The following is a 576,716-nucleotide window of genomic DNA, read 5'->3' as shown; positions in this document are numbered from 1 at the left end:
CAGGAATGCGACACACGCGGTTACTCGAGGGCGTAGACGGGCAGGCTTGTTTGAAGCGGAAACAGTTTAGCGGGCGTCGACGCAGGTCTTGCAGAACCCGTCACCCACATTCTAGTCGGGCTACAGTAGCCGTCAGAGCAATGGGTGTTCCCTGTGGCAGGGAAAGAAGGATGTCTGGAACCGCCTGGTGCTGTTCTGTACAGAGTGGTAGAACTGCAGCTTGGTCTACGCCACTACCTGCAAACTCCATATTCTTTGCAGGCCAACGAGGCCAAGTCAGCAGCACCAGACATACGTAAGTGAAAATGATGAGCGAAGTTATAGAGTGACAGTGAACGCTCTGCGTAATCATGTGACGCGAAAGTGGTACTACAGTAGCTAGGCCTGCATTATTCCCTTCCATGCCATGTCATCTGATCTTCAGTTACGTTTTGCTTATCTTGTTTCAGTTGTATGTAATCCTGTTGGTGTTTATTTAACAAATGTCCTTATATGTTGTTCTCCTTTCACTAGACACTATCACTTATTTACTTGACTATCATCACTGTGTACATGTCACATATCATGTAACAGACATTCGTTTCATCATTTTTCTCTTGTATGTGTGGTTGTCGGTGACAGGACTTTAATTAAACACGTTGTTGTGTTAAATGTGAGGTCCTTCCGTAGAACTAACTTTTGTGCCAATTTTTGCTTGTGTTCCCAGAAACCTTATGTTGAAGAGGTACAGAGGTTCCAACACGCAGCCACATTTTCAATCTAGTCTCAGGAAATGAGTGTCAACGTTGTTCTGTGCAAATTTTTACTAGTTTTTCATTGTCTAAATTTCTGTTTAAGATGGTTTCGGAGACCAGCAGGTTCTGTATAAACTTGTAGCCACATCCAGTGCAGCCTTAAGCCTCGGGACCAGCCGTAAAATGACTGTGGATTACTCTGTTAGTACCTCTGGGAATGTTTGTGTACTCTACAGATTACAGTACAGGGTGGATGGTCCTGTCTCGAAGGTCATCCCTGGACAGAAATTAATCACACGTAATTCCCACGTTGCCATACCGGCGCGCATCTTGTAAGTTTATAAAATAAATAAAAATAAAATGGAATAAAATATTAATGATTAATTATTCTGTATGTATGATGATTGGTTGTAATTGGTATTTGCTTATCTGGAACGTGGACGTTTAATTATTCGGTATCAGACGCTTGACAATGGCTATTTGGAAAAGGCAATGTAACTCGTAGTTGACCGTGAAAGAAAACTGAAATAATCGGACTTCGTAATTAAATCGTTTCCAAAGACTGCTGCGGTAGGTACGGACTCATGATCTAATCTCAATATTACAATGATTTGCCAGCCATTCCAATACGTCGTACAGAGGTGATTGTCTACTAAACATAAAAAAGTTACACAGTTAGTTAAATCAGATATATTCAATGAAATAGCCTACAGTTCATAATCCTACTTACTTTTATAAATATAAATTAATTACAGAATCGAGTGCCTAGTGTGGTTGCAACTCGCAGTATTCTTCTATAACATGAAAATATGGCGGTGTGCCAGACAATAAAATAAAATTCGTGCTTCTCGCACCACTTCTACCTGAGCTCACCCTTCTCTTAAACAGACATAAGAGTAACGTAATTATTCTTTTGTCTTTATCAGCGACACAGCGCTGCAGTTGTGTGCCATAGGCTTTATTTATTAGTCACTGATTATTTATTTAATTAATATTTCGCGTTTCCGCGGAAACTCACGCTCGGCATGCAAATGTGCCTTTATAAGTTCAGAAACATGTATTATTTCCGAAAGAATTACGTAACCTTCACTTGACAGAGTTCAGAAGAATTTATCTTTGAATTTGATAGACAGAAATACCTCTGTATTCACTTAGCGTAATATTAAAACGACGCAGTGACTTACATGAAATCTGTAAAAATGGCGTCAAGTTGAAACATACGTGTTATTTCAGAAAATTGATAAATTGACATAACCTTCATGTGCGCAGAACAAGGTAAAAGACATGTAAGTAAAATGGTTTCATTTTCTAAATCATATCCTCTCAATTATACACACACACACACACACACACACACACAAATTGCTAAATGTTTCACTTCTTGTAAATATTGCGTTACCTTGTTATGAACGTTCATCCCATATGTGAGTGCATAAATTATTTCCACAGCTCTCTCATCAACCTCTATTTAATTCATACACCACAGTAAATTTAATCTGTCTCTCTATAATGATTGAGGAGGCAACAACAACACATTGTACTGCAGAGGGAATGAAAGCCGTAAAATTTTCCCCCAGTACTTGACACTCACTCCACTATGGGAACAAGCCTTGATAAGTCCCAATGTGCTGATTAACTGCTTCTGGTTGTTCGTATAAGACGCATCTCGCTGAAACAGCCAACCTGCTTAGTCAACGTCATAATATTAGATTTACCAACAACTATACATGCACATTGATGCAGAGTAACATGCAGAGTAATGACAGTCACCTTGTCAACTGACCACCAATGCCTCACATAATAATATGACGCAGGTAATGGCAGTCACTGACTGTCATTCTCCAGTGACCATAATTCTACACTGGCTATCATCTGCAAATTAACAATCACTGGCCACCAGTTTTCTCATTTTACCTATTCTACCCATTTACCTGTTTACATTTCCTCTGTCTCCGGTAATGCTTACTTTCATGAGGCAAAAACATTATAATACACTCTGAGCCAACAAGAACTTTACAAATTTTGAATGATACACAGACTTATTAACACAACTCACAAAATACGCAACCAATTACGTCAAGTTTCGCATAAATGTGTCAAGTGTCCGTTTGATTTTATGTGAGTGCTACATGTGATGTTACATACAACCCACTGGTAATTAATTTCCTTCAATACTCGTTGTAGTAAATCGGGCGTAGCTTCTGCAATGGCAGCGTAGTCAATTTTTCATGTCGGCTAAACTGTGCGGTAGGGGAGGAACATATATACAGTCTTTAATGAAAACCCAGAGAAATAAAGCCAGTGGTGTCAAGGCATTTTGCTACAAAATGGAACACCTACCGATTCGCTAGGTTATCTCAATAGATTTCTACACGAATCCTAAGTCCATGTTGTATCACCCTGTATATTACGGAGGGAATGAGAGTTTCCCCTAGTAGATGACGTCTCGCCAGTGCCAGAAATCATGGCAATGTTGGAAAAAAAATATAAAGGCCTTAGATTCAATGTTTTTCACCACGTTCAAGAAGGTATAAGTACTCCGGTTCTGTCTTTGGTAATACACACACACACACACACACACACACACACACACACACACACACACAGTTACCCCATATCTTGTTTCCTAGGAGGTCGTTAGTTTTACATCCCTCATCTGTCGCACGTTTTACGTGGTTTTTCCAATTACACTGCCATTCACCAGTTTCGTAAAGTTTTATTCGGAATCAATGCTTGCATTCATGAGCTTCTGTGCGTCAATCTCAGTCTATGGCCTCAGACAGAGTGCTTGCCCAAGTAATAAAATTCGTAAAATCTTTTTTTTTAATATAAGATGATATGAATAATACAGTTATTCTTATCATAATAGTACGAAAATAGTTTCTTTGGTTTGGTACATTCGGCCGTTATGGCGAAACTGAATGAAAATCATCAGAGGGTGTCATGCCACGCCAGGTGAAGTACTAAGTCGTAAGGCAAAGATCGCAGAAATTATAGAACATATCAGCAAATTTTTAAATATAAATCATTGTAGTGTAGAAGTATTTTACCCGTGAATAAATTTCACTCACTCCTTGAGCTTTATTCCTTCACCTATGTTATTATTTCGCCAGTTATTACACTTGTAAACGTATCAGTTAATGGAAAGTGATCTTCCATTACAATCGATAGTGTCTTTATGTTTAATATCACATTTCTCCAACAGTTCTCATCAAATATATCAGAATTCTGCTGAACAAAATGCTAATTCCTCTTGACGCCTAATATTAATCTTCTAATTTGTAATAAAAGGTCACTCACAATCTCAGCATTTTTATTCAGCTGTCATGTTTCCCAATCGAAGCAGTACCTGCCTCTGTAAACTAGGAATATCCCTGGTCCTAGAAGCAGCGTATGTGGTAGTCAATGCATTGTGTTAAAGATTTGCAATGCTAAATGGTTTGTGCAAATGTACCTGGCCGGAATATGAATCAGAGTCACTGCAATGATTGTATCTAGGGTCTGGTTCTACCATGTATTACCCACAGCATATTGTAGAAATGTTAGATTCAGGTTCTAGTTGAGCTTTGTATATTTTACAAATTCGGCCCTACCACTAGGTAAAACTGCTCATAGTCAAACGGACACACATCTAATCCTAAACACACTTCTAATTCCTTGGAATGGAATTAGCAAAAGCAGCATTCATACACGAGAACTGAATAGTAATCAGCAGTAATGCAGATCTTTTCTGGGTCTGGCCGCACACCTTCGTTTGACACAAGGTGTCCAAGTACTTTGATTTCTTTTCCTCCAAAGAGACACTTTCGTGGATTAAGTTTCAGTCAGCCTTGTTGGAGACACAGTCTTTTTACGTCTTAAGCAAATGTCTCGGAGAACACTATAATGTCATCTAAATAACAAAGACACATCGTCCACATCAGCTGACTTAGAAGGTTATCCATCATCCGTTCAAAAGTTGCTGGTGCATTACACAAACCAAACGACATTCCTTAAACTCATAAAGGCCCTCAAGGGGGATGAATGTAGTTTTCTCACCATCAGCCTCATCTACTTCGATTTGCCACAATCCCGAGTATATGTCCATTGTTGAGAAAAATTTAGCCCCCTTCAGTCAATCTAGTGCATCGTCAATTTGTGGAATGGGGTAAACGTTCTTTTTAGTTATCTTATTAAGCTTCCTGTAATCCACCCAAAACGCCCACTGCCATCCTTCTTCCTGACGAGTGGACTGATTGATGTCATACTTCATAATTTTCTCTACCTCGTCGCGAATTATTCAACGTTCCGTTGGTAACACATGGTATGCTCTCTGGCTTATTGGTACATGGTCTCCAGTGCTAATTCGGTGCTTCACCGTCGATTTGTCAAATTTGCTCTTCACCTGTGGATTGAAGCATTCATAGAACTCTTGAAGGATGGCAAGTAGCTTCTTCTGTTATTCCTCAGTGAGATCCGGTGATAGTCGAGCTAGAAAATCTTGTTTCGTAGTGGTAGCTCCTATTTCACCCACAGACTCGGCATGGGAGGTTTCTGTGACGCTCAGCTGTTCGGCAATTAACGGCTCAGCGTTTCCTACGCACATGCGTCTTGGAAGGATCTGCGGTTCTCAGCGACAGTTAACTATCCACAATTCACCGAATACGTTCTTAAACGAGACGACAGAGGCTCGGATGACCAAGTTATTCTTCGGTGGTATGCTTCTCCTACATTCCGCTACAAGATCCATGGGTTGATGCATGGTATGACACACGACAGTTACCTTTCTAGCGCTGACTGCAGGAATGATCACTTGAACCAGCACACATAGTCTCCACACACTCGGATACGCATCTTCCTAGCATAATTTTTGTGCGACCACAATCTATAATAGCGTGAGAAGCTTTCCAAAAGTCCCATCCGAGAATGACGTCATGACTACACTCTTGTAAGACGATGAATTCTAAGGGCTGTGTATGGCGGCTTATACCCACTCGAATGACACATATTCTTGTAGGTTTTACATATTTCCCATTAGCCACCTTCAGCAGACATGTTTTGTTGTCCGTAGTCATCAGTGCACCATATCTGTTGGAATATTCAAGTCGTAAGTGTCCGCTGTGTTTGCCTGCTCACAAGCAACACCAGCATAGCCAGAGAATGTCAAATCCGGTATAAAAATATCCACTAGAAAGTGTTGAGTAGCTTGTGGAATAGCTGCAGAAATTCTGATAATACCTGTGAGTCTGCAATAACAGGTCAATTAAAATATAAATCTCACCAACACCGCCACTAACGCTCCCAAGCCTGGGGTCCCATCTAGCAATGATGAGGAAGAAGGAGGGGGAGGAGTAACACGTCGTAAAGAAACCCTGGTCCATGTGGCTCAGGATGGTAGCACCTTGTGTGGGCCTCTTCCTAGGGTTACAGGTGAAGCTCGGTGAACGGTCTTGAAGATGGATGACGAATCCTAGCTCCCAACGGCAGAGACAGCGGAAGACCCTAATGGAGATAACAAAACCAAATCCACTTTTCGTCTGTCTTGAAGCAAGCGGCGAAGTGGTCAGCGTCTGTTCACCAGTGGTGCGCCTGAAATCCATATTCTGCAACTAACCCTTCCAGTCTTAACATTCTGAGTTCACTGAATGAGTCTACTCAACCCCACCTGCTTCCAAGTACAGTCATCATAGAGCATTTTGATAATCGCAATATTACCCCAGGTGGTCAATCCACCGCCGGTATTACTGGCGCAACTGGTCTTTCGTACTCTACGGCGACCAGGCTAAAATGCAGTGTCATTCAGCAGTACTTTGGCCAACTTAAAATAAAAAAAAATACATTTTTAGCAACACTTAACATAATAACATTTTTGCAACCACGGAAACTTCATAAGTTGGGAAACACATTAAATGAACAGAAGGTTCAAATTTTGGCACTTCAAGAAACACTAATAACGGACAATAACACCATGGATTTCGGCTATTATCGTCTTTTTAAAAGTAAAACTGATATAAGAATACTTAATAATGCGCCACATCTGGGAGTTGTTTTGCAGTCTCCAAAAATAACAGACGTAAAACCTCTCAATAACAGACTAAACAAAATCTCTCTTAAATGCGCAATTAAAGCGTACACTTTAATTAATGCCCATATGCCAGTCAATGAGGATAATCATAGAAAACCTGATGAAGTTAATGAAGTTTGTGAAACATTAGAAAGCATCATCTCAAAAATTCCTTCAGACCATGCTAAAATTTTAATGGGTGATTTAAATACTCAATTAGGCAAAAAAAAAATGCAAGAAAACGGTGGGCAGATTTCCTGCGCAATAATGTACGATCCAAATTGGCCAAAGAATTGTTGAAACATGCAAAAAATTTTAACCTTAAAATCATGTCAACACATTTCAGAAAGAACCCTTCTATGCATAAAACCTGGTGGGCACCCAATACATTCATTGGGGAATTTCAAATCGATGAAATTTATACCCTAACTACAAAGAAATTTTAAATGTTTAAATTAGAAAGGGGTTAATATTGATTGTGACCATTATTTAACTCGAGAAAGGAGATAGGACCGATGTTAATAATAACTGAGAGATCTCTCTCCTCACAGTCACATACAAAATTCTCTCGCAGTGGTTACCTGATCGAGCCCCAGAACAGCTAGAACCTACAAATGGTGAATACCAAGCAGGCTTTAGACTAAACAGATCCTATCTGGAAGAAATTATTGCTTAAAAATTACTCCTCAGACACCAGAGGATTTCTAGTAACAATATTGAATGTACAATAGTGGATTTTAAAAGGGTTTATGATTCAGTTGATAGTGAATCTCTTTTTTGAAATTTAAAAGGAACAAGGCTAGATAATAAAACTCTAACACGGATCAAGGAAACGTTAACATACACCAGATCTAAAGTTAACTTTATGGGGAGAGATTTGAAATAAAGACTGGTGTTAGAGAGGGAGATGGACTCTCTCCATTACTAACTGTATTCTAGAAAAAGTAATTACAGAATGGCGAGAGCAAAAGTCGATTCAAAATATAGACTAATCAATCACGTTAGGTACAAGTGATATTAGAGTATATTACCTCGCCTTTGCAGATGATCTGGCAGTTTTAACTAGGGATGTTAGTACAACTCAAAAACAAATTGAAGTTCTTAAACGAGTCGTGGAAGAGGTAGGACTACAAATATCATTCGAAAAAGCGGAATACATGACATACAACAAACAAGCACCAAAGCTTTTAAACACGAAATATGGAAAAATAAAAAAGGATGTATCAGTTTATGTACTTTGGGGGAAATCATACAAGAAAACGGTCTGGAAAAAGCTTCAAATGAGGTTCGCTCCCTAAAGGTGGCAAACGCATTCAGATTAACACAAAATATTTATAATAAAAAATCACTTTCTAAATCCAGTAAACTTGGACATTACAGCACTGTAGTCAAACCTGAATGTCTTTACGGAGGAGAAACTTTAATTTTAAGTTGGAAGAGGAATATTGAAGATATTAAAAAGAAAGAAATAAAAATTATTAGGAAAATATTAGGCCCCAAAATTACAGATGGAGAAACTTATAGACTGAAAAGTACTAAGGAAATAGAAGAATACACAGACATGGTTACATGTGAAAACAAAGACTTAAATTTTATGGGCACATTAAAAGAATGGCACCCACGCAGTTGACAAACCAAATAGTAGAATTCTACGAAAACAGAAGTAAGGCCAAAACTGGGCCAATGAAATAGCTTGCTGCGATTAAGGAGGATCGTAAAGCAGCAGCCTGTATAACTGAGGCAGGCCTTACAGATAGGAAAACATTCAGACAAAAGATATTTGATTGGAAAGATGGTCAGAGAGAAGTTAGAAAGCGTACTGGAACACCGTGGTCTGATGAAAGAAAGAGACTTCATTCTGAAACGTTGAAACAAATTTGGACACAAAGGTAGGCCAACTATCAAACGTGACAGTGATGGATTGTTCTTAGCGTCGTCCTGCTCGCCCCATACGTGAATAACAATAAATGTCACCGTCCAGGTAACGCTAATATCAGCGACGTTACTAATGTTTACATGTAAATAGTTTGTATCAGAAGTTTTCACTACACACACCTCCCTTATACCAATGTCATTCTATCTGAAAGACATGGGTTTAGTCGTGCAATTAGTGTATAAAACACAATATCACACAAAAGACGAATTTATAAAGTAAAAGGTCGTGTTATTATGGTTACGTTCCAAAACAAAGAGTTCTCCACAGTTAAGCAAAAAGGTTGGTCTCCCTGGAAATTGCTTATTCTATGAACAAAGAGACTTAAATCTGAAAGGGTGAAACAAATTTGGACACAAAGAAAGACTAACCATCAAACGTGACATTGATGGATTGTACCTCGCGCAGTTCTACTGGGTCCATACGTGAATGATAACAAATCTCACCATCCCGGTCACGCATAATAATAAAGTACATCATTCAAATTCAGCAGTAATGCAGGAGCATGAAGAAATAAGTTGTGAACTTGACTAGGACCCTGTGCTTCTGACTTGTAACGTGAAATACTGTTATTTAAAAGACTTAATACCAGGTATGTAAAAAATTAACTTGTTCCATTATGTGATGCAAATGAACTGCGAACAATTATCATGTTTGTTTAATATGAAATGTGTATAAAATTTGCAAGTAACCGCCGGCCGGAGTGGCCGTGCGGTTCTAGGCGCTACAGCCTGGAGCCGAGCGACCGCTACGGTCGCAACTTCGAATCCTCCCTCGGGCAGTTCTAGGCGACTGATGAACTCCGAAGTTAAGTCGCATAGTGCTCAGAGCCATTTGCAACAAACCCGAAATGGTGTTCGACAAGTTAAGAGATGACATGACTGTAGTAAAAAAAGGAGATAGCAGACCATGTTTGGGGTCTGTTGTCACTGTCCATGGTGTGGGAGGAGGATATGCGGCCATGAGCCACATGTCATAACATGGTGTGCAGATAACTGGAACTTAGTCATTTGTGCTTTTCAGGCAATTCTTTAATTGATCATTATCCTGGCTAATTACATTCTTATAGACTTTCTTAAGAACGCAACAGCCCACAACCAGTCCCCTAAGTTAGCAAAGGAGTCACCAAATTGATTAAATGGTTGTGGGAATGGCCACCTACAGTTACATTGCAGCAAACTGGTTCATCTTATGAACAATTTTAGTTTATTTTGTTGCTTTGAACCAACTGGTATGTTCCAGTTGGTCAGCTTTCCTTAGAAAAAAACACCAGTAATACACATGACATTGCAAAGAGAAGCAGCAGGGTAAAGGAGCAGCAGATCCTACTCTGAATTTAGAAATTTTGCAGACTGCTATTTAAAGTAAAAATCATCTGCAGCAAATGCATACTTCTAATTTGTTACTTACAATGCATAATGAAATTCAGATTGTAACACTTTATTTTATATTCACTGTCATATTCCATAGCGGATGCTATATAGGTTACAACTGAATATAAATATGAGACTGGCAAGACACAATAGAAACTAGCTGCCGTAGTGATTGACGAATATCTTTTTAATGTTACTACATGTAATTGAATTCATATGGAGACTACATTGATTTTAAGTGTGTATGTGTGCGTGTTTTTTGTTTGTTTTCTGGCGGATTATGGATTTTCCATTCGAAAATAAAGCAAACGTAAATTTTTGATGAATCATTCAGGTAATTCGAATTGTTGTGGACATGGTGGAAATTATTCGAACTGTTCAGATACTTTTGGATAGGGCCAAGATAGTGGCTTTGGGACAACACTGTGATTTGTTGTTTCATTGTTATGCAGTTGAAGATCTTGGATGACATTGGTCGGAGGGCATGGGATAAGAGGTGTCAGGAGATAGGGGAGGGGCTACAAGTGCCTGTTGCTCAAGTTGCACAATCGTATATTCTTTGTTTTATTTAATTATTTTTAAGTTGGCACCAGCACGTTCAGGTTTGACTCTCCCCGTTGGGTTTTCATTAGTTGTTTCATTTTAATGATACCAAGTAGTGATTGGTTCCGTACAGGGCTAAATCCAACAGGGCTGGGTCTACCATCTTTGATTTTTCTGAATTCTCATTTTGAACTGTTTTCGATTTTTCTGCCAGATTGCATTTTTTTAATTTCTCATCAGCACCATCTTGATGACGTAATGCAGTCAATGTCATTGCTCCTTCTGCAGCGTGTAGGCAACCCGCATTAGCAATTAGACTTTGTAAGGTCTTTTAAGTGCCTATAGATCACTCTAATTTAATATATTCTTTTTTAGCAGCATTGCAACAGATTACAATTAACTTTTCCTATATTATTTTACAGTTACCATCAGTTATTTATTATTGCCTAGAATGAAAAGCTAGAATTAACATTCGGCCTGTTTTGTAATCCATCGCTGTTGTTTTATAATACGGTAGTAATACCACAGAAATTAAAAGAAATAACAAATTCACCCAAAGAATATCACGTCCGTCTACTATACATTAATTTAGCCATTCTATCATAACAGGGTGGTCAAAAGAATACGAGTATTACAGGCCTCTGGAAAACAGAGCGGAAATATGTACTCTCATTTGATTTCCAAAAGACTTTATAGTATTTATTAATAGTAAAATACGTGCACAAACCGACGCTCCGGTGAAACAGAATAGCAGCTCTACTTTTGACTGAATTCTCTAAACATTTCAGCCACGTTGGCACTTTCCTGAATGAACGAGACCATAAGCTTAGTTATATAACTCTTTATCCATTATAGATCTGTGGTAGGTGCTTGCATTGTGGCGCTTAGAATTCATGGTCTTGTTCTGTGTGTCCACCAGCCCTTGGCAGTTTACAGAGAGGTCATATTTTTTTTTCTTTTATAAGCTGATTTGTAGATGACTAAAATACGTTTTGGCCCGCCCGGTTAGCCGTGCGATCCAACGCACTGCTTTCAGGGTCGGGAAAGCGTGCCGATCCCCGGCGCGAATCCGCCCGGCGGATTAGTGTCGAGGTCCGGTGTGCTAGCCAGTCTGTCGATGGTTTTTAAGGCGGTTTTCCATCTGCCTCGGTGAATGCGGGGTGGTTCCCCTTATTCCGTATCGGCGATTGGTACGCAATCACTACCTCCACGTACACATACACCATAATTACTCTGCCACGCAAACATTGGGATTACACTCGTCTGGTATGAGACGTTCCCTGGGAGTCCATTGGGGGCCGAACGGCGCAATAACCCTGGGTTCTGTGTGGGTCGGTGGTGGGGTGAGTGGACTGCTGGAGCCTGTTGTGGGGTCGTGAACCACTGAGGGCTACGGCCGGGACGAAGCCTCTCCGTCGTTTCCAGGTCCCCACTTCCATACAATATAATACAATACAAATTACATTTTACTGATCTTCTTGTTACAAGTCTTGAGATAAACTGGTACTGCAATGAGCCTAATTCCCACGGATTTCACTCACATTTGTTCACATTTCCAATATACAATACATGGATTTCGAAATGGGCATTGCTGGTAGATTCAGCAATTAAATATCAAATACTGTCTACGCAGTTTTCTATTTGCATATGATCAAACTATGATGTAAGTAAATGAGACGCAGTTACAGAACTCCATGTATCTTTCAAGCAATCTACGTACGTTTTGTAACTTAAAAGAAACAGTTATTAAAACGGAATTTATGGAATTTAGACGAAAATCTCTAGTCAGATCAAAGAATATCGGAAAACAAAGCTTTAAAACAACTACGTAATTTTAAATATGTTCGCTGTGATGTAGGTGTTTCTGTATCGAGAACACTGACCAAAATTAGCATATTTCAAGGTGTTTGTAGGATCAGTCAAAGAACTTTTACAAATATAGTTAGGAAAAATTAGAAATTCAATTTTATGAAGGTATGATTTTATCACATTGCTTTATGGAAGAGAAACCTAAGTGACAACTAAACAAGTCAACAGAGTAAAATAAAATCAGCAGAAATAAGATTTTTAAGGAGTGTTAAAAAGTGTACAGTGCCTCCGTATCTGAATTAGGCAAGACCTGGGCTCGATTTCCGGTTCTGACAGTAATTTTTCCTTAGTTGGAGGACTGGAGATGGATGCACTCACCCTGGTGCTCATGATGCCAATTGAGGAGCTGCTAAGAGAACAGTAGCACCACCAGGTCTCATAGCCTGATAACGGCTGCGAATGCAGTGAGCCGAACACCCGCCCCTCCATGCACCGTCCTCATTTTGCCATTGGCTGAGGGATGGCAGGGAGGTCGGTTGGGCCCGATTTCTCCGTATTTGGCCCAAATGGCGGTGCTTACCTTCATCTTAAAAGATGTGTATGTTTGACAGCGTATGAAATGAAAATATGAGGAAATAATAAAATGCAGAATGAGTACATAATAAATAATAGGATCAGGCTGATCGTTTAGAATGAATGGAAAATAGTAGTCTCCCCTCGAAAGCACTGAATTACAAATGAAGAGGAGAAAGATATCGAGGTGATTCAGGACACGCTGGAAAAGCTGAGATGACGGAACGGTCATTAAGTCCTAATTCATCAAGTGTAAAAGAAGAACAATGGATTTCGTTTCTTTATAACGGCAGTGGTATTTGAAGCTAGACGTCAACTGTCCTGCAAAACCCTAATGACAGAACTTCAAGAAACTGTGTTGAATACGATACCTCAGAATACACTTTGGCCCCCTATACATCACTCCCACAGCAACCACAAAGACAAGGTTATTCTACCGCAGTGTGCATAGAAGCATGTAATTTTTCTTCACGCCGAGTACAAATGAAACTGGAGGAAATACTAACGCTAAAATTGGAAGAATCGTCTATCAAGCAGTTCCAGCTGGTTTTCAGAGCACGTACGCTGATTCGAATGTATATTTCGGTTGTTGTAAGTACGAGGTTTAACACACGTTTCGTGTTGCCACTTGTGGGGCAAATTCTGGAAAACTAGCAGTTGAAAAGGAGAACATGCACTCAGACTTTTCCAATTCATTCAACATTTAGTGAAAAAGCATAGCTTTGGGAATAAATGATGTCAATATGGTTGCATATTGAGAGCATCTTGGGTTCTGGGGGAAGATAAACAGAAATATGCTAAAAGACTTGTGTTAATTGTACCTGTTGTAGCCGCCACAGGCGACAAAGCTGGCACTAACATTGGCATGCCACCTATTACTTGTATTGTGAATAGTGCTTTAGTCTATGTTGCTCCACGCGTGTTCATCCTATTTGCTTAGCTCTATGAGAGTTGCTGGAGATCAAATGTACGAGTCATCTGACATTCCATCATATCCTCAGGCAGTCTATTGAAGATGAGTTTGACGATAGTGCTCTTATGGAGTACTTTGAGTTTCAAAGTGGGAGCACGAAATAGTGAACGAGGGTTTCGTCTTAATGCATCCGAAATTATCTTAAAGATGCGGACGTAACCCGTGTGCCTACTGAATGAATGCTGTCTTCGGGACAGCGGCCGGCCGCGGTGGCCGTGCGGCTCTAGGCACTTCAGTCCGGAGCCACGTGACTGCTACGGTCGCAGGTTCGAATCCTGCCTCGGGCATGGATGTATGTGATGTGCTTAGGTTAGTTAGGTTTAAGTAGTTCTAAGTTCTAGGGGACTGATGACCTAAGATGTTAAGTCCCATAGTGCTCAGAGCCATTCGAACCAGTTTTGAGACAGCGTGTAATGTCCCCACAGCAAATAATGTCCCCACAGCAAATACCCTCTACCACGCACCAATTAATCATTTTCAGTCAAACCATCCACATTCATTCACTTTGGAAAAGTTATCTGATCTGATTTTTTCGTAATATATGCGGCGACAGCTCGTCGACGCCAAAGTATTTTCTAGTGCGTTTATTCTTTGAAATAACAGAGATGCTTATATGCATTCTCCATGGTTGTGAGGGTGGTAACTACGACAGCTTCTGGAGTATCTGTTGAGGTATTGACGTGTTTCTGAGAGATACATATTCTTCTTTTCTTCTCGCTAAAGCGAGCCAATTAAGATTTGTGCCGCTAGCGGTTTGTTTTGAAGAGAAAGTGACTGTAAAAGGAAAATAATTAAGGCGTGGAATCACCGGAGATCTGGACATGTAATGGAGATGAATTTAATACGCGATTTACTCCATAAATAAGGTTTGTGGCTTTTTTGTTCTGGAGTGAATGAACGAATGAGTTTTTTCTGAATCATTTGTTGATCATGTTGGCCCTGTAATTAGTGGGGAAGTTTTAGCTGTGTCGAAGAGAGCCTGCAATCACTGAGTCTGTGTTAAATCGTCCAAAAAGGCTTCGTACACATCTGGAATTCACAATCTTTCGTTAAAGGAAAAAATTGTCCAAACGATTGATTCTCCCGACTGACTGCAGTGTTTAACAGTAATAATACATGTAAAGATCTCTTACAGAAAGCCAGTGGCTGGTTACCAAGACGAAGGACTCCACCAAAGATTCTATTTGGCTGATTCTTTTTATCACTATATCACGTAATGAAATCTTATATTAAAAAATATACATAGATAAAGGAGAGAAAGAGAGAGAGCGAATGAAAATAGAGATAATACTAATAATCCTCCATTAGTCTAATTTTTCAGCTGTCTTATCACGGATCAGCCAAGAACTGGGAGGGCCTTACTTTACTTTATAGACTTATGTGTGAAGGTGAAGGGATGTTAAAGACAACAGATACACTTCTATACAGACAAGACATTACAAAGAGATAGCGGCTAGCTGCATTGATCATCTATTCTTAGATTAAAGAGACGGCAACTTATTATCCGAACATTAAAATGTTAAAAGCGCCTACTTCGTTTACGTCATACGTGTGGTTGACTATAAGTTTAGTGTTGGTAAGAATCTGGAGTAGTCGCTCAAGACGACAGTACGCCACTCTCCCGGTGATACTCCAAAACCACAAGTCGAACGGCACACTTAGCTGCTGTGGCGTGAGTGGAAGATAGGTTAGAGGTGTGTTTGTCCATAGTCCGGCTGCAAGATTCGTGTTGACAATTTTACACTCACGTTAGCTCTTATTTGCCCTGTGGAAGCTGTACAAGTTCCCACCGCTTGCGTTACCGAACGACAGTCCTGGCTAATGTCTGCGGTGCGCGGACGTCCAGAAACTCGCCTGCCTCTCTGTGAATTTCTTCTGTTGTCTGCGAAGCTGCACAGCTTGGCTTCAGTTCTACGAAGCGATCCTCCCGCCACAGGAAGGGCCACAGTTCCACCGCTTTCAGACTCACCTAGTCAGCTTTACGAATCACGAGTGCGTGCTGGTACCCAGGCGCTGACATTCTCTGAAAGTTCAAGCCACATGTAGCATGAAGTCTGTGGGTTTTGCCTTTTAAGGCTGGGGCACGGATGATGATTTGCTAGCTGTAAAATATTTTGGCTGATGACAATGAAAGCACTATCAGTACGTACTATTTGCCATGGGCGGCAACTGCTGTCTTTGAATCAATGTTCACTTCGTCTTCCCACCAAGTGGGTAAGTAATTTCCCGGCAGCATATTAACCCTTTTAATTTCCCGGCAGCATATTAACCCTTTTAATTTCCCGGCAGCATATTAACCCTTTATTAGACGCTGCTTTAAAATACTGAGTGAAAGTTAATTCAGTATTACTCCTTTCGAATAAGAGGAGCATCCTTAAAATAAGTCAGTATAATAAATTACAATATTATAAGAAAGTACTGGACGTTTCCGGAACTGCCGGCCGAAGTGGCCGTGCGGTTAAAGGCGCTGCAGTCTGGAACAGCAAGACCGCTACGGTCGCAGGTTCGAATCCTGCCTCGGGCATGGATGTTTGTGATGTCCTTAGGTTAGTTAGGTTTAAGTAGTTCTAAGTTCTAGGGGACTAATGACCTCAGCAGTTGAGTCCAATAGTGCTCAGAGCCGTTTCCGGAATTAGATCTTTCCAGTCCCTAAAATGTCACACTATTTTACAGACATCAGTATAAAAGCAGTTGTATGTTAAGTCAACGAACAAAACTATGTATTGTTTATCATGTAAGCTGCATTTTGCAACCTACAATATTTATTACCGATTCCGGACTGCAAGCATCCTTTATCACGTTCGTTCCAACAAACCGGAACCCATGTTTACTGAAAATGTTCAGATTCTGGAAGAAATGATCTTTCATTTTCCATTTCATAATGTGCTCACAAAATATACTGATGAAGCCATTAGTTCTTTACAGGGATTCCATAAACAGTTTACAAAGGTTTTGCTAAGGAATTTACAAAGCGTTTATATTGTAAACCTGGATCTAGTATTATAGTTTTAAGTTGAATACTTAGTTCATGTAGCATATAAAGTAATAAGTAGAAAATCTGATCAACGGAGAAAACAGGAGTTATTCCTGCCAACAAGTGAGAACCTGACTCACTAATCAGTGAGCCCTACAAGCGGTATTTATTGCGTTCTACAGAGCCGCCAACACACTTCGGTTCTATAGATACACAGAGCGTTCTGAAAAAGCACTAAGTGCTATTTCAGGGCTTGGCGTATCACAAGACACAACAGCCTATGACAGTGTCTGACACTCCAAATTTGCCCATAAACAATTAATAAAAATGAAAGAGTAATAAATCGACTCTGACTAAAACCTAGGAGTAAGGCGACTTTGTGAGCAGTTCGAGTATGTAAAACAAATTATCAAAACTCTTACTTCCCCAGGAGAATAATTAATTACAAAAGGTGTGTGCCAGTAACAGACAGCTACGTTAGCTTGAAATATAAGGCTTACAATCACGTGACGTCTGTACACAAACTCATTTCAGTTCCCATAATATCCGCTTAATCTTGTCACGGGCAAACTGTGCTAGAAGAAGGCAGTAAAGCAAGAGCCGGCCGGGGTGGCCGAGCGGTTCTAGGCGCTACAGTCTGGAACCGCGCGACCGCTACGATCGCAGGTTCGAATCCTGCCTCGGGCATGGATGTGTGTGATGTCCTTAGGTTAGTTAGGTTTAAGTAGTTCTAAGTTCTAGGGGACTGATAACCTCAGAAGTTAAGTCCCATAGTGCTCAGAGCCAATAAAGCAAGACCCAAGAATGGTGCTTATATATGGGTTAACAGTTCACAATTAATTTCAAGCACCACCTTCAGAAATTATCAACGGACATAATTCAGAATCGCCAGGCGAAGGAAATTTATGAAAGGGCACAATACAAACAGGGTACAAAGGTTCTAGAAGATCAGGCGCGAACGTTGTCAGATGAATAATTAAGCACTCTCAAGAATAAGGTGTGTTCTTAAGGGCTCCACTACAGTTACAAATTAACATAGAGACGAAAACGTGTCCACAAAACCCCAAGAACAAATATCACCTTACCCTCTCTCGCAGCACACTCGTTGCATCCTCAGGATTTCAAAGCACAGATAACAGGTCCCAGGAAAGGGTTCGTGAGAACCCCCATTGAGCTTAGCGAGTGCAGATACCGTGTTATGCCGAGCTCTTCTCTGTATTCATCTACGCGCCAATACGAAATCACTTCTGCCACGCTCTACAGGTCCGTCAACGACGCAGAGGATGCTGCCGTCACGATGAATGAAAGATAAGCGACCAGAAATACTATCGAGCGATCGACATGCAACCGCCACGGCTCATTGTGCTTCTCCCGTGGAATCACGATTAAGTTCCTGCAAAGCAAATGGTACTCTAACTTCGCGCTTCAAGTCAACTCGATGGCAACAATGGTTTGATAACTACAGTATAATACTTTTCATAATGTGGAAATGAGAAACCAGCCACGGAATTGCATACGGAGATGTCAGAAACCATCGAAAACAATTATCAGGTTCAAAAATGGCTCTGAGCACTATGGGACTTAACATCTGAGGTCATCAGTCCCCTAGAACTTAGAACTAGTTAAAGCTAACTAACCTAATGACATCACACACATCGATGCCCGAGGCAGGATTCGAACCTGCGACCGTAGCGGTCACGCGGTTCCAGACTGAAGCGCCTAGAAACACTCGGCCACAACGGCCGGCCAATTATCAGGATTATCTGTGTTCCAATAACAGGGACCCAAATCCAGTGAACACATCTGAGCTAATTCAGATCTCCATCTTGTTTCGAAACATGATGAAGTTGGATATTATGTTTTTTTTAATAATGTGTAAACAAATGACAGTACTTTTTATATGCTGGCGCACTATAACAAGACAAGGTAACTCGCAGAACAGTGTCAAGAGAGCCGGCCGCGGTGGTCTCGCGGTTCTAGGCGCGCAGTCCGGAGTCGTGCGACTGCTACGGTCGCAGGTTCGAATCCTGCCTCGGGCATGGATGTGTGTGATGTCCTTAGGTTAGTTAGGTTTAAGTAGTTCTAAGTTCTAGGGGACTGATGACCACAGCAGTTGAGTCCCATAGTGCTCAGAGCCATTTGAACCAGCCAGTGTCAAGAGAAACATGTGTAATACTCGTTTGCTGTGCCCGTTTGCCAGGCCTCTGAGATGATGCTTCCGCGTACTGAGTCGAAAAACAGCTCTTTGCGTGGAGTGGAGCCGGTTGGAATACGGGTTCGCTGACTCCACGTGAGCCGAGGTGGCACTCCCAGGATTCCTTTGCTCTCGGCCCCATACGTGTAGCAGTACTTGCTGCGAGCAGTACGTGGCTGACCTACGTGTCATACAAGGTCTCGCATGGTCACTGATCCATTTCATTGACAAGTTCAGCACCTGCAGCGTGTTTGTTTAAATAAACGCTTCTCTAACATACTGATACACATATGGCAGTATTAGGGGATCGGGATAAAAAAAAACGAATGAATCATATATACACTTGGTGTGAGAAAGGAAAGGAAGGGGAAAGAACTGATGATATCAGCTGTATAGCAAGACATTATGTGAATTCAGCGGCGGCAGGTGAAAATGCGTCACAGACCAGGATTCAAACATGTGATCTCCGGCTTACTACGCAGTTACATTAACCACTGCGCCATCCAGACACAGTTTTTACAGCAATTGCGAAAACTCCCACCAAGCGCCAGATATTCACGGTTAGTGTCCAAGTCCTCTCTGCTCGCTACTTTGAGATTTCCACAGGAGGGCGAACGAAATTGTATGTCAGCTCTGATGGTGGTGGTGGATTCATGGCCCATCGAGGCGAATCAGTCTGAATCATGGCGCCTGTTCTTTCGGTCATGTGTGAAAAAACAGATGTCATCTGAAAGTGTCGTTGTCAGCTGCGGCCGCTGCGGCGGATTACTCAGAAACGTGAGCTGTGTTACCGATATTTTCTGAAGCTTGTAAAGGTTTTTTGTAACAGTTTCAATAAAGCATGGCAGCGGCATTCGGCCAGCATTCAACACTTCATGTACAGGGTGTTTCAAAAATGACCGGTATATTTGAAACGGCAATAAAAACTAAACGAGCAGCGATAGAAATACACCGTTGGTTGCAATATGCTTGGGACAACAGTACATTTTCAGGCGGACAAACTTTCGAAATTACAGTAGTTACAATTTTCAACAACAGATAGTGCTGCAAGTGATGTGAAAGATATAGACGACAACGCAGTATGTGGGTTCGCCATTCTGTACGTCGTCTTTCTGCTGTAAGCGTGTGCTGTTCACAACGTGCAAGTGTGCTGTGGACAACATGGTTTATTCCTTAGAACAGAGGATTTTTCTGGTGTTGGAATTCCACCGCCTAGAACACAGTGTTGTTGCAACAAGACGAAGTTTTCAACGGAGGTTTAATGTAACCAAAGGACCGAAAAGCGATACAATAAAGGATCTGTTTGAAAAATTTCAACGGACTGGGAACGTGACGGATGAACGTGCTGGAAAGGCAGGGCGACCGCGTACGGCAACCACAGAGGGCAACGCGCAGCTAGTGCAGCAGGTGATCCAACAGCGGCCTCGGGTTTCCGTTCGCCGTGTTGCAGCTGCGGTCCAAATGACGCCAACGTCCACGTATCGTCTCATGCGCCAGAGTTTACACCTCTATCCATACAAAATTCAAACGCGGCAACCCCTCAGCGCCGCTACCATTGCTGCACGAGAGACATTCGCTAACGATATAGTGCACAGGATTGATGACGGCGATATGCATGTGGGCAGCATTTGGTTTACTGACGAAGCTTATTTTTACCTGGACGGCTTCGTCAATAAACAGAACTGGCGCATATGGGGAACCGAAAAGCCCCATGTTGCAGTCCCATCGTCCCTGCATCCTCAAAAAGTACTGGTCTGGGCCGCCATTTCTTCCAAAGGAATCATTGGCCCATTTTTCAGATCCGAAACGATTACTGCATCACGCTATCTTGACATTCTTCGTGAATTTGTGGCGGTACAAACTGCCTTAGACGACACTGCGAACACCTCGTGGTTTATGCAAGATGGTGCCCGGCCACATCGCACGGCCGACGTCTTTAATTTCCTGAATGAATATTTCGATGATCGTGTGATTGCTTTGGGCTATCCGAAACATACAGGAGGCGTCGTGGATTGGCCTCCCTATTCGCCAGACATGAACCCCTGTGACTTCTTTCCGTGGGGACACTTGAAAGACCAGGTGTACCGCCAGAATCCAGAAACAATTGAACAGCTGAAGCAGTACATCTCATCTGCATGTGAAGCCATTCCGCCAGACACGTTGTCAAAGGTTTCGGGTAATTTCATTCAGAGACTACGCCATATTATTGCTACGCATGGTGGATATGTGGAAAATATCGTACTATAGAGTTTCCCAGACCGCAGCGCCATCTGTTGTTGACAATTGTAACTACTGTAATTTCGAAAGTTTGTCTGCCTGAACATGTACTGTTGTCCCAAGCATATTGCAGCAAACGGTGTATTTCTATCGCTGCTCGTTTAGTTTGTATTGCCGTTTCAAATATACCGGTCATTTTTGAAACACCCTGTATCTGAAAGCTTGGTGACTGTGAGTCATTTTTGGATCATCAGTTATAAAGATAAGGATAGAAAATTGGGTCACAAAGTACACTAAGGACGTAATAAATTATTGTGGTAAGTTGATGGGGAAATCTGGCAAACATGCAGACTGTGCTGTTACGCATCAGCCTGTAAGACAAAGCCTGATCATTCATTTTTGAATTTTCCGCCACTTTACGTCAGGCATTCGACAGAGAAGGATGAGGTGGACGGATAGACAGGTATATATGAAGGGCGTATTTCAATAATGGTACAAGTCCATTTTTGTGCATTCTGAGATACAGAGTCCTAAAGTTAAACGAGCGCTGAAAACTCTGCATTTGAGGCACCAGAAATATTCACGTATATATACTATAATATTTCTGGTATCTCAACTACAGATTTTTCAGCACCCATTTAACTTTAGGACTATGCATCTCAGAATGAACAAAATTGGACTTGTACCACTACTGAAATAAGCCCTCCATATATTTCTGTGAGAGTTTATATATCTGTCGCTAGAGACAGTATACAGCGACGACTGAGGTCGATGTTTTCCAGGCGCTCCCAATACTTCACCTTCAAAATATTCTGGTGATGAGTTATCATATGGTCAAAGTCTGAAATATTGTAGGCAATAATAGATTCTTAAACTCGTCTGAAATACAGGAAACATTTTAGGTATGAAAAAAGATGCAAACGTATTTAAAGGCGACTGTGAAAGTGAAACTAAAAATGTTGTGAAATTGCTCAAGTAATACAGATCCCGATGGTTCAACAAGTGGTTCAAATGGCTCTAAGCAGTATGGGACTTAACATCTAAGGTCATCGGTCCCCTAGCCTTAGAAGTGCTTAAACCTAACTAACCTAAGGACATCACATAGATCCATGCCCGAGGCAGGATTCGAACCTGCGACCGTAGCAGCAGCGCAATTCCGCACTGACGCGCCTAGAATCGCTCAGTTACATCGGCCGGCCCAGATGGTACTAAATACTTTATTGTGACCATGATGCGTTTCGGTCATAGCGCACCATCAGATGACCAGGTAACAAACAATAAAAAGATGTGAAAATAATCATTCAGTGCAGATTAACTAAAGAAATGAAGTTACATAAATCACAAATGAAATTAATTGCACAAAATTGTGAAGAATATGAGAATGTACCATCTAAGATCCTTATATGCATTGACAAGGATATAATGATTTAGATAGTCAACATTACTAGTGGTTGAGCTGTAGATATGTGGTTGCTTCCCAGACCTCGTAGATTTTTTCTGTAGATAGCCGGCCTGCTAAGTTTTTTGGTTAACGAGTTACCATATCTCAGTTTGCATTTCTCACTGACTACCTCGGTTGCATAATTACATGTGGTCGAGATAATTATCGGAGTACGACTGCTGTTTTTATGTCCTACGCACTGCATCTCTAACATCAGGTAAGGTACTAACACGATCTGTAAGATATGGTGTAGGTTTTCTCTATATTCTTAGAGTTTTTAAGCCAACGTTTTTATCGTATGAATTATTGAGTCTCGCAGTGAAATTAATTACCGGCGCTTATAATTTAGTACAAGTTATTTTCAGCTATTGACTGCCAAGCAGTATCAAAGGTGTCAGCATATTGATGTGCTTAGATTTCTAAAACTCGCAACCTGTGATTTGGGCATTATAACTTGTTATCCATAAATACCACATCTTTAGCAACCATCCCAGATGCAGAGATATGATCATTGCCGATTGCTGCATCTAGAAATCAAATGATGATGATTCGGAAAACACAACATCCAGTCCCTGAGCGGAGAAAAATCTCCGACCCAGCGGCGAATCGAACCTGAGCCCTTAGGGTTGACAATTTTCTCCTGCTCTGTCGCGCTGACCACTCTTTTTTTTTGCGTGCGCTAACCAAGTGCGCCACTTTTTTGTATCGCTAACAAATTGCGCCACTTTTTTTCTCTGCCACTTTTTTAACCAATTCTTTTCCTTAACAACTTTTGTTTTTTTCTTAACCACTTTTTTCTTTTCTTTTTTTATTCTTTTTTGTTTATTTCGTTACACCATGTTTTCTTCCCTTCGTTACACCATGTTTTTTTTTTCTTGTGTTATCAAAGTGAAAATTGACAGACGTTATTAAACACTTTGTGTTTTCTTTCCTTTTTTATTGTAATTTTTTTAAAAACACTGAGAGAACCTCTCCTGTGCCACTGTGCGATAGCAAAAATACCAAATTAATTATGTCTTCTAAAGAACTGCTCCTACGAAAGAAATCATCTGGAAATTCAAATGTGTCCCTGTCCAGAAGTTCCAGGAGACAAAAGAAAGTCTTCGCAGAGCGTATAAACTTCTTCTGCAGTACAATAAAAACGAACCCTTTTGGCAGATGATCATGTAATTCGTGTCCTTTGGTATCTCAAGGACGACGTGGAAAAAATTTTGGAATGTTGGCTGATACCGGTGTCCATATTGGTTGGTTGTGCACCAGTGTTTGTTTGAGAGATATACTTGAAAATCTAAGACATTAGGTGCACTGGCGGAGAGAATATAGATGTTAAAGTGTCCCACGAGCCATATCTAACTTTTATGTTTGGCAGCCGGGAAAAGTTGGAAATCCGGGCGTAGAATGTCTTGGATCTGTTTTGCATGAGGCGCAGTCCGTTTGAGCGCAGCGAGTTTTTTGCGCGTGCAATTCCAGATGTGCACTTGGTCATTGCATACAAACATATGTGCAACAGTCGCAACCATGTGGCACAAGTCGAAGTAGGGACTTTGTGCAACATTAATCTTGTGCCGCTTTTCTTGCGCCGGAACAGTCTCAGTGACCACGTCATAACCATTTGGAGCGAACATCCGTCGGGTGCGTCGGATTGTGGATGTTAGCCCAAACGAGTGACCAATCAAAAGCCGCATACTTCTTTTCCAAGGGGCCAGGAGTGAGGGCCGTAGTAAGTGGCGGTAGAACTGAACAGTCGGCTTCTTGAAAAGCTCGTCATCGATATAACTACTTTCAAGATAATATAGTGCTATATGCTGAAGGTGCGGGCTGATGTGGCCAATGTCCACAGGCGGAGACAAGTTGCTAGGGCGTGACAGCTGATAGAGCCGCTTCGTGACGGCGTCCTCGCTTGCAGTGAGTATCTGCCATGAGCGTTTCAGATACATAGCCAGGGCGTGTATGCCTGGGTTTTTCAGGCCGAGGCCTCCCATATAACATGACAATGCTGTCGTGTTGAAGGAAACCTTAAGGATATTGAGCTTCCAGACATACCAGGCGGCCGTTGATGGAAGTGTTCTTGCTACTGTGGTTGGCATTGGTAGGACAGCGGCAACATATTGTAATTTGGAGAGGGCATAAGAATTGACGAAAAAGGCCCTCTGCAAACGATCTAGATGTCTCATGTTTTGTTCGCGCAGGAGTGCTTTCATCGCCTGAATTTTGGGTATCCAGTATCCAGTGATGTAGATACCAAGATGTTTTCTAGTCTGTACGTAGGGCAGCCAGATGTCGCCTGTGAGAGGTGGTTCCTGATCAAGCGTTAAGACGGCGGATTTATTGATTTTTAACTGTGCACCGCTATCTCTTTGAAAGTCCTCGAGAATGCCCTTCGCTTCGGCGACATGGCGAATATCGTTAAGGAGCACGCTGACTTCGTCGGCGTATGCTTGGACCACAGACTCTATAACAAAAAATTGGAATCCAGGAAGACTATGATGCAGGTGGCGCAACAACGGTTCCATGAGGATCGCATACAGCGTCGTTGAGGGAGGGCAGCCTTGATTCATACCCCGTGAGAGCGGAACGTATTCCGTCAATGTATTGTTGGTCACGAACCTTGTACGGGTACCACTGATACAGTTGTTGATGATGTGGACAAAATTAGGACTGAAGCCCATTGTTTCCATGACGCTGATAAGATATTGATAGTCAGCTCTGTCATAAGCCTTATCAAAATAAAGAAACGCTATGCCCATGGGAGTGCGGGTGGCCCAGGTGAGGGAGACGAGATCCCGAGGCAATGCCAAAATGTTGGGCAGTGACCGACCACGGATTGCACTCATTTGGTATGATCCCAGAAGATTGGGTAACAGCTGCCGTAATCGGGCACTGAGTGCGCGCGTCAGAAGTCGGCATTGAGCAAAGTAGTGGGCCGCAAATCTTTGGTGGTGTTCGGCGTCGATGTCTTAGTTGTTAAAACAGTTAACCTCTCTGCGAAAGCGGGGGGGGGGGGGGGGAGGGGGTGGGGGCGAGGGCAAGACCACGCAGTATTTCGTTGTACATCTCGGTGAGTCCCTCACCTAATATATGCCAGTAGTTGACGTAAAACTCGACAGAGAGCCCGTCCGTGCCCGGAGATTTATTTCGCGGCGTGGCAATGAGGCATCCTTTACTTCTTCGTCGGTGAAGGGAGCGAGCAAGTATCGAATTTGGTCGTCTGTGACGCGGAACGGCGGGGGTCCAGAGTGATACCAGTCCTGCACTTTCTCGTGTGGTGCATCTGCACGACTGTAAAGTGATGCAAAGTGATTAGAAACACGGTTTTTTATATCTCGGTGTAGGGTATAACAAGCACCGTCGGTGTCCTGCAACTTGTGAATGAGTTCCCTGCGCGCCGCATGTATCTGTTGGACAACGTGGTGGAGAGACGTCTGCTGTTGCGGCAAGTTAGTGAAGTCACGTGCACGAATATGGTGGCCGGCCCCGGTTCGTCCCATCAAGGGTGTAATTTTTGCATGTATTCTGCGCAGCTGCGTGATATTATTAGGCACCTGTTGATAATCCTTGTACAATTCCCATAGAGCGCACAAATAAAATTCAGTGATTTCCTCTCACCGCGCGCACGAATCCTGGCGTGTTCTTTGAAGCAATTAATGAGTTTCCCCTTTGCATAAAGCGTCCACCAATCAGTCCACGTGGTGTACGCAGGCCTGCGTGAGGTCATGGCATGCCAAAGTGACAGGATCGCACGCTCTAAGATTGCGTCCTGTAAGAGGCGACAATTTAGTTGCCATCATCCGGAGCCTCTATAAACTTTCTGTGACGAGTGAGCAAGCACGATGTGGTAAGCGGTATGGTTACTGATATTAACAGGCCAATAATCGCAAGTTCCCACGTCGGCTAAAAGACCACGCTGCACATATATACGCTATATCCTGCTGGAAGACGTCGGTGTAAAGTGAGTAAATGCAACGTCATCAGGGTGTGAGGTCTCCCACTTGTAGACTAACTGCAATTCCCTAACCACTGTTTGCAGTTCCTGACTGAAATTAAAATTCGACATTTGATCCGTGTGACGCAAAACGCAGTTGAAGTCACCGCCCATAATAACGTGCAGGCGCAAGTCGGTGATTAAACTCGCGATCCCTCCAGTGTAAAACTCTCGCCTCGCCGCACGCTCGATAGAACCGGAAGGGGCGTGTACATTAAGAGGGAGTACATCATGGAATTGGGCGGCAATGCCTCGTCCGGTAGGTAGCAAGGTCAGACAAGAACATTCAATACCTTCCTTATACAGAATGATTATACCGGCCTCCTTTCCGATATTCACAATGGCGTCATAACCGGGGACGTCGACTAGGAGTGTCGTCATGGCTTCCTGTAAGAGCATAATATCGATGTCAGCATCCCGTCCATTTTGACTTGAGAAACGATACGATTAACATTCAAAGTATAAATCTTATAGGATTGGCGTGAACGAAGCGATGTGGGACGACTGGTCATCGACAGATGGAAACAGGTACGATGTATATCCCTACGGTAGTCGTCCGCTTCGGAAATCGAATATGTCTAGACGTTGCCGTCCCTGGACGGTGCATTGCGGCTAGTCGCCAGCAGCGAATCTCCCGTTGCCATCGGTTCTTCTTGTTCATGATCGCCAGCCATATCTTCAGTATCATAGGCCAATTAACGACGGACACAGCCGTTGCCGTGCCTTAAGACGCGGTTCCTGATCCACGCCGTGTTCCGTTACCGTGGGCATCAGGCACCTGGGGCGTCTGCGGTGGCGCACGAGTCTCTGCCTCCCCCCGTGTCAAAGTTGGAAACACTACCGTCAACATTCATGGTTGTAGCCAACGACTGGAAACAATCGTCGTTCCCCGAAGCTTCGTCGCTGATCATGCGGCATGCTTGTTTGGCCTTTTCACGGAAGGGGGGCGCCGACTGTGCTGCCTCAGGACGAGCGATCCGACGTTTCTTGTGCTTTCTCGGGGAGGACCGACCGACGGAGGCGCCCGCATGCTCTACAGAAAGAGGAGGATTCCCTGACTCTTGGTGCCTGTCAGTGTCGTTATTAGTCGTTTCTGCACCGTCGCCCCTGTGTTCCTCGCGTGGGGCGTCATTGGACACCGCGACTGGCAAGCCATTGTCCGACAAAGCTTCCTCAGTGATAGGGATTTCCAATACGTATATCGGCGTCATTCGTAATACCGGCCTCTCTATGGCCTACGTCCGCGCCCAACACCATGGGTGTATTAGCACGGACCGCCGCGACATAGGTGGTAGGTAATACTGTCGGTTGCGTGGGAGTGTCTAATTCACACGCAGGCTACTGCATTACACTGGGCTCGAACATGTCCCGTGTAATTGCAGCCTGAATATGTTCGGGTCTGCCCTTCATACATGATTATCGCGCTGTACCCACAAATCGTAAGATAGGAGGGAATATGCCGATTATAATTCGATTTCAATTTGCCGCACACCATTCAAGACTAGGTTCTTGTGAAACGAGGCCCACTTTTCGGCAATGTTGCTGATAAGTTCACCGTAGGACTTAATAGATGCATTGATTTGTTCCGCCGTTATTTCGAATGGCAACTCGAAAATCCGACCGGTGAGAACACCCAGCGCAGTGTGGATAACGGTGACCTCACCCACATTCCCGTCACTACGAGGTGTGGCTAGAAAAAAACCGGACTAGTACTGGTGAAACAATAAAACGAATGCAATAAGGCTGAAAGTCGCGTGGCCTGTCACCTGACTCTCGCTCCGCCTACTGCTCGAGTTTCATCTGCCTCCTGCACTCAGTCTGCCCGTGGCGTCTGTTTTAAGTAGTTGACGTTTTGTCTGTGCGTCGGAAAATGTTGAGTGTACAGAAAGAACAGCGTGTTAACATCAAATTTCTTTTCAAACTAGGAAAATCTGCAAGTGAAACGTTTGTAATGTTACAACAAGTGTACGGCGATGATCGTTTATCGCGAACACAAGTGTTTGAGTGGTTTAAACGATTTAAAGATGGCCGCGAAGACACCAGTGATGACACTCGCACTGGCAGACCATTGTCAGCAAAAACTGATGCAAACATTGAAAAAATCGGTAAACTTGTTCGACAAGATCGCCGTTTAACAATCAGAGCAGTGTCTGAGTTAACAGGAGTTGACAAGGAAAGTGTTAGGCAGATTCTTCATGAAAGTTTCAACATGAACAAAGTGTGTTCAAAAATGGTTCCAAAGTGTCTCACAATTGAACAGAAAGAACGCCGAAGAATGATTTGTTCTGACATCCTGGAAAACATTGAAAGTGATCCCACCTTCTTACAAAATGTTATTACTTGCGATGAATCGTGGTTTTTTACTTACGATACCGAAACTAAACGCCAATCGATGCATTGGAAAACTCCTGGTTCTCCACGCCAAAAAAAGCACGAATGTCAAAATCGAAATTCAAGGCAATGATGATTGTTTTTTTTGACATCAAAGGGATTGTGCACATTGATTGGGTACCAGAGGGACAAACAGTGAATCAGCATTACTACATTAGCGTCCTGGCTACCGTACGTGAGCGAGTACGGAGAAAACGGAACGATTTGTGGAGAAAAAAAGTCATGGATCCTTCACCAAGACAATGCCCCAGCTCACAGTGCGTTGTCAGTGAAGACGTTTTTGGCAAAACACAACATTCCCATCTTAGATCATCCACCCTACTCACCTGATTTGGCCCCCTGTGACTTTTTTCTTTTCCCTAAAGTCAAGTCAGCTTTGAAAGGAACTAGATTTGAGACTGTTGAAGCAGTAAAAGAAAAAGCGACGGAAGTAACGTATGGACTTACCGAAAATGATCTGCAGCATTGCTATGAACAGTGGAAAATTCCTATGGAGCGGTGTAGAGACCGAGGAGGAGAGTACATTGAAGGAGATAACATGAAATTGTAAATAATTGTAAATAAATGTTTTTTCCAGCATCAGTCCGGTTTTTTCTAGCCGCACCTCGTATGTCGAAATTACAATGTACCGCCACATGACTCTACGATTTTGTCACACATTTCGGGGTTTCGAAATTTAATATATACTGTACTACTAACAAACGACAAGTGGATCCCAACGATATCGGCGGGAGGTAATTTAACGACTTCATCAAGGTATCGTTCTCTTTCGTAAAATTCAGGTCGTGAAAAACTGCCATCAGACACAAACTTCAAGGCGTCTTTCCTCTCTGGGTGATCCATGGCTGTTTCTAATCGTTGCCAATAATGAGTTGTTATCCGCGCCGCAACGTCCCTCAACTCACCGCTAGCCGCACCGCAGGTCGCAGCTGAGCACGTAAACAACGCTCCAGGCACGTCCGACCTGCACGACGGCCGCGCCTCGACTACGTCACTCAGCTACTAACAAGGGAACCTCCCCATCGCACCCCCCTCAGATTTAGTTATAATTTGGCACAGTGGATAGGCCTTGAAAAACTGAACACAGATCAATCGAGGAAACAGGAAGAAGTTGTGTGGAACTATGAAAAAATAAGCAAAATATACAAACTGAGTAGTTTATGGGCAACATAGGCACCATCAAGGATGATGGGAGCACAGGAACGCCGTGGCCCCATGGTCAGCCGGCACGGTAGCTCAGCGTGATCGGTCAGAGGGTTAGCTGCCCTCTGTAATAAAAAAAAAACTGAGTTAATCGATCAACAACGAACTTAAACGGATGTCTTACGACGTCCGCCTCGAATGAATGCAACGATCAAAAGCGATCAAAATGAGATTTAAAAAAAATGGTTAGCGTGAGGAGCTGCGGAGCGAGAGGTCGTTCAAGTCTTCCCTCGAGCGAAAAGGTTACTTACTGTATTTTTGCTAAGTTATGATCTGTCCGTTCTTCATTGACGTCTCTGTTCACTGTAATAAGTTTAGTGTCTGTGTTTTGCGACCGCACCGCAAAACCGTGCGATTAGTAGACGAAAGGACGTGCCTCTCCAATGGAAACAGAAACATTTGATCCAGGAAAACACGTCTGATATATTCTATACGACACTGGTGGCGGCATGTGCGTCACATGACAGGAATATGTTGTCGACCCACCTAACTTGCACACATGGCTAATAGGTAAACAGATTCTTCTACCTTGCCCGATTTAGGTTTTCTTGTGGATGTGATAATCACTCCCAAAAAAGTGATGAAAACATAAGAGTGTGTCACATAAACTGCAACAAATGAATGCAACAGTTTCACAGTCGCACAGTTTTCTCTGTGCTCTATCAAAACATATGTTTTTAACGTTTTCAAATTTTTCCGTGTATAGACCGTCAAATCCTGCATATGTCCAAGCAAATCTGAACATCTCCTGGAATTTTGGAGAGCGAAGTTGCTTATGTGTGAGTGCCTGAACTCTGATAACTGTCTGAAAATAAAAAACTTTTCACTCGAGTGAAGACTTGCACCAAGGACCTCTCGTTCCGCAGCTGCTCACGCTAACCACGGGACCACGGCGCTCCTGCGCTCTCATCATCCTTGATGTGACCTATGTTGCCCATGGACTACTCAGTTTGTATATTTTGCTTATTATTTCATAGTTCCACACAACTTCTTCCTGATTTCTCGATTGATCTGTGTTCAGTTTTTCAAGGCCTATCCACTGTGCCTAATTATAACAAAATCTGAGAGGGGTGCGATGGGGAGGTTCCCTTGTAAGGGCGGACAACTTAAGAGTGTCTGCTGTAGGACAAGCTGGCCCAGGTGAAACGTGTCTAGCAAGCCAGTAAGCGGAAAATGGCTGCAGTTTCTCACGTGGAACAAGGGGTAAAATGTAAGCCACCACGTGGCCATAGCCACGCTGTACAGCACGGCGAGATTCAACTGTGTGAAAACCAAAACTTCATTTATTAACGAAAGACACTGAAATCACTTCCAGAGAAGCTTCATGAAACCTGATAACACTACTGAAACCTCGGCAACGACTTCAATGTAATTAGTCCCACATGAATATACAACGATGCCCTGCCCACGTATAAAATTGATAATAACAAAAGCAACGAATGGTACATACATAATAAGTAGAGGCTATGCATACGGCGCACCGTTGAGTACGTACTGAAATCAGCAATAAAATAAAGATATTTTACATACCAGTAAACGGACTAACAATGTTAATAATAATGAGATATTGTGTTATTATTACTGAGAACCAGAAGAAAGAGTTACCCACAGTAACATGAAAATCTTAGGGTCTGCATGTTTTATATGTACTGTTGGTTTTACATGTTTATGTCCGATTAATACAGAATTTGTGACTTAAATGTTGTAAAGATACTACTTGGATAAAGAAGTGAGAGTCTTTCAAGAGGCAATGACGTTGCACCCTTGAGTGGCGACTGCCATTCCGTTTCATGTGACGTATAACGTGTAATCTGAAAGTAAACATAAATTAATCATTTGGCTATATTTAACCGCATTGAAATCATTTTCAAGTACAATTATTCATAAGTCCATAACGTAAAAATAAGGAATATTTAAAACTTAAGGCCAAAAGAATGGTGGTCAGACATGCAGATGATCTTTTGGTCAGAATAGTTGACCACATGACAGTGTTGAGGAAGGAGCAAGCAGGGTACGTTTAACCGCCTTTTGACGCTCCTAGATGGTCAAATAAGTTTGGTAAGGTATCAGGCGGCGAATAAGCAGCACATGTGTCAAGTGATAGCGTGGTGTGCGGTGAAATTGGACTCCGTTATTTACAGGGCAACACTTTGCAACTTTCGGAATATGAGGTCATTGAGTGCCACACATTTGTTACTGAACTCTTTATTGCAAACAGACTTCAGTGAACTGAATTTTTGCGAAATTTGTGCTGATTGTCGATTTGAGGCGCTGTACAATGCCTCTGTAATTCATTAGACTTTCTCTATGTATGCTCTGCGTACACCAGGTCATTGATCTGAAATCTAGTTTCCTTCCCTATGTGCAATAATAGCCTGTGTAACACCACAGTTCGGTACATCTTTCTTCTAGTACTAGGTGAAATGAGATTATATCTTAACACTGTTATCACTGTATATTCTTCTCCGAATGGACTATTATTTTACTTCTATAATATTTAACACTTGTTTGTACTTTGCACATATTTATTAACTTTTTCATACCCTGGGATTTCTTTAATTCAATGATATCGTTAGGGTACAATGCAGCAGCACACGGTAAGGTACTTACGTTAGCAATCGAGCCACTAAATTAATATATGGCTGTGTGCTTACCCTCCAGTAGCTAGGTTTCATCTGACGACTGTTCTCACGTAAATTATTTGTTATCATAAGCCACCCAGTACGTTTCACATGGGTTGGGTCCTCTGGGACAGGACTGTAGCTGGTACACATTCCTAAGCTCATTTTAAGCTCGGATTCCCCAACAAAACGTTTAGGCGTTTGGACTGCTAGTGTGGAGGCTTTCAGCTATAGTCGGTGCAGTAGGAGCAGCAGTAGTAGCATTGCAGTCAATGTATATGGGTACACATTTAGTGGAGCAGGAGAGTGTGATATGCTGGGTAACACAGTGCATATTTCGACTTCATGCGGTCAAATTCCATGCCGTAGCCTCTGCATCACAAGTTCGTGCCAGTATTAACAGCGCCTCTGCGTTCGTGCTGCTACTTGTCCACTTTGCAGTTGCCCCTTGTTTCCGCTATAGAAGCCTCTGCCTGCCGGGGCCATAGTTTTCTTTGTTGCGCCGCCATGTTCATTCCGCGCCGTCTGTACCAACGCTAGCCAATGCCTCGATATCTTTGCTGTACCCACGCCGCTGTCCGTCCACGGCACAGTAAGGCTAAGTTCAAATTGAGACGCGTATAGCACGCTGGCGAAGCATCGCTCTCACAGAATCGAAGCGCACGCACCCTGTAATCTTTCTCAAACGATTTTACAGAAGCTACTCAGTAAAAACATGATTTTTGCCTTGCTTGTAGCGTTATATGTCAGCTTCGTAGCGAAATGCCCATCATCCCGCTAATACACACATTTTTTTGTGATCTACACATTTTTGTAAAACTCTGCGCAAAATTCGAAAAGTTTATGATGAAAAATAGGGATCGCTATTATTTTGTGTTTGATCCATATTACACCACATGTTTCTGCGTATGAGACTGAGCTAACACACTGTATTTTTCTTTAGGCTTGGGAGGAGGTCTCTATCTGTTCCCTATCTCCTGAAAATGGATCCTATGTAGCGCGCTCACTCCCGATCTCACGCCCGCGAGAATGAAGTATTCACACCCTCACATCTCCTAAACCACTCGAGACATCGAAAGCGATTTTGGCGAATGATAGCACAGAAGGAGGAGAGTATCTTGCCTATTCGTAAACACATGGCAATATATCAGAAGTTATACTTCCAATTTGTTTCTTTTTTTTTTCTACAGTGACTGTAATTTTTAAGAGTTTCCTAGTATGAAAATAAACATGCTAACCTAAGGACAGCACACAACAAACCGTCATCAGAAGGCAGAGAAAATCCCTGACCCCGCCGGGAATCGAACCCGGGAACCCGTTCGTGGGATGCGAGAACGCTGCCGCACGACCACGAGCTGCGGACTGATGTGGAAACTTACCAAAGAATTTTATTCCTGTTCGTCATCTGAGCAGTACTAAAATAATGACGAGCGTTCCCTTCAGGCGAAATGACAGGCACACGCCAAACTCTGGTGACTCACCTACGCCTTTCTAAACTGACAATGTGTGATTCGTGAATAAAATGGCTGTTATTAACAACTGTCTCACAACACAATGAATGTATTGTCGGCAGCTGATGACAATGTGCGCGACCGGAATGCAGAAGCTAGCCAGGATGAAGCTAGTAAAAAAAAAAAAAAAAAAAAATGTTTAAATGTGTGTGTAATCCTATGGGACTTAACTACTAAGGTCATCAGTCCGTAACCTTACACACTACTTAACCTAAATTATCCTAAGGACCAACACACACACACCCATGGCCGAGAGAGAACTCGAACCTCCGCCGGGACCAGCCGCATAGTCCATGACTGCAGCGCCCTGACCGCTCGGCTAATCCCGCGCGGCGGAAGCCAGCCAGGTGTGCCTTCTAACGGAACAATTCACGTCGTTCGAAAAAGTTGCTCATGAAAGTAGATCTGTCTTTGTCAGCAGTACATTTGAAATATCAAATGAGTACGCTCTTTAATGATACTCATGCTTTCGAAATAATACTACCATTTCTTCTTCGTGGTCTTGCCCACTCGTCGCTAATAGGGTGCCTACGGAACGCAGCGTTCTCAGAATGCTGTACATCAATTTCAAGCAATTAACATTAATAGTCTTATTTCCAGAAAGGAAACTGGCAATAATTAACTTTCTTTACAGCAAATGTCGCTAGCGTGAGGTTACGTGAAAACAGAACAGTTCTTGGTTTACACAGAGTCTAACGAAACACTTGATACTGACAGCATAGCACTAATCACTGTGCAGACTCGAGCTGCTCTTGTGCGGCCGAGGCTAGGAGGAGCTGCGTTTGTATTCGTCTGTTGTAGGGGGCGCGCCTGGCGAACACCGACTCAAAGGAAGGCCCTGGCGCTACCTCATCAGTCGTTAGTGACGTCAGAACGACTAGGCAAGCCACATGGCGTACGATCGTGAGTGTTGGTTGTGCAGTGCCGTTCCTTTTGTGCTTTTGTGTTACTTATTGTGTTTCTTCGACTACAGTAGTTATAGTGAGAGTTTTCACCATGGTGTACAAGTGTTGTGTTCCTCGCTGTAACGGTAATTATTCAAATGGACCTAAGGTCCATGTGTTTTCGTTTCCTAACGACGAAAACCTTCGTCGTAAGAGCACTGCCGCCATTCACAGGGACGCATTTTCACCAACCAAATATTCCAAAGTAAGTAAATCTGATAGTGTTCCATTTTTTCAGTTTTTAAAGCCTATGTTCATTGTTTATACCTTTTGAAGACCTGTACGATGTTGTACCCAGGCACCACTACTGGTATTGTGTCTTCAGTCTTACGTAGTAAACGAATTTCGACCGGTCAGTTCAGTAACTAGTATTAACACTTGAATAGACGAAATCGCGTTTCCTACATTATTTTTTATTTACTCGAAGGCACGATTTATTTGACCTGCATGGAGGCAAAGACTGCTTTTTAGAGTAAAGATCATACAGATAACTGTGTTTTGACAATTCAGGTGTTAGCCAAGATTTCCATTGAAAATAATGGTACGATGTGTAGATTCGAAGTATGAGCTCTAACACAATCGAATTGGTGTTCAACTTCAGTCATTATTTTCGAAATTATTTTCAGGTATGAGAACTACAAAATTTTCGAAAGAGGATGTTCTGAAACAAACAGAGTGCTTTGATGAGAGAACTGTACGGAAAATTGTGGCTCCACTCTACACACCGCGACTTACAGCTCAATCTGTGCCATCAATTTTTCCCAACTGTCCTCAATACCTGACAGTGATACAAAATAAACGAGAACACCCAGAGGCAAGAAGAATACGATTGGACAATACCGCTGTATCTGCTGCAATATCTGAATCCTTGTGTACATATAATATGTTTGAGGAAAGGAGAAGATTGACAACATTTAGCGAATTTATGGACTGTTTGGAACGGGAAACATTTAGTGAACGTTGGACTGTGGTGACGAAAACGGAATGTGTATTATTTGTTTTTATTGACACTTCAAATTTTGTGTCATTTTCAACAGGGTCCGCTTGTATAACTTGTGATTTAGAGATAAATGTTTTTAAAGAACAAACAGCCTTAAAAACTGTACAGAGTCACATTTTCCTGAAAATGATTCAGGATATTGGTCAAGTGAATGATATTTTGGAACTACTTCTGCCATAAGTGTCAATGTTCAAAGCACTCAGGAAAACATTAACATAATGTGTGTTGTTGTTGTTGTTCTGGTCTTCAGTCCTGAGACTGGTTTGATGCTGCTCTCCATGCTACTCTATCTTGTGCAAGTTTCTTCGTCTCCCAGTACCTACTGCAACTTACATCTTTCTGAATCTGCTTAGTATATTCATATCTGGGCCTCCCTCTACGATTTTTACCCTCCACGCTGCCCTCCAATACTAAATTGGTGATCCCTTGATGCCTCAGAACATGTCCTACCAACCGATCCCTTCTTGTAGTCAAGTTGTGCCACAAACTTCTCTTCTCCCCAATCCTATTCAATACCTCCTCATTAGTTACGTGATCTACCCATCTACTCTTCAGCATTCTTCTGTAGCACCACATTTCGAAGGCTTCTATTCTCTTCTTGTCCAAACTATTTATCGTCCATATATCACTTCCATACATGGCTACACTCCATACAAACATTTTCAGAAATGACTTCCTGACACTTAAATCTATACTCGATGTTAACAAATTTCTCCTCTTCAGTCTACCCTTTATATCCTCTCTACTTCGACCATCACCAGTTATTTTGCTCCCCAAACAGCAAAACTCCTTTACTACTTTAAGTGTCTCATTTCCTAATCTGATTCCCTCAGCATCACCCAACTTAATTTGACTACATTCCATTATCCTCGTTTGGCTTTTTTTCATGTTCATCTTATAACCTCCATTCAAGACACTATCCATTCCGTTCAAGTGCTCTTCCAAGTACTTTGCTGTCTCTGACAGAATTACAATGTCATCGGCGAACCTCAAAGTTTTCATTTCTTCTCCATGGATTATAATACCTACTCCGAATTTTTCTTTTGTTTCCTTCACTGCTTGCTCAATATACAGATTTAATAACATCGGGGAGAGGCTACAACCCTGTCTCACTCCCTTCCCAACCACTGCTTCCCTTTCATGTCATTCGACTCTTATAACTGCCATCTGGTTTCTGTACAAGTTGTAAATAGTCTTTGGCTGCCTGTATTTTACCCCTGCCACCTTCAGAATTTGAAAGAGAGTATTCCAGTCAACATTGCCAAAAGCTTTCTCTAAGTCTACAAATGCTAGAAACGTAGGTTTGCCCTTCCTTAATCTAGCTTCTAAGATAAGTCGTAGGGTCAGTATTGCCTCACGTGTTCCAATATTTCTACGGAATCCGAGCTGATCTTCCACGACGTCGGCTTCTACTAGTTTTTCCATTCGTCTGTAAAGAATTCGCGTTAGTGATTTGTCGCAAAACATTAGTAAAGTTACAGAAGGAAAAGAGAGAAATATAGCATTTCTAATGAAACAAGTTAAGCTGTTGACTGTAGCCCGAGAACGGTTGAGGTATACTCCTGAATTTATTGTTTTCTGTGCCATATTATTTTCAGTTTCCCCACACGCTTATAGGGTTATGAGAAAGTGTCCTTACATGTTTGTGCCAAATCCTCGTACACTTCAGAAGATATGTTTAAAGTTTGGCGCAAGCCCTCAGAAGGAACAGGTGGAAGATAACTTTCTTGCTTATGTTAAACAGAAGTTAAGTTATTTAAAGACAAAGGACCATGTTGTCTCATTAACGATAGATGAGGTGCACATCAAACCATACTTGGACTATAAGGGAGGCAATATTTTAGGGACTGCATTCAATGGTGCCACTGCAGCTAGCTCTGTATATGTTTTTATGATCCAGAGCCTTTTGTCTTCATTTAAAGAAGTTGTACATATTCTTCCTGTAAACACTCTTCAGATGTGTGATCTTTTTACATGTGTTAAAAATGTTATAACAGGCTTGCACAGTATTGGTTTTAAAATGATTTGTGTTGTGACTGATAACAATTCCAGAAACAGAAAATGTATGCCATATTTCTCAACACCACCCAAAAAGAGTGTGGTGTATCCCCATCCTTCAGACCCTCGTTCACCATTATTTTTTATCATTGATAGTGTGCATGTGTTGAAATGCATTCGGAACAATTGGATCAACCAGAAAGATGCCCAGCAGGTCCTCACATATCCAAATTTTGTAAATATGGACAAAACTTTGACATTAAAAGTTGCTTCTACTCTGAAGAAACTCCTGTCCATCAAATTTTAAAAGGCAGAATGTAAAATATGCTTTAAACGTTTTCAATCCATATGTTGTATAGGGGCTTCTCACTTTAGGTGAGGAACACAACCTGTATGAATATCAGAGTACTTCAGATTTGATTACTTTAATTGAAAATTGGTGGTCAGTGCTGAATGTACAACCAAAATACAAAGGTGAACGTTTGAAAAATTCACTTAAGCATCCACTGACTGTGACAGGAAATGAGTTTTTGAACTGGCTATATGTTTGGGACCAGATGGGATTAAAGTACAACTGCCTTACACGAGACACTCACTGGCCACTATCCAACACCACTCATTGTCTAATTGAAATGGCCAAGTACTGTATTAATGAACTTGGCTTCAAGTACTTTTTGCCAGGTAAAATACAGGCAGATGCTCTTGAGGCAAGGTTTGGCAATTACAGAACATATGCAGGTTCACAATACTTACTATCATGGAGACAAGTCTTTGAAACTGAATGTAAGGTAATACATCAAGACCTTCTTCCATTGCAGTCCAGTTTCTTTCGGAATGTGTTTCTCTTACAAATACTGATGGAAAAAATGCAGTTGATCGGGAAACCACTACTGGATCATTTATATCTACTGTTAGTGACACAATTCACATTGAATATTCCCCTACAGATGTAAAGCAGGTGGAGAAACTGCTTCCTCTTCTTACATATTTATCTGGATAGTGTATTCGGATTGCTCTAAAGAGACTTAAGTGTGAATTTTGTGCTTTGGTCATGGTTTTGGACAGGGGAGCATTGCCTGAAGATAGTGCTTGCAATAATACTTTAATAGCAGCTATGGACAGAGGAGGCCTGCTGTACCCACACTTGAATATGGTGAATGCTGTCATGTACAACTACATAACAGTACAGAAGCTAATTGAAAGTAGCAGGGAGATGGCATTACTGAGACACAGCAGTCAGAGAGAGCTTGTAATTAATTTGACAACTAACTGAGTAAACACATTAGGTTTCTTCCTACCACACTTCATTTGTAAAAAAGGATATTTTAAAGATAGAGTACTAAGTGAGCTGTTACTTGTTTCTACAAATATTCTCCTCAATGATCATGTGAAAAAATTTAATGATTGTTGTAATGTTAAAAAGAAGAGGAAAGTATAGACTTTAAGTCAAGAAATAAAATGAATGTAATTGTATTTGTGTTATTATTATTAAAACAAAAGGAAATGGCTTTTAATTTTTTTCTAAACTCTTACCACTCAGGACACTGAAAATGTCATACATGGATAGAAGATTATGTTAAATATTGGTAAAAGAATGGTCGGTCAAAAGTTGAAATTTATTTGAAGTACTAGGACAAAGAAGTTTCTGCTTCTGTTTTACATTAATGATTATGGTCCTCCCTGAAAAGAAAATGAAATTTGTGTTGTACTACACCATAAGTTTTCAACACATACAGTTCAAGTGACTTACACAAGCAGTACCGTATGCAATTCATTAAATCACTTGTCAAAGAATATATTGCCATGCTTAAATTTCATAGCCCAAAACCAACAGAGCTGTTGCTGTTTATACATTATTAGTACATTTTATAAGGAAGTTGGTGTACACTGAGTTGCTTCTGCAACACACTATTGCCACAATTGGGCTCTTCTGAAGGTTTTTTGGTTCATCTATGGTATTTGGAGCTTTGGAAGTTAATGAAATGAAATTTCTTGTCTCTGTACACATTGCGGCAGAAGGAAGAAAGAAAGAAACATAGATATGTATTTTATTTCTTAACATTGTGTTGGCTTATAAAGTTTCTTCGTTACACTGCAAGATGTGAAAATTTAATTTTTATTGTGTACATTCTGAAGTGTTATCACGTAAGAAAACATGCCACTTGAGTTGATAATTGAGCCACACATTTTGTGTTGAGTGACATGTGCAACCAGTGAAATCCATAATTCATCACACTACGTAGCAAAGCATATACTGCTGTACTTGAATGGCAGTTAACATTTAGTTTGTTGAACAGTCAGTGTATGTTCTACAGTCCTTTTATCACTGAGGGATCTGAAAATGTGTTACATGCATAGTGGGTCTCATAGCTAGTCTTTCTTATTAGTGAAAGAGTTGTACATAAAAAATTTAAATATGTATGAAGTGTTAGCACCTGGGACTATTTTTATTATACTCATAATGGTGGTATCTCCCTGACACAGGAAAATGTGAAACTATTGACGATAGTTGACCAACACACATTGTTCTGAGAGATTTCTGCAATCAATTAATTGTGCAATTCATTACACGTCTTAACAAATAGTGTACTCCTGGACTTAAATTTACACCTTTTTTAAGGATTGACATACAAAACACCTTCATGGTCTAGCACCAACAGAATTCGTGCTTCTTTACCTTATTTGTAAATCTGAGGAAGTCACGTTTGTACTGGGTTGCTTTTACAAGAAACTGTGAACATATTGGTGCTCTTCTTTAGGTATCTTGGTTGACTATGGGGTGAGGACCACTGAATGTTAATGAAATATCTTGCGATTGTACACGTTGTGGGAGGGGATAGGGGACAGAAGAAGAGGCAAGAGAGAGATACTTGTTTTATCAAATAATTTTTTTATCTTAAAAACTTTCTCCTTTCAGTTGCAGTATTTTTGATGTATGAAGCTGATTTCTTTCCTGTTTAGAGTACCTTTCGTTGAAAACGGTTGTAATCTAATGACTGGCTACAGTTGGACATTTACACATGTAAATTAGTTCACATTTGCAGTGACGATGCCTAACGAAAATAAATAAATAAAACAAACGAATTCATTGTAAGGGGGTTTGGTTAACTTTTGATAACAAAAGGATTAAGTAAATATAGTTACTTGAATGTAAAATTTCCGAAGCTTGCAGTGGGGCAAAGCATCTTCTCATATTGATCTACATTCGTTTCGACAGGATTCAGTAATACAAAACTATGATCTTCATTTGTAGCTTTACGATAGTATGCAAATCTTTCATCTAAATAAAACTGCAGAATCCAAAACAATACCAAAAATTTTGTGCAAACGTAAGAGATTTATAGTGATAAGGACGCCCAGGCGTTTCTGCCTGCAACAGACCTGGCGATCGCCGTGCCTAGCTGACGTGACGTCACGAACAAGCGCCGAGGCCTTCCTTTGAGTCGGCGTTGGCCTGGCGCGACGCGGTCCGATTCCGCGCACCATTGGCCGCCGTTTCTTAACAGCCTACTCTAGTCTTGCGTTCCGCCTCTTCGTTACGGCGTTTGTGGTTACGCGAGGACGTTTCTCCCTCCCACCTCCCCCAAAAGCGCCGAACCATCGTGGTGTATGGAGTGCGACAAAGGCGGGAGATGCAGGAGGATGGACGCTCTGATGGACTGGAAGCTGTGGCTGCAAGGGACGACCAGTTTCCGGCAGCACCACGCCATTTGGCCTGCGATCTCGCAGAACTTCCCTCGAAAAATGACGAGAAGGGTACGCGTCGACCTCCTGCTGCCATGGACCAGATGAGGAAAGCGGCGACAGCTGCGTAGAGGGCAGGTCCAGCTCCATTGGTAGGACGAAGGAGGCCGAAGTGGCGAAGGCTGCGTCTCCATCTGATCGACCCGCGGTGTCGTGATAACTCTCTCCGGCGGCTGCTGCGGCCCGGCTGTCCTCTGGACCCGTGGATCTGGTGGAAGACAGACTGAAAGGTCATCGCGTACGTGACAGAGGCTAAGTAGGTTTTGACGGCGGTGTTGCAGACCATCCGGACCGGAAACAAGATACATGCAAGCGTCTAGTCGACGGAAGATCTCACCTCTCTCCAACAGTCTGCTGTGGTCTTTTACAGTGTATTTATACACTGTAAAAGACCACATCACGTGGCCCGAAGCGATACTGGGGGCCTTCCTGCGTCGCTGGATGCGGAGGAGGGTGGGGCAGGTGGAGCAGTGTGCGATGGCGGCGGCCGTGAAGCAATTACGCCGACGTTGGTCTATCTCGTGGTTGCAAAGATACGAGACGAGAAATAGTTGGAAGACCTGATCCCAGGTGAGTGTGGGGCGAAGATTAGCCATCTGCTGCTTGAATGTTCTGACAAAACGTTCCGCTTAGCCGTTTGACTGTGGATGGAACGGTGAACTAAATGGCTCTGAGCACTATGGGACTCAACTGCTGAGGTCATTAGTCCCCTAGAACTTAGAACTAGTTAAACCTAACTAACCTAAGGACATCACACACATCCATGCCCGAGGCAGGATTCGAACCTGCGACCGTAGCGGTCTCGCGGTTCCAGACTGCAGCGCCAGAACCGCGCGGCCACTTCGGCCGGCGGAACGGTGAACTAGTTAGATGCAGTATGCCATTGCGTTCACAGAGTGTTTGAAATGCATGTGACGTGAACTGAGGTCCTTTGTCTGACACTATTACTTCCGGTAATCCTTCTAGGCAAAAAATCGAAGACAGCACTTGAATTGTGCTACGTGACGTAGACGGTCGGTCTTGTCAATTGGCTCTGAGCACTATGCGACTTAACTTCTGAGGTCATCAGTCGCGACGTAGACGAGTACATTGACACAGCAAACGGAAACATGCTATATCAGTCAACCACAATTACACTATTTTCCATTAAAATTGTTACACCACGAAGATGAGGTGCTACAGACGTGAAATTTAACCGACAGGAAGAAGATGCTGTGATATGCAAATGATTAGCTTTTCAGAGCATTCACACATGGTTGGCGTCGGTGGCGACACCTACAACGTGCTGACATGAAAGTTTCCAACCGATTTCTCATACACAAACAGCAGTTGACCGGCGTTGCCTCGTGAAACGTTGTTGTGATACCTCCTGTAAGGAGGACCAAATGCGTAACATCACGGTTTCGACTTTGATAACGGTCGGATTGTAGCCTATCGCGATTGCGGTTTATCGTATCGCGACATTGCTGCTCACGTTGGTCGAGATCCAATGACTGTTAGCAGAATATGGAATCGGTGGGTTTAGAAGGGTAATACGGAACGCCGTTCTGGATCCCAACAGCCTCGTATCAATAGCAGTCGACATGACTGGCATCTTATCCGCATGGCTGTAACGGATCGTGCAGCCACGTCTCGATCCCTGAGTCAACAGATGGGAACGTTTGCAAGACAACAACCATATGCACGAACAGTTCGACGACGTTTGCAGCAGCATGGACTATCAGTTCGGTTACCCTTGACGCTGCATCACAGACAGGAGCGCCTGCGATGGTGTACTCAACGACGAACGTGGGTGCACTCATGGCAAAACGTCATTTTTTCGGATTAACCCAGGTTCTGTATACATCATCATGATGGTCGCATCCGTGTTTGGTTCAAAAATGGTTCAGATGGCGTTGCGCACTGTGGGACTTAACTTCTAAGGTCATCAGTCCCCTGGAACTGAGAACTACTTAAACCTAACAAACCTAAGGACATCACACACATCCATGCCCGAGACAGGATTCCAACCTGCGACCGTACCGGTCGCGCGGTTCCAGACTGTAGCGCCTAGAACCGCTCGGCCACCCCGGTCGGCCATCCGTGTTTGGCGACATCGCGGTGCACGCACATTCGAAGCGTGTATTCGCCATCGCCATACTGGCGTATCACCCGGCGTGATGGTATGGCGTGCCATTGGTTACACGTCCCGGTCACCTCTTGTTCGCATTGACTGCACTTTGAACAGTGGACGTTACATTTCTGATGTGTTACGTCCCGTGACTCTACCCTTCATTCGATCCCTGCGAAACCCTACATTCCAGCAGGATAATACACAACCGCATGTTGCAGGTCCTATACGGACCTTTCTGGATACAGAATATGTTCGACTGCCGCCTTGGCCAGCACATTCTCCAGGTCTCTCACCAATTGAAAACGTCAGGTCAATGATGGCCGAGCAACTGGCTCGTCACAATACGCCACTGTCTACTCTTGAAGAACTGTAGTATCGTGTTGAAGCTGCATATGGAGCTGTACCTGTACACGCCATCCTAGCTCTGTTTGACTCAATTCCCAAGTGTATCAAGGCCGTTATTACGGCCAGAGGTGGTTGTTTTGGGTACTGATTTCTCAGGATCAATGCACCCAAATTGCGTGAAAATGTAATCACATGTCATTTCTAGTATAATATATATGTCCAGTGAATACCCGTTTATCATCTGCATTTCTTCTTGGTGTTCCAATTTTAATGGCCAGTAGTGTAACAAGCGAGTTTTCCAAAAAGGTTCCGCGAAGTCTGTGTGCACACGTTGCCATGGCGGTTGCGACTTAGGCCAAGCAGAGAACTTTTGTGGCTGAGCAGACTGACTTTTCGCAGATGCGTGACACTGTGACATCTGCTTTATTTGGGCGTCCATGCCCTTCGAAATACAGCATCGACGCGCTACCTGTTTCGTACGAACAATCCCTCAGTGTTCCTTGTGAAGTAACTGTAAGACTTCCTCTGGCATAACTTTTGGGATCAATACATGTGACAGACCATTGTCATTCTGAACAGGAATCACACCTTTCTGTACAGCGAGGCTATGCCTACGTGCAAAATATCGGCCCTCTACAGAATTATTTATGCTATTCAAGTAGTGTGGCCAAGATGTGCGAATATAATCGAGTAATATTTTCAAATCTGGGTCAGCTTCCGTGGCCTGCGCAATTTTCCGATTGTTCAGCGGAAAAGACTGTAGCAATTCAAAATCGTGACAACAATATGAAGCAGAAGCGTCGAAGTCTGTCAGGGCCAATCGGAACGCATGAAAGTGAGTCCGCGTTGCCATGTTGAGCTGTCAGACGATACAAATTCAGTAATCAACAAAGCCCATCTTTGCAATGTTTGGGCCGTTCGTACAGGAACCGGTTTCATCGGATGCAACAAAGACTGCAAAGGCTTGTGATCCGTAAGTAGAAATTTCTGTCGCACAAATAGTGGTGGAATTTGGTGACACCATACACAATAGGCAATTCCTCTTATTCAATTTGTGAATCGTTGCACTGAGATTTTGATAACAGTTTTGATGCGAAAGCAATAGGTCTGCCTTTATCACCAACTCTGTGCGAAAGCACTGAACTGATACAATAACAGGAAGCGTCAACTTGCAGTACAATTGGTTTTTCAGGATCAAAGTGAACTAAGCAACGATTACTGAGCAATGCATCTTTAAGTTTTTGAAAAGCTTGTTGGCATTCATCTGTCCTGACGAAGAGGACATTGTTTCGACGCAAATGATGCAACGGAGCCGCTATTTGCGCAGCATTTGGTAAGAACCGAATATAATAGTTCATTTTCCCTAAAATCGACTGCAATTGTGTGACATTGCGAGGAACCAGGAAGTCACGTGTGGCCAAAAATGCGACTAAGGATGGTGTACACCGTGACTGTTTATGACATGACCAAGATACTGCAACTCAGGTTTTAAAAAAATCACACTTTTCCAGTCTACACTTTAGACCTGCCACAGACAACACACGAAACAACGCACGTAAATTTGCAATATGTTCTTCAGGTGTAAGACCTGCTACTATAATATCGTCTAAGCAGTTTGAACAGTTTGGCACTTGTGCAGTCAACTGATCCATATACCGTTGGAAAATGGTGCTTGCTGAAGAACTACCAAAAGTAAAACGCAAATATTTAATCAAATGCAAACGAGTACTTTCTACACACACTTTTTGAGATTCTTCATCGAGGAGTGTTTGAAGATATGCGTCGCGCTAATCAGTTATAGAAAAGTAACATCCAGTGCATAATTTGTCCATAAGATCTTCTGAGTGTGGCAATTGATAAGTATCAATGGCCGCCTGTGGGTTGACTGTAGACTTAAACACAGAGGCGAATGCGACCTGAAGGTTTGGGGAGAAAAACCTGTAGACCTGCCCATTGACTAGCTGATATGGGCGCAATAACTCCGCTATCTAGTAATTCCTGAAGTCCAGTAGCGACTTTGCCCCGTACTGCAATGAACATTGTCTTTCAGCGTAATATGCGCAACAAAATGGATTGCTTTGCCTGAACTTTCAGAAACCACTTCTGGGAATTCTTTTAGCAATCTCGATACACTGTCTTTGGCACTGAATGCAGCCACTGGCTACACATTTTCCAGAATGTTAAAGCCAAACAAGTCAAAAGAGTCAAGTCCATATATGTCCTCACACTCGCGTGACTGTAGCGCTGTAGAAGTCACTGCTCACATATTCGAGCGATACAAGGCAGCCAAAGTACATGTTCCGAGAACGGGAATGTCTTGCCCATTATAAGCCGCCAGTTGCGTTCTGGTTTTAGAGAGGCGTAGGGAGCGACGATTTAGCAATGTGAAAGAAGCACCCATGTCCAACTGAAAGTCACACGTTTCTCACAAACAAGTAAATGAACAAACAGTTTGTTTGACTGACGTACCACTGACGAAAACGCACGCTTGCTAGTTGCAGACTTTGAACATACTGCATTAATAACATTGGCCTTGTGACGAGAGTTTTGTGAGTGGGCTGAATTCTGATGTTTGTTCTGCAGCTAACATACAGATTGCACACGTCCTTTCCTACCACAATCGTACACTGAGCTTGTAGGGAGGGGCGTTTGTGCCGTGTATAACAACAAGGGCAAGACTGAATTCTGTTCTCCTGTATAGCCGCCTGTTTAGCAAACTGCTTTCGCGGCTTGGACAGGTGTTGTTTACGCGGCACGGCTAGCGCATACCGCCGGTGCGGAATCGGGCAATCACAATTAAGGGACTCAACTCGACGAAGAGTTGGCTGCTCAAATGTATGAGCCGACAAGGCACTGGAATCGTACTGGTACAGCATTTGCACTACCTGCTGAAATGATGAATCGGACTGTTTTAAAATCTGTTCCCTGATTTTGAAATGAGGCACGTTTTACACGATCGCATCACGCGACAGTACATCTGAATATAAAGCACCGCAAGCACATTTAAATTAGCATTTTCTTGTCAGACCCTGCAAATCTGTGACCCAATCGCTATATGTTTTTTCTGACCGTTTATTGCAATTGAAGAATTGTAACCTAGCTGGTACCACATCCACTTTTTGGTCATAATAGGTAGTTAGCCAAGAGATTACCGTTTCATAAGACAGTTTACCCTGAGTAGTGTTTGGAAAATTTTTGAATGAGGCCAAAAAGAGCACTTCCTGCCGTTGATAATAGATAGAGAAGTTTCACAGTACCTGGGACCTTGTGGGCCACGACGTGTGCCTCAAATTGAGAGAGCCACACGAGCGATTCCTCGTCCTGTTCACAAAATTTGCGAAAAGCTGTGATAGCAGTTGTAGTACGTGGAGCTGGTTCTGTCGGGCGTGCAGCGTTGACGACTAGCTGCTGCACCGAGTTGAAAAGTGTAGAAATGTGGGTAGTGAAAGTGAAACATCTGCATCAGCTGTGTGCATCTAAGGCTTCCGACCGCGGCGCCTCAGCAAGGGGCGGGACAGGTGAGGTAGCAATATTGGAAGACAAAAAACGTAAAAAAAGGTGTTTTTGTTGTGGTCTTCAGTCCTGAGACTGGTTTGATGCAGCTCTCCATGCTACTCTATCCTGTGCAACCTTCTTCATCTCCCAGTACCTACCGCAACCTACATCCTTCTGAATCTGCTTAGTGTATTCATCTCTTGGTCTCCCTCTACCATTTTTACCCTACACGCTGCCCTAGAATGCTAGATTTGTGATCCCTTGATGCCTCAAAACATGTCCTACCAACCGATCCCTTCTTCTAGTCAAGTTGTGCCACAAACTTCTCTTCTCCCCAATCCTATTCAATACCTCCTCATTAGTTACGTGATCTACCCACCTTATCTTCAGCATTCTTCTGTAGCACCACATTTCGAAAGCTTCTATTCTCTTCTTGTCCAAACTGGTTATCGTCCATGTTTCACTTCCATACATGGCTACACTCCATACAAATACTTTCAGAAGCGACTTCCTGACACTTAAATCGATACCCGATGTTACCAAATTTCTCTTCTTCAGAAACGCATTCTTTGCCATTGCCAGTCTACATTTTATATCCTCTCTACTTCGACCACCACCAGTTATTTTGCTCCCCAAATAGCAAAACTCCTTTACTACTTTAAGTGTCTCATTTCCTAATCTAATCCCCTCAGCATCACCCGATTTAGTTTGACTACATTCCATTATCCTCGTTTTGCTTTTGTTGATGTTCATCTTATATCCTCCTTTCAAGATACTGTCCATTCCGTTCAACTGCTCTTCCAAGTCCTTTGCTGTCTCTGACAGAATTACAATGTCATCGGCGAACCTCAAAGTTTTTACTTCTTCTCCATGAATTTTAATACCTACTCCGAATTTTTCTTTTGTTTGCTTTACTGCTTGCTCAATATACAGATTGAATAACATCGGGGAGAGGCTACAAACCTGTCTCAATCCTTTCCCAACCACTGCTTCCCTTTCATGCCCCTCGACTCTTATAACTGCCATCTGGTTTCTGTACAAATTGTAAATAGCCTTTCGCTCCCTGTTTTTTACCCCTGCCACCTTCAGAATTTTAAAGAGAGTATTCCAGTTAACGTTGTCAAAAGCTTTCTCTACGTCTACAAATGCTAGAAACGTAGGTTTGCCTTTTCTTAATCTTTCTTCTAAGATAAGTCGTAAGGTTAGTATTGCCTCACGTGTTCCAACATTTCTACGGAATCCAAACTGATCTTCCCCGAGGTCCGCTTCTACCGGATTTTCCATTCGTCTGTAAAGAATTCGCAAAGGTACTAGGCAATAATTATGACAAAATCAAAGAAATGTTCAGCAACGCCCACCTGGAAACACTGATTAGCAAAAACGATAAGAAACGGGTAAAGCAAAGCGAGCGACCCAGAAAGGAAAAGACAAGAGAGAATTAAGGCGCCTGCAGAAATAGGTACCCCCCCCCCCCCCCTTGAACCATGGACCTTGCTGTTGGTGGGGAGGCTTGCGTGCCTCAGCGATACAGATGGCCGTACCGTAGGTGCAACCACAACGCAGGGGAATGTGTTGAGAGGCCAGACAAACGTGTGGTTCCTGAAGAGGAGCAGCAGCCTTTTCAGTAGTTGCAGGGGCAACAGTTTGGATGATTGACTGATCTGGTCTTGTAACACTAACCAAAACGGCCTTGCTGTGCTGGTACTACGAACGGCTAAAAGCAAGGGGAAACTACAGCTGTAATTTTTCCCGAGGACATGCAGCTTTACTGTATGATAAAATGAGGATGCAGTCCTCTTGGGTAAGATATTCCGGAGGTAAAATAGTCCCCCATTCGGGCGGGGACTACTCAAGAGGACGTCGTTATCAAGAGAAAGAAAACTGGCGTTCTATGGATCGGAGCGTGGAATGTCGGATCCCTTAATCGGGCAGGTAGGTTAGAAAATTTAAAAAGGGAAATGGATAGGTTAAACTTAGATATAGTGGGAATTAGTGAAGTTCAGTGGCAGGAGGAACAAGACTTTTGGTCAGGTGATTACTGGATTATAAATACAAAATCAAATAGGGGTAATGCAGGAGTAGGTTTAATAAGGAATAAAACAAATAGGAGTGCGCGTAAGCTACTACAAACAGCATAGTGAACGCATTGTTGTGGCCAAGATAGACACGAAGCCCACACCTAAAACAATAGTACAATTTTATATGCCAACTAGCTCTGCAGATGACAAAGAAGTTGATGAAATGTATGATGAGATAGAAGAAATTATTCAGGTAGTGAAGGGAGGCGAAAATTTGATAATCATGGGTGACTGGAATTCGATAGTAGCAAAAGGGAGAGAAGGAAACATTGTAGGTGAATATGGATTGGGGGTAAGAAATGAAAGAGGAAGCCCCCTGGTAGAAGTTTCCACAGAGCATAACTTAATCATAGCCAACACTTGGTTCAAGAATCATAAATGAAGGTTGTATACAAGGAAGAAGCCTGGAGATACAAGAAGGTATCATATGGATTATATAATGGTTATACAGAGATTTAGGGACCAGGTTTTAAATTGTAAGACATTTCCAGGGGCAGATGTGAACTCTGACCACAATCTATTTATTGGTAATGAACTGTAGATTAAAACTGAAGAAACTGGAAAAAGGTGGCAATTTAAGAAGATGGGACCTGGATAAACTGTCAAAACCCGAGGTTGTACAGAATTTCAGAGAGAGCATAAGGGAACAATTGACAGGAATGGTGGAAAGAAATACAGTAGAAGAAGAATGGGTAGCTTTGAGAGATGAAGTAGTGAAGGCAGCAGAGGATAATGTAGGTAAAAAGACGAGGGCTAATAGAAAACCTTGGGTAACAGAATAAATAAATGTAAGGATGTAGAGGCTTATCTAAGAAGGGGTAAGATAGATACTGCCCACAGAGATATTAAAGAGACCTTTGGAGGAAAGAATACCACTTGTATGGAGATGTTTGAGGGATTTAGATTTAATTTCCGCATCAGAAGTAGTCGCTCATATGGAAACCCAGTTCTAAGCAAGGAAGGGAAAGCAGAAAGGTGGAAGGAGTATATAGAGAGCCTATACAAGGGAGATATACTTGAGGACGATATTATGGAAATGGAAAAGGATGTAGACGAAGATTAAATGGGAGATACGATACTGCGGGAAGAGTTTGACACAGCACTGAAAGACCTGAGTCGAAACAAGGCCCTGGGAGTAGACAACATTCCATTAGAACTACTGGCAGCCTTGGAAGAACCACTCCTGGTAAAACCCTACCATCTTTTCAGCAAGATGTATGAGACAGGTGAAATAACCTCAGACTTCTAGAAGAATATAATAATTCCAATCCCATAGAAAGCAGGTGTTGAAAGATGAGAAAATGAACGAACTATCAGTTTAATAAGTCACTGCTGAAAAATACTAACTGGAATTCGTTACATATGAATGGAAAAATTGGTAGAAGCTGACGTCGGGGAAGATCAGTTTGGATTCCGTAGAAATATTGGAACACATGAGGCAATACTGACCTTACTACTTATCTTAGAAGAAAGATTAAGGAAAGGCAAACCTACGTTACTAGCGTTTGTGGACTTAGAGTAAGCTTTTGACAATGTTGACTGGAATACTCTCTTTCAAATTCTGAAAGTGGCAGGGGTAAAATACAGGCTATTTGCAATTTGTAGAGAAACCAGATGGCAGTTATAGGAGTCGAGGGGCATGAAAGGGAAGCAGTGGTAGCGAAGGGAGTGAGACAGGGTTGTAGCCTTACCCCGATGTTATTCAATCGGTATATTGAGCAACAATCTGTATATCGTCGGGTAACAGGCATCAAGTGGATAACCTTGTTTTACTTTCCTATCTTGGATCTGGAACACATGATCTTATAATATTCCGTACTTCCTTACTCACTAACCTCACGAAGAAGAGTCTGTCCGTTCCTACAATCTGAAAATATTCCGGCGGCAGAAGTTATAATCCCCGTGGCTAATGGCTCACCAGTTATTGAACTGGGAATTATTCTTGACAAAAGAATAAACAAAACGGCGAAAAACGAAATACTAATTAGTGACAATAAAATTAAGTATACTGTAAGACCGTATTTTTCGTATGGGCAATACTTCCACTGCCCATATACGCCAAGAAGAATAGTACATATGGCAGGCAGGACTGCCTTCCCGCTCCCCACCTCACCCCTCCCGCGGTGCCTGCGTCGTGTGTGGAGCGATAAACTGTGCCACAACCACAACGCTGCGCGACCTGGAGCAACATGTGTCGCGTCCCCGTCGTGTCGCATCCCAATTTGCGCGGTCCCATGTAAATCTGCGAAGCTACAAAAATGCGCTCTGCGCGGCACTGCGCCACACTCACTGTATGCATATCAATTTGCGCATACCGTAACCTCAGAGCTGTCATGCCTACACGCCGTCTCCTAACCGCAATGTAGCCAGCCGTGTCAACGTGTCAACTGTCCTTGACGACGTCTGTCCATGCAGCTGCACTGCTACAGTGGAACCATATCATGGTTGCTGCGTCCATACCCCACCGTACAGCCTTCCCACGATGCATCCTTCGCTTGTGTCCACGTCGACACCGCCCCATTCTGCAAAATTTCCGCTGCATCCATTACATGGTCTGTCCTTTTTAAAGGCACATTTGTAGGATGGGAGTGGATATTTAGCAGCAACATAGATATAAGTTCAGAATGTAAATAAAGAGTTACATAAGATATTAATTAGAATAAGCCGTTGTAGCGACTGTGGCGTGCAACCGCAGAAACATTAGATTAATTATGCAGTTCAGTTGTCTTGCCGAGAAGACGGCAACTTTTTTGTTCTGGAAGCCGTTCTAACCAGACGCATATCTGCCATCGCTTCACATAATTATTTGGCACACCGCCATTATTACGTGTACTGAGATGCAATCTCACTAGGTGTACTCATAGTTGCACACAGTAACAGAATTAATGTAAGTGTCTGTGTTATTCAATTTTGTATAATATTTTGTGAATAATGTGATATTATTTAATCTTTTGTTTAATTTATGTTGCAAGCTATTCTTCCATTTAAACTACATCTTGGCAAGGCTAAATGTTCCGTGTTACAAATTAGACTATATCAAAGATCCAGTACGAACCAAAGCTTGGGAATTATTCAATGTACGAAGTCTGATAAAGAATCACACACGGTCAAACTTACAATGAACGGATCTTACGAAAAAAACCACTGACAAGTGCGCAAAGTTTGTATAAACTGATCACCACTATTATTAATAATAATTATTATTTATCTGTTGTCTGATATCCACAAACCAGGCAGGAAAAGCCACGATGAGAAAAGTAAAATTGGTGACTTCGTGTCTGGACTTTTGTTGTATTTGCTACACTGTTTTTCATTGTTGCATGGATAATGGGATCATATCTGACGAGCCATTGCCACTCAGCATTTGTAAAGACCAAACATAAAGATGAACTATTGAAATTGATAATGAAACCTGTAATCTACACTGCATACTGGGATCCGAGGTAAGAGATTACATTTTTAAATTAACCTGTTAGTCCAAGGGCTTCCAGTAATTGTAGCGAGCTTCCCAAATTTATGAAAATTTTCTGTAACCGTGGCAGTCAGTTTTGCACAAGATCGTGTATTCCAAATTATTTTTATCATACTGTTTCTTACAACAATAAAATCATACCGTTCCACAAAGTGGCCGAATTGTGTCATGTGCAACGCAAAATGGCAAGCAGCCATGAAAGTTAATTTTTTCACCATTAATGGTAAATCGTGCTCAGTTATGCAAGCATTGTTGCTATACGAAATTAATTTCATGAATTCATTCTCAAACGTGTTTAAAGGTTTTTCTTGCAATATACATTAGGTGTAGTATGATGATAACGAGTAAACTATTAGCAAAAATGTAACACAACAGACAACAGAGACAAACCGAATCCAACTTGGACATTGGACAAAACAGTGACAATTACTCCTGAGTTGACTACAGTATGAACGATCAACCAGCAGTTAACATGCCTAGTCTCGTAAATAGACTGACCACTAGTCAAATGACTAAATCGAGCTCAGAGCCCATCCTTGACCATGACGTCAAGTCAAACGACGAGGCGGGGCCAGAGCAACTTCAGTTGACAAATATTGCAAGCTTGTTTGACACTATTATCAAGCAAATGACTAAAAACAAGGAAGACACCGACGCACATATGTTATCAATACATGATCAAATGAATGAAAACAAAAATCAGATGACTCAAAACATAAAAGACGTTGACGAACATATGACAGTTTTAACAACTCGACATGACGAGATTAAGGCTGAATTAAGAGCACTAAAAACTTGTAACGACACTTTGTGTGAAAGAGTAGACGAGATTAACACGAGACTGAGCGGCCAAGTGTCCGAACATGACTCAAAAATTCCCGAATTGAACTAGCAGCAGGAAAAAACCACAAGAGACGCCAAAGATATTAGAACTGAAGTCAAACATTTAAATGCAACATGCGAAGCTGTTGCCACTCCAGTGAAATCTTATCCATCAATTCATGACTCAATAAAAGCATGCATTACTGCAAAGTTAACACTATGGATAAACAACTTACTGACAAACTGAAATTACACAGTGACAACAATGTTGCCAACATAAATAAAGAATTTTATGACTGCCTTGATCAGAAAAATAAATATTTTGACCAATGTACAGAGAAACAATTACTGACGGTTGTGCACGACACCAAAGCCGAATTTGTGAAAAATAACGAACATGTCACAGCTGAAGCAGCTCAGTCCAAAGCAGCACGACAGAGACAACTAAACGATGACATATGCCCGAAGTGTAGTAATAATAATAATGCAAGTGCTCGCTTTGGTAATAAAAAGAGACATATGTGTAACACGTACTCTCTGTACACTATACACACCTCACAGCAACAACTATACAACCAGCTGCTGTGGCCGAGCGGTTCTAGACGCTTCAATCCTGAACCACGCTGCTGCTATGGTCGCAGGTTCCAGTCCTGCCTCGGGCATGGATATGTGTGATGTTCTTAGGTTAGTTACGTTTATGTAGTTCTATGTCTAGGGTACTGATGCCCTCAGATATGCTTAGCGTCATTTGAACCATCTGAGCCAACAACTGTACACAAGACACGTAATTACAATCACGACATATGTCGGCAGTACATTCCTTTCCACTCACCATCCAATCACTACAATAATTACAGTGAAAGCAATGGAAATTACAGTGCCAACAAAGAAGAAAGTCTGCTTAAACATTGGCAATTTCAATCTTTTATCCCAGAAAATATTATTGTCCATCTTGTAATTTTTCTGAAAGCATTTAGCAATGCACTCCCAAGAGAATGGAAAAAAAGAATTTCTTACGTTGTAGGTCATTTCCAAGGTGACCCAGCTGTCTGGGCATGTAGTGATGCCGACAGATGCGTGACATTTGAGCAATATGAAAGAGCTTTTTGGTAAAATTTTGGTCACAGTCGGTACAAGAACATCTAAGAAAACAGATTGTGGAACATGAGCCTTTCACTGCTAAACCTGGCAATTTGCGCCGGTATTTTGAGAAATTTTTGAATATTGGCCACTTTCTTGATGAACCCAATGCGCGATATGATCCATGCAATAAAAGCCAGATTGCCTTTTAACATTAAAGAGAAGTTACTGCACATTCCAGACGATGATGCAGAATATCTTCTACCTGTGTGGCCACAAGGTATATGTAAGTGGCATGCAAAACGCGCAGGCTATCCAACTTACGGCCGGTTCCCACTAGCGTTGTCGCTCGTACAAACCGCCCGGCAGCGACGTGGATGCCATAGAAACGCCGTCAGCGGCGCGGCATAGCGTCTTCTGCGTCGCGGTTTGGCCACGTCCAACCGCTGCCGCTGGCGCATGCCGCGCTCCAGATCCGCGCCGCCAATCACAGAATGCGCTGGGCATGACGTAAGGCACGGAACCCCGGGCCACACCTACTTTCGCCGAATCGCTGGCGCGGACGCAGCGGCAGCTGTAAAATACTTTTCATCCGATTCCAAGGGAACTATTTGGTGAAAAAAATTCATTCTTCTGTATCTTACAGATTGATACCCTCGCTCGATAAGGAACTCAATTTCTTTTCGTTATTCGTCGTGACTACTTACTGTATCGCTTTTATGTAAACCACTACCCAAAATTTTAATGAGTGTGCAGAGGTAAAAACGCATAGCTGTCACCGTTCTCGAGATATTGGATGGTATGTCGGCGGACGGGCCCGCGCGCGGGTCGCTCACGATGCGACCGATACTCCGCTCTGCTCGATGAAACCGTGTGGTTGTATCAACCGCTAATTTCGTAAACGGTTCAAGAAATTTAAACGTGTTTTTTTGCAAATGATAACTTGTAAAAAGTCATGGTATTCATCACATGATATATATCCAAAATCTATTTATCTACCGAGATATGAAAGTAACTACAGTTTTTCAGAATGGATCGATAAATTTGTTTTAAACGGCATTTAATAGCATGTGGAATGAGAATTACAGTGACATGGAACACATTAATATTTACAATATTCTATATAATCGTAACAGAAGTTAAACTGAAACTAATTTGCTGGTATGTTATAAAATGTAATTTGCTAAAGATCTTGATTATTTCCTTTGGTAAGTCACAAACACCGGCCAGAGTGGCCAAGCGGTTCTAGGCGCTACAGTCTGGAACCGCGCGACTGCTACGGTCGGAGGTTCGAATCCTGCCTCGGACATGGATGTGTGTGATGTCCTTAGGTTAGTTAGGTTTAAGTAGTTCTAAGTTCTAGGGGACTGATGACCACAGCAGTTAAGTCCCATAGTGCTCAGAGCCATTTGAGCCAGCCAAGTCACAAACATTTTTTTCTTGCTCCAGTGTACTCTATTTGTTCAAGACGTGTTTCGCCTTTTGCTTTAAGGCATCTTCAGTGGAATCTAGAATGATTCAGTTTTGTTTTGATATATGATACTTGACGATTACAAAACAGTTCACATCTTTTTTAACGTGAATAATTGATTACTTACAGTTAATCGAGTTTTTGGCGGACATCTGGGATTCCCCTCACCTGGTCACATGCTGGAGGTTGAACTAAAACTTAGGTTGTGGAACATAAGCACATTTTCATGTTATCTCTTTTTTCGTCTGTCACTAGCTGCAGACATTTTACCGAAAACTCTGATTTAAAGTCGTAACTACAGTGTATTCACCTCATGTCCCTTCATGTTGCCAACCGAAAGAATTATATGCTAAAAAGTAACGTTTGTTTATTTCTGATTTCCTTATATCTGTATGCGTTTGTGGCTAGCCAGTGATAGTTATAGAAAGTTGAAAGTGAGTGTAGTTGTCAGACAGCTCGAATCAGCTGAACGCGAAAACTTTCAACTACGCTCTGGCATATATTACATTCACATGCAGTTTCTTCATCTCAGCCTGACTAACTACACGCACACATAAACAGATATAAAGAAAACAGAATTAACAGACTTCAGTTTCAGCATATGCTTCGTTAGGTTGGAAACGTGTACATAAACAAACCAAATAAGAAGAGACATAAATTGAACACCCAGTAGTTACGACTCTAAATCAGTTTTTGGTAAAATATTCGCAGCTAGTGACCGAAGAATAATTGTGCTCCACACCAATTAGCGCAAAGAACAAAAAATTTGTGAATGGAAAATGTTTGTAACGTGAAATTAATGTGCTTACGTCTCGTAAGTGATTTTATAGTGCAATCTACAGCCTGCGACCAAATGAGAGGAAACGCAGAAGCCAGCCAAAAATTCGATTAATTGTCAGTAATCACTTATTCACGTAAAAAAAATAAGACCTGAGCTAGAATGAGAAGTTTGGAAGGTAGGAGACGAGATACTGGCAGAAGTAAAGCTGTGAGTACCGGGCGTGAGTCGTGCTTCGGTAGCTCAGTTGGTAGAGCACTTGCCCGCGAAAGGCAAAGGTCCCGAGTTCCAGTCTCGGTCGGGCACACAGCTTTAATCTGCCAGGAAGTTTCAAGAGCTGAACTGTTTCATATTCTACAAATAACACAAAGATTCCACTGGAAGTTCCTTAAAGTAAAAGGCGAAAAGCATATAGAACAAATAATATACGTCCCAGGAAGAAAATGGTGTTTGTTATTTACGAAACGAATATTTCTGTACTTGCTGCAGGTGGCGGCCAAGTAAACAAATTTTTTATTTATTATTTCGTTTTACCTTAAGATTTTTTTGTTTATTTACAACGTCTAGAATATTTTATAATTACATGTAGAAACACCTGATTGCCAATTACTTTTTCCAGCATCGCTAAAACAGTCTCTACAGTTACATGTATAGTCTTTGATAAGTCGATTTCTTTTACCGAAAGATTTTACATCCCTGATCGAACCTTTGTGTCAAACACCTTGGCATAAAGCACCAAATATATTATTATGTGAATCGTTTTCAATATCCATAAAGTCTCACTGATCACAGTCTTGCAAGTAGTTAGGAAGGGCCAGTCATAATAATTGCTTTCACAGTTACCACTTTAGCCGTTATAATCCAACTGCCGATTCCATATTCGGTTGCCAAAATACCTTATTTATTTTTTGATTAACCTGCTTTCCCCAACAAAAAAGGTAATTAAAAATATGATGTTCGTGCATCCTTTGACATGCCTGAGAATGGTCACATGATATCTGAAGTCAGCGGAAAAGCCTCCACTGCACAAAAAACGTATGGCACCATATGTAAAAGTGCATTGTGATACATTTGCCACTGATTACTTCTACCTAGTTTCAGAAGTGCCAGTGCATTCGAAAGTGAGGGATAATACGTAACCAGTCATTGGTTATTGTTTCATAAAGGAATACATGCCTAATGGAAAATGCTACAGATGGCAGAGTTGCCATAACAGTAACTAAACTTCATCATTTGCTGACAGTCGCCATAGGAAAACTGCATTCAAGTTATAACTTTTCCCTAACATAAGGCTGTTTTCAGAGACTAATGGATATGTATACAGAAATACATCACAAATATATGTGCTAGAGGCTACATTAAACAAATATTCTGGCAATAAATACGCAACTGACCTACCTAATGAAAAGTGATGTTATTTGCTGTTGGGCTGCATTAACAAGAAATACAGTTCGTCTTTGTGTTGATACAGTGTTCCACAGTAGTCTACCCTCTGCAGGCCTCTTCATCTCTTCGTAACTACTGCTTACTACATCCATTCTAATCTGCTTACCGTTGGTAAGCCTTGGTCTCACTCTACCATTTAGCCTCCATTACCAAACTGAAAATTCTTTGATGCCTCATAATATGTCCTGTCAACTAACTCCTCTTCTAGTCAGGTTGTGCCATAATTTCCTATTACTCCTCCTTTTAATTCAGTACTTCTTCTTTAGTTAAACGATCCTCGTATCCAATCTTCAGCACTCGTATTTATCACGACGTTTTGAAAGCGTCCACTGTCTTCTTGACACAACTGTTCATCGTCTACGTTTCACTTACATACAAGGCTACACTCCACACAAATACCTTTGTAAAGTAGTGCCCAACCATTAAAATTTATATTTGATATGATCAAATTTTCTTTTTCAGAACACTTTTATTGCTATTGACAGCCTTCATTTTATATCCTCTCTACTTCTGCCATCTCAAATACTGCTTCCCTTTCAAGTGATTGAAGTCTTAAAAATGCAGTTCGGTTTCTGTACAAGTTGTAGATAAAAATCTTGTGTCCCTGTGTTTTATCAATGACATATACAGAGCTTCAAAGAATATTTTTCAATTAAGATTGTCAAAACCTTTCTCTAAACATGCAAATGCTATAAATACAGTTTTGCAGTTCTTCATTCTGTCTACTTAGCTAAGTGGTAGGATCATTTGCCTTGCGAGTTCAGACATTTCATTCTGATCTAACATTGTGCTTATGTTAGTTTGTATAACCCCTCCCCCCTCTCATCCCTACATATTCCTTTCACTTTCTAGCCTTCTCCTATTTGCATAGTTCTGGCTTGTCAAATGAGTTCTTGACAGTTGCTTCTCCATTGGGCGAACTTTTCTTTGTTCTTTCTCTTTTTCATTCTCCTATGTTATCCAAGTATAAAATTGGGTAGCGATTTTGGGCTGAGTGTCAACGTCATGTTTAGAAATTTCTATTTCCCATGGCCTACTTTATTTGCTGCATTTTTCCATTTTTTCCTCTTGTCAATTAAATTCTATATATCATGTTTATCCAACGATTTCTACTTAACCGTTTTTCCGTTCACATACTCTGCTGCCTTCACAACCTTTTCTCTCAAATATATCCATTCGTATTGCAATGGATTCCTTCCTCTGTTTCAGTCAGTCGTTGCCTCACTGTAACTTTAAGATCATCGAAAATTTTGGGTCTTGACTTATTCAAGTTGCATCTCCTTAATTTGCTATCGTTTCCTGTCTCTTTAGATGTAAACTGCAGTTCGTGATCAATAAATTGTAGGTTTTCGTCTGCACCGGGAAATGTCTTACAATTTAAATTCTGGTTTCGAAAATTCTATTCCAAATATGTATTATTTGTTAATGATTCTTGAGCAAGGTTTTGGCCACGATTACATTATGCTCTGTGCGAAATTCTATCAGGTGGCTTCCACTTTCATCCCTTCCTCCAAGACTTTGTGTTCTTACTGTTTTCCTGTACCTGCTACAGAATCACATTTTAAATTTTTGTCTCGCTTAACTATCTGAATAATCTCTTTTGTCGTACATTGTTTCAAAGTGTTATGTGGTAGTGAACAATCATGAACGGTAGTCATGAAATCTGTTTATGGTGAAATGAGAAAACATGAATAATGAAATATGTGAGAGAGGACATTGTACAGAAAGTGAAAAATTGGTATGCCTTCACCCAACTTCGTCTTTCCTTCATGTAGGTGCAAGATATAGTTAAACGCACCGGGCGTTTCAGTGGGTCCCGCCCCGTACCTCAGTGGCTGTCCGTTATTGGCTACCGCAAGCGTCTGCCCCTTTCAGATGGGTACGCCAATTCCGCGACCCGCCGCGTAAAAGCGGAAAACGCTTGCCGCGGCCGTTGCCGCACGCCGCGCTGCCGCGCTTTAGTTGGAAACGGCCTTTACCCCTGGCGCACCGGCCGCTGTCGGCTACGTATCGCAGCAGAATCAACACCTGTCTTCCATAAATCAATACAAGTACCAACATCAACAGACATACCCCATTATGAACAATAATCATAACATATCATACACAACGAGCGACAACCCACCCAAGAGGCGCCGCAACAGTAGTAATGGAAATAACAAAAACGGAAACAACAAAAACTGTAAAAAAAGAGAAACAATTATCAGCCTGTACAAAAGCAACAGCAGAACTGGAACAGTAACTACGGTAATGCGCACCAAAAAACTGATACACCACCTCAGTACAACATCAGCACAGGTCCATGGCAAATATCACCACAGTCAGTACACAAACCAAATTTGGCTTTACCTACCAATCAGCAGGTATGTGAAGGTGCACAACCACAACAGAGTGGAGTGTGGAATACAATATACCCTAATGGAAACTTAACAGAAGTTTCAAGTGAAACTCCACATCCGCCTGTATCATCACCTGCACTAATTACGACGACCTCAAATTAAAGACAGTCACTACTGGGCCCCAAGTCGTGGCTGAAGTAGGTTTGGGGGCCACTTCAATATCAAATCATTGTTTGATAGACCCACTGATGAACAACACAATGATTATGTAGCAAATTGTTTTAAGCAGCAACCACAGTTATTTATACGCTACAATCATGATGAGAGCTTATCAGAGGAAGTACTGCAGGAAAACAGACTGTCGTTCATCTAACAACGAAATGGTTTCAGCTATAACAAATGGCATAGTAGGACGAATTCCAACCAGTATTTTTGTGGACCCAAGAGTGGCTGTGAGTGTTTTGTCGTATAATTTCTAAAAAGAATGATTTAATTTGAACCTGTACCAGAATTCCCTGTCCAAAAGTGGAAGATTTTAACTGCCGTAGGTAATAAGTATGGTAGAGTTACGAAACAGGTTTTTGTGACCATTAAAATTGGTATCATATGGATTGTATAATGGTAAGACAGAGATTTAAGAACCAGGTTTTAAATTGTAAGACATTTCCAGGGGCAGATGTGGTCTCTGACCACAATCTATTGGTTTTGAACTGTAGATTAAAACTGAAGAAACTGCAAAAAGGTGGCAATTAAGGAGATGGGACCTGGATAAACTAACTAAACCAGACGTTGTACAGAGTTTTAGGGAGAGCATAAGGGAACAACTGACAGGAATGGGGAAAAGAAATACAGTAGAAGAAGAATGGGTAGCTCTGAGGGATGATGTAGTGAAGGCAGCAGAGGATGAAGTAGGTGAAAAGACGAGGGCTAGTAGAAATCCTTGGGTAACAGAAGAAATATTGAATTTAATTGATGAAAGGAGAAAATATAAATACGCAGTAAATGAAGCAGGCAAAAGGGAATACAAACGTCTCAAAAATGATATCGACAGGAAGTGCAAAATGGCTAAGCAGGGATGGCTAGAGGACAAATGTAAGGATGTAGAGGTTTATCTCACTGGGGGTAAGATAGATACTGCCTACAGGAAAATTAATGAGACCTTTGGACAAAAGAGAGCCACTTGTATGAATATGAAGAGCTCAGATGGCAACCCAGTTCTAAGCATAGAAGGGAAAGCAGAAAGGTGGAAGTAGTATATAGAGGGTCTATACAAGGGCGATGTACTCGAGGACAATATTATGGAATTGGAAAAGGATGTAGATGAAGATTAAATGGGAGATACGATACTGCGCGAAGGGTTTGACAGAGCACTGGAAGACCTGAGTCGAAACAAGGCCGCGGGAGTAGACGACATTCCATTAGAACTACTGACAGCCTTGGGAGAGCCAGTCCTGACAAAAGTCTACCATCTGGTGAGCAAGATGTATGAGACAGGCGAAATAACCTCAGACTTCAAGTAGAATATAATAATACCAATCCCAAAGAAATCAGGTGTTGACAGATGTGAAGATTACCGAACTATCAGTTTAATAAGTCACAGCTGCAAAACACTAACGCGAATTCTTTACAGACGAATGGAAAAACTGGTAGAAGCCGGCCTCGGCGGCGATCAGTTTGGATTCCGCAGAAATGTTGGAACACGTGAGGCAATACTGACCTTACGACTTATTTTAGAAAATAGATTAAGGAAAGGCAAAACTACATTTATAGCATTTGTAGACATAGAGAAAGCTTTTGACTATGTTGACTGGAATACTCTCTTTCAAATTCTAAAGGTGGCAGGGGTAAAATACAGGGAGCGAAAGGCTATTTACAATTTGTACAGAAACGAGATGGCAGTTATAAGAGTCGAGGGGTATGAAAGTGCAGCAGCGGTTGGGAAGGGAGTGAGACAGGGTTGTAGCCTATCCCCGGATTAGGTATTAAAATCAATGGAGAAGAAATAAAAACGTTGAGGTTTGCCGATGTCATTGTAATTCTGTCAGAGATAGCAAAGGACTTTGAAGAGAAGTTGAACGGAATGGACAGTGTCTTGAAATGAGGATATAACGTGGACATCCACAAAAGCAAAACGAGGATAATGGAATGTAGTCGAATTAATTCGGGTGATGCTGAGGGAATAATATTAGGAAATGAGACACTTAAAGTAATAAAGGAGTTTTGCTATTTGGGGAGCAAAATAACTGATTATGGTCGAAGTAGAGAGGATATAAAATGTAGACTGGCAATGGCAAGGAAAGCGTTTCTGGAGAAGAGAAATTTGTTAACATCGAGTATAGATTTAAGTGTCAGGAAGTCGTTTCTGAAAGTATTTGTATGGAGTGTAGCCATGTATGGAAGTGAAACATGGACGATAAATAGTTTGGACAAGAAGAGAATAGAAACTTTCGAAATGTGATGCTACAGAAGAATGCTGAAGATTAGATGGGTAGATCACACAACTAATGAGGAGGTATTGAATAGATTTGTAGAGAAGAGGAGTTTGTAGCACAACTTGACTAGAAGAAGGGACCGGTTGGTAGGACATGTTCTGAGGCATCAAGGGATCTCAAATTTAGCATTTGAGGGCAGCGTGGAGGGTAAAAATCGTAGAGGGAGACCAAGAGATGAATACACTAACCAGATTCATAAGGATGTAGGTTGGAGTAAGTACTGGGAGATGGAGAAGCTTGCACAGGGTAGAGTAGCACGGAGAGCTGCATCAAACCAGTCTCAGGTCTGAAGACAACAACAACAAACAACAAAATAGGTAATTGAACGGTACAATGGCCAATCCTTGTGGTCCAGAATCTCGTTACTAATTATATTATAGGTTTAGATATGTTATGTGAGAATTACAATATTATTGACTTCTCGAAACGTAAAAGGTTCCTTGGTCTTAAGGGTAGTGAAATTACAATTGACACGGATTCCAGGACTCTCAAACATGGCAAGTATTGTGCAGCGTACCAAATTTAATTTTTGCAAGAAAACGAGAAGCAAACATACAGGCACTCTAACCTGGTATAGAATATGATGACCTGTCAACATTGCTTAGCCATAACTAAAGTGAAACCGCTGTTATTGCTGTTGATGAACGGAATGAGCTTTATCAAGTACTATCTAAGTATATAAATGTCATTACCAAACGACCATGTGTCATTAAGACATATATTTATAAAACTGAAGTCAAGCCTTAGCAAATTTTGTACCACAAAACCTATAATGTACCACTATCTCAACGACCTGTGGTGTGGCAAGAACGTAAACAGATGTTAGAGTGGAAAATCATTGAACATTCCACATCTCCCTACTGTAGTCCATTATGTGTTGTCAAGAAATCTAACGAAAATATTACAGTGGTGTTGGACGCACGTGCCATAAATAAAATTATACTATCTGTACGCACTAAACCAGAAAATTTAGAGGAACAATTACAGAAATTTTTACGTGCTAAGTTTAATAAGTCACAGCTGCAAAATACTAACGCGAATTCTTTACAGACGAATGGAAAAACTGGTAGAAGCGGACCTCGGGGAAGATCAGTTTGGATTCCGTAGAAAGGTTGGAGCACGTGAGGCAATACTAACCTTACGACTAATCTTAGAAGAAAGATTAAGAAAAGGCAAACCTACGTTTCTAGCATTTGTTGACTTAGAGAAAGCTTTTGACAATGTTAACTGGAATACTCTCTTTCAAATTCTGAAGGTGGCAGGGGTAAAATACAGGGAGCGAAAGGCTATTTACAATTTGTACAGAAACCAAATGGCAGTTATAAGAGTCGAGGGGCATGAAAGGGAAGCAGTGGTTGGGAAAGGAGTGAGACAGGGTTGTAGCCTCTCCCCGATGTTATTCAATTTGTATATTGAGCAAGCAGTAAAGGAAACAAAAGAAAAATTCGGAGTAGGTATTAAAATTCATGGAGAAGAAGTAAAAACTTGGTGGTTTGCCGATGACATTGTAATTCTGTCAGAGACAGCAAAGGACTTGGAAGAGCAGTTGAACGGAATGGACAGTGTCTTGAAAGGAGGATATAAGATGAACATCAACGAAAGCAAAACGAGGATAATGGAATGTAGTCAAATTAAATCGGGTGATGCTGAGGGAATTAGATTAGGAAATGAGACACTTAAAGTAGTAAAGGAGTTTTGCTATTTAGGGAGTAAAATAACCGATGATGGTCGAAGTAGAGAAGATAGAAAATGTAGACTGGCAATGGCAAGGAAATCGTTCGGAAGAAGAGAAATTTGTTAACGTCGAGTATTGATTTAAGTGTCAGGAAGTCGTTTCTGAAAGTATTTGTATGGAGTGTAGCCACGTATGGAAGTGAAACATGGACGATAACTAGTTTGGACAAGAAGAGAATAGAAACTTTCGAAATGTGGTGCTACAGAAGAATGCTGAAGATAAGGAGGGTAGATCACGTAACTAATGAGGAGGTATTGAATAGGATTGGGGAGAAGAGAAGTTTGTGGCACAACTTGACTAGAAGAAGGGATCGGTTGGTAGGACATGTTTTGAGGCATCAAGGGATCACAAATTTAGCATTGGAGGGCAGCATGGAGGGTAAAAATCGTAGAGGGAGACCAAGAGATCAATACACTAAGCAGATTCAGAAGGATGTAGGTTGCAGTAGGTACTGGGAGATGAAGAAGCTTGCACAGGATAGAGTAGCATGGAGAGCTGCATCAAACCAGTCTCAGGACTGAAGACCACAACAACAACAAGTACTTATACATGATCGACTTAACAAATTCGTTTTGGCAAGTCTCAATCACGCCTGATTCCAGAAAATATACTGCTTCCATATCCGGGGAGCGAAATACCATTTCTGTGTTCTTCCTTTCGGACTGAGCGTCAGTTCAGGCGTATTTATTACTGCTTTGGATACGGTGCTTGGTGACGAGTTAGTTGAGACTGTTACACATTTTGTCGATGATCTTTTGATAGCTACTAGGACTTGGAATGAACATCCTGACTCCCTTAAAAAGAATCTGGATATATCTGCACTAGCTGCTGTAACAGCTAACCTAAAGAAGTCCACATTTGCTTGCAGTGAGATTAGGTATATTGGACACATATGACAGTGAACCGTGTGTTCTGTACGGACAAGTTACTCTGTAACTACAACATATGAGCTGAAGATGGGCAGCTAGCCTGAAACCGGTAATTGAAAATAAAGAATAGCGATCGAAGACTGAAATGCCATATTTTACATAATAAATGCACAAGGTATACGCCCTGATCCAGGTAAGTTGGATGCTATTAGGAATTTGCCTGTTCCTCGCACTAAAAAACAACTGAAGTCATTTCTAGGACTCTGTTCTTTCTTTCGACGTTTTCCATCATAACAACTATTGAACAATAAGCTTCTCTTTGATTTACATAAGAAGATCAGGTATGGATCTGGTCAGAGCAGTGCCAGCATAATTTTAATAACATTAAGCACACATTGGCGAATGCAAACATTTTAGACCATCCAGAATTTACTTTAGATTTTAATATGACGTGTGACTCGTCATGCAGTGGCTTGGGGTATTGCCTATTTCAAGTAGTTAAGAATGAAGAAGAGGGACTGGTAAAAATCACTGGATTTGCGAGCCGTACTTTACGTGAATGTGAAGATACTTATTCAACAACTGAACTTGAAACTCTTTCTACTCGTATTATCTGAGCGTTCAAAAAGTTCAACTATTATTTGTACGGTAAACACACAAAAATTTATACAGATCACAAAAAAAATGGTTCAAATTGCTCTGAGCACTATGGGACTTAACATCTGCGGTCATCGGTCCCCTAGAACTTAGAACTACTTAAACCTAATTAACCTAAGGACATCACACACATCCATGCCCAAGGCAGGACTCGAGCCTGCGACCGTAGCGGTCGCGCGTTTCCAGACTTAAGCGCCTACAACCGCTCGATCACACAGGGCGGCTACAGATCACCAAGCTCTGATATTTTTGTTAACATGTAAGTTAGTTCATCCTAGATTATCGCGCTGGGCTTTATTTCTGCAGAATTACTCATTTGAGGTTGTATACATTAAAGGTAAAGACAACATCATTGCTGATGCTTTTTCCCGTCTTCCACAAGGTATGGATGATCGTCAAACCGATCTCTTTAATGCCAATGACTATGTAATACTCCTAATTTAGGATAAACAATATTGCCAATATTACATTGATTTGTGTAGAAATATGGCAGCTTTACAAAAATCTGATCCACTCTGGAACAAAGTAAGAACTTTAGTCGTAGATCAACCTGATCATCCACTGTCTAGCCGTTATATTATATATACAGACGTGTTATTCTATCGTCGTCATCCTGGTAGCTCTAACTGGTGTGTATGTATTCCCAAGGACCCGGAACACAACTTAATCTGGAACACACACTTAGTCTGGGCACATTATGGATCGATGAAGTGCCTTGGAAAACTTAGCACGTATTGTTATTTCGCTAATATGAGACGAAAAAGTCACACTTTACTTAAGACGTGCATATCTTGTCAGAAAACAGATCTACAATCCATACTACCCAGCAGACTTCCAGTACGGACATAAGTGGTCCACATCCAGCAAGGAATGGTGGTGTGAGGTATATATTAGCATTTTATGACTTATTTTCTAAACATGTTAAGCTGTATGCCATAAAATCCGCAACTGCTAACGCAATCATCAGACGATTCTCACGTGACTACATTGCTCACGTGGGAAAACCCAACGTAATTTTATCTGCCAACGCCACATAATACACAGGGTACAAATGGCGAAAATTCTTGAAGGACAATAGCATTAAGAGCATCCTTATCTCGAAGTTTAGCCCACAAGCTAAGCCTACTGACGAACTTTCAGAGAAATGAACACATTCATCACGACATATGTACCTACACAGCATTCTAATTGGGTAAGTTGTTTGTCACTATTTGAAGTTCACAACAACCTGAATATATATGACACATCCTATATACCTAACGAGCCTATGTTCGACCGCAAAGAATCAAATGAGTGGAACGATCCACTTCTGAAGCTATCACCTATGACACATCCTATATACCTAACGAGCTTATGTTCGACCGCAAAGAATCAAATGAGTGGAGCGATCCACTTCTGAAGCTATCACCTCAGCAGCAGTCGCACAATGAAAAGATAAGAGAAGTACTAAACACGCTTACGTGTCATGCTAATGCAAGAAACAGATACTACTGTAGTACTATTAATCGAAAGCAGGAATTCATGGTAGGGATGCAAGTATTATCCATACGCAGTTGTCAACATACAGCATCATGGTTCATACCTGTTGCAGAACACGAAAACAAACAGAATCATTGGGCTTTACGCTCCTCGAGACTTAAGAGTATTTCATTCTAAGCAGTAAACGTATATCTGTCAGTAATGATTAAGTGAACAGTAAATTTATAAAACACCCATACCTCTTAGTATTACTGCAAGGAAATAAGGTAGCATAAGCAATTTTATTTCAGTTGATCCAGCCAGCAGCAGAAGAAGAAAGAAGAGATTTTGACTTCGCCGATCGCAGATTAACAACATCAGCATAAATTTTAATGCAAATATTTTGACTGTGGAATGAAAATATTTTTGAAACAACGTAACTGACTAACTGTAGCGTCTGTCAAGGACCAATCATGACTGATTGACGTTTACACAAAACCACATGACAACCAATCACTATCACCTAGGAACGGGTTAGATGCGCTTCATACTGAATAACACACGTTTATGTGAGGCCAAGGTCATATATACGCTCTACACACACTCGTAAGGGTAAGGTAAGAATTCTGTTGGTTTGATTGTAGTATGTTGCTTTAGACGTTTGTCCATTAGTATATGTCCACTTGAGCTTCTTTTCTGATGTATCCTGATATTGTGTCTAATCTTTCCAATTTCACGTGACATCATTGCATGTAATGGCTGTAAAATTATCTAAATACTTGTATTCCGAATAAACACAAAATATAATTAATGTGTAATTATCTGTATTGATGGAAAGCAAAATGTAGTATGTATCAAACTGTACATTCTCCATACATCGCAATGCTTGTAAAGGCGATGAAGTATTTGTGCAAAATTGTTAAAACTATACTTCATATATCGCTATGAGAATGATCGCGATGAAATATTTATGTAAAACAACTTGATAGCAAACATTCTTTATACTCGCCAGATAAACGGTGACCACGATGGAATTGTGCATGTAAAGTGGAGTAACATTTGTAGTGCACGGCCTAATGACACTTACCGCGATGCAACTGTGCAAAATAAAGAACTGGATACCTCTGGACCTACGGTCGCGATGCACAAAAGCATGGGAGACAACTCCACGGTTGGATTAATTTTGGATGGGAATCCTGGGAATGTAATGTTCTCGGAATACGATGGCTACTCTTACCTGGACAAATCGAGGATCGTTCCCAGCAGTTATCCGTCCGAAGTACTGCATCCATGCCTTCACGAAAGTTGTGGTGTGGAATGGAAATCCACTGGTCTTTAACCACGCGACGCATGACCTATGATAAACAGTGTTATCAGTGAAAATAAACAGTGTAGCGAGTGAACAAGCCCACATATCGGTTGTCAAATCCAAAAACAGAGTCATCGATATGCAATAACATTTATGTTAGGCAAAATAATAAAACAATGCTCAGCGTTGCATTATTATTGTATGTATTACTTATATAAACAGCAAATGACGACACGTCGCACAAGGTCAGCTAATCTGAAGCAGAAAGACATTCTGAACGTTAAACTTTACATAAGGGAGAATGACCAATAAAGAAATGTATTTTGCTTGAACATATGTAGTATTTTTAAGATTATTATACCTGTTTTAGATGTTAGCTCATATTTTTTTGTAAAAACGTCTTGGAATGTCATGTCACAGTGATGTCTTGAGCACATGAACTATATATAATCTCCGATCACCGCGTCGCGAGTTCAACTAACGGCTACTGCGTGACTGAAATACACGCGACAGCACATGCACGGCACCCGCATTACCAACATTGAAATCTTCTGGGCGCGCGCGCCTCATTCAAATATTGTATATTTATTTATTTAGCTTATAGTATGACATACTACGTTGGAAACCGCAAAAAAGAGAATATACATTGTTAATGTATAGGATACAAAAATAAGATAATAATGTAAATTGAATATTGGCACATAATAATAAATGCAAAACTATGCTACAAAACGATAAGATTGCGTGAAGTTCAGATTACATTACCTTCAGCAATCACAATTTCTAACTCGCCTCCACGTGGTACACCCCGGACAACGCTGTCAAGCGGCTAAGAAGTTAGAAACCTAGGCAATGCGAACTGTCTTACGACCTCCAGGTTAATCGGACACAGTGCAAGCGAAACATTGTATGCAGTGAACTGTATGTAAATATCGTACTGAACGTGCTTTAGGGTGAATTGCTCGCCTGCTAGTGCGTCCTTTCACTTCGAAATTCAGGGGGCAACATAAAGACACATTTGTTGGATGGGTGTGTATATATAGCAAAAAGTAGATATAAGTTCAGAATATAAATAAAGAATTGCATAAGACATTAATTAGTACAAGCGGTTGCATCGATTGTGCCGTGCATCCGCTGAAACATTAGAATAATTAAGTAGTTCCGTTGTCTTGGCGAGAAGACGGCAACTTTTTTGTTCTGGGAGCCGTTCTGATCGGTCGCATATCTGCCATCGCTGCAGATTATTATTTGGCACACCGCCATTACTATATGTACTGAGACGCAATCTTCCTAGGTGTACTCATAGTTGCGCACAGTAACAGAATTAATGTGTCTGTGTTATTAAATTTAGTATAATATTTTGTGAATATAGTTATGTAATTTAGTCTTGTGTTTCATTTATGTTGCAAGCTGTTGTTCCATTTAAACTCCGTCTTGGCAAAGCTAAAGGTTCCGTGTAGCAAATTGTCTCATTGGTCCAGTACGAACCAAAGCTTGGGAATTATTCAATGTACGATGTACGATAAAGAATCACACAAGGTCAGACTTACAATGAACGGACCTTACGCAAAAAGCCATTGTCAGGCGCGCAAAGTTTCTATAAACTGATCACTGTTGTTATTAATGATTATTATTAATTGTCTGCTGTCTGATATTCGCAAACCAGACAGAGAAAGCCATGGCGAGAAGAATCAAACCATGTTACAGCATTCTCAGTGGCGCTGCATTGTGACAATGCATGGTTCGTTACGAACATAAACAATAAACATCCAATCACGTAATTTTCTAGCAGTTGGCCACGCTTAAGCTCTTGTCCACTCTCATGATAAGGAGGGGTGGCACAGAGCACGCCTAACTAGACCCATATGCCATTTGTAACGAGAACTAATGTTATGAAGTGACAGTAACATAGGACGTCACTGTAATATGCTGCCGCCATATAGATGAAGTTGCTACTAACGATGCTGTAGACTTTCAGAAACCATTTTTGTGAAGTATGTAATTACATATTGTTCAGTTTCTTTTGTTAAAAGGGTTGTGTTACTTAGAATATTCGTAATTTATGTATTTCTCATTTCCAGGAGACGGCTTTTATATTAAAGAATATTCAGTAAGGAAGTCCCCATGGATGTAATGGTGGGATTAAACTGCAAACTTTATTGTAACTGTAGTTTCAGTCCTAGTTTAGACCTGGTGACATGAAAATGTAATGTGTCTAAGTGGCGGTAATTGAGCTAATTATCAATGAGAGCCTCAAAAGACAATGACAGAAGACAGCGATAGAAAAACTGCTAAAGAAATACATGTAATTGCCTAAGAATAAGTGTGCTCAGATGTATTACAAAGTATATGCCATATATTTTTTGTAGTTGTGGAATCTGCAAAACTTCAAGGTACGTGCTGCTGGCTATTAATACGAAGAAGGAAGCGGTATTGTTCAGTGCCACAATAGTGTAACATGTGAAGTGCTCTTTGTAGCACCATTTTGGAGAAGACTTCGACATGGCTCGTCACACATGTGGAAGATGCGAGTTGTTTTTGTATTTTTTTTTTGTGTGTAATTTGGAATTCGTACAGGGAAGCCATATTTTAGATGAGAAAGCTATGCCCGACCCCGATTCTTAATTTACGTAATAATTATGTGAGTTGTACTAAAAGCTAACACATTTACAATGTTATTACTCTTCTAGACACGAAATTATCCTTGTTTCCTTTGAGGATGTGTATTGAATTGATTTCGTTTTCCAGTGATAAAAGTTGATAGAAAACTGAATATAATTATTTGCTAATTATTTAATTGAAGTTAATACCAACTAAATCCTGTTACAAATATTATGTGCTGCTGAAGAAAATCTTAGGATTGCACTGCAAGGTAATGTGAAACTTTTATTGGTCTCGCTAAAAGCACTGTGGCGGACTGTTCGTTACGGAAATTCTTAATGCGAGTGTGACGAAGTAATACTCTGCTAATGCAGAGCTAGTTTCATGTGATAGCTCAGACATAAAGTGTGATCTCTTGTTAGGTGTTGAGAAGTAATCTCATCAATTTCAGCTTTTGTAACGTAAAAAGGAACAGTTACAGAATCTGCCACCACAGTAAGCTAAGCATCTTCTACAATTTCCAAACTAGTTAACATAATGTTTCTATGATGGGTGTCCGTGAAGTGTCATACGTTAAAGTAGAAATGCTCGTTAGGCACTGACGCAAACAAAGCTTTCATGTTAGTTAAACATTTCCCTTCACCGTCGCCTGAAAGACATTTCGTCTAAAATTATTCACATTTCCTCTGCTTCAGTCTGGAATAACTATTTATTCGTATATAATTTATGATGTGGAAGTGTGCAAGCTTTGTCTAATATGGAGAGCAATCAGTTTCCCGTTTTTGCGAGTCCGATTGCCATACTTGGTCATCAGAGCAATTGACTTTCCTAGTTACTCGTAGGGTATAGCTTAAACGAACGAGGACAACGCAGCCTTCTCCTTTTAATGTTTGCAGTCGCCATCCAAGGTCAACGAAATAAAGTCTTCGACAGACTGTGGAGTAATAGGAAAGGTAGGTTGTAGTTTAGGTGGTCCTGACCGACACCACAGCAAAGGGGGAGGGGTGTCCTTCATACCCACCATTCGAAAATATTGTAATCCAGTCAGTTATTACATATTTCAAAATTTACAAATAAAATATTTATTGTTTCCCATGAACTATTCTGCCAAATTTTGTAAATGTTTAAAATGTTTCAGCTAATCTTAACTCAAAAATTTAAGTAGTAGGCGTCACTTTTCACAATGAACGTCATATTCATGGTTCCAAGTTTGGGAACTTATTTATACATAAACATCTCTTTAAAAAGTATGTTGAGAGTAACATTCTACAACAATTAATGAAATTTGGATTTTAAAATTTCTTTACAATGGTCAGAAAGTGCAGACAGTTTGGTAGCATGCATCACTGAAAATGTCCTTATATTGCCAATAGTGCTCAAAAATGTATAATTAATTACACATCAGTACTTATTTGAAAAGTATGTTGTTAATATACGTCAACAACATTTAACGAAATCTATAATTAAGAAGCACTCAAAGCCAAGATCGCACAAAATATTTTTTATTCAAGACAACTGATTCCAACAGTCTCAATCATGAGTATGTGTGCAGCATACGTGAACAGATGTCCTTTTGTTTACCGTATTTGTATCATGTAACAAGCATCTGTGTGCAATATGCATATGGACATCACCTTTTGGACAAGATGCTGTGTGTTTTTAAATATTGTATCGATGACAGCCTCATAGAATATGCTCAGTTATATCCACTCGATATCTTGTGCATGAGGTCAACGTAAAATGAACATGTTCTTGTACAAAAAATGTTCAAGACCTGAAGATGACAGCTAAGACAGTTGAAATCAGTTGTCTTGAATAAGAAATACTTTGTGCGAGCTTGGCTTTTGAATGGCTTTTAACAAAACAGATCGGCCTCCAAAACTCTCATAATTAGAAAATTCTAAAGGAATTGAGGTTTTTTTAACTTTGTATAGCGTAGGCATAACGTACCCAGCCCCCTTTCTGGTAATTCACTTCATGGAAATTGCATTCGTATCGCTAGGGCTAATTCGCAAAAAGGAAAAGTAGGATTGAAGTGGCGGCTAATAACAAAGAAACGTTTTTAAATGCTGTTAAAGAACATGAGTGCAAAATTTTAGGATATCAGATAGACAATGAGGAATCTTAGAGTGATGATGAAATTTGATGGCCTTGGAATAGCTAAGTGAAATTGTGAGGGAGATGAAATTTACTTAGGGAGAACGGATGCAGAAATTAATCAACAAACAATACTGTAGTCAGTGATGAGTTAGTTCAATATGAAGAAAGGTCAGCAGAAACAAATTAAAATTGAGGGTGAAACTAAAATGGTAGAGATGAGCTCTTCAGATTAAAAAGATATAGGAGGGGTACTAGTAATGCTTTTTTGAAGTGCGTATAGAAATGAAATGAAATGATCGTATGGCATTGCTGCCTGGGAGGCCCCATCCGGGGAAGTACGGCCACCGAGTGCAAGTCTTACGTCAGTCGACGCCACATTGGGCGACTTGCGTGCCGGTGATGAGGATGAAATGAAGATGAGGACGACGCAATACCCAGTCCACGAGCGGAGAAAATCTCCAACCCCACCGGGAATCCTACCCGGGCCCGCTGCATCGCAGGCAAGCACGTTACCACTCAGCTAAGCAGGCGGACAGTACGTATCTTGGCATATGGAGCCAAAAGCGCAGAACTATGAACAACATAGACTGCAATCGCAGCTACAATTCAAGTGTTTCAATGTAAGTAAATGTAAAAAGGGCCTTGAAGGCAGAATTACATAATTAGGAAGAGGGATGAGCATTACTGAACGAACTAGCTTAACTTAATAAAAGCCGTCTTTAATAATCTAATTAAATAAAAAATTTCATTAGTAGAATAGGCGAAGGAGCATGGAAGGTATAACTACACTGGTTATTCAAATGAGAGGAAGTTATTCAGAACGAAAGAAACCACAAAAAGAACAAGACAAAAGCGTGCACCGAGAATAGACTGTTGAAAATATCTAAAATAGGCTACGTACAATGATAGAGGATTCAATTTGACAGCATCGAAATTCCATCAAAATCATATGTACCGTTCTCGAGTTATCTAAATCCACATCTTCGTGATTACTCAGCTATTCAGAATAAAGTGCCGGGCAGAGGGTTCAGTGAATCACCCTCAAGCTGTCTCCATCATTCCACCGCCGAACGGCGCGTGGGAACAACGAGCACTTAAACTTTTCTGTGTGAGCCCTGATTTCTCTTATTTTATCGTGATGACCATTTCTCCCTATGTAGGCGGGGGCCAACAGAATGTTTTCGCAATCGGAGAAGAAAACGGGTGATTGAAATTTCATGAGAAGATCTCGTCGCAACGAAAAGCGCCTTTGTTTTAATGATTGCCACTACAAATCACGTACCATGTCTGTGGCACTATTTCCCCTATTTCACGATAATAGAAAACGAGCTGCCGTCTTTTAACTTTTTCGATGTCATCCTTCAGTCTCATTTGATGCGGATCCCACACCGCACAGTAGTACTCCATAATAGGGCGGACAATCCTTGTGTAAGTCGTCTCATTAGTAGTCCTGTTGCAACATTCAAGTGTTCCGCCAATTAATCGCTGTCTTGTGTTTGCCCTACCCAAAACACTATGTATGTGATGGTTCGAGTTTAGGTTATGTAATTGTAACCCCTAAGTATTTAGCTGAATTTGCAGCCTTCAGGTTTGTGAGACCTACCGCGTAATCGATATTTAGCGGATTTCTTTTAGTGAATAACTTCACACTTCTCTTTATTCAGGGTCAATTGCCACTTCTGGCACGATATCGTATTGGCCATCTGGTGACTTTACAGGACAGTCAATGACTGCATCATCTGCAAGCAATCTAGGAGGGCTACTCAGATTGTCTCCTATGTCGGTAATATACGTCAGAGACAATAGAGGGCCTATAAAACTTCCTCGGGGAATGACGGATAAGATCTCTGTTTTACTCGATGACATCCCGTCTATTACAACGAACTGCGACTTTTCTGACAGGAATTCACGAATCCAATCCACAGCTGAGGCCATATTCCTTAGGCACGCAGTTTTGTTATAAGACGCTTGTGAGGAACGGTGTCGAAAGCCATCTGGAAACCTAAAAATATGGAATCAATTTTACATCCCATGTCGATAGCACTCATTACTGTAAGAGAATAAAGAGCTATTTGTGTTATTGTTATTTTCTGAATTCATGCTGAATATATGTCAATAAATCGTTTTCTTCGAGGTATTTGATAATGTTACAAACACAGTATATGTTCCAAAACTCTACTGCAATTCGACGTTAGTGATATGGGCCTAGAATTCAGCGTATTACTCATATTTCCCTTTTTGGGTATTGGTGTATTTTGAGCAATTTTTCAGTTCTTAGATGCGGGTCTTTCTGTGATCGAGCGGTTGTATATAATTGTTGAATATGGAGCTGTTGTATCGGGGTACTCTAAAAGGAACCTGACTGGTATAGAAATCTGGACCAGAGGCCTTACTTTTATTTAGTGATTTAAGCTGCTTTGCTACATCGAGGATATCTACTTCTATGTTTCTCATCTTGGTAGATGTTGTTGATTGGAATTTAAGACTATTTACTTCGTCTTCTTTGGTGCAATGGGTTCGGAAAACCGTGTTTAATAACTCTGCTTTAGTGGCCCTATGATCAGTTCAAATGGTTAAAATGGCTCTGAGCACTATGGGACGTAACATCTGAGGTCATCAGTCCCCTAGAACTTAAAACTACTTAAACCTAACTAACCTAAGGACATCACACACATCCATGCCCGAGGCAGGATTCTAACCTGCGACGGTAGCTGTCGCGCGGTTCCAGACTGAATCGCCTAAAACCAATCGGCCACAACGGCCGGCGCTATTATCAGTTACTTTACCGTTGTTAACGCGCAGTGAAGGTAATGTTTGCGTCTGGCCACTGGTGTTGTTTATGTATGCCAGATTTAGAGACAGAATTTCGTTGTGGAAATTTTTATAAGCATCACGGATTGAGGTACGCGCTGTATTTCGAATATTTGCAAAACATTGCCAATTTTGGAGATTTTTGGGGCCTTTTGATTTCGCATGCTTCTTTCATTGCTTTTGAAACAGCGGTACGATCCGTTTTGTGTACTTTGGGGGATGAGCAACCTCACTTATTTATTTATATTGTCTATATTTCTCCACTGTCGTCGATACTATATCTTTGAAATCATTCCAAATCTTTTCTACGCTTACATGATCAGAACGCAGTCATTGGAGGCTGTCTCTTAACAAAACGTTATGAGCCTTTTAATCAGCTTTTTTAAAAAGATATACTTTGCGTTCCCCTTTGATGGTTGAGGGTGTTACGGTATACAGCCTAGCAGCAACTGCCTTTTGGTCGCTAATCCCTGTAACAGTCATGATATTCCCTATTTGTCCAGGATTATTTGTTGCTAATATGTCAAGTATGCTTTCGCAACCATTTACGCTACGAATGGGCTCATGTACTAATTATTCAAAATATTTTTCTGCGAAAGCATTCATTACAGTTTCGGATGACGTTTTATGCCTGCCACCGGCTTTAAACGTATAATTTTTCCAGCATATTGACGGCAAATTTGAGTCACCACCGACTATAATTGTATGATTGGGCTGGCAATTTGAAATGAGACTCGAGTTTTCTTTGAACTGTTCAGCAAATATATTTTCTTAGTTGGTGGGTCGGTAAAACGATCCAAGTAATAGTTTAGTCCCATTGTCAAGCATAAGATCTACCCACACTGTTTCCCAGGATCTATCTATTCCAGGCAATACGAAAAACATACTTTCTAGAAAAACACGCTTACAGTTTTGGGTTACATTTTTGTAATTTATTTAAATATAACTATAGTCAAATATCCGTGTACTGAACAGCAATCCTGAAAGAGAAAAAAAAACCTCTTCCATACTCTTCCTTCCCGCCGTAGTCGTGCGGGCACTTTTGGCAGCTTCCGTCTTCCGCTGCTCTTCTCACTCGATACGCTTTCCGTCCGCTTCGATGTAGAAGTTGTAACAGGCTGGTCCGATCTCAATTTTGCGCACAAACATAATTTCCATAACGCCTGCTAGATAATTATTGAAATTACATGCTCTCATGTTGGCTGCGATGTCGACTATGTTTTCCCAGCTGTGAACGTTTTTCAGAGACGTCTTTCCACAAATCTTGTCATAGTTCCTTAAACAGACTTACTGTCTAGTTTGGCGTGAACACTATAATAGATTAGACGTCCCAGAGAACATTTTAAGCAGAAAGAATATGTTCTGAAATTACGAGGAACTAAAACTCGAAGAATAGCCGCTACCCCCGCACCGACAGAGCGACTTCGACGGATGGCGGTAGCAGACAGCGCGGGCCGCGGCGGTTTTGTCAGTGCTGGAGCACTAGCTATTATTCGCGTGTTACTGTCTCCCGTAATACATGTCGATAAAATGAATAATACATGAGACTCACTTAAGAGCGCTGTATCGAATGGATAACTAAAATCCCACTTGAAAAATAATTTTGTTTGTGATGGGAAGCCACCGACCTTATCCGTCAGCTCTGGGCGCCTAATGAAAGATGGGATGAGCAATACTTATTTGGACTGATTCCAGTTAGATATTGCATAACGGATTTTAAAACATCTCCCTAAACATCACGGAAAATACGCCTCTTCGGAAGAGCGCAATTTCAAAAATTTAAGGTGCCGGAATGCAGCTCTTCAACCTTACCACCCATCTCTCTCTCCCCTCCATCCGCACTTAAGAATCACAAGTTTCGACAGTTTTTTAAATCCGTGATAAAGCTTACAACGAGAACTATTTTTTACAAAATGCTATTCTAAACTCAGGTTTTTAGAACGTAATTTCATATAATCAGAGTAATGAAACACAGTATTTAATGCAAGTAATTGGTGCTACTGTATGTCCCCATAACTCTTTCACTTGGCTCCCTAGTTCGATATGTATCTGCACAAGTTGGGAGTATTTATGACTATGACGTAATGTCTTCAACAGGGTTGAAAGAGTTTCATTGTAGCTGCTTGGTGAAGCGAAATTTCTGGGTATACTATAAATTATTCGTTGTCGTGTGGGAGGTCAGATCGGGAAGCTGTAGAGATCTGTAGAGATTGAAGATGAGTCCCTAACCGTTCTTTCCACCAAACTGTCGTCTTCTGAAGTTGTGTCCCCTGCGCATAAGACGCGTCGTCGGTCGTGGAATATTCTTCGTTAGAGGCTGCCATGCTGTTATCTCGAACTGAAACCTCTGTTTGTGCTTTTTTTTTATTTTATTTATTTATTTATTTATTTATTTATTTTTTGGTGCGGTGCCACTTGCCCAGGTTAGTCTCTGTATCTACAGAGGGCAAGAACTGTAGTACTGACAATTTTGGTAGGTGACACCTCTAATTAATGTATCCTATTCGTTTATATATTAAAATATGACTTTTTACGCTGTCTTCTACAACACTCGACATAGCTTTCTTAATAGTACGGTAACTTTTCTGACAACTTCCAATATAGAGTGCGACATGTCTCTCCGAAACAGAGATACTCGTCCGCCTCTGAAGAACGCGCGAAACAGAGTGACTTGCGCAGCCAAGCGACCCTAACGTGTTCGACGCACTTCGGTTGTAAAATCATTACTGTTATGTTTCTCAAAACTAGTGAAATTTAGTAAAAAAACGCTAGACTCGTAGGGTAACCACGAGGGACTGTAATACTGAAAACTGGGTTAAATACAATGAAAAGTATATTGTTGTTGTTGTTGTTGTGGTCTTCAGTCCTGGGACTGGTTTCATGCAGCTCTCCATGCTACTCTCTCCTGTGCAAGCTTCTTCATCTCCCAGTACCTACCGCAACCTACATCCTTCTGAATCTGCTTAGTGTATTGATCTCTTGGTCTCCCTCTACGATTTTTACCCTCCACGCTGCCCTCCAATGCTAAATTTGTGATCCCTTGATGCCTCAAAACATGTCCTACCAACCGATCCCTTCTTCTAGTCAAGTTGTGCCACAAACTTCTCTTCTCCCCAATCCTATTCAATACCTCCTCATTAGTTACGTGATCTACCCACCTTATCTTCAGCATTCTTCTGTAGCACCACATTTCGAAAGCTTCTATTCTCTTCTTGTCCAAACTGGTTATCGTCCATGTTTCACTTCCATACATGGCTACACTCCATACAAATACTTTCAGAAACGACTTCCTGACACTTAAATCTATACTCGACGTTAACAAATTTCTCTTCTTCAGAAACGATTTCCTTGCCATTGCCAGTCTACATTTTATATCCTCTCTACTTCGACCATCATCAGTTATTTTACTCCCTAAATAGCAAAACTCCTTTACTACTTTAAGTGTCTCATTTCCTAATCTAATTCCCTCAGCATCACCCGATTTAATTTGACTACATTCCATTATCCTCGTTTTGCTTTTGTTGATGTTCATCTTATATCCTCCTTTCAAGACACTGTCCATTCCGTTCAACTGCTCTTCCAAGTCCTTTGCTGTCTCTGACAGAATTACAATGTCATCGGCGAACCTCAATGTTTTTACTTCTTCTCCATGAATTTTAATACCTACTCCGAATTTTTCTTTTGTTTCCTTTACTGCTTGCTCAATATACAGATTGAATAACATCGGGGAGAGGCTACAACCCTGTCTCACTCCTTTCCCAACCACTGCTTCCCTTTCATGCCCCTGGACTCTTATAACTGCCATCTGGTTTCTGTACAAATTGTAAATAGCCTTTCGCTCCCTGTATTTTACCCCTGCCACATTCAGAATTTGAAAGAGAGTATTCCAGTTAACGTTGTCGAAAGCTTTCTCTATGTCTACAAATGCTAGAAACGTAGGTTTGTCTTTTCTTAATCTTTCTTCTAAGATAAGTCGTAAGGTTAGTATTGCCTCACGTGTTCCAACATTTCTACGGAATCCAAACTGATCTTCCCCGAGGTCGGCTTCTACCAGTTTTTCCATTCGTCTGTAAAGAATTTGCGTTAGTATTTTGCAGCTGTAACTTATTACACTGATAGTTAAGTAATTTTCACATCTGTCAACACCTGCTTTCTTTGGTATTGGAATTATTATATTCTTCTTGAAGTCTGTGGGTATTTCGCCTGTCTCATACATCTTGCTCACCAGATGGTAGAGTTTTGTCATGACTGGCTCTCCCAAGGCCATCAGTAGTTCTAATGGAATGTTGTCTACTCCCGGGGCCTTGTTTCGACTCAGGTCTTTCAGTGCTCTGTCAAACTCTTCACGCAGTATCTTATCTCCCATTTCATCTTCATCTACATCCTCTTCCATTTCCATAATATTGTCCTCAAGTACATCGCCCTTGTATAAACCCTCTATATACTCCTTCCACCTTTCTGCCTTCCCTTCTTTGCTTAGAACTGGGTTGCCATCTGAGCTCTTGATATTCATACAAGTGGTTCTTTTCTCTCCAAAGGGCTCTTTAATTTTCCTGTAGGCAGTATCTATCTTACCCCTAGTGAGACAAGCCTCTACATCCTTACATTTGTCCTCTAGCCATCCCTGCTTAGCCATTTTGCACTTTCTGTCGATCTCATTTTTGAGACGTTTGTATTCCCTTTTGCCTGCTTCATTTACTGCATTTTTATATTTTCTCCTTTCATCAATTAAATTCAATATTTCTTCTGTTACCCAAGGATTTCTATTAGCCCTCGTCTTTTTACCTACTTGATCCTCTGCTGCCTTCACTACTTCATCCCTCAGAGCTACCCATTCTTCTTCTACTGTATTTCTTTCCCCCATTCCTGTCAATTGTTCCCTTATGTTCTCCCTGAAACTCTCTACAACCTCTGGTTCTTTCAGTTTATCCAGGTCCCATCTCCTTAAATTGCCACCTTTTTGCAGTTTCTTCAGTTTCAATCTGCGGTTCATAACCAATAGATTGTGGACAGAATCCACATCTGCCCCTGTATTAATAATTATTAAAGGAACGTAGGCGTTTTGGCGCCTAACACCCGAAAGTGCCGACCAACTAGAAGCAAGTTCAGTATAATTGGCGGATTCTCTCACGGCAATGGTACATACTGTACCATCTGCTGTTTGTACCTCACTCCACTTTTGTTCCATATGCTACTTCGCGTATATCGAGCCTCTAGCAATATAAAATACTGACAGACACAGCTAGGAATATCGCAATACATTTGTATTCCTAGGATTTAGGAATGCTCACCATGAATTTTCTCAACACTTTAATTTTATGATTGAAATATTTAATTAACTAACATGTTATTCTAGTTACACCGTATTTCGCCCCTCACATCGCATTGGTCACCCATTGTTACGTTCGCTGGTTTCGGTGTAACGGCATGGTATAGTTACGTTGCGATTTAATACATCTGTACTCTTTTGAGTGTCTAGTACCAGTTTTTTTCCAGCGAGCCCAAAAACAACTTTGGCCGGTCTGGAGATCCATTCCAGCACGTTCTCGTCTAAATTAAATATCTCTGTTAGGAGGGATGCCCTGTGTATGTGTGGAGTTATTTGGGAGATAAAAATTAACTTTGCAGAAGGAATTTGTACATGCTATCAAACACAGAAGCGAGGATTTCATTTCAATATGTGTAGAACCTATGACACTAGAGGCTTACCAACATATTTTCTGAGAAATATCATCCACACGCAGGTAGCACGAGAAGTTCAATAACTATCGTACAACTGCGTTAACAGCCATTACATTCTGGTTGGTTACAGGAATAATACACAGAAGAATAGAAAATAAAATCAAGAAGCTGTTAGATAATAGTGTGTTCGGCTGTTGCACTGGTAAAGGCGCCACAGAGGTAGTTACGACGTACGTGATAATAGAAGCTTGAACTTAAGAAGAATCAAGACAAAATGGTTCTGTTTGTCAGTGTGGAAGAAGCATTTGACAATGTACAGTGTTACAAGATGTTTGACATTTTGAGGAAAATGTTAGTATGCTACATGGAAAGAAGGATAACATAAAATTAATAGAAGTCTCAAGAACCAAGAATACTGCCTTTTAAAAAGGATGTAAGAAGGCTTTTGCTCCTACTGTTCGATATAGTTCGAAGAAGGAATGATGAAAGTAGAAAGATTCCAGAGTTGATTAAGAGCTCAGTGTCTAAGTATGCAGTGATAAAAACCGCTGACGACGTTGAAAGGTAACCTACATAAAAATGATTGTGAATGTATGAAAAATTTCGTTTACTGATAACATTTATTTTTCCAAAACAAAGATATTATGCTAAACAAGTGATGACTGAATACTGTAAACAACTAACAGGTGGCTTAAGATCACAATGGACAAGGATCCTGGGTGGCAGAAGAGAGTGAAGTACTCTGGCCCTAAGGATGTGAATAACGCAATCTGAATTGAACTGACGCTGAGCAGATTTTGATTGTTCAATTCTACAGAATTCTCTCTATATACTCTCATGCTCATAAATTAAGGATAATTGCAGAATGTGGTGCCACATAACGTGTAAGTAGGCTGTTTAGGTTCTTATATTGGCAACGCCAACGCCACGTAGCGCTCTGTATGAAAATCACTGGCTGTGCTGCGTGCAGTCTGTGGCTGGTTTGCATTCTTGTTGGCTATTGTAGTGTTGGGCAGTTGGCTGTTAACAGCGCATAGCGTTGCGCAGTTGGAGGTGAGCCGCCAGCAGTGGTGGATGTGGGGAGAGAGACGGCGGAATCTTGAGAGCGGACGATCTGGACGTCTGTCCATCAGAGAAAGTAAATTTGTAATATTGGATATCATGGACTGATATATATATTATGACTTTTGAACACTATTAAGGTAAATACATTGTTTGTTCTCTATCAAAATCTTTCATTTACTAAATACGCCTATCAGTAGTTAGTGCCTTCAGTAGTTAGAATCTTTTATTTAGCTGGCAGTAGTGGCGCTTGCTGTATTGCAGTAGTTCGAGTAACGAAGATTTTCGTGACGTACGTGATTTGTGAAATGTATAGGTTAATTTAGTTAGGGCCATTCCCTTGTGGGGATTATTGAAAGTGAGATTGAGTTGCGCTAAAAAATATTGTTTGTCAGTTTAAGCACAATCATGTATAATTTTTGAAAGGGGACATTTCTTATGGCGACCCTGCCAGGATTCGAACCTGGAATCTTGTCTATTTGTAAACTTTGTCAAAAGGCGAAACCATCTACTATCCGACATCATGCTCCGTTGTTTCCTATCATTCCTTCTAAATTAAAAGAATTTGCTGCTGTTGATCTCTTGGGACCCCTTGTCAGAACATCAAATGGATTTTCGTACGTTCTAGTCGCTGTTGAACTTACTTCAAAATTTGTTTCTTTCACTCCGTTACGAAAAGCCACTGGACGGCCTGTAACCAACGCATTTGTTAAAAATTTCTTACGTGAAGTTGGCCACATTGCTAATGTCATTTCAGATAATGGACCGCAATTCAGATCTGCTGTTTGGTCACGCATGCTTTGGAACCATAAAATCAAACCTGTTTTTATTTCATTGTACTCACCTCATTGTAACCCGTCTGAACTGATTATGAAAGAAATCAATAAGCTTTGCAGACTTTATTGTCACAGAAAGCATCAGCATTGGGACAGATATTTACACTTATTTCAAAATGTGCTGAATGAAATGCCTCATGACTCCATTGCTTTACCACCTACTCTTCTACTGAAGAATGAAGAACCACCGAACAGAATCAGAGAGCTTGTATTTTTCCCAAATATTAGTAAACTTCGACACAAAGACATAATTGATTTTGCTATTAAAAATATGAAATCTGCAGCAGACAAAAGGAGAAAGCAACACAGTAAAGCAGATGCAAAGAAATTATATATTGGTCAGAAAGTTCTCATTAAAGCTCATTCATTGTCATATAAGAAGAAACGCTTGAGTCACCAATTCTTTCTAGTTTGCTATGGACCTTACAGAATCCGACGTATACCACATGATAATTGCGTTGAAGTTGAAACTCTGTGTACTGGGAAGAGTACAGGTTTACACCACATTTCACAAGTAAAACCGTTTATTGAAACATAATCTGCTTTGTAACTTTGTTTTTGCCATAAAACTTTTCACTTTACATTACTAGTATGCTTTGTCAGACTTAGTATCTGTTGACACGCAACAATGTTTGAAGTTAAATTTCCAGTTAAGAACTAAGAGAACTTATTTAAACAGAAATTACGAATGCATTGTTATACTGAACAGACGTCACAGTGTTATTGTGTGTGTACATTCTTGCTTGTTAGTTGCACAATTACGTAACGACTATAAGGCTTACATACTTAGAACATATACTGGTAGTGCTAATGAGATTTTAATGTAACATTTTGGTTTACTTGAAAATACATTCTGGATTTAAGGTACTTTCTGTGAGATACCAGATGACACAGTGGTTAGTTTATGTGACAGCTACACGATTTTATCACGACGCTACTAATGAGTGGCAATTTACAATGTTGCTTTTTCAGTATTTCTGTTTTATATCTGTACAGTTTTTCTGTATTATTCTGGAAAGTAACACATGTTTTAGTAGTAACTTTTGCGGTACAGCTACAATGAGTCAGCCTTTTCCTAGCACAACAATACGTTACAGCACAGTACTTTCTTCATCACGGCAATAAGCGTAATAACTAAGATATCTATACGCAAAGCATTTCACTTTTGTTTATCGTGAGGTAAGTACATTGACTTCTGCAGAACTTAGCTTTCGGAGGACGAGAACTACGACACTTCCACAGAGATAATCTTACAACAAGACGCTCAGTTTAGCGCTACAGTACACTTATTTGAGTGATTAATTTTGTACTTAAAACATTTATTTTTAAAGATATTTGAATTACAAAGATACATAGGTTTTCCATGATACATCTCAATCCATTGCTGTAATCTGTAACACCTGAGGGTATAATTACATTTATCCTCAGGGGGGGTACACGCCTACTTTGTGTACCATGTGTTAAGGAACCCTAGCTAATGTGGTATTTGCTTATACAACTTTACACATCGGTACCATATTTCTCTCACACATAAAATACACAGCTATCTGTTCATTTAACTGAGAGAGACAAACATTTATTTTACTACATTAGTGACAGATGTTTACACAATTACACAGTTGGATAACTTCACACTTATGAAACTGTATTGTGTGTGTACTTTGTGAACAGTTTATATTCTTTCGGAACCATTGTGATACTATGAGAGCTTTGAATGTCGTATTTGGTATGGGATAATGATTTTTAAAGTACGTTTGAGGTAGATGACACTATTGAAATGAGCAGAGAATTTTCTTTAGGTTTTGATATTATTGGAGGAAGCTTCAACGATTTTGAGATTTGACTGAGGTGTTATGATGTTACTATTACGACGACCATGTGTATTTAGCTGTTGAGGTATGTTTATGATCAATAAGCTGATGCTATATGAGGAATTTGATTATGCAATGTATTTATTATGATGAAATATTGAAGAAGTGTCGACAAATATGTATATGTGTAATAAGGTAAGGAATAATGAGTAGTGGTTAGCGACTCTGACTTGTGAAAAAGGATGTTGGAAACCAAGAATCGTACTTTAAGACTTATGACATGTGTGTAAATGCGTGAATTTTTCACAATGCCGGCGAAAATTTTCTGGACACTGTTATATTTATAGGATTTTGTTTCTACACATCTGTAACGGAAATATTTCGACCTGTGAAATTTTATTTGTATCAAACTGTCACTGTAGCAGAAACTGATGTCGTAAATATTTCGGTAAGGAAGGTAGGTCACAGTAAGCACCCAGCTGCGCGACAGTCTCCTGGGAAAAAGCCGTTAGTGTGTGCCTCTCAGAGGCACAGGTAAAAAAAAAGGAGAGGCCATTAACCTCACTATTGACATTCCTAACTAGAAAGCATCGCAAATACGACACGCTCATTACTTGCAAAGATACTTACATCTGCACACCTAATTATGACAAGCGTCTTTCTACGAGAGTTGAGAAAATTTCTACTAACTTATGAAATGCCACATGACTATTGAATGATATTTTTATACTTCACTTTGTACATTGTTGCTTATTTCATTTGATATGTGGTTTGCAGCTGTGTTGCAACATTTGTTTTCTTCTTCTTCTTCTTCTTCGTTTCACCCAACTTTGGGGTACGTTGAATCAATCACTTCTGTGTGTTCTGTGCCTTTCTTTTCGCCCAGTACTGTTTCATTCTTTCTGATCTTGCTTTTCTTTCCTCATCAGAGATGACAATCGTTCTTTTCTTCCTATTTTGGAGCTGGAATCCCTCTTTTCTGTCTTTGCTTATCATTTTTGCGGTCCTGTCTGTGAGCATTTTTTCTGTGATGTGTAGTTCTCTTAAGTCTTTCTCTGTTTGGATAAACCAATTTGGTTTGGATTTTTTATTCCTGAAGTAGTCAAACATTCTTTTTGTAAGTCTATTTGGGTTCATTCTGAGAATGTGCCCATAAAACTCAATTCTTCTTTTCCTCATTGTATCCGAAAGTTTTTCTGTGGTTTTGTAGAGTGTTTCATTTTTGGTATGAATTAGTTTGTCGTTATGAAATTTGGGGCCTAAAATTTTTCTCAATATTTTTCTTTCTTTGATCTCTAGCCTTTCAATTGGGCCATGGTTAGTGATAGATAATGTCTCAGCTGCATATAGTGCTTCTGGTTTAATGACAGTGTTTAATGTTTTATTTTTGAATTCCATGAGAGGGACTTTTTATTATAAGTATTTTTAGTAAGCTGAAAGGCTAGTTCAACTTTGTTTCTTCTTAATTCTATTGCTTTTTTCTCAAGGGCGTTCCAGCTAATCCATTCACCAAGATATTTGAATTCTTTAACAATTTCGATCTTTTGGTCTCTTACTTTAAGATATTTCATTGGCTTTTTTATATTTGTGATTATTATGGTTTTTTCAAAAGAAATTTTAAGGCCTATTTTCTCTGCTTGTTTCTGTAATTCGAGGATCTGTTCTTTGGCTTCTTCCCATGTTTCAGCTAGTAGGGCCATATCATCTGCAAATGCTAGGCAATTAACCTTGATGCCTTTGTTTTTTGTTCCTAGTCGGATTCCACTATTGATTTTCTTGTTCCATTTGTTTTATAAAATAAAATTAAATACATTTGCTAATGTGAACACTTTCTGTCAACAGATCTATTAAATATTAATTTTATGATCCACATTCTTCGAAAAAGGAACACTTGGAAAGGAAAGAACAATAAGAAGGGATTAATAACAGTTACTGCATACATAATTTTCTTTTCAACTACTTGGTAATTTTTTTGGTAGAATAACTTCTTCTGGTGCACCACTTTAATGACATAGATACTAAGATGTGAACAGACATTTCTCTTATCTGCATTGATGTCTTTAGTGTACTATTTTTTCTGCTTGAGCTTTGTCATGTTTAGATATAAGTTATTGCATTTGCTGCTGCTGTTTGCTAGGCATAGTGCTACTGAATTTCACTTTGTATTACTCTGTTAAGCCAGTTTTACTACTGATTTATTTTTCTTGTTGCTACACATTGCCTTATATTAGTTGTAATATTGCAATTTCTTTGCTAATTTATATTTATTGCTGCTTACTTCGCCTATTTGAATTTTTTTCATTGCTGTTAGTATTAATTGTTTTGTGCTGCTTCATTGCATCGTCCCTTAGTGTAGGATCTGAGCTCAGTAGATTTAAGTTAGCTTCAGATGGGGTAGGCTATATAAGAGAACGAGTTGTGATCAGTTGGAAGAAATGCATTGAGAAGATATAAGAAAATGGTTTGGCCAAAAAAGTATTTTGAAAGAGGATATGAACAAAAAAGTTGGGTTTAGAGACAACAGGTTTAGGTAGGATTTTCTTGGAAATAAATGATGAGGTAAGATAATGGAAAATAAATAATGAGGTAAGAAATATGTGAACATATAAATACAGAAAGCATGCTTGGATAGAATTTTTTTTGGTGGAAACAAATGTTGAAATAAGACGAAAGATCTATGGAATGAAGTTTTGGGTTGGACTGCAGTACCCAATGTTACACTGAAAACAAACCCTGTCCTTTCCTCCTATGTTATTCTGCTATGTGTTCGTGAACTCTTGTGTATCTGTGTTCTTCCTGTCTGTATGTGTTTATCTGATGAGAGTTACGTTGTAGAAGTTTTCTAATACTATGTTATTTACTTTGTAAACCTGTTTAGACATTATTTATTCTGTTCTGTTTTAATGCTCATGTGTGAAGTTGATGTTTCAAAAGTTATTCTGATCTTTTATGTATTTACTTATGTCATAATTCCTGTAACACTGATGTATATGTTTATTTCTATTCTTTTGTAAAGCTACATTGTTCAGTAGCAAATGTTACCAGTACTGTTATGTTCGTTAATGATGTATTTTGTACCTTTGTTATTGTATTCTTATGTTTTAAAATTGTGATTAACGCCAGTTCATCAAATTAAGTAACTTGTAAATTACATTTCACTGCACATGTTTCTGTTGATCATAGTACATGGACAATATGTGAGAAGTAGGGACTGATAGTGTTTGCACGTGTGTTAATAATTCAGCAAGGGACTGGTTAACAGCATTGCTGGTTCTAAGGACAATTAGAAAAAAACTTTGTGAGTGCACAAGTTGTGGTTTATGGACTTTTTGTATTGTCCGCAAGAGTCTTCGATGGTGATTGTGCACCTGCACAGTTGCAACACATGACTGCTGGCCACCTCTACAAGGACTACAGTGGGTCTACGCCTTTGATGACCCTCCAGTACCATTATTTCTACAAGAAATGCAGTGGGTCTGCACCTCTGGTGGCCCACCAATACCGCAATCTCCAACAGGACTACAATGGTCTGCTCTGTGATGACCTACCAACCAATATTCTTCAGAGCTTCAACTGATTCTGTGGTGGGTTTGCTCTGTTGTGGCTCATTACCTGTCTGCATGTCAAGAGTCAGCACTGTCTTTCCGTTGGAAGGACAACACTACTTCTTCAACACTTTCGTGTGCATTTTCTTTAGTGCTCAGACTTTGAGAAATAAAAGACACTGCAATTTTACTGTGATGAACGATCAGGACTGTCTTTATTGACTGTGAGAAAATTTTAGCTTTTGACCAACATTGTATCAATAAGTGTGTGCATTTGTTTTCTTTGTTATTATAGTAATGAAAAAAATTTTCGAATCTGTATTGGCCAGTGCCCAAAAGAATTAGTAAAATTTTTGTTGGGAGCATGGGGGGTATGTAAGTAGGCTGTTTAGGTTCTTATATTGGTAATGCCAACGCCATGTAGCGCTATGTGTGAAAATCACTGGCTGCGCTGCGTGCAGTCTGTGGCTGGTTTGCATTGTTGTTGACTATTGTAGTGTTGGGCAGTTGGCTGTTAGCAGCGCGTAGCGTTGCGCAGTTGGAGGTGAGCCGCCAGCAGTGGTGGATGTGGGGAGAGAGACGGCGGAATCTTGAGAGCGGACGATCTGGACGTGTGTCCATCAGAGAAAGTAAATCTGTAATATTGGATATCATGGACTGATATATATATATTATGACTTTTGAACACTATTAAGGTAAATACATTGTTTGTTCTCTATCAAAATCTTTCATTTGCTAACTATGCCTATCAGTAGTTAGTGCCTTCAGTAGTTAGAATCTTTTATTTAGCTGGCAGTAGTGGCGCTTGCTGTATTGCAGTAGTTCGAGTAACGAAGATTTTTGTGAGGTAAGTCATTTGTGAAACGTATAGGTCAATTTAGTCAGGGCCATTCTCTTGTAGGGATTATTGAAAGTCAGATTGCGTTGCGCTAAAAAATATTGTGTGTCAGTTTAAGCACAGTCATGTACAATTTTTCTAAGGGGACGTTTCAAACGTGGCACTACACAAAACTGGCGCTGATAGCGTAGGCACATATGGAACACACACGACACTGATCTATAGGTCCACGGTATTGGTGGTAAGTTGAGAAAACCGTCCCGAAACACATGTGCTACAAAACGCCATTGATTCCTGCGCATGTACCCCGACATTAGTTTGGGATATGATCACCATGCACACGTACACACGCCGCACCACGGGTTGGAATACTCTGGATCAGGTGGTCGAGCAGCTGCTGGGGTATAGCCTCCCATTCTTGCACCAGTGCCTGTCGGAGCTCCTGGAGTGTTCTAGGGGTTCGATGACGTGCAGCGATACGTCGACCGAGAGCATCCCAGACCTGCTCGAGGGGGTTTAGGTCTGGAGAACAGGCAGGCCACTCTATTCGCCTGATATCTTCTGTTTCAAGGTACTCCTCCACGATGGCAGCTCGGTGCGGCCGTCCATTATCATCCATCAGGAGGTAGGTGGGACCCACTGCACCCCTGAAAAGGCAGACATACTGTAGCAAAATGACGTCCCGATACACCTGACCTGTTACAGCTCCTCTGTCAAAGACATGCAGGGTATACGTGCACCAGTCATAGCTCCACCCCACACCATCAGTCCACGACCTCCATACAGGTCCCTTTCAAGGACATTTAGGGGTTGGTATCTGGTTCCTGGTTCACACCAGGTGAAAACCCGGAGAGAATCACTGATCAGACTATACCTGGACTCTTCCGTGAACATAATCTGGGGCCACTGTTCCAATGACCATGTACTGTGTTCTTGACACCAGGCTTTACGGGCTCTCCTGCGACCTGGGATCAGTGGAATGAATTTTACAAGTCTCCAGGCGAATAAACCATGTCTATTCAGTCGCCTGTAGACCGTATGTCTGGAGACAACTGTTCCAGTGGCTGCTGTAAGGTCCCGCACTTTAGCGGCAGGACTCGTTTCCTGTCTGCTGGAATTGTTGGCACAGTGCTGAGATCACACTTTGTGGCACACGGAGGGCCACTGCTACGACCTGCTGTGTTTGACCAGCCTTCAGTCGCCCTAGTATTCTACCCCTCATAACGTTATCAATATGGGTTCTTTGAGCCATTTTCAACACACAGTCGTCATTAGCACATCTGAAAACGTCTGCACACTTACTCGCTGCACCGTATTCTGACATGCACCAACACACCTCAGCATATGTCGACTGCTCCCAGCGCCACCGTGCGACGACTGCAGGTTAGATGCACCGCATGGTCATACCCCAGGGTGATGTAACCCGCAAACCGCCCACCAGAGCGTTGTTTCACCATGTATCAACATTGTCCTTAATTTATAAGCATGAGTGTAGGTGAGCTGAGAGCAAGTGGCGATTGAGATCTGCGCGCCCTGACAAGGTCGGAGCAGCAGTACGTTACCATGTCTGCTTCGTGCGCTTATGTAACTTGCAGCTGGCGAGATACGTGCAGCGGAGGCGAAACGTGTGGCTGCACCTGTGAATCGATCACGGCCAAAAAGAAATGCAAAAATCTCACGGTCTAGCGATCAGGCAGACATATCGCAATTTACTCTCTACCAGAGCCCTGACATCATGGAAGATTTCCCTGTTCACTGATCGTACCAAGGACCAATTTGGCTCACTTATATGATAGAGCACACAAGGATACCCAACATCAAGACTGGTAAGCCGAAAACGAATAAGTGAGCCCTTGGCAAACGAGTAGTCCAAGACATTTGAAGTCACAAGGTCGGTACAGTAAGAACTTCACCACAGGTACCCCAGTGTAAACTACTCGCAAGTGAAGTCAGTCTCAGAACATGTTCCCAGCACCAACCACACATTCCGGAGCATCGAGCAGAAGTCCTCCCCTACCAGACCAAAGTTCGGCACACGAGTGTCTCGCACATCTCCAGAAGAAATAAATTTCTTTTTCGTGTAAAGTGCATGGACGACACCACTTCATGTCGTCTTGAGACAATGATAGAGCTATAGTGGCGCTAAATCCCCTTCCACACAACAGCACGTACTCATGTCTTACCAGGGCAAAAGTTACAAAACCTGCGTCTCTGGAAAAAAAGAAGACCGCCAATTACTCTTTTCTTTTTAAGTTTTCGCAGAGGGAAAGACTTTTTCTCCGAAGTCGCATTGCTTCCCAAGGCAACAAACGAACGGATAGAATCTTACAGATCTTTATCTAAATGTCCCGTGCCATGGAGCTCGTTAGTCCTAACCATGAGGTGTAATAAAGATTCTATCTCTGAACGTTTCTCAGATGCAGGAGTTTCTTATACAACCGAGGTGGCCGATGGATTTGGGTCACAGGCCTAGTTGCAATATCAGGAAACACGAGAACTTGTGAATTTTTACTACGTGTGGCTTGGCAGACAATGCTTGGTTTGTGGCTCCACTGTGTAGATTGCGTCCCTTCAGTCGGTTGCCCAAAGCCCAGCCTTTGGCTGGTGCCAATGCAGGTACAGCGTCATTGTTCTGCTGGAGATCTGTCTCGACAAGGGGCTGCTCTGTTTGCCCTGTACAGCCGTGGGCCTGTCGGGCAAGATTTACTGAGGGATGAGCTCACCGCCAATTGCTTCCAACTCCCAACATGCCATATTTATGAGCTAACAATGACAAAAATACCTCATGGTTTTAGCGCCCTACCAGACTCCATCACGCCGTTAACTTTCTAGAGTGTGGCACAAGATGCGTCAGTTTGTAACAAAATCTTTAATAATTTTCTGTATCCGAAGACCAGCCGGTGAGGCCGAGCGTTTCTAGGTCCTTCAGTCTGGAACCGCGCGACCGCTATGATCGCAGGTTCGAATACTGCCTTAGAAATGGATGTGTGTGATGTCCTTAGGTTAGTTAGGTTTAAGTAGTTCTAGGTTCTATGGGACTGATGACACCACATGTTAAGTCCCATAGTACCCAGAGCCATTCGAGCCACACCAATACCCGCTGGCGGCGCGTCGACAATGTGGTCGGCCATTGCGACCTTGAGCGCCCTGTGGCCGGTCACGTTTTGCACCCCCACCCGCAGATCTGCGAGTCTGTGTCGACAGACTTAGACCACCCCGTTCTTGGCGCAATTCATCATTATCTCAAACAGCGCTATCCACTCGCCTTTGCGCTTGACGTACAAAGGGGGCACAGGCCGAGTCTCGTCTTCTCGGGACTACCTTGCTTGGTAGGCGGTCTCAGTGAGTTGCACAACAGATGGACCATTCGTAGCAGCAGGATTCCTCTGCGCGTACTTCTTTTCCATGCTGTGGAGCGCAGACCACGACATTCTGCAGGCATTGTGAAAACAACACACGACAATTTGCTTTCCGCGGCGCCCACAACACAGAAGAAACTTCTTCACAAACTCACATCGACCGAGTAAGCGTAGCGCGCAGCGGCAGCGAAGCGCACACCTCGCTAGCTCAGGCAGCTCTCGAATTCTCTCTGTGTGACCCCTGGAATGGGTTGGGTGGCGTCAATTCCGCATATTCGCTACGTTGGTCATTCCATGGACCTTGATCGTTGTATGTTCTGCTATTGCTTTGCTGTTGGTCTGTAGAATCCTCTTGATCCTGGTTCGACTTCTGTTTGCTCTCTTCAGTTTCGGGTTCGTCGGTAGTTGATGTTGTTATGATTATGATTTCCTCGTCCTCTTCTATTTTCCCATGATGGCTGGTTATTCCCATTGTAGTTTGGTTGGTTGGTTTAGATTCGATCGATGCTTTCCCCCATTTCGTCCATGGCTAAATATGGAGATTTACGGTCATTATTTCTACTTCTTTCCCACGAGTTGTGCATTTCTTACACGTACTCGAGTTCGCAAGCGTACTCTTGAAAGCTTCGATTAAATCGTTGCATCTACCGATGAACAGTTGCTGGTAACATAAAAGTAATTTTATGCAGCAGTGCCTTATAATTTCCTTGGGACTGTATGGTTGCTCCAAGAATCGGTTCTTCTGGAGCAGGGATTCGAAGAATTTGACAGGATTGCGTTATCCTGACGCTTCTATGTTATTTCCTAACATGATCTCCTGTTTTTATCTTCTCCTGTGTGTCTTGCGACCAATGTGCGCTAAGGAATGCGACCTTAAATTCTTGGTAGGAGCGACAACTCTCCGCAACTCCGCGCATATGTTCTGCGCTCGAATCTTCTAAGAAACCATAGATAAACTGGAGCTTGTGCTTCAGTGGCCAAGGTTCTGGTAGCACCTGGTCGTACTGTGCCATCCAGGTCTTTGCATGTAATGCGTTCTTTGCCTCCTTGTAGACTTGAAAGTTATGGATGGTCAAGAAAAGTCTGTGGTCGAAAGGTTCGAAGCATCCATCGTACGAATTTTCCTTCTCTTCTGCAGCTCGTGATTCCATGTATCCGTACCCCAACGATCCTCGTGCACTGTTATGGTATCCCCTCTTGTTCTCTGATCCACATAATATCGTTTCTGACCTCAGTCGACGTGTACAGTTGTTTTCGTTGTCGGTCTCTGACATGCTGCGTGTTACCGACGGAGCATTTTCTATTACGCGTTCCGCCGCAGCAGGAGTATATTCCTGCTGCATTCACCGATGTGCATGGGATGTGACCTCGTATAGCGCATCGGACAGTCGCAAAACATTTTCTTCGCTTCAATGATGCTCTCGATGGGGCTCTGCCGGACAAGATTATGTTCGCAATGGCGTGACCCGTTCATGTGACGGCCGAACGTCCTTAGCCAACTCGTTTTGTTGATCGGCGACTCGCGTCTGCTGATCTTTAACTTCAGAGATTTCGGCGTGTTTGATTTCTATCTGTTCGATTCGCTTCGCAGCCTAACTAATTTTTTTCCTGCGTTTCTTAACCTATTTTTTTGCCTTCTTTTTGGAGAGTTGCAAGTGCCTATTTTAGTCTTACACGCCTCATTCCTTGCCTGTTTAACCTGTTTTTTGGCCACTGATGCGTCCTTTCGTGATACATGCGCTGGTTTGGCATCGCGCTTCGCATGGCCGCGACATTATGCGTTTCTATTGTCGTTTTCTAGACATTCTCCAGCTGTTCTTGGTTTTCTGCGATCTCTTTCTCGACTCCATGTATACCGTCTATTACCGTTCTTAAGACTAATTAGTGTCTTTCCTCCGCTTCCTCCCATATCTTTATCTCTGCCACTTGCATGAATTGCATGAGAGCCTCAAACTGAGATCCACAGTTATCACCTCCAGGGCTAGATGAACAAGATTCCACCATTCTGCGACGTTTAGTTCGTGATTCTGGTCTGCCAGTTTCACTTATTGTGCATCTCGTACTAGCATTGCCTACATTTCGTCCTCCTGCGGTCTCCCATTCACTTACGTCACCTGACTGTGACATGTCTTCATATTCTCCAGGTTCTACGTTCGACATTTCTGCCCGGTCTGCCACTGCACTTACCTGAGAATCCCGTGTAATATGTGCCTGGTCATCGTCAATAATCTGACGTGGATCCATGGTTCACAAAACACAGTTGCTTCCGCTACTCTGTAGCAAACGGGCCTTGCTTCTTGTAAGCATGCACTCTAATTCTGAGCCAAACGAATTTAAACACTACACGTTCTTGTGCCACACAGATTCTACTCTAAATTACACTCCTGTTAGCTACTGATTCCTACTTCCTGACAACGAATTCACAATAACAGCATGCTTCCAGAATGAGATTTTCACTCTGCATGCTGCTTGTCTATACTCACAAAGAAAATATCAACCTATCCTAACAAATCAGCATAACGCCGTTCGCCATCAGAAGCAAACAATCAAGTGATACAGAAGTCACAACCACAAAATAAAAATACACACATACAACAATTAAATATTAGTAGTATTTCTAATCTCCAGCAACGCGAATTTATTCTACCCAGGGCGCCACATTAAACATGGGGAACAGAAACTGCACTAGGCAAAACTACCTACGATCTGACGCTCACATAAGGTGCATGAATTCAAAATTCTGCGCAAGGGAGGTCAAACTGAATGACTACGCTAGGCAACACGATCGGACTGTCACAGAAGGTGCCATCAATCCGAGATTCAGCGCAAGGGACCTAAAATTGAGAGACTGCGCTAATCAGCGCAGTCTGACGGTCACAGAAGGTGCATTCATTCCGAGATCCTGGCAGGGGACGCAACAATGAGAATTAACCCTACGGGGCTGTTACATAAAATGAATGCGAATGTATGAAAAATTCAGTTTACTGTCAACGATTATTTTCCAAAACAAAACCACACATAAACTATGCAAAAGAAGTTATGATTGAGTACCGTAAACAACTAACAAGTAGTTTAAGACCACAATGGACACGTTGCTAGTTTCTATGAAAGTGCAATACCTGGGCCAAATTGACATATCAGTTTCGTTGAAACTAATATTGTATCTTTAATTAGATGATGATATTCAACAAGGCTCTATAGTGTACGTGTCTAATCAAATATATAGAACAGTAGTGTGTAAATTCTGAGCTCAATGTAGATTAATTTCCCTTTATTTAACATTACACTGGACTAAATTGTTTCTGAATGATTTACTTTGTGTGTGGGTGGGCTGGGGGGGGGGGCAGAGGGGTGTCAGGGGTGATGAGGCCGAGACGGCGATGCTTGCAGGTGGAGTACGCATGGTTTGCATGTTTTTTGGAAGGCCTTTGCAGAAATCCAACTGCATCATTTAGCCATAAAAACGAGAAAACACGGCGTGCAGAAAACTATGGCCTTTTCTCGTTAGCTATTATTTGAATTTAAGAGGATATTTGATGCAGGCTAGTTACTGGTTACGAAAACATGCCACTGGTATATCAGTTTTGCGGAAGTTCGAAACACTGCGTACATCAGTGCGAGATGCTTTTAATAATGTCCACAAAGAAACTCGGTCTCGGAATGTGACAGAAAACCCAATGAAATTCTGGTCATACATAAAGCACACCAGTGGGAAGGCACAGTCATTACCTTCACAGAGCGATAACAACGGTGAAGTCACTGATGACAGTGTCACTAAACCAGTTATGAAACACGGTTTTGCGATTCATCTTCACCAACGAAGACGAAGTAAATATTCCTGAATTCCAATCAAGAACTACTGACAAGATGAGAACCATAGAAGTAGATATCCTACATGTAGCAAAGCAGCTTAAATCACATAACAAATATAAGGCTTCCGGTCCAGATTGTATACCAGTCCGGTTACTTTCAGATACAACAGCTCCATATTTAACGATTATATCCAACCTCTCGCTCACAGAAAGATCCGCACCTAAAGACTGGAAAATTGCACCAGTCACACCAATAGCCGGCCTTGGTGGCCGAGCGGTTCTAGGCGTTTCAGTCTGGAACAGCGCGACCGCTACGGTCGCAGGTTCGGTTCCTGCCTCAGGCATGGATGTGTGTGATGTCCTTAGGTTAGTTAGGTTTAAGTAGTTCTAAGTTCTAGGGGACTGATGTCCTCAGATGTTAAGTCCCATAGTGCTCAGAGCCATTTGATCCACACCAATACCCAAAACGGGATATAGTAGTAATCCGCTGAATTCCAGGCCAATATCACTAACGTCGATTTGAGTGGGGTTTTCGAATACACACTGTCTTCTAACGTTATGAATTACCTGGAATAAAATGGTCTATTGACACACAGTCAACACGGATTCAGAAAATATCGTTCTTGTGAAACAAAACTAGCTCTTTATTCTCTTTAAGTAATGAGTGCTATCGACAGGGGATGTCAAATTGATTCCATATTTTTAGATTACCAGAAGGCTTTCGACACCGTTCCTCATTAGCATCTTCTAACCAAACTGCTTCCCTGTGCAATATCGCCTCGGTTGTGGGACTGGATTCTTGATTTCCTGTCAGAAAGGTCACAGTTCGTAGTAATAGACGGAAAGTTATCGAGTAAAGCAGGAGAAAAATCCGGTGTTCCCCAAGAAAGTGTTATAGGACCCTATGAAACGTCCCCTTAGAAATATTGTACATGACTGTGCTTAAACTGACACAATATTTTTAGCGCAACACAATCTTTCAAAAATCCCTACAAAAGAATGGCCCTGACTAACATTAGCCTATACCTTTCACAAATCACTTACCTCACAAAAATCTTCGTTACTCGAACTACTGCAATACAGCGAGGGCCACTACTGCCAGCTAAATAAAAGATTCAAACTACGGAAGGCACTAACTACTCATAGGCATAGTTAGCAAATGAAAGATTTTAATAGAGAACAAACAATGTATTTACCTTAATAGTGTTGAAAAATCATAATATACATAGCAGTTCATGACATCCACCCAGCTTTCGCTCCCATACAACAAAGTTGGTCGAAAGATTGAACGGTGCACAGATAACTTAGTCTTGGTACTGACTTCCTTCTTGCAGAAGAGAGTAGATCGTAGCTGAGTGCTCACTGCATTAGCTTTGCTACAACTCGCTTCCAGTTCTTTCACTATGTTGCCATCCTGTGAGAATATGCATCCTAAGTACTCGAAACCGTCCACCTGTTCTAACTTTGTTCCTCCTATTTGGCACTCAATCCGTTTATATTTCTTTTCCACTGACATTACTTTCGTTTTGGACATGCTGATCTTCATACCATAGTCCTTACATTTCTGATCTAGCTCTGAAATATTACTTTGCAAACTTTCAATCGAATCTGCCATCACAACTAAGTCATCTGCATATGCAAGACTGCTTATTTTGTGTTCACATATCTTAATCTCACCCAGCCAGTCCATTGATTTCAACATATGGTCCATAAATAATATGAACAACAGTGGAGACAGGTTGCGGCCTTGTCTTACCCCTGAAACTACACTGAACCATGAACTCAATTTACCGTCAACTCTAACTGCTGCCTGACTATCCATGTAAAGACCTTTAATTGCTTGCAAAAGTTTGCCTCCTATTCCATAATCTCGTAGAACAGACAATAACTTCCTTCTAGAAACCCGGTCATATGCCTTTTCTAGATCTATAAAGCATAGATACAATTCCCTGTTCCACTCGTAACACTTCTCCATTATTTGCCGTATGCTAAAGATCTGGTCTTGAAAAGAGGCCTAAACCCACACTGATATTCATCCAACTGGTCCTCAACTAATACTCTCATTTTCCTTTCAACAATACCTGAGAAGATTTTACCCACAACGCTGATTAAAGAGATACCTCTGCAGTTGTTACAATCTTTTCCGTTTCCGTGTTTAAAGATTGGTGTGATTACTGCTTTTGTCCAGTCTGATCGAACCTGTCCCGACTCCCAGGCCACTTCAATTATCCTGTGTAGCCATTTAAGACCTGCCATTCAACTGTATTTGATGAGTTCTGACTTAATTTCCTCCACCCCAGCTGCTTTATTGCACTGCATTCTATTGACCATTTTCTCCACTTCCCCAAATGTGATCCTACTTCCGTCATCATTCCTATCCCATTCTACCTCGAAATCTGAAACATTACTGATCGCATTTTCACCTACATTGAGCAACTCTTCAAAATATTCCCTCCATCTGCCCAAGGCATCTACAGGATTCACCAGCAGTTTTCCTGATCAGTCCAAAATAATTGTCATTTCCTTCTTACCTCCCTTTCGGAGACTGCTAATTACACTCCAAAATGGTTTACCAGCAGCTTGACCCATAGTCTCCAACCAGTTTCCAAAGTCTTCCCAAGATTTCTTCTTGGATGCTGCAATTATCTGTTTGGCTTTGTTTCTTTCTTCAACTTAACTTTCTCTGCCTACCTGAGTTCTAGTATGTAGCCATTTTTGATACGCCTTCTTTTTCCTTTTACAGGCTGCCTTGACTGTGTCATTCCACCAAGCTGTTTGCTTCATCCTACTTTTACACACTACTGTTCCAAGACATTCCTTAGCCACTTCTAGTACTGTGTCCCTGTACCTTCTCCATTCCTTTTCCAATGACTGTAATTGACTACATTCAACAAACTGGTACCTTTCTGAGATCGCTGTTATGTACTTGTGCCTGATTTCCTTATCCTGAAGTTTCTCCACTCTTATTCTCCTACATATGGACCTGACCTCCTGCACTTTCGGCCTCACAATCCCAATTTCACTGCAGATTAAATAATGATCAGTGTCATCAAAGAATCCCCTGAATACACGTGTGTCCCTCACAGCCGTCCTGAATTACTGATCTGTTATTATATAGTCAATAACAGATCTGGTTCCCCTGCCTTCCCAAGTACACCGGTGAATGTTCTTATGTTTAAAAAAGGAGTTTGTGATTACTAAGCCCATACTGGCACAGAAATCCAAGAGTTGTTTCCCGTTCCTGTTGGCCTCCATATCCTCTCCAAATTTACCCATAACCTTTTCATACCCTTCTGTTCGATTTCCAATCCTGGCGTTAAAATCACCAATGAGCAGAACACTGTCCTTGTCCTTTACTCTAACAACTAGATCACTGAGTGCCTCATAAAAACTATCCATCTTATCTTGATCTGTCCCTTCATAATGCGAATATACTGACACAATCCTAATTTTCTTGCTAAACACTGTCAAATCTATCCACATCAGTCGTTCGGTTACATACCTTATTACAACTACGCTGGGTTCCATTTATTTCCTGATGTAAACCCCTTCACCCCATTGTGCTATTCCTGCTTTGACTCCTGACAGGTAGACCTTGTATTCTCCCACTTCCTCTTCTTTCTCACCCCTTACCCGAATGTCACTAACAGCTAAAACGTCCAGCCCCATCTTACTTGCAGCCTCTGCGAGCTCTACCTTCTTCCCAGAGTAGCCCCCATTGATATTAATAGCTCCCCACCTCATTACCATTTGTTTGCCAAGTCGTATCTTATGAGTCCCGGGTTTGTCAGTTAGAGGTGGGACTCCGTCACCTCCAAAGGTCTGAGACATTTTGCTCTGATTGTTGCCAGCATCACATTTAAAGTACCAGGGAAGCAGGTTGCTAGCCTTACTTGCCCCGAGTCCCATTGGGTTTTACCCCTAACGGCTGAGGGACTAACCGGTGGATTTGGTAGTCTTTGCCGTATGAGCACAAAGGTGACCACGACTCAGAATATGTCCGAGATGCCCAGCCTTATTCCAAAGTAACTGGTATCCCGACTGTCGGCACCACTTACTTGGCCACTCATACGTTGCCCGTGGTTCATGAACTAGGACATGACTACAGGAACCCACACCATGAACCACTTCATAAGACTGGAAAATTCAGATTGTTCGAAACGTTTAATCATTATGATGCTATGTTTTACTCGGTATTGTGTAGCTTGAGACCAATACGCTGAGAGGAAGGCATGATAAAATTCTCCTTCACTGTGACAATCGTGAATGACCGATCGCATTCTTACAATTGGTTCATTCTCCAAGTAGCCACTCACAAATTTTAACCTGTGTTCCAATGATCAGTTGGGAGGAAAACAATGAGAGAATTGTTGAAGCCATGCTTGTGGATGAATGTCGTTGTCAGAATTCTTAAATGTTTTGAATTTACGTGTAGTAATGAACAGCTTATAGTCAAAATCATCGTGTCGGTGAGTCGCACATCGCTCATTGTTACTTCGTTTCGGCGGTTCCATCTCAAAATCCAATGCGCCTTGCCAATTTCTTTCATAATTTCCGAAGTATCCTGTGTTATTATTTTGTGGTTGTTCCATATTTCTATGTCCCTCTTCCCGTACTGGAGTGCGAGTGTCCTCTGAAATATGTAATTCTTGTATTACTTGTGCCAACTGATCTTGTACTTCCCGCATTTCTCTTTTGTACTGTGTATTGATTTGATTTTGATTTTGTTTGAATTTTGTAATTTGTTCATACTCTTCAGTGTCCGTGAAGGCTACAGGTCTTGTGTCATTCAGATCATCATCTACCTTTGTGGATAAGTTAGTGAACTGATCTGAAAGTTCGGCTACTTTATCCGTTAGTGAAATTATTTCCTCTGTGTGTTTTTCTGAACCAAGTTTCAGAGTGTCCATTTGTGTTGAAATCGTATCTACTGTGTCCTTTAAGTTTTCCTGAGTTTTTGCAAGTTGCGTAACCGAATCGGTAGATGCAACTGAGTCAATTTTAGCTTGCAAGGTGTCGTGATTTTCAGGAACCATAGTTTGCAGTTCTTTTATGGCTGCTTCGTGATTCTGTAATGCATTTTCATGACGCGAAAAAATAGGTTGGAAATGCTCACAAATTTGTGTTTTTACATCATTACAGACTTTTTGACATTTCGATTCAATGTAATGTAATTCAGTAGTTAAATCTTCACGTGTTTGTTCGTGTGGTGTCTAACTTCCGAAGATTTTGTTCCATTGTGTCTAACTGTTGCTGTGTTTGTCTCTGGTGTTTGTGTCAAACTTTTGAAGATTTTGTTCCATTGTGTCTAACTTTTGAAGCTTTTGTCCCATTTGTTGCATTAATTGTAATAACAATGCACTGGTGTCTGAAACATGTTCCTCAGTGCTTTTCGGCAGGGAATTTGCACCGGCAACATTCACATTTTGACAAGCGGAAAATGTGTCTTGACTCATTTGAGAAAACGGTGAGAACCCAAAACCTGACTCTACAGTATTTGCAATATTGTGTTCTGTCATTCCCGATTCCTGAGGCGAGCTGTTGCCGACCGATCGATCGATCGATAATGCTTCCCTGTTCACTACCTGTTTCACTGTCTACACCATTATTTGCCGCCCACTCCGTTTCCCTATGCACGGTTACCAAATTGCTACTTTGAATGTCTGTTAATTCATTACACAGTGGTGCTGGTAAGCTACGCTCGTCATCACTATTATTTCTCAGTTTACTTTGGAGCCAAGTGCAACGTTTTTCACACGCCATTATTGTCACAATATTTCACACGATAACACAGAAACCACAATTTGAAGAGCAAAATAACAAAACACATTAGCATAGCATTGAAAATAATATCTAGTTAATTGCAAGCGCAGCTGCGAAATACTTGGTGCAAATCTACATGCATGCCACAACTGCGTACGACAATGAAAAACTACAACTACAAAGGAAATTCACTCTATAATTACACGCTAGCAATAAACAAAAGCTACACTAATTACACAAACTACAAGGAAAAAATCAGAAGATTCCTGTGAGGTATCCTGGCAGGGTCGCCATATGAAACGTCCCCTTAGAAAAATTGTACATGACTGTGCTTAAACTGACATGCAATATTTTTAGCGCAATGCAATCTGACTTTCAAAAATCCCTACAAAAGAATGGCCCTGACTAACATTAACCTATGCCTTTCACAAATCACTTACCTTACAAAAGTCTTCGTTACTCGAACTACTGCAATACAGCGAGGGCCACTACTGCCAGCTAAATAAAAGATTCAAACTACGGAAGGCACTAACTACTCATAGGCATAGTTAGCAAATGAAAGATTTTAATAGAGAACAAACAATGTATTTACCTTAATAGTGTTGAAAAATCATAATATACATAGCAGTTCATGACATCCTGTCTTACAAATTTCAAAACTCCGCCATTTCTCTCCCCACATCCACCCCTGCTGGCGGCCCACCTCCAACTGCGCAACGCTACGCGCTGTTAACATCCAGCTGTCCAACACTACAATGGCAGACAACGATGCAAACTAGCCACAGACTGCACACAGCACAGCCAGTGGTTTTCATACAGAGCGCTACGTGGCGTTACCAATAAGAAAACCTAAACAGCCTACTTACAAAAATGGCTCTGAGCACTATGGGACTCAACTGCTGAGGTCATTAGTCCCCTAGAACTTAGAACTAGTTAAACCTAACTAACCTAAGGACATCACAAACATCCATGCCCGAGGCAGGATTCGAACCTGCGACCGTAGCGGCCTTGCGGTTCCAGACTGCAGCGCCTTTAACCGCACGGCCACTTCGGCCGGCCCTACTTACAACCTCAATTGTTCCTGATCTATATTAACGACTTAGGAGACAATCTGAGTAGCACTCTTAGATTGTTTGCAGAAGATGCTGTCATTTACCGTCTTTTAAAGTTATCAGAAGAGCAAAACAAGTTGAAAAGTGATTTAGATAAAATATCTGTAACGTGCGAAATGTGGCAACTGACCCTGAATAAAGAATAGTGTCATTTTAGTCACATGAGTACTAGAAGAAATCCGTTAAATTTCGATTACGCGATAAGTCATAGAAATGTGAAGGCTGTAAATTCAACAAAATGCTTACGGATTACAATTACAAATAACTTAAAATGGAATGATCTCATAGATGATGCTGTGGGTAGAGCAAACTAAAGATGCGACTCATTGGCAGAACACTTAGAAGGTGCAACAGGTCTCCTGAAGACTGCTTACATCAAGCTTGTGGGATCCAAATCAGGTGGGACTGACGGATGACATCGAAAAAGTTCAAAGAAGGGCAAATCATTTTGTATAATCGCGCAATAGGGGAGATAGTGACACAGTCATGATACGTGAACTGAAGTGGCAATTGTAGTGTCGGCAGACTTGCCAACACTACGCACACTAATTGAAAGAGGCGGCCAAGATGCACGCGCTAACTCACGAAGGATGGAGTGAGGTCTGAAACAGGATACGTAATGAATGCTATAAAGAAAAGTACGTAGCTTCTCGAATACGTAACTTTAATCCATCCTTTGTATACATCGTTCTTGATGAATGAAGTGAGACATCTGGAGAATGTGGCGATACAAGTGAGGCTCTTTAGATACAAGCTATCTAAGGCTAATGGCGCCTTGCTAGGTAGTAGCCATGGACTTAGCTGAAGGCTATTCTAACTGTCTCTCGGCAAATGAGAGAAAGGCTTCGTCAGTGTAGTCGCTAGCAAAGTCGTCGTACAACTGGGGCGAGTGCTAGTCCGTCTCTCGAGACCTGCCGTGTGGTGGCGCTCGGTCTGCGATCACTGCCAGTGGCGACACGCGGGTCCGACATGTACTAATCGACCGCGGCCGATTTAAAGCTACCACCTAGCAAGTGTGGTGTCTGGCGGTGACACCACAGCAATCATTAAAACAAAGGCGTCTTTTTGTCGCGACGGGTTCTCCTCATGAAATTTCTATCAACAGTTTTCTCCTCCGATTGCGAAAATATTCTGCTGTCACCCACCTACATATGGAGAAATTATCATCACGACAAAATAAGAGAAATCAGGGTTTGCACAGAAAGTTAAGTGCTCGTTTCTCCCCCGAGTCGTTCAAGAATGGAACGGTAGAGAGGCACCTTGAATGTGTTTCATTGATCCATCTGTCAGGCTCTATGATGTGAATAATAGAGTAATCACGTAGATGTAGATGAAGTGAGTAACGACACAGAGATTATACTAGGTGGCCGTTTCCTAGTAACAGGAGGGCGTTTTTGTGATGTGAATGGTGTCGGGTAGAGATGAGTTGCATCTGGCGGGATTTTTTATGCAAACCGAGGCTTGAAACTGTACCGCTGGGTTTTGCATTTGCCGCTACTGGCGGGCTGACAGAACCGCTGCAGAAGCACGCTTCGGTGGGATGAGGTAGAAGGGTGTTGGAATCCGTCGATTTTAGAGACTTTTTGGGGAGATGCATGAGAACGGACCGCTTCTAGTTTTGATACACGGCATCTTGCGTATGTCAGCCGCTTGTGTGGTAGAAGGAGAGCTGCGAATTTTAGCGTACGAACAGGAAGCGAAGTCGCAACATCAGCAACGCACCCTCATCTTCAGTCGAGAACCATTTGCATGACGGCATCATTCACTGCAGCGGTAGTGAATTATTAGAGCCAGCAAAAGCACCAGCACCGGAGTCATAGGACAATCTTGGTCCTTACTTGCGGAATTCTGTACAACTACCTTTCTGGGTTCAGCCTTAGTGTGCTGAATGTGTGATTTTGTTATAATTAAGTGACCAGTTTTCCGCTACTGTTTTTTGCCTGGTGTTAACCACCTATGCCACTGTGTTTCAAAAATGGCTCAAATGGCTCTGAGCACTATGGGACTTAACTTCTAAGGTCATCAGTCCCCTAGAACTTAGAACTGCTTAAACCTAACTAACCTAAGGACATCACACACATCCATGCCCGAGGCAGGATTCGAACTTGCGACCGTAGCGATCGCGCGGTTCCAGTCTGTAGCGCCTAGAACCGCTCGGCCACTCCGGCTGGCCACTGTGTTTCACATCGACTTTAGCGCCAGAAGTACGTAATTTCTAGTCTAATCGAGTACAACTGATAATCAATTAAAGCCACTCAATAAAATTTGTAGAATTTGTATTTGTTAACCATTTCACATATTCTCATGGGTTATGCGCATGATTGATGTTTTTAGTGAAAAAATTAATGTGTGTAAGTGCCCAACGTCCCCGACAGACTACCGTGGCATCTCAGCCCATATTGGTCACTAGATGTGGATATGGAGGGCCTTGTGGACAGCACACCGCTCTCCCAGCCGTTGTCAATTATCGTGACCGGAGCCACTACTTTTCAGTCGAGTAACCCCACAAATAACCACACGTAGGTTGAGTGAACCTTCCGCTTACCAAGAGCGCTCAGCAGACCCGGACGGTCACCCACCCAACCCCTAGCCAAGTGCGACAGCACTCAACGTCAGTGATCTAACGGGAACCTGTCATGCCATTACGGCTGGGCTGTTGGCAGGATCTGTAACAAGCACCATTAAAGTTAGTATTATCCATTTAAGCTGTGCACATTAAACTCACAGGGTAGATTTTAAAGGCGTGACCTCCTCGCTATTAGTTTTTATGTTAGGGTAACTTGCCCTCATGGGGGTTACTACCAATAAATTGCAAAGCTATCTGAATAGAATAAACATTCCCACGAACCTACTACGGTGTCGTAGCAGGCGGAGAGGTGATACTCCGACGTGGCGCGTCCCAGGTGGCGGATAGGGGGGTCCTCACTGGTTTACCGGCGGACTTGAGCGAAATAAAATAGCTCTCGCGGACCAAACACTAAACAACCTCTACGGCTAACAACCGCAGTTGTAACTCGGAGCTTGCTCCATACAAGGTTGACTACCTTTGAAAGTCAAACATGGAAGGAAATCTTTCAAGGAATAATCCACCGCTTGGCAATAACCAAGGAAGACTGCACTCGGATACGGTGGGCAGTCACCTGAAAGATAACTTGGATGAGTCGGAGCATCTGAAAATACCCAAAACGGACAGACGACCAAAACTCAAGACAGGACAAATAAACTACATTGCGACACACAATATAAATTCCCTCATACAACCAGGCAAACTCAAAATTCTGACGGATGAAATGGATCGCAAGGGGATTCTCATAACCGGACTTCAAGAAATGAGAAATACTGATCAGGAGCCGATAGAATCACAAGGATATAGGATTTATAAGGGAATACCAGGGAAAAGAGTCATGAAACAGTGTCCACAATTTGGAACAGGATTCGTGGTGAGTCTGAAAATAATAGAGTCCATAATAGAATTTAAAGCACAATCTCCCAGGCTCTCAACATTAACTCTAAAAGCTGCAAATAAAATGTACACAATAATAAATGCCCATGCCCCGACAAATGAGAAAAATAATAAAAAAGAACACAGAGAAGAGGTAGAAAAATTTTGAGAGCTCTTAGATCAAACGACGAATAACATTAATAAAAATCACATCAAAATTTTAATTGGAGACTTCAATGCCCAGTTAGGAAGGGAAAAGAGATATAGAGACATAATAGGGAAATGGACAGCACAAAGAAGAACAAACAAAAATGGCATAAGACTAGTGGAATTTTGCAGAAACCATGACATGATCTCAAAGTCGACGTATTTTAAGAGAAGACCAAGTAAACTAAAAACTTGGAAACATCCAGACTGGAAAAAAGGAGAATGGCAACTGGACCATGTCTGCATGGATAAGAATTACCACAAAGAAATTTACAATGTGAAAGTACTGAGAGGGACAGATACCGGATCAGATCATTACATGATAAAAATTAAAATTAAATTAACCCCATTAGCAAAGAAAAAATCCCACCAGAAGAAGAAGAGAACCTATGACCCTCAGAAACTGATACAAAATGAGGATTATGAAGCACAAACCATGGATATAAAAATAACAGATGATCTGGAAGAAATAATTCCCAAATTGAAAAAAATAGCTGAACAAGTTGCCCCTATAAATCCAAGGAAAAAACACCAGTGGTGGAACGATGAATGTGATGAAGCAGTGTTGGATCGACACCAAGCCTGGTTAAGGCATCAAAATGAAAAAACAGAAAAATCATATTTGGAACTCACAAAACAAAGGAAGACAACACAAAAAATAATAAGGAGAGTTAAACGTCAGTACCAAAAAGATATACTTCTAATGATAGAAACAAATAGTGAAAAAACAAACTCAAGAGACTATTACAAAATATTTGGCAGACAATTACAAAGATATGATCCTCCAACATTAATGTTAAAAGATAAAGATAATAACCTAGCCCATAGCAATAGTAAAAATACAGAAATTCTAGCAGAAACATTTAACAAGTTACTAAATTGTGAAGATCCCCCAGAACTTCTTCAGATAAACACAGAAACCCCAATTAAAACACCAGCAGAAAATATAAATCTACCTACAATTAATGAGGTCTACAGAGCTTTGAAAGAACTCAAAAACTACAAAGCAAGTGGAGAAGATCAAACGTTTGCTGAACTTTGGAAATATGCAGCAGAACCAGTAAAGATAGCATTACACCAATGCATATTAAAAATCTGGAATGAAGAGAAATTACCAGAAAATTGGACTACTGCTATAATACATCCATTACATAAGAAAGGGGAAAAATCAAATCCAGACAACTATAGAGGAATTTCCCTTTTGGACTGCACGTATAAGATCATGTGAAGAATACTATACAACCGCTGTAAAGATCAACTAGAACTGGAACTGGGAGAATATCAAGGAGGATTTAGATCCTGGAGAAGCTGCCCAGAACAGATAATCACCTTGAAGTTAGTTATGGATGTCTACAAAAGAAGGCAAAAACAACTAGTCATAACCTTTGTAGATTTCAAAAAGGCATATGATTGCATCCATAGATCTTCAATGATGAAAATATTAAGGAATTTTGGACTTCATCCTAAATTAATAAAAATGATACAGTTAACCTTAACAAACACCAAATCCAAAGTAAAATTTAGAGGAGAAATATCTAAACCATTTACGATTAAAACAGGGTTGAGACAGGGAGATTGTTTATCACCATTGCTATTCAATTGTGCTCTTGAATATGTAATGAGAGAATGGTACAAGGAAAATCCTATGAATATTAAAATTGGAACTAAGAAAGATAAAATAAACCTAAATTGCTTGGGATTTGCTGATGACCTAGCATTACTAGCTAATAATATTCAGGAAGCCACGAAACAAATAACAAGCTTACAAAATATAGCACAAAAATTAGGACTCCAGATATCATTTGAAAAGACTGAAATAATGGTAACGGATCCACTTGTAATAGATCACATCACAGTGAATAATAGGGAAATTAAAATAGTGAAACAATTTAAATACCTGGGTGAAATTATAACACATAAATTGGACGAGAAACCTGCATGGCGAGCAAGAACTAATAAAATGATAAAAGCTCAAAAACTAACATGGTCTACGTACAATAAAAAATGTCTATCAATTAAAACAAAATTAAAACATTACAAGACGGTGGTTCAACCAGAGGTTACATACGGAAGTGAAACTCTTTTTAAAGTCACCCAGAAAAACAGAATTGACAAAATTTTAAAAGTAGAGAGAAGAATTGCTAGAACATGCATAAATAAGAAATATCAAAAAGCTGGGCAATGGCGGATAGTTCCAAATGAAGTGGTATACAGAGAACTGGAGCCCATCACTGATACTATACGAAAGAAAAGGATCTCTTTTTGTGGTCACATTCTGAGGACACCAGAAACCAGATTATCAAGAAAAATTATTGAGAAACTCTGGAAATTGAAACAACAAGGAGGATGGCTTAAGGAAATAAGAGAGGATATGGAAGAACTGGAAATAACTCTGGATGATTTGCAGAACAAAACGCCAAATTTAAAGAAGTTGAGGGACACAGAAATAAGATTTAAACCAAAAATTGACAAACGACATACAATGAAAAGGGTATTTACAGATAAGGAACGACGAAAAGCATCGGAACGAATGAAGAGATACTGGGCCACTCGGAAGGGGAAAATACCAAAGAAGAGGACCAGAAATTATTGACTGAAGTGGTCCAATGAGGCCGTAAAAGCAGAAGAAGAAGAAGAAGAATAAACATTCTAATCATTACAGAGTAAGGACTGAGAGTAAGCAGAAGAAACACGAATCTAATGCGGAGTGTGGCGTCTGAGATTAAAGACAAACAGAAACTCGAACGTGGTCTATAAGGTAAAGTCGTAAGGCATTATTGGCTAGGTTGCCCTGCGGGAAATGTTCAGTTGCTCAAAAGGAAAGTCTTTCCTCTCCTTCACACACAACGGGACCTTTACTTCTCGAAGCGTGTGTATTTAAGTTGGTACGTGACTTCAATAGATGTGGGTCCTGTAGCGTAATACTTTGTGTTAGATGATGATAAGAGAAGGGAGATGATCAAATCCGGTGTCAGTACACAGCGTACTGGTCTCTAAAACCACAAAAGAGGCCACTCAACGTCCCCATGCGACGGACGGATCGGCACCAACATCGTCACGTTCTCTCACTCCACGAGACATTACGGAAGTGTTTTTGCAATTCAATCGAGGACATTGATGGGAAGGATGGTGATCCAGAAGTGAGACCATCTTTTGCCATACATTCAAAGGGAAAGCGGATAACGACATGTGATGTACCCAGACGGCACTGGATACCGGTCGCGCCCTCGTTCCTTAACATCCGTGATCTGACGAGAACTGGTGCAGTCAGTGATGTCAGACGGTTGGCATGAAAACTGATGATCATGAAGCAAACGAAGTCAAGGTATTCTCCTATTTTGATGGAATATAATCATTTCTATGGGCATATGTTTGACGAACAACGATAAATTAAAACGATTGAAGGACTATGAGAAAACAGAAATTGAATAGAATGGAAGTTTGACATCCTGTGTTGCAGAAAGTTGTTGAAAATTAGATGGACCGAGAAGAAAAGCTATGTGCAACATATGGAAAACACGGAGAAGGTGAGGCCGGATTATAAAAAAATATGTTAAGATATTAAGGAATAACTTACATGTTACTACAGATAGCTGTAGGCGGAGAGAACGATAGGGTAGACATTGGAACATATTTTTTATCGTGGTCTTCAGTCCTGAGACTGGTTTGATGCAGCTCTCCAAGCTACTCTATCCTGTGAAAGCATCTTCATCTCCCGGTACCTACTGCAACCTACATCCTTCTCAATCTGCTTAGTGTACTCATCTCTTCGTCTCCCCATACGATTTTTACCTGCCACGCTGCCCTCCAATACTAAACTGGTGATACCTTGATTCCTCAGAACATGTCCTACCAATCGATCACTTCTTCTAGTCGAGTTGTGACACAAATTTCTCTTCTCCCCATTTTTATTCAATACCTCCTGATTATTTATGTGATCTATCCATCTAATCTTTAACATTCGTCTGTAGCACCACATGCCGGAAGCTGCTATTCTCTTCTTGTCCAAACTATTTATCGTCTATGTTTCACTTCCATACATGGCTACACTCCATACAAATACTTTCAGAAACGACTTCCTGACACTTAAATCAATACTCGACATTAACAAATTTCTCTTCTTCAGAAACGCTTCCCTTGCCATTGTCACTCCACATTTTATATCTTCTCTACTTCGACCATCATCAGTTATTTTGCTCCCCAAATAGCAAAACTCCTTTACTACTTTAAGTGTCTCATTTCCTAATCTAATTCCCTCAGCATCACCCGACTTAATTCGACTACATTCCATTGTCCTCATTTTGCTTTTGTTGATTTTCATCTTATATCCTCCTTTCAAGACACTGTCCATTCCGTTCAACTGCTCTTCCTGTTCCTTTGCTGTGTCTGACAGAATTACAATGTCATCGGCGAGCCTCCCAGTTTTTATTTTATCTGCATGGATTTTGATACCTACTCCGAAATTTTATTTTGTTTCCTTTACTGCTTGCTCAATATACAGATTGAATAATATCGGGGATAGGCTACAACCCTGTCTCACTCCCTTACCAACCACTGCTTCCCTTTCATGTCCCTCGACTCTTACAACTGCCTTCTGTTTTCTGTACAAATTGTAAATAGCCTGCCGCTCCCTGTATTTTACCTCTGCCACCTACAGAATTTGAAAGAGAGTATTCCAGTCTACATTGTCAAAAACATTCTCTAAGCCTACATATGCTAGAAGCGTAGGTTTGCCTTTCCTTAATCTATCTTCTAAGATAAGTCGTAGGGTCTGTATTGCCTCACGTGTTCCAACACATCTACGGAATCCAAACTGATCATCCGCGAGGTCGGCTTCTACCAGTTTTTCCATTCGTCCGTAAAGAATTCGCGTTAGTATTTAGCATACCCAACAAATAATTATGAAAGTAGGTCGCAAATGCTGCTCTGTGATGAAGAGATTGGCTTAAAAGAGGAACTTGTTGGGAGGGGGGCCCATAAAACGATTCGGAAGACTGATAACTCAGAAAATGAGTCCGTGCAAATTATTTCGTTTTTTCTATGCCATGTTTCGTGCAACTCGGGAATTTGGTAAAGATTTTTGATACACCCATTGTACTCCACATGGCCTGCAAGCTTGGCAGTAGTACACTCTGTGAATGGTGCGGCCGACAAAAGGCTGACCGCCTGCGTAGGCAGGGCAGATGAGCGCGTCACCCGCCTTGTCAATACAATGGCTCTCTGCCACGGCCACGAGCTGTCGCACAGCGAACAGCAACTGCAGTAGCGACTTGGTGCCTCCCCCTCCACCTCCTCAGCCCCCTCCCCCCAGCCCCCACCACGTCGCCTGCTGGCCGGCCAATTAGGAGTGGTAATGAGTGGCGTCACGAGCGGGCGCCCCATTTCACACCGCGCTGCGCACCCCGGCCAGCGGCCACGCTGGAAGAGGCGTGTCGCTGCGAGAATAAACAAACACGTATTCCTGTATCCGGTACACCTCAAAGCCGAGGTCGTCTGGTACCTTTCGTATGAAACTGAAGGCTACAATTTAGGCTTGTAGTCAACCAGCTGACGGCAAATATGTGTCGGGGACTAGACTGTTTCGATACAAGTCATGTGGCCCGCACTAGAGGATGGATTCACTTAAGAGAGATGCTATAAGCTACAACAGCAGTGCGGCCATCGGAGTATAGTTGCACTGGTGAACCAAGCCAGTGCTGCTACCAGTGCTCGACTGTAGTGAATCTGCAGGTGCAGAGGCGACAAACAGGGTAACAAAAGATGGCCCTGTATGAAATCAAACGTTTTTGTGAGCATAGTTCCTGCCAGAGCGTTCGAGCAACTCTGGCTGCATTAGGGCAACTCTTGCAGCGTTCAGCTAGTACTGGTGAGAACAGCGTCGGTTCTATTCTAGACCCTTGCTTGCACTTGTATTTCTCTTATGAGTTCGCCGTCTGTGTGGCCGAGCGGTTCTAGGCGCTTCGGTCTGGAACCGCGCAACCGCAACGGTCGCAGGTTCGAATCCTGCCTCGGGCATGGATGTGTGTGATGTCCTTAGGTTAGTTAGGTTTAAGTAGTTCTAAGTTCTAGGGGACTGATAACCTTAGATGTTAAGTCCCATAGTGCTCAGAGCCATTTGAACCATCTCTTACGAGTTCCTCTGCTGCGAAACTTCCTGGCGCATTAAAACTGTGTGCCGAACCGAGTGCTCTACCACTTGTCCGCGAAAGGCAAATGTCCCGAGTTCGAGTCTTGGTCCGGCACACAGTGTTAGTCTTCCAGGAAGTTTCATATCAGTGCACACTCCGTTGCAGAGTGAAAATCTCATTCTGGAAATTTCCTCAGCTGTGCTACTCTCTTCATCTCATCTCAGAGTAGCGCTTGAACCCAACCTAGACAGTTATTCTTTAAAAATGCAAATGAAGACATTTCGTACTCCACGATCACAGTACTTTCACTGTTCCAAAAGTGGTTTCAACAGTCTTTTGTTGCCATCATCTGATCGTACGGAAAGTGTTATGGAGATGTAACGTCAGATGGTGGCAGCACTAGACCACTGAAACCGGTCATTTTGGAACAATAAAAATGTCAACACTGCGATCACAGCGCTCCAAGCACGTTCATTTCCAACGATACCGATCGTCCCACAGCAGAGCATGTGTATCTTTGGATGTATTTCAGTCTCTGTCTTTCCCCATAATTCTGACCTTCTATAACTCCCTTAAGTACCGTGGAAGTTATTCCTTGATGTCTCAGCACAGGTATTGTCATACTTCCTTCTTGTCCATGATTTCCAAATACTCCTCGCCGATTCTCCTCATATCTTATCAGTAAATTCTGTTCATCATTGATATCAGACGTTTCGATTCTCTGTTTCTTCCCACTTTTTCCATCATCAGTAATTCAATGCCATACATCCACTTTTTATGGCCTCCTTGATTCGTTTCTCATATGATATTTGGCACAGTATCGGACCAAGCGCTGGTAATACAATGAGTTGGCAGAAGTTATTGGATAGCGATATGCACATGTACAGAGGGCGGTAGTATCGCATACCCTAGGTATAGAAGGACAGTACATTTGAGGAGCTGTCATTTGTAATTAGATGATTACATGTGCAAAAGGTTTCCGACCAGATTATGGCCGCACGAGTGGGATAAACGGACATCGAATGTGAAGTGGTAATAGGAGCTAGAAGCATGGTACATTCCATTTCGGTTATCGTAGAGATTTCAGTATTCCCAGATCTACAGTTTCGAAATTCTGCCGAGAGGAAAAGAAAATATCAGGCAATATTTCTCATCATGAACAACGCACCGGCCGACGGCCATCAATTTACAACCGAGAGCATCGGCGTTTGCGCAGAGTTCTCATTGCTAACAGACAAGCAACACTGCACGAAATAATCACAGAAATCAACTTGGGACGTACGACGAACGTATCCCTTAGGACACTGGGGCAAAATGTGGAGTTAATGGGGTCCGGTAGCAGACAACCGACATGGGTGCCTTTGTTAACAGCGCTACAGCGCATGCAGCGACTCTCCCTGGCTCGTGATGATGTCGGTTGGACCATAGACGACTGGAGAACTGTGGCCTGGTCAGATGAGCCCCGTTTTAAGCTGGTACGAGCTGATGGAAGGGTTCGAGTGTGGTGCAGACCTCACGAAGCCATGGAACCAAGTTGTCAACAAGCCACGTTCAAGTTGGTGGTGACTCCACAATGTTGTGTGCTGAGTTTGCATAAAATGAACTGGGTTTTCTAGCCCAACTGAACCAATAATTAACTTGAAGTGGTTATTTTCGGCTACGTGGAGAACATCTTCAGCCATTCATGGACGTCATATTTCCAAACAACGATGGAATTTGTATGGATGACAATGCGCCATGTCACCGGGCCGCAATTGTTGGCCATTTGTTTGAAGAAGGTTCTCGACAACCTGAGCGAATGTTTTGGCTACCTAGATCGCACTACGTGACTTCCATAAAAGTAGAAGAGCCATAATCGTGAGGTCAGTTCATGTACAACATCCTGCACTGGCAACACTTTCGCAATTATGGGAGGCTGAAAGGTAGCATCGCCCAATATTTCTACAGTGGACTCTTCCAACGAATTATTGAGACCATAACACGTCGAGATGCTACCAGCCTAGGCCGGGCAAAAGAGATCCGACACGATATTAGTAAGATCACACTACTTTTGTCACGTCGGTGTATTAATGTCACACTGATGACAAAGGGAAATTAATTCTCACCTATGTGTTCAGATAGCAATGGTGAAGATAGCCACACACCATCGAGGACGTGTATTTCGGCTAGCTGCGTCCGACAGGAAACGCTGTGGCATTTAAGAAGCTGAAACACTTCATCCTATTACACTCATGACGAATTCAGTGTCGTTCCACACCTCCAAATCCGATTAGAAGTTTCGCAGAAATCACAATATGTACAACTTAGGATATATCTGTTTTAAACATGAAACCAATTGTTATCTAATTCGGAGGTTCGTGGTTTTTATACTGCACTGTCCCTATAGGTTGACGGGGCGCTGTAGATTGACGAGGCAATGAGATTAAACTGACAATAGCGGAATAGTGGGGAAATGTTTCATTTAAAAACAACACTATTGTTACTTGCTTAGTTGTGGCTGGAGTCACACGCCACCTTTCGAAATATTTGAGGGAAACAGTTTAGCTGAATTATCTCACGTAATAGAAATAGAATGCCTTCCTCACACTGCTTAGTGCGTCGCGCATTTTCGTTTTCGATTCTAATCCGCAATGTTTAGAACGCGCTTGCTTTATTCGATAAAGGAAATCGCCGTGCTGTCGAAAGCTCTAAAGTTTTCTGACACGGTTAACACTCCAGAACCCTTTTCTCACGCTTGAGGTTGCGAAAGGTTCTGAAGGCATACTGACTTGTGTGTGGTGAATAGTTATAAATGATGTCAGGTATCATTATTTCAGTCAGTGATAAGTTAGTTTCCATCCAGCAGAACGGAACTACATCAAAGAAACACGGTACGTGTCACCTTAATACATCTTTCCACAGTAATTTGCGTAATGTAAGCAGTATCATCAATTTAGAACACAAAAAATCTTTCGCAATTTTACAACAAGCGTACATAAATTTATGACCCTGAGTATTAGTTTTCATGGTCTTGTAGAAATAATGGAACAGCACTGCTTGTTTGTCTAGTCACATCGGTAGCTGCGACTCTTCACACGTTTTCGATAAACGGTTACCGGAGAGTGAAGCGGTTCTTCTTTTTGATAAACATTACGGAATGTAACAGGAAACTCAGCAGTTTTGGCGGCCTCTCCTTTACCGTATGACCTAAATGAATCTTCGGTGAAACAGCATCGGAATAGGCAGGAAATTATTTATTTATTTAGCCTGATCGGGTTACGATACCGAACCCCTCTCTCAGATCACCAATTACTTTAACACCGACAGCAAATTCATTATGCTGTGTCCTCTAAAGATGCAGGACAGAGCCGTAAACAGAGAGCGCGCCACACAGCAAGGCCAGCAGCGGAAGTATAGTCAGACACCACATAGGGCACACAGAAAACTGACTATGTTGTAATTCCGCCTAACGCCACACAAATAGTTCTCATGCGAACTCCGCCAAACGTGGATGTAAGTGGACGCACTGTGCCAGTCACACGAAAATGCGTCAACAGTTAGTCGGTATCAACGTCATACCTCAAGACAGCATCAGGAGGTATCTGCAGTCGCTGCCCACGTGATCCTGACTAGTCATTCTACTTATTAATTTAGTCATCGTTCACTGGATTTAGGACGACATTGACGTTATTACTAATCTGTTTGCTATAATAAATCCTATAGTTCGCCTAAACCTATTTAATCCTATGACGAGGCTGTATAGTTTCAGTGCACAATCGAGCGACTTCCATAACAGCAACCACTTTCGGCGGTGGGGCAGTTCTCTTCCTGCCACATTGACGTCTATTTTAAGAATACAACATATCATACAATAACAACGGCAACATAACTAAAAAGACAATCTGAAGTAAGATTTCCATCCGTTGCCACATGGAATCGATAGCAGTACGAACTAATGACAATACTACTGCCACAACTACTACTACCACCACTAACACTACTTCTGCTAGTACTACAGCTACTGCTGGCCCTACCACAGTCCCTGTTGCTAACATTAATCACGAGAAGAAACACGTAAGTCACCATAATTGCTCCTTGGTTTAGTGGTGGTTTTAAATTATTATTTAATTTTGTATTTTATTTTGGCTTTGGCTACTTGACTCTTCAATTAATTTTTAAAAAGATTACTTACTTGAAAAATCATCTAAAATATTTTTTCAATACTGAAATTGGAATTTAATCACCACCATCATGAACCAATTTTTTTTTCGCTAGGCTCCTCTATCGGGATTGTTGGTTGGCGAATACACTTTTCGGACGTGATTTACGCCTAAAAGCTATCGGACTTGGTTTTGTGAAAAGTGAAACTTTAGATGCAGCTTCTATTCTCAAAGCAAACCAGACATATTGCACTGATTGGTGCCATTAATACGCTATCATTCACTAACTGACATCCCCACACAAAGTAAGCCACATGTAGTTATCAAATTAATAAAAAAGGGTGAGGAGAAAATGGTATGATTAGACGTAATACCAAACATAATGAAATTAAATAGTTACTATTATGGATAATGAGCACAAATAACAAAATCTCTACATAACGTTGAGCAAGCAATAAATTTTTTTGACCGTACCAGGCAATGGCTGACCAGGAAGAGAGAGAGAACAAAAGGTTGCAAGTCCTTGTTTGCCTCAAATTACACAGATAATAGAATTACAGAGATATTAATTTCATTGTAATCGCAGTGTGTATTAAGATGCGATAAAATCGTCTCGCGCTATTGCGCGGAAACAGACAGTCATGAAATCCGCTAACACTTGGGGAACATTACATCGGGATGCTGGAAGTAACCAGGTGTACAATTGACAATAGCCCGACATGATATTTTTATCGTCAAAAGTAAAGAACGTAATAATAATAATAATAACAATAATAACAAGTTTTTTTTTTCAGAGAATGTCGGAACATAGGTCTCATATCTCGGTACAATCAAATATATTATCATTATTACTGTTATTAGTTTCTTCGGTTTTCATAGTAAAATTTCATAACTCGATATAGTCAGCTGTTATTTCCAGCTTCCTGAGGAATAAGCATGGTGATTCATGCGGTAGTATAATATATTTAATGTATTTACGGGGTAAGAATAGAGAGATATAATGTTATACCGAGTTACAAGAGTCAATAATTCAGGTCAATTGTACCCGTTATGAATGGTGGGAAAGGGAAATGTGTAGTGGTAAAGAAGGGTAGTTGGATGTAATTTCATTTGGGAAGAGGTGCGCTCAGAATCAGGCGAGGAAATTATAATTGTATTCAGCAGATAGGTCATAAGCTATTTGCACTTGTGAATGTTATTTTTTCATTTACAGGACGGGGAAGTCTCAGTCTTTCTACCGTGGAAGCTCGCGGCAATATAACGCAGTGTAATACTGAATTTGACTCTGTAGGGAACGAGAGTTTCTGCTGGGTTCAACAACGTTAAAGTGTAGGAAAGTACAGGGGTGGACAATGATATGGAAACACGAAAACCACAGGTTCTCACCAAACCCAATACAATGTACGAAAACCATTGAGATTCCAAATAGCTTTTTTGGTCTCGGAATGGATTATTGCAGATTCAGTATGGTTTTTAAGGGAATTTTGTACCATTATTCTAACAGTGTAGTGACAAGTTCAGGAAACGATGACGGAGGAGCATGGCGGTCACGAATACTTCTCTCCAAATTAGACCACAGAGACTCAAGAGTAGTGAGATCTGGTAACCATGGTGGTCAGTGACGATCCGATAACTCATCCTCGTGCTCACAAAATTAGTCCAGGACCATACGAGATGTGTGAACAACAGTCCTGTCGTCTCAAAATACATCTTTATCACAGGGAAAAAAAAGAACATTGTAGCTTGGGTTGGGTCTGATCACTTAAAATGTTCATATAATCGTTAGAAGTAATGCGACGTTGCAGAGTAACCCCGAGGCCGATGGTTTAACACAATGTAGCTGTCCATCCCCATGTCTCGTTTCACTCTTACTACACAAACTCAGACACAGATGAAAACAACACTCATCTAAGAAAATGGCATTCTTCCATCGTTCCATATTCTAGGTTTTATGGCTTCGGCATCACAGTTCCCGTTTACGGGCATTTTCTTCACTCTTGCAAGTCCTTCAAAATGATTCAAACGGCTCTGAGCACTATGGGACTTAACAGCTGAGGTCATCAGTCCCCTAGAACTTAGAACTAATTAAACCTAACTAAGCTAAAGACATCACACACATCTATGCCCGAGGCAGGATTCGAACCTGCGACCGTAGCGGTCGCGCGGTTCCGGACTGAAACGCCTAGAACCGCTCGGTCACCAAGGCCGGCTGCAATTCCTTGCTTATGGAGATCCCTGCGCGTTGTTTTGTTGCTGAAAGAGTTCGCGAGTGCATCTTCAGTTTTGCAATGAATTTTGCAGTTGTCGTTCTCTTATTTTTAGTCACAATCGGCCTCCACGCTGTGACTAACGGGATGATGTTTTTCCGCTTTCCCTGCATGCGATGTAAATCTAGGTTAAGATGCCTGTTGAAACTCGAAACATTTCGACTAGTTTGATTACGGAGCCAACCACTCGAGCATCACAAATTTTCTGACGTCCAAATGAACTGAGCTCCGGTATAATGTACTCACAACACTGCTCTCACCATGATTGACACTTTATTGAGAATATTGCACTGGGGCCGTTCTGAATCAGATATGAGTACTTCAGGGCAAACTGCAGGATTGGCTGCATTAATGTTCAAGGATGCATTTCTTGCTGAGTTCCCGTAGTTTTCTTTCAACCCCTGTATGAGACGCTTTATATCTCTGTAAGAAGGTAGGTTTCATGAAAATCCGTGCGTCATTCTTCAAGAGCCAAGGATAATTGTACATAAAATATTGATGTATGACGAATACAAGGAACGTCACTGATCTGCTCTTCGCAGGCGTTCATCTGTAGCTTCAGACGCGGTGAACTTTTCTAAGAAAGACTTCACAATGTAACATCACTATGAGCCAAAATTGTAAGTACTTCAGTTTCAACAAGACTAGTTTCCTGGTTCTACGGGAATTTTTTATGTATTTGTAGGACGTCCGGCATTGCTAATACCTTCTTGTTAATCATAGCTTTGAGCTCAGCTCAGTTTAGAATTTCTGTTTCTGTTACTCAAAGACACCTTGCTAGGGGTGAGAAGTTCAAGTTAGTCTCATTTAGGTCTAAATATGCTAAGGAGCCCGAAATTTTGATGATGTACATATGTCCCAGTTAGTAATTGTTTTCAGGTGTTACCATCTAAGAATAATAGGTGAGTATCAGAATATTTGATATTTAGAGATAAAACTGACAACAGACCATAGGAGAAACATCAGACCTAATATCAAACTCTAGAGGTTTGCGAATAGTATCTGTGTCCATTGTGACTCTATGGCCCCGCTCAATGCATTGTTTACGAGACGTAAGGTCAAGGCGGAACGATTGCATGTAGAAAGAAATTTAGGGTGCTAGGTCAGATATATAAAATGTCCTAGTCAACAGTATCAAAACGCTTCTTAAAAACTATCAGGCGTATTAAAGTCGCTTCTTGCCAGTGCTAATCTTCAGATTCTCTGTTGCTTCCAGCAAAACAAATGTAGTATTACGATGTTCTTACGACTGGTATTCGTCTACTGTAATTCCTTATAGGGCAGAAGACGCCAATCTGACACTCATACGTGTCATCTCTGGGGTAATACCCATCAAATGTAAAATTTAAAAAAAACAGATGTTGAAATTCACACTCATTTTTCCATAAAACGACAGGTCATTCATTCACTGATGTAGGAAGTTATATGAGATTTCTTGAGTTTCTTGTTTTGCACATAGACCTGCTTTATCCACTGTTTGTTTCTAACCATTATAACATTTAGGGGCGGGACATCGTTTGTGTTTGTTGTGCACCCATTCTGAGATATTGTTTGTATTTATCATTATATACTTCTTTCCCACTGATCGACTGCCAGACTTAATTTTTGGTTAAAACTTCAAAGCCATACCTAAAAAGTCACATACATATAAATAAAATTTATTTTCAAAAATCGTTGCTGGTACTTCTCAAGGTAATAGATGCTGATTTTTTGTTCCACGGATGCTTTCTTTGTTAACTGTATTGAGAGTCTCTATGCTTTAATGGGAATAATCCAAATTGGCTACTTATACAACATGGAGTCTTCACCTGCATTAGTATTGCAAGTGAGCACTCGTACATACCTCATGAATGACCAATAATGCTTTTCAGCTGCCAGAGTCCTTCTCAAGATTCAGATTTACTGCAATGACTATTAGAAATTAATTTTGTACGTTAAAGTAGTCGTCACGTTCCAGGATCGAGTAGAAAAGCTACAGATAAATATTGTAATAAAATATAAATTCAATGAAATAAAACAAGGATATTTGAACACAGAAAAGTTTTGCTGCACTGCACAATATACTCGGGTGTGCCAGTTGTTATCAATCCTTTCCGTGAAAGCTACCGACACGGTTTAGTCCTAAACTAATAGGACAATAACCATATTGCAACAGACCTCTGTCTAATGTTCATTTGGAAGCATTTAGGGCTTCCGTAAACTTAATTGCATTGACCCACAAACCTATGGCATTGCAGTATGTAAGGGCGGACTCCAAGTAGTAGCTTACGCATTGTTACGATAGGCCAAGTAACTTTTAATGAATGCTGCACTACACGTTGAAGTGACACAGATACATGCCATTATCTTTCAGCTAAGTCGCCAATTCTCTATAAACTGGGTTCAGACAGTTCCGCCAATCATTCAGTTCGTCGATAGCAATCCGCTCCTTGTCATGAAGCCATTCGGGAAACGTTGTGTGGAGTTCTCATTGTTGGAAAACTGCTTCTCTCGTGATGTTCTTTCAGCTTGCGGAAGGGTGGAAATCGCGTGATACAAGGTGTGGACAAAATTATCTGCATCAGCCACGTTCGTTCGGAATTAGTCGAGGTGATGGCACCATCTCACTACTGTGGGACATAATATTTGATATGGTCTACACACTGCTAGCCCGTCAAGGGCAATCTGTAAGGAATTAAGACGTTTTGTCCAAGAGAATCTTATGTTACCACGTTTTTCGCGTCTGGAGACGTTTCCAGTTTCCACATCTATTCAGTCGCACACCATGATGCGCCTGTTAACCGTACCGCAGCAGAACCGCCTCCGGGAAACCCACAACGTGATCTCTCTTCTGGCATTCTACCTCTCTCGTCTTGCGATGGTGTTAGTCTCTAAAGCTTACATTTCGTGATCCTATTAGCTTCCATTTCGTGGCCACTACTTTTTGAAGTAGTCCACCTCCTTCAATGCCCTCTTTGGAATTGTAGCGAGAAGGAAGCGACTCTGCCTTACTTCTCTGGTTTCTGTATTACTAACCTAACTATATAAAATGTAGACTGGCAATGGCAAGGAAATCGTTTCTGAAGAAGAGAAATTTGTTAACGTCGAGTATAGATTTAAGTGTCAGGAAGTCGTTTCTGAAAGTATTTGTATGGAGTGTAGCCATGTATGGAAGTGAAACATGGACGATAACTAGTTTGGACAAGAAGAGAATAGAAGCTTTCGAAATGTGGTGCTACAGAAGAATGCTGAAGATAAGGTGGGTAGATCACGTAACTAATGAGGAGGTATTGAATAGGATTGGGGAGAAGAGAAGTTTGTGGCACAACTTGACTAGAAGAAGGGATCGGTTGGTAGGACATGTTTTGAGGCATCAAGGGATCACAAATTTAGCATTGGAGGGCACCGTGGAGGGTAAAAATCGTAGAAGGAGACCAAGAGATGAATACACTAAGCAGATTCAGAAGAATGTAGGTTGCAGTAGGTACTGGGAGATGAAGAAGCTTGCACAGGATAGAGTAGCATGGAGAGCTGCATCAAACCAGTCTCAGGACTGAAGACCACAACAAGAACCTGGTGTCCTGCTGCTTCGGTTGTCCCTCGTAGCACAGTAGTAGCGTTAGGCGCCAGGTTCAGTGTAGGTTTGTGATCCTGCTGAAGTGGGGTATGTCGGGATGCCAGTTGCTAATGTTGACAACGTTTTGTAATATACTCGTTCTGATGAAGAATACTCTGAAAAACACATCACAAACTTTCCAATACGGAGGCTCTTGGCTACGACGTTATGCACAGCCCTCTACAACACATTTCCCACTTTCCATACTCGTTATCGATACTGCCCACGACACGTGGCTTTCACTGACAACTAATACCCTCACTTTAACTTTATATCTTGTTTTACACTGTTATATTTACTCGAGACCGGTCTTTTGGAGCCACCTCCGGTTAATCTCGACCATGCGTTTTGAGTGGCGCCTCGTTACTAACTCGCCCTGTCTTCCCGACGCACAAGAGAGACCCCATCTTCTCCCTCAGCCAATAGGGACGCTCCAATCGTCTCCTATGCATATACAGGGTGAGTCACCTAACATTACCGCTGGATATATTTCGTAAACCACATCAAATACTGACGAATCGATTCCACAGACCGAACGTGAGGAGAGGGGCTAGTTTAATTGGTTAATACAAACCATAAAAAAATGCACCGAAGTATGTTTTTTAACACAAACCTACGTTTTTATAAATGGAACCCCGTTATTTTTGTTAGCACATCTGAACATATAAACAAATACGTAATGAGTGATGTTGGTTGCATTGTAAAATGTTAATTACACCCGGAGATATTGTAACCTAAAGTTGACGCTTGAGTACCACTCATCTGCTGTTGGATCGTGTGTATCGGAGAGCACCGAATTACGTAGGGATCCAAAGGGAACGGTGATGGACCTTAGGTACAGAAGAGACAGGAACAGCACATTACGTCCACATGCTAACACCATTTTATTGGTCTTTTTCACTGACGCACATGTACATTACCATGAGGTGTGAGGTACACGTACACACGTGGTTTCCGTTTTCAATTACGGAGTGGAATAGAGTGTGTCCCGACATGTCAGGCCAATATATGTTCAATGTGGTGGCCATCATTTGCTGCACACAGTTGAGTTGCAATCTCTGGCGTAATGAATGTCGTACACGCCGCAGTACATCTGGTGTAATGTCGCCGCAGGCTGCCAGAATACGTTGTTTCATATCCTCTGGGGTTGTAGGCACATCACGGTACACATTCTCCTTTAACGTACCCCACAGAAAGAAGTCCAGAGGTGTAAGATCAGGAGAACGGGATGGCCAATTTATGCGTCCTCCACGTCCTATGAAACGCCCGTCGAACATCCTGTCAAAGGTCAGCCTAGTGTTAATTGCGGAATGTGCAGGTGCACCATCATGCTGATACCACATACGTCGACGCGTTTCCAGTGGGACATTTTCGAGCAACGTTGGCAAATCATTCTGTAGAAACGCAATGTATGTTCAGCTGTTTGGGCCCCTGCAATGAAGTGAGGACCAATGAGGTGGTCGCCAATGATTCCGCACCATACATTTACAGTCCACGGTCGCTGTCGCTCTACCTGTCTGAGCCAGCGAGGATTGTCCACGGACCAGTAATGCATGTTCCGTAGATTCACTGCCCCGTGGTTTGTGAAACCCGCTTCATCGGTAAACAGGTAGAACTGCAACGCATTCTCTGTTAATGCCAATTGACAGAATTGCACTCGATGATTCAAGTCATCACCATGTAATTGCTGATGTAGCGACACATGAAACGGGAGAAAGCGGTGACGATGCAGTATACGCATGACACTACTTTGACTCAGTCCACCGGTTTCAAGCGTCAACTTTACGTTACAATATCTCCGGATGTATTTAACATTTTACAATGCAACAAACGGCACTGATTACGTATTTGTTTATATGTTCAGATGTGCTAACAAAGCTAACGTGGTTCCATTTAAAAAAACGTAGGTTTCTGTTAAAAAAATACTTCGGTGCATTTTTGTATGGTTTGTATTAAACAATTACACTAGCCCCTCTCCTCACGTTCGGTCTGTGGAATCGGTTAGTCAGTATTTGATGTGGTTTACGAAATATATCCAGCGGTAACGTTAGGTGACACCCTATATATACACTCCTGGAAATGGAAAAAAGAACACATTGACACCGGTGTGTCAGACCCACCATACTTGCTCCGGACACTGCGAGAGGGCTGTACAAGCAATGATCACACGCACGGCACAGCGGACACACCAGGAACCGCGGTGTTGGCCGTCGAATGGCGCTAGCTGCGCAGCATTTGTGCACCGCCGCCGTCAGTGTCAGCCAGTTTGCCGTGGCATACGGAGCTCCATCGCAGTCTTTAACACTGGTAGCATGCTGCGACAGCGTGGACGTGAACCGTATGTGCAGTTGACGGACTTTGAGCGAGGGCGTATAGTAGGCATGCGGGAGGCCGGGTGGACGTACTGCCGAATTGCTCAACACGTGGGGCGTGAGGTCTCCACAGTACATCGATGTTGTCGCCAGTAGTCGGCGGAAGGTGCACGTGCCCGTCGACCTGGGACCGGACCGCAGCGACGCACGGATGCACGCCAAGACCGTAGGATCCTACGCAGTGCCGTAGGGCACCGCACCGCCACTTCCCAGCAAATTAGGGACACTGTTGCTCCTGGGGTATCGGCGAGGACCATTCGCAACCGTCTCCATGAAGCTGGGCTACGGTCCCGCACACCGTTAGGCCGTCTTCCGCTCATGCTCCAACATCGTGCAACCCGCCTCCAGTGGTGTCGCGACAGGCGTGAATGGAGGGACGAATGGAGACGTGTCGTCTTCAGCGATGAGAGTCGCTTCTGCCTTGGTGCCAATGATGGTCGTATGCGTGTTTGGCGCCGTGCAGGTGAGCACCACAATCAGGACTGCATACGACCGAGGCACACAGGGCCAACACCCGGCATCATGGTGTGGGGAGCGATATCCTACACTGGCCGTACACCACTGGTGATCGTCGAGGGGACACTGAATAGTGCACGGTACATCCAAACCGTCATCGAACCCATCGTTCTACCATTCCTAGACCGGCAAGGGAACTTGCTGTTCCAACAGGACAATGCACGTCCGCATGTATCCCGTGCCACCCAACGTGCTCTAGAAGGTGTAAGTCAACTACCCTGGCCAGCAAGATCTCCGGATCTGTCCCCCATTGAGCATGTTTGGGACTGGATGAAGCGTCGTCTCACGCGGTCTGCATGTCCAGCACGAACGCTGGTCCAACTGAGGCGCCAGGTGGAAATGGCATGGCAAGCCGTTCCACAGGACTACATCCAGCATCTCTACGATCGTCTCCATGGGAGAATAGCAGCCTGCATTGCTGCGAAAGGTGGATATACACTGTACTAGTGCCGACATTGTGCATGCTCTGTTGCCTGTGTCTATGTGCCTGTGGTTCTGTCAGTGTGATCATGTGATGTATCTGACCCCAGGAATGTGTCAATAAAGTTTCCCCTTCCTGGGACAATGAATTCACGGTTTTCTTATTTCAATTTCCAGGAGTGTATATCAAAACTCTCAGCCAATGGGCGTTTAGATCGCTGTTGCCAGGTGTATCTGACGTCACGTTTGCGGACATTGTGACGGAAGTTTGTCTCGGAACACTGTCTCATATTGTAAGATCCTACTCCCGAATAGTCGGATCTTGTCCCTACCAAGGTTGCACGACGTTGCCTCTTATGATGTTCTCGTTAATGGTCCTTGCTGACGCATAATTGTCTCATGGGCATGTAATCTGGCTGCTACTGAGATTTCCCGATCGCATAAACACGTGAAGGGGATGCACGTATGCATTACATCCTCTGTTAAAGTTACAGAGATAAATTCTCTTAACGATGCAATGCTACCAACTGAATGTGACGTGTGGCAGTCTCCAAAGATAACACGCTTTGCGAATCCTTGCTCTGTTTACTACAGACTGTATATAGCTGTCTCCATTTATGATGACATAACACGTCGTGTAAGAGACTTATGTGTGTTTTGCCGCATCAAACCAGGATTCTCAATTTCTTAAAATGTCTCGTTCCCGCACAGATGCAGCAGCCAGTTCGCACGGGCCAGGCTGTGACAGTCACTAGCCACTCAGCTAAGCCTTACTGTGCTGTGAAATGGAAGTCCAATCTTTTCTGGAACGTTGAAGACTGTTTAAAAATACATTCTCCGTAGGAAGCCGCAGACGTATCACAAAATTTGCTTCCAGCTTGAAATCTATGTCAAACTGACATACTGAAAGCTACACGAGTGGCGTTCATCATATCTCAGCCGATTACTAGCCAATCTTTGCCAATATTCAGCGAATGGGGCTGACTTTTAACCCTTGGATATTGTTGATATTTTATTCTTATGTTTAATCTATTTTAGTGCGTGACGGAAAATGGCAACGGCAAGGTACAGGGGCGTAACAAGAAAAGACGAAAAAACCACGAGAAATACTTGAACTTTTGTTAGCCAAGTCTGCAGGTTGAATCGTTGTGTTTGACCACGACGGCAGCTGTGCAGTGTGTTCAGAACGTTGAAAGTATCTCTCTCATGGGCAGAACAGTGTTCTGTGTAATTGTGATTCCATTATTTCAGAAGTCAGAGGTTTCGAACGTGGGTAGATTGGTGGTGTTCGTATGGTGCATGCCTCTGTAATCCAGGTAGCCTGTTTGTCGTGTCAAGAGGCACCACATACAGGACAGCGGAAAAGCATCATCCCGTAAGCGCCGTAAGATATTGTGTGCTGCATGTTCGTGACAGAGGATCATTGAAGAGTATTGTCACCAAAAGTGTGAGGATGACAATGCAAAAGTTGCTGCAGAACTGGATGTCGCAATGAATGTCGCACTGAATGTCGCACTTTCGACCCCAGTCAGCAACAAAACAACACGAAGGGGGCTCCATAAGCGGTCAATAGAAGGAAAGCTGGAGTTCCAAATCCACTCAGAAATGGTGCGAACGCCCGTAATTGGAGTAGGTGAACGCGGAGCAATAAGGCCTCGACTACGGACCAATGGGAGAAGGTCACTTGGTCGTATGAGTATTGCTTCACACACTTTCCAATACTGGTCGAGTTTACACTGATGAGTGAAACATGGTGTAGGTAAATATGGTGAAGGTTAGGTGATGGTTAGGGCAGCCGTGTCGTGGTATTCCATGGGCCCCACTCTGACACTCTGACACTTCGCATTACTGCCAAAGATTATGTTATTTCGACTGATCAGTTCCATCCCATGGTACAACGTTCGCTCCGTATTGGTGATCCTCTATTCCAAGACAACAGGCCCAGATTCACACAGCTCCCATCGTCCAAGACTAAGTTTGTGAGCACGAGGGCCAGTTATCGCATCTCTCCCTGCCACCTGTCACCAGTCACCAGAACTCAGTAATAGTGAGCTCTCGTGATTCGCTTTCGAGAGAATGGTGCTTGACCACTATGAGCCTCCATCATTGTTACCTAGCTCGCCATTCTTTTGCTGAAAGAATGGTACAAGATTCCCTTGAAAAACGTACAGAGCGTGCTTCTATCCATTCCGAGACGACTGGCAGCTATCAACGATGATAATGTGTTGCATTTCTGGTGCTCCCGTGTTTTTCTCCACTCCCTACATATACAGCTGTCGTTTCCCTGGCAGTCGTAGTTCACATCGGTGTTATAGTTTTCACATTCACTCTTCTACATTCGTAAGCTGGCTTAGAGGTAACGCGAATGTGCTGTGTATAGCGCTGATCTTGTGTGTAGACTCATTACCGAGCAATAAGCCGGCCGTTGTGGCCGAGCGGTTCTAGGCGCTTCGGTCCGGACCTGTCCTGCTGCTACACTCGCTGGTTCGAATCCTGCTTCGGCCATGGGTGTGTGTGGTGTCCTTAGATTAGTTAGGTTTAAGTAGTTCTGAGTGTAGGGGACTGATGACCTCATATGTTAAGTACCATATTGCTCAGAGCCATTTGAACCATAGAATAAACGTGGTTGGTCTTTGCTCGCAGCAGACGACAGGCAACGAGAGGCAGTTGGCAGAAAATAAAATCCGGAGATTACATCAGGATTTATATATACTATAACACTGTCATTTGGAATGTTAGTACATGTGCCTACTGAAATCTAGTAAGGTTCAGTATTTCCTTCAATTATCTGCACATATTACCCTAGTATAACATGGGCGCACCGCTCCTAGTGCCAGTACGCTTCATACATTGCTGGTAATAGCATATATCTCACTTTGTATGATTACCTGTAAACATGTTAAAACGGATTCTGAAATAGTTATGACTTAATATTTGCAGGTTTCATCCAGCTCCAACACACCAAGGTAGCACATCCGTCTATCTATCAACCTCGAGAGCTCCATGAGGCGTTCCATGGGTATTTCACTCAAACGATTCCATCAAGGTTGCAAGGAAGTGAGTACCAGTAGAGTATCAAGAAAATTTTCTTCTCGTATATCTCCAAGAGAAGTCGGCAGAAGGGGAAACCTGCTAGTTTAGGACTTAGTGAGGAGAAGAACAGCAATCCTCCTGTACTGATTTTTGCCGGCCGGGGTGGCCATGTGGTTCTAGGCGCTACAGTCTGGAACCGCGAGACCGCTAGGGTCACAGGTTCGAATCCTGCCTCGGGCATTGATGGGTGTGATGTCCTTAGGTTACGTAGGTTTAAGTAGTTCTAAGCTCTAGGGGACTGATGACCTTAGAAGTTAAGTCCTATAGTGCTCAGAGCCATTTGAACCATTTTTTGTACTGATTTCTTTAAAAATAATGTTTTTCAGTAACGTCTGAATATGATTATGGCTGCGCTCCGAACAGCCTCTAGACTTCCCAAAGCAATGTTCGTAACCCACAAATTACGCGCGCACACAGTGTCCTTCGATTGACTAATTTACGTAAGGGGTAATACGACAAGAGCATTAAATCGCCCAATCTCGCATCTTTTAGTAAGATCCAATCACAACAACATACCTTCTATGAGCAATTTTATAAACGACCAAATTTAGGAAACTTACAACTACAAAAATAACTTCCTCTTTAACTAACTGAATCATCATGAAATATTCCATATTTCCCATACTATAGACTGGCTAGTTGCACTTTACAAATTTCCCCTGAGAGTGTAATTCACTCTCTCTGAGCACCCACATTTCTCACGCTAACATATACTCTGTTAAACAGATACAACAATATTCGTTTATTATATTACTTCAGATTCACACCTTCACTCACAGTAGTAACTAAACATGTAATAAATCATCAATAATTAATAGAGGACTTGCTAACCATAAAAGCTACAGTTTTATTTCGAAAATATACTGTTTAGACTAATGGAATTCGTAATCAGTAAAATGCTGACCAACTCTCGGTCACAGCCGTAGCTATTAGGAACTGCTGCAGTCTTGTTAGAACCATGCCTCTTGAGTGAAGGAAGCTATCTGCTCGGTACTGCCTGACTTACTTACGCACGATGCAAGGTGCTACGCCTCGACTCTGTCATTAATGTAAAATGGAAACAGTAATGATCCTATAACAATCCCGTATGTCACTCCCGTAGTTATCGATAAACCAGACGATTTTCTTCCTTTAACAAGGACGTCTTCTTTCTGGATTGAAGGGCTGAATTCATTCAAAATCTGGTTCGATATTGAGTAATCACGTATTTTGTATTTTAAACGAGATGTGAGACTGTAACGTCGTCATCCATGCCTTATAGAAATCACGGGACAGAGGATCAACATCGGTCCCTTTGCCTCTGGCTCCCGGAATATGGTGATTTCAGTAGTAGAATACGTAGCTGAAGCTGCTGTCATGGGTGCAAGCGCCCTACATAGATCTCTCTTCACACGCAATCTGTTAGTGCTTGCTATCGATCTGTCGATATTAAGCGTAATTTATTCGTCAGAGCTACAAAATTTCCTGGTCTGGATTTTGAGCTCGTCCTGTTGACATTTTTTGGACGCCAAGGCTGGTTTGCGGTAACCACAGGAAGTGCTGTATAGTCCAGCTGCAGATAATAGGCCAGTATTTCTCTAATCTTAAACGTGTTGAGGTGTTGGTTTAGTAAGAAGATTACAAGGGCGAATACTCTGTCAGGAGCACTATTATTTTCCAGTCTGGAAGCAGCTGATTATACAGGTCATCTGTTAACGGCAACTGCAAGTGGACGTCGAAAGAGCTTTCATTCTGTACTGTAGTCCGATTGCTAACAGAAACAATTATCGTGGAGTGGTTTGGAGCTCTCGAAATCGTGGGCCCTGTGTTGCGGATTTCCTGCTGTTATCATTTCGGTAATCGGTAGCCAGTGATCCTTCGTGATCAAGGAGATTACTTCCTCACTACGGAAAATCTACAAGGGATCAAGGGATTCAAAAGCGCGTTCCCCTGAGCCCTTTTAATCGCTGAGTTTAGAGTAGAGAGATGTTTAACCGTGTCCCACAAATCAAAGCAAGGGTAGCGACGGTTCTTTAGACGGTTTTAATGGCGTAACGGTTTAACCGAGGTATACCCACAAACATTTCCAAGTAAATCTATGGAGCAGTTATCGCGTAATTTGTGTCACATGTTGTAATCTCTGTACGCACATTACGGCTGTGGTCGCGTTTCGGATTTAACTTGGCACCAAGGAAAATCCGCGTACTGAAGAAAGCATCGTTTCAAGTAATACAAGGCGTCTCGTATAAAATCGATACACTTCAGGTGCGATTAGTCATCTCTAGTCAAATTGCTTGTGAAGTGGCAACACGGCCTCGAAATTTGACTACACGGCATTTTATCAGAAGGTTGAGTGCTGCTGTGTCTTCCTGATCCAGAGATTGTGAGAAGCTCGTATTGTTGAGTTGGTACAGAAATGGGGCATTTTGCAGTAGAACAGCGAATTATGGGAATTATCATTATGGAGTGTTGCATAAAGACAGGCTGTATCATAGAATGCAAAGAAATGGTTCAAGGGAAGTATCATAGTAGGAAACTCCCCACGACCAGCACTACTCAGGATCTGCACATGAAACAGAGGGCTGTAGGATCTGTTTAGTATGTGCAAAGGAGTATGATATCGACAGTGAGGATCACTGACACCACAGACAGAATTCGTGTGGACATTATGAGGAGTCCCTACACAAGTAGGTAAGGAGGTTATCACAGCAGGTTGATGAACGTCGTACATCGTGTCATCGTGTACCAAAAGATACTGTATGAATTTAAAGGCCTATAGTGTGAGCGAAATTTGAGGATCAGGAAGACTGAATTCATTATTATAAGTGGCGGTTAACATCAGTTACCCCCTTGCTTTACTTCATGTCAAGATAATGGAAACTCCCAAAATTGCCGGTATCTGTAACAGGACAACCACATATTCTGCGTGAAGAATCTCTTCACTCACAGGGGATAGGCGTTTCACGTGCATTGTGTGGCATGTGGATTCTTGTCCCAAAATTATGCAGTTACACCTTAAGCAGTGTCAGATACCTAGAGATGTTTCCCTCTTTCTACACAGAAGTAACACATGCAAAGAAGCTGTACGCAGTATTCCAAGAAGATGGAGCAGCCGCTCAAACATCCAAGCAAAGTGTGGCCCAAATCACCAACGTGTTCCCTTATGACAAACTTTAGAGGCCTCTGGCCCCCTAGATCACCGGACTTTTATTTATAAGGCATGTAACCTCCCCCTTACTAATCGGCCTGTTCTGCTTGCGATGTAAAATATGACCGTAGATCGCGTGCATACCTAATGAAATTTTTCTAATTGGATAAGGCCATCTTTCCGGAAGAAGTAATACCGATATGTAGGGGGAAAGTGCACAACCGATGTTTCTGATAGAAAAGTCAACTAAAAATAAAAAAGTAATTTAACTGAACAGGGCTACAATTTGGAAAAATGAAAGCTATTTTGTGCATTCACTCACGAACAACACTGGACTGAAAAGGTGGTACCACTGATCATGAATCCAAAAGTTACACTAATGAACGAAAAGGAAATACTTACGGTCGCCAGCTCACTAGGGCGTTTTACATCCAAAATCCTGTACAAGATAATGGGAAAAAAACATTTATTATTAAATACTGACGTGGCAACTGAAGGTTGTCACGTTTTTTGACACTAATTTTAAGTGAGTATGTAACGATAAAGAAAACTTAGAAGTCACTTTTACGTTAAGTTTGTCATTAAATTTTAAAAAAGGCAATCGAGTAATGATTTGAAAATATCCACTTAAACTGTATGTTAGTATTGAACCTCGTTACGTGAACAACGACTTTCAGAGGGGCCGGCCTGAGTGGCCGAGCGGTTGTAAGCGCTATAGTCTGGAACCGCACGACCGCTACGGTCGCAGGTTCGAATCCTGCCTCGGGCATGGATGTGTGATGTCCTTAGGTTAGTTAGGTTTAAGTAGTTCTAAGTACTAGGGGACTGATGACCACAGCAGTAAAGTCCCATAGTGCTCAGGGCCATTTGAACCAAGCCAACTTTCAGAGACCTCAACATAACTTCATTAAAGAAATTTACAGAAAGGCAAGCACTTTTTACGTTGCAGCTACTTAGTTTTTCAAATCGTATTTCATGTTATTGTCTGAACAACTGAGTCGTTTTCTTTACTGACTTGAATAGAATTAAATACTAGAATATGTACCAAACGAAACAGCCATGTGCTCCAAGCTATATGTAAAATATATAAAACTTCCGCAGTCTTAATTTGTGCATTTTCCTTAGATCTGGATTTCTTCCAGTGATAGATTCTCAAACTTCGGTTAGTATATAAGGAAAAAAGGGAACATGGGCCCAGCTTGGTAACAATATCTGGGGGTAATGAGGACACAATCGCACTGAATGTAACTGATTATTATTTAAAATAAGTTCATTAATCAAATCACATTCAGTTGTGCTGCTGGGTTAGCCGTTATTACTTTCTACCAATGAACAGTCTTACTTCAGTGATGTGCGTGCGATGGAACTCGGAGCCGACGACGAATCTGTGTTGCTGGAACTGCTGCTGTTGTTGAAGACGGTAGCACCTTGTGGGGGCAGAGCTAACTATAGGAACGGGGAATCGTAATTAAAACAGCCTCTTCCGCCATTCCACTGTCCTACCACCTGCTACTAGTTATCTGGCCGGCGCGTGTACATGATGCCGCCGAAATGGTACTCTCTACTGCGAGAGCGTTAACACCACACTTCCGCACACTACAAGCGCTGGAACACGTCTCCCGCTCTCTCTGCGCGCTCTGCGCAACAGACCCCTACCTAAAGATTTTACAACGCACAAGCACTGTTATTATTGTTGCCAGTCGATGCAAATAACAATTCCTTTGGCTTTTTCCCAGAGCTTATAAGTTTCACAGTAAAACACAGATAAATACAATAGAACGTCAACAGACTTCTACCTAAATTAGAGCTAATTATAGGAACGGGGAATCGTAATTAAAACAGCCTCTTCCGCCATTCCACTGTCCTACCACCTGCTACTAGTTATCTGGCCGGCGCGTGTACATGATGCCGCCGAAATGGTACTCTCTACTGCGAGAGCGTTAACACCACACTTCCGCACACTACAAGCGCTGGAACCCGTCTCCCGCTCTCTCTGCGCACTCTGCGCAACAACCCCCTACCCAAAGATTTTACAACGCACAAGCACTGTTATTATCGTTGCTAGTCGATGCAAATAACAATTCCTTTGGCTTTTTCCCAGAGCTTATAAGTTTCACAGTAAAACACAGATAAATACAATAGAACGTCAACAGACTTCTACCTAAATGTACACATACAGTGAATCAATGTCCTTACTATTTAAAAATAAAGCATTTAAATTATATATATATATATATATATATATATATATATATATATATATATATATATATATATATATATATATATATCGGTAGCAGGCGCAATGCATCCTGCATTTTCGGTGTTACAGGCACACTAAAAAGGAAAGTATATGTAGACAATCCTCGCAAAATGATTGACCTCAAATGGAGAAATTAACAACATCATGGCTGCAGAATTAAAGCGTGTTGCTGGTAACGTCATCCCTCGAAGTCAGCGATGCCTGGATGCCCATGGCCACGGCTTCCAGCATCTCTTATAACCACTTCACATACATGTTCTTTAACGTTGCTGTTATCTGCACTGTTTTGGTTAGTTCATTGTTACTTGAAGTCGTATAGTGATGCGTACCGGCTTTGTGTAGGACACCATGTAGATCGTTACAGTTGACTAACATCTTTTCCGAAAGGCGTATAAATTTAAGAGACACAGGGTGCACTGCGGGTGCGACACGCCGGCTACGCATTCCACGTGCAGACGCTGTGCCACGCAGCATCGGCGCGGACGAGCCTGACCGCCCAACCACTTTGCGCGCCCGACCGCCCCCACAGAAGCCCCCCACCCCTCCCAGCCGCCGCAGCTCTGCGCCTTCCCGGCCCCGGCGGCGGAGCCCCCACGCTGCGCGGCCGAAATTTGCGTTGATATTCATTAAAAGGCGGCCGAGTGGCCGACGCACGCCGCTGGCTGGCTCTATTGTTCTCGCCGCTCGCTGAGGCCGGTAATGAAAGAGTGCTGAGAGGCAGCGCCTCCCATCAGACTTCCATTAAATTTACTCTCTCCTCTGAAAGAGCCCGTACTTCAAATTTGTGATTGATGAACGGTTACTTTGATTGCCTGCCCAAATTGAGGATGTAAAATGTATTGAAAGCCAAGTGCTGACAAATAGTTACGTCTGCGAGCGTAGCCTGCAAACTATTGCTTCGTCCCTTTAACATTATTAACTCCCACGAGCGTGAGCCAGTCTCAGTTTTGTCGTTCTACCATTTCTAACAGACACACAATATAGAAATTAAAAAATAACCAGGAACTTAGTGCTCCTCTGAAATCTAGAAATCATTATACACGTAACGAAAGTTTTCAAACTCCTGATTCCTCTTCGTCTTGGTAAGTCACCTCGGTGGCACGATTGCTGTACGTGTCTTCTCCAAACCTTCTCGTCACCGCTTGCGCTCCCCTATGGATTTTCGATAGTACCTAAACGTCTACATCTACATCTACATCTACATTTATACTCCTCAAGGCACCCAACGGTGTGTGGCGGAGGGCACCTTACGTGATGCTGTCATTACCTCCCTTTTCTGTTACAGTCGCGTACGGTTCGCGGGAAGAACGACTGTCGGAAAGCCTCCGTGCGCGCTCGAATCTCTCTAATTTTACATTCGGGATCTCCTCGGGACGTATAAGTAGGGGGAAGCAATATATTCGATACCTCATCCAGAATCGCTCCTTCTCGACAGCTGGAAGGCAAGCTACACTGCGATGCAGAGCGCCTCTCTTGCAGAGTCTGCCACTTGAGTTTGCTAAACATCTCCGTAACGCTATCACGGTTACCAAATAATCCTGTGACGAAACGCGCCGCTCTTCTTTGGATCTTCTCTATCTCCTCCGTCAACCCGATCTGGTACGGATCCCACACTGATGAGCAATACTCAAGTATAGGTCGAACGAGTGTTTTGTAAGCCACCTCCTTTGTTGATGGACTACATTTTCTAAGGACTCTCCCAATGAATCTCAACCTGGTACCCGCCTTACCAACAATTAATTTTACATGATCATTCCACTTCAAATCGTTCCGTACGCATACTCCCAGATATTTTACAGAAGTAACTGCTACCAGTGTTTGTTCCGCTATCATATAATCATACAATAAAGGATCCTTCTTTCTATGTATTCGCAATACATTACATTTGTCTATGTTAAGGGTCAGTTGCCACTCCCTGCACCAAGTGCCTATTTGCTGCAGATCTTCCAACATTTCGCTACAATTTTCTAATGCTGCAACTTCTCTGTATACTACAGCATCATCCGCGAAAAGCCGCATGGAACTTCCGACACTATCTACTAGGTCATTTATATATATTGTGAAAAGCAATGGTCCCATAATACTCCCCTGTGGCACGCCAGAGGTTACTTTAACGTCTGTAGGCGTCTCTCCATTGATAACAACATGTTGTGTTCTGTTTGCTAAAAACTCTTCAATCCAGCCACATAGCTGGTCTGATATTCCGTAGGCTCTTACTTTGTTTATGAGGCGACAGTGCGGAACTGTATCGAACGCCTTCCGGAAGTCAAGGAAAATAGCATCTACCTGGGAGCTTGTATCTAATATTTTCTGGGTCTCATGAACGAATAAAGCGAGTTGGGTCTCACACGATCGCTGTTTCCGGAATCCATGTTGATTCCTACAGAGTAGATTCTGGGTTTCCTAAAACTACATGATACGCGAGCAAAAAACATGTTCTAAAACTCTACAACAGATCGACGTCAGAGACATAGGTCTATAGTATTGCGCATCTGCTCGACGACCCTTCTTGAAGACTGGTACTACCTGTGCTCTATTCCAATCATTTGGAAACTTCCGTTTCCCTAGACACTTGCGGTACACGGCTATTAGAAGGGGGGCAATATACAGTTATACAAGGTGTTACAAAAAGGTACGGCCAAACTTTCAGGAAACATTCTTCACACACAAATAAAGAAAATATGTTATGTGGACACGTGTCCGGAAACGCTTAATTTCCATGTTAGAGCTCATTTTAGTTTCGCCACTATGTACTGTACTTCCTCGATTCAACGCCAGTTGGCCCAATTGAAGGAACGTAATGTTGACTTCGGTGCTTGTGTTGACATGCGACTCATTGCTCTACAGTACTAGCATCAAGCACATCAGTACGTAGCATCAACATTTTAGTGTTCATCACGAACGTGGATTTGCAGTGAGTGCAATGTTTATAAATGCGGAGTTGGCAGATGCCCATTTGATGTATGGATTAGCACGGGGCAATAGCCGTGGCGCGGTACGTTTGTATCGACACAGATTTCCAGAACGAAGGTGTCCCAACAGGAAGACGTTCGAAGCAATTGATCGGCGTCATAGGGAGCACGGAACACTCCAGCCTATGACTCGCGACTGGGGAAGACCTAGAACGACGAAGACACCTGCAATGGACGAGGTAATTCTTCGTTCAGTTGACGATAACCCTAATGTCAGCGTCAGAGAAGTTGCTGCTGTACAGGGTAACGTTGACCACGTCACTGTATGGAGAGTGCTACGGGAGAACCAGTTGTTTCCGTACCATGTACAGCGTGAGCAGGCACTATCAGCAGCTGATTGGCAGCCACGGGTACACTTCTGCGAATGGTTCATCCAGCAATGTGTCAATCCTCATTTCAGTGCAAATGTTCTCTTTACGGATGAGGCTTCATTCCAACGTGATCAAATTGTAAATTTTCACAATCAACATGTGTTGGCTGACGAGAATCCGCGCGCAATTGTGCAATCACGTCATCAACACAGATTTTCTGTGAACGTTTTGGCAGGCATTGTTGGTGATGTCTTGATTGGTCCCCATGTCCTTCCACCTACGCTCAATGGAGCACGTTATCATGATTTCATACGGGATACTCTACTTGTGTTGCTAGAACATGTGCCTCTACAAGTACCACACAACATGTGGTGCATGCACGATGGAGCTCCTGCACGTTTCAGTCGAAGTGTTCATACGCTTCTCAACAACAGATTCGGTGACCGATGGATTGGTAGAGGCGGACCAATTCCATGGCCTCCACGCTCTCCTGACCTCAACCCTCCTGACTTTCATTTATGGGGGTTCAAAAACGGTTCAAATGGCTCTGAGCACTATGGGACTTAAAATCGATGGTCATCAGTCCCCTAGAACTTCGAACTACTTAAACCTAACTAATCTAAGAACATCACACAACACCCAGCCATCACGAGGCAGAGAAAATCCCTGACCCTGCCGGGAATCGAACCCGGGAACCCGGGCGCGGGAAGCGAGAACGCTACCACACGACCACGAGCTGCGGGCTCATTTATGGGGACATTTGAAAGCTCTTGTCTACGCAACTCCGGTACCAAATGTAGAGACTCTTCGTGCTCGTATTGTGGACGGCTGTGATACAATACGCCATTCTCGAGGGCTGAATCAGCGCATCAGGGATTCCATGCGACGGAGGGTGGATGCATGTATCCTCGCTAACCGAGGACATTTTGAACGTTTCCTGTATCAAAGTTTTTGAAGTCACGCTGGTACGTTCTGTTGCTGTGTGTTTCCATTCCATGATTAATGTGATTTGAAGAGAAGTAATAAAATGACCTCTAACATGGAATGTAAACATTTCCGGACACATGTCCACATAACATATTTTCTTTCTTTGTGTGTGAGGAATGTTTCCTGAAAGTTTGGCCGTACCTTTTTGTAACACCCTGTATGTGATGTATCTTCTTTCGGACACGACGGAAAAAACAGACACCATATATAAACTGGTGTCCAAAATTAAAGCAACAAACATAATGTTTGTAAGTTTGAGTTTACTTTGAGACAAAATTACAAGGAAAGCTGGTAATTAAATAGTAACAAACAAAAGAATTGTACTGTTTCTCCTGGGTGGACATGAATGTTTGAATGTTTTCACGATAAGTATTGTATGAGGAACTTGTAAGTTATATCAAAGAAGAATATGTTATGCTACAATGTATGCCTATTCCGTGGAATTGAGATTCTGTGAACTCTGACCTCTTTCGTCATTGCTATTCTTCTTCTTACCTTATGATTTGGACGCAAACCGTGAGGAGCGTTTAACGAAGGTTCATCCTGCTGTATCAGCAAACGTAAGTTATTAAAAAAACTGAAAATAGAGTTGTTTGTGACTTAAAAATTGTGTCCATGTTGAAAACATTTGTAATCCTAAACCTTGCTTGTCTAGAATAGACATGGGCCTTAACAGAAATTCTTCATTGTTAGGCGCCATCTTAAAAAATAATTAAGAACTTCCTTGTAGCTCGTCGTAGAGACGTGTCACAGGTTACAAAACTAAACCTTTCTTTGAGATACAGCGAGCCTGGAGAAGGCCGCAAATAATTTAATAAGATTCACTTTCAGATTTTTTCAAAGTTGCGAGATTACAACACGCCAGACAGGAAGGCCTGGTCACAGCATTCTAGTTCTGGTATAAGATTTCATTTGCAAACGCTACGCTTGTTATCTTATATTGGGAATCAAGACGAAATCACGATTTTGAGTTAAGGAATTTATTGTTGTACAGTGAACGGACGGGTGAAATATTCTCTGGTGCTATAAGCACACGACTTTTAACTTGACGTCGACTAGGCATATATCTAGGAATATCTGTGGTGTTTTAATAGTTAAACAAATAAGTGTTTATAATTCCGTAACCCCTGAGAACTGAGCTAGTATACTGAGTGCTTATACGCGTCGGGCTAAACAAAACAACGTATTACAGTGTTAATAATATTTCTACATTAGTTATTTCTCTTTTATGCTGAGCTATTGCATTAAAGAGTGTTTCTTTTTTACATAAGTGACGGCTCATATTCATTCTGTTACATTCCACTAATTGTAAAGTAAAAGAGTCACAACTGTTTTTATTTTATTACACTAATGGCCATTACAATTACTACACCACGAAAATGACCTGCTACAGACGCGAAATTTAACCGACAGGAAGAACTGTGATATGCAAATGATTAGCTTTTCAGAGCATTCACACAAGGTTGGCGCCGGTGGCGACACCTGCAACGTGCTGACATGAGGAAAGTTTCTATCCGAATTCTCATACACAAACAGCAGTTGACCGGCGTTGCCTGGTGAAACGTTGTTGTGATGCCTCGTGTAAGGAGGAGAAATGCGTACCATCACATTTCCGACTTTGATAGAGGTCGGGTTGTAGCCTATCGCGATTGTAGTTTATCGTATCGCGACATTGCTGCTTGCGTTGGTCGAGATCCAATGACTGTTAGCAGAATATGGATTTGGTGGGTTCAGGAGGGTAATACGGAACGCCGTGCTGGATCCCAACGGCCTCGTATCACTAGAAGTCGATATGACAGGCATCTTATCTGCAAGGCTGTAACGGATCATGCAGCCACGTCTCGATCCCTGAGTCAACAGTTGGGGACGTTTGCAAGACAACAATCATCTGCACGAACAGTTTGACGACGTTTGCAGCAGCGTGGACTATCAGCTCGGAGGCCGTGGCTGCAGTTACCCTTGACGCTGCATCACAGACAGGAGCGCCTGCGTTGGTGTACTCAGCTACGAACCTGGGCGCACGAATGGCAAAAAGTCATTTTTTCGCATGAATCCAGGTTCTGTTTATAGCATCGTGATGGTCGCATCCGTGTTTGGCGACATCGCGGTGAACGCACATTGGAAGCGTTTATTCGTCATCGCCATACTGGCGTATCACCCGGCGTGATGGTATTGGGTGCCATTGGTTACACGTCTCGGTCACCTCTTGTTCGCATTGACGGTACTTTCAAAAGTGGACGTTACATTCCAGATGTGTTACGACCCGTAGCTCTACCCTTCATTCAATCCCTGCGAAACCCTACATTTCAGCAGGATAATGCACGTCCGCAAGTTGCAGGTCCTGTACGGGCCTTTCTGGATACAGAAAATGTTCGAATGCTGCCCTGGCCAGCACATTCTCCAGATCTCTCACCAACTGAAAACGTCTGGTCAATGGTGGCCGAGCAACTGGCTCGTCACAATACGCCAATCAGTACTCTTGATGAACTGTGGTATAGTGTTGAAGCTGTATGGGCAGCTGTACCTGTACACGCCATCCAAACTCTGTTTGACTCAATGCCCAGGCATATCAAGGCCGTTATTACGGCCGGAGGTGGTTGTTCTGGGCACTGATTTCTCAGGATCTATGCACCCAAATTGCTTGAAAATGTAATCACATGTCAGTTCCAGTATAATATATTTGTCCAATGAATACCCGTTTATCATCTGCATTTCTTCTTGGTGTACCAATTTTAATGGCCAGTAGTGTACATTACAGAATACAGAAAGTAAACAACGGCAACTTGCGTAACAGTAGACAAAAATGTTATTGGTTTTTTTTCCAACTTAATGGATTTCCAAGCGAATTCTGCCAACTGGCTAATGTGCTCAATACGGGATGTGGCCACCTCTGGCATCAATAAATGGCTGACAAAGACGGGGCATGATGTGAATGATTTCATCAACCTCATTTTCAGGAAATAGCGCCAATTATCCCTGCAGAACTGCTGGAAAGTCTTAGAGAGTGATTAGTGGATGCTGAGATGACACAACCTGACTCCCTAGTGCAACCCCGACGTGCTCTGTGCGACTGAAATCAGGAGAGCGAGCAGTCCACGCTTTGCGTGCATTAACTTCTGTTTACAAGAAAACATCAACCACCTGTGCTCTATGAGGTCGAGCGTTATCGTCCATCATTACGAAGTCATGGCCCACAGCACCTAGCGACAACCACACTTGAGTTCCCAAGATTCGTCACTATATATTACAACAGTTCAACCTTGTCGATTCACCCATACAATTTCACGAAGAGGTTTTAGAGTGATCAACGTTATCACTGCCCACATTATTTTTCATCCTCCTCAATATCGGCCCCTTTCCTTAGTGTTTGGGTCCCAAAATCATATTCCACATTCTGTACAGAAGCAAATCTGTCGAGAATTTATTTATTTATTTATTTATTTATTTATTTAACCTGGCAAGATTAGGGCCATCAGGCCGTCTCTTACATCTAACCAGGCATTCTACTTATTTTACATTCATATGTTTTAGTAGGCATGTTAAACTACATCTAGTACAAAAAGTGAAATAAACAATTTGAAAGGTACACCTGGAAAAATACATACATATAGAGTTTATATTCTTAGATCACAAGTACTGTTGTAATTAGACATTACTGAACAGACAGATTTGAGATAGGAGTGCTGGCAGCAGGGAGTATGAGGGAGACTCATGGTGAAGGGAGGAGAAGAATAGAGAGACATGATGAAACATAATTAAGGAAAAGAATATTGCGTGGCTAATAGAGATAGATGAAGAGGAAGGCATCTCAGGAGCAACATAGGAGACGCTAGCTTTGCTATTTGACAGATGAGGGGATTGTCCTTGTACATTAATTTTGTGGAGAACTTTATAAGGATGATAGTAGGAAATGCTTCAACTTCTTCTTAAAAGCAGCGGGAGATTGAATTTTGCGCAAGGTAAGGGGCAGTTTGTTCCAGAGGCGGACAGCGGCAACTGAGAAGGAGTTTGCAAAAGTTTTTGTTTTGTGAGTGGGCACAGTTAGGATACCAAATAAGAGTGACCTCGTGTTAGTCTCCAGCCCCAAACAGGAACCCCCCCTGTGAAAAGAACATTGGCCTACTATGTTTCTGTTCAGGTGGCATGTTGACGACTCCACTCTACTCGGTCTCTTCTGTGAAGCCGGCCGTGGTGGCCGAGCGGTTCTAGGCGCTTCAGTCCGGAACCACGCTGCTGCTATGGTCGCCGGTTCGAATCCTGCCTCGGGCATAGATGTGTGTGATGTCCTTGGGTTAGTTAGGATTAAGTAGTTCTAAGTCTAGGGGACTGATGACCTCAGATGTTAAGTCGCATAGTGCTTAGAGCCATTTTCGTCTGTGAAGAAACGACAGATGTAAACATACAGCAGATCTCTGACAAAGAAGGCCACTCTGCCGAAGCGTTTTGTACGCCGTTTGCTTCGATACAACGCGTCCAGTGGATGATGAGAGGTCAGGTGCCAGTTGCCGTGCTGTACTACGACAGTACCGACCTGCCCTTGCAGCCAAACAGTGGTACTCTTTTTCTGATGTCACACTTAGTCGCCCCTGCCCTCGTCTCCACGATACAGTTTCGGTCACTCTAAACTGTCGCCACGTCCGAGAAACAACATAACGATTCGCATTAAACCATTGAGCCACATCAGTTTGCGACTGTCGTGCTTCCATTCTTCTTATGCCCCTCCACAGTAAAAAGTCTGTGAGACGTCTTCTCTGTGCCGTACTGCATCTGCAACTGTACCCGTTGGATACATGTCCTGACACTGTGCTTGCTAGGGCAACCCGTGGAGTTGCGGTGATCGCTATGTCCATGAGGCGTAGTGGTCCACGCATCTGCCTAGTAAGCAGGAGACTCAGGTTCGATTCCCGGTCCAGCGCTATTCTTCAGCACGCTCCATTAATATAAATCAACACCCAGCAGCACATAATGTCTTTAGTTCCCTTGTCTCTTGCTTTTATGTCTCTGTCGACGTTGTCTTTCCATTTTAGGCGGCGTATACTCTCTCCTGCGCTAAATCACGTGCTAACTATTAGTGGGAGCATTTTCTCTTCTGGCTACTGATTTCTTTTTTTATACATATAAATAATTCTCTCCGTTCATTTTAACGAGTATTTTGATGTTCGAAGCCCTCGTTTAGAAGTTTCCGTTCTAATGCTAAAAAGTTAGCTCAGCTTCTACCTGACAAGTTTACTACTTGCTAAAAAGACTCATTCATTCTCATTTTAATCTTTCGTTCAAAAGTGCATTTCCGATTGCATGTAAATATATTCTATTTGTTGCTCAGTGTTTACTCGTACACTTAGGTTAACAGCTACCATGCTCATTGAAAATTCATTGAAAACGTTTTTGTTAATTATTTGACGTTTGTAATGTATATTTGCTTTCTGGCTATGAGAGAAATACTTTCAATCTGATAAAAATATGCATCGCATTAATGGACATTTGCCTCGGGAAAAACACCGATATATGTGATGGCACGCTGTGGTTAGTAGTGTTACACACATCGAATTACAATCAAATGTTCAACAGTACTGAATCACCGTCATATAAATTCTTTATCCGTGTGTCATGGCGTATAAGTGCATCAGGCCCTGCTGGCTACTGAACACCATCAACGCTGACCGTGAGAATACTATAATGACTTCTACGTGTAAAAGTGGTAATAGATCTGCAGTCTCGAGATGTGGTGAGCAAAGTACTTCAATGATACAACGAGATAAGCAGTCGGTCGTTCTGGCTTCAAGCAATGTGTACAAAGTTTTCTGATACATGTACTTGAAAAGTGTAGGATCATCAAATAAGATCAGTCTGGTAGTAGCAAAGGGTTTCTACAATAACTGCAGACAACACTATTCTCGAATAATATTGTTATTATTATTTAGTGAACTACATGTAAACAGGCATGACAACACGTGCCTCCTAATCTATCGAGTGATAGAACACAAGTCAGCAGGGACAGGGGAAAGGGGAAGTCTCTGCTTCCTAATAACGTCTTTTGTTTCCCCCTACCCCATCAAAAAACTTAATACAATTCAGAGTTTACTTATCACACCTTACACATAACTGCCATTATAAAATATTCTTCAGTCATTGACATTACGTGCACATTAGATGATATAAAATTTTCCTACCAGTACATGGAAGTAGATGGTTTCTTCGTAAAAATTTAAAAGAACAAATATAATTTTTACACTTTGACAACACTTCACTTCCAAGAGGAAGTAAATGGAAATAGCGATTGGCCACTTAACAAGTTTGCAAATAGTCTCTTTCATTTGCGCCTTTTCACTATTTACCAACATGGGACTTTCTATGGGATGGATCTGAGCATTTAACTACTCATCCTGGAAGTCTGCAGTCATTTTGGTTGTAATGCGGGTTTTGTATCCCTCCTGGAAGGCGGCGCGTGGGTTGGATCAGGAAAAGGTAAAACACGTCGGTACTGCTGTATGAATTTAAATACCCTTTAATTAAGCAATAATAAAACATAACTTGCAAGGTGGTGCGAAGTTGAAGCGTACTGCCCTGGCGGCTGCACTTTTTTTTCTTTATTGTTATTTTATTCACCTTATACAAGGCGGTCTGTCAGCAGCATATTACGCTGCTCTTCAGTCGTGAGTGGTACAATAATATGACATATAGGTTGCACAGATAATACAATAAAAACGGCGGACAAAAGCTGTAGAGACGAAAAACAATAAACATGAAGCTGTTCACGCTGGACGAGAGAAAACACTAACACTTGGTGACACAGCGCACATAACACAGATGACTGCGACGGTACACGTGAACAATGGTGGCGTGACGGCGAAAGAACACTAAACACAAAACGAAGGCACACACACGAGAGACTGATGGCGATGATCTCTGGCGCGCGAATGTCCACTGAGCGTGTGCGAGTCCTGGGACCTGCCAAAAGAAGAGGAGGGGAGTGGGAGATGGAGAGGGGAGAGCAGAGATGCCACGGGCAGGGGAGATAGGGGGAAGGGAGGAAGGGGGTGGGGAAGCCCGGGGGAAGAGGGGTGGAGGAATGGGGTTGGGGGGAAAAGGAGGAAGAAGGGAGGGAGGGTGCCTAAAGGAAAAGACACAGCAAGTAGGGTGGAGGATCAAAGTTGATAGGACTGGTACATGGAGTGGAGGAGGACTTCATCAGGGAGGGGGAGCTGGCGGAAGCCACCTTTGGAGAGGGTAAGGAGGGTGGAGAGATGGAGACCGGGTGGAACGTGGGAATACAGGCGCGGCAGCGAGCGGGGTTGGGAGAGGATGGCCGAGACAAGTGGGTGAGGAGGATCGATACTGAAATGTAGACTTTCACGGCCGGAAATATCATGTCCATTATAATTATCCGGGCTGTTATGCCGTGGTTGGTTGATGATTTTTGTCTCAATTCCCAACGTTTCGTCTCGGACTGCGGGAGACATCTTCAAGGGGGTCCGTACGTCGATGGAAGGTCCAAAACACCCACTGGTTCGCTACTGACTGCCGCTAAATTACGTGTCCGCGCGTTCCCGCGCCGCGGTGTGACGTCACGTGTTTTGAAAACGTCAGTGCAAGTGCCCGCTGTCCGTTGCCGTCGATCGCCGTTGCCATCACCCAGTGGTGGACGGGTGGTACACATCTTCTTTAACACCGGCAGCCATATTCCGTTTAATTTCACGCCATCCTCCTTTCGGTTGAAATTATTTGGGTGTTTAGCGATTTCGATTGCCTCCCTGCAGAGCCTTTCGTAATATCCGCTTGTGGCCGCTAGTATTTGCGTCTCCTCGAAACGAATATTTTGGTTCCCCGGCTGGAAAGCATGCTCTGCAACAGCTGATCGTTCCTTTTCTCCTCTTCTACAATTTCCCTTGTGCTCTTCCAAACGTTTAGAAACAGTTCTTTTAGTGGTACCCACAAAAACATCACCACAGCTGCATGGGATCCTATACATTCCAGCTTTTTCCAATGGTTTGCGAGCGTCCTTGGCAGGCTTAAGGTATTGCTGTATCTTCCTGGTGGGCTTGTAAATTACGGTAATATTCCGCTTCGTCAAGATCCTACCTATTCTTTCCGTTACATTTTTAACAAACGGCAGGAAAACCCTAGATTTTGCAGTAGCTTATACGTCAGTATGATTTCTGTGTGGCTGACTCAACGCACGTTTTATTTCGGTGGACGAATATCCGTTCTTCAATAGTGCAGTGTGGAGATGTTCCATCTGAGCGTCGAGCATCTCAGGTTCACAAATGTTTCTAGCTCTGTCCGCTAACTTCTTGATAACACCCTGCTTCTGTTGTGGGTGGTGGTTCGAATCCCGGTGCTAATAACGGTCCGTGTGCGTGGGTTTGCGGTCTACTGAGTGGCCCAAACTATCATTTTCGTTTCTAAAAACAAGCAAATCGAGGAAGTGTAATTTGCCGTCTACCTCCACCTCCATTGTAAACTGAATTCTTGAGTTTATACTGTTCAGATGGTCGTGGAATCGGCTTAGTTCCTCCCTACCATGTCTCCACAGCACAAACGTGTCATCCACGTATCGGAACCATACATTTGGTTTTTAGCTGGCAGTACCTGAGGCCTGTTCTTCGAATTTCTCCATAAAGAAGTTTGCAATTGCAGGACTTAGGGGGCTTCCCATAGCCATGCCATCCGTTTGCTCATAAAACTGTTCATTCCACTTGAAGTATGTGGTCGTCAAACAACACTTAAACAGTTCTGAAATATCGGCAGGAAAAATTCGATCCAGCTGTTCCAATACATCGAAGCTGACCAATATGTCCTCCGGCTGGACCACTATGCCATTCAATCTGCTGATGAAATGTGTCGAATTCTTTATATAAGAGTCCGATCGGCCCACATGTGGTTTTAACAGCGTAGTCAAAAACTTGGCTAACGAGTAGGTGGGCGAACCAATGGCACTTAGTATCGGTCTTAACGGCACATTTTCTTTATGCGCCTCGGTGGTAGCGCAACCTAATTGCAGAGACCTTTCTGTACACTCTCTTCAATGGAGGACTTTTTTATTAACCGCGACACAGTTCTGAGAACGTTGTTAGTGGGGTCCTTATTCAGCTTCCTATATGCTTGCGGATCCAGTAGATCAGCAATTTGACTCTGATAGTCGGCTACAATTATAACCACCGCTCTCCCGCAGTCGGAGACGAAACGTTGGGAATTGAGACATAATTCATCAACCGACCACGGCATAACAGCCCGGATAATTATAATAGACATGAGGAGGATCGAGTTTACGGGAGGTGTACAGGATCCGTATCCTTTCAAGGAAAAGGAGGAGGTGGGGGAACGGAAAGAGATCGTACAGGATACACGTGGGGGAGGGGAGACGGATGCGATAGGCGAGGCGGAGAGCATGGCGTTCAAGGATTTGAAGGGATCTATAAAAGGTAGGGGGGGCGGAGATCCAGGCCAGTTGGTTCAAATGGCTCTGAGCACTATGGGCCTTAACTGCTGTGGTCATCAGTCCCCTAGAACTTAGAACTACTTAAACCTAACAAATCTGAGGACATCACACACATACATGCCCGAGGCAGGATTCGAACCTGCGACCATAGCGGTCATGCGGTTCCCGACTGCAGCGCCTGGAACCGCATGGCCACTCCGGCTGGCTCCAGGCCGGATGGACGTAACCAAGGATAGGGCAGATGAGTTATTTATAGGTGTGGAGGGGTCCAGACCCCACGTGCGGCTAGAAAGGAGCTTGAGGAGATGGAGTCGGGATCATGCCTTGGCTGGGATTGTCAGGAGATGGGGGGACCAGGAGACGCGTCGGTCGAGGGTGACCCCAGGGTACTTAAGGGTGGGGGTGAGGGCGATAGGTCGGCCATAGATGGTGAGATAGAAATCAAGGAGGCGGAAGGAAGGGGTGGTATTGCCTACAATGATCGCCTGGGTTTAGGAGGGATTGACCTTGAGAAACCACTGGTTGCACCAACCGGTGAAACGGTCAAGATGGGATTGGAGAAGATGTTGGGAACGTTGCAGGGTGGGGGCGAGGGCAAGGAAAGCAGTGTCATCGGCAAACTGGAGAAGGTTGTTAGGGTGGTGACGGCGGCGGCATGTTCGCCGTATACAAAAGGTACAGAAGGTGGCAGAGGATGGAGCCTTGGGGCACACTGGCAGAGGGAAAAAAGGCGTAGGAATCCGTGTTATGGATGGTGACGTAGGAAGGACGGTGGGAGAGAAAGGAGCCGATCAGACGGATGTAGTTAATGGGAAAGGCGAAGGTTTGGAGCTTCAAGAGGAGACCGGAATGCCATACGTGGTCATAGCCACGTTCGAGATCCAGGTAGATGAAGAATGCGGAGCGACGGGAATTAAGCTGCTCGGAAAGCAGATGAGTGAGGTGAAGGAGAAGGTCATTGGAAGAGAAGGACGGCCGAAAGCCACACTGGGTAAAGTGAAGGAGGTGGTTCTGGCGGAGATGCTGGTGGATGCGTCGGTTGAGGATGGATTCCAGGACCTTGCTGAAGACTGAGGTAAGGCTGATGGGATGGTAGGAGGAGGCGGCGGACGGTGGTTTACCAGGTTTAAGGAACATCAGGATACGGGAGGTTTTCCACAGGTCGGGGTAGCAGCCGGTGGACAGGACTACATTGTAGAGCCTTGCCAGGGTGGAGAGGAAAGAGACAGGAGCTTCACAAAGGTGACAGTAGGTGACACGATCGTGGCCAGGAGCGGTGTTGTGTTTCGTGCAGAGTGGAGCAATGAGATCCTGTGTAGTTATAGGGGCATTGAGTTCTGTGTGAGCAATGTTGTCCAAGTACTGGAAACAAGGTGCAAGGGGAGGGACAGAGGTGTCAGTTCAATCGTGGACATCCGGGAAGAGGGAGTAATCGAACTGGGAATCATTGGGGATGGAAAAGATATCAGAGAGGTAGGAGGCAAAGTGATAGGCCTTATTGAGGGTGTCAGGGAAGGGATGATCATCATGGAGAAGAGGATAGTAGGGGGAGGGTTTAGTTATGGTAAGGCAACGGAAGGCTGACCAGAATTTGGACGAGTTTATAGGTAGGGTAGCATTTAAATGGGTGCATGTCTGTCGCCAGTCCCGGCGTTTCTTAGCCGCGAGCACATTTCGAATGTGTTGCTGGAGTTGCTGGTGGCGTTATAGTGTGTTATAGGTGGACGGCAACAGTAGGGAGATGGGCCTCCACGGCCTCAGACAAGGTCTGCTGGAGAAGGGAGGCGGCATGGGTAACATCGTCAGGGTGTTGGTTGGTGAAGGGGTGGCTATCGACCTGGGTGGAGTGGGTATCCTGGTAGGCATTGCAGTTGGCATGGGAATAGTCATGGATGTACTTCGGGGGAGGGTCATGACAAGGGTCAGGGCAGGGCCGACGACCGTCTGAAACGGTGAGGAGGACAGGGAGATAATCGCTACCAATAGGCTCCAGGATATCCACCGTTTTGCGGCCAAGGAGGTTAGGGGAGGAAAGGATAACATCAGGAGTGGTGTTGGATACGGGACGGGTGTGCTGGGGAATGGGGATGAGGTCGCCTTGAAGGGAGGAGAGGAACTGATGCCACCGCCATAACGGGGCGGCGGAACGACTTTGGATGTTGAGGTCGGCGGCGATCACGTAGGAGGAGAAGGTACGGTCAATGTGGGAGAGGAAGTCGAAGGGAATAAGCGCGTTAGGACGGACATAGGTGGTGGCGCAGGTGATGGTAAAGCCGGGGAAGAAGAGACTAAGGATCAGGTGTTCGGTGTGGTCGGGAAGGAGAGGTTGGAGCTGAACTGGGATCTGGCGGTGGTGACCAATGGCAACTCTGCCACGCGCAATTGGGAGGGTATTATCAGAGCGGTGAAGGAGGTAGGGTGAAGTGTGGACAATGTGGTGGGGTTGGAGGAAGGTTTCATTGAGGAGGAAGGCATCCATGCAGTGGGTGGCAAGGGTGTGCTGGAAGAGGTTCTTGTTGGCAGGAAGGGAGCAGATGTTGTTGAAAAGGATACGGTGCTGTAGCGCCATGACAGGGATTTGAACAGGAGAAGGTGAAATGGGCCTGGTTGTTGGAGTAGGTGGCATACATTTTTAGGTGGAAAACGGAACGGGCGGCAAGGGATATCTGTGGGAGGGTGTGGGGGCGCTGGAACGGGTGAACATTTTGGAGGACGATGGTGAGGAATCTGATGATGACCTCAGCGGTAGGGGGAGGTCAAAGGGAATTGCCGGGAGGGGTGGGGCGTCCAGAGGGCCGACAGAAACGGTGTGTTCAGAAGTGGTAGGAGGGGGTCGGACCTTACATTTCTGGGAATAAGTAGGATGGGGGTGGTTACAGGTATTACAGGAGGGGGGGGGACTGGAGATTGGGGCACTGCCGTAAGAAGTGGGCTTGCTTACAGTGCAGGCAAGTGGGGACCTCGCGGCACTCAGATGTTGGGTGTGCATTATACCGCAAGCACCTCTGGCAGTGGAGGGATTGAGGAAGGGAACGGGAAGGGTCAACTTGGTAGCGTTGGTGAAAGAGAAGGGCACCCTCCTTCCGGAGATGGTCTATTGAGGGGGCGTGTTTGGAAATGACCTTCCTAAGGCAGGTGGGGCTGGCTGAGTTATGGATGCGGCAAACCGCACGCACCTCCAGATGGGGATATGCCTTGAGCTCCGCCAACACCTCCTCTTCCGTGATCGTCGGACTAAGCCGAGCGATCACGGCGGTGAGGATTCGCGGGCGACGCAGGGATTGGCGTTGGCGGGAGGGTGGCGGGGAAGGAGCTGGGGTGAGGGAGGCATTAGGGTCAAAGTGGGTGACAGGGATGTGGGAAAGGAGATCTGTGTGAAGAGTAGGGCTGGTGGAGGAGATGAGGACCGAATCACGGCAAGGAGTGAGGAGCGAGATGGGGGCACCGGTAAAATTCTGGTGAAGGAAGAGGGTAAGGTTCCGGGCCTCGAGAAGGGAGGGATCAGGATGGGAGAGGAGGTATCGGTAGGAGGAGGGGGAGGAGGAGGAGGAGGAGGAGGAGGAGCATGGGGTGGGGACAGGCGGGGAGACATCCATGGCATCCTGGGCAGGGGAAGGGGGACGAGGTGGAGCCTTTTTAGATACAGAGGAGGCAGGGGTGGCACTGGGGCGTTTGACAGCGGCGGAGGAGGTGTGGGGACGGGAGCAACTGGAAGGTGGCGTGGAGTGGCAGGTCCTGGTGCTGCAGTCGGCGCCAGAGATGGTGAGGGCGAAAGCGATGGCGATGGCGATGATGAGGAAGAGGGCGAAGGGGAAAGATGAGTGTGGGCCGTGGCCACCACCCTAGTGGGGGTCGCGGAGATGGAAGGAGCAGAGGGAGGGAATGGAGGGAAGGGATCTGAGGGGGGCGGCAGGGAGGAGCCAGGGATGGGGCAACAAAAAGTGAGGGAGATGGGAGAGTGAGGAGTGTGGGGATGGACTGAGGGGGGGGGGGGATGATTGGGAACACCATTTGATAGTGGTGGCGGCGGCGGAGGGAGATGTATATACGATGGCAGTGGTGGTGGCTGTAGTAGTGGTGGTGGGGGTTGACATGGCGATAAGGGGCAAAACACAGGACAGGACAAAGAAGCAAATGAGGGACGGGCAAGGTGACGAGAAACACAGAGTAAAAGGGACGGAGAACGATGAAGGAGACTGGGGCCGAAGCCCCACTCTGCTGCTGCTGGCGGGGAGGGCGACCCGGCTGGCTGCCCAGTGGGGACGCCGCTGCTGCTGCTACTCCTGGAGGCTGGCTGGGACCGCTGCTGGCTGCTGGCTGGGACCGCTGCTGTCTGCTGGCTGCTGGCTGCTGGCTGATGGCTGGACCACTGCAGGGTGGCTGGCACCTGCAATAGACCTATTGCTTCAATTAGAACCGGAAAGACACAATCGAAGGGCGGTATCCTTCCGGATTACCGCCGGAGATCAGGTGGCTGCACCTGTTGAAATGGGGTGAAGCAGTCGCGGAGCTTGTAGACCTCAACAGCACCGGCTAGAAGGCGCTGTCGTAGGTGTCTCTCGTAGTGCCAGCTTGAGAGACTAATCTGTGGCATCGTTGCTACCGATACGACATCGAGAGGGTAGTTTTCAATAACTAGTATGTTTATGTATTGTGAAACATAACGTTGAAAATGTCCTCAGTTTGTAAAGTAAGTCTCCATCGGTTGACGTCAACATTCTCGTCTGGTGGTCTCCTTTGGGTTGAAAAGCCGGTCGATGGCGTTAGTTGCATGCAACAATTGTACAATTGTATGACAGTGTCAGGTTTCTAAAGTACATATCCTATTTTACCGTATGTTGAAAAACAGTGGTGTTAATACATTAATTCTTTGGTTTACAATACGTTTGTTTTAGGTGTGTTTTTTAATTATTTTATTCGTATTCGTTATTGGGTATTTCAATTCGCATCATGAACATTATTGTACGTATTGAAGCTAATATAGGCCTACTTTCGTTTTAGTTATTATGTCGTGCAGTTTCCTATTTATCTCGAGGTGCCATGCCCTTTATTCGTAAGTGTATGTGTGTTTCGGAATCACCATGACCAGCATTTTTTAAAGTGTCATTGAGTGGTAGATCTCATCAAAAGTATTCGAACAGTCCGAAACTGCACCGCGCATGCGCACATATTTCAATAGTGACAATTGACTCTCGCTGCAGACTGTATTGTTGATGACAGCAGAAACTCTCACAGCCGCACTGCAGTGAGACTCCTCCAGGTTATTACGCCACTCGTGTGCGCAGTGTTCACGACTCCAAACAGTTCTTAATTGTGACTGGCTGGCCAGTGGGGACGCCGCTGCTGCTGCTGCTGCTGGAGGCTGGCTGGGACCGCTGCTGGCTGGGACCGCTGCTGGCTGCTGGCTGGGACCGCTGCTCGCTGCTGGCTGGGACCGCTGCTCGCTGCTGGCTGCTGGCTGCTGGCTGCTGCCTGCTGGCTGATGGCTGGACCGCTGCAGGGTGGCTGGCACCTGCAATAGACCTAATTAGAGGCGCCCAACTGCTGCAGAACCGGCCACTGGATTTGCTCCACGCTTCACAGTTGAAGATCACAAAGGTATGTCTCAATTTCACAAACTTATTTGTCACTGTTCTCTGTGCTCTTTCAGATACATTACTTACGAATGTTACCTACAACTGTCCTATGGGCGTTGACACGAATGCTTTACTGGCACTGTTGCGTCACTAGGACACGGTTGTGTTCTGCACAATGTTTCAATTTTATTTTTTATTTTTTCGTATTCCCAATCTCTTTATCTTTTTCCCCAACAATGATACTTATGTCTTTATTAACAATAACCATCAGAATAAAAATCTCTCGGTGTACATGCCGCGTCAGATCAGGATAAAACTCCAAGCTTTCGACCACTACCTCCATGGTCGTCGTCAGGGCTAAAACTGATTATCGTGAACTAGCGAGGTTCCCACTTTTATATGCCAAGGACGGCTTCTGATTGGCTGGAATACGTCATAGCAAAAGCGATATGGCGCGTAGTGAAGTGGTGCCCTCTGCTTCCATAGACGTAGTTTCTATCCTGCATTGCTTGCAGCGCCATCCCTTGAATCAGGAGGTAATGTGCTGGAAGTTTTTCTCTGCGAGTTTTCATTATCCAGTGCACTCTTACAAGTGTTGCTAACTGCATAGCCGTTGTCTCTGTTAAAGTTATTATCGCTAAGTCTAATTTCGACTGCTTCCTGGATCACAGAGTCCCAGTAATTCGATGCGTGGGCTATTACTCTGGTTTCTTGAATTAAAATCTTATGCTGCATCGAGCACCAGCGCCACGTAAAATACAGGTATTTGGAAAAATCAGCGGTGGCTGAACACAGCCTGCTTAACAAGCATAAGATTTTATTTGAAGAAACCAGAGTAATAGCCACGTACTGTGGCCAGGGACATTGCAACAGGATCCCATGTTCGTTATTCTGATTTCTGGGCACATTTTCTAAGCATCTTCACTCCCTACTATCTGAAAGAATACCATAAAACTGCAGCACAATCTTTTGAATTGGACTTTGGTATTAAGCCAAATGCAACAGACAAAAGACGGTTTTAAATAATATAACTTTAGCAGTTCAGAATTATCGCAAAGGGATCGAATATCGTATGATAGCTTAGTTTTTGTAACAGGATGGAAAAGTCAGTCTGATTTGAAATATTTTGCATGATGTATGGAAATAACTAACATTTATTGGGATGAAAACCTTAGCCATTCTTACCGACGATGGGAGAGACCACTTTTCCAGATCGAACATAATGTTGGCATTAATAATCCACAGAAGAAACTACCAGACTGAAATAAATAACAAGAAAGTACGTCTCTAACCCAGAATATAAAGTTTACAATTTGATATTGTACGAATTATTGTTCTTCATAAAATGAGATAAAAAGACTAATACAAATGACTTGTCTTACGTTTAGATGACCAACAAAAGATTTTATTTAAAAAAATAACGGAACAAGATTGCAATGCCAGTCTTGGTGACAACAGTGACGATGTAAATCAGAACTTGTCTAAGCACTTTTCGGCAAGCAGGAGCGCTGTTTAGCGCAAAAGATATCTAATGGCGACTACACTACACCTTATCCCACCGATCTTACTATTAATTAGTAACATACACAAATGTGTACATTATATTAATTAACAAGAGAAACTGCAATATGACAGCTAAATATTTTGAATCTCATTTTTCTTTTACTAATTGCACTATTCTACGACGGCTGTAATTGCATTTCATATTACCTACTGCAAACGTGTTCCACATTTCTAAATGTCCGTCTGTATGACGCGCATTAACGAATCTATGGTAATTCCGTTTGGAATTTATACCACAGAAACTGATGGGTGCTATTTCCGCACGCTCGTGTATTGTCAGTACTGAAAGACAAACAATAAATTATCAACCCCCTCACTTGCGTTAAACCTGTAGTGATCGCGCTTAAACCCCCTTGTAAGCTCACGGCCAATTCACCAACGTCAATTAAAACGAAGAATATCTGAAAATGTTACTGTCTCTATAAGTAATTTTGTTTGTTACTGAGCAAGAAGAATACACTTTTAAGATGCTCCTCACGTCAATTGACGTTTCTGGATTCTGCTATTTGTTGCTAGAGGCATATTATTATAAACCATGACTGAGAATCACGGGAACCATGAACAAGTGTTTCCGGCCTCATCTGTGGCGCGGGCCGCGGTTTCACGACCACTGGTTTAACTGGTCTACAACCAAGCATACTTGTCCATTTGGCTTATCAGCTGTTAGCAAACGACTAATGTAACATGAAAGCGATGTTTCGATTACCCTCCAGTTTAGAATTTTTCTAATCTCCTTTTTAGAGCTTTTATGTTTTGTCAATGGGATGGGGTAAGCATAAGAGCAGTAGGTTTTGTGGAGGACAACCTCCGTGTTATGTTGGTAACCATTAACGATCACAGATATGTCAGAAAAGACATTCACATATTTTATGAGTGGATCGGTCAATTCAGCTTTCTGCGTAACATCGAGACATCGTGATTGTTCTACTTTGGTCGGAATGTGGTTCAAGTTAGATCCCACATCCATGTTATTAGTGTAAGATGTCCATTTTCAGGACAACGAGACTGCGTTGTTTTTCTATATTGCTGTTTATTTAATTAATTATTTGTTTTGAGAAATATGTGATCTCTTAGCATAGAGTATAATCCTTGTCCTTTTCGGTATAAAGAGAAAACAGGTAGTATTCTCTCTCTCTTCCTTTATGACCTTCATTTGAGGAACAGCTCTGTAGTGTCTAGGAATTCTACCTACCCGATTCGCTAGATAAACAATCAAACAACCCGTATTAAAGAGTTTTATAACAAAAAGACCATTACAGAAACTTAACTTTGGTAATTACACAGATGTGTCGCAAGCAAGTGTGATATACGAAATATTCAGTCGTTGCAGTGACAGGTGATCTCTAACTGTCGGCCGGCCGGTATGACCGAGCGGTTCAAGGCACTTCAGTCTGGAACCGCGCGACCGCTACGATCGCAGGTTTCTAATCCTGACTCGGGCATGGATGTGTGTGACGTCCTTAGGTTAGTTCGGTTTAAGTAGTTCTAAGTTGTAGGGGACTGATGACCTCTCATGTTAAGTCCCATAGTGCTCAGAGCCATATTTTTGAAGTCGCTAACGTTGACGCTGCTATCCATGTGGCTAACTTTGAAGCTGCTATTGAATTGGGCAGTCATCAGTCGGTTGGGCCGTTTATGTCCTCTTGACATAGCAGCCGCTGCTATCTCGTTGTCCTGGAGGGATGTCCGGGTCAGCGTGCGATTGGTTGACTTCTTCTCACAGACTTCTATATCTACATCTACATTTATACTCCGCAAGCCACCCAACGGTGTGTGGCGGAGGGCACTTTACGTGCCACTGTCATTACCTCCCTTTCCTGTTCCAGTCGCGTATCGTTCGCGGGAAGAACGACTGTCTGAAAGCCTCCGTGCGCGCTCTAATCTCTCTAATTTTACATTCGTGATCTCCTCGGGAGGTATAAGTAGGGGGAAGCAATATATTCGATACCTCATCCAGAAACAAACCCTCTCGAAACCTGGACAGCAAGCTACACCGCGATGCAGAGCGCCTCTTGCAGAGGCTGCCACTTGAGTTTGCTAAACATCTCCGTAACGCTATCACGCTTACCAAATAACCCTGTGACGAAACGCGCCGCTCTTCTTTGGATCTTCTCTATCTCCTCCGTCAACCCGATCTGGTACGGATCCCACACTGATGAGCAATACTCAAGTATAGGTCGAACGAGTGTTTTGTAAGCCACCTCCTTTGTTGATGGACTACATTTTCTAAGGACTCTCCCAATGAATCTCAACCTGGTACCCGCCTTACCAACAATTAATTTTATATGATCGTTCCACTTCAAATCGTTCCGCACGCATACTCCCAGATATTTTACAGAAGTAACTGCTACCAGTGTTTGTTCCGCTATCATATAATCATACAATAAAGGATCCTTCTTTCTATGTATTCGCAATACATTACATTTGTCTATGTTAAGGGTCAGTTGCCACTCCCTGCACCAAGTGCCTATCCGCTGCAGATCTTCCTGCATTTCGCTACAATTTTCTAATGCTGCAACTTCTCTGTATACTGCAGCATCATCCGCGAAAAGCCGCATGGAACTTCCGACACTATCTACTAGGTCATTTATATATATTGTGAAAAACAATGGTCCCATAACACTCCCCTGTGGCACGCCAGAGGTTACTTTAAAGTCTGTAGACGTCTCTCCATTGATAACAACATGCTGTGTTCTGTTTGCTAAAAACTCTTCAATCCAGCCACACAGCTGGTCTGATATTCCGTAGGCTGTTACTTTGTTTATCAGGCGACAGTGCGGAACTGTATCGAACGCCTTCCGGAAGTCAAGAAAAATAGCACCTACCTGGGAGCCTGTATCTAATATTTTCTGGGTCTCATGAACAAATAAAGCGAGTTGGGTCTCACACGATCGCTGTTTCCGGAATCCTTGTTGATTCCTGCATAGTATATTCTGGGTTCCCAAAAACGACATGATACTCGAGCAAAAAACATGTTCTAAAATTCTACAACAGATCGACGTCAGAGATATAGGTCTATAGTTTTGCGCATCTGCTCGACGACCCTTCTTGAAGACTGGGACTACCTGTGCTCTTTTCCAATCATTTGGAACCTTCCGTTCCTCTAGAGACTTGTGGTACACGGCTGTTAGAAGAGGGGCAAGTTCTTTCGCATACTCTGTGTAGAATCGAATTGGTATCCCGTCAGGTCCAGTGGACTTTCCTCGGTTGAGTGATTCCAGTTACTTTTCTATTCCCTGGACACTTATTTCGATGTCAGCCATTTTTTCGTTTGTGCGAAGATTTAGAGAAGGAACAGCAGTGCGGTCTTCCTCTGTGAAACTGCTTTGGAAAAAGGTGTTTAGTATTTCAGCTTTACGCGTGTCATCCTCTGTTTCAATGCCATCATCATCCCGGAGTATCTGGATATGCTGTTTCGAGCCACTTACTGATTTAACGTAAGACCTTCTTTTCCCTGTCATTCCCGACTGGCGAGCCGGCACTTGTCTTTATGCCGCAATAAGCTCTGTATTCAGGTCCGTGTTGAAGTATCAAAATGTACGTTATTATTGTTAAATGATATACATGTTATCATTTGTAAAATTAGCGCTCCCTGTGTCAATCCTTTAACATTTCATCTTTTACCGCTGCGTAGAAGAAAAGCAATCTCGACGTCCTTCCGTGGCCAGCGGCCGCAATACGCGCTTTTCAATTTACTAATTTTCCTTCACAGCATCACGTTGTAGAGGAGCGCCACAGCATTAATTTATTTCATTTCAGCTAAAGTGCAGTTCTGGCAGATAGCAGTGTATCTCAAGTAGGGGCGTAACAGTATTTTAATGTTAGCTGGACTGACTACCACATTTGCTTACGCAAGATGCAATTAATTTCCATTACGACCATGCTTCAGGCATGTTAAGAAAGTTTAATAATAATAATAACCTTTGTGTCTGAGTTTCTCCAAACCCTGAGATTATCTTGAAAGAGCTTGCTGGTTTATTTGTGGACTTATAGAATACGATTAGATACGGAACATCAGATACCTGCAGGTTATCTCATAAAGAATAACTGTGCACGAACGGCCCGAAGCTACCTTCTCCTAAATAGGCCTCAACCAATTAACAATCAAAGCATTAATAACCGAATTTAAGTAAATTAAAACCCCTTTGAAACATTAAAGGCGTCATGTGACTGATATACTGTAATTCCTTCTGAATAATCTTTACTCAGTTACTCCAAACAGTGTGCACCATGCCGCAATTTGATCTTCAAAACATTCACAACCACTGCCAAGCCATCGACTGTCAAAATCCTTTTACGACGTGAAAGGTCATTAACATTGTTCCTGTCATGTATAAACTCCAACCTGACTATGTACCTGCAGTTAAGCCTTTGACAATTAGGAATATGTACTTCATCGCAACATTAACGATATAAATTTAACCTGCACCTGTCATTTCACACATAGCGATTTCGAGCCTATAGCTTCCGAAATCTTGCAGCTCTGCAGCCACGAGGTGGGTATCAACGAGTTTCACAATTTTTATCGAAAAAATTGCTGGCCATAACGTTCATCGTGAGTCCTGTGTCTGCTTTAATAACAGAGGGAACTTCTTGCACAATCATACTAACAGCGGTATGGAACAAATCTTCCGTCTGCTCTCTGAACGCTTCAATAAGGTTGCATAATTTCTCATGAATGTCCATGTCACTGATGTATCTCTGGATAATTATGCTGAAATTAAATTTATTGCCCTCACTCCATCCGCGACACCCACCGTACAGTTGAGTACGAGCGCATTTCGTTTGTGGACCCACACGTGGTCGGCAGAGGATGAGTAAGAGGCCGTCAGCTGCCACCGTATTCCGGCTCGTTCTCGTAAGCGGGAATGTGCAGCGAGAATTCTGTCTGTGAGACTACCGTGTTCCGAGAGCGCGTTGTCGATAATGAGGCGACCCGACACTCTCGGCTCGCCACTCGCAGCGCTGCCGGTCGCATGGGGCCGTTCAGAACCCGGATTGTACTGTGTGCGGCTACCCGACTTACAAGTATACTAGTAAGGAATGTGCACGTGTGACATGTCACGTTTGTGATGGTATGTATGAATGGATTTTGGAAGATTTAAGACACGGAGACATTCGAACAATTCCAGTCCACGTGATTATAAATGTAAAGTTGCAAACGTTTCCTGTAAAAGTGCTGTCAGTGGTGGCATTTTGGTTTCTCAGAAACTGCCATGTGACGGCGACAAGGGAAATCGTGAAACCATATGATAAAGCAAGAGATGAACGACTGTAAATTATTTTCTACATCAAGATGCGATTATCGTGGTGTCTAGGCTGAGCACTAACACGAAGTCATTTCTTGCAGTAGCAAGGAAAACTAGCCACCTACTTTCCTGCCTTCCATAGATATTAATGTTGAATTTTGTGTGTGTGCGTTTTGTACTTACCGTGGTTTTTAAAGTGACGTCTCATTTTACAAATGTTTCCTATTTCGTGTCTAAATGCACATACGTAAGATTCCCTTTCGGGAATTAGTTCTGAAGTTTATTGCCTTTATCTCTTCCTCTTTATTTAGCTACACTTTTATTATCCAACAGTTTCTTCACTCTCCGACGACTTAATACGGTTAATTGTATTTATTACGATCTCCGTTAGCATTCAAGTTTGCCGTCAACTAGAGCAAGGTTGTTAACATATTATTTGTTTCAGACTTAATATTGTAATGTTTGCTATCAAAGCCAATTGTGTAACGTTTGTGTTTTATTTTTATTTTGTTGTAGGCCCTGGTTCTATAAAAGATATTTCACTTTTTCGACAACGCTGTACATGTAGAATGTTCGAGAAGGCAGTTGCTTTGGACTTACGAACGGTATTTCGCAGGCTCTGTAGCTACATACTTGTAACGCTTGAAGCAAACGACCACCTATTGAGGTGTTCCACTTTTCAGGTCATAGGTGCTTAATGTATTAATCACTGTACGCAAGTACCGTTTGTTATCGTTTGATACCCTTCTGTTAACCATCACCGCCTTGCAATTTTATTTTTATATGCTGTGTTTTCTGACTGAAAATATACAAATCACAGCAAAATACACAAGAAAAACTACAAAAAGCCGGATCCACCTGTTGCTAAAGCTGAAAGAAGCTTAACATTACGATTCTTGAACTCAACAAAGAGAAATGCGTTATGGAATGATGTTCTGAGGTAGCTCATCACTTAGAAAGAAGGAATTTATTGCACAAAAGAGAGCAGTAAAAATAATATGCGATGTTCACTCACGGAAATCATGTAGGCACAATAATCTTCAAATAGGTGGCATTTTAACTGCGCCGTCAGAATACATATACACTCCTGCAAATGGAAAAAAGAACACATTGACACCGGTGTGTCAGACCCACCATACTTGCTCCGGACACTGCGAGAGGGCTGTACAAGCAATGATCACACGCACGGCACAGCGGACACACCAGGAACCGCGGTGTTGGCCGTCGAATGGCGCTAGCTGCGCAGCATTTGTGCACCGCCGCCGTCAGTGTCAGCCAGTTTGCCGTGGCATACGGAGCTCCATCGCAGTCTTTAACACTGGTAGCATGCCGCGACAGCGTGGACGTGAACCGTATGTGCAGTTGACGGACTTTGAGCGAGGGCGTATAGTGGGCATGCGGGAGGCCGGGTGGACGTACCGCCGAATTGCTCAACACGTGGGGCGTGAGGTCTCCACAGTACATCGATGTTGTCGCCAGTGGTCGGCGGAAGGTGCACGTGCCCGTCGACCTGGGACCGGACCGCAGCGACGCACGGATGCACGCCAAGACCGTAGGATCCTACGCAGTGCCGTAGGGGACCGCACCGCCACTTCCCAGCAAATTAGGGACACTGTTGCTCCTGGGGTATCGGCGAGGACCATTCGCAACCGTCTCCATGAAGCTGGGCTACGGTCCCGCACACCGTTAGGCCGTCTTCCGCTCACGCCCCAACATCGTGCAGCCCGCCTCCAGTGGTGTCGCGACAGGCGTGAATGGAGGGACGAATGGAGACGTGTCGTCTTCAGCGATGAGAGTCGCTTCTGCCTTGGTGCCAATGATGGTCGTATGCGTGTTTGGCGCCGTGCAGGTGAGCGCCACAATCAGGACTGCATACGACCGAGGCACACAGGGCCAACACCCGGCATCATGGTGTGGGGAGCGATCTCCAACACTGGCCGTACACCACTGGTGATCGTCGAGGGACACTGAATAGTGCACGGTACATCCAAACCGTCATCGAACCCATCGTTCTACCATTCCTAGACCGGCAAGGGAACTTGCTGTTCCAACAGGACAATGCACGTCCGCATGTATCCCGTGCCACCCAACGTGCTCTAGAAGGTGTAAGTCAACTACCCTGGCCAGCAAGATCTCCGGATCTGTCCCCCATTGAGCATGTTTGGGACTGGATGAAGCGTCGTCTCACGCGGTCTGCACGTCCAGCACGAACGCTGGTCCAACTGAGGCGCCAGGTGGAAATGGCATGGCAAGCCTTTCCACAGGACTACATCCAGCATCTCTACGATCGTCTCCATGGGAGAATAGCAGCCTGCATTGCTGCGAAAGGTGGATATACACTGTACTAGTGCCGACATTGTGCATGCTCTGTTGCCTGTGTCTATGTGCCTGTGGTTCTGTCAGTGTGATCATGTGATGTATCTGACCCCAGGAATGTGTCAATAAAGTTTCCCCTTCCTGGGACAATGAATTCACGGTGTTCTTATTTCAATTTCCAGGAGTGTATTTGCTAATGACGTTCGTCATAAACAGCCCATCACAGTTTGAGAAGGACAGTGATGTCCATAGGGGCCTGCCGGAGTGGCCGAGCGGTTCTAGGTGCTACAGTCTGGAGCCGCGCGACCGCTACGGTCGCAGGTTCGAATCTTGCTTCTGGAATGGATGTGTGTGATGTCCTTAGGTTAGTTAGGTTTAAGTCGTTGTAAGTTCTAGGGGACTGATGACCTCAGATGTTAAGTCCCATAGTGCTCAGTGCCGTGTGAACCATTTTTTGACCTTAGGGAGAACATTAGAGGGAAAACAGATCTTACCTATTATTAAAGCTGTCAGTGGCTCAGAAAGGAGTTCAGTATGCAGCAACTAACATTTTTGATCGCTTGGTCAGTTACATAAAATGTCTGGCTGGTATCAAAGTAAGTTTTAAATCGAACGTAAAAATTAAAATGTCTGGCAGGTAGCAAAGTGAGTTTTAAATCGAACTTGAAAATCACTTTTCCTGGACAACTTCTTCCGTTCCATTGATGAATGGCTATTGAAAACGTGGTAGCCATTGATAAAAGACGCTCTTTCCCCATTATTTCCATAAAAGAATCATTCAAATGATGTATCGAACATTTAACTAACTAACTGACCTACCAAAGACTGTTGTACCGACAGTCGTACAATAGCACCCAAAACAAAAACGATTGAAAGCAGCAGCTGAGGATTTGATCAACCTGCTAAACAGTACGTTGAAATTAATCTCTTATTTAGTGAAGAAGTCGCGTCTTATACACAACCAATTTTCTTCTACTCAACCTATGTAAACGACTGTAGTACACAGCAATAAATTCACTTAATTAAAAGAAAGTGTACATTGTCAAAACGAATAACGTACAATATAGTTTTGTAAAATAATCTAAAATATTAATTCAGTAGTCCGATTTCTGAAGATATTGCACTGCAGTTGAGTCTGTTCTCCTATTAGTACCATAGTTATACAACAATTTACATTACTTAATATGAAGTATACATTATCCACTGCATAACTGGGCAGTTATTATTTATCACTTCTCAGTATTATATTTGATTACCGACACACCTCAGAAAACCGGTTGTCAGTTGCCTTTGCTCCTGTCCTTCAAATTTAACTTATTTGGTTCTCTTATTGCTATGGATCATGAGAATATCATTACCGCAATCGGAATCTAGACAATTTCGTTTCTGAGTCAGTACCACCCCTGCCTTACTAAAATTTCTTTCACTCGAGGCACTACTGGCAGGTATACAGAAAACCACTTTGCTGAGTTTGGACAGGGCACACGAATTTGCTTTCCACCATTAAAGAAGGTCTGTGAACTCATCGTTTGGACTCTCCATGTTCATATATTTCTCAACCTAATCTTTCGATTTTGAGAAGGATGTTTGCCAATTTTGTAATTTTTTACGGCACTACAAATGGTTGTGTTGGCTCATTGTCTCCTTCCAAATCGTCGGTAGCCTCTTTGAAAACCCTCAGAAATTGAATAACGCTTTCCATAGTCGCATTCTGATACGACGTCATCATCTCGTGTTTGTTTGAACCACGCAAAACGGACTCTATTTGGTCTTGAATGGAATGAGTCTAACATCATGTACACATTGTTTCACCTGGTTTCTAGAACATGGTGTAAGGCGACTAAGCCTGATCCTTTCATAAAGCCTACTAGTTTACGTAGAGTCAGGATGGAGTCATACACTGCAGGAATCTCATCCATTAAGAAATCTGCATTGAATGTGTGCCTCAGTGCTGTATAAATACAGTGCATCACACATGGGAGTCGTTTTTATACTTCTAGTACTTTCTTGATGTTAGCTCCCTGATCTGTAACGAAAGTAGCCTGTCTTAGTTCCGAGGACGTTATCTGCATCTCTGCCATTTGTTCATATATTTTCGTAATGATATGTTCGCCAGTCTTGGCAACATCAGGAATTGTCGTAGTTAACAATACACTATTTTTTAGTTTCCATTTGTCCGTCGACTCATAAATATAGCTGGACGTGACAGTCAGGTAACAAGGCTTACGATAACGGCCTGTTCACAGATCGCACTTCATTGAACACTGGTTTTTACCAATTGCGTCTTTCACTACTGGAATAAGTACACTCCTGACTTGATCACCCAATTTCTTAACATGTCGTGCTACAGTCCTTGGGGAAGGTAGCACGCGTTGGGCGCTGATTTGTCCCTATTTAGCTCCTGTATTTATCGGCTCTTGAGCTAAGCTTATGGATGCTTCACCACTTACAATATCAAATGGTCAGAGGTGTGTTGCACACATTAAAACACATTTGTCCCTAATAAGGAAGCAATGCTCCACAATTTCCATTTTGGCACTGAACGCAACCAACTGAAAGATGTGTACCTCTTTCAACTATGATCTGAAACAGTCGTAATAAACACCTTCATGTGTTTCAAATGACTTCCGGGAATTCAGCCAGGTAACCCTTTCAGCGACCGCCGATATTTCGGCGGGAGAACACCCCGCCATTTTCAAGGCAAACTGCAACCGACAGGCGGCGTACATGCAAATTTAAAACCTCGGTTCTCGGACGGAAGCGGGAAAGAGAACACACAGACTGAACACTAGTGCCACCAAAGATGACCAAAGTCAGAGCTATCGATAGTGAGACGATGAACTCGCAGGTGAGGTAGCATTGACTCTGTCCCTCCGTTTTTTGACAAGGGAGAGAGCCGGATTCCAAACAGAGTTTAAACAGAAACCTCCATCCCAGTTAACGAGGTTGCTCGCTAATTTAATCTCAACTGCCTCCCTAATAACACCGTCCCAATAGCTGGACGTGCATGCCAATATCTCGTTGCTTTTAAATAACATGGGGTGACCAGTATCCAAGCAATGTTTGGCAATAGCAGATTTATTTGGCTGCTGTAATAGTGTGTGCCGTTTATGCTCAGCACATCAGTCCTCCACGGTCCTGATAGTTTGACCAATATATGCCATGCCGCAGCTACAGTGAATACGATATACACCCGCCTTACGCAATCCAAGATCATCCTTAACGGAACTCAAAAGTGCTCTAATTTTAGATGGATGTCGGAAAACACATTTCACATCGTATTTCCGTAAAATGCGACCGATCTTGTTGGACGTGTTTCCTACGTAAGGCAAAAAGGCAGTAGACTTAGGTGTTCACTCAGAATTATCATCAATCACCCGATGTACATTTGGTCGATAGCGCAACGCACGTTCAATCTGTCTATCACTATAACCATTTTGACGAAATGTAACTTGAAGATGGGACAGCTCAGCTGGCAAAGTCTCAGCGTCAGGAACGACATGTGCCCTGTGTACCAAGGTACGAAGTACCCCTTCACGCTGAGCCGGATGGTGACAACTATTAGCCTGTAAGTACAAGTCGGTGTGAATACGATTCCTGTAGACTGCATGTCCCAATGATCCATCATCCTTCCTCCTAACGAACACGTCAAGAAAGGGAAGTCAACCATCCTCTTCCACCTCCATCGTAAAACGAATGTTCGGGTGGATCGAGTTCAGATGTTCTAGAAAGACATTAAAATTCTCCCTACCATGTGGCCAAACAACGACGGTATCGCCAACGTATCTAAAGAAACAGGCGGGTTTCAAAGGCGCCGACTCCAATGCACGTTCCTCGAAGTCTTCCGTGAACAAATTTGTAGACTTTCTGCATCATAGGCTATCAGTTGATTCTGACCGAATATCGTCTACTTATGAAGCCTTGTTACGACTTCGGTCTTTCAACCTGTAATATCCACGACACTATGTTCTAGCTACAAGATGTTAAAATGAACTAAGTGTAAAAACTTCAACAAATATTATCGATACAAGTGCAAAAAGACTGTATGTGTAAAAATGACGATAATTAATTTCATTATTTCAGTAATAATTTAATTTCTGAGTGAATTAAAACTACTATCAGAGAACTAAATTCATAGACAACGACTATAATAATCATTTTTGGTATCTGCGATAATTGTGGTTCAGTTGTTCTTCCTGTGCTAACCGATGAACTGTTCGGACGTGAGACGTGTGAGGTCTGTAAAGAGAAATCACTGTAAATACATTGTTATTATTATTTGATAAATAGAGTCGCTATTGTCTAGACGTGGATTTGTATTTATTTCAATTGTAATCCAATCCAATTAATGTTTTTAAGTGTTAATTTTCAGCTCCGCAATTAGGAGCGCAGCCTTTAGCACTAGTAAATTACAGCTGAATTTATTAGTAGCTGGTATAAAAAACATGATACATTTTTCGTTGAGAATAATTTTAAATGCTAAAGAATAGAGAACAAAAGGCTTAAAGACTTTTATCTGAATATATTAACTTGATATAAAAGGAATCGAAAACAGCAATAGACAAACTGACTATCGTCTTTCTGCCGCCATTTTAGCAAAAATATCTCCGAGGCAGTTTTGAATCGAGAATTTTAACAAACGTAAATGTTGTTAGATATAAACGAATGGTAATAAATGTGCACCGGTGGCCCCGAATTTACTTTAAATGACAGAATTCCACCCAGATTGAATCTTTAAAAGTAGTGTTCAGAGCACGTTACGTAATATAAATTTCTTATTTGCTGATGTATGGAGCCTAATTATTTCGGACGATTTACATGAAACATTTTAAAAGGAGATATACGTCAGTGTTGTGTGCGGGTATTATTTTGTGACTAAATGTTCCTTTTAATATAGAAAAGTGCTTCCATCTTAAGTAAGAGTTGTGTAAAATCAGATAAATGATTTGCAATTTAGTACAATTCACACGACTTTACAGACAACATTTCTACACAACGTCAAGTGAAGATTTCTTTAGCAGAGTGACAAATATTAGGCGGAAGAATCGCTTTTGAGATCAAACGAGTTTTTACACTGACAATAGGTAACTGGTTTTACATATATATTTTTAATCTGCGTTAAATATCATTTATAAGTAATTTAAGTCACGAAATACTATAAACCGGTTCCGCCACAAACCTTAGTATCCCAAAATTGATCCACTCCTCCAGTAAGCAGATGCTCACATCTTTCTAAACTAATGTTAAACCCCATTTTACACCTCTGTTGTGCACCTCTCTAAACATACAGCTCGTGTCATCATCATCTCGGCAGAAGTGACTTGGCCATCAGCAAGACGCAAGTGCACAACTTGGCATCACATATAGACACAACTATATTACGACGGTAACGTTTCCATGATATTAATGTCGAATTATTGTGAATAATACAGGTGTTCTTGCGCATATCTTCGGTCAGCGGAATCTCACCAGAGACTTTTCTACCTATGTTAACTCTACAAGTCGTGCCGCTATATAAAGTTGTAACATTTCGAACATATAACAGACTAGTCTCTAAGATTCCAGTCCATATTTTACAGAGGGATATGCTATTGTTGGTTTTATTATTAGAATTGAAAACCATATGGGTCTCTAAAACCCTGGCTCATCTTCCAGAGGATTTAGGCAAAACATACTGTCTGTGCATGATCATTTGGCAGTGAACCCGTTTTTCCTTTTTCGTTCCCAGTCTGTGACTGGACTGTCACTTTTCAATTTTCTCATACAATAAAGAGACTGAATTTGTTACATTTACTCGTCTATCGTGTGACCATTTAATCTTATGAGTTGCTCTATATGTGGAATATGTTTGGTGTCTTCCTTTCCTTTGCAATGTTTCTTCCCCCCCCCCCCCCCCCCTCCCCCTTCTTCTTGGCAATTGAAAACATAGGCGATTAACCCAAAAATTTTAACAGTTCGGTGGTAACCGATTTGGGCCCGAAGACGTCGTTCCTTCACCATCATTATCTTTTTCCTGATTTTCAAAGTCAATTATTTCGTCCTCTTCATAAAGGTAGATAAATAACTTCTTCTCATTTCTTCCATAGCATTATGGACGGATTTCAGAACATAGACACCAGAATACTGCCTGCATTCTTCTAATGGAAGTACGGTAATTAGAATCGTTTGTGTTCTGTTACAACTCACATACCTCATAATTTTCTACGCTTTACTACTTCATACATCTCCATTCCCCTCAGTGTGTCTAAACCTATCACCTCATACTTCATTCTTCGCAGTCGTGACTGCTATCTTCATCTCTGCTCTGTATCTTACATATTTATTACTACTACGTTCTCTGAAATTAAAAAAAAAAAAAAAAACTTTTAATGTTTTTCTTTCAATGTTTCCTCAATGTTCTCATTTCACCTCTTATTTCTCTTTTGAAGTTGTGAGTTGTGTGCAATAATCTTAAAATTCCTTAAATGCTTCCGCTACACGTCTTCAGTATCTTGATACATATTATCCCCAGATGCGTATTTAGATTATTCAGTTTCACATTCAATCAAAGCCTATACCCCAATACTTTTTAATCATTCTCCATAGTAATTAGGTTGTACTACACTTCGCACATCTCTTTATCGAGGCGTGTAACGTCATTCGTAAAATATTTTACTATCAGGAAAAACGTTTTTGGTTCCAGACTGTGTAATCAGTATCACATTCTTTACCTTTATACATATCAAATGGTTCAAATGGCTCTGAGCACTATGGGACTCAACTGCTGAGGTCATAAGTCCCCTAGAACTTAGTACTACTTAAACCCAACTAACCTAAGGACAACACACACATCCATGCCCGAGGCAGGATTCGAACCTGCGACCGTAGCGGTCGCGCGGTTCCAGACTGTAGCGCCAGAACCGCTCGGCCACCAGCGGCCAGCTTATACATATCCACGTCGTGAAGTTTCATATAGGATTTTGCCTCCTTTTAATGTTCTCAGTAATACATTTTCTTTTGAGAATAGCACGTGTTGAAGTTATTTAATGCTTATCGTTGTGCTTAAAATAATCATTTTTAATTATCATTCCTATCTCTTTTTCCCATATTGCATCCATTGCAATGACCACTGAAATTGCGTGAATGAATCATTTCTTTCCTTCTGTCGATGGTGGCCAGTACTTGGCTTAATTTCTCATCATGATTATCCTCGGCATTAACTCTATCATCGTTTGATGAACATCCATTCCAGTCACAATAATTTCATACATTTGTCCTTATCGTAATCACTGTATAAACGGATACAAGCGTCCAGCTGTTCACTTCCTTTCCGCTCTGGGTGTTTTATATTCCAAAATTCATAATCCGTTTGGTATTGCAACATCGTGTTCTTTTAAATCCGTCCTGATTTTTCTTTCTAGAACATTCGGTGATTTAGTGTTTTCTGCGCAGAGTCCATTGCCGCAACCCCCTACCAGCAGGATCAAGTAAAATTATTTCAAAATTTTATTCCAATAGCGTTTGATGAACTGACACCATTCACTTTAAGGGAGCAAATGTTGTGGAGAGAAGTCTCTTTCGGCTTCACGACTGTTAATAAATCAGTTTCCTCTCCCTCCCACTCATGGAGCCTCTGGACTTCTTCGTACTCATGGTCGTCCGCACTGGAGAAAAGAGTCCGTCTTCTACGTTGCGAACTGTTCGTGGTTCCTTCTCGTCTGCAACCAACTGGCAAGTTAGTTAAGTTGCTTACCCTGTTGCTCTTCTAGCGCACTGTGTATGACAAAGCCGTCCCTCCACAGTAAGGAACTAGTCCCCAGGGATGGAGGAAGTATTGTAAAAGTTTAACCTACTAGAAATCATAGTGCCGTAGTAAGATTTCGGTGGATATTCGAGACTGTATCAGTGGTGCTTACGCAAGAAGTTAAGAAGTTTCGCACGATGGTCATCGAGAGCCTTTTGGCATTGTAATGTAGCAATTCCATCCTTGGTACATCCACAGCTCTCGTCTGGTACACCTGTTACCTAGCAAAAAAAAAAAAAAAAAAAAAAAAAAATGGTTCAAATGGCTCTGAGCACTATGGGACTTAACATCTGAGGTCATCAGTCCCCTAGAACTTAGAACTACTTAAACCTAACTAACCTAAGGACATCACACACATCCATGCCCGAGGCAGGATTCCAACCTGCGACCGTAGCGGTCGCGCGGTTCCAGACTGAAGCGCCTAGAACCGCTCGGCCTATCAAAAACCGCGTCATATAAAACAGTGCTAAAAGACGTATCTATGTGTAAGAAGTGCCATTGAACTGTGTTGCAGCTGTCGAAAAATAATTATCCGCATTTTCCTTATCGCAAGGAATATTTGATGGAGAAGTGAGATACCAGGTAAGAGCGATTCCATTTGCTGTCACCTGTATTGAGTCCTGAGGGCTCACTTCTAGCTTTTCTTCTGTGATGACAGCATAACAGGAGAATCACGCCTGATGTATTCAAGAGGTTATGATGATAAACTACACCTACAGATCTGTTAGAAATGCCTAACAGGTTTTGGTTGTACAGCAAGTCAATAAACGGATCGAAGCAGTGTGTCCAGACACTCGGCTGCCACTTGAAGACAGAAACCGAGGATGACGGAGAGATTACTAGAGATGTTAACTATGGCTACAGCAGCCGATTATTGCACAAACACGAAAAGGTCTAGGTTGATATAAGCGCCAAATAACTTGATAGGAAAACTTATAAAACTATTCTTGGAGTTTACTAAAGAACATGATACCTTCCTGGCAGCAATATATTGTAGTTCAACTAAAGATGGAAGCAGTCCAAGTGACTGGAAAGAATGTATAGTTCTCTTGTTTCCAGGTGGGGTCACCATATACTGTAGATCTACATAGCCGTTTCCTATATCAATGGCGTGTATGTGTTGTCGAACTAGTGAACGCTTTTTATGCAAAGGCATTTCTGTATACCGAAAATCACCTCTACAGGAATCAATAAGGATTTAGTGAAAAAGATCTTGAATAATCTCACTCAGTTCGCCCACAAGAAGCGAACGACGGTTCCATAATCCTTGATTCCCGGTCCTTCGACAGAACTACGCGCTAAGGCGCAATCACAAAACAAAATAGAAACGTATGGAATTTTGGACCACCTCGGTAACTGGATTGAAGAGTTCCTATCCAATATAATGCAGTTCGTTGCTCTTTACGGAGAGGAAACTTTAGATAGAGAAATAAATTTGAGCGTACCAGGAAGTCTCGTTAGAAAATCTTGGGAGACTATTAGAGTTCGAAGTATGTATAAATATCGTACCAGATAACATCGTAAGCTCCACGAGGCATTTTTATGTGACGTCATTATACATAAATAAGTCGTAACGGCAGAAAATTACAGACAAATAGAGGAAAACCTGCAAAGCTCGACTGTTGGTACAGGGTTTGGCAGCTAACCCCTAATCTCAACATGTTTGCACATTAATACACTGAAGGAACTGTTATAGTTTGAATACACAAATTCTGAACAATCTCTTGAAGCAGTCACCTCCTTTATGTAGCTGGTAGTAGACTTACGAATAAGTTTTAAAGTAGGCCTATCATGTAATCACAGGGAAGACAGATGCCAGACTGAGTTCCATTGGTGGAACCATTTATCCCATAAATTGTAACACTTCCACAGTGTAGATCTTCTGGGCGTTGAATTTCTCTGTGTGTATAGCAACAATGATCTCAATGATTCATTTCTCTTTGGTTTCTGATTGTTTCTTGTTCCTTCTTATTCAGAGCCATTCTGTCTAGTATTAGAGAAAACAATGATCGAAAATGTACCGTTGGTCTCTCATGAGAGAGAAGTATCAGATATTATAGAGGAATCTCCAGATTCTGAAAGTGAAGTTGGTGATAGTCATGAAGTGATGAGTGAAACTAAAGAGGAATGTTATGTGCACAAGGATGTGGACGAAAAAAAATTCAAATGTGTGTGAAATCTTATGAGACATAACTTCTAAGGTCATCAGTCCCTAAGCTTACACACTGCGTAACCTAAATTATCATAAGGACAAACACACACACACACACACATACACACACACACACACACACACACACGCCCAAGGAGTACTGAAACCTCCACCGGGACCAGCCGCACAATCCACGAATGCAGCGCACAAGACCCCTCAGCTTATCCCGCGCGGCGGATGTGGACAGTGATGATGTACAAAGAGACTATGGAGACGAACTGTGGGCACCTGCAGCGAATGATGACGCAGCTTTTGAGGTCAGCGAAGTATTTTACAACCACTGGAAAAGTTTTGACGTTCAAATCTCTTCATATCACAAGGCGAGTAACACAAAACATAGTGAAAGAGTGAGAAAGCATAAGAAATGAGGATAAAGTAGGAACAATAATTGTTAATATCGTAATAAAGCATACCAACGAAGAAGCATTGAGACAGTATTTAGCCAAAACAGACTTGAATTCATGGCACTAATGGGGAAATTTATCATTGTGGGGAAGGAGACTGATACTCAGCCACCTATACCTGATTTATGGTCCAGTACGTTAGAGAGGGTCCGCAGCCCGTACTCTTACGGTAGCGTTCTCGCTTCCCGCGCACGGGGTCCCAGGTTCGATTCCCGACGGGGTCAAGGATTTTCCCCGCCTCGAGATGACGGTGTTATTATGTCGTCTTCATTCATCCTCATTACTGTCGGCGGAGAGCAATGGCAAACCACTTCCGCTAGGACCCTGCCTAGTCGGCGGTTCGGGTCCCAAGCATCGTCCCCTACGCTCCTCGGTGTATGGCATTTCATGATTATCAATTTAGAGAGGTTAGTTTATACTGTTACTACGAGTACAATCTGTTAACCTGTTAACCTGTGACAGAGAGACGCGAAATGAACAAGTTTGCTGCAATAAGAGAAGTGTTTCCCGTGCAGGTGTCACTTCAAGCACTTCGCGAAGGAATATCCTGGGAACAGAAGTATACTTACAGGAATGTTCACAGCCTCTAAATCTAGATATGTTTCCACCATGGAGCCGTATGCATGGTAGAAAAATGATAGTCCATAAGAATGTAGTTCAGCTGAAGCTGTAGTGAAATGCCTGGTTTTTCCTGTTCGTAAAATAGGGCGCAGTGTCAACACAGATAGATATTACACTTTAGCTGATATAGTCGAAGATTAGTGGAGGAATCACAAGCTAACTCTCGGGGGAACAATACAAACTATTACGAAGCATGTACCTCGAGAACTGAAAGACGTCTCAAGAAGACCAATATATTCCAGTAAATTATCTTTGAGTGATTCCAGTACTGTAAATACCACAGTCGCAATTGTTCTATATCTCCCATGAAACAACCTCCCTCCCAGACAAAAAAAAAAAAAAAAAAAAACACTTCTGTTGCTGTCGACTGAACTTTATGATCTGCAATTGGTTCACCTACTGACACTAAGAAGAGAACACTAATAAATTTCTATTATAATGTGATGAAAGCCGACGTTGACACAGTCGATCAAATGGTGAGGAAATTTTAAATTAAGAGGGCTACAAGGAGGTGGCCGCTGTCGTTTTCTGTACTCTTGTGGACATAGCAGCAACAAAATTCAGTAATCAAAGTCTTTATCTTCAAGAATTGGGAATATAGCTCAGGAAACCGTGCACTGAAGAAAGGACTACGAACATTAGAGGAATCCGGAAGAGTGTGGTTTCAGCCATGGGAGTTATTCTCGGATGGAATATCAGGCAGAAGTTTGCTGTAAAGGAAGTTGAAGGAGGGGGAAGGTGTCATTTCTGTTGTCGTGAAAGGCAGTCAAAAGCAGTGAAATACAACGTGTACAAAACTATGATCTGTAACAAAGCTGTAAGAGATACTCATGCCGTAAATACAGGGAGAAAACTGTTATATGTTAAAAGTGTGATAATGTTTCCGAAGAAAGTGATGAGTAAGTGATTCCAGAAGTTATATAATGCAAGCTGCTCTATTTAACCTAAAATATCTGTAATGTTTTTGAATTATAATGAAGTGATGAAAGGTGAATAATACAAAAGGCGTTTTTGTTGAGAGTACTCAAGAAATTTCTTTTCTGGACCATTATTATACGTAAACAGCTCTTTATACAATACATAATAAATAGATATAAAAAATTGAAAGACATATGAATTATAATTCTCTGTGGTGAGTACAAAGCTACCCCCACCCCCTTCTCATAGTACTGCGTGAGATGAAAAATACGTTGGCACTGTAAGGGTTAAAAATCAGTCTGGTGACGTGGTCTCTCCACTTACATCTGTAAACCTCGATCTGTTCGTAGATGATTTTAAATCATACGTCATATCTCATTCCTTACTATATGAGATACACTATACCGAGTTTCTCTTGTTCAAAGGCTCGTGTCTACAGCTTGTATTCATCGCTTAAATCTGTCACTGGGTCTTTTAGACTAAATTTAGTGATCAGATCGTTTTCCCTACACCCGGAAAGAAATAGATTGAATTTCGCTTCTGAAACCTAGGAACACAGTGTACCACCGTCTGTCGTGGAGTAAACATATATTAATTAGCCTGCGTGCTCCACCATTTGTTTACGTTACGCGGACGGTTGTCGTGCTTTCCTTCATCCCAATGACTGTATTAGTTACATATGTAAAATGAACGTGGAGGCGGCAGAAAGGAATGGAAAGAGGAAGGACTATTCAAGTCCCATGCAACGGAATCAGAGACGACCAGTGGAAATCTGTCCGGGACCGGGTTTCGAAACTGGGATCCACTGCCTACTAGAACGTTGTGTTAACCTCTGTACCATCCGCGTGTATCGTACATGCTCGGATATTCTCGACATGACTTTCGTGCGATCCACACTCCCGCCTAGCACTAACTCTATCCGCATTCACTGTCTATGTTCTCCATCGTCGATACCTTGAGATTCCCGCTGGAGGTCATACGTAATTATGCATCCACAAATAAGAAGGTGGATCGAGGCACTCATTTACATGAATACTTTGTATCTGTCCTTTCGGACATGTCAGGAAGAACACGAATCACTTGTTCATATTGATACGTATTACTTACTGGAATTAAGGAAAACGTGGAAATGAGGACCCACCAATATGACTGTCTTTTCTCGCCACCTTTTTATTTAACAATATATACACTGTTTTTTTACAGGTAATAGCATTTCTTTAACCAAATGAACAAATTTGTAAAATTCCTTTGACCTTAAACCTCGCCGGACGGTGTGACCGAGAGGTTCTAGGTGCTACAGTCTGGAACCGCGCGACCACTACTGTCGCTGGTACGAATTCTGCCTCGGGCATGGGTGTGTGTGATGTCCTTAGGTTAGTTGGGTTTAAGTAGTTCTAAGTTCTAAGTTCTAGGGAACTGATGACCTCAGATGTTAAGTCCCATAGTGCTCAGAGCCATTTGAACCGTAAACCTTAACTTCAATAAGCTTTTAATCTTGGCAAAAGCCATCTAACGTGCTGTATTGCAAAACAGCAAACAATATGACAATGATTACAAGACGACCGTACAGGCAGCCCTTCTGTATCGGGTGAAACAGCGGTGTTTACTACCGCGCTGGACTCACTCTGTTTTATTAAATGCCCTTCTGCTACACATGAAACTGTATAAGAGCCATTGATGACAGGAGTGATTCAGTTATTCAAAACAGATGACTTAACTTTTATTTTTAAAGCTTTATGTTCGAAAGTTCGGGGTTAAGATGCGCACCTATGCTTAAAGGTTAAACAGATTAGCAAACAATACGACAGTGATAAGCCTTACTTCAAAGCAACCGACCTCTTGATTTAAATCGGTAACCGAGGTGCGAGTGGATTCCAACCCGTCCCCTCTGACAATTTTATTTTGACTAATGCCCTGTTGACAGTTGGTGTTAATATTTAGAAGTTAAACTGATTGTCAGTTATTAAGACCGCTCTGAAGAAATGTCTTAATCATTACTCGTGAATAGTTATTACAAGAAAACTCACTCGGCGGAACCACAAGATCGAGCTAAAATGCATATAAATGACCAGGTCTTTGGATCACAGAAACGTACAGCTTACCACAACAGGTTATTCGGATTAAAACTAATGACTAAGAAATGCAATCACAATCAAGGAATTGAACCGGTTAACAGCTAAACCTAACCACAATTTCCCTCTTTTGTTTAAGAGCAACCTATGACTTAATAATTTTGTTGGGTTGGGTTGTTTGGGGAAGGAGACCTGACAGCGAGGTCATCGGTCTCATCGGATTAGGGAAGGACGTCGGCCGCGCCCTTTCAGAGGAACCATCCCGGCATTTGCCTGGAGCGATGTAGGGAAATCACGGAAAACCTAAATCAGGATGGCCGGACGCGGGATTGAACCGTCGTCCTCCCGAAAGCGAGTCCAGTGTCTAACCACTGCGCCACCTCGCTCGGTTAATAATATTGTTCCTGCTGTATTTACGACCAGAGCTGATTAATTATAACTTTAATGATCAGGTACAAACCAGAAAATAATGAGGGCAGGTACACAAAGAAACAAATGACCACGAGTATTACAGAATGTCACTACCCTTTATCAGCAAGCAGTTCCGTGGATCAACGGTGCGTTGCAGCTGTTACTGTGTGGTGCCGATGAAAGCCAGGTAGAAGAGGGCAGCCAGGCCACCAGCGGTCGTTGGTAACCGACCGACGGGATGTCGGCCTGCTGCTTGTAGTCGACGCTGACCCCGGTGAAGTACTCCGGTATCTTGGCTCTGCGCAGGCCGTGCTTGCGCAGCTCGTGGCTTCGGCTGCGCGGACCTCGGGACCACATTTTGTCGCAACGCCACCGCCAATCCGCAGACTTCGTGCCTCTCTCTCGGGCCAGCGAACCCCGTATATATATATATATATATATATATATATATATATATATATATATATATATATATATATCAGCAAACAAATACATTCTAGGGACACAACCCACTGATACCAACTCTTCCTCACATGTAATGGCAATGGTGCCGCAACAAGAGGGATGGTCGATACTACATCTGAGCCAGTGGAGCCAGACCGAACAGTCTACTAACTCATCGGCATCACGGCTCAGCCTCCCCTTCTCAAACCTGAACAAGTCTTTCCCCGGGACTAAGAATCCCTCATTCCCCTTTCGCAGGTCCCTGACCAAAAGATTGACGGGGCTTAAAATTATGATAATGGAAGATGTACCTAGGAAGCGCGGGTCAAGCTCCCTTATCGTTTCTCCGGGGAAGTCTACGCAGGAACTTTCCTCGTGTAGACAAGATCCACTATCTTCCCTTGAATGGGGGCGATTGTTTCTATTATAGTGACAGACCTGACGTTCGTGAGTCATCCTAATATTTGCTCGAACTTGCCCCCATTTCTCCCTAAGAACCTCCGGAGTGATAGATGTAAAATATCATTTATCTCCCATAGATTGGAAAGGGAGGAACTCATGGGATATGTGAGCATTAGACATGCTGGGGTGACCTGGGATGCTTCCTGCCGTGCGGCCTTAAACGCTAAGTTTAATTAGGGCAAGATGGTATCCCACTTCTTCGCCGATTTAGGTGGTAAATAATCAACGCTGACTTCAAGCTGCGGTTAATAATTTCGGCAAAGGAAGTCTGAGGATAATAAGGTGTGGTGGTAACATGTTTTATCCCGTTGCGAAAACGGAATTGTCTAAATGTCTTTGCCAGAAAACCTGGAACGTTATCCGTAACCAACGCCCGCGTTGGCCCTAACCATATAAATATATTAGTAAGATGAGAGATGGTGAAAAGAGGGGTCACACAACGGCTAGGTACCAACCAAACAAACCAGGAGAAGGCGTCCTCCACTAGGAGTATATACGAATTACCTTTTTCAATCCGGGAAAGTGGGCCCACATAATCAACAAACAATTTGTCCAACGGATGCCCTTCCCTTTCCGACTACAGCAGTCCCCTCGCCAGGGAGTTACTTGGTTTTCCCTTCTTACAATCTCGGCGTTCTTTGACTAAACCTCTAATGTCTTTATAAAGTGTTGGCCAGGTCAGCTGCTCATTGACCTTCTCTAAGGTTTTATAAACACCTGAATGCCCTCCTACTGGAGAGTCATTCAGGTACCGGAAGACCAGAATGACTAAGGTTCGTTGAGACAAATTCTAGGTTCCTCAGACCTCTCCTTACGGTTACACAGAACGCCGTTCTTTAGAAAGTAGTCAGTGGATACTTGACCATCTATTATTTGCTCCCGGAGCCCCCCCTCCCCCCCCCCCTACAAACGGTCTTGTTCTTGTTCTGGTTTCGAATTATTGAACAGTTGGGGTACCTCAGTAAGGATCATACATACTGGGTGACTGTCCGGCGTTTCCTTATCAAGTTCGTGCTCTTGGAACATTCTGCTCAGGTCGTCAGCAACCTGATTATCAGATCCTTTAACGTGCCGAACCTTAAAATGGAAAGCCGAAATGCGGACCGCCCGTCTCGCGATATGCCCCGTCTTCCAAGGACGAGCTAGGACCCAACTAAGGGCCTGAAAATTCGTCTCTGGGTCAAATTCACTATGTTCGAGATAGAACCGAAAATTTTCCAGGGTAAATAACATTGCTAACGCTTCGCACTCCTATACCGAGTAATTGAGCTCAAGCCTCTCGGGACGTCGGGAAGCAAATGCTAACTGCCCCCTCATATGTTGACCTTCCTGTAAAAGAACTGCTGCCACAACAGTATTACAAGCATCAGTCTGGACCACAAGTCTTTTCGTAAATTCAGGTATTCCTAAGACCTGTAGGTTGGCAATTGCAGTTTTAATTCCTTCAAAGGCTGCCTGCTGATTTTCAGCCCAAACGAATTTCTCATTATTTCTGCGTAACAAATTTAAGGGGCCTGCAAGTTGCGCAAAGTTCGAGACAAATCTACGGAAATAATCAGCCATCCCTACAAAACGGGCAACCTCCTTCTTATTTCAGGCTGCGGAAAATTCGTCAGCGTCTCAGTGCGTTCCTGATCAATGCTAACTGCGTTCCCAGACACTAAAAGACCCAAAGATGACACTTGGCTCTTAGCCAAGGTTATCTTTGAGGGTTTTACGGTCAGCCCCGCGTCCCTGAGCCTGGATAGTACCATCAGGACGTGCTCCGAATGCTCTTCATAGGAGGCACTAAATATGACCACTTCGTCCAAATAATTAAAGGCAGAATTAAACTTTTAATCACCTACAGTTTTATCCAATAAACGGGATAAAACTGCTGCACTGGTTGACAAACCAAACGGAAACCGGTTGAACTCATATAAATTCCAGTTAATTGCGAAAGCGGTGAGATTCTTAGCTTCCCCCGTTAAGGTTATCTGGTAATAAGTCTGATTATGATCTAAGACCATAAACCAAGAAGCTCCGGAAAACCAGGTGAAACAATTGTGGAGATTAGGCAATGGCACCGATTCCCAGAACGTCTTTTTACTGAGATTCCTGTATTCAACCAAAGATTGGAAATCCTGCCACTGATCTTTAGCTAATAAGAAAATGGGGGAAGCATAGGAAAGCTGGACAGTCTTGTGACTCCATCTTTTAACAAGTCCTCAATTTTGGGTCGCTATGTCATTATCATAGGAGATGACAAGTGATATGGAGACTGGCGAAGCGGCACGTCAACCATGACACAAAATGGTATATAACGACGTCTGTAACTCCCAACCTGTCACAAAGCACGTCAGGAAATTCTACCAAAAGTTCAGTTAACTGTTTCCCTTGTTGACTATAGAGTTTGTCTAGGCTAAGCAGTCACGTGTTACTACTGGTGTCATGTCCCATCGCCACATGAGCACATGAACAAAATATTATTCGATTATTGGGGGAATATTTGAAGTAAAAGGTTCGAGTACCAAAGTCTAACACCATACAGGTCATATGGATGAAATCATGCCCTAGAGTTAAGTCAGGCGCTAGGTCCCTAACTAATAAAAACTTTACAGGCCGTGAAAATTCACACATGGAAAGACTTTCCCACACTTCCCCAAACAGAGGTAACTCTTGGCCACGGGCCACCCGACATCTCTCAATCAAAGGACGTACTGGAGATACTCTACATAAGTGTCCATATTCAATAAACAACTCATAATTGAGGAGTGACACAGAGCTGCCTAAATCTAGTTACCCACACGACGGTTCATATCCTATAGCCGCACAAACAAATGGTAAATCATGCGTGGTGGCTGAATGTATATGACTACACCACCCCTGCCTCCGAGGATACGACCCCGTCCTCGCCTGGCGTTGTTCCTCAGAGCGAGGCGTCCTTGGAACCGCGCATCCCCGTACTAAATAGTCATGTGGGCCACATCTAAAACAAGCCCCTGCTTTCATTGAACCGCATGCTCTACCTGTCATGCTACCTTCTGGACACAAGTTAGATAAGTCTTGATGTACCCCCGTTAACTAATTTCACTGATTGTCGGCAAAACACAATTTCATAACAAAGATAATAAGATTTTCAACTCACGATGAGTGACCGGACGAGGAAAGAGTGCTATCCGATACCTATCTTCAGGCTGAATACCTTCCAAGACAAGAAACTTCCTAGCAGATTAAAACTGTCTGCCGCACCGCGACTCCTGGCCTTTGGCTGGCAAGTGTTCCTCCAACTGAGCTACCCAAGCTCGACTGACGTCCAGTCCTCACAGCTTTACTTCTGCCAGTACCTCGTCTCCTACCTTCCCAACTCTACAGAAGCTCTCCTGCAAACCATGCAGAACTACCAGTCGTGAAAGTAAGGATATTGCGGAAACATGGCTTAACCACAACCTAGGGCATGTTTCCACAATGAGATTTTCACGCTGCAGCGGAGTGTGCGCTGATATGAAACTTCTTGACAGTTTAAAACTGTGTGCCGGACCGAGACACGAACTCCGGACCTTCGCCTTCGGGGACAAGTGCTCTATCAACTGAGCTACCCAAGCACATCTCACGCCCCGTCCTCACAGGCAAAGGTCCTGAGTTCGAGTGTTGGTCCGACACACAGTTTTAATCTGCCAGCAAGTTTGATATCAGCGACAACTCCGCTGCAGAGTGAAAATCTCATTCTGAAAACATCCCATAGGCTGTGGCTAAGCCATGTCTCCGCAATATCCTTTCTTTCAGGAGTGCTAGTTATGCAAGGTTCGCTGGAGAGCTTCTGTAAAGTTTGAAAGGTAGGAGACGAGGTAATGACAGAAGTAAAGTTGTGAGGACGGGGCGTGAGTCGTGCTTGGGTAGCTCAGTTGGTAGAGCACTTGCCCGCGAAAGGCAAACGTCCGGAGTTCGAGTGTCGGTCCGGCACACAGTTTTAATGTGCCAGGAAGTTTCATATCAGCGCACACTCCGCTGCAGAGTGAAAATCTCATTCTACGAACCTTCCAAGACATTAGCTACTAAATTTGTCTTGGGAACATCCATACGAAGTGGCGATACTGCCTCACGAACCGGCTCTACATATTCACACAACGATTCGTGGGAGTCCTGCACGTGGCAATAATATCTACACCCTAGCTCTTCGTGAATACGGTCTGTTAACGTACCCTCCACGACCGATTGCCTCAGTTGCCCGATCGTCTAATCCTGCTGCAAGGTTTAGGATAACAAAGCTACTGCGTGCTAACGGGCAGAGTGCGATAAGTACTTTGTGGTGGGGGATCCTTAATGCGTCAGCATACGACTCAGACTTAACTACCAGTCACAGTACCTGTTGTATATCTTCTAAGGTTTCAATTCACGATTCCCGATTACTATTTAAGAGAGACATCATCGGTTTAGGGAGGCGGGCAAAATATTCCCTAGACCGATCAAGTATACAACGGGCGACGGATCCACATTCGGCTATTGGACTGTCGAACCACAATCTATATTATTTTTATCAGCCCCACTTCCTAAATCTAAAGCTGCAGTTCGGATTTGCAAATCAAACTAAACTTTATTTAACTGAATGACACTTGCTAACTGCTCAGGACTCGGTTCTAGAAGACTTTGATCTTTTACTCTATTGCGCAAGTCGACTAATTGTGCATGAATGCGATTCACCTGCCTCACGGTTGGCTATTATTTTGGAGATAGGAGAGATTTTCTTGTGACTGATTCAATGCTACCATAATAGTCTGTAAATTTTGGCTCACCTCCCATCCGTGCTGACAGAAACGGACAGTAGTGTTGACAACGCTCCCCTTAGCCTGGTTGCCAGCTCCTCCACCGTACCCTGAATATTATGTTGCCTAATGCTCAGTTCATACTCGAGCTGACCCTGTTTTAGGTACGAAATACGGGGACACCGACGTGGATCCGTCGTGCGGCGGTGGACAAGAGAGAATAATCAGACAATCTGCCATAATAATAAAGTACAATATTTAAATTGAAGCAAGTTGCGCGAAATGAAAATCATGACAAACCCCCGCTAACGGGTCGAAAACCACGCCCTGCTACCAATGATACGTGGTACTTTCTGGAATTAAGGAAAACATTGAAGGGAGGACCCACCAACATAACTTTCTTTTCAAACAACTCGTTTATTTAACAATATATAAACGGTGTTTTAGAGATAATCGCAGCATTTAACCATAAAATTTTCTTTAACAAAAAGAACAAATTTGTAAAATTCCTTTGAGATTAAACCTCAACTTGTATAAGCATTTAATCTTCGCAAAAGGCATCTCAAGTGCTGTATTGAAAAATAGCGACCCACCCATTATTTTGTGAAACAACAGTGTTAACTCCTGTGCTGGATACAATCTCTCTTATTAAATGCTCTTCTGCAACAAATGGCATCTCAAGTGCTGTATTGAAAAATAGCGACCCACCCATTATTTTGTGAAACAACAGTGTTAACTCCTGTGCTGGATACAATCTCTCTTATTAAATGCTCTTCTGCAACAAATGAAACTATATAAGAACCACTGATGACAAGAGTGATTAAGTTATTCATAAGAGATGACTTAACTTTTATTTTCAAAGCTGTATGTTCAAAAGTTCTGGGTTAAGATGCGCACCTATGCTTAAACTGTGGTGTCACCGCCAGACACCACACTTGCTAGGTGGTAGCTTTAAATCTGCCGCGGTCCATTAGTACATGTCGGACCCGCGTGTCGCCACTGTCAGTAATTGCAGACCGAGCGGCGCCACACGGCAGGTCTAGGGAGACTTACTAGCACTCGCCCCAGTTGTACAGCCGACGTTGCTAGGAAAGGTTCACTGAGAATTACACTCTCATTTGCCGAGACGATAGTTAGCATAGCCTTCAGCTAAGTCAATTGCTACGACCTAGCAAGGCGCCATTTCTCCTTTGCTATGTATCTAATGAAGCATGTGCAGTAACAAGACCAATGTTCACCAATTATGGATTAAAGTTAAGTATTCCAGAAGCTACGTACTTTTCTTTATAGCATTCATTACGTATCCTGTTTCAGACCTCACGCCAGCCTGAGTGAGTTTATAGCGTGCATTTCGGCTTCCTCAAACAACACGGTGTTGGCACTTCTGCCGACACTTCATAAACTTTAACAGATTAGCAAACAATACGACAATGATAGGGCGTACTTCAAAGCAACCAACCTCTTAATTTCAATCGGCAGCCGAGGTGCCACTAGAACCCAACCAGCTCCTTCTGACAATTTTACTTCAACTAATGCCCTGGTGACAGTTGGATGTTAATATTTTCAAAGTTAAACTGATTGTCAGTTATTAAGGCCACTCTGACGGAACGTCTTAAAACTTTACTTGTGAACGCTTAATACAAGAGAACTCACTCGTCGGAACCACAAGATCCAACTAAATTACATCAATAATGACCCGGTCTTTTGAACACAAGAACGAACAGCTTAGTGCAACATGTTGTTCAGATTATAACTAATGACTGGGAAATGCAATTACAATCAAAGAATTGAACCGGTTAACAGCTAAACCTAACCATGATTTACCTCTTTTGTTTAACATCAACATATGCCTTAGTACAATTGTTCTGGCTGTATTTACGACCAAGAGCTGATCAATTATAACTTTAATGATCGGGTAAATACCACGAAATAATATGGATGGCAAATCACCACGAGGATTACTCCGTGTTACTTCCCTTTATAAGCAAGCAGTTCCATGCATCCACTGTGGCCGGCCTGTGTGGCCGAGAGGTTCTAAGCGCTTCAGTCTGGAACCGCGCAACCACTACGGTCGCAGATTAGAATTCTGCCTCGGACATGGATGTGTGTGATGTCCTTAGGTTAGTTAGGTTCAAGTAGTTCTAAGTTCTAGGGGACTGATCACCTCAAATGTTAAGTCCCATAATGCTCAGAGCCATTTGAACCATTTTTGATCCACGGTGCATCGCAGTGGTGACTGAGTGGTGCCGATGAAAGCCAAGTAGAAGAGGGCAGCCAAGCCACGAGCGGTCGTCCGACACGAATGCTGCCAACCAACCGACAGGATGTCGGCCTGCTGCTTGTAGTCGACGCTGACCCTGGTGAAGTTCTCCGAGATCTTCGCGCTGCGCAGTCCCTCCTTGCGCAGATCATGGCTTCGGCCGCTCGGGCCCCGTGACCACCTCTTGTCGCGACGCTACCGCCAATCCGCTAACTGCGTGCCTCTCTCTCAGGCTTTTCTTCCCTTTATTGTCATTTTAAAACCTTGTACAAATGGTTGGCCGCCAGCAGCCTGTCTACGCCGCTTTCCGGCCATAGAAAACCAGAGAACAGATAACATGTAGACAGTTATACAGAAAGATATTAATATGGAAAAACAGGTGTCACACATAATATGCAAACGAAGACTGTACAACGATTGAGGACACCGAAGAGACACATTTGCACTGGAACGGAGAAGCACTGCACAGAAAACATTGACGATGATCTTCGACGCACTGCACACACTACTACACGAAAAACGGGGGGGAGGGACTGCCACAGGGATTAGAGGATGGTAGATGGGAGGTAGGGAGGACGCCAGCGGTAGAGAAGAATTGAGGGGGAGAGGCGAGGGTAGGTTTGGGTGTGGAAGTCTGGGTGGCGGAGGAGAGGGAGAGGAGGGGGAAGGGAGTTATGAGGGAGAGAAGGCATAGAGGGAGCCCTGGAGGAAATACTCATGAGGAGGGAGGGGAGGATCAAACCTGGTAGGAGGGGTAGATGGAGCGGGATGAGGGCATCATCCGGGAGGGGGAGTTGGCGGAAGCCACCTTGGGCAAGGGTATGGAGGGTCTATCGGTCCAGCGAACCCCATATATCTGCCGGCAAGCAGCGATCTTCTATGGACAAAAGCCACAGATACCAACTCTTCCTCATAGATATTGGCAATGAGGTCGCATGAGGGATTGTCAATACTACACCTGAGCCAGTGGCGCCAGACAGAACAGTCTACTAACTGATGGCGCCACAGCTCACACATGACTGTGTTGGCATAATAGATACATACTGCAACAAACGATGTGAAGATTACGGCATTCGTCTTTTTCAAAATTTAAACTTAATGTAAATTTTTGTTAAACGGTTGGGGAAAGCTGCCATAAAAAAAGAAAAGAAAGATAAATAGCAAACAAAGATAACCAAATAAAAGAAAAGAAAATAAAAGAGACAAAAACAAAACACGATCAACTATGACCCGCCTCCACGTGGCGGGACATGGGCAACGGTGCGATCGGATGTGGGAACTGGTGTGGAGGTTCAGCCCTATCAGCGCACATACACCGATCGCAACGGCTAAATGGTCAATAAAGACCCACCTTAAGCAATTAGGTGGTGGGTCGTAAAATCAGGGCGGCAAGTTCAAATGGTTCAAATGGCTCTGAGCACTATGGGACTCAACAGCTGTGGTCATAAGTCCCCTAGAACTTAGAACTACTGAAACCTAACTAACCTAAGGACAGCACACAACACCCAGCCATCACGAGGCAGAGAAAATCCCTGACCCCGCCGGGAATCGAACCCGGGAACTCTGGCAGGGCGGCAAGTGAAAAAAAAAAGAACACCAGGCGGATTAATGCTGCTCTTCGTCAGAGTTATCAGTCCCGGCGCCGATGAACGAATGCTTGAGTACCAGCTACGAAATACATCACTACCTGAGAATGTGAATATGGCTGAAGAAACCAACCATACGAAGTTATGCAGGAGGACCAGTCCTACATTCAACTGACCACTGGCTTGCCGCAGAAATTAATAACTAACGCCGTAAGCAAGTATATGTAAAGAGTGAAATACGCTAGTGAACAGGATTCACGTCTCAGCTAATCCCAACATTGAGAGTGTAACTGTCGGAGATACCTATTTTTCATATGTTTGAGTAGCTTCAAGTGCTGGAACACGATAGTCAAATGTAATGAGTAGTAATAACGTTAGACTCTTGCATAAAAGTGAACTTAGCTTTAACCTTTCTAGGAAGGACAACAAATATTTTATTGATTGGCGACTCCATGTTGTCCTGTGCACCACGACCAGATAACAGGTTTACTTGAAAAAAAGAGACAGCATTGGTCGTATATTTTTTAGTATTGCAAAATCGATTTTCTGTCACTGAGTGACCATCTTCAGTGCTATATTGTATGACTTAAATTGGGATGCACTGTTGTCACTAAGCTTACGGCGATCACATAGACTGAGCTCAGTCTATGTGATCGCCGTAAGCTTAGTGACAACAGTGCATCCCAATTTAAGTCATACAATATAGCACTGAAGATGGTCACTCAGTGACAGAAAATCGATTTTGCAATACTAAAAAATATACGACCAATGCTGTCTCTTTTTTTCAAGTAAACAAATATTTTAATACTAATAATGGAGATTTTACAGTTAGGTGTAAAGTGTCGAGAAATGTATTGGTTTCTTACATCCGGTGTCCATAAGCCAAATAATATTTAGTGAATGTATAACAGCCAAGCAGCATTTACTTAACATTGTTAAAGTAGATATAACTCGTACACGAACAGGAAACAAATTCAGAAGTAACGGCGAAAAATCTACATTTTAACAAAATGTGAGAAGAGAGTTATTTAGAAGACTACACCCCCCTGTGTATGAAACGAGATGATATGAGGACGCTGATGTACCTCTTAGAAAATAGGAAATGCTACATGGTATCCAAAGCATTGTCCCAGTGCTACATGTGGTAAGGTACACTAAAAAGACTCAAACTGAGAAAATATGTCCGGTTCCTCTCTGTGTTTCCACCTTCAGCGCACAACTTTCACAGTAATTGTCAACTACGGACATGCCTCACCTTCACAGCCGAGCATCCAATCAGTTTTCCAATGCTATCAGTGATTACGGTACAACCATACAAGTGCTCAGAGCCACGGAAGGTATCGATGCACAAAATGTGGTGATCCGCGAGAGTGATATTGTAAGATGTGTCCACTATCCTGCGAACCTTGGTTCACCCGATAGCGACTGACTGAAATTTAACAAATGGGCAGACAATAGCCACTCCATGTCAGTGAATGACATTCCCATGCCAGCAGTTAACAGTCGTCCGCCAGCAGCGGATGCTTTGTCATCGTCAGTTAGGCAGTGCCTTTTCCGGCGACCTCAGTTTCCGTATAGCTTTGTTTCCCTACATCTACTACATCTACATTTTTACTCCGCAAGCCACCCAACGGTGTGTGGTGGAGGGCACTTTACGTGCCACTGTCATTACCTCCCTTTCCTGTTCCAGTCGCGTATGGTTCGCGGGAAGAACGACTGTCTGAAAGCCTCCGTGCGCGCTCTAATCTCTCTAATTTTACATTCTGGATCTCCTCTGGAGGTATAAGTAGGGGGAAGCAATATATTCGATACCTCATCCAGAAACAAACCCTCTCGAAACCTGGCGAGCAAGCTACACCGCGGTGCAGAGCGCCTCTCTTGCCGAGTCCGCCACTTGAGTTTGTTAAACATCTCCGTAACGCTATCACGGTTACCAAATAACCCTGTGACGAAACGCGCCGCTCTTCTTTGGATCTTCTCTATCTCCTCCGTCAACCCGATCTGGTACGGATCCCACACTGATGAGCAATACTCAAGTATAGGTCGAACGAGTGTTTTGTAAGCCACCTCCTTTGTTGATGGACTACATTTTCTAAGCACTCTCCCAATGATTTTCAACCTGGTACCCGCCTTACCAACAATTAATTTTATATGATCATTCCACTTCAAATCGTTCCGCACGCATACTCCCAGATATTTTACAGAAGTAACTGCTACCAGTGTTTGTTCCTCTATCATATAATCATACAATAAAGGATCCTTCTTTCTATGTATTCGCAATATATTTCATTTGTCTATGTTAAGGGACAGTTGCCACTCCCTGCACCAAGTGCCTATCCGCTGCAGATCTTCCTGCATTTCGCTACAATTTTCTAATGCTGCAACTTCTCTGTATACTACAGCATCATCCGCGAAAAGCCGCATGGAACTTCCGACACTATCTACTAGGTCATTTATATATATATTGTGAAAAGCAATGGTCCCATAACACTCCCCTATGGCACGCCAGAGGTTACTTTAACGTCTGTAGACGTTTCTCCATTGATAACAACATGCTGTGTTCTGTTTGCTAAAAACTCTTCAATCCAGCCACACAGCTGGTCTGATATTCCATAGGCTCTTACTTTGTTTATCAGGCGACAGTGCGGAACTGTATCGAACGCCTTCCGGAAGTCAAGAAAAATAGCATCTACCTGGGAGCCTGTATCTAATATTTTCTGGGTCTCATGAACAAATAAAGCGAGTTGGGTCTCACACGATCGCTGTTTCCGGAATCCATGTTGATTCCTACATAGTAGATTCTGGGTTTCCAAAACGACATGATACTCGAGCAAAAAACATGTTCTAAAATTCTACACAGATCGACGTCAGAGGTATAGGTCTCTAGTTTTGCGCATCTGCTCGACGACCCTTCTTGAAGACTGGAACCACCTGCGCTCTTTTCCAATCATTTGGAACCCTCCGTTCCTCTAGAGACTTGCGGTACACGGCTGTTAGAAGGGGGGCAAGTTCTTTCGCGTACTCTGTGTAGAATCGAATTGGTATCCCGTCAGGTCCAGTGGACTTTCCTCTGTTGAGTGATTCCAGTTGCTTTTCTATTCCTTGGACACTTATTTCGATGTCAGCCATTTTTTCGTTTGTGCGAGGATTTAGAGAAGGAACTGCAGTGCGATCTTCCTCTGTGAAACAGCTTTGGAAAAAGGTGTTTAGTATATCAGCTTTACCCGTGTCATCCTCTGTTTCAATGCCATCATCATCCCGGAGTGTCTGGATATGCTGTTTCGAGCCACTTACTGATTTAACGTAAGACCAGAACTTCCTAGGATTTTCTGTCAAGTCGGTACATAGAATTTTACTTTCGAATTCACTGAACGCTTCACGCATAGCCCTCCTTACACTAACTTTGACATCGTTTAGCTTCTGTTTGTCTGAGAGGTTTTGGCTGCGTTTAAACTTGGAGTGAAACTCTCCTTGCTTTCGCAGTGGCTTTCCCTAAGCTACTTGGATTCTGTACGCTGTGAATAATGGAAATATTTACAACGTAGAGAGAGACATGTCATCTCAAGTACCGCGTTCGCTATCTGACGTACACAGAAATGTGATGACTATAAGACCTAATTGTGTGTGAATTTCGAACGTGACTTCCGAACGGAGTAGGTGACAAGGCCGTTTAAAAATTCCGTTGGTAGAATCATAGTTGAACAGTAACTTTCTTGCCCTCCTGACGAAGCAGACGTACAGAATAAGAAATGAATGTATAACTGCAGTAAAAGAGTCCACGAGGATAAGACAGTGCTTGTACTCCAATTTTTAACACAGGAGTTTCTAGCACTGAAACTTGAAGATTTAGATTATATTGTGTGTAAGCTGAATCTTGAGAACTCCAAGACTGCGCTGTGTAAAGCAGCAAGGGAAGCTAACGGAACAACCTAATACTATGGCTCTAGTTCGGAGATTCAGCTGTGCAGAGACTTTTTGAAATTAACTGGAGGCAATAGTTTCTCGACATTGACGGTGGTTCTATGCCCGACAAAAGAACCCTTATTTTCGGTTGTGGAGGAACGGAGAAAATTCTGTTAGAAAATGGAACTTTTATTGTGGGTGGGACATTCGACAGTTGTTCAAAATACAGAATTACAGTAACATACATGTAGATTTTTTTTACAACACTGACGGTATATACCACTCGCAAAATGGAGTTATCAGCGCACTAGAACTCCCACAATGCCGCGCTCTGGCAACGAAAGGTCCTTGGATGACAAAAGATAGCCCTTACGGTAAGAGCTGTAATTCGGAACTCACATTGGCGAAAGAAAATGCAGTTGGTGGATGTTAATACGAAGATTTACATAAATGTAAAGTACAAATCAATTACAATGTAACGGTAAAATGTTTAGTATTACGAAAAGTGATAATTACTTGAGATTTATTTCATTGGCACTTACCTCGTTTTTGCCGATAACTGTATGGCATTTAGCACGGTCTGCGTTTTTCAGAGTAAAACATTTATTTTCGTTGAGAAAAGGAACGGAAGCTGAAAAAATTTTGCGGTACTTGTGTTACTTTTACTATACACAACAACCAAAAAATACAGGGTGTTTGAAAATGAATATACGGGTTTTAAGGCTTTCTAGCACATATCACATTGACCTTACAATTATAAAAAAATACACCAATTGAAAGAGAAACAGAAACAGTTTTTTCTTATAATTATTCAGTGTGAACATCGATCACACATTGCGTCGACAGGAGAGTTGTTCCGAAACCTAGATCAATGAGTTAGGAGTAACTGTTTCAATAACACTGTTTCTAAAGGCGGATAGATCAGTTGGTATCCGAGGCATACACACATGACCGCGTCAGATCGTGTCTGAAATGGAGGTCATGCATAAGATGTTGTGTCAACTGCCCCTTGCGACCAATCCACCGGTCGGATACAACGTCGTTTAACCAGTCGCGTACTGAGTTATGCCCGTGAGGCGGCGTACCATCTTGCTCCCAAATAAAGATCTGTTGTTCAACTTCTTTCCATTGAGGCACGGTCCATAGCTATAGCACATCAAGATAAGAAACATCAGTTACAGTTGATTAACCGAAACAGAAAGGCTCATAAACATTCCGCGTGGATATTTCTTGGGGCAGTGAAAGACTCGCACTCGTTCAACACGTTTTACAGTCACTCTTCGTCATTCCATATTCTTCCCATTTCGCACAGGTATACAAACAAAACTGTATCATTTGCTCTTTCATCGGGTGTATTATTTACAATTGTGAGATGAACGTAATGAATGCTACAACGTCTTCAAATGGGTATGTCCACTTTGAAACACCCTGTATTGTTGGAGTTTTTCCTTTAAAAAATTTTTGTCAAAACAAAACTAAATACATAAATAATAACTCTGATTTAGCCTTTACGCAGTCATTCCGTCATTGATTTCCGCTCTACAAATACAGTTGTTGTGCAGGGCACTCCACTAGTACGTGTAGTCCGAAAATATTGACAGAATATTCAGCGGTACTGTTACGACAATAGAGCATTCTTCTGGCTGTGTGTTTTCCTTTTATACCCTGCGTTGTGGGTACGGCAATGGATATAGATAATATGAAAGCTGAGACGGTTGCAGAGAAGTTGAGAACGGCAGTTGCGTTTATGAGTTTTGACGCGGTTAATGAAGAGGGCATTTAGCGCAACGTAGGAACACGGCGGCAGTATGAATGGGTCGTAAATAGCGCTGTTATCGCTAGCTCGGCGGCAGTTAGCTGGGAGCCGTAAACAAGGTCGGATAAATCTCCAGAGAATTCGCCAGCTGCTGTATATTTCGGACGTGTCTACGAAAATCCCTCCACACAAATCACTCCCAACAACAAAGCTCACTTTTCCCCGGTCGCCACACTTATTTACAGAAACGTTTGGAGACGGCAGCAGACGAATCGCCGTGAAGAACTGAAAGCACAGGATATATTGCACACGCTAAACGCAGTTCTCTATGACGGTTTTACATCTTGTAGATTTTTACTTATTAGACTTACGCTGACAGTTGACAGTAATAACATGCGAAATATATTATTAATTTAATATAATGTAAAAGACTTTGAAATTTATGCTGGATGCTAAAAAGTTCAGCACCTAAACCGACATATATAACAAAGGAGTCAACAACAAATACAGTTCGTTAAGCAGCCGAACGTCATAACCACATATTGTGCGACGACTTAGCGAAAGTTGAGGAGGTAAGTGAATGTACTTTCTTCAGACACCGTTACGCCAAAATAGATTTGAGATACGCAAAGTTGTTATCGAGGCCTACGAGAAAAACAGGCCGCGGGGCGTAAGAAAGAAGGTAGGCCAAGGTCGCACAGCTCAGCAGACAAACTGCGTTCTATACCTGTTTGGTCAAAATGGTTCAAATGGCTCTGAGCACTATGGGACTGAACATCTGAGGTCATCAGTCCCCTACACCTTAGAGCTACTTAAACCTAATTAACCTAAGGACAACACACACATCCACGGCCGAGGCAGGATTCGAACCTGCGACCGTAGAGGTCTCGCGGTTCCAGACTGAAGCGCCTAGAACAGCTCGGCCACTGCGGCCGACCTACAACTGTTTACTCGTTAACCATGTGTCTACATACAAACGAGAATTGCATCTTCTACTGGAATTCACTATTAGGGAGACTAAAGGTTATTAATCCTACAATGACAGGAAGTCCACAGGCCCATTAATAATTTGTTGCCACTGTACTGGGGTACAATACAATTAAAGTCATGCCAAAATGATTAGCAGTTGCATAACACACCACATCTTCTATGAAATGAGGACTGTTACGCAGAATAGACTAAATGTTATAAACAAGCCGTTATATCATTTATGTCGAGGATTGATTTTAAATTTCGTTGTGCGACTGGTAATCAGTACGATTAGCAGATTCCAATAGAAGATGCAATTCTCGTCAGAACGTACAAACCCAACTGCGAGAGAACAGGTTTAGAAACCCACTTTGCCCTCTGAGTTATGCGAGCGAGCGAGCTCAGGCCTTCCTCCGTGACGTACGCGGTGCAGCCTGTCTTTCTCGTAGGCCGCGAGTTATGTTGTGACGTTCGTGTTGAACCAGTACACTGCATGTACCACTGCGTTGCTGGTTGACTGTCACAGCAGGCAACATGGAGGACTGCTAGATACGCACATTAGACTTCTTTCTCTGTGGGATACGTGAAAACTGACGTGTTTCATTACTGTGGTTTCAAAGAAGGAGTTAGTCACAAGAAATCTCGCAGAGTGCAAACACCTACAAAACACGGGACGACCTGCTACGTCGATAACCACGCGGTGCTGATGCTAACAGAGCTCTTTTTGAACATTTATTGTAACACTGATCAGAACATTAAGGCACTGTAACACATTTGACATTGTTTTATTCTCAGTGACACCTAATAACCCTCTGGAAACCCCATACTCATTCAATATGCATTTCCGACATTTGGTTGCTTTATTATTTACAGGGTGTAAATGCAAATATTTGTACATGTGGCACCTTAATACGTACACACATCAGCTTGTTCGTTGATTTATCTCTGCGCTGAACAGTCAACCAACAAACACGTCACAAAATCTACGCCGTGATATTTTCTGCACAGTCGTACTTCACCACTAAATGGATTTTGCCTGTCAGTATAGACTGACAGTTTTGCGTCCACCCATCCCCACATTAACACCTGACTTGCTGTCCAAAGGAAAATAAGTATGAGGGGCTTGCTGGTGCTACAAGTAGCTTGATGTACTATCCAAACTAGGAACATACGACAAGTAATGGCTACAGTTATTAGTCTGAAAACAATACAAGGACTGGTGTAATGTTCTTCAGGGCACTGTCAACATTCACCACTAGGAATATCTCTATTTATACCCGCTACACCCCTCATATGCTGCCAGAAAGAAAGTGAGGCACCCAGAAGTGGTGGAGAGCTGTTTGTCAGCGTATGTGATTTTGCGACGTTAGTTCGTCACGAGTTCCGGCGACTTAAATTCCAGCGCCGCCTCGTCGGGACTTGCCTCGGCGCGGCGCTGGAAGCGGTGCGAGTGTGGCGCCGTCTGCTTGCAGTCGGTTCTTGCCGGCCACATCGCGACCTCTCTTCGGATCCAGCATTCCGTCTGCAAGGGTCGAGCAGTCTGCTCGTCTTCCTGCAGCATGCCGTTCGCCGCACCTCCGGGGAACCTTTTGGTCCATACTTGTGTCAGTGCTGCTACCGTTAAACTTTGTTGTGTTCTTATCAGTGGTTAAGAAACACTTCATGCTGGTACTGGAAACTGTCGGGCACTGCCGAAGACTTAGCCGATGTATTTTACCGGGAGCTGGGTCTGGTTATTCTACAGGTGCTATTTCATGCAAGCAAATTAGTTTTTTTGCTTAACAGACACGAAATGTTGGTTGCCTTCGATATAGACATTTTGTGGCAGTCTTGTTGAATGGAGTGATAAATATTTAGTGATTTAAGGTAAGGTGCCAGTGAAGGCTGGAAAAAAGTAATAATTGGCCGTACCGTAGGTGCAACCACAACGGAGGGGTATCTGTTGAGAGGCCAGACAAACATGTGGTTCCTGAAGAGGGGCAGCAGCCTTTTCACTAGTTGCAGGGGCAACAGTCTGGATGATTTTGACTGATCTGGCCTTGTAACATTAACCAAAACGGCCTTGCTGTGCTGGTACTGCGAACGGCTGAAAGCAAGGGGAAACTACAGCCGTAATTTTTCCCAAGGACATGCAGCTTTACTGTATGATTAAATGATGATGGCGTCCTCTTGGGTAAAATATTCCGGAGGTAAAATAGTCCCCCATTCGGATCTCCGGACGGGGACTACTCAAGAGGACGTCGTTATCAGGAGAAAGAAAACTGGCATTCTACGGATCGGAGTGTGGAATGTCAGATCCCTTAATCGGGCAGGTAGATTAGAAAATTTAAAAAGGGAAATGGATAGGTTAAAGTTAGATTTAGTGGGAATTAGTGAAGTTCGGTGGCAAGAGGAACAAGACTTTTGGTCAGGTGATTACAGGGTTATAAATACAAAATCAAATAGGGGTAATGCAGGAGTAGGTTTAATAATGAATAAAAAAAATAGGAGTGCGGGTTAGCTACTACAAACAGCATAGTGAACGCATTATTGTGGCCAAGATAGACACAAAGCCCATGCCTACTACAGTAGTACAAGTTTATATGCCAACTAGCTCTGCAGATGATGAAGAAATAGATGAAATGTATGACGAGATAAAAGAAATTATTCGGGTAGTGAAGGGAGACGAAAATTTAATAGTCATGGGTGATTGGAATTCGTCAGTAGGAAAAGGGAGAGATGGAAATATAGTAGGTGAATTAGGATTGGGGGGAAGAAATGAAAGAGGAAGCCGCCTTGTAGAATTTTGCACAGAGCATAACTTAATCATAGCTAACACTTGGTTCAAGAATCATAAAAGGAGGTTGTATACCTGGAAGAATCCTGGAGATACTAAAAGGTATCAGATAGATTATATAATGGTAAGACAGAGATTTAGGAACCAGGTTTTAAATTGTAAGACATTTCCAGGGGCAGATGTGGACTCTGACCACAATCTATTGGTTATGAACTGCAGATTGAAACTGAAGAAACTGCAAAAAGGTGGGAATTTAAGGAGATGGGACCTGGATAAACTGAAAGAACCAGAGGTTGTAGAGAGTTTCAGGGAGAGCATAAGGGAACAATTGACAGGAATGGGGGAAAGAAATACAGTAGAAAAAGAATGGGTAGCTCTGAGGGATGAAGTAGTGAAGGCAGCAGAGGATCAAGTAGGTAAAAAGACGAGGGCTAATAGAAATCCTTGGGTAACAGAAGAAATATTGAATTTCATTGATGAAAGGAGAAAATATAAAAATGCAGTAAATGAAGCAGGCAAAAAGGAATACAAACGTCTAAAGAATGAGATCGACAGGAAGTGCAAAATGGCTAAGCAGGGATGGCTAGAGGAAAAATGTAAGGATGTAGTGGCTTGTCTCACTAGGCGTAAGATAGATACTGCCTACAGGAAAATTAAAGAGACCTTTGGAGAGAAGAGAACCACTTGTATGAATATCAAGAGCTCAGATGGAAAACCAGTTCTAAGCAAAGAAGGGAAGGCAGAAAGGTGAAAGGAGTATATAGAGGGTTTATACAAGGGCGATGTACTTGAGGACAATATTATGGAAATGGAAGAGGATGTAGATGAAGATGAAATGGGAGATAAGATACTGCGTGAAGAGTTTGAGAGGGCACTGAAAGACCTGAGTCGAAACAAGGCCCCGGAGTAGACAACATTCCATTAGAACTACTGATGGCCTTGGGAGAGCCAGTCATGACAAAACTGTACCATCTGGTGAGCAAGATGTATGAGACAGGCGAAATACCCACAGACTTCCAGAAGAATATAATAATTCCAATCCCAAAGAAAGCAGGTGTTGACAGATGTGAAAATTACCGAACTATCATTTTAATAAGTCACAGCTGCAAAATACTAACACGAATTCTTTACAGACGAATGGAAAAACTGGTAGAAGTGGACCTCGGGGAAGATCAGTTTGGATTCCGTAGAAATGTTGGAACACGTGAGGCAAAACTAACCTTACGAATTATCTTAGAAGAAAGATTAAGAAAAGGCAAACCTACGTTTCTAGCATATGTAGACTTAGAGAAAGCTTTTGACAACGTTAACTGGAATACTTTCTTTCAAATTCTGAGGGTGGCAGGGGTAAAATACAGGGAGCGAAAAGCTATTTACAATTTGTACAGAAACCAGATGGCAGTTATAAGAGTCGAGGGACATGAAAGGGAAGCAGTGGTTGGGAAGGGAGTAAGACAGGGTTGTAGCCTCTCCCCGATGTTATTCAATCTTTATATTGAGCAAGCAGTAAAGGAAACAAAAGAAAAATTCGGAGTCGGTATTAAAATCCATGGAGAAGAAATAAAAACTTAGAGGTTCGCCGATGAGATTGTAATTCTGTCATAGACAGCAAAGGACTTGGAAGAGCAGTTGAACGGAATGGACAGTGTCTTTATAGGAGGATATAAGATGAACATCAACAAAAGCAAAACGAGGATAATGGAATGTAGTCAAATTAAATCGGGTGATGCTGAGGGGATTAGATTAGGAAATGAGACACTTAAAGTAGTAAAGGAGTTTTGCTATTTAGGGAGTAAAATAACTGATGATGGTCGAAGTAGAGAGGATATAAAATGTAGATTGGCAATGGCAAGGAAATCGTTTCTGAAGAAGAGAAATTTGTTAACGTCGAGTATAGATTTATGTGTCAGGAAGTCGTTTCTGAAAGTATTTGTATGGAGTGTAGCCATATATGGAAGTGAAACATGGACGATAACCAGTTTGGACAAGAAGAGAATAGAAGCTTTCGAAATGTGGTGCTACAGAAGAATGCTGAAGATAAGGTGGGTAGATCACGTAACTAATGAGGAGGTATTGAATAGGATTGGTGAGAAGAGAAGTTTGTGGCACAACTTGACTAGAAGAAGGGATCGGTTGGTAGGACATGTTTTGAGGCATCATGGGATCACAAATTTAGCATTGGAGGGCAGCGTGGAGGGTAAAAATCGTAGAGGGAGACCAAGAGATGAATACACTAAGCAGATTCAGAAGGATGTAGGTTGCAGTAGGTACTGGGAGATGAAGAAGCTTGCACAGGATAGAGTAGCATGGAGAGCTGCATCAAACCAGTCTCAGGACGGAAGACCACAACAACAACAACAAAGTTTATGAGTGTCTAACTACATAATGTGAACTCTCAACACAAAGAACTTTCAGGGCAGTGAAAGTGTTTTAAGGGTTAAAATTTTGGTATAAGAATAACCAAAATAGCTTTGATGTAAACTTTATTATATAAACATTTATAACTGTCACTATTTCAAAATATTTCCTGACAGTCTATGTTTGAAGCGTACAGACTTATTAACTACTTTTCTTAGATGCATAAAACTTTGTGCATGCATTTACGACATAGTTATCTAAAAAGTAGACTACAACAAAATGATTTCAATCAGTAGTTTTCGTACTACAAATACATAAATTAGGCAATCAGAATTAAGGTTTTTTTTAAATTAATGAGGGTATATTTTTCCTCCTGGTGATAATAAGCTGGTGTCTGTAGACTACTTCTCTCCAGAAGGTAGCCTGAAATATGACAAAAAAATTCAGTCCTCTAGCTCAAATGGTTTCTTTTTTTGCGTGAAATAAACATGTCAGAAAATTTGATTCTTGGGAAATTCAGTTTAAAGGTACATTTCATCTGTTACTCACCTCTATTGTTCTTTAAACTCTCCAGTGGCATAATATTCTTGTTTTGTGTGTGGCCCGACTTCTCTCTTCCATTTCCTGCTCCTCTTTGCTATTCTGGCCTCTTTAGTTGCCTCAAGAACACATTTTTTCGCCTTCGCCCACTCTCAAGGAATGAATTGCAATCAGTGCTTGTATCATATTGAAACCAGGAGCTAGTCCCAACAACTCTGAGAGATGACATCTGCTAACTGCCCCATCATTAAAACAAATAAATGCATCTAATACACATAATTTCATGGTATTGAAACCAACGAACACAGTTTCAGGCAGGCGTTCCCATATCACTTGGTTGAAACGTTCACTAACATTTTGTCTCTTTCTATGTAAGTACTGTGACAATAGTTGTCACTTAGGTCCCTGTATATGGGATTAATTGCTTTAAGTGTCGCCATTTGCTATTGCTTTTTTGTATCCACACCATGCGTCTACACCACTGTCGCAGAGAGTTTGCTGTGGATGGTCATCTGTAGAAGCTTTGTGGGGAAAGGTAGCCCATATTGCTTTCTTCATGACCTCAATATCGTCGCGATTCCTTCTTATGGCTAAAGCATAACTGAGCTCCAGTGTGTCCACCTGTTACTTGGTAAGATGACCCCAACCACCAATTGGTTTGCCATCACTGAGTTTTTCTCCCTTCATATCTTTTATTAGATTACGTCAGCATATGTCCATTCTCTTTTGGACGTGACCAACCACTCTAACTTGACAATTTTTACAGTTCATCCATAAGGCATATTTTCCAACACATTTTCAAACCCTTTGGACTCTCCATCTCCAAGGTACTACACATACCGTATATCATAATTCTCTTGGTACCTTTGAAATATCCTGAGAACTCCCTCTGATTCCATTCCACCACTGTACCCAGAAAAATTCTGAACACAAGCGTGATCATGGTTATTTGCTTTGCAACCATGACAGTACTTTGTCATACATTCTATGTCCATCAACTTTCCATTTTCTAGGGACGTTGCGGTGACAACACCATTCAGTAATAGGTGACCACGCTACTGCCATGTCCCATCAAAGGCTGCAGCTATATCGGTGTCACCTTCATTGCATAACACAGTTTCTTCTACTGCTTTCTTCATTGACCCAGCACTCACTTGACCAAGACTTTCAAGAAGTAACTGTACGTACTTTTCAAACCTTGTAGGTGGGGGCAAATTCATGATAGCACAAAATGTTTGAGCTGCCTTTCTATCCTGCCCAGAACATCTCATTACATATGCAAGGATATTTGTGTTATAACCTTTGTCTTTGCACAATCCTGAAGAATACTCAGTTTTAATGACTCCACAGAAATCACAAAACGCTTGTAACTTATTAGCCACACCTTTCTTGCCTTCAAAATTTTCGACGGTTTTTATTCCACCTTTTCCACAAAGCGCACACACAGCAGTATTCCTTAGAAGCGAACATGAAGCACTCATTTCAGCAATTATGGAAACACATTCCGTTACAGTGTTTCGATCATATTTTATGGAAGTGTCACTCTGGGTACTCAAATATTTTAGCTTCTGTCTTGAGGCAATTGGCGGATTCGATATAAGATCCAGTTGTAATTACACTGTCTCTACTGACCAACTAAGTGAACCGATTACCATAAAACTTACGTTTTACCGTTCCTAAACACTTTTTTGGAGGCATAACTACTTTCAAGAAAGACACAGCATCAGCAACTCAACAACATACAGAAGTTTGAACACAAACAACTCTCGAAAACCATAGATATACAAAGGAAAACAAAGGAGAATCGGATAGCGTGTGTCTTAACATGGCTGACAACTCAATGAAACGATTACGCAGTGTATCTTTTCGAAGTGGCAAAATAATAATGACGCCATGTGGCATCCGACCACAGCGGAAACATGGTCGTTGCCGCATACCGACATACTTTTAAATTTGTTTTTAAAGATGTTCCCGATGTCCGAATCGATTCATTTAACCACCATTTTGTTTACAAAACTCTAAATATTGATTTAAGATGAAAAAAGTTTCGAATTTTTGAAGCAGATTTACCAGTAAGTGACCTTAAGGTGGTGTACTTGTTTTGCCGTTCAGCTCATTCGATTACACGTTCAGCTGACCTAGGACATTGGAATCAACTGCTTGAAAGTGTGTGTCATTATTAGTATCATTATCATTTACTGTGTCTAGCGTTATATTAACTATTTCCCTTACTCGTGATCTTGGGATTTTAAAATGTTTGCTTTGTCTAAAATTATAATAAATAGAAATTATTCAAAAGAATGTTGCATCCATTTCCTACAAGATCTCCTATATACTAGTTCTATTACAGTGATGTTATTTCACTGTTGTAAACCCGCTTATTAATAGGACGTTGCACCCTCTCTGGCCAGGAAAATTTCTTTGATTATGTTGGGAAGAGTATCAGAAGGGTGTTGGGTCCTCTTCCAGACTAACCGAGACTGGTTAGCCGTCGTGTATGCCCTACATACCCGACATAGTGATCACATGACCACATGTACACTACTGTTGGCCCCTACCTATTTTCAGGTGGGCAAGACATGTTTTAAGAGACTCAAACTTCCCCTTAGAAAAATTATACATGACTGTGTTTAAACTGACACACAATATTTTCTTAGCGCAACGCAATCTGACTTTCAATAATCCCTACAAAAGAATGGCCCTGAGTAACATTAACCTATACCTTTCACAAATCACTTACCTCACAAAAATCTTCGTTACTCGAACTACTGCAATATAGCGAGCGCCACTACTGCCAGCTAAATAAAAGATTCAAACTACGGAAGGCACTAACTACTGATAGGAATAGTTAGCAAATGAAAGATTTTAATAGAGAACAAACAATGTATTTACCTTAATAGTGTTGAAAAATCGTAATATACATAGCAGTTCATGACATCCAGTCTTGCAAATTTCAAAACTCCGCCATTTCTCTCCCCACATCCACCACTGCTGGCGGCTCACCTCCAACTGCGCAACGCTACGCGCTGTTAACATCCAGCTGCCAAACACTACAATGGCAGACAACAATGCAAACTAGCCACAGACTGCACACAGCACAGCCAGTGATTTTCATACAGAGCGCTACGTGGCGTTACCAATAAGAAAACCTAAACAGCCTACTTACAAGACTTGTAGTCGTAGTTTTGTGAACTTCCTCACTCGGTCAAGGTTGTTGCAGATACAGACATGTAGTCAGGGCATTAAGAGAAGGTAGACAATTCCAGCCCAAGGAGTGATCTCTATGAGTTGCGAAATGCATCATCACCCCATCCCCCTGAATTACCATTTTTTGGTGACAACTAATCTTCTTCTTACACTCATCCATTATCACTTCTTTCCAGTCTTCGTGTAGGGACCTATGGAGCAGTCCTCGTCTCTGTGGATGCATGTAGTACTCTTATTAAGACTATCACCAGCATCTCACCAATTGTGTATATGGATGCCTGCGCCAGAGCAGATAAGCGTCTCGCCCCTTGTGCTTCAGAAGACTGACTGGACTATTCTCCAATGGCCTACAGTTCTGGCACAAGCATTTATCAGCATGAGTTTTGAAGTGTAACTTACCCCAATCCTGCTGCATCTACATTGTATCATGAAGCATATTCGTCTTCTTCATACATTCAGCAAGTATTATTACTTTCCAAGCACCACTGCGCAATTTGATATCAAAAGTGGCGTAGAAACCACTTGAGCCTATTACTGTTGGCACATCCCATCACAATGACAATATTTATCCCATTAAGCTAATTCAACTCTCCCCATTTTCTTAATGAAAGTTGAGCAAAGAACAAGAAAAGTTAACCTGAAGGTGTTCCTGCGTTTAGGCTGGCTATATCCTAGAGAGCTGGAATGAGAGTTCTTGGAAATTTACAGCTAGATAATTATACGCCCAAGACAATTCGCATCAGAGCGTAGGTGAGAGAGAGAGATTATACAAAATAATCCCGTGTAATCATCGTCCTCCAGCAGCAACAGACTTTCTTACTCTTCATCCTCAAGTGCTCACCGACGAATTATAGACAGGCAACTAGTTTAAGCGTTAATTCGATTCGATGTGTTCACTTCTCTGATAAATGGTGAACATATATTCAAAATATCCACGGGTGTACTGCCGGTCTACAGTGTCCAACGGGCACAATATTTCGGCGATCATACATGTCGCCATCATCAGGTGAACTGACGGACTGAGCTCCTGTGAACGTGCCGTACACTATGGCTGCTCAGGTGGAACTGGGTTCGGTCGCGGCGGCGGCGGATTTAAATACCCTCCGCCCGCGGCGCGCTCACTCCGCCGTCCGCGCCCCGCGCCACGGTCGCGCGGTGGAACAGATTGCGACGGCGTCTGAGATGACGTCGGTGTGATGGCTCCGTCCGCCGTGGTCGTCACAACTATACATTTGCTTGATTTACTCTTGATTAACCCAATCGCTGGTTCCCAAGCCTTGCTAAGATTGTAGCCACAGTCACGATTTATGAGGTCGTCATTGGTGTGAATTTCGATGGCCTCTCTAACAACGCTGTCCCAGTATCTCGACGTCTGTACCAGAATCCTCCTGCGTTCATACTCCATAGCGTGATTTTCCGACAAACAATGCTCAGCGACCGCCGACTTGCTCGGATACATCAGTCGAGTGTGCCTCTGGTGTTCACGGCATCGATCCTCGACGGTACGCATCGTCTGACCAATATACGACTTGCCACATTGACACGGAATCTGGTACACGCCGGCCTTCCTCAAACCGAGGTCATCTTTGGCGCTCCCCACCAGAATTTGATGTTGGGGTGTATAAATTCACTATGGAGACTGAAACGGAGGGTAAACTACCTTTTCTTGACGTCTTGGTCAAGAGAAGGCCTGACGGCACCCTAGGTCATGGGGTGTATCGGAAGACAACGCACACTGATCTGTATTTGCACGCAGACAGCTGCCAACACCCTTCACAGAGGAATGGGGTACTTAAAACTCTAGTACATAGGGCGCGCACTATCTCTGACGCAGAGAGTCTACCCCAGGAATTGGAACATCTGAGAACTGTATTTCGAAAAAATGGGTACTCAGAGTGGCAGAGTCAACGTGCTCTCCGCCCAACCACTACAGCACAACCTGTGGATATGGATGAAATCACGAGGGAGGAGGTAGGCACTGCGTTTATCCCATATACAGGCGCACTCTCGGGAAAGATCGCCCGCATTTTGAAGAAACACCGGGTCGGAACGGTGTTTCGTCCTCCGAATAAAACTCGTGCACTGGTGGGGAGCGCCAAAGATGACCTCGGTTTGAGGAAGGCCGGCGTGTACCAGATTCCGTGTCAATGTGGCAAGTCGTATATTGGTCAGACGATGCGTACCGTCGAGGATCGATGCCGTGAACACCAGAGGCACACTCGACTGATGTATCCGAGCAAGTCGGCGGTCGCTGAGCATTGTTTGTCGGAAAATCACGCTATGGAGTATGAACGCACGAGGATTCTGGTACAGACGTCGAGATACTGGGACAGCGTTGTTAGAGAGGCCATCGAAATTCGCACCAATGACGACCTCATAAATCGTGACTGTGGCTACAATCTTAGCAAGGCTTGGGAACCAGCGATTGGGTTAATCAAGAGTAAATCAAGCAAATGTATAGTTGTGACGACCACGGCGGACGGAGCCATCACACCGACGTCATCTCAGACGCCGTCGCAATCTGTTCCACCGCGCGACCGTGGCGCGGGGCGCGGACGGCGGAGTGAGCGCGCCGCGGGCGGAGGGTATTTAAATCCGCCGCCGCCGCGACCGAACCCAGTTCCACCTGAGCAGCCATAGTGTACGGATCTCCGTGCCGGCACGTTCACAGGAGCTCAGTCCGTCAGTTCACCTGATGATGGCGACATGTATGATCGCCGAAATATTGTGCCCGTTGGACACTGTAGACCGGCAGTACACCCGTGGATATTTTGATTATCAAATACGCCGGGAGAATCTCAAGAATCGGTGAACATATATGTCAACTTCACCAATAAAACTTACTTTCTCACATTTTAGAGAAATTTTCTTCAAACGTTTGTTCTTCGTTGAGTGCGTGAATGATTGAAACAAGCTACGTTCGACTATTAATTGCATTACATTGTTAATAGTTCACAGCAATGGAGGGATAGAAATGCATCGCTCATGAATTCGTAAGGTGGGATTGAAGCAGTCCACGACGTTAGTATATGTTCGGAGAATATTGTAAATTAAGACTCTGGACTGCTGAAACGAAATGATTTTTCGCCACATCTTATGAGACACATATTTCTCAGCGGTGAACTGTAACGTTGAGCGAACTGAAACAACTAATGGGTTTCCATTTCTGTCCATTGGTATAAATATTTTGACAACTACCTTTGCTGTTGAACAGCGGCAAATGTAATATTTACGTTACCGTCGAATATTATACCTGTTAATACGTAATTGTCGGAAACAGTTATCTATATTTCATTCCATGTTGAACGTCCGACAACAGTAGTGATACTCTATTGTCACACATACACCGAGAGATACTAGTTACGTCGGAATATGCACTGACTAACACAAATGTTTTTGAAATCAAATGATGAAATGTAAAATGTAGCTTAAAGTACTTTTCCTTATATTAAGACCTCATTTCAGGCAACGTTATTTTATGATAAGTTCTTCGGCTTAGGAGTCTGTCAAAACGACCATTACGAACTATTTCCTACTGGTCTTCACAATTATTCTGGTATGTCCGTGGCACGTCTGTACGTCCACTGAGAGACACTTCTGTAACTGTATCCCGATGTGGTATGCGTATTCATGAAAGGCAACAAAGCCACTTAATTAGCTAGCGACGGGTACAAACGCATTCCTCGGCCGGCAGTGCACTGAACCATGCCGACATGTGTGCACAGAAATGTGTACACACTGCCCGAGAACAAACAAACTGTTGCCAGGGACAAAAGGCCTTCTAGCTCTAATTCGCCAACGGAACGAGCTACCAAACACATTGGAATGTTGAGGCGTTTTATGAAACAATGCGTCACCAAGTACAGTAAAGTGTTTCCCCACTGGAATAAAAAATACAGAACGTCGACAGCCGAGGCTTCTGTCATCAGGCCTTTGTTGTAGAAGGACAATGACAATTACGTTCAAAAATTTATTCCAGTTTTAATCGTTAAACTGTTGGTGGTGGGGTATTAATGTCTCGCATAATGCGAAAGAGATGTATTTTTTGCAGGCCACAAATAATTATGTTACACATTTCAAGTATAGTAAGTGGTCAAGAATTCATACATTGAGTATACTCTTCTAATGTATTATTGTACATTTGTTAGCATTACATGTGGCCACTATGTGTTCTGGAGATTTCGTCTCCACTTTATGTTACTGCAGTTTTTAAGACACACATTAGTAAGTTACCAGTTTTCATTCACAGGTGTAGTATCGAGCGATAATTTTGGGTTCACACGCCTGTTGGAAGGTTTAAATTATGTGTTAGTGTACTGTAAGAACAAGCTGGAGCTTGTAGATAACCACTTGTGTTTACACTTTTGGGAGGGATAGCAGTTTTTAGTACCAGTACAGTACTCATAATCCTTACATTCGCTGATATGAAATTTAAAATTCATTCACTAAATGGCTCTGAGCATTATGCGACTTAACTTCTGAGGTCATCAGTCGCCTAGAACTTAGAACTAATTAAATTTAACTAACGTAAGGACATCACACACATCCATGCCGGAGGCAGGTTTCGAACCTGCGACCGTAGCGGTCGCCCGGTTCCAGACTGTAGCGCCTAGAACCGCACGGCCACTCCGGCCGGTTTCTTTCACTACCTTTAATGACAGCTTAAGACGTAAACTCACCCAATTTTATGCTCCGCTAAAGTTGATCTCATGTAGAAACCTGTAGTATCAGACAGTGATTCGGATTCCTCGCCCAGTTCCAGTTCGATATGGAAGGCTGCTCCTTGATACTCGGGCATCCGGCTGCACCTGTCTTCCACCGGGGAAACTGCCGGAATCGCAAGCATTTAACATGGAGCCGTCAACAGTCAAGAGACTGCCTTTAAATACCACGGTCCATATTTGGAAGTCATTGTCTTGCTACTCACTGAGGACTTCGTCAATAGAGTTTGGATCTTCCTTACGTTACGTTTTTTCGAAGCGGATTGCCTGCTGGATTGTTTGTACAAGCTTCAGAAGACTTCTCAACAATGTGGACTTGTTTTTGGTTAGCTGTTATCTTCATGAACTCTGCTGTTGTCGACCTCAGGAATAGCTAGTCTTTTCCTCAGATCTCCGCGTTAGTGTGTGTGATATCTTATGGGACTTAACTGCTAAGGTCATCAGTCCATAAGCTTACACACTACTTAACCTAAATTATCGTAAGGACACACACACACACCCATGCCCGAGGGATGACTCGAACTGCCGCCGGGCCCAGCCGCACAGTCCATCACTGGAGCGCCCGACACCGCTCGGCTAATCCCGCGCGGCCCCCGTTAGTGTCAGATAGAGAGGTGGCAATTATTCGAGTGAAACATAATTAGTTTTCAGGGTTGTGTCAGCAACAGTTATAGCTAGAACAGAAGCAGCAACTTCAACAGTAGCAAAACAAGCAGAATCCTTTGGGGTCCACTCTTCCAAGAGGTCAACATATCACCCAGTGGCCATTTCCCACGTTGACTAGAAGTGAAAGATACAGTTACTTCTTCTACTTTTCCTTTGTTATATTCCTATATCTTCTCTTAAAGGTCTGAACTGAAATGTGTCAGTGTTAATTATTAATGAACCATTGAGTCGTACCCAGTTCTAAATTACATGCTCCATTTATATTTAACATCCAGTCCCAGGTGCCACTCGATCAAATTTTCTGTATTTTAACTCTTGGTTTTGTTTTTAGGTAGCCGAGTGGTTTAGCGGCTCTAGGCGCTTCAGTCATGAACCGCGCTGCTGCTACGGTCGCAGGTTCTAATCCTGCCTCGGGCATGGATGTGTGTGATGTCCTTAGGTTTAAGTAGTTCTAAGTCTAGGGGACTAATGAACTCAGATGTTAAGTCCCACAGTGCTCAGAGCCATATTTTTTTTTGTTTTTAGGATCATGGCAACAGGCCAACCCTTTATATCATTAGGCATTCAATTCAGAATATTGAATTCTTGCACCAGTAGAACAGAGCAAAGAACGCTGTCAGTCCTTCGAGAGAAATTAATGCCACTGTTTGTGCAGCCACATTCATCTGATGATTTGAAGACGAAGTCTCAATAACTTGAACGTAAATGGATTTTCCCACACGGATGGAAAGCAAACGCATATTGTTCTCCCTACTAGTACTTGCTCCATTCTCTATAATTACAATCATTATTTTTCTACATTGTGCTGCCTGCTTTCGTAGATGCTAACTACAACTTCATGTTCACTGATGTTCGCTCCTACGGAAAGGAAGGTGACAGTCGAATTTTTGACAAGAGGAATGTAGAGCAATGTTTTAGAAGTGGCATTTTGTTTCCAACTCCTTGTAAACTGTCAAATTTAGAGATTGCTGTGCCACATGTTCTTGTAAGAGATGAGGCACTTCAGTAAGTGCAAACGTTATGAAACCCTACACTCGGCCAGCTGCCAACCAGTCGGAAGCTCATGCACCAGTTTCCTCCCACTTTCCCGTGACCTCACTTCCTTTGCGAGCCGTGTGCGGCTCCCGTTTATGCCTTTTATTGCTCGCAAACTGGTTTTTGTGGTTCTGTCACCTCGTTTTTCTTTTAATTCGATTTACTGCCGTCACTAGGGTTCTGGTTTGCTGGCCCGTGAGTGTCAGCAGTAGCTCTTATCGCAGTGTCGTGCCATCTCTGGAGCGACCGCTAGTATTTACGGGTAGTCGCCTGTCGAGAGTTCAGTCCAGACGCATCAGCTGTGAAGTCTGGGACGGACCAGCAGTGAGGTGCGGACAGCCAGCGATCGCCGACCGCTTGCGACACACATGAACTGTTCGACGCAAGGAGGTTGGAACGGAACGACTGTTGGTTGGTCGTTCGGTCGTTCGTCTAATCGGGCGACGTGTATTTGGTCTTTTGACCGTTTCAGGGCCTCGTCGGTTCGACATCTTGCCGGACGTGGGTTGGTTCCTTCCTTGTGCAGAGATGTTGTGACCAATGGGCAAGAGTTACCTCTGCATGGATGTGACTGAGCCAGGGTGCCCGGGTCGACGTGTCTCCGAATTTCGAACGGACATCGAGTTGAGTCAGGTTCGAACTGCAGTCAGCTTCGGACAGCCGAGACCCGCCCAACCGTTGCCGACCTGGATTGGTCATTCGGTCGGTCATCTCATCGGACGACGTGTATTTGGTCGTCGACGGCTTGTGGAAACTCTCTGTGGGTCGAACTGATTCGCCCATGTTGTTCCACAGTGATTGTTTTTACGATTGTTCGAGTTCCTGTGCAAGTGTGTTTACGTGCAACCGTGTGTAGCTTCTGTGATTTCCACTGAGTAGAGGAATGCTGTCTGCGCACTGGAGTAGTCAGTCGGTCGGTTGAAATAGAGCAGCGAGTGTGACAGGCGGAAGGGAATTGATTGCCCTAGGTCGTGTTGCCGCCCGATTGTTTAGTGTTACGCCTGGCTGCCTGTCTCACCTAAACTGTTGTTAGAATTTCTTCCCAGGCCTGGCCTTGGAACACTTCTGAGCACCATTGTTTGTTGTCTGTGATTGTCATTTTATTTGCTTGCAGTTACTATGCCAGGCCTTCAGCCGTGTATTAATATTGTATGTTTTATGATTAGTATATGGCCTTCAGCCGAACTTCATAACAACATTAAGAGTAGGCTTTCACCCGTGTTTCTTTAAAAATTCTTGTTGCTCTACAGGGTGTTACAAAAAGGTACGGCCAAACTTTCAGGAAACATTCCTCACACACAAATAAAGAAAAGATGTTATGTGGATATATGTCCGGAAACGCTTAATTTCCGTGTTAGAGCTCATTTTAGTTTCGTCGGTATGTACTGTACTTCCTCGATTCACCGCCAGTTGGCCCAATTGAAGGAAGGTAATATTGACTGTGGTGCTTGTGTTGACATGCGACTCATTGCTCTACAGTACTAGCATCAAGTACATCAGTACGTAGCATCAACAGGTTAGTGTTCATTACGAACGTGGTCTTGCAGTCAGTGCAATGTTTACAAATACGGAGGTGGCAGATGCCCATTTGATGTATGGATTAGCACGGGGCAATAGCAGTGGCGCGGTACGTTTGTATAGAGACAGATTTCCAGAACGAAGGTGTCCCGACATGAAGACGTTCGAAGCAATTGATCGGCGTCTTAGGGAGCAAAGAACATTACAGCCTATGACTCGCAACTGGGGAAGACCTAGAACGACGAGGACACCTGCAATTGACGAGGCAATTCTTCGTTCAGTTGACGATAACCCTAATGTCAGCGTCAGAGAAGTTGCTGCTGTACAAAGTAACGTTGACCACGTCACTGTATGGAGAGTGCTACGGGAGAATCAGTTGTTTCCGTACCATGTACAGCGTGTGCAGGCACTATCAGCAGCTGATTGGCCTCCACGGGTACACTTCTGCAAATGGTTCATCCAACAATGTGTGAATCCTCATTTCAGTGCAAATGTTCCCTTTACGGATGAGGCTTCATTCCAACGTGATCAAATTGTAAATTTTCACAATCAACATGTGTGGGCTGACGAGAATCCGCACGCAATTGTGCAATCACGTTATCAACACAGATTTTCTGTGAACGTTTGGGCAGGCATTGTTGGCGATGTCTTGATTGGTCCCCATGTTCTTCCGCCTACGCTCAATGGAGCACGTTGTCATGATTTAATACGGGATACTCTACCTGTGCTTCTAGAACATGTGCCTTTACAAGTACGACACAATATGTGGTTCATGCACGATGGAGTTCCTGCACATTTCAGTCGAACGATGGATTGGTAGAGGCGGACCAGTTCCATGGCCTCAACGCTCTCCTGACTTCAACCTTCTTGACTTTCATTTATGGGGCCATTTGAAAGCTCTTGTCTACGCAACCCCGGTACCAAATGTAGAGACTCTTCATGCTCTATTGTGGACGCCTGTGATACAATACGCCATTCTCCAGGGCTGCATCAGCGCATCAGGGATTCCATGCGACGGAGGGTGGATGCATGTATCCTCGCTAACGGAGGACATTTTGAACATTTCCTGTAACAAAGTGTTTGAAGTCACGCTGGTGCGTTCTGTTGCTGTGTGTTTCCATTCAATGATTAATGTGATTTGAAGAGAAGTAATAAAATGAGCTCTAACATGGAAAGTAAGCGTTTCCGGACACATGTCCACATAACATATTTTGTTTCTATGTGTGTGAGGAATGTTTCCTGAAAGTTTGGCTGTACCTTTTTGTAACACCCTGTATATTTAGGTCTTCAGCCATGTTTGTTTCAGAATCTGTGGCTTTAAAATATAAATCCTTGTCTGTAGGTTTTCTCCTTAATTATCTTGAATTCTAGAAACGACGTGTAGCTTTGTTCTGTAAATGTTTATCTTAAGGTTGTCTTTAATTATTCTTGAGTAATGGCTTGAGCCTTCAGCCGAGAAGATGTTTTTCTGTTGTACTGTGCAAAAGCTTATCTTTAAGGCCTCTCTTTTATTATGTACAGAAAATTCTTTTATTGGGCTTTCAGCGGAAGAATAGAATTTTCCTTAATATGGCCTCTGTATATGCTTGGCATTTAAAGAATTTCCTCAGTTGACCTTAAATATTATTTCGGCCTTCAACCGTTACTCTAAATACTGTTGTTTTAAAAGCAATCATTTAAACTTATTCTGGAGACGTTACTTGGGCTCTCAGCCGTCAATTGATATTTGTCGTTTTAAAGAGAAAACTGTGCATTTGGTTGAGGAATAAAGTTTTGTGTGTTCTTGTATAACTAACAGTAATTGCCCTTATCCACTTTCCACAACATGATCCGCTCTGACCTCCGAAACCAGATTTCACTTTGCATGCCACAATGCGGCAGGGTCGTGACCGGCGTGCGACAACAACTGCAGTCGTCATACTGCAAGCTATATCGCCGGTGTCCATAACACCAGCGGACGGGATGCGGAAGCTCATGTTGCACCTGGAAATCAATGGAACAATAGCTGATATACCGTCGGACAATGTGCGGCTTTGTCTCTGATTAACATAGACGTTTACCAGCGCATGGGCTCCCTACAGCAGTGGCTCCCTCTGCGCCGAATGGTGAAGTAGTGGCAAGACGACCTCATTGTGGGGTCAGGTGGTAGTCGACGGTAAGTGTAAAAATGTAGCTCAGCAACTAACCCTGCTGGTAGTAAACTCTCTGAATACTTTTCGTTAAGATAGTTTCGCTCTTTCTCGTTTTCAAATTCAGTAGCAACGTATCAACTATATGTTGTGGAACCAATTTACAAACCCATTAATCCTTAATGTAACCAGCAGTGCTCACGTTTTGTATATGACATCCAGTCCCTTTCACCACGTATGATCGAGTTAAAATGTTACTAGATAGACTGCAAAGTGTGGGTTTACAGTAACCAGTGCGGTGTGGCAGTGGACAACGCCCATAGTTGTGATTAAGATATCAAATGTCTACTACTAAACCTCAAGAAAATCTGGATCCATATCCAGTTCCTCGGCTGAAGGACTTACTGGCTATATTGACAGTGGGCCACTATTTTTTAAAGATATATATCTCTGACGTCCATTTTCAATTGCCCTTTGAAGATCAGATTAAGCAGTATTTAGTGATTCATACTCCAGTCGACACGTATCGTTATAACAGGGTCACACTTGGGGTCACCTGCGGTCATGTTACATTTCAGCAATATCTTAAGTAGTGTAAGTAGACTGTTGAGGTTTTTTTATTGGTAACGCCACCTCTGTATGAAAATCACTGGCTGTGCTGTGTGCAGTCTATGGCTGCTTTGCATTGTTGTAATACTCGCCATTGTAGTGTTAGGCAGCTGGCTGTGAACAGCGCGTAGCGTTGCGCAGTTGGAGGTGAGCCTCCAGCAGTGGTGGATGTGGGGAGAGAGATGGCGGAGTTTTGAAATTTGTCTTGAACTGCTATATATATTATGACTATTGAGGTAAATACATTGGTTGTTCTCTATCAAAATCTTTCATTTGCTAACTATGCCTATCAGTAGTTAGTGCCTTCAGTACTTTGAATCTTTTATTTAGCTGGCAGTAGTGGCGCTCGCTGTATTGCAGTAGCTTGAGTAGCGAAGATTTTTGTGAGGTAAGTGATTTGTGAAAGGTATAGTTTAATGTTAGTCAGGGCCCATTCTTTTGTAGGGATTATTGAAAGTCAGATTGCGTTGCGCTAAAAAAAATATTGTGTGTCAGGATAAGCACAGTTATGTATAATTGTCTAAAAGGGGACGTTTCAGTAGCTCATCCAAGGTGTCCTCATCTGCGTTAATTATTTAGGTTTTCTAATTATTTGCGCGACGTGGAGCAGAATCTGTGCAATCAACAGATGTTGTTTGAGTGGCTTCATGCCCACGGTCTGCATTTTCACCTTGACAAACGATAGATTATTTGAACCAAGTCTGTTGTATCTGGGACATATATTAAGTAAAGAAAGGCTGTTGCCTACTCATATTATCCGGCCTTTGTGGCCGAGCGGTTCTAGGCGCTTCAGTCTGGAACCGTGCTGCTGCTACGGTCGCAGGTTCGAATCCTGCCTCGGGCATGGATGTGTGTGATGTCCTTAGGTTAGTTAGGTTTAAGTAGTTCTAAGTCTAGGGGACTGATGACCTCAGATGTTAAGTCCCATAGTGCTTAGATCCTTAGAGCCTACTCATATTATACGCACACAACCACTAAATTACAGACTCTTGAGAACTCCATCCCTAGGCAAAATTTATAACTATGAGAAATTTTATTCTCAGTGTGGCCCAGGTTTATCTTCTGCTTAATCAGTTGCATAAAAAAAGTGTTTTATCTTTGTGGTCAGAGGAATGCCAGGAGGCTTTGTTGCAACTTGCAACTTAAAAGCTGCCCTAAGTCGGACCCGGGTTCAGCTGTATTGTAGCCGGACAAACGCTTGCCGTTGATGAGTGACGCTGTATCACAAATAAGCCGACATAACGGAACAGCCCATTACATTTTCATCTAAAACATCAAATGTAGCACAGCACAGTTATTCATGAATTGAGAAAGAGGCATTCACTATCATACACAGCGCCAGGAAGTTTCACTTCTATCTCTATGGTCCAAGTTTCACCTGATGACTTTTTACATGCCCCTCATATCGCTGTCTTTTTCCCACTCGAGGTTTCCCGATCAGACGGCGCAGCGGTTGCAACGTTGGGCATGGTTGCGTAACAATACCAACGAGATTGATTATCGGCCACCAGGCAGCACTTACGCGCTGAAGTACTTTTCCTCTTGCGGTGGGGCTTCGATGGAGCATTTGACAGTTAGGAAGCACTGTGTTTTTCCTCAGTCACAAAGCAGCGAAATATTCTTAATACATTCACTATTGCGGTGTACCATGTTTCTACAAAAACGGGTTATGATTCGCTACTCCGCGGGCTGCAGCCTGCTGTGTAGTGTGGGTGGCCGGAACATTTGCCTAAGGACGCTGACACGAAACGACTACTTACTTTTCATTATGGAACATGCTTAACGTCACAGATGGTGTTATTTCGTTAACAACGGACGTGCTAAATCCCGTCGCTCTACCTCCTTGTTCATGACGTATCGTTATGCCAGCTGATTTCTGTCAATAAGAATCAGTTGTGACCTGATGTCATACCCGATGGCTCCCCACATAATGACGCTAATAGTATCGCTGCTGTGTCTCCAAAACACTGGTAGAGTGGGACCTATCCTTGGGTTATCGCCATAGTCGCTGATAATAGTTATTCAGGGTAGTGCAGAACCGCGAGCCATCGCTGAACGAAAAGCCGAGCCATTCATTACTGCTCATGCTTCCTAGTCCTAACACCATTTCGAATGCAGCCGTTCGAGTTGTGGTGTTAAGTAGATAGTATAGCACGAAACCCCTAATTTTTTTATATTCATTTTGTGCTCGTATAATACGAAAGGATTTTGTGAAATTTGAAACAGAAATGTAGAAAAAATGTAATTAGTTCAACTGGGAACAAAGAAATTGTGAAGGACGAGTGTGTGAATGACATTGAGAAGCAACTTGGGGTAGGATTTAGGAACGTGGTGAAGAAAAGTCGGGCACAAAATGTAGCTCTAGATTGGAAACCACATGGAAGTTTGTAAGAAGGAACCATTGTAAGGCTGACATTATTACAGAAGTGCCATTCTTGGCCTTGCTGCCGATACTATGGCAATTAATAGTACAATCCATGAAATACTATTCCACTGCATGAGGACTGATGAGAAACCGCAACACATGAAGTGTCTATAGGGTGAGGATTTTTGGTGTTTTTTTATGTGCCCTTTCCAAACGAAAACAAACAGAATCACATAAAACTGCTGCCCACGCTGCTCTGAGACCATCTGTTATTGTTAGAATTAATTCTGGTCATCAGAGTCTGGCATCTGATCTAATTCTCTCCAGATGCCTGCTGGAAAGACTCAAAATGCAAATGAGTCTCTACATAGTATAATCTAATTAAAGTGCCAAAACGATGTATTTGTACCCAAAAGAAAAGTAGAGATACCTGTGACAGAAGCTGTTTCACAATTCAGTCAAGAGTGCTCTCTGACAGAAGCAACAAGTGCTACAGAAACCACTCAACTGTCAGCTATAATGACGTGAAGGAGCAAAGTTACTGACGAGCAGAGAAGGAAAGAAAAAGCCAGATGGTGCACAGAATTTGAAAAAAAAAAAGAAGACGACGTGCATCCAGACTGACGGAATGCGTAGTTGCAGAAGAGAGCAAAAAGGTGTTAGTTAACGAGCATTGCTCTCTCCTTTAAATAGATGGCTGAAAGAGTCAGCCTACAGGAAATAGCAAACGAAACCTGTCGTCCATGATCTCGAGAAACAAAGGGTGCAGATTCACGACGACGTGGGGAAACTCACAGGCGTCTGTTGTTTATTGAGGCCTAAGCGCTGTCGTGTGCGAGTGAGACAGACCATAACATACGTCGTAGGGAAACTCAGTTGATGGCGCTTGATTCCAAGAAGATGTGGCAATGTTAAATATTGCGGACCTAAGATCGGCCTTAAAGGGAATCATTTATGAAAACCACTTAATTCTGTAGTAATGCTGGGAATCAAGCCATAGTAATATTTTTCTCTGCCTCGTGATGACTGGGTGTTGTGTGTTGTCCTTAGGTTAGTTAGGTTTGAGTTGTTCTAGGGGACTGATGACCATAGATGTTAAGTCCCATAGTGCTCAGAGCCATTTGGACCATTTGAAACATAGTAATCTTAATCTGCCTTCCTCCACTAATTTTCATGGTGATCCCAATAAAACTTGAATATTTATCACTCCTGTAATAGTTTAGGATTTACTGTTAAAGTGAAATTAAAAAGTTCTGCAACAAAGACCTGGACGCTAAATCGTAAACTCTTTAGTCGAGCTTAAAGATCCACATTTAATGTAGAAGCGCACCATTAAAATGACAAATGTTGTAAATATCACTGTGTAACTTCTTGTGTTGAAAAGATATAGTATATTTAAAGTATATTTAAACTATCAGTATCAGATCCCTATTTTTTCCACACAAAACACTTTGAACGATGACAGCGTTACACCTTATTGAAGCATTAAGTAACACAATATTTGTTGTAAAGTTTAGTGCAAAATAGCTAATTTTGTTCTCTATTTATGTATCTGAAAGCACATTACTGCTAGGCTACTGGTCGGGACATTCAAAGTTAAGAAGGAAATTTTATTGGGTTTATGTAAAAGAATACAAGCTTTATTATGTAATGGATATTATTGTTGCTTTATTTACAACGTGAGAGTGGCCACGCTTTGATTATTTAGACATTTTAAAACGTAAAATAATGTAGTGTAAGCTGTAGCCAATCAGATGGACCGCTTCAGGAAAGGGAACTGCCCTAGTCAGTTGAGCGAGGATATTCGGCGCGCGAGAAACGACGCCGCGGATGGACAATGCTGGTGCAGACGCAAAAGTGGGCAGCTCTGCTGGAGACACGAAACTGTACTGTGATGCAAATGCGAAACCGGACCGTCGGTCTTTAGGCAGCTAGGAAGTGAAATGGCTTAGAAAATTTCGCGATGTGTGGTATCATGGGACTTAGTCTCTGAGCGGTGAGCAGCCGCGCGCTTGGTGTGAACTCTAATTTTTCACTTAAATAACTTGTATTTTGCGATGAGATTGTGCATGATCTAAGTGTGTCAAATGGATATGTGCTCGAGTGTAACAGTAACTCTAAATACCACCCCTTTCGCTGTTAGTTTGCTTTCTAAATAAACTAAACAAATCGCAACTCTGTGGCCTACGTCATTTATGGGTTGGTAATTTAATTAGCGATTTTATCATTATTTTTATTATATGTTACGTTAACTTTATGTTTCGCAAACTTGCCATCAGCCATTCAATATAAGCGATGTGTCACAGGTATCTAATTTAGAGTGCGTAATGCAACATGTGTGGTTCAACCCCTAGACGAGTTTCAGCCAAGACATTTCGATGAAGGGGAACCGCATGTGAGCCCGAGAATCTTTGGAATGTCAGCTCACAATTGGGGGCTCATCCGGCATAGGAATTTGGAATGTGTTAGTAAGTGATAAAAATCTTGCAAAGTTTTGGAACGGGATTGGATTTTGGAAAGTGGTAGTGGCGGAATATGAACTCTGGAAAGTTTACAATTTGATTTGGATTCTTCAAAGTGTTTCCAAACGGGTATCTGAACTTCGATAGGCAGGACCTCTCACTAAAGTTAAATGTGAGATCGGTTTAGGACGGAATATTAGGTTTATTTAATAGTTGTGAAATTACAGTTGTAATTCTCACAGTGAACGACATTCTGTGATCTAGGTCTCAAGTCTGTGGCAGTTTAGGCAGTTTGCATGGGGACCCTGAGCTACGAATATTGCAACAGTTGCGTGCACCGAGTTTCAGCAGTGGTTAGGAGTGATAAAAAGTAACACGGAGGAAGAGGCAACGTCGAAAGCACGTGTTTCCCGCCAGCGGCATCTTCAACGGCGGTTCATCATACAGAGGCTACGAGATCTTCAGCGTCGGCTTCAACTGCAACATCGGCAGCAATACGAAGAGAGAAGGATCCAGCACAACAAAGCTAGGTACCTGCGCTTACAGCGAGATTATATATGGTTCTGTCGTTCAATCGCCAATAATAAACGTCACTAATATTAAGCAGTCGGCCAGTTTGTGTAGGTCCAAAAATACCAGGGAGCCATTTAGCCCAAAGTCGGAGCGGGAGAGCTTGATCGACGGTGATTTAAGTAGGACAAATAGTCTGAAATCAGGCAAGGGATATGAATTTTGGGGAGACTTGAATTCTCAATTAATGCAAATGATAGGAGGATTGGGATCCAAAATTGATTCTGCTAAAACCGATATGCCATACAAAATTGATTGTTACAACCGATATGGGTGACATAAATTTAAAAACTGACTCTGTTAAAACCGATATGGTTGACGTAAATTTAAAAATTGATTCGGTTTAATCCGAAATAGCTTCGGTTGTGAAAGAGGAAGTAGATGAAATGGCTAGTGGTAACGAGGAATTAATAGACGGAAAATTAAAATCCATTCGGGAGGAAATGGACAAAATTTCTGATGAAGTTGGGATACTTGACTCTAAGGTAGATGAAGCGGAGAATAATTTCAGTGATGCGGTGGAGAAGTTGCAGGCAGATCTGGAAGGCAACAGAAAAAATTGTATGAGTAGGGAAGATACTCTAATATCTGAGACGAGAGACGCTATTTACAACGTATCCGTTCGAATAGGTAAAGGGGAGAAAGAAGTAGATAAAATAAAGGAACAAGTAGAATCTGGCATTAAAATTGAAAGTAGTGAAGTTAAAAAGCAAATCAATTAAATAAAAAGTGAACTGAATTATTTAGCTGCACATAAAATTTCTACAGTGATCAGTGTTCCGTGGATGATCTCAGGATCGGTTAAATGTTTTTGAGATGACGGGAAGCATCACTTAGCAAGTTATGTAGCAGCATGCGGGGATTGTTTTCTAGGGGAAATGTCCGACGAGGCGAAGATCAAATTCGTGAAAAGACATTTGGAAGGTGAGCCGCAATCGTGGGCAAATATACACTATGATACCTTCACAACCTATAAAATATTTGAAAGCAGTTTTCTGAACAAGTTCTGGGGTGAAGCGAAGCAAACTCGGCTCCGAAATGGGTTTCTGAACCGGCCAACATTTAAATACGGGAACGGGTCCATGCGAAAATTTTGTAAACGCGAACTTGCGAGATTCATGCATGTGAAACGTCCATTGGGAGTGCTTACTGACATTACGGCGTTGAAAAGGCGGTTATCGGAAAATTTGCAGTGGAATCTAGTGCACAGTCCTAGCAACTCAATAGAAGACTTTTTGGACTTGTACAAAAATTAGAACGGCCGCTGAAATTTAAACCGCCAAGTAAGCGGACAAATAGTTTTCAGAGTGGAAATCATAACTACAGTCCGAGTGATTACTATGAAATACATCTGGGAAGTTATCAACGGAAAGCAAGAGCAGTTTTGATAAAGGAAGTGGTAACAGGAACACATCCAATAATAAATATCAAAGGGATAAGGGGAACGGACCAAGAACATAGATTTGAGGGACCGGCACCTGACGAAATGGTCCAGCGTAATGGGAGATCGGGAAACTAAGTTTCACCGCATCTCAGATCCGGACACGACAAAATTAACCGGCGAAGAATAAGACGCGAGTAAACGTGAATGTGATACGTATTAATAAATGAACACAGAGGCATCAGAATGTAGAAATGAAGTTAGTAAGGGATGAGAATCAAATAGGTAAATTTTCAAATCAGATCGTACATCAAAGGGGTAAGCCTAAGACAATAAAACACATCAATAAAGTCTATGATGACGATTTAGGTCTAAATGATTTGTTTTATGAATGTGAGACCGAAGAGTGTTTGAATGTTAATACAATGAATGATTCTATGTGCGAAATGGAGGCTGAGGTGGAGCTGCATTTGGTGGAGTTAGATTTTCTTTGTTTCTTTCTCACTGGTCATACCGGACTCGAGAGTCCATTACCGCAGCAACGTATTTTCGCCATCTGTCCCTGTCTTGGGCTATTTCCTTCCATTCACCTTCAATGCCTAGGCTCCTCAAATCAGCCTTCACATTGTGCTCCCATCTACGCTTCGGTCTTCCCACAGGACGTTTACCCTCTAAGTGCCCTAACAATACTCTGCATGCTGCCGTGCCCTCATCCATTCGAGCTACGTGACCAGCCTCTCGCAGCCTATGTGATTTAATAATACTGACTATGTCAGGGCTTGACAAGAGTTCATGAACCCCTTCGTTATGCAGTTTTCGCCACTCTCCGCTAATGTCATCCCTTTTTGCTCCGAAAACTTTTCTCAAAATTTTGTTTTCATATACTCGAAACGGCTTTTCATTTTGCACAGTGAGAGACCAAGTCTCACACCCATACAGCATAACTGGTAGAATAATAGTTTTGAATATTGTAATCTTTAAATTCCTAGACAATATCCGTGATGAAAGTAACCTATTCAGTGAGAAGAAGCACGCATTTCCCACCCGTAATCTCTTCTTCAGTTCGGAATCAATCTCATTTCTCGAAGTGATGTCCACACCTAGATACTTAAATGTGTTCCCCTTTATAAACTGCATGTCTCCAACTCTTAACGTTTCCTGATCTACTGCTGTTGGCATTCTAGTAGTAACCAGGTATTTAGTTTTTTCTTCACTTATCCTTAGACCTACATCATCACTAGCCTTGATTAACGCATTCGCATTTGCTGTTACAGATTCTTTCCTATCGCTAATGATGTTTATATCATCTGCATACCCTAATATCTTAATATTTCCATTTAACTCCACACCCTCTGAATTATCTGCTGCCATTCGTACAATATATTCTAGGACTAAATTAAAAAGTAGCGGGGACAGGGAATCTCCCTGCTTAAGTCCGTTCTTTATTAAAAATTCTTCTGACTCCAATTTCCCCACGCGTACTCTACCTTTTGTGTTCAAATGTGCAAATGTGTGTGAAATCTTCTGGGACTTAATTGCGTAGGTCATCAGTCCCTAAGCTTACAAACTACTTAAACTAAATTATCCTAAGGACAAACACACACACCCAGGCCCGAGGGAGGACTCGAACCTCCGTCGGGACCAGCCGCACAGTCCATGACTGCAGCGCCTTTTACCACTCGGCTAATCCCACGCGGCCTAGCTTTTGTGTTTTTAAAACTCTCTTCTATAAGTCTAACATACAGGGTGTTTCAAAAATGACCGGTATATTTGAAACGGCAATAAAAACTAAACGAGCAGCGATAGAAATACACCGTTTGTTGCAATATGCTTGGGACAACAGTACATTTTCAGGCAGACAAACATTCGAAATTACAGTAGTTACAATTTTCAACAACAGATGGCGCTGCGGTCTGGGAAACTCTATAGTACGATATTTTCCACATATCCACCATGCGTAGCAATAATATGGCGTAGTCTCTGAATGAAATTACCCGAAACTTTTGACAACGTGTCTGGCTGAATGGCTTCACATGCAGATGAGATGTACTGCTTCAGCTGTTCAATTGTTTCTGGATTCTGGCGTTACACCTGGTCTTTCAAGTGTCCCCACAGAAAGAAGTCACAGGGGTTCATGTCTGGCGAATAGGGAGGCCAATCCACGCCGCCTCCTGTATGTTTCGGATAGCCCAAAGCAATCACACGATCATCGAAATATTCATTCAAGAAATTAAAGACGTCGGCCGTGCGATGTGGCCGGGCACCATCTTGCATAAACCACGAGGTGTTCGCAGTGTCGTCTAAGGCAGTTTGTACCGCCACAAATTCAAGAAGAATGTCCAGATAGCGTGATGCAGTAATCGTTTCGGATCTGAAAAATGGGCCAATGATTCCTTTGGAAGAAATGGCGGCCCACACCAGTACTTTTTGAGGATGCAGGGACGATGGGACTGCAACATGGGGCTTTTCTGTTCCCCATATGCGCCAGATCTGTTTATTGACGAAGCCGTCCAGGTAAAAATAAGCTTCGTCAGTAAACCAAATGCTGCCCACATGCAAATCGCCGTCATCAATCCTGTGCACTATATCGTTAGCGAATGTCTCTCGTGCAGCAATGGTAGCGGCGTTGAGGGGTTGCCGCGTTTGAATTTTGTATGGATAGAGGTGTAAACTCTGGCGCATGAGACGCTACGTGGACGTTGGCGTCATTTGGACCGCAGCTGCAACACGGCGAACGGAAACCCGAGGCCGCTGTTGGATCACCTGCTGCACTAGCTGCGCGTTGCCCTCTGTGGTTGCCGTACGCGGTCGCCCTACCTTTCCAGCACGTTCATCCGTCACGTTCCCAGTCCGTTGAAATTTTTCAAACAGATCCTTTATTGTATCGCTTTTCGGTCCTTTGGTGACATTAAACCTCCGTTGAAAACTTCGTCTTGTTGCAACAACACTGTGTTCTAGGCGGTGGAATTCCAACACCAGAAAAATCCCCTGTTCTAAGGAATAAATCATGTTGTCTACAGCACACGTGCAGGTTGTGAACAGCACACGCTTACAGCAGAAAGACGACGTACAGAATGGCGCACCCACTGACTGCGTTGTCTTCTATATCTTTCACATCACTTGCAGCGCCATCTGTTGTTGAAAATTGTAACTACTGTAATTTCGAAAGTTTGTCCGCCTGAAAATGTACTGTTGTCCCAAGCATATTGCAACAAACGATGTATTTCTATCGCTGCTCGTTTAGGTTTTATTGCCATTTCAAATATACCGGTCATTTTTGAAACACCCTGTACCTCTTAGGTATTCCAACGTTCCAAAAGAATTCTGTACAATTTTGATTGCAATAATGAATCATATGCTTTTGTAGAATATATGAAATGATTTTGAACTGCTTTATTGTATTCCCATTTCTTTTCGAAAATATTACGCTGGGTGAATTTTTGGTCTATAGTTGATTTGTTCCTCCGAAAGCCAGCTTGGTAATCCCCCATAATTTTATCTGCATATGGCGCAAGCCTGCTTAGCAGAATATTCAAGAAAATTTTGGAACATAATGGTAATAGCGATATCCCTCTATTATTACTACAACCCATTTTGTCGCCCTTCCTAAAAACTGGGATCAAAATCGACTCCTGCCACTCTTCAGTTATCATCTCTGAGTTCTGTACTTCAGTTATCACTTTGTAAACTACTTCCACCAATTTCTGTCCACCATTTTTAACTAATTCTGCAGTTATGCAATCAGATCCTAGTGCTTTATGGTTTATCAATTTGCTGATGGCATCTCTTACCTCTTTTAACGTTGGCTCAGGTATCTGGGGTTCTGCTGTATGTATTTCGTACGCCTGCTCATTTCTTGCTTCCTGGTGTACATTTAATATATGCTCAAAATACGCCCTCCATTTACTTAATATAGCACTGGGGTCTGCCAGTATGGTGGAGTTAGATGGTACAGAAAATCCTAAAGAGGTACTAACCAGCGGCAAGGATTATAGTGATGAAGGTGATGATGTTTCTGGTGATATTGCAACGGCGAAAGTTGTTAAGGAGGTCAATAAGGGTGGCGTAGCATTAGTCTGGTCAGCTGTTGATGAATTCGTGTGTGTATCGGCGGATATTGGTGAATTGTTTTTGAAGTGAGATAGTAATGATGTTTTATCTGCTGAAGTTACGAAAGTTGAAGCTGCTGGGATTGATAATTCAGAGGGAGAAGTCTGTGCGTATCTTCCTACTAATTGAGGTGAACCCGAAAGTCTGGATGGATCTGTGGATCTTGAATGTTTGTTTAAGAATGGATATGGATCTGAAGCAGATGTGCTATCTGAAATTAATGGGTCGCAGTAGCGCGTAGGAGAGAAAGAGGTATTATTCTCATGATAAATCCAAACGCTGCGGAATTTAATGCTACTGTTGATTCTGAAATTGCACGAAACTGCAGCTGTAATGCATGTGATGTAATGGCAGATGGTAAAACTATGAATGGTTTATATATTGATGATTTGTCGACGGAGGTAAACGATGCTTTATGTAGTGAGTTGTATGATGTATCAGCGGCTGTTGAAAGTGCTGTTTGTGAAGGTATTTGTGATGACGTGGAAGTAAAAAGTAATCTTTACTTCATGATAATGATGTTGTAGCTATTAATGTCGATAATTTTAGGGGAGAATACAATGAGTTTGATTCAAATATAGAAAGTGATATTTGGACAGAATGGTATATTAAGGAGGAATGTGATTTTACTGTAATTGATTAGCGATTGTATGATAGAACATTACGATTGTTATTGCCTCATTTGTGGACTCGAGAGAAGTTTAAAATGGAGAGAGGTCTAGAAGGGAGAAAAAATGAAACTGGGGTGAAAGAAGCAGTTAATTAATTATTTTGGGACGAGTAGGAAATTGAGCGGTGTATCGAACAGGATGTATATACTCTAGAGATGGATGAGAGGGGGAAATTAAGTTAAGAAATAAGTGTATCTGTGTTTAGATTATAAGTAATTTGCAATGTTTTCTTTCAGGATTTATTGTAGCTTGTTTCTTGTTTCGTCGCATAAGGATATCTGTTTTGGGGCACAAGGTCTGTGCAGTCATAAAGAGATAGTTTTGATGCACATTTGGGTGCCAGGAGGTCGGAGAACTCAATTATTCCGTGAACGGTATCAAGTGAAGAATCAGGGCACAGTAAGCATATAAATTTGGTTTTTGGGGTTATATAAGGGATTTATTTATGTGTATGTATGTGTTGAGCTTAAGTTTTTGGGTGGTTTTATTTTTGTTTTAATTTCCTAATTATAACTTATGGTCACGCCAATTTAGGTGCATGGAGGTCGGAGAAATTTGGAAAAATTAACATTAATAATGCTTACCTACGACAACAGATGTATGTTTATCTACTGTATGAGAGTATTTTGGGGAAATAATTTATTGTTGTATGGAGTAACGTTTTGTGGACGTAGGTTCACTGCACTGAATTAAACGACATGTGGGATTTGTTCATATTTGTTGTTTGTTTTGAGTTTAGTGGGAGTTATTTGAATTAAAAGAAAATATTAATTTGCCGATGAAGTCGATTGGGAATCATTTAAAAGATGCATGTCTTTAGTGGGACACGAATAACGTGCCAGAATCATTGAGGAATTTACGAGCAGCTCGCTAACGCTGTAAATCAGTTGTTTACTGTGTAGTTTAGATCTGTTTGAGTCGATTCCACTGGGAGAAGCGTTCATTGCAGACCCTGGGCGGTTTCGGAAAGTCTTTGTTTCCTGGATTCTACACCCGATTCGAATTTCAACAGATTTGTTCCCGAGAAACGTTGGCGATGGAATGCAGAGCCATACAGAATTTCGGCGGGGTACTCGGTTCCGGATATGTGGAGCGCCACTGGAGATTTCATTGTGATCGAAAGGTTCTGTGAAAGTGAGCACAGTGGGGCACATATTACTGCGGCATTTCTGTAGACAGTCGATTCTGATAAATGTGTGGTTTTATTTGGCATTTAATTAATATCACGCAGTTCATAATTTATGTTAGATATAAATTTCTTTAAATATAAAAGCCTGTTTCATTAAGACCACTATAAATAATTATACTATTGATATGGCGTTTAGGAAATTTATGTTATTGTATTATGAATTGTGTCTTGGGAATTTGCCTGCTACTTCATAATATATATGGCACGCCAACATGTTTATGATGTGGAGGTGAGTGAGTTAACGACCACTGCGCTCTCATTTAGATATATGGCTCAAAGAGTCAGCCTACAGAAATTGTGAAACGAACCCTGTCGTCCAGGACCACATGCCAGAAAGGCGCCGATTGACGACGAGATGGGGAAACTCACAGGCGTCTATTGTTTATTGAGGCCTATGTGCTGTAGTGTGCGAGTGAGACAGACGAGAACCTATATCATAGGGAAACCTAGAAGAGGCCGTTTGTGGCCAGGGAGATTCTGTAGTAATTCAGGGAATCAAGGCACAGTAATTATAATCTGCCATCCTATATAAATTTTCATGGTGATATCAATAAAACTTCAATATTCATCATATCTACAATAGTTCAGGATTTACTATTAAAATGAAATTCAAAGACCTGGATGCTAAAATCTAAACGTTTTAGCCGATCTTAGCGATCGACGTTTCATATGAAAGCGCTTCATTAAAATGACAAATGTTGTAAATAACAACTGCGTAGCTTTACTTGTTTAAAAGATATAGTATATTTAAATTATCAGTATTTTCAGTTTAGCATCAGATCATCATTTTCTCCACACAAAACACATTGAACGATGGCAGCATGACACCTTATTGAAGCAATAGGTAACAAAATTTTCGTTGTAAGGTTTAGTGCATAATAGCTACTTTTTTCTCTATTTATTTATCTGAAAACACATTGGTGCAAGGCTACTGGCCGTGACATTCAAAGTTATGAAGGAAATTTTATTGATTTAATGTAAAAGAATTTAACGTTTATTATGTAATGGATATTATTGCAACTTTATTTAAAACGGGAAATTGGTCAAGACTGATTATTTAAACATTTTAGAATGTAAAATAATGTAGAATAAGCTGTAGCCAATCAGATGGACGGCTTCAGGGAAGGGAACTGGCTTAGTCAGCTGAGTGAGGATTTCCGTCGCGGGAAACGCGGCCGGGGACGGACAGTGCTGATGCAGACTCGAAAGCGGGCAGTTCGGCAGGAGACACCAAAGCGTACAGTTCGGATGCAAATGCGAAAGCGGACGGTCGGTCTTTAGGCAGCTAGGAAGTGAAACGACTTAGAAAATTTCTCGTTGTTTGGTATCGCGCTACTTGGTCTCTGAGCGGTGTGCAGCCGCGCGCCTGGTGTGAACTCTTATCTTTTCACTTGTATATCGCGATGAGATTGTTTATGATCGAACTGTGTCAAATGGATATGTGCTCGAGTGTAACAGAAACTCTAAATACGACCCCTTTAGCTATTAGTTTGCTTTCTGAATAAATATTATTCTAACCAAATCGCAACTGTGTGGCGCACATCATTTATGGATCGTTTAGTTCCCGATATTATGATTACTTTTAATACATAGTATACTAACTTTGTGTTTCGCAAACTTGCCATCAGCCAGGCAATTTAACCAAAGGGTCAGAAGTGTTTAATTTAGGGCGCGTAATGCGCCATGTGCGGTTCAACCCCTAGACGAGTATGAGCTAAGACATTTCGATGAAGGGGAACCACATGTGAACTCGAACATCTTTGGGATATCAGCTATCAAATAACTTAAAGCCCAGGCGGATTTTTGAGCAAGTATCAAGGAGTGATTGTGTTATGTAACTTCGACTGCGTTTATCTCTAATTTGTGAAATCGAACAGTCCAATCATTTGCATAGAGTATAATCCTGATTTCGGATGAAAATGTTAGGGAAAATGTTTACTACCAGTGCAAACATTCTTCCCTATGAGTTGAAGACAAAAATATGGAGAAGATGATATGTGAATGCCTTGATTAGTTCTATAAGAGGATTCAGAATTTTCCAAATTAATTTTAAGGATAACCATAGAAGATATCCAAAACAGGTTACACAGCAACGTTTGTCTGTGTTGTTAAATATAGTCTTCAACCTTTCAAGCCCGTTAAAATAAATTTGCTATAAAAAGTTTTAAGAAAACTCCAAAATAAAATAAAGTAATAGTTTCTCAAAAACTGTAGCATATATCGAGCTGTAATTTAATTGCTATATTTAACAATATGTAGAAATTTTTTGTATAAAATTTGAGACCGATCGATTACTTGGGGTAAAGGATTCGTTTTTTGGCAAACTGTCCCCTCAAGGGCTACCTTCACATATGACAGTAATTCTCTAGTCCTCTTCAGCTGATCTCTCGACAGTGGTGTGGCTCTGAGCACTATGGGACATAACTTCTGACGTCATCAGTCCCCTACAACTTAGAACTACTTAAACCTAACTAACCTAATGACATCATACACATCCATGCCCGAGGCAGGATTCGAACCTGGGACCGTAGCGGTCTCGCGGTTCCAGACCGTAGCGCCTAGAACCACTCGGCCACTCCGACCGGCGACAGTGGTGTGAGCTGACACACTATATTGCAAGGAGTCCATCACTTGTTCCGAGATGGCAGGCGCAGATGTGAAGGTGACAGTGTGTGCTTGATGTACAATGTGGTGATCTTTCCTTCTGTTGATCAGATGTGGTTGGCCGGAACCTTGACAAGGGAACGTTGGCAACGAGTATGCCTGCCCTCATGGTCCCATGCAGTCGATCATCACATCACTTTTATACCCGAATGCACCAAAAATCTGTATTTAGCGCGCTTAGACGAGATGGCCAAAGGTAGACTCACAGTGAGGCCCCCTTCAGACTGTGTCTGGTGTCTCAGATGAGCATGCAGCACCTCTGTGTCCTTCACAGTGATCACTCAACACGTAAAGCAGTTTTCATCCCTTTTGTATCCGACCAGACCTTCTAGCAACTATGAAAACGATAAACATTAATTCATTCTGGTGGCTGTTTTCTCTGTCACAGAGAATTGCAACTCTTTTCATTTGCATACCTGCCGATGCTGTTTACGTGCACCAAGTGAAAATGGCAACCGATCCTGTTGTAGGTAAACTATTTTCACAGACAGTGTTAGTTCACATTCGTATGTTAGTCTATGACTGAGACACAGAAAAATAGTTCTGCCTAGAAGGAATAGCCGGCCAGTGTGGCCGAGAGGCCGAGAGGTTCTAGGCGCTTCAGTCTGGAACCGCGCGACCGCTACGGTCGCAGGTTCGAATCATGCCTCGGTCTTGGATGTGTGTGATATCCTCAGGTTAGTTAGGTTTCAGTAGTTTTAAGTTCTAGGGAACTGATGACCTCATCTACATCTACATCTACATCTGTACTCCGCAAGCCACCTAACGGTGTGTGGCGGAGTGTTCCTTGAGTACCTCTATCAGTTCTCCCTTCTATTCCAGTCTCGTATTGTTCGTGGAAAGAAAGATTGTCGTTATGCCTCTGTGTGGGCTCTAATCTCTCTGATTTTATCCTCATGGTCTCTTCGCGAGATATACTTAGGAGAGAGCAATATACTGCTTGACTCCTCGGTGAAAGTATGTTCTCGAAACTTCAACAAGAGCCCGTACCGAGCTACTGACCGTCTCTCTTGCAGAGTCTTCCACTAGAGTTTATCTATCATCTCCGTAACGCTTTCGCAATTGCTAAATTATCCTGTAACGAAGCGCGCTGCTCTTCGTTGGATCTTCTCTATCTCTCCTATCAACCCCATCTGGTATGGGTCCCACACCGGTGAGAAGTATTCAAGCAGTGGGCGAACAAATCTACCGTAATATATTTTGTTTTCGGACTGCATTGCACTTGGGGTTCTTCCAATGAATCTCAGTCTGGCATCTGCTTTACCGACGATTAATTTTATATAGTAATTCCATTTTAAATCACTTCTAATGCCTACTCCCAGATAACTTATGGAATTAACTGCTTCCAGTTGCTGACCTGCTATATGGTAGCTAACTGATGAAGGATCTTTCTTTCTATGTATTCGTAGCTCATTACACTTGTCTACATTGAGATTCAATTGCAATTCCCTGCACCATGCGTCAATTCGTTGCAGATCCTCCAGCACTTCAGTACAAGTTTCCATTGTTACAACCTCTCGATATACCACAGCATCATCCGCAAAAAGGCTCAGTTAACTTCCGATGTTAGCCACAAGGTCATATATATATATATATATATATATATATATATATATATATATATATATATATATATATATATATATATATATTGTGAATAGCAACGGTCCTACGACACTCCTCTAGAACCTGAAATCACTATTACTTCGGAAGACTTCTCTCCATTGAGAATGACATACTGCGTTCTGTTATCTAGGAACTCTTCAATTCAATCACGCAATTGGTCTGATAGTCCATATGCTCTTACTTTATTCATTACAGAACTGTGGGGAACTGTATCAAACGCCTTGCGGAAGTCAAGAAACACGACATCTACCAGGGAACCCGTGTCTATGGCCCTCTGAGTTTCGTGGAGGAATAGCGCGAGCTGGGTTTCACACGATCGCCTTTTTCGAAACCCATTCCTACAGAGTAGATTCCTAGTCTCCATAAAAATCATTATACGTTAGAGATATAGGTCAATAGTTGTGCACATCTGTTCGACGTTCCTTCTTGAAAACGGGGATGACATGTGCCCCTTTGGAACGCTACACTCTCCTAGAGACCTACGGTACACCGCTGCATGGAGGGAGGCTAGTTCCTTCGCGTATTCTGTGTAAAATCGAACTGGTAAGCCTTCAGGTCCAGCGACCTTTCCTCTTATGAGCGATTTTAATTGTTTTTCCATCCCTCTGTCATCCATTTCGATATCCACCATTTTGTCATCTGTGCGACAACATAGAGCTTTGGAAAAAGACATTTAGTATTTCGGCCTATAGTCTGTCATCCTCTGTTTCATTACCATTTTGGTCACAGAGTTTGATCCACCTGCCACTTTGACATAAGAACAAAATTTCTTAGGATTTTCTCACAAGTCAGTACATAGAACTTTACTTTCGAATTCGTTGAACGCCTCTCGCATAGCCCTACTCACACTAAATTTCGCTTGGTGTAATTTTTGTTTGTCTGCAAGGCTTTGGCTATGTTTATCTTTGCTGTGAAGTTCCCTTTGCTTCCGTAGCAGTTTTCTAACTCGGTTGTTGTACCACGGTGGTCTTTTCCATCTCTTACTATCTTGCTTGGCACATACTTATCTAATGCTTGTTGTACGATGGTTTTGAACTTTGTCCACTGATCCTCAACTGTCTGTACTTGAGATAAAATTTGCGTCTTGAGCCGTAACGTACTTTGAAATCTGCATTTTGTCACTTTTGCTAAACAGAAAAATCTTCCTACCCTTTTTTAATATTTCTATTCACGACTAAAATCACCGATGCTGTAAGCGCTTTATGATCTCTGATTCCCTGTTCTGCGTTAACTGTTTCAAATAGTACTGGTCTGTTTGTCACCAGAAGGTCTAATATGTTATCGCCACGAGTCGGTTCTCTGTGCACTGGATTCTTTGTCCCTGCCATCCATTACAAAACTCTGAATCTCGCAGTCTATATTTGGTAAATTAAAATCTCCACCCTAAACTATAACATGGTCGGGAAATCTACACGAAAACCTCAGATGTTATGTCCAATAGTGCTCAGAGCCATTCGAACCATTTAAGGAATATGTGTATTACTAATGTGTATCTGTAAATGCTATCTGAGGTTCCTGTTTCATCCTAACTTGTAGATGAAATTTCTTTTTCGTTTGCCACCAGTCTTGTGACAGGTTTCATGCTGCTTTGACTGTTGTATTCCAATCTCTGTCTTTGTGCACAGTCTTTACCCTCTAAAGCTCCTTCTAGAACCATGGAAGTTCTCCCCTGATAGCTTCACTGATATGCTGTCACCCTGTCCCTCCTTCTCGTCATACACTGTTTTCCTCTCCAGTTCTCCGCAGAACCTCCACGTCCCATTTCTTAACAGTCCACCTAATTTTGAACAATCTTCTGTAGCACCACATCTCAAAGTCTTCGATTGTCTTCTGTTCCACTTTTCACACAGTCCATGTTTTACTACCATACAGTGTTGTGCTCGAAACGGACGCTCTCAGACATTTATTCCTTAAATTGAGACCTATGTTGATACTAGCAGGCTTGTCTTAGACAGTAACGGTTTTCTTGTCGGTGCTAGTGTGCTTTTTACGTCCTCTTTGCTCCGTTCGTCATCGGTAATTTTGCTGCCCAGGTAGCAGAATTCCTCAACGTCGAACATGTGTAGTCCAACACGAACGTAATTATTTGACGCATACGTGTCACTTTAGTAAGCATTAGTCATACCATATGTACTCCAGCACCAGATGTGAGAGGTACCCTTGGTGGTAACCTGTCTCGCATTCTCTGAATATGCAAACATTCGAAGAGACAGCTACTAACTGAAGGAACTCCAATATTCAGTTGGCTTGCAGACCAAAGATATTAAGTATTGTGGTAGTAGGCTCTTAAATCACTTTACCATATTAAACGAGCACATCTTTTCAGATGGAGGCTCTACCCGAAACCATTTAAAATAGTGATAACAGCATTACTTCTTTACGTGCTGTTTGATAGGGTCAAAGTTTCGAATAAATGCTTCCCTAAATATCTAGGTGTCGCTCTCTACGGGATACTGTCACTTAAGCAGCGTTTCACGAACCTGTCCAAAAGCCTTATCTCAATGGTAAATCCACTAGACAGTATATTTGGAAACCATTGAAGAGCAAATACAGATGCTGTACGCAATTCTGCAGTTTCACCTGTGTATTCAGCTACGTACAATTGTGGCGCTGTATGGGAAAATCACGCACACGTCAATAAGAGACACATACGTATTAATGAGGCCATTACGACTATTGTTGGCGCGGATCTAGTTCCATTCAGTAGATGCCTGCCCTAGCAAACATTGCTACTCTGTATTTCAGAGCAAATGTTGCCATGGTTTCAGCGCCTAAGAAGTCACTACCCAAGAATTAAGTAGCGCTTTCCCAATCCACAAGCTGTACTCTTAAAGTCACGTAAGTCACCTTGAGAGGATCACAGGCTCATCGACGTTTTCGATGTCACCTGCAAATGGGAGGAATTCTAGGACATACATCGACAACAGAACGCTCACCAAACCCAAACACCAACGAAGAGGGCTTCAGGACTTGATCTCCCCTGTCGCGAATTGTCTAGATTAAATTTTTCGGAACAGGGTAAGGGAAGTGGCCCCATGTTGAAGAAGTGAGATTATTGTGAAACTGCTGCATGGGAGTGCGGCGTGGAGGAAGAGGTGAATTGTGCAAAACTTTCATCTCCATGTTATTGAAAGAGGTTTGAGAGAACTGCGTTGAGTGAAACGATGTTTGGAATCTGACTGTAAAATTTAAACATTACTTTGGAAGTACATTGTGTGTTCCATGGAATAATAATAAAGTCAACATCCTTCGGGCACATATCTATTGTGTTTGCTTTTTTCCTGTTTCTGGCACGGATAAGTACTAAGTGAAAGTCAGTACCTCTGCGAAGTAAAGTTCTAAAGTGGACGGGTAACGACAAAAAGCTCGTAAGTTTCTCTAGGACGGAGAGAGCGTGACTGCCGCAGGGTATCTCAATTTATCTAAAGCCCGCGATACACTAATGAGCAATTCGCTGAATTTGCCGCTATTCCGCCAGTCGTCTTCGAAGGATAAACATACGGATTTCAACTGTACACTGAAAAGGCTACTTGACGAATAATGGCTAAATAGGTCTATTTCTCTGTTGATACTTCGTTTTACTACACAGAGACTCAGCATTTCACAAGACATGCAGCTTAATACCCCTCTCGCAACTGGGAAACGAAGTTCGTCCTCTTCTTCACATAAAAATATCAACAACAAGAAACATAGAGAAATATATTGCTTTTCACTGACAATGAAAAGCCTCCATACGCCACATAAACTGTTCATGGCAGCTGAGACATATTTTGCAATATATAAATTTGTGTAAGTAATTCAGTGACTGATTTACATAGTTCTAAAATTTTTTTCATAGAGGTTGTAGAGTTAGCTTTTGTACAAGATAATACCAACAGAGACAATCTACACTCCTGGAAACTGAAATAAGAACACCGTGAATTCATTGTCCCAGGAAGGGGAAACTTTATTGACACATTCCTGGGGTCAGATACATCACATGATCACACTGACAGAACCACAGGCACATAGACACAGGCAACAGAGCATGCACAATGTCGGCACTAGTACAGTGTATATCCACCTTTCGCAGCAATGCAGGCGGCTATTCTCCCATGGAGACGATCGTAGAGATGCTGGATGTAGTCCTGTGGAACGGCTTGCCATGCCATTTCCACCTGGCGCCTCAGTTGGACCAGCGTTCGTGCTGGACGTGCAGACCGCGTGAGACGACGCTTCATCCAGTCCCAAACATGCTCAATGGGGGACAGATCCGGAGATCTTGCTGGCCAGGGTAGTTGACTTACACCTTCTAGAGCACGTTGGGTGGCACGGGATACATGCGGACGTGCATTGTCCTGTTGGAACAGCAAGTTCCCTTGCCGGTCTAGGAATGGTAGAACGATGGGTTCGATGACGGTTTGGATGTACCGTGCACTATTCAGTGTCCCCTCGACGATCACCAGTGGTGTACGGCCAGTGTAAGAGATCGCTCCCCACACCATGATGCCGGGTGTTGGCCCTGTGTGACTCGGTCGTATGTAGTCCTGATTGTGGCGCTCACCTGCACGGCTCCAAACACGCATACGACCATCATTGGCACCAAGGCAGAAGCGACTCTCATCGCTGAAGACGACACGTCTCCATTCGTCCCTCCATTCACGCCTGTCGCGACACCACTAGAGGCGGGCTGCACGACTTTGGGGCGTGAGCGGAAGACGGCCTAACGGTGTGCGGGACCGTAGTCCAGCTTCATGGAGACGGTTGCGAATGGTCCTCGCCGATACCCCAGGAGCAACAGTGTCCCTAATTTGCTGGGAAGTGGCGGTGCGGTCCCCTACGGCACTGCGTAGGATCCTACGGTCTTGGCGTGCATCCGTGCGTCGCTGCGGTCCGGTCCCAGGTCGACGGGCACGTGCACCTTCCGCCGACCACTGGCGACAACATCGATGTACTGTGGAGACCTCACGCCCCACGTGTTGAGCAATTCGGCGGTACGTCCACCCGGCCTCCCGCATGCCCACTATACGCCCTCGCTCAAAGTCCGTCAACTGCACATACGGTTCACGTCCACGCTGTCGCGGCATGCTACCAGTGTTAAAGACTGCGATGGAGCTCCGTATGCCACGGCAAACTGGCTGACACTGACGGCGGCGGTGCACAAATGCTGCGCAGCTAGCGCCATTCGACGGCCAACACCGCGGTTCCTGGTGTGTCCGCTGTGCCGTGCGTGTGATCATTGCTTGTACAGCCCTCTCGCAGTGTCCGGAGCAAGTATGGTGGGTCTGACACACCGGTGTCAATGTGTTCTTTTTTCCATTTCCAGGAGTGTATATGCTTTCATTGGGGTGCGTGTTAGGCCCTCAACCCAACACCAGCAGCTCATCATTTTGTGCTAACATACTAGATAATTTTTCTTGTGTCATAGATATGGTGTCAATGCCAGTCTAGGAGGAAATCATAGTATCATAGGCGTTAGTTAATAGGAGGGATTTCAAGTCTGGGATGCAAGAGACGATAATTGCAGACCAAGGGACGAACTTCACGCACGTCACACCTGAAGAAAGTGTGCTGTCCGTGGCTAAAAGTAAAAAATAATTGAAAACTAGTCCGTCGAGATGATAATGGAATGAAAGGATGAGTTCATCAGACAATTGGAAATATGTTTAGGTAGTAGATCCAAAGTACAACAGGTTTTCGCCATTCAAGACAGTATATGGAAAATAGGTGCCATCTCTATTCGCCATAATTAGCCAGGAAGAAAAAAGGATGGTAGGGAAAATGTGGAGGAATGTCCTACGAGCTAATACTGGCGCACTTTAAGAGCAGGAAGAAGCAATGAAGAGAGTGGTAACATTAACTTAGTATAGAGTAAGCCAGTGGGTGATTTTGTCAACCCCATATACTCCAAATAGAAAAACTAAGAAGTTTGTAATGTGGTACCAGGGCTCATACGATGTAACTGAAACTACTTCACCAGCACATGTTAAGTAGCAGCTTATGACAAGAACAACGATTGTGCATACTGGAAGTCAGCGACCATTCAAGGTTGCGCCAGAGGCAACTTCACGTGATGTATTAATGAAGGCGAGGAAAGAGGCTGACAAGAAAAAGGGGAAGGACGAAGCAGGAGTGAGAGGCTCAGGTACGTCGTACTCGGTATGTACTGAGGCCAAGGAACTAACATGTCCATAGATATTATGTGATTTCGAATTATTTTGCTTTTGTGTAGAGTGTAGGACATCAACGTGGCTATTGATAAAGTTATTTGTTTGTTTTAGGATAGCTTTTATCAATAGTAGGTAGTACTATTTGGAGAAAGCGGGCTTTTGCGGGGAAGGGAGTTAATACTGACCCGTATCGTCAGTTTGCTATCGAGAAGAAGGGCCGGAAAAGAAGAACACTAGTTTTTACAGTGCTGTATCTCTTCACAGCGGTGACACAGGTGTGCTGCAAAATCATCGTCATCGATCTTCTGTTTCCCAGGCAGCCAAGTGTGGAGTTATCTGGTTACAGATGATTAATAGTGAGTTGTGGCATGGTCATTTATGCATTGGTTTATCCCTTGGTTGCTATTCTCTCTTTAGTCTTCCGCGATTATCGCGATTATGCTGTTACCCTTTCTTTCCGCGGGTGGCATCAGCGATGTGTAACGATATTCGCACCTTGGACTATCTTTGGCCTGGCGGTAGTAGTTTCTGGCTGGGCTGTGTGCAGGCAGTCGTCGGTTGGCGTGAAGCAGCGAGGAAATCTCCGCAGCGCGTGGTTTGGCCGGGCCCTCTGGCAGCCTCTATGCAGTGTCACGAGTGTTTGGTGCTGTTTCCATTGCTACGTGGTTCGTGGTTCACCGATCCTGGACATGAAAGTTGAGTTTTGACTCAGTCCACCAGCAAGTCACGACTGTTCACATTTTGTCGTTTGGAGTTTGTTGTCGGCTTTTGGGATATTCCCGCCAGCAACAACTTTTTTTTTTAAGTTGGAAAATTTTAGCCACCCTCCGGTGAAGTTTAACTATACTTGGTTATTTGAATTGAAGTGCACCAGCGGAATATTCTGCCTTGTGGAAGTTAACGTTATGGTTACCAGCCCTGGGTGTTGACGTAAATTCAGGCAGTGTATGTTCCTCACCATGTTGTCGCTGTCCAGCACGGTGTGTAGTTTGACAGCTCAGTGTGTAATTGGTTGTGGGCGCCAATACCTTCTACGTCGTTCCATTGAACTCCCTGTTGTGTGCTGGTCAGGTGAAGCGGAGGTTATGTTGTCGGTGGGTCCATTGACTGTTTGTCGGTTTGGTTGTCGTCGGATCGACCGTGGTTGGGCCTGTCTCACTTAAGCGAGCGTTAGTGTTTGAATTCCTGGCCGACCCTCGAGACTTCTGAGCGCCCTCGAGTGTACTGCCTTTTCTTGTTTGTTGTTGTTGTTTGTATTTGTATGGCTTCTAGCCGATTCTTAGATTAAGGTTGTTTTGCCCTTACGGCGTCAGATGGTTTGGGTCTTCAGCGTAATTTATGAACTGTTTTACATAAAGCCTTTGGCATTTTTAAAAATTAATGTTATTGATCGGCCTTCAGCCGATTTTGAATTTAAGTTGTTTGCTCTTAAAGTGTCATATTTTTTGGGCCTTCAGCCTAATTAAGGAACTGTTTTAAGATAAGGCTTTGCCTTTTAAATTTCTCATTTTGGTCGAGCTTTAAGTTATTGGCTTACAGCCATTTTTAAATGAAAGTGGTCTTGCCCTTAAAGCATGAGATTGCACTGCGCATTTAGCAGCCCTGTTTTTTTTTTAATTGTTCGTGGATCTTCTTATGTTTGATCAAATAAAAGGTTGTATCTTCGAATGTAACTGACAGCCGCTTATTTTGGTCTTTTTTTTCACAACTTTAACTACCTGCCCTCTGCCGCGGGTTTAGCAGGGTGTATCAATTAGGTTTTGTGTTTAATGTGTGGGAGTTGTGCAACGAGATTAGTAGACTAGAAGGGGGTTTTCAGGGATGCAGCTGTTAACAGTAGTGGGATTGTGAGAAAAATCTCGAATGAGCAGATTAATTTGCTCAGGGTACATATACAACTAAAGGAGAAGAGGCAGGAGGTAAATGGAATGGTACCACACGAATACACGAGCGTGAAAGTGAGTGGATAGATGCCAGGGTAGAATAATGAAAACCATATTCGGGACACTAACACGAGCGGCTTAGGCAAAGTGAACAAAACAGCAAAAGCAATGAGGGAGCTGGCGGAGTTATATAAACTGTGGAGTGGCATACCCCACACAGTATGAGCCTGGAGAGCGAAGTGTTCAACAATACATGCATGCCTCGAAAACTGACTAAGGGAGTCTTGGATTATGGCAGGATTAGAATGCGGTACAAATATGGATGCAAGAACTGGAAGCAAATCTATATCACTAGTGGGACAAACAAGTGGAAATTACCAATTTGCAGGAAGCCATAAGCCGTTCACCAAGCACTACGTGGACAATTAAGCCCCATCTTGCTGTCGTCTGAGTGGTAGAGTGTTGAAGGAGTTGCAGGGAAGATTTCCGCTGGAATTACAGCTAACATCGGAGGCGAGCAGCCAGAACATGCCGTTCTACCACCAGGGTCCTACAGTCAATGTAACGACAGTCGCAGATTGTACTAGGAGACACGCGTGCACTTACCTGGTGATGTTAGTGGTAGTTGGTAAATTTGTGCAAGAGAGACAGGAAGGTGTACTACTATTAGCAGAAAATAGGGATCGATATGAACATTTTGACCGAGGGTGAGCTCCAGCAGTTCAGTATGAGGCACTCACCATATGCTTTAATCAGGAGTTTGGATGAGTGGAAGGATGTGTACCACGCAACTCTTTCAGGGTAAAACAGAGTGACACCTTTTCCAAAAGGAGGTGATCGAACTGGAACCATACTACTGGGGAGCAGGTATACGAAGGATATATTCACTGCACAATGACTAGTCTTGGTTGTTAGTTGCTATGAACAAGGGACTCATGGGAGCAAGGCATATAGAACTGTGAAGTAGTGGACAGTTAATCAACACGTCTATGTGCGTAATTCAAGAACCCATATTTCATTAACGAATTGCTATGACGGGATTTATGTAACACAGCTACAGCTGTGTTGCTAGACACACATCCAGAGATGTTGTCCAGACAGAATCTTTCCTCCTTTAACGACGTCTTGGAACCAAGCCTGAAACATTAGTTAGGACAAATGAGATAAGCACAGAGCAATTGTTGCAATATTTGGAATGGCATTGAGGTAGCAGCGGTCAGGTGACCGTGACCTTGAGTGTCGCAGTTCCTACCGCCATGGTGACTGGCATTTTTCTGACCGACTCTTACGTATTTGAAATTATGAGCCTTGCGAGAAACCAGTCTACGGGTAACTCATGTTCCTGTAAACCGGATCCCCGATCGAGGGATGAAAGATAGAGTTACAGAATGAGAAATTAATATAGTAAACTGCATAGCAGTGAAGGGATTAAAGGTAATTAAAATAGAGAATGTGGTAGGGGTAAGACCTGAGGGATCCAGCCTACTCGATGGAGGAGGGCTGTGCAGTGCCACTACCCACTCTCTGAGCAGACTTTATAAGTTTTTATGAGAAGTAGTTTGGTAACCAACCTGGGGCATTGTACACTCCTGGAAATGGAAAAAAGAACACATTGACACCGGTGTGTCAGACCCACCATACTTGCTCCGGACACTGCGAGAGGGCTGTACAAGCAATGATCACACGCACGGCACAGCGGACACACCAGGAACCGCGGTGTTGGCCGTCGAATGGCGCTAGCTGCGCAGCATTTGTGCACCGCCGCCGTCAGTGTCAGCCAGTTTGCCGTGGCATACGGAGCTCCATCGCAGTCTTTAACACTGGTAGCATGCCGCGACAGCGTGGACGTGAACCGTATGTGCAGTTGACGGACTTTGAGCGAGGGCGTATAGTGGGCATGCGGGAGGCCGGGTGGACGTACCGCCGAATTGCTCAACACGTGGGGCGTGAGGTCTCCACAATACATCGATGTTGTCGCCAGTGGTCGGCGGAAGGTGCACGTGCCCGTCGACCTGGGACCGGACCGCAGCGACGCACGGATGCACGCCAAGACCGTAGGATCCTACGTAGTGCCGTAGGGGACCGCACCGCCACATCCCAGCAAATTAGGGACACTGTTGCTCCTGGGGTATCGGCGAGGACCTTTCGCAACCGTCTCCATGAAGCTGGGCTACGGTCCCGCACACCGTTAGGCCGTCTTCCGCTCACGCCCCTACATCGTGCATCCCGCCTCCAGTGGTGTCGCGACAGGCGTGAATGGAGGGACGAATGGAGACGTGTCGTCTTCAGCGATGAGGGTCGCTTCTGCCTTGGTGCCAATGATGGTCGTATGCGTGTTTGGCGCAGTGCAGGTGAGCGCCACAATCAGGACTGCATACGACCGAGGCACACAGGGCCAACACCCGGCATCATGGTGTGGGGAGCGATCTCCTACACTGGCCGTACACCACTGGTGATCGTCGAGGGGACACTGAATAGTGCACGGTACATCCAAACCGTCATCGAACCCATCGTTCTACCATTCCTAGACCGGCAAGGGAACTTGCTGTTCCAACAGGACAATGCACGTCCGCATGTATCCCGTGCCACCCAACGTGCTCTAGAAGGTGTAAGTCAACTACCCTGGCCAGCAAGATCTCGGGATCTGTCCCCCATTGAGCATGTTTGGGACTGGATGAAGCGTCGTCTCACGCGGTCTGCACGTCCGGCACGAACACTGGTCCAACTGAGGCGCCAGGTGGAAATGGCATGGCAAGCCGTTCCACAGGACTACATCCAGCATCTCTACGATCGTCTCCATGGGAGAATAGCAGCCTGCGTTGCTGCGAAAGGTGGATATACACTGTACTAGTGCCGACATTGTGCATGCTCTGTTTCCTGTGTCTATGTGCCTGTGGTTCTGTCAGTGTGATCATGTGATGTATCTGACCCCAGGAATGTGTCAATAAAGTTTCCCCTTCCTGGGACAATGAATTCACGGTGTTCTTATTTCAATTTCCAGGAGTGTATTAATAGCCACGAGTAGGTAGTGAACAATGTGGCGTCTTGCTTCACAATGAGACACCCGTGAGTGGATTGTGAATCCAGGATACTCAAATAAAGTAGTTAACCGTGTCACACAACGGTAACTGTATAGCTAGCTTGTTACTTTCTACTGTCGATGTGGCTTGGTGATGACTTTTACTCAAGAAAATGCACGCCCGGGGAGCATAATGTACTGCAACAGCCTGTACATCCACGTGTAAACGTTAAGGCCCCACTGCCGACACACTTCACGCGGAGATCGCTTTACTGACTGTGTGTTTATGTGAAGTTTCTTTCTTGACCTTCTAAGGACCGGTTAATTGAAAACCGTCATTTATTGCAAGTGGTTGGCTATCTAATTGATGAGCTATTCTGTAACCGCTGCTGAAGTGCAGCTATGTCTAAAATATTGGTAAGTAAGTCTGTATTGAGAGGCAGGGAAATGAGCAGGAGCACTATGACTGCATAGCTATGGCGGATAGTGGGATGACTGGGCATCACTATTATGAGGCGTATACCTGAGACCATGCCGCATCTGCCGTCCAAACCAGATCCTTCAAGGGATTTTGTGCCACAGCCTCGCGGTCACGCCGTCCGCACCTACTGCTGCCGATGCTGAGTTCCTAGTGGGACGGGAGGCCACAGCCCCTGCTGCTATCCAGATCCTGCCAGATGGCACAGATTCATCCCGCATGCACACCTATTTTCGTGTGCTGCCGCAGTGATGTGAGATCACAGCACATGATATCCTGCGAACCATGGATCAAGGGTATCAGACGGATGCCATATTCCATGACTTCCGGAAAGCGAACTCGGTGCCCCCACTGCAGACTCCTAACTAAGGTACGAGCATATGGGATTGGTTCCCAAGTATGTGAGTGGCTCGAAGACTTCTTAAGTAATAGAACCCAGTACGTTGTCCTCGATTGTGAGCGTTCATCGGTGGTGAGGGTATCATCTGGAGTGCACCAGGGAAGTGTGGTAGGTCCACTGTTGTTTTCTATCTACTGGGTGATCAAAAAGTCAGTATAAATTTGAAAACCTAATAAATTACGGAAAAATGTAGATAGAGATGTAAAAATTGACACACATGCTTGGAATGACAGGGGGTTTTATTAGAACAAATAAAGTATTGCTAGACGCGTGAAAGATTTCTTCCCCGTGTCGTTTGATGATGATCGTGTGCTCAGCCACCACTTTCGTCATGCTTGGCCTCCCAGGTCCCCAGACCTCAGTCCGTGCGATTATTGGCTTTGGGGTTACCTGAAGTCGCAAGTGTATCGTGATCGACCGACATCTCTAGGGATGCTGAAAGACAACATCCGACGCCAATGTGTTACCATAACTCCGGACAAGCCTTACAGTGCTGTTCACAACATTATTCCTCGACTACAGCTATTGTTGAGGAATTATGGTGGACATATTGAGCATTTCCTTTAAATAACATAGTCTTTGCTTTGTCGTACTTTGTTATTCTAATTATTGCTATTCTGATTAGAAGAAGCGCCATCTGTCGGACATTTTTTGAACTTTTGTATTGTTTTGGTTCTAATGAAACCCCATGTCATTCCAAGCATGTGTATCAATTTGTATCTCTCTATCTATATTATTCCGTGATTTATTCAGTTTTCAAATTTATACTGACTTTTTCATCAGCTGGTACATAAATGATCTTTTGAATAGGGTGCATAGCAATGTGCGGCTGTTTGCTGATGATGCTGTGGTGTACGGGAAGGTGTCGCCGTTGAGTGACTGTAGGAGGATACAAGATGACTTGGACAGGATTTGTGATTGGTGTAAAGAATGGCAGCGAACTCTAAATACAGATAAATGTAAATTAATGCAGATGAATAGGGAAAAGAATCCTGTAATGTTTGAGTACTCCATTAGTAGTGTAGCGCTAGACACAGTCACGTCGATTAAATATTTGGCGTAACATTGCAGAGCGATATGAAGTGGGACAAGCATGTAATGGCAGTTGTGGGAAAGACGGATGGCCGTCTTCAGTTCATTGGTAGAATTTTGCGAAGATGTGGTTCATCTGTAAAGCAGACCGCTTATAAAACACTAATACGACCTATTCTTGAGTACTGGTCGAGCGTTTGGGATCCCCATCAGGTCGGATTGAGGGGGGACATAGAAGCAATTCAGTGCGGGCTGCTAGATTTGTTACTGGTAGGTTTGATCATCACGCGAGTGTTACGGAAATGCTCCAGGAACTCGGGTGGGAGTCTCTAGAGGAAAGGAGGTGTTCTTTTCGTGAATCGCTACTGAGGAAATTTAGAGAACGAGCATTTGAGGCTGACTGCACTACAATTTTACTGTTTACTGCCGCCAACTTACATTTCGCGGAAAGACCACAAAGATAAGATAATAGAGATTAGGGCACGTACAGAGGCAGTCATTTTTCCCTCTTTCTGTTTGGCAGTGGAACAGGGAGAGAAGATGCTAGTTGTGGTACGACGTACCCTCCGCCACGCACCGTATGGTGGATTGCGGAGTATGTATGTAGATGTAGATGTAGATGTAGTAGTGAGCTGCCACCGGGCCTCCACGACACCGAGGGAAGTAGCGCGCCACTGACATAGGTATCGGGCCTCTGACATCAATATCCGTGGCCTCTAAAGGGTGCCTGCTGACCTTGGGTCAGCAATGCAGAGCTCCTTCTCAGCAGCCAGGGCAGAAGCCGTCTCCTGATCATCAACACCAGTGAAGAACAGCAGAGAGAGGTGGAGCCACTTCACTGTATCATGTACTGAAGACAATAGTGACCTTTTCCCGCTGTCATTAGCGTTTCGCCTGAGAAACTGCGACCCCAGCATTCACTCCCACATCCAGCAGTTGCAACCCTGATCAGTATCCATGGCTACGACTCGAAATTTATAAGTTCTGCGCTGGCAGAGACAGAAGTAAGATACGTCAGTCAGTAACCGGGAAACTGCCAGCTATGAGCAAATGCTCAACAGGTAGAGCTGAAAACAGGCGAGACTGCCCAAGTGCACCAGACCGTAAACTGAGCACAATAACATTACAGTAACAGACAGATACCGTCATACTGGTGAAAGAGCATAGTGCCACAATGAAATCCATTTATAATGTAAGAGTTGCTACACTCCTGGAAATTGAAATAAGAACACCGTGAATTCATTGTCCCAGGAAGGGGAAACTTTATTGACACATTCCTGGGGTCAGATACATCACATGATCACACTGACAGAACCACAGGCACATAGACACAGGCAACAGAGCATGCACAATGTCGGCACTAGTACAGTGTATATCCACCTTTCGCAGCAATGCAGGCTGCTATTCTCCCATGGAGACGATCGTAGAGATGCTGGATGTAGTCCTGTGGAACGGCTTGCCATGCCATTTCCACCTGGCGCCTCAGTTGGACCAGCGTTCGTGCTGGACGTGCAGACCGCGTGAGACGACGCTTCATCCAGTCCCAAACATGCTCAATGGGGGACAGATCCGGAGATCTTGCTGGCCAGGGTGGTTGACTTACACCTTCTAGAGCACGTTGGGTGGCACGGGATACATGCGGACGTGCATTGTCCTGTTGGAACAGCAAGTTCCCTTGCCGGTCTAGGAATGGTAGAACGATGGGTTCGATGACGGTTTGGATGTACCGTGCACTATTCAGTGTCCCCTCGACGATCACCAGTGGTGTACGGCCAGTGTAGGAGATCGCTCCCCACACCATGATGCCGGGTGTTGGCCCTGTGTGCCTCGGTCGTATGCAGTCCTGATTGTGGCGCTCACCTGCACGGCGCCAAACATGCATACGACCATCATTGGCACCAAGGCAGAAGCGACTCTCATCGCTGAAGACGAAACGTCTCCATTCGTCCCTCCATTCACGCCCGTCGCGACACCACTGTAGGCGGGATGCACGATGTAGGGGCGTGAGCGGAAGACGGCCTAACGGTGTGCGGGACCGTAGCCCAGCTTCATGGAGACGGTTGCGAAAGGTCCTCGCCGATACCCCAGGAGCAACAGTGTCCCTAATTTGATGGGAAGTGGCGGTGCGGTCCCCTACGGCACTGCGTAGGATCCTACGGTCTTGGCGTGCATCCGTGCGTCGCTGCGGTCCGGTCCCAGGTCGACGGGCACGTGCACCTTCCGCCGACCACTGGCGACAACATCAATGTACTGTGGAGACCTCACGCCCCACGTGTTGAGCAATTCGGCGGTTCGTCCACCCGGCCTCCCGCATGCCCACTATACGCCCTCGCTCAAAGTCCGTCAACTGCACATACGGTTCACGTCCACGATGTCGCGGCATGCTACCAGTGTTAAAGACTGCGATGGAGCTCCGTATGCCACGGCAAACTGGCTGACACTGACGGCGGCGGTGCACAAATGCTGCGCAGCTAGCGCCATTCGACGGCCAACACCGCGGTTCCTGGTGTGTCCGCTGTGCCGTGCGTGTGATCATTGCTTGTACAGCCCTATCGCAGTGTCCGGAGCAAGTATGGTGGGTCTGACACACCGGTGTCAATGTGTTCTTTTTTCCATTTCCAGGAGTGTATTTAGCCAAAGATATAGCGGAAAAGGGCTTCTGAAACACAGAGTTCCGAAAGTCTGAAGCCACAAGGAGAGGTGACCACAAGAGAAAACTAGCTCACTTGATGTTAGTGCTACCCCCACCACAGCAGTGTGCACAGGAAGGGCCAGCACATTTATTTCGACTTTTTTAATCTCACTCTCAGTTGCAACTGTTCGATGGTAGAGGGGAGGCCACGTGGGTCGATGCTCTGTACCACTAAACGTCTACAGTCATGTATGGGGTTATGTCTCTGCCTGGAGAGACTGTGCCATTGTAAGATGGAGAACCAACTTCAGAGTCATCACTGATGTGGTGCAGAGACCTCCTTTATTCTGTTTGCGTACTGGACATTTTACGACCAGAGTATACAAGGTGTACGACATCCACTATCGCGAGGGGAGCCACCGTTGCTACTTTCCCCATTTCTGCAGCCAAAACTGATCCTGTCAGCCTCAGTCTACTAAATGAAAGTCATGTTACACTCTACATGACAAGGAGTGCTACAGACTGAACTGCAGGGCGAGTCTCCTGTCCATACGTTCTCAGAAAGCTTCGGAGATCAACTCATCCGGCCGTTGTGACGGAGCGGTTCTAGGCGCTTCAGTCCGGAACCGCGCTGCTGTTACGGTCGTAGGTTAGAATCCTGCCTCGGTAATGGATGTGTGTGATGTCCTTACGGTAGTCCGGTTTAAGTAGTTCTAAGTCTAGGGGACAGATGACCTCAGATGTTAAGTCTCATAGTGCTTTGAGCCATTTGAACCATTTATATCAACTCATAGAGGGTATCGTGTGCCGTCGCCATACGAGATGCGGCGTCTGTGGGCCATCGACCGTCCATAATTAACCGGTGCCAATTGAGCCTTCTGTAACGCAGCAGAAATGACAGGCGACGCGCGCCTTCTAGTGCTGACCGTATCTGCGCATCAGATGGCCCAGCTTAAATAAGTGTTTAGTTCTGAAGAACGTTTCCTTCACCCTCTCAAGCGTGAAATGAATCTGCGATTCACACTCTGCTCCTGGGTACAATCTTTATAAGCGTAGCTCTTTTGAACTGGACCTTTATAATACGTTGGACATCGTGAGTGGATGTGACCCTATTTAGTTTTAAAAAAAGGGTTCAAATGGTTCTAAGCACTATGGGACTTAACATCTGAGGTCATCAGTCCACTGTTTAGCTTTAGCTGCCACTTTGAACATGTGTAAAGGCTTCTGGGGATTCATTTCACAGTTTACTAACGAAAGTGTATCGTGAGTGTAACAAATGATCTTTAGATAATTTTCCGCCATTCTACAGCCACCAACACTCATCAAAAGCATTTGCCTTAATTGTGTTTCATTTTCAAGTACGTGCACTTACATTATCACAGATATGTTTAACCTCCTTGTTGGACCATGGCGGTCAGTAGCCGTGCATGCGCAGACATCGATTCTAGCCACTGGTTGTGCCTCCCTGGTTTCGTTCCCTAGCAACTGCCTTCCTGGCGTCTCGGTAGCGTTCGGCCTTGCAGCTGCTAGATGTACTGCAAGCTAAGAGGGCTCACCCGCCGAGGATTCAGGTGTGGCTTCCTTGTTGTGGTGGGCTGCTGTTTACCGTAGAGAGAGCGTGAATTTATTTCAGGAGTCATTGCTACCTTCACAGATGCAGTTCTTCTGAGCCGGCCTGTTCCCATTTGTGACCTGACGTTAATGGATGTTGTCCTCAGAACATTCCGTGTGCCTCCAGTGACCAGGGTCCACATTCTGAATTGAACAATGCAATCCTCTGATGTGTGCCTGAGCTCAAACCAATAACCTGGACTAGGTCAGTGAATATTCAGCTCTCTTTTAACTACGTTGCGAGATTGTTGCTAAAAGCATTGGTATTTGCTTGTGATGATTTAACCTTTAAACGTCTTTTCCAGCTTGACAACTGTTGTTGTCTTAGTGAATTTAAAGGCTTCCCAAGTTAAATACCTTGTGAAAATGAAATATTTTTCCTTTACTTTCAATGGTGGTTACATAATAATAATACTACGTAATATTTAGGCATTGTATGCCCAGCATCTTGCCACTCACAGATCCATTCTTCCTGGCGCTTCAATTGTAGCAGAACATGGTTCTGATGGATTGCGGCGTTTTTAAAAATAAAAAAAAGAATTTGGTAAAGAATTGGTTGTTTCGTGATTGCAAATTGTTCTCCTTGTTTTGCTGATTTCAGGTTTCTACGAACGTGTGATTGACAAATCGCGGGACAGCTGCACTTATGATATCCTACCTGACCAAAACTCAAAAGCAGTACGACCTGCCAATACGGAGTCTCTCCAAAGAAGGAAACGTGACTAAGTCAAGTCAATGCTGCTGCGGAGCATTCGACGACTAGCTCTGCATCAGTGGTGACATTAAAACAGTAGCGCCAACTGGAACATGTAAGCGTATTCAAATACAGAGATACGTAAACAGACATTATAAGCTGCTGCGGTCGGCAACGCCTATATAAGACAACAAGTGTCTGGCGTAGTTGTTAGATCTTTTACCGCTGCTACAATGGTAGGTGTTATAGACGGTGCACGAGCGATGGGGCACAGCATCTCCGAGGTAGAGATGAAGTGGGGATTTTCCTGTACTACCACTTCACGGGTGTACCTTGAATGTCAGGAATCCGGTAAAACATCAAATCTTCGACATCGCTGCAGCCGGAAAACGATCCTGCATGAACGGGACCAACGACGATTGAAGAGAATCGCTCCACGTGACAGGAGTGCAACACTTCCGTATATTTCTGCTGATTTCAGTTCTGGGCCATCAACAATGTCAGCTTGCGAACCATTCAACGAAACATTTTCGATATGGGCTTTCGGACCCGAGGGCCCACTCGTGTACCCTTGATGACTGCACGACACAAAGAATTACACCTCATCTGGGCCACACAACACCGACACTGCACTGTGGATGACTGGAATATTTTGCCTGGTAGGACGAGTCTCTTTTCAAATTGTATCAAGAGGATGGACATATACGGGTATGGAGACAACTTGGTGAATCGATGGGCCCTGCGTGTCTGCAGGGGCTTTTAAAGCTCGTGGAGCTTCTGTAATTGTGTGGAGAGTGTGCAGTGGGAGTGATATGGAACCCCACATACTTCTAGATACGACTGTTATGGGTGACACGCACGTAAGCATCCTGTCTGGTCACCTGCATCCACTCATGAGCATTGTGCATTCCGACGGACTTGGGAAATTCTAGCAGGACAATGCGACTCCCCTCACGTCCAGAATTGCTACAAAGCGGCTCCAGGAACACACGTCTTGGTTTAAACACCTCCTCTGACCACCAAACGCCCTAGACATGAACGTTATTGAGCATATCTGAGATGCCTTGCAACGTGCTGTTAAGAAGATATCTCCACCCCCTAGCACTCTTACGGATTTATGGACAGCGGTGCAAGATCCATGTTGTCAGTTCCCTCCAGCTCTACTTCAGACATTAGTTGAGTCCATACCACGTCGTATTGCGGCCCTTATGCGTGCTCGCGGGGCCGCTACACTATATTAGGCAGTTTCTTTGGCTCTTCAGTTGAGAAGTAGGTGCTGCCTGCACTTTGTGCTGTACTTATGTTCTGCGGTGCAGGGGAATACTGAATTGTTTCAGGGTGCGTCCCCTTCGGGTTATCAAATTTTTATGATCGATGCTCACTCAGATCACTTGTGCAGTCGTTATCAGGATCCGTGGTAAGTGAATAAGGGCTCCAAGCAAGTCTCTGTCACTCAAGAGCTTCGGGAAGTAACCAGTCAGTTGCTGTTAGTGCCAGTTTATTGAAATGGCAAGTGGTCACCACGCAGGATAGTGTGGATGGCTGTGCTGCTGGTTCACTTATCTGTGATGATGGTGTGAAATCACGAGTAGAGATCATAGGGGGATGAACGAATTACTTACAAGGGAACCTCCCCATCGCACCCCCCTCAGATTTAGTTATAAGTTGGCACAGTGGATAGGCCTTGAAAAACTGAACAAAGATCAATCGAGAACACAGGAAGAAGTTGTGTGGAACTATGAAAAAATAAGCAAAATATACAAACTGAGTAGTCCATGTGCAACACAAGCAACATCAAGGAGCGCGTAAGCGTAGTATCGCCGTGGTCCCGTGATTAGCGTGAGCAGGTACGAAGCGAGAGGGGTGGTTCAAGTCGTCCCTCCAGTGAAAATTTTACTTTCTTTATTTTCGCAAAGGTATGATCTGTCCGTTCGTTCATTGACGTCACTGTAATAAGTTTAGTGTCTGTGTTTTGCGACCGCACCGCAAAACCGTGCGATTAGTAGACGAAAGGACGTGCCTCGCCAATGGGAACCGAAAACATTTGATTGCAAGGTCATAGGTCAACCGATTCCTCCACAGAAGAACACGTCTGATATATTCAATACGGCACTGGTGACGACATGTGCGTCACATGACAGGAATTTGTTGTCGACCCATCTAACTTGTACACTTGGCGAATGGGTAAAAAGATTCTTCTACCTTGCCCGATTTAAGTTTTCTTGTGGATGTGATAATCACTCCCAAAAAACTGATGAAAAAATAATAGTTTGTCACATAAACTGAAAATAAAAAATTAAACTTTTCATTCGAGGGAAGACTTGAACCAAGGACCTCTCGTTCCGCAGCTGCTCACGCTAACCACGGGACCACGACGCTCCGGTGCTTATACTATCCTTGATGTTGCCTATCTTACGCATGGACTACTCAGTTTAAATATTTTGCTCATTTTTTCATAGTTCCACACAACTTCTTCCTGTTTTCTCGATTGATGTGTGTTCAGTTTTTCAAGGCCTATCCACTGTGCCAACGTATAACTAAATCTGAAGGGGGTGCGATGGGGAGGTTCCCTTGTTAGTCCGCTTTAGTTTATAATACAAGACATCGACTAGTTGTCAACAGAAACAACCAATGATACTGGAGACCTTTTGTGGTTAACTTTTCGGATTCAAAATAAGGCAGTGCTTCTTTCGATGGCTCATTCAGTCGTATTTCCAATTATATACCCATTAATCAATGGTAGGCTGAGCAGGATTGTATCTGAAGCTCTAGATAAGGGTGAGTCGTTGGTTGACTTACGTAAAAAGGCTGGATAACGGAAATTCATAACGTAAAGTTAAAAATGAATTGGTCATTCAACATGTTTATCGTCTTCAAGATCATGTCGAGCCACTCATCCGATACACTGCGGGTGTTCGAGCGGCACCGTTAGCTCTTTGACTTAGCGTTATCGAACGGGAAGAGGTTAGTAGTATTCTAGAAAGTATGCGCCAGTAAGGCGAGTCTCGTGTACCCTTCACTAACAAATCGGATGCCTTTGCTGAGTTACGTAGAGTGGCAGCGAGTACGGAGGATATCCAGTTGAGTGACGAAAAGTATGGCATTTGTGAAAGTAACTTTGAGGCCTGTGGTGGTAGAAACACCCCAGTTGGTGGTAGAGAAAAAAAGATGTATCCGGTAGTGCATCTGGTTGTAGAAATTGTCCCCCCCATGTTATTGGTCTGGTCACCCAGTACAACACTATCCAATACCGTGCGACAAACAAGGAAGGAGCTGAATCCACGGGCCGACAGCCCATGATAAGAATTGCTTTGGCTCACTGAAGGGCTGCAAAATTATGGCTCGGTATTACCCTTCGTTTACACTCCCTTAAACCATGATGCCTTGTTTGATGTGGGTAGCACCGTTCCTTTGTTTTATTATCGCCGCGCGGGGTAGCCGTGCGGTCTAGGCCTCTTGTCACGGTTTGCGCGGTTCCCCCCGTTGGAGGTTCGAATCCCCCCTCGGGCATGGGTGTGTGTGTTGTCCTTAGCGTAAGTAGTGGGTAACCCTAGGGATCGATGACCTCAGCAGTTTGGTCCCCTAGTCCTTACCAAAAATTTTAATTTCTTTTGTTTGATTATCAGTGGCACTGTAAGCACTCCCGCACTGCTTAGTTTCCTCCATTACAATCATTTTCCAAGCAACGTCATGCTGTTAATGAGAAACACGGCTTGTGTTAGGCTAAGTCCTCGTCTGTGTGAGAATTTATGGGTTGTCCCGGTCAAGATGATTTACCGTTGTGAAAGTGTTGTCCAACAGGATGTTGCTGGGTTGCGAGTTCATAAAGGAAAGAGATTGTGCTATAGTTTAAGCAGGTGAACTGTTTTATTTTAAATTCTAGCTCCACAATAATTTGTTTCGTTACCAATGACACAGAACATGAAAACAACCTTGCACCTTTCCCTATGAAACCGTGTATCAAATCTATTGTTTATTAGGAGACTACTTATTCAATTCACTAATTGCTTATTTCACGAATAAATAATGTACTCATTATTTAAAAGTGGAAATATGTAGATAAAATCTATAACCACCGTTATACAGAGCATAAAGAGATTAGTATATTTGGGAGGCCATCTTTACTGTATATTACGTGTTATCAACAATTACTTTGTCAGTTGTATTGAGCTTTTGTGTACAAATTTCATGTTTTATTAGTTACACGTAAGTGTTTGACATCGAATATTTTGTACGTTTTCAAGGTGACTGGGAGACATAGTCTCTTCCTTTAACATATGTGTTCTATGTGAGATTTACATACATTTGAGACGATGATCCAATTTATGTATTTTGTGGTCGATGTTGTGTTTCGCATGTTACCCGACGGCTCTTATGCGTGCGGAAAGGGGTGGTCTTTGTCATTCTACTCTGGGTGGTCACTGTGGTAATTTGTATGTTAGAGAGATATTGGCGTGTTACAGAACTTCTAATATGACAGATTTTGGGTGGCGAGTGGCTGTGCCAATTACTTTGAAAGTCATTCATACTTGGCCAACTTTGGACTTAAGGACGCTTAGGGCCTGAGAGGACTTACGCGACGGGAACTATGAATGATTTATTTCGGCTGCGTTTTGGAATTATTACAGCTTAGCCTCCTGGTATCTGTTCACGATGACTGAGGTTTCGATACTATAATCCTGTATTGAAATTTGTTTATTTTGTGAGTTTGCGATAAGATCGTTAATATTTTAACGTAATGGAGCTAGGTTTATCATTATGTAGTAGAGTTTAATTAGTATATTAGGAATCTGCTACCCCCAAACTATAAAAACACGTAGTCCTTACTGCAGCTGGTTATTGTTGTTGTTGTTTTCTTTGATGCATAAACGCATATTAGTAGGACCATCGAGGTATATATTTTTTTAACTAATATGTGAATCATCACTTCATCTAGTCTACATCCTTCGGTATTATCTGCAACCTATTATTCAAATCGTAATTTTTTAATAAGATTTTATTTGTTTGAGCTGTCATTTCATTTAAATTTGATAAACTTGTCGATATTAAGATGATTTAGACTGAAGGACTACGAGTTTTATCAACATTGCAGCAAGTTTAGCTAGCCTCCTGCCTCGGGCATGGAAGAGTGTGATGTCCTTAGCTTAGTTAGATTTAAGAAGTTCTATGTTCTAGGGGACTGATGGCTCAGATGTTAAGTCCCATAGTGCTCAGAGCCATTTGAACAGTTGAACCGTTTTTTTAGCTAACCAACTATGATCATATGATGTATCTTCAAAGATGTGTGATTATCTCAAGGAATATTTTAATACTCTTATTCATTGCATTACAGTGGAAGGAGAATGTTCAACATAAACCAATGCATGGTTAACTTAACATTGGTTGTGCTATGTAGAGACCAAAGTTGGATGTTACACTGTGGGGAAGGAAACGGTCATGCACATGTCATGAAGAAACACAGCCCCCTTCCCCAGTGCGTGGGCTGAGAGTGTTGCTGATGACTGGAAGCAAGCGGCAGACCGCCAGTAAGACAACGGTCATTAAATTAGACGAACTCATCATAGGTACAGGAATGTGGTCGCCACAGGAGAGAAGGTCTTCGGCCCAGGTTGATGTAGTGAGCCGCAGGGCTTAACAAGTCGACGTTAGCAGCGGCGTGCATAACCAGCATCGCCTGCTGGAGTCAGCAGGACGGCCGTAGATGGCAGAGGTATCACGCAGCTGTTGGTGTAAGACAGCCCCGTCCTGACTGCTGCCCGACCTAATGCCACAGAACGCAGCACAGTGTAGGACGGTACTCAAACCATAAGCCTCAGCATGATCGACGTGAGGGGCGCGTGCCTGATCCGAGCAATGATCAGCGTCGATAGCAGCCTTGAAGAACGGGTGCTAAGGCGACAATGAGGCCGGGTGGCCCCCAGTCGAGGGTCAAGTGTCGTACAAGGCAGGTGGTTGACAGAAGGATGCAGCCACCCAGAGCGAGGCCCAGTGGTGCGAATGTGGTAACACGTCTGCATATGATCACCAGAAAAGGCAGCTGATTGCTCCTATGGAGACGAAGTCCTTGGTCCCTGACTGGATACTTCATCTGGCATCGCAGCAGTCTCCAGCTCCAAATTAACGGCTGATGGAGACAGCAGTGATCAGCACACTTCGAGACGGGAGAATGAGGATCTGATCTGACCAGTACTTTTCCAACAGCTGAATCCCCACCGCGGAAGACACAAGTAGTTGCAGCAATGTGTCGCTAGTGGATGGCGACGACGTCATTCGCTCTGCCGTTTTGGTTTAGTCAGCTGCTGAAGGAGCGTAGCCACAGCTGTTGTATCGCCCGGCTTCACTCTTCAAAGGCGCTGGCTAGCTTTTCGCACTTCATCAACATCCTGAATAAGCGGTCTTGGTGTATGAATACGTCTTCTTACTTTATAGACCGTGTTCATTGCAGCGACGGCACTTCTTTCCCTACAACGTTTTGTAAGAGCAGTACCAGACAGTTAAATGCTCCAAACTAGGACGTGGCGCAACACTCCTCCCATCTCTGAAGAAATTTGGTTTCTGCATTTGTAACTGTTCATACATAGGGACAAAAACCTCAGAACCCTTATTTTATAAGTTGATCCTATAATAAAAAATGGGTACAAATTTTCTCCCCTCCAATTAATGTAGGATAAACCGCACAGTTCATTGGCTATTCTTTGACCTATGCTGTTCTGCGTAACATGTTAGTACAATAAAATCACCAGAACCCAAAATGCCTGTCACTTACTCCACAATCATCGCCATGTATCATTTTAACTCCGTAGTTAATTTCGTATCTTTTTTTGGTACAAATTCGCCAACTGCGTATTACGCCGTTCCGCAGTCTTTCTGTTTGCACAATGTTACTTATTGCAAAATGTTTATTCACTTGACCGGTTTCGGTTCCTCTAGAACCATCTTCAGATCTGCAATTTCGGTTACAGGAGTAACCCGTCCACACACAGCAACCTTCACATTTCATATGGCGCAGCATGTGAAGGTTGCTGTGTGTGGACGGGTTACTCCTGTAACCGAAATTGCAGCTCTGAAGATGGTTCTAGACGAACCGATACCAGTCATGTAAATAAACATTTTCGCAATCAAGACGGATTATAAGTAGCATTATATAACCAGTGATTGTGGCTATGTCTGTTTTTGCAAACTTTCTATTTGTATCCACCTGCCCCCGTATTTCTATCAGCATACTATTAAAATTTTTAATTTGGTCGTTATCTCCTGTACCAACACCATCTGTACCAACTTTTGACCTGCATCAAACCATCCACTCTTCCGTCGTAGAAATGTACGTGGCGCTACAACCATCAGTTGGCGCGGTTTCTTCCTTAATCTTTCGTACGATGGTCGCAACATCTGATAATTTTCCTCTGTTGCCCTTAATATTCATTCTCTCTTAGCTTCGAGATGCAGGTCGGTGAAAGTAGCTTGTAATCTTTGTATTTCATTTCTTACTTCTGAAGCGAAGCAAGTGCTGTATCATGTGAGATACAGAGGCGAGCAGGTGTGCCGGGACTTCCCTAGTTCACTGCTAGTAGCGCCAAGTCACTGTAATACTTCTACGCGTAGCGCACAAGTACTGCACCATAATTAAGTATAAAACTAGAAGCAAAAATTTTATAATACAACTTCGTCAACATGTGCTTTAATGTAATAACGTTTTAAATGTCACGTCTTACGGTAATTAAGTCAATAGTTTTCAATAAAATACAGTTTTAATAAAAAAATGTGGCCCTAAATAATAAAGCTAGAAAGCCAGAATATGATCAGAATGTGCCTATGGTGGTAATGAATTAGTGGCGCAAGTTTCAAAATAATAGAATAAAAATTATAGTCAGAATCCACGTTTTTAAGAAAAATTGAAGGCGCTAAATACGAGGGTCGTCCACACAGTAAGTTATATTTCAATTTCTAACCGCGGTAGCGTTACGATCGGAGTTCCGAGCATTCGCGGCAGTTACTCTGACTCAAGGAGAAGACACTTACGCCATTTTTAGATCGTTGCTGCCGATGCGTGATTTGTAGTGCTTCTTTACAATGTCAGCCGTAATTGAAAATGCCTCTGCGCGTGGAATCAGATCTGTGATTCGTTTTCTAAATTCAAAAAAAGTTAAACCGAAGGAAATTCATCGGCAAATCTGCGAGGTTTACGGACAAAACGCTGTGAATGATTCAATCGTTAGAAGGTGGGTTAGACTGTTCAATGAAGGACGTGATCAAGTGCACGGTGAAGAACGAAGTGGACGCCCGTCTGTGGTTACTGATGAACCGGTTCACACAATTGAAGATTAAGCACAACCGTAAGTTTAAACTTAGTTCCCTTGCTATGGAAGTTCCGCAAACCTCACGATCACTAATTCATGAAATTGTTATTGAAAAACTGAAATTTCGAAAACTTTCCTCATGGTGAGTATCCAGAATTCTTACTGAACAACAGAAGAAACAACGGATGGGCAGTGCACTTCAGTTTCTGACGCGCCATAATGAAGAAGGTGGATAGTCATGGGGGATGAAATAGTGTATCGTGCGACACCCCTGATACAAAACGGCAATCAATTGAATGGAGGTACGCTTCATCCCCAACGATGGTTAAGCCGAATCAAATCTTGACACCTCGAAAAGCCATTTGCACCGTTGTTTGGAACTGAAAAGTCATTTTGCCGATTTATTTCTTACCACGAGGCCAAACAATCAATACACATGGTTACAGCGAGACCATTAAGAAATTGCGCCACGCAAGACAGAACAAGCGCTGAGGATTACTGTCTAAAGGTTTCTTTCCACAATAATTCCCGACTTCACACGGCGAATGTGACCAAACAACTCTTACATGAATTTCACTGGGACGCATTTGATCATCCTCCGTACATCTCGGACCTCGCTTCTAGCGACTTTCAAATTTTCTTACACCTACAATATGTCCTTGGTGGTCAACACTTCAACGATGATGACCAGATGAAAGAACATGTTACCACATATAATTCTGAGTCTACTGTAGACCCAGAAGAAGGCCGCTGGAACCGTGGCCGAAACGTTGTTTTCTCTCCATCAATAGTTTTATACATTGTGATGCGCTATCACACCCAGAAAACTTTTATGTCGATGTTACCACATGGTTGAATACACAGACAACAACCTTCTATGAAGAAGGCATACAAAAACCTGTGCCACGATATGACAAATCCCTTCAAAATTTCGGAATCTATGTAGAAAAGTAGTTAAACACTTGTAGATTTCTCTACAATACATATTTTTTCTCTACCTGTACCCATTTATTTTATATAACCATACGGAACTTACATTGTGGACGTACCTCGTATTGCACTTAGAAATGTAAGAATTTCTATGACGCTTCAAGTCATTATAAAAATAATAACGACGGAACCACGTTAAGCTACCTCTTATAGTTTTTAAGTAATTTAATGAAAACCAAATTTGTAACTAAAATATACCTTATTGTAGTTGATTAAGTACCTGTAATTCTAATGATAGAAAATTTTTGTTCCAGCATATCATAAAACCTACTAAATAATAGAGGTATAACAAATTTGAGAGTTGTAGTATCAATAACAGCCAATACAGGTTCTATTAAATTTATAGTTCAGAGGTAGCGATCTACCGCTAGTTTCATTACAAACATACTACAAGGCGAAGTTTTTATTCAAGCGAGCTGAAACTTTTTCTATGATTTCAAATAACTTACCAGAATGTAGGTAAAAATTAAAAAGATTGTTAATTTATTCAGAACTTTGTTATTAAAGATTTTGTGTCCGAGAAAGCCGTCGTTCAGGAACTGCTGCCGTGTGCGTAAGACACGTGACAGATGGTGTTCCCTTTGCCGTCCGCTGCAGCCCATATATAAATACAGCCCGAGAAGCAGGAAGGAGGTTCACTTCGCACTCAGCCACTCTAAGATCTACGTCTGTTAAACGTCGGATTGCGCTCTGCCTCGGATGACGTCAGGGACGGACTGTGACAAAACGTGTATTTTCTGTAACAACTGATAGTGAACTCGCGAGGACTGTACACCGTCCTGGATCGCTTATATTTTGCTAAAGTAACTATTAGTGTGCCGTCCGTGATAATTACAAATCCGCGTGGTAAGCTGTGACTATTATTTCCACTTTTGTAGCGCGCATTCATTTCTAACATTTATTTGAATATTAGTAGTCAGGGCGAAAGACAATTTGGTAGGAAGGTAGAAGTCGCCTCTGAACTGATAGTTGAGCAATTTAGGATAGAAAGATTTACTGTCAGTTGAACATAGTGACTTTCAATGTGTTGTGCATGAGATACATTACCTAATATATGTATGAACTATAATTTTGTACCTTCATTTCTTTCAGTGGACTGAACCATAATGTGGCCGTACAGACTGGAAACAATGTTCAGTATGTTCTCCATCGCTCCAAAAGTAGTTACCAGACTCGTGTGAGAAAGACGGCAAACAAAACAATTAAACCATCATCTCATACTGAACCCGCCTGCCAAAACTTCTCATGAGTTGTAGGCTCACCTATCATAAACCTCCAGAGGTGGCTAGACAGCATGTCTCCTCCTGCCTGTAAAACAGCGTCCCCGAACCACAGTTTTGGTTCTGTAGAGCGTCAAGTACTTCCTTTCCCCCCAAGAGGCATAGTATCATAAGAATTTTCTTACTGATTTTGGACGATCTCGGTGATAGTATCAAATGCCGAAAGGCATTCGCATGAATCTCCATTCACCTCTCGAAAAACTAGGGTTCCACGACTTATTAGTATTGTAACAACGTATTGGAATAGAACACTCCTATTTCATTAGGAACTAAACAGCTACCATAAAAACACCACAAATAATATAACGTCCTTCATAAGAGGTCTTGTACAATGCTCTTATATGTGGAACGTTTTATGTTTCCTGTTCCTTCTCCAGCACGGTAAGAGCAAATCATCAGATCCATCTTACGATGAAGAAGTTTTAGGAGTGGGCTGCAAAGATGGGTTTCAATTTTTTTTTTTTCCAACAAGAATGTGACTGCTCCTTTTAATCCCTCTGGTCGTATTTTTAATTTACCTGACTTGCATACGAGGGGCGTCATTCTGATTGGTGGGGTTCCTGAGCGTCATTTTCTGTTCCAAACTCTCCCAGGAAAGCATTACTTATTTGAAAATGATTGAAACACATTTCTTGGGTAGCAAACAGTTTGCGCCTGCTGCATATTTACAAGGCTTTGGTGAGATCATGGATGGACTGCGGTGAACAGTACATGAAATAGCAAGAAGATCTCCTTACCCGAAGATCATTGGCGCCACCTACTATGAGGGGATAAGGCTGTTGACGGATGCGTAGTGGACCAGCCATATATCCAGTTATGAGCTGAGACTGGGCAACTGCCAATCACGATTCTGGAGAGACTCCTCAATATGCGTGAAGTGTCGTTCTCGAGCATGAAGGCCATTTGAGATTCATGTCATGCGAGTGAACGGCTTTCACTTGGTGTGGGGTAAGTAGGGGCCTAAATCCTAGATTTTAACTGACAACGACCATGGTCACTGCAGAGTCCAAGACTAATATTAGATTTGGTGCAGTTGCACTCCTGCATATGTAATTAATACGGTTTTTTCCGATATTTCACATGAGCACCGCAACTGTGAACATCTATTCACGGATTCATCTTAATAGGGGATTCCGTTGGCTGTTCTGTGGTATTTTCCTGGTTGTGTTCTGAAAATTCGGTTACCTCAGGAATTCACTGTCTTTGATGTCCAGTTACGTAGAGGGAGCTGGAGCAGATGAGATGTGTCGAGTCCTCTGTTCCTCGTCGGTTTCGACTCCCTGAGTACCCCTCACTCTCTACAACACTTGTTCCCATCAGATAAAGTAGTCCAGGGTATCCAGGAAGCCCTTCTCCACTTACAAAGACTGGGGACGAAGGTATATTTTTGCTTAGTACCAGGGGACATGGGTAGTAAAGGGAGAGAAATGGTGGACGTAGCGATCCTCATTAGTAATGCCCTGCATGCTTCACTTCGTGTTGAGATACAGTGTTCAAATGGTTCAAATGTCTCTGAGCACTATGGGACTTAACATCTGAGGTCATCAGTCCACTGGACTTAGAACGACTTAAACCAAACTAACCTGAGGACATCACACACATCCATGCCCGAGGCAGGATTTGAACCTGCGATCGTAGCAACAGCGCGGTTCCGGACTGAAACGCCTACGTCCGCAGCTCGTGGTCGTGCGGTAGCGTTATTGCTTCCCACGCCCGGGTTCCCGGGTTCGATTCCCGGCGGGGTCAGGGATTTTCTCTGCCTCGTGATGACTGGGTGTTGTGTGATGTCCTTAGGTTAGTTAGGTTTAAGTAGTTCTAAGTTCTAGGGGACTGATGACCATAGATGTTAAGTCCCATAGTGGTCAGAGCTATTTGAATCTTTTTTTTTTGAAACGCCTAGAATCGCTCGGCCACAACGGCCGGCTGAGGTACAGAATCATAGATGGGAAAAAGAACTGCTGCAAGTGACAGCCAAAAAACTGTGTCTAGTAAGTCACAGCCTACAATGTACATTACTTGTTGTGTACAGATCACGGCGCGTCGCACTTTACAAAACTGCTTTTTTATATTGGTAAGAGGGCAACAGCTCATTTGACGATCTTCTTTTCTTCTATTTCAACTGTCTACCCCAGGAATAAATGTGGTGTATATTTTCAAGTTTTGTAGAACGTCCAGCATGTTCCCCGAGATTTTAGGATGACATTTTAATGTGTTATCAGTGTGACTGGCTAATCTGCCTATTTTGTAAGTGGTCAGCCAGCCACATATACCTGAGAATCTGTTTTAGTTTCTTTACTGTATTCCTTGTTTTTCAAATGACTGTTTCACAGAATATCACTATTTTAGAGGTATTTTATGCGATGTGAGCTAGTGTTATTGTGAATGTTATCATGAGTGAAACTGGGGGCGACTGAGTGGAGTTTTATCTCAAATCGATTCTTACTTCTTTTATCGCATTTTACGCGTCTAAAGATGTTCGTTTCGAGTTATTTTCGTACGGGCACCGATAACCTCTTCGGTTAAGGTTCCTAACTCACCAACGCAAAAACACACGCCACAAAAACTCAACGAAATGTAGCATAACTCCTGCAATGTAACTAAAATGCAGATTAATCGCACTACAGTAGGACAGTCACACAACTATCATACATGGCACTCATACAGCTACTATATATATATTCCGTCCACTGCTATCTGTTTCCGTGATCTGAAAGCATAAGGAACTCCGCATACGTTCTGTTCGCCACACTTTCCGTACCCTCTCTTCCCTTCTTAGTTTTAACTTCAATTGCTGGTACTAATACTGGCGCACGCAGCAAAGTCTCTAACGTAACCGTACGTGACTTAACACTGACAATGGAAGTTCTCATTTGTAACTGTAATTCTACAGGCAAAGGACAAGCCCTCTCTACGATTTGATATGGCCCTTGACACTGAGTAAGCAAGTTTTTCGTTTAACTCTTCGGCTTGTAGGGATTTGCCAGTATAACACATTGACCAATTCTCTTCTACCAACACGTCATCCCTCTTCCTGCTGAAGCTTGAACGCCTTTATATTCTCTTACATCACCCATTTCCACAGATACCATAAATTCTTCGCAGAATTATTAACCAACTCCCAGCTTTTTCCAATTGAAGGCTGAATCACTTCAAAAGGCAAAGGCTTATTTCTACCATGTATGAACTCATACAATGGAAAGTACGGTGCTGTCATATACTTTATGACTGTGTGAAGCTATGACATAGGGAAGGTAAACGTCGACATCGTAATTACGACGGCAGTTCACGGAATTCCTTCTTACCTGACACTGTGCTAAATGGGTGTATGTGGTACTGTTTGATTGGGGTGGAGACGACTCGTTCCTAGGTACCTAATTCGCCATAGATAGCACACGTTCTTAATCAGACGTGAAGTTGGTGTACTGCTCTGCAATTATTGCCTCGGGAACGTAGAACTTCAATAGCCAGTTGTCTGGTTCAAATGGGTCTGAGCACTATGGGACTTAACATCTGAGGTCATCAGTCCTCTAGAACTGCGAACTACTGAAACCTAACTAACCTAAGGACATCACACACATCCATGCCAGAGGCAAGATTCGAACCTGCGACCGTAGCGGTCGAGCTATTCCAGACTGAAGCGCCTAGAACCGCTCGGCCACACCGGCCGGCCCAGTTGACTACTACGGCTTCCTAGTCGGCTATCAAGGAGAGTGCCTCACCTGCTAGTTCTACGCTCTCATGCATTCGTTTTACGTGGTTGTGAGCCCTGATGACTGATTGGCCGGACGGCCGCACATTAATGTTTCAATAATTATCTTGTGGCACTTGGAGATGAAACTTCAGGTTTCGAAACAGGATTTGTTTCATAACTGGTAATATTAGTACTTGGCTAGCTGTTAGCACCACTTTCAACTTCTAGAACGCGATCTGACTGTTGGAAGGCGACTGGAATTTCACACCCTTTTCCAATAGACAAGTCAGAAGATTAGCAATTTCAGCAAACCCTTTCACAAACTTTCTGAGATAATTACACAGAACTAAAAGTAATTTAAATTGTTTCATTGTTTGTGGCGGTAAGAAACCACAAATGGCACATATCCGTCATGATTCAGTCTCCTGCCATCTTGGATAATCACATGATCCAGACAGTTTACCTCTGTAGACGAAAAGTGAAAATGTTCCATAATTAATGATAAATGTGCCAAACGCAACATTTCAGACACTTCCTCCAAAGTGTGTGTTCCTCTAGACGTTTAGAACATACAGTATCATCTTCCAAATAGATCATACACTGGTATCGTTTTCATCACCTTATGATTCTGTACAATAACGTCTGCAACATGACTTGCGAATTTTACAGCCCAGATAGCATCAATCAGTACTCAGTGATCCCATGGAGTCATAAACGCGGTCTTCGGCTGGTGTTTTGGACCCAGTTTTTAGTGGAGCTATCCACTATTAGAGTCCCTACTTATATTGACTTAGAGTGTTCAATTTCTTCGTCATATTGTGTGACGTATATGCATCCATATTCGTTTCTGCATTTAGATATTAGTAATCCAATAAAACCTGTATTTCATCGTCACTCTCCTCAATAAATTCGTCAGCCAAATACTGATCGATAAATTCTATAAGTTGCAGATGCCTGAGTATTCTGTACAGCTTCTTGTAGACTGGGGGGGGGGGGGGGGTTATTCCCCGTTGCTAATATACGTTCCCGTTGCGAATATATGCTGAATAACAGGTTCACAGATATTAATACACCAGGATTAAATGGTCCTGCAAATGATACACTCCTTGAAATGGAAGAAAGAACACATTGACACCGGTGTGTCAGACCCACCATACTTGCTCCGGACACTGCGAGAGGGCTGTACAAGCAATGATCACACGCACGGCACAGCCGACACACCAGGACCCGCGGTGTTGGCCGTCGAATGGTGCTAGCTGCGCAGCATTTGTGCACCGCCGCCGTCAGTGTCAGCCAGTTTGCCGTGGCATACGGAGCTCCATCGCAGTCTTTAACACTGGTAGCATGCCGCGACAGCGTGGACGTGAACCGTATGTGCAGTTGACGGACTTTGAGCGAGGGCGTATTGTGGGCACGCGGGAGGCCGGGTGGACGTACCGCCGAATTGCTCAACACGTGGGGCGTGAGGTCTCCACAGTACATCGATGTTGTCGCCAGTGGTCGGCGGAAGGTGCACGTGCCCGTCGACCTGGGACCGGACCGCAGCGACGCACGGATGCACGCCAAGACCGTAGGATCCTACGCAGTGCCGTAGGGGACCGCACCGCCACTTCCCAGCAAATTAGGGACACTGTTGCTCCTGGGGTATCGGCGAGGACCATTCGCAACCGTCTCCATGAAGCTGGGCTACGGTCCCGCACACCGTTAGGCCGTCTTCCGCTCACGCCCCAACATCGTGCAGCCCGCCTCCAGTGGTGTCGCGACAGGCGTGAATGGAGGGACGAATGGAGACGTGTCGTCTTCAGCGATGAGAGTCGCTTCTGCCTTGGTGCCAATGATGGTCGTATGCGTGTTTGGCGCCGTGCAGGTGAGCGCCACAATCAGGACTGCATACGTCCGAGGCACACAGGGCCAACACCCGGCATCATGGTGTGGGGAGCGATCTCCTACACTGGCCGTACACCACTGGTGATCGTCGAGGGGACACTGAATAGTGCACGGTACATCCAAACCGTCATCGAACCCATCGTTCTACCATTACTAGACCGGCAAGGGAACTTGCTGTTCCAACAGGACAATGCACGTCCGCATGTATCCCGTGCCACCCAACGTGCTCTAGAAGGTGTAAGTCAACTACCCTGGCCAGCAAGATCTCCGGATCTGTCCCCCATTGAGCATGTTTAGGACTGGATGAAGCGTCGTCTCAAGTGGTCTGCACGTACAGCACGAATGCTGGTCCAACTGAGGCGCCAGGTGGAAATGGCATGGCAAGCCGTTCCACAGGACTACATGCAGCATCTCTACGATCGTCTCCATGGGAGAATAGCAGCCTGCATTACTGCGAAAGGTGGATATACACTGTACTAGTGGCGACATTGTGCATGCTCTGTTGCCTGTGTCTATGTGCCTGTGGTTCTGTCAGTGTGATCATGTGATGTATCTGACCCCAGGAATGTGTCAATAAAGTTGCCCCTTCCTGGGACAATGAATTCACGGTGTTCTTATTTCAATTTCCAGGAGTGTATTTATAAAATTTCCATTTACTTTATCTTTCGTGTTAAATCCTTCAACTTCTTGTAAAATGCATATGTGTAGATGGTTTGTCTGTGACAAAGGTCTCCACTGGAAGAACCGATGTTGTCCTTGTCTAGTACTCCTAAATTGGCAGTCGATATTACTTTTATCAGTTATAGTTTGTCAGATCCAAAATAATTTATATTCACTGTAACCATGCACCCTCCATTTATTTCCTGCATATGTACCACGCTTCTATGCACAAGACGTTTTCCAACAGCTCCATAGCACAGAATACAATAGGTCAGCAACCACACTCACACAGAATAGTTTTCCTGTTCATATTGATTCTTTATGATTCGAACTGAAGTAGAATGAATGTGTTTATTCGGTTAAACTTCCTGATCAGCAAACTTTGTGTTTCGTTCCCAGATGGAAAGCTGCCCCACTGAGTTTGGTAGTATGCTGCAAAGATCAGTTTCTGCAATGGGCTTATGCAAAAAAAAAAAAAAAAAAAAAATCTATCGTGCATATTCCTCACCGATACAGGGTAATTTTTCCATATGTTCCTGATAATTACTTGCTCCATTACAGAAACTTATCAGTGCTGGCTCCAATGGTACGTCATCATTATCCCCCATGTATCCTTTATCTTTAGAGTCTTACAACCCATGATTTCTAGACTAATCAACGACAATCATCCTATATGTCCAGTGAAAGCCTATGTTCCCTTCTGCCTACCATAGCCCCTGGGTAACTGTTTGCAGCATTCTGTTTCACAAGTGACACCGGCCGGCATTTGAGAGATTCCAGTTAGCGTTTGATGAATGTTTACTATGATTGTGTTCACATTTATGACTGTTCCGACAGTCCTGCATCCGATGCCCCACCACCTAACATGCACAGCACTAGCATTATTTCCGAATGTGGTCCAAATGTCACACCCATAACGTTTTCCCTACGAGGAAACTATATTCCTCCATCCTGCACTCGCTTTGCCAAATCCACCTACATGGAAATCTTAATGGCAGCAGTCACACCCTCTGGATTTTACATCTGCACTATCCTTCACGTATCTGATGAAGTACTCTCAAAAATACGAATAACGTGCCGAGCCCCCTGCATAACAATTTTATCTGCTTCCTCACTATGTCTGTTGACAGCGCTTTTCTCTTCCATCAGTATTAGTATCGACTTTCCTGATGCTATCTAAGAATGCTTCCACCGATTCGTTCGTCTTTGACATCATCATCATCATCATCACCGATTCGTTCAGTTTCTGGGACATGCTATTACGTTGTTACCTTCAGCTACAGGACTGTTCAGCCTACGTTAACCATGATAGAGTCCTTTCTTAAACTGTTTAAACGTATACAACCTTATTCCACCATCATGACTCATGATACACGTTTTCAAGCTGCCCACTAATAGTAACTTAGCCATATGTGAAAATACGTCGTTTGCCAATTACCCACGATTACAGAAGCTTCCACATTGTTAATAATGGGTGCCAGCCCGCATTTGGCTTTCCCGAAACAGGAGCCAGAAGACTAGCTGCAATAGGATCCACAAAAGGAATGGGTACAGTAATTGAATCTTCCTCCGTTACACCTTGTCTAAGCTCATTAGCTGAGGTTAAACTGTTTGCCTACATTTGTAACGCGGTATTCTTCTCTAATAGATTTGCCATTCGTTATGTCAAAATATCAAGCGCTTCCAGCGTCATTATTGCCTGTGTTTCTGTCAACTGTGCAAGCGCTAACAGCACCACATTTTTAAAGTGCACCACAAAAACTCTAAGAGAGTAAAATGGAATTGAAACTAACTTTTACAACGTCAGCTAGTCAAACGAAACTCCGAGCCCTAAAATACTTCGTGTCCGTAACGTGAATCTGCGTCACACGTAGCTGCCACTGCTTTCATGCACAGTAATTCATTGACCAGCTTAATTACCACGTTGGTACTAGTCGCAAATAGTAATTTCTACAATTTCTCTTCAATCGAGACATTTAGGCACGTCCCCCGGGCTTCTCAAACCGTACCCACAGATTCCCATGCACGTCAACTCTAGTCCACCATGACCATGCAGAAGAACAACACAACAAAGGCGACAAAAATATAGAGCCAACTTTCCACACTCATCCGGTTCAAATATCCAAATGTGATGGAAATGTTGGATAATTTATTCAAGTGAAAGAGCCATACAAACTGTGCAAATCAATAACTCGTTGGTTCAACTCTTGCCCTTACTTCGCTTGGCATTCTCTGACAAAGTTTTTGGATGTTCTTCTGAGGTACATCGTGTCATATTCTGTCCGAACTTAGGATAGATCGTGAAAATCCGTAGCTGCTTGGACCGCACTACTCATAATGCTCCAAACGCTCTCAACTGGGGAGAGATGCGGCGCCCTTACTAACCAAGGTATGGGTTGGCAAGTACTAACACAGGGAGTAGAAACTCTCGCCGCGTGTATGTTGGCCTTAACTTGTTGAAATGTAAGCCCAGATTGGCTTGTCATGAAGGGCAATAAAACGGGGCGTAAAATATCGTGAACGTAGCACTGAGTTGTAATGGTGCCGCGGATGACAACCAAAGGGGTCTTGCTTTGAAAAGAAGTGGAACCAAGACCTTCACTTGTCGGGCCTTAGGGTTGTACCAGGTTCGTATCCTACCACTGTCCGTGGTGTCTCCAGGGGGCTCAGTTCGCAGCGGACCCTGCGCCAATGACAGTTCTATTCCATTCAATGAGCTTGCTGGCCGAATATGTGTTTGGAGAGGCCCTGGACATCGGCGGGATACCAACCTATCACTCACCATACGTCCTGACAACCAAGACTGGTGCTCCGAGGTGCCATTTCTTCAATCTGCAACCTTTTGTCTGTCTTCCGCGCCACTCTTACAGCACAGCGGTACATCGACGATATTCTGCGCCTAGGTTTGCTGCTGTTAATAGCATTCCAGCAAGATAATGCCCTTCCACACACTGCTTGTGAACGTGTTTACCAAACAATACCTTGGTCACAGAAGTCGCCGGATCTCTCCCCAGTTCAGAGTGTTTGGAAACTTATGCGCAGGACCGTATAACCAGCTAGGGATTTTAACGATCTAACGCCCCAATTGGACACAATCTGGCACGATATCTCTTCGGACGATTTTCAGCAACTCTGTTAATAAATGATAAAACGAGTTAATGGTTGCATAAGGGTCAGAGGTGGACTCAAGCGATACTAATTTGCTCAATTTGAGAAGCTCTTTCTCTTGAACAAATTATCCACTTTCTTAAAAATTGTAATCATTTGTCTGTTTGTACATCACATCCATCGATTTCCGTCCCAATCGAATTATTTTTTCGTGGTGTGTCGCTTTTTTTATTACAACTTACATATATGATTTATCAAAAAGAGTAAGGAGCACTATTAGATTGTCGAAGAACGATCGTGTTCTCCAACATAAGTACTGTCGTTTGACTATCGTAATAAAGTGAGAAATTATTTTGGTAAGATTTTCAGTATCTGTAGTGCATGACAGCTTTCCTTAAACTTTTATAAATAAAAGATAATGCGTATGAGAAACATGAAAACTCACATATTGCAAGATTATTGGTAAACAACTTGAGGCAGTCAAAACAAGTAAATTTTTATGGCTATTACTGAAACCCGACAGGAAATGGGACGATGTGGTGAAATGAGTACTAGGCATAAGTATATGGTTGATTTAGATGTTTTGGAAGAGCTCTGGAACGTTCTCGCCATTCGTACAAGAAATTTCATTTATGACGAAACTACGACTATCTTATACAGTCAAAGCGTAAGAGATATTGTCAGTTAGGCTTGACTAAAAAAAAAAAATCGAACGTGATCAGAGACGGCTACTAGGATCGTTACAAGACGGTATAACTACACTCCTGGAAATGGAAAAAAGAACACATTGACACCGGTGTGTCAGACCCACCATACTTGCTCCGGACACTGCGAGAGGGCTGTACAAGCAATGATCACACGGACGGCACAGCGGACACACCAGGAACCGCGGTGTTGGCCGTCGAATGGCGCTAGCTGCGCAGCATTTGTGCACCGCCGCCGTCAGTGTCACCCAGTTTGCCGTGGCATACGGAGCTCCATCGCAGTCTTTTAACACTGTTAGCATACCGCGACAGCGTGGACGTGAACCGTATGTACAGTTGACGGACTTTGAGCGAGGGCGTATAGTGGGCATGCGGGAGGCCGGGTGGACGTACCGCCGAATTGCTCAACACGAGGGGCGTGAGGTCTCCACAGTATATCGATGTTGTCACCAGTGGTCGGCGGAAGGAGCACGTGCCCGTCGACCTGGGACCGGACCGCAGCGACACACGGATGCACGCCAAGACCGTAGGATCCTACGCAGTGCCGTAGGGGACCGCACCGCCACTTCCCAGCAAATTAGGGACACTGTTGCTCCTGGGGTATCGGCGAGGACCATTCGCAACCGTCTCCATGAAGCTGGGCTACGGTCCCGCACACCGTTAGGCCGTCTTCCGCTCACGCCCCAACATCGTGCAGCCCGCCTCCAGTGGTGTCGCGACAGGCGTGAATGGAGGGACGAATGGAGACGTGTCGTCTTCAGCGATGAGAGTCGCTTCTGCCTTGGTGCCAATGATGGTCGTATGCGTGTTTGGCGCCGTGCAGGTGAGCGCCACAATCAGGACTGCATACGACCGAGGCACACAGGGCCAACACCCAGCATCATGGTGTGGGGAGCAATCTCCTACACTGGCCGTACACCACTGGTGATCGTCGAGGGGACACTGAATAGTGCACGGTACATCCAAACCGTCATCGAACCCATCGTTCTACCATTCCTAGACCGGCAAGGGAACTTGCTGTTCCAACAGGACAATGCACGTCCGCATGTATCCCGTGCCACCCAACGTGCTCTAGAAGGTGTAAGTCAACTACCCTGGCCAGCAAGATCTCCGGATCTGTCCCCCATTGAGCATGTTTGGGACTGGATGAAGCGTCGTCTCACGCGGTCTGCACGTCCAGCACGAACGCTGGCCCAACTGAGGCGCCAGGTGGAAATGGCATGGCAAGCCGTTCCACAGGACTACATGCAGCATCTCTACGATCGTCTCCATGGGAGAATAGCAGCCTGCATTACTGCGAAAGGTGGATATACACTGTACTAGTGGCGACATTGTGCATGCTCTGTTGCCTGTGTCTATGTGCCTGTGGTTCTGTCAGTGTGATCATGTGATGTATCTGACCCCAGGAATGTGTCAATAAAGTTTCCCCTTCCTGGGACAATGAATTCACGGTGTTCTTATTTCAATTTCCAGGAGTGTATTATGAAAGTGTAACAGAGGTGCTTGGTGAACTTAAACGGGAATCTTTGGAGAAAAGGTAATGTATCATATGTAAAGAGTAAGATGGAACAGACTGTGGCACGTACCGAGGCATACAGAAAGTAATTCCTCTCTCGCTCAATATGATAAGTAAATATCAGATAGATCCAGTAATGCCGTTCCACCAAGTACTGTAAAATGCCGCTCTTGAACGTCGAAGTGGAAACACTGCACGACACGCCGTCATCATTGTCTTGACGGAACTGGGCAGTGTGCAAAATAGGAACTGCGGTTGAATGACTCTGATAAGTTATTGAGTTTCGATATGGTCTCTCTCTTCAGTCGTGTACCTCTGTCTGATTCGTAGCGGTTAACTGAGGCTAGGTTTGGTGCTGAATTAACTAATCTCTTTCGGCATGTGTTGACATCCACTTACTTTTTATTCAATAACCAGTATTACGAGCCGACAGATGAAGTTGCGATGGGTTGTCCGTTGTCTCCTGTGATGGAAAATTTGTTTATAGAAGACTTCAAGGAACGTGCACTGGAGTCGGCGCCTTTGAAACCCGCCTGTTTCTTTAGATATTTTGACGATACCTTTGTTGTTTGGCCTCATGGTAGGGAGAATTTGAATGCCTTTCTAGAACATCTGAACTCGATCCACCCGAACATTTGTTTTATAATGGAGATGAACAGGATGGTTGCCTTCCCTTTCTTGACGTGTTGGTTAGGAGGAAGGATGATGGATCATTGGGACATGCAGTCCACAATAAACGTACTCACACCAACTTGTACTTACAGGCTAATGGTTGTCACCATCTGGCTCAGCGTGAAGAGCTACTTCGTGCCTTGGTATACAGGGCACATGTCGTTTCTGACGCTGAGAAGCTACGTTTCAACAAAATGGTTATAGTGACAGACAGATTGAACGTGCGTTGCGCTATCGACCAACTGTACATCGGGTGATTGATGATAATGCTGAGTCGACACCTAAGTCTGCTGCAATTTTGCCTTACGTAGGAAACACTTCCAAGAAGATCGATCGTATTTTACGGAAATCCGATGTGAAATGTGTTTTCCGACCTCCATCCAAAATTAGAGCGCTTTTGAGTTCTGTTAAGGATGATCTTGGTCTGCGTAAGGCATTCCTTGTAGCTGGGACATGGCATATATTGGTCAAACTATCAGGACCGTGGAGGATCGATGTACTGAGCATAAACGGCACACACGAGTACAGCCGCCAAGTAGATCTGCTGTTGCCGATCATTGCTTGGATACTGGTCACCCCATGTTATATAATAACGCCGAGATATTGACATGCACCTCCACCTATTCGGACAGTGTTATTAAGGAGGCAGTTGAGCTTAAATTAGCGAGCAACCTCGTTAGAAGGAATGGAGGTTTTTGTTTAAAGTCTGTTTGGAATCCTTTTTTCTCCCTTGTCAAAAAAACAGAGGGACAGAGTCAATGCTACGTCACCTGCGAGTTCGTAGTCTTACTGTGGATAGCTCTGACTTTCGTCATCTTTGGTGGCACTAGTGCTCATTGTGTGTGTTATCTTTCCTCCATGTCCACGAACAGAGGATTTAATTTTGTATGAACGTCACCTGTCCGTTGCAGTTTGCCTTGAAAGTGGCGGGGTATTCTACTGCCGAAATATTGGCGGTCGCTGAAAAAGTGTTACCTGGCTGAATTCCCGGAAGTTATTTGGAAGTTGTATACGCCAGGAGAAACTCCGGTCTCAGCAAGAACAACGGGTTTTTCCCATTTGGGAATCAGTTTGAACAGAACATTTATGACAGCCCTGACACGTCACTCCGTGCTGCTTCGACCCTGTGTCAAAGTTCTTCAGTCGTAGTAGCTGGCGCATAGGTTCACGCTAGTCTTTGGGCAACTCATGACCCGATGATTTAATTGGTGAGAGATCTGTGTAACGTGCTGGCCAGAGTAACAGGAGATCTTCTGTAACGAGGAAGTTCTGGACAGCACAGGTAACAAACTCCTTACCATAACTTCTGATGACGATTACGAAAGCCATTTAGCAATGGTCGTGCTACTCGGAAATTTCACACAAAGATACGTTCATCACCATGATCTGCACAGAACTGCAACGCAAGTAAAAAGACCTCATGGTTTCATTCGTATGTACAGCGTTTTAGGCGCATTGCTGTCGGCGCCAAGCCAAGTCACATCAGTGATCGACATGCTGACCGTCCGTGGTATTCTAGATGTCATTCAGTGTCCATGTAGACACTTCTCCTTCCATATAAAAGTCCATCTACTGACTCGAGGAACAAAACGTGTCTGTACAATACTATGCCACCAGAATTCTAACTACAGAAAGAATGTCGAATCCACCACCCCTCTTATTCCATATTTCTCACCCGATCACTTCCGCAAACATACACTTGGGCCCGACGTGTTGCCAGGATCCTGTTGTCCGCCAGGACCAGCCTACATACCAGCAAGCCAGTACTGGAAGGCGCATGTTCCTCGTGTAACTAAACTTTACGGGCAACGCCAAAACATGCTGGCTTCTTGCCCACAGCATTCCATGTGGCCACCGCATGACACGTCATTCTCTCCAGCACCGTAGTACATCCAAACGACCATGTCGCTGCCGCCTGCATATTTAAGATACCACTATATGTCTGGCAGATTTCGTTCGCTCCAGGCTTTACGCTGGCCACATACATTGGCCCATCCTTCTGATCACAAGTACCCAGGCAGCATTTGCTCTAAGACCTACGCAGACAACATCCAGTGGCTCATCAGTCAGAGCATACGCTCACCACTCAGCATGTGTTTAACATATGCTCTGGCCATTACGCCTGCCATGTTCAGTGGATTATCCGAGGGAGCACACATTGGGCTTATGGTAGCTATTCCATGTCGGCTGGACACCAACTTGGACCTGTGGATAAACGGACACGTACTTGCCTCGTTTAATCTCTTGTTGCAACTGACTAAAGAACTGTGGTTCCTTACTAAGTGTTATCTTCTCTTGTAACTCATTGTTGAAGTGTCATTCTTCAGTAACTACCAAACAGCACCTAATTATTCCCGTCCCCTTCTTGAAGTTCCGTATAATTTAATTGTTATTCTACGCATAATAAACAGCACATTATAGTTTGTCTGCTAAGGAGCCAATATTTCCTTCATGAACCATACACAAGTCACTGCAGGAATGGATCTAGTTTTTGTGTCGTGTGCGGGATGCAACACACATCATCTCTTTCACAGATTACCATATTCAGAACAGACCTATGTGTATACATGAAAACAAAACAGAAGCTTCCTGATTCCAAAGCTATCTTACAGTGGCTATAAATGCCTCAACAACAAAGACCACAAAATTTATGACGGCAAAAACCACCCACATGCCCCACTGCAGAGGTAGCCACATACACTAACATTGTCCTAACCTCCAGAACCCACCCTTCCGTTACACCTCCAACGTATCCCATCTGACTTGCTCTCACAAATGGAAAGCTAAACCTTCTCCAACCAAATCTGAGCTGGCTGTCAGAATTCATCCTATCGTCACCTCACTTCACTCAGCCAATTCCCTACATCCTGGAACTACTGCTGGAGACGTCAGCTGCTTCATTTCCACTCTCACAATGTTCATTCCTTTGAGTGGCATCACATATTCCATCAAAGTACCCTGGATGACCGATCTGTGTTTCACGTAAATTACTCTGGCAAATCTTCCCAAAACCATCCTCACTTCCTATTTTCCCAACTATACAGACTCATGTAATAATTTCACACTCAACCATGTGCAGCACGGTCAGTCATTCTGTACCCAAATCCACCCCACAGCTCAGCTAGATCTCTAGCGTAATCTCCTGGAAAAGATCACCCCCGACCAGAACACCTTACAGACTCACCACGTATTTGATACCACTACTTTTACGTTTGAAAAGTCTTATGCTGAGGAGCAGCTAGGTAACTGTTGCCAGCTAGGTCTGCAAGGGGTAATGAAACTTCAGTAACGAAAATAAAATTACTACACATGTTTAGAGCGGTTACGTTGAAGAATTAATGAATTGCTTGTCCACAAATAGTAAACTTCATGGCCAATTGGTGCTCGTTTCATGCCTTTAATATGGTGCTGCAATTCTAGTGGCTTCCAGTGAACTACAGCATCATAGACGAGCGTTCTGTTTAATGATGATGTGGAGAAGAAGATAAAGGACCCAATGACATGAAAATTCATAAAAAGACTGTAAATTCATAACGTTCAATAGTTGTTTCTTGTCTGAGAAAGTTACTAAGACTGTGTTTACTATAATGCACAAAATATTTTAATTTTGTAACATTCTTAATCACTGTGTCTGTCAGCCTTCAAAATTAGGAACAAGTCACTGAAAAAGCAATTAGGGACACCAAAGAATGTACGGGGATCGCGGAAAATAAGAAAAAGTCCAGAGAAATTAATGCTTGAACATAAATGCAGATTCTAGACAAGCCTGCCGGTTGTGCTGTTGTATTACAACAATGTATTTCCAGTATTAGTACTGTGTTCTGTATTTTTGTGACTGCATTATGTCGAAGGTAAGTGAATTCCGACGTGGTCAACTTGTTAGTGCTTGTGTGTTGGGTGCTTCCATTGCGAAGAATAATAATCGAAGATTTATATCGAATAAATTTCGGTCGGGATTGTGTGTTGTGTGATCGTGACAGGCAGACGTTGGAAAGAACTATGACGAAAAATTATATGGCAACAGCGGCAAATGTCAATGCAGAACTGAATGTCGCACTCCTCAGCTCCAAAAACATACGAAGGGAGCAACGAAAAAATAGAATATCGGTGCGAGATGAAATCCCAAAAATGCCCGTAGAAGGAACCCTTGATGATGAAGCCCCAAAACCTCGTCTATGGAGCAATGGAAGAAAGTCATTTGGATGGGTGAGTTTTGTTTCACCCAGTTTCTAACTGTTCACCGAGTTTACGTCACGAGACAGGAGTGTGGCATGGATACGGAACGTTTAGGGCATCGATATCGTGATACTCCATTGACCTATGGCTACTCTGTAACGTCGCATTATTGACAAGGATTACGTGACCATTTTGGCTGACCAGGTTCACCCCTGGTACAATATTTTTTTCACCCATCTTACTGCTGTGTTCGAAGAGGACCGGTCCCTTGTTAATTCAACTTGCGTCGTCCAGGACTGATCTTTTGAACACGAAGAAGATTTATAGCATCCCCATCAGACCATCCCAGTCGCCAAATCTGAATGTTGGTTAGTCTTAGTGGTCCGTCATCTTTATCTGAACTTGCCACTGTTTTACAGGAAGACGGGTTTAGATTTCCTGGACGGGACCTATCCATTTCCAGACGGCTGGAAGTTGTTTCGAGTGCCAGCAGTTTTCGTACAGGATTGTAATTCGTTCTGTCTTGCTGTTTCCATTTCCTTTGTCCAAAATCTGCTTCTCATCAGTGAAGACCAGCGATGAGTGAGCGCAGTGTACTCCGCAGTCTGCAAAGTATCACCGGCATCGTGAAGTGACATATGTCTGAGAGAAACATACTTTATATAGACAATTGCTACAGCAGAATAATTTGTAATATTTATCATACTGCCATGACGACTATAATGTGTTGAAATATATCGAGATACGTGACTAATTTACACATACGTGAATACATATGGACGTTCGAGGTAACTGTTAGATAAATTAATGAATTTTTTTACATCTGTTGGTGACTGAGTAGTCACACAGTCTTTTGAACGTATACACATTTCGAGCAATGTCAAACTCTACGTAAGATCTACACTTCTGGAAATTGAAATAAGAACACCGTGAATTCATTGTCCCAGGAAGGGGAAACTTTATTGACACATTCCTGGGGTCAGATACATCACATGATCACACTGACAGAACCACAGGCACATAGACACAGGCAACAGAGCATGCACAATGTCGGCACTAGTACAGTGTATATCCACCTTTCTCAGCAATGCAGGCTGCTATTCTCCCATGGAGACGATCGTAGAGATGCTGGATGTAGTCCTGTGGAACGGCTTGCCATGCCATTTCCACCTGGCGCCTCAGTTGGACCACCGTTCGTGCCGGACGTGCAGACCGCGTGAGACGACGCTTCATCCAGTCCCAAACATGCTCAATGGGGGACAGATCCGGAGATCTTGCTGGCCAGGGTAGTTGACTTACACCTTCTAGAGCACGTTGGGTGGCACGGGATACATGCGGACGTGCATTGTCCTGTTGGAACAGCAAGTTCCCTTGCTGGTCTAGGAATGGTAGAACGATGGGTTCGATGACGGTTTGGATGTACCGTGCACTATTCAGTGTCCCCTCGACGATCACCAGTGGTGTACGGCCAGTGTAGGAGATCGCTCCCCACACCATGATGCCGGGTGTTGGCCCTGTGTGCCTCGGTCGTATGCAGTCCTGATTGTGGCGCTCACCTGCACGGCGCCAAACACGCATACGACCATCATTGGCACCAAGGCAGAAGCGACTCTCATCGCTGAAGACGACACGTCTCCATTCGTCCCTCCATTCACGCCTGTCGCGACACCACTGGAGGCGGGCTGCACGATGTTGGGGCGTGAGCGGAAGACGGCCTAACGGTGTGCGGGACCGTAGCCCAGCTTCATGGAGACGGTTGCGAATGGTCGTCGCCGATACCCCAGGAGAAACAGTGTCCCTAATTTGCTGGGAAGTGGCGGTGCGGTCCCCTACGGCACTGCGTAGGATCCTACGGTCTTGGCGTGCATCCGTGCGTCGCTGCGGTCCGGTCCCAGGTCGACGGGCACGTGCACCTTCCGCCGACCACTGGCGACAACATCGATGTACTGTGGAGACCTCACGCCCCACGTGTTGAGCAATTCGGCGGTACGTCCACCCGGCCTCCCGCATGCCCACTATACGCCCTCGCTCAAAGTCCGTCAACTGCACGTACGGTTCACGTCCACGCTGTCGCGGCATGCTACCAGTGTTAAAGACTGCGATGGAGCTCCGTATGCCACGGCAAACTGGCTGACACTGACGGCGGCGGTGCACAAATGCTGCGCAGCTAGCGCCATTCGACGGCCGACACCGCGGTTCCTGGTGTGTCCGCTGTGCCGTGCGTGTGATCATTGCTTGTACAGCCCTCTCGCAGTGTCCGGAGCAAGTATGGTGGGTCTGACACACCGGTGTCAATGTGTTCTTTTTTCCATTTCCAGGAGTGTATATGTGACAATATTAGTAGTTACTGCAGTATTACACAGTTTTCATGATTGTTTGTCTATTGTAAAGTAGTGACAGTAGGAGTAGATGTCAGTGCACCTATGACATGGAGAATGACGGAATAAAATTAATAATTTAGCTAGCGTATTTTTCACGTGACATCCATTCCGTAATGTAGTGGGCACTTGTGCATTCATTGTGACGAATAAATACGTAAAATGTAAAAATATCGGTGTGGGCTTACCTATTCCTTCGAAAACTATTAATGAAGAAAGATTGAAAAGAATTATGGACAACCATAATTCACTTGTACTTATCAAATATTTCTCAGAACGTATTAATTTTGGCGTTCTGAGAAGGCATTTCTTAATGCTTCCTTTCCAGTAAAAATTAATTTGAAAAAAAAAGGCATTATATGAGTGTCTCTTGTCGTAAACAACGAAGTATCATTGCATCTCTCTCTTCAAAGGTGTAAACCAAGTTTATTCTCGACACTGAACGCAGAACGTAAGGATTCCTTCGAAAAGCGTATTCAGAGTGCATGGTGCTCTGAAATGGAACCTGTCTATACTGGTGCTGTGATGACAATTAATATCTTCAGAGTGTTTACAGGCAAACCTTGGGCCTTACAAAAATCAGGTGACCTTGAATGCGACAGAATTTCTTTTGTGCAGATCTGTATGCGCAGTCCATAGATATTCCTGAACTATGAGAGACCCATTCTACATTTCTCGTTATCTGTTCCATTGTATTAGTAAGTACAGCAACCTGACTGTCGCAAGCTATAATCAACAAACGCACACTGAACTGAGAGTGAAGAGAACAAAGTCACTACGACCGCAATAGGGAGCGGTGGCTGGGGCGTCTTATTTGGAATCAGGAATGAAATTTTTGTGGTCACGTAACAGCAATGCGGCCCGGTTATTGCAGCATAAAACGTGGGCGTTAACTGTTCGGTAGAGTACCGATGTATTGTTAGCACGGCTGGCTGACGGAATATTGACAACGTGTCAGGATGAGATGTTGGGTCACACAATCACAGACCGTCGTTACAGTGCTCTAGTGCGCCTTACCTTTGAGAACAAGGCCATTATGTCATCTTGAAACTGAGGAGTTTATACTGTGATATTTGTCGTACTCTTCTGTTCGAAGTCGTGTTATGTAGCGTTGTACAATGGTTTATCGTGTGAGAATTTCTGCAGCACTCCGCGACTACTGCAACGTACATTCATTTTAGCCTGCTCACTGTGTTCTTCCCTACATCTCCCACTGCATTCCCGTGCAGATAAGATGTTCTGCTTGAAAGTAGCGACTTTCAAGCACAATGTCTGATCGGCACTGGATTATAGTGGATGTGTGAGTACAGATCGCAGACGTGTGGTTGACGACATATGGAAGTTTGGGTCCGACTGTGAGTCGTGTACGGAATGCCAAATGGTAAGGCGACCGCTCGCGATAACCGGGAAACCCGTGTTCGTGCCCGGGGAATTCCATTCTACAGCTGATGGTACTCATTATTCGCAATTACGAATTCATCTGATGTGTTAAGCCAATATAGGTCTGTTTTCTTCTCTTCACAAAGCAAACATTATATTCCGTAAATAACTGTAACATTGAAACTTCCTGGCAGATTAAAACTGTGTGCCGGACCGAGACTCGAACTCGGGACATTTGCCTTTCGCGGTCCCGAGTTCGAGTCTCGGTCCGGCACACAGTTTTAATCTGCCAGGAAGTTTCATACCAGCGCACACTCCGCTGTAGAGTGAAAATTTCATTCTAGAAACTGTAACATTGGTTATTATGAATGTACCTCATCGCACAAAGAATGCTTTTTGAAATGCAGTATTGTGCGGAAACCAAGAATTCACTACCTACGACTGACAGAGACTTTTGAACATAGAGACCCGTCAGATAATGTAAAATGGGGAAATAAGTGAAAGAAAAATGCATTCGTTATGTGTCATCTCAAATGTTGAGAGCGTCGAAGATAAACACCTAAAAATAAAAAGATTTCATTAACATCTGCAGAGTCACACTCTAATTATAAGCAATTTTAATACGCATTTAGTATCACATTTCTTGTAGATCTCAGAATTATCACCATTCCAACACACTCCAGTAATGAACTACGAATATTAGAGCAGGAAGAAAACTTAATATCCCATTAATGTGGCCATCGCTTATGTTAGATGCCTCTGTGCAATAACCAGTCACAGATACCAAGTGGCAGCACTAGCAGTGGAGGGTTTATAAAACGTGTCAGTGGTGAGCGGGTGGGGGAGAGGGGGTGAGAGGCGGCATAGTGTACGCGAACAACAGAACAGTCGACGGTGGAAGTCGTAATGCGGAAACGGAGCAGTTTATCTAACGTCCATAAAGAAATGACCACTGGCTTTCGTGCCAAGGGTTGAAGCATTTCCGAAACGGCTGTAACAGGTAAAGTATACGACGCATTACAAAACAATGTAATCGAAAACCAGTGCCGAGGCCACTGTGGTTCACCGCAATCCATAGATGAAAAACGGCTGCGGAGATGTGTACCAGCGAATAGACGAGCAACAGTTGAGCAACAGACTGCTCAAATGAACCAAAGGGCTACCATCGGTGGCTTCTCAGCGATCGTTCAGTGAACATTAACGCTTACGAGCCTCTGCAGCAGGCGCCTTTTTGAAGCATTACTACCGACCGCTGATTATCGGTGACGAGGGCTGAGACCGGCACGCCAGTATCCTAAATGGACGTCCACTGAGCAGTGGCAGGTGCCCTTTTCAGAGGACTAGCTCTTTATGCTCTATCTACCAGACGTTCATTGGTGTATAGGGTGCGAATCGTCTGAAAGCAAACACCCAGTAACAATCGTCGGAAGGGTGCAGGCAGGAGAATGGAGCGTTATGGTCTGGAGAATGTTTTCATGGCTTTCCTTGGATGAACACATAATTCTAGAGGGCATAATGGATCAACACAAGTAGGCTTCTGTTGGGTACCATGTCCACTCTACATGCAGTTCCTTTTTCTCGTCATAATGGCATCTAAAAACAGGAGAGTTCAACGTGTCACATTGCTCGCAGTGTACGTGCGTGGCGACCACCTAGTGAGCTGGCCCTTCTTCACTGCTCACCAACTTCCCCTGATGTTAGCACAATGTGGCGTCAACCTTGAACTCAGCGGAGCCGGCAACGGCCCAGAAGAGTGGTCTTAGGGTTTCGGGCCAAAGGTGGAAGTATTTCCACGGTACCTCAGAGACCCCCACTGACACTCTTCCAACTAGTCTTGCAGCGGTATGCGCTGCGAAATGGGGTCTTTCAGGCTTTCGACAGGTGGTCACATTAAAGTGACTCGTCAGGTTGTAAGGTATGTGTTGCAAAATTTATTGAAAGAAATGAAGTCACGTTTAATGGCAATAACAGGAACCAAAAGGAAACTGAGTGGCTCTGTTGCTTTGTCAGGTTACATTGAGATATACAGCTGTGTTTCAGAACACCAGAATGCTACAGGATGAGTAACTGAGGCGCAAACAGCAACAAAACATAGACAGAGCCTTTGAAAAAGCAAATGAACGTTCATTAAGACTGGGAATAATAACGGAAACCACCAATCCAAGAACGCATTTCGACACGATTTTCGTTACAAGTAACAAACTTTGTGTGATTTCCTCAAAAACATCTATTATGTGTAAATACCAGAAGACTTTAATCATCGTGGTGAGAGACGTCAGCAGAAAGTTATATGACAGAATGGCTCACTTTCAAGTCGAGGACCTTCGACTCACTTTTTGTAAAATTTAGTAAATTAGTAATTACCAAACCTTACTTTAAAGTAATTATATATAGATATATGGAGCTGTAGGGGAACAGGAAGGGTCATCAGAAGTGCATTAAACACAAATAAAGCAAAGAAACCACCATTTATTGTTAAAAAAAGTATGTGCTGGAAGTAATCTGTACACCGACAACATTAAACTGATTAGAAATAAATCAGTGCTAAGATGCACTGAAATGCCAAAGAAAGCTATTAAATTGGAAAAGGAGAAACAGCAAAAATAATGCATTTTAGACACCCTAGCACAATGAAACGAAGTTGGGTTGAAATATGAAGTTAACAACATTTAAATGATCTTAGGAGTGAAATATTCAAACCTAAACCGGATGCGAAGTGCATAAATGAGTACTACTTACTAGAAAAAAACAACTATAGTCAGACAGGAGGTCACGAAAATGAAAAATATCCAAAGTTACACTCTTAGTTGACAATGAACTTAACCTTCAATACGATTAGTAGAAGACCCACTGCATACCAAGAGACCTGTAAAGACAAGCCCTTCTTTAAGTAGCTCTAGAAGAGAAGGAATAAAGTATTTCACAGTTTGCCAACCATTTAGCCGTAGTGAATTTCAAAACAGGCTGTTACTGGATTCTTATTAAAGAACTGAGGAATAATTAATTTTAAGTATTCAGTGGTAATATGTAAGTTATATAATGGACAAGTTAATTCATCTAAATATTTTCGTGACAATTTTAGCGACATATTTCACATCCTCACTTTGTCAAGAGAAACTACAAGTTAATTTCAATTTACGTGACATAATGTTCTGAACGTAGAGAACAATGTTTACTTTAAAATAAGATCGTATCATGTCGATTTCTCTGGTTTTCCGGAATAAACAAGTAAAACTTCTTTAGTGACGCTGTTACGTTCTGATCTGAGTTAAGAAGTTCAAGAAAGTCCTTTTCTTGAAAATATTATTTATCTTCTTAATATTTCTAAAAATAGTTAACTTTCACATGTTAAACACGTGAAAAACGAAGAAAAAAAGGAGCATCTAACTCTATGAAATTGTTGAAGAACATGAACGTTTAACACACGTGTAGGAAGATGAAATTTTAAAGAGAAACGCATTTGCAGTTCCGTTACGATAACAGAATGGAACTTCTAGCTAAGTCCCTTCCAAATATTAGTTAACACAGCTTGCAGCTCAGAGAGGAATCACGTGAATCGTAATGCTTATATGATGATGAAGTTTTCAGATATTTATGTAAACGAAATTGTAGAAAATTTTCCTGGTTTGCAAGCATGTAAGTTTTTCACATCAGTCATCTCGTTAAAGATAGCGGCTATTTCTCCTCTTTCGTAGTAATAGTAAGAGAATGATAGTTTTTTTGTAGTTCAGTAGCAAGGAGGTTCAAAATCATATGGTTTACGAGCTTTGAAGTGCAGTAATTTCTTTTTCTTTTGCTGCAAGAATTCATACATATCTTTGTTTGTTTGTAAAATCTTTAGAATTTTCGACACGTGAATATCTGTCTACTTTGAGTGAATAGTATTTATGTCCATTAAATGAATTTCTTTAAGGAAAATCTCTACTTGATGGAACGGAATTGTAATACACACGACACTTACAAACATCTGTTAAATCTATCAATCCTTCAACAACAATTTCATAACAACTCTTATACTGAGCATACAAGTAATTCACAACAAATTTTTACAGGTACAATACCATGCTAGGAAAAGAAGTAATGACACAGAAAACACAAGTAGAACGTAGTAAGTATCAGATACTGAGCATACAATATGTAAAACACTACTCTTTGAAATTAGGAGATAAAAATAATGATTTTTCATTTTTATTTGCGATCTGTTTAATGTTTATAGAAAATAGTGTGTCATGATTCAGTTCGCACAAGTCCAGATTTCGTCTCTGTCCCATAATTTTAATATTAAAATAATTTACGTATATTTCATGACGAGCCACTTCCAGGTTAAGGGTAGATAAGAAAAAAAGGAATTAATAGGTATTATGGATTTACGGAATACAGTTTCATGTTCATTCACTGGACATAGGCGTTCGCACTCGGTGGAATCAATAGTATACGTTGGCCGTTAGCACACTCATTGTTGACGTAAGAAGTCTTTTGAGGTTAGTGCCGACGTCCTTAACCGCAAAGCACCACGTAATGTTCTTGTGTTGTTACACAAATCAAGAACCACCAAGTAGTATAAGGATAAGATTCCATCGGTTTAGCCCACCTTTAACGTCGTGTTAACAATTCAGAGACACAGTTATTGATATGAATAGGCAAATAACTACAACATGTTTGTAGCATTAGTTGAAGATGTCTGAACGCCCCACTATACAACCTCCCACCTCCCCATCTTCAATCAGTCCCATACAAAACGCTTCGTCTCCAGCAGTCGTAGAGAAAGTTCCCCTGAAATCGTTCGCACGTAGGTTGCACACCCGAGTGACAGTCTGCCGCCATACATTCGTCATCCTCCGCTGGGTCATCTCAGACAATGCAGACATGTTCAGACGGCGGTGGCCCGCTATGGATCGGCCCCTAGGACGGCGGCAGGCCCGGCGCACAGAGCGGCTGCTATACTGGCCAGCAACAGCCACGCCGAGGGACATCGTAGCCAAGACAGCGCCCGCCCCCCGTGCTGCATCGCCGCGGGGTTCTCTCCTGAAACAGTGAGATTAATCACATTTCCTTAGATTAGCTCTCTGTCTTTGAGGAGTACAAGACATTTTTAGAGGATGTCAAAGCCTCTTTGACTGTAAAATTACTTATTCATCAACTCAAATATTGCAGTTGCAGCTATTTGGCCATTATCAAGTGCAGTACTGCGAGATTTGTACTTCAGCACACGTCCAACATCTAAAATATCTGACGTCTGTCATGTCACCATCACATGATTCACGTAATTAACTTAACCCTTTCATGGTTAAAATTTATTTTGCTTTTATTTATTTTACATGTATTTGAACAAAATAGGTCAGAAAATGATAACTAACATACTTCCACTACCAAGAAAATTTTAAGCTGACTGGTTATGGAAATCGGTGGAGTGAGAGACATCTGCCCCACGAAGCTAATTAGATCCACATTTCCATGCGAACCACGGATTTCCTGAGTTATATTTTAATGTTAGAATGATTTTACCGGGATGGAAATTGTGGAAAGAGGTATAACAAATCAGTTCCAAAGCACATTTACTTTCCTGACAGTGAGAAATAGGAAATATCGCACACAGGTTTTCAACATAACATTCCAAGACGGCTTTGAGATACCACACTCCAATGTCTTCTCATTCCATGAAGATTTATAAGGCACGTAAGTCCCACTTAATACAAATTATATACAAATCAGCTGAGTCACTGTAGTGCGTGTAGTTACGCAGGTTTTGGATGTCCCTCTCAGTTTATTCCGTTTACATATTTCATATTTTGTAAATGGTTCAGAAACTTTGTCTTATAAAGTGGTTTCACCAACAGAAACAACTAAATTAACCGAAGATATCGGAATGAGAAGCGTGAAAGTAACAACTTCCCGGTAATGACGCTGTAAAGAGATTAGTATTCAGAGCCATTCAGCTGTTCCTGCCGATGTGGTTTTAGGCAATTAGACCTATTCACAGATTTTGTTGATGGAGCTACTTTAGCACATTAACAAGGCGAAACATTTTTAAATCTTTTCATTGGTTTATACTCCCGAAATTTGATACTTCCATGCATGCCATTTTGATACCTCCTGCTACTAACGTTGTTTCCAATGGTGAACCACTCATTATTAGGCAATGTTTTTGAACCGTTTACTTACCATTAAGTGCTATACGTGGAATAATCTTACAGGGACGTTCATAACCAGTATGATTGCACTGTTAATTATACAAAGAAAGATTGGAGGCACTTATATAAGCCTGGAAGGAGGAAGGCATATTTTGATCCAGACAAACGATGTAGCTACCATTTTCTTACGCTTGTGCCCCGCAGTCTCAATAAATTTGTAGAATGACATTTTTGCATCAGAATGTATAAAATGTTTTGTCATGCACACTATCGGTTTTGACCGTTGCTACAAGAGACACACTTGAGAATTGGCAACGCCCAAAACCTGTAGCGTCAATATTTTTTAAAAAAATGTATATAGACAGTCTGGTGGGTAAATGTTGTCCTTCAAATACCATGTAACCCATGGCAAGTCCTCACTTGTATATTTTACAGTATGATTCCAACTGCTAACAGGCACGCAAAGTTCTGAGAGGGAACATATCTATTACGTGTCTGTCGCCTGTCTGGATATTGTTCCTGATACGATGTAGTGCGAGTTGCATAAAACAGATCGGTAGGAGTTAGCTGAATCACCCTGTATATATATGCAGATGAATGAAATAATTTTCCTGAACGAATCAGCATTAATTGTTGATTTTTGTGAACAAAATGTACTAAATTCCCTTTGTAAAAGTCAGAAATTCTTTGAGCAGACTAGTACTCCTTGAGCTTATCAACATGGAACTTTCAACGATGATATACCCACACCCTCCCTGCACTGGATATTCGATTTCTGATTCTTGACATTGCCTGGTTGCGGTCAGAGCCAATATTGGAGCATCTGTGTCTTTCAAGATCCATTAAATTGCGTAGATGTTCTGAATCTATTAGCACATGGTAAATTTGGTTAGGTATTACCATCTGGAGATCTACATGTCATTTTACATACACCTGTTTAGTTATGTGAGGTACTGCATACAAATCTCGAGGAAGCAAATTGTAAAATAACTGATTCCGTTTTCATTTGAGTTATCATCTAGAAAAAAAAAATGGTTCAAATGGCTCTGAGCACTATGGGACTTAACTTCTAAGGTCATCACTCCCCTAGAACTTAGAACTACTTAAACCTAACTAACCTAAGGACATCACACACATCCATGCCCGAGGCAGGATTGGAGCCTGCGACCGTAGCGGTCGCGCGGTTCCACACTGTAGCGACTAGAACCGCTCGGCCACTCCTATCATCTAGATTGTATTTGCCAAATCAGTAAGCATAGTAATCTTTTCCTATTTTAGCGTTCATCTTGACAAATTATCTTACAGTCTCCTCTCAGACACTCATTGTATTTTTCATCTATCACACTATAAACAGCTTCCTTCTCTAAACATATCTTCTCTTCAGGTGGGGCATGAACACATATGAGCCAACAGCGAAGAATTTCCCTCGGATTCTGGGTATGTATAATCAGAATGATGTCGTTCCGAAATACGTAATAATTCTGGTTCACTTATTTACAGGAATAGTTGTGCGTAACGTATGATCTTTTCCGTTAGCTGTAAGGTATCACACAATCCTTTTCTATCACTCCTTCTCGGAATGATCTTACCTCTTCAATATCTGTAATAACCAGTCTGTACTCATTCAGTTGATCAAGTAATTTTCTTAGAGTTGCTGCCTGGTAGGGAGAGCATTCCATGATCGAAACCGTTAGCCCTTTAGACGTCAGTCAGCTTGTCGTAGAAAAGTCTGGCCGGCTATTTATTCAGTAGATCTTGTACCTCTTGATTTTTGCATATTGTGTCTCATATATGTTCCCGTCTTTTCCTCAAGATGAATACCGTGGGCTGTTCCATACTCCATTCTTGCCAATTCTGAACTGGTGCTAAATGCTAACGACAGTGATACTTGTTGTTCATTAAAAGCACTAATCGCTTTTCGTTTCATTTTAATTTCCAGAGAAATTTTCATTAGATTTTTACTACGGTAGCATTTGGAGGAAACTAAAATATGTTGTTGTTGATGTGGTCTTCACTCCTGAGACTGGTTTGATGCAACTCTCCCTGCTACTCTATCCTGTGCAAGTTTCTTCATCTCCCAGTACCTACTGCAACCTACACCCTTCTGAATCTGTTTAGTGTATTCATCTCTTGGTCTCCCTCTACGATTTTTATCCTGCACGCTGCCAACCAATACTAAATTGGTGATCACTTGATGCCGCAGAATATGCCCCACCAACCGGTCCCTTCTCCTAATCAAGTTGTGCCACAAATTTCTCTTCTCTCCAGTTCTGTTCACTACCTCCTCATTAGTTATGTGATACACCCATCTAATCTTCAGCATTCTTCTGTAGCACCATATTTCGAAAGCTTCTATTTTCTTGTTGTCTAAACTATTTATCGTCCACATTTCACTTCCATACATGGCTACACTCCATACAAATACTCCCAGAAACAACTTCCTGACACTTAAATCTATACTCGATGTTAACAAATTTCTCTTCTTCAGATACGCTTTCCTTGCCATTGACGGTCTACATTTTATATCATCTCTAGTTCGACCATCATCAGTTATTTTGCTCCCCAAATAGCAAAACTCATTTAGTACTTTAAGCCTCTCATTTCCTAATCTAATTCCCTGTGACGGTACGTCACATAAATATTGACACTTTTATCGGTTGTAAACCTTATTTTATGAATATAATTAGTATTAAAGATACAGTTAATGTTCTTGAAACAACTGGTATGCAGCGATAATTTAAGAGTAGCATCTCTATTCAATGTCTATGAAAATAAAAAGGGATCGAAAGAGAGGCGATTGTACAGCCGAGGAGGAAGGACGTATTTTATGAGACACACACTGTTTTGTTTCGTGATACGGAAGGCACCCATTGAGCGGCTACACAATTTTATTTAAGTTATTCGTATTTATCGCTAAAATAAACTTGTTATTATTATTGCAAAATGAATTTACTTGTAGTAGTTGTCACCTCAAATGCTCGCAGTTTCTAATTGTTTTTAATAAGCATTTTTTAAGTAATTTGCGCTGCGAAAAGCTCATCTTCCGATCCAGCCTCTGGTCGGCCATTACGCGCCGAAGTATTAATTTATTTTTCAGTGTTAACAGTAACTGTAAATGCGAGAGATTTCGTTATAAGAACCTTTTTTAATTGCAACAGATAATTAACTTACTTTGAAGTTCATGTTTTTAAACTATACAGATTCCATGAGTTCGGTAAGTTTTATCTTGGCCGCTCCACAGCAACAATCGAAATTCTCCCAAGCCTTGCTTTGCAATCAATAACTAGAAATTAACAAAATTACATTCAGTTCAGTTAACGGCAACTATATTTTAGTCATGACGTTCAAAATCTAAAGTTGGTACATGAATAACTGAGGCCCTTCAAGAACCCGTTTCAAATTTACTTATGCACGTAAGTAAAAGTGGTAAGAAAAGACAATGTCCCTGAGAGAAAGAAGCATGCTGATGTATTAAAAATAAAAATATATGAATTATATATGTAATAAGTTTTTGTATACAACGTCACGAATGCCACCAAAGATGTCACAAATGGGGTCCAACAACGTGAGGGCCCGAAATTTTATGTACCAATATTAAGTACACAGAAAACGACTGAGATTTGTTGGTCCGTCTAGACAACTATATTTAAGAGAAAATTTTTTATGTACATAAATATATGTATGTGAAATTAATGCCATATATGTAATCTATTTCCATGTACTACCAAATAAAAAACTTGTACGAGATTCAACCAGTGAAGATAAATGGACATGAAGCTGACTAGATGCGTACCATTGTCTCGACTGTGATAAAGACAACACCAAGCAACAATAACTAATAAAGGTACGGGTGTATATGCATGCGCTTCTGGGCAGGAATCTAAAGGAAGAATGGATCCGGGGGCCATTCACTGTGTTTATCTTCTTGAGTTAAAATTTGTCAAAAGTGTTTATGCAATTTGTTTTAACGTCAGTGGATAGGGAAACATTCATTTACTACTACTGAACGAAAGTCAGTGTTAGAATTCTGAGACAGTGATTGTGTTCAGGATTTGTGGTCACACAATCAGCTGCGTGAATCAAATAAATGCTAGAGAAGTTGATTGCCAAAGTAATGTTTTAGCAGAAGTAAAATTTTTCACAATGCAACGGAAATATTGCGAGTGCGAAAGTGTAACTGTTAGTTTCAGTAGTAATAGTAGTAGGTAGCTTCAGTGCTTTACACTTTCAGTGTTTTGTATGTGCTTTGTGAAGTACATTTTGGGGGGAAAATAGTTTTTGTGTGGAATCGTGTCTTACGAGTCAGGATTAATACTAGTCGAAATGGTGAAGACACGCTAGGACAAACGGTTAGAGGGGGAAGATCTGTCAGGCTATGACACAGACGAAAATATACAAGAGTTTCCAGTGAGGAACCCACCCACAATGACGGGTTCTCAACTTCCAAAACCGGAAGCTGAGCAACCTGAAACGGACAAAATATTAGGCACTGATCAGGATCAAGCTCAATTGAGCAAAGAAATCCACTCGAATACTGCACAGGGAATGAGGATGCTACTGCGTCGACAGCGAATGTTGTACATGTACCTGTACCAACGACCGATTTTCTAACGGTGCTGATGGCACAATTAGACATGAGAGACAAGCAACGGGAGCAGGCATTAATTAACCAAGTTAAGGACATTTTAGCGGGAGAACGTCTCGACCTTGAGGAAAAGGAAAGACAGGAACGCCATGAAGGCGAACGCAGGGAACAGGAGCGTGATGCGAAGTTCGTGGCAAAAATGAATGAAATGTTTGATCAGCGTGACAGGGCGCTAGTGTCATATTTGTCACTGGAGATCGATGTAGTCAAATAGCAAGTGGCTGACTTCGTACACCAGAACAAAGACACTCCACAAAAGGTCACGCAGTTGGATGAGTGCGTGGGTCAATTAGACAAACCTCAGTGTGTGTTGGAGAAACAAGTGAAAGTTATTGTTAAAACTGTTGATGTAGTTTCCAACTCGCTGGAACAGCGAGTCGAGGACTGAATATCACACACTGAAACTAGCTTAGAGCGAGCTGAGTAGTTATCGATCCCCGGGCCATTCAACAACGAGGACTGAATATCACACACTGAAACTAGCTTAGAGCGAGCTGAGTAGTTATCGATCCCCGGGCCATTCAACAACAACATACGTTTCGGAAATGTGCCGATAAATGTATGCCCAGTAGAGAAAACGAGACTGCGAGAAATTGCAACCGTACTCGCCAGTCAATTGTTCAGGCGTTGTCACCGCGAACGGACAGGTAGCGGTACCAACTTTAGCGCAAGAAAAGCACGAAGAATCACTATTAAAACACAGGCAGTTCCAGACGTTTAATGGTGAGAAAAAGAATGTCCATCCGGTAATATTTATAAAAAGTTTCCGGAATGTACTCCCGGCATCATGGACTGAGCACCAAAAGTTTCAGTTTGTGATCTCTTTCATCACAGGCGACGCGGCACAGTGGGCGATTGAAATCGCGGAGCAGTGTCCGTCGTTGTCTGAATTCGAAAGTAAATTTCTTGCCAGATACTGATCCAGGTCTGTTCAGGAGCAACGGACAAGCGAACGGTAAAGGAAAAAACCAAACCAATAATAACCCTCGTAAGAACGGGTATTCGAAGAGTGACGAATATTCGCAATGGGAAAACTTCTCTAAGAAAGGAAACCCTATGTATAGTGTGCCCACTGTGGATGATCACTGGCACAGCACGGGATACAATACGTACCAGCATAGCCAGTCAAACCCGTCTTCACCAAAAAGAGGTGGAGGAAACTACAATCGAAAGAGACGAGGTGAAGGGAGAAGAAACTCCAACTTCAGCAATAAAAATATGAGAACTAACAATGAGCAGTGGCAACGGGCAGGGCGAGCAAATTGGCAGGCACATCAGAACATGCCGTCAGGTCATGTTCCTGTTAAACACATCATTATCATCCCGATGCCACCACCTCCAACTCAGCCTCCGAACAATCAGACTCACGTGTACGCACCGCAGTGCACCAATTGTGACTGGTAATGTTCGAGTAACCGATGTGTCTGATCACGTGTCGGCAGGGTGCGACAGGCCGTCAAACTCTGGCCGACCTCTGTAGGCCCTTCCCAGACCGTCGGCAAGATGAAAGAGGGGGGGGGGGGGGGGCAGACAGAATGTGGGGGTGAATATGCTCCGCTACAATGACGGATGCGAGATGAAAGATGAACTGACAGTTGATCCGCGACCTGCGCACCAACAAGAAATAGAACATGTGCAGGCTGCCTTTGTGGCAAAGATAAATGGGGTCGAAGTAATAATAACATTGGATACAGGGGCAAGTGCTTCTTGTATTGATGAGCAGTTAATGAAGTGCGTGGGTCGTGTGAAAAAGTTACCGAGCCTGCCAGTAGAAAACTGTAGGATAGTAGGTTCCGTACGGGGCAGGGTGCAGCTAATAAAGAATCACGTGCAGGCAGAGATTGCCCTAGAAAACGAAGCCATACTGTGCTCATTCCTGGTGGTCAAAAATCTCACAGTACCTTGCATCCTGGGCCTTGACGCGCTTAGGGAATTGAAGGCAACAATTGACCTCTCCCGAGCCAGTTGCACCTTAACCTATCTAAACCGACAAATTGATCTGGCACTAAGGAGGACACCGGACGCGTATGTGAACTACTGCCGGAACGTCCGGGTAACTTTACGGGATCCTGACGCGTTGAATCACAACAACTGTGTTGTAAATCAAGATGTGTTCAAATGTTCAAATGTATGTGAAATCTTATGGGACTTAACTGCTAAGGTCATCAGTCCTTAAGCTTACACACTACTTAACCCAAATTATCCTAAGGACAAACACACACACCCATGCCCGAGGGAGGACTCGAACCTCCGCCGGGATCCGTCTCACAGACCATGACTGCAGCGCCTTAGACCGCTCGGCTAATCCCACGCGGCTGTAAATCAAGACAGCAGCGAACCGGAACGCTGTTGGGAACGGGAAGATGCTATTATTAAGCAACATAATGGATCAAAAGTAGCCGAATCTTCGTACCTGAGTCTGTCACAGCAAACTGATTTGAGTCAAGTGCTGAACCAATTTGTACAAGTGTTTTAAGAAAAACCGGGGATAATAAAAGAGTATGAGTTCGACATGCAAGTAAAACCTCACCAAACTTTCTGCCCTGCCTCCTATTCAATGCCGTGGTCGAAAAGACAAACCGTGGTTGAGAAATTCAGAGAATGCTGCGGTGGCAAATAATAAAACCGTTTATATCTACGGATGCTTAAGGGTTTAAGTGTAAAGTGTGTAGTGTTTAAAAGTAGATGTAAGTTGTATGCCTAGTTAGTAAGATTTATTGAATGTTTATTTGATTTTATACTTGTGCTTGTTAGATATAGAGTAGTTGCAAAGTGTATGTATGAGTGAGTTTTGACAGAAGGAGAATACTGCACTTAAACAAGTGCTGTTGCAGAATAGAGATAAGCAAATTAATCTGCATAAGGACGCTCTGCACAGGATAAACCTTGAAAAGGGAAGAAGCATTGTGCATGGTCGTCGGACGCGCAAATTAACAACGAATCGCTGTGTAAACGCGAGAATTCGTGAAGTAAAAAAAAATTTCATACAGAATAATATCTCTTAACTTCCACACTGATTCCAGCTTGAAGGCGCTTGCAGGTACACCCGCGCGTAAGCAAGGCAGCTGCAAACGCAACAATGACAAAAGTTTCTGAATCAGTGTTGAATGAATAAATAATACACATGCCATAAAACCTACTGAACTCACGGGTCCAGTATGACCAACTGGACAACACTTTAAAAAATAGGTGACAAATAGGTCAATCACTGAATACTAAGTGATAAACAGACTTAGAAGGAACTCTAATTGTACCATATCTAAGTATATACATAATATTAACATGTAAAATGGAAAGCAAATTTATTACGTAATTCTAGTAAAATGCAATAAACCATGTTCCAATTTAAAAGTGACTATCCGAAAGCTCAAATAGTGAAAAGATGGATAAAGTGAACTACGAACTGCAACCACGTAAAAGTGTGAACAGTTAACTATGCAAGAACACAACATGTGTGACTGTGTTGAACAGTGGAAGACTGTCCTGAAAGTATAGTGAACAAAAGAATAAAAATTAATAGCTCAAATGGTGTGCCTTTCCCAGAAAACAATTTAGATGCGAAACTTGATAGACATTCACAGTGTGGATAAATGTTTCGGCAGAGTAGTGAGACTTATGATAAACGGAGCCGTAGCAGTAGACTGTGAAAATACGCTATAGGTAGCGCACAGCGAACTGTGGTTTCCGGACCGGCAGATGCACGCTAGAAGCGACGCAGGCCAAGTGATATGAAGCGAAAAGTGTCACTGCGACGTACTCAACTGAACACTCACCATGGTGACAGTACGTACTGCGATCAAGTGATCACTTAGCTTAAAACTACAGCTACGTTAAATCAGTGTCAAATGTGTGAGTTCGTACCAGAACTTATTTAAAGACCTGGAACTCGTTCGTTCGTACATTCTTGCAATGCATTCCGTAAACAGTGAACAAGAGTGACTGTGGAGTGTTTGGGAAACTAATGAATTTTCTTCCAACACTTATAGCAGGTATATTTACTTTATTATGTTGATCAACTGATACTCGGTGAAATGTTTACATGTTGCGCGACGCGGCGAGCGATCGGCGGTTGTCCTGTCCGGGCAGCGGACGCCGCGCCACGCCCAACGACCGGCAGCTGTTCGCGCCTACGCCACCGCTTGGGCCAACGAAACGGCGCCGGTTGCTGCAACCGGTCACATACGCTATCGTCTACGCCAGCAGCGACACACCCCCAGACCAACAACAAACCGCCGTCGGAAACGTTTACGTCGATCAGATCCAAAAATGTTGTAGTCGACGATGAACTGATACACCTTGTAAAATTGTAACAGTCAAAAACACAAAGTATAAAACAACTATCTGTACAAAAAAAGGACTGTTGTACGTTATGTAATTTCATGTTTTAATGATGATTTTTTTGTAATGTAAAGGTATATGTATACATTTGTCTGTTAATTTGCGTGCAGGTGCTACATATTCAACGTAAATCAAAATGAACCTTAATAACAACAATCCCAAGGCTCCGGTTTTTTTTTTTGGCCCGTTTTTTTTCCCCTTACGCCTGTAACCCGAATGGGGTAGCGTAAGTCAAAGTGCCTCGGGTCTGTAAGATACCGGATTGTTCCTATTCATAATAAAAACAGAAAGACAAATGGGACTGATAGACGTACTCACCTGTAATTGTGAATTACGTATGACACCCATAATTGTGTAATGAACAGAGTATTGAACAGTGAATTGAAATAGGTGGGCCAAACATAAACTGAAATATAAAACCGTAGTGAGCCTGTACATAACCAGTGGACTTCATTACGTTCACCCTCACTAGGGAGCACAAGTCACGGTACGTCACATAAATATTGACATTTGTTTTATGAATATAATTAGTATTAAAGATACAGTTAATTTTCTTGAAACAACTGGTATACAGCGATAATTTAAGAGTAGCATCTTTATTTAATGTCTACGAAAATAAAAAAGTATCGAAAGAGACGCGATTGTACGGCCGATGAGGAAGGACGTATTTTATGAGACACACACTGTTTTGATTCGTGTTACGGAAGGCAGCCATTGAGCGGCTACACATATTTTATGTAAGTTATTCGTATTTATCGCTAAAATAAACTTGTTATTATTATTACAAAATGAATTTCTTTGTAATAGTTGTCACCTCAAATGCTCTCAGTGGCTAGTTATTTTTAATAAGGATTTTTTCAGTAAACTGCGCTGCGAGAAGCTCATCTTCCGATGCAGCCTCTGGTCGGCCATTACGCGCCGAGGTATTAATTTATTTTTCAGTTTTAACAGTAACTGTAAATGCGAGAGACTTCGTTATAAGAACCTTTTTAAATTGCAGCAGATAATTAATTTACGTTGAATTTCATGTTTTTAAACTATACAGATTCCATGAGTTCGGTAAGTTTTATCTTGGCCGCTCCACGGCAACAATAGAAATTCTCTCAAGCCTTGCTTTGCAATCAATAACTAGAAATTAACAAAATTACATTCAATTCAGTTAACGGCAACTATATTTTAGTCACCACGTTCAAAATCTAAAGTTGGTACATGAATAACTGAGGCCCTTCAAGAACCCGATTCATATTTACTTATGCACGTAAGTAAAAATGATAAGAAAAGATAATATCCCTGAGAGAAACAAGCATGCTAATAAATTAAATATAAAAATATATAAAATATATATGTAGTAATTTTTTGTATAAGACGTCACGAATGCCATCAAAGACGTCACATCCCGCAGCATCACCCGATTTAATTCGACTACATTACATCATCCTCGTTTTGATTATGTTGATGTTCATCTCATATCTTCCTTTAAAGTTACCTAATGAAAATATGAGAGAGAGAGTCTTGAGAGAAAGCGTATGTGCTTATCGATGAGTGAGGGCTGAGTCACGACCATAAAAGTGTCTGAAATATTTGTAAGGACGTTATCTGGCACCTGTAAATACTTCAAGCTTTGGCACTGAAAACTAGGGAAATTCTATGGCGAAATGTTTGTGGAATTGTGCTATTTATATGGGTTAGCGTGACGTGGACTTGCAACACTTTTACGCAAGCTAGCCAGTGTTGGAATTCATTTTTTGAGAACAATGGCTGGACCTGCTTTATATTAGAGTGATGATAGATTTTATTTTAACCCATTACTGGTCATTGTACCTTTTTTGGGACGCGTATATTTTACTTATTTTTACGTAAGCAATGGAGCTTTTAGCCTTTATTGTTGCACCTGTAGGTTCAACTAACTGCTATAATGCCTGTAATTGTAAAATAAATAACTTTTTTCTAATTACTTCACGTCAGGAAAACTATAAACTTGCCGATTTTTTGTTCTCACACTTGGCAGCACTGTATGTCCGCTGGTAGTTCCTGGACGACAATGAGCTGTGATTTAGTTGTCTGGGCGTGTTTGTTATGAACATATGGACGTCCATGTAAGATTAAGTACACACCAGATTTTTTTCAAGTAAGTGCAATATCGATATATTTTATGCGTCCCAATAATGGGACAATGGCATGTTACATTATCACTTATTGTTGATGTGCCATATTCTTGTATACAAGTATTATACAGAGAAGAATTGCATTTTACGTTCTTTATATCTGCTTTTTTTCATGTTCTATTCGAATTTTAAGATTCCAACAGGATAAAAACATGCCGCGTGGACTTACACTTGAAGAAATTCTAGCAGAACTAGCAAACCATCAAGAGAGTGACGATGAAGATGATGACGTAGAATTCGCGATTATTCCACCCGATGTAGATGTAATAACAGATGAAGAAGACATTGACCAAAATGTATTGAACAATGAGTCTGTTATACAAGTTGTAGCCGTACTTTAGAGAGAAGCTCTCACTTTTGGATGTCCGACAGAGAATAGTGATGTTTTACCTATCAAAGAAAACAGGATCAATACCAAAACGCAGAGGACCACAAGAAAGAAAATTGATGGGAGGACGTGTGAGCACAGATGTACGATTAGATCCAGGAAATCATTTCATTGTGCCAAGTAAAACACAGAAGAGAGTAAAACACAGAAGAGATGTGCTTACTGCAAGAAAAAAACAACAAAAATTTGTGATAAGTGCAATGTTGGTGTACACGACAAGCGTTTTGCTCCATTTCATACTGAATAGACATACAATAATATTAAAACATTCTTTATTTATTGTTTGTGTTGTTTCTTACAATATTATGCATGGAGAATAGGTTTGCGAATTTGGATACCGCATTTGGCCAATGTCCCAAAAATGGGACGGTCTGTAGTTTTTGTTCTAATAAACTGAAAATTTTCTAAACAACTTTTATTCAATTAATCACTCAATGTAACGTATTTATGTATAAAAGTTTGCAAAAAATGATCCGATAGAGTTTTGGCCAGTAATAGGTTAACTATCAATACAAGCTTCCGGAAATGCAAAAAAAAAAAAAAAAAAAAAAAAATGGTAGTTTTCTGATGGTAACTGGTAGTCAATAATGTCGTGCTCTGCTCTGAACATTAAATTCACAAAGCGATAAGATCTGTCGTTGGGTTCGTTCAACATCAAAATAAATTAATAAACTTAAGTTGAACGGCTGAAAGCAAGGGGAAACTACAGCCGTAATTTTTCCCGAGGACATGCAGCTTTACTGTATGATTAAATTATGATGGCGTCCTCTTGGGTAAAATATTCCGGAGGTAAAATAGTCCCCCATTCGGATCTCCGGGCGGGGATTATTCAAGAGGACGTCGTTATCAGGAGAAAGAAAACTGGCATTCTAAGGATCGGAGGGTGGAATGTCAGATCCCTTAATCGAGCAGGTAGGTTAGAAAATTTAAAAAGGGAAATGGTAATTAAAGTTAGATATAGTGGGAATTAGTGAAGTTCGGTGGCAGGAGGAACAAGACTTTTGGTCAGGTGATTACAGGGTTATAAATACAAAATCAAATAGGGGTAATGCAGGAGTAGGTTTAATAATGAATAAAAAAATAGGAGTGCGGGTTAGCTACTACAAACAGCATAGTGAACGCATTATTGTGGCCAATAGACACAAAGCCCATGCCTACTACAGTAGTACAGGTTTATATGCCAACTAGCTCTGCAGATGATGAAGAAATTGATGAAATGTATGACGAGATAAAAGAAATTATTCAGGTAGTGAAGGGAGACGAAAATTTAATAGTCATGGGTGACTGGAATTCGTCAGCAGGAAAAGGGAGAGAAGGAAACATAGTAGGTGAATATGGATTGGCGGGAAGAAATGAAAGAGGAAGCCGCCTTGTAGAATTTTGCACAGAGCATAACTTAATCATAGCTAACACTTGGTTCAAGAATCATAAAAGAAGGTTGTATACCTGGAAGAATCCTGGAGATACTAAAAGGTATCAGATAGATTATATAATGGTAAGACAGAGATTTAGGAACCAGGTTTTAAATTGTAAGATATTTCCAGGGGCAGATGTGGATTCTGACCACAATCCATTGGTTATGAACTGCAGATTGAAACTGAAGAAACTGCAAAAAGGTGGGAATTTAAGGAGATGGGACCTGGATAAACTGAAAGAACCAGAGGATGTAGAGAGTTTCAGGGAGAGCATAAGGGAACAATTGACAGGAATGGAGGAAAGAAATACAGTAGAAGAAGAATGGGTAGCTCTGAGGGATGAAGTAGTGAAGGCAGTAGAGGATCAAGTAGGTAAAAAGACGAGGGCTAATAGAAATCCTTGGGTAACAGAAGAAATATTGAATTTAATTGATGAAAGGAGAAAATATAAAAATGCAGTAAATGAAGCAGGCAAAAAGGAATACAAACGTCTCAAAAATGAGATCGACAGGAAGTGCAAAATGGCTAAGCAGGGACGGCTAGAGGACAAATGTAAGGATGTAGAGGCTTGTCTCACTAGGGGTAAGATAGATACTGCCTACAGGAAAATTAAAGAGACCTTTTCAGAGAAGAGAACCACTTGTATGAATATCAAGAGCTCAGATAGCAACCCAGTTCTAAGCAAAGAAGGGAAGGAAGAAAGGTGGAAGGAGTATATAGAGGGTTTATACAAGGGCGATGTACTTGAGGACAATATTATGGAAATGGAAGAAGATGTAGATGAAGATGAAATGGGAGATAAGATACTGCGTGAAGAGTTTGACAGGGCACTGAGAGACCTGAGTCGAAACAAGGCCCCGGGAGTAGACAACATACCATTAGAACTGCTGATGGCCTTGGGAGAGCCATTCATGACAAAACTCTACCATCTGGTGAGCAAGATGTATGAGACAGGCGAAATACCCACAGACTTCAAGAAGAATATAATAATTCCAATTCCAAAGAAAGCAGGTGTTGACAGATGTGAAAATTACCGAACTATAAGTTTAATACGTCACAGCTGCAAAATACTAACGCGAATTCTTTACAGACGAATGGAAAAACTGGTAGAAGCGGACCTCGGGGAAGATCAGTTTGGATTCCGTAGAAATGTTGGAGCACGTGAGGCAATACTAACCTTACGACTTATCTTAGAAGAAAGATTAAGAAAAGGCAAACCTACGTTTCTAGTATTTGTAGACTTAGAGGAAGCTTTTGACAACGTTAACTGGAATACTCTCTTTCAAATTCTGAAGGTGGCAGGGGTAAAATACAAGGAGCGAAAGGCTATTTACAATTTGTACAGAAACCAGATGGCAGTTATAAGAGCCGAGGGGCATGAAAGGGAAGCAGTGGTTGGGAAAGGAGTGAGAGAGGGTTGTAGCCTCTCCCCGATGTTATTCAATCTGTATATTGAGCAAGCAGTAAAGGAAACAAAAGAATAATTCGGAGTAAGTATTAAGATTCATGGAGAAGAAGTAAAAACTTTGAGGTTCGCTGATGACATTGTAATTCTGTCAGAGACAGCAAAGGACTTGGAAGAGCAGATGAACAGAATGGACAGTGTCTTGAAAGGAGGATATAAGATGAACATCAACAAAAGCAAAACGAGGATAATGGAATGTAGTCAAATTAAATCGGGTGATGCTGAGGGGATTAGATTAGGAAATGAGACACTTAAAGTAGTAAAGGAGTTTTGCTATTTAGGGAGTAAAATAACTGATGATGGTCGAAGTAGAGAGGATATAAAATGTAGACTGGCAATGGCAAGGAAATCGTTTCTGAAGAAGAGGAATTTGTTAACATCGAGTATAGATTTAAGTGTCAGGAAGTCGTTTCTGAAAGTATTTGTATGGAGTGTAGCCATGTATGGAAGTGAAACATGGACGATAACCAGTTTGGACAAGAAGAGAATAGAAGCTTTCGAAATGTGGTGCTACAAAAGAATGCTGAAGATAAGGTGGGTAGATCACGTAACTAATGAGGAGGTATTGAATAGGATTGGTGAGAAGAGAAATTTGTGGCACAACTTGACTAGAAGAAGGGATCGGTTGGTAGGACATGTTTTGAGGCATCAAGGGATCACAAATTTAGCATTGGAGGGCAGCGTGGAGGGTAAAAATCGTAGAGGGAGACCAAGAGATGAATACACTAAGCAGATTCAGAAGGATGTAAGTTGCAGTAGGTACTGGGAGATGAAGAAGCTTGCACAGGATAGAGTAGCATGGAGAGCTGCATCAAACCAGTCTCATGACTGAGGACCACAACAACAACAACAAGTATCACTCAAAGCACATGTTAGTTGATAACGTTAACTCATATTATCACCATTTATCAGTGTTTGCGAGGAACTGAAACACCTACAGCCGTCCTTATGATGCAATTTATCGTACGGCTATCAGTTTCAATGCACTTCAATGCACGAATTCCGGACTTAGCTGATGCTGAAGCGGTTAACATCAACCGTATAGACGACGCATCAGTGACCAACATCTGGTTTCGCAGACTATCTGTAGCTCTGTAGATGTCTGTCCAACCATCAGCTGTCAGCTCAGTTGCTGGTTATAGAGACAACATCGCAATTACAGGCAGTTAATTGTCTAGTACTTACGTCTTTCCCAGGTAATTTGGCATTTTTAGTTTGCTCTAACGCAAGCCACATGTCTTCACGTGTTCCTTGGAGCACTCCTGGTTATAGATTGCTCTTCACATTTCTGTCCACAAGTTAATACTCGTTTTCTTCATTTTTCTTCTTCGAACTGAAGCTGCTCTTCTTACATTTCGCGGAGTAGCCCTGCAGTTAGAGGCACGATGTCACGGATTGTGCTGCCCCTCCGTCCAGCGGTTCGAGTCCTTCCTCGGGCATTTGTGTGTGTGTGTTCAAAATGGTTCAAATGGCTCTGAGCACTATGGGACTTAACAGCTATGGTCATCAGTCCCCTAGAACTTAGAACTACTTAAACCTAACTAACCTAAGGACATCACACAACACCCAGCCATCACGAGGCAGAGAAAATCCCTGACCCCGCCGGGAATCGAACCCGGGAACCCGGGCGTGGGAAGCGAGAACGCTACCGCACGACCACGAGATGCGGGCTGTGTGTGTGTGTGTGTGTGTGTGTGTGTGTGTGTGTGTGTGTTGTTGCTAGCATAAGTTAGCTTGAGTAATGTGTAAGTCTAGGGAGCGATGGCCTCAGCAGTTCGTTCCCTTAGGAATTCACAAACATTTTAACATTTTCGTACAGTTTTGACGAAGAGACAGACATCTTTAATCGGAATACGATTTTTCAGAGATCAAACGTTATTCCGTAACTTCAAAAAGAAACGAAATTATCTGCTATTGATCATCCAGATTATCAGAGAACTTAAACATTATTTTGCCAGGGCACTATTGCACAGTTAAAACTAAAAAAAGCAAAGTGTTGTTATTTCCCCCCACTCCTGACAAATGTTCCACAACTTTGCCTATCTGCTGATTTAGAGCAGTATGGTGTCTGTTCTTCGTTTATCCACAGGAAAAACCCTCCAGTTTCGTACGAAAATAAACACGCGGTGAGCCAACTCGTGCTACTGCGGTAGCAGAAGTGAACCTGTAGGTGGCAGCACGAGTGCGGAGCGTGTGTTAGCGTTCAGTACAGGGCGCGGTCACTTGTTTAATTAACTCATTTAACCACAAGTCCAGCAGTAAGCGCAACTCTCACGTAAGCTGTGTCTCATCTTTCCTCTCTCTGCCGTCTCTCACTTCTCCCTCTCTCTCTCGACCTCTCTCTCTCGACCTCTCTGTATGTATCCGTCTTCCGCTTTCCCTCTCTCTTTTCTTTCTCGATGTCCTCGCTCACCTTCGCCTACGCGCGAATTGTTTATCCATTCCTAACCCAACCTAGTCGCCGCTGCTTTCACTTACCTCCACTCTCTCCTCCCATCGCCAGACCGTTTCTCGGTAGTATACTCACACGCACACAGCGAGTACGCCGGCATACACCGCCCGCAGGCTTGCTTAATTATAAGGCCACACCGGGCACACTGCCTTTGGCCGGCGATGCCCGCACAGCAGGCAGCTGGAGAAGCCCCACTCCGGTCTATTTGCAACGCCGGGTCGACGCTCGCTTAATGAGAGACTGCCAGCAGTTGATCAGCATTCCATCGGTGCCGCCTCTTCGACGCCTCTTACAGACGCCGCGCGAAGCTCTGTAATTACGGGGAGGCCGGAGTGGTGGACAGGGCCGAGTGGTGGCTCGCAGCGGCGGCGATCTCATTTAGAGAGGGCTACTGCTCACTTGCACGGCTAATGGTCTTCTCGGGTCTCTACTGCTAATCAACGATTAGCAGTAGAGACCAGCGATTTTATTTAAATATTCACTTCGATATATCGCGAACAGATTCCAGATTACTAAAAGACGTAATATTTTTCTCACAACGTAGCTACAGACATTGTTCATACTGTAGTACTCGTATTTACAACAGTCAGTGATCCCATGACTTTTTAGAAATATTGTATTTCATCAGTCTACCTTAATGACAACAATAACGTTCCGGTTTTTACAAGTGAAGACAGTGCAACATTATTATGTGTTATTCACAAAAATGTCTGCTTAAAACATGAAAATACTTCGACGTCATTAACAGATTCATATCGTCGTGGGGCAACACATCCATCCACAATCCGAGGAGTAGTCTTCCGTCTAACGTTCTGACTTGTAGTAGCACGAGTTTTCCTGAACAACTGGTCACGGATACTGATAATAACTGTCTGTACATCTGAAAACGAATCTAAAAGGTAACTAGCCTGGTATAATCATTTTAATAACAAACTGTATAAAAATTCAACACTGATTCGACAGTATGTGCCCGTAATACGAATGGAAACGAATTCAGAAGCATTGGTTGGCCGTTAGTGAATGTAGAAAGAGCGAGTTGAATTCACGAGGTCTTCAGTATATTACCAAGACGAAAAAGGTACGCTAAAGCATTTGAAGATATTGTTTCTGCTTTAATTTCCCTGCAAAATATTATGTACACAGGGAACTTTTATTCCTGTAGTTATGTTATAAATTCCAGCTACTAAAGCGCAAAATCACTTTTTCCAGTTGTCGATTAGGTACTATTTCAGTCAAATTTTTCAGCTGAGTAGAACTCTAATACACCTGCCTCTTCTATTGCAAATAGTCTTAAAGTCCTAAGCTCAGCAATGATGATGGCACATAAATTATTATTAAACACCCTAAGTTGATAACTCTCTGTGACAATTATTAAACACCATAAGTTGATGACTCCCTGTGACCACACATATCTCTTAAATACAGAACATTACCTTCTTAATTTTCAAAATTCCAAAATTCTGCAGTGGCCACTACTTCTAATTTACTGCTTACATCGCAAATAAACCGGAACAGGCATTTTACCTAGTTCATGAAGTGCTGAAGAAGCTGATGCAAAGTTCATAAGCAATCGAGAACAGTAGACGGTTAGTTTGTAGCCCAGTATCTATACTGTATGAAGAGCCAGCAGTTACAACCCACAGCTATACTCGAAAGCTGATAAAGAGTAGTCATACATTCAATATATGTGCTACAGAACAATGACACATATTTAGAACGAACGTCACTGCTAATTTTTACTTCAGTGTATTATAACATTGACGTCAGGCATTGGAAATTAGCGACAAAGAGAATATCGTTAATTGCATTATATTACAATCTTAGAAAAATTAATAAAACACGGATATAAGTTTCACCAGTGAGGAGTAATACTTCCTGAACTTGCTGATTTTCTGTTATGTTCTACACAGTCTACATTAAAATATTTCATAATCAAATTATCACTTAATACTTCGTTTCTTCATCTTCAGTATCATTTTTCAATGGAAAGAGATGATACTGTCTCAGTTTTCCACCGTTAATGTTGCATGATATTAAGAGAAGGCACCACCATCATCAGACATGCGTATTATTCATCATTTTGACGATAACACCAGCTTCAAAAAAGTGATACATAGAAAACCAGGTAGGGCACTGGAGATTCGGATTAGAATATTATAAAATAATAACACTTGTACATTAATCATTCGTATCAGCAATGACATTCTGTTTAGGTAAATAACAGCAGATGGCTACATATTGGAAAATTTGTAAGTGTAAGCGTTATTTAGAGTTTATAGTTATAAAATGGTGACATGTTCGGTCTGTACATACTGTTGTAATGAGGACAGGGCGTAGCTACAGCGAGGAAATCCAGAACCAAGTAATGGTTTACTACTGGTGATTTTATAAATAGCCAGTATAAGTCTATGTCCGGACAAAGATGATTACTCATATCGCTAAAGAATGAAGATACCTGTGCACAACCGCTGATTTGCTTAGGGTCATTCATAAATGACTAAATTTTAAAATTATAACGAAAATCAAACGGCTGCGCAACAAATTCATGAAGATATTAACATGATGATTAACAGATCTCTCTATGCCAATCTTCTCTTCGAGAATAGTATCCGTTTTGAGACACCAGTTCGTGTTCCGTTTTCGCAGGTGTCACGGCTCATTCATCTAAAGAACTGCAAGGAAGTCCTAAGCGCAACCGTTTTTCTCCTACAACAGAATGTCTTTCATTCGGTGAGTGCCATCTCCAACGTTAAAGTGTCCCTCGCGACGCACGAACCGGTAATCTCAAAAGACGTCACAGGTAAGTAAAACCGTGCCATTTGTCAGCCCGTGCCCTCCGAGCGGCCTCTCATGTATAATCTGAGCAGAAAAGTCTATCTCTCACGGTTGACAGATCCGCATTAAAAATGAAATGGAGCTGGGGTCGGGATGGTACGCTGACGGGGTGGAGGGGGAAGTGAGGAGGGCATGACGTTGGAAGGCGAGAAAGAGAACCGGAGAACAAATTTAGTTCCACCACTGCTTGAGGAAGCAGTACCACGCCCTGGCGTGTCTGCCTATCTCTAAAAGGATGAAACTTTGCTGAGAGGAATTCAGTGCGCTTCGGTAGCTCTCGGGTCTTCTGGGAAACAAAGGTGTTTCACAAAATGCTGCTCGAAGGCAATGGGCGGAAACTTGGTGCAACGTTAGACGCCTGGCATCCGTCAAGCTCGCTTCAGATCAAGAGATGGATGGCAGAGGCATTTCTGCTCTCATCCACACTGGCGCTATCGAAGCTGTTTCGATTTTACGTCACTGTCTTGCTACGGGTTATCCATCGTTCTTCGGGAGGCTTTTCCAATTCTCTAAGCTACTGCACTCTGTGACTCTTCATATTCGTTCTTAATACATTTCCAATAGTTCTCCTTCAGTTTCCACTCAAGCCCTGCAGACTTTGTTGGGGAAAACTTTATTCTGTTTCACTTCTATGTTATATCATAACTGGCGGCAAGTCTCAGCAAATCGTGATCACCTTTAGTACCTGACCCCACATTTTTTGTTAATGATGATCTTTTTCGACGTGACTGCCATTTTATCTCCAGATCTAAATGTGGAAAGGACAAATGAAGTATGAGAATAATAAATAACGTAAATGTGACACTGTAAATACTAAAAAAAGATTAAAAATAAAATCTATGTAAAAGTACACAGCATGCAATGAGGAAGGGAACATTGTCATCAAGTGACTTGTGCTAAAATCGGTGACCAGTATAATGTACAGTGTACAGAATAATATTCTATCATAAAAAGTTATTAAAATTAATAATACTTTAATACATTTTAGAAGATAAAAATCTTACAAGATAAAAAAAATGGCTCTGAGCACTATGGGACTCAATTGCTGTGGTTATAAGTCCCCTAGAACTTAGAACTACTTAAACCTAACTAACCTAAGGACAGCACACAACACCCAGCCATCACGAGGCAGAGAAAATCCCTGACCCCGCAGGGAATCGAACCCGGGAACCCGGGCGTGGGAAGCGAGAACGCTACCGCACGACCACGAGATGCGGGCTGATAAAAATAAGTATACAAATGTATGAAATAACCTCACATGGCATGGAAGCGTGCGGAAGATAGTCCGTGCATTCGCTCTAACCTCTGTGCACTCGGTGGCTCAGTTGGATAGAGCGTCTGCTACGTAAGCAGGAGATTCCGGGTTCGAGTCCCAGTAGAGGCACAAATTTTCACCTCTCCCCATCAGTATGTATCAACGCCCGTCAGCAGCTGAAGGTATTAAATATAATTCTAATTTCGTTCTAAGACGGCTGCGGGTCGTCAATGGTGTCTGTTTTTTTCAGACAGACACCATATCCATGTAAGTATACTTTAAAAACCGGTTCATGAAGGGACCTTTTAGTTTAATCAGAAATCGCGCCATGTGTCATGTTAACATAATCACATACCTTCCTTAATTCAGTGTAACAACACGAGCCGAGGTAAATGTACTACAAGCCAGAAAGTGCGCCTCTGGCAGAAGCACGCAGTATTGCGCCATCGCGCTTAGCCCATCAGCACGGGCTGAGACAGGTAGCGTTGACGTGTTCATGGACGGGATATCCCACGGCACGAGACACAGCGTCGGCCGCACACTGCACGAGCTGGTTGACGTGATTCTGCGCAACCAAAGCTCTCCACTATGGCTACGGCCTTGCCGCAGTGGATACACCGGTTCCCATGAGATCACCGAAGTTAAGCGCTGTCGGGTGTGGCCGGCATTTGGATGGATGACCATCCAGCCGCCATGCGCTGTTGCCATTTAGCGGGGTGCACTCAGCCTCGTGATGCCAATTGAGGAGCTACTCGACCGAATAGTAGCGGCTCCGGTCAAAGAAAACCATCACAACGACCGGGAGAGCGGTGTGCTGACCACACGCCCCTCCTATCTACATCCTCAACTGAGGATGACACAGCGGTCGGATGGTCCCGGTGGGCCACTTGTGGCCTGAAGACGGAGTAAAAAGCTCTCCACTGGCGTAAGTCGGCTTTATTTGGCTCGAAAACCATACAGTTAGTTAAAAAAACGCATTTAAAATTCCTGCCTTACCTGTATTAAAACAATCATTTCCTTTTCTGACTGTGCATTGTCACATTGTTTTGTATCTGGTGTACATAAATAACAATTTTAATATCCTTGAAAGCACAGTAAGACAAAAATGAAATATACATGTCCACTCTGGAAAGACATCACCTTATAAAAAGTCACCAAATCACAGTCATGACGGAGGGTGCACATATGCACTATCCAAACTGCCGTCTACCTTGATGCTTTACAGAGAACCGGGACTAGACCGAAAAAACGACCTGGTGCCACGCCTCTCTCTAGTGTGGTCGTTGGACGTACAATTAAATTGTTGACATCCCTGTCTCTGTTGCCGAATCAAGGTAAGCCACAACAATTGTCACTGTGCTGAGAGTCAAAGGTGCTCCAGACGTCAGCCCACTGTTGGTGTGTATTATCTTTCTGCAAACAAGCCCGTTTACTGACTCAGGGTCCGTAATGTGGCTCCACGATTCCGCACGACTGAGAGAATAATATGTCTGTTCTCTCAGGCGCAAGTCGCACGGGGCCATTGATACACTGCATAGTATTAAGGATGGGGCTCCTGATTTTTTTTTTTATTTTTTTTTTCATCGGTCAGCTGACAGCTTTGATGCGGTCCGCCACGAATTCCGATCATGTGCCAGCCTCTTCATCTCAGTGTAGCACTTGCAAACTATATCCTGAAATATTTGCCGAAAGTATTCCTATCTCTGCCTTCCCCTAGATTATCTGCTCTTTCCAGCCGCATCTATAACCATAGAAGTTCCACTTGTCTTAACACACGTCCTAACATATTGTCCCTTAATCTTTTACTGTTTACCATATGTTCCTTCCTTCGCCGAGCCTGTGGAGGACCTTCTCATTTCTTGCCTTAACATTTCACTCACTTTTCAATACCCTTCTACGCACCACATCTCAAACGCTTCGATTCTGTTATTTCCCGGTTTCTCCTCACTCCACGGTTCGCTTGTAGAGGAGGGCTGGATGGAAGGTTCGACTGGTGAAAGTGGAAGCAGTCAGTGATTTAGATTACTTTAGGTGGCACACTAAAGAAACAGAAGGCAGTTTGCGCCCAGTTAGGTGCAGGCAGTGTAAATTGTTGGGGAACACCCATGCATCAGCAATAACTTGTTTTACGTGTAGGAGACCTGAAAATTACGCCAGAGAATGTGGAGAAGGCTCGTGGTTGGCACTCAGTCGAAAAGTTACACTGAAGCGCCAAAGAAACTAATATAGGCATGGCTATTCAAATACAGAGATACGTAAACAGGCAGTATACTGCGCTGCGCTCGGCTACGCCTATATAAGACAACAAGTGTTTGGTGCAGTTGTTCGATGGCTTGCTGCTACTACGATGGCCGGTTATCTAGATTTAAGTGAGTTTGAACATGGTGTTATAGGCGGCACACGAGCGATGGGACTCAGCATCTCCGAAGTAGCGATGTGTGTCTGATCACTTGCATCCATTAATGTCCATTGTGAATTCACACGGACTTGGGCAATTCCAGCAGGATAAAGCGACACCCTACACGTCCAGAACTGTTACAGAGTAGCTCCAGGAGCCCACTTCTGAGTTTAAACGCTTCCGGTGGCCACCAGACTGCCGACACATAAACGTTATTGCGCACATCTGGGATGCCTTGCAATGAGCTGTTCAGAAGATATCTCCACCACCTCGTAATCTTACGGATTTATCGACGGCCATACAGTATTCATGGAGTCGGTTCCCTCCAGTATTACTTCAGACTTCGGTCGAGTCCACACCACATCGTGACGCGGCACTTCCGCGTGCTCCCCGGGGTCATACACGACATTGGGCCGGTGTACCAGCTTCTCTGGCTCTTCATTGTATTTACATAACATCAAATGTTACAGAGATTATTTCTATTAATTTCATATTAAACTCCCACAACCTTTTAGAAAACGCGGAAGTATAAAAAATTAAACAATCTTCATCTGATCTATTTTCGGTCACGCATAACGAAGCCTTGGCGAAGTACGCTACGCTAAAACTTGGCTAATTTCGGCCTCAGTTTCTAAACTTTTTGCTATCGAAATTCAATTATATATCAAGCCCTATTACGAACGACACGCTTTCATGAATCGCAAATCAGTCGTCTTGATACACCATGCCCTCAAGTCATGGAAGACGACACGCTTTCATGAATCGGAAATCAGTCGTCTTGATACACCATGCCCTCAAGTCATGGAAGTTTTTACACGATAAGAATTCACACAAGCATGAAAATCAGATTGTCGCCAGTTTCAAATTTGTCAAGCCTCTACTTAAAGTAATATTATTATAATATTCCAGCTGCGAGTGCCATTGATGATGCGCTACCGTAATTTGTTCGACAACGCTTTTTGCTAAAAAAAAAGCAGAATATATGTTTTCTTGTAATTGTTGGAAATAAGTAACGCCGACTGGGCATTGTGTTTATTGGAGGTCACATAAATTTGCAAAAAGAAGTAATTTGAAGCGCAAAAGTCAACTTGTAATTGCATTTATGAAGAATAAAAACTGAATTTGTGAAACAAGAAGGTAATTATTGTTCACGAACCTTTATTCTATGTTGGATCCTCGGACCTTCATAAAAACTATTAGTGCGTCTAGCAATAATTGCATAGTGATTTCCTAGCGAATTAACAATACTGGGCGAATTTGCTACTATCACGGTCCGAACGACGCGCAATATTTCGCCGTCAGCTTGTATGTTCAAGATGTTCCGTAAGAGACCTATTTCTTAATCAGGAAATATCATACTGCCACTGTAGTTCAACCTTGCCATTCTGAAAGTGTTTCCAGAAAATAAAATCTTACGGCGACTGTGCATATTGTAGCTGCTAAGGGAGAAGGCGTCTTCATCGAGAGTTGTAGCAGTTTTCTTCCACTTTGCCTGGCGTTCTCTGAGAACCGGAGAAGCGGAAACCTCCAACTCATCCTGTAACTAACTTGTTCTCTCCTTACAGCAGCCACGAAGAAAACACATTCATCTATAGTCAAATTTTTTCACAGATTGTTTTGTACCAGACAGGAAAAAAATTTTATAGTGTATGCATCTAGGCAAAAAATACAGAAGAGAGTTTTTTGTAGTGTAGTACCTGTCTTATCTTTGTCAAAGACAAAAGTCAGGAAGCAAGTTAATTAATAAATTAATTTTTCATATGAGTAGCATTTCATTTTAGGTTTCCATTCATTTTGTTACAATGAATCATGCCAACAACGATTCGTTCTCGAGACATTCAACGTACTTTTGCTTGGAAACAGCATATTTTCATTGGGTCTAACGTATAACATAAACCTCATACGATATGGGTTTCTGCTGAAAACTACAAATACAGTACGGCGTCTTGCTTTCTGCTTGTAACATACGGAGCATTCCTACTTCCTGTTGGTTCTACTTAGCGTGACTCGTTGCCGAAAAAATATCGCAGAACTTATTTTGTGTGTAACGTGACGAAATGGCGTCTCAGAGACAAATAGCAGCGACATAAAACACGTAGCGTGCCACGTCAACGTAAGCAAACTCGTCCCGTGTGCCGACGACTTTACCGTGTGTCGCCATTCGTTTGTTGGTTGGTGCCCGGACTGTTACCGTAATCAGGGACTCCTCGCCACCGAGCATATTGAGCCGTGCATGGATCGCCGTCCCACCATTTGGTATTTTACAACCTGTTTAAATGTATTTCCATTTCACCACGTTGATTTAATTTACTGGCGTTAGTGAGTTGCGGTTTTGTCTGACCGTCATCAGCGGTAGTAGCGCGTATCGATATGTCCCCTGTGATAGGATCTTTGCTCGGCTGCTATTACTCCCCGCTTGTCATCTGTCGTGGAGTCAGTCGGAACGTGCGAGGAGGGGAGCTCACGGCTGCAGTTCGGGTCGTGATTTCGGCCCTGGCAGTCAGTTGCAACGCGTCTGGAGCGCAGCCCTGGCGAGCCAGACGCCGGCTTGCAGCAGCAGTGAGTCCTGCGTGAACATCGCCCGCCCGACCGTTGCCGCCACGCATCTCTTAAACCGGGCCTGACTTTTGGTGGATTGTTGGTCGATCGGTTGGTCCGAGGACATCTCCGTGCGGCGTGGTCGACTGGGCCGCTGGCTGTCTCTGTGCAGTGTCGGAGTCTCTCTGGAGCTGTCCAGTCGGTACGAGCATCGTCTCTCGCCCACCCAGGACGTGAAGGTTGAGTGGTTTTGGGCATTACGTTGTTGGTTCCGAAGTTACTGTTGTGGAGGTTTTCCTGTGAGCAACAACGAGTGAAGTGTTCGAGGTATCCGCCGTCAAGTAGAATTGATCAAATTAATTTATACATAGTCAAGTGAACCAGTGGAATTTTGTGCCTTGTGGCCGTTAGTGTTCCGGTTACCTGCCCTGGCCGCTAACGTAAATTCAGGCAGTGTTCATTTTGGGTGGTATTATCTCATTTCGTAGTTAAGTGAACCAGTGGAATTTTCTGATTGTGGTTGTTAGTGTTCTGGTTACCTGTCCTGGCCGCTAACGTAGTTTTTAAGCAGTGTCTTTTCCTCAGCAGTTGTTTGCTGCCCAACATGGTGTGCAGTTTTGGCAGCTCAGTTCACATACGCGTTTGTTTGGGGATAGTTTTCTTGGGGCCTTGAATTCTCGTGTACTCCGTCATGGCAACTCCGTGACTGTCCCTTTGTTGGGTTCGCACGAATTAAGTGTAGTTGGACTCACCACATGTCTCGCCTAAGTGAACGAGGGCAGATCGATCCACTGGAGACTCCAGAGTCTCGTTGTCTTAATTATCCTTTTACCAGTTTTAATGTTGTTGTATTTTAACTGTATTTTAAAATTTCAGTTTGGCAGGGTTAGTTGTGGGCCTTCAGTCCTGGAAACATGTATTCAGAGTTTCATCCAAGTCCAAACATTATCGCCGTCTGCTCTTGAAAGGTTATTGTAATTTTCTCTGAAAGATTTTACGAGTTGTTGTGGGCCTTCTGCAGTTGGTGTAGCAAAAAGGAAAGTTTTAAACTTAATGTATTGTTTTATCGATTTTTGCAATATATATTTCATTAATTTGCAGAATTTAACTTTGCGGCCTTCGGCCATCTTATTGCGTTCGTTTATCTCTTTCTGTGCACCTTGTGGGCTATCAGCCCTATTACCATCTTAAAACACTGTGGCCCTATGCTTTCAGTAATCATCATAGTATGTTTGGAATTTTTAAGAGTTACTCCCGCAGCCTGCAGCCGCTCCGCATGCTCATCTCATATATGTATACGATTAATCTTATCCGTAAATTTAACTTTATGTCATGTCTTCTCAAAATTGAACTTATTCTAAAGCATCTGTTTGGAAGCCTTCAGCCACGAAGCAAATTTAAGTCTTCTAAAAGTGTATTTGTGAACTAAATGATAATAAATTACAATTGTGAAATGAATCCGACCACAGACTCCCTTGGCCCTTTCCACAATCCTAATTACCTGTTAGCCCTGTGTGATTTAGCTGGCGTCTCACATACGTGACTCCGGGAGCTGCAGCACTGCGACAATCCTCTTTTGGTCCGAATAAATACAGGTCTGGCAAGGCTGAGTATGTGTGAAAGCAGTGGTGCGTGGAGTGGTCAACTGTCCTAGTGTCTGACTCTTCCGTCAGCCGCTCTGCTGTCGCTCTGACAAGCACATCTTCCGAGGAGTCCAGCCGCCACGTGACGGGCTGAAGGCCCAAGTTACGCCCTCTATCCACAGAGCTAATTGGGCGCTTGTTAGCGCCAATCGCAGCCAGCCAGCTGCCGGTCTTAGGTTGGCTCTCCGAACATCTGCTCTCATTACTTCCACGGTCTCAGTCAGTAGGCTTTGTCTGCCTGCAGTGTCAGCCCTCACGCTCGGACCGTTGACTTTCAAGGTTGCGTCACACCTGTGTCGCGCTAAGCGCAACACCGGCTGGAGGCCGACTGTAACGCTTTGCTGCCGTGGTCTCAGGAGCCAGACCCGTCCTCCAATGCTGCCTGTTGTGGGCCTCAGTTCCACTTCGAACTACCGAGTGTAATAAATGTGTTTAAACAGTTACGGAGCGGCGTAATTTACTCCTACCCACCATCCACCACCTCAACATTAGGTTCGTAACGCTAACATTTTATTATGTTATATATGCGTGTAACTGTAGAGATATCGAATTCATTTGCTCTCATAGTCTGCTTCAAGTTCTCAATTTCCTCGTCAATTTATTCCTCTGATAAAGACGAAAGTAATATCCTGCACAACAATGAATAAAAACGGCTTTCTTGTACCATATGCGATTACATGATTTCTCTTGAATTGTAATATCGGTGCATCTCGATTTCCCAAATATTCTGAATTTGTGCATACCATTGTTTTCTGACGAGGTTAAAATAGTGCAAAATGTTTGAAATTCCGAAAAAAGTACGGATGAGCCATAGGAAACTACGCGTAATATACTATATGTACAAGAATCAATAGGGAACAATAAGAGTAGGAGACCAAGCACAAAATGCTCGGAATCAAAAAAGTTGTTAGACAAGGATGTTCAATCTACACATTGAAGAAGCAGTGTCGGAAATGAAAGAAAAATTCAAATGCGAGATTAAAACTCAGGGTGAAGGGATACCATTGCTATCCTCAGTGAAAGTGAAGAAGAGTTACAGGATCAGTTGAATGGAATGGACGGTGTAATCCGTGCAGAATAGAGATTGAGAGGAAACTGAAGAAAGACGAAAGTAACGAGAGCTAGAAAATACGAGAATAGCGAGAACTTTAACATCAGAACTGCAGATCATGAAGCAGACGAAGTCAAGGAATTTTGCTGTCTAGGCTGCAACATAACCCATGATGGACAGAGAAACGATGACATAAGAAGTAGAGCAGCACTTGGTAAAGAGAAAACTATAAACTATTAGTACTAAACATAGGCGTTTATCTGAGGAAGAAATTTCTGAGAATATGTGTTTGGAGCACAGTACTGTATGGAAGTGAAACGTGGTGGGAAAATCGCAACTCAAGGGAATCGAAGCATTTGAGATGTGGCTCTAAAGAAGAATGTGGAAAACCTGCTGGACTAATAAGGTAAGGAATGAGGAGACTCTACGCAGAACCGACAAGGAAACGAATATATGGAAAACACTGACAAGAAGAACATCCAGGATCGTAGGACACCTATTCAGATATCAGGGAATAACTTCTCGTGGTACTATAATGACCTGTAGAGCGTAAAAGCTGTAAAGGAAGACAGCGATTGGAATACACGTAGCAACTATATAAGGATGTAGGTTCCAAGTGCTACTCTGAAATGAAAAGGTTGGCATAGGTGAGGAATTCATGGCAGGCTGCTTTATAGCCACTAGAAAGCTGATGACAAAGAAAAGGCAAGAAAATGGAATTTTTTTTGTTTTTAAATTTAATTTAATTTTACAAAGTTTGGTACACAGTCATCTGTCTCATGTCGTCCTCACTCTAATGAACTACACTTATTGAGGTGTCATTTAAAGAAAAGTACCTGATTTGTTACTAACAAGCTTTTTTTCACAATAGGATCATCCGAATCACGCCAAGAACTGTCTGCTGTGGTGGCCTGCCAGCATGTTAGCCACAGCCAAGCGTTCAGTCAGCTCAACCCCAAACAGCCTCCCCGTTAATTTATTTAACTTATACTGACTTTTTTGTATTTTACTTATTTATTTTTAATTACCACAATAGTTTACATAATCGGTACATCTTTACTCAAAATTTTAATATCGAGCGAATCCCGTTTTGCGTTTTGAGATATATCAAGGCCTCGATTTTCGACAACAAGCTCATAGGTGTTCATAATGCAAAATGTTTCCAGTAAAGTATACAGGGCTTAGAGTCTTTTGTTTAAGTGAAGTAAATGGGACAACCAATATTACTGAAGACAGTGCAAATGTTCTTATCCCCTTTATGTAACTCAGTCTCCGCTTGTAATGTCGGAAGGAATGGATTTGTGTGTTCTAAATATTTATTTTTCTATATATGAGAACAAAACACAATGGTGTTCCTCTTTTTCTTATTCGGTTTGTTATTTCCTTTCAGGTTCCCAGATATATACTTGACACTTCTTCAACGAAGTTTTCCGTTTCTTCTGTGTGGCCAAGACTTCCGTCTCGCTTTTCTGGTTTAATGCCAATAGTTTGATCCTTTTTAACTTCGTCATTCAATTTATTTTAACTTTTTAATTACCTTGACTTAAATCTGGTGATGCTCAATCATGATTTGAAATATCTTAAATTTTTTACAGCAGCATTTTATTGTTGAAATTTGCTCAGTCTACAGCTCTGCCATGCAACTTTGACATGAGAACATTTTCCCTTTATCTGATACTGCAGAACATAGATTTTCAGTTCTAGCCCAGCCGATTATTTAATTATCATTCTTCTTCCTTTCTGGAACTAACTATGGGCAGATTCACCAAGCTTGCATTGAGATCAAGTCATTTTTACTAAAAGAAAGGTTGTTGTGGCTACAATGACAAATAACAGCAAACCCTTTCAAAATATCCTAGGTCTCTTTATAATGATCCTTTTCTCTTTTTCTGTTCCTTCTTCGATAAAACCCTTACGTACTCAAACTGCAAAGGAGATAAAATGTCAGCTTACACCTAAATGAGAAACTAATAATTCCTTACTAAGTAAATCTTTACGCTTAATGACTCTCTAATCTGTAATTTACCCAACAATTATCTACTTTTATCTTCAATATCACCTGTGATTCGTGACTTCGACATGCCTTGGGACTACGTCGGTAAGCAATCACGTGTTTTTAAACTTAATACTCGTTTTCTCTTTCATAATTTTAAATGTCCAATTTTCTAATTCTGGAGAAACAAAATGAATTTTCGCTCAACGCTTCTTTTAATACTGATGCTGACGTTCTCCAGTAAATGTACAATGTCTGACGAGTATTCTGTTTTCGCCAACACGAACGTGAACGTGGGTATAGTGTCAGTTGGGTGTAAGACGACACAGGTTGGCACAAAACGCAGCCTGGGCCACGCGCAACACACTCGTGCCCTGAGTGTCACCCAGCCTGTTAAGGACGTGGCGAACCATAGTGGCCACTCTGGTATTTTTGTAAATGAACGTCAGTTTTTAAAATTGTGTTTTGAAAGATGCCGGAGTCAGAATATGCAAATTTAAAACTTTTGCTAATCTTTCAGCCTTCTTCCTTATGAAATTTTTAACACACGAGAAAATATATAAGTTACAATATGATTTGAGTCGTTACCACATTTTTGTTTTTAGTTTTATCGGTATAATTTGGTATACACTGAAATATATAACATTAAGTTTTAAGTTTCTGAGAATGTATGTTTGTAGCACATCATTGTACGTTGGTGAAACATAGACTGTGGCAAATCCGCAACAGAAGAGAATCTAAGTATTTGAGATGGGTGCTACAGAATAATGTTGAAAATCTGGTGGACTGATAAGGTAAGGAATGAGGAAGTCTTCTGCAGAACCGGCGAAGAAAAATGTTCAAATGTGTGTGAAATCTTACGGGACTTAACTGCGAAGGTCATCAGTCCCTAAGCTTACACACTACTTAACCTAAATTATCCTAAGGACAAACACACACCCATGCCAGAGGGAGGACTCGAACCTCCGCCGGGACCAGCCGCACAGTCCATCTGCAGCGCCATAGACCGCTCAGCTAATCCTGCGCGGCGAACCGGCGGGGAAAGTAATACAAGAAAACCCTGGCAGGGAGAAGGGACCAGATAGTAGGACACCTGTTAGGATATCGGGAACTAACTTCTATGGTATTATAGGGAGCAACAGAAGATTGACGTGACTATTCAGTACATAGGAAGCACAATCCCTTTAGTCACAATTTCTTGGGGGTTTACCGAATCATACGATGCTTCTTTGACTTTGTGGTGCAATTTCAAGTGGAAATCGTTTTTAATGCAGGATTTATTTCTGCTCTTCAATGAGGTAATGTGAAATGTATGTTCCTGTTGCGAGAATGTTAGATGTAAGGATTTCTAATTCGCGATCCAAATGAAAGACAATATGATGAGAAATAGTGGAAAACTTACAGAAAAATTCAGCAAGAGCAGTTTTAACCTTTTATTGCAGCAGACCTTAGTTTCTACATTTCACATATATTGTTTAATATGAGAAGACCAACGACAACGTATATTATATAGCGACACATCGAATTTTAAATAAAGTGACATACATAAATAAATAAATTTAAGATAAGGCTTTACAATAACTAAAATAGCTATTGCTAGCGACATCAGACCCGTTCATTTAATGTGGATTCAAATTGTTGTTATGTTATAGAGAAGTGATTCAAGTTGTTTTAATAGATGTAAGGTCTTACCATTGGCTTCATTGTATAGTGCTGCTAAGTTGTTCCTACTCAGTTGATAATGTATTTAGTTTCCATTATACGCCATGCAATGACCGATTATTCAAAAGGGATTATACCAGATAGGATCAGGTGCCCTTGGAAATGGGATATGAAATTTCGTTTTGTTTCCCCTATATAGTGGACAGAAAAACCAGTACAAGAGACTTTATACAACCCATTCTCATAGAGTGTTTGGGTATCTACCATTATGTTGTGGGTTACTAACTGTCCTCAGCTATTATTAGCAGACAATGCAATCGTTACATTAATTATTGAGAATTGGTTAGCATTCTTCTGCGAAATGGGGGTGTCAAATAATTTGCCTCCTTGGTCTGACAATTTGTTGTTTTTATTTGTTCCTGCTTAAATTATCAATTGTTTTGGCTGTATTGCCATGTCAGCAATTTTTATTTTGTGAGCTTTCTTTGTGTAGCGTGGTCCGAAATCCTGCATGTTTGACGGCCGGTGTGGCCGAGCGGTTCTAGGCGCTTCAGTCTGGAACCGCGTGACCGCTACGGTCGCAGGTTCAGACCCTGCCTCGGGCATGGATGTGTGTGATGTCCTTAGGTTAGTTAGGTTTAAGTAGTTCTGAGTTCTAGGGGACTGATGACCTCAGATGTTAAGTCCCATACTGCTCAGAGCCAGTTGAACCATCCTGCATGTTTGGGTATAATGGGATGGCAGGATGAATTGTCTATTGTAATGTCTGTGTACGGGTATTTCCAGTATATGTTGAACTTACGGTTTTGTTTGTTAGTGGTGATACTATGACCCAGTGCATTTATCCTTTTGTTGTCCACATGCGGTTACTGTGATGTTTACATTTTGGTGCCCTTATACATCAGCAAAAAATCATCAACATTTCTAAAGTGATACACTATTTTACTTTTGAGCTATTGTTTTCTCTAAGAAAATGTTTTCCAAATGAGTGGTAAATATCTCTACCAGGAAATTTGATATACTACTGTCCGTGGTAAGTTCCTCCTTCTGGGTAAATTTTCCCATTAAAGGTGAACTTACAACTTGGTATGTTGAAAACGAAGGATTTCCTGTCTGACGTGGCACCTCTGGTGTTTTATGCCCCGTTATTTGATAGCTGACACAGACGTCGCTGGGTCTTCCCATACAATCCCGGTAAAGAAACCATCACTCTTTCCTGACCTCCTACGCACTACTTACCAACAGAGGGTACTTAACAGTAGAGCGTGTAAATAAAATGTAATTACTTGGCATCGCCGTGCAGGAGTACACGGAATGGCAAACTATACTTTCTTCTTCTCGTTTCGTATAGGCCAACAAGGACCACGACATTCAACTACTGCGTTTCGAGTGGGCTTTGACGTTTGCCCAGTAGTTACGAATCCTGTGTCTGTGTTGTTCCTTCCTCTCCTGTGTCCAGAGGGCACCAATCTTCTTTCTTGGTAGTCTGTCCTGGAACCTCTTTTGTCTAAGTTTCTTCCTGGGTATTACGAAGCGAAGTGGCGCAGTGGTGAGCACACTGGACTTGCATTCGGGAGGACGACGGTTCAAACCCGTCTCCGGCCATCGTGATTTACGTTTTCCGTGATTTCCCTAAATCGTTCAGGCAAATGCCGGGATGGTTCCTTTGAAAGGGCACAGCCGATTTCCTTCCCAGTTCTTCCCTAATCCGAGCTTGTCCGTCTCTAATGACCTCGCTGTCACCGGGACGTTAAACGCTAATCCCCTCTTTCTCCCCTTCCTGAGTATTGTCCGATACTTCAAGTTTGCTTATGTTATGCCCAGTTCCTTGAGATCTTTCTCTACTTTCATCAACCATGGTGCCTTGGTCTTCCTGTTTTGCCAGTAACAAAGAAACTGGTTGGTCGATCTGTCACGGTGCATCCTTAAACGTGTCCATAAAATGCAGGACGTCTTTTCCTAGCTACATCTGTGATTCTTTCACAGTACTCGCAGACCTCTCGGTTGGGTCGCCTTTTATAATTATCTCCTTCCATGACTGGCTCCAGTATCTTCCTCATTATCTTTCTCTCCTACATTTCGAGCTTTTCAACAAGTCCCTTCCTATTGAGTATTAAACATTCTACAGCACATAAGGCTTCAGGACGGATGACTGTCTGGTAGTGCTTCATTTTAGTGATCGGGAGAGACATTATTTATTGTAAGTATTCTTGGTCAGCTGGTACGTTAGCTCTAGCTTGTTGACTTGAGTTGAAAGTGCTGTTCCTTCAGACAGATTAGGTTCCAGCCGTCTTCAGGCTGCTGCCTCGGAGTGTAGCGACAGTAGGGAGTCTGGTGCGTCGCATGGTACACCCCAGGTGTTACATGCTTCACCCACTGTCCCTGCTGTCGAGACATCTTCGCGGGAACCGGGCGCGGTTGGGTCACCCTCTCCCCAAGGGGAGTGGCGGGTTCAGCGGCGTTCGCGGCGCACGAGGCGGAGGGTAAACGTGGAGGCTGGCCGTGTGGCATCGCCCGCTCTGCCTGTGAGTGGACATGTGGCTGCTCCTTCAGCAAGGTCCGAGCAGGCACACGGAGGGAGGGGTTTATTAGTTATTGGGAGCTCCAACGTTAGGCGGGTGATGGAGCCCCTTCGGGAAATAGCGGAAAGGTCGGGGAAGAAGGCCAGTGTTCACTCTGTCTGCTTGCCGGGGGGTCTCATCCGAGATGTGGTGGAGGCCCTACCGGCGGCGATAGAGAGCACTGGGTGCACCCGACTGCAAATTGTTGCTCATGTCGGCACCAATGACGCCTGCCGTCTGGGTTCAGAGGTCATCCTCAGTTCCTACAGGCGGTTGGCAGAATTGGTGAAGGCGGAAGGCCTTGCTCGCGGGGTGGAATCAGAGCTAACTATTTGTAGTATCGTCCCCAGAATCGATCGTGGTCCTCTGGTTTGGAGCCGAGTGGAAGGCTTAAACCAGAGGCTCAGACGATTCTGCGGAGATCTGGGATGCAAATTTCTCGACCTCCGCTATCGGGTGGCAAAATGTAGGGGCCCCCTGAATAGGTCAGGCGTGCACTACACGCCGGAAGCGGCTACAAGGGTAGCGGAGTACGTGTGGAGTGCACATGGGGTTTCTTAGGTTAGAGAATTCCCTCCCTAGGCCCGATAAGACGCCTCCTAAGACGCGGCAAGGTAGGAGTAGGCAAAATGCAGCAGGGAATAACAATATTAATGTGCTAATAGTAAACTGCAGGAGCGTCTATACAAATGTCCCAGAACTGCTCTCATTAATAAACTGTCACAACGCCCATATAGTACTAGGGATAGAAAGTTGGCTGAAACCAAACGTAAACAGTAATGCAATCCTAAACTCAGATTGGAATGTATACCGGAGAGACAGGCTGGACAGTGAAGGGGGAGGCGTGTTTATAGTGATTAGAAGTGCAATAGTATCGAAGGAAATTGAGGGAGATCCGTAGTGTGAAATGATTTGGGTGAAGGCCACGGTTAAAGCAGAGAGAGAAGTCTTCCGAAGTGAGAGTGATTTCAGGTGTGCCGCAGGGAAGTGTCAAAGTACCTTTGCTATTCACAATATACGCAAATGACCATTTGGATGACATCGGAAGTTCACTGAGGCTGTTTGCAGATGATGCTGTGGTGTATCTAGAGGTTGTAACAATGGAAAATTGTACTGAAATACAGGAGGATCTGCAGTGATTTGACGCACGGGAATGGCAATTGAATCTCAATGTAGACAAGTGTAATGTGCTGCGAATCCATAGAAAAATCCCTTATCATTTAGCTACGAAATAGCAGGTCAGCAACTGGAAGCAGTTAATTCCATAAATTATCTGGGAGTACGCATTGGGAGTGATTTAAAATGGAATTATCATATAAAGTTGATCGTCGGTAAAACAGATGCCACACTGAGATTCATTGGAAGATTCCTAAGGAAATGCAATCCGAAAACAAAGGAAGTAGGTTACAGTAGGCTTGTTCGCCCACTGCTTGAATACTGCTCAGCAGTGTGGGATCCGTATCAAATGGTTCAAATGGCTCTGAGCACTATGGGACTCAACTGCTGAGGTCATTAGTCCCATAGAACTTAGAACTAGTTAAACGCAACTAAGCTAAGGACATCACAAACATCCATGCCCGAGGCAGGATTCGAACCTGCGACCGTAGCGGTCTTGCGGTTCCAGACTGCAGCGCCTTCAACCGCACGGCCACTTGGATCCGTATCAGATAGGGTTGATAGAAGAGATAGAGAAGATCCAACGGAGAGCAGCGCGCTTCGGTACAGGATAATTTAGTAATCGCGATAGCGTTACGGAGGTGATAGATAAACTCCAGTGGAAGACTCTGCAGGAGAGACGCTCAGTAGCTCGGTACGGGCTTTTGTTAAAGTTTCGAGAACATACCTGCACCGAAGAGTCAAGCAGTATATGTCTCCCTCCTACGTATATCTCGCGAAGAGACCATGAGGATAAAATCTGAGAGATTAGATCCCACACAGAAACATACCGACAATCCTTCTTTCCACGAACAATACGAGACTGGAATAGAAGGGAGAACGGATACAGGTACTCAGGGTACCCTCCGCCACACACCGTCAGGTGGCTTGCGGAGCACCGATGTAGATGTAGATGTAGATTCTCCCAAATACTTAAACGTGTTGGTGTTGTTGATCTCTCCCTGGCCTAGATGTAGCGTACTAGAAGATTCACCTATGTTCATGATGTACTGCGTTTTTTTCAAGCGATACATGTAGCCCAACCTTTGCTGCTTGCTGTCTGAGAACGTTGAGTTGTTTCACTGAAATTTCTATAGAATCTGATAGAAGTGCTAGGCCATCGGCAAATGCCAGGCAATCAACAATGTGCCCATTGCACTTATTTCTCAGAGAGATACCATTTGCAATTCCCTCTTGAACTAACTCCTTCCGCCACTGTTTTATTACGTTTTCCAGGGCACAGTTGAAGAGGATAGGGGATAGACCATGTTCCTGTCTGACTCACGATTAGATTTCAAAACTTTCTGAGAGGGTTCCTGTGAACTTTACTCGTGACATGCTTTTGCTGAATGTTTGTTAGATAAGGCTGTGGGTCTTCTCATCTAGCGCTAGTTCTTGCAGGATCTTCATGAGAGTAGGCATATCAACTGAGTCATACGCCTTATTTAAGTCAACGAAGATGATGATGTACTTCTTACCAGTCATTTTTATTTGTAGTAGAACTGACTTCAGGTTCAGTATCTCTTCAATACAAGAGCATCATTTTCTAATTCCTTCCTGGTATTCCCCTAGCTGTGGGTCCAGTTGAAGTTGTTCGTCAGGGGGCGGGGGGCAGCACAGCTCCGCTCACCTCGCCGTCTCCGAAGCAACTCTGTCCTAACTTCTCCTTATTTTTTTTTTTTTTGTCGTCAGTCTACTGACTGGTTTGATGCGGCCCGCCACGAATTCCTTTCCTGTGCTAACCTCTTCATCTCAGAGTAGCACTTGCAACCTACGTCCTCAATTATTTGCTTGACGTATTCCAATCTCTGTCTTCCTCTGCAGTTTTTGCCCTCTACAGCTCAATCTAGTACCATGGATGTCATTCCCTCATGTCTTAGCAGATGTCCTATCATCCTGTCCCTTCTCCTTATCAGTGTTTTCCACATATTCCTTTCCTCTCCGATTCTGCGTAGAACCTGCTCATTCCTTACCTTATCAGTCCACCTAATTTTCAACATTCGTCTATAGCACCACATCTCAAATGCTTCGATTCTCTTCTGTTCCGGTTTTCCCACAGTCCATGTTTCACTACCATACAATGCTGTACTCCAGACGTACCTCCTCAGAAATTTCTTCCTCATATTAAGGTCGGTATTTGATATTAGTAGACTTCTCTTGGCCAGAAATGCCTTTTCTGCCATAGCGAGTCTGCTTTCGATGTCCTCCTTGCTCCGCCCGTCATTGGTTATTTTACTGCCTAGGTAGCAGAATTCCTTAACTTCATTGACTTCGTGACCATCAATCCTGATGTTAAGTTTCTCGCTGTTCTCATTTCTACTACTTATCATTACCTTCGTCTTTCTCCGATTTACTCTCAAACCATACTGTGTACTCATGAGACTGTTCATTCAGTTCAGCAGATCATTTAATTCTTCTTCACTTTCACTCAGGATAGCAACGTCATCAGCGAATCGTATCATTAATATCCTTTCACCTTGTATTTTAATTCCACTCCTGAACCTTTCTTTTATTTCCATCATTGCTTCCTCGATGTACAGATTGAAGAGTAGGGGCGAAAGGCTACAGCCTTGTCTTACACCATTCTTAATACGAGCACTTCGTTCTTGATCGTCCACTCTTATTATTCCCTCTTGGTTGTTGTACATATTGTATATGACCCGTCTCTCCCTATAGCTTACCCCTACTTTTTTCAGAATCTCGAACAGCTTGCACCATTTTATATTGTCGAACGCTTTTTCCAGGTCGACAAATCCTATGAAAGTGTCTTGATTTTTCTTTAGCCTTGCTTCCATTATTAGCCGTAACGTCAGAATTGCCTCTCTCGTCCCTTTACTTTTCCTAAAGCCAAACTGATCGTCACCTAACGCATTCTCAATTTTCTTTTCCATTCTTCTGTATATGATTCTTGTAAGCAGCTTCGATGCATGAGCTGTTAAGCTGATTGTGCGATAATTCTCGCACTTGTCAGCTCTTGCCGTCTTCGGAATTGTGTGGATGATGCTTTTCCGAAAGTCAGATGAAAGTCAGATGGTATGTCGCCAGACTCATATATTCTACACACCAACGTGAATAGCCGTTTTGTTGCCACTTCCCCCAATGATTTTAGAAATTCTGATGGAATGTTATCTATCCCTTCTGCCTTATTGGACCATAAGTCCTCCAAAGCTCTTTTAAATTCCGGTTCTAATATTGGAACCCCTATCCCTTCTAAATCGACTCCTGTTTCTTCTTCTATCACATCAGACAAATCTTCACCCTCATAGAGGCTTTCAATGTATTCTTTCCACCTATCTGCTCTCTCCTCTGCATTTAACAGTGGAATTCCAATTGCACTCTTAATGTTACCACCGTTACTTTTAATGTCACCAAAGGTTGTTTTGACTTTCCTGTATGCTGAGTCTGTCCTTCCGACAATCATATCTTTTTCGATGTCTTCACATTTTTCCTGCAGCCATTTCGTCTTAGCTTCCCTGCACTTCCTATTTATTTCATTCCTCAGCGATTTGTATTTCTGTATTCCTGATTTTCCCGGAACATGTTTGTACTTCCTCCTTTCATCAATCAACTGAAGTATTTCTTCTGTTACCCATGGTTTCTTCGCAGCTACCTTCTTTGTACCTATGTTTTCCTTCCCAACTTCTGTGATGGCGCTTTTTAGAGATGTCCATTTCTCGTCAACTGTACTGCCTACTGCGCTATTCCTTATTCCTGTATCTATAGCGTTAGAGAACTTCAAACGTATCTCGTCATTCCTTAGTACTTCCTTATCCCACTTCTTTGCGTATTGATTCTTCCTGACTAATGTCTTGAACTTCAGCCTACTCTTCATCATTACTATATTGTGATCTGAGTCTGTATCTGCTCCTGGGTACGCCTTACAGTCAAGTATCTGATTTCGGAATCTCTGTCTGACCATGGTGTAATCTAATTGAAATCTTCCCGTATCTCCCGTCCTTTTCCAAGTATACCTCCTCCTCTTGTGATTCTTGAACAGGGTATTCGCTATTACTAGCTGAATCTTGTTACAGAACTCAGTTAGTCTTTCTCCTCTTTCATTCCCCGTCCCAAGCCCAAATTCTCCTGTAACCTTTTCTTCTACTCCTTCCCCTACAACTGCACTCCAGTCGCCCATGACTATTAGATTTTCGTCCCCCTTTACATATTGCATTACCCTTTCAATATCCTCATACACTTCCTCTATCTGTTCATCTTCAGCTTGCGACGTCGGCATGTATACCTGTACTATCGTTGTCGGTGTTGGTCTGCTGTCGATTCAAATTAGAACAACCCGGTCACTGAACTGTTCACAGTAACACACCCTCTGCCCTACCTTCCTATTCATAACGAATCCTACACCTGTTATACCATTTTCTGCTGCTGTTGGTATTACCCGATACTCATCTAACCAGAAATCCTTGTCTTCCTTCCACTTCACTTCACTGACCCCTACTATATCTAGATTGAGCCTTTGCATTTCCCTTTTCAGATTTTCTAGTTTCCCTACCACGTTCAAGCTTCTGACATTCCACACCCCGACTCGTAGAACGTTATCCTTTCGTTGATTATTCAATCTTTTTCTCATGGTAACCTGCCCCTTGGCAGTCCCCTCCCGGAGATCCGAATGGGGGACTATTCCGGAATCTTTTGCCAATGGAGAGATCATCATGACACTTCTTCAATTACAGGCCACAAGTCCTGTGGATACAAGTTACGTGTCTTTAATGCAGTGGTTTCCATTGCCTTCTGCATCCTCATGTCGTTGATCATTGCTGATTCTTCCGCCTTTAGGGGCAATTTCCCACCCCTAGGACAAGAGAGTGCCCTGAACCCCTATCCGCTCCTCCGCCCTCTTTGACAAGGCCGTTGGCAGAATGAGGCTGACTTCTTATGCCGGAAGTCCTTACTACAATTTACCGAAGTTGGTTTAAAATAAAACTATCTGGCTGTGTTTTCATCTGACCAAACAGGGTCTCAATGTTAACCTTAAGCTCCGCCTACAGAAATTCTGTCTATCCAATGAGAAACGTTATACTTTTCGTGGTGGGACAATGTTTTTAAAGTTTGCAACGTAACAGAGACGCGAAAAAGTCTCACACTAAAACTTGCAGCTGGTGTGGTCCTTTTAGCGTTATCGTAAGATCTATACCGTTCTTCTGGAGGGCTCTATCTTTTAACATGGGCTGGTGGGTGGTCCTAACGTAACAGAGACGCGAAAAATTCTCACGCTAAAATTTGCGGGTGGTGTAGCCCTTTTTGTGTTATCGTAAGATCTATACTGTTCTTCTGGAGGGCTCTAGCTTTTAACATTGGCTGGGGGGGTGGTCTTGACGTAACAGAGACGCGAAAAAGTCTCACGCTAAAACTTGCGGGTGGTGTGGTCCTAGCAGTTAGCTGGCGACGTGGGTGTCCGTCTGTCCCTTATCGTAGGGCCTTCCAGCTTAACACGGTTCTGCTCTCGGCTTCTGTTCTCGTTTCTCCCTTCGGAACTGCGTCTATCTCACGGTGGGAAGGTATGACATGCATTTAGGCATTCTTGCGTTAGTCTGTGGTATTCCATTTGCTCACTCGTTACTCGTATTACTTTGGTTAATTTAATGTCACGATTTATTCGGAGCTATGTGACATACTATGGATTTGCTTATCATGTCAGGGTTTTCATGGAAGGTGTTGGATTTGCCTGACACCTTACACTGTGGGTCCAGTTGAAGTTCGGATCTGTTTAGTAAGGACTTGGAGAAAGTCTTTTATGTGACAGGTACCAATGAGATTCTCCGATAATTATTGATGTCAGTGAAGTCCCCTTCTTTGTGTAAAGGATGACTGAAGGCATTGGCCCAGTCACTAGGTAATGTTTCAGTCTCCCAAATGTTTTTTTAGGATTTCCGACAACTTGTTTACAGTATTACACAGTTCGGCCACTATTGAGCCTTCTCCTGATACTTTGTTGTTTTTAAAGGACTACATGACGTCTATTACTTCTGCTTTCGTCGGTGGTTGCGAGTTGGGATGCTTGGTACTGCCGTGGTAATCAAATAATGTGTCAAGTGATTCACCGTTTAGGAAATTTACGAGGTACATGGCCAGAAGATGGCAATTGTCTGTATCATTGTAGGCTAACTTCCCATCTGGTACTCTGACGTGGATGCTAGGTGGACTGTAGTGGACTATAGTTAACTTCCGTTGTTGTATGAACTTGCCTCTGTTCTCTTGTGTCTTCTGCGAGTTACACTTCAGCCAGGCCATCTGTCTCAGCGTCACTGCTTCCTCACAGGTAGTTGTCCACCAGGCAAGAAATTAATTGTACTCATTATGTACATTAGATCTGTCGTTTCCTGCCCATACACTACACGCAACTTTGATGTTGTACCGTAGCGAACATCGGCCTACGAATAATCACACTAAAATTCTACTACAGGCTCTGAAAGAACAAGCGATACCATTAATATAAAATAGTAATATCTAAACTAAATGCTTAAGGTTGCTCTCATATCATCGCTTTTTAAAATAATCTATTCCAGAGCGGATCAAGCAGTCACTCACATTACTCGTGTACCAGATACGGTGAGCAATGGTTCAAATGGTTCAAATGGCTCTGAGCACTATGGGACTTAAACCTAACTAACCTAAGGACATCACACACACCCATGCCCGAGGCAGGATTGGAACCTGCGACCGTAGCGGTCGCGCGGTTCCAGACTGTAGCGCCTAGAACCGCTCGGCCACCCCGGCCGGCGGTGAGCAATGCCGTGGTCTTATACTTCTGAGCGTGGGGAGTCAAACCATCTGGGTAATCACAGACATTCCTACGTTTTCTGTATAATAACTAATTAACAGATCGTGAGGGTCAACGGTACTGTGTGCAAGTCTTTAAACTGGACACCACTTCGGCGACTTGCATATCTCCAATGTACCCAAATTACTCGTATTCAACCGGGCATAGGAGCCTGTAGCTTGATGTTGAATCTGCATCGTATGCCCTTCTTGCCGACCCATTATATCGTTGGAAACTGAGTCCCAGTTTGAAGGCAGAATGAAAATTTCCATATTCCACCCAGTGTTCGAACACGAGACTTCTTGGTTTCGAGGTACGTAACTTAGCAACGTAACATCGGGCTCGACACCATAATAGCGAAATTAATGGTACTTATTATGTGCATTATATGTGTTGCTTCCTGCCCATACGTTGCACGCAACTTTAATATTGTAGCCTAGTGAACATCGGCCTGCGAATAATGGCACTTATGTTCTACGACAGACTCTGAAAGAACATACCGCAAAAGTATGGCAGTATTAAGCTAAGATCTCAGTTTCCATCTTGAGCTAGTGGTGGTGGTGGTGATTAGTGTTTAACGTCCCGTCGACAACGAGGTCATTAGAGACGGAGCGCAAGCTCGGGTTAGGGAAGGATTGGGAAGGAAATCGGACGTGCCCTTTCAAAGGAACCATCCCGGCATTTGCCGGAAACGATTTAGGGAAATCACGGAAAACCTAAATCAGTAAGGCCGGAGACGGGATTGAACCGTCGTCCTCCCGAATGCGAGTCCAGTGTGCTAACCACTGCGCCACCTCGCTCGGTTTCTTGAGCTAGAGGTGGCAAGTAAGTTCAAATACCTAAAGAAATTCTTACGTTTCAGTAGGTATATAGCGCGTATTTCGTGAAGAACGGTACCTTGCAAATATCTCCTGTCATTGCTCCACTGTATGAGGTCGTCAGTGTGCCGTATCAATTTGGAATATAAAGATTTCTTTCATATTACGCTTTATGGTGGTGCAGGAAATCTGTCTGCGTGGGTGCACGAGGGCACGATATTTAGAACCGGTAGTAAAATTATACGCTGATGAGCCACAACATTATGTTCACCTGCTTAACAGCTAGTTTGTCCGTCTATGGGGAGAAATGCATCACTCATTTAGAGTAGCCGGTCGGAGTGGCCGTGCGGTTCTAGGCGCTACAGTCTGGAACCGCGTGACCACTACGGTCGCAAGGTTCAAATCCTGCCTCGGGCATGGATGTGTGTGGTGTCCTTAGGTTAGTTAGGTTTAAGTAGTTCTACGTTCTAGGGGACTGATGACCTCAGAAGTTAAGTCCCATAGTGCTCAGAGCCATTTGAACCATTTGTTTAGAGTATCATGGGTCCGAAAGTTTGATGGTAGGTTTGTGGAAGTGTGTGCCATTAGACGTTTATGACGGTTCATATAATTCGCGTAAACAACTGGCCGCTGGTTTGCGCACGCGGTGATGGAGCTCGATGATTCCCGGCGGGGTCAGGGATTTTCTCTGCCTCGTGATGACTGGGTGTTGTGTGATGTTCTTAGGTTAGTTAGGTTTAAGTAGTTCTAAGTTCTAGGGGACTGATGACCATAGATGTTAAGTCCCATAGTGCTCAGAGCCATTTGGAGCTCGACAGCTACCCAGATTGGTTCCATAGTATTTACATGGTCATCGAGACTCCAACAAGAGTTCACTACAACACTCCTCAAATCTCTGTAGAACGATTTTGGCTCCAAGACACGCACAATTATGCTGCTGAAAGATGACATCATCGTCGGGGAATACATCAACCATTAAGGGATGCTGGTCGTTCGCAGCTGTCATTGTGTCTTCGTTTCCTACCACAGGTTCCATGCAAGCGGAGGAGATATGTTCTCTTAGTACGAGTATAATACTGCTCCTGCCAGCCTCCATCTGTGGCGCTCTGCACGTTTAGAGCCACCGATCACCTTGATGACAGCGTTCGTGGAGACGACCACAGACCCAATAAGGCAAAAATGTGACTTGCCCGTAGAACCGGCTCTTTTCCACTGATTGACAGTCGCCCGTAATTGACGATTACGTTGTGTCAGAATGTGAACACAGAGCGGTGCTCTGCTGCGAAGCTGGTTGTTAAACAGTGTACGATGAACGCGGTGCTCCGAAAGAGTTGCACTTGCACCAGCATTGGGCTCTTTCGGCAGAGATGCCACAAATCACCATCTGTCCTACTTTACAGAACAGAAAAGCCTCCGAAACCCACGTTTTGTGAGGAGTCGTGGACGTACAACCATTTAGAGCCTAGTGGTAGTTTCACTGTCCTCCTACGTCTTTCTGTGGGTGCAAACGACAGTCACACGTAAACTTTCGACCAACGTCGTGTTTTCGAAATACTCATTCACAGGCTTAGTGTTATAATAGTCTGCTGTTTGTCAAAGTCGCTCATCTCAATGGATTTCCTCTTTTTCACTCCATATCTTTGGTAGGCTGACCCCTGTCAGTGTCTGCTCCGCTTACATACGTTTCTCCAACGTAGCAGTGGGCGGTGGTTATAATTTTTTGCCTCATCAGCGGAAGAGACGAGTGTAGATAAAACGGCTAAAGTAACAAAATTTTAGCAGCAATGAAAACATTTAGTAGTCCTAAACAGACACACAAATACGTAAGTCACTCTTTGTATTAGTTATAAAGCTGTGGCTGGCTGGACTAAAAGCTGCGTCACCCATTTTACCAGAATCCAAATTCTCCAACCTAAAAGCTTAGGCACGAAGCCTAAGACTGCCATAAATTTTAAAATCTTTACAATAGTTATCAAAAGTAAGAAAGAACGCATATCCCCATCTAAAGTGATTCTGCCCGTTCATCACAACATAAAATGCACTAGTTAAACTTCGGTGTATAGTCATTTGCCACAGGCATCACCTGACACAGGGTGTGGAATGAGGTAAGCCTTGGCCAGATAGTTGAATTCCCGGACCGCAGCTTATTACCAATATTACTTTCGTTGATGACATGCGCGGTTGTATATCTTAAATTTAAATTTAGAGTTAACAAATCTCTACAGCAAAAATGTTTTTCTTGATATTCCCATTGAGGGTTTCATCTGCGCCGTGTTTTGAATATTACTCAAGGCACTCTGTTCCATAGAGTCTTTGTTGAATCTCTAAAGAAAGAGTACTTTGAAACTTTCTTCAATTATCTTGTTACGCTGTTAACAATTTACGTCCAGGTTCGCTACAGCACTTATAATTATAACATTTGATAAACACGTTCCCCCCCATGCTAAGCTACGTTGGAAATACGCTACTGTAGTAAAAGCTTCGTTTTCCAAACTTCCATCCGCAAGTCCCTCGCTCACAAACAACATGTACACACTCATCCCTCCATGTAGTCATGATGCCCGTTTAGCTTTTTTCTCAAGACTCTGGGTGAACTTCCATGTCTTGTGGATGTGAAATGTACAAAAATTGGGTAGTTAATGACTGAGTTATGTAGACACTCCTCCAGCATTATGAAGCATGTTATATAGAGTGTTAGGGACATAGTTACGAACATTGTGATAACTGATACTTTAATGTACAGGTTGAAGAAAAATTCACGCACTGGGACTTCGCAGCACGACTTCTCACACACGAGGAATACAAAAATGTCTGTCACAAAATGTCGTCCTGCGCGTTTTCCGGGCAGTAAATGGACGTTAAAGATTGGCGATCTGGCAGCACTGTAACCACGGGCACAGTAACTACCTGTCTCAGGAACTTGCAGTGTTGACGTGTAGTTGGTGCAGTGAATGGCGCTTAGGGTTTGTATGCAGGAAGTCGAGTGTTCGATTATGGGTGGAGGCTTATTTGTTTTTATTTGCTAACAGTAGTCTATGAGGTATGGTATCTGGTGTCTTAATCGCCATACAGCGATTGTAGTGTGTCTTATACAAAACATTTGCAATTACGTACTACCAACACAGAAATGTAAATACAATTGTTTTCATTGGTCAGCTTTTAAAGAAACCTTTTGCACTCATAGGGTGCGAATTGTGTCGCACCACTGCATCTGCCAGATTCCAGACTTGTTTTGTGTGTACCCTCCCCGAATGGTCCCATCGGTTAATACCAACTATTATTCTTGCTATGCTGAGGTACATTACATTTCGTTAGGGCTCTACGCCACCAGCAGGTCCAGCGACGTGGTTTGCAAATAATTTCGATGGGACACTTGAGGTTATGCAGGGCCGCGAAATAATTCGCGTCTACGACACGCAAGAGGCTTCTTTAAAACGTGACCAATAAAAATGATTGTACTCCCATTTCTACGTTCGTAGTATGTAACTGCTAATGTTTTGTAGAACACCCACTGTAATCTTTGTGTGATGATGAAGACGCCGGATACCGTACAACGTAGGCTACTTGTAGAAAATAGCCGGCCGTGCTGGCCGAGCGGTTCTAGACGCTACAGTCTGCAACCGCGCTACCGCTACGGTCGCAAGTTCGAATCCTGCCTCCTGCGTGGACGTGTGTGATGTCCTTAGGTTAGTTAGGTTTAAGTAGTTCTAAGTTCTAGGGGACTGATGACCTGAGAAGTTAAGTCCCATACTGCTCAGAGCCATTTGAACCATTCTTTTGTAGAAAATAAAAACAAATAATCCTCGACCACCTGCAAGCTAACCAAAACTCTGTCTCCTGCACCCACTGCACAACACTGCTGAATCTGCTGACAGAGGTATATACCGTACATGTGATAACGTTATTGCCAGAGTGCCATTCTATAACGTCCATTTACTGCCGGTAATAAGCGCAGGATGAAATTTTGGGAGACATAATTGTATTGCTGGTACGTGAGAAATCGCACTGAGAAGTCCGAGTGTGCGAATTTTTCTAAGCCCTGTATGCCCACTGCAGTATATTGTTTTTTTCTCCGCATTTAGCAGTAGTCCCGTAAACACTTCCCGTAATTTAGTACCTGATGTTTTCTGCAGGGTCGTAACTGCGCCATGAAGTGGACTACGCATGTAAGTGTGGGCTCTCCATTTTGTGTCCACTCATTCACAGTTCAAACCTGACATGCTACGCAGGGCGACATAAACTTTAATGACTACCTTGTGCCACGTGTTCTTGGAGGTACTAACAAACCTAAAAGCAATATACCACTAATAACTATGAATATTAGTCTGCAAATGAAGTTATTAGTGCTGTAATATTAATCAGTGCACTGTCCTCAGCCAACAATAGATACATTTGCACTTATACGCCCAAAACCCTGTATTTGTGAATAAAATGATAGAATTTCGAATTGAATGCATATAAAGTAAAAGTTTTCTCTGCTGTGGGTACAAATTAATGATGTGTTATATTACTTTTGTTCTGCATGAATTATTGATCCTGGCCTCCAGCAATTATTTTACTATTAATCGTTTCTAAACTTCACATTCCTATGCCAATAAATTTAGAATATTTGAATACTTGAGACATTTCCGGAATTGACACTTAAAACGTATTACCTTCTCCGTTTATTGTCATAAGTTTGCTTTTCCAGTTCTTTAAATCGTCTCAGTTTAGAGACGGGACATTTGCCAGCAGACATCTGCTTGTGTCCCTCAGTGCATTTTGTTACGAACAAGTGTGTGACGAATGATACATTGTGTGTGAAACCACAAGACTTTGTGGGATATTCAGCTTATCTGGAGTAGGCAGTTCCACCCGTGCGATCTAGAGGCGTCTTTGAACAGCGCTGCGAACCAAATTCTGGAACTCATTGCCTTCAGCAAAATATTTGTTGCAGAATAAGCGCCCACCTTCTCTGATATATTTAACAAGCGATGCAACTTACGAGTAATGCATTCGATTTGACAGTTTATGTTTACTGTATCATGAAATTAATTATCTGTTAAGAAAGCCAACATGTTAGACATCCACTTTTCCGATCCTCAGACCTTCGCCAGTGTTGATGTCGCTGCCTCAGTTGCCAGTGGAGGGAAGCCACAACAATGGACGCTGTCCTGAGAGTCGAAGGTGTTCCAGACGTTAGCGCATTGGTGTGTATTACATATCTTTCTAAGTCCGTAATGCAGCTCGACCATCCCCCATGACTCAGCGAAGGATATGTCTGTCCTCCCTTGATATTATGGGGCTCCTGAATTTTATTTTTCATTCTTTTTTTCATCAGTCACTGACTGATTTTGTGCGGCCCGAAACGAATTCCGAACTAGTACCAGCCTCATCATCCCCGAGTAGCACATACAACCCACGTCCTGAATTATTTGTTGAATTTATACCTACCTGTGTCTTCCGCTAGATTATCTACCCGTTCCGGCCACCGCTAATTCATTGAGAGTTCCACATGTCTCAACACGCATCATTTCACACTGACCATCTTATCAATGTTTTTACCATATGTTCCTTTCATCGCTGATCCTGTGCAGAACCTCATCTTTTCTTACCTTAACAGTTCAACTAATTTTCAACATCCTTCTCCGTACCATATCTCAAGCTCTTCGATTCTACTACATTCCGGTTTTTCTTCACTCCCTGGTTCGCTTGGACAGAAGGGCTGGATGGAAAGTTCGACTGGTGAAAGTGGATGCAATCAGTGATTTAAATGACTTTAGGATGCACACTAAAGAAACAAAAAGCAGTTTGCGCCAAGATAAACCTGTTGGGGCACAGTCCTTCGTGCACCCAGCCATCAACAATAACTTGTAAGTGTTGGAGGGTTGTACAGTACACCAGAGATTGTGGAGAATGCTCACGGTTGGCTCTCAGATGAAGGATTAGAAATGTCAGTAGCAAGAAGTGTACGATGGTATTTGTAGTAAGTGCTATCAGTCCTTTGCAGTTCTATTTTTTGGTTTTTTGTGGATACAGAATTTGCATTGAGTGCTCCAGACCTAGATTGTCAGGTGTTTGATACTAACAAACATCTCTTAGCCAGTTATACCCATCTTGCCTGCACTATTCTCTCTCTCTCTCTCTCTCTCTCTCTCTCTCTCTCTCTGTGTCTGTTAGAATGAATGAGGAAGGAATTCGTGGTGCATCGCAAATGCTACCTACAACTCGTTCACAGATAATAAATCTAGCCATCCACAGTGAGGGTAGACACTTGTTACAAAATATACGTTCCCTGCATTACTCCTCTACATCGTGGCACTTGCTTGACCTGCACACTGTTAACGTGTTTAACGTGTGTGCACTATACTTACTGATCGGAAATCATTTGATTGATGCAATCGTTACTTCTGAACTGGCAGAAATTGGAAGAATCCAGGCTGATAATGGTTTGTATTTCACCACAGCCACTAACGTTAATGGCAATAATAAAATGGCTCTGAGCACTATGGGACTTAACTGCTGATGTCATCAGTCCCCTAGAACTTAGAACTACTTAAACCTAACCAACCTAAAGTCATAACACACATCCATGACCGAGGCAGGATTCGAACCTGCGACCGTAGCGGTCGCGCGGCTCCTGGCTGTAGCGCCTAGAACCGCTCAGCCAGAACGGCCGGCTAGCAATAATAATAATAATAATAATAATAATAACACTGTGCACAGTACTGTAGTAACCCTTATGTAGTTATTGCTGTGCCATGCTGTCTATTAATTCATTTATCTGTTTCGAAGAGAGAAATTAAGCCGTTTCTGGTATACTGAAGGTGCTGTCTATAGCTTGGAGAGGACATTTCTTTGAGATACTTAGCATTCGTAACCTGTGTGTCTCACTTTTATCATCAGCGATGTACCGAACAAACCACAACATACGTATGTAGTAGGTGGAATATGTGAGGTACCTGTAACCTCAGTCACATTAATGCTACTAAATGAAAAAAAGTGATTATTGAGAACGTTTATGATCAGTATTAGATTCTTACAAACTTTTGCTAATAGTAACGATGCTTTGAAAATAATTTAGTTTCGTGATTGAAACAAAATCGATTTGTTTAGTTTTTATTCCTCAGAAAATTTAGTTTTACCCCCCAGGCCGGGAACCACTGTCTTAATACAGTAATGCAATGGATCGGGCGCCATTGTCGAATCCTTATGTGATCACAGCAAGTTCCATTACACGAGCGTATCTTCATTCACTTGTGATAACGAAATACGATAGAGATTTTTAATCTTAATTGTATTGAAATGTTAGTTCTGACGCACAAAACTTATTATCTATCTTACCACGGTCACTCACAGCCGTTTTAAAGGAAGGTTTAAAACGAAGGCTTCGCCGATGCTTGTCATTCATCTCATCATATAATCTCCCTTTCTCTCTACTGACTTTCACATCGATTACAACAAATATTAACAACTTACTAAATAGAAAGAGCGATTATAATATCCGAGGCTGTACTACAGTTCAAAACAAATTGGTGCATGCCTTGGTCTTTCAATTTTAATGGCCTACAGTGTACTTATTTAGCTGCTTCCGAAGCCCTCTGAAGCTCGATGGGGAGGTCGTTCTCTTACAACAACTCCACCGCCGCTCCTCTCTTCCTCATGTAGCCACACCAAAAGCACTTCTAACTCTTCGCGGTGTACTGGGTAAGTGGAAAGAGCCAAGGTTGTCGTTTTAGCAAAGCCTTCTATACTGACAATATCTGAGCACAGTCGACTCCTGAGGGGAAAAAGAGTTGCTTCTACAAAGCCGTAATAAAGCTGGTGTGTGGAGGAGCGACCCAGCGCCCCTATCACGGCAAAGGACTGCCGGCTTGTTACGGGCGGCCGCCGCCGGCGCAGCGCGGCGCGGCGCGGCGTGTGAGGGCCTTCGGCTGTTGCAGCGTGTCGCTCGATACGCGGCCTCTGTCGCTGGGGAAGAGCCCGGCGGGTGATCCGGATTTATACGGCGCCAATAACGCCGCTCTGCTCAGCGGAGCCTCGATAATGCGGTGGGCGGGGTGGGTCGTGCAGGCAGGGTGGCGGCGGTGCGGCCCGTCCTGCGCAGCGAGTCACGGGTCGTCGCCGCCGCCGCCGCTGCCGCCGCTGTTGCGCTTTGTTTGCGAGCAGTGAAAGGACGTCGCAAGATTGCGGCAAATTGCGACGGCGGGGGCGACGCTCGCTAACGGAATCACAAAGTGGTCCACACTCACCGGGCGCGATTGCCTCTGTTCCGAACCCAAGCTCGTAAAAATAATGGCAGTACATTGGAACTTGTGAGAGAAATCTTATGGGACTGAACTGCTAAGGTCATCAGTCCCTAAGCTTACACTCTACTTAATCTAAATTATCCTAAGGACAAACACACACACCCATGCCCGAGGGAGGACTCGAACCTCAGCCGGGACCAGCTGCACAGTCCAGGACTGCAGCGCCCCGGACCGCTCGGCTAATCCCGCAGCGGCGTACGTTGGTACGATCGAGCAACAATGACCATACGTAATATCTATGTCTGAGGGTGTACTCTACATATCGTCATGCACAGCGGAACGTTCCATTCCACAGCGAAACTTCCCAATAAAATTAAAACTGTATGCCGGAATGGGACTTGAAACTTTGTCACTGTCTTAACATCTGTACATCCGAGCAAACATCATAATTTCATTAGTTGTTGTAGAAATAGCGCCAAACAAACTAGTATAGGCATGCGTGCTCAAATGTAGAGGTATGTTAACAGGCAGAATACGCCGGTGCGGTCTGCAACGCCTATACAGGGTGGTCCATTGATAGTGACCGGGCCAAATATCTCACAAAATAAGCAACTAACGAAAAAACTACAAACAACGAAACTCGTCTAGCTTGAACGGGGAAACCAGATGGCGCTATGGTTGGCCCACTAGATAGCGCTGCCATAGGTCAAACGGATATCAACTGCGTTTTTTAAAATTGGAATCCCCATTTTCTATTACATATTCGTGTAGTACTTAAAGAAATATGAATGTCGTATACGAAAACAGTAACTTGTTCTCGAAAGAACAGTTACTGTTAATGACCGTGCAGCTTTTCCCTGTAATAAATGATGACTAACTGAAAACTTCAGCTGCCGGCAGGTGTTGTTGATATACCTCGATGTGGACAGCTGAAAATGTCCCGACCGGGACATCTCCAGCTTACATGGCAGACGCTCTATCCAATGAGCCACCGAGGACACAGGCGAATAGCACGACTGCCGGGACTTATCACTTGCACGCTTCCCGTGACACATTCCCAACTGTCCACAATTCTACATATGTATTGTACCTTATAGACATTTGCCCAACCACTCATTACTCGCGCACCTGTCGGCAGCTGAGGTTTTCAGTTAGTCATCATTTATGAATGTTTTAGTTGGACCACTTTTTTCGCTTTGTGATAGATTGCGCTGTAATAGTCACAAACGTATAAGTACGTGCTATCACGTAACGTTGCGCCAGTTCGGACGGTATTTGCTTCGAGATACATTACCCGTGTTAAAATGGGCCGTTTACAAATTGCGGAAAAGGTCGATATCGTGTTGATGTATGGCTATTGTGATCAAAATGCCCAACGGGCGTGTGCCATGTATGCTGCTAGGTATCATGGACGACATCATCCAAGTGTCCGGACCGTTCGCCGGATAGTTACGTTATTTAAGGAAACAGGGAATGTTCAGCCACATGTGAAACGTCAACCACGACCTGCAACAAATGATGATGCCCCAGTAGGTGTTTTAGCTGCTGTCGCGGCTAATCCGCACATCAGTAGCAGACAAACTGCGCGAGAATCGCGAATCTCAAAAACGTCGGTTTTGAGAATGCTACATCAACATCGTTTGCACCCGTACCATGTTCTATGCACCAGGAATTGCATGGCGACGACTTTCAACGTCGTGTGGATTTCTGCTACTGGGGACAAGGGAAATTACGGGACGATGACACATGTTTTGCACGCGCTCTATTTAACGACGAAGCGTCGTTCACCAACAGCGGTAACGTAACCCGGCATAATATGCACTACTTGGCAACGGAAAAACCACGATGCCTGCGCCAAGTGGAACATCAGCGACCTTGGCGGGTTAATGTATGGCATTATGGGAGGAAGGATAATTGGCCCCTATTTTATCGATGGCAATCTAAATGGTGCAATGTATGCTGATTTACTACGTTATGTTCTACCGATGTTACTACAAGATGTTTCACTGCATGACTGAATATCGATGTACTTCCATCATGATGGATGTGCGAGACATAGCTCGCGTGCGGTTGAAGTGGTATTGAATAGCACATTTCATGGCAGGTGGATTGGTCGTCGAAGCACCATACCATGGCCCGCACGTTCACCGGATCTGACGTCCTCGGATTTATCTCTGTGGGGAAAGTTGAAGGATATTTGCTACCGTGATCCACTGACAATGCCTGACAACGTGCGTCAGCGCATTGTCAATGCATGTGCGAACATTACGGAAGGCGAACTACTCGCTGTTCAGAGGAATATCGTTACACGTATTGCCAAATACACTGAGGTTGACGGACATCACTTTGAGCACTTATTGCATTAATGTAGTATTTACAAGTAATCACGCTGTAACAGCACGCGTTCTCAGAAATGATAAGTTCACAAAGGTACATGTATTATATTGAAACAACCGAAATAAAATGTTCAAACGTATCTATGTTCTGTATTTTTATTTAAAAAACCTACCTGTTACCAACTGTTCGTCTAAAATTGTGAGCCATTTGTTAGTGACTATTACAGCGCAACAAAGCGAAAAAAGTGGTCCAACTAAAACATTAATATTTCTTTACGTACAACATGAATATGTAATAAAAATTAGGGTTCCTATTTAAAAATTTCCGTTTGACCTATGGCAGCGCCATATAGTGGGCCAACCATAGCGCCATCTGGTTTTCCCCTTCAAGCTAGACAAGTTTCTTTCATTGTCGTTTTTTCGTTTGACGCTTATTTCGTGAGTTATTTGGTCTGGTCACGATCAATGGACCACCCTGTATAAGACAACAAGTGTCTGGTGTAGTTGTTATATTGGTTACTGCTGCTACAATGGTAGGTTATCAAAATTTACATGAGTTTCAACATGGTGTTATAGTCGGTGCACGAGCGATGGGACACACCATCTCTGGGGTAGCGATGAAGTGGAGATTTTCCCGTACGATCATTTCAACAGTGTACCGTGATATCAGGAATCCGGTAAAACATTAGATCTCCGACACAGCTGCGGCCGGAAAAAGATCCTGCAAGAACGGGACCAAAGACGACAGAAGAGAATCGTTCCACGTGGCAGAAGTGCAACTCTTCCGTAAATTGATGCAGATTTCAATGCTGGGTCATCAACAAGTGTCAGCGTCTGAAACATTCAACGAAACATCATCGATATTAGATTTCGGAGCCGAAGCCCCAATCGTGTACCCTTGTGACTGTGCGGCACAATGCTTTACGCCTCGCCTGGGCCCGTCAACAACGACATTCAACTGTTGATGACTGCAAACATGTCGAGTGGCCGGACGAGACTCGTTTCAAATTTTATCGAGCGGATGGACGTGTACCGGTATGGAGGCAACCCCATGAATCGAGGGACCCTGCATCTCAGCAGGGGCTGTTCAAGCTGGTGGAGGCTCTGTAATGGTGTGGAGCGTGTACAGTTGGAATGATGTGGCGCCCCTGATAGGTCTAGATAAGACTCTGACAGATACGTAAGCATCCTGTCTGATCACCTGCATCCATTCATGTCCATTGTGCATTCCAACGGACTTGCGCATTTCCATCAGGACAATGCGACACCCCACACGTCTAGCATTGCTACAGAGTGGCTCAGAAACACTCTTCTGAGTTTAAACACTTCCGCTGTCCACCAAACTCAGCAAACATGAATATAACTGAGCATATCTACGATACCTTGCACCGCGCTGTTCAGAAGAGATCTGCACTCCCTCGTACTCTTCTGGATTTATGGACAGCCCTGCAGGATTCGCGGTGTCAGTTCCCTCCAGCACTACTCCAGACGTTTGTCGAGTCCATACAACGCCGCGTTGCGACACTTCTGCGTGATTGCGGGGGCCCTACACGATATTAGGATGGTGTACCAGATTCTTTGGCTCTTCAATGTACTTCCATTGTAAGGGCTGGTGACCATTCAAATATGGCACAACCGTGAAATATAGAAAGATCTTGACCGTACAATTCTTTATTAAGTGTTACGCTTTTCTAAATTTCAGCCTCAGACTAAAGCTGTGGAATGAAGCGTACAAGAAAGGAATGATAGAAAACATACATAGGCGTGCAATGTACAGAAATTTCACAAAGTATTGTACTTAAATCAAAATCAAATTTTAGTCCAATGCTCACGAAAGAGAGAACATAGTTTGAATACAAAACAAATCTCATCTCATGTAGGCATATTTCGCAGTGCCGTATATGCGAATTTAGTGTGGCGATTGAACTATCAAAGAGGTAAACGAAAACAGCAGGTGGCCCTAGCATTTACCATAGAAAACAAGTTAAAGAGTAACCTTAGAAACTTCTATACACTGCATGTAAGTACATCTCAGCGCCTCACGAAAAAATTTGACGAAAATATTTAGCCTACTTATATAGAACAGAAAGTAATACAAACAGCGAGAAAAGTGCGTCGTTAGGTAACAACGTAAGAAAAATTACAGTCAGTAGTCAAAACAGAAGACATTTGCAACCAGTAACTAGTATGGTGCAAAATAAACATAAAACAGATATGAATAACAAGTAAAACATACCTGTGAAGGAATAAGTTCGCAACCATCACAAAACAAAATGAACGTAAGTATCACAAAATGTAATCACTACGTCTGCCCGGACTGGTGGCAGTTGCTTGATATGAAGAACTATTATACGATAAAATGGGACATTTTTCCCTCTATAACATAGTGTTAGATTGTCTTACTGTCCAGTTGCGGGTGGACGTGTCAAGATTAAATTCATGTCACATGCAAGATCCATATTCCCTTGGAGGTGTAAAAATTTTAAGCCTATAAGTCACTTCAAACAAAAAATTACGGCCATGTATGTCGCTTATTGTGATGCCACAATTTTTAGACTCGGAACTCGTCAAAACCTACAGGATTCTTCCCATATCCAAAGATAGGGCTATTTATATCACAATTTTGATACTATAAACACATTAAAACGTATAGGATGCTTCTCGTTAACCAATAACCATGAAATTCGGCGAGAGGCATCGACTGACATTGCAAGTAAGGTAAAAAATCTGAAACTTCTTAAACTGTCACATACAAAATACATTCTGCCATTTGAACGTACTTGTGCACTGCATTCATTGCCCATGAAAGCATGAGAGACGAATATTATTGCCTGCAAACATAACATGTAAGGTGTAGTCATGCTTTGCCAAGTAAATAAAAATATTTTATTAAATCTACTCTCTCTTCATATATAAACTAAAGTCCCCTGCTCACTTCTTTTTGTGTGTCAGGGGTATGGTGATGAACTACTAAAGAGATTTTGATTCTGCCTTGGAACTTCCGCGACCAATATCTTCCCAGTATCAATAATGAAGATTTTAAAGAAGCAGAAACCTTAGTACGCGAGTCCTCCTCGCGCATATACGCCTGAATTTCAAGCAATTAGTACCGTCAACGGCAGATAATACATCCATCACACCACTACCTGTCCTGTAGCAGTTTTTGTATACAGCGAACATTAGAGACGTTTTATTAATAATATGTAGTTAATTGGACATCCGGAAGCACGTAAATTTTGAAACGTGTAACCAACCAAAATCCATTAAAAAATAGTCTTTGATGAATCTCGACAGAGGGACCTAATGGTTCCTATTCATATCGATTTTTCTGTTCCAAACTCCTCTGAGACACCTTTGATACGATGATACTTACCTAACAACGTACAAATAACGTGAGTTTGGGGGCTGAAGGAGAAAGGAAGAATTATTGCTATATTGCTCTCAACTAAGTGTGCACAAGGCAATTCCGAACTTGATCCAAAGCTCAGAGGGCCTGTTGCGAAATTCGTCTGAAATTGATTATTAAATTCCTTACATCTGAGTGAGCTTTCACATCGAGGAAATACCTAAGGTAAATGTGTTCCGTTGGCTTTGGCCTCGAACATGAAACTGATGGGTAGCACCGTGATCTGAAATTTGCGACCGTCTCTTAACACGATAGGCAACGGCCTTGCCGCAGTGGATACACCGGTTCCCGTCAGATCACCGAAGTTAAGCGCTGCCGGGCGTGGCTGGCACTTGTATGGGTGACCATCCCGGCCGTCATGAGCTGTTGCCATTTTACGGAGTGCACTCAGCCTCGTAATACCAGCTGAGGAGCTACTCGAAGGAACAGTAGCGGCTCCGGTCAAAGAAAACCATCATAACGACCGGGAGAGCGGTGTGCTGACCACACTCCCCTCCCAACCGCATCCTCCATTGAGGATGACACGGCGGTCGGATAGTCCCGATGGGCCACTTGTAGGCTGACGACAGAGTGCTTTGTTAACACGATATGTGACACCGAGCAAACATATTGCCATTCCTTATGTTGAAGTTTTCTTGGGCAGTTCACTTTTTGTACATACTTAAAGCAAGTTCAAGACATCTTATGAAAGAGTATTACAGGTCAGATGAAGAGAGAAATGATGTCACTGAGCTGTCCTCGCTCTGTACAATCCGTTTCCGTTCAGCATTTCCTTTCTCGTTAATGCTGAGAATTTTAAACTATTTTTGACTAGACGTTGCGCTATAGCTTCTAAAAATTACTTTCAAAATACACATATCTCGAATACTTACATTCTTGGAAATATAAAATATAAAACCTTACGCAGATGAATAGCCTTGCCCACAGGCATGAAAGATAGGCAGTCTCTTTGGAAAGTTGTCGGGTAGACGTATCCAGTATTTTAGAATTCACGTCAGCGAAGGTAACCGAAATTTTAACGGCCTTAATAGTACTATACCATATCTATTACTGTAGAACCTCAAAAGAATCCTGAAGAACAGTACTATGACCACAGACTCTCGTAAAATAATTGCCATCATCTGGTGGATGGTGTAATTCCGATCTCTAGGCCGGCCATTAAGTGCAATTATTCTTATAATAAAAATGTCTGAACTTCAGTTGAACTGCCGTTATCTTTGAAAAAGAAAGGAAAGAGATACTGCCAAGCTTCTGCAATTGAAGTGGATAAATTGGAATCGTTCACCACGCCCAGAAACAAACACATACACACACACACACACAGACACACACACACACACACACACACACACACACACACGCACGCACGCACGCACGCACACACACACACACACATACACACACACACACAGACACAACACACGCATACTGCACTCCTTACACGTATAATCTGTTTCGTACAGCCGGCCGAAGTGGCCGAGCGGTTCTAGGCGCTTCAGTCTGGAACCGGGAGACCGCTACGGTCGCAGGTTCGAATCCTGCCTCGGGCATGGATGTGTGTGATGTTCTTACGCTATTTAGGTTTAAGTAGTTCTAAGTTCTAGGGGACTGATGACCTCAGATATAAAGTCCGATAGTGCTCAGAGCCATTTGAACCATTTTTGTTTCTTACAAAGTAATCCACAGAATATTTGTGTTTTCTTCAAACCCCAACTACATTTTAGGAAAGATTCGTTGCCTTTTCTTCGTATACACACAAACACACTTACACCCACAAACACACAGGCATATAAATTTCTGTAACTTATTAAGCACTTGAGTACTGTTGGAATTCTGGAGAGAGAAAAGGTGCGCTAATGCGAAAGCAACCTCGTCACATCATCGATATAGTGTTTGGTAACATTCCCAGCCAGCATCTGAGACGAGGCACGTTACTGTGTACATCTTGCTGAAAACTGCTGATGCTGTTTCTGCCCTGCAAAGCGAGTAGCCAGTACACGCCTTCAGTCTCTCTCTCTGTCCCTCTTTCACTCTCTCTCAAGCTATTATAAAGTAATCGTGTTTTATCAAAACTTCGCAGCTACAGGAAGACATTGTTTCTTTTTTTCGTATGACTTACTTCAACTAGACATGTGGGTGGATATCTAGCTTTTTTTCCTTCTGTACTTTAAAATCTCCTGCTGCAGGTCTCAACGGGTAATTTTCCAGCAGACAAATTCTTTGTTGATCTTCTGAACTGTTTGAATATCGATTATGAAGACAGACCTCAAAAAGTGTCTTACAAATACAAATTTTAACAAAATGACCCACAATGTATTCAGCTTTCTGTGAATCTGTCATCTTGATCTTATTACACGCAACAGACAAAAGGGTGTTATCTTTCACACTGATGGGAGTCATATTAATATTTGTATGTTTTGTGTGATTATTTTGAATGACTACATCTCTCACCATATCAGTCTATTTGAAAGAACCTTGAACACTGTTATGTTTAAACAGCATTTTTTATAGATTTGCATTGAGTCGCTCCACAACTGAAGCTTTCAGTGTGGGAAGTGCTGAGTAGTGATTAAACTTATGCTTCTGCATCAGCTTGCTGAAATAAATAATGTAAAACTCCCTTCCTTCATCTGTTTGTAAATTATTTGGAATCCGTTTTCTTCATATGTTTTTGTACTCATCTGGAGTCTCAGTACCAGTTATAATCCTTACAGCAGTGACCCATGCTTTCTTTGAATAAGTGTCTATTACCCACAGTAAAAATTTATTGCCCATGTTGTATTGGAATAAACGGTCAGGTCAGTCAAGTCGGCCTGAAGAAGGTCTTCAGATCCTTCCATAATAACCGCTCTCCTCAGATAAACTTTGCACCTGAATACTGCAGTACATTTCATGCATTTGCCAAGTATATTTTGTGCTAAAATCGTCCCTTAAACATATTTAGATCAATCCAAATATGCACTGCGCAACAGAGTAAAACGTTCAATTTTCGAACACCCGTAATTTTCTCCTCTTGTGACGCAGAAGTAGAAATTTGCCTCCAAATGAATACAAACTTTCTCTGTAAGACGTCGTAAGCACTGAGGATTCACTGACTCGTCGCGTCCTCTGTTTCACTCTTACACACGGTTAAGTTTTATCTGTGACTTATGTTGTTGACACCAACGGAGTTATCCGTGACGCATCTGCGCTTACTCCTCATTATTGTGTACGGAAGTTAAAAACAAGCAAAGTATACGTGGTCTTGAAGGCGGGACCACAATGTTAGGCACCAAAACACTACCAGGACTACTGATTATTTGGAGATGGTTACTGACCTGTAATTACAGAACCCGAAAAAAGAAATTTTTCGCCTTTTTTTCATACATCGGTCGGTAAGAGTAATCACACTGACAGTGGACAGTATGTCCCTCTTTCGCGGCTTGTGCCATGCATTTTGGGCCACAACTTGTTGCCACCAGCCAACTGCGTTGTAATTTTCGTGTCGCTACAGCTTCATCACTCATGCGATTGTGAAGGAAAATGCTCAGTTGCATCTTCATTTATTTACTCACTGATGCCCGTCTTTCATCCTAACATTCACTCGTGTATTAGAGAGAACTTAATAACTATGTTTGCTAGTATGTTTCAGGTACTCTCCACCTCAGCCAGAGAGTGGTGTAGTGACGTAGGCTTCGGGCGGCAGGGTAACTTGTTTCTGTCTTAACCCTAGGACTCACTCTGGCGTCATAGGTGACCCCAATCATTTTTACTATGGATAAAATAAAATTTCTATTTCTTGTAAAAGTCCAGAATTTTGTGACTTTTACCACACAATATTGTAGTTCTCTCACAAAATTTTTTAGAGCGCTTGACGCAACATTTAAATCAATAATTAACAAAAACTACTGTTGGTGTCAATTATGACCCCAGATAGATTATATGTAACATTCATAGGATGTATAGATTATCAACTATCAATCTCTTTCTTAGGTATTTTGAGTTGGTAACACTGAATTCAGGTGTTATTCAGGTGTTACTCAGAACTAACCTCAAACTGGAGGTTCGTTTGTACGTTTGTTGTACGTTTGTTGTTGCAGTGTAATTTCAGCATGGATGGAATACGTTTTGCTCCTGGCTATAGTGTAGAACAAGCTATGGAAGACTTATTTCGTAGCAGTAGTGATTCAGAAGGTAGTGACGCCGAAGATGATGGAACAGAGACACAGGTAGACCAAAGTGATGAAATTTGTTTACATGAATTAGAAGAAAATGATATTCTTGCTGAAATTGATGACAGTGGAGAAGATGAAAGTGCAGTACTGGTAAGCAGGGGTCGGGATATTGCATGGAGTACAAAAGAACCATCAATTCGTAGATTTCCAATCCGCAACATATAACGATTTTCAGCAGGTATTCCTAGTACAGTTTGTGTTAGCTCAGCTGTTGACTGTTTCAGGCAGTTTATTACTAATGAATTGCTGGATATAACAGTTCAGTTCACAAATCAACGAGGAAATTAATTGAAAGTGTCTGGAAAATTAGTTGACTGGCGTGATACAGACTGATGCGAGCTTCTTTCATTTTTAGGCTTGCTGATTCTGTATGACGTACAGAAGAGCCGGGGGAAACCTATTGACGAATTTTGGTACTCTGAATATGCCACTCCTCTATTCCGTGCTACTATGTCGAGGAGGCGATATCAGGACATTCTGCTTTCACTTCGTTTTGACGACCGCATCACAAGACTTGAAAGGAAAGAGAGGACTGGAAATAAGGCTGAAGCTGTACAGGAAATATTTGATTTGTTTGCCGTGCAATGTCAAACATCATTTATACCTTCCAGCAACATTACTGTTGATGAACATCTTTGCGTATACAGAGGTCGGTGCAGTTTCAAGGTCTACATTCCATCAAAGCCAGGAAAGTATGGCAACAAGATATGGAGCTCAGTAGACTGTGAACATGGTTATCTGACAAATCTTCAAATGTACACTGGAAGGAGTGGTGATGTGAGAGAAGTGAATCAAGGCAAGAGAGTGGTCTTAGATTTAGTGCGTCATCTGGCTGGCAGTGGTAGGAATATTACCACTGCCAATTTTTTCACGAGCTATGACCTTGGCCAAGAATTGTTGAAAATGAAGTTGACACTTGTAGGTACTCTACGTTCTACAAGAAAAGAACTTCCAAAAGAGTTTTTGCCTTCGAAAACTAGGGAAGAATGCACTACCAGATTTTCATACAGTGGTAAAACCCTATTAGTTTCGTATGTTCCAAAAAGAAATAAGGCTGTGCTACTCCTGTCAACACAACATCAATCATTTTAAGTGCCCAAAGAAAACAACTTGAAACGAAAACCAGAAGTAGTGTTGTATTACAACTCAACAAAATCAGGTGTTGATACGCTAGATCAAATGAGCTCTTACTGTTCTGTGAAAAAGTGGACAAAACGTTGGCCATTAGCAGTATTTTATGATCTTGTCGATCTAGCTGCACTCAATGCCTACAGACTCTTCTGTGTTGCTGTTGAAAAAACAGAGAGACATCTTTTTCTAATGAAGTTGGCCAAAGAAATGGCAAAGCCCCAAGTGGAACGTCGTTTGAGTTTACCACAAACAAGGAACAAGGGTATTATTAGCAATATCAAATCTTTAGACCTCTCTAGTTACGAGGAAAGTATAGCCACTACCTCAATTAAGAATAAACATTTTTGTGCAGCTCACGACGCTGCCTTGGATGTTCCCTTGTAAGTGTATGTAAGGAGCTTGCATTCAGAATACATTATGCATAATGCGACTTTATTTTTGAGTTGATTAATTCTTCGGCCGTAACTGATAGATTTGTTTTTGAATAACTGAATGGCATAAGGGCATACAAGTAGAAAGCGCTACACTATTCCAGTCTATGAAGTGTACCATAATATTCGTCTCTGTAGGCCATGTTTACTGAGATTAGTCAGACTTTTATACAAATATTAAATCATATTTCATTAATAATATCAAGAAAAACAGATAAAAGTAGGGTAACCGTTTCAACACGACATCGTGTATCAATTGCCCAGAGCGTTCTGTGACCGATATCATCTACAAACTTTGTGTATAGTTCTATTATAGCTGGAAGACATAAGATCTGGTAGTACACCGCGTCACTTGTGTCCTGTCCTTCCTCGCCAGTGAGCTGCTTTGTATCAGAAAAGCAAGGTTCTTTCGTCCTTCTTTTTTCGGAATGCTTCCCGAAGTTTCTCACTTCTTATGGCTGATTTACGTCGGATAATCTACTCTCAGTAAACCTCCACCACTTGCTCAAAATCATAGAGTTCTGAAGGAACATTTCCATCGATACGGCGAAAATCTCTTACAAGACTTGTATCGCTTGTAAGAAGTCCGTGAAAATGGCAACAATCACCAAAGCTCGCAGTGAATTTCAGGTGAGGTGTGTTAGCGAATGTCTTCGAGGATCGTTTTAAGGCGTCAGTAGCTCATGTACGTTACAACCAACGTGCCATCGTTGAATTTCTAAGTGCAGAGAAAGAAACTGTGGGGAATATTCACAGACGCTTGTGCAAAGTCTATGGAGCATCTGCCGTCGAGAGAAGTACAGGTAGTCGATGGACACAGAGTGTGTGGTCATCAGAAGGCGGTTCGACGGAGGTCCACGATTTTCAGAGGTCAGTGAGCCCACCAAATGGTTCAAATGGCTCTGAGCACTATGGGACTTAACATCTGAGATCATCGGTCCACGAGAACTTAGAACTACTTAAACCTAACTAATCTAAGGACACCACGCACACCCATGCCCGAGGCAGGAATTGAACCTGCGACGGTAGCAGTCGCGCGGTTCCGGACTGAAGCGCCTAGAACCGCTCGGCCGCAGCGGCCTACAGTGAGACCATCCACGGCTATCACAAGTGACATGTTGCATTGAACTGACGTTGGCATTCGCGAGGTCAGACGCATTGCGACTCGAGAAGACATTTTGAGGACGTTGAGGAGATGATTCACACGGTGAAGCACTGGCTACGCCACCAGAACAAGGATATACACCCAAAGAGCATACACACCCTAGTTTCGCACTGGAACAAGGCAATTGAACTAGATGGAGATTACGTGGAAAAATGTGGTGTGTAAATAAAACGCCATTCTTTCATGTCTGTAACTCTCATTATGTTCAATAGAGAATCACCGAAGAAAAAAATACGGCGCATTTCTCTGTGGGGAAACTTCGAAGATCACAGGGTGTAATGACATTAAAGTGAGTAGCAATTATACTGGACATGGGTCACGAAGAGGATGCTCCATACGAACGAACTACAGATGTCAGGGTATTTTTTTATTTTCTATAAGGATCTGTGGGTCTCTTAGCGTTTCTCTATCACAAAAGTCGACATGAACTCACTAACAGTGCATAACGTCTACATCTACGAGTACATTTACATCCAAATAGGTACACTGCAAATTACACTTTAGTGCCTGGCAGAGACGACGACGACGACGAGATTACTGTTTAACATCCCGTCGGCAACGAGGTCATTAGAGACGGAGCACAAGCTCGGATTAGAGAAGGATGGGGAAGGAAATCGGCCGTGCCCTTTCTAAGGAACCATCCCGGCATTTGCCTGAAGCGATGTAGGGAAATCACGGAAAACCTAAATCAGGATAGCCGGACGCGGGATTGAACCGTCGTCCTCCCGAATGCGAGTCCAGTGTGCTAACCCTGGCAGAGAGATCGTCGAACCACCTCCTCAATAAATCTCTATTATTCACTATCGAATATCTTGTGGAAGAAACCAATACCTATATCTTTCTGTGCGAGCTCTGATATCAATTATTTTATTACGATGAACGTTTCCCCCATGTAGGTCGACGACTACAAAATATTTTCGCATTCGAAGAAGAGGATTGGTGACTGGAATTTCGTGAGAAATCCCTCCGCAACAAGAAACGCCTTTGTTTTAATGATGTACACCACGCATCCTCTATCATGTCCGTAACAACATCTCCCCTATTTCTCGATAATACAAAACGTGCTGCTCTTCTTTTAACTTTCTGGATGCACTCCTTAATCTTATCTGGTAAGGATTGCGCACCGCACAGCAGTGCTTCAAAAGAGGACGAATAAGTGTAAACAGTCTCTTTAGTAGATCTGTTGCATCTTCTAAGCGTTTTGCTAATAAATCGCAGTCTTTGGTTCGCCTTCCCCATAATATTTTTTTATGTATTCTTTCTAATTTAAATTGTTCATAATTTTAATTCCTAGATATTTAGTTGAATTTATGACCTTCAGATTTGACTAATTCATTGTGTAACCCCAGTTTAACTTATTCCTTTTAGGACTCATCTGTATGACCTCACATGTTTCTTTATTGAGGGTCAATTACCAATTTCCGCGCCGTACAGATATCTTTTCTAAATCGTTTTGCAATTTGTTTTAGTCTTCTGATGAGTTTACTATAGGATAAATGACAGCATCATCTGCAAAGAGCCTCGGACGGGTGCTAAGGTTGTCTCCTAAATCGTTTATATAGATAAGAAACAATAGGGGGCGTATAACACTACCTTGGGGTCAGCCAGAGCCCACTTCTGTTGTACTTGATGATTTCCTGTCAGTTACTATGAACTATGACCTCCCTGACAGGAAATCACGAATCCAGTGCATAACTGTGACGATATTCCAAAAGCACGCAATTTAATTACAAGCCCCTTGTGTGGTAAAGTGTCAAAAACATTCATATCTAGAAATATGGAATAAATTTGAAATCCCTTGTCAACAGTACTCAACATTTGGGAGTAGAGAGTTAGTTCTGTTTCACAAGAACGAAGTTTCCTAAATCCTTGTTGACTGTGTTTCAATGGACAGTTCTCTTCGAGGTGACTCATAATGTGCAAACACTATGTATATATGTTCCAAAATCCTGCTGCGTATCGATTCCATATCTTGAATATTGATGTGACCTGTGCAACTTTGGATACGGATATTTCGTCTAGCTAGCGGTTGTGTATTGTTAAGTATGGAAGTACTGCAAAGGCATCCTCTGAAAGGAACCTAATTGATATACTGTCTGGAGAGAGAGACTTGCTCTTATTAAGTAAATTAAGTTACTTCACTACTCCGACGTTATCTGCTTCTAATTTATGTTGGCAATTCCTCTTGATTAGAATTATGAAATATTTACTTCGTCTTCCTTGGTGAAGGAATTTCTAAAGACTGTGTTTAGTAACCCTGCTTTAGCAGCACTGTCATCGATTGTATTTGTATTGCTATCGTACGGAGAAGGCATTCACTGTGTCTTGTCGCTAGTATACTAAGATGGCCATTCTTGGGGATTTAGCGTTCGTTTCAATTTGGCATGATTTTTCGTTGTTTCTGCAACAGTGTTCTGACTCGTTTTGTATACCAGGGGCCTCAGCTCCGTCGTTAGTTGATTTATTTGGTATAAATATTTAAATTGCTGCTGATATTAGCTCTCTGAAATGAAGCCACTTCTTGTCTACACTTACATTGTTGATTTGGGAGGAGTGGAAATTGTCACTCAGAAAGGCGTCAAGAGAATTTTTGTCTGTCTTTCTGAACAAATATACTTTTCATTTATTTTTGGAGGATTTGGGAGTTACAATATTCAATCTTGCTACGATATCCCTGTGTTCACTAATGCCTGTATCCGTTTTGTTGCTCGTTATTAGCTCATAATTGTTTGTTGCTAAGAGGTCAAGTGTGTTTTGTCAGCCGCTTACTATTCGAGTGCGCTCAAGAATTAACTGTTCGAAATAATTTGAAGACAGGGACGTTAGCTCAATTTCGGATGATGTTTTATGGTTACCTCCATATTTAAAAATTTATTCTCGCCAACATATCGAGGGTAAATGGAACACACAACAATCTGTAATTGTATGAGTCAGGTAAGTGTTTGAAATTAAACTTAAGTTTTCTTTGAATCTTTCAGCAGCTTTATCATCTGAGTTGGGAGGTCGGTAAAAGGATCCAATTATTACTCTATTCCGTTTGCCAAGAATGACCTCTACCAATACTAACTAACAGGAACTGTCTACTTCAATTTCTTTACAAGATAAACTCCTTTAAACATCAAGAAACACTTCACCGCCAACTGTGTTTTTTTTAACACGATTAGGTTCTTCGCAAAAATTTCAGCTTAACTTACCTTCAGCTTTAGTGCCTCTTACAATTTGAGCATCAGTGGTTTCTATTAGCGCTTGAAGCCCTGGTACTTTCCCAACACAGTAACGACCATTTACAGCTGTTATACCAATGGTTCTTAGATCTACGTTCTGCCAGTGTTCGACCTGCGCCCTTTGAGATGGAAGTCCTTTATGTATTTCTCCAAGACCATCCAAAATAAAATCCGGCCAGTCCACGCCAACTGTCCGTGAAGCCGCCTCCTGCGTGTAATGACCTCCAGACCTATGTAGCTGTATCTTAAACGCCACTGCCCTATGACGCAAGTAGAGGATTCTTCAACATAGACTGTCGCAGAATCGTCCGATCCTCTGATTCAGACCCTCCACTCGGCTCTGTATCCGAGGTCCGCAATCGGTCCTGTCGACTATGATGCAAATGGTGGACTCTGCTTTCATCTCGAAAGTAAGGGTGGCAGCTTTTAGCATTACTGATAGCCGTTCGTAACCAGAAAGAATCTCTTCTGATCCGAGGTGACATACATCGTTGGTACCGACGTGAGCTACCATCTAGAGTTTGCTGCGCCCTGTGCTCTTCATGGCGTTCGGGAGGACCTGTTCCACGTCTGGAATGACTCCTCCCACTATGCATATTGGCTTTCTTACCCATCTTGGCATTCATGTCCCTAAGAGGCCACATAAGGCGCCTAACGTAAGAGCTGCCAACTATCAATAATCACACCCTCTTTGATTGTCCTGATCTTGCACGCTGAGAAATTTCCGCAGAAACAGGAATAGCGAGTGCATCCGGCTACCGGACAGTGTCAATCATGGACATCACTTGGACTCTATTTGTCACACTAACCTAGGAGGTTTGGCATTGCCCCCCTCACCTCCCCACTGAAGTATTTCGCCGTCAGCACGACCCGAGACGACCTCTCACTCGAACACGGGTAATGGGCAATTCCTCAATGCAAACAGTAACTGAGCTGAATGAGATTTTCACTCTGCAGCGTGGTGGACCTCTTCCTGGCAAATTAAAACTGTGTGCTGGACCGAGACTCGAACTCGTGACCTTTACTTCTCACGGGCAAGTGACCCACCAACAGAGCTACCCAAGCACGACTCGCGTCCAGTTCTCACAGTTTTACTTCTGCCAGTATCTCATCCCCTACCTTCACAGAAGCTCTCCTGCGAACCTAGCAGAGCTAGAACTGCTGGAAGGAAGGATATTGCGGAGACGTGGCTTAGCCACAGCCTGGAGGATGTTTCCAGAATGAGATTTTCACTCTGCAGTGCAGTGTGCACTGGTTTTTGGAATGTAGGGGAGGAGATACTGGCAGAAGTAAAATTGTGAGGACTAGGTGTGTGTCGCGCTTGAGTAGCTCAGTTGGTAGAGCACTTGACTCTGTCAGAAGTAAATCTCTGAGGACGGGGCGTGAGTCGTACTTGAATAGCTCAGTTGGTAGAGCACTTGCTCGTGAAAGGCAAAGCTCCCGAGTTGGGGTCTCTGTCGGGCACACAGTTTTAATCTGTCAGGAAGTTTCAGTAACCGAGCTGGTTACTGTGCGGACCGATCGGCGGACTCGTGGGTCGTGTTGGACGTCCTTTGGATCCCCACAGACAGTCCACAACAGTGCTGCCCATCCACTGCAGCCTCAAGCTGTGTATCCGCCTGCAGCTGAGAGCGAAGCGTCACCAACTAAGGTCGCATACGCACACAGCAATCACAATTACTATCCATACTAGACACTGCGGAAAAATACGCTACGCAGACAAATAAACGGCGATCGGATCGCATTATGAAAATTTTCTGTAGACTCTGACGAAAACGCAAGAACTGTGTCTAATGAATAACACGCAGCAATTCAAAAACTAAACTTCAAAAGCACACAGATGGACTTACATAATTCGCTCCTGGTTAGGAACTAATAAAATGTGACAAAAATTGTTGCTCCCTTGCTGCTGCTTGTGTCTCGGCCGCCTGCTGCTGCCATGGCTCAGAGGACCATCAACATGGCCACTCTCCAAGAGCGTGTAAAAATGCTACAGGACATAGAGAATGCTCTACTGAACAATTTGAAGTAGGGAACCTGGTATCGGAAAATGAAGCATAAGGGGATATGGAAGTGTACTTCTCTACTCTTTGTCTAGCATTACTGTTTTCCATCTTATTTACAACTAAAATGTGTACAAGTTTACACATACTGTGTTATTTTTTATGTGTAGATCTTTACTTCCTCCAAGGAAAGAAGGAGGACGACCCTGTTTACTAGGAAGTCCTGATACAGTAGGCCATCTGAATGGCGACCTGTACTTGAGGTTCGTGCAAAGAGTTCTACCTGAGATGTCGGAGAACGTATCCTTGTGTGTTTGTGAGACTATGTGAATAAAATATGACCGATAACCGCCTCACACCAATGTGGAAGTCCGCAACCGTCTCAATTCTGTATTACCTGATCGCTAGATTGGAAGAGGAGGTCGTTTTCAACGGCCTGTGAGGTCACCTGACCTGAACTCCCTTGACTATTTACTATCGGGATATCTAAAGTCATTTGTGTATGAGACCCCATTGGATAGGGAGATGGAATTAGTAGCCAGAATTGTAGCTACCTGTGACGTGATTCGAAACACACCACGCATATTTATCAGGGTGTGTTATAATATTGTTCGCCGATGACATTCTTGCATTGAGGTTAATGGCCGTCATTTCCAGCACATTTATTAAGACACAATGCAAAAGGTACGTTCATTGTGTCAGTGAGGGTATTTGCAGTTAAATATAAGTAACGTAAATATAAAAGTACACAGTAATGTATTTTTATTCCTATTGCCTCCTCCCAGGTTCCCTATCTTAAATTGTTCAGTGGGGCATCCTCTATTCCTGTTAAATTTTTGCACAGTATTACCGAAAGACGCTGTATGTAAGCCTAAATTTTAAATATGTTTGTATTTCAGAAAACCTCTGAAGCGCGTAGGTGACACATAGGCCTACATTTTAAATGCATAAATTGCAACCGAACTAGAAAATACAGTACGTAATCGGGTATTGATGATCTGTTCGTGGTGGAGGCAGATGCAGTGGCCTCATTTTCAACCTTTGATAGTGCCTACTCAATCGGAGATACAGACCGATCCACACAACAGCCTTACTTAAACATCGGGCAAAAATTACTAACAAACTTGTATGATCTATTATCGAGAGCCATACAAGTTGTATCTCATTCTGTGTCCCATCACACTACGTGGTTAACCACCAAAGCACCTGGCATATATGTTGTTGTTGTTGTTGTTGTTGTGGTCCTCAGTCCTGAGACTGGTTTGATGCAGCTCTCCATGCTACTCTATCCTGTGCAAGCTTCTTCATCTCCCAGTACCTACTGCAACTTACATCCTTCTGAATCTGCTTAGTGTATTGATCTCTTGGTCTCCCTCTACGATTTTTACCCTCCACGCTGCCCTCCAATGCTAAATTTGTGATCCCTTGATGCCTCAAAACATGTCCCACCAACCGATCCGTTCTTCTAGTCAAGTTGTGCCACAAACTTCTCTTCTCCCCAATCCTATTCAATACCTCCTCATTAGTTACGTGATGTACCCACCTTATCTTCAGCATTCTTCTGTAGCACCACATTTCGAAACCTTTTATTCTCTTCTTGTCCAAACTGGTTATCGTCCATGTTTCACTTCCATACATGGCTACACTCCATACAAATACTTTCAGAAACGACTTCCTGACACTTAAATCTATACTCGATGTTAACAAATTTCTCTTCTTCAGAAACGATTTCCTTGCCATTGCCAGTCTACATTTTATATCCTCTCTACTTCGACCATCATCAGTTATTTTACTCCCTAAATAGCAAAACTCCTTTACTACTTTAAGTGTCTCAATTCCTAATCTAATCCCCTCAGCATCACCCAATTTAATTTGACTACATTCCATTATCCTCGTTTTGCTTTTGTTGATGTTCATCTTATATCCTCCTTTCAAGACACTGTCCATTCCGTTCATCTGCTCTTCCAAGTCCTTTGCTGTCTCTGACAGAATTACAATGTCATCGGCGAACCTCAAAGTTTTTACTTTTTCTCCATGAATTTTAATACCTACTCCGAATTTTTCTTTTGTTTCCTTTACTGCTTGCTCAATATACAGATTGAATAACATCGGGGAGAGGCTACAACCCTATCTCACTCCTTTCCCAACCACTGCTTCCCTTTCATGCCCCTCGACTCTTATAACTGCCATCTGGTTTCTGTACAAATTGTAAATAGCCTTTCGCTCCTTGTATTTTACCCCTGCCACCTTCAGAATTTGAAAGAGAGTATTCCAGTTAACGTTGTCAAAAGCTTTCTCTAAGTCTACAAATGCTAGAAACGTAGGTTTGCCTTTTCTTAATCTTTCTTCTAAGATAAGTCGTAAGGTTAGTATTGCCTCACGTGTTCCAACATTTCTACGGAAACCAAACTGATCTTCCCCGAGGTCCGCTTCTACCAGTTTTTCCTTTCGTCTGTAAAGAATTCGCGTTAGTATTTTGCAGCTGTGACTTATTAAACTGATAGTTCGGTAATTTTCACATCTGTCAACACCTGCTTTCTTTGGGATTGAAATTATTATATTCTTCTTGAAGTCTCATACATCTTGCTCACCAGATGGTAGAGTTTTGTCATGAATGGCTCTCCCAAGGCCATCAGTAGTTCTAATGGAATAATGTCTACTCCAGGGGCCTTGTTTCGACTCAGGTCTTTCAGTGCCCTGTCAAACTCTTCACGCAGTATCTTATCTCCCATTTCATCTTCATCTACATCTTCTTCCATTTCCATAATATTGTCCTCAAGTACATCGCCCTTGTATAAACCCTCTATATACTCCTTCCACCTTTCTGCCTTCCCTTCTTTGCTTAGAACTGGGTTGCCATCTGAGCTCTTGATATTCATACAAGTGGTTCCCTTCTCTCCAAAGGTCTCTTTAATTTTCCTGTGGGCAGTATCTATCTTACCCCTAGTGAGACAAGCCTCTACATCCTTACATTTGTCCTCTAGCCATCCCTGCTTAGCCATTTTGCACTTCCTGTCGATCTCATTTTTGAGACGTTTGTATTCCTTTTTGCCTGCTTCATTTACTGCATTTCTATATTTTCTCCTTTCATCAATTAAATTCAATATTTCTTCTGTTACCCAAGGATTTCTATTAGCCCTCGTCTTTTTACCTACTTGATCGTCTGCTGCCTTCACTACTTCGTCCCTCAGAGCTACCCATTCTTCTTCTACTGTATTTCTTTCCCCCATTCCTGTCAATTGTTCCCTTATGCTCTCCCTGAAACTCTCTACAACCTCTGGTTCTTTCAGTTTATCCAGGTCCCATCTCCTTAAATTCCCACCTTTTTGCAGTTTCTTCAGTTTCAATCTGCAGTTCATAACCAATAGATTGTGGTCAGAATCCACATCTGCCCCTGGAAATGTCTTACAATTTAAAACCTGGTTCGTAAATCTCTGTCTTACCATTATATAATCTATCTGATACCTTTTAGTATCTCCAGGATTCTTCCAGGTATACAACTTTCTTTTATGATTCTTGAACCAGGTGTTAGCTATGATTAAGTTATGCTCTGTGCAAAATTCTACAAGGCGGCTTCCTCTTTCATTTCTTCCCCCGAATCCATATTCACCTACTATGTTTCCTTCTCTCCCTTTTCCTACTGACGAATTTTAGTCACCCATGACTATTAAAATTTTCGTCTCCCTTCACTACCTGAATAATTTTTTTTATCTCGTCATACATTTCATCAATTTCTTCATCATCTGCAGAGCTAGTTCTCATATAAACTTGTACTAATGTAGTAGGCATGGGCTTTGTGTCTATCTTGGCCACAATATTGCGTTCACTATGCTGTTTGTAGTAGCTTACCCGCATTCCTATTTTCCTATTCATTATTAAACCTACTCCTGCATTACCCCTATTTGACTTTGTGTTGATAACCCTGTAGTCACCTGACCAGAAGTCTTGTTCCTCCTGCCACCGAACTTCACTAATTCCCACTATATCTAACTTTAACCTATCCATTTCCCTTTTTAAATTTTCTAACCTACCTGCCCGATTAAGGGATCTGACATTCCACGCTCCGATCCGTAGAATGCCAGTTTTCTTTCTCCTGATAACAACGTCGTCTTGAGTAGTCCCCGCCCGGAGTTCCGAATGGGGGACTATTTTACCTCCGGAATATTTTACCCAAGAGGACGCCATCATCATTTAATTATACAGTAAAGCTGCATGTCCTCGGGAAAAATTACGGCTGTAGTTTCCCCTTGCTTTCAGCTGTTCGCAGTACCAGCACAGCAAGGCCGATTTGGTTAATGTTACAAGGCCAGATCAGTCAATCATCCAGACTGTTGCCCCTGCAACTACTGTAAAGGCTGCTGCCCCCCTTCAGGAACCACATGTTTGTCTGGCCTCTCAACAGATACCCCTCCGTTGTGGTTACACCTACGGTACGGCCATCTATATCGCTGAGGCACGCAAGCCTCCCCACCAACGGCAAGGTCCATGGGTTCATGGGGGAAGCTGGCATATAATATGGACAAAATTGAAACGATGGTCACTGCACAATGCCCAATTCCAGCTGTTATTCGTCGCACACCAATGGCATAGAGCAAAGAGGTCTAACGTAATATATTGGCGTCACTTTCGAAACTGACTTATTGCCAATGGATCGTGTATAGCTCACCCTCGCTAGTTTGCACACGATGGTTACCACACGGCTGCCTCACAGATGGCGAGCATTCCATTTTGTGACATATAGGAATTCTGATTGAAGCAAGAATACAAGCCAAAACTGTGTACATGGGGTCAGGAGCATGTGCACTGACGCAAAAGGAAACTGTGGACAGTCTTACCACACACCTGGTTGCTACAGTAACTATGTCGATAAGCTACTTGAGACACTAAGACAAGGAAGAGGTCAATTGTCTAGTGATCTGTATGACTGGCTGGATCAATCACCACTAGATTTAGACTCCATCACTCCTCTAGGTAGAATCTAACCTCTAAAGTTCCCCTCTCGACGGAGGTGCTAAGAGAACACTCTTGACAATTCTGTAGGGCCCATTACCGGTATCAAGACTAGCGGTAAGAAGTCGTGTGGTCACATTATCATTTCATTCATCTGTTCGTCGTCATGTGCAACCAACCTACCCCATCCTTAGCACGTGTCTCCAATTCACATCGCTGTGCTAGTTAAGCTATCCAGACAAAAGTACGCAGACATACACCAGTGGAAATTAGTGCGGAGTGTGTTCACCTTCGTCTCTGTATCACCTTAAGCTCCACTGGGGACACATTTCAGTGACGCATTTGACTGTCTGTGCAGGAATGGCAGGCCATTATTGCTGAAGAGCGAAAACCAGGGATGGTAGTGATGTTGGGAACTGGAATCTAGAGCGAGTTCGACTTTCTGACTCATTCCAAAGGTGCTCTATTGCATTTAGTACATGACTCAGTGCAGGCCACTCCATTTAAGGACTGTTATCAGTGCCTCACAGATGATACCGCGTCGGCAGGTGATAGTTGAAGTGATCACTGTAGCAAATATTTACTAATAGCAGTATTTCTGGCCCCTCTTTTGATCATAAGCGAGGTAAATTCCTCCTACAAGTCAGTCATGGGCCTGAAGATGCCGTAGTAAGAGGATGAAACTGGTTGCCAAATAAAACAAGGTTGAAAATTGACGGCTGAAAGGTGTTTAACCTGACACTCTTCTCCAAAAAAGTGTTCTACATGATATTGCTCCACCTTACTCTACACAGATAGTTCCCCAGTATCTCAATGATCAGTTTCAGACCAGGTGGACTGACCGAGGGGAATCCAGTGCATGCGCTATTAAATAGTCAGATTTGAATACATTGTTTTCTTCCTTCCATGAGGTTTAAAATCCTTGACGTACTCTATTCCTGTGCCCGTCCTCGTTGCTCTCAGATACTGTAACCAAAATGGATGTGATTAAATATGGAACATGTGAGCTGTTTTCCGCAACAAGTATGGAAAGCAGGGCCAAGGGATGCGTGGAAACATGAGGCACTCACTTCCAGCAATTTTTATACATAATTGGTAAATGTATTGTTTTTGCTGTATGAATAATAAATGCCTTCATATCTCTATAACGAAGGTTTTTCAGACCTATATTTATATCATAACATTTCTAACATTTTGATATAAAAATAACTTTTCATTGTTTCTGACATAATGTTTTTAGACAACCATTAGAATAAACAACTCCCTGGACCGAGTAGTTGAATGACCCGAAGAGGATCGCTTCAAAGACGCGTAAACTGATTTCTTTAAGAGCCCATCTTTATACAGACGGTTACGGGACCTCCACTGTTCAGTATAAATTTTCTGAAGCAAATACCGTCAGGCATTTAAATTTCCAGTTATTTTATTTCAGCAACAAGTTTCAACGTTACATTACGCCATCTTCGGGCCCTCTGACGGACGTGAATGACAAGTGATGATTTAAGGCATCACAGAGTTAAAAATGTACGGATACCAGTCGATGAATATGGGCCAATATTTTGACTGGACCAGAGGTAGGATTCTTCTTACACGTCGGTCAGGGAGCCTGAAGATGGCATAATGTACCGCTGAAACTGGTTGCTCAAATAAAATAACGGCCGTAAATTTCGACGGCTGAAGGTGTTTTGATCGACATTCCAATCAGATTTCATTCAGATATCATGAAGTACTTGAAATTTCTAAAATTAATCACACACAGTATTAATTATCTGATACTACTGAGTAGTTTAGACACCTACAGAGAAAATGGAAGGAAAGAGAGGCGTTGCCAAACGTGGCGGGGCTCACCGTTGAGTATGTGGACGTAGGTGCTGGCTGGCTGCGCGTCGTTGGGCACGCACGAGTAGTTCCCGGAGTGCTCGCGCGCGGCGCTGGGCACTAACAGCGTGCTCGACTTGGATGGTCGGTCGGTGGTGACGTTGATGCCGCGGTCGGCGTCGTAGTTGACCATGCGGTTGTTATGGTACCAGAAGACGTAGACGGGCGGCTCCGTGCTCTGCCGGACCGTGCACACCAATCGCAGCGCGCTGCCCAGCTTCAGGTACTTCTCCGACGGCCCCGCGATCTCCGCTCTCGCCTCTGCAAAAGTGGAAGGGACAGAATGGTGCTTGGTCTCAATCCAAACCTTCAACAAGTGATCATAGTAGTTTCTCATGTTCGTATATAATAATTATGCTGCATAGAGAGCAAAAAGCCCATACTGTTGGAGCAGGATCGACTACGAAATTGCAAATCAGTTTTTCCTGGAAAGGGGAAATCATACATAAAAAATGCGAAAATGGGGGACATAAAAAACACAGTATATTTGGATAGTAGGAGTTGAAATGTATACTAAAACGAGGCATTCAACGGAGGACAGTTAAAATGTCGACATGAAGTTAAGAGATCACAGCTGGCAATATGTGGGTAACTTAAAAGAAACTGGACTCAAATACTAGTAAAGTTCGGCCACAGTATGAAAACACACATAGCGAGAGGTACTTAAAAACTATTGTAAACGATGGGACAAATTTGATCAATTAAAACTGCTGGTAGGGACCTGACGAGGGGTGGAGGCCGTAGGGGAGGGAAAAGGAGGGGAGGAAGATGTGGGGGGCCTGGGGGATGGGAGGAAGAAGAAAAAGGGGGCAGGGGGTGCGCCAAGAGGCTGGAGACAGGAAGGGCGGGAGACAAAGAGAAAGATGAGGCAGGAGGGGGCACAGAGACACAGAAAGGGGCACAGGAGAGGAAGGGGTTGTAGGAGGGAGGAAACCGACTCAGGGGAAGGGCAGGGGAGGGGGAGAACCCTGAGGAGTAGGGGGGAGCTACGGTTAGAGTCGGTAGGAGGAGTAGATGTCAGAGCAAAGCTCATCATACGGCAGTGGTAGGTGCTGGAGGTTGTATTGGAGTAGAGTGGAAGTGGGCCAGGGGGGTAGGGGGAGGGATGGAGTCTGTGGGTGATGAACAGGGTGTGGATGTGTTTGAGGAAAAGGAAAAGACGCGGAATGGGGATAAGGTCATTGAGGATCCTTGTGGGGGGGGGGGGGAGGCAGCAGGTGGATATGGAAGATGTGGCTGAGTGCATGGCGTTCTAGGATTTGGAGAGCTTTATAGAATCTGGGAGGGGCGAATATCTAAGTGATGTTGGATAAACAAAGGATGTGGTGGATCATGGATTTATAGGTGTGAAGGATGGTAAAAAATGACTGACAGGAGTATCAAGAGGTGGATTCTATTGTTGGTTTTGTGTTGGATCATGAGGATATGGGCAGCTGAGGTGAAGTGACAGTCAACCGTGAGGCAAAGTTATGTTAGGGTAGGAGTGAAGCGGATAGGATGACCACAAATGGTTTGGTAGAAATCTTGAAGGAGCCAGTGGTGCAGGCTATGATGATTGCCTGGGGCTTTGAGGGGTTGGTATGAAGGAACCACTGTTTGCATCAAGTGGGGAACTGGTCAGGGTAGGTTTGGAGGGCAAGTTGGGACCTTTGGAGGTTATATAAAGCGACTGGAAGGCGATGCCATCAGCAAACTGGAGGAGATGAAAAGGGAGGGGAGGTGTGAGCATATCGGTAGCGTGCAAGACATAGAGGAGAGGGGAAAGGATGGAGCCTTGGGGCACACTGACAGTGCAATAGCAAATACGGGAGGTAGAACTGTGGATAGTGCCGTAAGAGAGACGATTGGAGAGGAAGGAAGCAACGAGATGGACAAAATTGATGGGGAGAGCATAGGTCTGGAGGTTGAAGAGGGGCCTGCGATGCCAGACATGGTCGTAGGCATTCTCAGATTGAGGGAAACAAAGATGGTAGAGCGATGGGAGTTAAGTTGGAGGGAAAGGAGATTGGTAAGGCTGAAGATTTGGAGGGATGCAAGCCACATAGGGTGAGGGGAAATAGGTAGTGCTCATTAAGGTGGTGATGAATGTGGTGGGAGAGGATGGAGTGGAAGACCTTACAGGAGGTGAGGCAGATGGGATGATACGAAGGAGTGTCAGAGAGGGGTTTGTTGGGTTTAGGGAACAGCAGGACACAAGAAGTCTTCCACAGGTGAGGGTAAAAGCCAGTGGAGAGGAGGATGCTGTACAGGGTAGCAAGGGCAGCCAAGAAGGATAGGAGGGATTGCTTGAGGTGGCAGTATGTGACATCATCATGATCATTTGGAGTGGAGGACGAGTGTGATGTCAGGACTGGTAATGGGAATGTCGCTGTAATAGCTGGTGGTGTAGGAGTGTATTCCAGTGACAGGTGTGGAGGAAGGAGTGGTAGAGCCTGCTGGATTCACAAATAAGAAGGACAGCTTGTGGAGGAAGAGTAGAGTGGTGAGGGCAGATGAGTTTGGTACGAACAAGGGCATCCACAATATCAGTGATGATTTGTTATAGGATGTAAAAGACATGACCGATGTCAATTGGATGCTGAAAGGTAAGGCAGTTGTTTACGACCTATGAGGCAATGGGTTCCCGGTAGGTATCCCAGTTGGCACAGTGGTAGTCATGGATGCACTTCAGAGGTGCAGCAGGGGGGGGGGGGGTTTGGGCTCGTAGGGAGACGCAGGCAGAGGAGATGGTGAAAAGGATGGGGAGTTGGGCACTACCAATGAGACCAATGACATTTGCAGTGATACGACCAAGGAGGTTGGGGGAAGCAAGGATAACATCTGTGGTGGAGTTAAATTCAGGATGAGTGTGTTGTGAGAGAAGAACAAGGTCACCATGGAGGATGTAAGGGAACTGATTCCATCACCAAAGGATGGCAGGGTTACCACTCTGGATGTCGAGGTCAGCAGCAATGACATAGTTTGAGAAGGTATGGTCAACATGGGAAATGAAGTCGTAGAGTAAAGGAGCTGTGCAACAGATATAGTGGCATAGGTGATGATGAGGGAGGGAAATAGAGGCTGAGGAGAAGGTGTTCAGTTGGGTCATGGAGCAGCGGTTTTGGCCAGACAGGGAGATGCTAGAGTTGATTAATAGGGACCCCACCTCAGGCGAGGCGTAGATGATTGTTGGTGCGGTGAAAGAGATAGGGAAAGGTTTGGACAACATGGTGAGGATGGAGGAAGGTTTGATTAAGGATGAAGATGTTGACCTAGTGCTGGTGGAGATATGCGTGAAGAGGTATTTGTTGGCAGGGAGAGACTGACTGTTTAGGTAGAGGAGACAAAATTGTTGATGCACAAGAAGGTGGGGGGGGGGGAGGAAAGCAACGGGGGAGGAGAGAGGGGCTTAAACGACAGTGTCTAGGTGGGCGAAGGTAAAGTGGACCTCGTTGTGGGAGTAGGCAGCGTAAGTATTCAAATGGAAAATGGAGCATGCAGCAAGAGATATCTGATGGAGAGTGTGTGGGCATTGGAATGGCTGGATGTTTTCTGGACGATGGTCAGGAACTGGTTCATGTCTTCCACCATAGGGGGAGGGCGGATTCAATTGTTGGATGGATGGGCTGGTCAGTAGGGTGAACTGGGACAGTAAGCTCAGTTTTGGTGGGAGGGTGTTCGGCTTTGCATTTGGAGGTGTAGATAGGGTGTGGTTCGTTGCAGGTGTTGAAGGAATAAGGAGAGGCAAAGTTAGGATACTGTATAAGGAAAAATTGGAAATTTGTGTTAAGGTCTTATGGGATCAAACTGCTAGGTCATCAGTCCCTAAACTTACGCACTATGTAAATAACTTATGCAAAGTACAATTACACACACCCATTCCCAAGGGAGGACTACCTTAAGAGCTGTGAGCACTTCTTCATCTTCGATACTGTGAAACAAAGCGCTTTCCACGTTTTCCACATTTTGCGAGATGGGAGCATGGACCAATACAAGAAAAAATGTGTCCAGTTAACATCGGCTCCAAAGTGCATACATTAAGAGCTAATAGCACTTGTTCGTGTTTGCCACTGTGGAAAACATCACCTCTACCAAGCAATTGCCCATAGTTCTTAATATATTCTTGTTTAGTAGACCATTTTGTTCTGAACGATCGTTCCTGTCATATTCCTGAATACTGAGCCATTCCTCCTTCGACACACTGTATAATAAGTGCAAGAAAAAGGAGTAACAAGAATGGACGGCTAAAAGGAAGATGTTTGAATTACAAAGGATGCTTGCAACGATGAGGTATTTACTGTACAATCTTTGTGTCTCAGAAACAAAGAAGTAAATAAAAAGGATGTTGAGAAGTAGAATTAAAGTTCGGAATGATGGATATCAGTGAGAAAAAATATGTGATAATACTATTCCTAGGGCAAATGAGAAAGGATTACAAATGCTGCTGAATGGGACGAAGACTCTACTTGACAGAGAAAGGAGGTTAAGGGTAAGCGAAACAAAGGTGATAGTATTAAGAGTTAAGATATAATAGGAATGAGATTACAATGTTGTCATAAAACTGGGTAACTCTTAGTAAACGAAGAGACTCAACTCTTCTTTCTAGTATGTGTATGGCTGAAAGAACAAACACCATGGTGGATCATAACAACCACGGAGAATGAAATTTCAGTTATTTACAAACATCAGCTGTGTACGGAATGTTAACAGAAATAAAAGGGGAGAGATGAAATTGTGTGGTCGACATGGATTCGAACCCAGGAACTCTTGCTTAGTAGGCAGGCGCTTCAAGCCCTAAGCCAGCGAGGAGACACGAATCAACACGGCTGGGGGTACGGATCTCGAGCAAGCCCCTCAGCAGATCCACATTCTCAGCTTACTCTGCACACTACTAAAGTAGTGCTCCATGCCCATTAATCTCAATGCTCGTGGCAAGACCTGTTTCCGCGTGGGTTCGAGCGCATGTGTACGTCCGCACAGAACTGTTCCTAGACTTGTGATAGGGGTAATTATATGTGTGTTCTTTCGGACATGTCTGACAGAGCAGACACCATACTAATCTCACATAGTTTGGATATATTAACAGGAACTCAGAAAACTGTCAATTTTTCTAAAATATTTAAGATCTGTGGATGTTTCCGACATGCTTGAAAGTAACTAGATCAGGATACTCTGCTAATGGATTACAGATGTCCATAGTAGTGTCACACACTCAGTATACAGTAAAAGATGGGTATAGAATTTTCTTGTCATGTAAGATGAATCTGACAACTTAATTACCTCTTCCACTTTTTAAAAATGCAGACACCTACCCACTACTCTGAGGTCGATGAAGATAGACGTGGGCGGATGTGACGACACTTGGCATTCGTACAAACCAGCATCGCGCTGCTGTACATACTTGATCTGCAGCGTCCAGTCCTGAGAACAGAGAAGGGCGGGAAAAAAATTAAAACTCTTTTGCGGGTCGTTCATTATACATTTTTGCTTTAATCGTTATATCATGAGATGCGTGCAGCAATGTTGTACAAACGTTGGTATCACACACATCTATAAAAGCAAGCACGGTGGAGGCAATGTAAATGTTCACCTAATGTACACAGTAGCAAATTTGAGATTATATTTCATTTGCATTAATTACTGATCCCAGTAACATCAGTTTCATGTTCGCCAATGTTGTTAGTATACACAGTTATGTTTGTGTGGTAGGGTACTGGATTATCACATGGCTGATTGAACGGGTTGATTCTCACAGTCTCTCTTTCTCTCTCTCTATCTCGAGGAGGAGGAGGAAGAGGAGGAGGATAAGTTTCCGTTGACAGCATGGTCATTAACGACGGAGCACGAGCTCGTATTGAGCATTTTCCTTAGGCGATTTAGGGAAATCACGGGAAACCTAAATCAGATTGGCTGGATACGGTTTTGAACGCTCGTCCCCCCGGAATGCGAGTCTTACGAACTAACCACTGAGCTACCTACTCGGTCTCACTGTCCCGGGTGTACGTAAAGGTGGACAGAGAGATTCGCATCAAAACTGGTAATGCAAGATATCTTTTCACATGTATTTTTTATTGAGCTGAACACTCAAGGATCGTTAGTGTTTCCTAAAGGAAGGAAACCGTTTGCTCTTCACAAGCTTTCTATAAGTACTGAATTTTGTATAAGTTACATTATAAAATGTATTCAATGAGTATATCAGAAGCATACTGGTATAGGTGAAGAAATATTTCTTCCGTAACAGACCTGTACCGAAATCAAGTAATAATGATATGACACTGAAGAAAAGTCCCGAAAGGGTACATCTGAAGAACAAGATTTTATAGAATTGAAACGTCGCAATCCCAAATCCTGGGAAGAAGATTCAAATGGCTCTGAACACTATGGGACATAACATCTGAGGTCATCAGTCCCCTAGAACTTAGAACTACTTAAACCTAACTAACCTAAGGACATCACACTCATCCATGCCAGAGGCAGGATTCTAACCTGTGACCGTAGCAGTCGCTTGGTTCCTGACTGAAGTGCCCAGAACCGCTCGCCCACAGCGGCCGGCTGGCAAGAAGAAATGAAAAGTGTTTCAAAAGTGTTTCTATCGCAAAAAATTAAAAAACGAAGTAATATCTGAGAAAATTTTTCGTGGTGGTTTGGGTTTCGGTCAGAACGTGACGATCCATAGACCATTTGTACCACGGTGGTAGGCGATGGCAGTGAGCGGAGCAGGTTTTGTGGCTCTGTGAACGTCACCTGTTCATCTCGAGTTGATCGATATAATGGAACGCACTTGAGCTACCTATTTCTCTGAATACATCGTAATGTTTAAGATTAATACCGATCAATTCAATCAGCTAAGGGAAAAAAAGTTTAAATTTTTAATTGTACCGAGAATATGATTATAAGCAGCTGGAGAATATGACGGTTAGTTAAGCAACAAACGAACTAACCAGAGTGGTAAAAGTTTCTGCAACGTTCTTACAACTTCAGTACAATTTCCAAATCTACGGTTACGACGAGTAACCCATTGAACATGTAGAGACTACCATCGGTCTGCCACTTGTTCAGTACCATACTGACATCAAAACCTTTTGTTTCTTGCTGCACTAGTACACATATTTCACGAAGAAATATTACATAACAACATCCGGCATCATACTTTGATCCCATGCCACGACTTAATAGTGACTTTCACTGGAGCGCATGGAACTTCACTTCTAATCAGACACTCATAATCAGACACAAAGCGCTATTTCGAAAACTTTGTCATACTGTCTTCTTGCTGTTAGGTGTGCGAGCTAACATCCCAAAGATGTTCGGGCTCACATGCGGTTCCTCTTTTAGAAATATCTTGGCTCAAACTCGTCTAGGGGATGAGATGCACGTGTCACGTTACACGCCCTAAATTAGACACATGTGACCCTTTGGTTAAATTGTCTGGCTGATGGCAAGTTAGGGAAATGCAAATGTAACATATAATAACAGTGATAATAACATCGGGAATTACATTAACGACCCATAAACGACGTAGGCCACACAGTTGCGATTTCGTTGCAATAATGTTTATTCAGAAAGCAAACTAATAGTGAAAGAGGTCTTATTTAGAGTTACTGTGACACTCGAGGGCACATCTATTTGGTACCGTTCGATCATTCACAGTCTCATCGCTAAACACAAGTCCAATACTGCGCCTCCTTAATTACACGAAAAGTTAGAGTTCACACCAGGCGCTCGGCTGCTCACCACTCAGAGACGAAGTCCCACTATATCACCCAACGCGATGTTTTCTAATTCGTTTCACTTCCTACCTACCGAAAGACCGAAAGTTCCCTTTCACGTCTCCTCCAGCGTTGTCCCTCTGCCCGTCCCCGGCCGCGCTACCCGCGCGCCTGACATTCTCGCTCAACTGACTAGTACAGTTCCCTTTCCTGAAGGCGTCCATTTGATTGGCTACAGCTTATTCTACATTATTTTACATTTAAACATATTTAAATAATCAAAGCTTGACCACTTTCGTGTCCTAAGTAAAGTAAGAATAATAAATATTACATAAGAAACGTTAAATCCTTTTACATAAAATCAATACAATATCCTTCTTAACTTTGAATGTCACGGCCAATAGCATTGCACCAATGTGCTTTCTGATAAGTAAATAAAGAACAAAGGTAAGTATTAAGCACTAAATTTTACTACAAATATTCTATTACCTAATGATTCAATAAAGTGTGATGCTGTCATCGTTCATTGTGCTTAACTGAAAATACTGATAATTTAAAGTCGCTATATATTTTAAACAAATAAAGTTACCGAGTTGATATTGCAACATCTGTCATTTTAACGATGAGCTTCTACATGAAATGTTGATCGTTAAGACCTACCACAGCATTCAGATTTTAGCATTCAGGTCTTTGTTACAAAATTTGTTAACTTCAATTTAACAGTAAATCCTAAACTACTATATACATGATCAATATACCAGTTTTATTGGAATCGCAATGAAAATTTATGAAGAATGACAAATTAAAATTAAGTAGTTTTCATAAATATTCCCTTTTATGACCGATCTTACGTCCGCCATATTTAACACTGCTACGTCTCCTCGGCCACAAACGGATTCTACTGGGTTTCCCTATGACGTAGGTTGTCGTCTGTCTCACTCGCACACTACAGCACTTAGGCCTCAATAGACAATAGATGCCTGTGAGTTTCCCCATCTCGTGGTGAATCTGCGCCCTTTGTGACACGCGGTCCTGGACGACAGCGTTTGTTTCACAATTCCTGTAGTCGGACTTTTTCGGCCATATATTTAAATTAGAGCGCAATGCTCGTTAACTCAGAGGTGTTATAAACTGCGTGTGACTCATGTGTTCACTTTTTTCCTTCTTAGTCGTTTCATTTTAACACGTTAGAGTTTCAATAAAGGTGTCAGTATTTTTAACAGAAGTATTTTTCTGACTCTCGACCATTCTACTCGTATGAAAGTAGGAGAGGAATTTAAGAACAGTGCACATTCTGGTGCTGAGTGAAATGTCATTTTGGAAACAAACACCTAGCCGGTGGCTACGCTTCTTCTCCAATAAATCGTTCCCATAAGGAGTGCTTCTCCCGGAAACTGTACAGAGAAGTTTCGTGAAGTCTGAAAAGTTCGAAAGAAATACTAGGAAAGTACGTCTACGAGAGCAGGTCACGGGCAGTTTCTACATAGGTAAGTAGGAAGAACACTTTCAGGCTATACGTAAAGGTTCGTGGTTCAAGTTTCTGCCTACCACAAAGTTATAATCGGCCATGAAATTTCAGACCAGTGCAAATTCCGCAAGCGGAGTGAAAATTAATTCAATAATAGATGAAGCACGACGCGAAGGCTGCACATAAAACACTCAAATAAAGAAAGAAAAGGAATTATGTTAATGGGACGTAGTACGATAGATGTGATGTACATAAACTGACAACTGAGCAAGTAAGTATGATTTTGCTACACCTCTGGCCCTTATGAAAGCAATTATTCGGCTTGGCATTGATTCATAGTGATGCTGTTTGTGCTCCTGCGAGATATCGCGCCAAATTTTGTTCAATTCGTGCAGTAGATCGGGTTCCCGGGTTCGATTCCCGGCGGGGTCAGGGATTTTCTCTGCCTCGTGATGGCTGGGTGTTGTGTGCTGTCCTTAGGTTAGTTAGGTTTAAGTAGTTCTAAGTTCTAGGGGACTTATGACCACAGCAGTTGAGTCCCATAGTGCTCAGAGCCATTTGAACCATTTTGAGTAGATCGTTCAAAATCCCGAGCTCTGGAAGCCCTATGAAAAATTCTCCAGAAGTTTTTAATTGGGCAGGGATCCTGCGATGTTGTTGGGTGAGGTAGAGTATTGCAAGCACGAAGACGAACAGTAGTAATTCTTGCCATGTGCCCGCGTGCTTTATCTTGCGGAAATATAAGCCCAGGATGGCTCGCGATGAAGGGCATCAACACGGGGCGGCGAATATCCTTGACATATCGCTGTGTTGTAAGGGTATCGCGGATAACCAAATGCGTCTTCCAGTGAAATGACTGTCTCTCCTGGTTGTAAAGCAGTATGGCGGGCGACATTCGGGTCATATATCATCGTTGTTTGGGACATCTCCAGACACGTCTTCTTTCGTTATCGGGCTTCATTTCGAAGCTGGATTCACCGTTGAAGACAACACTATTCGAGTCAATGAAATTCCAGGCGGAAAAAGTGTCTGTCGACACCCCGGACAGCGGTGGAATATCAGCCTCACTGCCGCCTGACATTCGGCCGGACAGCTTGGAGTAATGGCCTGGGGTGTCATTTTCTTTCATTGGACGAACCCTTTGGTAGCCACCCGCGGTAATCTTCCAGGACAGCGATAGCTCGGCAATATTCTACGCCCTGTTTTGTTGCCCCTCATGCCAAGCCATCTTCGGCTTACATTTCAGAAAAATAATGCCCGCTTGCATACGGGGAAAGATTCTATTGCTTGTATTTGTGCTTTCCAAATCATCCCTTGGCCAGCAAAATCGCCCGATTTCTCCTCAGTTGGGGTGATTAGGAGCATTGTGGAAAAGGTCCTTCCCCCAGCTCGGGATTTTATCTGACGCGCAGTCTGAACAGAATTTAACACAATATCCCTCAGAAGGACATCGAACAACCCTATCAGTCAATGCCAAGTCTAATAACAGCTTGCATAAGAGACAGAGAAAAAAAGGCGTTACTGACGTGCACAATATGTGACGCTGTTTCTCTTGAATAAATCACACAATTTTTCAATAGTTTTAATCATTTATTTGTGTGTATATGTACATTATATCTGTTGATTTCCGTGTCATTTGAATAATTCCTTCGTGGTGAATAGCGTTTTACTTCTTAACGTGTATAACAATACGTCTGCAAGAACGGTTCTATTATGAGCATTATTCTGTTATTTGTTCCCAAGGAACTTTTATCGTAGGGAGCTATACGACTATGGTCACAGCGAATGGGTCACGTGCCATCCTTGTCCAATAGTTCTCTCCATCTTCAGGGACCTAGCTGGCAGCGCCCTTTTAACGTGACGTGAGACCCTTCCACTTTTTTTATAGGCCCAGCCTATTATAGCGTAATACGGGCGGCGGGAAGTTAAAAAGTCGCCTCCTTATCTGCGCAGGTCAGGAGCGGCGCGCGCGAAATCCCCCGTGATGGAGGGCTCGGCGGTGTGGAGCAGCGCGCCGCGGCCGCCGCCACCGCCTCCGCCTTATGCGGGGCGCTGTTTGTCTGCGACGAGCCTGATGGATGGCAGCTAATGAAGCCCGGTCTACCCTGCTGCCAGGGGGCGCTACGCCGCTGAGCCGCCTTTGAGCGCGACGGCAGGCAACCCGCCACACTTTCCCAGGCGCCCCGCTGCCTGACGTGCGTACACTGGCTGGTCCCACCTCGGCGACTCACGACGGTTACTCGATCTCTGAACGCAACACGTCAATAAATATTTAACGCCCGTGGCGCGTGAGTGCATTAACGTTACCAACTGAATACATGCTTTTTAATGACTTTCCATCCGTACAAGTTGCTGGCCCATAGTGGCTATCGCATTCCGCCACTACCACATTTATGCAAACTTAATCCTCTCTTCAGCCCATACTACTTCGATATTTATACAAATTTGTCTCTTGCCAAACCGTTTAGTATGTCCCACGTAGATCAAAATCAACCCAATATGCAGTAAAGGAATGCTATCGCACAGTTATGAGTTTTGGAGTCAATCTTTCGTCTGGCTACTCAGACAGAATTACTCTAAGAGGGAGTAGGACATCAAACGATCCGACTTGGAGCAGGAGAGGCGCCACAGGACATTTTAATTTTCACTGTCTATACTTTTACAAATAAATTCATTAAACTTTGCCAGCATGACCAGGAAGGATTCGGGATTGACACTCATAGCAGTGGAAGTTCAAAAACATGATTAAATAAATTTTTTACAATTGAAATTTCATAATTTTTTCACTTACTATTGGCTGCATTTGTTGCTATAGGTACACTTGACTTCATGAGTAAGAGATATTCTTCGATGAATTTTGCACAGCATATAAACTATACCTGCAGGTGTATGAAACGGTAGAATTGTCCAAATCTGTTAAAAACTGTGGTACAAATTGAGATAATTAACTATAAAATTTTACTTTTTTCTTAACATGGAGTATAAATGTAACAGCAGATTCATTTTTTCCTTAATTAAATAATTTATAGAGTTTAATACACCTCTAGGTATGGTTTGCGTGCTTTGCAAAATTCGTGGAATGATCTCTCATACTTTTAAAGAAATGTGTGCCTACAGCAACAAACGCAGCCAAAAGTAAGTGAAAAAATGTAGAAATTTCACATGCAACAAACATTTTTTAATGTTTTTGGAGTTGCACTGCAATGAGTGTGAATCCCGAATCCTTCCTCGTCATGCTCACAAGGTTTTATGAATTTATTTGTAAAAGTATAGACACAGGAATTAAAATGTCCTGTGGTTCCTCTCCCGGTCCAAGTCAAACCGTTTGACGTTCTACCGCGCTTAATATGCAAATATTGCCTGAATTATGATGTCATATACCTATAATAAGATGATACAGTATGACTCACCGAAACCTGTAGCTAAGATCCCGTAAGGCACGAAATTTTGAAGATAATCATGAAACCGGCGGCGTGTCTACAATAGAAATAAATTTGTAGCACATAGTTACGTTGCATTGTTTTCATTTCCTTGCATGGTGGGTGGTGGTCTTTTTTATATTGGTTTTTATATGTTATGAAAAGCTGGAGTTACTATTATTCTGACAGCTTCACAACTGAAACATTATTTACGTCAGTGACCCAGTTGTGGTACTTCTCGCAGTTCGCTTGCCCGACAAGATGTTTTTATACTAAATGACACCTCCAACACTCTAGGTTGCACATATGCAGCTGCAATAATTGTTGCAGTTGCTTATTGGTAATCATTTTTTTACTTTTCAGTAAGTGTTACGTTAAGGAAATTGTCTCAATTTCTATTAAGAAGGGATCCAAACAAAATAATTGAAATCACTTCATAATGATTCTATGTAGGAAAAGCAGATCACTTTTACTGTTTCATAGGAAGAACCGCTAACTAAGAGAATCCTTCTATTTTTACATTTATTTTTGTCAAAATTAGGCAAATATTTAAGATATGGGCCGTTATGATTTAGAACAATTGCGTTGACCTGTGCACCAATATTCCCCTATAAAATTTGCATAATACATTTAAGTCATTCACTTCATGAATATAGGATCTGTTACAGTAAAACAATAATGACTCTTTTATTATATTTAGACTTCAGATCAGATGAAACTTGCACATTTTCGTGCGTCGTCAGAGAATGGCTTCTTACACTACCAAGAAACAAAACGAAAGTGAACGCGATCATTTTTCAAAAGGAACAGAGATTACAATAACATTCGCAGATCATACTAGTTGATTACATAGTCTTTGTGATTTTTCTGCGACAATATTTATTTCGTTACGACGTCAGTTTTATTATATTTGCGAAGTTTTCCAACATTATTTTTTCCCGTTATATGGCGTACCACCACAGGTGGCGGACTTGTATCGCTTACATGTTATAAGGGCAGTGAAAAGAAAACCGAACACCAGCCACTAAGGGGACCATGGAATTGTTTCATTCAAATGTAATCACAAAACGCGTTAATACATTTATCCCATGGGAGACGAGACGATCAATTTATGTTTTGTAGAACAATGTCGGCCGCTGAAGGATCCACCATCGCACTCGCTCTTGCACTTCCTTGTCCGAATGAAAGCGACGTCCACATGTATCTTTCTTCAGGTCGCTGTAGAAAATCACACGGCGAAAGATCCAGGTTGTACGAAAGATGTTGCAGTGTTTCCCTACCAAATCACTGAATCGTACCTTCCGTACGATGTCGGTGTGGAGGCAGATGTTATAGTGCAACGCGAGGATCCCGTCCGACAGCATTCCCGCGTGTTCTGACTTTATTGAACGTTGCAGTTTGTGCGAAGTGTCTTCATTGCGCTGCGCAATGATTTTGATTCCGCGCTAGAATTATTTCAGCGATTTGTACGGAAATCACTTTAACATCCTGCACACACACAGAATCTTCTACTGTGTGCATTGCACGTCTTTGGTGACCTGAAGAAAGACTTTAACATCCTACACACACACCGAATCTTCTACTGTGTGCATTGCACGTCTTTGGCGACCTGAAGAAAGACATGCGCGAACGTCGGTTTCATTCTGACAAAGAGAGGCAAGAGTGGATCCAGTTGTGGATCCGTCAGCGGCCGTCCGCATTCTACGAAACTTCAAATGATCGTTTCGTCTCGCGATGGTATAAATCTCTTAACGCTAGTGATGATTAGTTTTGTATTTTGATGATCGTCATACAATGTCTTACAAGTTAAATATATTCTTTTGCTGGAAACGAGTTTGTAGCCATAAACTGTAAAACAATTGAGTCTTATGTAGAGTCTCTTTGTTTATTGGAGGACCGTAAAAGACACTCAAGACAGAAATCGATCGAAAAACCAAAACGAAGACGTAAAAGTTAAAAGCCAGTGTGGTTCTTCAACTCGTATTATAGAACAGGACCTACCGTTTTGTGAATAAGAACATAGTTCTCGCCTGCTAGAAAGACTGATAAATTTCTGCTGCTATCAAACAAGTGTTTTACAATTTATTCGACACAATTACTGAAAGTTGTTCGAGGATGGGTTTTACATGCAAAAATATGTACGGAAAAGATCATTTTGGTGTTTCGATGAGACTTATCTGCATAAGCGCAGATCCCTTCTCAAATACACTGATCCGAAAATTCGCTTGCAACTTCTCCATTGTATCCTCTCTGGTCAGCAGGTGTAGTTGGCGGCTCCACTTATATGGACATCTTGCCCAGACAAAAAAAATCGGACTAGGTATTTATTCTACCTATCACTTCTAACTCTTCTTTCCGTATTGCATCATAAGTCATACCTCCGTCCTCTGTCTTACCCTATCCCTTTCACTTCCACGCCATAACTCTGTCCAGCCCCTGGCCTCAACTCCATTTCAGCCATCCAACCAATCACGTACCCTATCTCCAAAGTTACATCTCGCCATAGTGTTTGGTTTACACGTACAACCTACACCCCAGTTGGATGCTTGCCATTCCTACAGAGTCTCATTCCAATGTAGGTCCTTCAAGTTTCAATCACTCAACAGTGACTGATCTCCACCTCTCTAAGAAATATTTACGTTTATTTATTCTTCTTATTTTTTATTCAAAACTGGAATGTGCAAAGACATATTATTAAATTCATCAACGCAATTTATCTATTTAATAATTTTCAGTTATATTCAAATACAAATTATTTTACTTATCTTAAAATATTTGCATGGAGAGGGGTATGCTTCCTCTTTAACCTAGTGGTTGAGAGAGATTAAACAACAAGAAAGGTAAAAAACTCATATCTGTAATTTCCTCTCTCCACCATACGCAGGATGAGACGTACTCTGCTCCCTTGTTCATGCTACTAGTCATAGTCCTCTCCAGGGCTCTGAGATCTTGAGCTTTACTTGTGTAGTTGGCACTTAATTTTTCGGTCTATCGTCTACGCTAGATATGACACAACTGTCATCTCAGGTGAAATGCTAATAAAGTCTATGCAAATTTATTTCCTCTGATGACGTTCTTACTGCTCTGTTCAGTTACGAGGACTCTACATAATTAGATCCTTTTATCCCTATCTTCTCTCTCTTTCAGTGAACCTTTTAACATTCTGACACTTGTTTTTTTTTATGTTATTCCTTTGAAACAGCTAGTTCCTGATCCACCGTTAACTTGACGAACATCTACAAACTGTTTCCCCATTGGATAATATAATTGGTAAAGCCATAACTGTATGTCTGGCTTCTTTCCACAGTTACTGTTTGTCAGGAGAAATAATAGAAAACCCGGTCTTGAAAATGAAGGGAACTGCAAGCTGCTGGAAAAAAAACTATACAAGGCTTGGGACACTGAAGCAGTTCCGACAGACTGGAAGATGGTGTTAATTCACAAAAAGGGTACAAAATAAATATAAATAATTATGGAACGATTAATTTAGTGTCTTTAGAATACAATAAATTAACAAAAGCTCATACAGATATACAGATATGTTAAACTTTCAATTATGTTAGCTCACTGGGTGTATCAAAATGGATTTAGAAGTAGCAGAGCCTACCCAGAGCAAATTTTAAACACAAACAAATAGGTATGTGTATGAAAATACCAAATAAAAGGATCGTGCAAGTATTTGTTGATTTCAAGAAGTGGACAGATCGATTCAATCCAAAAAACATAGACGGAATTTGCACTAGATAGGAAAAAAATACAGTATTAAATGTTCAATGTCCTGCAACGACTTCTAGTGCCTTCCATATTGTATCACAAGTCAGACAAGGAGAGTTTTTGGCGCCATTGTAATTCAACTGTATCGTAAAGGAATGAAAAAAGAAATCAAGAAATAAGTATCTACATAAATCTGGATAGATCGAAAGAAACAAGTAAATGGGTTAACTTTTGCAGACTACTGCACCGTAATAGATGGAACATTAGCGAATACAAATAAAAGGCTAGAACTTCTGAGGAAAACAGCTGAAAAGGCAGGTCTAAATATATAGTTTAAATAGTAGGAACACATTACCAGTGAAAGTAGCTCGCCGAGAATTTTAAGAAACAAGTGTGACTACATTAAGAAAACAGCTATAAATATAAAAAAAGTGAAAATGAGCAGCTAACATCATAACCTAACGAATGAAAAAAGCGTGTGCGGAAGTAAGAAATTTAGAGTAGTTTTTCTGATGATTTTAAGTTAAGGAATTGTAATATAGTTACAAAACAAAAGGTCTTCTTTGTGTTGGACAAATTACGTTAGCAAGATTAGAAAAACTGCATTAGAAGATTAAGAAAAAAAGGAAATAATATGCACATTCTGTCGTAAGATGACAGATGACATATGGAGATGCTGATTCACTTTCTACTGGGCATCTAGAGAGAGAATGAAGTCATGAAAATAATTGTGGGGACGCAGAGCAAAAAGGGACTAAGAACGAAAGCAGGTTGAATAGATGACCTTACTCAACAGAGATAAATTCAGAGTACAATTTAGGAAATTCTGTGATTTTGAGGAAGAGAAACAAAAAAACAAGAAAAGGAACAACATGAGTCACATTGTCACATGACACAGAAAGAACTTGTTCTGATAAAATAACTTCGGAGAATGATGTAGGAAAAAAGACGTGAATAGTTACCTTGAAGTAAGCGTTTAGTTGGACTGAAGCGTAGTAAGGAAAAGGACTAACTAGGAATGAAGCGTTACCTACAGAACTTCCATATGTACCAGCAACCTTATCAGTATCACCATATTCGGAGAGACATACATTCTCGTCAATATCGCGTGCAAATCACAAAACCAGCAACTATATAATTGTAGTACCTTCTTTGAACAAAAAGTTACACGCATAATACAATAAACATTAAAACTGAGAGCGTGCCATAGCATTTTAATTTACAATGGATGTTTTGGTATAACTCATTCTATTGTGACTACATACCCTAGAACAGGTAATTTCAATTACTTTTCCAGTAAATAAATATAATCTAAGCGTTTCATGCGAAACATTCTCATTCTCCCAGGAAAAGATTATTTATTTTAGTTACAAATATACAGTTGTTTAGCGATGTAGTCTTATTTACATCATACCACTCTGTTCACCTTTTTTCAGGTAGACACTTCCGCTTAAGATGTAAGATTCTGCAAGATATTCAGAACGTTTATCTATGGCAGTCATAAAATTTTAACTGGACTGAAAATAATTTCCTACGACAATTTCTTTAGGTGTAGAAATAGATTAATTTAATGTGATATCGTGATCACTGACAGAGACAGAAATCGAAAAAAGCAAAGCACAGCTTTTGAAGTATGCTTCTTCGTTCGTCAAAATGAAACTTGTGTCTTTCATTCCGCAACAACATCTTTGTATTACTATTTATTAAGCAAAACAACAGCATATAGCTAAGTAAAGCAGTACTATTGAAGAATTCCAGTCTTTCGCTGGAATATACAGGGTTATTCAGCTGATTTGTTCACTTCAAAAATTTCTGCAACCAGGTGAGATATGTAATACTATTTTCACGCACACGAGATGGCAGAAACTACTCACTAATGGCCGTACAGTCTTTTTTCATCTTCCACGGAGATAGTGCGCCCTAATCTTGCAGGTTGCACAGCAAGCTCACTTAAGTTTTCGAGTTTCACTACAGAAATACCGGTTTGAACTTAAATCTTTTACTATAGTAATTTCTGCAGGTGGTACCATAATTCTAAAATTCTATGGATCAAATTAATAATATGTCTACATCGAATTAGTTTACAAGATCATTTACAAAACAGCATAACGTCAGTATAGGAGTATTTTTATTACAACTATTAGGACTTTAAAGTTTTTGTTTACTTTTGTTTCTTGTGGTTCAAAAATGGTTCAAATGGCTCTGAGCACTATGGGACTCAACTGCTGAGGTCATTAGTCCCTTAGAACTTAGAACTAGTTAAACCTAACTAACCTAAGGACATCACAAACATCTATGCCCGAGGCAGGATTCGAACCTGCGACCGTAGCGGTCTTGCGGTTCCAGACTGCAGCGCTTTTAACCGCACGGGTTTCTTGTGGCTGCTGTGCTGTCTAAATGTACTAAAATGGGGCTGGATGGCAACATAAACTTTAAAGAAGGAGCTACTGCACTTGTTCTACCTTGAGAACAAGATTAAATGATGCAATCTGAAGCCATAAATCTAAATGAGTTACAGTGTTATGACTCAACGGAAGCATAATTTTTGAAAACGATCTATGATACCTTTGCTCTTACAAATTTGCAATCGCACCGAACGTGAATTTAGAAAAGTAAGTGCATGCACAATGATAACTTTCTTTTCAATAACGTATTTGTAGTAGTTAATAATGGCCCCATTTCAGTAATAAATTTTTGCACCATACGCTTCGTAATAAATCACTTACTCCATAACTAGTATCAACAGTTGATTAAGGCATGGAATCGAATGAAAATCGGATGTTACCAGCTTAAAAAATTCAGTCTTTATCTGTTTAACGAAATAAAGTAACAGAATCAGTAGTAAATCCAAAGTCTGAATTACATTATGAAACTGTCAGTGCCACGTTCTTGGTAGTGACTTAGTTAATGAAATCATTGAGAGATTACCAATGCAGAACGTACGTCTGTACGAAATTTATTCCGTAGCCTAAACTTTGACACTTGACATCTTTAGCAGATCCTAATGCTAGTACGTTTGTTTTCAGAGAAATGAAACAGAAATAAATGGCTGCAAAGTAAACAAAAATTACTGACGAAAATTAAGGTACGTTAAGTATTCAGTGCTGGCAAAGATTCTGTAGCCTATTCTTGTGCACAACTGTCTCCATCAGTTATACAGACGTATCCATTTTCGATTGGTTAAGTCGTCTCCCATTCATCGTAAAGTGCGATGCGTTGGAAATAATAAACCATTATCATCGAATATAAAGAGGATTTTGGATCTAATCTGCTAAGATTCAAACCGCTTGTTCCTCTTAATATCCTAGTTCGGTGGAAGACTCATTTACCACAAAACTGTTGATCAGATGCATTGGAAAATACTTGCTCGTTTCAAGGTAGGAATTGCTTTGTTACTTTTTGGATGATAAGCGTAATGTGATATAGAGTTTTAGATCGATTTGTTGCGGTTAACGTCGCTACCTTTAAATAATGGGCCCCTGGATTCGATTTCTGGCCGGGTCGACGATTATCTTCGCTTGGGGCCTGAGTGCTTCTACTGTCGTCATCATTTCGCCTAACCTTCATCATCAAGTAAGTCGCCGAAGTGACGTCTAACACAAGGACTTCCAGGTGGCCGGATAACACAAAATAGGGTCTCCAGGCCAACAATGTCATACTACCATTTTATTTAGATACCTTCTTGCACTAGTTATACAGCAAGGAGCAACAGAATGTGAGGATAGGAAAAGTAGATGATTTATTATCTTGAAACATAGAAATATTGATCTCAGAATAGCATGACGAAACTCATGTTCCTTTTATGGGGTGTATTCGAAATCCGTTTCTGTATTCTTTATTTTCCTGTTAGGGTTTAGCTTAAAATGCGAAACACAAACCTCTAGCAAGCATTCAGTCAGTCGTAAAATAAGTGCTTTGTTTGTCGTAAATTGTTAATTTTTATAGTTATATCACTTGGCTTAATATAAAATGTGAATCACACAATCTTATTTGGGGGAAGAGTATTATGTGAAGGTCCGCAAAGGGGCAAATAATTTTCAATTTATCCTATAGCGAGTGAAACGGGAATCACTATTACAGCGTATGCACTGCGTAGTATGATACGGGTTTATTGGTTTGGCTCCGTAGTGTGTTATACATCAGAGGTAATGTTTAAAACATAATAACATCATACATATTTAAAGGAACTAACGAATCAAAGTAAATACTGGTTACGGTCACAACTGAAAATATATGTACCGAAATAACTGGTAGATACCATAAATTTTAGGACCAACGTTGGGTTTGAAATCGTTGTGTTAAATCGCAAAACAAATTCCAGACATTATCAAAAAGACAGCTGTATCACTAAAGAGCTACGACGAGTACCAAGTCACTGAGTCCCACTTCAAGGCTGACTGTCTATCGGCTTCCAGGGGCAAAAAAATTTGATTTTCAGTGGTTTACATAATCAATGCTGGAATTTAAAATACTGTCATAACGTGCTCGTTAAGATGCATAAGGCTACGTTAAATGTTTAACACAGTAAGTCCAGCATTAGAGTTAAAGATAGTGTACGTATCTTGAGCAGTATGACTCACTCAGATTATCCAACGTTGAGAACGGGAGCACTTAGCGACTAACAAGAAACCTTATAGGTAATCTGAAACTTTTAAGAAAGATTTTCTTGCTAACACCCCCTGTAGAATAATGAAATAATTTTCGTTTTCCACGTAGTAAAAGCTTAGCATCAGGCACGACGTTTTAATTTATTACTTCTTTGCTGCTAATTACATTCACAACACATTTTGCGTACATTATCCTCACATCTCGCTGAATGCAGCTCGGGAGTTATGTCATCATAAGACACAGAGTTCAGGATATATGAAGTCTTAAACATTGATAGGCATGTGTTTTATGTATGGGGGAGTAGGGTGGGGGATGGGTGTTATCGGTGTCCATTCTCTTTTAAAGTAGTGAGCCTCAAAATAGATATTAGACATTGCTTATAGGTTTATTTCTGTTCTCTTCCTCTTCCACTCCAATTTTAACAAGTCAATTAATATAGTTTTGTCCTTCGTTTTTACATCGATCACTTTCAGTTTCTAACTTCTTCTTGAAGTAAACCTATTGCTCTCACAACAATAGATTCTATAGCACGATGATTAAAAATGTCATTTTCGTGTATGGCGTGAGCCTTACAAACGATCGTAACATTTTATGAAAGAAGTCCTATGTGCTTAGTTGGATGATTCTTCACCAGCAAACGAGTATATAGGCCATTCAAGTTTCCAGTGAGCTAAAAAACTGTAGAGAAGATAAATCGAAACAGGTAAGAGCGTTACGCAAATTACCAGGTGGATATAATGAAACTCGGCCGATGTGGCCGAGTGGTTCTAGGCGCTACAGTCTGGAACCGCGCGACTGCTACGGTCGCAGGTTCGAATCCTGCCTCGGGGATGGATGTGTGTGATGTCCTTAGGTTAGTTAGCTTTAAGTTATAGGGGACTGATGACCTCAGTTATGTCCCATAGTGCTCAGAGCCATTGGAACCATTTTGAACCATGTGATGAGTTCACAGATATCCATTAAGGGGTGTGATTATCTTATGGCAGCGTCCGTCTCCGGACTGTCAATCCTAAGGGTCCGGGTTCTGTCCCGGAGATTTTCTTCGCTCAGGGGCTGTGTGTTGTGTGGTCCTAATCATCATCATTTCATCCCATTCGACGTTCAAGTCGCCGTAGTCGCGTCAAATCGAAAGACTTGCACCAGACGAGCGGTCTAGCCGACTGGAGGCCCTCGTCACACAACGTTATTATTAAAACTTGGTAGATATGATAATGCATTAATGTCGAATCCATTTACGCTGGCAAAAAGTTAGTTGAAATCTTGGCCACTGGGCGCAAATGTGTCGCTGTACACTGTATGGCAGTATGAAACGCCATAACATGAGACAACAATACGACTGTCTAGGAGAGAGTACATGCGCTGTTAGTGAAACTGTTGCATGTGAACGACAGCAATTACATTGTTGTATTGAAAGAATATCGCCGCCTGAAAGGTCTGGGGAGAGGTCCGATGTCATTAAATGGTTTAAAGAAGATGATAATGAAACTCGAAAACTCATGTGAGCTTGCTGTGCCACCTGATAGAGGAGGGCGCACTATCTCCGTGGAAGTTATTGACGAGTTGCTGTTGCTGTAACTGCAGCAAGAGCCCCAGGTAGTGCTAGTGCTCTTGCAGTGTCACGATAATTTCTCTGAAAGGTTCTGAGGTCTATTTTACATTAGTACCTGTAAAGCATCCGGACGTGGCAGCAACTGAAACCTCGTGATCCTTTGCAACGTTCTGAATTTTGTTTTCGGTTTCTAACATGGATCGAAGTTGATGACATGTGGCCGCTCAGCAACTTTTTATGGAGTGATGAGGTACATTTTACTCTGCGGGGGTGCAGTGAATACCCAGAAGTACCGAAATTGGGATACTCATGAAGCGCGTGTGATGTGCACCAAGGGCCATTGCACTCTCCGTATATTACTGTGTGGTGTGGGTTCATAAGCACACATTCTCGGACCGTCTTCTTTGAAGGTCCTGTCGAATTTACGGTGACACCTGCACCTTCTCGACGCCTCCTTGTGCAACGCGTGATCCCTGCTTTTGAAGACCGAAATTGTGGAGAAATCGCTATTTTCGTGCATGATGGGGCAACAAAAATTGTTCAAATGGTTCTAAGAACTATGGGACTTAACATCTGAGGTCATCAGTCCCCTAGACTTAGAATTACTTCAACCTAACTAACCTAAGGACATCAAACACACGCATGCCCGAGGCAGGATTCAAACCTGCGACCGTACCAGCAGCGCGGTTCCGGACTGAAGCGCCTACAACCGCTCGGCCACAGCGGCCGGCATGGGGCAACATCTCATGTTGCTCGCCCTGTGAAAATTCCGTTTAATGCAACTTTCCACGAAAGAGTTACCTCCAGGGGTTTTCCAGACTCATGGCCTGCAAGATCACCTGATCAGAATCCAAGTTACCTTTGGCTCTGGGAATGTTTAAATGAACGCGTTTATCCGAGACACGTTTGGTCTCTACCTTAGTTGAAGGCCAGTATACAGGAACACGTTACTCAGATTCTACCGGAATTGCTACCGACAGCTGTTCATAAAGTCGTATTGCAGATGTAGCATCTCTTCGGCTTCCTCAATTGTCTAAAGTTTACTGCCCACGTCCCGTTCCTAATTCAACAAGTACGGCAATATTTCCATACGTCTTTATTGTATTCACAGCATCAGATTTGCACCTGGGAGCCAAAATATGTTCAATTTTTTCCCAGCGTAAATCGATTCCGCATTAACGCATTAGCATATCTACGAAATTTCTCTGTCATACGATAATTATTAAGCCCAGGCTGGAATTCCGCGAGTAGCTGCATTTTAATTATGACCATATGGTACCATTAAGTTCATTGGGAGCATAATGGAAACATCTCTTGATACTGAGAAGTAATTTTACTTGTAATAGTGAATTGAATGTTTAGCATGCCAGATATTGATATTTTATTTTTTAAACAAGAGTTAAACGTAAGTTACGAAGCGTGTCACATTCCGCCATTAACAGTTTTTGTGTATCATGTAGTGATATTGAAACCTCTATATTTCAATGTGTATGTCTGTACTTTAATTACTGAATGACTGACAACATGAAACTTCTTCGTTTTTTGATTCTGAAACAGCTGAGTAAAACTGAATGTACTGAGCATACTTTCTCTTTACTTTTTCTTATGATGTCAACACTGACCCACAATATTCTAGCGCAACACAATGTGATTGCTCAAAAAAATTACAACCTGACATCAAATAATTAATTCAAAAGAACGTTCCTGACTAAAAAGAAATCTTTACAATAACCTATACATTTCATTAAGCACTTATCTCACAAAAATCTTCATTACGCAAACTACTGTAATACAGCGAGCTTCAATACTGCCAGCTAAATAAAGGATTGTAACTACTAAAGCCTATAACTACTAATAGGCATGTGGGTAGCAAAGAAAAGGTTTTGCTGCAAACTGAATAATGTATTTTTTACCTTAATGATGTGACATCCAGTTCTAACACGAACATAAATCGTCATTGACATCCAGTACAAAGATATTTAGTCATGAATAATTTTCAGTCTCCAAGTTAGATACTTCCAGATCGTTTGCCTTCGCTAACACTTCAGACCTCTACCCTCCATCAATGCTAACTTCTCACATCTAACAGGCGACTAACTTCCAACTGCCCAACAGTACTTCCATCACTGCTGGTGACTAACTTCCAACAACGAGTCCAACCAGCCACAGAGTGTCTTGCAAAGAGAGCGCAGTCACAGATCCAATGCAAAGCGCTTCACGGTGCTGCCAACACAGAAGCAGCCCTCTTACAATATTATTGTAAAGACAGATTTGTAGTGAGTTTCTACTGACCATGTTTGCTGTAGTCAAAACATAATCAAATTAAAACTGAAATCGACTGCTGAATAATAAACAAAAAGCATATCAGGCTGAAGTAGTTACAGTTAAACTCTTCGAACTTTCTATCAATCATTTTAACACAGAGATAAATCAGCAGCATTCATAGGAATGGTAAACGTCAGCATTGCCACTACAGCAGTAGCCCTGCCTCTTCCACGAACTGCCAGTGTTCCAAACTGCCTCTGTGGAGCTTTTTCCCTTTCAAGACTTCTCAGCCACACACACAGACACGAGGAGGGCTTAGCATTTAGGCGTGCGGGATTGTCGGGAGAGGCCGTCTGCCACCAATTGTGTCCGGCCATTGTCCAGGCTGGCCCCGCACAGTGGGCAGAGCGGCGCGGTGAACACTTGCGGCAAGTGGCGGGAAGCGCGCGCCGGCACTTGCGCGCTGAGCGCCCAGCAGCCCTGGGCAAACTTCCCCCTCCACACCCCGCCCCGCGCGGACCAGCAGGGACCGCCCCACCCACGCCCAGACAAACTTTGCCGGCGCCACTGTAGCGCAGCAATTGCTGATAATAGCCAGCGGCCAGCGTCGGCGGCAGACGCCGTGCGAAACGGCCAGTCGGACAGGGTGTCATACGTTACGAGGCGAGTAACGTATTTGCACAATAACGCAGCCGGGGGCGTCCATTCATTTTCACTCTGCTTGTTCCGTTCCTGAATCTAAACTGTTGTACTTTCGTTTCCAGCTCAAACAAAGGACGTAATTTTCCATAGGCCACATCACGTCGGTATCCTGCGCATTTTTGGGGCAGGCTGACACACTAAATTGTCTTGGAATACTTACTGCATGCAAATTGAGATACAACGGCTACGTTCAGCACGTCATGGGCCAATGTACTCATGATGAAAATCAATCAAACGTAACTTGGGGCTGGCTTCAGCTGTCAGAACCGTCTGAAATATGCATATCCAGTATGGATTAACGCTCTAACAAGACAGTACTAATGCTATAAGTAAAAACGAGTACAATGACTAATTAATATGAATACTGTAAAATCTGATAGTACAGTGTCAAACGAAGCGCTTAATATTCTGTCTGACCCAACGCCGGTAATTATTAAATTGAAACATATTCCCTAGAGTCTAACTACACCCCAAGACAAAAAAAAAAAAAAAAAAAAAATAAATAAATAAAAAAAATAAAATAAAATGAAAAAAAAGAATCGACACATCACGAAGGAATTATCCGAATGAGAAGGAAATCGGTATATGCGATGTACATGTAAAAACTAATAAATGACCACAATTTCAGAAAAAAATGGATAATTTATTCAAGTGAAACAGCTCTACAGATTGAGCAAGTCAGTAACGAGCTGACCCATCTCTGGCCTTATGCAACCAGTTATTCGGCTTGGCATTGACTGATAGAGTTATCGGATATCTTGTTGAGGGGTATCGTACCAAATTCCGTCCAATTGGCGACTCAGGTCGTCAAAATCCCAAACTGGTTGGAGGGCCCTGCTCGTTATGCTCCAAACGTTTTCAAATGGTTCAAATGGCTCTGAGCACTATGGGACTCAACTGCTGTGGTTATCAGGCCCCTAGAACTTAGAACTACTTAAACGTAACTAACCTAAGGACATCACACACATCCATGCCCGAGGCAGGATTCGAACCTGCGACCGTAGCAGTCGCACGGTGCCGGACTGCGCGCCTACAACCGTGTGACCACCGCGGCCGGCCCAAACGTTTTCTGTTGGGGAGAGAACCGGGAACTTGCCAGCCAAGGTGCAGTTGGCAAACACAAAAACGAGCACTAGAGACTCTCGGGCAGGCGTTATCGTGCTGAAAAATTAGCCCAGGACGGCTTGACACAAAGGGCAGCAAAACAGGTCGTAAAATATCGTCGACTTACTGGCGTGATGTAAGGGTGCCGCGGACAACAACAGTGGTGTCCTGCTGTGAGATGAAATGGCTCCACAGACCATCACACCGTCGCTTCTTGTCGTCAGGCCTTACGGTGGCCGACTGTCAGGCTGGTATCCCAATGCTGTCCGGGGCTTCTCCAGACACGTACTGGCTGGTCATCGGGGCTCAGTTAAAACCTGAACTCATCAGTGAAGATTACTTTGGTCAGAGCGATTCCAGGCCGAATGTGCTCGACAGCACTGCAGATGGGACTCTTGGTGTACACAGGGCAATTGTAGCAGACCTCTCGTTATTTCGTATATCTAGAGCGACCGCTTGCTTCTTGAAGCTGTGTTCTACAACTATATCTACATATATACTCCGCTAGCCACCAAGCGGTGTGTGGTGGAGGGCACAATTCGCGCCAAAGTCATATTTCCCCCCTTCTGCTCCACTCGCGGATCGCGAAAGGGAAAAACGACTGTCTGAACGCCTCAGTACGAGAGCTGTCATTTCCCTTATCTTTGAATGGTGATCATTGCGCCATTTGAAAGCTGGTGGTTATAATGTATGCTACACATCGTCGGTGAAAATCGGATTTTGGAATTTAGTCAGCAGCCCGTTATGTTTAGGGCGCCGTCTATCTGTAAGTATGCCCCACTTCAAACTTTCTATGAGATTTGTAACGCTCTCGCGATGGCTAAATGTACCAGCCACGAATCCTGCCGCTCTTCTTTGGACTTTCTCAATCTCTTGAATCAGACCCAAGTGGTAAGGGTCCCATACAGACGAACAGTACTCCAAGACTGGACGAACTAACGTATTGTAAGCTATTTCCTTTGTTGAAGGACTGCGTCGCTTCAGGATTCTACCAACAAACCGCAATCTAGAGCTCGCCTTACCCGTTACTTGTGCGATCTGATCATTCCATTTGAGATCATTTCGAATAGTCACAGCCAGATACTTGATGGACGTCATCGCTTCCAAAGACTGGGCATTTATTTTGCACTCGCACATTGATGGAGATTTTCGCCTTGTTATACGCAGTAGGTTACACTTACTAATATTGAGAGATAACTGGCAGTCATTACACCACGCATTTATTTTCTGCAACTCCTCATTGATTTGTTCACAATTTTCGTGTGATACTACTTCCCTGTAGACTACAGCATCATCGGCAAACAGTCTAAGGCCGCTGTCAATACCATCCACCAGACCGTTTATGCAAATCGTAAGAAGTAGAGGACCTATTACGCTGCCCTGGGGCACACCTGAAGTTACGCTTGTTTCTGTTGAAGTCACCTCGTTCAGGATGACATACTGCTCCCTGTCTGTTAGAAAACTTTCTATCCAACCGCATATGTCATCGGATAGACCGTAAGCGCGCATTTTATGTAGCAAGCAACAGTGCGCAACTAAGTCGAACGCCTTTCGAAAGTCGAGAAATATGGCATCAATCTGGGAGCTGGTAACTACAGGCTGTTGCATATCATGCGCAAAGAGGGCCAGCTGTGTCTCCCATGACCGCTGTTTTCTAAAAGGATGCTGGTTTCTGCAGATGAGCTTCTCAGAGTCTAGAAAGGTCATTACGTCTGAACGCAAAAAATGTTCCATGATTCTACAACAAATCGATGTCAGTGAAATTGGGCGGTATTTGTATGCATCCGATTTTATACCCTTTTTATAGTTTGCTATGACCTGGGCCTTATTCCACTCCCGTGGAACTTTCCGCTGTTCCATTGATCTCTGATAGATGATGGATAAGGATGGTGCTATATTTGTAGCATAGTCAACATAAAATCTTACGTGGATACCGTCTCGGCCAGATGCCTTCCTGGCGTCTAAGGATCTTAACTGTTTTACAATCGCAGATAAACTAAACACTATGTCAGCCATCCTTTTGTTTGTTCAATAATTCAAAGTGGGAATGGTGCTGCAGTCCTCTACTGTAAACGAGTTTTTCAACGCTAGGTTTAGAATTTCGGCCTTCTATTTATAATCATCAGTTACCTTACCCGTACTGTAAGCAAGAGAAGGTACTGAATTATTTGTAGCGTTCATAGATTTTACGTACGACCAAAATTTTTTGGGGTTGGTTTTAGAATCTGCAGATAAAATATTGCTTTCAAATTCGTTAAAAGATTCTCTTATTATCCTTCTGACAGCTGCTTTAATTTCGCATAATTTCTGTTTGTCAGCGGGGCAGTGACTACGTTTAAAACGACTATGCAAAATTCTCTACTTTCTCAGCAACTTACTAATATGTTTGTTGTGAGAAGGTAGATCCTTTACCTCCACTCTACTTTTGCTAGGCACGTACTTCTCTAGCACATAGTGGACAATACCTTTAAATTCCGACAAAAGATGTTCAATATCTTTGTGTCCCGGGGTCAATGCTTGGAGCTGACTATGAAGATATTCATTAATGACACTTTTATTTGCATTCCCAAACAAGAAAACTGTACGCTATTTCTTTGGTTTTCTTGCAACTTCCACTGACATAGAAGCCGCACCAACATTATGGTCGCTAATACCTTTTTCTAGATTAACTTCCTCAAAAGATCAGGTCTGTTTGTCGCCAAGATATCTAATATGTTCATACCTCGAGTTGGTTTTCTAAGGTGGGACAGGACTAGACTTTGAGGAAAAGCTATGCACAGAGCTAGAGAATTGGTTGGTAACTTTATACTGAACGAATTTTTTCCCACCAAATATTAAAAAGAGGAACCATTTCACCAGCATTTCGTCTTGGTTGGCTCCGTAAATAGGCAGACGTGATTTTCGGAGCAGCCCTGCCTGGTTTAGGGAGAAAGGTATTAGAATGTGCTGTGATCAAACTCTTTCACTTCCTTTTACTTTAGTCTCATTATTATAGAGAAATGTATGGTGTTATATCTTCCGTTTCTGACAACATTTTTGTGCACTTCAGAAGACGTATTGACGTGAATTTTGACCTTTGCAGTAGTCAGTTATGAGTGGGTAATTCCCTTATAGTTGACTGTTAGCTCAGATCCTTCTTTGCAGCTTCTATTAAAATTAACCAATCTTACCCCTGAAAAGTCTTAGGATCATTTCTTTTCAGTGTGCTTTCTATTGTTCACTGTAATGAGTTTATGCTTTGATATCGTATGGTGTATGTTACTGATTCTCAAGCTGCTGGTTATTAGCACGATGCAGAGCACGGAACTCGGATGTTGAAGTAAGTAGCTATATACATCCGTTGAACACCAGCCCCCCCCCCCCCCCCCCCCAACACCAGACAGTCCCTCATTTCTCAGTCTGTCACCAGTGTGTTACCGTTGTGAACCATAAGCAATAAGAGGTTACTGTAAACGATTCATTGATTCATTCGTTTTCGGAGCTCTAGTTTCTCAAATCATGTAATATTATTTATAACTATGATTTATGCGTCACCAGAACCGTTAGTTCACGAAGTTTGTATTGTGTACTCTACAAATGTTCTATGAGTGCCCTCTTGTGACCTGATATGTCTAAGCAGTAGTCATCTTCATTCCACACCTATTGTAGCAACGTCGTGAAAAGGGACGAAGGTCCACTGTTCGAGTGTTCTTGACAGCTGGAAAACGCTAATACAATCCTTAACGAACACTCAGTGGAAAAAGTCACAAACGTTAGGTCAGGAGACTTGGAGAGCCAAGGGAAAGTCTTCACCAGTACGCCCAACCCAGCGAGGTCTAAGTTCATCGTTCGGTTAGCGCAGCCATCATTGCTACAATGAGGGAGTGCGCCGTCTTGTTGAAACATGGAAATCCCTGGAATAGCTACGCGTCACAGTCCTCTCAAAAGGCCTATACAGCTTCGTTTGTAGCAGGTTCGCTTGCGATACTGCACAGAAGGTATTAACGTTCACGAATCTCGTTCATCCGCCACAATTTCATGAGGGTGTTCAGTGCCTGACACTCTCAATTCGTGGCGATCAAACTTTAGGATGGCATCCGCCACAATTTCATGAGCGTGTTCAGTGACTGACAGTTCGTCGCGATCAAACTTTCCAGGTGGCTTTGTCACTGATTGTCATCTTAGAGACGAACTGTTCATCTTCAAGAAATTCCTGCTGTATGATGCAAAATTAAAGGGGGTGGTCATAATTTACGGTTTTAATATTGTTGCACGAGCTGCCGATGGTACAGTTCGAAATGTAACTGCCGTCGTAAAATATTCCGCACCGTCTGCTGCGGTATTCCCAGTTCATGGGTTGCTCAGACCGTTAATATTTTTGAACTGCATACGAAAATTTCCCTCGGCGTCTCCACTGTTGTGTATGGCACATTTAGTCGACCGATATTTGTCTGTTTACAAAATTGTGTGCACCAAATAACAATGCTCTGCTTACACAGCGGTTCTTTCCCTTAACTCGTTCTGAATACATGCTGCAATGTGGTGACGGATAAACATCTCGCATATTCCAACACAAGAAAACCTTTTTTCTTGCTTTATCGCCATTTTGTCAAGGCACTACACACGTAACGCCTACTGGTAGGCGAAATGCCAACTCGATAAGATTACGATTCTGTTCATCAAGCAATCATAATTTTACATATAATACTTTGAGAATCCAGAACTCTGAAAAGGAAAGAATTATTTACAGAAGTCCTTAGAATCGCGTGCTTTCTGTATCTCAAATTAATTTGAGAATTTCCTTTATCTCAATGAATAAACTCAATCCCTAGGCAACAAGTGCATTTCCTACCGTTTTAAATTACCCTCCTATTAAATATAAACGATGGTGTAGTAGGGGACCATTTGGTGTTTACTGTGAATATCCTGATTATTAATGCAAAGGAGTTCTGAAAGGAAAATACAAAGTTGTCACTGAAAATTGCAGAGGCATTTCAACGTTTACGTAAACATATTCCGAGCATTATGAAATCTTTTCCTAGACCACAATTTGTCGAGTAAGAAATAATGAGAGTGGCTGCGTAGTAATGCTCTTTCTATATCCAACCACGCAGAAACTCATTAAGAGAAATATGTTTGAATGCTGTATGCACAATGGTAGGACACTTTCCACCACCTCTTTGCTTGTAACAAGTTATTCCGTCGCTCCTAATTAGATTAACATTTCTTTCGGACGTGTTTGATTGTTATTTCATCCTAATCACTAAGGCAAGGAAGGAGACATGACGGAAATAACCAAAAATAGTTCAGTTTGGGAAGGGTGAGTTTTTATTCTCGGTTCCCTGTTTCAAGTAGATGGTTTATGTAGCGCGTTTTGTTTGAACACGATAACGCTGAGTCGTAGTAACACATTCAAAGTCTTATGTTAAAATATTCTACGTTATAATCATAAAAACAAATGCATTTGGGAAATTTCGTCTGTTGTTATCTCTAGATAGCAGACTAAAAGAAAATAGCAAATTACCATATAATCAAACTGTTGACCACTAGTTACTCCAACAGACAGACAAATATGCTGCTGAAAATTATACCAGTCAAACGCGTATATTGACCAGCTGAAGGGAGTGAAAGGGAACAACATTTTTCAAGGCCTTCCGTGAATTCTGTTATTCAAGACTGGTTCCAAACGATTGAAATTTAGTCACTAATTTCAAAAAAGGAGTGATCTTAAAGAAATTTGCACAATAAGTGAAATTATGCAGCAACTGAAATATAATTTTTGTTTTTTTCCCAAAAGTCATTACTTCCTAAACTAACACATTTGGTACTCTCTATGTCCCACGTAGAATGTTAATAATAATAGCTATAGCTCACTGACGGGTAGGAATCTTCTTAATTCAGACATTGAGAACCATAAGGGCCCAAAGAAAGACACAGAGTATTGAGAAAAACGTCTGCGAAAATCGGATTTCTAGGAAAACCACCGTTCACACAGGTTTAACTTGTTCTTCAACCAATGTATTTCCTCTAAAAAAATGAGGTACATACTTTATGTTATGAAATTTTGATTGACATCTAAGACTGTTATTGTGAATGATAATTCAGAGAAATTTCATATTTGTTTTAGCCACTTTTGACAACTGTAAAGTTTGTAATTAATGTGAAACTAGAATCGTAACATAAATAACGCACAGATTTATGACTTATCCCAACACTTCAATGTCTTTTTTTTATCATCATTTGCATTAAGCACATTCCTTGGCTTGAGGTTCAGATGAAACTATCTGCTCATTTCAGGCATGATATGTAGTAGTTTTGTTAAGTCTTTGTGTTTCGAGGTTGATCTACTAGTTTTGTCACGTTTTTGTGTTTCAAGACTGATATTTGCCCTGCACCTGTGTATTTTTGCAAAAGATTTTGTAAGGCATCTGTAAACTGCGTCGATGTGACAAACTGTGGTGTCCGCAGCTCGTGGTCATGCGGTAGCGTTCTCGCTTCCCAATCCCGGGTTCCCGCGTTCGATTCCCGGCGGGGTCAGGGATTTTCTCTGCCTCGTGATGACTGGGTGTTGTGTGCTGCCTTAGGTTAGTTAGGATTAAGTAGTTCTAAGTTCTAGTGGACTGATGACCATAGTGCTAAGAGCCATATTGAACAAACTGTGATCTTCCTCGATAGGACTTGCAGAAAATAGTAGCCTCCCATGACTGCAAGGAAGAATAAGAGACTTCAAACAACAGTTAATGGCGACCTGTTGAAAACATCATAACTATAAAATTACTGAAATGCGTACTGTTGTTCATCAAATTTTGGTTAGGTAATGATGTCAGTAACACTGCGAGAAATTCTCATATCCTCTGCATTCCTCTTACAAATGGAATGCTCATTTCGTAGAACGTGAGGTTGTGGTGGAGCATACCTTCAAGAGCTGAGAATTTTTATGAGAAAATGGACGTCAGTGCAGCCGGTGAGAATTAGTGCAGCAATGAAAATGGTTCAAATGGCTCTGAGCACTATGGGACTTAACATCTGAGGTCATCAGTCCCCTAACTAACCTAAGGACATCAGAGACATCCATGCCCGAGGCAGGATTCAAACCTGCGACAGTAGCAGTCACGTGGTTCCGGACTGAAGCGGCTAGAACCACTCGCCCACTGCGGCCGGTTACAGCAATGAAAATTTGTGCTTTGGGCGGGGGGAAGGGGGGGGGGAGGTTTCTATATGGAAGTGAATGTCAGGGAAATCAATGAGACGGCTTTTCCCAGTTGTTCATACGAGGGCTATCCACAAAGTACATAACGTTTTGGAATTAAGAATAAATAAAGTATTGTAAATTTTTTTTATTATACACTCCTGGAAATGGAAAAAAGAACACATTGACACCGGTGTGTCAGACCCACCATACTTGCTCCGGACACTGCGAGAGGGCTGTACAAGCAACGATCACACGCACGGCACAGCGGACACACCAGGAACCGCGGTGTTGGCCGTCGAATGGCGCTAGCTGCGCAGCATTTGTGCACCGCCGCCGTCAGTGTCAGCCAGTTTGCCGTGGCATACGGAGCTCCATCGCAGTCTTTAACACTGGTAGCATGCCGCAATAGCGTGGACGTGAACCGTATGTGCAGTTGACGGACTTTGAGCGAGGGCGTATAGTGGGCATGCGGGAGGCCGGGTGGACGTACCGCCGAATTGCTCAACACGTGGGGCGTGAGGTCTCCACAGTACATCGATGTTGTCGCCAGTGGTCGGCGGAAGGTGCACGTGCCCGTCGACCTGGGACCGGACCGCAGCGACGCACGGATGCACGCCAAGACCGTAGGATCCCCTGCAGTGCCGTAGGGGACCGCACCGCCAGTTCCCAGCAAATTAGGGACACTGTTGCTCCTGGGGTATCGGCGAGGACCATTCGCAACCGTCTCCATGAAGCTGGGCTACGGTCCCGCACACCGTTAGGCCGTCTTCCGCTCACGCCCCAACATCGTGCAGCCCGCCTCCAGTGGTGTCGCGACAGGCGTGAATGGAGGGACGAATGGAGACGTGTCGTCTTCAGCGATGAGAGTCGCTTCTGCTTTGGTGCCAATGATGGTCGTATGCGTGTTTGGCGCCGTGCAGCTGAGCGCCACAATCAGGACTGCATACGACCGAGGCACACAGGGCCAACACCCGGCATCATGGTGTGGGGTGCGATCTCCTACACTGGCCGTACACCACTGGTGATCGTCGAGAGGACACTGAATAGTGCACGGTACATCCAAACCGTCATCGAACCCATCGTTCTACCATTCCTAGACCGGCAAGGGAACTTGCTGTTCCAACAGGACAATGCACGTCCGCATGTATCCTGTGCCACCCAACGTGCTCTAGAAGGTGTAAGTCAACTACCCTGACCAGCAAGATCTCCGGATCTGTCCCCCATTGAGCACGTTTGGGACTGGATGAAGCGTCGTCTCACGCGGTCTGCACGTCCAGCACGAACGCTCGTCCAACTGAGGCGCCAGGTGGAAATGGCATGGCAAACCGTTCCACAGGACTACATCCAGCATCTCTACGATCGTCTCCATGGGAGAATAGCAGCCTGCATTGCTGCGAAAGGTGGATATACACTGTACTAGTGCCGACACTGTGCATGCTCTGTTGCCTGTGTCTATGTGTCTGTGGTTCTGTCAGTGTGATCATGTGATGTATCTGACCCCAAGGATGTGTCAATAAAGTTTCCCCTTCCTGGGACAATGAATTCACGGTGTTCTTATTTCAATTTCCAGGAGTGTATACAGATGAAAGCCACACTTAAATACTACTTTTCTACATAGCTGCCATATAAATTAAGGCACTTATCGTAGCGATGGACGAGCTAGGAAATTCCTTCGTCGTAAAATTCGGCCGCCTGCGCCTGCAACCACGTGGTTACCTCTTCTAGAAGCTGTGCGTCGTCATCAAATCGCTGCATAGTCAACCACTTCTTCATTGCTGGGAATAAGTGGAAGTCGCTCGGTGCCATGTCAGGACTGTACGGCGGATGAGGAAACAACTCCCACTGGAAAGATTCTAGAACTTCACGAGTGTCATTTGCCGTGTGGGCCCGGGCGTTGCCGTGAATCAGCAAGATCTTTGAGCCAAACTTTCCCCTGCGCTTGTTTTGTATTGCTCTTCTGAGGTTGTGCAGAGTTTGATAATACCTTTGAGACTTTATTGTAGTGCCTCTTTGCAGGAAATCCACAAAAATCACACCTTTTCTGTCCCAAAAGACAGTCGCCATCACCTTCCTTGACGACATTGTCTGCACGCATTTCTTGGGTTTTTGGGGGGAATTTGTGTGCCCCCACTGCATTGACTGCAATTTTGTCTCGTAGTACACATGCTTAATCCATGTTTCGTCACCAGTAACGATGCGATCGAGTAATGAGTCGCCATCTTTCTCGTAAGCGTCCAAAAAAGTTAAAGCAGCAGCCATTCGCTGATTTTTGTGAATCTCAGTCAAGATTTTTGGTATCCATCTTGCATAAAACTTGTCGTAACCAAGCTTTTCGGTAATGATTTCGTGCAACAAACTTCGTGAAATTTCTGGAAAACTCATAGAGAGTTCCGTTATTGTGAAATTACGGTTTTCACGGACCGCGGCATCGACTTTTTCGACAAGTTCGGCAGTCACTATGCTGGGTCTTCCACTTCGCTCTTCGTCGTGAACGTTAGTTCGGCCATTTTTAAATTTTATGACCATTGACGCACTCCACCTTCAGTGATATGTTGTCCCCATACACTTCACAAAGCTGCCAATAGATTTCTATCGGTGTACAGTTTTTGCAGTCAGAAACCTTATTACAGCACGCACTTCACACTACGCGGCATTTTCAATTAACGCTGACATTTCAAACTGTCGCAGTAACTCAACGGAGTACAGCACGAACCTCTCACTAGCACGGCAGGATGCCAACTGAGCGGCGGAATGCCATGACACTAAGATGGCCGCGCTAGCCCCGCCTCTAAGGGACACAAACGAAAACGTTATGTACTTTGTGGATAGCCCTCGTATATCCCCGTGTAGGGGTAAAGCACAGGAAAAGCTGGTTCAGGTTAAGATCAACAAATGACAGTAGCGAGCATACATGCTACGATATCAAAATCGACGACAATGTGCTTTAGGCCCTTATAGTTTTCAGCGTCTCCATTCGTAAATATTATATCAATTCGAAACTCGATAAATCTCGTCTGGCTGGTAACTGGGAAATGTAACGTATGGGCCTATGTCATTAGAGAGCCGCAAGCCGGCGGGAGCGAACACAGGCGTGTCGTTCTTCACTGTCAGTTGTCAGCAGGGACAAAAAAAGGACGCCGCAGATAAATCGCTTGACGCTGCGACGTTTGAACGACGTGCCCACGGCGCGTGTAGCTGCGCGCGGTCGGACGTAAACCGCCAGGCTGCCCACGCAGCGGGCAGTTGCACGCCGAGCGGCAGCGATCGCTCAGGAAAGCAATCGGGACTGTCACGGGAGAGACGTGCCCGCATCGGCCACGTATCTGCGCTGTAGGACGGACGCCAGACTGCAGAGGGCAACAGCAAGTGCTTTACGGCTTCCAAGAGCACGTAAAACCACTTCCTGCAGTAACGGAGTGCGGACAAGGAATACACCCAATTATTGAAAAACAGGCTTCATCGCATTTATTATTACTATACCGCCAACCGGTTTCAACCCGACGTAGGGGTTGGAACCGTGGAAGAAGGGTATCAGACGGATGCCATATTCCTTGACTTCCGGAAAGCGTTTGATTCGGTGCCCCACTGCAGACACCTAACTAAGGTACGAGCATATGGGATTGGTTCCCAAGAATGTGAGTGGCTCGAAGATTTCTTAAGTAATAGAACCCAGTACGTTTTCCTCGGTGGTGAGTGTTCATTGGAGATGAGGGTATCATCTGCAGTGCCCCAGTGTGGTAGGTCCGCTGTTGTTTTCTATCTACATAAATGGTCTTTTGGATAGGGTGGATAGCAATGTGCTGTTTGCTGATGATGCTGTGGTGTACGGGAAGGTGTCGTCGTTGAGTGACTGTAGGAGGATACAAGATGACTTCGACAGGATTTGTGATTGGTGTAAAGAATGGCAGCTAACTCTAAATATAGATAAATGTAAATTAATGCAGATGAATAGGAAAAATAATCCTTTAAGGTTTGAATACTACATTAGTAGTGTAGTGCTTGACACAGTCACGTCTATTAAATATTTGGGCGTAACACTGCAGAGCGATATGAAGTGGGACAAGCATGTAATGGCAGTTGTGGGGAAGGCGGATAGTCGTCTTCGGTTCACTGGTACAATTGAGGGAAGATGTGGTTCATCTGTAAAGGAGACCACTTATAAACAGTAATACGACCTATTCTTGAGTACTGCTCGATCGTTTGGGATCCCTATGAGGTCGGATTGAGGGAGGACATATAAGCAATTCAGAGGCGGCCTGCTAGATTTGTTACTGGTAGGTTTGATCATCACGCGAGTCTTACGGAATGCTTCAGGAACTCGGGTGGGAGTCTCTAGAGGAAACGAGGCGTTCTTTTCGTGAATCACTACTGAGGAAATTTAGAGAACCAGCATTTAAGGCTCACTGCAGTACAATTTTACTGCCGCCAACTTACATTTTGAGGAAAGATAAGATAAGAGAAATTGGGGCTCGTACAGAGGCATATAGGCACTCATTTTTCCCTCGTTCTGTTTGGGAGTGGAACAGGGAGCGACGAAGCTAGTTTTGGTACGAGGTACCCTCCACCACGCACCGTATGGTGGATTGCGGAATATGTATGTAGATGTAGATGTATGGCTCATCTTCTGGGCGTTTGCACCATTGATCGTCTGCTGGTGGTGTCACTCCTGTCTACATAACGGCAGAAACTGGTAGATAGTTTCCTGCCGTTATGTAGACAGGAGTGACACCACCAGCTGTCGACCAATGGTGTAAACGCTCAGAAGATGACCCCTGCGTCGGGTTGAAACCGGTTCGCGGTATAATAATAATAAATGCGATTAAGACTGTTTTTGAATAACTGATGAATCGTACTAATCGCTGCTTCATCTCCACAACCATGTTGTCCAAAAATCTAAGGTATACACTGTCCAGAAAAATCTGGGGAGCTGGTGTGTCAACGTTTGGTATGTTAAATCTACAGTATTTTGATAGATTTGCTGTGTTGTGCTTTACAGTGTCAGCTGACCACCTGGAATGAAGTTGAGTACCGGTATCCCTAGCAAAGTACACAGAATGCAGTTCTCATTTGTGGACGCTGTATTCAACCAAGCACATGAAATGTGACATCGTAAGATACTGCAAGTTGCAAGGGTGGTCTGCTTGATTCAGAGCACTGAAATACGAACTCAACAGCGCCACTGGAGGCGCCGTGGCCGGTCAACCCGTATTACACTACTGGCCATTAAAACTGCTACACCATGAAGAAGTGCAGATGATAAACGGGTATTCATTGGAAAAATATATTATACTGGGACTGACATGTAAATACATTTTCACGCAGTTTGGGTGCATAGATCCTGAAAAATCAGTACCCAGAACAACCACCTCTGGCCATAATAACGGCCTTGATACGCCCGAGTCAAACAGAGCTTGGATGGCGTATACAGGTACAGCTGCCCATGCAGCTTCAATACGATACCATAGTTCATCAAGAGTAGTGACTGGCGTATAGTGACCAGCCAGTTGCTCGGCCACCATTGACCAGACATTTTCCATTGGTGAGAGACCTGAAGAATGTGCTGGCCAGGGAAGCCGTCGAACATTTCCTGTATCCGAAAAAGCCCATACACGACCTGTAACATGCGGTCGTGCATTATCCTGCTGAAATGTAGGGTTTCGCAGGGATCGAATGAAAGGTAGAGCCACGGGTCGTAACACATCTGAAATGTAACGTCCACTGTTCAAAGTGCCGTCAGTGCGAACAAGAGGTGACCGAGACGTGTAACCAATGGCACCCCATACCATCACGCCGGGTGATACGCCAGTATGGCGATGACGAATACACGCTTCCAATGTGCTTTCACCGCGATGTCGCCAAACACGGATGCGACCATAATGATGCGGTAAACAGATCCTGGATTCATCCGAAAAAATGACGTTTTACCATTCATGCACCCAGGTTCGTCATTGAGTACACCATCGCAAGTACTCCTGTCTGTGATGCAGCCATGATCTCCGAGCTGATAGTCCATGCTGCTTGAAACGTCGTCGAACTGTTCGTGCAGATGGTTGTTGTCTTGCAAAAGCCCCCATCTGTTGACTCAGGGGTCGAGACTTGGCTGCACGATCCGTTACAGCCATGCGGATAAGATGCCTGCCGTCTAGACTGCTAGTGATACGAGGCCGTTGGGATCAAGCACGGCGTTCGCTATTACCCTCCTGAACCCACCGATTCCGCATTCTGCTAACAGTCATTGGATTTCGACCAACGCGAGCAGCAATGTCGCGCTATGATAAACCGCAATCGCGATAGGCTACAATCCGTCCTTTATCAAAGTCGGAAACGTGACGGTACGCATTTCTCCTGCTTACACGAGGCATCACATCAACGTTTCACCAGGCAACGCCGGTCAACTGCTGTTTGTGTATGAAAAATCGGTTGGAAACATTCCTCATGTCATCACGTTGTAGGTGTTGCCATCGGCGCCAACCTTGTGTGAATGCTCTGAAGAGCTAATCATTTCATATCACAGCATCTTCTTCCCGTCGGTTAAATTTCGCGTCTGTAGCACGTCACCTTCGTGGTGTAGCAATTTTAATGGCCAGTAGTGTAAACAGGTTGCGAGAAAGGAACTTACGACGAAGAGGTCCTGTTCAAATAACCGGCTTAACTCGGCATCTTCAAGTTCGCCTCCAGTTCTCCCGTTCTCATGTCATTTGGCCACTTCGTGTTATTCACGGATGTGTCCAGATGTCATCTGACGCAGGGTGACGGCTTTGTTCGTTTGCGGACACCCGTAATGATCGGTACCTCCCAAATATTGTCTATGATATCGGAAGATTTACGTGGCTTTGTGATGTTGTAGGGAGGCTCTAGCGTTGACAGCCTATCTTGCCGTTGTTCGTGATAGCCTTAGTGCCAGGAAGCACATCGAAAAGACCCTGTTTGACCGTGTTGTAGTTGTTGACTGACTTCCCTGTATTCCTCCTAATGACAGGGTCTATGTGGCGGTCATCAGGAGAAAAGTCTTGCGAAGCCTGGACACTGAAGTAATGGAACGGCCGGCTCTGTGTGCCGACCTAAACTACGTCGCGTATGTGTGGAACATGCTGGGGAAATGTGTTCGTGGTAGCCCCGTTCCACCATGGACTTTCTAAGAACTCTAATGGGCTCTTATTGAAGAATGGAAACGGATACCAGAGGATGACCTCAGTAGACTTAAGTGTGGCATACCACGTAGGTGTCAGGCTGTGAGTTCGCAGCTCGTGGTCGTGCGGTAGCGTTCTCTCTTCCCGCGCCCGTGTTCCCGGGTTCGATTCTCGGCGGGGTTACGGATTTTCTCTGCCTCGTGATGACTGGGTGTTGTGTGATGTCCATAGGTTAGTGAGGTTTAAGTAGTTCTAAGTTCTAGGGGACTGATGACCATAGATGTTAAGCCCCATGCTCAGAGCAATTTTTTTTTTTTTTTTTTTGTCAGACTGTGCTAAATTCTCACAGAAGGCACATGAGGTATTAAAATTCTGGATGTCCAATGAAAATCACCCAACTCGGCGGTATGAACATTTGTCTCCCCTTTATTTTTGACATATGTCAGATATTTCAATTATTTTTATGTAAAAAATCGACGAAGTAAGGATCTTTTTGCGTACTTAACTTGTGAAAGATAATGGTATAATTTGGTAACATATGACTAACGGCTCCTCTGCGGACCTATGTTTACTGGAACGCTTTTGTTCCTACTATCGTATACTTTCACCCGCTGTTAATTATGACGGTCTTTGGATATTTTCGTTTTTCGGCACAGTACGATTAGTTACACCTGATGTTCGACAGTGAACCGGACGTGAAAAGTTTTCCACCCCAAACGGAAAATCGGTAACATATCATAGTGAGGATATCGTAGATTTTCTAACCGTATTTTTAGATCACACAAAAAACAAATCTTTGACGAGTTTGGGGTGACTGCTTGGATGCAAATTTTCGTAAGGCTAGTTTAAGTTTGTGTTAAATTTCTGTCTAAGCTCTAAGGTTTTCGGAATTTCTGTACTTCTAGTCAACACTGTTACTTGACTGTAAGTATTCTTGAGATATCAGACAGCACACTTTCAACTGAGAGTGCGTTTTAGGAGTCTGGTGCGTTGGAGAAATTGAATGAAGGTTGAGAATTTCTTCGTTCATTATTTTAGCTCTCACAGCAAATTTAGAACACGGGTATTTAATCGCCAAGCAAACAGCACGTTGTGTACGTCTTTATCTAAATTCAGTTCTTATTAATGCAGAATTACGACCTCCAGCCAGTTTGAAGTGAAAACTGGTGTATCTTCTGTAGTACCTTTGTTCGGCTGTATTGCCAATCGTAGACAGTTATGGGCAACTCTGGACGCACATTATTCTTTGTGTGTGCGTGTGGTTTTTCATTCTGACAGAAGAAATACTATTAACATCTCATTAAATAGCAGGAGGTATCTAATGTGACTTGAAACGTAGAATGTCAAGTCTTTTATATTTAAAGATGGTGACTATTGCAATTTGAATGTATTTACTTGTACTAGGACATTGGGCAGAAGGAAGATTGGGTTTAACGTCCTGTCGACATCGAAATAGAGATACAGCACAAACTTGGATTTAATGAAGGATAGCATCCCGGCATTTACCTAGAGCGATTTATGGAAATCACGTTAAATCTGCGTCTGGATTGCCGGACACAGTTTTAACTGTCATGCTCCCGAAAGCGAGTCCAGTTTGATAACCACTGCGCCACCTCACTCTCACGACATTGGATATATTGTATGAGTATCCAATGGTAATAGAATTCACAATGAATATAGAAGAACTAAATTTAATATTGGTAGTAAAACAGTTTGTACAGTGTTGTCACTCTGCGCGAAGCCATGAAAGTGATCTGTACTTTTACTGTGTGTGGAGAATGAATAATTCTGCTCGTCTGGAAGGGATTGTAATTTGTTTCAGTGGGAAAATGTGTACGCTAATGCATCTAATTTTTATATGGGCTTGAGATCTCACAACATTCATAACGTAATCGATAACTATCATTGCACTTCAGCACCTGGTAAGTGCTATATAGGAATGAATAAAATCATTAAGTTACGCAAATGATATAGGCAGGGAAATAAATAGAAACGTAGAAGGTAATTAGGACTAATGATAATCAATGGAGAAAAATGTATTTCAGAATGACGCTGGGGAAGAAAACATCTTGGCGAACATAAAAAGACTTCTGAATAAATGAAACACGTGTGCTATTAAATATGAAGCATCAAATTGGACGTTAAAAGCAGACTAGTGTTTAGAAACAGGTTGATGAAAGTAGTTATAACAATTCCTGAGACGTTTTTAAAGTTTTAAAACAATCAGTTCAATTTAACACCTTTAGAAGTTCACACTATATATTTAAATACAGTGATAAAGAAACGAACATGACGGTTATTGGGGAAATTTTAAACTGAAACAGCACAACTGGATTTTCAAATTTTTCAACTCTGTTCACTGACTATTAATAATCACCATTGGGGTTAATAGTCAGCACTGGCGGCCGAAGATTTACGGCATAAGAAGTCAACTTCATTCTGCCAACGGCCTTATCCAAGAGGGCGGAGGATCGGACTTGAGGACATACTTTTGTCACTGAGGTGAGAAAATGCCCCCAAAGGCAGGAGAATCAGCAAAGGTCCACAGCATGAAAATGCAGAGGGCAATGAAAACCACTGCATTAAAAGCACATAATGTGTTTCCACAGGACATGTTGCTTGTAATTGAAAAAGTGTCAGGTTAATCTCTACATTGGAAGAAGATTCTGGAATAGTCCCCCACTCGGATCTCTGGGAGTGGACTCCCAAAGGGAAGGCGACCGTGAGAAAAAGATTGATAACCAAAGAAACCATAATCTTCTACAAATCGGGGCGTGGAGTGTCAGAAGCACGAACATGGTAGGGAAGCTAGAAAACCTGAAAAGGGAAACGCAAAGGCTCAATCTGGATATACTAACAGTGATGTCAGTGAAGTTAAATGGAAAGAAGAAAAGGATTTCTGGCCAGATGAGTACAGGGTAAGATCTACAGCAGCAGCATATACTGGACAGTAAGGTGTACCCAGGAGAAGATATCGCAATTTAGCAGTGATGAAGAGTCGGCTGCAGTTTAAGAGATTGATCAGTAAGAATCGATATGCAAAGAAGTGGGGTACGCAACTACGAAGGAATAACGAGATCCCTCAGAAGTTCTCCAAGGCTACAGATATAGCAGTAAGGAATAGCTCAGTAAGCAGTGAAGTTGAAGAGGAATGGATATCTCTAAAAAGGGCAATCACAGAAGTTGGAAGGAAAAACATAGGTACGAAGTTGGTAACTGCGAAGAAGCCATGGGTAACAATCGAAATACTTCACCTGACTGATAAAAGAAGGAAGTACAACAATGTTCAGGCAAATTTAGGAATACAGAAATACACGTCTCAATGTAATGAAATAAACAGGAAATGCAGGGAAGCTAAGACGAAATGTCTGCAGGGTAAAATGTGAAGAAATCGAAAACAAAATGATTGTCGGAAGAACTGACTGAGCTTACAGGAAAGTCAAAACTGCATTTGGCGATATTAAAAGCAATTGTTGTAACATAAAGAGTGCAACGGGAATTCGACTGTTAAGCAGAGAGGAGAGAGGAGACAGGTGGAAAGATCGCACTGAAGGCCTGTATGAGGAGGAAGATTTGTTTGCCGTGATAGGAGAAGAAACAGGAGTCGATTTAGAAGAGATAGGAGAATAAGAATTTAAGAGAGCTTTGGAGTGCTTAAGATCAAATAAGGCAGAAGAGGTAGATAACATTCCGTCAGACTTGCTGAAATCATTGGGTAAAATAGAAACAAAACGACTAATTACATTGGTGAATAGAATATATGTCTCACACCACACCATTTGACTTTCGGAAAAATATCATCCACATAATTTCGTAGACTGCGAGAGCCGATAAGTGTGAGAATTATCGCACAATCAGCTTAAAAACTCATGCATCCAAGTTTCTGACAAGAATGGTATACATAAGAAGGGAAAAGAAAAATGAGCATGAGTTAGGTGACGATCAGTTTGGCTATACAAGAAGTAAAGGCCCCGGGGAGGCAACGCTGACATTGAGTTTGATGATGGAGGCAAGGCTAATGACAAATCAAGACACTATCATAAGCTTTTTTGAACAGAAAAAAGTGTTTGCCAGCCTGGAATGGTGCAAGGTGTTCGAAATTCTGAAAAAAACAGGGATAAGCTTAAGGAAGAGATATACAATCTGTACAAGAGTCAAGAGGGAATAATAAAAGTAGACGACCAAGATATAAGAGCTCGGATTAAAAAACGTTTGAGACAGGGATGTAGTGTTTCGCCCTACTGTTCCATCTGTACATCGAAGAAGCAATAATCAAAAATAAAAGAAAGGATCAGGAGTGGGAGTAAAATACAGGGTGAAAGGATATCGGTGATAATATTCGCTGATGACATTGCTGTCCTGAGTGAAAGTGAACAGAAATTGCGTGATCTGATGAAGGGAGCGAACAATCAAATGATTACAGAATACAGATTGAGAGTAAATAGAAGAAAGTCGAAAATAGTGAGAAGTAGCAGAAATGAGAACAGCGAGAAACATCAGGATTGATGGTTACGAAGTTTATGAAGTTAAGGAATTCTGCTACCTAGGCAGTAAAATAATCAATGATGATGGGGCAGGGAGGACATTAAAAACAGGCTCGCACTGCGAAAAAGGGCATTCCTGGGTAACAGAATTCTTCTAGTATCAAACATAGACATAATTTGAGGAAGAAATTACTGATAATGTACTTTTGGAGCACAGCATTGTGTGGTAGTGAAACATGGACTGTGGGAAAATCGGAACTGAAAAGAATCGAGGCATATGAAATGTAGTGTTACAGACGAGTGTTGAAAATTAGGTGGACTGATTAGGTAAGGAATCAAAATCTTCTGCGCAGAATCGAAAGGAATATGCGGAAAACACTGACAGGGAGAAGGGGCAGGATGATACAACACCTGTTAAGATATCAGGGAATGACTTCCATGATACTAGCGGGAGCTGTAGAAGGAAGAAGCTGTAGAGGAAGGCAGTGTCTGGAATACATCCAGCAAATAATTGTGGACGTAGGTTGCAAGTGCTACTCTAAGATGAAGAAATTGGCACTGGAGGATAATTCGTGGCTGGCTGCATCAAACCACTTAGAAGACTGATGACTCAAAAGAAAATATAATGTAGATGTATTTCAAATATAAGGGGAGGGAGGCCATGAGAATTAAAGTATATTGGGATAGCTAAGTCTTTTCGGAAAGTTAATCTCAAGTAGTGTTTGTTTGTAGAACTTTAATCACAGATAAGAAACACACGAAATGCTGCAGTTATAAATAATGGAAGCGCAGAGCTGAAGTCAATGTAAGAGGTTATGAAGGACATCAAATCATCCTAAATGCAGGTGCACCGTACAGAAGACCGAAATACTCTTACAGAAACGACGTGTGACTTAAATAAGGACAAATGTGTTTCCTCCTAAAGTCTCGGTACCTGTACATAATGACAACTGTTCGTTTCAGTGTCATAAAGGATGGCAGCAACGATTATAAAGCTACTCACAGCAATCAGTTACTTTTATAAGTGTTTCACCGTTTATAAGGTACTGCCACATAATTGAAACTGCAACTGTTTCGATTAAAGTGCTATACATTTAACGTATAAACAGACAATACAAGGCTTGTCCAGATAGTAACTTCCGGTCAGTCGCGAAATGGAAACTACATTGAAACTCAGAAATGTTTTATTTGCGACAGTTGGCTCTACCTTTCTACTACTTCACTACATAGTCGGCGCTCCAGCTAGGACATCTGTCGCACCGTTATAACAACTTTCCAATACCCTCGTCGTAGAAGGCACCCGTCTGTGCATCCCGCCAATTCTCTTCGTTCTTCTATAGCTCGTTGCCTGCGCTAAAATGTTGTCTTCATAGCCAGTAGTTAATGTGAGCAGAGACGAAACACAGAGGGAGCCAATTACCGGCTGCAGTGCGGGTGATCAAACACTTCCCACCGAAAACGCTGCAGGAGCATTTTCATTGTCCCAGGAAATTGCTACCGAGAATTGTAACGAAGTAGGAGCCGAATGACAGCTCTGTAATGTGGGCTGCATAATATCACATGAAATCTCTCACCAGGAGCCCATACTTGGCGGAAGACACTATTTTCTATGCATCTCTATGTGCTCACGATGCACTCAGAACTGGAAAGAGAGAAGTCGTGCAACCGACAGGGATACTAGAGATACTGTCGAACACATACGTGCAATGCATTATTTGATTTACACAGTGGTTTCCATTTCTTGACCGATCGGAAATTACTTCCCGAATATCCCTCGTATATTATTAGCATGGCACACTGCAGCTTCAGAATCGGATATATTGGTGTATTTATACCCTGTAGCAAAGCGATGTAATCATTAACCGCGTTATATCTTTCGAAGCTGTGGCGCATTTCTGTTGAAACTGCGTCATTCTCATTACTCTCGTGAAACTGTAATTTTCTGCATACGTTGTTGAACATTACAATTGCTCTCATGCTGAATGTATTTTCTGTGTAAGTGCTTCAGCAATTAGTTAGAACCAGCAGCACGAGGTGGAAACAGAATTCGTAGTACAGGGCGAAGTGTCACAACAAAACTAGTACTCAAGTTACGCTGAATGTAATTCTAGGCCTTTTCTCTTCGTTATAAACGCAGAATGCGAACACAAACTCCATGGTATCTCTTGCAGTAATTGGAAAAGCTTTTAGTCGTTAGCGAAGGCTTGAAAGAAAGCTTCCAGCTAATCAGTGATACCAGTGTTCGGAGGTCAGATAATAAAGTAAGACGGGCTTTTGTACTGGCTTTAACAATCACATTTCCGTAACGGAATAGCGACCCACTCGATTACCCTGAATCAGCTGGTCGAATGGCAGGGACTTGACAGACGTAAATTGGAGCGAAGCCCAGAAATTATCAAAAGCATTGTGCTCAACTATATTAAGGAATCCATTCAAGGAGTATAGTGAAGTAACCCCTCAATTCTTCCGTCACGTCTCACTGTACATAATGGGTAGTTAGGAGAGATTTGTATTATGTTTGTACAGCTACGACGCATACAAAGTTTTGAGACAGTCTCGAAACAGATGCAGCGCTTTCCGCTACGGTTGCAGTCATATATTTTACCAGGTGAGGCTGCTACAATATGTTCTCACGTAACTTTCCACTTATCTTCAATTTAAGCAAAATATTCAGGTTTACATATAAAAAATTAGTTTATTTTCATTACATATTTACCTAAAAAAACTTTCGACAGAACTTGTACACCTTGAGTAAGTTGTTAACTAATCGTTGTCACATCAAGTGACATTAATGGTAAAGTATTAGAAAGGAATTGAAAAAAAATTGGATAACTATGTGTTAAAAGAATATTTCACATTCGCGTGAGATATGTTCTAATGCTAAATATCGCCAAACAAACACAGAAAGAGCTGAAGTTTTGTGTTCCGAGGATGATGAACGTACCTCAGAGTGCTGCACGTGGATGGCCTGGTACCTATCGTCTCCTGTGTACGTCACCAGACCCACGGTCAGCAGGTGGTAGTCCTTGCGCCTGATCCACGACACCTGAAACATGAACGTAATGTTTATAAACGTTCCATTGCGAAATTAGACAAACACTTTTAACTAAGCAGCTCTGCAATCATTTAGTGCTGACAGATTCATGTGAATACACTTACTGGTATCAGGTAACGAAAGAAGGAGATAAAAATATGTACATATTTGTCAGTAAAGTAACTTACAGCCTGTCAGCTCGGGACGAAATTGTCCCTACGTGACGGTGAACCCTAATACAGAGAGCAGCTCAAAGGTTTTCGTAGGCGACCACAGATTATCGTGACACCCAATATACGAAACTGCGTTAATAAGTGGAGGAGACATCGTATCTTTCCAGATTTCAACTCTTACAATCCAAACTAATTTCTTTTTGTGCACACAAAGATGGTCTCACAAAACAAGTGAAGCATCCTGTAGAGGAGGAAGAACCTAAATAATACTTCACGGTTTGGGAGTGTTTCTAATGATTCAGTGATTATAATATCGAGCAAAGTTTCAAAACACTTGGCAGTATACTTATAAGCTGAACGCCACGTGGTCTGGATGCATGCACTGATCTGTTGAGATAGACGATCGTAAAGCCGCTGTACCTTCTCCTCGGGCAAGCCGGCCCCCAACCGTTGTATAAGACACTTGATATCCTCATTATGGAATGGGAACGTAGCTGCCGTCCGAGCTGGTACGAAACATGTTCCATCGAGGACATGTCTAAGGTGGGACCTTCATGACGACTGGAGTACTTCAGTATCATGCAGACACTTCATCACGACACGAGCCATATGTTCTGGTCTTTGTGGTGCTCAAATATGACGCAACAGTACTGTCGCATAAGAGGTGTCACTGTTTGTCTTCATTCCTAGTCAGGTTAGAGCTAACGGCTCTGGTGAGAAGTAAATTTTGCAATCTATATTACCGAAAACCACTACTAATTTAATGATGCGTTGTTCGTATTATACTGCATTCATACTATAAGTAAAATACTATTTGCTATGCTTCCAGATTTTAGATCTTTAATCGTCAGCAGTTCACATTCCACAGCAACAGAAGAAATGAACTGGTACAATACGTGATCAAAAGTATCCGAACAAACCCAAAAACAAACGTTTTTCATATTACGTGCTTTGTGCTCCCAACTACTGCCAGGTACTCCATATCAGCGACCTCAGTAGTCATTAGACGTCGTTAGAGAGCACAATGAGGCGCTCCCCGAATCTCACGGACTTCGAACGCGGTCAGGTGATTGAGCGTCACTTGTGTCTGTCTGTACGCGAGATTTCCACACTCCGAGCCATCGCTAGGTCCACTGTTTCCGATGTGATATCAAAGTGGAAACGTGAAGGGACACGTACAGCACAAAAGCGTACAGGCCGATCTCGTCTGTTGACTGACGGAGAGGTTGGACAGCTGAAGAGAGTCGTAATGTGTGATAGGCAGAGATCTATCCAGGCCATCACACAGGAATACCAAACTGCATCAGGATCCACTGTAAGTACTACAACAGTCAGGCGGGAGGTGAGAAAACGGATGTCATGGTCGAGGGGCTGCTCATAACCCGCACATCACGCCGGTAGATGCCAAACGACGCCTCGCTTGGTAAAAGGAGCGTACACGTTTGACGATTGAGCAGCGTAAAAACGTTGTGATGAATGATGAAACACGGTACACAATGTGGTGATGTGATGGCAGGGTGTGGGTATGCCAAATGCCCAGTGAACGTCATCTGCCAGCGTGTGTAGTCCTAGCAGTAAAATACAGAGGCGGTGATGTTATGGTGTGGTCGTGTTTTCCATGGAGGGGGCTTGCACCCCTTGTTGTTTTGCGTGCCACTATCACAGAAGAGGCCTACATTGATGTTTTAAGCACCGTATTGCTTCCCACTGTTGAAGATGCCGATTGCATCTTTCAGCAAGATCGAGCACCTGTTCCTAATGCACGGCCGTTGGCGGAGTGGTTACACGACAATAGCATCGCTGTAATTTATTTCCCTGCACAGAGTCCTCACCCGAACCCTATGGAACACCTTTGGAATATTTTGGAACCCCGAATTATTGCCAGGCCTCACCGACTGTCACTTTTAATTCCAGCATTACCGCCACGAGCTTGTAAGTCGTTTTCAGCCAGGTGTCCGGCTACCTTTGATTGCTTATTGTATGTGTAAGCGAATCTGCAGGGAGAAAAGAGATTACATTGTTGAAGTACCATCAAGTCGTCTTATGGCAGAGAATGACATTAAGTACATATGAGTCCTTTGTAATAACACTTCTATATTCACCTGTTGACTGCAGCCTGGACTATAATGCATTAGCTCTTCCACAATTTTATACTAATATGGTATCCAGTGTTCATGAATTCCTTTTATTAAAATATAATTCTCTGAAAGATGTTGATCAGCAATTTATATAGTCGACATTTCTCCAAATTAAAAAAAACACATAATGATGGAATATTAACTGTAACTGCTGTTGGTGTTTTAACGTTCTACACTTTTTTATTTATGTATGGGTTTTGATTATGGCAACTAGCGAATTTGGTTTGCAGAGTAACTTTCCGTGTTGAGCTTATGATGAAGTTGCTGCCGAAGAAGATTAAATGTGTTTCGTCAATTACATTTCCTCACAGCATTTGCACTCTTTCTGCGTCTTATTTCTGTCACAGCTAGGGAAAGCGGGGTTGCCACACAGCGAGTAAGTGTGGCAACGCTGTGGGGGAGAGCAGTGTCACTGGCCGTGACTGCACTACGCCGTGGCAGTCTGCAGCGGGCTACAGGATTGGACACGGTCCGGGGCCTCATTCACCAGAAACAGCCTGTAATCTGAATGCAAATGTCCTCCGCCGCCAGAAGGGAGGCGTACAGTGCTGGGAAAAAGGGCGGAAATGTCGCTACCGTCCCATTCTTTGTGGGCCTGAAATTTCCAGCAGAATGAGCTCTTTTGCAGAGCAAATGAAATCGTGCAGTCTTGTACTCTAATACGGTGGCCAAAATACAGAATGTCTAATGAGAAAGCCTTCAATATGCCGATTTAAGTACATTTCAGGCATACCGTCCTTGTTTATTTAACTAAATGCAGTGTTTCTAGAGGGAAGTGGCTGTTACAGAAATTCTATTTACCGTCCAACACATTTTAGTTTAAAGAGAAGGAATGTGCAGCATTCATTGATCCAATTTGGATCGCTTTTTCAGTTAAGAGATGGATCCTTGTTTAATTCATCTGCTGTGGAGCTTAAAAATGCATGAAATACTCGTCGACCTAATAGAGGATGGGGATCTATGTGGCTCAATTACCTGAAAAATATCTCCTCCTTATATAGATGGCACTTAGATCAACCACCTTGACAATGTTGGAAAGAATATAGTACCAACAAAGAAATTATCAAGGAATCGCTTTATTGAAGCACTAATAAATTTTTTTAATGGTTAGTCAATTAAGTAATTACAAATTTTGATATTCCCTTTACTGTTCAACTGAATTTGCTAACTCACACTAACATGTCATCCCCATTGTTGTTTCTCCAATCACGGTTATTCAAAAATGGTTCAAATGGCTCTGAGCACTATGGGACTCAACTGCTGTGGTCATCAGTCCCCTAGAACTTAGAACTACTTAAACCTAACTAACCTAAGGACATCACACACATCCATGCCCGAGGCAGGATTCGAACCTGCGACCGTAGGAGTCGCACGGTTCCGGACTGCGCGCCTAGAATCACGGTTATTCGATTTAGGTTACACGATGAGTGTTATGGATAACCTGATATACCGTAACCCTAGAACTTCATCTGTCTCTTGGAAACAAGAGCAAATCTGCTAATGATGATGATAAGCAGTTGCGGCCGGGGTAGCCAAGCGGATCTAGGCGCTGCCGTCTAGAACCGCGCGACCGCTACGGTTGCAGGTTCGAATCCTGCTTCGGGCATGGATGTGTGTGATGTCCTTAGGTTAGTTAGGTTTAAGTAGTTCCACGATCTAGGGGACTGATGACATCAGATGTTAAGTCCCATAGTGCTTAGAGCCATTTGAACCATGATTAGTAGTTAGTAAGGAAATGTTAATATGTTTGTGAGCAACTATATGACACCCTTTTGTAACCATTTCAGTTACTTCAGTTACATTGAAAACGATATAGCGAAGATTATGTTATACAACAAATAAAACTGTTGGGTGCGTTCTTCCCCTTGGGAGGATGTTTCAGTAGGATATGGTGATTCTGATAACAAGTATAGAGAGTCGAATGACCTTCTGCTAACAACGTTTAGCTGACAACATCCTATTGTAGAATTTCATAGTTGTGTTTTCCACTTTGATTTACTACAAGTTACATTGTGTTGTCTATGAGGTAATAAACAGATTATCACATACATTTTATGAAACTGAGAACAGTATAAAGTGCTGCTGTGTATCCGCCAGGCCGGCCGATGTCGCCCAGCGGTTCTAGGCGCTTCAGTACGGAGCCGCGCTGCTGCTAGGGTCGCAGGTTCGCATCCTGCCTCGGGCTTGGACGTATGTGATGTCTTTGGGTTAGTTAGGTTTAAGAATTTCTAAGTCTAGGGGACTGATGACCTCAGATGTTAAGTCCCATAGTGCTCAGAGGCATTTGAACGGCCAGTAACAGAGCTAGCCAGAGAGGACAGCACAGACCAGTCTGTAATAGCATGGCACCTTACACATATTCTGGGGAGTAGTGTACAGTTGGCGCTGATATTAAGGAGCACTGGTACTTCGGCTGCAAGACACTCAAGGAAGCAATGTGTCTGCTATCTTTTACGTCCGCCACCACGGAGAGCTCTGAAACCTGGACGTAAGTATTTGATACATCCGTCAAACACGCGATCCAGTCCCATTCATGTGACCACCGGCTGTGTCCGACGTCAGTGTGCGATAACCACTCACAGATGGCTGGTGACGGCACTAGCAGTGGAAGGTATAAGAAAGAGTGTGGAGGGAACTTGGGATACATTGCATTCGTTGTCGTAATGCGGAAACGAAGCGATTCTTCTGACGTCCGAAACGGCCAGTGTGGAAGTATTTCCGAAACTGATAAGTTTGTAAACTATTAGTATGCCACCGGCCGGAGTGGCCGAGCGGTTCTAAGTTCTACAGTCTGGAACCGCGCGACCGCTACGGTAGCAGGTTCGAATCCTGCCTCGGGCATGGATGTGTGTCATGTCCTTAGGTTAGTAAGGTTTAAGTAGTTCTAATTTCTATGGGACTGATTACCTTAGAAGTTAAGTCCCATAGTACTACGAGCCATTTTATTAGTAAGCTGCCATTAGTTATTCGTGCACCTCAAAATAGCGCTATTCAAAACTGGCGACGAGCCAAGTGTGGTGCACATGGGCCATAGATAACTGGGGTGAACGATGGTACAAATGGTTCAAATGGCTCTGAGCACTATAGGACTTGACTGCTGAGGTCATCAGTCCCCTAGAACTTAGAACTACTTAAGCATAACTAACCTAAGGACGTCACACACATCCATGCCCGAGGCAGGACTCTATTCTGCGACCGTAGCGGTCGCGCGGTTCCAGACTGTAGCGCCTAGAACCACTCGGCCACACCATCCGGCAGGGGTGAACGATGGCTGCGGAGATACACAGGGTGTAAAATTTAAGCTGACAAACCAGAATAACTCGAAAAATAAGCTTCACACGAAAAAAATGTGTAGAATCCAAAGTTGATTATTTTCGAGTGGGACATCTGCTGGTGCTAAAATTAGTCCGCCACCCCGCCCCCTGGGGGAGGGGCGGGAGTCAACTTTAAAATTTTAAATGGGAACACTCATTTATTATTGCAGAATCAGATTCTACTTAAATAAACTACATACATTTTGTCCTAAGTACACTCCTGGAAATGGAAAAAAGAACACATTGACACCGGTGTGTCAGACCCACCATACTTGCTCCGGACACTGCGAGAGGGCTGTACAAGCAATGATCACACGCACGGCACAGCGGACACACCAGGAACCGCGGTGTTGGCCGTCGAATGGCGCTAGCTGCGCAGCATTTGTGCACCGCCGCCGTCAGTGTCAGCCAGTTTGCCGTGGCATACGGAGCTCCATCGCAGTCTTTAACACTGATAGCATGCCGCGACAGCGTGGACGTGAACCGTATGTGCAGTTGACGGACTTTGAGCGAGGGCGTATAGTGGGCATGCGGGAGGCCGGGTGGACGTACCGCCGAATTGCTCAACACGTGGGGCGTGAGGTCTCCACAGTACATCGATGTTGTCGCCAGTGGTCGGCGGAAGATGCACGTGCCGGTCGACCTGGGCCCGGACCGCAGCGACGCACGGATGCACGCCAAGACCGTAGGATCCTACGCAGTGCCGTAGGGGACCGCACCGCCACTTCCCTGCAAATTAGGGACACTGTTGCTCCTGGGGTATCGGTGAGGACCATTCGCAACCGTCTCCATGAAGGTGGGCTACGGTCCCGCACACCGTTAGGCCGTCTTCCGCTCACGCCCCAACATCGTGCAGCCCGCCTCCAGTGGTGTCGCGACAGGCGTGAATGGAGGGACGAATGGAGACGTGTCGTCTTCAGCGATGAGAGTCGCTTCTGCCTTGGTGCCAATGATGGTCGTATGCGTGTTTGGCGCCGTGCAGGTGAGCGCCACAATCAGGACTGCATACGACCGAGGCACACAGGGCCAACACCCGGCATCATGGTGTGGGGAGCGATCTCCTACACTGGCCGTACACCACTGGTGATCGTCGAGGGGACACTGAATAGTGCACGGTACATCCAAACCGTCATCGAACCCATCGTTCTACCATTCCTAGACCGGCAAGGGAACTTGCTGTTCCAACAGGACAATGCACGTCCGCATGTATCCCGTGCCACCCAACGTGCTCTAGAAGGTGTAAGTCAACTACCCTGGCCAGCAAGATCTCCGGATCTGTCCCCCATTGAGCATGTTTGGGACTGGATGAAGCGTCGTCTCGCGCGGTCTGCACGTCCAGCACGAACGCTGGTCCAACTGAGGCGCCAGGTGGAAATGGCATGGCAAGCCGTTCCACAGGACTACATCCAGCATCTCTACGATCGTCTCCATGGGAGAATAGCAGCCTGAATTGCTGCGAAAGGTGGATATACACTGTACTAGTGGCGACATTGTGCATGCTCTGTGGCCTGTGTCTATGTGCCTGTGGTTCTGTCAGTGTGATCATGTGATGTATCTGACCCCAGGAATGTGTCAATAAAGTTTCCCCTTCCTGGGACAATGAATTCACGGTGTTCTTATTTCAATTTCCAGGAGTGTATTTGTTTTGATTCTTGGTAGTTGGCGCTGTAATTCGAGAAAATCCATGTTCTAATTTTTGCGTGGAAAATGGTTACGCATAGGTAAAAAATTCTTATTTATTTCGTAAATTTTGATTCGCTAAAACTAATACTGTCCCTTTCTCCCCATAGGGTGGGGTCTGACTGAGATGAATTATAGTTTTACAAATGGTGGGATAATTATTAATGTTTTCCGCTGATTCAGATTAGTTTTGTTTGGGTCAACATTTGCAAAACTCTAATTCCTCTCTTTCAAACCCCACCGTATGGGGAGAGAGGGAGAATTTTTGTTTTAGTGAATCAAAATTTACGACGTAAACAAATATTTTTTACTTATCTGTAACCATTTTCCAAGCAAAAATGAGTACAAACATTTTCTTGAAATATCCCGCCAACCACCTAGAATCAAAATAAATTTTTATGACAAAATGTACGTAGTTTTTTATGTAGAATCTGATTCTGCAGTAAAGAATTAAGGTTCCCATTTGAAATTTTAAAGTTGCCTCTCGCCCAACCCGGAGGGGCTGTGGTGGTGGGCTAATTTTAGCACTAGCAGATGTCCCCCTCGAAAATAATCATCTTTGGAGTCTACACATTTTTTCCTGTGAAGCTTATTTTTCTAGTTATTCTCGTTTGTCATCTTCAAATTTACACACTGTATATGGGCGAATAGACGGGCAGCTGTCAAGTAAGTGACTGCCAACTTGAATGACGGGGCTACCAAGTGCCTCCGCAACGACTCTACAGCGAACGCTGCTGTGTATGGACCTACGCAGCTGGTGCCTGGTTCACGCACTCATGGAGACTGCTGTTCACTGGTGACGAGGGCTGATTTTGCACATCAGTACCGCACCTGGACGTACATGTGTGGATACAGGTGACCTTCCGGACAAAATGAACTGTCGTGTGGCTAGGGCCCCCCGTCTAGTGGACCGGTCACCTGGTGCTTTTAGTTGACGCTACTTCGACGACTTGTGCGTCGACGGGGAGGAGATGATGAAGACCAAACAACACCCAGTCACTGAGTGGAGAAAATCTTCGACGCTGCCCGGAATCAAACCCGGGCAACTTTGCGTGGTATTCCGTCGCGCTGACCGCTCAGCTATCAAGGCGGACACTTTCCGAATGAATCACGTTTTATGTTCCATCTAACAAATGGCCATTAGTGCGTATAGCGTGACAGGTCGGAAAGCAAACAAAGAGGGAGCGCTATGCTCTGCGGAATGTTTTCGTCAAATTTTCTGGGTTACTTCGTCACTCCGTGAATGGATCACCAAAAGTATGCGTCCATCCTTAGGGACTATGTCCACCACTGCATACGATTTCTTTTTCCTTAGTATGATGGTATCTGCCAGCAGGACAATGAAGTGTGTCATACAGCTGGGAGTCTATATTCTTCGTTTGAAAAGCACCAGGTTGAGTTCCAGTGGTCACCAAATTCGCCGGACTTAAACCAAATCGAGAATCTGTGTGAACATCACAGTCGATCTTTTCGGGCCATGGATCTTCAGCCGAGAAACCTAGGACAGATGGACACTGCTCTTAAGTCACAATAGCTCCACATCTCTTTCGTTACCTTCTGTTAACTTCAGCTGGGCACGACGCTGGAGTCGGCATGGTTCCACATCTCTTTCAGTACCCTCCACAACCTCACTGACTCCATTCTTGCCCGGTGAATTCGTCCACGCTGGAAAAGGCGGGTTCGAATCCTGCCTCGGGCATGGCTGTGTGTGATGTCCTTAGGTTAGTTAGGTTTAAGTAGTTCTAAGTTCTAGGGGACTGATGACCACAGCAGTTGAGTCCCATCGTGCTCAGAGCCATTTGAACCATTTTTTTTTTTTGGAAAAGGCGGTTGGCTTTTGACAGGTGGACCCTTTAATGTAACTCGACAGTGAATTTCGCGAAATGATGTTCATACGCGAGCGCATCATTTAAAGGATCGCACGCTGGCACTCCACCAGTTATTGCAGTTCTCTTCAGTTCCAGGTACCACTCAGTTACCGCGCAGCTTTCGTCAACAGTCAGCGCCTCAGTTCTCACCAGTTGCCAGCAAGCTATCTTCAGTGACGATCCGTCAACTCGTCCCGCAGTTTACGCCGTCTCAAATAATCTTCAAGTGACAGTCAAAGTGAGACCTGAGTTTCTCCTGGCGTATACAACTTTCAAATAACTTCCGGGAATTCAGCCAGGTAACACTTTCAGCGACCGCCGATATTTCGGCGGGAGAACACCCCGCCATTTTCAAGGCAAACTGCAACGGACAGGCGGCGTACATGCAAATTTAATACCTCGGTTCTCCGACAGAAGCAGGAAAGATAACACACACACACACACTGAACACTAGTGCCACCAAAGATGACCAAAGTCAGAGCTATCGATAGTGAGACTATGAATTCGCAGGTGAGGCGAGCAACCTCGTTAACAGGGATGGAGGTTTCTGTGTAAACTCTGTTGGGAATCCGGCTCTCTCCCTTGTCAAAAAACAGAGGAACAGAGTCAATGCTGCCTCACCTGCGAATTCATAGTCTCACTATCGATAGCTCTGACTTTGGTCATCTTTGGTGGCACTAGTGTTCAGTGTGTGTGTGTGTGTGTGTGTTATCTTTCCTCCTTCTGTCGGAGAACCGAGGTATTAAATTTGAATGTACGCCGCCTGTCCATTGCAGTTTGCCTTGAAAATGGCGGGGTGTTCTCCCGCCGAAATATCGGCGGTCGCTGAAAGTGTTACCTGGCTGAATTCCCGGAAGTTATTTGACAGTCAAAGTGTCTGCTATTTGAGAGATTAAACTTAAATTCTCTGAAGATCGATCTGATAATTAGAAATCATTTAATGTGTTTGTTTAGATTAGCTTCATCACTGTCACACCTTCCTGCAAAGCAAAACGTAATTTTTTTCTCATTATGTATCCTTTTGATAAATGGTTGTTATTTTACTCACGTGCGCCACTAGCTAGTTTGTTTTAGAGACATAGGCCTGTGAAGAGGGGGTAGCAAGCTTTCAAGCAGGTCACTTCCATTTAGCTACGAATATATCTTGTGGGTATCGCTTTGGCATGTAAGTAAGGTTTTCTTAAGATGTAATGGCAGTAAGGTAAAACGAGAAACTGTCAATAGCCGGCCGGTGTGGCCGTGTGGTTCTAGGCGCTTCAGTCTGGAACCGCGTGACCGCTACGGTCGCTGGTTCGAATCCTGCCTCGGGCATGGATGTGTGTGATGTCCTTAGGTTTAAGTAGTTCTAAGTTCTAGGGGACTGATGACTACAGATGTTAAGTCCCATAGTGCTCAGAGCCATTTGAACCATTTGAACTGTCAATACATATAATGGCGACGATGAAAAGAAAAACCACTGCCAGTACCTTTAACGGCGACGAGGGAAAGAAATGCATTGGCGACGAAGAAAAGCAGTCACAACTGGTGACGTAAGCCGAGAGAGGTGGGGCAGTGGCTAGCACGCTGGACTCGCGTTCTGTGGGACGGTAGTTCAAATCCACCTCCATCCAACAAGATGTCCGTTTTGCGCTGTTTTCTAAACCACTCCATGCAAATGCCGAGACTGTTCTTCTGAAAAGCCATGGCCTATTCCATTCCACATCAGTAACAAACCAAAAAATACAAAAGAAGGATGTCACCTAGCGCTCTCTCACTTGTGATGTCGTTCTCAAAGGGACATTAAACCCTGATCTTTCTTATTTCATCTTCCTTGGAGACGAGATTTCCAAGGATTTCAGACAGGGAATAAATCTAGCGCAAGTGAATTGCACGTTTTTATGTGGCGACACTTTGCTCTTTACTGAATGGCCTGAATTTATCATTAAAGACTGTTAATCACTTTGCTTTCGAGAAATATTTAAGCGAATCTTGTAAACTGTTCTGATTTATATTTCTAAGACATGGGGAATCAGAAGTGCTGCAGCTGATGATCCTGCTGCTGCTCCAACTACTTTCAGCAGCCCAAGAGCTACTTCTTATCCGTCCGGCCAAACTAGAAGATGATAAGGAATTTGACTAAAGCCTCTCAAGACGCCACTGCTACCATTTCCAGAGTTTGACAGAAATCTTAAAGCCTGACCAAATTGTATTTTCAGAACTGAATGTTTCGTCAGGCACAACGCAATAGTGATTTAGAGAGCAAAGCGTCTCTTGTTGTTACTGATGGTACTGATGTCTTTCAAAAAGTAGAAACCTCTGTCCGAAAGCTGACCCAGTAATTCTGTCCTATTCTCTTATTCAGAAACTAAAGATAATTTAGAGTCAAATTTTGATGCTCTAATATGCCAGGAACCAGCAGGCCTGAGTTTTTCCAATGTTTTAAGAAACCAAATCAATGTTACAAAGAGCTGACTGCACAATCGCAGGGCTTAACTGTTGTTGTTGTGATCTACAGTCCGAACACTGGTTTGATGCAGCTCTCCATGCTACTCTATTCTGTGAAAACCTCTTCGTCTCCGAATAACTGCTCCTAATTACATCCTTCTGTATCTGCGTACTGCATTCATCTACTGGTATTCCTCTACGATTTTTATCACCCACGCTTCCCTCAATTACTAATCTGGCGATCCTTTGATGTCTCACAATGTGTCCTATCAACCGATCCATTTTTCTACTCAGCTTCTGCCACAGATATCTTGTCTCCCCAGACCTACTCAGTACCTCCTCATTAGTTACGTGATCTACCCATCCAATCTTCAGCATTCTTCCGAAGCACTATTTGTTTCAAAAGCTTCTGTTCTTGTCTAAACTATTTATCGTCCATGTGTCACTCTCATAAAAGGCTGTACATCACACGAATACTTACAGACGAGAATTCCTAATACCTAAATGTACATTCGATGTTAACAAATTTCTGTTCTTTAGAAAGTCTTTTGTTGCCATTGCTTTTTATATCCTCTCTACTTCGGCCATCATCAGTTACTTTGCTGCCAAAATAATAAAACTCATCTACTAATTTACGTTTACCGCGTCCTAATGCAATTGCCTCAACATCATCTGATTTAATTCGTCTGTATGAAATTATCTTTGCTGTGTTTTTGTTGATGTTCGTCATATAAACTCCTTTCAGGAAACTGTCCGTTACGTTCAACAGCTCATCCAAGATTTACAATGCCGTCGGCAAACCTAAAAGTTTTTGTTCCTTGTCCGTGAACTATAATTACCTCTCCATTTCTGTTGTTTTCCTTTATTGCTTGTTCAATGCACAGATTGAATAACATCGGCGATAGGCTATAACCCAGTCACATTCCCTTCTCAATCACTGCTTCGTTTTGGTGCCTGTCGACTCTTTAAATAGCCGTGTGCTTTCTGTACAACTCGTAAATACCCTTTGCCTACCTGTCTTTTACTCGTGCTATCTACGGAATTTCAAAGATCATATTCCAGTAAACATTGTCAAAAGATCTACAAATGCTATAAATTAAGTTCTTCTTTCCGTAACCTAAGATGCTAGAGACTGTAATTTTTGTTTCGATAATGGTACATGCAGGTCCTCTCGTTCCATGCGTGCTGATCATTCACTCGGCTAACAGTAAATTAAAAACGACCTGATTAGCTTACCTAATCCGTCTTTCCTAGACAGTCTGCATTATAAACGTTGTATCTGTTCCTTTGGACATGTCCGAAAGATCAGACACCACACATATAATTAAGGCGAGGACCAACATTGATCGCCTCATTGCGGATGTACACCAAGTTCAAACTGTTACGGGAAGTAGCTAAATGCTGCGGGTAATGAGGATAAGTTACTGTGTGGATAAGTTGAGAAATGGATAAATTTCCTTCACGTCACGTCTGTGGTCACAAATTCTTAAGTTCATAGACAACCGGTTTAAGTCAGCACTGATCTTCTTCAGATGTGTTTTGTAGAAGCACGTCCTAATATACTGGAGCCATAGTGGCATCGTCTAATGCTAAACACAAAATCAGCGCCAGCATCGTCAAACTCATATAAATAAAAGTAAACACGAGAGTCCTCTTGCCATTAGCACTAGTGTTCAAACCATTGACGTCTGACGGGAGGCGTTCAGGGTGGTCCGTGCAGTTCTACGATAATTGTGTCCGGAAGGGGCAGTGGTCGGCGTATCGGCCTAATAAGCATAAAACGCGGTTTCGAATCCCTGCCCGGTGCTCATATTCATCTTTCTCCATTGATTTAGATCATTCCTCACTAGCAACTAATAACATTAATTCGTTTTTGTCTTGTCTGCCATTACTCTGGGCACAGAAGCAGTGACAAATGTTTTGCTCATGCTCTCTAGGGCGCGGGTAACCCAATATTTACGCTGCAGAGGCTGCTGAAACGACCACGCGATACGCGCGGCCGCACCAAGAAATCACAGGACATAAAAAAACCACGACACAGCCTGTATTCTGTAAATAGGTTTTCAATGCTAAAGTACAGTTTTGTACATGCTGTGGTGTTGCCCACCAGCGAGAAAATAGTTCTTTCGAAACACACAGTGCGTTTTTACAAGCCATGACACACATCAGAGGTAACACCAAACTAATTTTGTTTCTTTCTTGGGGCCTTGATCCCGCTTCACGCGGGGTGGGCAGTGTTACTATTGATTTGACAGTGTTAGTTGCTGAGGGTGGCCAGATGCCCTTCCTGCTGCCACCCTAAGCCCACCGGGAGGGAATTAGTCTACACCAGCTGTCTGCATCCAGTGTAAACCATGGAATATTGCGAACGTTTCCAAATGTCTGCGAGTCGTGTAACAGAGGCGGAACGTGGGGACCATCCTGGTATTCATCTAGTGGGATGAGGAAAACCGTCTAAAAACCACATCCAGACTGGCCATCACACTGGCCCTTGTCGTTAATCCGCCGGGAAATCCACCCGAGTCCAGAATGCAGCACATTAATGCTCTGGGGTACCCTGGCGGGTAAGTAACACTACCCAAATACTGCAACACAATGAGACTCTCTACTGTACAAAACTGATTTAGAATAACGATCAAAGGGACGCTCACAACGAACATGTACGAATAAATAATCATTCAAAGTCAAAAGGAAGGCTGAACGTGGTCCTTTCAGTAAATGACAAGGTTCGCCTATAAAGGCCATTAAAATTTCCTGCTGGTACAGGCTCGTCACCTTCTGTAATTATTGTACAAGCGTACAACATTAAGTATCACCGAGAGTAAATGAATTTCAGTGTTCGCTATTCAATTACAGTGACCAACAGATTCCTGTAAAAAGCCAATTTGTTATGGATGTTGCATAGAAGTTATTTACCACATAGGCCACATCGGCTGCTATATTATCTGAGAAAGCAACATATTTATTGTGCTTTAATAACTTCAATACAACTGACTTCACTTTTATAAGAAAACGAATCAGATCACATGGGTTCTCCAGCTGAAAAGTTCCACACACTGTTGCAGAAACATCATAACATTTTCTTCCACAGCAACAGTTAGTGTTAAAGATTTCCCGGCATACACCGCTGAATGCTGTGCGGAGCTGTTTTTGGGATCTATGTACGTCGACGTTAAGGTTTGTGTCGCAGTGCCGTCTGGAACGTGTCTACACAAGTCAGTGTCACTGACTGGAATAGAATTGTCTTCAGTGATAAGTCTCGCTTCGATGTGAGACCTGATGGTATGCGAGGACGTGAGGTGTGATGATCTTGGGGTACCATTTATTTTCATAGCAGGATCCCGTTGGTTTTCATCAGTGGCACCCTTCCAGTACAGCGGTACGTCGACGATGTTCTACTCTCCGTTTTGTTGCCCTTCATGGCAAGCCTTCCTGCGTTTATATTTCAGCAAGATAATTCGCGCCTGCACAGGGCGAAAGTTTCTGTTACTTGTCTTCGTGATTGCCAAATCCTATCCTGGCCAGAAAGGTCACCGATTTCCCATCCCCCCCACGTTTTGGGAATTATCGGCAGGGCCCTCCAACCATCTCGGAATTTTAAACATCTAACAGGATGACAGGACAGAATTTTAAACGAAACCCCTTAGGAGGACATCCAACAAATCTAACAATCAATGCAAAGTGAAATAACTGCTTCAATGAGAGTCACGGGTAGGCCAACGACTTCCTTGTTTCATTTGCGACGCACGTTATCCTGAATGAGCCATTCTATTTTTCTGATATTGTAATCATTTGTTTGTCCGCAGATGTGCATCACGTCTACCTATTTTCATCGCATTCGGATAATTCCTTCGTGGTGCGTCTTTTTTGTCTTAGAGTGTACATGGTATGAAATAATATAGGCTGCTTCTGTAACGCAACCTCCACGTACCCCCATTTATTCAACAAATGTTTGTTAAAACCCTTATCCAAGGTAACTAAAACCAACTCCTGTATTTAATAAAGAGAATCCATGGGAAAATTAGCCATCCTATTTCTCACCACTCATATGCAGCGCCTCTCACATAAGCCCAATCAGTGCACTGGTGGAAAGTTTCATCAGTTTCCATCGAATCAGCCACCGACACATCTCTTTCTTAACACGTCAATCTTTTATTACCACGGTGCAGAAGTTTGTGGTACAACACAGTGCTCATCGTTCGAGATGCTGAATTTTCATTCGTCTGGACTTCTTCAGATATTCAGAATGTTCACCTCAGTTATTAGAGTTTTGTATAGGCCTAAGATTGGCTTAAAACTGTGTAGTGACGTAGTGACGATGGTGAAAAGAAATGAAAATAGAAATAAGCAAATATTTAATCAAAATTCAGCGCTTTATCTGCAAGACATCACGATGCAAACTTTCAAGCAATAAAAAGATGGCTAAAGGATTGTCAGAAAAATAACTTGTACAAAAAGCAACCCAATTTCAGTGCTGCAGCAGCTGAAGAATGCACAGTGGGATACGTTCCCTTCCATCACGCAAAGTTGCTTTATAGCTAAGGTACAGAAACCTCTTTGGTTCAATTAACTTGCGTGTAGTGTTAATGCTACCACTTCTAGGAAGGGAGGAGCTATTCCAGCCCGGATTGAGTCCGCTCGGCTGATTAACGACGGCGGGTGGGTGTACCAGCTAGACTGGATGTAGTTTTTTGGTGGCTTCCCACATACCACTTGGCGATAATCAGGGTCTGTCCCATGTTCCGCCTCATATATACGCTACGCAAACCTTTAAAAGACTTTCTCACAGTTGCATGCAAAGCGGTTGGGTACATTGGTTCTGTGCTGAGGGGTGAATATCAGACAGATTAACTTCGCTGTTTGGTCTCCCTAAAGACTTACTCAGTATCAGCAATTTGTACAGATAAGTTTGTTATTTAAGGATGCTATGTCGAAAAGTTCATTGTGATCGTATAATTCGATTCTGTGATGAAAGTGTAAACATATATGCCTAGCTCTCCCAGTACTACGAAAGCGTTAATACAATACATAAATCTACGTATTCATGCCAGACATCTTTATGCACATAATGGTTCGTATTGTTCGTGTAAAGAAGATGAAAATTCGTTCGAACGTAGTACATTTTCTTTTGTGTTTTCTATTTCGTACGACAACGGCCTTGCCGCAGTGGATACACCGGTTCCCGTGCGATCACCGAAGTTAAGCGCTGTCGGGCGTGGCCGGCGCTTGGATGGGTCACCGTCCCGCCGCCACGTGCTGTTGCCATTTTTCGGGGTGCACTCAGCCTCGTGATGCCAATTGAGGAGCTACTCGACCGAATAGTAGCGGCTCCGGTCAAAGAAAACCGTCTTAACGACCGGGAGAGCGGTGTGCTGACCCCATGCCCCTCCTATCCGCATCCTCACCTGAGGATGATACGGCGGTCGGATGGTCCCGATGGGTCGCTTGCGGCCTGTAGACGGAGTTAGTTTTAGTTAGTTAGTTTCTATTTCGTAAGTTTACAGAACTAGTTGCGCAGAGTAATGAACAGAAATGTTGCGTGCATTATCAGTAAAGGGAAATAAACTTGAAATTTATGCAGAATTCATCATAAACGAAGAATGAAACTTAGGAAACTTTTTAACAACAAATTTGAGGGGAAATACAGTCAGAATAACTGCGGTGGCGATCGGGGCGGGAGGGGGGGGGTGGTTCAAATGGCTCTGAGCACTATGGGACTCAACTGCTGAGGTCATTAGTCCCCTAGAACTTAGAACTAGTTAAACCTAACTAACCTAAGGACATCACAAACATCCATGCCCGAGGCAGGATTCGAACCTGCGACCGTAGCGGTCTTGCGGATCCAGACTGCAGTGCCTTTAACCGCACGGCCACTTCGGCCGGCGGGGGGGGGGGGGGGTGAGGGGGGGCGGTAGGAGTCCAGATGTAGACGCTGTCGCTGTCTGCGTTATAATCAAAGTGCCAACAATGTTTCTTAGATTATTTTGTGCAAGAATGATATGGAAATGAATGCGGACAGGATAATGTTTGCCCCGCCTCCGTAGGTGATACATCACGCCGCAGGCACTCGCAAAAATATATTATCGTATCCGTCAGACAAGTACGCCGTGAAATTAATGTTGACAGAATTTCTTGATAAACATTTCACAAGATATGATGTAGTGTTGAAACAAAACTAGTGCTCCTACAAAACTAATGGCAGTGTAAAATCGATTATGAACGAATACAACTGCTACTAATGATCACACCTCTCCTTTCGTCTTGATACAAAAAACAATCTGAAAACCACTACCGAAAAATGTTTTCTTAAGTACATGAGTGAAAAATGGATTTTCTGTTGTGATTACCTAGTGACATCAAATGGTGCCAATAAGTAGCTGCATTACATGACTGCAGATGTTTTACGTCTCCTTGATGCTGGAAATCAGAATTATATCTGGAAGGGGATTTGGGGGGAGGGGGGGGGGAGGTGACAGAGAGAAGAATGAAAGATGGAAAGATGAAAGGATGAAAGGAAGAAGAGATGAACCTTAAAGACAGGGGACTCGTTTGTAAACCAGTTTCCAGCAAAAAGGTTGCTGTCAGCAAAGTAATTAATTTAAGACAGAGCGAAACACAAGCTACTAATGGAAATTCAGTACAAAGTTTTTACATGATAAGCGATAAACATAAATATAAGAGTAAAAAGAACACAGGAATGTACACTAAATTTTATGCTCCTCACCAGGTCCCACGTGTAACAGTTCCTGGTGACAGCGATTGTAATGAGAACCATAACTTTATCTTAAGTAATGTCAAATCATTGAGCGCTCCAGATTTTACCGTAAATATGTAAATGGAATTCTGATGATCACTCTTTTCCTCTTGTGTTGCGGTGTCTTTGTCAACGCTTCATTTTGCTTAACGGCAAAATACACTAATGCTGTTTCCTCTTGACAGGAAAATTCTTATACAGACAACATGCCAAACAAATATATACCAGAAAGACAGAACAAAATTAAGACAAGTCGTTGAGGCGAGTACATTTATGTACCATTTAAGCCCAGTTAGAAGAGGATTTTTGTTACACGAAGTTACCTGTATCCAGAAAATTACATACAGATAGTACATAATTTGAGCTAGGGTACCTGCCTTCGTACCTGAAACCAAAACGTAAATGCAAAACAAAATTCGTACTAAAGAGAACTGAATCAGCTTAAAAAAAACTTTCTTTATATGGCTTTCTACAGTTGATAAACATTTGACAATAGTAATTATTTGTACAAAGAATTGTACAATTCTATTTGCTTTCTACGTGTTTCGCTTCTGTCTCCCATATTCACAAGGGAAAATGATGTACGTCAACTGGTTGAAAATACACTTTTGCCAATCATTCCATGTAGGCTTTCACGGCCGGCGTCTTCATCAGTAAACACTACCGGGCTAAGTTGCCGTGGTCGATCTGTAGAACTTCTTCTCCCTGATGTTTCGTTCTCAACTACGGAGAACATCTTCGGAGGTGAGTCAACGACTGGCTGCTAGGAGCTGGAGCCGCCGCTTATATGGATATCGTAGGGGGTGCCACCACACGTCACGTGGCGTCGATGTGCAGCTATCTCTGGCTATCGTCTGTTCTCTCGATTGCAGGCAATCGATTGTCACGTGATTGATGCAACGTCGACCGCCATATCTTATCCAATTTTAATCCTTCTTCTTTACTATTAAAATTGTATTGATGTTTGTGGATTTCAATTGCCTCTCTATACATAAGTGTATAATAGTGCGACGTCCTCGCTAGCACGCTTGTTTCACCAAATTTTATTTCGTGATCTCCATCCTTAAAAACATTTTCCGCTACTGCCGATTTGTCGATATGTCCAAAGCGACAGTTTCTTTTGTGCTTCGTCAACCGTGTATTGATGCTTCTTTTTGTAGTTCCTATGTAAACCCTGCCACAACTACACGGAATTTTATATACCCCTGGGGTGGCTAGGGGGTAACGAGCATCTTTTGTTGATCTCAGGCATTCTCTAATTTTCTTAGTAGGTCTAAAATGGTCTCTACCTGAAACTTGGCTAGTACTTTCCCAATGCGATCCGTGATATTATGGATGTGCGGAAGAAATACTTTTCCCGCTGATGGATGTTGCTGTCTCCTATTTTTAGGCATTTTTCCATTTGGGTGAAGTGCTCGGTTAATCTCGTTTTTCGTGTAACCATTTTTCGCAAAGGCAATTCGTAAATGATTTAGTTCTTCTTGTAAGTAGCCTGGTTCACAAATATTATTGGCCCTATCCACTAGTGTTTTTATGGTTCAAAAATGGTTCTGAGCACTATGGGACTCAACTGCTTAGGTCATTTGTCCCCTAGAACTTAGAACTAGTTAAACCTAACTAACCTAATGACATCACAAACATCCATGCCCGAGGCAGGATTCGAACCTGCGACCGTAGCGGTCTCACGGTTCCAGGCTGCAGCGCCTTTAACCGCACGGCCACTTCGGCCGGCAGTGTTTTTATGACCCCCTCTTTTGCCTAGGGTGGTGGTTTGAGTTATTATGGAGGTAGCGATCAGTATGTGTACCTTTCCTGTAGACCATATGGCCTAAGGTCCCATCCGCCCGTTTGATAACTGATACATCCAAGAAGTTAAGTTGTCCATTCTTCTCCTTCTCCATAGTAAATTTAATCTTTGGGTTGATGCTATTTAAGTGTACCAGGAAATCATTCAAGTCTTCATCCTCATGATTCCATATTACAAAGGTATCATCCACATACCGATACCACTTCGAGGGGCTTTTTTTTGGCCAATTGCAGTGCTTGATGTTCAAAATATTCCATTAATAAATTCGCAATTGCGGGACTTAGAGGGCTTCCCATGGCTACCGCATCGATCTGTTCATAAAATTCACCATTGTACTGAAAATAGGTCGAGGATAGACAGTGTTGGAACAAGGCTACTATATCATTAGGGAACATATCGGCTATATGGGAGAGAGCTTCATCAACTGGAAACATCGTGAACAAAGACACTATATCAAAACTGACAAGGATGTCATTAGGACCGACAGTAATTTCCCTCAATTTCTCAATGAAGTGTAGAGAGTTTTTAATATGACTCTCAGTTTTGCCTATGTAAGGTTGTAGCAAAGAGGCAAGGTGTCTGGCTAGTTCTTAGGTAGGAGCTCCAATTGCGCTGACTACTGGTCTCAAAGGACCATCAGGTTTATGTATCTTTGGTAATCCATATAATATCGAAGGCTAAGCCTCCGTTTTACAAAGATACTTTTTAACTTCTGTAGGAAAGGAAGACTGTTTTATCAGACGATTGGTGGCATTCAGTACATACGTTGTGGGATCCTTTTTCAACTTCTTGTATGTGCTGGGTTCCAGGAGATCACTGATCTTCTTGTGATAATCCTCAGTATTCATTAAAACAGTAGCATTTCCCTCGTCAGCGGCAACTATAATAACATTATTGTCTGCATTGATCTCCCGCAGTGCCTTCCTTTCCCCTTGAGACAGATTGCTGCTGCGTGGCTTAGCTTTGCGTAATATCCTGGAGGTTTCCATTCTAATTTCATCAGCAGAATATGATGGTAACTTACAAAATCCTGCCTCTATATTAGCAATAATGTCCTCCATAGGAATCTCATTGGAACAAAGTGGACAGTTTAACATTTAGATCTATGAAGATTAGTGCAGAAGTGTCTTCCAATAGGTAGAAGGAGAATTTTGATCGTCTGCAAGAAGGTCGACAGGAAACACCGATTCCAAACAATTCCCATACGGTTATTAATTTATCGGAAAAGGGATTGTCTAAGGAAGAACTTTCTGTAGTGTCTAAAGGAGGGAATTTTGCAATAACTCCATCCAAGATTCCTATGGAGGACATTATTGCTAATATAGAGGCAGGAATTCGTCAGTTAACATCATATTCTACTGATTAAATTAGAATGGAAACCTCCAGGATATTACGCAAAGCTAAGCCAACCAGCAGCAATCTGTCTCAAGGGGAAAGGAAGGCATTGCGGGAGATCAATGCAGACAATAATGTTATTATAGTTGCCGCTGACAAGGGAAATGTTACTGTTTTAATGAATACTGAGATTTATCACAAAAAGATCAGTGATCTCCTGGAACCCAGCACATACAAGAAGTTGAAAAAGGATCCCACAACGTATGTACTGAATGCCACCAATCGTCTGATAAAACAGTCTTCCTTTCCTACAGAAGGTAAAAAGTATCTTTGTAAAGCGGAGGCTTATCCTCCGAGATTATATGGATTACCAAAGATACATAAACCTCATCTTCCTTTCAGACAATAGACAGCGCAATAGGAGCTCCTACCCAAGAACTAGCCAGACACCTTGCCTCTTTGTTACAACCTTACATAGGCAAAACTGAGAGTCATATTAAAAACTCTCTACACTTCATTGAGAAATTGAGGGAAATTACTGTCGGTCCTAATGACATCCTTGTCAGTTTTGATAGTGTCTTTGTTCACGATGTTTCCAGTTGATGAAGCTCTCTCCCATATAGCCGATATGTTCCCTACTGATATAGTAGCCTTGTTCCAGCACTGTCTATCCTCGACCTATTTTCAGTACAATGGTGAATTTTATGAACAGACCGATGGGGTAGCCATGGGAAGCCCCCTATGTCCCGCAATTGCGAATTTATTCATGGAATATTTTGAACATCAATCACTGCAGTCGGCCAAAAAAAGCCCCTCGAAGTGGTATCGGTATGTGGATGATACCTTTGTAATATGGAATCATGAGGATGAAGACTTGAATGATTTCCTGGTACACTTAAATAGCATCAACCCAAAGATTAAATTTACTATGGAGAAGGAGAAGAATGGACAACTTAACTTCTTGGATGTATCAGTTATCAAACGGTGGATGGGACCTTAGGCCATAAGGTCTATAGGAAAGGTACACATACTGATCGCTACCTCCATAAGAACTCAAACCACCACCCTAGGCAAAAGAGGGGTGTCATAAAAACACTAGTGGATAGGGCCAATAATATTTGTGAACCAGGCTACTTACAAGAAGAACTAAATCATTTACGAGTGGCCTTTACGAAAAATGGTTATACGAAGAACGAGGTTAACCGAGCACTTCACCCAAATAGAAAAATGCCTAAAAATAGGAGACAGCAACAACCATCAGCTGGAAAAGTATTTCTTCCGCACATCTATAATATCACGGATCGCATTGGGAAAGTACTAGCCAAGTTTCAGGTAGAGACCATTTTTAGACCTACTAAGAAAATTAGAGAATGCCTAAGATCAACAAAAGATGCTCGTCACCCCCTAGCCACCCCAGGGGTATATAAAATTCCGTGTAGTTGTGGCAGGGTTTACATAGGAACTACAAAAAAAGCATCAATACACGGTTGACGAAGCACAAAAGAAACTGTCGCTTTGGACATATCGGCAAATCGGCAGTAGCGGAAAATGTTTTTAAGGATGGAGATCACGAAATAAAATTTGGTGAAACAAGCGTGCTATCGAGGACGTCGCACTATTATACACGTATGTATAGAGAGGCAATTGAAATCCACAAACATCAATACAATTTTAATCGTAAAGAAGAAGGATTAAAATTGGATAAGATATGGCGGTCGACGTTGCATCAATCACGTGACAATCGATTGCCTGCAATCGAGAGAACACACGATAGCCAGAGATAGCTGCACATCGACGCCACGTGACGTGTGGTGGCGCCCCCTACGATATCCATATAAGCGGCGGCCTCAGCTCCTAGCAGCCAGTCGTTGATTCACCTCCGAAGATGTTCTCCGTAGTTGAGAACGAAACGTCAGGGAGAAGAAGTTCTACAAATCGACCACGGCAACTTAGCCCGGAAGTGTTTACTGACATTTCTGCCAAATTCGGCAACATCAAATATAAAATACGACTAATTATAGTGATAATTGTTTTAGTGAATTTACAGTATAGTAGATTCACACAATCGAAGTGTGGTAAAACAGATACATTTAATCAAAGATAACTACACTACTGGCCATAAAATCGCTACACCATGAAGATGACGTACTGCAGACGTCTATTTTAACCGACAGGAAGAAGATGCTGTCATATGCAAATGATTAGCTTTTCAGAGCAGTCACACAAGGTTTGCGCCGGTGGCGACACTTACAACGTGCTGACATGAGGAAAGTTTCCAACCAATTTCTCATACACAAACAGCAAGTTGACCGGCGTTGACTGGTGAAACGTTGTTGTGATGCCTCGTGCGAGGAGGAGAAATTCGTACCATCACGTTTGCGACTTTGATAAAGGTCGGATTGTAGCCTATCGCGATTGCGGTTTATCGTATCGCGACATTGCTGCTCGCGTTGGTCGAGATCCAATGATTGTTAGCAGAATATGGTATCGGTAGGTTCAGGAGGGTAATACGGAACGCCGTGCTGGATCCCAACGGCCTCGTATCACTGAGCGGTCGAGATGACAGGCATCTTATCCGCATGGCTGTAACGGATCGTGCAGCCACGTTTCAATCTCTGAGTCAACAGATGGCGACGATTGCAAGAGAACAACCATCTGCACGAATAGTTCGACGACGTTTGCAGCAGCTTGGACTATCAGCTCGGAGACCATGGCTGCGGTTACCCTTGACGCTGCGTCACAGACAGGAGCGCCTGCGATGGTGTACTCAACGACGAACCTGGGTGCACGAATGGTAAAACGTCATTTTTTAGGATGAATCCAGGCTCTGTTTACAGCATCATTATGGTCGCATCCGTGTTTGGCGACATCGCGGTGAACGCACATTAGAAGAGTATTCGTCATCGCCATACTAGCGTATCACCCGGCGTGATGGTACGGGGTGCCATTGGTTACACGTCTCGGTTACCTCTTGTTCGCATTGACGGCACTTTGAACAGTGGACGTTACATTTCGGACGTGTTACGACCCCTGGCTCTACCCTTCATTCGATTCCTGCGAAACCCTACATTTCAGCAGGATAATGCACGACCGCTTGTTACAGGCCCTGTACGGGCCTTTCTGGATACAGAAAATGTTCGACTGTTGCCCTGGCCAGCACATTCTCCAGATCTCTCACCGATTGAAAACGTCTTGTCAATGGTGGCCGAGCAAGTGGTCGTCACAATACGCCAGTCACTACTCTTGATGAACTGTGGTATCGTGTTGAAGCTGCATGGGCAGCTGTACCTGTACTCGTCATCCAAGCTCTGTTTGGACCAATGCCCAGGCGTATCAGGGCCGTTATTTCGACCAGAGGTGGTTGTTCTGAGTACTGATTTCTCAGGATCTATGCACCCAAATTGCGTGAAAATGTAATCACATCTCAGTTCTAGTATAATATATTTATCCAATTAATACCCCCTTATCATCTGAAATTCTTATTGGTGTAGCAATTGTGATGGCTAGTACTGTAATACAGACTCATTCAGATCTCATTACAAGTGTTATCACATTTCGATTGTGTAAATTTACTTCATTATAAACTGATTGAAACAATTATTGTATTAACTAGTCGCATTTTGTACTTGGTTTTGCCATATTTAGTTGAGATGTATTTTTGTGCAATTACTGTACTTCATTATCTCCTATGAGCATAGTAGCCAGTACAGAAACAGCGAGAGAATAAATAACACTGTAGAGTTATTGGTGCATGTATTCTTTTTGTGAACCACCTTAGGTAGGAACGGTTGTGTTGTGACCAAATTATGGGGAGGGTGCTAAGAAAAATGTGTGTCTGGTGGGGGGAGGGGGGGGGGAGGAAAGTGGAGAGAGGAGAAAGAATCTCGCTAAACAGAACGAAAGTAACATTAAATCAATAAAACTAGATACTACTAATAACGTTTGTGTTGCTAGTGGCCGGTCGTTGTGGCCGAGAGGATCTAGGCGCTTGAGTCTGGTCCCAGGTTCGAATCCTGCCTCGGGCGTGGATGTGCGTGATGTCCTTAGGTTAGTTAGCTTTAAGTAGTTTTATGTTCTAGGGGACTGATGACCTCAGATGCCGTGTCTCACAGTGCTCAGAGCCATTTGAACAATTTTTCGTTGCTAGTTATCAATAAACGCATTGCTGTCGTGATGACGTGCTAATTAATATATCCAACAAATGTGTCGTTTGAAGTGAAAAAGAAATATTGGTAAGTTATGGAGGACAAGAAATAATGGACACGTTAGTAAACTGTAGCTACCTATTGTGTACGAAACGAAATCGCACTCAGATATATAGAACAGATTACGTGTTCACGACATGACGGGATTTGGTACCCTACAGTATACATATTCGAGTTCATTTGTTCTATATACTATCATTTTGTGCGTGTGGTTGCTCCAAGCTCCTGAAATTACTTTTTCACGCATAATGTAGTCAGATCTGGAGATCGCGCTATTTCAAATTTCTGTCAGTATTAATTGCTATAGGAGTGAATTATCCCACAGGATAGGAAATTATGCCGTGTGTCTAGGGCCTCCCGTCGGGTAGACCGTTCGCCTAGTGCAAGTCTTTCGAGTTGACACCACTTCGGCGACTTGCGTGTCGAACAGGATAGGAAAAGAGTGCAGGAGACTATCGTTTCCAGCTGCATTCGTCGGGTAGACATGCATAGACATGAGTCTGTACTTTAACATTAGTCTGCTGCAGAATTACGAAACAGGTTGTATGGTGAAGTAGTACGACGTTCTTGGCTCTGAAAAGTTCCTCATTGGAAGTCAACAAGGATTACACAGGAAAGAATAACTATTAACTTGTCCGGTGCGAGCTAAAATGGAGCGATCACACGCAGATAGAAGTGGGGAAATCAAACGCCGGGCTATGATTCTTTGGCAGAAACCTAAGGAAATGTAATTCATTGTCGAAAGAGGCGCCTTACCTAACCGTCATTCGTCGGATTCTTCGGGCACTCAGCACATATTATTAACACAGAAGAAGGTTCAAAGAAGAACAGCACATGTCGCCGAAGTTTATCTTAGGAAATGCGCGAGGTTCATTTAAATGCTCACGACAAGTGTAAATAGGCTGTTTAGGTTTTTATATTGGTAACGCCACGTAGCGCTCTGTATGAAAATCTGTGGCTGTGCTGTGTGTAGGCTGTGGCTGGTTTGCATTGTTGTCTGCCATTGTACTGTTGGGCAGCGGCAGCTGGATGCAAACAGCGCGTAGCGTTGCGCAGTTGGAGGTGAGCCGCCCGCAGTGGTGGATGATCTGGACGTGTGTCCATCAGATACCGTACATTTGTAAGACTGGATGTCATGAACTGCTATACATATTATGACTTTTGAACACTATTAAGGTAAATACACTGTTTGTTCTCTATCAAAATCTTTCATTTGCTAACGATGCCTATCAGTAGTTAGTGCCTTCAGTAGTTTGAATCTTTTATTTAGCTGGCAGTAGTGGCGCTCGCTGTATTGCAGTAGTTCGAGTAACGAAGATTTTTTGTGATGTAAGTGATTTGTGAAACGTATAGGTTAATGTTAGTCAGGGCCATTCTTTTGTAGGGATTTTTGAACGTCAGATTGCGTTGCGCCAAAAATATTGTGTGTCAGTTTAAGCACAGTGTTGTACAATTTTTCTAAGGGGACGTTTCATATGTCGACCCTTAGCCGAGGATACCTCACTGGAATATTCTGATTTTTTCTTGTAGTTTGTGTAATTTGTGAAGCTTTTTTTTATTGCTAGTGCGTAATTGTAGAGAGAATCTCCTTTGTAGTTGCAGTCTTTCATTGTTGTACAGTAAAACAATTGTGGCATGCATGTAGATTTACACCAAGTATTTCGCAGCTGCGCTTGCAATTAACTAGATATTATTTTCAGTGCTATGTTAATGAGTTCTCTTATTTTTGCTCTTCAAATTGTGCTTTTCTGTGTTATCATGTGAAATATTGTGACAATAATGGCGTGTGAAACACATAACACTAGGCTCCAAAGTAAAGTGAGAAATAATATTGGCGACGAGCGTAGCTTATCAGCACCACTGTGTAATGAATTAACAGACATTCGTAGTAGTAATTTGGCAATTGTGCATAGGGAAATGGAGCGGGCGGCAAATAATGGTGTAGAAAGTGAAACAAGTAGTGAACAGGGAAGCATTATCTATCGATCGGTCGGCAACATCTCGCCTCAGGAATTCGAAATGACAGAACACAATATTGCAAATACTGTAGACTCAGGTTTTGGGTCCTCACCGTTTTCTCAAATGAGTCAAGACACATTTTCTGCTCGCCAAATGTGAATGTTGCCGGTGCAAATGCACTGCCGAAAAGCATAGAGGAACAGATTCCAGACACTAATACATTATTATTGCAATTAATGCAACAAATGAAACAAAATCAGAGACAAACGCAGCAACGCTTAGACACAATGGAACAAAATCTTCAAAAGTTAGACACAATGGAACAAAATCAGAGACAAACACAGCAAAAGCTTCACAAGTTAGACACAATGGAACAAAATCTTCGGAAGTTAGACACCACGCTAGAAGAAACACGTGAAGATTTAACTACTGAGTTACATAACATTGAATCGAAATGTCAGAAAGTCTGTAATGACGTAAAACTACAAATTTGTGAGCTTTTTCAACCTGTTTTTTCGCGGCATGAATATGCATTACAGAATCACGAAGCAGCCACAAAGGAACTGCAAACTATTGTTCATGAAAATCACGACACCTTGCAAGCTAAAATTGACTCAGTTGCATCTATCGATTCGGTTACGCAACTTGCAAAAACTCAGGAAAACTTAAAGGACACAGTAGATACTCTGAAAATTGGTTCAGAAAGACACATGGAGGAAATTAGTTCATTATCAGAGAAGTAGCTAAATAATTTATCTACGAAGGTAGATGATAATCTGAATGACAGAAAACCGGTAGTCTTTAATGACACAGAAGAGTGCGAACAAATTAGGAAATTCAAACAAAATCAGAATCAAATTAATACGCAACACCAAAGAGAAATCCGGAAAGTACAAGATCAGCTGACACAGATAATATAAGAATTAAGTATTTCAGAGGACACTCGCGCTCCAATACGGGGAAGAGGGACATAGAAATACGGAAAAGCCGCAAAATAATAACACGGGCCATTTCGGATATTATGAAAGAAATTGGCTAGGTGCACCGAATTTTGAGATGGAACTGCCGACACGATGATTTTGACTATAAGCTGTTTATTACCACACATAAATTCAAAACATTTAAGAATTCCGGCAACGACATTCATCCACAAGCGTGGCTTCATCAATTCTATCATTGTTTTCCTCCCAACTGGTCATTGGAGCACAGATTAGAATTTATGTGTGGCTGTTTAGAGAATGAACCAGCTGTAAGAATGCGATCGGTCATTCACGATTGCCACAGTGAAGGAGAAACTTATCATGTCGTCCTCTCAGCATATTGGTCTCAAGCTACACAAGACCGAGTAAAACATAGCATCATAATGATGAAACATTTCGAACAATCTCAATTTTCCAGTCTTGTGAATTATTTTGAAGACATGTTGCAGAAGAATCAGCACCTGCCAAACCCATGCAGCCCCTCAGAACTCATCCGCATTTGCTTAATCAAACTACCTTAACATTTACGACATATTATTTTGGCAGGACGTTGCAAAGACGACATTGAAGCTTTTCAGGGACTCTTACAAGAATTAGAAATTGACACTGACAATCGCGGAACACGAAGACAGGAACACAACAATTACAGGTCACATCCGTCGCGAATCCGCGATGAAAGAAATAATAACTGGACACAACAAGGCTATTCTCACAATACAAATCGTCACCAAAACAGACCCCACCCGTATGACAACCATTGGCAGAGTAGTAATAATTACAGGGAAAGATCACCTCTCCACGGTAGTGACTATCACAGAGCCAATCAGAGAAACAGACAATATGGGAACCAAAATAATTATTATCGAGGGAGTCAGAATAACTTTAGATGCAACGGTCCAGCGCGCAGTTACGATTCAGGGAGAAATTCTCCACCATGTGTCCGACAAGAAAGAAACTATAGAATCTATCGACATGACGACAGACGATATGATCGTAACGACAGACCTGAATTGCATCAGAACTGGCGGGATTCAAACAGGGCAGGGCCCTCTCGACAAGGTGAATTTGTAGAAGTTAGGTCTCCAAATCCCTATAACGACGCGCGCCACCAAAGAGACAATAGGCAATGACTCACACCGCTGGCAGCCACAAAACGTACTTATGAAACTGACGACGCAGCTGCCGTAGCTAGTAATTACGTAAAAATGGAAGACATTAGGGACATCTTACTCCAGGAACACGACGTAAAACATAACAGCATTGCATATCCTGTGATTCACATTAGAGTAAATGACGTAAAATTTATGGCAGTACTTGACTCTGGCAGTCACATTTCAGTAATTAATGAAACAGCTTTTAGCAAATGCAACAAATCGAAAGATTGCCCCACACTTCCTTTACGTAAGATTAAATTATGAGGTGCAATTTTTGGAAAAAGTGTAGATGTACGCCAACAAACCAACTTAGAATTCTTTTATCTAAGCCACAGCTTCTCTACGAACTTTCTTATTGTTCCAATATTGTCGACGGAAATTATATTGGGAGTAGATTTTTTGAATGAATACAAAGCAATCTTAAACTTTCACGATGCTGAAATAAGTTTAGAGATAGAAGGTAAGTCAATAGGTTTGAAATTTGAAGACTGGCTCTCAAACCATGACGAGGAAATTAATCGGCTTTACCTTCTGTTAGACAACAGTTCGGAATTTTCTACGGAACTAGACACTAACAATCACTCTGCAAGTACTGACAGGGATGATATCGACGACATATTTGAAACTAATGAGTTAAATAAGAATAAAATGCAAACAATTGAGAATTGTGATGACACTGATAGGCAGGACCTTTTTGATATTTTACAAGCACATTCCACAGTTTTTCCTTACAAAACAGGAACAATCAAAGGATTTCAATACCAATTTCGTGTTCGTGAGCATACTAAATTTTGTCTTAGACCATACGTAATTCCAGCACATTATAGGGACCGTGTTAGAACAGAAATACAATCTATGCTTGACGAGGGCATTATTGAGCCTGCAGTAAGCTCATACAACAATCCATTACATGTTGTTGAGAAGAAAAATGGATCGATCAGGCTTGTCTTAGATTCGAGACAAATCAATACTATCACTATTCCTGAAACAGACAGATCACAAACGATGGAAGAACTTCTTCAAAATTTTAATGGTGTAAAAGTGTTGTCTTCTATTGATCTCAGATCCAGCTTTTATCAGATCGAACTTCATCCAGAATGTAGAAAATACACAGATTTCCTTTGTTTCGGCGTTTGTTATCAGTTTCGGAAACTTCCTTTGGTTTGAACATTTCTTCGGCTGCATTCACTCGTGGGATAAATTCCATATTAACTGAGTTCTTAAAGCGTCACATCACCTGATATGTGGACGATATTCTGATAGCAGAAGCCTCATGCTAACAACATAATCGCATCCTCAACAGTTTGTTACATATTTTTGCAGAATTTGGGATTACAGTTAACTTGGAAAAGTCTGAATTCGGTAGGACAAAGGTGAAGTTTTTGGGACATATTATTTCTTCTGAAGGCATTCAGCCGGATCCTGAAAAGTTAGAAGCAATCAGAGCCATTCCAGTTCGATCAAAAAAAAAAAAAAAAAAAAAAAAAACAAGTCCGGAGTTTTCTAGGTCTCGTAAATTTTTACCGTCGTTTTCTGAATATCCAAATTCTAGTTACACCAAAACTTTGTTCTCTCACTGGAAAAAATACTATTTGGAACTGGGATGAACAAGCACAGTTGGAATTCAATTCTTTGAAAGAATCTCTACTTAAGGGGCTCCGGAAAGGCTCAAAATCATGAAAAGTTCAATTTTTACTTTTTTCCCGTTTTCTGAATCTGCAGACTATTACCTTTTAATAGATATATAATTTATTCAATTCCGAAGACTACAACTATTTTTAAATTTTTTTTGAAATGTGTTCTACATGGGCGTGACCCACTGTGGCGCTGTTAAACTGCTGTCAAATGGTGTTATTATTAACGTCCGTGTTCATCAGGTACATTTTAGTGATGTGTGATGAAGTGTGTGTTGTGGCTAACCTGTGATGGTTCAATATATATCGCTGGTGTGATTGTCGATTGTCGATTGTTTCATGTTTATTTACTCTGTCGATATCTCGAAAATATTCGTAATTCATTCTGTTTCTTGAGTCTCTGTTTTGTTGAAGTATAATAATGAGTAAAAGTAAAGTTATTAGAAATCCTCTGAAGTCTTTTAAGAAAAGGAGAAATGTTGGAAAGCCAAAGGTATTTAGAAATATGGGAATGAAGATAGGTTCTAACATGGTATGAGCGATGCTTGCTTTAGACAAGGAACGCCTTCGGGCTGCAGACAGGGCTGTAAAGAGTCTAGAAATACAAGCAAGAGTAAACAGGAGGAGGAACAAGAGCAAGCTGGAGGAGGAGTTTGCAGAGGATGAAGATAATCCATCATATGGACCTGGAATGCACTAAAAAGTTAATCCAATCTTTGTCGCTCGATTCCCAAAACTTTTATTTTCTGATACTAATTACATGTTTTCTAAGGATCTTCCAAACATATTTGTTTCAAACTTTCAGTAAATGTTACACAGTACCTTCTGCATAATTTAACACAGCCTTTTTCCAAAAAAACTGTATATTTTTGAATATACAAATAAAAAATTGCAAAAAAATGTTGTGAATTTTCATTACAATTGAAAAAAAATCATCTTTAGTAACTGAACTAAAATTTTGTAAAATCCCTGTGTTAAGTTGTAGCCATATTCCAATAAATAATCTGTAAAAAGTTCAATACTAGCCCATCCAGATGTGTCACAAGATTTATGCCTTAGCACGGATTCTTCTAAAGTCGGTCTTGGTGCCCATTCATTTCAAGAAGCCACAGAAAATGACACTACTGTTCAGAAAGCCATTGCTTTTGATAGCCGAGTGCTAACGAAATCTGAAAAAAAACTATTCCGTTACTGAATTAGAAGCTTTAGCTATCGTTTGGGCATTTAACAAATTCCGTTTCTTTCTTTCTGGTAAGCACGTAAAAGTATACAGTTATCATCGTGCATTACAATTTCTTATATTTGCTGCTGTTGATCTATTGGGACGCCTGGTCAGAACATCGGATGGATTTTCGTACGTTCTAGTCGCTGTTGAACTTACTTAAAAATTTGTTTCTTTCACTCCTTTACGTAAAGCCACTGGACGGTCTATATCCAGCTCCTTTGTTAAAAATTTCTTACGTGAAGTTGGACACGTTAGTAAAGTCATTTCAAATAATGGACGGCAATTCAGATCTGCTGTTTGGCCACGCACGCTTCGGAACCATAAAATCAAACCTGTTTTTATTTCATTGTACTCACCACATTGTAACCCGTCTGACCGGATTATGAAAGAAATCTATAAGCTTTGCAGACTTTATTGCCCCAGAAAGCATCAGCATTGGGACAGATATTTACACTTATTTCAAAATGTGCTGAATGAACTGCCTCATGACTCCACTGCTTTACCACCTACTCTGGTACTGAAGAATGAAGAACCACCGAACAGAATCAGAGAGCTTGTACCTTTCCCGAATACACGTAAACTCCGGCAAAAAGACGTAATTGATTTGGCTATTAAAAATATAAAATCTGCAGCAGACAAAAGGAGAAAACTACACGGTAAAGCAATGCAAAGAAATTATATATTGGTCAGAAAGTTCTCATTACAGCTAATTCATTGTCACATAAGAAGAAACACTTGAGTCACAAATTCTTTCTAGTTTACAATGAACCTTACAGAATCCGATGTATACCACATGATAATTGCGCTGAAGTTGAAACTCTGCGTACTAGGAAGTGTGAAGGATTGCACCACATTTCACATGTAAAACCATTTATTGAGAGATAATCTGCTTTTTAACTTTGTCTTAGCCAAACAACTTATCACTTCACGTTACTAGTATGCTTTGTCAGACTTAGAAACTGTTAACATGCAACAATGTTTGAAGTTAAATGTCCAGTCAAGAACCAAGAGAACTTATTTAAAAAGAAATTATGAATGCATTGTTACAGTGAACAGACGACACAGTGTTATTGTGTGTGTACATTATTGCTTGTTAGTGGCACGATTACATAACGACCATAAGGCTCACATACATAGAACATGTACCGATACTGCTAATGAGATTTTAATGCAATATTTTGGTTTACTTGAAATACATTCTGGATTTAAAGTACTTTCTGAGAGATATCAGATGACACAGTGGTTAGTTTATTTGACAGCTACACGATTATATCACGACGCTACTAACGAGTGACACAATTTACATTGTTGCTTTTGTGGTGTATCTGTTTTATATCTGCACAGTTTTTATGTGTTATTCTGGAAAGTAAAACATGTTTTAGTAGTAACTTTAGTGGTATAGCTACAATGAGACAGCCTTTTCCGTAACACAACAATACGTTACAGTACAGTACTTTCTTCATCACCGCAATAAGCATAATAACTACGATATCTATACGCAAAGGATTTCACTTTCGTTTATGATGAGGTGAATACATTGACTTCAGAAGAACTTTGCTTACAGAGGACGATAACTACGACACTTCCACAGAATTATCTTACAGCAAGGTGCACATTTAGCGCTACAGTACACGTATTTGAGTGATTAATTTTGTACTTAAAACATTTATTTTTAAAGATTTTTGAATTACAATGATACAAAGGTTTTCCGTGATACATTTCATTCCTTTGCTGTAATCTGTAACACCTGAGGGTATAATTACATTAATCCTCAGGGGGGTACACCCTTACTTTGTGTACTATGTGTTTGGCAAGCACAAGGAGCCCTAGCTAATGTGGTATTTGCTTATACAACGTTACACATCGGTACCATATTTCTCTAACACATAATTACACAGCTACCTGATCATTTAACTGAGAGAGACAAACATGTTTTTTTACTACATCAGTGACACATGTTTACACAATTACACAGTTGGATAACTTCATACTTATGAAATTGTATTTTGTCTGCACTGTGTGAACTGTTCATATTTTTTCGGAACCATTGTGATACTATGAGAGCTTTGAATGATATATTTGGAATAGGATCACGATTTTTAAAGCACAATTGAGGTACACGACACTATTGAAATGAGCAGAGAATTTTCTTTAGGTTTTGAAATTGTTGCAGAAAGCTACAAAGTTTTTGATATTTGGCTTAGTTTTTATGACTTTTTTTTTTACGACGACGATGTGTATTATGCTGTTGAGGTAAGTTTATGATCAATAAGCTGATGCTATATGAGGAATTTGATTATGCTACGTATCTGTTATGATGAAATATTGAGGAAGTGTCGACGAATATGTATATGTGTAATAAGGTAAGGAATTATGAGTAGTGGTTATGGACTCTGACTTGCGAAAAAGGATGTTGGAAACCAAGAATCACACTTTAAGAGTTATGAAATGTGTGTAAATGCGTGAATGTATCACAATGCCGCTGAAATTTTTTTGGACACTGTTATATTCATAGGATTTCGTTTCTACCCATTTGTAACGAAAATTCTTGACCTGTGAAATTTTTTATATGAGACTGTCACTGTAGTGCAAACTGCTGCTGTAAACATTTCGGTAAGAAAGCCAAGTGACCTTGACGTAATGCACTGTGTGTGCAAAGCTATGCGACAGTCGCCTCGAAAAAAAAAAGGCCGTTCCTTTCAGAGGCACAACAAAGAAAAAGGAGAGGCCATTAACCTCGCTATTGACATTCCTTTCTAGAAAGCATCGCAAATACGACACGCTCATTACTTGGAAAAATTCTTACATCTGCACACCTGATTATGACAAGTGTCTTTCTAGGAGAGTTGAGAGGATTTCTACTAACTTATGAAATGCCACATGACTATTGAATAATATTTTTATGCTTCGCTTTAGATAGTTGCTTATTTCATTTGATATCTGGTTTCTAGCTGTGTTGCAGCACTGGTTTTATAAAATAAAATTAAATGCATTTGCTCATGTGAAAACTTTCTGTCAACAGATCTATTAAATAATTATTTTATGATCCACATTCTTCGAAAAAGGAGCACTTGAAAAGGAAAGCACAATAAGAAGAGATTAATAACAGTTACTGCATACATAATTATCTTTTCAACTCGTTATTAATTTTTTTTGTAGAATAACTTCTTGCGGTGCACCACATTAATGACATAGATATTAAGATGTGAATAGACATTTCCCTTATCTGCATTGTCGTCTTTAGTGTACTATTTTTTCTGCTTGTGGGTTTGTCATGTTTAGATATAAGTTATTACATTCGCTGCTGCTGTTTGCCAGGCATAGTGCTGCTGAATTGCCAGCCGGTGTGGCCCTGCGGTTCTAGGCGCTACAGTCCGGAGCCGAGCGACCGCTACAGTTGCAGGTTCGAATCCTGCTTCGGGCATGGATGTGTGTGATGTCCTTAGGTTAGTTAGGTTTAATTAGTTCTAAGTTCTAGGCGACTGATGACCTCAGAAGTTACGTCGCATAGTGCTCAGCGCCATTTGAACCATTTTTGCTGCTGAATTTCACTTTGCAATTTCTTTGCTAATTTATATTTATTGCTGCTTGCTTTGCCAATTTGCAATTTTTTTGTCATTGCTCTTTGTGTTAATTGTTTTGTGCTGCTGCATTGCCTTGTCCCTTAGTTGAGCATCTGAGCTCAGTAGATTTAAGTTAGCTTAAGATGGGGTAGGCTATATAAGAGAACGAGTTGTGATGAATTGGAAGAAATGCATTGAGAAGCTATAAGAAAATGGTTTGGCCAAAAAAGTATATTGAAAGAGGATGTGAACAAAAAAGTAGGGTTTAGAGACAACAGGTTTAGGTAGGATTTTCTTGGAAATAAATGATGAGGTAAGATAATGGAAAATAAATAATGAGGTAAGATATATGTGAACATATAAATACAGAAAGCATGCTTGGATAGGATCTTTTTTGGTGGAAACAAATGTTGAAATAAGATGAAAGATCAATGGAATGAAGTTTTGGGTTGGACTGCAGTACCAAATGTTACTCTGAAAACAAACCCTGTCCTTTCCTCCTGTGTGATTTTGCTATGTGTTGTGTACTCTTGTGTATTTGGGTTTTTCCTGTCTCTATGTGTTTAGCTAATAAGATTTATGTTGTAGAATTTTTCTAGTACTAAGCTACATTCCCTATGATGAGGAATACTGTTATCCTCAAATATAATTTGCATTAATAATATGTTATCTACTTTGTAAAGATGTTTAGACATTAATAATTCTGTTCTGTTTCAATGCTCATGTGTGAAATGAATGTTTCGAAAACTATCCTCATTATTTTATATATTTGCTTACGTCGTAATTCCTGTAACACTGATGTACATGTTTATTTCTATTCTTTTGTAAAGCCTGTGTTACTACAAATGTTATCTGTACTGTTATGTTCTTTAATGATGTATTTTGTACCTTTGTTATTGTATTCCTATGTTATAAAATTGTAATTGACACCAGTTCATCAAATTAAGTAACTTGTAAGTTTCATTTCACTACACACGTTTCTGTTGGTCATAGTATATGGACAATATGTGAGAAGTAGGGACTGTTAGCGTTTGCACATGTGTTAATAATTCACCAAGGGACTGGATAAGAGCTTTGCTGGTTCTAAGGACAATTCCAAAAACTTTGTGCGTGCACAAGTGGCGGTTTATGGACTTGCTATATTGTCCACAAGACTCCTCGATGGTGATTGTGCACCTGCACAGTCGCAATAGATGGCTGCTGGCCATCTCTACAAGGACTACAGTGGGTCTGCATCTTTGATGGCCCACCAATACCATTATTTCTACAAGGACTGCACTGGGTCTGCACGTCTGGTGGCCCACCAGTACCATAATCTCTACTAGGACTACAGTGGGTCTGCTCTGTGATGACCTACCTACCAATATTCTTCAAATCTTCGACTGACTCTGCTGTGGGTTTTCTCTGTTGTGGCCCATTACCTGTCCGCATGTCAAGAGTCAGCACTGTCTTTCCGTTGGAAGGACAACACTGCTTCTTCAAGACTGCATGGAAATCCACTACTTCCGTGTGCATTTTCTTTTACTGCTCAGACTTTGAGAAAAACACTGCAATTTTACTATGGTGAACGATCAGGACTGTCTTTATGGACTGTCAGAAAATTTTAGCTTTTGAGCAACATTGTATCGAGAGGTGTGTGCATTTGATTTCTTTGTTACTGTAATTATGAAAAATTTTTTTCTAATCGGTATTGGCCACTGCCCAAAACAATTTGTAAAAATTTTAGTGAGGAGCATGGGGGCTATATAAGTAGGCTGTTCAGGTTTTTATATTGGTAACGCCACGTAGCGCTCTGTATGAAAATCACTGGCTGTGCTGTGTGTAGGCTGTGGCTGGTCTGCATTGTTGTCTGCCATTGTAGTGTTGGGAGCGGCAGCTGGATGCAAACAGCGCGTAGCGTTGCGCAGTTGGAGGTGAGCCGCCCGCAGTGGTGGATGTGGGGAGAGAAATGGCGGCGTTTTGAGAGCGGATGATCTGGACGTGTGTCCATCAGAGACCGTACATTTGTAAGACTGGATGTCATGAACTGCTATATATATTCTGACTTTTGAACACTATTAAGGTAAATACATTGTTTTTTCTCTATCAAAATCTTTCATTTGCTAACTGTGCCTATCAGTAGTTAGTGCCTTCAGTAGTTTGAATCTTGTATTCAGCTGGCAGTAGTGGCGCTCGCTGTATTGCAGTAGTTCGAGTAACGAAGATTTTTTGTGAGGTAAGTGATTTGTGAAACGTTAGTCAGGGCCATTTTTTGTAGGGATTTTTGAACGTCAGATTGCGTTGCGCCAAAAATATTGTGTGTCAGTTTAAGCACAGTCTTGTACAATTTTTCTAAGGGGACATTTCAGAAGAAACTGGTAAACACGACAGGAGAGGCGCAGTTTGCCATGGGGAAACTTAGTGTTATAATTCAGTGACCGTAGATTCAAGAAATTCGAAGGGCTTTCCTATAGTCTACCTCTTCTGCTTCATCGATGAATGTATCAGAGTAAGTGGAAAATGATACTTGTAGACAAAGCACTGTTGGTGAGTTTCTGTTTGTAGACGTAGCCAAAATGTAAGACATTTACCCAGTTGCGCCGTACCTCCATTCGGCGACTTACAGAGAATGTAGCCGTTCGCAGTAATTTATACGGATGCAGCGTTCAACTTTGCTTGGCTGTTCCCGTAAGAGAACCTTCCAGTGCATACTGTTTGTAAAAAGCAGATTTCATTATGATACAATTCAAATGCCTATGTATCCCATTCAGACAGGAGATTAACTAGAACATCGATACCGTGGAACGAAAAATAAAATGTTCCCTGTCCCGCCCAAATATGTCAGTGGTGTAAGCTTCGAGATCACGTGTTTTTTTAAAGCTTCAGACAGTACTAATCCCTGTTTGACACATAATCTATAAAAAATAAATGAATATTCCTAGGAAGATGGTGATGCTATTATATAGTTTACCATCCTTTTAATTGACAACTTCTTCTTCGACCGGTTATCGGTGTTTGAATTTACACAGAAGATGTTGATTCTATTTTATGTTGCAAACTAAAAAATGATACACATTTCCCTCTAGATCAGAAATAATTTTAATTGCCTTTACGTGGAGGGAATAACTGTGTCCACTGTTTGATGAATACAGATTCGTAAAGTGCGAGGTGTAGTGTGCTTTGGGATACCACTCTTCTTGTTGATTCAAGCTGTTTTATAATGCAGCTACGTTGAGGCTCCAATCACCTACATTCAACGTTCCACTCGTGCCCGGCTAAAGCTTTAGTACACCGCAGCGGTATACTTGGCATCCGGAAAAGAATTATGAGAGGAATTTACATACTGCTATTTGTAGCAACGACAGTAGTTATAGAAGTCTAAAACTGTCGTCTCCACTTAATTTTCAGTTTTCTTAGACACATAAGATCCGGAAATTTAAGTTGAAACAGATCGATTAGAGATTTCAGTCAACCTACTGGAACTAGGTAGAGAACAATACACGCCCTAATTTCTGTAATAATGTAGTTTACAAACGCAGTTGAATCACCAAAACCTCGATTTACATAGCCATACAGTGTCATGGCGGAATAACTGTGATTAGCAAGACGGGATTCGAAAATCGAACTTTGCTTTTTGATTGCAATGCTTTTACCAAGGGCACTACGAGGAAAAAGTTCATAAATAGCCCGATACCTTGCACGAGTAAAGTACCTATCACCAAGTTTTGTGAACTGAGAATCGGTCCGTTTTACAAGGAAACGACTAGGGTCACAGCACAGAAGAAGTATTGGACTTCCAGCATTTACATGTAACGGTGTTATTTTAGCAGAATGACGATATTATTTGCGGTGATCTGAGGGCACAACACAAATAAGAATCTCTTAATGAATGGGATAAATCATTTTCAGAGTGGTACTGCATCATATGGCTAAAACGAATTCATTTAAGTGGACTGGTTCTTGAACAAAAGGAGAAATATTTAAAAAAATTATGTGTTTTAAAGATAGTGTACTTCAAACAATAAGAGTTGTAACGCTTAGAAACTGTTAACGGATCTTTTGGGAACATTTTGATGTGTGAACCACAGCTTTTGGTCTCACACCTTTTTATGAAATGTATTTCGTGTTGAAAATGAACTAAAGCATGTTAATGATGTATGTGTAGCATAGATAACCATATTTCTAAATAAAAACAAAGTGGAAGCTTGATAACTTTCGGAAAGTTCTTTACACCATTACCTTCGAAGGAGAATTTTCAGATGTTTCTGTAATAAATTATTAATGGCTAACAAAAATTTCAGCAATTATCTCATAGTCTTTTTTTAACAAAAAACCTTTAATTTTCAAACTAAAGTCATAAGAACAGTTAAGTATTTATTAAGACAGTGACAAGATTTCAGGCATCTGTTTTTAATAACTTTTAGCCAATGTGTACGGCAATATCAGAAAAGTAAACTTGTTTCTCTATCAACAATGTATAATACTAATGCATCTCAGATCCATATTCTTCACGTTCTCCCCACCATTTCTTTCTCAGGTTATTTTTCCTCTTAATATTGTTACTTTGGTGTCTTTCAACACTGTATCGAAGGGTCTCCTGCAGTCAATGGCAATTTCAATTAAAGTTCATTCCATATTTAGTCCACCATCAACTCCAGAACCTTAAACCGTTACGCTACCCCACTACTGAAAAATAGCAGACCACCCTGCACGCCTATTTTCAAAGTATATAGCTCTATCATTATAGTTTTTGGTATTTGTCTCTATATACAGTTGTTAAAAGTCTCGTATGTGTTTTGAGTCCTACCATGAAATTACTTCTCTAATAACATTGTGTGTCTAAGACATTAGAGACCTTTTCGTTGTTCAGAAAACTACTGGGAACTTTTTAAGACAACAAATAAAAAAAATTCATACATCTTCACTTACTAGTCCTGTTAAAATGTAATATAATAAGTGGAGGTCGCTGAAAGAATAATATAACTTTTTTGACTGCATTAAAGTCGCTTTATGATTACCAACCAAATGGTCTTCCATACATACACTTATCCACTTAAGGTCTCTAATTATTTCGAACATAAGCACCACTCTTTTACATAAACTGTGAAGCTTAGTACAACGTTGGCGCAGGTGACGGAATACGTAGCTGTGTTAAGTACGACTGTTACAGAAGCGGATCAGATAGTGATTGGGAGTGGAAATAAAACTTTGCTTAAGTATTTAAGTAGATCTTTTCAGACAAATTTAGCGATATGAATATTATTAATTTCTTTATGGTGACAACTAATGTGAAAGTGAGTGAGTAAGTTTTGCCAAAAAGATTACCTTGTCATGCATAAATATTAAATTTTGAGAATTTAAGTTTTGAGTAAAGTAAAGATAAAATTCTTTCAGTTATAAAGGAACTTCAGTAAAATACAAAGCGCTATAAAAATAAAATTGCTCTTGCGGCTTTGTAAGGCTGAATGTAGGTTGCATAAAAATACTAAATGATAATATAGAGTGATCACACACTGAAATTGGCCTTTAACAGATCATTTGTTAAGAGAAAAGCAAAAACAAATAGTCTTCATAAATTTTAACGTGTGTATTACGCGGTTAGAATATTTAAGTATTTTATTTGTTGGTTATGCAAAACGCAAGCATAGATGCCCCTCCCAGCAAATTCTCTTCAGCATATAGTGATGATTAAAAATTTATGGCCGTTCTAGATTAAAATGATAGACGTATATGAACGTATTAGCTAAAAGTTTCCTGTGTCTTTATCAGAACCATATCCTGCTATATTATATTTATTGGTGAAGTTACGTAAGGGAACAGCAGGAAATTAGGCAAAATATACGTATTTTGCTTTTCTGAAATTTAACAATTACTTTTCGTCGACCTGTTGGCGACCGTAAATCCGTTAGACATGCCACTAAACTTGGTACAGGAAGATCCTGGATTCAGTATTACTCTATTTTTACTGAGTTTCTTTCTAACACCTAGAAAACTCTTAGGAAAAGATCTAACAGCCTGATTTCCATATAAATCACTTATACATCACAGTGAAATCCTGTAGAAGGTGTAACATTAGACGACAGTTGTGGACTTTAGGCACGTTTGTAACTTGAATATTACATGCATAATTCCCCGTATAATAATGTTACACTTGGGTTCTCCTGGCACAGAACTATTTTTTCTGTTGCGGTATAGTGCTATACGTGGCACAACAGTAAGGAGTCCGTAAGTAGCTTATTACTGCAGTACATATCACAGATAGGTAGGATTCTTTGTAAGAAGTACAAAGGCTTTAGGGGCATTGATTTGTGATAACAGTTAGGAGAAAGACCGAGCAGTAAAAAGAGTTATGTACACGATGTATCACAATTATTGAAAATCTACAAAGAAAAGTATATGCCGTATAGGGAAGCATAGCAGGAAGACAAAAAGAGGATACTTCTGCGAACAGTGATAACGAGCAGGACGCACGGGCATCGGTTTTGCCATTAGAAAAACTGTTAGAGAATTTGGACCTTGAGGATGAACTTTTTGTGTTGTTAAGATCATCTCAAATTATGAAGGAAAATTTAGATTCATAGTACGAAGAATAACGAGTAGAAAATAGTACAGAGCAAAATAGGCGACTATCAAAAGATTAAATATATTGCTACTCACTATGAAGACACACTTTGAAGAGAAAAAAGATGCTACATTTTTAGTGAACAAATGCAAACACAGTCTAAAAACGCTGAAAGTATAAATGAAAATCTCGAAAACCGAACTAAAATTAGTCAGGAACAAGCTCAAGTTACTAAAAAACTGAGTGAACACATGGAAAAAAACCAAAAGTTTCGAAAAGTGAAAGACAAAGTAGGTTTCCCAAGTGAGGAACTATTTAATATGAATGAGATGTAAAAAATTTAAATGAGACTGTTAATAAAATTCAGGCAGAAGTTGTTGCTATTAATGATAGGTTAGAAACTGAAATAGAAAAAAAATACAAGAAAAGGTCGAACCTATGGTGGAATCAAAGGCTGAGGAAAGCCTTTCCAGACAGAAAGCAAACGAAGAAATAAGAATAACTGTTCAAGACGATGAGAAAATTCTAGAGAAGAAAGTAGAAAATTACGAAGAGAAATGTGTAGTAAAATTTCCAGTATACAGGAGAAAGTTAGTGACATAGAAAGATCTAGGGTAACAGACAGAATGGCACACAGCAGGATACTTGTGGGCGAAGAAAAATGCGACCCTTACTGAAAACACAGTGGATTATCACCTGTGGACTTTATAAACAACTGTGAAAGGTTATTTCCTGAAAACGTTACAGATATGGGAAAAGCAAACATTGTGATTAGTGGTTTAGTAGAGATTCTGAACGGTGGGGGTTAAACCAAGCCCTGAAACAACGCCCTTCCCTGTATTTAGACAAAAATTATTGGATGAATACTGGTCTGAGCAAATATAAAAACAGTCTTTGGCGTGAATTTATAATGATTCGGATGTTCGAATGCTAAATGGCTATAAAGGAGTTTGGTGAATTATGTTGTAGGAAGCTTGCTTACTTAAGGAACTGTAGGAGTGATTCCGAAATTATATGGGAACTCTGGAAGAAATTACCAGGCGATTACAAGAGGTATGTGGCTAGTAACCACCGAACTTTTCCCTCATTTTTCGATAAAATAATTGACGAAGACTATTGGCGAGAAAATCGCTATTACCGTCACAATAACAACAGAAGGAACAGTCGAAATAATAACAACACCAAACAGAAGGTTAACCATTGTCAGGTTAACGCTGTTCAGAGAGAAAGAGGTAAAAGAAGATTTTCCTTTAACAGTCGCAGAAGAAATAGCCCACGAGATAATTACAATAGAGAGGAGGAAAACTAATAACTGCTAACGTTAAGGGTCAGATGGACGTGGGAACAAGATACTATAGGCCCAAACGCAGGAAGAATTCTCAATACAGACAAGGAAACTTTGATGCACCGATACTGTACGGATGCGACGCTGGGCAGTAGGCCCGCCGCGACACATGTTACATAGAAAGGAACAGGCGCGTTTTGCGCGGTGAGAAGCAGCTACGGCAAGCAGCGCAGCCGTAGAAAGAGTTAACTTAACAAGTGCAGACTGCGGCTGGATTCACAAAGCCGGTCAGTGAAATGAGACCGCAATCATCTGATGCAGCAAGTAAGGGAGTAGATGGTGATTCACTCTCTATAACAAGTTCAGAGGCAATGGACAGACAAATTACAGTAAATTAAAAGAGGGTAGCGTCACTGCGTCAAACTGCGGCTAGAAATAGCAAGGAAGGGGAGGAGAAAGAATTATTTAATGGATCCGTGCACAGCTCACGAGGTGCCAGAGCAAAAGAGAATTAAGCATGAGGCTCACAATTTATATAGACGCTTTATTAAAAGCTACACGACCATGGAAAGAACATTGTGAACTACTGGAACAGATATTAATTGCATTGCAGATATGAGAAATGACTCTGAAGTTTAAGAAATGTGAACTGGTGAGGAACGAAATAAAATTTTTGGGTCATATTATAAGGGGCCCGGAGAACTATAGATGAACGCAACAGACAAATACCATATTTCTAGATTTCTGGAATGCATTTCACAAGGTGCCCCGTTGCGAGCTCTTAACGAAGGTACGAGCATATGGAAAATGTCCACAGAAATATAACTGTTTCGAACACTTCTTAAATAATAAAACCCTAAATGTTGTCAAGACAGGAGTGTTCATCAGAGACAAGAGTACCGTCAAGAGTGCTCCAGGGAATTGTGATTGGACCGCTGTTGTTCTCTGTATACATAAATGATTTGGCTGACACAGTGGGAAGCAATTTGCGGTTGTTCGTTGATTATGCCATGGTGTACGGTAGGGTGTCGAAACTGAGTGAATGTAGGAAGATACATACAAGACGACTCAGACAAAATCTGCAAATGGCGTGATGAATGGCAGCTAGCCCTAAATGCGGAAAATTTACGTAAATGCAAATGAGTAGGAAAATCAAACATTTATAATGTCGATAAAGTATTACTAGTGTCTTGAATGGCACAGTCAAGTCGTTTAAACATCTGGACAAAACGTTGGAAAGTGATATGAGGTGGAAAGAATATGTGAGAACTGTAGAAAGGACGACGAATGGCTGACTCGGTTTACTGGGAGAATTTTAAGGAGATCGCATATGGGACTCTGGTGCCTCTTGAGCACTGCTCGTTTGTTTGGGATCCGTATCAGGTCGGATTGAAGGAAGACATCGAAGCAATTCAGAGGCGGGCTGCTAGATTTGTTACAGGCAGGCTCGAAAAACACTTCAATGTTACGGAGATACTTAGCGAACTCAAATGGGAATCGCAGGGGTGGAGGGGGGGGGGAGGGTGAAGGCGACGTTCATTTCGAGAAACACTACTGAGGAAATGTAGAGAACCGGCATTTGAAGTTGACTGCCGAACGATTGTGCTGGCGGCAACATTCATTAGACATAAGGAACACGATCAAGATACAAGAAATTAGTGCTCATGCTAAGGCATACACACAGTCGTTTTTCCGTCGCCATATATGCTAGTGGAACAGGAAAGGAAATGACAAGTAGTGGTACAGGGTACCCTCGGTCATGCATCGTACTGTGGCTTGCGGAGTATCTATGTAGATGTAGATGTGCCAAAAACTACTGGAATTTTCACATACTTGTAATTTTATACATTTTTCGAAATTAAACTTTATTCTCTCACGAAAGCTACAAGTAAAGCAGATTCAATAAAATACAAGAGTACTTCAGTGAAATAGGAATACCAAAAGGAGAACTGTCTGTTTATGGCTAAATTATGGTTAGAGGACAAGAAACAAAGGGGTGTACAAGAAACCACATTTCAGCTAGCCGCACATCCAGTAATCCCATTCACGCTATATGTGAGAGTTAGGAAGCCTATGTAGGACTCACTGTCACCAAAATCATAGAACTTGGGCAAATTCGGTCCAAAATTTGAAGTAACTATGAATTCGTTACAAAATGAATCAATTGACATCACCACTGAACAACCTATCCTACGTTATAAAAGTAAGAGTTTAATAGAGGAAATATAACACCCACCCAGCAAAGAGATAGATTTGGTTAGAAAAAAGGAATTGTCACGGGAGTTATGTGGAGGAAAAGCAGAAGTAAGAGCCAAAAGGCACTATGAAAAGTTAAACTTTAAAAAATTTAATACTGGCGACTGAAATAATATTTTCTTGTATATCATAAATCCAAAAGACAACTAGGAGTCAAAAACACAGTTTATCTAAAGAAATATGTAGCTAGAAATGTATAAAAATGTATGTATGGCAAATCTGTACATTGCATGTAATATTGTTAAACCTATACAAGTGCCTGTCAAGTTTCAGGTTCTGAAGTATAATGGAATATATGAAACAAATGTGTCCCTTAGACGACTGTGAAGTAATGCAGTCTAAGGGGCATAGCTAAGATATAACCTTGATAGCAGTGAACTGTCCAGAAATGTCATGGACAAAAGGCAACCAACAAACAAAGGTATATTGAGTGTCCTTATGTAAAATGCAAAATTGACTGTTTATAATCTTATTAACAAGTAACCAAAAAGTGAAGTTTATGCATCATGTCTGAGAGGAACTAAAAGGATTGCAATAGTACTCATACTGGAGGCAGCAAGTTTTTCAGTAATGCATAAATTTTATATAATTTATGTAAAAGTGATTTCTAATGAAAGTGTGATTTCATGACAAATTTTGTGATGATATTTCGGTGTATAATGTCTGTGAGATTTTTATAAGAGATAGAAAATATTTTCATGAGGACAATGCTTGCAAGTAGATGAACTGATGACAAAACTTTTCTTGTAAATTTCATTAATGCTAACATGTTAGTGTGCATAACTGAAACAGGCACACACTGAAACACTATTATTCAATCAGTTTCTAATTGACAAAAAATAATTGCCTTTAAATTTTATCGTAATATAACTGTGATATGCAAAAACTATATGCAAAGTGTGATATATGTGATGTTAGAGTAACTCTCCATGCTACTCTATCCTGTGCAAGCTTCTTCATCTCCCAGTACTTACTGCAACCTACATCCTTCTGAATCTGCTTAGTGTATTCATCTCTTGGTCTCCCTCTACGATTTTTACCCTCCACGCTGCCCTCCAATGCTAAATTTGTGATTCCTTGATGCCTCAAAACATGTCCTACCAAACGATCCCTCCTTCTAGTCAAGTTGTGCCACAAACTTCTCTTCTCCCCAATCCTATTCAATACCTCCTCGTTAGTTACGTGATCTACCCACCATATCTTCAGCATTCTTCTGTAGCACCACATTTCGAAAGCTTCTATTCTCTTCTTGTCCAAACTAGTTATCGTCCATGTTTCACTTCCATACATGGCTACACTCCATACAAATACTTTCAGAAACGACTTCCTGACACTTAAATCTATACTCGATGTTAACAAATTTTTCTACTTCAGAAACGATTTCCTTGCCATTGCCAGTCTACATTTTATATTCTCTCTACTTCGACATCATCAGTTATTTTACTCCCTAAATAGCAAAACTCGTTTACTACTTTAAGTGTCTCATTTCCTAATCTAATTCCCTCAGCATCACCCGATTTAATTTGACTACATTCCATTATCCTCGTATTTCTTTTGTTGATGTTCATCTTGTACCCTCCTTTCAAGACACTGTCCATTCCGTTCAACAGCTCTTCCAAGTCCTTTGCTGTCTCTGACAGAATTACAATGTCATCGGCGAACCTCAAAGTTTTTACTTCTTCTCCATGAATTTTAATACCTACTCCGAATTTTTCTTTTGTTTCCTTTACTGCTTGCTCAATATACAGATTGAATAACATCGGGGAGAGGCTACAACCCTGACTCACTCCTTTCCCAACCACTGCTTACCTTTCATGCCCCTCGACTCTTATAACTGCCATCTGGTTTCTGTACAAATTGTAAATAGCCTTTCGCTCCCTGTATTTTACCCCAGCCACCTTCAGAATTTGAAAGAGAGTATTCCAGTTAACATTGTCAAAAGCTATCTCTAAGTCTACAAATGCTAGAAACGTAGGTTTGCCTTTCCTTAATCTTTCTTCTAAGATTAGTCGTAAGGTTAGTATTGCCTCACGTGATCCAACATTTCTGCGGGATCCAAACTGATCTTCCGCGAGGTCCGCTTCTACCAGTTTTTCCATTCGTCTGTAAAGAATTCGCGTTAGTATTTTGCAGCTGTGACTTATTAAACTGATAGTTCGGTAATTTTCACATCTGTCAACCCCTGCTTTCTTTGGTAGTGGAATTATTATATTCTTCTTGAAGTCTGAGGGTATTTCGCCTGTCTCATACATCTTGCTCACCAGATGGTACAGTTTTGTCATGACTGGCTCTCCCAAGGCCGTCAGTAGTTCCAATGGAATGTTGTCTACTCACGGGACCTTGTTTCGACTCAGGTCTTTCAGTGCTCTGTCAAACTCTTCACGCAGTATCTTATCTCCCATTTCGTCTTCATCTACATCCTCTTCCATTTCCATAATATTGTCCTCAAGTACATCGCCCTTGTATAGACCCTCTAAATACTCCTTCCACCTTTCTGCCTTCCCTTCTTTACTTAGAACTTGGTTGCCATCTGAGCTCTTGATATTCATACAAGCGGTTCTCTTCTCTCCAAAGGTCTCTTTAATTTTCCTGTAGGCAGTATCTATCTTACACCTAGTGAGATAAGCCTCTACATCCTTACATTTGTCCCCTAGCCATCCCTGCTTAGCCATTTTGCACTTCCTGTCGATCTCATTCTTGAGACGTTTGTATTCCTTTTTGCCTGCTTCATTTACTGCATTTTTATATTTTGTCCTTTCATCAATTAAATTCAATATTTCTTCTGTTACCCAAGGTTTTCTATTAGCCCTCGTCTTTTTACCTACCTGATCGTCTGCTGCCTTCACTACTTCATCCCTCAGAGCTTATGTATAATATACTAAATAATATTTTCTCATGACTTAATGAAATGAAAATATATATATTTTATATATTTGTGCAAGTTTTCATTTATATAAAATGGTACACGCCAAGGGACAATGTGTAGAATATGTTTTATGTAAAAGATGGAATGTTTTTGTACCCTACAGAAGTTACTGCAGGACGCATAAAGGTGATTTGGAATTCTTGCACTATACCTGTAGAGTGAGCAGCAACGAGAGGACACAGTCTGTACGCAACAGCGGTGAAAGCGGCAAAACTTGGAATGAGCAGGCGGTGCCTTGGCTGGAAATAGTTGCACGACAGCCTCGTGTGAGGACTGGTGAATTATTACGCGTTTGATACGAGTTTTTGGCTACGTTATGGACGTTAAAACGACTCCAAGATAAATTAATTGTTCCTTAACTCAGGAATCTGTACCATGGGTAGTGTTGCCGCTATTACTGTCAACCACACCCAACGACTAGAACCAACAAGTTACGAAGTGTGTAACTGAAATTGTAGAAGTTTGAACCATTAATTCAAAATTAACTTTTTATAATAATTATTGTGTAATGCGTAAAATTTTATTCACCCTGTTATTTTATTCTCAGTCATTCATCTATATAGTGTCCGTTCCTGGTGTGTCATTATTGTGAGTAAACCTGTTATGAAAAACATTCAACGTACTTTTTTGAGTATTTACAAGCTCTGATTTTCATCTTTGAATAAATGTCAGAAAATAATAAGTGTGGACTAACTTTTAAAGTGTAGATAAATGTATTGTTCGAGTTACGTAGTACAATTGCTGGAGTGAAGTGAGTACTGAAGTAAATGTTTTCAGACAAATTTAACCATTTTAATAATCTTACTGTCTTTGTGGTGTAAGTAAATTAAAAGTGGGTACATTCGTTTTTCTAAAAAGATGAACTTATGGATTGATAAATATTGAGGTCGTGCTAAGTTAAATGTTGAAATATTAAAGATAAAATTCTTTCAGTTGTAAGTGTAATTCAGTGAAGTACAAAGAGTTACAAAAGGAAAATGGCTTATGTGGCTCAGTAACACTGGATTTGGGGTTGGATAACAGTATTGAATGACAATATATAGTGACCACCCCTTTCCTTTGGCTCTCGACACATCATTTATTAAGAGAAAGGTATAAACGATGTGTCTTAGTAAATCTGAACGAGTCTATAAGGCCGTTAGAATACTTAAGTATTTAATCTGTTGGTTATACAAACTTCAAACATAGATGTCCCCCATGGCCAAATTTATTTAAGGTACAGTGATCATCAAAAATTGATGTCCTTTGTAGATTAAATCCACATATTTATGTGGGTGTATTAGCTAAAAGATTCCTGAGTATTTATCAGAACTATATTCAGAAAAGCTACATCTATTTGTGAAGTTACGTTAGGGAACAATGGAAAGTGAGCCAAATTTACTTCTTTTGCTTTTCTGAAACTTAACCATTTCCTTGCCTAGATATGTTGGCGACCGTAAATCCATTATACGAACCACTTAATGAACTTGGTATACAAGAGCCTTGGATTCAGTATTATTCCATTTTTACTGTGTTTCTTTCTAACAGCTAGAAAACTCTTAGGGAAAATTAGTCTGATTCCATACTCATATATTACGGTCATATCCTGTAGAAGCCGTAACATTAGACGGCAGCTGTGGAAATTAGGCACGTTTATGACGTGTATACTATACCCTGTGTAACAGTGTTATAAGTGGGTATTCCCTGAACAGGACCATTTGTTCTGTTGGAGTACAGGGCTGTACACGGATCGTGCATTCGAACGTTGAACTTTGAGCGAGCCCAGTTTCTGGCGTAATAGCGTGGAAAAGACACGTTAGGGAGTCTTGGCGAACGTGCAGGGCAATATCTAGCTTGTCAGACATTCTGAACGTAGCCAGTGAGATGGACAAACGCCCCCCCCCCCCCCCCCCCTACGTCAGATGACACCATCTTACTTCAGTACAGAGCCGCGAGACGCAATTTTGGTTTTCAGCTGAAGCCCATATGTATATATGCCTTTTCTAAAACCTGTAATTAGTAGATCTCTCTAAAACACGTCGTTAGTTACACGATTTATTGTACTAAAATGGCATGACACGTTCTGTTGTTGGTTAGAGAAATATTGAAAATTGAGTAGTATGAAAGTGTGCCTACTGAATTTTAAGGAACCATCAAAACTTACAGTTCTTTGTGCAGCTTGTTGTAATTATACGTCAGTTAAAAACGTATCTACGATTAAACACGTTAAGGCGCAAAGTATAGTTGTTGTGGTGTCACCGCCAGACGCCACACTTGCTAGGTGGTAGCCTTTAAATCGGCCGCGGTCCGTCAGTATACGTCAGACCCGCGTGTCACCACTATCAGTGATTGCAGACCGAGCGCCGCCACACGGCAGGTCTAGAGAGACTTCCTAGCACTCGCCACAGTTGTACAACCGACTTTGCTAGCGATGGTTCACTGACAAAATACGCTCTCATTTGCCGAGACGATAGTTAGCATAGCCTTCAGCTACGTCATTTGCTACGACCTAGCAAGGCGCCATTACCAGTTACTATTGAGATTATGAATAATGTACCGTCAAGGGCGACGTTCACCATTTATGGATTACAGTTAAGTATTCCACCAGCTACGTCTGTTTTTCTAAAGTCTAATTTCCTTGTCCTGTTCCAGACCTCACGCCAGCCTGCGTGAGCTAAAACGCGTGCCTTTTCGGCTTCCTCTAGTACCCGGTGTTGGCTCTCCTGCCAACCCACAACAGTTATAAATCAGTTCCGATTATTGTAGCGTAATGAGTAGAGACATGATGTAGACTGATTAGCTTTCCACTGGATCCAAATGCCTGTTGTTTTCCTTCGCGTTTTCTAATACGCCCTGATACTTTCTTATTAGTTTAACAGAAGAATATTTTGAATATTCGATGTTGGGTAGATATAAGTGTGCTCTCTCTGAGGAATAAATTTGTTCGACTGGCTTTATGTAGAAGACAACCTCCACTACTTGCAATAAGCTGTTTCGCACTTTCTTCTTTCAGGTTCGTATCTCGTGTATTGTAAGAGTTTCTGCTATTGCATAATAACGGTGATCAAGCAAGAATGACGTAACGGTGTTACTAAAAAGAGAGAATAATGAAATAATTTTTGTCTGTTTTAGAGAACTATTTGTAATGGCACATTCGCAAGCCGGTTTCCTCACTGAATGAAAATGGTACTTTCCTTTTCACCTTATATCATGTTGATGGATAGTCATATTTTCATTTATGTATACTACAGACAGAACAACATGACTAGCAAATGGATATGGGAGGAATTGTGTATTTTAATAAAGCTGACGGAGTACTTTTAAGTCCGTCAATTTCAAAACAGTATGATTTGCGAGCCATTTGCAGCCGAGAACTGCCGCTGGAACACGCTGCTACAGCGTGTACCACGTTGAGGAACGCGTACCGTATGCTCAAGTCGCATTGTTTCTGAAGTTCAGCATACACGTTGGACGGCGCGCGATCAACGTTGGCATTCGAAAGCACGGTGCGTGTGCCGCCGGCTTAACGAGCAAGCATGCAAGTTCGGAGTGAACGGAGCAGATGATCTGGCAGCTGTTCCTCATAATCCACATGTTACATGCTGAGTAACTAGAAACCCCACAAAATAATTCGGACCAGCGATGTTCGCATTATGGGCCCAAACTCCTTCCATCGGTATCGGCACCTTCACAAATGGTGGGAAGATAAGTATAAGAGATACGCATTATTGGTCCACATTGGCTGAGAGAGGTTGTACATCAGAAGCAATGGAGTGTGAACATTTGTTGATGTTTATAGGAAACCAGGTGATTTATCTTTATTGGACTACATCTTAATGGGAAAAAGGTAATTTATTTTGTATGCTACCAGCTCTACTAGAGGGAGTATTACACTGAATATGTTATTGCATGTGATACTAGCACTATGTGTGTCCGGCTGAGCACTTGATTGACATTAGGAACACGCTCAACTAGATCTTTCTTGCTCGCTAGGTAGGACGTGAAGGCGTTGTTAGTTGGCCTGCACGTTTGCTCTGTAACATTTTCATTTCATACATGAAACTAATAAACTATGACTTTCATCCATCCCTATACACAAAAATCTATTGGTGTTAAACCGGGCCATCTGGGAGGCCGCACACTAGTTGGACCACAACCAACCCATCCCTGGGGAAAATGTTCTCTTAAGGTGTAGTAACGGCGTTCGTGAAATGTGGAGGCCCGCTGTCATGTAGAAAATAGGTTTCCATTCACGTAGCAAGTGGGACGTCTTCGAGCAAGTGGGATATTTCTTCTTGAATGAATTGTAAGTACGTCTAGCCAGTCAGAAGTTTTGGGCAAATGAATGGTCCAATAAAGTGTGTGTTGAATATACCACACCACATATTTATGCTAAATCTCTGCTGGAAATTGCGTTGTACTGTTGCATGGGAGTTTGCTTCAGATCATATGTTCTTGTTATGTAAACTGTTTATACCATCTCTAGTAAACTGTGCCTCATCAGTAAATAAAATGTATTTGTGTAATTGACGATTTGTATTTAACCAGTTGCACAACTCCAAGTGAATGGCAGGATATCCCATATGTAAATGAAGCACTTTTTGTTTATGGTAGGGATACAGATTATTGTACTTCAGTGTACGTCATGCCTTAGATTGTGCACTCATGCCTGGGCTGCATTGAACAGCATCCATAATACCCACATCATCGTCTTCACGTATGGAGCGCTCGTACTGATTATGAACGCTAGGTAGAGAACCTGTGTCCCGTAACATTCGAAGTACTATGATAATGGTTCGTGCATTCGGAATCCTCCGAGTTGGATAATGTACACGACATTTGTTAACTGCAGCCACAGCATTACCATCACATTCGCCATAAAAAACCACCATATCGGCGTGTTCCTCTGTCGTAAATTTGAAAGCCATTCCTATTTCATAAGTAATCTATTAACTGCAACAGTTACTATGTGTTTTCACTTAAATACACCGTTGTTACTATATTCTTTCACTGAACAATACAGAAAACTATATCGTTTCAAGGTTAGCAAACAACTGAAACAACTCACTGACGGTTGGCCAGGAATGACATAAACGTTTCTACGTTCTTAATAGAAAGTAAACGAATCTGCTTGTATCATAATCTGTGCTTCCCTTGATGTTCTGAAAAACTTCTGCAGATGACCGTCTGGGACATGATTTATTAGATTCAACCGACCAATAACAACAAAGTAATGGGAATCGCGCTTTACTTTAACCTTGTACAGTTTTGCGATGGCTTCATATTAGCGAAGTTGCTAAATTTCTGGCAAAATCTTTTATTAGACGCAACTCCGTAACTAAATATTTGCGGACCTATGTTTATACGAACTTTTATTTACTTTTAATTGTAGAATAACATATTCAAATATTTCCATATCTTCATGAATCACCCTATGTATATATATATAATTTTGCACATGTTCATAGATCACTCTATATATATATTATTCATGAATATATGCAAATATTTTAATTTGTTATCCTACAAGTAAAGCCATATATATATATTATAGGGAAACATTCCACGTGGGAAAAATATATCTAAAAACACAGATGATGTGACTTACCGAACGAAAGTGCTGGCAGGTCGATAGACACACAAACAAACAAACATATACACAAAATTCAAGCTTTCGCAACAAACTGTTGCCTCATCAGGAAAGAGGGAAGGAGAGGGAAAGACGAAAGGATGTGGGTTTTAAGGGAGAGGGTAAGGAGTCATTCCAATCCCAGGAGCAGAAAGACTTACCTTAGGGGGAAAAAAGGAAAAAAGGACAGGTATACACTCACACACACACACACACACACACACACACATAACCATCCGCTGTCTGTGTATGTGCAGATGGATATGTGTGTGTGTGTGTGTGCGAGTGTATACCTGTCCTTTTTTCCCCCCTAAGGTAAGTCTTTCCGCTCCTGGGATTGGAATGACTCCTTACCCTCTCCCTTAAAACCCACATCCTTTCGTCTTTCCCTCTCCTTCCCTCTTTCCTGATGAGGCAACAGTTTGTTGCGAAAGCTTGAATTTTGTGTATATGTTTGTTTGTTTGTGTGTCTATCGACCTGCCAGCACTTTCGTTCGGTAAGTCACATCATCTGTGTTTTTATATATAGTGGTGTATTCTTTTGGATGTATCAACAAGGTCATTATGGACGGAGCTGAGATTTTATCCAGGATGGGAAGGGAAATCGACTGTACCGTCTCATAGGGACCATCCCAGCATTTGCTGGAGCGATTTAGGGAAGTAACGGATAACCGATATGTGGATGGTAGGACTCGGATTTGAATCGTCGTCTTCCCGAATGCAAGCCACGCGATTTAACAGGATCAGGTTTGATTATGAATAATAGGTAAGCTACTGATACGTTACTGAGAATAGTTCAGAGACAGCGTTATTTTGGTCAGAACAGGCAGCAAAAGATTATTTTTTATGAATACATGCCCAATATACAGCCATAATATGCAGAAATAGAAAAAAGTAGAAGAGGTTATTGAATGTATAGTTCATTATGAACAGTGAGAAAATCGGCTTGTTAGTAGGAATGGGAGAGGAGATAGGCCAATTGAGATCAACAAATTTCTACTATTAACAACGAATGTAAATGTTCAAAATTAAAAAAGGAGACGTTATGCTTGTAAAAGTATCAGAGATACAGGATGGTTCCATTTGGTTTACATCACTGGCGACCAGAGATCTATAAATCTGATATTGGTTTGTGGACCGTACCCAGGAATAAGAAGAGGCTCGGATAAAAACTTAGTAAATATGCAGAGTTAACTGAGTGTTCTGCCAGCAGCAGTGTTCTTCTCGAAGCTTATTCATTGTTTATTAAATTTCTCCAATAAAACATGAAGATAGAGATGAAGTACATGTACAACAACAATAGAGATATTAATCATAAAGTTTTCTCGTCATCACTTAATATAGAAGGAAGTTTAGGGCTTTTAACTTCCTATCGACAATGCTCATAATCGCTGTTGAACTGTGGTAGGGATAAGGCCTTTTACTGCAATCCGAGCAAAGTGATTTGCATTTTTTACTTGCCAGTCTTTTCTTTACTGTGCATGCACTACATCTCTTTCTTTGGACCCCAGTTCCTTCTGCTTCATGTCTCTGTGTTTGCTTTTCCACACTTGTTAGCATGCTGAAGGTCCATATGAATTCCTGAGCTGCCTAAACTTCTTCGAACCAAGTGAGGCAACGTAAAACGTGAGATTCTTGTTTCACGAATTTCTTTCTTGTGTTAGAATTTCATAGTTGACAAGATAAATTACTTGTGCACTGATAATACAATGATCGTGGCAAAATATGTATGTCCGTAGGCCGATGGTACATATTTCTTGCAACATTGTACGAAGCTGTCAACATATCCATAATATCGAGTACAGCTTAGGTACCATTACAGATTATTACAATTGAAAGGTTTCATTTATGTCGTGTGCCAGCATCTACTGCACTATTCTCATGTAAGCTAGACGACCGGAGCATACATCTCTCTTTACTTGAAACACAGGAAACTAAGGTGCAACCCTTCTTCAAGGGCAATTGCTCATTTGAGTTTCTTCATCGCCCTAACAAAAAGAAAGATTCCTTCCTTCCTGGTAGTAACCAGATGTCAACTTTTACATTTCGGCTTGATATGTGAATAGGTGCGCACAGTCAAAGAACAATGTCCGAAGGTATGCAGCCTAAGTCGTCTAATCCGTTTGGTTTCAATTCAGCGTGTATTTACAAATCATGCACTTAAAAATACCTGGGAATCCACAAGAGCATATATCATAGTGCCCCATTTATTTTCTTTGCTGGGTACACATTGGCGAAACCTCTCGCACCAAATAAATCTTCCAGTTTCTAAGCAACCGTAACATCCTTTACCAGGATATAGAAGTTCCAGAAAGTCTGTACCATCCTAGAAAATGTAGAAATGCTGTTGCTTTGTCTCTTTCCTCTCATCTCGAGTGAAATGAATCCCGAATCTAAAGTACTAGATGAAAATCTTGTGGTCATTAAGAGATAAAATTTTCCCACTACCGTTTCCAGCGGTCACCCACAGATCCTCAAAGTTTCGTCACAGACTTCAATTAATATCGGCTAAAAATAAGTTACCGACGAAGGCTTTCGACTCAGTAACGTATATTGGTTTTCCGTCTGTCACACTAAAATTAACCTTAACTCCATCGATATTCTAATTTATTGAGTTAATTGACTGTTCCTTCATTTGCTGGTAGAATATTTTATACATTATGAGTGAAAAACCGCATGTCCCACAAGATTATAGGATATTACTCCAGTATCTTGAGATACAGTAATCTTAGATAATTACGTGTCATCAATGAGCGATATTCTAATTTGGACCAGCGTTGAAATGGACCGGTAGTAAGTAAAGGCGAGCAAAGGTGACATGGCTGCACGAAAAGTGTGAAGAACACGAAAAGAAAACGTTCATCGAAAGTGCTGATATTCAGCACATAGAAAAGTCAAAACAAGACCATCAGCATTTTGAGTGCGGTGGGAATTCCAGTGTTGAACACAGAGGAGAGAGTAAATAGGTGGATGTGTGCGTTGAAAACTGTGCAATAGGCAGGTAAACCCTGACGATGTGGTGGAACAAGAAACTGCCGTCGATACGGAAAACCGAGGAAATCCATTATTAGAATTTAACATAGCTTTGGAAGATTTGTGAAATTCGTGCCTTCGTATTTCCTACAATCATTGGGGAAGATGCAATCACAAAACTGTTCAGTTTGATGTAAGCAAAAACACATACTTGTATGGGAGTGAAACATATACTGTAGGAAATCCGGAGAAGATGAGAATCGAAGCATCTGAGATGTGACGCTGTGGAAGGATGGTGAAAATTTGGTGGACTGGTAAGATAAAGAATAAAGAGGTTCTCCGCAGTTTTCGCAAAGATAACAGAATTTGTAAAACACTAACAAGAAAGGACATGATACATGAAGAGATTGTTGCAAAAGAGGGATTCGTGAGAGACTGATGGAAAAAAAATTTGGGCATTCATATATCCTCTGGTCCCATACGACTTTTTGGCCTGCATCAGCTACAACTTACAACTTGTAACTATACAGTAATATAATGTCACGTGTCCTATTATTCTGCTCCTTTCTTCGGTTATTTTTGAAATTCTCCTGTCTTCGGTGATTTTTTAGAGAAACTCCTTATTTCCTGCGTCCTACTAATTTTGAGCGTCCTTCTGTAATAGCATTTCCTAAATGTTTCCACTCCCTTCTTTTCCACTTTTCATAAATATACAGCCACATAAAAAAGTGAGGCACCTGTAAACAGTATGGCAAAACTTATCGATAGGGTTACAAGCTCAGCATTACATACTCTGTTCCCACCGTGAACACACGGAACTGGTGTAGCTTAGGCCGTTTACCGTATTCCTGCCCTGTACGTCACTGGGAGTATATCGACAAAGCGGACGACTCCCGGGAGCAGCCGTGGGCTCGCGCAGTGTTATTTATTAAAAATGTTATTGTGTACTCTCTCATATTTTATTACCCACGGGAGGCACAGAGGTTTAGAACTGTGCGTTACATCAGTTTCAGCCAGTCACATGAAACATTTCGAATGTTTTTCTACTATCGAAAACGTAGATATGTACGTACTGCAAGCACCACTATGTGACACAGTGGCTCTTGATGTCTGATCACACTAATCAGAAGACCCGATGGGGGGACTCGCAATGTTCTGACGTTGTACTGTACGATGTAGTTCACATTCAAGCTGCTTTTTCCTTTTTTCTTTTGAGTCATCAGTTTTCTAACTGGTTTCATACGGCCCGCCACGAATTCCTCTTCTGTGCCAATCTCTTTATCTCAGAGTAGCATTTGCAAAATACGTCCTCACTTATCTGCTGGATGTATACCACTCTCTGCCTTCCTCTACTGTTTTTGCTTTATAAAGCTCCCTCTAGTACCATGGAGGTCATTCCCTGATACCGTAACAGATGTCCTAACGTCCTGTATCTTCTTCTTGTGAGTGTTTTACATATATTCCTTTCCTCTCCGATTCTGCGTAGAACCTCCTCAATCATTATCTTATCAGTGTATCTAATTTTCTACATTAGTCTGTAACACCGTATCTCAAATGCTTCGATTCTTGTGTGTCCCGGTTTTCCCGTAGTGCATATTTCACTACCATACAATGCTGTACTCCAAACGTACATTCTCATAAATTTCTTCCTCATATCAAGGCCATTGTTTGATGCAAGTAGATTTCTCTTGGCCAGGAATGCACTTTTACCATAGCTAGTCTGCTTATTATGTCCTCCTTGCTGCGTCCTCGACTGGTTATTTTGCTGCATAGGTAGCAGATCTCCTTAATTTCATCTACTTCGTGACCATCAATCCAGATGTTAAATTTCTCGCTGTTCTCATTTATGCTACTTCTCATTACTTTCGTTATTCTTCGATTTACTCTGAATCCACATTCTGTACTCTTTAGACCATTCCGTTCATCAGATCATGTAACTGTTTCTCACTTTCACTCAGAATTGCAATGTCATCAGCGAATCCTATCACTGCTATCTTTTCATTTTGAATTTTAATTCCACTCGTGAACGTTTCTTTTATTTCCATCATTGCTTCTTCTGTTTCAAGACTGAACAGTATCGGCGAAAGACGGCCTCCCCGTCTTACACCGTTCTTAATCCGAGCGCTTAGTTCTTGGTCGTCCACTCTTATTAATCCCTCTTGGCTCACATATATTTGGTATATTATCCGTCTCCCCCTATAGTTGACTCCTACTTTTCTCAGAATTTTGAATATCTTGCACCATTTTATATGGTCGAATGTTTTTTCCAGGTCGACTAATGCTATGAATGTGTCTTCATTTTTCATTAGTCTTTTCCCCATTATCAGCCGCAACGTCGGAATTGCCTGTATCGTGCCTTTACCTTTCATAAGCCAAATTAAACGACATCTAACACCTTTTCAGTTTTCTTCTCCATTCTTCTGTATATTATTCTTGTCAGCAAACTTGTATGCATGAGCTGTTAAACTGACGGTGAGGTAACTCTCGCACTAATTAGCTCTTGCTGTGTCCGGAATTGTGTGGATGACATTTTCCCGAAAGTCATATGGAATGTCGCCAGACTCTTACAGTTCATTCTACACACCAGCGTGAAAAGTTGTTTCGATGAATCTCTGACGTCATGTTATCCATCCCTTCTGCCTTATTTCATCTTAAGTCCTCCAAAGCTCTCTTAAAATCTAATTCTAATACTAGAACCCCTGACCCTTCTATATCGACTGCTGTCTTCCTGTATCATATCACACAAATCTTCCCCTCATAGAGCCCTTTAGTGTACTCTTTCCACCTATTCTTTTTTCTTCTCTGCATTTATCAGTGGAATTCCCATTACCTTTTTTCCTATATGTTGAGTGAGTCCTTCCGACAATCATTTCTTTTACGATTCCTTCACATTATTCCCGCAGCCATTTCCCTGCACGTCCTACCTACACTCCAGGAAATGGAAAAAAGAACACATTGACACCGGTGTGTCAGACCCACCATACTTGCTCCGGACACTGCGAGAGGGCTGTACGGGCAATGATCACACGCACGGCACAGCGGACACACCAGGAACCGCGGTGTTGGCCGTCGAATGGCGCTAGCTGCGCAGCATCTGTGCACCGCCGCCGTCAGTGTCAGCCAGTTTGCCGTGGCATACGGAGCTCCATCGCAGTCTTTAACACTGGTAGCATGCCGCGACAGCGTGGACGTGAACCGTATGTGCAGCTGACAGACTTTGAGCGAGGGCGTATAGTGGGCATGCGGGAGGCCGGGTGGACGTACCGCCGAATTGCTCAACACGTGGGGCGTGAGGTCTCCACAGTACATCGATGTCGTCGCCAGTGGTCGGCGGAAGGTGCACGTGCCCGTCGACCTGGGACCGGACCGCAGCGACGCACGGATGCACGCCAAGACCGTAGGATCCTACGCAGTGCCGTAGGGGACCGCACCGCCACTTCCCAGCAAATTAGGGACACTGTTGCTCCTGGGGTATCGGCGAGGACCATTCGCAACCCGCTCCATGAAGCTGGGCTACGGTCCCGCACACCGTTAGGCCGTCTTCAGCTCACGCCCCAACATTGTGCAGCCCGCCTCCAGTGGTGTCGCGACAGGCGTGAATGGAGGGACGAATGGAGACGTGTCGTCTTCAGCGATGAGAGTCGCTTCTGCCTTGGTGCCAATGATGGTCGAATGCGTGTTTGGCGCCTTGCAGGTGAGCGCCACAATCAGGACTGCATACGACCGAGGCACACAGGGCCAACACCCGGCATCATGGTGTGGGGAGCGATCTCCTACAGTGGCCGTACACCACTGGTGATCGTCGAGGGGACACTGAATAGTGCACGGTACATCCAAACCGTCATCGAACCCATCGTTCTACCATTCCTAGACCGGCAAGGGTACTTGCTGTTCCAACAGGACAATGCACGTCCGCATGTATCCCGTGCCACCCAACGTGCTCTAGAAGGTGTAAGTCAACTACCCTGGCCAGCAAGATCTCCGGATCTGTCCCCCATTGAGCATGTTTGGGACTGGATGAAGCGTCGTCTCACGCGGTCTGCACGTCCAGCACGAACGCTGGTCCAACTGAGGCGCCAGGTGGAAATGGCATGGCAAGCCGTTCCACAGGACTACATGCAGCATCTCTACGATCGTCTCCATGGGAGAATAGCAGCCTGCATTGCTGCGAAAGGTGGATATACACTGTACTTGTGCCGACATTGTGCATGCTCTGTTGCCTGTGTCTATGTGCCTGTGGTTCTGTCAGTGTGATCATGTGATGTATCTGACTCCAGGAATGTGTCAATAAAGTTTCCCCTTCCTGGGACAATGAATTCACGGTTTCCTTATTTCAATGTCCAGGAGTGTATTTCATTCCTCAGCGACTTGTACTGTATTCCTCAATTTCCCTGAACGTTCTTGTACTTCCTTCTGTCATCGATGAGCTTCTGCCGTCCATGTTTACCTTCTTTGAACCTATGTTTCTCTTTCCAAGTTCTGTGTCTGCCCGTTTTAGAGACTCCTCTTCACCTGTAACTGTCTAGAGACCTATTCCTTATTGCTGTATCTATAGCCTTAGGCAACTTCAAGCGTATCTTATCTCCTTAGTCCTTCCGTAAACCACTTGTTTGCATATTGATTTTTCCTACTCTTCAAGACTACTAAACTGTGATCTGTGTGTATATCTGCCCTGGATACACCTTACAGTCCAGTATCTGATTTCGGAATCGGTTTATGACCATGATGTAATCTAACTAAAATCTTCCCGCATAACCCGGCCTTTTCCAAGTATACCTCCTCCGCTTGTGATTCTCGAACAAAGTATTCGTTATTACTAGCAGAAGTTTACTGCAGAAGTCAACTAGACTTTCTCCTCTGTCATTCCTTGTTCCAAGCCCATATTCTCCAGTAAACTTTTCTTCTAAAGTTTCCCCTACACCTGCATTCTAGTTCCCCATGATTACTAGCTTTTCATCTCCCTCTATGTACTGTATCACCCTTTCAATATTCTTATAAACTTTCACTCTTCGTCTTTAGCTTGCGATGTCGGCATGTATACCCGAACTACCGTTGTCGGTATTGGTTTGCTGTCGATTCTGATGAGAGCAACTATATCACTGAACTGTTCACAGTAACACACTCTCCGTCTTTTCTTCTTATTCATAACGAATCCTACTCCCGTTTTCCCATTTTGCGCTGCTGTTGATGTAACCCAAAACTCAACTGATCAAAAATCTTCTTCATTCTAATTCACTTAAATGGCCTCTTCTGTATCTAGATTTAGCCTTTGCACTTCCCTTTTGAGATTTTGTAGCTTCCCTAACACGTTCAAGCTTCTGATATTCGACGCTCCGTCTCTTAGATCTTTATCGTTTCGTTGGTTATTGTATCTTTTTCTCCTGGTCACCTTCCTCTGGGCAATACCCTCCCGGAGATTCGAATGGGGGACTATCCTGCAATCTTTTGCCAATGGAGAGATCATCATGACACTTTTTCAATAGCATTTGACATTTCGTGTGGATACACTTTACGTCATTAATTCATTGCTTTCCATTGCCTTCTGTATCCTCATGCCGTTCATAATTGACGATTCTTCCACCTTTAGGGGCAGTTTCCCACCCCAAGGACAAGAGAGTGCTCTGAACGCTCGACCGCTACTCCGCCCACCTCGACAAGGCCGTTGGGAGAATAAGGGTGACTTCTAAAGCCGGAAGTCCTCGGTCACCATTTGATGATTATTATAAAGCTGCCTTGAGAAAGTTTATTCACTAAAATACTGGGCTGATTGAGATGGATAGAAATCTATATCAACTGAGACACTGTAACAGCCACTCCAAGTCCTAGGGCGAACGTGGCCCTTCATAATTCGGATGTACACAGCACACCAATGTTCCTTCGGAGAATTTTTTAGGTATTTCATGCAACAAAGAAGATAATCGAAGCATTTGAAATGTAGTGCTACAGAAGAATGTTGAAATTTAGGTGCACCAATAATGTAAGGAATGAGGACGTTCTGCACAGAATCGGAGAGGAAAGAAGCATTTGGAAAACGCTGAGAAGAAAAAGGGACAAGATGATAGGACACCTGTTGATACATAACCCTGTTAATACAGGAGGGAATGACTCCCATGGTGCTAGTGGGAGCTATAGAGGGTAAAAGCTGTAGAGGAAGATATTGATTGGAATACATTCGGCTAATAATAGAGGTCTTAGGTTGCAAGTGCGCTCTAAGATGGAGATGTTGGCACACGGGAGGAATTCATGGCGGGTCACGTTACACCAGACTACAGAGAACACAAAACAAAGTGGTAAAAGACCGCATTGTAGCCCCTCTAGCCTATCATCGACCATGTGATCTCTTAACCCAAATAGTATAGTGGAAAATTAAACAAGAACAGCGAGAATTAATAGACCCAGCAGAAGGACGTTTTATTGACACACTCTTGAGAATCTATCCGTATCTGAGTACAGTCGACAGGGCGCGCGAAATCTCAGCTGTGGTACCCGGTATACTCTTCTTTTGCAACAATGCTGCCTGCAATCCTCCCATGGATACGACCGTAGAGATGACGTATGTAGTCTTGAGGAACAGCTGCTATGTAATTTCAAAATCGCGCCTCAGTTTCGGCAGATTTCCTACGGGACGAGACGTTTTATCCAGTCCTAAACATATTCAATGGGAGACGGATCTGGGAATCGTTCTGGTCAGGATAGTCGACGTCAGCTCTGCAGCGCATGTCAGGTGGAGCGGGATACATGTAGACATGCACTGTCGTGTTGGAAAAGCACATTGTCTTGTTGGTACACGAATGGTAAAACGACGGGATGTACACTGTTTTGGACGTACCGAACACTGTTCAGTGCCCCCTCTGCTACCACCATAGGAAAACGGCCATTGTAAAATATGACTACCCACACCATGATGCCTTGTGTGCATCTGTCGTGTACTCCCAGGACTTTGGCCCTCACCTGCACAGAGCCACACCGTTGCGATCATCGTTGGCAATAAGGCAGAGGCGAGTCTCATCAGTGAAGGCAACAGATCTCCATTCGTCCTTCCACAAGAGCCTGTCGTGGCACTTCTGGAGGCGGACTGCTCGATTATGGGACCTAAGAGGAAATACTCGGTAATACACCATGGGTCGAGAGTGTAATTTGTAGGTGGTGGTGGTTAGTGTTTAACGTCCCGTCGACTACGAGGTCATTAGAGACGGAGCGCAAGCTCGGGTTAGGGAAGGATTGGGAAGGAAATCGGCCGTGCCCTTTCAAAGGAACCATCCCGGCATTTGCCTGAAACGATTTAGGGAAATCACGGAAAACCTAAATCAGGATGGCCGGAGACGGGATTGAACCGTCGTCCTCCCGAATGCGAGTCCAGTGTGCTAACCACTGCGCCACCTTGCTCGGTGTGTGTAATTTGTAGTGATGACGTGGTGCGATTCGATACGACACTTTATAAGATGCGTTTCTACGGCATGCATCTGTGCAGCGCTTCCATCTAGACCCAGGCTGACGATTATGACAGTTGGGGATAACATCGATGCACCGTGGGGACACAGGTGTGCGATGTGACAACACAGCCTCCCGTAGGCGCACAACACGACCATCTCAGCTCTGTCAGTTGCACGAACGATTCACGTCCACGTTCTCCCGAGATGCTAACAATCTTGCTCACACGGTTGGATTTCCGTATGATACAGCACACGGTTACTACTGGCTCTGGAGATAAACGACTGATGAGAGGCTTTCAGCGTTCCACGGCTGATAACGTGGTCCTTGGTATGACCGCAGCGCTGTGCGTTTGATCATCACATCAACTGCCGTCTCTAGTGTCCCGCCCAAGTACGGCATTCCTTCGTCACTTGTATGAATGCGTACTTTTCTCATTTTCCATTAGTGCAGCTCAAACTGGGAGGAAGCTCGCGCTGGATGTTGTGAACACCTGTTAGCGAAGAACATTAGCAAGCTATATCAGAGAAAAATAATTGAGATTACGAAATTATCACTTACAATTATTCTACATACATAACATGGTTGAAAACTACTCTGGAATGTCAGACGACAACTGAGGGAAAAACAGAAGAGATACAAAAAATTGCATGTAATATTGGGTACTGCATATCTCTATCGATTCGTAAAGTGGTGTGGTAGTAGAGCGCACGACTAGGAGGCAGAAGTGTCGGAACATGTAGAGAAATAATCTCTTTTACACACTCGCATGAAATTAATTCTAGTGTGTGTGTTGGGGCTTACGGGCTCTCAACGTCGAGGTCATCAGCGCCCTGCCACACATTAAAAGAAACGAATGTGGACAGACTTAGCAAAACCGAAGCACACACGCAAAGAAAGGAGGAAAAGAAGGAAAATGCTACACAAGGAAGTAAAACGTAAGGAAAATGAAAACGTAGCAGCAAGAACGCCGCAGAAAATTGTCATTGGCTGGCCACTTACAAGAAATAAGGGCGAGCTTGTCACACAGTGAGCAAATTAAGACCTTCTCCCTAAGGTCTTTGTAAAAACATTTCACAAGTGCCAGAACTTTAAAACTTTAACCACATTCGTTTGAGTGTTTCCTAAAAGAGATGGCAGATCCGCTGGCAAGTCAGCTGCGGCCAATTGGTCAGAAAATTAATCGCAATCCAATAAAACGTGGCGCACAGTGACCTGGACGCCACAAGCACCACACATTGGAGGGTCCTCTCGCCGGAGCAGGAAGCCAAGCGTCATAGGGCTGTGGCCTATCCGAAGCCGAGTGAGGAGGACCTCGTTCCGTCTACGGGGCTGGAAGGAGGTACACGAGCCTACAGAAGGGCTGTAAGGCGACAGTATCCACGAACAGCTCAGATGCTCCCTCAAATTATTGTCAGTGTACAAATTATTGAATTTTTAGTAAGTAAACGAAGATTTACATTTACTCATGAACACAATACCATTTCATGTAGTAATCTGGATGTAAAAGTTCCGTAAAGAAAAGAAATCATCCAGAAGGTGATTACGCTCCTTCTATGATCACGCGAAAGGCGCATTTCTTCTTGATTCGTTGCCGCCGACCCTTGCTCGCTGTTCACGAGATTAGGGCTTGTGACGCATCCCAGGGAAGCGATGCCAACTCGGTGGGGGTTGTTAGTAGCAGTGAGGCGAGTGACAATGGATAACACGGGGGTGCGGCCAAAAAAAACTGATTAAATTAACATTTGGGACAGAATATCGAGAGTCCAAGACACTCACGAGTATTTCTAGTAAAATAATGAAACAATTATAGTTGACAAAGTGTGAGGCATAACTAGCTACAGTTTTGCAATTTCTGCTAGTTTAATATTTTAACGTTTGGTGTCGACAAACGAAGTAAGGAGTGAATGGACAACTGAAAAGGGATATCTATAGGCCTCTTGTTTCTGTCAGTCATTTTTCTACAAAAGTCGAAACAAACGGAGCGATGCATTCAAGTGTGGCTTGCCGCCAACTTGAAGGTAAAAATAGCACAATATGGCATGGTCCAGAGGTGACTACTTTCATCATACAAGAAGAATCAAGACTTACTTTTAACATACATATTACGATAGAGCCCAAAAACCAATATTGCGTGTTGGATTAGATGACACAAAACCAAAACCTTTGAGGTAATGAAAGTAATATTGACATTTACGAGGTCATAAATATTAACAGACTATTTTATAGCACTGAAAAAACAGCGAAAAGGTGGTGCAGTTAGTTAACTGCAATAAAACTAGCAATTAACTATGTACGAGATTCGTGCAGCAGTAGCATACTCGTACGTATCTGACACTGCTGGCTAATTTCACAGTAGTTTAAACATTTGATGGGCTGTGATCCAGCAACCGTATGATATTTAATTGCAGGACGTATATGCAGCCTCTTAGATTCCACAAAATCTTGTCAATTGACCATGGTTTTGATTGCACTAGGGCAATCTTTGTCAGAATAAAAAGTTACATGGAATACATGTAATCATATCCGCTCAGATATTTTAAACCCTGGTGTGGTTACATGTATTCCATGTAACTTTTTGTTCTGATGAAGACTGCCCTAGTGCAATCGAAACCATGGTTAAGTGAAAAAATTTTGTGCAACCGAAGTGGCTGTGTACATGTCCTGTAATAAGCCCAGTTAACAGATTTACAAAGTTAACTGTTGGCTCGTCTCCGACGTCAGCAAGCAGCTGTGACTTCAGTAAACGGTAAATACAAACACGGCATGTATTGAGCACCTGTATTGTGAGTTAAAATTTTGGACATCTCTTAACTGATATTGTCTATTTGTCTGTATTTCTGGGTCCAGCAGAATAGTCTTCTGAAACCCCAGAGAAACTTATCAGTAACCCGCTACATAACACATCACGTTGTGGCGTTGCATTCTGTCCCGAAATGAGATTTTCAACTGAATTTTGTCAAAGGGGCGGCGTTTGGTAGCAGTTCATGAAATAGAGTGATGTTATTCAAACGACATAGAGACAAGCCAGATTCATGACGGACACTAATCTCATTTAAGAACAGTGGACGATGCAGCCCAGTGGAATTTCTGTAGCTCTGACTGAAGTTTAACTATATTCTTCTTATAATCGATGCTGCATCAGGTCAATGAAAAGGCTTTAGGCGTCATTTTTCGAAGGCGGTAACTCATCAAACTCACACCTTACCACACAAGAGTATACAGTAAGGGAAATGATCTCGTAAAACATTTCAAGGCGGTTCTAGCTTCCGACAGAGAGGCAATTAAGGAAAGAACACGAAGAGTGAACCGCCCTCAAGAGGTTCGCAGAAAGGAATAAAATATCGGCAATTTAACTGTTTAGTAGTTACAATGAAGCGCCCCAATACCCAAAGTAATTTTATCCAAAGAAAGTAAATGAATAAATAAATAAATAAATAAAAACACGAAGAGAGTTCGGTCGTTGGCCCTCGCAGAGTCCGCCTCCAACTTCTCCTATCTAGCAGCTGAGAAATATTCAAAACACAATACAAATTATAAATGTGATAAGGAGCCAGGTTGGTAGTGCTTTTACATACTTAGACGCCCGTTGTGGCCGAGCGGTTCTAGGCGCTTCAGTCAGGAACCAAGCGACCGCTACGGTCGCAGGTTCAAATCCTGCCTTGGGCATGGGTGTCTGTGATGTCCTTAGGTTAGTTAGGTTTAAGTAGTTCTAAGTTCCATGGGACTGATGACCTCAGATGATAAGTCCATGGTGCTCACAGCCATTTGAACTATTTTAAATACTTATATCGTCTAATTATACTAAAATACGGAATTACTAAACGAGAAAATTAGAGATGAATCTTGCTTAAATGTTGTCAGTACATGTTCACAAGAAAGAAAGACAAAATGGGCGGGAGAAAACAAGCGAAGTGGCCTCTAGACTTATTTTCAGTGACATTAGTTCTCCATCTTCCACAGTTCTACATGCTTCTCTAAGCATAAATTATCATCACAGTGACAGAAGTGTTTGTTGGTTTGTTGACAAACTAAACATTCTATTCGATAAATTTAGGAATAAAATATCTTTTCTTTATAAGTCTTCCTTTCGAATATTACTCGAGTAAGAAGAAATTAATAAAAATAAAAAGAAACGATTTAACGCCACCAATTGTGCCTCAGTGCCCCCGCAGTTATTGGTCACAAATCTGGAACAATGTCCGCCTAACATGAAAGCCTAAAAGCTACGGAATCTAACACTAGTTAGAGGTATAAGCTAACGAAACGAACACCAGTTGAGAACTATGCTTGACACTACCATGTTACAAGCTTTTTGCAATATGAAAGCTACTATTTTCTGTGCTTTTTGCATTAATCTTCCATTCAGGTCGATTAATGGCCAAGATTTATTGGAACATAGAAGAACTACAACTTTTCGAAGCTATAGAATTGTTTCATTTCTATAATGTTTACATCTATTTTTACAAGAATGAAGAATCATTTAGCTATTTCAGTGAGTTTGGCTTTCTCTTTATTACCTTTACCTATGCATATGATAGGTTATCTAAAATTATCTCATTCGCCTCATTTACAAAAATGGAAAACTTTAAATTTGGCCAAGAGAAGGAGATTTTCTCCCGCTGGTGAGTATGATCGTGATCCAAGAACCTTTTCGGCAAACCCATTACTTCTAGAAGAGAAAACGGAAATGTTATCTTAATCGATCATTAGCACAAGACTTTGGGTCGCAATGTATATTTCAGTTGTCATGTTGAACACTCGCGTTTCTGCCAGTTACTCGTGTCTTTCTTGCGCGATTGTTCAGCATGAAAATGCCTCGCTGGAAAACCCTGAAAAATTACATATTTCAGTTCCTAGAACGGATTTTTTTTAGTTTTTGAAGGCCTAAAAATCAAAAATGTAAGCATAAAGATATTTTTAGTTTGAATAAGGACAATCATTCATTTTCTAAGAAAGAAATTTGTTTATATTACTAACAACTACGCTGAATGTTTTGCTCAGGTTGATGATATACGAGTATGTTCCAGTTTCGCACAGTAAGAAGTCGTAGAGGACGAATGTGCAACCGTAGGTAGCTGAGTAAAATATTTTGGTTAGCGTAAAAATGAACTAAAAGGAAGGAATGAAGTTTAAAGTTTATAGCTAACGAATTCTACCAAGTGTTTGTTTTTTTAATGGAATTATTTACTTTTTGCGGTACACGAATTAATCTTGAATAAGATTTCGATAACATGATGCGTGCAGAACACGAACAAATAGTAACAACGTAAAAGTGTCGCAAATCATTGTCCTGCCATCCGGAGAAGTGGTATTACAAACGTATGTATACCATACCAAAGGTAAGGAAACGTGTAGCTAATAGACAATTCTTGTGTTTATTATATTGACTCTGATATCGAGTGCTCAAAATGTTTATCTTGAGTATAGATGCATGCGATTAAGCCCTTCCCAGCAGACAATGCTACTCGTTTTTCTTAATGGAACTTATTTTTGTACTTTTCCATGTCATCAGGAGCATTTCCTTGTAGAACTCATTTTAATATTTCCCACCGACTGAAGTCCAGAGATGGTTCATGTGGTAGGAGTGCGAAATATTTCCTGGTTTCAGAATAACAGATCCAGCTATTAGAAAATGTTCTTTTAAGAAGGTGTCTACATTTCAGTGAGGAACAGGCAGGACATAAATCATGTGGGTGCGTCGAGAATTTCTGTATGTCTAGTAGGATGCCATTCAATAAATGAGGCAGTATATCTGCGAGGAACTGTAGGTACTTCTGGGTATTGAGACTCTTGTCAATAAAACAAGAACCATTTATGTGATTAAAAATATGCGTGCTTCCAGGTTGACAGACCAATGTCGTTCGTGCATCCCCTTCTGTCTGCTAGCGTGGACACACTGGTGTTTGTTATGCCTAAAAAAAAAGAAATCTTCTATTACAAGGCATCATTACTTTACCATTTTCATGGACACCATTGGGAAAACATTAAAATATTTTAAATTTGTTGCCATCATGATGGTGCGAAATATGGAAATGGTGAAAGTCTTTGGAATTTAGTAACATATGGCTGTTTCCTCTCTCTCATATACGCTGGGTCGTAGTGGATTGTGTGCTATCTCTGCTAAAATATTCGTGCCAGCTACTTCTTAGGGATGTATACGTAGTTACCAGATGTGGATGGTGAAACAGTACCACGTAACACCTTAAACTGCTGTTCAATCTTTCTTTATTGCGGGGCCGTTTCCAGTCTAATTCTGTAACTGATATTCTGTACATGTATCTCCGCATGATTAAATATTATTTATAAATATTATATTTGTGACACCTTGGTTTATAGATGGCTATAGGTCTTCCTGTTAGTAAAAATCCGTGATGGGTAGTTTTCTTTGACCGAAAACGGTCGCATAACAAAAAATTTGAAGAAAATTAGTATGTTACATGATGTCATTTCTATAATTTATAAAAGCTGTAGAACACAATGAACAAAAAGTATTTCTTCTGCATGTAACCGTTCTGTTTGTAGCGTCTTATCTGCCACAGCTTGTGAATAAGGTTATAATTCTTGATGATTTGTTTCCATACAACTTCGAAAGACGGTCTCTATCGATTTTAAAAGAAATGTTATGCACAATCAGAAACCCGGTCATTGTGTGCTACAGCCATTTTCCCATTTTCTAATTTTAAGTAACTTCGAAGGGCAGTTTATAAGCTGATTCAAGAAATGTTATGCATTATCTCAAACCTCGTTACTGTACGTCACTATTATTTGCTCTGCCCTTATCATTTTTCTTTTATACTTCGTGATCGATTCAGTAGCCGAAGCTGGAAATATATGACCTGTCCCTTTGTGATTCAGTAAGGTGGGAAATACGTGGACCGTTCCTGCGACGATGCTTCCACTCTCACCTGAAGAGAGAAATGTTTCTCAAATATTGAGTCTCAAGGGAACTTGCGCAACAGTGTCCAATTAATAATCGGAAAACGTGACTTCCTTTCGGAATCGAGTCTTGATATTATATTTTATTCAGCATGCCTTAAGGCCGTCTGTGAAACAGAAACAGGTAGCGTCTAATTACGTTCCCTTTAAAAGATAAAGGTAACGCGAAACATAATGCCTGTCAGAGGAAATTTCCTTTTTCTGCCAGGGTTACGTGAGCTTGGAATGGGTCTGAAGCACAACTAAACGTGAACAACGTTACTACGGACACCAAAATAGGAAACAGAGGACAGATACGATGGTAACTCACAATACAACACAATGAGACGTACGTGTCCGTTATGATAAAATTATGAAATGGAAACTTGAACGTGTTCAAAACAGTATATCTCAAATGACTAAATATAATTCAGTCGAGAGTCAAGTAGCTGTCGAACTGGAATTAGTATAATGATAGTAAATGCTAATTTCAAGAGTTCTACAACCGTGTACTGTAATTCAAAATCGTTTCATTGAAAGTGAGCGAGGGGTTGCAGGGTTTAAGACAGCCGGTATACGGAGGAAGCCGAGCTGTTGTTTCGCTAAACCGCTAAACGTGAATGCCAGCTTGGTTCCTTGAACAACTGCACAGCTCTTTCATGTGAGAGGAACAACTGAATCTTAAGCCCTGATGTCACTGTTTCCTATGTTTCGTACGGGGTTATATAAATGTAAATTGCTTGTTGCTGTGTTAGCGAAGCAGTGATGGTATCTTACATCATTCTTCTCAGATTCAGTTGCATACATAGACAAGAAGCAATTCTTCAGGCTGAACTGTATGAACTGTCAGGGGAGTTACTCACTTTAATTTCTTCTTATTTTTGTCTTGACACAGTTTCCATATTTCAAAAACTGCTCAACAATGAACAAACTGTAATTTCTATCAGCAACTCTCTGTCGTATGTAGTTGACCTTCTTCACTGGTGAATCCTAATATACAGACGTACAAAGAACATATCTGGTTCCAAGGTAGTTCCTATACTAATGTGAGAGGCAATATATTTGTTTTGCTGTCAGCTACACGTAATCAGCTAAATACTCTTTAAAGGCCACTGACTTGGTACTCGTACTTATGAGAAACCATCATCTTCAGAAGGAAAAAGTTAGAAGTGTATTTTCTCTTTTGTTCCATCTTTTGGTGATACAGTAAGCTGCTTGAACTATTGCATACAACCATATGCTGTATCGCACATGACATCTTTGAACTGTCGCTCGTCTACTATCTCTACGACAAGAACCGTAATAATTCACAGCTGATAAAAGTGTTCTTAGATGTGGATATACGTTCTATAGATGACTGACCTAATTTCACAATTTCCTTCTAAATGCTGTGAATTAGGTGAAGAAAAATCCTATAATATATTGAAATTTAATGAATACGTTGGACTTATAGCACATCCTAATTCTACGTTCATTGACATTTTGCTAATTCAGGACGAACTGAAGGACACGATCACTGAAATCATAAAGAGAAAAAGGGTTCTGATGTACGTGTGACTGGAAATACGTTCCGAGCAAGGTACACGAATTTGAAGTTGGATATGAGCATTTTTGATAGTTTCCCAAAGTACACCATATAGATCTGTCAATAGTACCCAGTTTATATTTTCTGTTGTAGTGTTTGTCATTGTAAACTAGCGTATAGCCGATATTTAGTAATTTCCTTACACTCATAGTGTGCCTAGTGCTTCTGCGCATGCGCCACAAGGCTTGTAGCCCGTCATTTGTTTCCGCGATAATCAGCGCTCTACCGCGGTGCTGTTCTGTACTCCGTAAAGTTGGATCCACTTGAACATGGTATGGTTTACTCCGGTTTACACCTTTATCTGTTTCATCCTGTTCCCCCTTACCACCGTCTTTCAACTGCTTACTTACATCCAATTTTGGGCTCCGACTTTTTCTTCTACATTGGTTTATCGTGCGAGCGACATGACTTTTAGAATGGAGTAAAATTCTTCTGATACGGACGGGGGGTTGGGGGTGAGGGGGGTTGGGGGTGAGGGGGGGAGGGGAAGGAAGAATTAAAGGTACTTCAGCATTGTACTGAAATTGCAAGTATTGGTTTTTACCATATTTCATATTACCTGCAGTCATCCACTTTAGGCAAATGGTTTGACCTCCTTTGTAACACTTCGTGGTATTATTCAAAGTTTTCTTTCTTTTCAGGATGTCGCCTGATGCAATAACTAATGTTACTAAACGCCATAAAACTGCAGCGGCATTTTTAATGAACATGATGATTTTGGACAGTGTAGGAATGAGAAAACACCAGGTATGTGGAAATGTGTACGTTTGTACTAATGTTTTAGTAGCTTATTGGCAGTGAACCGTCAGCACCGCTTGAGTCTCAGTGTGTGGTCAGGTATTTTTGGCGACAACCTGTCATCCTTCCACAACACCTAACATGTGAGGCATATCCCCGTCGGAAGATGAGCCTTTGTTGGTACGAAGAATAATATGGTTATTACATGATGCTGTTACAGGTCACTTCCACACTTCCGTGTGGAGGTATATCGACCATACATTGACGCTGGACCGGTGGTGATTGTTCATTACCACCATAGCAATGAAACACGAGTGTAGACGGAACATTACCACTTTTCCGGTTTTTTATGACGAGTACTTTGAACCATGGAAACCTGCACTGTCAAAGGCCTTATATCTCTACCTTAAAGTTGGTCTAGCTGCCTTGCAATTCATCTCAGGCCAGATGTCCATATGTCCTTCTTTGCTCCTTTTCGCTTCAGGACTACTTAGCAAAATCACTCTGATAATTACTGACATTCGACATACATAGTAGGGTCACAAATGTACTACTTCTACACATTGGGTTAACACAAAAATTGATAGTTAGGTAAATGATTGGTAACAAGGAGGTCGACATAAGAGAGATACAGTTTACGGCTAGGCACGGTGAAATTATTTAAATTTATGTGGATCGCCAGGCTGTAGCGCTGGTGTGAAAGTGGCAACAGGGTTTGCACAACAGCAGTTTTACATAATGGTCCAAGGACATTCAAGGACTCAGCGCTGTATCTCTGTCGCCCAGTGTGCTTTGGCTTCGAGAAGATTCCTTAACCTCCAACTAGAATGCAAATTAGTTTTAGATTAGTACAGAAACCAACCATCTCTCATACACTTAACTCCAGTTAAATTGTCTGATTGTAGTTAATTATTCAAGTCGGAGGTGAGTCTCTAATCTGAATTTATATTAATTAACATACGTTCCGAAAAACTGTCGCATAACATTGTATGTTGCATGGCTCTTGTAGCTGTATCAGTGTTCACTGAGATAACTCAACATTTTAGTTTGTATTCTGGAGGAAATTATCTGCCACTGCCTCATATATTCCGAAGAGCCGCAAAACGACGTGGCATGTACTTCACTAATGTCTGAAGTTGCGATGGAAGGAATTGACACCATGAAACCTCTAGGTCACAGCACGTTGCAACGCAACCTAGATGTGCTCAATAATGTTCATGTATAGGGAGTTTGGTGGCCAGCGGAAGTATTTAAGCTGAGAAGAGTGTTCTTGGAGCCATTCTGTAGCAATGCTGGACGTTTGGGTGTCGCATTTTCCTGCTGGAATTGCCCAAGACCGTCGGAATGTCCAACAGTCATGAATGGATACAGGTGATCAGAGAGGATGCTTACGTAGGTGTAACCTGTCAAAGTCGTATCTAGATATATCAGGGGCCCCATACCACTCCTACTGCACACGTCCTACGACATTACAGAGCCTCCACTAGCTTGAAGAGTCTCCGACTGAAATGCATGGTCCATTCGCTCCATGAACTAGTCTCCATATCCGTACACGTCCATCCACTTGATACGATTTGAAACGAGGTCAGGCTACATGTTTCCAGTCATAGACAGTCCACTGTCGGTGTTGACGAGCCAAGCCGAGGCTTAAGGCTTTGTGTCATTCAGTCATCAAGGGTACACCAGTGGCTCCGAAAGCCCCTGTCCATGATATGTCGTCGAACGCACGCTGACACTTGTTAATGGCCCAGCATTGAAACCTGCAGCAATTTGCGGAAGAGTTGCACTTCTGTCACGTTGAACGATTCTCTTCAGTCGTCGTTTGTCCCGTTCTTGTAGGACCTTTTTCCGGCCGCAGCGATGTCGGAAATTTGATGTTTTACCGTATTCCTGAAATTGACGGTACACTCGTGAAATGGTCGTACGGGAAAATCCACATTTCATCTCTGAGATTCTGTGTCCCATCGCTCGTGCGCGGACTATAAAATGACGTTCTAACTTCCTTAAATCTTGATAACCTGCTATTGTAGCAGCAGTAACCAATCTAACTGCTCCAGACACTGTTGTCTTACACAGGCGTTGCCGTTCGCAGCGCCGTATTGTGCATGTTTACACATCTCAGTACTTGAATATGCATGCCAATACGAGTTTCTTTGCTGCTTTAGTGTATATGTGTATAACGTGTCTCTCGTATGAGACACCCAGGGCATTTTTCTTTTGTTTTGACAGTTATTTCAAATTTCGTTTTTGCATTGTGTATCTGGAGTCAGCCCAAACAAACAGAGCTTACCACTACTTTCAAGCCACGCCAAGTGTCGATGCAAAGCGCCGGTTTCTTTCTCATTACACCTAAAAAGGTTGCAATTTTGCATGCTCATTTGACAGGGCGATTCGAGGTTAGTGTAGTACGATATCTGTTTTATCGGTAAGTATTAAAAGGGACACTAAAACTCAATAAAGAAACAGTACTCCAGCAGCAAAAGCACTGCCCTGGTGCGCGCTAATGCATAACTGAGTCGCTATAGGACAGCTGTTTATTAAGTTCTAATGTCCCTCTTAACACATACTCGTAAAACAAATGCCATAATATAGTAACTTGAAAGTGCTCCATTGAAAGATCTCGCAAGATTCCGATATAAAATAATTTTGTTCGTAATGAGAAATAAACAGATGCTTTCTGTTGACACTGGATTGCGCATTATAAACGTCACGAGCAGTGTATGTATATATAGATGTGCATGTGTGTGTCTGTCTTAGCCTAGCGTAAATCTAATATACTCGTATTTGGCGCACTTGTTGAGCGCACTGCAGGAGACTGTTAAGGGGCACTGTTGCGTATAAGAGAGCATACCCCTTTTATTGTAAATATTATCGAGTCTTTTAGAATACAGGTGGACTAAAGTTGTATGCTGTTTGCTTGCTAATACAACACGTTGACCAGAGTTAGTACTCATGGCTATGATGACAGTTGTTATTAAGATTTTGGGAAGTTTCTTCAAGTACTTCGAAATTGTGTCCGTTTTGCTGTAAGTGTATGTTAGGCAAGTGCCAGTATTATAATCAGTGGGTGTGGGTAGTCACCGATAGGATGGCAAGAGTAATTCGGTTAACTTGAATATGTACATCCAAATTGTAATTGACGTCTGTGTAAGCTGGTTTTGGCAGTCCTGTGGCCTGAACCACACTGTATGTTGACGAAGGGATCAAATCAAACTGGTTGTGTTGTTGTGTAAATGAGTCAACCACACTTTCCGTAAGGATTTAAAACCGTTTGTTTCAGCAACCGTATATTAATGTGTACTGTTAATTCACTGGGTTTTTATACTTCATGATTTATGTTGAAGTAATGTAAAATTAAATCGAATTTATGAAATTTAACCTGATGGAACTTTAGAAATAATAACTTACTTTTTCATGCTGTTCTTCTGCGCTATTGGTACAAAAAGCCTTCTAATACCGACCAATAGCACAACTGGGTAGGCTACCATATCCGTCACTAACAGTCTTTTATTTGTGATGATTACCAGAGATCGTAGTATGCAAAACGTGATCTAAAATCCCTGTGTCTAGAGTAACTATACTCGTATATTTCCAATACAAATAACACATTGTTAACTAAATTAATGAATACAATTCCAAGCAACTGAAAGCACTGAGGAAGAATTGACTTCTTTAATTACAATGAGGGCATCGCGATATTTGAAGAAAATTTTTCCTGACGGTTCTGTGTGCTAGTGCGCTTCTGGCTATTAGTCAGGGATCCTACTTAAGTGAATTTAAAAGTCGATTTGCTGAATGATTTACAAAAATAAACAGCGTGCGAAGCACATACATAGTGCCGTTGTGTACGGAGCATAGCACGATGACAGGAACAATTGCAAAACATATGGAATAGAATGAACAGCATACGGCATAATGATATAGCACAGACGAGGGGAATGAAGAGTGGTAGTTGGGGGTATATCGCATTGTTTAACATAAAATTTGGATCAACACTGTAGCGCAGGGCTTCACAACATACGTGCTCGCGGAGCAAGCTGTGAGCAGCAAGGCGCGAGCACGGAGTAGCGCGAGCACGCTACCCCTACTACCGGACCAGAGCGGAGAGTGGGGAGAGTCACGTGGGGCACACAATAGCTGCCGCCAGTCAATGTAAATCCGCGGCCACCTGCAGGGATATCACCCACGAATTATTACTGCGACAAATGAAACAAATAAAGGAGAATGTACACGTGCCACATAATTTTATTAGCTTAGTGTATGCCTCTACATTCGTATTAATTTGTGAACTGTTACACAATAAAAGGTGTCACTGAAGTGTGGGATTCTCTGTTATCTTGTACTTTTTGCCCTTTACAATTGCGCCTATGTTCGGAGTAATTGTTCTTGTGCATCGTAGGCGCAGCGTGCAGTTTAAATTTCGATCAGATAATGCGTTTCTCAGGCGCGTCTTGTTACATTTCATTGCAGAGAACAGTTATTCACAAACATACATGGAACCGAACATTGATATTATTGTAGCCGCCAGTTTGTGCAAATGACGAAATCTATCCTGAGGGAAGTCTCTGTAAAATTCCAAAATGTTTTTCTTGTTCTGAAATTTGTCTCTGTATTCTCTTTCACACTGCAGGTCAATAATTTCTAGTTGCAGCTCAGGACGAATCTCTTCAATATTCTCTGAATATGGAGAGGAGAACAGATCAGAATCACTGTCTAGTGCTGTCAGATCTTGAAAGCGTTGATCAAATTCTTCCTTAAGGGCAACTAAACTATGTGAATAACGTTCAAAGTCTTTGTGAACATCTTGCATGGATGATAATTTAGGAAAATGAGCTAGATTTCCTGTTTCCAGCTGACTCAGCCAAAGTGTCAATTTCATTTTAAAAGCTCGTATTCGATCTAAGAAATGAGTAATTAGCAGATCTTTACCTTGTAGTGAAATGTTCAAAGCATTCAGATGGCTAGTTAAATCTGCTAAGAACGCGAGATCACATTTCCATGAAGGCTCTTTCAATTCAGCAACACACATGTTATTTATTTCCATGAACATATTTATCTCATCTAATAGGCAAAAATTCGATTTAATAATTCGCCAGGACTAAGCCAGCGGACCTCGCTGTAATAAGGCAGGCTACCATACTGGCTTTCTACATACTCAAGAAAGCTTTTAAATTGCCTGTATTGTAGCCCATGCTACCTTATATAATTGGTTGTACGAACAACAACACTCATCACATTTTTTAGAGTGATACTCTTTGCACATACGTTTTCCTGGTGGATCACACAGTGAACGCCCCTTATCTCATTCGGCACGGTCAATTTTTGCATTTTCTCCTTCAACAACGCAACGAAACCTAATTTTTTCCCTGTCATCGCTGGTGCACCGTCTGTAGACACAGAAACTAAAGAATTCCACGACAATCCTATATTTTCAACACTTTCTTCAAAACTACTTAAAATATCACCTCCGGTTGTAGTGTTCTTCATGGCTACTACATCGAGTTCCTTCCTTCCTCACCTGAAGATCTCTATTAACACCTCTAATAAATATGGAAAGCTGCGCTGTTCCAGTGATATCAACACTTTCGTCCAGAGCTAGAGAATACGCCATAAAATCTGTATAGATATTTGCAAGCAGGCTCTAAACGTCTTCTGCCATGTCCTGTATGCGACGCATAATGGTCATGTCCGATAATGGCACAATCCGAAACTGTTCAACTTGAGATGGACACAAATGTTCCGCTGCAACTATCAAACATCTTTTATTAAATCGCCATCAGTGAAGGGGCGCAGGGATTTTGCTAAAAACAAAGCAATTTTATAGCTTACTCTGAGAGCTGCCTCAGTTGATTTTTCTTCGTCATCCAGATCTTCTTTGGATAGCTTCCTTTTAAGTTTAATAACTTCCTGTGCACGATCTGGTCCATCACATTTTCCACTTCCATAGTCTTTCGCGTGGTACGACATATAATGTCGCTGCAAATTAAATTGCCTAAAAGAATTCAGCGTTTTGTGACATACTAAACATTTTACAACACCATCTTTTTCTGTAAACAGATACCATTCCTCCCAATGGTGGTTGAACTGCGAAAGCATGGTTGGGGTTACACAACGGCGACTTGACATGATTCTTAATCAGCGATGTGACTGTTAGAGCTGATCGTAGTACTTTTAACGTTACACAGTCGGCGCGAATTCAATAGGCACGCTGCGGTCCTATTCATACGTGCGCGCGCATTTACCCTCCCTCCCCGCCCTCCATACACCACGACCTTGCACCTGCTCGCGAGCATGTGCCTGAGCAGACGCGAGTACTCGCGCTCGAAACCGGCCAGTTGTTAAGCCCTGCTGTAGCGGATGATGTGAAACGACTGTGCGATTCAGAAAGTACGATTACACACTGAGCGAAGCACGGCCGGTATCAGAGCATATACGGAAACAGGTGTGCAGAATTAACTGTGACCTAAGCTACATTTTATGTTTTGTAGACATTAAGTTTCTGTTGTCTATTACATGAAGTAGTATCAGTATAAATATGCTATAGTGAAATTTATAAGATATTGTATCTTTATGCTGACACTATCGACTATAATTTTATACAGCAGGTCTTGAGATCTGGGCTGTGAACCCAGACATAGTTTCAAAGTATGGACTATTTATAAAAAGAGAAAATATGGTGGTAAGGTGCAGCAGTGGAATTTATATTTGCAAAAAAAAAGAATTTTATCTGCTATGCACCTGAAAATAGAATGGCTCATTTAAGACCATAGAGAAGACCTTCAAAAAGGTGTCAGAAGTAGATTTGCACTGGTAGAGAGCGTTTGCTTAAATAAAGGAAGACAGTTAGTATTAGATATTGACATGGGAATGGCGAAAAGTTTTCTGAAAGTACAGAATTGTATGAAAGAGAAGCGCCATTGAAAATCCAGGAAAAAGGACACTGGAATAACTTCAAATGACGCGCATTCAAATAACGTTAAACGCTAACAGTACAGCTAATGTAAATACTGCACACATTAGACGAGAAGTAAATGTCCTTAATGAAGATAGATTCCTCAGATCCCAGGAATGGGTAACTTGTCACTAGAAGGGGTATTGACAGGGAATATCAGTAAGGTACAGACCAGAAATTTATTACGTAAATCAAATAATGTGGGATAATTGGTGTAGTTTAGACGAAAATACTGGCCAAACATTGGGAAAAATTGACGAGAGCATCCAATAAATCAAAATACCGTCGCGACTTACGGTAGTGTCGTTGCTAAATCCTGAAGAGCACGTGAAACATCTCCTCCCCTTACTGTTTTGTGGAAGAACATTTTCTGAGGTGGCACTTCCAAATAACCACTATATGACTGATTTTTCCGAAGATATTCCAACAGTTTTCTGTGTCGAAATCGGTTTCTTTTTTTCTTTTGAGTCATCAGTCTGCTGACTGGTTTGATTGGGCTCGCCACGAACCTCTTCATCCCAGAGTGGCAATTACAACCTACGTCCTCAATTATTTCGTGGATAGATTCCAATCTCTGTCTTCCTCTACGGTTTCTTGTCCTCTACAGCTCCCTCTACTATCATCCCTCGTTTAAAGTTTTTACACTGCACGACTTTCTCTAGTTACTGGATATTGTTCCGTGATGTCATAAGAGATATCCTGCACCCTGTCCCTGCTCCTTGCCAATAGAGTTTTCCATTTATTCTTTCCTCGCCGGTTCTCTGGGGAATCTTCTCATTCCATACCTTGTCAGTCCACCTAATTTCCTGCTGCAACACTAAATCTCAAATGCTTCTACTCTGCTCCAGTTTTGCCAATGCCCATGTTTCAGTACCATACAAACCTATGCTCAAAACGTACATTCTCAGAAATTTTTTCCTCAAATTAAGGCCTATGTTTGATACTAGTACACTTCTCTTGGTCGGAATACCGTCTTTGCTGCTACTAGTCTGCTTTTGATGTACCTCCTGTTCCGCCCGTCATTGGTTATTTTGCTGCCTAGGTAGCAGAATTCCTTAACTTCATCTACTTCGTGATCACCAATACTGATATTAGCTTCTCGCTCTTCTCATTACTGTTACTTCTCGTCACTTTCGTCTTTCATCGTTTTACTCTTAATCCATATTTTTTACTCATTAGACTGTTCATCCCATTCACACATCCTTTAATTCCTCTTCACCTAAGCTCAGGATCGCAATGTGAGGAGCGAATCTTATCACTTGCCCGCGAAAGGCAAAGGTCCCGAGTTCGAGTCTCGGTCGGGCACACAGTTTTAATCTGCCAGGAAGTTTCATATTGTATGTTATTCGCCTTTCGCTATAGCTTACACCTATTTTCCTCAGAATTTCGATCATCGTGCACTGTTTGACATTTTCGAACTTTTTTGTTGTTGTACAAATCATAGTCTCACTTCGATTATCAAAGGCAACGTCCGAATTGCCTTTCCTAACGGACACTGATTGTCATCTAACGGCTCTTTAATATTCTTTTCCGTTTTTCTTTATGTTATACTTGTAAGCAGCTTGGATGTATGAGCTTTTAGGCTGGTTGAGCGATAATTCTCGCACTTGTCAGCTCTTTCCATTTTCAGAATTGTGTGCATGATTCTAGAATGAAATTTTCACTCTACAGCGGAGTGTGCGCTGATATGAAACTTCCTGGCAGATTAAAACTGTGTGCCGGACCGAGACTCGAACTCGGGACCTATACCTTTCGCGGGCAAAGGTCCCGAGTTCGAGTCTCGGTCCGGCACACAGTTTTAATCTGCCAGGAGGTTTTTGTGTGGATGATGTTTCTCGGAAAGTCAGGTGGTATATTGCCAGGATCAGAAATTCCACAAACCAAAATGAATAATCGTTTTGTTGCCATTTACTTCAATGTTTTTAGAAATTCTAACCTAGTGTTATACATCCCTACTGCCTTTTATGACCTTAAGTCTTCCAAAGCTCGTCTAAATTCTAATACTTGATCCCCTATCTCTTCTATACCGACTGCTGTTATCGCTAGACAGAACTGATGCAACACGGACTCACCATGCCGTCACCCAGGTTGCTGACAACGCAGGGGATGAGTGCCGTGGAGCCGGTCTGCGCGGTGACGATGCTGGAGTTGTCGGTGACGAAACGCACGGCAGGAGGCGGCACGTCGGACGCGTCGAGCGGCCAGTCCGCCCCCGGCGCCGCCTCCGTGGGGGCGGCGGCCACCAGGGCGGCGGCCAGCGGCACCGCCAGCGCCGGCGGCCGCGTCTGCCGCGGGGCGGGCGCCGCGCTCCAGGCCGCACCTGCCGAAAGGTCAGCCGTCGTCAACGAGGGACAGCGTAGACGGATTAGGGGTCAGGGGCTATCCTACTGTACAAAGCATTGTTACGCAGTTCGGATAAAATCCACTTGAGCAATAGGACAGCTATCCTCGCTCTTCACGCTGCTGAAACTTTTATTTATTTACTCCCATCTGCAGTATCCGTGGCTGCCGCGCAAACATGGGACGACTTGAAATCGATAAGTTGGCCACAGCACAGGTGGTGTTTCGGCTGTTGCCCATATGCTGTGTTGGCCAGTAGCAAATAACATACAAGATCCGACATGCGAATGCTAATCGATTTAAAGGCTTCGCCAGCAAATACGTCATACGTCTTCGAAATCAGATGAAGGGAAAGTACTTTATTCAACATACATTGGCTGTAGAACCATTCGCATTTACATCGCTCTCTGGTAGAAAGTGCTAGTTCTGTATATACGAGGGCTGTCCAGAAAGTACCGATTGATCGCGAAATGGAACCCACAGTGAAAATCATAAATGTTATATTTGTAATATGTAGCTACACCTTCCAGCTACTACTATACATAGCCGCCGTTCTGACTTAGACATTTGTCGTAGCGTTGCACCAACTTTCCAATACGCTCATCATAGAAGGCAGCCGCCAGTGCTTTCCGACAATTCTCTACGCTGGCCTACAGCTCGTTGTCTGTGCCAAAATGATGTCTTCAAAGCCAGCTGTTCATGTGAGCCGAGATAAAAGGCAGAGGGAGATAATTACGGGGTGTATTGTGGGAATTGAACATTTCCAATTGAAAACGATGAAGGAGCATCTTCATTGCCCCTGCAGAACGCGGCTGAGAATTGTCTTGAAGGAAAAACCGATAACAGTTACGTAATGTTGGCTGCATAGCTTCAGGCGAAATTTTTCACCAGGCCCTCGTACTTGGCGGGAGATACTATTTTCTAGACAACTTTACGCGCTCGCTGTGAACTCAGAAATGAGGAGAGCGACGTGATGCTATGTAGGGTCATACTAGAGACACTGCCCAACACACCTGTGCAAAGCTTTGTCAGATTTTCATAGTCGTTTCCATTTTGCGACCCATCGAAACTTACTTTCTGGACACCCCTCGTATGTGCATATCTAGGATGGTCCCTGCACGCTACGAAAAATACATTTACATTAGTTGTCATCTGTTATGATAAGTTGGTAAGGAGTGGGAACAACCCCATAAAACACGTGATTACGTATGTTTACACACTGACGGAATAAAATCTCAACGCCAAAATATAATTAATGCAGAAAAACGAAAATTTTCAAGTACACTTTTCTGTGTAAGGTGTTTAACGTTGCACGATCATAGGTTAATATACGTGAGAGGTAAGCCATTAGAAATCTGAAACGCTGGTACGTTAATAGGCGTTGTAGCCACCAGAATGTTGAACGGAAACATGAAACCGTGCAGACATTTTGCTATACAAACTTGGTGGCTTCTTTTTCTGGGCGACGCTGGAGATACTGTCCGATTATGTCTCATATGTGCTTGACTGGAGACAGAACTGATAACTTACCAGGCCAAGGAAACATGTTGTCACTCTGTAGAGCACGTTGGATTACAAAAGCGATATTCGGCAGAGCGTTACCAACTTCAAAACCCTCTGGAATGCACAAGAGGTCGAACTCCCAGACTGACGTACAAATTTTCAGTCTGGGTGCGTGGCACAAAAACGAGTATGCTCCTGCTGTCATAAGATATCGCAACACAGACCACACTCAAGGTGTATGCACAGCATGCCTTGCACGCTGATACAATGGTTTTAGGCATTCAACTGCCATCCTTCTAACCAACAAATGCCATCAGTGGCACTGAGGCAGGGCCGGCTTTCATCAGAAAACACAACAGACCTCCAAATTGCCCTTCAATGGGTTCTGGCTTGAACACCACTGAAGTGTCATGCTCGAAGCTGTGCTTCCAGTATCCGATTCGTAACAGTCCGTTACGTCACAGTGGTGCTAATTGCTGCTCAGATAGCTGACGTAGATACAGTACGTTCCGCCAGAGTCAGAAGCCGAACACAATGGTTTTCCCACTTCTCGCGACGGTTCATTCTAGTGACCACCGCTGCCGGCATTCATGTACAATGGTTACAATCCTGCCAAATATTTCTACAGTATCGGAGAAGGAACATCGAGCTTCTCTTAGCCCTATTACACGACCTCGTTCAAACTCAGTGAGGAGCTGATAGTAGTGTCTTTGTCACCTTAAGGGCATTCTTGACTAATGTCAACACACCATCTCGATGCTCGTAGGAAACAATGCTGAGATCGTTGCAGCCGGTATTTAAAGCAAATCTGATTTGCATCCTCATAGTGGTGTTACTAGTGCCATTCATATGCGACTGGCGCGAAATTTGACAGCATTATCTTTCAGACGTTCATCAACGTTCATTTACGTCGCACAGCTCCATTTTTTGGCTTGCGATTTCTTTCCATTAGTATATTTATTAATCAGAGGTAACTTTTAAAGTAACATTGGAAAAATATGAAAAGACCCAGCACGTTTAATACGTTACAGATAACAAGACATGTCTCTCATAGTAACTCTACGCACAAACAACTCTCAGTTGTAATTTAGTATAAATGAGGCATACGTTTTACAAGGAGAGAACAATTTAAGTGGGAGTAGAACAGGATAAAAATTTTCCATGATCCATTTTCTTGTTGGCTTAAAATGTTCTTTAAGTTCCTTTATAAATAATTCTTCTGCTGCCAGTCACGATTTTGTTTATTTACATTCCACACGATGCGTATCAGGAAATGATTCCCATTTCGAGTGCGTGTCTGTGTGTTTTATGCCATTTTTATGTGATGTTGTCGTTGTGTGACAGAGTACTTCATTTCGTTGACTTTACTATAATATATAAGATACATGCGACCTTTGGTTCGTTATCGATCCTTACACGAAGTTAGTGGTGAACTTTGAAAGAATTTGTACTTACAGTTTCTTCTAAAGTTTGCCACGAACTTCACAAAATGATCGGTAACCAACCAAAAATCGCCTCTTTCTTGTATACAGCAGTAAAGTCAACAAAATGAAGCAGACTCTCACACATTGACAACATCACATAGAAATGGCATAAAATACACAAAAACGCACTCGCAAATGGGAATGATTTCCCGAAACGCATCGTGTGATAAGAAAATAAATAAAATCGTGACAGGTAACAGAAGAATTATTTATAAACAAACGTATCGTTTTCACTGTCGCCGGCTTTCAAATACTTTTAATAATGGATCAAATCAGATTAATGTTCTTTAAATAATCTATTTTTACGATTCATTACCATAAAGTGTGCTACAAATGCTAATAGGTTAAATCCGTGATACAGTGCATGGGGTCTGGTGCATCCGAGCGCTCGAAAGCAACCGGTGGAATACTCTAACAACTATCTACGAAATGGGAATCCCTTAGTACCGGATGGTATCACAGAGGGAATTCTCAAAAAGCTTTCTCTTCGTGACATGATTCATTTATGGTAAACAGTCTGAAAGCACGTGATTGCCTCGTGTCTTTTTAACTTATCATGTATATTGTTTTTTATGCGAAGTAAAAACGCGAGTGCCTGAAAATGATAACAAGCATATTTACACTGATAGAAATAGTTCGAAAAGTAATCACAGAACGTTCCGGTTGCTATTCAGAAGCCACCGAAACGAAGTAATTTCGTCAAAGTGACAGTCTTCTGACCTCGGCGAAAAACAGAGCGATTAAAGGGTATTTCAGTTCCAATATTATAAACGATACAAGTTAAATTTAAAATCCCTAAAAAAAAGTCTTTCAAACGAAGCTTCCTTGCAAGTGACCGGAAAAGGCTAAGGACCCGAGTTCGAGTCTCGGTCGGTCACACAGTTTTAATCTGCCAGAAAGTTTCATATCAGTGCACACTCCGCTGCAGAGTGAAAATCTTATACTGATAACGTCTTTCAAGATGACGGGAACTCTAGCTCATGAAATATACATACAATTACATTAGGCCGTTTTGTAACTTGTAGGTCAGTGTTTTTACTACTGTATTACATAGGAATTTTGCGATAAATTTTAATTTCAGTTTTTGTAGAAAACATTGACTTTTGTTTCAGAGAGTCACCATTTTATTAAGGAATACTTTTATATATATGTTAAGTACTGATTTAGACAATATAATGTCTCAAAGCAGTTGTTGAATTTTTGTTCTAGGTTGAAAATTAGGGCGTTCACAGCTCCCACTAACCGACCTCGCACTCCGCGATGGGCTGTCGTCGATGTCGTGTAGCGTCCTTGGGGTGCTAATTTTTACTTATAAAATACATTGATCAATTTTAAAGTTGTACTGAAAGGTCTGAAGTCAATTTGATAATTAATTTATTACATCATGAATATTTGTTCCAAAATCGAGCTTCATCTTGGAAAACCCTTATAAACACCGTTGCTAGTTACGGAGACGGCTGGTGAACGTTAGTAGAGTTTCGAGTATCAGGGAGAAAGACTGTGAGCGAATCATATAGCAGCTGCCACCGTCACACCTTAGCAAAAGATCTGCCGGAGAATCCTAGAAAATTCTGGTCGTATGTAAAAATCGATAAGCGGCTCTAATGTTTCCATTTAGTCCCTTGTTGAGCAGTTCGGAGTGGCAGTTGAAGATAGCAAAACGAAAGACGAAGTTTTAAATTTCACGTTCAAGAAATCGTTCACACAAGAGAATCCTAAAAACATATCTTCATTTGAGCTTCGGACAGACTCCCGAATGGAGGGCATAGTAATAAGCATACATGGTATAGGCAAACAACTGAAAGACTTGAAAGCAAATAAATCACCAGGTCCGCATGGAATCCCAGTTCGATTTCACAAAGAGTACTCTACGGCATTGACCCCTTGCCTAGCTTGTATTTATTGTGAATATCCCGCCAAGCGCAAAGACTCAACCGATTTGAAAAAAGCGCAGGTGACTCCAGTATGTAAAGAAAGATATAAGAACGGACCCGCAAAATTACAGAGCAATATCTCCAATTTCTTTTTGGTGCAGAATCCCTGAACATGCGTAGTATCAGTCCGAATATAATAAACTTACATGAGACTGAGGAGCTTATGTTCATGGTTTTAGAAAACAGCTTAGAACTTTGGACGAAGAGCATCAGGTAGATTCCGTGTTCCTGGATTTCGGGAAGCATTTGACACGGTGCCCCACTGCAGGCTGTTAACGAAGGTACGAGCATATGGAATAAGTTCACAGATATGTGAGTGGCTCGAAGACTTCTTAAGTAATATAACACAGTAGATTGCCCTCGACGGCCAGTGTTCATAGGACTCAAGGGCATCATCAAGTGTACCCCAGGGAAGCGTGATAGGACCACTGTTGTTCTCTATATACATTACTTATTTGGCTGACAAGGTTGCCTGCAATCTGCCATTGTTTGCTGATGATGCCGTGATGTACGGTAAGGTGTCGAAGTTGAGTGAGTGTTGGAGGATGCAATACGATTTAGACAAAATCTCCATTTGGTGTGATGAATGGCGGCTAGCGCTAAATGTGGAAAAATGTAAGTGAACGCGTATGAGTGGGAAGATCGAAACTGTCATGTTCTGATACAGTACTGCTATTGTCCTGATTGACACAGTCAAGTCTTTTAAATTTCTTGGCATAACTTTCCAAAGCGATATGAGATGGAACGAGCCTGTGACAACTGTGGTAGGGAACGCGAATAGTCAACTTCGGTTTACTGGGTGAAGTTTAGGAAAGCATGGTCACCTGTGAAGGAGACCGCATAATAGGACGCTGATGCTAGAGTGTTTGGGATCCTTACCAGATCGATTGAAGGAAGACATCGAAACAATTCAGAGCCGAGCTGCTATATTAGTTACTGTAGGATCGAACAACATATGTTACACTGTTGGTTAGGAAACTCAAATGGGAATACCTGGAGGGAAGGCGACGTTATTTTCGAGAAACAGTATCGAGAAATCAAAATACCCACGGGTGTACTTCCGGTCTACAGTGTCCAACGGGCACAATATTTCGGCGATCATACATGTCGCCATCATCAGGTGAACTGACGGACTGAGCTCCTGTGAACGTGCCGGTACGGAGATCCGTACGCTGTGGCTGCTCAGGGGGAGCTGGGTTCGTTCGCAGCGGCGACCGATTTAACTACCCTCCGCCCGCGGCGCACTCCCCCCGCCGTCCGCGCCCCGCGCCACGGTCGCGCGGTGGAACAGATTGCTACGGCGTCTGAGATGACGTCGGTGTGATGGCTCTGTCGGCCGTGGTCGTCACAACTATACGTTTGCTCGATTTACTCTTGATTAACCCAATCGCTGGTTCCCAAGCCTTGCTAACGGATTATGAGGTCGTCATTGGTGCGAATTTCGATGGCCTCTCTAACAACGCTGTCCCAGTATCTCGACGTCTATACCAGAATCCTAGTGCGTTCATACTCCATACCGTGATTTTCCGACAAACAATGTTCAGCGACCTCCGACTTGCTCGGATATATCAGTCGAGTGTGCCTCTGGTGTTCACGGCATAGATTCTCGACGGTACGCATCGTCTGACCAATAAATGACTTGCCACATTGACACGGAATCTGGTACACGCCGGCCTTCCTCAAACCGAGGTCATCTTTTGCGCTCCCCACCAGTGCACGAGTTTTATTCGGAGGACAAATCACAGTTCCGACCCGGTGTTTCTTCAAAATGCGGGCGATTTTCCCCGAGAGTGCGTACCGGCACGTTCACAGGAGCTCAGTCCGTCAGTTCACCTGATGATGGCGACATGTATGATCGTCGAAATATTGTGCCCGTTGGATATTTAGATTATCAAATACGCCGGGAGAAACTCAAGCATCACATAGTATCGAGAACATTTAAAGAACCTGCATTTGAAGCTGACTGCCGAACGATTCTACTGTCGCCAACATACACTGCGCGTAAGGACCACGAAGAAGAGATACGAGAAATAAGGGCTCATGCGGAGGCATACAACACTCAGTTTTCCCTCGTTCAGTTCGCGAGCGGATCAGGAAAAGAAATTACAAGTAGGGGTACAGGGTACCCTTCGCCATCCACTGTTCGGTGGCTTGTGGTGTATCTGTGTAAATGTAGATATAGATGTAGTCCACCTATTTATGTTACGCGCACTACCAGTAAAGTGAACGCCACCAAGCGTGCAAAAAGGGTGAGAGGTCACGTTCTCTTAGGTAAGTACTTCTCCAGTATTGGTTTTTTAAACCAGTTTCGTATGTCTGTAACCTATGTCTCCAGGTAAGGAATCTATTCCTCTCTATATGTTAATGTGGTAAATTTGATAGTATGACTGTTTATCTCCTTTCCGAGTTTCTGAACCGTTTGGACCACCAACCTCACGACCGCGCCGTTATGAGTCCCTGCCTATAGCTAATCCCAGTCAGAGCCGCAGTTCTAATCTCCGATAGTGCGAATTCCGAGAATATACGCAGTGGCTTTGTCCTGTAAATGGAAAGGTTACCTTGTGGTTTCTGCACGGCCCAGCGCACGTAGAAAGCAACTCAGTTACTTCAAGCCGTTCTGATTTCATTCATTGTAAAGAGTTCGCGTGTAAAAAGAGAAGATGACTCAGTAACGGCTCGCCTAAAGTTTCGTGGGTTATAGAAAACTTAAGAAACAGTCAGGTCAAGAAGCACATCCCATATGTTATGCTGATAGTTATCACTTTAATTCCGTCTAATTACAGTTGATTAACACGAATATTTCTTGTCATACGCATTTCTTCTTTAGCATTTGAAAGGAACCATCAGTTGGCTGAAATATATACGCATTAGTATTTATAAAGTATCATTTCAACATCGTAAATCGAGGTTATAAACAGTTCTGGCAAACCCTGACTTTCTATGACTCAGTAATAGTTTAATTTTCTAGTTAAATATTTGCAGATGCTGCTCTCTTCCCGCTTCAGAGCAGTTATTCTGAATACTGCTATTCGAAATTTCAACCCCACAGCAATAAGAATACGAAGATACACATACATCATTGTGTTGTAAACTTTGCTGCTATCGAACGCGTATTAGTAATATCTGTGATCTTCCTATGTATGTATGTGTGTGTGTGTGTTTACAAACTGGTATCTGTTTTCTCGATAATTAGGTGTGTATTCACACAGTTTTTTTAATTTTTAAAATATGTTGAATATATTTGCTGAGTGGTCTCGAAAGTGTTTAATGCACTGAATTCAGCAGCCTGCATGTCTTATTAAAACGGATGCAGTCCTTGTTGCAGTGACTTCCAAATAACGCACGAATGAAGGAATAATTATTGGTTCAAATGGCTCTAAGCACTATGGGACTTAACGTCTGAGGTCATCAGTCCCCTAGACTTATGACTACTTAAACCTAAATAACCTAAGGACATCACACACATGCATGCCCGAGGCAGGATTGGAACCTGCGACCGTAGCTACAGCGCCGTTCCGGACTGAAGCGCCTAGAGCCGATCGGTCACAGCGGCTGGCTAAATTATTGGTATCCAACAATGTTACGCTAGCTTAGGAGCTCGGTGGAAGGCTTAAATCAGGATTTCCGCCGATCCCTGTCACAATATACGGCGCACATTTCTTCATCTCTTATACTGGATATCACGAAGTAATAATTTACGCTGAGACTAGGTGAGGTTGAGGAGTTGATAACTTGCAAAAACTATCCCAATACTTGTAAGTTGCCTGGTAATTTCATATAATTTTACGTACTGTTCACTTACCAGACCTCTTGTTTTCTTTAGTCCTGAATCGCTGTTAAGCTTACTGTAAGAAACATTACCAGACAAACCTGCTTCCGCAATGCACGTGTCACTGCAATAACTTCCATGGCTGCAGTCTGTCGTGACACGTGTCCTACACATCTGCCACCTCCTCACATCAAATAAAACGACTGTGATCGAAAGGGACACGAAATTAAATAGTCTATAACTAAATAACACTGTGTGGATAATATCTTAACTTTGCGGACCATGTCCCTACATCGTCTAGTGTGCACTCGGAGTAGATGTACAATGGCACAATTCACACTGTCACTCGAGTTACCAGCTGGTTTTTTTTTTCTCCTTACCAACACGATCAAGGAATGGAAGACAACTATCCTGTTCCACCTCCACAGTGAAACGAATATTCGGTTGAGATGGATTCAGGTGTTCCTAAAAGTCGTTCAAATTCTCATAGTCATGAGGCCACAAAACGAAAGCATCGTCTACGTATCTGAAAATAGAAGTAGGTTTCAAAGCCGCCGCTCCAAGCAAGCTACTCGAAGTATCCCAGAAATCAGTTGGCAATCGTAGGTAACAACAATCTCTTCGTAACTTCATCTGTCTGCTCACGGCACTGATCATTGAATAAAACATATGTCGGAATAGATTCGTTAGTTCAACAACAAACCTAACCTCAGTTAACTGTAATGAATCAGAAGAAGAATGCGAGTGATGGGTGAGACCACATCAGATCTTAATAGAATATCACAGGCATTCAAACGTATTCCTCCTAATCGACTCAATACCTGCGCCGAGTTCTTAATGTGTTGCTTAGATCGACTAACTAGTGGGCTCAACAGAGCAGCAAGGTGTTCTGTTACATGATATGTCTTATCATCAATGTCTCTCACAATCGGACGAAAACGAACTTCAAAATGGTTCAAATGGCTCTACGCCCTATGGGAGGTCATCAGCCCCCTAGAGTTAGAACTACATAAGCCTAACTAACCTAACATGCCCGAGGCAGGATTCGAACCTGCAACCGTAGCAGCCGCCTGGTTCCGGACTGAAGCGCCTAGAACTGCTCGACCACAGAGACCGGCAGAAGAGGAACTCCTTGCTTCTTGAGTTTCGTAAGGCTTTATAACCTAGGGGGAATACATTAAGTGTTAAGATTCTTGATAATTTCTTGAGAAAAGGAACTACACTTCAGGAGACTATCATTGTTTCTATCAACAATTGTTTTGCTATCAGCACAGATATTGCGATATGCTCAATCAGATAGTAAAGACTGCATCTTTTGAACGCAATTCAGATTTTCCAGGATAACTGTAACATTGCCATTTTGAACGACTTTGCGAAACACCTGAGTTCAATGCGCAACGATGGCGGTGAAAAAAGATGGCTGTCTTCCCCCTCCTTGACGTTTGGTCAGGAGGATGCTTGATAGTACGTTGGGACATGCCGTTTATAGGAAGCCTACTCACACGTATCTACAAGCTCACCGCGAAGCGGTACTCCGTACACTAATTCACAGTGCGCACGTCATTTCAGGCCCTGAGAGTTTGTCAGCTGAGTTAACCCATCTTGAGATCACCTTCCGTCAGAATGGACGAGATCGGGCGTGCGTTGCGCTATCGACTCAATCGTGCACTGGGTGAGTGGTGAAAATATAGAGTTGGAACGAGCATCTACGGCCTTTCTGCCTTATACAGGGAAGATGTCCAATAAGAGTCGTCATATTTGGATGACACATGATCCAAAATGTTTCTTCGACCTCCATCTAAAATTAGAATCCTTTAGGTGTCCGCCCCCGGTAGCTGAGTAGTCGGCGCGACAGAATGTCAATACTAAGGGCCTTGGTTCGATTCTTGGGTAGGTCGCAGATTTTCTCCGCTCAGGGACTGGGTGTTGTGTCTTCCTAATCATCAACATTTCATCCCTGTCGACGCAAAAGTCGCCGAAGTGTCGTCCAATTGAAAGACTCGCACCCGGCGAAAGGTCTACCCCACGAGAGAGCTTAGTCACACGACATTTGCCTTTATTTATCCTTTAGGTTCCGTTAAGAGTGGTCATGGTTTTGCGTAAACTAGGTGTCTACTGTATTCCTTGCAGTTGTGCGATGCCATACATTAGTCAAAATATGAGGACAGTGAAGGAAAGGTGTACTGAACGTAGGCGTCACACACGCTTACAACTGCCGAGGAAATCAGCTATTGCACAACATTGTTCTGGCATTGGTCACTCCATGGAATACAACAACACGGAGATTTTGGTATGAACTTCCAGCTGTAGGGATACTGTTTTCAAAGAAAGAGTTGGAATTAAATCGCCATGTAACATGCAGTTGAGGTTTCTGCTGTAACAGATATTTATGCTTAAATTCCGCTTGGACTTCTTCTCTCTCCCTTGTGAAAAATAGAGTACAGAGCTTATGCTACCTCGTCTGTTTTCAATAATTTTCACTGTGTTTAGCTTCTGCCGTCAGTCATCTTTGGTTGGTCTAGTGGCTATGCTGTTTACAGTGTGTGTGTGTGTGTGTGTGTGTGTGTGTGTGGTGTGTGTGTGTGTGTGTATTGTCTTTCCGTAACTGCTGTGCAAACTGAGGTTTTAAATCCCCTTTCCAGCTGAAGTTTTGTTTTGAAAATAACAGGTAGGTATCTTCTAGAAATATCGACGGTTGCAGAAATACTCACCCAGTTGCATTCCCATAAACTGTGTGAATAGTAATATACCATATTTCACTTATAGAGAATGTTATGTAATTTTAAGTTCCCCAACTTGATAGTCTTGTATGATGATCATTAACGTCCTGTCAAGATCATGTAAACGGTGAGTGGAAATCTCACCTCTATCCAGCATTACCAGCCATTAGGATTTCAGCTGCTTATTAGAATTGATAGTGCTTTTGCATTTCGTCATTTAACTCCTCCACTACATTCATGTTCCTAAGTTGAAAGGCGTTCAGCATCAAGTGAAACCGCATGAGTCGCTACGACACTGCGTGTGTGTGTGTGTGTGTGTGTGTGTGTGTGTGTGTGTGTGTGTGTGTGTGTGTGTGTGTGTGTGTGTATGTGTGCGTGTATGTGTGTGTGTGTGTGTGTGAGCCTTTAAGCATTGTGAAAGATGACGCAATGGTATGGATACCTAGTACGACGTCACTGGGATTGGAGTGAACAGCACAATATGAAATTTTATGCTCTCACATTTCAGTATAGGATGCACTACAATTCCTCATATTCCGCGAGACCATCTAGCACGATATGTGGTGACGACTTCCACTGCTTGCCAAACCTTCTCTCTAGATTCATTGTGATCTGCAGCGGTCCTATTAGAGCTGAAATTCTTCAGATTATCCCATGTATGTCAAATCGGACTCTGTTAGGGTTAGAATGACGAAGTTACTGTCAAAAAACTTCCATAGGTAGTGCAAATTGGCAGGTATATCTGTTAAAGGAAATTCATACATCATGTTTCCCTGACGCAAATGAAGGCGTATTTCGTAAGTGACGGATCTCTAAGAAATGAAATTTTTAAGGAAAATACAAATTTAAAAAATAATGTGCTTAAATTTCATTTATGAAAGCTAGTATTTCACATTTCACATTACTTTTACGTTTTATATATACAAATTAAGCAGACATAATTCCTTGTTATTTTGATGTGCTAAATTTATGTCACATTTCAGTGAAGCAAAAGGATTTATTAACATATTGTCATTGAAAATAACAGTAATGTTTACCTATTTAATGTACAGATCAGTTGTTATTTACATAATCTGAAGCCCTGTTCAGTTTATTAGATTCAGAGAAATATATATTTATCCTAGGCTGAAAATATCGAAAAGAAGTAGTAAAATTCATGTGAAAAATAAAGTAATCAATCTATCCTGGTAACAGCATTCACTTGGACTGGAAAGGAAACACCTTTTCGTAAGAAAGCCCAGAGAAATGCATGTTAGTTATCCGTAATTTACTTAATATGCGATTCACATCATCCACTCTTCGAAATGCCTTAGATACACTGCAGTATTATAGCTGCAGTTTCACTGCATTACTACGCGTCCGTTATTGAGTTCATCATCCAATGCAGGCTGACGTCATCAGAAGTAGACCTCAGTACTGTATCCATCCATCAGTCTAACGCATATCGTACATCGGATTGATATAGCACTAAAAACACTCACACGCAAAACTGAACCTGTTTCAACGTTTGAGTACTGGATTGACGTTTATTGGGCCCCAGTGTAGCAAAATTCAATTGTATGGATGTCGAAACCATACTGCAGACCTGACTTAAAAAAGTATTTCTGCTGGGCGTATTTGTGGTTTAATTCTTTTGGGCGCATTTCTGGAACGACAGTGACTTTCAAAAACCATTTTAAACAGGGTAAGGGTCACCTCAGTGAGAAAAAATCAAGGAACATGATAATAAAAACGACTAGCCAACGTTTCGTAGCTGCGAACTGAGCACTACTCTTAGCCAGATAAAATTCAGTTTGGAATTCAGCTCTTCAGTGGTCAATATCTTTCAAAATATTCATTGCGTACTTGTGCCCTTGGATACTGTACGACAACATGTATTTCATTGGGTGCTTGAAATTTTAACAATTGTTTAAATCTGACAACAGTTCTGTCCCTATTCATGACGGTGCAGTGGCTGTACCACAATACTGTATTGCTCTGAAAAACTCGCGGTGGAGAGTAGTCGTTGCACTTTCACCGTCGCAGCGCTGTACAGGAATCGAGAGTAGAAAGGCGTTGTGCCTGGAAATGGTGCACACTGAATGGAGTGAGCAACGAACAAAACGACCGTTGTGCGTGACACGTTTAGTGCTGTGGTAGTTCCCGTAGCAGGGCTCTGATGTTATGCGAGCGGTAGCGCGGGTTGCAGGCCTCGGGGACCGCTGGGGATAAACACGAACTGGGGCGAAGGCAGTCTTTGTGCCCGGCGCCTGGAATCGCTCTCTCCCTGCTGCTCTGTCAGGGTACACACACACACACACACACACACACACACCATAGTGCGCGCGCGCGCATACACGCCCGCCCACACACTGACAAATACACAGTAGGTGTTCTTCCTCACACACACTAAAACCCACGAGAAGATGCGGGTGTGAGGGAACACGGTGAGTAGATTCACTGCAGAAATGTTAACAGAACAAATAATGATTTAGCACATTACGCAAGGGAACGGAAATGAGCATACGGCATTGTGGGAAGTTCGGCCGCCGAGGGAAAGTACTTACTACATTCGACGACACACTGGGTGACTTGCGCGTCGGACATTGGGATGAAATGATGATGAGGACAACACAACAGCCAGTCCCTGAGCGAAAAAAAACTCCTCCCCCATCGAACCCTGGCCCTTCCGCCGTGCTGACCACTCAGATAACGGTGGCGGACATTACACACGGGGGAAATGTCTCGATAAAATTTAGCCTAAAATCTACGCTGCATTACATCTTTTTACAAGAGATATGTCATTTTCATTTGACTTAAATGATTCTATACAATCCTGCGGCTACAGCAAAGGTCTATATGATCTTACAACAGACAGCCATTACGCTTTTGCATGGTCATTATACTTTCTGTTTACATTTGCAGATGTGAGACTCATCCGCTGCTGCGTGTATTTCCTGACAGAGTAGATAATTACACAGTATGATGTCATTACTTTGTGACAACTTTCAGGTTTCGTTTGGAGATACGAAAAAGTTATGTTATAAAACAAGAAATGTAATCTTGTAGCCTCGTCGTAAGCTCTTTCACCCGTTAGATATATGGATCATTTCACGTCTTAAATGATCCAGCAAGTGATGTAATCTTGTAGCCTCATCATAAACTCATTCGTTCATTAGTATGTGGAGTTTGTCAAAGTATGAATGATGAAACAGAATCTGGTGTTAGCAACTGCTGTTTATATGCTAAAAATGCTACTGTTCACTCATTCTAAAGTGATTATAGTACAGAAGCTATTGTTATTGTTTATCTACTACATAATTACAGATGTCAATTGAAAATAAATGCTCATACGTGTCCTGCAGCCAATGTCAAATCAATACAGTACGAAACTGCTGGTAGTAATAATGCCCCTTTTCCTACTAATGCTAGCTGCATTATCGTTATTAATTTATTAAATTAAAATTCGTTTTACAGACCGTATTCGTGACCAATATAAGTAAGGTACATCTCAAACATGGTGTAATAACAGTTGATTTCATTATATTCACTGATTTGTCATTTCAACTTAACAATTTAGCACTCATGCTCTGCGATCTGCGCTGTTAAATTTCGGGAAATAGCGTATGTGCTATTGATATTTTTCTACTTAGCTATTGTTGCACTAAATACAGGCTTCATTTAAATCATCATACGTTTGCATTGTTTTACTCTACAAGTCAGAGGATTTCGTGATGCGTCCTTGAAGCTGTTTCCTCCGATGTGGCCCAAGACTTTCCGTCAGAAAACTCCTCATTTACCACCACAAAGCTGACTTAAGAGGGAAGAGGACACTGCATTAAGAAATAGTTCATTGTCGGAGAGTAGTCGTCCACCTAAACACCACGACAAATTGTTTCTCACTGATTCCCTCTGAAAGGCCAGGTTTTACGTCAGAGCTCAAGATTGTCTTACAGTGTTTACTTTCCAAGAAGCTTCAAGACAGCAATACTCTCCTGCAGAGTGAATTGGTGCATCTGAGAAACGGTCCCAACGAATAGCGCGCACGTGGCGGCACTTTCAGGTTGTACTTTAACTGACATGCTGAAGGGTGATTGTTCCTCTTCTCATAACAAAAGTTAATGTAATCCCTGCACTTTCAATAAATAATGTCAGTAATAACAAAGAGTGGATGGCAAAATTGTGATAACGTAACTAGAACGACAGCTTTGATGGTTGCTACCGTTTTTCCGTGTCTACCGATTTATTTCAGACAGTAGTCTATATTACAACTTAGCATCAACGAGACTGAAATTCTAAGATGCGACTTGTTTCGGAAATTAGGTCATAAACATAAATGCAAAATATAGATTAAGAATAAAGTGCACACAACATCTTTGATTTTCTCAGTTGATTTATTCGAGCTGCTCTTAGCAATTCCGGATGGTCTGTTAGTGGTTTTCTTGAAATACTGTTACTTTTGTAAACGTAGCTACCCTAGGAAGTGCGTCACCTATTGTTACCTCGTTGAGAAACCAGTTTCGTGTGATGTGTATCTCTTTCTGGACTTGTAGCAGACATAACATAGTTTTTCGTCACATTGTCTCCCGTATGTTGAACATCAAAAATTTACAAACAATTTACAAGCATTTTTCGCAGCCCTTTGCGTAACTGCTCCGCGGCTGGGGTCATGTGTTCCACTAGTTTCCAAGTCAGCGCATTCTGTGACATTCGAACGGATTCAGTTGAGATTTCATACTTTAAGTCAAACGATATATTTTGGAGGTGTAAGAATTACTTCTCATTTCTTGAAGTAGGATGAATGCCTCTAAATATGTACAAAACGGCAAGGTACCTTCGGGAAGTAAAGTCTATTCGGATGCAAAGTGGAAACCACTGTGAAAATCAGATGAAGCTTTGCAGAGATGGGTAGGACGGTATCTCTAGTATGCCCGTCGACAGTCACTTGTCACTCGTTCTGAGTGCACAATGACAGCGTAAAGATGCCTGGATAAATAGTGTCTCCCCTTAAATGTGGGGGCCATGGTGAGAGGCAGCCCACATAACATAACTGTCACAGATTTCCGACTCCACAAAATTCTCAGCCACTCTGTGTATTGGCAATGAAGACCCTCCCCCAACGTTATCTATGATAAATGTTTGATGACCGACAATGGAGCCCGTAACTGGCTGGTTCATCTGTTGCCACATGAACCGATGGCAATGAAGAATATATTCTCGAGGTGCACACCAGCGTAGAGACGAGACGGAAAGCACAGATAGCTGCCTTGTGTGACGAAGGTTGTGAGAAGTTGTAACAACACGAGGTCTATGTAGAGAAGTAGCTGGGAGGCATAGCTATGTGTTGTAATTGAAACATTTCGATTTTCACAGTGGTTTCCATTTCGCGACTGACTAGGACTTTCTTTCCGAATATCCATCGTATTTTCAATTCATCTGTCGATTTGTGTAATTATTAGCGGTATGCTTGTAGTGTTAATTTTCCACTAAGATCCGAACTTTCAACAATGTCCAACACGATCTTAATCAAATAATTCCCTAGCTGTTGAAGAAACACACAGATGTAACAGATACAGCGTGTCCACTGCGACTAGAGATTACAGTGGGGCCGGCTATGGAACGTCACTCAATGCGTATTCTTTTACATAGTGGTTAAAAATGGGAAACCTACTCTTGCGTTGTTGTGACTTAACTTGTGCAGTCCCGTACATCGGCAAGACGCACCCTGCCACTATGCAATACTGCAGCAACATCCCCTGTCTCTTCTCACACTGTTCACACACACCTTAATTCCTACAGCCGTTTTGATTATAGAGTCCCATCAGTCTGAAGTAGCGGATAAAATCCCTGTCTCGTTAAACCATATTTTATACTTATTAGTAATACAGTGTTCGGAACAGAAGATTTTTCCATATTCTTTTACTTTCCGTGCTACCGATATTGATACATTTGGGATAATTTTCGAATAGACTGCCTCACGTAGAACGAAATTATAACTAATTTAATAGCTTCAGCTGCTGACGGGAACAGATATATATCAACGGGGACAGGAGAAAATGTGTGCCCCGACCGGGACTCGAACCCGGGATCTCCTGCTTACATGGCAGACGCTCTACCCATCTGAGCCACCGAGAGCACAGAGGATACTGCGACTGCAGGTACTATGTCGCGCACGCCTCCCGCGAGACTCACATTCTCACCTTGTATGTCCACACACTATATTCGTGGTGTCCCACCCCAACACACACATTACTCGTGGAAGATATTCTTACCATGTCGCGCAAGAGCTCGGGGAATAAGTGTGCATCCACACAGAACAAGAAGGTCATGGCCGCTATTGCCAGAACTATATACTTATATGGATATGGTAGGGTTCTTTCGACTATGAATGTAGTGTGAGGACATATAAGGTGAGAATGTGGGTCTCGTGGGAGGCGTGTGTGAGATAGTCCCTGCAGTCGCACTATCCTCTGTGCCCTTGGTGGCTGAAATTGATAGAGTGTCTGCCATATAAGCAGGAGTTCCCGGGTTCGAGTCCCTGTCGGGGAACACATTTCACCTGTCCCCGTGGATATATATCGACGCCAGACAGCAGCTGAAGGTATTAAATTAATTCTAATTTCGTTCTAGACGGCTGCAGGTCATCAATGGTGTGTGTTCTCTCGGACATAACAGAAAGTGCTGACACCGTATCCATGTAAGTATATGCCTCACGAAGATGTTGTCACAGTCACACAGACTATCATAATACCGTCCACTGATAAGTGGTACTGAGTAGAGAAGACGGGCGGCTGACGCAACTACTTAATCTGAAGATGGTCCATAGTGACCGAAACGTGAAATATAATTTAAAATACGTGAATGAGAAGGAACAATAAATCAGAATTACCTTAAAGATCCACGTACTTGCTGAATCTCTCAAGATGATTATGTCGGCTGTAGTGACTATTATAAAAGCCTGCGACTGTTGCGCCATCACGTTCCTTCACAGGGTACAACATCTTTTAAATTTTCTTACACGGCCTGAAACCAGTTTTCACATCATTAAATACGTTCAGTCTCTGTTCAACATCTACATCTACATCTACATCCACACTCCGCAAGCGACCTAACGGTGTGTGGGGGAGGGTACTTTGAGTACCTACTGTTCCAGTCTCGAATTGTTCGTGGGAAGAAAGATTGTCGGTATGCCTCTGTATGGGCTCCAATCTCTCTGATTTTATCCTCATGGTCTCTTCGCGAGATATACGTAGTAGGGAGCAATATGGTGCTTGACTCCTCGATGAGGGTATGTTCTCGAAACGTCAACAAAAGCCCGTATCGAGCTACTGAGCGTCTCTCTTGCAGAGTCTTCCACTGAAGTTTATCTATCATCTCCGTAACGCTTTCGCGATTACTAAATGATCCTGTAACGAAGAGCGCTGCTCTCCGTTGGATCTTCTCTAACTCTTCTATCAACCCTATCTGGTACGAATCCCATACCGGTGAGCAGTATTCAAGCAGTGGACGAACAGGTGTAATGTAACCTACTTCCTTTGTTTTCGGACTGCATTTCCTTTCAGTTTTTCCAATGAATCTCAGTCTGACAGCTGCTTTACCGACGATCAACTTTATATGATCATTAAAATTTAAATCACTTCTAATGCCTACTCCCAGATATTTTATGGAATTAACTGCTTCCAGTTACTGACCTGCTATATTGTAGCTAAATGATAAAGGATCTTTCTTCCTATGTATTCGCAGCACATTACATTTGTCTACATTGAGATTCAATTGCCATTCCCCATATGTTGGTCCATCATGGACACTGGATATCGGCTAGTTAAGTAACTGTCAATATCAGTGAAATCCACGAACAGCGGTATGTCTTTAGATCATATTGTATTTATTCTGAAGGCTATCAGCTTCAGAATTTGATTGTGCCATCTTCACACCCTATATGCATCTCTCCAAGTAAACGAAAATAAATCCGCGAATGCCACGAATCCAATCGTTACATAATGCTTCATTCGAACAACTGATAGCAACTGAGCACACCTGCAGTCCAAGAACGTAGTCGGCGGCAGGCGGCAACACTAGCTGAGGATAGATTAGGAAGCGTTTCCGGAGAACGCCGAAAAACAGCGCAGTATTTGTCGTATTGCGGACACAGAACGATTTATATGACGTCCGAGCGAGAATGCTAATTGCCTTTCGGGCTTAGGTTCGAAGTATCTCCAGCATCTCCGAAACGGCTCTCTGTAAACTGTTCATGGGGCGCCGTCGTCAAAGTGTTAGTACCGTGCTTGGCGAACTGGCGCTAACCAGAACCGTCGCCGGTCGGGGTGGCCGAGCGGTTCCAGGCGCTACAGTCTGGAACCGCGCGACCGCTACGGTCGCAGGTTCGAATCCTGCCTCGGGCATGGATGTTTGTGATGTCCTTAGGTTAGTTAGGCTAAAGTAGTTCTTAGTTCTAGGGGACTGATGACCTCAGAAGTTAAGTCCCATAGTGCTCAGAGCCATTTGAGCCAACCAAAACCGTCGCCAACCTAACTGTGGTGCACCAGGGGTGTTAGGTGACAGGAGTGAACGACTTCAGCGGACATGTGTACGGGCGATTATACGTACTTGCAGATGTCAACCAGTTGACCACCTAGATTAACCATGGGTCTACCAAAAGTGACTCTTGAATTACTTCAGCAGACATTGCTGCGGACGGGCCTCGGCAGTAGGCGCCTTGCTCATGCCCCCAGGCTGACAGCTTTTCATCGCCGACAAATGCTGGTATTTGCACGCCAGTAACGTAAGTGGGCGTCCAATACGTCGCGGCAGGTCGCCTCTCCAGATGAATCACGGTTTACGCTCCATTGGCATGTACGCCCCTGCATCAATCGTCGGGAGTGTACAGACAGTAGGAGCGAGCTATAGATTTTCGTATCATTCCCTGATGATCTCGTCTTTTTGAAAGTCACAATGAATCAACGCAAGTACGCATCGGTCCTAGGGGACTATATTAATTCCAAAACGAAGTTTGGCTTTCCCTGGCACGATGGTAAGTCCAACAGGACAATGCAATGTGTCACACAGCCAGCTCGCAGGGTAAGCGCGTGGTTCGCGAACTCGCCAAATTAAAACCCAATCGAGAAATTCGGAGAGCATCTCGATCAGACTGTTCGCACTCGGGATCCTCAAAGGAGAAATATAGCGCCGTTGGCCACCGCACTGGAGTCGGTATAGCTCCACATCCCAGTCGGTACCTTCCTGGACCTCACTGACATTCTATTGCACACCTTTAAGCGGTTCGCATTGCAAAAGCTAAAACGCCCAGCCAAACCCGTAGGACAGGACAGGTAGTTTAAGTTGTGGAAAGGGGCCAAAACAAGCGGCTGTCAGCTACACTCAAACATACAACCTTTAATTTGATCAAACATTACAAGAGCCAAGAATTAAAAAAAACACAGCTTTAGTTTTGGTTCTTAATTAGCGGCTGAATGCAACTTACAATCTCATGCCTTAAGGGCAAGACCACTTTAATGAAAGCCAATAACTTAAAGCTCAACCAAAATTAGAAATTTAAAAGGCAAAGCCTTATAGTAAAACAGTACCTTAATTACGCTGAAGGCCCAAAGGATCTGACACTTTAAGAGCAAACAAGTTAAATTAAAAAATCCGTTGCACGCCTAACACTTAAGACTCAATAACATAAATTTTAAAAATGCCTAAGACTTTATGTAAAACAGTTCTTAAATTAGGCTGGAGGTCCTAATCATCTGACGCCTTAAGGGAAAAACAACCTTAATCTAAAAATCGGCTAGAAGCCACACTAGTACAAACAACAAGAACGAACAAGAAAAGGCTGTAGACCCAAGGGTGTCAGAAGTTCCGAGGGTCAGCCTGGAATGCAAACACTAACGCTCGCATAGGCGAGACAGTAGGCCCAACCATTGTCGATCCGACGACATCCCAACCGACAGACAGACAACAGACCCACCGACAAGATATCCCCCGCTTCACCCGACCAGCACACAACAGGGGGTTCAGTGGAACAACGTAGAAGGTATTGGCGACCATAACCAATTATACATTGAGCTGTCAAACTACACACCGTGTTGGACAGTGATAACATGATGAGGAAAATACACTGCCTGAATTTACGTCAACGGCCAGGGCATGTGACCGGAACGTTAAAGGTCACAATGAAAACTCACGTTGTTGCTGGCAGACTAAGTTAAAACTAAACTTTCATATCCAGGATCGGTGAATCACGAACCTTGTAGCAATGGGAAGAGCACCGCACACTCCAACACCGTATAGAGGCTGCCAGCGGGCCCAGCCAAACTACGCGTCGCGGAGATTTCCTCGCTGCTCCACGTGAACCGACCAACTGCCAGGCCGGAAACGTTGAAAGGACCAAATATACGTCGGCCGATGAGACGACCTACTGAACGACCAATTAACGGTCGTCCCGCTCCAATCTCCCTCCGTCGGACAGCTCATGTGTGTCGCCGGCGGTCGGCGAGCACTGACTGTCGGCGCCTTACCGGCGCTCCGTCCCTGACTGCACTGCTGGTCCGTCTCCAACTGCACTGCTGGTCCGTCTCCAACTGACTGCCAGACACACGACGACCCGGAAATACTATCGGTCGCTCCAGAGACGGCACGACAGTGCACTTATCAATACGCGCTGCTGCTGCCGCTCATGGACAAGCAAGGAAGGAAGTTAGTGACACCTGTAAATGGAATAAGAAAACGAGGCGGCAGTACCGTTATAGAAGATGACAAACAATAAATGGAATAAACGCGAGCCGTGCACGGCTCAAAAGCTATTTATTCACGTATTGCACATGTAGTCACACTGAAGTGACTGGCCAACACATAATTGGCAGTTATATGAAACCGAGACACATGGAAAAAATTGAGTAAACCGTTTATTATTTCAAAAGTAGTCCCCGTTACTGTTAACACATTATCCTGTTGTGAGACAAGAAGGTGAATGCCGTCGTGGAGAAATGTTAGTGGGGCCTACGGAAGTGAGATAGTACCCAGGTGTGCACCTCCTTGGGTGAAGGAAATCGACGGCCTAGAATGACTTCCTTCATTGTTCCAAACATGGAAATCACGTGAGAGAGATCTGGGCTTCGTGTAGTTAGTGTAGGGGCTCTGCAACAAAACCTCTGCATCGCATGTGAAACAACCTTGGCAACATGTGCACTGGCACAATTTTTTCATGATGTGGGGCCACAACAATAATATATTACTTTAAGGTCAGTAGGGCCATTACACTGTTGTTTATTTATAGTGTTACATTTACACTTACACAATCATGATTTCGTCTTCAAAGTGCCATTATCAAGTGTTTTATGTATTATAAATTGCCTAAGACGGCATACTGTCGTATTAAAATACACTATTAGACACATTATCTGAGTCGATATTTCTGGCAGGGCCTTCTACTTTGTTTCATTACTGAGTACACGAGCTTGACTGAATTACAGTTGGCTAAGTGTCAAATTCGACACATAGCCAACTGTCATTCAGTCAAGATGGTGTACTCAGTAATGAAATAAGGTAGTAGGCTCTGCCAGAAATATCGACTCAGACAATGTGTCTCATAGACATTAATACGACAGTATGCCATCTTAGGCAATTTATAACACATAAAACACTTGATAATGCACTTTGAAGCCGAAATCATGGTTGTGTAAGGGTAAAGTAACACTGTAAATAAACAAGTATAATGGCGGTACTGACTTTAAAGACATACGCATTGTCGTTGTCCTGCACCAGAACGATTTCATCGAGCAGCCCGCTGCTCATTAATTTACTGTAACCCGGCGCCACACTTAACGCACAGTGGTACGTGAACGTTTTGCAGAAAAGAAGAGCGCCATCGAGTGCAGATGAGCAGGAATGTTGACGGACGGGATCACTCTACTTCTGGATAATGTCTACTCACATGTTGTCCACCTGATTCGACTAAGTTGCGTAAGTTTCGCTGGGAAGGCAAAGCACTTCCTCCGTGTAGTCCCGATCTCTCTACCTCCTATTTCCAAATTTCTGGAACCCTGAAGAAAGACATTCGTCACAGTCGATTTGCGTCGGACGATGAAGTGCTTGGCTGGGTAGCATCATACTTCCGTAGGGAGCCGCAAACATTTTTATATGAAGACAGTGAACGTCTTGTCTTACAGTAGGGTAAGTGTATTGAAAGTTATGGCAGTTAATTTTGAACTAAGAAACTGCTTAATTACTTTTTTATGTCATTCGTTTTCATTTCCTTTCACTTCATTTAGCTGCCCCATTGCCCCATCTGCAATAAATCCGTCGCGAAAGACTTCGTGGTTTTTATATCCATTGCCATTGAATACCGACACGCTGCATACCCAACCTGTAAACTTTGTGGGATTCTGTTTCTCTGTTGTAAAGAGCCTCTTTGTCTTGGTTGCCATTCACTATTCCATTTTATCTATGTAGAAATTCTTTCAGTGAGACTAGCACCATATTACTTTTCACAAGCTTTGCTAAGATATACAGCCAAGAAACGGATGTATGTGGAGCGATTGTTCTCGGTGGTAGTTGTTGATATACTAGTTACGGCTGGTTACATGCAACTCTCCATAAAAGTCCATTCTGGGAGACTTTCTTCGTTTCCGAATAACTACCGCAACCAAAATCTATTCAGAACAGCTTGCTGAACTCATGTCTAGATCTACTTCTACAATTTTTACACCCCCCCCCCTCCTCTTACGATACTTCTGTCATTACCAAAACTGTGTCAAAATATATCCTATCAAATGATTCTTTCTTTTAGCCAAGTTGTGCAGCTAATTCCCTTTTTTCTCATTTCGATTCAATTCCTGTCATTGGTTTTTATTTATACCGATCTAATCTCCATCATTCTTCTAGCAAACTTTCTATTCCCTTCTTTTCTGAACTGCCTGTCGGCCACTTTTCACTTCAATACAAGGCTATATTCCAAACAAAAGCTTCAGAAAATCCTTCCTAAATTATAAGTTGAAATTATACATTAATTAAGTCTCTTTTCAGAATGCTTTACCTGCTACAGCTAGACGGCAATTTATATCCTTTCTACTTCGACCAACACAAGTTATTTTGGTACCCAGCTATAGAAAATCTCTTCTACGATTCTGATGTCTCTTTTCCTAATCTAATTCCTTCAGTACTGTCGTATTTGATTCGATACATACCATTGCCCTTGTTTTCCTTTTATTGATATTCATTTTACCATCTCTTTTCAAGACACTATCCACTGCGTTCAACTGACTTCCAAATCGTACCCGATTCTGACAGAATGTCATCGGCTAAGTTCGGATTTCTTACTTCTTCTCCCTGAATATTAATTCCATTTCCCAATATTCCTTGCTTTCATTTACCGCTTTCTCAGTATACAGATTGAATAGCACCGGGAATAGGCTGCGACCCTGTTTCTCTCCATTCCCAGCTATAGCTTTCCTCTCATTTTCACATCTACAGTGTGGTTTCTGTAGAAGTTGACAGTAATTTTTCACTCTTCGCCTTTTATCCATGCTGCCTTCAAAATTTGAAGAGTGTATTAAAGTCAACACTGTGAAGAATTTTTTCTAGATCTACAAATGCTGTAGTTTTGCCTTTCTTCAGTAAGTCTTTTAAGATGAGACGAACAGTCAGTATTGCCTCGCGTGTTCCTACACTTCTCAGGAATCCAACATAATCTTTCCCATGTTCGGCCTCTGTTTTTCCTGTCTTCTGTAAATAATTCGTGGCAATATTTTGCAATAATTGTTTATTAAATATATCGTTCGGCAGTATTCAGACCTATCAGCAACTGCTGTCTTTGGAAATGGAATAATTCTTCTTAAGGGGACGTTGTACGTCCTATGCCGCCAATGTTAAATTATCAAATTTGGTGATCCATTATCTTGGGAACAGTTTTAAGACACCAACTTAAAATTTTTCATAATTATTGAATGCACATTTGTAGATACACTCAACCAGAATTATTACTAAAATTGTGTCTTCTTTTTTTTTCAAACACTCAGTTTCATGACAGAATTTTGTAAGTAAATGAACATAAAAGAAAACGATTCAGGATATAACACTAGCCTGTCGTGACACAAACTAATGTTACCGTCTGAGAAGCTTTATAATTTTGACGGTGCGTTTGTGTCTAACGGATAAAGGTACCAGACAGTACTTTTGAATATGGTGAATTTAACAGAAACACTAAAGAGGCTTTAAACTTGGGGTTTAATAAAAGTAGTAAATTTCGTATACGAATGAAAACTGAACGGTCGCCAGCCCAATTAGGTACATGAATTTGGAAATATATTTTTAAGAAAATTAAATATTACTTATTGAAGTTACTTTCATTAATAATTCCCTTTTAATAGTACACAGGATACAAACGGACACAGGACACACTGAGCTGTGTGTAGCAGCAGTCACCAATACTGCACGTACTAGTAATCATAGAAAGCCAAATCTGTACCAAACTCACAGTAATAAGAGGTAGACTCAAGACTGTTACATGGATCAGTACTGAAATGTTACTGCAAGAAGTGCAGAACTAAATTGGGGCAGGAGGGGGTTGACTTAACTGACATATAAATACCACAAATAAAATAAATAATACCACAATTAAACTGTTTATGCACCCATTTACATAAATGTATCACATTTCCATAGTAGCAATAATATTCGAAATACCTTTCTAATATGAGTCATAAACTGATATTGCATCACTAGTCAAACTCTATGATTATATCAGTAGCCAAAATTCGATTCAACTAAATTTAACTCTTAGCTTCACTTCGAATAGTTTCTGTTTTTAAATTTCAAGGCTAATTACTCAACACCGAGCTCAGTTAAATTAAAAATTCGTTCATGATATTAATCAAAGCTGAATTAAGTTTCTACATCTACATCTACATTTATACTCCACAAGCCACCCAACGGTCTGTGGCGGAGAGCACTTTACGTGCCATTGTCATTACCTCCCTTTCCTGTTCCAAACGCGTATGGTTCGCGGGAAGCACGACTGCCGGAAAGCCTCCGTGCGCGCTCGAATCTCTCTGATTTTACATTCGTGATCTCCTCGGGAGGTATAAGTAGGGGGAAGCAATATATTCAATTCCTAATCCAGAAACGCACCCTCTCGAAACTTGGTCAGCAAGCTACACCGCGATGCATAGCTCCTCTCTTGCAGAGTCTGCCACTTGAGTTTGCTAAACATCTCCGTAACGCTATCACGCTTACCAAATAACCGGCCGGCCGGTGTGGCTTAGCGGTTCTAGGCGCTTCCGTCTGGAACCGCGCGACCGCTACGGTCGCAGGTTGGAATCCTGCCTCGGGCATGGATGCCTGTGATGTCCTTAGGTTAGTTAGGTTTAAGTAGTTCTAAATTCTAGGGGACTGATGACCTTAGAGTTAAGTCCCATAGTGTCATTTGCTGAGCAGCTAACTCTGCTTCACGTACTCGAAGCTCATCCAGTTCCCGCAGTCCTTTAGCTGTGTTCTGTCCATTCTAACCCTAGCTCCTCCAGAATCTTAAGTCTTTCATAGTTCCCACCATTAAAGATTACTGCAGCATCATACACTGCTAACGTTAGAGTCATAAGGACAAAAAATACATTTTTAGGCACACGGCACCACACAACATTATTGAAGGACTCATTCACATTCTGGATTTTCCCATGTAAATACTTCTTTAGTAGATCAGGATTTGCCAAATCTCTGTAAATAGGTTTGATTGCCTCCATTACTGCTAAAGAATGAGAATGTTTATGTATAAATTCATGCAGGGTGCCAGAAAATTCAGCTTGCCAATATTTACACCAAGTGTTTGGTGGAGGTGGACACAAAGCACAACATGGTTTTCATCGGTTAATATTCGATGAAAGAAAGTGGTCCACATAGCTAATTTCATCTTCTCTAAACTGTCACAGTTCTCTAAATTGTCACAGTTATAATATTCCTGTAATTCATCAGTTACTTTGTCCGTTAGTCTTCCAGCACGTTTTATTGTGTTGCCATCAGACAGTTTTGTATTACTCAGCTTGGTTTTTAGGTTACGCAGGCGTGTTCCCATGCCTTTCTTGACATGTCCCACACCAACAAAGCCATTCACAGTGTTTTAGACTGTGTAGTCCCCAAGATATGACTGCGCTAGTGTGGTAGTATATGCGTAGCCGCGAAATTTGACAGTCACACGTAAACATTAAAAATATTCTCTGAAGGTCTAGGGTCCGCAGCTCGTGGTCGTGCGGTAGCGTTCTCGCTTCCCACGCTCGGGTTCCCGGGTTCGATTCCCGGCGCGGTCAGGGATTTTCTCTGCCTCGTGATGACTGGGTGTTGTGTGATGTCCTTAGGTTAGTTAGGTTTAAGTAGGTCTAAATTCTAGGGGACTGATGACCATATATGTTAAGTCCCATAGTGCACAGAACCAACCATGAAGGTCTAGGAATTGTCTGATTTTAATATATTAAATACCAAAATGTTCAGGAAATTCCAAAGTACATTATGGAGTAGACAACAGCAAATGTCAAATTTCAACGAATTTCACGTACAATGTCCCCTGAAAGTCTCAGCACATTTTGCTTGTTTCATATATGGCACCTACTCCAGAGGCGTAGTTCTCTTTAGGTCTTTCAGTCCTGTGTAAATTTTTCTCGCTGTACCAAATCTCCCAATTCATCTTTACCTACTCCTCTTCCAAAAATATTCTCATCGAGTTCGTTTGAGTGTCGGGTCTGGAAAAAAAGAAAAAAGGGCAATGGGATACTGATATGCACATATACAGACGGCGGTATTAGTGGGTGTACAAGCTATTATAGGTTATGGGCAACGCATTGGCGAAGCTGTTATTTGTACTCAGGTGATTCATATGACATAATTAGGGGTGCACAACGTAAATTAATAGGATTCCAAAGCGGATACGCATTGGAACTATACGCATAGGACATCGCATTTCGGAAATTGTTAGGGAAATCAATATTCCGAGAGCCATAGTGTCAAGAACGTGCTGAGAATACCGCATTCCAGGAATTAACGCACCAAAGACAACGCAGTTACCGACGGCCTTCACTTAATGACCGAGAGGGGCGACGTTTGTGTAACTTTGGCAATGCTATAAAAACAAGCGAAACTACGTGAAATAACCGCAGGAATTTGTGTGGGACGTACGACGAAAGTATCCGTTAGGACAGTACGCTGAAATATGGCGTTAATGGGCTGTGGCAGCAGACGACCGATGCGAGTGCCTTTGCCAACAGCACGACGTCACCTGCGGTGGACCCTAGAGTATGGAAAAATGTGGGCAGTAAGATGAGTCTCGATTTCAGTTGGTAAGAGCTGACGGCAGATTTCGGATGTGGCGCAGACCACAGAAAACCGTGGACCCAAGTTGTCAACAAGGCAGTCTCCAAGTTCTTGGTGAGTCCATAACGGTGTGGGATGTGTTTGCGTGGAATGGATTGGATCCCCTCGTCCAACGGAGCCTATTATTGACTGGAAATTGTTATGTTCGGCTACTTGGAGACAATTTGCTGCCATTTATGGACATCACATACGCAACCAACGATGTCATTCCCCTGGACAAAAATTGTTCGTGATTGGTTTGAAGAACTTTCTGGACAATTAGTAACCTCCCTCTTACTAATCGGCATATCCCGCTTGCGATATAGAATTTGACCACTGATCGCGTGTATACCTAATGGATTTTTTCTAATTTGATAAGGCTATCTTTCCCGAAGAAGTGATACTGATAAGTAGGAGGAAAGTGTACAATCACCCTTCTGATGGAAAGTCTACTAAAAATAAAAAGTAATTAAACCGAACAGGGCTATAATTTGGAAAATGAAAGTTATTTTTTGCATTAACTCACGAACAACACTGGACAAAATGGGGTACCACTAATCATGAATCCAAAAGTTACACTAGTGAACGAAAAGGAAATAATTAACGATCGTTACAAGATGATGGGAAAGAGAAACAAGTATTATTAAACATTGACGTGGCAACTGAAGGTTGTCACGTTTTTTGACACTAATTTTAATTGAGTATATAATGTTAAAGAAAACTGAGACGTCACTCTTACGTTATGTTTGACATTAAATATTGAAAAAGGCAATCGAGTAATGATTTGAAAATATGTAATTAAACTGTATGTTAGTATTGAACTTCGTTACGTGCACAATGACTTTCATTGACCTCAAAATAACGTCATCAAAGAAATTTAGATAAAAAGCAAGCACATTTTACTTTGCAATTACTTATTTTGCAAATTGGATTTCATATTATTGTCTGAACAACTGAGCCTTTTTTACTGACTTGAACACAATTAAACACTAGAATACATACCAAACCAAACAGCCATGTGCTCGAAGCTGTACGTAAAATAAATAAAACTTCCGCCCTCCTAATTTATGAATTTTCGTTAGATTTGGATTTTTTCCAGTGATAGATTCTCAAACTTGAAAAATGAAGTTGCTTTACTTCAGTCATATACTGAAGCTTCTGTTGTACAACAGTTAATTGAAAGTAGACTGAGGCTAAAATTCTTTAAAGTGAAATTATTCATTAATAAACTGGCTGTAACTGTTTAGTTTATATCTTATGCCGGCCGCGGTGGTCTCGCGGTTCTAGGCGCGCAGTCCGGAACCGTGCGACTGCTACGGTCGCAGGTTCGAATCCTGCCTCGGGCATGGATGTGTGTGCTGTCCTTAGGTTAGTTAGGTTTAAGTAGTTCTAGGTTCTAGGGGACTGATGACCACAGCAGTTGAGTCCCATAGTGCTCAGAGCCATTTGAACCATTTCTTATGAGAATCAGCATATAAGGAAAAAAAGGAACAAGGATTCTGCTCGGTAACAGTGCCTGGGGGCAACGAGGACACAATAGCCATGAGTTTAACTGATTATTATTTAAATAAATATTATCAATCAAATCACATTCAGTTGTGCTACTGGGTTAGCCGTTAATACTTTCTGCCAATGAACTGTCTTACTTCAGTGCTGTGCACACGACGAAACTGTGTTGCTGGAACTGCTGCTGTTGTGGAAGACGGTAGCATCATGTGGAGCCACGGCTAATTACAGGAAAGGGCAATCGTAATTAATACAGCCTCTTGCGCCCGTCCACTGTCCTTACTCCTGTTACTAGACATCTAGCCGGCGCGCGCACATGATGCTGCCGAAAACGGTACTCTCTACTGCGAGAGCGGTAACGAAACACTTCGCACACTACAAGCGCTGGAACCCGTCTCCCTCTCTCTCCGCGCGCTCCGCACAAGAAACCCCTACCCAAAGATTTTACAAAGCACAAGCACTGCTATTATAGTTGCTAGCTGATGCAAATAACAATTCCTTTGGCTTTTTCCCAGAGCTTATAAATTTCACAGTAGGACACAGATAAATACAATGAAATGTCAACAGACTTCTAACTAAATTTACACGTACAGTGGAACAATGTCCTTAATTATTAAGAGGAAGGATTTAAATTACAAATATTTACATGCAACTCAGCAAAAAAAAAAATGTATCGATAGCAGCTGCCACGCATTTTTTATTTTCGGTGTTACAAATTGGAGAGAACGATTTTGTCACGCAGATGGCCCGGCCTGATCCCCGTCGAACTTTTATAGGACATAACCGGTAGGTCAGTTCATACACAACATCCTGCACCGGCAGCACTTTCGCAACTATAGACCGCTATAGAGGCTGTACAGCTCAATAACTCTACACCGACTTGTTGACTCCATGTCACGTCGAGCTGCTGCACTAAGCCGGGTAAAAGTAGGTTCGACACGATATTACGAGTATCCCACGACCCTTGTCACATCATTATAGCTCGCATCTCGTGGTCGTGCGGTAGCGTTCTCGCTTCCCACGCCCGGGTTCCCGGGTTCGATTCCCAGCGGGGTCAGGGATTTTCTCTGCCTCGTGATGGCTGAGTGTTGTGTGCTGTCCTTAGGTTAGTTAGGTTTAAGTAGTTCTAAGTTCTAGGGGACTTATGACCACAGCAGTTGAGTCCCATAGTGCTCAGAGCCATTTGAACCATTTGAACATCATTATATACAGAATGTTCGGAAATTCCTGCTAGAAACTTCTAGGACTTGCTGCGGGGAGTGAGTAGATAATATTTTGAATTGGAACCCGTGTCCGGAAACGTATCGTTCCCTTGCTACAACCATTTGAAAACATATGGTAACGGGACCACTTTTACAAGTAATTGGTTAGGCGAGAACCAGTAAACCAGTGCTTTACGATACCCCCTCCTTAATAGTCAAAGAAATTGCTCGTCTGCTTGTTGACGGGCTCTTTTCAACGTGATGCTATATGACCTCCTCTTGGAACACTAAAGTCACGCCTGCTGATGGTGAAGGTGCTCTTTCTCGAAGCCACTGCGTCGTTGTGGTGGAAAAGGTATTCTACTGAGTCGGACGTCGCGGAGAAAGATCCTGAAAAATACGACGAGCAGCTCTTGCAGTACCGTGAGCTCCGCCATTAAGAATGATCACGTCGGTGTATTCTACAATCACATACTCAACCACGTTGCTCTAAAACTCACTTGAGAGCACGGTGCCCGGAATCGGCATTAGCGGTGCAAACATCGCCAAGCAGAGCTCTGATGCTACGCTGTCAGAATGTCAACATATTTGCTTTTATTTTTTGTCGTAAGGGCTGTGGGACTAAACTGCTGAGGTCATCGGTCCCTAGGCTTACGCACTACTTAATCTAACAAACTAACTTCAGCTAAGAACAACACACACATCCATGCCCGAGGGAGGACTCGAACCTCCGACGGGTAGGCAGCCGAGCGAACCGTGACAAGGCGCCCCAGACCACACGCTTACCCCGCGCGGCACACATTTGCCTGTTTACTTGTCTGCACTGTAGGCCGCTCATTCATGCCTCAGCATTCATTGCTTGGTGACATGCACAGCAGCGAGGAGAATCTGTGTGTACTACGTTTGTATGGTGAATTTAAAAGAACTGCTGTAAAAACAGTGCAGTATAGGGCTGTCTGTCCGGATCTTCAATGCCCGACGCACCAGGCAACTGTCCGAATTATGAACACGCAGGTGCGGACAGACTGATTGAACTTCAAAGAGAGGACAAGAGACAATACTGAAACTGACAGCGGACACGAAGAAGCTGTCCTGGCTACGTCGTCAATGAATCCGCTCAGTGGTACGAGACATATTGCCAAGGTACGTGGAATCAGGGAGACGAGTGTCATTCGCATTCTGCATCGACAGAATTTCCATCTCTATTATCTCTCACCACATCAAGCACTCGACGACCGTGATTTCGAAATTCGTACGGAATTTTGCGCATTTGCCCTTCAGTAACTGCGAGATAAACCTACAGTGCGTTACTCAAACGTTTGCTCTTTACCGATGAAGCAAAGTTTATTAACAACGCTTATGTAAATTTGCATAACAAGCACTACTGAGCACTGGCTTCGTCACGTGCTATATGAGTGGCCGTGGAGCATAAACGTGTGGTGCGCCATCATAGGAAATTACATCATGGGACTTTACTTCATCTCAGTCGTTTTAAATGAACATTCTTGCGCACAGTGTTTGACGAACATTCTGCCGCTTCCTCTAGAAGAAGTGACACTGGATGCTCGACGTTGTATGTGGCTGCAACACAACGGTCGTCCAGCTCACTCGTCTCTTGTTGCAACCCAAATATTGAATGAGAACTTTCCTGGGTGTTGAATAGGAGGAAATACTGTTGTAAAATTGCATGCGAGAGCCCCTCGATTTGGCTCCTCTTGATTTACTTTCCTTGAAGGAGCTCTCGAAAAAGTTGTAGTTTATGCTGAAGCCCCAAGTACGCCAGACGATTCGTATCATCCACTGAAACTACATCTGTTCATCGTTCTTTCGAACGGCGACTGAAAATGTGCCTTGCAGTCCATGGTCAACAGTCTGAATGTACGCTTAAATAAAGGAAAAACTTTTGGCAGACGAACTTTATGTATTGTGATTTGGGTGGTTACCGAATCTTTGTTATTAAACTGTTTATTTCATTTACGTGCGTACCAAATTACATTGCAATGTCAAATAAGTCGACACCGTGTATTGCACGTACCCCATAGTTCTGTCATGATGACGTCCTTCCGCTGGAGATCCGAACGAACAACTGTTTTACTCCAGAATATTGTACCGGGAGCCTGCTATCATCATTTAACATTCGGTAGAGGAGCATGCCCTAGGAAAACAAGATAAGAAGTGCAGTTTCCTAGGCCGGCCGCGGTGGTCTCGCGGTTCTAGGCGCGCAGTCCGGAACCGTGCGACTGCTACGGTCGCAGGTTCGAATCCTGCCTCGGGCATGGCTGTGTGTGATGTCCTTAGGTTAGTTAGGTTTAAGTAGTTCTAAGTTCTAGGGGACTGATGACCACAGCAGTTGAGTCCCATAGTGCTCAGAGCCATTTTTTGCAGTTTCCTATTTCTTTCGGCTGTTCACGTTATCAACACAGCAACGACACGTTGACTGATCCTACGGTGCCTGATAAGTCGATCATCCAGAGTATTGCTTATGCAACAACTGACAGTCTGCTGCCCCACCTCATAAACTAGGTTAGTGTGGCCTCTACTTTCTGTAACGACCTCATTTATTAAGTTCTGGGGACAACGTAAGTATAATTGACTTTTTAGATTTTCGTCTCTTACTGTTGCTTAGTTCTGGCTGTTATCCACGGCTGCACAAATTTTAATTTTGAATACATGAGAAGCTTACACTGTTGCATAGCACCCTTGTGCTTCCTGGTACATTAAGTCTGCTACCATAGTGACATTCAAATTTTTCTAAGCAAATTAAATTAAAAGTGTATACAGTGCAGTACTGATGGGTTTTATTCAGGCTGGACAAATTTACGCACACATAGGAAAGACTTGCAAACAGTTCATCTCATCGCAGGCTACGGGAGAGAATACAAATATCTTTCACCTGGAGCTCCGGCGCTCCGGTGGTGGCAACGAAACCCGAGGTGGTCGGCAGGAGCGGAACGGCAGCTCCCCTTTAACGCGATGCTTAAAATAATCGCCCCCTCGGTTTTGCGCACCTCGATACACGTCACTCACTGCGACATGATTTCATCACAGCGAAAGGGAACGCGGTAGGGTGACCTGAATAGCTCGTCTCGGTTCAGATACCACGTTTTCTATTTCGAGTTTAAAATTTTGTTGTTAATATAATTATCGTGCGATATTTGGTGTATTTTCTCCCAGCTCTCTTGTATCCTACATCTATAATTCGTAAATCAGTCTGCTTTTCATGAAATATCCGGCCACTGTTATCGATTTTATGCTACTTTATTTTCAGGATCTGAACAATATGAAAATATCCACATTTCTCTGTGCACCACGGAATATAGTGTAGCTTGTGCGATTATCCACACATGAAATAAACGACTGATATGACTGTATTGGCATAAGAACTACAAACATGAGTCGTACTGCGTAGTCTCTCTGTTGCCTTATTTAAAGTCTCGTTAACATATGCAATGCGAGTTTCCAAAGGATTCCCGACAAGTCTCAGCCATTCACCCACCTTACCTTCAACCGATTATAGGCATTCATCCCATTTCGTACAGTTTATTGGCAGTACTCTTAATTTTTTAAACCATGTGATGGATTCTCAGTGTATAACAATCTTATAAAGGAATATTACATGGTTTTAAATTACAGTGAAATATTTTGCATTTTCACACATTTTTAGTAAGCTGACATTCTGTACGCCACCTACAAATACTACTTAAATAATTTTGCACGTCATTATGATCGTCCAACGTCGATACTTTACGATAGATAAAAGCAACAGAATCTTGTGACATAACGTGACAGATCCATTATGAGTATTTAGAACGTTAGCTGACCCATTACGCTCTCTCTTTGCACAATCAATGTTAGTGTTATCCATCCGCCTTCGAGTGTAATATAGTTGGTGTTATCAGTAACAAATTCATCGAACCATTCGAGTCTCCATGAACTTTGTATCTTGATCCACAACGAGGATGACTGTCAAAGTTCTTTCTGAAACTAACAAAGAAGGTTTCGACTGATTCTACTGACCACCTAACAGCACATAACATAACGTTTCATAGTTATAAAAAGAGGCTTTAACGAATAACTTATAAAGTAAAATTCATGCTGCGAAAGTACAATCGATGCCTTCTCAGACCAAAGTTGTAACATACGCATTTCCTTACATCTGGCCTGTGGCTCGATCCGCGTCGTTTTCGTTGAAACGGAACTTGTTGTCCCGTTCCATATATTTTTCCAATAAATTCCGGTACAGGAGAACTATAGCCAGAGCGTTTTGACTCTGCAGAAGCGAGTTCCGTGTATGACCAACGGAAGAGAATGGACCAAGTGGTATTTATTTACTCATTTTATTTCATGTGAGCCACGTTTCATTGTATCCTTTCCCTTATACGACCTTGGACTGTATGAATGATATAGTATGTGATGCAGCAGAAAGCTCTGGTCAGAGGTTGTAGCATTGCATGTGGAGTGTAGTTCTTTGGTAGGGTAGTACCAACCCCCTAAACGTGAACAAGTTTGGCAAAGATGGTGGGCAAGTCAGGTCAGATAGATCGCGAAGATCCGAGGATTGGCTCCGTTAGGTTTGCGAACCATCCCCTCCACCACCTTTTGAACGAAGAACGGTTAGGTGTGGTGTCCGATCGAGCACTTGTTCCTGTTTCGCGGCGCTGGACAGACCTGGAAACGCAGCTTTCGTTTTGGTAAAGTTAACAAAGGTATTAGATGGTCTAAAATATGGTCGGTAATGAAGTCCAGATTGCGAGATTACGACTAAACTCCATGAGCGAATTTATTTTCATAATTTATTCGAATTTCTTTAGATCTTTGCGTTTGTGACTTGGTCAGGCCATGCACCATGGGCCTTAGGCTCACGGTCATATTTTTTGCTGTGTACGTAACGAAAATTCACTTTGAATGCATTTTATTCTCTTCTTTCATTCACAGTAATATTTTGGGGGATTTTTATTCATTTGCCTTATGTTTTGCTTTGTGAACTTGATTTCTCGCCACGTGGTCGGCTAAGCAACCGCCACATTGATGAACTGTAGTTTCGGTCAGAACGATGAATAATCATACGATAGTGGGCATGTGTAGAATAGGGAAGGAATAATCTTGTGTGTCCGTATTTTTCTGGCTTTCTGTTGGCTGCCGAAAGTTGTCCATGTGTGTTGAATAGCATTGAAGTGATGATGTTTCTTGTGCTCCCGTATAACTATTTGATTTGTTGGCGATGTTGTGGTTTAAACTCGTGCCACTAGGAAAAAAATGACTCTGAGCACTACGGGACGCAACTGCTGAGGTCATTAGTCCCCTAGAACTTAGAACTAGTTAAACCTAACTAACCTAAGGACATCACAAACATCCATGCCCGAGGCAGGATTCGAACCTGCGACCCTAGCGGTCTTGCGGTTCCAGACTGCAGCGCCTTTAACCGCACGGCCACTTCGGCCGGCTCACTAGGAAAAGTAACGGATTTTAATGCCCATTGATTTGATAAAGACTTGTGAAATACTCTCCCACCCTGACCTAGTTTTGCTTGTAGTCTCTTTGCTGAACTTGTTCTGCGTTACCTACAGCAATTGACTGTAATAAGCATGGGTTAAGGTATAATTGTGTGTTTGTATAAAATTACATTGAAGCCAGGTCTGCGTTCCCCTGTCCCATTCCATAATTACGTCGCGAAACTGAATCATGTTAACTAGAGAGAACGTTTTTGATGATGTATATTGCAAGAATATCACGACTAGTTGTTGAAATACCATCGGTACTGAATAAATATCAATTAATCTCTACCCTCGACTGATTACTTGCTCCCTCCTCATAAAGAACAGATGAAAGTCAGTACCACAGTCGAATTCTGGGCCATTAAAGCAAATAAAGGCTATATACTGACTATTACGCCCTGTATAGGTGCCTTCTGTAGTGAGTGGTTAAAAAAAATATATTGCTTTACCCGTTGCGTTCAAATTTTTTACCGGTTGGTTAAAACCTTCCGCAAGAAATTATCAATACCCGGCAGTAACTCGCAGGGGCCAGTAATTTCGTGGACCTTACGAAATTAAGAAACCATTTACTACAGACAGTAGCTTGCAGGAGCGCTAGGACATGACAAAGCGACGGTAATCTTCCTACTTAGGTAGAGTTTCACCACCACCAGTACTGGAAGGTTACGTAGCACTGTCAACAGAGAGAGAGAATAAGTTAGTGTATTTCTATCTCGTGACCCCTAGAAGAATAATGGTGTTAATGTTCCGTTTTGATTTTGTGGTGCTTTGAGTGTACTATACACCGAGGAGACAAAAGCTGTAGAATACCTCCTAATGTCGTGTCGGACCTCGGTTGGCCCCGCGTAGTGCAGTAAGTCGACGTGCGATGGACTCGACAAGTCGTTGGAAGTACCCAAAAGAAATACTGATCATTCTGGCTCTGTAGCCGTCCATACTTGCGAAAGTACTGTCAGTAACGGATTTTGTGCACTAATTGACCTCTCAATTATGCCCCATAACTGTTCAATGGGATTCATGACTGGTGCTCTGTGTGGCCAAATCAATCGCTCGAACTGTCCACAGCGTTCTTCAAACTAATCGCGAACAATTATAGCCCGTGACGTGGAGCATTGTCATACACAAAAATTGCATTGTTTCTCGGGAACATGACGTTCACGAATAAGCATATTCATTCAATGATCGGTTAAGCTGGACGAGGGGACCCATTTCATTCTAGGCAAACACAGCACACACCAGCATGGAACCACCACCAGGTTGCACAGTTCCTTGTTGACAACTTGGGTACATGGCGTCGTGGTGGACTCTGTACCACACTCGAACGCTACCACCGGCACTTACCAACGGAAATCGGGACTCATCTGACCAGGTCACAGTTTTCGAGACGTCTTGGGTCAAACCGACATCGTCACGAGCCCAGGAGAGGCGCTGCAGGCGACGTCGTGCCGTTAGCAAAGCCTCTCTCGTCGGTCGTCTGCTGCCATAACCCGTCAAATTTCGCCCCTTTGCCCTCATGGATACGTTTGCACGTTCGTCATACGTCATACACTAATTTCTGCGCTTATTTCAAACAGTATTGCACGTCTGTTAGCACTGACAACTCTTCGCAAACGCTGCTGCTCTCGGGTGTTAAATGAAGGCCATTGATAAGCATTGACTGTGGTGAGAGGTAATGTCTGAAATGTGATATTATCGGCACACTGTTGACACTGTGGATGCGCTGCTTCCTGGGCTCGGGTAGGCGCGCTGGCCCCGGATAGAATCCGCCCGCCAGATTACCGACGAGGGCCAGTGTGCCAGCCAGACTGGATGTGGTTTTTAGGCGGTTTTCCACATCCCTCTAGCTGAATACTGGGCTGGTCCACACGTCCCGCCTCGGTTACGTGACTCACAGACATTTGAAACACATCCGCACTTTTCCCTGATTTACACTAGACGCAGACAGGTGGGGTACTCTGATTCCGTCCCGGAAGGTACGGGGCGGCGGCAGGTAGGACATCCGGCCACCCCTTCAAATTAACATGCCAAATCCGATATAACCACGCCAACCCCACGCAAAATGCGGGACAAAGGCTCAAGCGATAGCGATAACTCTTGACACTGTGGATCTCGGAATATTGAATTCGCTGACGATATCCAAAACGAAATTGAAACGTCCCCTTAGAAAAATTAATGAATGATTGTGCTGATAAACTTCTTACATTATCTGATTTTCAAACACCTGAGCAGAACTGAACGTACTCAGACATTTCGCTCTTTACCTATTCTATATTTTTAGCGCAACGCAATCTGACTTTCAAAAAATCCCTACAAAAGAATGGCCCTGACTAATATTAACCTATACCTTTCATCAATCATTTACCTTACAAAAATCTTCGTTACTCGAACTACTGCAATACAGCGAGCGCCAATACTGCTAGCTAAATAAGAGATTCTAACTACTGAAGCACTAACTACTGATCGGCATAGTTAGAAAATGAAAGATTTTGATAGAGAACAAACAATGTATTTACCTTAATAGTGTTCAAAAGTCATAATATATATAGCAGTTCATGACATCCATTCTTACAAATGTACTGTTTCTGATGGACACACGTCCAGATCATCCGCTCTCAAAAATCCGCCATTTCACTTCCCTACATCCACCACTGCTGGCGGCTCACCTCCAACTGCGCAACGCTACGCGCTGTTAACAGCCAACTGCCCAACGCTACAATGGCGAGTATTACAACAATGCCACCCAGCCACAGACTGCACACAGCACAGCCAGTGATTTTCATACAGTGCGCTACGTGGCGTTACCAATATAAAAACCTAAACAGCCTACTTACAAAATGTCCCATGCGTCTAGCTCCAATTACCACTTCGCTTTCGGTCTATTAATCCCCGTACTGCGACTATAATCACGTTGGAAACTATTTCACGTGAATCACTTGATACTTATCAAGGAAATTCGCCAAAGAACTCGACGAAAATACCGCAGCTCTCGGTCGTTAAGTAAAGACAATCGGCCACAGCGTTGTCCGTGATGAGAGGTAAAGCCTGAAATGTGGTATTCTGGGCACATTGTTGACACTGTGGATCTGGGAATATGGAATTCCCTGACAATTTTCGAAGCGGAATGTCCTACCCATTTATCTCCAACTACTACTCCGCGTTCAGCCTTGCAGCCATAATCAAGTCGAAAACATACCAAGAAAAATCATCAAACAGCGGTAAGTTTTGAGGAGTTATTTTATTCAGACGGCTAGCTTCAGCATCTCAAAAAAGTCATTTTCAGGCCACTTTGCATTCCATGTTCACATGATAAATTATATCGAAACTTGCATACCTGGAGCCATAAATATCTTTGTTTCGTCAATTCGTTTTTTTTTTAGTGTTTACTACGAGTCTTCATCATGGAACATAGGTATTCATTGCTCCACTTATGAAATTATCTAGTGTAGGGGCCTGAAGATGGCATTATAGAGGTGTCGAAATTGATTGTCTAAATAAATCTACATCATAAAACACACGGCGGCTTGGTGGTTTTCCTTGGTAGGTATTCGACCGGCCGTTGACCCTTATGCAGAATAGATGGACAGCGATTGAATAATCTGAGTAGAAAAGACAGCTCCGCGAATACAATGCCCTTTTATATCTCTTGTCCACGATGGTACCGCCATCTGTATACCTGAATTTTGCCATCCCATGACTTTTGTCTCCTCAGCGAATGATGACTATTATAAAGATTAAGGTACGTTGTTTCATATATACACTTCATGTACCTAACAGGTATAGTTTACACTGAAATGAACCTGGTAACTTACTTCGAGCCAGTAAGACGAGAAATGTGTCGATCCGCAGTCGGTTAACATAATAGGGAGGTTAACAGCAAAAAACTGTCAAAATCTCGTCCAAGCAAGGTTTCTCAGCAATATGCTTCTAATAATTTGTAAGACTGAAGTAAAAATCATATAAAATAGTTGAAGGTAATAAGAACAAGTGTACATTGTATAGAAGTCATATAAACAGTGAAGAACAACAAGGATCAACATATATCGGTTGGATGCTAACAAATGGTAAGTGAGAAAGTACCGTGTTTTATCTGTTTCATGATAAAATAATGCATCACGGTCTGCCAGAGGTAAATGTTGCCAATATTAAGTTGTTCGTTCGTCAGATAATTGTCCTCTTCAGTAGTGTCGATTGTTAAATTTGATTATATTGTTTATAAAGGGGCCTCATGGCGACGCACGGTAACATCGAAACTATTTGCTTAATAAGGACTTCAAAATTTACTGCGGAAAGAGTACTGCTGTCTCCTTCCCTCAGACGAGTCCTGTTTCTGTGTTCGACGCAGATACAGGTAAGGGCCCAACAACTGGCGTAAGAATGTGACGTACCATTGGGTACACAACATGATCACCTTCGGTTCGCACAGCAGTTTTGTGTGTGACGTGTTTAGGACGGCGGCTGTGCTCATCCTTCCGACGTCTCGGTGACGTTATCTTCCAACAAGATAACGCAGTGGGTGGTTGAATGCTACCCTGGCCAGAACGTTCCATAGACCTCTCCGACATTGGAAACATCAAATCATTGGTTTTCCAGACACTTGTACCCCACCACTAACCTTCCGTTTTGGCAGACAGTTGGAGCAACATGGTGAAATGATGTACTCGTGCCTACCCATCAAGTTCAGTTCCGCTCGATGCCCAGCCGTATTGGAGCCATTGTCGCTGATAAAGTTATCCGCTCTTTGTACTAAATTTCTCAGCCTGTATTTCCCTAAATGATACACATTACTATTCACGTATTCTATCTATTATACTTCGTACGCACACTAACCAAAATTCCTTTATTTACTATCCTTCATGATGCTGCAATTTTAGTGGACAGCAGCGAACGATGGGGAGTCCGTGGCAATAAATATAACACTTCCATTAAGAAATTTTTGAACTTTTGTGGACGAAGAATAGTGAGAAAGGCTCCTAACAGACGCCAGCATACGTAGAGATGATGAAAATATGTACGAATGTATAGAATGGGAAAAAGAAAGGAAAAAAAGTGATTAAATGAAGAGATATTTGTAGGGTTGGAAGAAAATAAGTGACACATATCTACAACCTGTTTCTCACTTTGGCTCAATTAATAAACTAATTAAAAATAAGTTCTTTCTCTTGTGCCTGTTGCAGTTCTGCTTGCAATGACCTATATAGATGCGTAAGTACTATTAGCTGAAGAAACGAATTACCAAGAGAATTGCCGCTAATAACGGCAGCCACTTAGAACGGCGGTTATGCATTAATTTTATATCGCTGGAGCCGTTACGACTGCGACCAGGCAGTTTTTCACAGTGGGCGGCTGCCGCGGAGTAGAACAAAATATAAAGTGCTCCGCTCGAGCAGAGGGCTGTCACATTAGTCAAGAAAACAGTGTAATTACAGCGGTGGCGGCGGTGGCGGCGGCGGGGGCGGCATCGGGGGGCAACTTGGCGCAGTCAGCGGCGCACAGTGGCGCCTCGCGCATGCGCAGAACCCTCTCGCGTTGCCGTCAGCCCTAATTCAAAGTGCAGACCCAGACACGCGGCGATACGGCTGCCCGCGATGAACGCGGCGAGCGTGCGCACAGATTTACGGCGCCCCGTAATTAATTGACGACAACTGTAATGCGCCGCGATAAAGCCTCGCACGGCAGGCCATTAGAGTTTTAATTGCGTTCCAAGACACGCCGCAGTTCTCCCGACGGCAGATAAGTCATGCCACAATAGCCGTGGCCCACAATGTGCTGCTACGGCAGTCCGAGGCGCGGGTGGTAGTCTCTTTCGCAGCCTGCGCCGCTCCGTCCTTTCCGGCAACGTGACGTCACCTCCGACTGCTGCAGTCACTAGCGAGAGTGTCCATTAGGCCCGCTAAGCGCGCCACGAGAATTATGACTCCATTACTTGATAATATTTAGGCTCCCGCAGGTTTTAATACCGGAAATTATCATTTCCTCCTCCCCTCCGCAAGCTGAAATATGTATATCACTCACACAAATTGTTCCGTGGGAAATTTAAGTGGCATGGGAAACGACTGCTTTCTCGGGAAAGGCTCAATTCGGTTAGTGCTTGCAAGGAAAAGAAATTAAAAAACGGAACGGTATGAAATTTTCCTTGATAGTCTCTACAAGGGGATGGAAATGTTAGCGTCGTTGCAGTGGTCTGATTTTGCGATGTACTATCGCGAGCCAGAAAACCTCCTATCGGCCTTCTTCGTACATATCCCTCCCGCTGTCTTAACATTTCGTGTATGTGAGAAGAACGGAAGGGGCAATAACGCTTTCTGATATGACTGCCCCTATTATTGTCGTGGTTCTCAGGTCTGGGACTGGTTTGATACGGCTCTCCATGCTACTCTATCCTGCACAAGCTTCTTCATCTCCCAGTACCTACTGCAACCTACATCCTTCTGAATCTGCTTAGTGTATTCATCTCTTGGTCTCCCTCTACGATTTTTACCCTCCACGCTGCCCTCCAATGCTAAATTTGTGATTCCTTGATGCCTCAGAACATGTCCTGCCAACCGGTCACTTCTTCTTGACAAGTTGTGCCACCAACTCCTCTTCTCCCCAATCCTATTCAATACCTCCTCATTAGTTATGTGATCTACCCTTCTATTCTTCAGCATTCTTCTGTAGCACCACATTTCGAAAGCTTCTATTCTCTTCTTGTCCGACTGTTTATTGCCCATGTTTCATTTCCATACATGGCTACACTCCATACAAATACTTTCAGAAACGACTTCCTGACATTTAAATCTATACTCGATGTTAACAAATTTTTCTTCTTCAGAAACGCTTTCCTTGCCAATGCCAGTCTACATTTTATGTCCTCTATACTTCGACCATCATCATTTATTTTGCTCCCCAAATAGCTAAATTCCTTCACTACTTTAAAAGTCTCATTTCATAATCTAATTCCCTAAGCATCACCCGACTTAATTCGACTACATTCCATCATCCTCGTTTTGCTTTTGTTGCTGTTCATCTTATATCCTCCTTTCAAGACAATGTCCATTCCGTTAGACTGCTCTTCCAGGTCCTTTGCTGTCTCTGACAGAATTACAATATCATCGGTGACCCTTAAGGTTTTTATTTCTTCTCCGTGGATTTTAATACCTACTCCGAACTTTTCTTTCGTTTCCTCTACTCCTTGCTCAATGCACGGATTTAATAACATCGGGGAGAGGCTACAACCCTGTCTCACTCCCTTCCCAACCATTGCTTCCCTCGACTCTTATAACTGCCGTCTGGTTTCCGTACAAGTTGTAAATAACCTTTCGCTCCCTATATTTCACCCCTACCACCTTCAGAATTTGAAAGAGAGTATTCCAGTCAACATCGTCAAAAGCTTTCTCCAAGTCTACAAATGCTAGAAACGTAGGTTTGCCTTTCCTTAATCTTTCTTCTAAGATTTGTCGTTGAGTCATTATTGACTCACGTGTTCCAATATTTCTACGGAATCCAAACTGATCTTCGCCGAGGTCGACTTCTACCAGTTTTTCCATTCGTCTGTAATGAATTCGCGTTAGTATTTTGCAGCTGTGATTTATTAAACTGATAGTTCGGGAATTTACTCATCTGTCAACATCAGCTTTCTTTGGGATTGGAATTATTATAGTCTTATTGAAGTCTGAGGTTATTTCGCCTGTCTGATACATCTTGATCACCAGATGGTAGAGTTTTGTCAGGACTGGCTCTCCCAAGGCCGTCAGCAGTTCAAATGGAATGTGCCCCTACAATAACTAATTTCAATAAGTCTTTAATACCTATGATGTCCGAACATTAGGACTGGAACTTTGCTATAAAAATAACCCTGCAAATGTTTCCCGGATTTCCTACGTAACGTGAAGACGTGTTTAGTAAGAGAGTTGTATATTTCCAGAGCACACAACAAAAGACGTTATTTCATTGCCGATGCGTGGTTTTCGTGGTGTTATTTGATGTTTGGAAAGTGGCGATGAATCAGTACTTTGCCGCGCCATTATTTTGGCAATCAGTATTCCGTACTATTTCTATTGGATAAAGGCATGGAAACTAGGTGTAAGATGACGATAAATCTATAACTACAAGCATTTTATTTTAACTGACTTACAGTCAACTCGTACCGCTCGTAATGTACTCGGTTTCCGATAATTTATCAGAGTTAAAAGAAATATTGGTGACACCTTACGGGTAATAATCTGAGTTGAATATTTAGTGATTTCTCTCAGAGGCGAACTGATCGGCGTTTTATCTTCCTATGAAAATTTTAAAAGTAACATTGTCGACTCTATCACATTTTGCTGAGTCTGGCCTGGCTGCTGAAATCTTTCTCCGCCGTGTGACAACCATACCTCTGTCAGATTTTGCGAGTGGTCAGAATTATGAAAGAATCCTCGAGCGATGTGGCTATCCTTGTTGAAACAATCGTGCGCAGTGGGATGAGGGGGGGGGGGGGGGGAGGAGGATGAAGACTCAAAGCTGATGTTAATGTTAACATGTATATTTAAATGTTTTGCTGATGAAGGATCTGACACGAATACCTTCCGGACGTTGAAATCAAAAAGTGTCGTCGGAGTAGTTATAGACGCCGCCATACAAATTAAGAAAACAAGAAATTCTTAAGCAGCACAAGTGCTTAACGTATACTGTACCAACTTAAAGAAGACAGTTTTTCTGGTGTATGCCAGCGTCGTGTAAGAAATAAAATGGCTGAAGCCGGAAGGGAAAACTGTATCTCTCACTATTATTAAAAACTCTGAAACGTCGTCCGTAGTAACTCATTTATTTTATTATAATTAAAATCTTTGACAACAACGCGTTTTATTGATACTTGCTTACCATCACAAAGAAGGAACTTACATGCACACGATTCTACTAACATACACGGGAGTGTGCTGTGGCGCACTTTAGTGCGGCATCTCCACAGATACCTCTCCGCTTTGGCTTCACCCACCATGTTCTCCGACCCCTCCCCACTCCTTCTGTTGGCCAACTGTATCGTAGCAGCGCGCAAGCCATCTCACAGGTTCTTGGAGAGCGTCAATACAAAGTGCGTTTCGATACCCATATTTGATACGATTGCCTTGTCATTCGACATGACTCCAAAAGTTGTTGTAAATTTACAGAGCTCATGTAACGACAAGTCTCGAAAAATACTTACTGAGCTTGTTTCAGAACATTAGCATGCACAAAGGTTATATGCTTTTTAGTTATGAAGTACGTATTGTAACAACAACAACGCTGTACTACTGTACATATAATTTTTTTCTTCTGATTTTCGATAAATTAGTATAATTGATAATCTGATTTCATTTCTTTTTGTTTCACACCATTATGTTAAAGAAAACTGTAAACAATTTTTAGTGTGAATATTAATGTTTATGTCAGATTTCAAACAATATTGTAACAGAATTGAAATGTAAGAAACGTTGAAACTATTGTAAGATGTTAAAATTGTAAATGTGCGTCTGGTCCATACGTAGGCAATGTATTGGTATATGTAGAATGCAAAACCTCTGGTGAATACCCTGTCTGTAGGGGAGCGGTAAAAGGTGGATGGCAGGCGAGCGCGGGAAAATGCACACGGGCGCTGCACGGCATAACGGGCTCAGCAGTAGTAGTCTGAGTTGGGCATTGGTCTGAGCCACACGTTCTGGATCGAGGAGGCTCCCCTGGAAGACGTAGATTCATTGAGCCTCGGATGTGCCGTCCCGACGCCTATACAGCATGGCAAAATTCCATAGGCACTAAATGGAAAAGAATTGCGACGCTAAGAAGAAGCAAAGTGCCGATACATCAAGAGCCATTGCTGTGATTGTATGTGTGCCCTGTGCCTCGCCATCTCGCTGCCTGCCGACCGCCGCATCGATACGAACAGGTTGCAACTTTTAGTACTGTATTCGTGTGGACCAGTGTTATTTTTGTTCCACACTGTTCAATAACAACTTAAATTTTACCAGAACTGTCCTATCATTTAATTATCCTCACAACTAACCTAGACAGGGTCCTTTCCACATGTTGTGCAATCCGAGTATCCCGAGATGAAAATTTAAAGTTTATGTTAATAATAATTACTTGCAGACCTAGCTATGTTAGAATGATGTTTGCCGGCCGCGGTGGTCTCGAGGTTCTAGGCGCGCAGTCCGGAACCGTGCGACTGCTACGGTCGCAGGTTCGAATCCTGCCTCGGGCATGGATGTGTGTGATGTCCTTAGGTTAGTTAGGTTTAAGTAGTTCTAAGTTCTAGGGGACTTATGACCACAGCAGTTGAGTCCCATAGTGCTCAGAGCCATTTGAACCATTTTTAGAATGATGTTTAAAGAACTGTTTTGTTAATGAATCTATAGGTAAATAACAAAGGTCTGACAAAGTGGGAAGATAATTTTATTTATTTATTTATTTAATCGTGTCTGAGCTACATCTGTAATTAATTAATACGCTATATATACTAGATTACAAATACAAGTAAATGATAGTTATTCATTCATATATACATTCATGATCTTCACATATTGTAAGTCGTCATTATTGTCTAAAGCAAGGCTCATATCTCTCTCCAGTGTTCGGCACACTTCACTGCGGCGTCGTTGGCCAACCACAGGTCTTGGAAAGTGCATGGGGCCAGCAAAGATGGACAGGTCAGCAGGTGTGTCATGGTTTGTTTTCCTCCACATTGGCAGGGCTCTTCTTCGGCGTATCCCCACTTGATCAGGTTATCCTGTGATCTTCCCATTTGACATCTAAGTCTATTTAGGCTCTTCCAGACTCTCCATTCCAATTGTGATCCAGCAGGAAGTTTTTCTTTAATGTTCCAACTTTTCAGACTGCCTTTATCCAATTTCTGTTTCCACATTAATTCTCTAGTTGTAGACTGACTTTCGGTTAGTGGACGTTCAACTTTTATAAAGCCTTTCCTAGATTTAAGTCTTGCCTCCGCTGGCTGGTGTGCGTACAGGGGATGTCTTCTATCTTCACACTGCCTGCTTCGTTCGGCCATCGCCAACGTTTGCCGTCTGATCTGTGGGGGGGCTATTCCAGAACACATATAAAGGAGATCACGGTTTGTAGGCTTCAGGCATCCCGTGATTAATCGACATGAGGCATTCAGTGCTGCGTCTAGCTTCTGAGCATGTGTCGATCTTCTCCAGACGGGGCATGCATATTCAGCTGGAGCAAAGCACAGTGCCAGGGATGATGCACGTAGAATTTCAGGGTTTGCTCCCCAGTGTGAGTTGGTAAGTTTACGGATTATGCCGTTCCGTGTGTTGACTTTCGCTCTAGTTTTCTCTACGTGTTTCTTGTAAGACAATGTTCGATCTAACGTGACTCCAAGATAAACTGGTTTTGGGACAAGGAAGGAGCCTCCCAGAAGATTGTACAAGTACAGTCGGGCGTCCCCTGGGCAACGGTAAATACCGGCAGATCCTTCCACACACTGAGCTACGTCTAAAACGACATGTATTCAGAATCTAAAACGAAGGAAGATAATTTTGAAATTGGTTTAGTAATGAAGTTTAATTATTTTGAGGCAGATATAATGGTATTTTAAATGAGCAGGAAATAAGGTAAAAAGAGTAGTAATTCATATGTTGGAAATCTTGAGTGCTTAATACTTTCAATATTTAATAGTTTCAATACAGTGATCATAACAGTTTCAGCCCCCCCCCCCTCTTTCTTATTCATTTAAATTCTGAAGTGTTCTAAACTGCTTAGACCAGCAAAGTTAAAGCCAATACAAAACCAAAATTTATCAGTGTTTTACATTTATAAAAATTGACATTGTGTGTGTGTTTCGAAAGTGCTGTTTCTAGCGTAACCTATGCCCGATTTTAATCAGATCAATGGACAGCACGAAGTTTTGTAGTAAACATCATAGTGTAATGTTATGTATTTATGGTTTATCCATATTGGTACAGAAAGTGAAATTATCAGTTCAGTAGATTTTCTGGTTCTAAAATTTACCATATTATGCAGTGTTACTACGTGTTGTTATGCTCGAACGTACATCAACTTGTACAGGGAAGAAACTCAGTTAATGCCTAATTAGGCTGGCGACCGTATTATTAACAAATTGGTAACATCTGCTGTGTTGTTTCTTGTCCGTCCTGACGTGTAGTTGCATTGCGGACTTGCTTGACGTATCATTGTAATTACTGAGTGGGTGTAAGTCTGATTTGCCTCCATTCAGGTACACACGGTCAATGTCTATACAAAAATCCTTTCTCTTAAGCTTAAGCCCGTCAACTTACTATAGTACAGGCTTTAAAAAGTATCGTGCGCCCGAGCGTAGTATTACAGTATATACACTGTAGCGCCAAAGAAACCGGTATATGTGAGCGTATTCAAATACAGATACACTACTGGAAATTGAAATAAGAACACCGTGAATTCATTGTCCCAGGAAGGGGAAACTTTATTGACACATTCCTGGGGTCAGATACATCACATGATCACACTGACAGAACCACAGGCACATAGACACAGGCAACAGAGCATGCACAATGTCGGCACTAGTACAGTGTATATCCACCTTTCGCAGCAATGCAGGCTGCTATTCTCCCATGGAGACGATCGTAGAGATGCTGGATGTAGTCCTGTGGAACGGCTTGCCATGCCATTTCCACCTGGCGCCTCAGTTGGACCAGCGTTCGTGCTGGACGTGCAGACCGCGTGAGACGACGCTTCATCCAGTCCCAAACATGCTCAATGGGGGACAGATCCGGAGATCTTGCTGGCCAGGGTAGTTGACTTACACCTTCTAGAGCACGTTGGGTGGCACGGGATACATGCGGACGTGCATTGTCCTGTTGGAACAGCAAGTTCCCTTGCCGGTCTAGGAATGGTACAACGATGGGTTCGATGACGGGTTGGATGTACCGTGCACTATTCAGTGTCCCCTCGACGATCACCAGTGGTGTACGGCCAGTGTAGGAGATCGCTCCCCACACCATGATGCCGGGTGTTGGCCCTGTGTGCCTCGGTCGTATGCAGTCCTGATTGTGGCGCTCACCTGCACGGCGCCAAACACGCCTACGACCATCATTGGCACCAAGGCAGAAACGACTCTCATCGCTGAAGACGACACGTCTCCATTCGTCCCTCCATTCACGCCTGTCGCGACACCACTGGAGGCGGGCTGCACGATGTTGGGGCGTGAGCGAAAGACGGCCTAACGGTGTGCGGGACCGTAGCCCAGCTTCATGGAGACGGTTGCGAATGGTCCTCGCCGATATCCCAGGAGCAACAGTGTCCCTAATTTGCTGGGTAGTGGCGGTGCGGTCCCCTACGGCACTGCGTAGGATCCTACGGTCTTGGCGTGCATCCGTGCGTCGCTGCGTTCCGGTCCCAGGTTGACGGGTACGTGCACCTTCCGCCGACCACTGGCGACAACATCGATGTACTGTGGAGACCTCACGCCCCACGTGTTGAGCAATTCGGCGGTACGTCCACCCGGCCTCCCGCATGCCCACTATACGCCCTCGCTCAAAGTCCGTCAACTGCACATACGGTTCACGTCCACGCTGTCGCGGCATGCTACCAGTGTTAAAGACTGCGATGGAGCTCCGTATGCCACGGCAAACTGGCTGACACTGACGGCGGCGGTGCACAAATGCTGCGCAGCTAGCGCCATTCGACGGCCAACACCGCGGTTCCTGGTGTGTCCGCTGTGCCGTGCGTGTGATCATTGCTTGTACAGCCCTCTCGCAGTGTCCGGAGCAAGTATGGTGGGTCTGACACACCGGTGTCAATGTGTTCTTTTTTCCATTTCCAGGAGTGTATATGTAAACAGAGAGAATACGGCTCTGCGGTCAGTAACACCTATATAAGACAAAAAGTGTCTGCCGCAGTTGTTATATCCGTCACTGTTGCTACAGTGGTTTGTTATCAAGTTTAAAATGAGTCTGGACGCGGTGTTACAGTCGGCGCTCGAAGGATGGGACACGGCATCTTCGAAATTGCGATGAAGTGGGGATTTTCCCGAACGACAATTTCACGAGTGTACCGTGAATATCAGGCATCCGGCAAAACTTCATATCTCCGACATCGCTGCGGCCGGAAGAAGATCCTGCAAGAACGGTACCAACGACGACTGAAGAGAACCATTCAACTCGACAGAAGTGCAACTCTTACGCAGATTTATGCAGATTTCAATGCTAGGCCATCAAAATGTGTCAGCGTACGAACCATTCAAAGAAACATCATCGACTTTGCAGCCGAAGCCCACTCACGTCCCCTTGATGACTACAAGACACGAAGCTTTACGCGTCGCCTTGGCCCGTGAACACCGACCTTGGACTGTTGATGACTGGAAACATGTCGCCTGGTCGGACGAGTCAAGTATCAGATTGTATCGAGCGGATGGGAGTGTACGGTTATGGAGACCGTTTCATGAATCCAGAGACCCTGCATGTCAGCAGGCTCTGTAATGGTGTGGGGCGTGTGCAGTTGGAGTGATATGGGAACCCTGATGCGTATAGATACGACTCTGACGGGTGACACGTATGTAACCATCCTGACCGATCACCTGAATCCATTTATACCCCTTGTGCTTTTCGATAAACTCGAGTAATTCCAGCAGGACAATGCGACATCCAACACGTCCGGAATTGCTACAGCGTGGCTCCTGGAACACTCTTCTGCGTTTGAACACTTCCACTAGCCGCCAAACTCCCCAGACATGAACATTATCAGCATATATTGAATGTTTTGCAAGGTGCTAATCCTAAGAGATCTGCACTCCCTCGTACTCTTACGTATGGTGAGCGCTGCAGAATTCATAGAGTCAGTTCCCTCCAGCACTACTTCACGCGTTTCTCGAGTCCGTACCACGTAAAAATTGCGGCACTTCTGCGTGCTCGCGGGAGCCCTCCACGATATTAGGAAGGTGTACCATTTTCTTTGGCTCTTCAGTGTAAATATATGAGTAACGTTGTTCCGAGTAATTGTCATGTGTTGACCGATTTACTTAAAATGCTCTAATGAAAATTCCGACAGATATAGCCCGTATGTTTTTAATATATACGACGTGTAATTACAGATGTTTCTAAAAGCCTCTAAAAGTTCTTGGCTGATTTACTTCAGAGTTTTACTGATTTGCTAATGACCATTCGGACGGACATTGGCTATATTTTTTATCGATAATATGTGAAAATATTTGCACTATATAAACGGGAAACATTGTTACGTAAAATCTCGAAGGGCTTCTGTTAAAACAGACTGCGAGAAAAAAAGTGTTGTGCTGTTGTAACGTGCGTTTTCGCTTTCTTGCACTCTATTTAACAACGATTCCAGTATATGTAAACTATTAGACCATTAATTTCACACGACTATAGTCTTTCTCCTTCTATATAATTTCAAACAGAAATTGTGTATTATGAATGAAACACGCGAACCCTGGTGTGTAGAATATTACTACAGTATTGTGTGTGTTTCATTCATAATGTATAATCTTGTATCCAGAACAGTGGAACAGTCAATTAATGCAGAAACTGTGTGCACAATAATGTGCTGCTTTATTTTCTTTTGCTGTCGGTCGTAAATAAAACAGGAAAGGTTTATTTATGGCTTATCGGCCTCTGATTAGAAAACTACAACAGAATTTAAAATGACTGAAACTTCATAATTCTACCCGTTTGCAGATTAAAACTATTAAAACTATGGGAGACAATCTGAGCAGTCGTCTTAGGTTGTTTGCAGATAACGCTGTCGTTTATCGACCAATAAAGTCATCAGAAGATCAAACAAATTGCAAATGGCATGGTCCATGGCTCATGGGGGGACTAAATACCTAGGTATTATAAACACCTGTTGTTGTTGTTGTGGTCTTCAGTCCTGAGACTGGTCTGATGCAGCTCTCCATGCTACTCGATCCTGTGCAAGCTTTTTCATCTCCCAGTACTTACTGCAACCAACATCCTTCTGAATCTGCTTAGTTTATTCATCTATTGGTCTCCCTCTACGATTTTTACCCTCCACGCTGCCCTCCATTGCTAAATTTATGATCCCTTGATGCCTTAGAACATGTCCTACCAACCGGTCACTTCTTCTTGTGAAGTTGTGCCACAAACTCCTCCCCAATTCTATTCAATACTTCCTCATTAGTTGTGTGATCTACCCATCTAATCTTCACCATTATTCTGTGTCACCACATTTCGAAAGCTTATATTCTCTTCTTGTCGAAACTATTCTTCGTCCATGTTTCACTTCCATACATGGCTACACTCCATACAAATACTCTCAGGAACGACTTCCTGACAATTAAATTTATATTCGATGTTAACAAATTTCTCTTCTTCGGAAACGCTTTCCTTGCCATTGCCAGTCTACATTTTATATCCTCTCTACTTCGACCATCATCAGTTATTTTGCTCCCCAAATAAGAAAACTCCTTTACTACTTTAAGTTAAAAAAATCGTTCAAATGGCTCTGAGCACTATGGGACTTAACATCTGTGGTCATCAGTCCCCTAGAACTTAGAACTACTTAAACCTAACTAACCTAAGGACATCACAGACATCCATGCCCGAGGCAGGATTCGATCCTGCGACCGTAGCGGTCACGCGGTTCCAGACTGAAGCGCCTAGAACCGCACAGCCACACCGGCCGGCTACTACTTTAAGTGTCTCATTTCCTAATCTAATCCTCTCAGCATCACCCGACTTAATTCGACTAAATTGCATTATCCTCGTTTTGCTTTTGGTGACGTTCAGCTTATATCCTCCTTTCAAGACACTGTCCTTTCCGTTTGTAAATGCCTAGGAATTGTAATTACGAACGACTTAAATTGGAAGGCTAAAAATGGCTCTGAGCACTATGGGACTTAACATCTGAGGTCGTCAGTCCCCTGGAACCTAGAACTACTTAAACCTAACTAACCTAAGGACATCACACACATCCATGCCCGAGGCAGGATTCGAACCTGGATTCTCTTTTAGAATACTGCTGCGCGGTGTGGAATCCTTACCATATAGGACTGACGAAGCACATCGAAAAAGTTCAAAGAAGGGCAGCACGTTATTGTATTATCGCGAAATATGGGAGACAGCGTCACTGAAATCATACACGATTTGTGCTGGACATCATTAATAGAAAGACTTTTTTCGTTGCTACGGAATGTCTTATGAAATTCCAATCGCCAACTTTCTCCTCCGAAAGCGAAAATATGTTGTAGATACCGACCTACGTAGGGAGAAACGATCTCCACAATAAAATAAGGGAAATCATAGGTCGCGCTGAAAGATATAGGGTGTTCGTTGTTTCCGCGCACTATACCAGGTTGGAATAGTAGAGAATTGTGAAGGTGGTTCGAAGAACTCTCTACCAGGCACTTATATGTGATTTGCAGTGTCCATGTAGATATAGATATAGATGGACCTAAATCATCCGACAGGTTACTGGAATATTATTGTTCTCGGAGGAAACACTTTTTTAAAGCATCCTATTTGTTGCGACTGTTTCGGTTATTATTGCTTATGCTAGAGAGCGAATATGGAAAACATTCCAGTGTGAAAGTCAAAGACAGACAAAATCTAAATACTACGTGAACAAACAGTTTTAACACGTACCACATCGCTTCTCAATAACATATAAAAGAGCATTGTTAATTGGATAATATTTGATGTATTTCTGAACCGGACACGGTCGTGAGGAATAACACCACAGACAATACATACTGCATTAATTAAATATGTACGTCGTCATTATAATACAGTGTGTGAAGTTTAGTTATTTGTCGTGGATACAAATCAGCCAAGTTTCCGTTAAGAAACTGAAAGGATTTCTTGAGTCGGCCGAAGTAAGACGTAGTTCGCCATCTGGTCGGGACATCTCTGCAGCCCTGGATTTCTCAGCAGAGTTGTTGATGCAGTTCGCCGGCTGCTTGCAAGCAGGCGGGGAAAATAGAAATCTCCACCCGTCAAGTTAGCACTGGCGCCAGATACTGGCGAGAGAACTGGCAGCCCAATTCCTCGTCTGCCAAGCTATCGTCGGCGGGAGCTGTATATTTTCCAGCGCTACAAACGTTGCTGTTTAATTGGAAACTGTCGCGTGCCATTTCGCCGGATATACGAGTGTAACACGGAAAGCAAAGCTGCAAGTTAACAAATGCGGTAGAATAATTTTTTTCTATTTTAAGATGATAACACGCGCTACTGGGATCGTGGAGTGAGTACACCCACTCAACTAAAAGTACGTTAGATTCGATACTATTATGCCGAAAATGTGAGTCATTATTAGTCAAATGGAATGTAGATTCGATGAAGAGTGACGCTATTGCTATAGCTTTGACCTTAACGAATGTTACTCAGATGTGTTTGTACCATATTTATGAAATGGTTTCATGTGGATTGGATTAGCAGTGGGTACCAAAAAAATGAGACCTGGTTTTTCTACCATGAATGAGATGGAAAAAATTTCGCACCTCTTGATCAGAACTGCATCGAACAGTGGGCTAAGTCTAGCATGTGAACCAATGTTGGTAACTCACCATCTCAGAGTCGGCAGTAGAGCTATTCAGGACAGAGCAGACGTTTTCATACACAAATCCAGTTGTGCGAAGAGATGTCAACAATGGTATTTACAAACAGAATGTCGGTACATTCTGACAAATAATACCTTGAAGTAAATTATTCGGTAGTGCAACAGGTATCTTAATAAATATATACATTAATCAACTGTTAACGATACCGTAACGTAACGAAATATTTAGAACAGTTTTTAATCTACAATACTGTCATTGTATGTGGTGAATACTGTAAGGGGCAAACATAACTGATAATGCAGCAAAGCCTCTTTCTTCCTTCAGGTGGATCATGTTCCACAGGAACATGACAAACAAACTCTTTAAAGACGGTCAGTAGGGAAAGCATGTGGCCCTGAAGCATTATAGTGTCAGATACTTACCAACACCTAATGTTGACATTCAACCGAAGTTTACTTCAGCTATTGATGTCGGATGTACATTTCAGGTACAACAGTGCGTTGGAATGATAGATAGTCAGCGGCGGAAAGAATTCCGATAGAGTCATTAATTTACTAACACATGACTTGGCACTAGAGTGAAACTACACATTTTCAGCATCTGCAGTCGTAAAGAAGACTTAATTCCAACGTTCATGAAAGTTGAGTTGAATGTGTTACGGTTGAGTGACCTGCCAGTATGATCTAACGTATAACAAGAACAGATTATGTGAAAAAAGAATTCGAGCTAGTTGACCGGAGTCGACTACACTTACTAGGATATTCGTAGATTATACACAGCACAGTACACAAAATCCGTGTGTAAATATAGCTGCAGAAGACCATTGTCAAAGTGTGACATTGTCTTGTCACACAACAGCTCAAAAGTGAACTTCGAACATGTAGAAGTAACCGAAACTGTTTACACATACGGTAATTAAAAGGTCAATAACGTACTCTAACATAGTGCTAGGAAGTTACAAATATACTAATATCTTTGGTGGTGGAATATGTTGATAATAGTCTGAAGGACATCTAGTCACGTCACATAACACAAAATCCATGAGCACACATCGGTCATTATCAAGTAGCGGTAATTTTATCAATACTAACAAATTCCTCTTAAGAAATTGCTCTACAGGTTGTTCACAATATCTGCTGACTGTAATCACAGCAGTATTTTATTCCAGATTACCTATGCATGTCTACAAAAGAGCCCTGTGGATTTTAATAGTGCTGAAAATGCATAGTTTTTGTATTAGATGGCCGTTAAGTAAATGTTGGTAGTTAATTTGAGATTCAGTCTGGTCACAATCCTTTATGTCCCAATTCTAAATATATCACTAATACAGATACAGTCCAGTCCGATCATGTCCATATGTCGTGAAGTTTGTAGGTGAAATATCTCCTACAGAAGCACTAGTAAGTTCTTAAGAAACAGGAATGAATGGTGAACCAACTTAAATTTTTATGATGATTAAGATTCTTCTCTGCATGTTGTACACATTCCACAACCACTATTACAGCATGTATGTAGCCTGTATATAGTGTATGTCGTACCGCATATCAAAAGTTGCTGCGCTGTCCTCCAAATTGACTTTTGTACAAGGCTATACTACAGACAAATACGTTCAGTATGGACTTCATAAAACATTTAAAATCTTGATATTTAGTTATCAGAGGAGAAACACGAACTTAAATTAGAAAAATATAAAAGATAACTTCGATTAGGTCTTATTGACGGAACTACAACGGCATTCGTTTGAAAATATTTGCAGAATCGAAGTTATGCTACCATGGGAAAGGCAATCGTTTGAAAACGAGTTCTGTGGCCCCTTACGAAATCAGTGAATGTCCAGTGACTCTTCCCTACCTCATTTTACGATCTGTCAGTTTTATGACGTTCGTTCTAATTGTATATGAACCATATGTCAAATTATTCCTACTATAACTCCTGTATAAATGCTGTGACCTAAAATTTTATAACAATTTGTTTCACTATTAAAGACAGTTTCTTATGGCATGTATCCCGCTACTTCCTTCTTACACGCTGTTGGACTTTGTTGTAATTTTATGTGCAGATTTGTATCTTAGACCTGTAATTTGAGTTCCTATATGCTGTTGGAAATTGCTGTAATCTTTGCATAGTTTGAAATCTCCGATCTGAAGGTGGCTTCATTGAAGCTGAGACATGTAATCACTACAAAATTTATTTCGAGGAGTATTAATCCTCAATACGTAAAATTTTAAGACATATCGCTCGTCTCCAATGTTGATAATATCAAGAAAGGATGAAGGTATTTGGTAGTTATAAGAAAATTTTTGGAGGAAAGAGATGTAGCTGTATGAAAAGAAAGGTCAATGGTCGAAGAACTACACAGAAAGTCTATTTCAAGGAAAGGAAATTCAGGAAAGGAGGAGCAGATAAAAACGAGGTGTAAGAGAGTTAATACAGAACTGAAGGACCGAAGTTGATCAGCGCACCTGGAGAAGACATAATTCTTTCACAATTGTTAAGACAGTACGAAGAATTCTGACAAATACATTCCACCTCTTTCTAGGACATCTGAGACCGTTGAATTATTCTGAGATTTGACAACAATTCTATAAACTGTGCAGAACAAATAAAATTTTTGTATGCTTTTCTCACGGTTCTAAAGTAGCCCCTTGATACATGGATGTTTCTCCCTTTTTATTCTGAACCATGCATAAGCATGTTTTAGCATAACTTGCAAGGTAAGCACGTATGTGACGCAAGTACATTGTTTAAGACATCAGTTTCCACACTACGGGAAATAATGCAAATTACAAATTGTATTTCCAAACGATAAGACCTTTTTGTACCATAATTAGAATGGCTTTGGACAAGGCATCTAAACTATACATTCACTTAGATTATAGAGTAGAAATGAATCTCTGATAGTGGGAATGACCTTGAAATTATTGATGTTACCGATTTCGGGCAGTTACAGAGGCTAGAAACTACAAGATTTAGGAAAAGAAAGAGAACAGAATACTTAAGTAAAAGATCGATGCGGAAACAGATAAAGAAGGCACTTAATGTTGCAACAAAAGCATAATGGAAGATGTATGTGTAATGAGGAAGATGTTCTCAATCACAAAAAGGCCAGTAGGAGATTCAGGGGCCGTAGAGGTTCGGCTAAACTCGATTAGAAAAATGTACGTAACAGAACGCATCTTACAAGGTGCTTTAAGTAATATGTACATTCCCTTTGCAGTTATGAAATTATTTCTGAGCAAGACGTGGTTGTTACTTTTTGTGGTCTTCAGCCCGAAGATTGATTTCATTCAGCTCTCCATGCTACTCTATCCTGTGCAAGCCACTTCATACCCAACTAACTACTAAAACTTACATCCTTCTGCATCTGCTTACTGTATTCATCTGTTGGTCTCCCTCTACAATTTTTACCCCTCACACTTTCCTCCAATACTAGACTGGTGGTACCGTTATTTTCATAATACATCCTATCAACTGATCTCTTCTCCTGGTCAGGTTGTGCCACTAAATTCTTTTCTTCCAATTCTAGTTAGTACCCACACATTAGTTATTTACCCACCTAACATTCAACTTTTCTCTATAGCGCCAGATTTCAAAATCTTACGTTCTTTTCTTGTCTAAACTGAGTATTGTCTATGTTCCACTTCCATATTTACGATATTAACAAATATCTGTTCTTCAGAAACACTTTCCTTGCCATTGACGCTCTACGTTATATATCCTCTCTACTTTGGCCACCACCAGTTATTTTGAGTCTCAAATAACAGAATTCACCTACTACTTTAAATGTCTAGTTACCTAATCTAACTCCATCAGCATCATCTGATTTAATTCGGCTGCATTCCATAATCCTTATTTTGGTTTTGTAGATGTTTATCTTATATCCTCGTTTCAAGACACTACCCATTACATTCAGCTGCTCTTCCAAGTCCCTTACTGTCTCAGACGGAATTACTCTGACAAATTTCACTGACAAATCTCAAAAATTTTATACAGGTTGACTCTTACACAGAAGATTACAGCAACCAGCCACTTTTACAACGCTATTTATTTATTTGAACAGCGCTGTTTCCGGTTTCGAACCGATGGGTTCATTTTCAGACGGCTAGTTCACGTTTATCATTAGATTTCATGTTTTGTTTCCCCACCTGACGAAACTTCTGTGTGGTGGTGATGACCTACAACCAAAAAAAGACGTGAGACGTCCTTTTAATTGTAACTGTGCCACACAACGATGGTAAGTGATGTAATCAAATTATTTTTACTAAGTGGAAGATATTTCGGTTACTGACAACGAAGAATCCGCGCCATTAAGGTTCAGTGCAGGTTGATTATCATCTTGCAGCATCGAAAACTGTATAATGCACTTTTTGTGTATAGATTTGCACATAATGTAACGCTCCACTCCCACATCCTCTCAATGTCAATTTTTAGACGCTTGCCCATCCTTTCGTCTGCTTCATTTGCTGCATGTTTATATTTTCTCATTTCATCAGTTAAATTTCGTACCTCCTGCCTTATCCAAGGATTTCTATTATACCGTGTCTTTTTACAAATTTGATCCTCTGCTGCCTTTCTAATCTCTGAAAGATACCCATTCCCATCTGATCCTCTGCTGCCCTCACTCTTTGATCTCTGAAACCTACCTTTTCAACTTCTACTGTGTTCCTTTCCACTATACTAGTCAATCGTTAGCTAATGCTTTTCCTGAAACTCTCGACAACCTATGTTACTTTCAACGTATCCAGGTTCCACCTCCTTAATTTTCTACATTTTTGTAATTTCTTTAGTTTTAATTTGTAATTTGCAACCAATAACTGTGTTCCAGATTCAACATCTGTCCCTGGAAACCCTTCACAATTTAAAACCTTGTTTCGATATCTCTGTCTTACCATTCTATAATCAGTCTGAGATCTTCCAGGCTCTCCAGATCTCTTCCACATATACAACCTTCTTTCGTCACTCTACAAGGCAGCTTCCATACGTCATGGCAAAGAATGTCCTGTTCCATCAGAATGTGGTTGTTCAATGGGTTATAACATCTGCATCACTTGAAAGTACGAGAGAATTTCCACAATACTTAAATTAATATTGACTTACGGCTTCAGCCATTTCTTTATTCCTAGTATGGCTAATTGACGAATGATTACAGAAAATGACGTTAGGTTTGAAAATCATGTATTCTTTGTGTCAGTAAACGACATATTACTTTCATGTCCCAGTAATGTGGAATGATAATCCTTTGTATAGTATTTATTATTGTGTAGTGTTACTTAACTTACATTAATACGTAGAATTTTTTATCCATACCACAATTATAAAATGGACTGACTGCCTTATGTTGACATAAACTCACGGATGCTTTAAGTTTGAAATGTATAACAATTTAGTGACCACAGTTTTGGTGCCGAACTTTTCTTTCGACTTTAAATATAGTCTAGAGTGTGATACAATTATAGCACAGCATGATAATTTTAAAATAATTTTCTTCGCAATGCGCTTTGGTATTTTGTGAAAAATTATTTCCAAAATGTAAATTTTATACATACCAGTCGCTACAACTATGTCAAACTGCGAAACGCGATGGGATTCTCACTTCAGTGCATCACAGTTATGGTTCACGTAAGCCTCATGAAACGTTTCGGTAAGTAATGTGACAGATATTTCTACATGTTGAAGACCCTCTTGCTCAATTTCTAAAAAGAATAGTGGCAGAGAGCGTTGATCTGTCGGTTTCTCAACAAGTTTAAAGAACCCACAACATATCTTAGTTACAACGGAAAATGACTTTCTTTCAGAGTGGAGGCCTCTGATTTGATTCCTTAAATCTTTGTTACGTGTGATGATTTGCAGATATCTTAATTATAAAAGAGAGCATGGTAAAGCATGCAAATTTCTGTGGCGAAGGGAGGAAAACCTTACCTTTTTCTGCTCCCTGGTGAACGGAAAGGAAATTAGCTACTAGACGTCACGAAACAGTTGTCACCAAAGAGCAAAGAGATATATGTGCAGTTGTGTTTATCAGAATCTGACGGGAAAGGCAGGACGCCCAGGTGTCTTCTTGTCACCTCTGCTTAACCAGTCTGTAAATTTTAAGCTTCTTAAATACAAAAATATTTTGTACTTAGAACCATTTATCCCACCTGTCCATCACGAATTCTGCCGCTCGATTTCATATGAAGAAGACAACCCAGAACAACAACTTGGGACGACAGACTTGTAGAACTTAAACTTATAAATAGACTGTCCTTGCTTTATAGCACTTTAAATGTTGTAACAATAAAATGTAGGTTTATACTAATTTTTAATGTTTTACAGCATCTAAACAAACTTATTATGATACGAGGATTGGAACTTAAATAGTGGCAACTATTTATTCACAACCGATACAAAACAGTTACATGTTTGCACCTGTTACTGTCCTTCAAAGTAGTCACCAGCGTTGTGTAGAACTGTAGAACCCGTTGCCAGCGATGTGGAACGCGTAGTACATAGTTAATAGAGCCTGTTCTGTTGATGGTGTCAATGGAGTGGTCTAAGTTTATGGTGATTCTCGAGTAAGATTGTGATGGTGTTATTCAAACGCATTACGTTCCTCCACGGCAGACTGTGCACAGTATTACTGTTCGTTTTTGGAGCATCACCTCCGACCAGCTTTGGGAAATAAGCGGCGACTCTTTCTGCGCAACTCACCCATCATTTTGCACGACAATGCTAGGGCGCATACAGCGCAAGCTGTGGCTGCCGTGTTCGGTCGATGGGATTGGGAAGTACTGTACCGTCCACCAAAATTCCCTGGACTTAAGTCCTTATGACTTTTATTTGATTCCGAAGGTGAAGGAACAACTTCGAGGCATTCGCTTCAGAATTGTTCCAGAGATTCGGAAGGCAGTAGACCACTCCATCCGCACCTTCAGTAGGACAGGCTCCGCTAACGGTATATTACACCTTCCACATCGCTGGCAAGGGGTTCTATCCAACGCTGGTGACTACTTTGAAGGACAGTAACAGGTGCGAACGTGTAATTATTTTTTATCGGTTGTGAATATATAGTTGCCACTATTTAAGTTCCAACCGTCGTACGCAAAAAGAGGGATGTGACCCAGGTGGCGCAAAATGTAATGGGATAATGCGTTAAATAGTATTCTTTCTTATTTTGTTTCACTATTGTAAACCACAAAAGACATGGATTTATGTAGCATTACGGAAGTGTTTGTTATAGCTCTAAATAGGAACTTTTGTGGTAACTGAAGTAATATACACCAACAGTAAAGCAAATAGAGTAAACATAAAGCATATTCTTCTTAATTCACAACAGTCTGGAAGCAAAGGGATAGAAGTGCACAAAGATTTTTACCAATTGTGAAACAAAGTGATCATTTTCTCGACATGTTATTCCAACAAGCAAACAGAAAAAGCTACAAAATATTTTGATATCTAACATAAACAAAAAATTTGAAATTCCGTTTTGCAATGTTAAGAAAATTCTGAAACTTTGTGAACTTCAACTTCCGTTTCCTCAAAACAGCAAGAAGTATACTTATACCCCTTTGCTTCTAACCCATCATATCTCAAATTACTTCATTGATTTCGTTGTAACAAGTTGCCCATCGTGTGAAGTGAAACATCTCGGTCTGATATTAAAACAACCCCATCTTAACAGCATGTCGTGTTTCTCCACAGTACGTTAGTAGATCGGGTTGACAGTAGATGAGATGTGTGATAAAAACGATTTTTAACTGAAATTCGTCTGCTCCTGGATCAAATTTCAACATTTTATGAAGTAATCTTCACTTATATCACTAATTAAATTACATAATGTCACTGTTTGAACGAAAATTAGCTAATTTATTAACAGGTGCACAATTTAGCTAAATATAACTACACTGCCGTTCCCATGGTAATTTGACTTAACGAAGTACCATTATTTTATTCAATTTTCATCCCCAGTAACCGATTAATTGAGTACGATGCAGTGGAGATGTTATTGTAGCGAAAAAATTTTTATATGGTTCATCAAATATTCTCCAAATCAGTTAAATATTTTAGTGATACAGCATACTGAATAGGAAGACTTCTCTTACGCTGATGGGAGTATGAGTGGCTGACAGTGACAGACCATAACCTCGGTCTACTAAAGCCCTCGCGTAGCTTCTGCCAGCCACGTCGAAGGGACGAAACCTTCATTACTTGTCTTCGCATAAGCCACGTCGGTATGAGGCATAACCTCCCATTCCGGTTAGAGGACCCTCGCATGTGTGGTGCCTGTGAAGTACAGAACACAGTGAGCCATATTTTATTAGACTGTGACTTATTTGCCCGCCAGAGGGCACCGTCAAATTTGCCGATAGATCTGTCCTGTATTTTAAGTGACGTTCTGACGGATTTGGTGAGAATTTTTAGATTCTGTTATTTGTCCAACTAGCATCCCAAAATCTTATGGCGATGTTCTTAATGCATTAACAGGGTAACTGGACTCAAACAAATTTTCTGTAATTCGTTAGCCAGTCACATTTCCCTGTTTCTTTCTTTTAGCTCTTCCGTGGTTTTCTTTCTGTTTTATTCCCATATACAGGGTGAAAAGCATTTAAACCGACAAACTCTCGGATGTTGTAGGGGACAAAACAAATATATTTCCCTACTGTCATTTTTTTCCTATGAGGAGTATTTAAACCGGTAGAGGAAGATTTATCTTGCGAGAAATTAATGAAACCAACAAACACTTTTCCATTTTTATGACTAACAGACAACACATTAACACAACCCAATTTCAATTACAGTAGATTTTCAAAAATGCCTCCATTGACACGTAAACAAAGGTTAAACCGTCGGATCATGTTCTGTCTGACACCGGCAAAAACGCCAGGGGTATCGTGAATTGTTCCTGCTGCTGCTACTATCCGGTCAACCAGATCCTCTTCTGATGCAGCAGGAGTTGCCGAAACAAAGTTGCGCATCTCTCCCCACACAAAAAAGTCCATAGGGGACGTATCTGGGGATCGAACAGACCATGATACAGGACCACTTCTGCCAATCCACGTTTCTGGGAACCGTCGGTCCAGGAATCAACGCACACGACGACTGAAATGTGCCTGCGCCCCGTCATGTTCGAACGACATGTGTTGTCATGTAGGGAGCGGGATGTCTTCCAGCAACTTCCTCAAATTGCAGCGTTCTTGCTGTGCGACGGCGTCCCTATCCAGGTAATGTGCTAAATGACCCGGTGTCACGCAGACGTTGGTACACATCAGCAAAGGTCGTATGATGCGGGATACGGCGCATAGGATATTGTTGTTGATAAACCCGCTGTACAGCCCGTCCGTTGTGGTGTGCTACGTAGTACTCACCAACCATACCAGTGTACTCACTCCAGGTATATCGATCCATTAGTAAACAGAGACAATGCACTACTACAATGGTGGACAGCAGTTGCCTACAACTGAAGAGCGTAATACGCCATCTAACAAACATAATACGGCCCCTAACAACTGAAGAGCGTAATACGACCTCCACTGGTTTAAATAATCCTCATGGGAAAAAATGACATTAGGGAAAAATATTTGTTTTGATGTCCCCTACAACCTCCCAGAGTTTGTCGGTTTAAATACTTTTCACACTGTATATTACCTTTCATCCCTCCTCCGTTGTCTTTACGCGTGTCAGACAGACTTATTATGTATGTGATGTGGTAGTGAGTGATTGAGTGTCATATTATATGCTCCCTACTCACTGTGTGCCAATGCCTTACTTATTTTCTCCACTTTTTTTTAAATATTTGTAAGGGCGCTGATAACTTCCGTGCTGAGATCCTGCAAGCTCCAAAAACACACACACACACACGCACACACACACACACACGCACACCACACACACACACACACACACACACACACACACACACACACACACACACGAGAAGATTTCGGAAGCGCCGATTTCTCTGTTTTTTGAAATACGACTAATCACCCAACCCTCCGGTCTGCTACATGAATGGAGTAGTTATATAAGTGGTGCGATAAACACAAACCAAGGAGCTGTTGATAGGTTATGGTGTATGTTTCTCACTACAACATTAAGTTTTACATGTACTTCCATGTCAGCGGTTTCATTACTGATTTTCAGAAGTAGTATATTTCCGCGAGGTACATCGATCTGATCATCCAACGAAATTTTCAGGTTAGTAAGCCATTGGAAATTGACGTTTTGAACTATGCTATAGGTAAAAGGGAATATTATGTCGATACATGTCCAACGAAAACCACGTTTCTAGAAATATGTTCTGACATTATCGAGTTTTAAAAACCTGTTTCAGATATGAATTCCAACATTCGTGAATGGCCATTTGTGGCTGCAATTCGATTGCTAACAATGATTTTTTTGGTGATCGAGATGACTTTCATCGCTGTACAGAAATGTTGACCCATAAAGCTTAGCTCAGGACACCATCAATATAGCTCCATAAAGCAGACTTCTCTAATTTGTGTAGCCTGAATATTTATTCTGGGTCTCAGGTTCGATACTGCCATCCTAACTGTTAGTTAATGTTACAAGCCTGCAGTACGTGATGTAACAGCGTCTGTATAAAAGCAGTTGAAAAGTGTAGAATAATTTCGGAAACACATTTATATGGCACTATTTGACAATTCAAGCCATTCTTCTCTTTTCATATTCATTTCACTTTTACTTTCAACAAAACGATTTAGTTTTCACAAATTGAACCAGCCTTCAGTATTGAAGATTAGGAATATTAAAGGTCCTACAGAAATTACTTGTAGAATGTAACTTTTTACAGTTTGCGTATGCGTGCTGCCATCAGAAAGGGAGAATATTACTCTGGTTACAACATCTCCAGTTTAGTGGGAAGGCACATAGGTTAGTTAGCTAGTTAGTTAGTTAGTTGATTGCGTGTTCCATTGATCAATTGCATGGTACAGTAGCTGTTATAATGTGGAACCTGTCAAGTGCACAAGCAATGCACATATGAAACAAAATTTTCGCGTGATCAAAGAGTCAGTAAAAATTTGGAAAGTTAATAAACCACTGAATAATGTTGATAGTTAAAAAGTGACACACATGCTTGGAATGACATGGGGTTTTATCAGAACAAAAAAAAAGAAGCTCACAAAATCGCCGACAGATGGCGCTGGACAGCAAAACGTCAGTAACTGCTAGCGTGACGGATGAGAGGTATGGCTATATGTTATAGAAACGCATCATCGCCAGCCTGGCTGATAAACACCTGCTGGAACGTACGATGTTTATGCAGGATGGCGCTCCACCCCATATTGTTAGACGCGTGAAAGATCTCTTGCGAGCATCGTTTGGTTATGATCGTGTGCTCTGCCGCCACTTTCGTCATGCTTGGCCTCCCAGGTCCCCAGACCTCAGTCTGTGCGGTTTTTGGCTTTGAGGTTACCTGAAGTCGCAAGTGCATCGTGATCGACCGACATCTCTAGGGATGCTGAAAGACAACATCCGACGCCAATGCCTCACCATAACTCCGGACATGATTTACGGTGCTGTTCACAACATTATTCCTCGACTACAGCTATTGTTGAGGAATGATGGTGGACATATTGAGCATTTCCTGTAAAGAACATCATCTTTGCTTTGTCTTACTTTGTTATGCTAATTATTGCTATTCTGATCAGATGAAGCGCCATCTGTCGGACATTTTTTTAACTTTTGTATTTTTTTGGTTCTAATAAAACCCCAAGTCATTCCAAGCATGTGTGTCAATTTGTACCTCTCTATCTACATTATTCCGTGATTTATTCAGTTTTCAAATTTATACTGACTCTTTGATCACCCATTACAATACAGAGTTAAAGGTTAATATTTCTATTGTTTACCCCATTCCCTTAAATTGCACAAAATGCAAATACTGTATTTATAGATTTATTTATTCCTATTCAAGAATTCATCTATGGTATAGAAGCAGTTGTGAAGGAGATATGATTTCTATTTATTTTTGAAGCTATTACTGCTGTCTGTCAGACTTTTTATTTCATCTGGTAATTTGTGGAAAATCATTGTAGCAGCATATTCTACCCCTTTCTGTGCCAAGGATATGTTGAGTAAAGGATGGTGTAAGTATTTCTTTTGTCTGGTGTTATAATCATGAATGTCACTAATGTTTTCAAACTGGTCCATGTTGTTGAGAATAGATTTCATTACTGAGTAAATGTACAGTGAGGCTGTTGTAAGAATCCCCAATCTCTTAAAAGGATGCCTACAAGATGTGGAACTCTGAACCCCACACAATATTCTAACCACTTTCTTTTGAGCGGTGAATACTTTTTGTCTAAATGTTGAGTTACCCCGACATATTATTCCTTAAGACATCAGAGTGTAAAAATATGCAAAGTATGTTAGCTTACTAATTTCTATATCCTCAAAATTAGCAATTATTGTGATTGCAAAAGTTGCTGAAACTAGTCGCCTTAGAAGATCCAAAATATGATTTTTCCAAGTAAGATTCTCATCTATTTGTACAACCAAGAACTTAGTATGCTCTACTATATCTACTGACTTCTGTTGATGTGTTATATTTATTGAAGGAACTGTAATTTTTGCAGCAGAAAATTGGATGTACTGTGTTTTTTCAAAGTTTAGAACAAGCCCATTTGCAGAAAACCAATTAATGACTTTTCGAAAAACCTCATCTGTATTATTTTCAATTGGAGTTTCTTTCACATGGTGCTTGTATCATCAGCAAACAGTGTCAGTTCAGCAAAGTGCTTTAGATAGGAAGGGAGGTCGTTCACATATATCAAGAACAGAAGGGGATTCATGATTGAAACCTGTAGAACACATAATGCAATTTCACCCCAGTTAGAGGAGGTGGCAAAGTCGTTTAAATCACTTGACCCATATAAGGGAACATTTTGCTTCCTGTTCTGTAGGTGTGAATTAAACCACTTATATGCTATTCCATTTATACCATAGAATTTTAATTTCTGTAACATAATGTCATGCTTCCCACAGTAAAATGCTTTGGACATGTCACAGAAAATTACTATTGGTGACATTTTGCTATTTAAAGGCTCTATTGTGTGGACAGTGAAATTGTATATTGCTGTCTCAGTCGAACAGCATTTTTGAAATCCGAACTGTGATTTACTAAGTAACCCATTACTGCTGAGATGGCTAACCACTCTAGTGTACACTACTTTCCCGAAGATTTTTGAAAATGCTGTAATCAAAGATACTTCATGCGAATTATTGACATCAGTGGTGTCCCCCTTTTTTGTAGAGAAGCCTGACAATGGCATATTTTAAGCTGTCTGGGAAAATACCTTGAGTTAGTGATCCACTACATATGTGACTCAGAACATCAGCTGTAATTGCTCCACATTGTTTTAATGTCTTACTATAGATGTCATCTACACCAAAATACACAAATTTTTTAAGATTTAGTAATTTTACTTATTTCACAATGGGTTGTTAGGTGAAAGTTAATCTGACTAAATTGTTTCAAAACAGACTGTTCCATGTACTGCCTGGCTTCTTCTTTTGAACTATTATCACCAATTTTTCCTCCTGCAGTTAAAAATGGTTGTTAAATACATTACCTATTTGTGTACTGTTGGTTAGGATGGTCTCATTCTCTTTAATACTAATACTACCTACCAAAGTGGTTACTTTTCCTGTCTCCTTCCTAACAACATTCCATATTGATTTTATTTTATTCCTGGAGTAGTTAATTTCTTCTCTAACATACATATTTCTTGATTTCTTTACAACTTTTCTCAGTATATTAGAATAATTTTTATAGTGTGAAACTACTTCTGGATTTTTACTAGTTCTTGCTGTCTCATACAGTTTTCTTTTCCCTTCTGAAGTCACTTTTACACCTGTAGTAATCCAAGGTTTCTTTGAAAAGTGTGTGGAGTTGCATTTAGTAATTTTCTTTGGGTAACAATGTTTAAAAATAGATATAAATTTATCAAGAAATATGTTGCATTTATCATTAGCATTTGGCTCATGATATACAACTCCCCAGTTAACATTTCTTGAGCTTTCTCTGAAGTGCTCTACAGATACTGGGTTGAGCTACCTCACACTTTTACTTAATGGTTTCCGAACTTTACACCCTGTTAGGTTATGTAAGTTGATCATTTGTGCATCATGGTGTGACAATCCATTTTCCACAGGGAAAGCATGTAGGTTTGGTTTACATCCTCTTTCTGTACAAATACATTATCTACTAGCATGCTACTCTCTTGAGCTATATGTCTAGGGAAATTGATCACTGATTATATATATATATATATATATATATATATATATATATATATATATATATATATATATATATATATATTGCTAATAACACTTCTAGTTCGTTTTTCCTATCAGAATTACTTAGACAGTTTACACTGAAATCACCACAGATTAATAACGTCTTCTTTTTGTCTGACAGACAGCATAAGTGGGAGTCAAACTGTTTATGAACAGCTCCCAAGCTCCTAATGGAGACCTATACACTGTTTCTAATACGAATACTACATTATCTAGCTGAAGTTTACATGCACAAACCTCAAAGTGCTGATCAACACAAAATTTGCATACTTCTACACTTTTGCATATATACTTTTGTTTTACAAAAGTGGCAACTCCTCCTTTATCCATCCTAGATCTACAAGTGTAAGATGCTAAATTATACCCACTTACACTGACACTAACCATGCCCAAAGTTACATGGTGTTCAGACAGACAGAGTATATTAATCTTATTCATATTTTTGATATCATCTAAACGCACTAATAGCTCATCTACTTTATTTTTTATTCCCTGATACTTTCATGAAGTGAGTTGATACTGCCCTTAGCTTTACCCATATTTACTGTGCATGAAGTTTCTTTTCTTCTACTTATCTTGTTTGTCATCTGTCTGGACTTTGGCTTTAACCTAAAAAATCTGTCTGCCTGGACCCATTAACCACACGGATCACCCCTTGTGTGACTGTGGACCTTCTTACATTTTCTGCTAATAGAGAAGCTAACTTATTTTTCCCCATCCTATTCAAGTGCAAGCCATGTGTAGTGTATCCCCACCTACTAATAGCATTTACTGGAACAACACTTATGTGAGATTTTGCCAGTGTCTGGGGCATCCTCTAATCAACCTCTAATGAAGTTCTCCACCTGAATATTTAAACGATACACCCCTGCAGTTACAATGCTGTTAAAGTAAATGCAACATAATCTAACCGCGAATGGCAGTAGTATTTGTCGCTGAGCTGTGAAACTGAAGTTAACATGACGTATTCTGCTACAAGATTAGTCCCATTGTTCCTCACATACGTTAACTAAACTAACAGAAGTGCCCATAGGATTGCTGTCGAATTTAATAACACATGACATTCAAGATAACGACATATTTTTTCCAAAAGACATGAAAGATATGGGGGCATTCATCAACATAACACATTGATTGCATTCCTGTAGAAGATACACAAAATTCATTATCTACTAATGTATGGTTGACTAAGTTCTAAGGATGGGGGCAAATTGACTCTGACTTTACTAACGGATAACGCAATCTGATTATAACCAATTCGTTTGACAGTGACTGCGAACTGCTAATCGTAAAGGGGAAAAAAATCTGTGATTAAATAATGTCTTTGATAAATCACCTGAACGAAAACTGTAATTTCTATAACGGTCAATTGACCAAACGTTTTCAAATTTTAAAGAGAAGAGTTTGTGGTCTGTTTGTTTGATAAATGGTTATTGACTGTTTTCTTATTCTAAATGTCCTTGGTTTTAATTACGTTTTTGGCAAAATTTAAGTATGTGCGATGACTCGGTATCCACACATCAGCTTGGAGAAAATAATTATTTCCGTTTCAAAATTTCTAATTCAGCACCAACATTTTAGTACCTTTTCACAAACACATTGCAGAATTTCACAAAGATTTTTCGATAAATTGTCCTGCGAGATACCTCTGGTTGGTAAATTTGATAGCTGTGTGTTAATTAAATTTTTAATGAAACTAGTGGCCCTTACTGTAACGGCTTTGTTAGCATCTATCTCATTAATTAAATGGGTCGAAAGAAATACCGTTGCAACGCGCAGTACATCCACCGAAATAGAATTCGCGAAAAACAAATTCGTCGGTGTACAGGCGGGTCTCTCTGCACTATTCCTCTGACTGTTTCTCCCAGGACAGAACTTCCACTTCTTTGCTATATTGTTCCCATGACTTCTGTCTAAGACATTTTCATGTGATAGTACCTTATTTTTACTTTTACATCTATGTTACTCTGAAAGGTAAGGATATTTAATTTCGTGTTTTAGTATACAACTGTAAGCTGACTCTAAAATTATTTTCTTTCCACAACTCCTAGCACTCAAAATTGTTTGAACTAATAATAAGGACTGCAGATCCTTAACGCAAACGACTGTGAAAAATTCCAATGTCACTGACCACAAATCATAAGTTATCGTCAATGATTCAACGGAGAGCTAACCATTTTTGGGAAATACAAAAGATTTGGAGTACTTTACCTAAAAGGAAAGTTGAATTCAATTATTACGCCCGAGTTCCTAAATCTAGCTTAATGAGATATTGCCTCATAATTCCGAGTGGAGGCTGTGGAACCGCAAAAGTTACATAACGGATTTAGTATTCGAACAGAACCTAATTTGAGAATAATGTAAACAGGCTAGGAAATATAGTGTTTTAAACGAGACCTGTGCAAGTGATGGGAAACATCACACGTGGCATTGTTCTTCAGCAGCGAGTTACAGCAAAACTGCTATAACGCGTTTGTCAGTTGGAAATAAAACGTGATGTTAGGCCATGTTTTAGAATGAAACAACATTTTGATAACCGTCGTTTTTCGCATGACAGACGTTAATACTACACCGTTTTCTCGTGATATAGAGTGATTTACATAACTGAGTTCTGGCAGATTCATTTCCCTGTCCTTTTCCATTTAATACTGGTTCGTTACAATTACACTGACGGTGTTTCGAGTGGAAGGCAGCTGTGGGAGTTTTGTATATCGCAAGACGCTGAACTGTTCTAGGTTTGTTCGTAAATCGTTGTGATCGAGGAACATGCTACAAAAGATAATAGTTCCACTTTCAACTACCAGGTGATAATATGTCACTGTTAACAGTCAGAATATGTTCTGAATGTAGTAAAAGGGGAGGAGTGATCTAACACACGATAATTCTGTTTCTTGCACGTTTATTAGGACGTGGTCACAACATGTGTTCAGTATGCTTTCCCGACTCAGAAACTTCGTGCATCCGTAACACGAAATGGTCAACATTGTTTGTAGCATATTTGGTGTAATCAGGGCGAGATGTCGCCGTATTCTAGTCTTCAGATCAGGGAGAATCCAGAGACGTATCTGACAGACATGATCTTTCAGATATCGCTACAATCAAAAGTCATATGGATCTAGGACGGAGGGTCTGTAAGGCTACAAATCTTTACATTACGTAGATACGATGCAGTCGTTACCGAAGGTTTCTCTAAGCAAATCTTTCACCTGGCAAGCTACATGTAATCTTATCCCAGCTTGCCTGAAAACAGTATTGTGAACACAGCTGTCGTCTTGCAAAACTAGAATCACGTGTGCTGAAGAAGGTTCTTATAGTGCGAATATGTCACTGTACACATAGTAGAACCGAGAAGTGTCATCTTCTCGAACAGAAACGGACCAAGAATGAAGGAGCTCATGAAACTACACCACAAAGTCACGTAAGTTGATTGCAGTTGATGTTCCTACATAACATGTGGCAGAGTAGAGTCCTACTTGCTACAGTTCTGTGCATTCACGGCACCGTGAAGAGTAAAATGTGCCTCGGCCGTCCACAGATTTTTCCCCAGCCACTTATCATCCATCTACATTCATGCCTAACAACGAAGGGCAAAGTCATGGCGCTGTAGCTTACATTGGGGAATCATTTGGAGTATATTCTGAATCTCATAGGGATAACAAATATGCAAAAATTTTACTGTTGGCTAGGGGAGAGTCAGTTCTGTGACACAGCTCGAGCACTATCTTTGAAATTTGAGGCACTTCCTGCACGGTCGGCTATAGCTGTACCAACTTCATCAACAACTGCCACGCGTATAGGGTGACTCCTTCTCCCTGCTACACCACCTAACTCAAATGTTTGTTAGAATTTCTTTATCACATTCTTTGTCCCCTTCACTGAAAAAATTTGGAAAATCTATAGGCAGTTCTATAGGACCAAAATGCTGAGGTCTTCGTTTCCTTACCTTACACACTACTTAAACGAACTTCAACTAACTTACCCTAAGGATAATACACACACACACACACACCGATGCCCGAGAGAGGACTCGAACCTCCGACGGGGGAGCCACGCGAACCGTGCAAGGCGCCCGAGACCAAGCGGCTACCCCGCGTGGCACCTTTATTGACGTGGGGCCTCTTCGCATGAGTTTCTGTCGGCGATACTCTCTCATTGCAACGCTGCTGTTGCTGCTGTTCTAATAAAATAACTTAAGCAACAGCGCACGGTCCTTCTTCTCAATAACCATTGCTACGGAAAACTACAACGTTCTTAACCCTTTACACCAACATTCACTTCACAAAAGAAATCAACACACATCACCAAGCGGAAAATAGTGTACTGACGTCAAAACAGGAAATATTTCATATTGTGGTGCCAACAGCATCGTATTGTCATCTGATGGCACAATGTGAAACCATTATTTTTTCAGCACACTGCATGGGCGTACGGTTTCATGAGCATAGCTTGGATATTTCAGCTCCTGCGATGTATACATCTCGCACTGAAGCACTCGAAACATCGTCAGTTTAATACCATGTAAGGTAGCATTTCCTATACCCAGTTTGTAAATGGGTCAAACAAACATTCCTTCCTCTCCTTCTTTAGAGTGCTGCACGGACTGTGAAGAAGTAAGTAAATCAGTGTCAATTATTCAGAAAGAGGAACACATCTAATGGCCTGTTGTTTATTGCTTGTTTTGAAAAATTTGTTTCATTATTCGCAGCAGGCAAAAGAGGTATGACAACAGTTCATCATTAATTGACATGTGGTACATCGTATCGCCGTGCTTACAGAAAGGGAGAGACATTTTAAATATAGAACAACTTCCTTTGCATTCTTAAGAATATGAGTAAATGTGGTAAGCTGTGACCATTGTGGTGCTGCAGCAGTGCCTTTGGACTGACTATCTTCTGGGACGTCATCAGAGCCGTGGTTCATTTTCATGTACACGTACAATACGTGTGGCTGCATCATCTTCGTCAGACAGACCCTATACAGTGTGTTCGAATATTTCCTACACGAGATCCACAACGCAATGGACAACCGCCGTCAGGTTGATGCCGTGTTCCTTCATTTGACACCGTCCCGTATTGCCGTTTAACGAAAAAAAAGAACAATATTTCGGAGTATCGGAGCAGACCTGCGATTGGATTCAAGACTACCTTGCAGACAGAACTCAACACGTCGCTCTTAACGGAACTAAATCGATATAAATGTAATATCCGGAGTACCACAGAGAAGCGTGATAGGACCGTTGCTGTTTACAATATATATAAATGACCTAGTAGAAAGTGTCGGATGCTCTGTAAGGCTTTTCGCAGATGGTGCAGTTGTCTTTACCAAAGTAGTAACACGCCAGAAGATAGTAAGAATTGGCAGAACGACCTGCAGAGAATTGACGAATTGTGCTTACTCTGGCAGTTGACTCTGAACGTAAATAATGTAACATATTGCGCATACACAGGAAAAGAAATCCACTAGTGTACAGCTACACTGTTGAAGACAAACAGCTGGAGACAGCGTCTGCCGTAAAATATCTAGGAGTAACTACCCAGAGCGACCTGCAGTGGAATGCCCATACGAAACAGATAGTGGGTAAAGCAGACATAAGACTCATATTCATCGGAAGAATATTAAGGAAATGTAACTTCTCCACGTAAGAAATTGTTTGTAAGGCACTTGTTCGGCCAATTCTTGATTTTTATTCTTCTATCTGGGATCCCTACCAGGTAGAACTGATAGAGGAGGTAGAGAATATCCAACGAAGAGCGGCGCGTTTCGTCACGGGATCGTTTAGCTGGCGAGAGACCGTTAAGAGGATGTTAAACAAACTCCACCGGCAAACGTTATAAGAGAGGCATTTTCCATCACGGAGAGATTTACTGTAGAATGTTCGTAGCAGCTCTTTTCTGGAGGGAGTCGGACAATATATTACTCCCCCCCCCCCACATACATCTCGCGTGTTGACCACGAGGAGAAAATTCGAGAAATTAGAGCGAATACAGGCGGTTGCCGACAATCATTCTTCCTACGCACTATTCACGAGTGGAACAGCGTTAGAGGGATCAGAGAGTGCCACAGAAAGTACCCTCCTCCATACATCATTAGGTGGCTTGCGGAGTATGATGCAGATGTAGATTATGACTTAACTTGAATGAAACTCAAATTTTGGTACTGTGAAACATAAGTTACTCTTGATCCACGTGGCGTACTGTCAGTTCCCCTAGAAAGTGTACGCCGTTATCTGTATGAAAAAAAGACACTATTATAAACATATGTTTACAGGAAAATACATCTTATTACTGATTGTACAATTACCTAATAGTTAATCCAATCGCCGCAATAATCGACTATAGCTGGCCACTTAGTCCTCTGTCCGATAAACCGACCACGTTTCCAGCATCTAAATATCGTTTGATCTACTTTGCAACCAATGTCTTTGGCTTTCTACGAATTTTAGCAGCAGCTCAACGTGGAAGCTTTGGTCCGTTTGGCTGATTTACAAGGAACAATGCCTTGTACGGCTTCACATATTTTGCATTCATTTTAATCTGCAACCGACAAAACGAAACATTAACTCTCACACTGTTTGTCTATACACTGTACAAAAGCTCACTTATCACAGATTCGAGACCATAGCAAAGATCTCTCTTGGTCCATCACGGTCAGAGGACATCAGCTGGTAAGCACTTTGCAAAGTCAATAAACTTCGTCAACAGCCGTATACTTTATGCTATTTTGTTTTATTCTGAAAGCAACCAGTTCTGCCAATTAATTTTGACATCTTAAGGCCCCATATTTGAAAAAAAAGGCGTATGGGACCTGAAAATGGCCAACTGAAATCCCAAAACTGGCTGCTTTCAGAATAAAATAAAATATCTTAAAGTACATGGCTGTTGGTGAAGTTTATTGACACTGAAAAGCACTACCAGACACGTCACTGCGGACGTCACATTAAAAATTATGCCGTACACTTTCCTCTGGAAATGACTGTATTAAGTACTAATGACAGGGGGACCTCAAATTGATACCATATTTGTAAGTTTCGAGACGGCTTTTGACACCGCTCGACACTTCTAATCAGACTGAATGCTTACAGACTATCGCTTCAATTATATGTGTGGACTCGTGATTTCCTGAGAGAGAGTTCACAGTATGTAATAACCAACGGAAAATCATCGTGTAAAACAGAAGTGATATCCGGAGTTGCTCAAGATAGTAACACAGGCCCTCTGCTGCTCCTATTCTATATAAGAGACAAGACAATCTTAGGAGCCCTCATAAAGATAATGTTTTGGGGGAAGACAAACCGAAGCTGCGATTTAATGGCAGGACACTTAGAAAATGCAACAAAACCAATGAAAAGGCTGACTGCACTATTCTTCTCCGTCCTCTGCTGGAGTTTTGCTGTGCGGTATCAGATCCTTGTGAGAGAGGATTGACAGAGGACATCGAAAAAATCCAAAGAAGGGTGCCTCGTTTCGTTTTACCGCGAAATAGGGCAGAGAGTGTCACAGATATGATAAGCGAGTTGGGGTGTCAGTCATTATACGTAGATAAGACTTTTCCTTTGTGGAGAGTCTTTTCACGGAATTTTAAACACCAACTTTCTCCTCTTAATGTGTAAATGTTTAACGGTCACTAACCTATGTAGGAAGAAATGATCACCGTAATAAAATGAGAGGAATCACAACTCACGTGGAAAGATTGAAGTTATCTTACACGCACGCGCTGTTAGAGTGTAGAAACGATAGAGTCTGAAGGTGATTCGAAAATCCTCTGCCAGGCATGTAAGCGTAAATTGCAGAATAATCAAGTAAATATAGAATGCTTAGTCTCTCCGATATCTACAACTTGCATGTACTGCTCGGTCAGGTCTCTCAAATATCCTCTCCACTGTACTAACAGTACCCTGACTTCGAAGTGGAAACAAGCTATGGAAGCCAACTTACAGCTATATCTCTGAAAGATGCATGCCTGTAGCAGGTTTCTTGACACGTGCACCTGCATTCTTGGTCTGCTTCCATACTGTCCCTGCAACAGGGGCTCTACAAATTATAGTAATTTATGCAGCTAATGTTGTATTAGAAGAAACAGGCTAACAGAACTGTGTTACAGTCTCCGAAAAACAGTATGTACTGTAGTTTAGGAGAGATTGCTATAGAATATTTGTACCTTAAGATCTCGTACACTTGAACACCAGACTGCTTTGTGAAATTTGCCACATTTAAGCACTAATAAGGAAACTGGTCACGTGGTTTATGGAGAAGTCGAAAAGTATCACCGCTGTTGAACCAGGGAAAAGGGTCAGGGACGAAATATAAATTTCTGTTCCATGTGTTTAGTTAATTCATATTGAACGCTAGTTACTTTAAAAGGAGAAAAAACTTCCTCACTCAAAACTGATTATATGTGCTGTGATCGTATTGTTTAACGCACATACGATCTAGTTATCATATTACTAATCAATTAATTAAGGTAGCGTTTTGTGTACAGTTATATCCTGACAGTCATGAAAAATTATGTACATAACGTGAAAGGACGTTTATTGGAATGCTATGCCACATGCAAAGAACAAAACGGCAGTGATTGGAGTGAAATAGTTGTTATAGCATATTTTGCTTGAAATCCAACTGTTGGATGCAAAAAGTTTGTGAATGTCTCTGAAACATTTGCCACTAACATTCAGATTTCAAATGAAAGCCTGATTACATCTGTATCATACGTAACTCCAACAGCTGATGACCTGATTACTGGTTAAACAACGTTTACGGACAGTTTAAGCTTGCATATATGGAATGTCAATTATCAACATGATTGCAATATGGATTGGATAAAACCGTGTGAACATGACTGGCTATGAAGGTTGAGTGACTGATGCGGGATAGCGGGACGCAGTACATTTCGTACTTCTTTCGTTGAGAAAACCTCAATCTTACTGCGTGTTGCCAGGTGTGCTACAGAAATATCACTTTCAATACACAGATTTGTGAGGTACGAACTGAGGTGTTTAGGTGAATATTGGCAATTTTAGAATTCAAGTATTCGGAACTTGTACAACGATATCTGCGAAAAATCTTCAGCCTGTCTTTACACAAGCAACTGTGAATGTGCGCATTTGTAGCTGCACAGTACGAACACGTGATAACATAAATTCAGTCTTACGAAAGCTCATTTAAATCGTTCTATTTTTCCGTATTTCACTTTTTATATCTGTTTCTATAATTTTAAAACTTAAATTTATTTTCCAAAATTAACCATATGTTGCGTCTTTTACTACCGCGAACCTATTAGATCAGAATCTTTATAAATCAACGTATTAGTTTTCATGTTCATTAAATTCTTGATATTCGTCTTTCGTTCAAGTATCCTACGCAAGGAAAGGAGACTTCTTGCCTTCTTTAACTGTTAAATCACCTCTAGATGCTCTATCCTTTTCCCTTCAGCTGGTGACGTTCGTTTCCAACGTGAAGCCCACTATAATTGCTACAGGTACAAATAATACTATTCTTCGCTATTTAGAGTTCGTGATTACCCACACAGATTTATTAAGCGGGAACAACTGAGCAGCTGGGCGCAACAGTTCCGTAACGAACTGAAGCGTAAGTCACAAACCCATTTCGTGTACAAATGAGAGAGAGTATAAATACTGTAATTTCTTTGAAACAGTATTGATATGACCTATCACATTTGGAATACTAGCACATTAAAATTCTGTACTTCAGCTTGAGGAACAAACAGACAGAAATTTTTCCGGTTATTAACGTAACTATCACAAATGTGAGTGAAAAGAGAAATTCGTCTTAGGCACCGTAATAATTTATAAATTTATCGGGAACCGATTAAAACACCAGAGTTACTTGGATATCTGATGATAACTGCGCAAAGCCAACGAAGCAAACGAATATTAAAGCAAAAGAGGCACAGTTTCCTTGTTTGAACGAATATATAGGAAGATCAGTGGGTAATCTCATTTAATTGCGCCTTTTGCTTATTATGGGCCCTGTAAAAGTTTACCATTAGGTATTACAGAGAAAAAACGAGAGTTAAGACATTAATTTCCATTTAAGGCCTCGCGAAGCGATAAATAAGTAAAACAAACAGAAAAGCGAAATAAGTGCACATAATTCGAGAAACCCCAACGAAAATGATTTCTTAAATGTTAAATATGGGAAATTTATCCCAGCGATTTGAATTAAGAACTGCTGTCTGACAAGGGATGACTGATCATCTTCACTGTTTAACTAAGCTGTAGTAGAAAAACAGTGAGATGTAGATCTTTGAGTTAAAAAGTCGCAAAATTGAAATAATAATTCTAGAAGAGAAATTTACTGGAGGTGACGTAAACCACTTAGCCTTTCCAGACAGTTTTGCTGTAACTTCACGAAATCTGACGGAAGAAGTTACTCCAACGCTCTGGAAAGAATATCCAATGCATCTGGTCTCAGAATTTGAGCTCAAAAAATACAAATGGATAAAATTCGTGACATATATAACAAATGCATCACCACACACAGATGGATGAAATAGTAGGAATTAGTAAACTTAAATTTCAAATTGCTAGAGAAACCATACGACACAATGAACTAAAATAATTGCCACAGCTGTAAGAGTTTATAAAATAAGAAGGGCTTATGATTTAACTAAACGAACCAACAGCAATAAATGACTATATTTGAAAAGTTAACTGAGACACTATACCACAGCGGTAAGGCAAGAATTTGTACATTCATGTTAAAGCTTAACGATTAACTATAAGCTAGAAAGAATTGAGATACATCTTACACGAGTTATTGGGAAAATAACTGATGCAATACAAATTACAATTGGCTGGAAGACCAGAGTAATTAGATACACCAAAGTGGATCGAAAATGTAAGACGTAATGGCAATGTGAAGGATCGGCTTCTTTGGACAGCCTACCGAAACAAATATTTCTATAATGCTGGAGAAAGAAGACAGCAGTTGGGAGGATTATATAAATAAGAATTGGTCTTAAAAGACAAAGCATCAAAGTATTTGAAA

At 42.4% G+C, this 576,716-nt stretch overlaps 1 protein-coding gene, 1 non-coding gene and 1 pseudogene across 2 annotated transcripts; 1 reads left to right on the top strand and 2 right to left on the bottom strand.

Moving 5' to 3' along the window:
- Window positions 1-285,172: 285,172 nt before the first annotated feature.
- LOC126263242 (zwei Ig domain protein zig-8-like) lies at window positions 285,173-538,436 on the bottom strand. Its single transcript, XM_049960327.1, has 7 exons — window positions 538,353-538,436; window positions 503,482-503,491; window positions 495,735-495,982; window positions 412,147-412,248; window positions 369,192-369,300; window positions 363,871-364,161; window positions 285,173-286,276 (listed from the first exon to the last, which is right to left on the bottom strand). Exons 1-7 carry the CDS (start codon window positions 538,434-538,436, stop codon window positions 286,140-286,142), a joined length of 981 nt encoding a protein of 326 aa, XP_049816284.1. The 3' UTR covers window positions 285,173-286,139.
- LOC126263963 (5S ribosomal RNA) lies at window positions 345,159-345,276 on the top strand (annotated as a pseudogene).
- Trnat-ugu (transfer RNA threonine (anticodon UGU)) lies at window positions 513,453-513,527 on the bottom strand. Its single transcript has one exon. It is a non-coding gene; the product is annotated as a tRNA-Thr (tRNA).
- Window positions 538,437-576,716: the final 38,280 nt, after the last annotated feature.

The sequence above is a fragment of the Schistocerca nitens genome, chromosome 6 (assembly GCF_023898315.1).
Source record: "Schistocerca nitens isolate TAMUIC-IGC-003100 chromosome 6, iqSchNite1.1, whole genome shotgun sequence".
NCBI lineage: Eukaryota > Metazoa > Arthropoda > Insecta > Orthoptera > Acrididae > Schistocerca > Schistocerca nitens.
This window is presented reverse-complemented; position numbering and strand designations above follow the sequence as displayed.

Excerpts from the sequence above, each read along its gene's own strand:
- LOC126263242 (XM_049960327.1), bottom strand. The coding sequence starts at position 538,436 with ATGCGCGAGGCGCCACTGTGCGCCGCTGACTGCGCCAAGTTGCCCCCC. Across the intron at positions 369,301-412,146 it reads TCCACGTGCAGCACTCTGAG|GACTGGACGCTGCAGATCAA; the intron begins GTACGTTCATCA and ends CTCTGTTCTCAG. Across the intron at positions 286,277-363,870 it reads CTACGTCCACATACTCAACG|GAGAGAACCCCGCGGCGATG; the intron begins GTGAGCCCCGCC and ends TCACTGTTTCAG.